The following is a 576,716-nucleotide window of genomic DNA, read 5'->3' as shown; positions in this document are numbered from 1 at the left end:
GCAGGCCTCAGCCAGCAGATGGTCATCCCCCGAGGGGTCCCAGACTGTGAGAGGGCACAGGCTGGGCTGAGGGACCTTCCCCCTCCCCCACCCCGATTGCACAAATTTTTGTGCACTGGGCCTCTAGTATATTATAATGAGCATATCATTGTGTTTGTTTCCACAATATTCCAGCAATAAAAATTATAATTTGTATAAATATTTACTAAAAAAAGACCATTTTTTTCAATTTACATGTATTTAACTATGTTGAAGGTAAACATTTGGTTTTATATGAATTTTTAAATTTACCAACTTTATTTAGGATTTATTTTGTTGTAAGAGGTAAGGAGAAGATCTGTTTGGGAATTTTTCCTCCTTGCTAGCTAATTTGCCCAACAGTTTTTGTTTCTCAGCATCATTTGTTTATTGATTTTTAATACCTCACTTATATTATGTTGTTTTTTACTTATTAATACTAGACTATATGAGTCTAGAAGTATGGTTACTCTGAGAAAAATCAGAATTCTTTCACCTGCAGCTTGAGGGCCTTTTCCCTTGCCGGATCACGGTGATGAGTATGACTCATGGGTTCTGGAAGCACAAACAGAGACTTAAAAAAAGATTCTGTCCAAAGTTCCAGACAGAAAGATTGAGGTGCATGCTAGCAGAGCAAGTTTTTCTACATCTAGATACTAGATAGGATTTGGATTGAGAATGGAGGGAGAAGCCATGACAATGGAAAAAGAAGGAATGTCATATAATTCCAGAAGGGGGACAGCATGGGGCAGGGTCCTTTAGTAGAGAATTTTTCTTTTAGAGAGGAGCTTCTTAAACTTTAATGTACATATACATCACATGATACACTGTTAAAAAACATATTTTAATTGAGTAGGCTTGGGATGAAGCCTGAGAATATGCATGTCTTCCAAGACACCAAGAGATGAAATCGCTAGTGGTCTATGGACCCCACTTTGAGTTAGCAAAGGCTATAAAATACTAGGAAGCTACTTGGAACTTGACCAAGTGACCGACAATTCTTGTAACTATCCAGGGAGAATTAAAATCTTGCAGTGGTCACCTATTGGCCATCAATTCAAAGTGACATTTGCCTCACAGCTTTTGCTTCTCCTCAGCTCCATCATACTATTACCTGTGAAGAACCCAAAAGCAGATTGCCTGACAGTTTTAATCATGCCCTCTATTAGGACAGAAAGTGGAGATTTGGACAATTTGGTGGGAATGGTGAAATGAAAGGTAAGACTTGCTTAATGTCCAGTATAGGACTAGATGTTGTCAGTTTGAAATTTCCCTCTGAAGTGGGGTCACAGGAAACATATAATCCCTTTAACACTCTAGTATGGATGATGGGTTGGAACAGGAGGTAAGACAGGAAATAAAGACACAGGAGCTGTAAGAGTCTGGAGTATCAATGATAGTGTTCTAAATAGAGATTGAGATAGGCAATTGAGATAGGAAAAAGAGAGACAAGATGGACAGATGTTGTCAGTAGAAGTGATAGAGTTTAAACCTGGATTTCATGAGTGGCATACAGGAGAGGAAGAAATCTTAAATAATATCCATTCTTAGAATTTGGGAAACTGGATCTTAATATTGCTTATGAGCTAGAAAGGCGCAAAAGGTGCTGTTTGCTACTTATTATTCAAGAAATATGATGAGTGAATTTTGGGTGGAGACTTGAAGAAAGGGTGAAACTTAGAGAAGCAGAGTTGGTGATGACATTTTCAGCAGAATGAATGGCAAGTGCAAAGGTGCAGGGATATGAAATGTCATGAGTAGCTCACTATATCACTGGTGATGGGAGTGTATGGGACAGGGAGCAGAGAATGAAGTGAGCCTTGCAAAGTAGGAATAGGTAAAAATCTCAGAAGTTTTTGAATGTTAAAATAAGACTTTCAAATTGTTTTAAAAATTAAGGGAAGCCATTCAGGAATTTAAGCATAGGAGTAACACAGTCTAATATAGAATTTAGGAAAAGTGGAAGGAAACCATCATTTCATCAATGCATTTTATGTAACAGCGTTTTATTAATTGTCTTGTTTTAGCATGGAGGATAAATGGCATTGGGCTTCTTAAAAGCTGATGAGGAATTGCTGTAACTCCATTATTAGGACACAGGGAAACTTTCCTTTAAGTGCACTCTGTGTTAGTATTCATTTTTAAGCTGAGCTAGTTAACTGTGATTACTAGTATATTACTTTTTATATATTTATTTATTTATTAAGAAAATAATTTTTATTTAGACAAAGGGAAATAAATTAGAGTTGATAGTTGTAGTCAAGTCATAAATGATGATATAACTTCTTATGTTTTCAATTTTTGTATTGTTGAGATTTTGAACTCCAACTTCTCTTCTATTTTCCTCACCAATAAAAAGAGATATATAATGTATGTTCAGTGTTCCCACAGTGAAAAACTTTGAAATGTTTGAAAAATTTGCAATTTCTATAGGTGTTTTGATTTTTTTAACTGAAAATATTCTCTATTATAAATCAAAATAAAGATTTTATTTAATTTCTTTTGTTGATATCAGCTTTGCATACTTCAGATAGTTATTGTGGCCACCCAGCACACCTCCACTGAGTTAATTTTTTGGGTGGCAAGTCTTTTATGTACCTGTCACTAATATATTCCAGCATTTCTGGAAAATCTGCAATGCTCCTATCAATACATTTATTCACATTAGGTATTCCAACTTCCCTTGGAGACATCTCTCTTAGAAGCCTTTACCTATAAATATAGATTTCTCTCTAGGCTGAAATACAGAAGCTGTGTTGAGATTTCCCTCTGCCTTAATTTTGAAAAATCCCTTTTCTCCAGTGTTGAATTTCCTTATTCCTAGATACCACTTCTTCCTCTTTTGGTTCACTCCCACATTTTAGTGAAGTACACAATAAGTTCTTGATAAGTGGTGAATGAGAGTTACAACTTTTATAGAGGGTGTCTCATAAAATGTATACACACTTTAAAAGCTGATAGCTCAATTTTGAAAATGAAATGTATTTTAATAAACACTGCCTTTATAATTATTCAAAGTGTGTGTATACATTTTTAGGGACACCCTATATACTGAATGTATAAACTGATTTTCTATTCTATTCTCTTATGACTAATGTTTCAGGTGAATATAGGATTTTATATTGCAAATATGTTTTTCCCAAGAAGGTTGGAGATACTGGTCAATGGACTGATCAATCTTCTAAGCTGTTGATATGTTCTATGCCATTCTGATACCAGCTATTTCATGTGACATTATTTTTCTTTTTATTTGAATGTTCTATGTAGTCTCAGAATTTATACAATGATATTATATGTTGAGAATATAGTTTCAGTTATGTAGCTGGACTTCAGATGGGTCTCTTTAATCTGAAAATATTTTCTTCATTCTGGGAAATGTTCTCATACTATTTTTTTTCTAAATTTCTTTCCTTATTTTTTATTTTATTGATAGCAATTGTAATATGTAGTTCTTGGAGCTTCTGGTTTGTACCTTTAATTTTCTTTTCTTTTTCATTTATTTTTTTGTCCCTTTTCTCATTTTCTCTGTAAGTTTTCTTTAGCTATACTTTTCAAACTTTTTATTAATTAAAAAATGCTTCAAATATAATTTTAGTTTTAAAGATATCTTTAATATCTTATATATTAACTAGAGGCCCGGTGCATGAATTTGTGCACAGGTGGGGTCCCTCGGCCTGGCTGACAATCAGGCCAATTGGGCAGTCTCACCCAGTCCCTATCGGGGCTGATGGGGGCCAGCCGTCCAGGGAAGGAACTGTGGGAAGGCTCCAGGGCATGGCTGGCCCATCTTGCCCAGTCCCAATCAGCTAGACCCCAGCAGCAAGCTAACCTATTGGTCGGAGCGTCCGCCCCCAGTGGTCAGTGTGTGTCATAGCAACTGTCGAGCAGTCAACTGATCAGTCAGACACTTAGCATATTATGCTTTTATTATATAGAATTGCCTATTCTTATTTCTTGAGGTCAAGGCTTTCTGTTATCTCTCTTAGGATATTAACCATAGGTATTTCCTTTGAAGTTTTTTTTTTTTTTTGATACCTGTTTTGAAAATATTTCCTTTGATTTTAAAAATTTTCTTAGTCATATCTGTTTCCTCTAAATTTATTATAAGGTGTTTTGTTTTGTTTTTCAAATACCTGGAAATATTTGGTGTTGTAGGCAGAATTCTAAGATGGCCCCCAATTCTTGCCCCTAGTGTATATGCCTTGTATAAATTTCTCCCTCGATTGTGTTCAAACCTGTCAATGTGATGGGATAGTCATTTTGATTAGTATAATAATATGCCAAAAGTGATAGGATAGTCAATCATGAAATTAACTTAAGTTATAAAAGACTCCATCTTGGCAGAATAGAGAGAGAGTCTTATGTTGGCCCTGAAGAGGCAAACTTCCCTGTATGGAAAGGACCATAGGAGAGGCTAGTCCATGTAGCTGAGACTGGCTTTTTTTTTTCTTTCTTTTTTTTTTTTTAAATGTATTCTTATTGATTTCAGAGAGGAAAAGTGAGAGAGCAAGAGGTAGAAACATCAATGATGAGAGAGAACCATTGACCGGCTGCCTCCTGCATGTCCCCTGCCTGGTTCATAGGTCAATGCTCAACCACTGAGCACACCGGCTAAGTGCTGAGACAAACTTTAAAACCAAAAGTCAGTTCTACAAACATAAGAAATAAAATCTGGCCACCCCCTTAATGATCTTAGTAATGAATACTTCCTTACTCAAGCTACAGATGAAGACACAGCCTGGCTGACACCATGATGCTTGTCTTTTGAGATACTGAGTAGAGAACCCAGTTGAGCCATTTCTAGCCTTCTGACCTAGAGAACTCAGAACTAATAAATGGATGTTGTTTTAAGCTGCTAAATTTGTGATAATATTTCCCATAACAATAGAACACTAATAGGTCTGGTGTCCATGTTTTGTCTTTTTCTATTTAAGAGAGAAAAATCACAAAGCAGATTAGAAGTTCTGAGTATATGAGTAGGCTAACCTTACTGTCACTTAGTTCATGTCTCTGGTCAAACTTTACATCCAAAGATTGTCCTTTCTTTACCACCTTTAAAAATAGCGCCCCTAATGCTATCTATCTCCTTACACTTCATAAATTTGCTGAAAGCAATAATCAACACATACAAGAAGCTTAATTAACTCCAAGTAAGATAAATACAAAGATAATCAACTCATATTCATCAAAGTCAAAATATTGAGAATCAGAGAACCTGGAAATTGGAAAGAGAAAAATGACTCATTACATACAAGCTAACCCCAATAAAATTAATTGCTAACTTCTCTTCTTAAAAAATTGAGGTCAGAGGCAGTGGCATAGCACATTCAGCATATTCAAAGTGATGAAGTAAAAAAACAAATAAAACAAAGCTTTCATTCAAGAATTTTATATGTAGCAAAACTATCTTTCAAAAATGAAAGTGAAATAAAAACATTCTCAAGTAGGCAAAAACTGAGGTAATTTCTTGCTAGCAATTCTACTTAAAAAAAAAAACCACACAACTAAAGCAGTATGTCAGGCTGAAAGCAAGTGACATTCAGACAGTAATTCAAATCCACACACATTTGTAAAATGTGTCAGTAAAGGCAGCTATGTAGGTAATTATACATGACAGTGTAATGCATGTTAACTTTCCTTCTTTAAAGCTCATTTTAAAAGCATTGCATAAAACAATATGTATATAATTATATTGTTGAGGATATAACATATAGAAATGTAATGTATTTGACAAAAACAGAACAAAGGTGGCGGGTGTGAATACAGTTTTATTTGAGCATGGAAATGGCACTAGATGTTAGCTTGAATCCAAAAATGAAGAGAATCCTAAATGATAAATAAAAATATTACTATAACAAACTCTATAAATATATATTTGCTCTCTTTTCTTTAAAATAAAGAATATAAAATGTAATGATTATACCAATGTATCATAGTGCTTGTAACATATATCAATGTAATATATATATATATATATATATATATATATATATATATATGTGTGTGTATTACACATATTTATCTCAACAACAGTATAAAAACGGGGGAGGATGCAGCTATATAATAGTAAAGATTTTATATTTTACAGGAATCAAGTTAATATAAACCTGAAGTTGATTTTGAAGATTAAGATTATCCATATATTCCCAGAGCAATTACTAAGAAAATAAATGTAAAATATAATTAAAATTATTAAAGGAATGAAAATGTTACTATAAAAACATCCATTTAATACAAAGAGGGCAGTAAAGGAACAAAAATGATATAAAGCACACAGAAAAAATATAAAATGGCAAGTATAAATCTAACTATAGTAATAACAAAATTAAATAGGAATGGGTTAAATAATCAAATCAAAAGTTAGATATTATCAGATTAAATGAAAAAAGACAAACTATATGCTTTCTACACACTTTAGATTTAATGATACAAATAGGCTGGAAACAAAAGGATGGAAATAATGTGTCATGCAAGTAGTAACCATAAAAGAGACAAACTGATTACTACAACCAGAGAAAAAGACTTGGAACAAATAAATTGATAGATGAAAGTCCACAGAGTGACTAAAACTACTATTTTGCTGAAGAAACAAATTGTAGTAACTGAAGGGCTTTTTCTGGTGCTGGTCAGTTGTCCAAAAGAGAGGAATACTCCAGGCCCTGCCTGGGACAGGGTGGGTCCAGGTTTGGTGTGGTCTAAGCTTCCCAGGAAACATTCTGAGAGCTTGCAGGTAGGTGCACCAGGGAGGAACTTCATCATTTCAGAAGTGAATTCTCTCTCTCCCTTTTTGCCAGGATTGGATCTTTCTTCCACCCTAAATTGTGATCACATTCTCAAGACAAGATTTTCTTCAGGTTTAATTTCTCTAAAACTAGAGTCCTCTGCTAGGCTGAGACTGAGTAATTTCCTAAATGGGAAATGTAGGTAAAGGGACTTGGGGGCAGGGGTGGCGGGGGGAGGGGGGAGAGGCAAGGATTTTAAAGTTATCAAACTTTTAAAGAATTTAATCAATTATCTTTTTCAAAACCCAAACCCATACTTCAGCTTTAATATTTTCTGGGCTTTCCAAGAGGAATTTCCTTTTGCCTCGCAGCCATATTAGTTCCCCTCCATCTGCTTTTTATTCCCCAAATATTTACTTCTCATTATCTCCCTCCTCTTTGCTCTTTGTCTACATGAGTTTATGCTTTTTATTTTCTTTATTGTAATTTTAGTGGGATTTTTGGAGGGAGCAAAGATAAATGTAATTATTTAATCTACCATGTTTGATCTTATACTACAGCCCCTTAAAAATAGGTCATCAAAATAAAAAGAAACTAAAGCAGCATGTTCAGTTAAACAGATCTTGGTTCAAATATTGAATCAGTTTCACACTGATAGTGTTATAATAAATAGCTTACATGTTTTCTTTGAACTATTATTTTCTCAATGGGAAAATAAACATAATAATATTTATCTCATAGGTTTTACATGACAAAAGATATATGCAGAGTTTTCATGGCTTTTTTAACCATCACCATTACCACCACCACCACCATCACCACCACCATCATCATCATCATTGTATCCTGGCTACAAATAAAAACAGTGTGGCCTAAAGTGTCTTTGATTAGTTTTAAAATTGTTTAGCTACTTAAAAATTTAACATTGTTATTCAATTTGAAGAACAGTATTCAGATAACCAAGTATCAATATATTTCAAGCTATTGTTCTGCCTTCTTGGTTAGAAAGAATTTGCTTTGGAGAGAACATAGGTCACAATACTATTAAATCCAAACTAGACATGAGAAGCTAAATTTAGTTTTGAATGTTGGGGTGGGCTGAGGTGATTGTTAATACAATGGCCACATAGTTTTAATGGCATAAGAATAATAAAAATCCTTAGAAATATGAGATTTGTGAGATGTCATGACTTATACATGATTGTTAAGGAAGAATTCAAGATATGTAGGGTTTTACCTATTTTTCAGCTACTTGTTTGCATTTAAAAGTTTTGCATTTTCTTCCTTTTTGCCTTTTTATTTTTATGAGAGCTTTATGACCCTAATTCTTTCTTGATTACACTACTTGCTTATTAATGGGTGTATTGTCTTTAGTAATGAATAATTTATTTATAAAATAACAAGCATGCTCTCATCATTCCAAATTAACCACATGAGTATTAAATGGAGAGTTAAATAGCTCCTTGACATTCTGTGAACCAGTAACACTAAAATAGAATCTGATTGGCAGAAATTGTAAGAACTAAGAATAGTAAAACATTGTACTTAAATTTTCAGGAATCAGAAGAAATAAATGCAGCTGACTGTCATATATAATAAAAACTTATTCAATATTTAATGTGTATGTCAATGTATTCTAAAATGTGATTAATATCAAAAGCAAAACACTTTTTATTTGTATAACATTCTGTTCTGAACAAGAGCCTTCCAGTCTCCATGTGCCTCATAAATGTTGTCTCTCTGTGAAGAGAATTTTATTCCAAGAAAATAATTTTTGAATGGAATTTTATCCCATTAATTAAATATTTCTCAGAGTGGCTGCTTTGCACACATTTCATACTGTAGGATTTCAAATTGTGTTTTAATACTGATGAAGAAGTTGTCCATGTACTTTGTAAATATTCTCAAGGATGCTAGCCTGTAAAATAGTAAACTTGTTGAAGCACAAATATTTATCACTGATCCAATAAGATTTTATGTACCCTGTAAATGTGATATGATATATTTTATGCTTTGGTGCAATAGACATTCAGTTTTTCCCCCATGAAGTTAATTTTACAATCAGTAGCTGTCTCTGAACAATATTTTGTTACAGCTTCATGGGTCCTGGATGCTCACAGGGAGCCATTATTTCCCCAGATAATGATGAGGAGCCAGACAACCTGAACCCACATTGTTTATATTTTGAAATCATTCTTAATGTCTAAGCTTAAATTATCTTTTATTTCCTTATATCTATCATATTTACATACTTCTCTCCTCCACTCACATTGAAGTAAGTATACCACGAGCTCTTCTGACAGCTTATGTAGCTTCATTGACAGCAAAGTCAAGATCAGAAGAGGGTGCATTAAGTAACAAAATGAAGGACAAAATGAAGAACTGTTTCAGTTCTTGGTTTTTGTATGGTTAGGAGGGAAAGAATTTTTGATCCTCCCAATTGCTTGAAAATCCAATATTGCATAATTCAAGTATACACAACCAAATATTTGATAAATGTATATGCATATACCAGTGCACATAATAATTTACATATTTATTGTAAGGTAATAAACCTGTTATAATAAATAGAATTGTTTTATGAAGGACAGGGTTGTTCAGTAAGAGCAGCTGGATAAGAAATGAAGATTTTAAAATTCTGATGCCAGTTTTGCCACTGACCTGTTGTGTGAACTTACACAGATATCTCATTCAAATAAATTTCTGCTCTAAATTAGTGCTTGCTACATCAACTCAAGTAATGGTTTTGTGAGGGAGGATAAGTAAAAAAAAAAATAAGAAGAAGTGAGTGGCCAGTGACTGCTTTGAAATATTGAAAGGGTATCTAACTGTTTGCATTTACACATATCTGAGTTATCAAGGTATTTTAAGTCAAGTCTTGGTTATAAACTTTGATGGCAGCTGTTCCTGAATGCTGTTGGTTTTAGCAGAAAGACCATTAGTTCTAGAAGTCAATGCACTGAGTTCTAGCCCAAGCAATGCCACTAATTCTGCAAGGTCAAATGATACTTCTCAGGAAACATATTTCCTCATTTGAAAAGATGGGGCAGTTCTCCTCCTTACATATATGGCTATTGTGAGCGTCACAATACTTTCAAAGCTAGGAAAGTTATGTGGGGAATATGAAGTGTTATATAAATATAAGATTTATTTCTAAAGGTATTGCCTTTTTAAAGTATTTCAGAATCAAATATATCATAGGGCAGGGTATTTGGAAAACTGTAATGACTTCCACCTCAAGAATGTTTATACTTAAAAGTCTTTGAGTTAAAATCATTTTCCGTCTGCTAGGAGTTCTAACAATGATTATTAATGCTCAGAACATGATTTTGCATACTTCTAGGTTGACTACTCAATCACTATCTTTCTTAAAAAGCAATCTGTACATATATTTTTTCTCTCTCAGCTCTCATACAATACTCATTCTTTACCAGCCATGATATAGCTTCCCAAATTCAAATAAAGCCGTTCTACAGTCTTTAAAAATGTTTATTTACTAAAACTGAACACTTCTTTTCACTTTCATTATTCTGTCTATAGTACTTGAAACTTTATCTTTCTTGTTACCTATGTCATGAAAATCATGTTAACTTGCTTCTTAAAAAATGAACTAAGCTAGTATGCCAATGAGTTCTTTTTCCATTTCTTCCTTTCCTTTGCATATATATCCCTTGCCCTTGAAGCATAATTAATACTCAAAGTCTGTCTTTATATTAAAAGAGGTTAAATGCCAGTTATTTCTCTATCCCTAATCTCTAGCACTTCATTATTACTTCCTACTATTTCCTTACATACCATCCAAATGATGAGTTTACTACCTTATTATTAACATGACTTCCTAGTGCAGTGGTTCTCAACCTTCCTAATGCCGCGACCCTTTAATACAGTTCCTCATGTTGTGGTGACCCCCGATTTCATTGTTACAAATTGAACATAATTAAAGCATAGTGATTAATCACAAAAACAATATGTAATTATATATGTGTTTTCCGATGGTCTTAGACGACCCTTGTGAAAGGGTCGTTCGACCCCCAAAGGGGTCGCGACCTACAGGTTGAGAACCGCTGTCTAGTGTTTCTCACTTCTATTATCTGGGTCATTCTCTGCCTTTGGCCTTAGCCATTTCCCTATCATTGCGTGCCAAAATACTGAAAATGCAAATGTTGCCAAAGTTCTATGATTTCTAAAACCTTTTTACCAGTTAAATTCAGAAAACTGGAAGTTAATGACTAAATAATAGTGTACTAAATCTTAAACATAGTAGGTTGTGAATTTTTAAAATTACAAAAATAAGAGCACTCTCGGTTAAAAGTTTATATTTTTAAATGTTGCTCAGTTTTCATGAAGTGCATTCGGTCTTGGTGGGAGAGTTGGTATTTATTTCTATTTTTTGGGGGGAGGCAGGAAGTAATTATATGGAGAGTCAAAATTTAATCCAAATCTGTAGCACATTATGTTAACTATTTTTCTCTTCTGTTTTTTAATGAAGGAGACATATTTGTGTTTTATCATTTAAAATGCTATATAAAGGCATAACAAATATATAAGAATTTACTAGGGATTTTGGAGGATATAAAAAGTTAGGCTCAGTTTTTATGTCAAGGAGCTTATGGTCTTGATATAAACTTATGAGAGAGAAGATATGTAAAAAGTATTTATAGTACTAGATAGAGTAAAATAAATGCCTTAAGAGAGGGAGAGATAAAGTGCTCTGTGGATTTTATGATGTATAATAAAATATATGTGGCTTGATGTTTATACTCAGATGCAAACTGCAGTTATCCTTTTTCTTAGATATCTGTGATTTTTCATAACAAGAAAACAGAACCCTGTACTGACGAGGCTCATGACCTCTAGGGACAGACTGGCTAGGTCAGACCTATCAGTTACTCACTAGTTGTGTACTGTTGGCCAACTTAACCTCTCTGTGCCCAAATCCTTATCTATAAATTGGGGACAATAAATATAGTACAAACTTCACATGATTATGATAAGATTTAAATTAGATATATTGGTAGAATTATACACTTGAAACCTACATAATTTTGTTAACCAATGACACCCCAATAAATTCAATGAAAAAATAAAGTAGATGCATTTATAAAATACCCTGAACAATGTCATGTAGTGGGAAGTACATGAAAGTTCAATTTCTTCCTAACATTACTTCTGTTTTTTCTTGGCTTCGATTAAAAATCACCTAATTTGAGCCTAATTTTTCTTCTAAAACTTTAGAGTACTCCCTAAGTGTCTGATAATTGGCAATGCCCCCCCCCCCCAAATTATCATAAAGTCAGTCAGATATTAGGCAGATTTCACCTAAAATATGGATGAAGGACACCCTATCCATATAAAATTATCTGTTCAATATGACATAATTCTTTTGGTTTTTGAAAGGTGTAATTCAAACAAAAGGATTTTAATGTTAAAAAGCATAAAGAAGATAATTTATCATCCTCCCCTCATTTTTGTCAAGAAGTCCATGAATGGCTTTCATAGAAATATCTAGGAATTGGTTGAGATTTCTGTCAATATGCCTGTATGCTCACTCTTGCTCCAGGCTCTTTCAAAATGTGTGAATATAATTTCTTTCTTTCTTTCTTTCTTTCTTTCTTTCTTTCTTTCTTTCTTTCTTTCTTTCTTTCTTTCTTTCTTTCTAAATTTGGAATCTATGTATTTATCCATTTGTAACATTAATTCCTATTTAATATTATTTCAACTGCAGCATGTATTTGCTTTTAGTAGATTTGTAAGAGCCTAGTTGAAATGTGCAAGTCTTGATTCCATATAGTTATATTTAAAAGCTGAATTTCATTTTGCTGTTTTAATAAATAATTCTTCAGTTCATATAATAAGATATGGCAGTTTTCATCATTTCCTATTTCTACAGTTTGAGATTAATGTTGTAACATTCTTTATATTAAGATGTTAACATAAAAGAGGAAGATTTTGATAACAAAGTATATGTAGTTCATTTTTCAGTTACTGAACATTTGTATTTGAGAATTTGCTATTGTATCTGACACTGTTTTCATTATTAGCATTTTAAAATTTAAATGGATTTGAGATTAAAAGTTTCAGCCACAAAGTTTAACTCCATAGTTTTCTTTCATTATTTCTTCAAATACGTTTTCAATATCTTGCTCTCTCTCTTCTTCTGGCACCCCCATAATTCGGATGTTGGTACACTCGAAGTTGTCCCAGAGGCTCCTTACGCTATCTTCATATTTCTGGATTTTTTTTTTTCTTTTTTCTTTTCCGGTTGGGTGTTTTTTGCTTCTTCGTATTTCAAGTCTTTGACTTGATTCTTGGGATCCTCTCGTCTTCTGTTGGAACTCTGTATTTTATTCTTTATTTCAGTCATTGTATGCTTAATTTCTGATTGGTCCTTTTTCATATCCTTGAGGGTCTCACTAAATTTCTTGGAGGTTTGTAGAAGATTCTTGAGTAACCTTATAACCATGATTTTGAATTCTACATCCAGTATTTTGCTTTCACCCATTTCTTTCATTTGTGACTTGTTTCTTTGTCTCTGTATTTTGGCTGCTTCCCTGTGTTTGTTTCTATGTACTGGGTAGCTGCTAAGTCTCCTTGAGTTGGTAGAGTGGCCTTGTGTGGTTGGTGTCCTAGAGGGCCCAGTGGCTCAGCCTCCCCAGTCACCTGAGGTGGATGCTCTTGGTGCACCCCTTTGTGGGCTGTGTGCACAGTCTTGTTGTAGTTAACCCTTGGTTGCTGTTGGTATCACTGGGAGGAATTGAGCTCCAGGCCAATTGGTTGTGATGACCAGCTGTGTCTACACTGGAAGACCTGTTGTGCAGGAGACACCCTTATGGGGCAGGACTTGCTTCAGTGGGGCTTTGTTGCTCACTGATTCTGCCCCTTGAGTGTGTCTCTTATGGATGTGAAGAGTTGTAATCCATTATCGTTTCTAAGGAGGTGCAAAGTCAGCCACTGTCTGGGGCACCCAGCAGGAGCTACAGAGAACATCTGTAGATTCCTCTTCTTTGTATGGGATTTGGAAGTACCCAGATGAGGCCCAGCTGTGAAGCAAGGCAGGCTGCTGCTGCCAGGTAGTGGGCCTTCTTTTGGAATCTCTGGGACTCTCTGACCCAGCTGCAGTTTGTTTTAGATGAAAGGACAGGCCATTCATATGAAAAAGCCAATGCACACAGCTTGGGTGGGGTTGTAAATTGGGTGGGGTGGGGTCTCTGGAAATCACTAGGACAGAGCCAACAGCAATGGCTTCCCTGAACCGGAGAAGTCCCTGGTTCTTTGCTTCCCATGCCCCCGTGCAGGAACAATGATCACTGCGAGCACCTCTAAGAGTAAGCCGCCCTCGCATCCCTGTCCCGATTCCAGACAGTCCAGTTTCTCCCTGTATGTGTCTGGGTCCCCCAGAGTCTCGCCCAGATCTCTTGGAGTTCAGAGTAAGCAGGAGCTGGTATCTCCCTCCCGGTTTAAAGAACAGCACATCCAGGTGCCAGCACTTTCTATGCCTCCACAACTCTTACTAGTCTCAATGCGCTTTCTTCATCTCTCTTGTGGAACTTCCACTCAGCCAGCTTTCCTGTGATTCTGGGTGGTAGTTGTTCTGCCATTTAGTTATAATTTTGATGTTGTTGTGAGAGGCAGCAAGTATAGGTGGTTACCTATGGTGCCATCTTGGTTTCCTCTCCAAAATTATTCTTGATGTTTATGATTCCATTGCTTTGCATTGTCAGCAGTGCCTGGACCAGAAAGGTCATCAGTTTGAAAACAGGCATTGACAAAAATAGGTATTCATTTCTGTAGATTCTTTGAAATTTTGAATATGAACTGTATGTTAATAAGCACTGATTTTATAATCATTCAAAGTGCATATACATTTTTTGGGACAACCTCTATAATGATCCTACGAGAAGCCATGGATTGGTTATAAATAAATAATCATTTAAATATGTTTTACCTGATGGGTAACACAAAGCTTGTTTTGAAAAATTGGTGGAGATATGCTAATGACATCAAGTAGCAAATAAAAATAATAATTTTCTTTGCTACTTTATTTTATTTTATTTATTAAGGTATTACATATGTGTCCTTATTCCCCCATTGTCCCCCATCCCCCGCTCATGCCCTCACCCCTCTAGTGTCTGTGTCCATTGGTTATGCTGATATACATGCATACAAATTCTTTTGTTGATCTCTCCCCCTTGCCTCCACACTCCCCAGCCTTCCCTCTGAGGTTTGATGGTTTGATCAATGCTTCTCTGACTCTGGATCTGTTTTTGTATATCAGTTTATGTTAATTATATTCCACAAATGAGTTAGATCACATGATATTTATCTTTCTCCAACTGACTTATTTCACTTAGCATAATGCTCTCCAGTTCCAGCCATGCTGTTGCAAATGGTAGGAGTTCCTTCCTTTATATAGCAGCATAGTATTCCATTGTGTACATGTACCACAGTTTTTTAATCCACTCATCTGCTGATGGGCACTTAGGCTGTTTCCAGCACTTAGCTATTGTAAATTGTGCTGCTAAGAACATAGGGGTGCACATATCCTTTCTGTTTGGTGTTTCTAGTTTTTGGGGATATATTCCTAGAAGTGGGATCACTGGTTCAAATGGCAGTTCCATGTTTAGTTTTTTGAGGAAACTCCATACTGTCTTCCATAGTGGCTGCACCAGTCTGCATTCCCACCAGCAGTGCACGAGTGTTCCTTTTTCTCCGCATCCTCATCAGCACTTGTAATTTGTTGATTTGTTGATGATAGCCATTCTGACAGGTGTGAGATGGTACCTCACTGTTGCTTTGATTTGCATCTCTCAGATGATTAGTGACTTTGAGCATATTTTCATATGTTTCTTGGCCTTCTGTATGTCCTCTTTCGAAAGTATCTATTTAGGTCTGTTGCCCATTTTTTTTTTTGATTGGGTTGTTTATCTTCCTTTTGTTAAGTTGTATGAGTTCCCTGTAAATGTTGAAGATTAAACCCTTATCAGAGATAACATTGGCAAATATGTTCTCCCATGCTGTGGGCTTTCTTGTTGTTTTGTTGATGGTTTCTTTTGCTGTGCAAAAGCTTTTTATATCTCATTTGTTTATTTTCTCTTTAGTTTCCATTGCCCTAGGAGCTGTATCTGTGAAGATATTGCTTCTGCATATGTCTGAGATTTTGTTGCCTGTGGATTCCTAAAACCATTTTTCCTAAGAACAGGAACAAGACAGAGATGCCTACTTTCACCACTCCTGTTTGACATAGTACTAGAAGTGCTAGCCAGGAATTAGATAAGAAGAAGAAATGAAAGGTATCCAAGTTGGAAAAGAAGATGTAAAACTGTCATTATTTACGGATGACATGATACTGTACATAGAAAACCCTAAAGCAGTGGTTCTCAACCTTCCTAATGCCGCGACCCTTTAATACAGTTTCTCATATTGTGGTAACCCCCAAACATAAAATTATTTTCTTTGCTACTTCATAACTATAATTTTGTTACTGTTATGAACTGTAATGTAAATATCTGATATGCAGGATGTATTTTCATTGTTATGAATTGAACATAATTAAAGCATAGTGATTAATCACAAACACAATATGTAATTATATATGTGTTTTCCGATGGTCTTAGGCGACCCCTGTGAAAGAGTCATTCAACCCCCAAAGGGGTCGCGACCCACAGGTTGGTGACCCACAGGTTGAGAACCGCTGCCCTATAGACTCCATCAAAAAATTATTAGACTTAATAAATGAATTCAGCAATGTAGCAGGATACAAAATTAATGGCCAGAAATCTTTGGCATTTTTGTACACCAAAGGTGAACTTGCTGAAAGAGAGTTTTAAAAAACAATCTCATTTATCATTGCACCAAAAAAAAATTAAGTTACCCAGGAATAAACTTAACTAAGGAGGTAAAAGACCTGTAATCAGAAAACTAAAGGACACTGAAAAAAGAGATAGAGGAAGACATAAGCAGATGGAAGAACATATTGTGTTCATGGATTGGTAGATTAACATGATTAAAATGTCCATACTACTCAAAGCAATCTATATATTCAATGCAAAACCCATTAAAATACCAACAGCATAGTTCACAGACCTAGAACGAACTCTCCAAAAATTTATCTGGAATACAAAAAGACCCCGAATAGCTGCAGCAATCCTGAGGAAAAAGAACAAAGTAGGAGGGATTTCAATACCAGATATCAAGCTGTATTTCAAAGCCACTGTTCTCAAAACTGCCTGGTACTGTCACAAGAACAGACATATAGATCAATGGAATAAAATAGAGAACCCAGAAATCAACCCAAACCACCATGCTCAATTAATATTTGACAAAGGAGGCATGAACATACAATGGCGTCAAGACAGCCTTTTCAATAAATGGTGTTGGGAAAATTGGTCAGATATATGCAAAAAAATGAAATTAGACCACCAATTTACACAATACACAAAAATAAACTCAGAATGGATAAAGGACTTAAGCATAAGATGGGAAACCATAAAAATCTTAGAGGAATCCACAGGCAGCAAAATTTCAGACATATGCCAAAGCAGTATCTTCAGTGATACAGCTCCTAGGGCAATGGAAACTAAAGAGAAAATAAACAGATGGGACTACATCAAAATAAAAAGCTTCTGCACAGAAAAGAAACCATCAACAAAACAACAAGAAAGCCCACTGCATGGGAGAACATATTTGCCAATGTTATCACCAATAAGGGTTTAATCTCCAAAATTTATAGGGAACTCATGCAACTTAACAAAAAGAAGATAAACAACCCAATCAAAAATTGGGCAATGGACCTAAATAGATACTTTTCAAAAGAGGACATACAGAAGGCCAAGAGACATATGAAAACATGCTCTTTGCTACTTTTCACTGTCACTGATTTTAATTTGAAGTTGAAACAGGAGGATTGTAGAATGCCTTTAAAAAAATCCATGTTTAATTGTCTTAATATTGACCGTCTTTCCTAGAATTTGAATCCTTTATCATTTGGTAAGCATTTCATGGATTTGCCATTTTTTAAAGATCAATAACATTGCTTTTTAAAACATGTTTATAAAAGTCTCTTAAACACTTCTCTCAGATGGATGTTCAAATATATTTAAAGTTATATATGAAATGACACTGAATTTTTTTGCTAGAAGGAAGTAGCAGAAAAAGATTTTATGCTTTATCCTTAGTTATAAATCTGAAATGATTTGAAAAATTTAGAAGTTAATTCAATAAAATAAAATTTTCAAACAAAATATGATTATTTAATAAACAAAATAATTATTACTATCTACTTTGCCTTTGTTGTATATTAATAGGATGGACTCCATGTTTTGAAAGGAAAGTACACTGAAGATAGTTACCTATACAATTATAGAAGGAAAAAAAGTGTTTTTCTTCAATTTACCAGAGATTGTAAAAGCTTATTCTCAAGGGGGTCAGGTTTATATTTGTAAAGCATTGGATGTGAAAACATCATAAAATATGTTCATTGTTTCATGTGGGTGTTCTTAATAATGCTTCAAGATTTGTGAAAACTCTTCAGGCAAAGCCACATAATGTTGCCAAAAATAGGGAAATATGCTGCTAACTAGAAATCCTGTATTGTTTCATCTCAGCCTAATTAATTTATAATGAAATAATAAGATCTCAGTAAAGTTCTGCTGTATTTTAAATTTTTTAAATCCTCACCTGAGGATATTTTTTCCATTGATTTCTAGAGAGTAGAAGGGAGGGAGGGAGAAGGAGAGAGAGAGAGAGTAACAAGAGGAGAGAGGAGAGAGGAGAGAGGAGAGAAAGGAGACACATGGATTGGTTGCCTCCCACATGTGCCCCTACCTGGGCTGGGGATCCTGCAGCTGGGAATTGCACCCACACCTTTGCTCTGAGGGCCCATGCTCTAACCACTAAGAATACTGGCGAGGGCAATTCTGGTGTCTTTGTTTACCACAGATGGTATGATAGTAATTTACTTATTTCCATGGGATTATAACAATATAGCTGTACACAGCAATTATATCAGAGGTATTAATGGAAGTTAACACTGCCTTAGAGCTAATGAGTTAGTATTGATACTTTGAAATGGATAGATCCATAGGGACTAATATCAGATATTAGTTTACTACATTTTTAATGTTTTTATTCAATGAACATTTTGAACATTTCTACAATTCCTATTTTAACAACTTGAATAACACAAGCCCCTAGATTTAAGGAGGTGAGAGTCTATGTGGAGTGTGGTCTCTAACTAAGAATAACCTTCCGAGTGGGCATAGGAGTGGAGAAATACATCCCGTATGAAGTGGTCAGGGAGGGATGTGAAAACATTTGTGCTAAAAGTAACAAGACTATGAGAAGGTAGTTGGCATTTGGGGTATGCTAGATATGTGCAAAGGCATAGCGATGAACAGTGTCTTCTGGTGGCAAAACTGTGAAGTAACTGAAAGAAGCTAGTCTTTGGTACATTGTAAGGAGTGAGCATATTGTGAGTGGAGTTTATAAATGAGGGTGTCAGTGAAAGAATAGATGAGTCTGAAAAGATAGTTCAAAGAGATTGCGAAAACATATTTGAATGGTGAGTTATTTGGACTTTATTTAGTATGAAACAAAAATCCATAAGAGATTCAATAGGGAAGTGATATCACAACTACATTTCAGAAAGCTGTGTGGTGTCAGAGTGGAGGTGTGGGAAATGAAGAGAGGAAGAAGTTAGTTTCAATAGTGGGCCATTGAAATAATGTGAGAGATTACACAGCTTTCATTTGAGCATGCTATAAAAAGAACAAGAGAAATTAACACATGGAAGTGACATGTAACAGAAAAAATTTTAATATTTCAATTTGTTGGATAAATATCCTACTTAGAATTTGCCATTCAATTACATTTGTCTCGTACATATACATTTGCCTAAAAATGATTTGTTCTTAGCAGAGTGACTAACCTTCTGTAATAAAATAGCCTCTCTAAATGGGCTCAGATAAAGTAGACTTATAATAACTAGATTGAATGGCATAAGATATGGTCCCATTAATTCTGCCTTAAGGTAGCTGTTAAACTGCTCAAGTTTTCTAGAGATTTCTCTAGAGCTGAGATTACTTAGAACATTACTCCAAAGTCTAGCTACACATTCTTACAGCTGGATGATGTTTTACAAATATTGAAATTAAATATATATATATATATATATATATATATATATATATATATATATATTATTGCCAAAATATTTGTAGGTGAATATTTTTCCTGCTGTAATTCATTTGGCAAAATTAGAAAAACCTTATAAAAGAATGACTTTGCCTCTCACAATAAGAAATTATAGGTGCAAAATATGGATTCTCTTCCAACTCTGTATTGACATCAGAGCGACCTTCAGTTCACCTTGCACAGAAGCTTCCAGGCACATTGAGAATGGATTATGGCACACTGAGCTTCCTCTCAATATGTTGTTACAATCAGCAGATCTCAGGAGGGATTCCCTGTGGAGGATGCTGTAATCTCTCACTAGATGCTTTTTTCCTTCTCCTTTCTTCTTTTCTTTGCTTTGAAGAGCTGGACAAGAAATGTACCCAGGCTGAAAGCTAGGTAAACCTGGAAGGCAAGTGCTGACATCCATGAGATCAGAGTCACTCTTGCAAGAGCTAACCAGCAGGATAAACAGTTTGCTACAGCTTTAATAAATGAGACTGATAGAAATGGTATCAGATCAGTTCATCTAAACACTTTTCATTTTCATACACAGCTAGTAGTCACTGATCTCTCTTTATCACACAATTAATTTTTTCCAATTCCCTTTGCTCTTTCTCTCACTAAACTCCTCAATCTGTTTAAACCAAAGGTAGCATTCTAAAATGTGATGTGATTATAAACATTTTTGTTGATGAAAGATATTCACACAACAGGAGGAAATTAAGTTGTTACTGACATTTCTCCACAGAAAGTGGAATTCTCTGCAGCTGAAAAACCAAATGGGATTTTCCATTTAGCAAACTCTGTAAGACTGTGAGAACTTCCTGGCAGTATCAGATACTGCAACTTTAGAATTGCAGAATTACATGAGTAAACGGCAGGGTTGAATCTGCTGTGGTGCAGAATTCTAGCTCTCTAGGGCGTGTCTAGTGTCCTACAAAAAAAAAAAATCACATGAGTGGATTAAAAATAAATTAGGGAAACCCATTACTTCATTGTATTTTTACAATAAGAGCCTTGCAGTGTAGAGAAAAGGTTGTTTCTTAACATTATATTTTAAGCCAAGTTTCTATTTAAAAAGCTGGATGAACACTACCTGTATGAGAAACATCTGTAAAAGCAACATGTTTAGTTTGTAAGCATTTAAATGTCACACAAAGCCAGGGTTTAGTTATAATCCAAGTTGTATCAGCAGGGAACTGCCCCACATGATGCTGTTTCTGTCCACAATGGTAATCTTGGATGTTTTAATGGCTTCCAGGTATATGGAAATATTATCATTGCTTTAAATTAGAGAAGGAAGCCTTTTCCAAGGTGGCCATTTATATATTACTAGAGGCCAGGTGCACGAAACTTGTGCACAGCAGGGGGGAGGGTGGTTCCCTCAGCCCAGCCTGCACCCTCTCCAATCGGGGACCTCTTGGGGGATGCCCTACTGCCGGTTTAGGCCTGATCTCACAGGATGTCCGGCAGTTGGACATCCCTCTTGCAATCTGGGCCTGCTAGCTCCTAACCGCTCACCTGCCTGCCTGCCTGATCGCCCCTCACCACTCTGCCTGGTCACACCTAACCTCTCTGCCAATTGCCTGATCACCCCTAACTGCTCCCCTGCTGGCCTGGTCGCCCCAATGTCCCTCCCCTGCCAGCCTGGTTGTCCCTAATCCCCTTGCCGACTTGATCTCGCCCTCAACTACCCTCCCCTGCTGGTCTGATTGCCCCTAACTGCCTCTGCTTCAGCCCCCACAACCATGGCTTTGTCTGGAAAAGTAGGACATCTGGAAGATGGCCGGTCAACCCAGACTAATTAGCATATTACCCTTTTATTAGTATAGATAGATTATATAAGATAGGATTGCTTAAATGGGGCAGGGGGAGCCTTTTTCAGCAGGAGGAGATGCTCTTGGCAGACAAAAATACATAATCCCTATATCTGGACTGATAGCCAGTCATATGCACTATACGGTTATTAAAAAATTGAACCACTTTCTTACACCTTACACTAAAGAGCTGTTGCCCTTAAAACCCCTCTTCAGCCCCCACCTTAGGTTTTGCCTTCGCAGTTCACCCAAATTAGGTTCTGATTGGTCGGTTTCTATGACAGTCAGCATCAAAAGTTCTGCCTCCTAGGCAGCCATTGGGAAATCCAGAACAGCCCTGCTGACATCTGTCCCTCCAGGCCTATCTCCAGGCCTGATCCACAGCTGCTGCAGAGGCTGTGGATCAGGTCCTGCCTCTCTCTTTCTCTCGGGCCTCGCCAGCAGCCAAGGCGGCTACTGATTAGGCCCTGTCTCTCTCTTTCTCCAGCCTTCGCCAGCAGCCACAGTGGCTGCTGATCAAGACCTGCCTCTCTCTCCAGGCCTCTCTCTGGACCTGATCCGCAGCCACTGTGGCAGTGGCAAGGTCGTTAGGCCTCTGACTCAGCCCCGGGCTGAAGGCTAATGACCTCCCACACCCGCCTGCCTGCTGCCAGCCTTGTGGGCCACGGGGGAGGGACCGAGAGGTACTCCATGCACTTCCTGGTGACTGGTCGTCCGTCTGGTCATTTAGGTCATGACAGACCTAGGCTATTATTAGTATAGATGATGATATAATGTGAATCAGTTATAAATCATCCTATGGAAAATTTCTTTAAATGTTACTATTGATGCAGTCATTAATGCCATGGGAAGACTAGATAGATGTCTCATTGCAGTATTTAGTGTAGATATTAAGTAAAATAACATTTGTTTTCCTCCAGTGACACAGTAAGATTCAGGTAAAATTTATTTCTGCAAATTTGTAAACTGGTTCATGTCTATCAAATATGAGAAAAAAATTAAAAATCATTTATGTTCTCAACTTTGGTGTTCCATATATCTGGGGTGATATTTTAATTTTATTATTATGATATAGTCTTTTGGCTTCTGTTTATAAGAATGTCTATCTAGCTAAACTGAACCTTTTGTTGGTTTCAGAGGGTGGGTAAGTGGGATTAGGAGTTTTATAGCAGGCGTGCAAAGATTAAGACAGAATTAATGTTTAATTTCAGAAAACCAAAAAAGAATTTTCCAAAAAAAATATGGGTTTGAAAGAAGACTTTGGAGTAGGTATGTTGTAAATTTTTTTCTTTTTTTTTTTTTTTTTTACATTTTATTAATTTTTACAGAGAGAAAGGGAGAGGGATAGAGAGTTAGAAACATCGATGAGAGAGAAATAAAGATCAGCTGCCTCCTGCACACCTCCTACTGGGTATGTGCCTGCAACCAAGGTACATGCCCTTGACCAGAGTCGAACCTGGGACCCTTGAGTCCGCAGGCCAATGCTCTATCCATTGAACCAAACCGGTTAGGGCATACATTTTCTTAACGTACTGATAATGCTCAAACATCAAGGGCACAAACTCTTAAAAATTTTCTCTAAATGTAGAGGGCATGACTTCCACCTTCATGGATCGTCTTTATGTCTTGGTACCCATGGTAAGAAGATGTGATGTAATATCAGTAGATAGATAGCCCAGAGCCTACCCTTTTTGATCCCGAGGAATTGTGAGAAATAAAGGGAGAGAAAGGCAAATAAGTGAAGTAGTGAAAAACCTGGTCCCCAATCTCCTTTTTCAGACTTTGTCTTGGACATAAGGACACCTTGTTATATAAGTTGAAACAATTGCCAAGACTAAGGGTACTTGCCTAAATTCATTTCTGAAACTCTGAAAGAAGATAGCTGCTCAGATGGCCATTAAAAACTAACCTTTGGAACTCAGCATGCTTAGGCTGAAGAAGAGATATGGTTTAGCTTTCCTGAGTTGCTTGTATTATCTATGAATGTGAGTAGAATGCAATATTCTTGCATGATCCTGCTCCCAGTGGGGAGTTTTAAGGCAATATGACCCCACTGCACTTGTTAGAGGTTAGAGATGGGCGGCCTAATTAAGATTCTGGATGGCAGATGTAGAAGACATTCAAAGAGATTCACAGAACTAGCATGGGCTGAGGTGAGACCTTAGGAATCAGACCTTGCCACTAGGTCTTGGAAGCCTTGCAGAGCCCGGGCTATGAATTACAGCAGGGGACTCCAGCAGTGAGAGCAGCAGCCAGACACATAAGAAACCTCCTCAGAACCCAGAGTAGTCAAAGGACCCAGAGCATTCCAGCACTCCCTCACTCTGTTGTCCTAAAAGCAATGAGAGCCTCCTGATATACTCACATCCCACTTTGAGGAAGGAAGAGTAAAGGGGCAGAATGTAAAGATGGAATACAGCCCTGACCGGTTTGGCTCAGCGGGTAGGGTGTTGGCCTGCAGACTAAAGGGTCCCAGGTTCAATTCTAGTCAAGGGCATGTACCTTGGTTTCGGGCTCCATCCCCAGTAGGGGGCATGCAGGAGGCAGCTGATCGATGTTACTCATGGATGCTTCTCTCTATCCCTCTCCCTTCCTCTCGGTAAAATCAATAAAAAATATATTTTAAAAAAAGATGGAATATGGACCTAGAAATTCTTAGTAGTAAAAAAAATCAAAACACTCTTTAAAACAGTTCTCTGGGGGATCTGGACTTTAAAGTATACAACCAGGAAACTGACATACTGTTATTTGGCAGGAGTAAGTTTTTTTTTTTTTTTTTCTATGTGGGACGCACTTTGGTAGAAGATTAGACCATGTTTAGAGAATACAGGAGCTAACTTTTTCTATGTACCTCTAGGCACCACGTTTATGGGATGTTCTGTACTCATTTGGGTCTTATAACCACAGCAAAATATAACTCACAGGTTAAAACATTCTCATAATTGGAAATCTCTGCATTAAAATAAGGATAGTTTATTAGTGTATTAGAGTTCAATTGCTTTAGAACAAATCACAAGTTTAGCGGCTTAAAACAATCTAAATTTATTAGCTCATAGTTCTGTAGGTCAGAAGCCGGGGCAAGCTCAACTGGGTTCTTTGCTTCATCTCCCAAGGATGAAATTAAATCATCAGCTAGCCTGGGCTCTTATCTAGTTGTTATAGGGAAAAATCTACCTCAAGCTCATTCAAATGACGGTAGAATCAGTTCCTTGTGGATTGTAGGTCTGAAGTACCTGTTTTCTCACTGGCTGTCATCCAAAGACTTCTCTATTCCTGGAAGCTACCTGCATTCTTTCACGTGGCCTCCTTCATCTTCACAGCGGCAAGGGCAAATCATGTCTTTCCCATCCTTTGAATCTCTTTGATTTCTTCTTCTGCTACCAGTTAAAGGAGACTCTGCTTTTAAAGGATTCATGTGATTCGATTTGGTCCACTCACAGGAATAATCTCCCTTTGAATTAACTAAAAGTCAATTGATTAGTAACCTTAATTAAATCTACAAAATCGCTTTTGTCATGTAACCAAACATAATCACAGGCATTATATCTCATCAGGTTCCCATTCCCACTCCTGGCAATTAGGGGGGGAAATCAAGGGTGTATGGGGTGGGAAGAGGAGGATCATTTAAGGATAACTTCAACCACTATTAATTTTCTTATGTATTTTTTCATAAAACAGCAGATGGTAATAAGAAAGGTCCTATTGCCTAGGAAAATAAATAATACTGTTGATGACAGCCATGACTCAATTACTAATTTTTAATAGTTGGTAGTATTAAAGACCTGTGGGCATTATGTATTGTCTATCATGAAAAGCATTATGAACTCATACACGGGCAAAACGCACAGACTATAATGGAAGACAGATATCTAGATAGATGATTACAGTATACTAGATAAAAATGATCATAAATTGGCATATGACAAATACTATGGAAAGACAGTGTCATCTGAAGTCATTGGAGAATTTGTTAAGAAAATCATCTGGAAAATATAAAAGGGAATAGAAGGATAATCACATATAATATCACATGTTAGCTAGATATAACCTTTAATTAAATTTTGACATGCTCTTCTTTATGTCTAATTTTATATATATATATATATATATATATATATATATATATATCCTATATACAGTATTTTACAAAGTTAAGGTTGTACTTTATATACACTTTAGAATGCCTCTTTTGTATGTAATACATTAACATTTTTTGATAAATATTACTTTTAATTATTTAGTAATGTTTTATCATATGGAAGGACCAAATTTTAATTAACCATTCCATGTATTGTTGGATTTTTAGTTATTTCTGATATTTTATAATTATAAAAAGCCTTAAGTCTACTGTTTTTCCACATCGTGGTCATATGGTGAAAGGAAAATCTAACTTTGCTAAAATATGTTTAAAATAATTATAGACTAATGGTAAAAGATCAGTATAATTACATCTTATCTAATAAAGGAGCAATATGAAATTGACCATCACTCCAACACACAAGATGGCCACCCCCATTTAGACACACAATGGCTGCCACAAGATGGCCATCAGGGGAGGGCAGTTGTGGGTGACCAGGGCCTGCAGGGGAGGGCAGTTAGGGGTGATCAGGCTAGTAAGGGAGGGAAGTTAGGGGCAATCAGGCTAGCAGGAGAGCAGTTAGGTGTCAATCAGGCTGGCAGGGGAGTGGTTAGGAGCAATCAGGCAGGCAGGCAGGCAGGTGAGTGGTTGGGAGCCAGCAGTCCTGGATTGTGAGAGGAATGTCCCGGATTGGAGAGGGTGCAGGCTGGGCTGAGGGACAACCCTGCTCCCCCCCCACCCCCCGCATGAATTTCGTGCACTGGGCCTAGAGTTTTTATATAATTTAATATGCAATTTAATATAATCAAATAATTTCTTTAAACAATTATATCTGAGGATAGTAAAATAACTTTCTTCTAAATTGTTTGTTTTTCCCACTTTTATAGATTGTATTAGTCAGGATTCTCCAGAAAAACAGAAGCAATAGGATGTGTACACAATCATCATATATATCTTTGTGTGTGTGTGTGTGTGAGAGAGAGAGAGAGAGAGAGAGAGAGAGAGAGAGAGAGAGAGAGAGAGTGTGTGTGTGTGTGTGTGTGTGTGTGTGTGTGAGAGAGAGAGAGAGAGAGAGAGAGAGAGAGAGAGAGAGAGAGAGAGAGAGAGATTGAGGTTTTATGGAATTGGTTCAAGTGGTTGTGGTATAGGCCAGCAAGTTCAAACGGTGCAGGGTAAGTCTGCAGGCTGGAAACCCAAGTTGAGCTGAGTTCAAGTCTGAAGGTATTCTGTTGGACGAATTATTCCCTCTCTTGGATGGGGGAAGAGGGTTGCTGGGGGTGGGATGGGGTGAAAGTCAGTCTTTTTTTTAAGACCTTCAACTGATTGGATGAGACTTACCCCATATTATGGAAGGGAGTTTTACTCAAGGCCACTGATTTAAATGTTAATCCTACCCAAAAAAACACCTTCACTGAAACATTTAAATGAAAAATGTGGGTACTGTGGCCTAGCCAAGTTGACACATGAAACTAGCCATCACAAAGACTGAGCGGAGCCACTGGCAATAAATTTGGCTGTTTGAGGTTTGTTTGTGGGTTTCCTGTGTTCCAGAATCGAATAGACTTTAGACTTGCTTTCTAAGAGACATAATAAGGTGAGATGAGAAAAAGTTCAAGAACGCCCAGCTGGCAAGGCTCAGTGGTTGACCTAAGAACCAGGAGGTCACGGTTTGATTCCTGGTCAGGGCACATGCCCAGGTTATGGGCTCCATCCACAGTGTGGGGCATGCAGGGGCAGCTGATCAATGATTTTCTCTCATCATTGATGTTTCTATCTCTCTCTTCCTCTTCCTTCCTCTCTGAAATCAATAAAAAATATATTAAAAAAAAAGAAAAGAAAAAGGCCAAGAATTAGAAGGCATTAGTTATTGTAGTACAGATCTAATAATAACAAATAGGACCCTCAAGTGTCCTTAATGGCCCAAAACATTTTCTACTCTTAACTGTTCTAGTAGGAAGATTAAGTATTATTTAGTGCTTTGATAAAAATTCTCTTCAGTGAGGATGATTTGTAGTAAAGGTCATTTTAATAAATTAAAAATTAAATTAGGCAAAAATGAAAAGAAACACAGTATTTTAATTTTAGAGGCATACAATTACCCAGAGGAATAACTAAAAAAAAATTGACTAGCCTAAAATACTTTTCTGAGTGCAAACCACTGGAGAACTATTTTAATAGATAACTAGAAAAATATTTTAATTAACATATTTCTACATATAAATTGTTAGAGGAACTCTTGAAAATAGGTCTTTGATTTGCTTTTTAAAATAAATCCCTAGTTATTTTGTCTATGCCATACATTTATAGAATCTGAAAAGAATTGGGTAGATAAACTAAGATAAACCTCAGTTTAAATTCCTTCTAAATTATTGAAAATTCAAAGGGATGTAGAGTTAATAAAATTTATCATGCTTATGTTAATCTTTGGGATGTATCTTTTTCCCCAAGTAGAATTCTGTTCCTTGTTTTTCATAGAATAATTTTATACTAGATATAGTAGAAAGAATTTTGTTGGTACTCAAAAGAAGGATTAAGAATAAATTAGAAAAAAAGCAGCATCTGATGTGATTTTTGGAAATTTGTTTAGAATTTTATTCTTATGTATAAAAATATACTATAACTTGGGAATGAAAGTGCTTGTTATTTTGACCAAGCCATTTTAAATTGACCTGATTTTCTGTCTAGCAGTATTAATTGAAATAGGTCTTTGATAAATTTCTCCCAAGTGAAATGAATTGCTTCTGAGGGATAATAAACCCATGGAGAAATAAATTTCAGGAAATAGACTTCAAAATCAGTGATGGAATTATTGGTTTCCTGACTTAACCAAGAACTTCCACTTTGCCTGGAGCTTTTTAGCTCTTTATCCTAGACTGCATGGCCTTTATCTGAATAAGGTAATGAGAGGTTAGCATATTAAATGTAAATCCTAGCAGCCATGTAAAAAAATGTGTTCCTCAAATCTAAATAACACTTAAGGGAAGTTCTTTGATTATTTAAGAATAAGGGTTAAAATCTACCATTCTCTTAATTTAGCATCATGGCTACTCTGGCTTAAGATTTTGAAAACTGCAAATGAATGATACATCATACATTAATCCTAAAGATTATTGCTTCTTTTTAATTGCTTTTGTGTTTACACTTCAGAACAATGTTAATATTTTTCCAAGTGGAACCAAGAGGAAATTAGCATTTATGTTTTATTCTTTTTTTCCAAATTGTAAATGTTTTTCTGACCTTTAAATACTAATGAAGTCAAATAAAATGAGCATAAACTATTTGCCTTGGTTTGTGTTTTGTTGCTTCATTATGAAACTTCTTAACAGTGTAATTATTCCCAGTGTTATTGTAGGAGAGAAAATATCAAGTGGGCCGCGGAGGGGACATTGGGGGTTCCGAGCAAATTCTGAAAGCCAGAGGCAGCACCATTTAGTAACATAGGGGATTTGACTGAATTACTCATGATGCCGCAGAGCTACTATTTTTATATCGGCGTTGGGGAAAGGGGGTCCTGTTTTGCAAACCATTTTTATAATGGAGAAGAGTTACTCTTTCTGAGGCTGGTGGTTTCTCTCAAGAAATTGTGATTTGGCGAAATATACTCTTTGAGATTATTTTACTGTAAATGATGAAATGATCTTTTTAAGGTCTAGGGAGATTACATGAGTTCTTGAGCTGCAAAGTTTTTTTTTTTTTAAATATTTTATTGATTTCTTACAGAGTGGAAGGGAGAGAGATAGAGAGTTAGAAACATCGATGAGAGAGAAACATCGATCAGCTGCCTCTTGCACATCTCCTACCGGGGATGTGCCCACAACCGAGGTACATGCCCTTGACCGGAATCGAACCTGGGACCCTTCAGTCCACAGGCCGACACTCTATCCGCTGAGCCAAACCGGTTTCGGCTGCAAAGTTTTATATAAATGTATATTTGCAAGTAAAATTGTAAAAACTATCTCCACCTAGTAAATCCTGGATTTTAAGTAATACAGAGATATTTACTTAGATTATTTTGCTATCACTTTAAAAAGTACTCCTTTACAAAGTCTGGAACTACATCAATTATTTTAAGAAGAATATTTTACATATGTAATATGTATCTGATAGAGTATGGAATGATAGAAAGGTACCATCCCGACACCAGCTACAACTTCATTTTATTACCCATATATTTTCATTGCTTTCAGAGAGGAAGGGAGAGGAGAGAAACATCAATGATGAGAGAGAATAATTGATTGGCTGCCTCCTGCATGCTCCCCACAGAGGATCAAGCCTGTGACCGGGATGTACCTTGGCCAGGAATCGAACCATGACCTCCTGGTTCATAGGTCAATGCTCAACCACTGAGCCATGCCAACTGGGCCCAGCTATCACTTCTTGATTTATTTAGCTAAAAATATAAGAATGAACAGAAGTGAGATGACTACACACAGCAGACAAGGATGAAACATGTTGGCCTGGCTTTCCCCTTGCCCTTTAGCACCTGCTGGGCACATATAGATGCTTTCTGTGTGAAAGGGGTTCTGCCAGATTGAGAAGGAAGTCAAAAGTAGCTTTGTCTCCTCCCTTTTATTTTCAGATTGAAACTAGCATTTATGTAGAACGTATACCCTTGTTTACCCCTATTTAATAATAACAGCAGCAACAGAAACAATAATAAAGGTTGAATGAATATGGGTACAAATATAAATACTTACCTTACCAATGATAATGTTATCTTACATTTGTTATATTCCAGGCACTGTTCTTCAGGCTTTCCATATATTACCTTATTTAATTATGAACACAATCTTGGTAGATAAATACTGTTATCAGTCTCATTTTATGCCTGGGAAAAGAAGGCACTGAGAGCTTAAGCAATTTGTGCACTGTAATTTGGTTTAAGTGGCTGGTTGGAATGTTGTACTTTTAAAATTCATGAGTTAAACTCTATATTCCCCAATATCAACATAGATTTCATAGCCAAGAGAGAGACATTTCATTATAAGTTCTCCTTCCAGGGACAGCATCCCTTGCATCCCTCCCCACTTTCTTTTCCACCAGAGCCCATTCTCTCTCCTTAATCTCCTTCTTATGTTTTACCCTAGTATGTGCTTTTTTTCATATAATATGTGGTCTGTACAAAACTTGCTAAAACTTATTTTTAAACCCCAAATTACGCTTTAATTGTTCATATGTTGAATGTGACTGTAGTATGTTTATTTTCACTGTTATCTAATATGGCACATGTGAATATACTGTAATTATTAATTTATTCTCTTGTTTACAGACATTTACTTTGTATTCATATTTCACACATTTTTTGTAATTCATATTGTACATGAGTTTCTTGAAATGTGTCTTGAAATCAAATTGCTGGGTAGTAGGGTATGTGAACGCTCAATTTTTCCAGAAAATGCCACATTGCATTTCATGAGTAATGTATAAATGTTTCCATTGATCCACATCCTTTCCAAATATAGACTTCTAAAATTTTGCCAAGCAAGTAGATACAAAATGAAATCTATGTGTCTTGTTCTTATGATATGTAAGCATTCTTTATTCTGGATACTAAAATCTTTGTCAAGTATGTGTTGCACAAGAATCTTCTTCCACTTTGTAGGTTATTTTTTCATTCTTTGGTGTATTGTTGACAAACTGAATTTTATATATGTAGTAAACTTTATAGCTTTTTTTTGGGGGGGGGGTGGGAGTCATATCCTAAAATTGATTCTCTCATCCTAATCAGAAAGATATTATTCTTGGTCTTGGGTGTCTCCTATTAGACATATTTCATTTCTTTTCTAACTTTTCCTTTTGGAATATAACCATGTAAGTCTGTACATTGGTACTGACTTTACCACATCCTACAAGTCTGCTCCTCCCTCAACTCTTCCAAGAAGACCAAATAATATTTTAAGAATTTTAAAATAGTTATAACCAATTAAGTGAGTTAACTTTAGTTTCAGCTATGTGCTAGGTACTGTGATAAAGAAGTTAAATAATTCGTAATCTTAACTCCAAGCTCATAATCTTAGTAAGAAATACATAAAGCAGACAGTTTAAAATCTGGTAACATGGAATAAAATGTCCTTTCTAAAGCAAGCAATGGAAATTAGAAACAAACAAATATTCAATTATTGAGGAGCTATTTTGAAGTGCTACAAATATGGTCATTAAAATAAAAACCAAAATTGGTGCTTTTTGAACTTTGGTGAATTTTGATGCCCAGAAAAATGGAGAATTTTTCACAATTATTTCATAAATTTTGGTGTATGATGTCATCTATGTCATTAATTCTATGTATTTTAGTTTCCACTATGATTTCTTCTTTGACTCAAGAATTATTTTGTCATGTATTTCTTATTTTGTAAAAGTATGAGGATTTTTAAAAATTATATTTTATTGTTATTAATATCTAATTGTATTAGGGTTCTCCACATAAAGGGAACAAAAAAAAGATGTATGTATAGTTCACGTGACTTTGGAGGCTGACAAGTTTCAAGATCTGCAGGGTGAATCAGCAAGCAAGGGACTCAGGAGAGCCTGTGTTTCAGTGGAGTTGGATGGCAGGAAAAGTTTCATCCTAGTTTGGAGGCCTTTGGGAAGGAGGAGTCCTCCTTTACTAAGGGGAGGGTCAGCCCTTTTGTTCTATTGGATGAATCCCACCCACCTTAAGGAAGGCAGTCTGCTTTCCTGAGTCTTCCCATTCAAGTGTTAATCTTTTCCAGAGTAATCTTTCAGACACACCTAGAATAATGTTTGACCAAATGTCTGGGTACCTATGGCCCAATCAAATTGACACCTAAAATTAATCATCACACCAACCTTATTTCAAAACGATTATACAACATGATCTTTTTGATGTCTTTAAAATTTGTTGAGAATATATTTATGGCTAATTTATGGTCATATTTCACTTGGGCTTGAAAATAATACGTATTCTCTAACTGTTGGGCACAAAGTTCAAATGTGCTTGTGTGTATGCCTGTGTGTGCTTGTGTGTGTATGTATATAAACATGAGTTTAAAACAGGGTAGTCATTTTAGCAAATAAACATCTTTGAGTCATATCTAAAATTCATTATGGCTAGGAACTTCAGAATTCAAACCAACAAAATTATATGGCCAGAGGCAGAGGAGGGGAGGATGGGGGACATCTGTAATAGTGTCAAAAACCCAGGGTCCATAACATCCAAAATGACTGAAGACTCAACCTAGCAGAAGTCAGTCCTGCAGTCAGTTCTGGGTCACCGTGGCAACCCAGCACTGACTGCTGCCTCTACTGGTATGGCAACCCAGCACTGACTGCTGAGGGGGCTGCAGATCAGGCCCAAAGAGAAGCCTGGAGAGGGAAGCAGGGTCTGATCCGTAGCCTCCGTGGCAGCTATTGATCAGCCCTTGCCTTTCTCTTTCTCTCCGGGCATCGCCAGCAGCCACACCTCTCTTTCTCTCCGGGCCTCAGTGGGGGCTGCTGATCAGCCCTGCCTCTCTGATCAGGCCCAGAGATAGGCCTATGACTGGCATAGAAACCGACTAATCAGAACCAAATCTGGGTGAACTGCTAAGGCAGAACCTAAGGTGGGAGCTGAGGAGGGGTTTTAAGGGCAACAGCTGTTTGTTGTAAGGTGTAAGAAAGCAGTTCAATTTTTTATTGACCGGTTTGGCAGTATAGTGCATATGGCCGGCTATCAGTCCAGATATAGGGATTATGTATTTTTGTCTGCCAAGAGCATCTCCTCCTGCTGAAAAAGGCTTTTCCCCCTATTTAAGCAATCCTATCCTACATAATCTATCAATACTAATAAAAGGGTAATATGCTAATTAGACCAGGTCGACTGGCTATCTTCCAGACATCCAACTTCCGGACAAAACCATGTTGGTTGGGGCTGAGGCAGAGGCAGTTAGGGGTGATCAGGCTGGCAGGTGAGGGTAGTTGGGGGTGAGATCAGGCCAGCAGAGAGGGCAGTTGGGAGCGAGATCAGGTCGGCAGGGGAGAGCAGTGTGGGTGAGATCAGGCTGGAAGGGGAGGGCAGTTAGGTGCCATCAGGCAGGCAGAGGCAGTTAGGGCCAATCATGCAGGCAGGCAGGTGAGCGGTTAGGAGCGAGCGGTCCCAAATTATGAGAGGGATGTCTGATTGCCGCCAGTCGGACATCCCCCAAGGGATCCCCAATTGGAGAGGGTGCAGGCTGGGCTAAGAGAATCCCCCCACCCTGTGCACGAATTTCATGCACCGGGCCACTAGTCAATGGTAAGAATCATTGATCTGCTATCTCCTATACACCCTCTGTTGGTCATGGAGCTTGCAACCTGGGCATGTGCCCTGACTGAAAATTGAACCATGACATCCTGGTTCATAAGTCGACCCTCAACCACTGAGTAACACTGGCCAGGCTGTACTATACTTTTATTAATCAAAATCAATATTGAAAAGCATTTGAATATCTATCCCCTATTTATTCAACATTTTATATATGCTATCATTTGCATGATCATTTTTCTTTTTCTCAGTCAAGTGCTTTTTCTGGTTTCTTAAGTTATACACTTTGGAAATATAAAAGAAAGAAAGAGACATACTTATTCTCTGCTACCTGCAATTATAGCTATTCTCTGAAGGAAAGAATACAGAATGGCCAGGGTGACAGAATGGAGAGTTCGAGTAATCAAAGAGAAAGAGGAAAGAAAGGGAAAAAATAAATCCTAAAATTATTTTTAAAAATTACTTAATTAGAAAAAACTTTCCAGAGAACTAAAGTTAGTTGCCCATTTCTATGCTCAGTATATTCCTTCTGATTGCAAATATGCCTTCACAAACTTACATCCTTTTCATATTTGCTCTGGAAGTCAAAATGAGCCAGACCAACCTGTGTTCTTTTGGTTCATTTAGGGCCGAGAGTATAACATAAATTACTAGGAAGGTGTCTGTGAGCAGCCTGATATAAAGACCCTGTTGTTACCAATAACATGAATCATACTCATTTTAAAGCTTAAACATAAGCAAGCAAGTCAAGCTCATGATGCTCTGGCCAACATTGAGACAAATGCTTCTGCTGTTGTCTTGCTGTGTCTCACTTGGCACCTTCAGTTTCAAAATGAAAATTGTCACTGAAATGTTTTAAAACTAGACCACAGTGAACAATTCTGTGATTTAATAGTGTTCATTTATTTATTTTTTCATGAGAACATTACTGACTTGTGTTTCTCAGACAACTTGATTACATCTGATCATATCTTTCCTTTTTGGAGTCTTTGGTAGATACATAAGTTTTGTTACTTGTTTAAAAAAAAGAGAGAGAGAACAAAACTCTATATACATACAGTATATATTTCAAATAGCTACTGGGAAAGTATTTGGTTTTCAGCAATATCTTTCACATTCTATCTGCCTAATTTTAGTCATATAAAATGTTGTAATTGGCCCAATTTACATCTCAGAATACAAATAAGAATAATTTTGCATGCTTCACTCACATCTCCTCAAATTCCTTTTTCTCACGTTTGTATGTGTGGAAAGCACCCTTTTGTTTGCTTTTGCTTTCAATAGCTTGAGGTGTTTGAGGAGGACTGCCTTTGCATGTTGAGGCCTCTTTGCCTATCTGAATGATTCTCCTTAACTAATGACTGATGGGGGCTGCAGTAGTCAGCCCCAAGCCCCTTGTCTTGGCTCAGGACAACTCTAAAGTAGAGCTTATACTCCCGGATATCTCTGTGGGGGCAGGCTGAAGCTTCTAATCTGGGACATGGACTAAAATAGCTTGCCTACCCTTCCTCCTCCTGCTTCCCCTACTTACTTAATGGTTTCCCCAAGAAAACTCCTTATAAATTATTTGCACATAGATTCTCAAGTCAGTCTGTTTCTGCGTACTTGGCAGAAAGACAGTTAACCTTAAAATCACAAGTAAAATATGTCTCTTGCTTCATCTTTAATTTGATGGAAAATATATCTGAGTTTACACTTTGCACTCTGTACTAGTCAGTTTTGAGGTTTCATATTTGCTATTCAAGTAGTAACACAATTTCATGCATTGTATTTCATTCATAATGTATTAAGTAATATTCCTAATATGCACATGATTCAAAAGCCATAGCATTTTAAAGTCCCATTTCATCTATCCTATATAATAAAGAGCTAATATGCATTGGTTGTCATGCCCTCGCACCCTTGCACCGGGGCTGGGGGACCTGAGGCTGGGGTGGGGGACCTGAGTCCATGCCCCCCACCCAGATGCCAGGCCAGGGATCTTTGGCTGAGCAGAGGGACCTGAAGCCATGCCCCCCCCCCCCAAGTGGGGCTTGACGAGGAACCTGAGGCTGCACACCTCCCCTGCCTGGCAGGGCATGATGGGGGACCTGAGGTTGCACCCCCCACCCTGTGGGGCTTGACGTTGGTGGGGGTGGTCAGGTCTGGGTCTCATGCGATTTTGAGGTGCACACAGGTGGGCAGGGACTTGACTCTGGGTCCCGCGGCATGCCCCAGACTCTGACAGGAGGGAGATTTTCATATACATTTTACTAACTTTCTTTCTTCTCTGACACTTCTATTATAGAGAAAGGGCAAATAGCAATTTATTTCCTCTAATTATTATATTTATTTAATATTTATTGAATAATTTCCTCTAATTAATTCCCTTTTAATGTTCATGAATTTCATGCACAAGGCCACTAGTAGAGTTATAATATGCAGGACCTGAGTATAAAACATTATCAAGGATGTACCAGTGTATACTGCAGAGTGTGAAGTTGCTTGTTCTCACTGAATTCTGTGTAAGAATGTGAAATTCTTTCAGACCTTTTGTCATTTTCAGAATTCTTGTATTCTGGAAATACAATGATAGTCCTATTAGCATTAATATAGCTAGATGGGTCTCTGAAAAAAGCTACAAAAAATAAATATTGTTTTTTCCTTTAGAGAATTTTTTACATCGTATATGGCTACGGAGATGGTTCTTTAGAAAATAAGCAATTAGTCATTTGATATTGACTGAGCTCAAATATTTGTAGCCAAGTCAGACTTAGTGGTGTTTTCCTAGGAAGACCAGATACTGCTAGGATAAGCCAAACAAGAGAAAGAGGTGTTTTTTTTTTTTTTTTTTTTTTTTTTTTTTTTTTTTTTTTTTAGCAGATGATCAAATGCTAAAAAGATAAAATAGAGATTATACACCTAAAAATCATTCCCCTGCTATCACAGAGGACAGGGGTTTGAGCAGGAGAGACAATGGGAAACAAAGAACGAGGGACAAGTGAATGAAATGAAGGGTGTTGAAAGTGCTTGGCCAGATAGAGGAGATATTTATTTTAATCTACTACAGTGGTCATAATACTGTAGTATGTACAACAAACTTGTTATGTAATTGGAAAGCACTCTTTTATAGGTTAACCCAATTTTTATTGTAAAACCTAAATTTCATTTCCCTTCTAAACATCTGCACAAAATTTATGAAGTTTTTTCTACTGAGGCCACAAAGAAAGTCCCAATAAATTATAAAAATTCAAGATTGTATAAGTCATGCTTTGTATCATACAGTTATATTATGAGTTAATTTTGAAAAAAAAGACAAAAAAATCTATTGGTTTAAAAGGAATTACAAATTCTAATTTTAATTGCAAGATAAGCTTTTCTTTATTTTAAAGCATTCAGAATTTGATATGTGCATAATTTATTTTAAAAGATAATGTGCTGTATAGACACAGAAAACCATGGTGATAACCAGAGGTAAAGGGGACATGTGGGAATTATAAGAGGGAATAGGGGGGAACTTGGGGCGGTGAACATACAATAGAGTATACAGGTGATGTATTATAAAACTGCATACCTGAAATCGACATAATTTTGTTAACCAATGTCATCCCAATAAATTCAATAAAACGATGAATACCTTAACAAACCCCCTCCCCCCAAAAGAGAAAGATAATGTGACCCCACATTAAAATGTTGATGAATATATATGAATTTTTTGTTTTAGGTAAAATTATATTACACACACACATATATATATATATATATATATATATATATGGAGAGAGAGAGAGAGAGGTAATATGCAAATTAGCAAGGACGTCCTAACAGTCATGACCAGCTCAGGAAGAGGCTGCATGCACAGATGCGTGGGAGGGGACTGCTTGCCGCCCCCAGTCCCCACACCTGCTGGGGCTGGGGGCGGACCTGGAGCAGAGACACAACACACAGGGGAGCCCGCCACCAGCCCCAGCAGCCGTGGCATGGCTGGGGCTGTGGGAGGGCCCAGAGCAGAGACACAACACACAGGGTGGCCCGCCCCTGCTGGGAGACAGCGCGCCAGCAGTCCCGCCTCTGCGCATGAGCTGCAGAGGAAACACCTTTTCTTACCACTCATTGGCTAAGCTCCTTGTATGCCACTCACAGTGTTCTTGGTAACTTGGGTAATAAGAATCCAAGAAGGTGATCTAGGGTTTTCCACCTCACTCCTGGAGGAAAAAATGAAAGTCTGCTGCTGGAGGGATAAGAAATGTCATATCCTGCCCTTGCTGGTTTGGCTCAGTGGATAGAGCCTGGGCCTGCGGACCACAGGGTCCGGATTCAATTCTGATCAAAGGCATGTACCTAGTTTTCAGGCTCCTCCCTGGCCAGGGCCCAGGTTAGGGCTCATGTAGGAGGCAACCAATGGAAGTGTCCTTCTCACATTGATGTTTCTCTCCATAGTTCCCTCTTCCATGTTTACTAAAAATCAATGGAAAAATATCCTCAGAGGAGGTAAGGAAAGAAAGAAAGAAAGAAAGAAAGAAAGAAAGAAAGAAAGAAAGAAAGAAAGAAAGAAAGAAAGAAATGTCATATCCTCTGAAAGAGACATCTTGAAAATGCCTAAAGAAAGTTGTCATTTTTTTTGTGGTGAAGGGACTGGAGTCCATGTTGATGAAAACACCTTAGTGGCTGTGGCAGCCAGCAATGGCAGCAGCAGTGGGGTGATGGGGGTGGTGCCTTCCCCTGATCAGCTGGTTGCCTCCTGCAGAGGGAGGCCAGACTATGGCTTAGGCCTAAGAGAGGGGGCAGGCTGGGCTGAGGGACCCCCCTCCCAGTGCACAAATTTTGTGCACCGGACCTGTAGTTTATTATATATGTACTAGAGGCCTGGTGCATGAAATTTGTGCACTCAGGGGGTCCCTCAGCCCAGCCTGCACCCGCTTGCAGTCTGGGAGCCCTCGGGGATGTCTGACTGCCATCTTAGGCCCGCTCCCCATGGGGAGAGGCTCCGGCCACCGCCACTGCGCTCACCAGCTGTGAACCCAGCTTCTGGCTGAGTGGTGCTCCCCCTGTGGGAGCGCACTGACCAGCAGGGGGCAGCTCTTGTGTTGAGCATCTGTCTCCTGGTGCTCAGTGCGTGTCATAGTGACCGGTTCTTCCACTGTTGGGTTGAAACTGGCTCTCTGACATCCCCTGAGGAATCCTGGATTGCAAGAGGGCACAGCCCAGGCTGAGGGATCCCACCAGTGCACAATCAGGGCCAGCCAGGGAGGGATCACTGGAGGGTTTCAAGGAGTGTCCAGCCTGTCTCGCTCAGTCCTGATTGGCGGACCCCAGCAGTAAGCTAACCTACCAGTGGGAGCATCTTCCCCCTGGTGGTCAGTGCATGTCATAGCGAGCGGTTGAGCAGACTTAGCATATCATTAGCATATTATGCTTTGATTGGTTGAATGCCCGACCGCACGACTGGACACTTAACATCTTAGACTTTTATTATATAGGATATGATCTTATTTGTAAGTTGAGTAAATACTGTAGTAGGCAGAATTCTAAGATTATTCCCAATAACCATCATCCTAATATAATGTCTTCCTCATGAATGTGTGTGAAATCTGCAAATACAATGAGATATCACTTTCATGATTATATCATTTGTGCAGCCAAAATTAGATTATCTAGATTAGGCCTTACCTAATCAAGTAATTTTTTTTCATTATTATTATTATTATTATTATTATTATTATTGTTATTTTGAGCAGAGAGTTTTCTTTGACATCTGGCAGAAAAGGAAGTCAGAGAGATAAATTCCTCCTTGGCCTTGAGAACACAAACCACCAGGTTTCCAACTGCATAAGAGGGCCATGTGTCAAGGTACAGTGTATGGCCTCAGTTCTTTAGGTGTCAGGAGGTGGATTTTGCCTAAAACCCAATGAGCTTGGAAGCAGGTTCTTTCTGAGTCTAGTTTCCAGATGAGAATGCAGCTTGGCTGACAATTTGATTTCAGCTTTTGAGACCCTGAGCAAAGGACCCTACTAATTCACAGTCCTGACTTATCAAAACAAGGAGATAAAAAGTTAGTGTTTGAAGTTGTCACGTATATAGTAATTTATTACATAGAGATAGAAAACTAATACAATTGCAAAAATGGTATCTTTTTTACATTTTTTGCCAAGTCCTTAACAAATTCTACTTTTTTCTTCTTTTGAATCCATCACATAACATGGTAAACCTTAAGGCAGGACAAAAAGGAGTCTTGCTTAGGATACACACAAAATGTAATATGGATTATTCATCAAAATGATATTTCAGAAGTCTATTTCTTGACTTAAAAATATGTTCCAATATGTTGTTAATTTTTTGAAAAAATGTTCTAACCTGGCCAGTGTGGCTCATGGTTGAGAGTCAACCATGAGCCAAGAGGTCCCCACTTTGATTCCCAGTTGTGGTACATGCCTGGGGATGTGGCTCAATTCCCAGTAGGGGGCTGTGGGAGGCAGCTGATCAATTACATTTCTCTATCACTCTCCCTTCTTCTCTTTCTAAAAATAAATATAAACATATATTTTTTAAAAAAGGTTCTAAATATATTTAGTAGTTGATTTATTATTTTTTTAATTTTTTTTCAGTGTAAAATTTTTGTATTTAGCATTTGCCAGCTGGACTCAGTTTAGATGATCCCAATTTTGTTGGCAACATCCAAAGCATCATAGTCAAGAGCCGTCGAACATATGCCTTCTTCTCCTCATCAGGTCAGATCAGGGTGTTGACCTTACCCACATCAGTGTCATAGAGCCAGTTTGATCTGGTGCTGTTGGATTTGCCATCCACAATAAACACAAGTGTGTTGTCTTCCATCTTTGTCATGGCGGACTCTGTGGTCAAGGGAACTTTGATGATGGCATAGTGGCCAAGCTTGTTTCTCCTGGGGGCGCTCTTCTGAGGATATTCAGCCTGCCTTCGGAGCCTCAGTGTCTTCCACCATGAGAAGGGGAGTGACATGTGGATATTCTCTTTTTTTGTGTGGCTGCGGGTGCCTTTCAGCACCGCTTTCTTTGCTTTCAAAACTTTTGCTTTGGCTTCAGTTTTGGGAGGGGCAGGGGCTTCCTTCTTTGCTTTTGGAGCCATCTTCATAAAAAGCTGATTTATTATTACTTTTTACATTTTTTTAATAAAAATATTTTTATTGATTTCAGAGAGGAAGGGAGAGGGAGAGAGAGAAAATATCAATGATGAGAGAGAATCATCGATTGGCTGCTTCCTGCATGCCCCACAGTGGGAATCGTGTCTGCAACCCTGGCATGTGCTCTGACGGGGAATCTAATGGTGACATCCTGGTTCACAGTTCTACACTCAACCACTGAGCCATGTTGGCCGGGCGAAGCTGATTTATTTTTATTCTACACATGTATTTACATTATTGTGGGCATGCATTCCCACACTATATACACATATGAGACTTTGATACTTTGCAAGGTAAATACCAAGATGTTAGTAACAATTACACAACTACTATTTACTGTAAGAAATTTAAAAATATAAATCACCTACATTTCATTAATCATCAAAAATACCAAATATTATCCAGAATTTTATGAAATTTAATGTGAGGTCCTGGACCTTTACTATTCTTTCCCTTTCCAAAATGTTTCACTGTTACTATTTTTAATGAACTACTAAATGTTTGTAATATTTGTGTATAAGTCAGAGTTCTCCAGAGACACAGAGCCCAGAGAATGTGTATAGGTGTATATAAGACGAGCTTGATTATAAGAATCAGAGCACACAGTTATGGAGGCCAGGAGTCCCACATTCTGCCCTCTGAAAGCTGAAGAACCAGAAAAGCTAGTGGTGTGATTTTGTCCGAGTCCAAGGCACAAGGAGAACCAGGGGCAGCTGCTGTAGGCTCCATATCCAAGAGCCCCACGTTCTAGGGCAGGGAAATATGGGCATTCCAGTGCAAGAACACAGAAAGAAAATTAAATTTGCTCTCTCTTTGTCTTTCTGTTGTATTTGGTCCTCAACAGATTGGATGATGTCCACCCATGTTTGTGAGAGCCCATCTCTTCATTCAGTCTATTAGAATCAGATGCTAACCTCTTCCAGAAATACCCTTATAGACACATCCAGAAATACTGTTTTCCCAGCTATCTGGACATCCCTGAGCCCAGTCAAATTGACACATAAAATGAACCATCACAATCTGTCCTAATATATCAGGATAATATAAGTAGAGGTCACCCTTCAACCACATATTGAACAGGAAGGCCAAAACATGAGTCCCCTGGTAGATCTGTCATATACAAATCAATAGCAAAAACGTATTAATGCTTCTCTAGTGCCCTTATAAGTATTGAGAACCAGAGCGAGGAAATGTGTCCTTGTCTAGTTGACATTAGAATACTGTTTATGCACAGTGCACATTTCTTTGTACTGTATTTACATAGCTTAATGGGGTTTTGAAAGGTCAGAGTCAGAGCTGTAGACATTTGGAACTGTGAATTACATACAGAGGCATTGTGGAATTCTTAATTATATTATTAAAGGGTTTACACAAGGTTAGTTTCTACCAAAAAAATAGATTGCTCTTGGTATACATTAATTTAAAACTTGGATTGTCACTTATTTTTTAGGCTTCTTTATCTGATGAGGAATTGCTATGTGCCAGATTCCCATCAGATAAAAATCTGGTCCTCCCGCACCATCCTGTATTTTCTGAAAGTGCATTTTACATCTTTCTTTCTCTAATTGGTGAATACCAAGAATTAGCATTGGAACAAGATGAATATGTTTTTTGAAAGTATTGTGGAAAGACTTTGGAAATGGAATGCTCACTGATCAAGATACTGATTAAATTTGTTTTGTTTTGTTACTTTTTTGTTTCTCATATGTATTTTAAAATAATCTCAGAAAGGGGCCACAGAAGTAATCAAAGTTCCAAGTGATTTAAAGAAAAATGACTATGCCAATGGGAGCTCTGCGGAGAGTTTGTAACAACAAAGCCAGCAACATTTCTTCAGTCACGGTGACTATTCTCCTTAATGTTGGTTTCTATAAGAGCACATGTGAGAATAGGGTTTCCTACTTTTAGATGAAACCACATTTATTCCCTGCTAGGAGAAGTTTGTTCTTCATCTAGAAATCTAATGAATTGGAAGAGAATAGGTAAATAAGTCAGAAAATGAGTCCTGACCAAGTAAGCTATTCCTTTGCAACTTTAATGGAAAGTGAATGTTTGAGAGGCAAATTAGTGCTCAAAACTGTCTTAAGCTTTAACAAGTTTTGCCTGACTGCTTTTGTGAGAATAAAACATAAGATATGTGGGCAACCTTAGGCTGACCATTAGACTGAAAATATTTAGTTCAAGAATAAAATACTTATGAGCAGAAATTGTTAGATGATAATGATAATAAGGTAAACCATACAGTGCTAAAAAGATAGCTAATATTGCAAGATGAAAGGACCAAGTTCAAAGGCTTTGACAGGTTAAATTGAATGGGGTAAAATTGACCATATCTACTATATATAGTATTGTTTATAGGTCCAATAATATAACCATAAAGTAAAGATTTAGTGACCTGATTGACACAAGTTTGTATGAGTCCTGAGGTTTTCCATTATTCTTGGACCCTGTTGCTGAAACAATGTTACTGATTTGGTAACCTAAGCTCATGGCAGCCTAAACGACATTAGTACTAGTATAAGTCCTTACATTAAATGGGAAAATCAATTCTCAAGGATCTGTACCACAGAGACACAGCATCTGACCTTTTGTTTGTAATTCTGAAAAGTTGCAGTTTATTTAGGAAAATACAGAGTGTTAGTGAAGTGTGCGACATGATTCCATATTTGTATTTATTGTGAAGTGAATGCCACAATAAGTCTAGTTAACATCTCTGGCTATGCATAGTTAGTTTTTTTCCTTATGATAAACTCTGATTCTTGATATATGAAAAGTGATTGAATAAAATGCACTTGGTTGAGAAGGAACCACTTAAAGATTATACTAGGAGTACCGGTTAATAATGCTGATTTTGTAATCAAAGAAAACACAATAATTTCAAGAGAAACATCAAAAGTGCTCTATTCAAAGTAATGTCCATCACTAGCTACACATTTCCCCCATCTTTCAGGTAATTTGTGGATACCGTCCCAATAGAACTTTTCTTGTTTTGAGGCAAACCATTCAGAGACCCAATTTTCCACTTCTTCGTATGTTTTGAAGTGCTGCTCAGAAAGCGCGTGTGCCATCGATCAGAACAAGTGGTAATCTGAAGGAGCAAGGTCTGGTGAATACAGCGGGTGGGTTAATACTTCCCAGGCAAGATCTTTTAGCGTGTCTTTGACTGGTTTTGAAGTGTGTGATGGTGCGTTATCATGAGGCAAAATTACTTTGCTGTTTCTTCTGGCCCATTCTGGTTGTTTCATGTTCAAAGCGTGGTTCAAATTGATTATTTGTTGTTGGTAGCGATCAGTATTAAGGTTTCACCTGGTTTTAGAAGCTCATAATACACCACACCTTCCTGATCCCACCAAACACAGAGCATTGTGTTCTTTCTGAAGCGATTTGGCCTTGCAGTTGATGTTGGTGGTTGACCTGGATCAACCCATGATTTTGTGCATTTGGGATTTTCAGAATAAATCCACTTTTTATCGCCAGTCACAATTCGATGTAAAAAGATTTTCTTTCATGCCATTGAAGCAACATTTTACTGATGACTTTTCGGTTTTCCATTTGTCTTTCCCATTGCTTGTAAAGGATCAGAAATTGTTTGCTGAGCAACGTTTCATTTTTCTGCAAGTTGTTTTTGAGTTTGACACACATCTTCATCCAATAATGCTTGTAATTGTTGGTCTTCAAACTTTTTTGGTTGACCTGGACGTTCTTTTGTCTTTCACATCGAAATCATCACTTTTAAAGCGTTTAAACCAGCGTTCACAAGTATCTTGAGATGGAGCATGTTCACCATAAGCTTCCCGAAGTATACGATAACTTTAAGCAGCACTTTTCTTCAAAATAAAGTAATGAATTAAAACTTCCCACAAATGCTCTTTTTTTGGCATGAAATTCGACATTTTTAAGTGTAAAAATATCTATGATGTTAACACCTCCAGAAAATTTGACAGATGAAGTTTTGAAGCTTGCTGTCAATACAATAAAATAGCATACAAATCAAATCGCATATATATCAACATATGTGTAACTCCATCTTTTGAAAAAAATCCGCATTATTAACCGGTACACCTAGTATGTGAGTTGTATTATTACAGCAAAATAGTTAGCTTTAAGAGCCGTGGGACCAGGCTTTGTGTTTGATCCAGTGCCATTGGATGATAAGTTGCTTAACTATCCGCAAATTACTTCAATATCTTTCCCCCGTTTCCCCATATCTGCAAAACAGCATTAATAACTGGGCCTGCTTTGTAGGATTGTTGTTAGCATTAAAAGATATATGCAAAGCACAGTGAACCTTTATTGAGTGTTACTCAATAAATTTTAGTTACTATTATTGTTGTTAACACAATTGCCACTAAATATTTGGAAAGAGGTTCATGTGCAAATGAATCAAGAACTCTAACTAGTTTCAGAGGCAGAACTATCAATGGTACATTCAGCTTTAACATGATTAAGATGAACTCAATATAAGACCTTAATATCAAAGTATCAGGGTCTTCCTAAGGAAACAATGGACTCCTATTCCCAGAGGATTTTTAAGAGCAAAAATTAGGGATCATGTATAAGGGAATCCTAGATCGAATGGGAGATTCAAGCAGATAATATATGAAGCCTCACTGCACATTTTCTGTTTGGGAAAATTAATATTTATAATATAGGTTATATTTTATTTATCACTTATAAATCAATAAATCTGGGGAAAATAAATACAATAAAATATAGATTTTAATGATTTATATAAACTAATGCATACTGTGTCTAAAATATACTTCTTTGTTGTTAAAAAGCTATTAAGTTGATATTTTATGTAGTATTTTAAGAAATATGGCTGTGAAGTAATTCAGATCTTTGGCCAAGAGCAAAGCATAGATGACATTGAGAAAGCAATATTTCAGATTGTTGCAGTGAGGCCGGATGAAAAGTTTAGGTGACAAGGAGAGGAAATTCTAATTACTTATTCTTGGGTGCTTTGAGAAATCACATATCAGAGAATCATCATATATATAGACTAATAAAGGTCTAGTTTTCAGGTTCTTTGAAAAAATAATCATATATATATTCACTTATTTCTCACAGGTTGACATTCCTGTGTGGGTATGTCAGAGAATTCCATTTAATAGTAAAACCATTTTTTTCTTCACTTATTTAAAATTATTAATTTCCCCAGTGGGGTTATCAAGTAGAAATATATTCATTTGCATACATATTGTAAATGAAATATATTATAGCTCTAATTAGAGGGAAGAATTCCATTTTTAATAATGAGGTCATAGGTCTGTAACCATAGTAAAAGAATAAAGCAATGAGCATTTGCTATATATAAACACCAATTCGTATGTATAGGTAGTACTGCCTGTACACACACACACACACACACACACACACACACACACACACAAATTGCCTATGTATAGCCAGAGAGGACTTCTGAATTATATTAATAGACTGCATATATAGTTTCTCTAGAAGGTTTCTGTAAAAAGTTTGTTACTCCTAATAAGTTTTAAATTCAAATGGGTTCATTGATAGGGAATTTTAAGATTCTTTCTAATCTCAAATTTTGTTTTCCTACCATCTCTAGGGCATAGGAGGCAGCCATGAGGTACCATTACAATGAAATAAAACAAATAGAAGATTATTATACCACAAAACTATTTTTTTTCATAGATGAAAAGCAGAAAAAATAGTAGGTGAAGTTGCATTTTTAATTTATCTGTCAACTTAGATGAGCTTCTTTTTTTAAAAAGCAATTAAGATGAAACCAGTGGCTTGGCACCACACACATTACAACCAATAAAAAGAAAATGAGCTAACTCCCTCAAAAGGGCATTACCCGTTGTCTGATTGAGCTCTGTATAATGCTGTGCTCTGTGGAAATTTTAATAGCGTCACACAGTGAAGCAAACGAAGGGACAATAAAACCCTGTACCTTGTCTGCGCTTGAACCGTAACCTAGCATTGATCTTTTTGTGCTGCTATGCTAACTGCAGGTGCAATTATGAGACTGAACCTAATTTACCATGTGGACCTACCAAAGTAGAATGCCAGCCCAAATCAAGTTCACAGTCTGCATGTATTCTAAACTAATGCATTTCACATTTTCATTTGAACAAGTATCTACCCTCACACTTTTGAGGTCTACATTGTCTTATGTAGCAAAATTTCAGGAGCTAATATGAGAATTACTGACATATTGAAGTATATTTGCATTGCTTATGCCCTCACAGATTGTGCCTTTCCTTTGAGATGTGTTGCATGTGGGCAGATGTTTAATTTGTGATGATTTCCAGGTGTGTGTGTTTTTTTTTTTAAAGTACTCTTCATTTTGTAAAAAAAAAAAAAACACAAAAAAACTATACCAGTAGAAATGAAGATATGGTTTGGATTAAAAAGTCCTATTCAACTAATTCTTATTTTGTGGTAGAAGGAAGAATAGATATTGAAAATATAGGGAAAACTTGCCTGAAAGTAAGTTTTTATAATGGAAGACCTCTTACATTTGATAGCAGTTAGCCTTGTTTAAAACATAAATAATAGTTCTATTTTCCTTATAAGTTTTTAGTTTGAAAAATATATTTAAAGGCTAGGATTAATTCAGTGAGGTCAATTACTATAAAACAAAGTTTGAAAATTTTATTCAGAAAGGAGTTTGAACAATAATATTCCTTAGTAATAATTGAATTATCAGTATCAAAAATTCAGAAAATGGCATGTAAATAAAATAATTAGAAAAAGCAAACAAATACTCAATTTAGTCAACACAGTCTATTTATATAAAGAGTGACTACAAAATATTGTAAACAACTTTTACATCTATAAGATTCCCAGTGAATTACTGAGAATTGTAACTTTTCTTCATCACTGAACATTCACTTATGCACTCATTTAGTCAGTCAACAAGTCTTTATGTGATAGTTAACATACGTACTCTACCATAGTAGTTTGCAAAAGAATTGGCCTGAAATTTTTCTGTTATTATGTCACACCTATTGCAATATGACATTGTAGCTTTTCCTATCATTTGTTGGAGTCTCTATTCTCCATTCCTGGAATTTGACTTGCCAATGTAACTTGCCTTGAATAAAAGAATGTGACATAAGCAATATTGTTCTCAGCACAGGATTCGGAAGACCTTACACACAAGAGTCTCTCTGGGAAACCTGTCCAGTTACCACAGGGACAAGGCTGATCAAAATCCTGCTGGATATTGAGAATGACATGGCCCAGCCTACCTTGTCTCTAACCCTCCACCCCCACCATGCACACACAGCATCCAACCCTCTTGAGCACAGCTGCCTCATTGCCTGCAGACATGTGAATGAGCCCAACTGCAATCTAAACACCTGTCTAGCTGTGTTCAGCCCTAGCTGACCCACAGACATGGAAGCTACAGGTTGTCCTCTTAAGCCACCAAATTCCTGGAATGGTTATTTTGCACCAAAAGCTAACTGATAGTTCAATCTACCCAGGGAGCAGACGATGTAGATAATTTTACTTTTGTAGCTGGGTTTTACACACCCTCCTTGATATGTTTTTACTTTATGCAGCTAAGATTATAATTTTAAAATTTAGCAAATAGATATTTGAACTCTCCCCCATTCCCTCCTTTGGATTAAGTTTAATATAGACAAAGCATTGCTTCCTTCCAGAATTTCTCACCTCAAGAAGGTGTTTTCCTATTATAACAGGGACAAAACGCACTATTTACATGTGCTAGTCAACAATTCTGGGATAAGCTTAGCTATTGATTTATATTTCTAGTTTAAGAGATCAGGGAATATTTATCTGTTTATTAACCTTCTACTTGTATTCATTAATTAAAATGTAGAATTAAAAATTCCATGCCAACTTTTTTAAAAAAACAGTACTAACATATGTCAAATTATTACTGTGGCTTATTTTTACTTTATTCAATGACAAATTGAAAATTGTCTACTGTAGTTCTTTTAAAATTTAATCCCATTTCCAAATTCTGTATATTGAGGAAAATCTTCATGTTTCTGAGAAAATGAAATTTGAGATAATAGGCAAAATAGTGAAAGGTCAATTGAAATATGTTAAATAATTTCATATAAATTCTTTCAATCAGCTAGTAGTTTTAATGGAAATGTTTAAATTCATCAATATTATTACAACACTAGTGTACAGCAGAAGATATAAAATTTACAGCTGAGAAGAATTTGAACTTCATAAATATTTGAAGGGTAAGTTTCATAAAAAAAAACTTATTGTAGCCCAACAGTGTGGCTCAGTTGGTGAGCATCATTCCATGCACCAAGAGGTTGTTGGTTTGATTCCTGATTCCAAGTGGGGGCAGATACCCTGGTTGCTGGCTCATCCTCAGTAGGGGGCATACAGGAGGGAGCCAATCAATGATTATCTCTCATCCATATTCCTATCTCTCTCTCCCTCTCTCAATAAAATCAATAAAAACATATAAAATATTTTTAGATATTTAAAAAATCTTGTAGACAATCAAATTAAAATTATAAGAGAATAGTTGATTTTATTTTATTCTAACTGGTATTTCTCATAACTTATGTATTTATACATTGGTCTTTATATTATTGTTTTAACTATTCAGTTAGTAATGTTAATTTCCTTGTGAGGTGCACTGCGGTTAATATAATTAATATTTTTTATTAAAGTATAGTTGGCAAACAATATTATATTAGTTTCAAGTGTACAACATAGTGATATTCCTTATGATGTGATCACAACATAAGTCTAGTAAACATTTGTCACCATACAAAGTAATTATGATATTGACAATATTCCCTGTGCTGTACATTACATCCCAATAGCTTATTTATTGTACGACTGAAAGTTTGAACCTCTTATTTCCCTTCACCTTTTTCACTTATCTTTCCTACCTTCTGGAAGCCATCAATTTTTTGTTATTGTTTTTTAATCCTCACCCAAGGATATGTTTATTTATTTGAGAGACAGAGAGAGAGAAAGAGAAATAAACATCAATTGGTTACCTCCTGTATACACCCCAACAGGGGACAGAACCCACAACCTAGGTATATGTCCTGACCAGGAATCCAACCCCAATCTTTTAGGTATATGGGATGATGCTCCTAGCAACAGAGTCACACTGTTTGTTTGGCAACCATCTGTTTGGTTTTTGTATTTAAGAGATTGTTTCAGTTTTATTTTGTTTGTTTATTTTTTTAGATTCCACATATAAGTGAAATCACACTATATTTTGTCACTCTCTGCCTCACTCATGTCACTTAGCATAATACTCTCTAAGTCTATTCATGCTGTTACAAATGACAAAATGCCATTATTTTTATTGCAGAGTAATATTCATTGTGTGTGTGTCTCTCTGTGTGTATGTATCTCATCTTTTTTATTCATTCATCTATTGATGGATACCTACCTTGCTTCCATATCTTTGCTATTTTGAATAATGCTGCAGTGATCATAAGGGTGCTTATATGTTTTCAAGTTAGTGTTTTCATTTTCATTAGATAAGTACCTAGGAGTGGAATTGCTGGGTTGTATACCATCTTTGTTGTTGTTGCTGTCATTAATGTAAATATACTATTGGTTATTGGTTGCATTATCCTTGAATAATGATAGACAATATGGATATTTTCAACTAATGGTATTTTCTGTTGAAATTTTATTAAGATTATACCTTCTTAAAAATGTCATTAAAATGATCATGGTGGAAAGAAGTTGGTGGTATCCTGTATAATAAAAACCTAATATGCTATGTGTCCAGTTGTCTGGTCGGCTGTTCAATCAATCAAAGTGTAATATGCTAATGATATGCTAAGGCCTCTCAAATGCTCACTATGATGTGCACTGACCACCAGGGGGCAGATGCTCTGACTGGTAGGTTAGCTTGTGGCTGGGGCCGGCCAATTGTAACTGACCAAGGCAGGCCAGACATGCCCTGGAGTCCTCCTGCAGTCTCTCCCCAGCTGTCCAACCTCCCGTGTCCCTCTCTGGCCCCTATTGTACACCGGTGAGATCCCTCAGCCTGGCCTGTGCCCTCTTGCAATCTGGGACCCCTTGGGGGAGGTCGGAGAGCCAGTTTCGACCCGATCCCTCAGGCCAGCCAGTGGGGTACTGGTGCATGAATTCATGCATCAGGCCTCTAGTTTTGTCTATAAATGTAGAGGTACACATGCATTTATGTAATGAAGAAAGAGAACAAATCTAAGTGGAAGGCATGGTCCTTCTCCTTATAGAAATATAGATAATATTTATTTCATTTGTTGATAGATGAACTAACTAATTATAATTAGATATAAAATATCTAAAATAGTCTCTGAGTTTAGCTTTTTACACAATGTCTTTGTTATCAGAGTCAGTTGGGATAATGTATAATGTAAGACATGTTCCATGTATTTAAATAAAAGTTGCATCATTAAAAAAAAAACAAGAGAGATCTTTTTAATTAGCTGAGTTTACTTAGACTCTTTACCTTCTGATTTAGATTCAATTTTAATTTATGTTGTGAGTCATATATTTATATTTTAAAATTATAAGAAAGATATATGAACACATTATAATTTTAAGCTATTTAGAAGATTTTCAAAATTTGTAGTGCCTTTGCATTTTGAAAGGTTTCTTTTCATGCCATTTGGAGAAATATTAAGTTTCTAAAAGATATTTGTCATAAAAAATAGAAACTAAAGTTGTGAGAAAGTAAATAGCCCTTTCTAGCAGTTTTAAAATTAAATGATAGTGCCAATCTTTTTTAAAAAAATATTTATTTTGAAAAATATATTATTTTGGAGGTCAACTCCGAAGTGTTTACTTAATACAACAGTATTTGGAAATTTATATTTTATGACTCTTGATACAAGGTTCTAAGCATTATTCTTTTTTAAATGTTTTTATATATATAAACATTTATATTTATATATAAATATATATATATAAATATATTTATATTTATATATATATATATTTATATTGATTTCAGAGAAAAAGGGAGAGGGAAAGAGAGAGAGAGAAACATCAGTGATGAGAGAGAATCCTTGATCACCTGTCTCCTGATCACCCTCCACTGGGAATTGAGCCCGCAACCAAGGCCCCACACTTATGCCCTGACTGGCAAATGAAATATTACCTCTGGGTTCATAGATCAATGCTCAACCATTGACCGATGCCAACTGTGCAGCACTCTTCTTATTTAAGATTTTATAACCCAGAGTTTTAAGCTGCCTTTTTTTTTTTATGTTTGAAGAAAAACATAGTTTTTCAAAAAGTTGCTCAAATGCAACTTTTTTTTTTGCTCTTGGAATAATGTGATATCTTAGCCAGACATTAAACATAATTCAAAACAAAATTTATAAGTCTGGGACTAATTTATAATGTCATTTATTTTATAAATAGTTTTATAAACTATTAGATATGAATATTCTTAGTAGTGTAATATATTGATTTAGATTCTCAAAAAAAATTGTAGGTCAAAGTTGGACAATATACCTTTAATTCCAGACAATCTTTAGTCAATTCTCTAAAACATAAAGACATATTCTTTGTCTCTTTTTTGTCAGTTATCTTTCCTAAATTTTTATTTTATTTTATTTTTTTAAAATATATTTTATTGAATTTTTTTTACAGAGAGGAAGGGGAGAGGGAGAGAGAGAGTTAGAAACATTGATGAGAGAGAAACACCGATTAGCTGCCTCCTGCACACCCCCTACTGGGGATGTGCCCGAAACCAAGGTACATGCCCTTGACTGGAATCGAACCTGGGACCCTTGACTCCACAGGCCAACGCTCTATCCACTGAGCCAAACCGGTTAGGGCTTTCCTAAATTTTTAAAAGAAGAACATTTTATTAGATTTTTTTTGAAAAATTAAAGTTGGATATATGTGAGTAATACCCTTTGCGGGCAAAAGGACATGAGTTCAAAGAACTAATATCTGTAGTGCAGCAACTATTCGCCAGGGACAGTGATAGGTAGTTTTATGAGACATTTATGACGTGGTTCAATGGATGAAGAATAAGAGGTAAAAAACAGTATATCTGGATTGAGCTCAATGAATAATCTCCATTTTAAAATCCTTTTTCTGATATTTATTTCCTCTATTTTTGTTTTGATATCTTCAAATCATTTATGTTGAAACAAAGCTCTATTCATGATTAATAACCTTGAAAAATTGCTAGTCATTCAAACTGGCCTAAATTTCAGATTTTATTACATTGCAACTTTTTCTTGATCTGTATAAACAAAATGAAAATAACTGATGATGGCTTTGGTGTACACTTTTGTAATGATAAGATAAATAATTATATGTAATAATAATGTTGTCAATAATGATGATGGTTTCAGGCAGAAAGTTTGGTCTTTGAATAACAAAAGATTGTAATTCTAAGTAAAACAATGGAAGGGAATCTCTTTGACAGACTGCTGTTTTTCTGCTTCCTAATATCTATTCCAAAGCCTATTTTGTAATGCCACCTGTACTCATTTGTAAATATTCAGGCTAAAATCACATTCTGTTGTCAAAAACAGGGTAATGGCTTGCACCTGGACTAAAAAAAAAAAAAAAAAAAAAAAAAATCACTAAGACCTTGCTGGGGAGGAATTCAGCCTATGAGGGGGAGGCTTGTTTACTGTCTCCTCACCAGGCCTGTGGTTACTATGTCCCTTGGAGCAGGAGAAATTCCCCCTTCATGATGATCCACCCAACACTTAAATGGTAAAAAAAGTCTCATTGAGAAACCAAGATGGCGGCATAGGTAAACACTGGAAATTGCTGCCTCACACAACCACTTCAAAAATACAACTAAAAGACAAAACGGACATCATCCAGAACCACAGGAAGGCTGGCTGAGTGGAGATTCTACAACTAGAAGGAAAGAGAAAAGCACACTGAGACTCAGAGGAGGTGCGAAAGTAAAGTGCAGAGGTACAGAGGTGAGCGGAAAGGGCTGGCAACTGAGGACACGGCTGTCTTGTTCAATAGGGAGGGAGTCTCAAGCTCCCAGCTGCTCTGAACTCCAATTTCGGGCGAGTCTCTGGGGACCCAGACTCATACGGGGAGAAACTGGACTGTCTGGCATCGGTGGGAACTCGAGGGTGGCTTTCTCTCAGAGGTGCTTGTAGCGATTACCTGGACACTGAGACACAGGGCCTCTTAGGGTAGTACTGAGGATCAGTCATAGCTGTTTGCTCCGCCCTGTTGATTCCCTGAAACCCCGCCCCACCCAAGCTGTGTGCAGAGGCTTTTGCATATGAAAGGCCTGGCCCTTTGCAATCTGAAAATTACCTAACAAACTGCAACTGGGTCAGAGAGACCCAGAACTTCCAAAAGAAGGCCCAAGGCTCCACAGCAGCTTGCATTGCTTCACAGCTGGGCCTCATCTGGGCACCTCCAAACCCCCCCAAAAGAAGAGAAATCTACAGATCTCTCCATAGCTCCTGCTGGGTAGCCTCAGACAGAGGCTAAATTAGCACCTCCTTAGAGATCCAAGAGCCAGTGTATCCAGTGGTCAGAGTGGGACCATCCAGATTACAACTCCTCAGATCCATAAGGGACACACTCAGGGGGCAGACTAAGTGACCACCAAAGCCCCACTGAAGCAAGTCTTGTCCCAGAAGGGTGTCTCCAGCACAGAAGTTCTCCCACTGCAGACACAGCTGATTCTCACAGCCAATTGGCCTGGAGGTCAATTCCTACCAGTGATACCTACAACAATCAAGGCTTAACTACAACAAGACTGTGCAGAAAGCCCACAAAAGGGTGCACCAAGAGTGTCCACCTCAGGTAATTGGGGAGGCTGAGCCACTGGGCCCTATAGGATACCTAGCACAGAAAGCCACTCTATCAACACAGGGAAGCATAAAAAATGTGGAGACAAAGAAACAGGTCACAAATGACTGAAATGGAGGAAAGCAAACTACTGGATATAGAGTTCAAAACCACACTTATAAGGTTTTTCAAGAATTTTCTAGAAACCACAGATAAATTTAGTGAAACCCTTAAGAAATCTAGTGAAACCCTTGAGGATATAAAAAGGACCAACTAAAAATTAAGCATACACTGACTGAAATAAAGAATATTATAGAGAGTTCCAACAGCAGACTCGAGGATCGCAGGAATCAAGTCAAAGATTTGAAATACGAAGAAGCAAAAAACACCCAACCAGAAAAACAAAAAGAAAAAAGAATCCAAAAATATGAAGATAGTGTAAGGAGCCTCTGGGACAACTTCAAGCATACCAACATCTGAATTATGGAGGTGCCAGAAGAAGAGAGAGAGCAAGATATTAAAAACCTATTTGAAGAAATAATGACAGAAAACTTCCCCTACCTGGTGAAAGAAATAGACTTATAAGTCCAGGAAGCACAGAGAACCCCAAACAAAAGGAATCCAAAGAGGACCACACCAAGACACAACATAATTTAAATGCCAAGAGCAAAAGACAAAGAGAGAATCTTAAAAGTAGCAAAAGAAAAACAGTCAGTTACATACAAGGGAGTACCCATACGACTGTCAGCTGATTTTTCAGCAGAAACTATGCAGACGAGAAGGGAGTTGCAAGAAATATTCAAAGTGATGAATAGCAAGAACCTACAACCAAGATTACTTTATCCAACAAAGCTATCACTCAGAATTGAAGGTCAGATAAAGAGCTTCACCGATAAGAAAAAGCTAAAGGAGTTCATCACTACCAAACCAGTATTATATGAAATGCTGAAAGGTATCCTTTAAGAAGAGGAAGAAGAAGAAAAAGGGAAAGATACAAATATGAACAACAAATACACATCTATCAACAAGTGAATCTAAAAATCAACTGAATAAATAATCTGATGAACAGAATAAACTGCTGAATATAATAGAATCACGGGCATAGAAAGGGAGTGGACTGACATTCTCGGGGGAAGGGGAGGAAGGGATGTGGGGGGTGCGGGAAGAGACTGAACAAAAATTGTACACCTATGGATGAGGACAGTGGTGGGCGGGGGTGGGGGGGTAAGGGCAGAGGGTGGGGTGGGAACCGGGTGGATTGGAGATATGGGGGGAAAAAAGAGGAACAACTATAATAATCTGAACAATAAAGATTTAATTTTTAAAAAAGTCTTATTATTTCCTTTCAGTCTACCTACTGGAATTTATCATATTCAATGCCTTGGCAACACCGCCATTATCCCCTCTCCCCTGCCCCCAACAATAAAGGAAAAACATGCTTCAATGCAGTTTAACTCAAGATCTAAGGTCTTTATAAGTATGATGGTAAATATGAAACCGAAAATCAGAAATGTTTCTTTCAATGACTGAATTACTGTGTGTTACTTTTTGTTGTTTTCCTTTTGCATGTTTCAGAGTGGAAATGCAATTATCCAGGTGATTGTTCTGTGGGAGGAATGTTTTAGGCAGGAATGGGTGTTTGACCAAAATTTCCCAAGGGACGCAAACGCAGAGGGAGCAAATCAGTGTCCATGATATTTTCACTTTCGGAGCTGTTGTGGAATGTTCTTTTATTGTTGCAACTTGTGGAGCCCAATAAGCTGACTAATAATTGTAGTCATCTCCGAATAGCTCAAGTGGGAGCAGTTGTTTTTCACGGATTCCCAAATAAAATTCTGTAGTTATGAGCTGCTCCATTCTGGGTGTGCATGTGGAGTTACCAGTACTGGGTTTTAGCAGAGAATTGATTATTCTTATAAGAAACAATGAAAGTATAGATGAGAGCATTCCCAAAGAGGGTTAAAAACCAAACTTCCCGGTCACCCTTTCTCTTTTCCTTTGTTATAAAGCTGATTTTGATACCAGCGATTAGAACAAAAGGAATAAAACGAACCAACTTGATTGCATTAACTGGCATCCAAGCTGGAGGAAACACAGGAGGAACGGGGAATGTTACTTTATGAAAACACAAAATCAACATACCAGAAAAATATTCCAAGAATTTAGAGATTAAGATGTGCTGGAAATTGCAGGCATGCTTTTAAAGTACTGCTCTTTATAATGTTGGCTTTGTGTTTTATTTGAAAAAGAAATTTTAATACCAGTTTTCCGCCATAACATTTGTGCCTGCAGTAAATTATGACAAACCATGGAGGAGCACTGATTAATCCATGCTTAAGGGTCCAATTCTGCTTTCTATGTTCTAGGACCACATGGAGTCTACAGATGGTACGGAATGAAGCAGGCTTCAATTACTGGTGAGAGCTATCAACAGGGAGATTATAGTCTTCTAACCTTATATTGCCTATTCTGAACTGAATTATTTACAAGTTATGATACTTAATAAAACAGCACCTACTGGGATGAGACCAATTTATCATATTCTCTTCTTCCTTAGCATTCAGATTTTTTTATTCAGTATTTTCCAATATATTCTGGTGAATGCAATAACCAAATTATTGACACTGAAATCTTTGAACAAATTATATTTTAGAGAATATATGGCACTGGCATATCACCTTTTTGTTAGTAAATCATAACTTGATATTGATCCTCAGCATAGCACCATAGTAGATGACCAATTAAATGTTTAAATAAGTTATTAGACAGATTGCAAACTTATGTTCAAGGCATTATACCAAATATGGGTATATAGTGAAAGCATAATATTATAAACCTCAAATGATAATCAAATGAAGTTTTTGTAAAATATCCATATCCTTAAATTTTTTGTGGTGTCTTCATTTAAGGCATAATTATCTTTCTGGATGGGCTTTCAGGAACAATGGTATTCAGAATGTAAATATTAAAATTTTTTATGAATAAGTAGATTAATTTATGGCCAAGTTATTAACTATTATATCTATAAAATGAGATTAATAGCTATGGGATATATAATATGTGTTGCATTTAAATACAGTATATTATTATTTGTGCATTATTAGTTAAGAATAATGATAAAAATACCTTGAGTAGTATTATTTAAGCTTGATGCATATATTTGCCACTCCTTATTATATCAGCCAATTTACATATTAATATTTCCTGTCTGTAAATAAAAGGCACTTTAATTTGCAAAGCTACTTAAGATGTTAAAATATGAAATAAGCAATAGCATTTACTAGTATAGAGCAATATATTACAACATAAAATTCCTCATAAGCTATTTGTGTACACAGATAGTGTTCCTATAGTCTGTCATTTCTGGGGCATCACTATTAGTTTATTTTGCCCAAGAGATACTTTTGATAATAAGAATATGGGTTGCGCCCTAACCGGTTTGGCTCAGTGGATAGAGCGTTGGTCTGTGGACTCAAGGGTCCCAGGTTCGATTCTAGTCAAGGGCACGTACCTTGGTTGCGGGCACATCCCCAGTAGGGGGCATGCAGGAGGCAGCTAGTCAATGTTTCTCTCTGATGGATATTTCTAACTCTATTCCTCTCCCTCCCTCTCTGTAAAAAAAATCAATAAAATATATTAAAAAAAAGAAAAAGAATATGGGTTGCTTTTCATTTAATAATGCCCAGTAATACTTTGTCCATTTGAATCAACCATCTGGCCTACTTAAGTCTTTAAGGGCAAAACTCAGTTTCCAAACCATATATATCCTAACAGATCATTAATATTGATACCTGGTATAATATTTGGGGAAAATTTTAATAATCCCCACTGGATGTCCTAATGATTTCTAACAATATGCTGCCACAGATAAAATAAACACAACAGGTCTCAGTCATTATTTCAGAATTGGATACATAGAGGGTTCCTGAGTTTTCCTTAGATTAATAAGATATATGGATAATTTTAGATATCTTGCCGTGTGACTTATTGGTTATCTTGCTTTGGTCATTTTATGTAATCTTAATAAGGATCAGTTTACTCTTCTAGAAAGAAATAGTTATGAGCATAAATGTGATGTCTGTGGCACTTCGGAAGCATTTCCTGTACTGTGTCTGCTGCTATTACACACTAATTAGAAAACACACTGGAAAACAATGGCACATAATCAAAGTAACAGACAAATCAAAAGGCTGTGCTCTTTCGTTTTGGTATGAATTACGTGTTTGTCTAGCTGTTATCTAGAACAATAAAAGCGTAATATGCTAATTAGACTGGACATCCTTCCGGACGACCTTCCGGACGAAGCCGGGCTGCAGCCTCAGTATCCAGTCAGCCGCTGCAGCTGCAAAGGCCTACTCTTGCATGAATTTCATGCATCGGGCCTCGAGTATACCTACATTTGTCTATTGATATTTTGCTTTGAGAAATATCACCATTACTTTTCTTTCTTTGAATAGATACCAACAGATGAGAGAAGGTAGTATCCTGTGTGCCAAAGTTATTACTGGGCATTATTAAATGATTCCAAGGACACATCATATCATGGGTCATTAAGAGCAAATTATATGTTCCTGTCAATCCATATTACCAAATGACACAAAGATGGTGTGAAACTGGCCCACTGCAGTCTTGTACCATCTGCGCCTGTGGTATGGCTTCGCCCACCTGCAGTGAACAATAAAAAACCCAACACAGAAACTTTGGTTCTCAGATCTGCATACATGGGTGCTAAATAAATTATAAAAATTATGAAGTAAAGAAGTAAAATGTTGAATCAGGAATTCCATCTGTCCTATGGCCAGAGTAAATTCCATACACTTTTCCTCTCATTATGTCACTTGTTACATTTAAGAGATGGTTTTCTGAGCGGCATCAAACCCTGTACATATCTGCCTTGATTGTAGGCAAAGAAATGTGACCTCAATGTATATAAATTTGCTTAATTAAAATATATGATTGGTTTAAAATAAAGATTTACTTCTCACGTATTTGACTCTATTTTGAAAAGGTCTGCAGAAAATTCTAGGTTTGACACTACAATATATTCTCTTCCCACAAATGGGAATGTTTATTGACTCCTTTTTTTTCTCCAACCTTGGCACAAGGTGTAAAAAATAATTGTTTCTACATTCTATTGCCATCTGTTGTGTGGCATTAAGATCAACTGCCCTTTTTTTCTGGTGCTTTTAAAGGTTTTATATTGGCACTCAGGTCATACCATCTGATTTTGCGGCTCTGTGCCCGTAGGTGGACATCTGGAATAGTTGGCTTACGTAAGTTGGTGTTTGTTGCTAATTCTGGTAGGGATATTTTTCTCAATGATTATTCCTGTAGATTATCTATTGGAGTGAATTGGTTTTATTCCAGTAAAATACCTTCCATTGCACTTGCTTTTAAAGCCATCCAATCTCTTGTGTAAGATTTTGGTTTCTTTCCAGTTCTTGCAGCTGTAGGTTAGTAACATGATTACATTTGAGCTGAATATCTTCAGTTTTATATCCATGATTTTGGGGGTGTTTTTGTAGACTCCTCACAAATCATTAAAGAAATAGTTTCTCCTTTAGTCTGAACAGTGTTTATGCTATGGCTCTATAATATCAAGTGATTTAAGTTCCAGATTGATGTTAATTTTGGGTCTGAAGAGTGGTTGGCATAATCAAGAGATTTATAAGGTAGTTGGATTTTGTGACTCTTTTGCTAAATTTAACATTGTTGGATTTTCTCTGTAGGTTGCTTCAAATGCAATATTTGATTATACAAGGCTTATCTTGTACTTCTGTGAATGCTCTCCTCATTCATGTCAACATAAAACAAGAATATCCTCCATTTGAACATTTGAAAATAAGTGAACTTAGAGATTACTTGTAGAAACACAAGGCAACAGAATGAGAACAGGCCTTTGCTACCACAGATCCAACAGGGGGGAAGTGTAGTTTCAAGAAAGCCCAGGAAAAGGAAGGTTTCAAGAAAAAAAATTTGAGAAAATTAATTTTTTAATCATTAACTATGTTTATTTGTTTCAAAATAGAGTAATGTCATTCTAGAACATTCTAAATAATCAGGAAACTATTATTCCCTCAGTATCCATAAATGAGATTTCTTTCTTTTAAAATATATTAGCTACATTGGACCACATCTGAAATAAAAGTATAACTATTTGGCTCAGAGCAGTGCCTGAATACAAGCTGATTTATCAATTTCTCTGCTGTGAATTTCCCAAAACAAATTGATCCCACATAAAAGGAAGAAAGGTTTTTCTATTGACATGGTATGTTAACATTCTTGCTCAGCTATCATGATTTGCACTCATTATCTTATATGGAGCTTACATTGTGCTAAATTCTTGAATGTGACTGGTAGTATACCATTCATTCTGTTTCAGTATTTTGTTTTCTGCTTATATTATTCTTCTTCTGCAAGTTAAATAAATGATTTCTATTGTTTAAAAAGCCATTTTTACCCCTTCAGTAGATACTTCAAAAATAGCGATTCAACCCTATATATACCACTAGGAAATCCCAGAAAGAAATCATCAACCACTTTTATCATTTTAAAGAAATTGTATGTAGATAGCTTTAAATTAGAGTTCTTATAATGATTTCAAGTCTTTTTAGGTGTTTTTATTTACCCCAAATAAAAACTCGACATTTATGGTTTTCATTGCTATTTTTTCAGGCTTGAGTAGAGGAATAATGTCAAAAAGCCTTCTTTTCCATTTTATTTCACTTCTAATTTATAAAATAAACTTATGAATTGAATGAATCTTTCTAGCATTCATTATTAAAAGTGAAAAATTTACAAATGTAGAATTCTTCAAGAAAAAGGTATGTATGTTTTGCCTAATCAGAACACTGCTTTATCCCAGATACTTCTTGAAAATATGAAAAAATAAAAATCTTAGAATCTACTGGTTATTGTGATCATCACACTAGCAACCACTGGTGATAGAAAGAGACAGAAACTAATTAAATTTTTATCACAATAGTAATTTCAGAAATGGTTAATTGATTGCTATTGCCACACTCCAGGAGATGTTTGATTATTTCAAGAGGTGGAATAAAATTTCCACAAGTTTTTCAGGAAAAGTTAACTTAAATTTAATTAAAATATACAGTATCAAATGACTATTTTTGAAATCAGACCTCTGTAAGTCTCAAAATGTTTAATAGATAAATGTAAATTCAGAATTAAAATAAAACCAACGATGATAATCTGTATAATCCTAGGTAGCAAATTATAAGGAAAAACATTGTTCACATAGTTACTTTCACCTGTTGAATAAGTGAATAGAAGGCATTTGAGGTGAAACTTTAATTATCAGGAGGATTCTGTTATATGGAATAGAATTTTTAGACAAAGTTGGGTAGTAAGCATTTGTGAATCCAGAGGGATGATGAGAAAAATGAAGCACAAAAATAATTTGGTAGTTAGAAGGGTTAAGTAAAAAAATATAGGGTATCCCAAAAACATGTGTACACACTTTAACAGCTAATTGCTCAACTGATGTTTCTTCTTTTCAGCCAGACTAAGCTTTGATGAAAGGAAATTCATCTTAAAATGCTAGTAGACATGGAAATACAAACACTGCCTTTATAATTATTCAATGGTCCCCCAAATATATACACATTTTGTATCAACACTTTAACAGCTGATAACTCACCTAATTTTCACTCCTTTTCAGGTTTAACAGATTTGAAATAATGAGTCAAGCCAGACTAAGCTTTGAACAAAGACAATTTATCCACTAGACTTGTATATGGTGATACATTAAAGATAAAGTTTATGGTAAAAAACTGGCAACAGTTGACAAATTGAGGGCACACAAATACTGAGCAAAACCATTCTTTATTTTATTTTTTAAATATATTTTATTTCAGAGAGGAAAGGAGAGGGAGAGACAGAAACATCAATGATGAGAGAGAATCATCAATCAGTTGCCTCCTGCACTCCTCCTACTGAGAATCCAGTCCACAGCCTGGGCATGTGCCCTGACTGTAATCATACTGTGACCTCCTGGTTCATGAGTCAAAGCTTAACCACTGAGCTACACTGGTTGGGCTAAATGAAATGATTCTTGATGTTTGCAGTTCCATTGCTACATGTTAATAACAGTGACTGGACCAGACTGGTCATCAGTTTGAAAACAGGCCTTGACAAAAAATTATTCATTTCTGTTGATTCTTTTAAATTTTGAAAATGAACTGTAGGTTAATGAACACTGACTTTATTATTATTAAAAGTGTGGCCCTAACAGGTTGGGCTCAGTGGCTAGAGCATTGGCCTGTGGACTGAAGGGTCCCAGATTCGATTCCGCTCAAGGGCATGTACCTTGGTTGTGGGCACATCCCCAGTAGGGGGTGTGCAGGAGGCAGCTGATCGATATTTCTCTCTCTATCCCTCTCCCTCTATCCTCCCTCCTCTCTGTAAAAAAATCAATAAAATAATTTTTAAAAAAGAATCAAAATGTTCCTGTACCATCTATTCCCTTTCTCTAAAAACAAAACAAAACAAACAAACAAACAAAACAAAAAAAAATGTGTGTATACATTTTTGGGGGGACACCTATATATAAAAGTTATTTCTAGCTCTTAATATGGATATAGGTGACAAGGGGCAGTTTTCCCAGTGTATACAAATTATTGAATACATTAGTACAGGGGGAAAGTGGTGGATTAAAACACCCAGAATTGAAACACTAAGTAGATGAGGCAGTTGCAAGAGGAGTGTAGTGTCTCATGGACCATAATAATTTGCTCTAACTCAAAATTTATTCTACATATCAGATGTTTAAGAATCTTATTATTTTGACAAAGACTAGTAAGCATTTACTTGACTTATTTTGTAGAGATACCAGGAGAGGGAGATCAATATAGCTTATCTTTTAGGTTCGCTTTTTCATCAAACTGTGACCCACGTTGGTGATATTACTTCTCAGAAATGCCGCCCTCACTATTCTGGCACCACAGACTCTTCCAGGCTTTGCTGCTCCTAGTAATTTATAAGCTAAATTAATGGGCCCTACAAAACTATCAGGCCAATTTATGTGTGGTTTTACGCTAGTACCTCAGTATGGTTTGTTAAGTAGCTTCTAAAATATAGGTTTTATTACTATTTAGGTACGGCAAGGCTGAAAGATCAGGAGAGGGCTGCCACTGAAAAGACTGTCATGCACACAGTTCCAAGCGGCGGGCAGTCCATGCCACGGAAGGCCGCACAGCGAAGCATCGGGGTCTGCAGGAGGTAGAAGGAACGAGAAAAGTGTGGGAAAGAGACTTGATTGTGGCCCCTCAGGAAGCAGTGGGTAGGGTAAGCCGGTTTAAGATTGGCTAATTTGAACAATTCCTTGGGCTCTGCAGCAAAGATGTCATTCTTAGTTGTCTGTTACCTGGCCCTAGAGTGATTAGATCAGAGAGATGGTGGCTCTCTCTCTGTTTGGGAGTGTAGACATTGGATTGCTTAATTTGCATTTGAAAAGCACAGTCAAGGGTGAGTTATTAAAATCTCTAGGAATTGGCTAGCAACCCCTCCAAGGACAGACAGCAGGACCCCAGATGGCAGAGCATAAAAATGCAGAAAAATAAGTACTTATGGTCAATAGAGGACCAAGAGCTAACCAGAAATAAATATATGTTATAATTATAAAAAGTATATGTAATTTTATATATAATTTATAATAACTTATAAGTTATAATTTATAAATAATAATTATGTTATGACTTGTATATGTATACTTTTTCCCCCCCAGAAGTGTTGATGTAATGAAACCTCGCACTTAGTCATGTAGATTTAGGGCTGTGGGGCAGGCAAAAACTGGTAGAACAAAGGCAAAAAGCCTGATGGCATTTGAGTTGGCTGTTGATGATAGCTTAAAGGAAAGTAAGTTTCGATGTTATTGGAAGCTAGAGGCTAAGGTAAACTTGTATAGTGGTAGAAAGTTTCACAACAGTTGCCTGCAGTGATGTGGAAACAAAATATAACTAATGAACTGATGACCTAACTAAGGAAATTTCTGGCAGAGCGATGAAGGTTCTTGACTCCTCCTCCTCCTCTTTTCTTTCCTTACTGCCTATTGTTAAATTCAAGAGGAGAAATATGAGCTAAGAAACACAAATGAACAAGTATTTGGTGGTTTGAAAATAAACTTGTTCCTTTCCCCCAGCCTCTCCAGATGGAAACAGTATTAAGTTTAAGAAATTTAAGAAAGAGTCTGCCAATATCTGTACTAATAATAGCCTAGATGGCTGTCACAAGATGGTGGCACACACAGCGGAGGGGCCTGGTGACCACTCTGCACTGTGAGGCCTGGGAGTCCCACGGCTCTGTGCGGCGTGGAGAAGGCTGGTCCGGCGTCTCCGCTGCCTCCTGTGGAGGAGGCAGGTCCTGGAGGAGGCAGGTCCCGGAGGAGGAGGTGAGCCGCAGTAGGGGAGGGCAGTGGTGGGCTATCAGGCTGGCAGGGGAGCAGTTAGGGGGTGATCAGGCTGGCAGGCAGAAGCGGTTAGGGGCAATCAGACAGGCAGGCAGGCAAGTGGTTAGGAGCCAGCCGTCCCAGATTGTGAGAGGGATCCCAGATTGGAGAGGGTGCAGGCGGGGCTGAGGGACACCCCCCCCCCCAACCCTCCGTGCACAAATTTCAGGCACCGGGCCTCTAATATTGTCATAAAAAACATGATCTATAGATGAAGACAAGGATGTAACTATATAACCCTTTGTTAAGAGTTCAGAAGTATTTAAAGTAGTACTAATTGGACAAAAACTCCTTTTAGTATCTCAGAGATTCTTTCTGTTGAAAAATGAGGCTTCTAAGACTCTAAGGACATTGCCCTAAAATACCCTTATAGAAAAATCACAATACAGAAAGTCTTATTTCAAGGAGATCAATGAGTATGAATTTTATCTAATGGAGTAAACTACAATAAGATTTATAAGAAATCCATAGACTCTTTAAGAGAAGAATATTGGTGAAAACACTGCCAGCTTAGACTAAAAGACATAGGTAGTGTCCAATAAAAAAGAAGCCTTTGGATTCTCAAACTTCTGAGGTAGGAAATAAGCTGAAACAAACAAACAAATTCATCTGCAAACACCAACAATTTTTCTTTTTTGTGGCAAATGGAGAATAACTTAGAGGATGATACCAAAACCCCAGAAAACAAAGACAACATCTCTGGAGAATCAATTATGGTAATGTGCACCCACCTGAAATTTAAAATTTCTGTGGACCTGTGATTCCTTTTTTTTTTAGATTTTTCTCCCTTTTTCACAGAAAAAATCTACAGCAACCATGGTGTGTTGGGGTTGAGGGAGGGGCATATAACTTTTCTGTTTAGTTAACAGCTCTTCATATCATTAGGAACTATTATGTAGAAGTTATACTACACAAATGCACTTCACCTATAACTGGACCTGATTTACATGATGAGATCCTACACCTCCATCCTAAAGCGAATGCCATAATGGGATAAGACTTTGGGAGACCCTTGGGAAAGAGTGATTGTATTTTGCATATGAGAGGGGTATGAATTGTTATGAACAGAGGTAGACTGTGGTAGATTATAGTGTCAGAATGGTCTCAGCAACATTTCCAATCCTACATGGTCTTCCAGAAGCTTGTCTATCATTGTTTAAGCTACTAAATATGGAATCATTTTTGTAGTTTAATGAACTGGAGCTGAATGATTCTTTCAACATAAATAAACATTCTCAACTCTATCCTTAAAATAATGTTTGCAAATGTGTAGATTAAAAAAATATTTTGGTCGCTGGTTATAGGGTTTTAGCTAATATTTGTGAACTTTCATATTGTGCAATTGCTGGATCCAGGATTCAAATCTAAGCAATCTTTTTTCAGAGGCTAAGCTCTTAGTAACTAAGCTGTGATGTTTGTCGTTTGTTGAATACCTCTTGTATATCTGGCACTCTACTATTCTGCAAACAAAGAAAAAGAAACTTATTATCAGTATCATCATCTTTAACAATTGGGGAAACAACTACACAGAAGAGTACGTTAATTTGCTCAAAGCCACACAGCATGTGAGTGGAAAAACTAGGTCTTGAACCGAGAGAGTCAAGCTTTAGAACCATTGGTTTTAAATAATGTATATACAGCTACTAATGATTTAGCTTTCTTGTCTTTTTCCCCCCAGCAGATCGCAAATTCATTATTTTCTCTTCAAAAAACAAAATGAATAGAAAAATACAACTAGAGGAGTACAACTCGATGTCACCATATTATTTTCCCTCATTTATCCTGCCCTCATGTTCAGAGATAGTTTACAAAAATGGCCTTTTTACAGGAGGCCCATTTTTTTTTTTTTAACATTTTTGCATAGTTTAATAACCATTTAGACCAGCGGTTCTCAACCTGTGGATCGCGACCCCTTTGGCGGTCGAAGGACCCTTTCACAGGGGTTGCCTAAGACCATCCTACATATCAGATATTTACATTATGATTCATAACAGTAGCAACATGACAGTTATGAAGTAGCAACGAAAATAATTTTATGGTTCGGTCACAACATGAGGAACTGTATTTAAAGGGCCAGAAGGTTGAGAACCACTGATTTAGACTGTGATAAATGTAGACAGGCAGATATTCTGGCAATTATGTGAAAATAGAAAGGACAGGAATTATAACATTTAAATACATTTTTTTCTGAATTGCTATTCAGATTACCTCTTTTTCTGTGCTTTTTCTCATGTTTTTCATACAATTAGTTTGTTGTTTTTTTTAAACACATGTCTTAGCTGCTCCACTAGTCTGTAAAATTCTTTCATTAACCATAGTATCCAGAACGTAAAGTTTCAATATAGATTTGATAAAGGACTGGATTAATTCGTGGTCAAGTTATCAATGACCATATCTATAAAGTGGGGTTAATATCTCTAGAAATGAAATCTATACTAATAATAGACTAGGGCCGTCACGACCAGATGGAAGACCCAGCACCATGAGGGGACCTTGCCTGGATCAGGGGCGTGGCCGGCCTTCAAACCACTGGGGCCTCTAGCCCAGGCCCGCCCAGCGCCCCAGCGGGGATCCCCGCCACAATCCGGGGCGCAGCTGGCCTGAAAACTGCTGGCGGCCCCTCGCCAGGCGGGGCGGAGCTGGGGGCCGGGCATGTGCGTTGCAATCTTTTAAAAATAATGAAAAGGGCAGCTTCTGGAAGTGTGGTCACCGAGGCGCAGCTCCGCGCAGGCCCACCGGGCCCAGGGCCCCCCGCCAGGCGCGGGAAAGCAAAGTCCAGGCAAAGTCTAGGCGGGAGCGGCCCGAGCGCATGGGGCCGGGTGGCCTTGGAGGCCGCGCAGATGGACGGACCGCGCTGGACGGCGCCGGGCTGCGTGGAGGGCCGCAGAGGTACGAAGCTGTTAGGGCAGTGGCCCGCGGGGTCAGCGAGGCTGGGGTGCCAGGTCCTCAGGCGCCCCCGGGGCAGCATGGCCATCCGGAGTGGGAGGAAAAGCCCCTCTTTCCGGGAGAACGCGGACGGTTTAATCGTGCGTAGAGAAACGGCTGCGGTACCGACATGGCTCTGTGAGCTCCCCGAGCTGCCTGTCGGTGCTGACCGCAGGTTCGCTGTGGGGCATGGGCCTGGACGTGGGCCAGGACGTGGCCTTGGCAGCCGGACTCACCCCCGGCATCGCCTCAACGTCACAACTTCACCACGACACCCGCAAGTGCCCATCGCTGCTGGTCTGTGGGCCCCGGGGAGGCGGCACCGTGCCTGCTCCGGGCAGCGCTCTCTGTGTTTCGGTTGCAAGGACACCGTATGTGATGGGCGCTGTTGATTCCTTAAGGTTGGAACCGGGCAGCCTGAACTTGCTTATGACGCGATCTTTTCTCCGCATTTTACCGCACAGTCTTCTCGGGCTCAGGGACCCGCGGCCACTGGAGCACCAGCTTGGCCCTCCCACACAGCCAGACGCCACCAGCAAGCACAGAAATGCCAAAGCCCAACGGAACCAGTCGCGAAACAGACCCCAGTTCACATACTGGAGCGGAAACAAGAAAACAGTGGCACCTGTTGGACCTCAACTGGGAACTGTGCCTGCGGGTCTGTCTGCAGGGTTCCTGCACCCTGGCCGTGGCCCAGTGGCCGAGGAAGCTCTGCAAGCCCTGATTCTGGAGTTACAGATCTTAGCAAGTAGGCAGGTGCACAAAGGTGGAGTCGAAAATAGCAAGGTTAGACTGTGTGTGAGTGTGTGCATTTATACACACAGATGCCCATTCCCCCGTCTTTTTCTGAGCTGTTGGAGAGCATGATCTACACATGACAGGATGCCCGGACACTCCCTGTGTATCTCCCAGAAGCAGACACTCCTACATAACAGTTCTCCGCCCAAGCATGTGAGGAAATCTCCATTCAAATGGTATTAAGGTTCAATCCACAGACCCCATTTGAATTCTGACAACTGTGTCAACAATGTTCCCCACTCCCACCCCCAGGATCCCATCCACCTAGAATGGGTCCTCTGTCATTCCTGTCCCTGACAGTTTTTCAGTTTTAATTAAAAATCATAGACTTTTGCCCTAAAAAAAATTAAATAAATAAAAATAAAGAAAGACCCACTGGTGCTCCGAGTTAGGAGCCAGCAGTCCTGGATTGTGAGAGGGATGTCTGGCTGCCAGATATCCCCTGAGGGATCCCCGATTGGAGAGGGTGCAGGCCGGGCTGAGGGACACTGGCCCCGTGCATGAATTTCATGCACTAGGCCACTAGTGTGTGTGTGTGTGTGTGTGTGTGTGTGTGTGTGTGTGTATATATATATACACTGAATGGCCAGATTATTATGACCACCTGATGTTTGTAGGCAAATAACCCATAATTTGGTGCTGAAGTTGCTAGAGGGCCAGACCATCCATTATAAATAGGGAAGCAGGTTGTTTACCATGACAGTAGAAGTGATTTTTTTCTGAAGATATGGGTAAACAACACAATTTAACAACCTTTGAACATGGGGTGTATATATATATATATATATATATATATATATATATACACACACACTAGTGGCCAGATTATTATGACCACCCCATCAGTACTTTTGCCTTCAATACTGCGGCAATTCTTCTTGGCATTGACTCCATGAGATGGTGAAAAGTTATGCATGGAATCTGACACCATGCCTGATGAATAGCACTATCCAGTTTTGTGAGATTGATGGTTGTGGAACCAGCTTCCTGATGGCCCTTTTAACTTTGTCCCACGAATACTCAATTGGATTGAGATCTGGTGATTGTGGGGGCCACCTAAGCAAGGTAAAGTCTCCCTCATGTTCTTGAAACCACTCCTGCACAATACGAGCACCATGGCATGGTGCATTGTCTTGTTGGAAGAAGCCATTTCCATTGGGATACGCCATCAACATGATAGGATGAATTTGATCAGCAATGATACTTAGGTATGTTGTGCTATTCAGATGTTGTTCCACACGAATTAAAGGGCCCAAATCATGCCAGGAAAACATGCCCCAAACCATAACACTGCCCCCACCAGCTAGAAGGGTTATACTCATGCATGTGGGGTGCATGCTTTCATGCTGTTTCCACCAAATTCTCACTCTGCCATCTGCATGATGCAACTGGAAACGTGACTCATTGGACCACATGACTTTTTTTCAGTGCTCAACTGTCTAATCCTTGTGTTCCTGTGCGAATTGGAGACATTTTATCTTGGTAACTGCAGACAACAAAGGTGTTCGAACAGTATATATAAAATACTTTTAGTCCTGGCATTGTTCTAATTGCTTTATAAGTTTTAACACATCTACACTAATAAAAGACAAAGATGTTAATTGACTGTAACTTCGCTACGCCCATTAGCCAATCAGAAGAGTATGCAAATTAACCCAACAAAGATGGCTGTTAAATTTGCATACTGCAGGTGGGCCGGCACAGTTGGATCTGCCCGTGCTGCCCCGCTGCCAGCCGCTGCCCGCCCCACCACCCGCCAGGCCTGCTGTCCATGTGCTCGGCCCGGCAGCTGGCGGGGTGGGGCATGGCGGATCGCGATGTGCCCGCCCCGAGCCCCGCCGCCCGCTGGTCCTGCCATGTGCGGCAGGCAGCAGGGTGGGGCAGCGTGGCAGAGGGCCTGTCATCTGCGACCCAGTGTGGTATCCGGGCCTGCCATCTGCCACCTGGGGAGTGGGCCTAAGCCAGCAGGTGGTTATCTCCTGAGGGGTCTCAGACCGTGAGAGGGCACAGATTGGGCTGAGGGACACCACCCCCCCCCCACCCCTGACTGCCAGTGCACAAATTTTTGTGCACCGGGCCTCTAGTTTAACATATAAAATAACGCTACAAAGTAAGAACTATTATTATTTTTATTTTAAAATTGAAGAAACATAAAGCATGTGTTAGTAATATGCTGAAATTCACACTAGATAAGTAGAAGACTCAGTATTTAAACCCAGGTGGTCTAATTTCAGATTCAACACTCTTATCTATTGCTATATGATACATATAAAATGACTCTTAGTATTGAATCAGCAGGCATTAGGTAAATATATTAAATTAAATTATATTTTTGACCCTTAAAAACATCAATTTTTATATTTTAATTAATAACAGTTAAAGGTATAATTTGACCAAAAAAAAAAAAAAAGTGAATAACGTTATTTTCTCTAAATGAGAAGTCACAATGAAAATGAAGAGAAAGTAAACACGTTTTAAGTTTGTATTTTCTCTAATGTCCCAGTGACACCTGTGTCTTCAAAAGTGATGGATAGAGCAATTCTTTAGTGTCTCAAGTTTCTAAGCAATTTGACAATCCCAGTAGGGGCAATAAGAGGAGGCAGCACAGACCATAATGTAAATACAGCCACAGTGATTTAGCCTCCTGGAGAGTTAGACTGCCGAGATGCTTTAGAATTAGAGACAGATCCCTGGTCAACCAACCTGGGGGTGGATTGATCAGCTGAAAATAACTATCTTAACCATAGCTGTGTTCCTGATAAGGTACCCTTAATTCACCAGGAGATAACACACCTGTTAAAAATCATTCTACTTTAGATTCTGTAGGTTGACAACACAGTTTTTTCTTTGCTTAGATTTTGACATGAGAGATAGTTATTTTTTTTTTCCAGATGTTAAGCACCCTCCTCAGTCCCCAGCCCACAGATAAATAATTTATCTTGGAAATATATTCTAGTGGAGAGAAAAGTTGGGTGTCTGCAATTCCGGAATCACCTTCCAGCTTTCTCAGTTTTTAACAGCATGACCTTGAACAAAACTCCCGTTTTTCTGTGTCGGTACCCTCAATTAAGTTAATTTACTTGATTTTTCAACTACCTTGAAACTGATTACGTATTTAGGTGATAGAGATATGTCCTTGCCTGTAATATTGACCCTCAAGGAGAATTAATGAGGGGTGGGGAAATCTAGACAGAATATATAGGTCTCTGTGCTTCAGAAAAATTTCAAAAAACATATGAAATAACAAGGATTTTTTGGGAAAAGATAGATTATAAATGTTACAGTATTATAAAACATAAGATGTGATGTAATAAATAATAACAATATATTATTGAACATCTACTCTGGGTAAGTCTCTAGGTCTCATTTTGAAGTGACATTCGCCACACACTCTCTTATGTTGTAGCATTCAGCATTTCCCTGTGAACACAGCACTATTAGCCAAAGTTCTCGGGGGTAATACTGCTATGGAACGGCATAAATAAGATTTAGAATTACTAATGTAGCATAAATAATTAATGCTTAGTTTGATGAGAATAAAGTGAGAAAATAGATTTTGCATAAGAGATTATAAGTAAACATGGTCAATGAGGGTGATGAGAAAGATGAATTCGGCAAAATGTATAGAAGTATGTCCTTATATACTACATAGAATAAATGCCTATGTACCATATTGATGTATTCATAGATTAAATATATTATATATTATTTTAGGTGTCTATTTATAACCAAGATATTAAGACATTTCATTATATAAGCTCAAATATACCCATATTCATTTCTTTTTCTTAATAAAAAAAAGACTGACAGAAACAACAAACACAACAACAACAAAAGCACTAAGAATCTCAAAGACAAGCAAGGAAATTCAGCAATTCACCTTGTAAGTAGCATGACAAAAATATATCTGCCAAAGGCATAGAAAGGAGTAAAGAACATTGACTCAGAAAATGAGCCGTGTTTAAGAAGTATAAAACAAAAAAGCAATATACAGTATGCTGTCATAATGTTTTAAAGCATTATGGATTTTATATTGGTGTTCATGGCAACTTCTAATTTGCAAGAGAAACTTATTTTGATATTGTCTTGTACTTAGGATGCATGTGAAAATAACTTTATACCTCAAGTTTATCAGAATCAGGATCAAGAATAGATGCTATGTATGGCCAGCATGGCTCAGTGGTTGAACATCCATCTATGAACCAGGAGATCACGGTTCAATTCCCTGTCAGGGCACATGCCTGGGTTACAGGCTTGATCCCTGGTAGGGCTATGTGGGAGGCAGCTAATCAGTGATTCTCTCTCATTGTTGATATTTCTGTCTCTCTCTCCCTCTCCCTTTCTCTCTGAAATCAATATAAAATATTTTTAAAGATGAATAGATGTTATATCTTAGTGTCCTCAATTGTCATGTTTTACTCAGATCTAAACTATATTGATGTTTTTAGAGTGATGTGTAATAAGAATTAAAGAATTATGAACTTACTCATCAAAAAGCAAGACATAGACATGTTGGTGTGAAATAGTCATTGCCAGAGTCTTGATTGGAATATCTCAGTTGACTTTCTGAGAATGTAGACTACAATGAAAGTAAATTAGTGCTGACATCTAATACTTTCCTAAGTGAATCATAGCTCTCTATTTGTCTTTTTATAAGAGTAAAAATTATTTATTCATCAATTTTTGAGGTGTATACTTAACAATAGCCAGCACTACCTACCATTTGCTAGTTTCATTTTTAGTGGAAGATGGATAATTTTTAAAAAAATATTATGCTGAATATCTTTTGTTGCACTTTTCAAAATGGGAACTAGCTCTTTATAAAGCCTTACCCAACATCATGTAAACCTAAAAACTTCCTTTGAATTCTCTGAAAACATAATTTAATTTGGCTTCATATTTATAGATTTATCAATAATAAGAATCAACAAATTAATTATAATATGTGTGATCCAATTTAAAAGTTACTATCAAGCTTTTATAGCATAATTCTAAAAATTAGAGTATTTTAGCCCACATGTATTAATATTTATTTATTTACACTACAGATGTTTTGGTAATGGCTTTCTAAACATAGAAATATAAAGGAAGAAAAAATTGTATCTTTTAAAAAGTGCATGCTATAAGCCCTAGTCATATTAATGTCTCCTAAATGGCTTCTTACACATTATATATGTTTTATGTATAAAATAGCTCATGTTAAAACTTGGCATTAGAATGAAATACATTTTAAACAGTAACACACTGTAAAGTTAAATATAGTTCTTACCACATGTGACCTTATGCTCAAACCTGTCTGCAAAGTTTCTGTGCCTCAGTGTTCTCAGCTAGAAGTGAAAGGCACAGCTTTTTAAAGTGTGTATCAATACTGGCAATACATATATTTGGTGGTTTAGTAATAATGCATATTTAAAAATATGCCCTAATTATTACTATATGTTCAGAAACCAATCTATTGACCTGTCAATTTATAAATATAAAAATCAGGATCTATACTGATAAAAGGGTAATATGCTAATTAGACAGGGTTGACCAGACATCTTCCAGTAGTCTGGTCCTCCTTCCAGACAAAGCCACGGTAGGGGGACCCAAGGCAGAGGCGTTTAGGGGAGATCAGGCCGGCAGGGGAGGGCAGTTAGTGATGATCAGGCTTGCAGGCAGGGTTTAGGGGCAATCAGGTGGGCAGGGGAGGGCAATTAGGGGCGATCAAGCTGGCAGGCAGAGGGATTAAGGGTGATCAGGCAGGCAGGCAGAGGCAGTTAGGGGCAATCAGGCCAGCAGGGGAGGGCAATTAGGGGCGATTGGGCTTGCAGGCAGAGGGGTTAAGGGCAATTAGGTTGGCAGGGGAAGGTGGTTAGGGGCAATTGGGTTGGCAGGGGAGGGTGGTTAGTGGCGATCAAGCTTGCAGGCAGAGGGGTTAGGGGCAATCAGGCAGGCAGGCAGTGAACAGTTAGGAGCCAGTGGGGGATTGGGCCTAAACTGGCAGTCGGACATTCCCCATAGGGTCCCAGATTGGAGAGGGTGCAGGCTGGCCTGAGGGGACCCCCCTCCATGCATGAATTTCATGCACTGGGCCTCTAGTTCTATATAATAAAAGGTTAATATGCAAATAGACCAAACACGGGACAACTGAACAACTGAACTACTGGTCGCTACGATGTGCGCTGACCACCAGGGGGCACGTACGGAACATGGTGGGCTTCGGCCTCAGTGGGATGGTGAACCAGGTGAGCGAGGGCACCAGACCAAGGCAGGGCACTGGTCACTGTCATTGAGGCGAGCCTCTGTTGGTTACTGAAAATTATTTGCTCCTGCAAGCCATGGTCATGCCCGGCGCTCGCACCTGCTGCTGGTGTTGGCTCCGCTTGCACCCACTGCTGGTGCCAGCCCTGCTCACACCAGCTGCTGGCTCCCGGCACTGGTCTGATAACTCGGTGCTGTCAGTGGGTATGAGCGGCGGCTGCTGGCCCTGATCACCCCTGAGGGCTTCTCCACATCCTCTTGCTCCTGAGGGGTGATTGGGTCAGCAGCCACCACTTGCACCACTGATAGCGCTGGCCCCACTCACACCTGCTGCTAGCACCGGCCTCAATTGCTCCACACAATCAGCAGGGCTGGCGCCACCAGAGTGTGGGAGCGGTGGTGGCAGGAGTGGGGCTGCCAGCAGACAAGGGACTAGGATCTGCAGTGGGAGGGGCTGGGCGGAAGCACAGAGGATGGGTTGAGATCTGCCCCTGTGCCCACTGCAGCCTCGCGGCCCACAGTTCCTTTCAAAGTGCACAAATTCGTTCACTGGGCCCCTAATAATTCATAAATAAACTAGAGGCCCAATGCATGCAAATTCATGCAAGAGTAGGCCTTCCTTCCCCTGGCTGCCAGCACCAGCTTCTCTCCAGCATCCAGGACCCAGGCTTTCCTTCTCTGGCCGCCGGCAGGCACCCAGAACCCGGACTGGCTTCCCCTGGGCTGCCCGCAGGCACTGGGGACCCAGCAGGCTTCCCTCCAGCCCCAACTTTGTCAGGTAGGACGTCTGGAATGACGTCCAGAAGATGTCCAGTCTAATTAGCATATTACCCTTTTATTATTATACATATACCAAATAACCAATTGTATCTCATAAAGAGCTTAGTGAACCTTAATTCTGCTCATTAGATTCTATTATCTGGTTCTCTTTAATGGAGGCAAGACAAGGTGCTCAAAAGCAGATAGGATCTAGGCAATGAATACATTACAGTGAATTGTCAGAGTTCTGGTTTTGGTCCTTGATACTTCACACCTGGACTGGGAACTCTTAGTTCTGACTCCTTTCTGACTCATGTGGACCAGACATGTCAAATATACATAAATAAAATATACTTAAAATATCTTTTAATTGGGAAAAGATGAAAGATTGTCTATAAAAATGTTATGGAATAACACTAAGTTTCTATCAAAAGAGTTCACTCTTTGATGTTTCCAGAATTGTCAAAACCGAAATACAGGCAGGAAAAGTACTTGATTGTATAGACTTAGTGGGGGTGTGATATGCCAGTTTTTCTGTCAGTATCTCTCTATTTCTTTCTATGGTTGTTTTCTGCTCTATGTTCACATTCTTCCAATGTGATCCCATCCAGTGCCACAAATTCAAACATAATCTTCATGCTGAATATGCTCAGATTTATAGCTTCAGGCCAAATCTCATAAATTGACCCTCAAATTTATATTTTTAGGCGATATCTCTCTATTTTCCACTTCATACATTTTTATTTTCTTCATAAGACTTATAAAATTCAGTTAAATTTTGTATGCTTGTTTTTGTTTTCTTCACTGTAATATAAACATTGAGATTATGTGGTTCATAGTAAGCAATTCATAATTATAGACACTTCAAAAGTTAACATGTCCACTGTTGCATTTCTCTCATACACACATTCTGTCCCCCCAATCTTTTGCTCACTGAGTATTCTCTGTTTGAGTACCTGAAACCCCAAAATTATATTAATTAGAAGTTTAGGTCCTTATTGTTTCCTCTCTTCTAATATCCCTGTCCATTAACACGTCCCATTAATTTCATCTTCAAGATATTTCCTGTAGAGACCTGCTATTTCCTTACTCTAGAAAATTATCACCCCCCTATATTATGAAACAGGTTTCTGACTTGCTTCATTTACCTTTATACTTACTAAAATTCACCCGTACAATATCAAGAGTGATTTTATTCAACATAAGTCTAATCATGTTTTCTATGCTTAAAATTCTTGAATAGTTTTGTGCTATACTAAGAATAAGTTATTCCTAAATAAGAATGATGGATGTTCTACAAAATCCTGCTTGATTTGTGAACTTTCATTCTCTTCCACCAAATCATCCCTTGCTATTATTCACTCTCTTGCTGATCATGTCCAATCATGCTAGACTTCTCTCTATTCCTCAATGAGCTACTTTTGATTTTGCCTTAGTGTATTGGCATACACTGTTCCTTCTTCTTAAAATATTCTTTCTCCTCTCTCTTCAAGTGGTGACTTCTATCTCATTCTTAGGCTCCCATTTTAATATTAATATATCAGAGAGATCTTTACTGATCTTCCTGTTGTTAAGCACACACATACACCTTGCTTGTTTACTTCATAAAACTTACAAAATTAATTTTTTTTCTTACTTTTCTTAAAAAAAATTTAATTTGTCTTTCTTTCTTTCTGCAATGTAAACTCTTTGAGACAAGAGATCATGTTGATGGAATTCCCTTGGCTCATAGAAATCAATAACTATTATGAAAAGAGTACATTCCTGGATTCTTTCTGTCTTGTGATGTATGCTATCCCAAAAACACACCAAAGAAGCTCCCAATAGATTGACCAAAGAGCAGAGCTATAAGTACAAAGGAGTTTTGGACTGTCCACTTAAATGCCACATATATTCTAATAAGAGCATAAGTCAAAATCCCTGCAGTTACAAGAAGAATCAAACAAGATCTACTGAGCAAAAAATTGAAATTTGTTGTTTACTCTAATGAGATAAGCTAGGGATTTGATTTGGGCATGCCTGAATCCAGGGGCTCAAACAAATGATAAAGTTTTCATTTTCCTCTACACCTATTGGACATGCTTGGATTTCCATGATGGAACAGAAATTCTCTGATTTCCCTAGATTTATATAAGTAGCAATGATACATTGAATTGATAAACTAGATTTCCCAGAAACTCATAGATACTAGTATTTAATTCTAAAAATCATAGGAATGATTAAGAGCATTAAAAAAGTAGAAGAAAAATACATTTCTTATGATTTTTTTCTATTGTGGTCAGTTTTGTTTTAAAGATATCTTCCTTGTGATGACTTTTAATTGCAGGCTCTTCTCATTTTAAGATGAGAATAAAAGTTATAAAGAATAATAAAACCTATTTTCATCATTTTGATCCTTCCAGTGAGAATGTGTTAAACCAGATCTTGCCTGGCTTTTACATCTACCCCCTAACAAAGGAATATATTTGGAGACTTCTGTATGGTTTTTTTAATATATATATATATATATATATATATATATATATATATATATATATATTTAAAATAAACTTTTTTTAAAAAAATTTGTTTCTAAGTAGGTATTATTTACAGTGTGTGGAACACAATGAATTCAATTTATAAAGCAACCTCCAAGAACACAGATCTTGTTAGCTGCCATGTTAGTAAATCAACTCACCTAAATAATCCTGAGACTCTGACAATGATGTAGTCTCTGGGCTTGGAAATTTAGCCATTGCCTCATTGTGAACTTAATCTTCTGACATTTTAATGGATTGAGGTCCTATTTCTGATGGTTCAGTTTATACATGGATGTAAACTATTTTGAGCACATCAGAGCTGAGAGCTAAGAGCTGATGTTCAAGTTTGGAGTCAAACTGTCTGTCCTTTGGACTAAGTAGGGCGGGGTGAAGTGGACATCTGAAGAGTTTTCATTATACTTGCAATTACAACACTAACTAGTATCGTATATACATGTACAACAAAACAAAACAAAACAAAGTAACACTAAAACAGTGGATACCCAGGAGAGGATATATTTTCCCGAACTTCCCCTATCTTTTCAAGTCAACTAACCTTGTTATTTATTTATGGTATACGTATGTGTGTGTCAGTGTATTAAAACAGAATGAATGTTGTTACTTCAAGGCATAAAAGCAGCTTCCAAGAACATGGGGCCTGATGTTTGAAGTACTTTGATTCTACTTTCCTCCCAGTGTCTGGAATTGTTTGGCAATAAATTGTATTCTATGCTGCTTCAATTACTGTTCTTTTCAGATCTGACTGCGCTTAATTACTCAGGACATGATCTACTAATACTACATCTGGAAACAATGTCACTCTCCGTGTTTGCATTTGGAAGTTAAACTTATGTTAAATGAATACTTTTAACCACAAATCTCTGGGAAGAAAAAAATAGCATCACCAGGCACTTTCTATGGATTTAGCTTAAAAGAAATTGTGTATGCTATTTATGTATTCAATATGTACTTTTTGAACTGCCTAGATGTGTCTCTACCTTTATCTTATCCTTATCTATGTATCTAGCCATGGTTTCCCAGATAACTGCTCCTCTGGTATTAAAAAGCTAATCTGGTCTTTTCTACTCATCAACTTTATATGCTGAGCATAGTATGCAAAATGTGGAACTCAGCCTTTGAAATGTCCAAGGCAATACAGGGTGTTCCCACTCAACAACAATTTTAATTTTTGAAATAGCACAGAAATGTTTCTTAAAATTTGTCTGATGAATTAAAATATATGCTTCTGTTCAACCCATAATTATTTGGCCTCTTTATAGAATGTTTGGTAACATGACTCATACCACAAGAAGCCCATCAGTTAGACAGATTCTGCAATATTTCAGACCCTGGATTTGCTTCACACTGTAAAGATGCTTGGTTAAACACTTTTGTTTTGCTTACTTGGGGGTACATCAGTCCAAAGATAGTAGAGATATAAAATTAGTAAGGGTATTCTAGATACTAGCGAAAGAGGATAAAATTTGATGCACAAATAAGATAATTTCTATTGTCTCCCCCACAGCTAATAGCATTATTTCTGATATGCTTTAATTTTCAATGGCATTGTAAGAGACATAATTGTGTATTCCACATTATCATATTAAATGCTAGTGGCCCAGTGCACGGATTCCTGAACATTGAAAGGAAATTGATTAGAAGAAATATTTTTTTATCGCTGTTCGCCCTTTCTCTATAATAGAAGTGTCAGAGATGAAAGAAAATTGGTAAAATGTATATGAAAATAATATGTAAGTTGATTAATAAATAAGCAATAACAAAAACATGATATAAAACCAACAAAAACATATAAAACATGATATAAAAACAACATTGATAAAAACAATGACTGATAAATTGATTAAACTTATTCTAATATCTCTCTGTACACCACATTAAGAGTAAAAACACTTTCAGAGTGCTTGACTAATTTCCCTTGTGCTGAAGTATTTACAACTTTAACTTTAATGTCACATGCTTTTTGAACTCAAGAGAAAGCAGCATATAACTGACCATGTCTGAAAACGGATTCAGGTAGGAATATTCCTACTCTGTCTAGATTGGCACCAGTGAGAGCTTTATATGTATCACGCATGCGTGAGTCAACGTTTATTTTTTTAAATTGCCAGTGCGCGTCATATGTACTGGATGGGTAGATGGACAGATGGTGCTCACTTAGCCTTTTATATATACAGATTTTTGCTTTAACAAACAAAATCTACTTTTTTTTTTTTTTTCAGAAACCCCTGTTTTTATTTATTTGTTTCCCTAAGTTTTGAGTAATTTTTAAAAAATTTGATTAGTACACATTTATGGGAATGTGATGTCTCAAATCTTATGAGAACTACTGCAAAGCTTAGAAATCAGCAGGTACAATGTGATGATGAAGATTTTTATATGCTTATATTCTGCCTACTTTTAGGAATTATTAAAACAATAATCACTTGGTTTCTGTGGGTCAGTCATGATCTTTCATCATTTCTGTGGGTCGTTATTAGGCAGTGTCTTGGCTCCATGGTTCTGGCTCAGTGCCTTTCCGCAGAGACAAGCTACTATCGGCTGAGGCTGCAGTCCTCTGAAGACCTAAGGGGGAGTGGAGACTTTCAAAGCGGCTCACTCGTGGCCAGCAAGTTCGAGTTGGCTGTGGGTGGGGGGCCTCAGTTCCTCTCCATATGGGCCTCTCCGCAGGCTCTCTGAGTGTCCTGAGAGCCAGGGGCCTGGATTCCTCAGAGCGGGGGTGGCAACTCTTTTCATAAACGATAAAATATTCTGCTCCTAATTGCTTGGTATTCTTCTAAATATTCCCTCTTGTGTAATTTGCCAAAGCCAGCTTTACATCACATCTTATTAAACTGACAGAGGCTAGAAATAGGTGATTTACAAGCTCGAGTGAAACTTGTTGATTAAAAAGAAAAGTAAAATCAGAAATCTGAACAACACCATCCACTGCAAGAAAGACAACTTTCTCAACAATTTATATTCTGGAGAGTAAGCTCATTGATAAACAAAGATGACTAAAGAATCCGCACTATGTATCATTCGGGCACAGTAACCAATGCTATATTTGGCGGAAATCAGATGCTCATTGTTCATTACAGAAGATGATCAGTTTATACCTTCAGAATCTACCAGCTGCATGGCAAGACATGGCAGGGTAAATTGTTTATATTGTTAATTATATCAACAGAGTATTGCATTATATCAGTCTATCCATTCGGGGATATTTGCTTTGATGGTAATGTATGCATTATACAGTTGAATCAATTTAGAATCAACACTGTGCCTCAGTGTAGATGGTATAAATCGTGTTACCTTAATAGAGCACTTACTGGTGGGAAATAATTTAAGACTGAATGGTCAACAGCGGCCCTCTCTTTGAGTGCAACACTTCCAAGCGTTAGTGAAATTATTCATGGCTGAGAGATGAAAGGACTGATGTCCTGCTATCTGTGGTTCTGTTATAATTATGCTGTAATCGAAGGCATTTTCTGTATAGCATGTACCATTTATCATTTAAAAAAGAGCCCATCCTTCAGATAATGGTTTACAGATACTTGAAGTGACTCTCTGGAGAATAGGTTAGAGTTATTTTTCCGTTTCCGGCTAACTTGGTATATGTCTGCAGTATTCTCATGCTGTCATTAAGAGAATGCTATGGATGTTCCCCATTTAAAGTATCAGAATGCCATGTAATACATTCTTCTTGGTCTTATAGGATATAACAATGAGGTAATAAATTATTTTTAATATGAAAAAGTGGTGAGGATTTGAAAACTTCTAACCTTTTATCTCTTTCTTGGTTCTGCAGAAAAAGAGTGATGAAGACAACCTTACATGTCTGCGTTCAATGGCCTGGATCAAATTAGGCTTGTGCATAGCACTGGTTTCAATGTAGACAATTAATTCCTCTAAAACGAGGGGGAAAATGTGATGCTATCAGATACAGAAAATTATGAGGTGTGGAGACGTGGACTAGAGAGCGTGCATATAAACAACATATTCTGACTTTTAACTTGCAATTTAGCTTTAACTACATAATTGCTTTCTGGTCCTCTACATAGATTTGACTGAAATGAAGCACAATAAATAAAAGCAACTATATTTTTATATAGTTCGCCATACTGACATACAGTATTGACTACCTTTATTTTTATTTGTAATGAATTTAAAGTGGAACATTAAGGAATGAAGAGTATTCAGATACTTTATAGAGATTTTTCCTAAACAATTTAGAGTAATAGAAATAATATCTAGCACACAGTTAACAAAGATATTTTGCTAAGCATGTCTGCATGACATCTCTGCAAGGTTTATATTGATAATATTTTTTCCAGATTGTTAAAATTAGAGCTGTACTAAGTAGGAAGTTAAATTATATCATGAGGAAACTTCAAAAAATAATGTATCGATAACTTGTTTCATCAATTTTTTCTTCACTTCCATTTCTTTCAAATAGAAGGAAACTTCATTTTCTTTGACTAACAAACCATCTCATACTGTACCTAAATATATTACTATGTTTAATGGCAAGAAAAACTTGTTAGCCCATATAAAAAATATACTTGAAGTGCATATTTTCTTTTCCTCTTCTAATCGGTGCATGCAAATATTTATTCTATCACTAGTATTCCTCTCAGATTTCTAGTGTTAGGTGGCTTATGATTTTTTTAAACATATTTTTGAGATACTCTCAATTTTCTTTATTTTTTTTCTCAGTGTCTCATTTCCTTTGGAAGAAATGAGTCTACTTTCAACATGTTTTCTGATGGAGTGAAGCGGGTTAACACATCCCATCCTCTCTCCCTTTTCCATTACCCAGTTGCCTTTTGGTTTCTCAGGAGACAACAGTGGCTCTCATAAGTTTATCGTCACTTTATTTATCTGAAAAGCCTTTTATCCTCTATCTCATTGCCCTTTGTATTCCCCATTTCATTTTCTGCCTTTACTTACTGGATTGCTTTCGTGTGTTCTTTAAATCAAACAGGCTGTTTCTGCAAGGTTAATATCCTATGTACCATTTTTTTTTCTTGGTCTTTGATCATTTTCTCCATTTCCCTGGTCTTTCATATGGCTCATTTACAACTTCACATAAAAGTTTATTTCTTTGAGTTCCCTGAAATCAACCCATGAATACTTTATGTTTGCTCCTCGGTTCTATCCCACTTACAACTCTTGTTTTCAGTGTATTTCCTTTAGCAGAGCACATGTTTATCCCACTGGGCCTTTTTCCTCCTGGAGTTTGTTTGGGTACTCTTTCAGGACCTTGTGCACAATTTTTGTTTGGGACCAACAGAATCAGATTCCATTCAGAATGAAAGCTCTTCAGCTGTTTTTATTTTATCTCAAACTTATTTCTTCTGTGGCAGCAACAAACATTTCAAAATGACTTTTACCTCTTCCTTTGCACGGAGTAAACAGATCTCAGGCAGGAATGAGATCTCTCCCTTTATCTGCTCTCTCCTGCTTCCTGCCATGCCAGGGGTACTAGAGCAGGGCTCCAAACTGCGTTTTCACCCAGGGGCATACAGCACATGCAAATAATGCTGATGCTTTTGTATGAAGCTATTGCTAAAACTGTAAGGTGCATTATGGTAAACTGGGAAAAATATTTCTCTAGGGAATGTTGCAGACTGACACATGCTAATAATCTTCTTAGGCTAAATGAACTGCGAGGTTGTGTTCAGTTCTCTTTCATTAACAACAGAGGAGGAATCGACTGAATTATGGCTGCAATAACTTGCAATTAGACTTCCAGAAAGCCATCTGATTCTAAGCATAAGGGCGTGAGGTTATGGGCTGCATCATCACGCAAAGATATTGGAGAATTAGCAACACTGGTGATTTTGGAAAGCAGAGAAGGCAAATGCCTTTGGAAATTATGGAATGTCTCTATTTCTTTGGGGGAATTTTATTGTCCCTTCCAGTGCTATAAATTTTTTTTTTATTTATTTGGATAAAAGTTTTCTTGATGGTGAGCCAGAAATCCTGCGTGTAAATTTTGCTCCGGGGACTGTGTTCCAGCTGCAGGATGCTGAGTTTATGCTTCTGTCAAATCACTTCAATTTCTGGAGAGTAACTTATGGACTTAGCGGATCTAACCAGTGGAGTCACTAGCTTTTCCTTACTTCATTTAGCCAACATGTCTAGCTAACTATTTTTCAACCCCAGTAAAAATAGTATTTTTTAAAACTCCATATTGATACTTATCTCCATACACATTTGCCATACGGCAAGGGGTTAGTTTTATGTTTTCTTCTTTGGTATTTCCTGGGCCAAAAGTTCAAATCTCTTTCTTTTCTTTTCCCTTCAGCTTATTTACTAACTTAAAAAAATCATAGGCAGTCTTAAATATTGAAAAGACCTTTATTTCAGTTACATTTGTGAATTTCTAACATTGCTTTCTGATCGAGCCACAAATAAATGTAGCTTTTTATTTGGACATTTAGTTTAATAGAAACATAGGAGCATTTTTGTTTCTAAGTGTTATTAATGAAAAAAAAGCAAGTTTAAAGTATTGTTTTTAATTTAATTATTTCCAGAAAAAAGAATAACTCTAAAATGTCAAACTTGCATAGAAAATTTCTGGAAAAACACACTAGGAAGAACACACACTAATGGCTACCATTAGATATGTGAGTAGAGGTCATGTGAAGGGGATAGGGAAGGATGAGAATGTTTACTTAAAGTTGTATACACCTTTGTACTATATCTCCCCATGAGCAAGGATTGGTTTTATAATTTTATGAACTTATTTTTTGTCACCATAAAACAGGACTGACTTTAGTCACCACTGTTTCAGCAACTAATTTGCAGTAGGAGCTTATAGGGCTCCTTTCCCACCAACATCAATTAGAGAAAAAGAAAAAAAAAATAGTTGAAGCATTTGTTTCTCTTACCCTTATTTCAGGAATGAATTAAAAACAGAATCAAGTCACCAACCTAGTCCTTCATTCCTTCTAAATAAAGCATATTAATGAAACTAACCTGTTCCTGTAAGCCGTTTTCCTTCTTCTCAGTTTCTTTCAAAAGAGTTAACATAAAATGCCAAACATGGTGAATGAACAAACCCCCTAGTTGTGTTTGTTTATTAAAATTCAGGCTGACAGCTCTTCACTTGAGGTGCTTGCCTCGTTGGAAAGCAGTTCTGCGCAGCTTCCTCCAGATCTGCATGAAGCTGTTGAACTTAAGGATGGGGAATGTCTCCTCTCCTCATCTGTCAGCGCACTAGGTGGGCCGGATGGAAGAATTTGGGCTCTGAGTATCTGTCCGGTAAAAGAGAGTGATGATGGGTCTCAGAAGTGGCCAAATAACTTCAATCTTGTTTGAATTTTAGCTGCAAGGAATTCTTTATTACAGCAGCACAGAGAAGGCAATGGCAATCTTGTGATATAACTTATTGCTCCTCCTTAGAACTGACCTCCACCTGGACTCCTGGCCCTCATTAGAGCTTTGTAACTAAATCCAGTTACATGTTCCTTCACTACAGAGGCCCTTCCTCTTCGTCTGGCCCGCGTTCCCAAGTATACCACTCTACTCAGTTCCGTTCTTCCAACAGGAATGTGAAATTGACTCTGCTTTAGTCATCACTGTAAATGTCAGGGAGAGTCTTGGCGTTATGCCTTATACAAAGCTTGCCTCATTTCCCCATGGTGCCAGATGAAATTGGAAGATTTGAACAAAAGTTGGACACTTCACATCAGTTTCAAGATCTAATCCTTGATTAATCAAACTGCCGTAAGAAAATAAAAGAAAATAAACTAACCTCAGAAGAAAGTTAAATTGTTGAGAAAAAATTCAGGTTCATAAGCAGCGTTTATATATGAATAATCACTTTCCTTTTCCTCAAAATCATAAATGAATAATCTTGAGTTTTGAAGGCACAGTGATGTCATTATATTAAGCCAATATGATTATCTTCAGCTTGAGTTCTAGATTTAATACAAAACAAAACCAGTTTTCCCCTGTCTTGCTTGCAGATCCGCTTCTTTCCAAGAACACAAATTTGTAAGAAAATATTTTCTGTATAAAAAAACATTTAACTATAACTACATTAGCTTAAAAGAGAGAATCAGGATTCTGATAATTTGTCTATAAAATATATAAATGTTTAGATAAAAATAGAGAAAATTGGGTCTTGAACATGACTCTAAAATGTGGATAAATATGGTGGACACTTTCCACTTGAAGACTGCGACTGAGTAGGACGTTCTCTTTTCAGTCAGACTTGGCCCATGATGTGCGGTCATTAACTGATTCCCTATAGCTGCACAAAGGAAAAATACCTGCATCAGAGGAAAGTAGGAGATTGGAGTTTTAAAATACAATGAATATGACATGCATATTCTACTGTTTGCCTAACTAATCAACAACAACAAAATAAAAACAGCAATGACAACAACAATAGTGATGAATATATGAACCAAGGGAAAAGATTTCATTTGTGATTTGGAAAATTTAGCAGTAGCTTAACCAATGAAACTATTCCAAAGTAGAGAGTAATTTGGCCCAGTGTGGAGGATTTAAGAACTTTGGAAAAGTGTTGCAGTGAAATATATTTTATATTCTCCCACTCTATTTCAATCCTTACTGTAACTGAACTTTTTGGTTGTTATAATCACCTCCTCACTGACCTTGTTTCAATCTTGCCAGCAAATCTTTCATTCTCCAAAGGAAACTTTTAAAAAAGTCAATCAAATCATCTCACCTCACTTTATTAAAGGCTTCTTATAATATTTAGACTATTCTAATACTTTTACTATGGGCTGTACCTACTTATCCTTCCAGTCCTAATGTTGTATTTCTCTTCCCGTGCCTCAGACACTGCAGTTGATTGACTGGGGTATTAATTGTCATACAGCACTATATTAGTTTCAGGTATACTACATAATGATTAGATATTTGTATTTATTGTAAAACTAAAGGCCCGGTGCATGGATTTGTGCACTGGTGGGGGGGGGGCATGGCCTGTGGGGATTGGCCCTCTGTGGGAACGCCTCTCATCCCAGTCAGCTGAGTGCCTATGGACCTGGCCTCTGTGTGGCTGTTCCCGCTGTGGGAGCACACTGACTACCAGGGGGCAGCTCCTACATTGAGCGTCTGCCCCCTGTGGTCAGTGCGCATCATAGTGACTGGTCGACTGGTTGTTCTGGTCGTTCTGTCGTTTGGTAGCTGTGCTTTTATATATATACTAGAGGCCCAGTGCACAAAATTCATGCACTGGTATGGTCCCTAGTGGCTTCCGGTTGCCACCTGGGGCCTCCCTTCCCTGGATGCCAGCTGCAGCCTTCCTTTGTTCTGCACCGACCCCGTGGTGGTCAGCACATGTCATAGTGAGCGATTGAACTTCTGGTCAGTCGAACTCCCGAGGGGATACTTTACATGTTAGGCTTTTATATATATAGACTAGAGACCTGTTGCACAAAGAGATTTGTGCAATAGGCCTTCCCTTCCTCTGGCTGCTGGCACTGGTTTTCCTCCGGCACCCAGGACCCAGGCCGCCACTCCATGTGGAGCCTTCAGTCTTCGCGGCTCCAGACGAAGCCTTCAGTCTTCGCTCCACCACTTGGCCCCTACATATGCAAATTAACCACTATCTTTGTTGGGTTAATTTGAATACTCTCCTGATTGGCTGGTGAGCATAGTGGAGGGATGGTTAATTTACATGTTTGTCTATTATTAGATAAGATATATATATATATATATATATATATATATATATATATATATATATATATTCACCACAATAAGTCCATATAACATGCCTCAGTATACATAGTTAAACATTTTTTCCCTTGTGATGAGAACTTTTAGATCTATTTTCTTAGCACTTTTCAAATATGCAACACAGAATTATTAATTATAGTCATGCTGTATAATATATCACTATTTATCTTATAACTAGAAGTTTGTATCCTTTGACACCTTTCAATTATTTCTCTCCCATCCTGGCAATTATCAATCTGGTTTGCTGTCTGTATTTGTGAGTCTATGAGCTAGTTGTTTTTTGCTTATTTTCATATAAGTGAGATCATATGGTTTTTGTTCTTCTCTCTCTGCTGACTTATTTCACTTAGCATTATGCCTTCAAGTTTTATTTCTGTTGTTGCAAATGACAAGATTTTCTTCTTTTTTATGGCTGAATAACATTCACATATATATCCTATCTAATAATAGACAAACATGGTAATTGACCGTACCTTCACTATGCCTCCCATTGGCTAATCAGTGTGATATGCAAATTAACTGCCAACCAAGATGGTGGCCTGCAGCCACGCAGCTGAAGCAAACAGGAGGCTTGCTTGCTCCAGTGATGGAGGAAGCCAAGGTTCCCCACCTGCCGCGGCCCGGCTCTGAGCTCTGAAAGCAACAAAGTTTCAATTATAGAAGCTAAACAAACCCCACATACCTGCTTTCAGCAGGCCGTGGCCTCAGAGCTGGAGCGAGTAGGAGCCGGCTCTCAGCTCCAGTGATGGCAACAAAGTTTCAGTTATATAAGGTAAATAAATCCCAGAGTAAAAAGAAAAGGAAAAAAGGAGAGGCTGGGAGCTAATAAAGGGGTAATATGCTAATTAGACCAGACATTTTCCAGATGTCCTTCCGGACAAAGCCACAGTGGTGGGGGCCAAGGCAGAGGTGGTTAGGGGTGATCAGGCTGGCAGGGGAAGGCAATTAGGGGCAACCAGGCTGCCAGGAGTGGACAGTTAGGGGCGATCAGGCTGGCAGGGGAGCAGTTAGGGGCCAATCAGGCTGGTAGGCAGAGGTGGTTAGGGGTTATCAGGCAGGCAGGCAGGCAGGCAGGCAGGTGAGCGGTTAGGAGCCAGCGGTCCTGGATTGTGAGAGGGATGTTCGACTGCCAGTTTAGGCTTGATCCCTGTCTGCCAGTCGGACATCCCCTGAGGGGTCCTGGACTGAAGAGGGTGCAGGCTGGGCTGAGAGACCCTTCCCCTCCCATGCATGAATTTAATGCATTGGGCCTCTAGTGTATATATAAAACTAGAGTCCTGGTGTATGAGTTTATGCACTGGTGAGGTCCCTTGGCCTGGCCTGCCAGATCGGGCCAAAACCAGCTCTCCAACATCTCCCAAGGGGTCCCGGATTGCAAGAGGGCATAGGCCAGGCTGAGGGACCCCACTGGTGCACAATTGAGGCCGGAGAGACACACACGGGAGGTTGGTCAGCTGGGGAAGGACCTCAGGAGGACTCCAGGGCATGCCCGGCCCATCTTGCTCAGTCCTGTTTGGCCGGACCTCAGCAGCAAGCTAACCTACTGGTCAGAGTGTCTGCCCCATGGTGGTCAATGCACGTCATAATGAATGGTTGAGCGGCCTTAGCATATCATTAGAATATTATGCTTTGATTGGTTAAATGGCCTACTGGACGACCAGACATTTAGCAGATTAGGTTTTTATTATATAGGAGGATTTTTACTTATTTATTCATCCTCTGATGATGGATGTTGCATATATCTTCTCAAGTGAGTGTTTTCATCTTTTTGGGATTTAATACCCAGAAGTAGAATTCTAGAACATTTGATAGTCCTATTTTTAATTTTTTAAGGAACCTTATACTGTCTGTTGTAGTGGCTACACCAATTTCCATTCCCACCAAGAGTGCACAAGGGTTCCCTTTTCTTCATATCCTTGCCACTAATTTCTTATCCTTTTTACAATTGATATTCTAATAGGAGTGAATTTGATTTGCATTTTCCTGATGATTAGTATTGTTGAGCACCTTTTCATGTACCTGTTGTCCATCTGTATATCTTCTTTTTCGAAAACGTATGTTCAGAGCTTCTGCCCATATTTTTATTTGCTACTGAGTTAAATGATTATATATATATATATATATATATATATATATATATATATATATATATATAGTATTGACCTCTTATCTAATAAATAATTTGTAAATATTTCTCCCATTCAGTAGGCTGCATTTTCATTTTGTTGATGGTTTTCTTTTTCCTGTGCAGAAGTTTTTATTCATTTATTTTATTTATTTTTAAAAATACATTTTTATTGATTTTTTACAGAGAGGAAGAGAGAGAGATAGTTGGAAACATCAATGAGAGAGGAACATTCATCAGCTGCCTCCTGCATGCCCCCTACTGGGGATCAAACCTGCAACCAAGGTACATGCCCTTGACTGGAATTGAACCTGGAACCTTTCAGTCCATGGCCCAATGCTCTATTCACGGAGCCAAACCAGTCAGGGCTCTTGTGCAGAAGTTTTTAGTTTGATGTAGTCCCATTTGTTGATTTTCACTTTTGTGGAATTTGCTTCGGTGTTAAATAAAAAAAATCATCACCAAGGAGGATGTGTTCTATCTGAACTTGTGTGTGTGTGAGTGTGTGTGTGTGTGTGTGTGTGTGTGTGTGTGTGTGTGTGTGTGACAACTCTATGCGATTCATTGATCATTGTCAGTCTTCTACAACTAGAATGTAAGAATGCAAGCTCTGTGAGGGCAGGGCATATTCTCTGCCATGTGTGCCATGCTTGTAACAGTACCTGACACATAGCAGACGATCAGTAATTGTTGAATAAATGAAACTTCATAATGACTCAGTATTCTTTTCAAAAGCTGCTTTCTACCGTAAACATGCTCCATTTACTTAGTAGCCGCTAAAACGTGGACTCTAAGGGGAAAATTGATTTGTGGTTGTGCTCTTCAGCTGTTTATGATTTTAAATGCATAAAACAAATACCGACAAATACAAAGACCTTATTTAAGAAAATGAAAAATAGTATATACATATCAAAACATCAAGTTGTACAATTGAGATATACATTTTTTGTCAATTATACCTCTATAAAAGTGGGGATGTGAGATTAATCTTTATATTAGGGTATAGTAAAAAAAAATCAACAAAAATTCCCAGGGTAATTTACATGCACTAAAGAAGCAAAATGTGCAATAGAGTGAAAGAAAATGTTAAGGTAGAATAAAAGACAAGGGAGCTGGCATGGTCTGAGATGAAGAAATGCTTAAGTGCATGTCTGCTTGAAAATGAATAATTAGGAAGACCTAGAATGTAAGCTAAAGGGTTAGGTACATTTGGATTAAAAATTCATTCCAGCATTTAGAATGGAAAGATAGGATACTCTCATGAATTAATATGTAAATGCAAATTATGGTATCAAAACAACTATATATTTTGAAACTTCATTATCAATGTGAAATGTTCTATATGGAAGTGATCACTAATTGTGATTTTGGACATCTGTTTAAGTTTATACCTAATATTAGCTTTTGCACTAAGTCTAGTATGATTAGTTGAACTGATGAGTATTTTTCTCTGGCATGCAATAATAATACATGATCCTTTATTCTTGAATGAGTAATTCATTATTATTGCATAAATAAGTAATGAGTAGGAGAGTGTTGTGAGACGACACTGGTAGAAGACAAGGCTGAGAGTAAGTTGGAATTCATAAGGTCAGACAGAAGCCATGCGAGAATGTAACAGTAGGCTCTTCTTGAATTATGCTCATTGAGAAAACAGGGGACTCCTATATCATTCTCATTGTCTGCACACAGTGTTAGAACAAAGTGGGATAAAGTTAATGTCTTCAAGGGAGAGAAATCTATCATTTTCCCAACTGCAGAACTGCATCCATAACTCTTATAGGACATCTTACAACTGGAAACATATGGCCAACAAGTGATGGCATATTGCTGAAAGTAATCTGACTGAGCAGGCAACTTTCACCTTTCTGCTGAAAGTAACCATAGCTCCAGAAGTTGATGTAATTTTGTGATTTAGGGACCAATCTCAATCATACTTGGACATCCAACTGCTTTTCCTAAAGCACTATGTTAATGGTGTAATACTTTTTGTTCAGTTTTTTTTTTTTTCAAATTGGACTCAGTTGGAATACAGCTTAATGCTACTTTTTATATTTTCTGCAATTAATATAGTCATATAGGTTTATGAAGGCAAAAATAATTTTTGAGATTTTATTACTGTGAAATCTCAGATCACTTTGAGAGGAAGTGGAAGGTTGTTGATGATGCATTTAGTCCATAATACATTCTTTGACCAGCTGATGTGGTTAAGTGGTTGAGCATGGACCTATGAACCAGGAGGTCATGGTTTGATTCCCAGTCAGGGTACATGCTGGGATTGTGGGCTTGATCCCCAGTGGGGGTGTGCAGGAGGCAGGCAATTAATAATTCTCTCTCATCATTGATGTTTCTATCTCTCCCTTTTTTTTCCTCTCTGAAATCAATAAAAATATTTTTAAAAAAGATATAGACATCACCCAAAGATATTTTTTCCATTTATTTTTAGAGTGGAAGGGCTGATGGAGAGAGAGAGAGAGAGAGAAAAAGAGAGAGAGAGAGAGAGAGAGAGGTGAGAGAGACACATTGATTGGTTGCCATCCACATGTGCCCCAACCAGGGCCTCAGGGATAAAACCTGCAACCCAGGTACGTGCCTTTGACATAGAATCGAACCCATGATCCTATGATGAGCAAGGTCACTCTTTGACCCCTGAGAAACACTGCCCAGGGCTAAAGATATAGAATTTTAATCTATATCTGGGAAGGTTAATAGTCATTTGTGAGTAGAAAAATAAAATAATTGACTATTTTTTAAATACATTTTTTCCTATAGTAAAAAAATCTGGTAGAAAATGTTTTATTTAACTTAATGAAAAAATATTTCATTTCTAAAGAGTTCTGTAAAATTTACTCAAAGTCATTGATATCTTTAAGATTTTTTAAAAGTTATTTTAAAGAAACCAAGCAAGTAAACTGCCCAAAATGTAGGACCTGGACAACTCATTTCCATCTGCAGACTTACTGCCTTTTATTTTTGTTGTTTTTATTTTTTACTAAAATGTCTGTACAGATACCCACTTAATTGCTATCTGTGAACATATCAAGAAATACTTAAGGGTACATTTTTATCTCTTTATCATAATTTTATGAGATCAGTGGTTGTTTTGCTCTAGACTTTCATTAACAGCTTGTACAATATGAAAAATATCTTTATATCTTTTTTAAAATTTCATGAGTTCTAGCTTTTAAGGCCAAGTGCCTAGATGGAACATCCAAGACGAAAGATGGAGATAATGTTCAGTGGACTGGAAGCCTGAGAGTGTTGCCAAGTCAAATTCGAGTTGCCCATCCAGACCGTTAAAAGGTGGCATTAAAGAAAAAGGAGATGGAATGTGCTGGATTGGGAAAGCTCAGATCCAACTAGGAAGGACAGTTGTTGGACATTTCAAACTAAAACAAGCTGAAAAATAGTAATAGGTTCTAAAAATTTCAACATTAGGTAGAACAAGAACCTGAATTTGGAGTAAGGAAAGGTCTGGTGTGGTAGCAGGCTGCAGAAGCCTGGGATAAATTTGAGGGAACATTTTGAACAAAGTAACAAAGCATGCAAGTTTTCACAATTTGCTTTTGTTTCAATATACAATTGATAGCTGGTAAACTAGTAGTAAAAAAAAATGTATAGCCCTGGCTGGGTGGCTCAGTAGGTGGGAGCATAGTCCCATACACCAAAAGGTTCTGGTTTGGGTACATCTCTAGGTTGCAGGTTTGGTCCCCCATCAGGTGCCTAGTGGTGGCAACTAATCGATTTTCTCTCTCACACCAATGTTTTTCTCTCCCTCTCTCCTCTCTCTCCCTATCCTTCTCCTCTCTAAAAAATAAATAAAACATATCCTCTGCGAGGATTTGAAAAATGTACAAATGTCTTAAAATATCTGCTCTCAAAGTATGAATCTCTCTGGAATATGTGAATTTTCACTTCTAGTTTTAAATAGACAGGAAAGAATACCCAGCAGGAGCTGGCGCCATGGAGGGACACAGCCCAGAAGGACCTCTCCTCAACCAGACAGGGCGGTTCTTTGGATCCTCCCTTCCTTCCACCCTCCAGCTACACACCCTCCCTTGAGTCGGCTGCATTTCCTAGAACGGGAGGAAAATGAGCTGCACGTACAGGAAGGCCTAGGATGGCTCTGAGAGCAAGCAGGCACATCAGTGGCAGGTGTTGTTACTCCTTGCATTAGTTTCTTATCGTTGCTCTAACAAATAAACTTGTGACTTAAAATCACATATGTTTACTGTCTTACAGTTCTGGCTGTCAGAGTCAGAAATGGGTCTTATAGGGCTAAAATGAAAGTGACTGCAGAGCTGAGTTTTCCTGGAGGCTTTAGAGGAGAATATATTCCTTGCCTTTCCCTGCTCCTAGAAGCCATCTGCATTCCTTGTCGCATGGCTGCACCACTCTGGCCTCTGATTTCATCTTCGTGTGTCTTTTTTACAACTGACTGTCTTGACTCCCTCTTATTAGGACTCATGTGATTACGTTGGGCCCACGTGGACAATCTAGGATACTCTCCCCATTTCAAGAACCTTAACCTCATCACATCTGTCATGTCCCTCTGCCATGTAAGGTAATAGATTCACAGGTTCAAGAAATTAGAACTTCGTGACACTTTGAGGCAGGGGAGTTGGAGGGATAGTGGTGGTGCAAATTCTGCCTACCATATCCCTTTTCAAAATTTTGTAAGTTTTCTTTTATTTGCCTATTATTGAGTTACTGGTGGCCCAGTGCACAAAATTTGTGCACATTAAAAGGGGATTAATTAGAAGAAATCTTTTAATATTGCTATTTGCCCTTTCTCTATAATAGAAATGTCAGAGATGAAAGAAAATTAGCAAAATGTATATGAAAATCTTCCTCCTGTCAGAGTCTGGAGTGCACCGCGGGACCCAGAGTCAAGTCCCCGCTCATCCACGGCACCTCAAAATCACGTGAGACTCAGACCCAGCCGGCCCCACCCCCATTGGGTGAGATCCAGACCTGGCAGGCCCCATCCTTGTCAAGCCCTGCCAGGCTGGGAGTGCAGCCTCAGGTCCCCCATCAAGCCCTGCAAGGTGGGGGAGCAGAGCCTCAGGTCCCTTGTCAAGCCCCGCCAGGCAGGGGGTGCTGCCTCAAGTCCCTTGCCCCAGCGCAGCACCACACAGCCTCAGGTCCCTGCTGATTGCTAGTTAAGGCTTGTTACGGGAACTCAGCCTCTGCTGTGGGTGCAGCCATCTTGTGTTATGGAAACCCTGCCTCCGCTGTGGGCACCACCACCTTTGTGATGGCGTGACAGTCAATTTGCATATTCCATCTTTATTAGATAGGATGTCATGTAATAAGAAAATAATATATGACCAGATTATTATTTTTTCTGATTTCTTGGTATTTGGAAATTTTTGATTCCCAAATATAGGGCACCATTACTTGTTTAGCATATTTTAAATGCAGGAACTAAAGGATAACTAAGCCATTGATATTATTGATTGAACTTTCTTACATCAACCTGTGACAAATTTTAAGTAGAGGATATATACAAAGACTTATGTTACAATAATGTGTTGATAGTAATCAAGACATTACTATTAATATATAACATACTAATTATTAAAAACAATTACAGAACACCTTAATAAATTAATTTACATGGTAATCATTAAGAACAGGACTAAAAATTGTCTATAGAATCTCATCTACTATAGAACTTGGCTTATGCTAAAATATATTATCATTTCATATGTCTTTATTAAGTGACAAATAAATATTGTCATCAGGCCAATTTCTCTCAAGAGTTGTAAGCCCCAAACTCCTTTGATTTAAAATCTATATGAGAGTCTTGAAGTTTATGCTACTTATTTTTTACTTCCTTTTCTAGAACTTTTTTTTGTCCAAACTCTAGTCTTATTTTAAGATATCCAAGGTTAAGACTCACCTTTATGCTTTCAGTGAGCACAGACGAATGCACTTAAATCCAGAAAGCCAAAGGCAATATTAGGAGTTCTCACATTTCTTTCCATGAGTATTTTAAGAGAAGATTTACCCCATTCTCAAGCACAGATTGAAACGTGTCAGGATGCAGGGAATGGTCTGTGGGGCAGGCAGAGGTCCAAGTGTGTCCAGCGGAGGTCTTTTCACTCGGGGGGTACCAGAAAGCAGGAAGGATAAGGAAAGCACGGCCAATACTGCATGTGAGAAACTAAAGCTACCACATCTGTAACTCAGTTTTCCAACAAAAGGCAGGAAGAAGAGGAATGCAGCTCTCAGTCACCCACTTGAAACAGCAGTTAAGCTCAAAAAAGGACTGACAGAAAGGTAATTTTACTTAAAAGTGCATTTGTCTGCAAGCAGCCATGATGTCCTTCTAAAGCTGAAGGGATAAACAAACTGTGGGACAGCCACATGATAGAAAATTATTCAGTGATAAAAATAACTGAATTATCACGTTGTGAAAAGACACAGACGCTCAAATGCATATGATCATTTGAAAAGGCTACATGCTATAGGATTCCAACTATCTGACATCCTAAAAAAAAAGGCAAAGCTATAGGGGCAGTTAAAAGATCAGAGATTGCCAGAGATTTGGAAAAGGAAGGGAGAAAGAGGAAATGGATGGGTGGGTTTTTAGAGCAGTGAAACTTTCTGTCTGATACTGTAATGGTGGATAAATGACATCATGCCTTTGTCATAACCCATGGAGGGTACAACACAGTGAACCCTAATCTAAACTGTGGACTTAGCTAATAATAATGGATCAATGCTGGTTAATCAATGGTAACAAAACTACCACAATAATACACATTGTTAATAGTAGGGGAAACTGTGAGGGAGGAGAGAAAAGGGTTATAAGGGAATTTCCTGGAAAAGAAAAAGTGCATTGATGTAGCTTCTTGCTAGTTGGAAATAACGTTGTAATCACAGAGCTAACCACTGGACTGACACAGAGATTCTGGACTCTGATAAAGGAGTTAGTCTCTAGGGTGAGTTTCAGTGGAATATAATCTTGCTGCAAAGAATCATAATAGAGCCTGATTTCTTGTCTTTATGGAATATTACTCTTCTTCAGTTTTTTGTTACTGTACTTTGGGTTCTCTCTTCAAAGATTATCTGAAGGGAAATCGTTTTAATGTCCCACAATGACCTCTTAAAGCACAGAGCATATTCCATGAAACTGAGGCACATCCCCTTGATTCTGTACACTCTACCCTTGAGGTTATTTTATTAAAATATTTGAAAGACCCTGAATTTGCAGCTGTAGCCCAACTCTGACCATATTTACCCCCTTGTTGTGCCACTTTCTTATGGTAACTATCCTCAGATTATTAAAATTATTTTATCTTGAGGATATTACTGGTTTTCATTAATTCATTTGTGAGACTTCTGTAAGGAGATGAAGTTTCCATGGTTGACCAAGAATATCAACTCCACTGTTACATAATATTGCTAAATGAGCTGAGAGTAGGAGAAGGTTGTCATAAATGTGACAAAATATTTATTTGTGTGAACCTGTGCCACCAGGTTAAATATCCCTTTAAAAGTTTTAGCCCTGACTGGTGTTGCTAAATGGTTAGTGTCAGCCCACCAAAGGGTAGTGGTTCGATTCCAGGTCAAGGGCACCTAATTGGGTTTCAGGTTCAATCCCCAGCCATTCTGGGTGTGTGTGGGAGGCAACCAATCAATATGTCTCAATTCATTTGATGTTTCTCTCTCTCTCACTCTCTCCCCCACTTCCTCCTTTCCACTCTTAAAAAATCAATGAAAAAAATATCCTTAGGTGAATATTGAGGATTAACAACAACAACAAAAAAGTTAAAAGTTTTATATAAAAGTTAAATTTGTACTGAGGGAATATATACAACATAAGAAAATCAGACCCTGACTTTTTTTTTCCAGTGGATTTAGATCTGTAAATATGACAGAAATTGTTCTTAGGAATTATTTTTTGTTGTTATATTTATAAAAAATCAATTGCATATTTATACAGGGTGGGGCAAAGGTAGGTTTACAGTTGTTCATAGAAAAATAATATAATTGATAAATAATAATATAGAAATAAACTGTGTTTTCCATATTCATAACTGTAAACCTACTTTATTCCCATCCTGTATGAAATAAAGATTCATAGCATATTTTCTTTAATCTGTATATAAGTATTTATGACTAGCTTTTAAAATTATGAAATTATAAATACTACACAAAATTAACAGTACAGAAAAGCATATGGTAAAAATAAATATTTCTCTCATAAATACCCTATTGCCTATTCATATTTCCCAGAATATTTTCTATGTAATGACTTCTAGTTTGTCTTTTCAAAATTACCTATGCATATATAGGCATATATATATATATATATATATATATATATATATATATGAGCATGTAATGTATATTTTAAAACATGTGATGAATCACACACACACACTGTATAAACATATTTTGACATCATCCCATGTAATGCTCCATCAATCATGTGCATATGGGTATTGATGTATGATGTGTGTGTCTAATGAGTGTGGTTTTGTGCTTCAGGAATATGCATCTGAGAGAAATATTCATACTTTCCTTTAATTATTGAAATGCACCTCTAATGACAATCACCTGATATAGCAAATAGCTTTGTCTAGAATCCTGTAGCTCATATCTTGAGGATAGAGTATAAGTTACAGTAGATCATTAAGGTTCAACAATAGATTTCCTGAACCCATGTTAGTCTTGCAAACTTGGCTTCATAAATTTACTGCAGTCTTGGAGTGCTCTGACACGACACTTCCAATACTTCAAAAGTTTACATCTGGCTGTTGGCCAAATAATACAATCTTGGTTTGACTGTCAGTGGAAAATATTCAATTAGACGAATGCACAGTGGAATGAGCTCTTCCTACAGGATTTAAACTCAACAAAACATGGCCATGTAATTTCAGTAGGGCTGAATTTCTCATAAAGCAATGCCACTCTGAATGTTAAATGAAATTAAATATTCTTTATTTTTCTGGCAATAGCCTTATGGGTAGATTATAAACCTCCCCCATTCCAGAGATGTCTTATTTTTATGCCAGAAATCCAGAATTAGAAGGCAGCAAATTGTGATCTTTAAAATCCTCTGGAGAGTTCTCGGTAAGTGGAGCTATTTGTATTTTTTGGCTACATCATAGGCAGCTCAATATTGCCTGGTAATGCACTCCGTTTTTCCAAATATGAAACCGTTTGCGTATCTGTATGGTTTGCAGTGGGAAAGCAGATTTAAGGACTAGTTTATGAGTAGATCTTGAAAAGAGCTATTAATGCTAGTCAAAGTTTATTTGCCATACAGGCAAATGTATTAACCATTTACTCTAAAGCCAGTGGCTTTTAATGACCAACAGGACATTTTTGTAAATGCCTGGTGTTACTCTATGCAATAAATTAAACACACACACACACACACACACACACACACACACACACACACACACACATCCCTGAAGTGATTAATAATGAGAACTCAATTTTTCATAGTACAAATAAAAGTCGTTTGTTAAAAAGGAAAATTCCTAACCTATGGAAGTCATGGTAAATTAAGGGCATGCATTTAGTGGCCAGTATATAGTTTAATTTAAGGTTGAGTTTCAAACATAGAACTTCAGATGGTAGGATAACAACAGGGAAGGGGCACATACGTGAACTGTGAGAAGCTGGTTGTTGGATGGGAGCGTATTTTTCTCTCCCTGTTTCGCATGTGGGATTCTTTTCTTGTATCTTTTGGCTTTTCCAAGCCGCAATTACATTGCTTGATGTCATTTTATTGTTGAAACTGCCTGCAGAAATGCTATGTGCTAATTCTGGATATCAGAAAAAAATGCAAGGAATTGAATTCTTATTCTATTAATAGGTACAAAAACAATATATTAATTTATACAGTTTTAAACTAGCGTGAGATAAATAGGTGGGAGCTATATCAGCTTAAACTTTTGATGTGAAGAGCCCATCCTCTGAATTCTGACTTGCAGAGGTTACTTTACATGTTGTAAGACACCCCAGCATTTAAATAATAAGCTTAGCTACCAGTGAAAAATTGGATGTCAACAAATTATTCTCTAACCATCGCGCATCTCTCCTTTCTTCTTCACCAAGGACTATCCAATATTCAGTTTTCCTGACCTTTTGCACATTGACTTGTTCCACATATATTCCTCCATCTTTCTGAGATTATAAAGTTGCTTAAATATTGACCAGTTAATTTTACATAATCCACGTTGGAATGGCAGTGAATATGAACAGACTGAAGGCGCTCATCTCCAGAGGCCCATTCTCTTCTCTGTTGGAATATATAATCACATAATTAAAAGATGTTAAACAATAAAAATGTAAAAAGTGGAAGTCTTCACATTGTTCTATTCCCGAGTGTTAGCAGCTATTAACAATTTAACGTCTACCCTTCAATAATTTTTTCTATATGAAAAATGGAAATGAAATCATACTATATATGTTCTCTGTATCTCTTTTCAATTAATATATCTTGAATCATTTTAATACATATAAATCTTCTAAGTTCTTTTTAACTAGTATGTAGCATTTTGGTGTATAAAGGCATTATGATTTAATGAACCAAATTTCTATTAATAGGTATTGAGTCTATTTTTTACTTTGTCAACTAACAACAGTAGTGAAACCAACAAAACTGCTACAGATGACCGTATATCTCTTCACATATTTCTCTGAATACTAACTTAGTTAAATCACCTGTAATTTGAATTACAGAATCAAGGAAATATATAATGCTAATTTTGTTACTTGTGATCGATTTTCCCTCCAGAAAGCATCTCCCTGTTTCCACTTCTATGTGCAAAATATTTCTCAGTGGTCTTTGGCAGAAGACCTTTTGAGAACTCTTGGATATTTGAGACCAATTAGTAAAAGCAGTTTATACAGGTGAACACAAAAGACTGTGCCCTTTCAACCTCTTGAGTCTATTTGGTACATACGCAGGGAGGGTTACCATGAAAGCAGTGTCCTCCAGACAAGAAACTTCAAGGGAGCAGTGTTCTGAGAGGTGAACTGACCTTTGGTTTTACACGTTGCTAACTGTTCAGAAGTCCATGGGGTTTGTCAGTATGGCAGGTGTTTACTAGGTTCTTTGACTATTGCATGGATTTTACGGATTCAAGTGTAACATATGTGCAGTGAAGGATAGCATCATTTGGGGGAATTTGTTCCCAGAGTATATTATGTTTACACCAAGAACTGAAATCCAGAGTATGTTTCAATGGTATGACTGGACTCTGTTACTTAGGAATATATTAATACTGAATATTATAATTTCATTTAAAAAGAAAAGGAGAGAAACTTTTATGATGAGAAAGTGATATCCTTTCCTTCAGGAAAACTAACTAAAATCTTGTTACGGAGGGTTCTTCTATTCTATTTTTTTATAGATAATGAAGGCTGGAAGTTTGTTTTATTAGCAGTTTTAAACTTTATGTGCCATTTTGTACAATGTTTCCTCTATGGCATACGTAATTTTACAAATATTAAAAAATGTGCTCAACATCAGAGATTCTTTGTTAGTTAAAGTTAAGGATGAGATTTTAGTGTTGTACTGTTATTCCTGGGAACTCACAAGTGCCTGAACCACGAATCCTACCAAATACTTCTCCCTCAACCCCATGAAGTTCCTACAGGAACTGTTTAATGAATTTATTTACTTATTTGGAATTGACTCTTCAATAGCTGTGTAATTTCCTAATCCTCTAATGCAAGTCACTAGGGAAAAGCCTGAGTTAGAACTTTGGCATAGGCCTGGAGGTCTAAGTGGGATCTCCTACTTTGCCATATTCCTACTGCTATTGAAATCCAAAAGTGCACAACAGGCCAGAGAGAGACTGAGTCAGGGACTTAGGCACATTTCCCCCCACAGCCACCACAGTGAGCACAAAGTCTGAGAGGAAAGGTAGAGCAGGGACCTTGGTCTTTAAGGCACAGTGGTAAAATGAAAGCCACTAGATGTCCAGGTTCTCATCAATCATACTGAGGAAAGTAATGCTTAAATAGTGTATGTTATGCAATCTAAACCACGCATGTATGCAATCTTCTAAGCACCTCACATATAGCCCCTCATTACTCCTCATAACAACTCTGCTGGGTAAGAGCCCAGAAGATAACTGAGGTCCAATAACGACATCAGCCCCCAAATCATAGTATGAATTGGGGTCTGAATCTAGATAGTCTGGTTTCAGAGCCAGTGCTCTTGGTCATTTTGCTCTACTTTTTCTTCAGTGGAGATTATGAGGGTAGAACAGATGAAAAAGAATTTGGTATTGCTGGACACAAGGTGTGTCTAATTGGACATGAGAAAGTAATTTCAATGGTATTTAAAATTGTTTGATTTCTCATCACACACTTGGTACCTTCATTTAATTCTCATAATAATTATTTGGTGCAGACACTTATTGATCCTGCTTTGAAGATGAAAAATCTAAGCAGAGGGAGAGTAAAGTAACCTGTTTGCGGCTGAAAAGTTGGAAAGTTGTAAAACCTGGAATCATAACTATGTTTCAGTTTGCTATGTCAGTCTTTTCTGCTAGGCTATGAGAGGATGAATGTATTCTTTCCCACTATTCCCTGACATTCTGAACTTGCTTAGCTCATTAAGATTAGTCAAAAAGGTTATCCAGAATTCGGTACTTTTTTTGTGGTGGAGAAGAGCCAATAGTTATCTATCTGTCTGTCTGTCTATCTATCTACTTATTTATATTTGAGGCTGGTAGTCTTTAAAGGGAGGCCTAGTTCCACCTGGGGCTTCTGATTGATAAAAGCGCGCGCACACACGCACGCGCGCGCGCGCACACACACACACACAGTTGGGAATACTAAAATGGGTATTTCCATTGTTCTCAGGTGTCTTTGAAATATATCTTAATGTGATATTAATTAAAACAAGTTCAAAGACATAGTGTAGATTAGTCAGAAATTTTAACTCTTGTTTGATTAAATATTTAAACTTCTTGAAAAAAAGCAAGAGCTTTCTGTCCAGCTTGCTCCACCCAGATTTGAGAGCTCAGAAGTGAATCCAATTACGACATGTAAAAGGAGGCCATTAACAACATGAATCACACCTCATTATTACATTTCCAGAGAGAAATTATAACACAGAATGAAATTTCCTTCCTGATTGGAGAAATATAATTTCAAAGATCTTAAACCCTGAATTTATCCATACTGATAACCCCTTTTGGCGATAGAGAAGTCTTAATTATATGCTAACATTAGTAACTTAGTGAAAGAAAGTGAACTTTCTTTCTCTCCTAAGGGGAAATATTCTAATTCCAAACTTTCCCTGTTTTTCACTGTTCCCAAATCTCCATGGGTAAACAAGAAATCAAAACAGTTCTGCAACTGCTTCCCACTCCAGCACTGGATTTATTGTGAGATCTGATATCAGAGCTTTTATCTTCACTTGTGAGTAGTGTATTTCACCTTTGTAGCATTCAACGCCTTGAGTGACATTAATTGCCCAGATTCCACACATGACTGGCTCTTGCCTACTTCTGCTACCTTCTAAGAAGGTTTTTATTTTTTTCTGGTATCGTCACTGAGTTAACTAGAGGGACATTCTCAACAGATTAAGGTGCTGTTATTGACATTTCTAAATTTATAATATCTTCAGCAACTCAACTGAAAAAAATTAGATTATTGCTGCTCCACATTCCCTTCAGGGTTTTAATTTTCCAAGCCATAATATATTTTATTAGTTATTTTTGAGGCATTAAAAAACACACAACACTTTCTACTTCCTTTACTTCTAAAGCAAAACTTCTATTTCTCAAAACTTCCATTTTTTAGTGATTTATCCTAATCCTCCCAAAAGTTTAAGTTTAAAAATATCCAATCTACCTTTGAATTTGCAAATATTTCTTTTCTGTTTTTGACAAGAAAAATACCATATTGCTGGTAGATTTTAAATTATTTTCCTTTTGCTTTGTTTAAATATTTATTCCCTGTACACACTCTCCTATATTCTGCTTTGTCCTTTCTTCAAAAGCCAAGGAGTAGCAGGTCACTCCAAAGCATCTGTTGTGTTTAACAAACAAAAACACCTGCCCATTATCCTCTTCCTGATTGCGGCGTTTTTGTACAGGAAATGGACTTTTATAATAGGCTTGGACAAATTGTTTCATCTGGCTTCTTTTTAGTGGATTTGGTCTTTCCTATATCTTCTTCCCACCTTTCCTTAACCTTCACACAGGGCAGAACTGTTTCTCTATGTACAATCACTCAATCCCTTTGAAACTATGAAGTAAGTGATTTCAGTAGAATTCTCCTCTTATCTTCCTAGCTTTTGTTTATCAAGTATATTATCATCTAACTAAGTTGACTCAGTATGAAAAATAAGTTCCCCAATTGCTCCAATTATTAATGGTTTCCTATGCTTTCAGAGAGAGTCTCAAATGTTTCTTCACCTTGTTTCCCTCTCAGGAAGTCAATTCAACCTCCTGTATGAAATGGTTTCCCTGTTCTATGCCAGACCAACTGCTATCTAAGTTGCTTATCTAGAACTGGATTGATCTAAATGGTGCATTTAATTAAACTATTTAGATTGTATTTAGGAGTGCCTATTGGAAGTCTTAATGTCCACTGTCTTATATCTTGACCTAAGATGCTAGGAGGGTTTGATCTCCTTTGATTGCTTTCTTCCTTAGAGTCGAGATCAATTTAGCCATATTACCCTCTATATCAGTGGTTCTTAACCTTTTTTTGGCCACACCCCACCTAAGCATCTCTAAAATCCTGATGTCCTCCCCCACCCCCCCGTGACATATAATTCTTATTATTCAAAAAGTGAACTCCTATTCACACAGAGGAAGCCTAAAAGGCCATTAAGGCCTAAACAAGTTTTCAAAGGACATGGCATCCTTGAGAGAGAAAAATAAAGGAATAAAGGACAGTTGAAGTACTGAGGAAGAAATCACTGAGAAATTGTTAAAAAAATAATATAAAGTGATATGAAAAAAATAGCAAATACAGTTTCAAAATATAATAGAGAACTGAAATGCATAAATATGACACAATATATATTTATATACTGTATATGAGGCATGTAGAACCATAAGAAATGCAAAAACATCACTGTTAATAACTCATTCTCAAATTGCCCCCTTAAAAATCAAATTGCCCCCCTATGGGGCATGTGCCCTAAGTTGGGAACTGCTCTATATCCTCAAACATTTTACTGAGTACTATTCTGCCTCCTTGACATAATTGAAACCCTGAGGACAATTTCCCATATAGTATGTTTAAATAGGTATTGTTGTTGTTGTTTTTTACCATATTTCATGAACCTCAAGGTGGAGAAGAGAGGCTGGCAATTCTCTATTGCTGCTTCAGGCCATTCTTCCTCTAATTCCCTAGATTAGTTTGTTGCCATAACAAAGTATCACAGTCGGAGTGACTTAAACAGAACTGTATCTTCTCATAATTCTGGAGGCAAGAAGTTCCAGATCAGGGTGTTGGCAGAGTTGTTTCTTCTGAGGCCTCTATTCTTCATGTATAGATGTCTGTCTTCTCGGTAGATCTTCACATCATCTTCCCTCTGTGGGCGTCTGTGACCTAATAGCTTCTTCTCATAGGGGCTTCGGTCAATTGGATTAGGCCCATCCTAATGACCTATTTTAACCTTAATCTCCAAAGAGAGCCATATTCTGAAATACTGAGGGTTGGAATTTTAACATATAAATTTTGGCATGGGAGGCATTTTAGCCCACAGCATCTTCCTACTCATTCTCACACATTTGAAATCTAAGCTTCTGCCATGTTTTTCTCTTGGTTCTTGATATTTGACCTGATTATTCTCCTTTATTTGGCAAAAAAGTAAGCACCTTTTACAAATCTTACCTTCATTTTGAATAATTTCAGAGTCATATCAATGTCCCACCTTCCAATACTGTTTTATACAGTTTTTTTAAAAAAATCCTTTAGCTTCTTTTTTCCAGTCACCCATAACTGTTCTATCCAAAATCTCTGAGTTAAATCTCACTCTTCTCTCTTCCACTTTGCTTATTCTACAATTCCCATTTCCATGCTTCCTCAGCATCATTAGAAAACATTTATAACTTTATTTCCCCCAATGTTTTAGGTTTCTTTCTCCTTTATTTTTCTGCTTATCAACATTAAATTTCATGCATAATAATTTCAGTTGTACTTTTATAAATATACTAAATTCTCTCTCTCTCTTTCTCTCTTTTACTATAGTTGTATGGTAACTCCTTAACCATGGATGAACCCAGTTATATCTTGTTTGTATCCCAGCACTGAAAGAGCAAATCCAGTGAGTACAAGTTTCACTATAAATGCATGACACTTACCTCTGCATTGCTTGTCAGCCTTTCTATATTTCTCTGGCCAATTCATTCATTCATTCATTCATTCATTCATTCAACTATATAAAACTTTTAAAAATTCTTCACAGACTTCAACTCTCTTTCTTTCCTTCTCCATCTCTCACCTTATCTTCCACATCACTAAGAAAATAGAAGCACTCATCTCTTTCAGGTCAAACATACCAATCTATGTGGAAAACACTGTATCCAACTGTGTATGAGATCTCTCTTCTTGTGGATTTCAATGGAGTCTCAAAATTATGGTCTTTCCCCACCTTTCTCCAAATGAAACTCCCTCCTTCCAATGTTACCTATTTCAGTGAAAGGTAGTTCTAGCCATATACTATTATAAGCCAGAAAATATTGATAGTCCCCTTCTCCTCTCCTCTTTTTTATTCTACTCATAAGCTTTATTGCTTTTATCTTCTAAATATCTTTACTGATTTTGCTCCATATTCTTCACTTCACTATCCTGTTCCTAATTACCAATAAATATGGCTTCTATAAGCACTCTCCTATTAATCTCCTTAACAACCTCCATTTCTTCACAATCCAATCAGAATAACCTTTTGAAAACACAGATATATTAATGGTACTACCTTTCCTCCTCTGTTTAAAATTCTTTGAAGTTGCCAGTTTTTCTTGCGTTAATGGTGATATATATCTACATATATGCCTAATATGCAAATTGTCCCTCAGGAATTCAACAGAGGGAATGATTGCTCCCTATAATATGTGCTGACCACTGTGGAGAGGCACAGAACAAAGGAAGGCCCTGGCTGGAGCCAGCAGCTGGGGAAGGGAGGCCCTAATCATCGGCCAGGCCTAGAGACCCTACCCATGCATGAATTTCGTGCACTAGGCCTCTAGTAGTGAATATAAGACTCAGCATGGCCTCTCCAGCAACTCTTTCTTACATCATATATCCTTTGCATTTCAGTTCTAATTTTCTACTTTCCTTTAGTTCATTGTACATGCTGGGTCCCTCTTATCACATTTACATCCAATTTCCCTTCTTTTCATCTGTCAGTTTCTACTGGTTATGTCTTATGTATCCCAATAAGTATGAAACACTAAGGATACTCTCAATAAATACTTGAAAATTGATAACTAAATAAATGCATGAATGAAGAATTGAATTTGGGGAGTGGAATAATATATATGTCAAATTAGTAGGATAATTTCAGGTATAGAAATGATGAGTTCATGTTAATGAAGGAATCTTACAATAGCGAATTTGAATTGCAATGCAGATTTCTCAATGTCAACTGTAATATTCTTTACACCAACATCAAATTAATCAGTATATCATCTCTTTTCTATCTCTTTTGATTTACTTTGCATCAATTTACTTCTAGCTTTAGAATAATGGTTTTAATTCAAGACACTATTCTTTTTCATCTTATTTTCTAAAAGAATCCTCCTCTTGTCTTCCTGTTTCTAGTCTTATTTTTCTAGTATATTTTTCCATTTTTTCAAATTTTCAGAGTGATCTTATTAAAATACAAAACATATCAAAAAAGGGTTTTGTTGTGAGTGCCACACGTAGGGCAGCTTGATTGCTCTACATGCTGAATCGACATCAAGAGATTTCAAAAGCATAATTTTTTGGTATCTGGGCAGCTGGTGATCATTGGTCCTGGTGCCCCCCAAAAATAAATAAAATAAACAAAACATATCAAGCTACTTCACAGCTTATGTACCCTCAGTGTCTTCATATTGTCTTTAGGATAAAATCTAAAAGCCCAAGGGATGGCCCTCCTCTCCATCTTTCCTGGGATCTCTTCCTTGATTAATTATCTTATATTGAAATTGCCTGTTTTCTCATCTGTTTTCCTCTCTGGCTTGTTGACTCTTTATGCTTATTCACCACAGCCAGCACAGAAACATGACACATCATAGATGCTCCATAAACCTTTACAAAATAAATTGACCATGAATTAATACATTTAAGATGTTTCAAAGTAGTAAAAAGCATTATTATGGAACATTGAGGTTATCTAGTTTTTCTTCAATATTGTAATAAATAGTGCTCTGCTCATTGGTAGCCTTTATTAGTGCCATTAATTAACACCGATAAACCAGTGAATTAACATTGATCTTAAATTTATGTCATTGGTTGCCCCAAACCTACTCTTTGTCAAATGACGAGCAATAAGGCATATTCTCTGTGCCCTTAAATCAAGCTAAAGTTAATTTTCCTTGAGTTTAAAAGTCTGATGGTCTAATAACATGTTTTCACATGTTAGTGGAATGCCTTAGGAGTTACTCAGTAATTGTGTATTGAATAAAATTTAAAAATGAATAAATGATCTAAGTGGGCTCTGTCTTAGATTTATATATAAATTTTAAAATTTGAAAAGATGAGTCAAATTCAAAAGTTTTTGCTTATTTTAGATGTTTATATGATTCTTTTTATTTTCTATGTTTATCATTTGCTATCCACAAGGTAGAATATGCCATCAACATTTTCTAATTCACAATTTTCCTTTATCTTTTTGGAGATATTTGAACTTGAAGAAGAAGAGATGGTCCTTAGTTGTTAAATCATTTAAAAATATTGACAAGAATTGTATAATTCTGTTAAAGCGTGAAAGTAGAATTAGTGGTCACATATGTGAGGAAGGGGCTGCTAGATTTAAAAAATAATAGGTTTTTATTCCTGTTTAATAAAGTTTTTTTTTCTTGGAAAAAAACACATAATAATATATAAATTAAAGTCAATGTCCTGCTAGCAATTCCAACTCAAAATAAAATGAAAGAAATTTATATCCCAGAATCTATGCTGAGAAATTATTTCAGAAAACAAAAATTTGAAGTGTATGAGTACTTTGTCTTCTCAGACATAACACTTACCTTGGTCTTCACAAGTCTGCTCCAGTGGCCAGACTGCCCTTTCAAAATCTAATGTTGGGAGTTAAAATCCTAATCTCCAACTCTCTATTTTGGATTGCCATTACCATTTTATTTGAAATCTTGACATTTTGATATTTGTTATACAAATGTTCAATACGTTAAAGTTATTTTTTATACAGTTAAATATTATTATGGTATAAATCTACCAAGAAATTTCAAAATTAATACAACTTTGAGAAGGTTAAATTTATATTTATGGGTGAATTGAAAATTAATCATGTGACGGAGTATGCAAATAAAATATATTATTTTGCATTTTGAAGTATCACAATGTAAAAGAACAAGTCCCAAGAAGAAAACAACCACCTATTATCCATTTATTTTAAATTTTCATTAAAGTGCTATAAGAGAAAATAGCAATAATTTATTATTTTTATAGGTAAAGATATTAAAACTACAGAAATAAGCTCAGGCTGAGTCTAGTTAAGAAGGACTATTTTAATAGGTGGCCATGAGAGTAATGGGTGGTTGGCAATGTGAAAAGGATACCAATAGATTGAACAAAAGACTGATAAGCAGATAACAATATATGAAAAGAATAATATTCAACAATAAAAAATAACATATGAGAAACATTTACTACAATCAAATATCACTTGAAAAAAATACAAAATCACTAATGGAATATGAAACAGTAAAATTACTGCTTTATTTTCAGCTACATAATTATTTTTTGGTACAGCGAAAATGACTTATTCAGTGGTTCTTGAGTAAAGAAATACAAACAGATTTCTCAAACCAGAATGATGAGGGATGAGGGGGTGAGGTAGGGAATGCCGGAGGATATAAGAGGGGGGATTTGCGCCATATGCTCTAATTTGGATTTGGACAGCTTTTTGGATGTCTTTGGTAATAAACAGGATTTCTGCTTTTTGTCTTCATGATGTGGGGTTTACATTTTTTGGGGGAAAAAACTCTACTAGTTTAAGGAAACAAATGAAAGACCTTCTGGTTTGAATATTTATTTTAATGAGAAGAAAACCCATTTGGATGAGAAAGGTGAAGAAAAAGCAAGTTTACGTTCCCCTGATGTGCTCTATGATCACGTCTGTCTTACCCAGCTCTAATTTTCTTTGATTTTAACTCATCTGTATGACCAGACATCTGTGAGTATTTATGCCTTTTTTGGTTATGTGCTGTCCCATTCTGGCTATCCATCAAATCCAGAACAGACTTCCCAGCAATGTTTTGTACAAAATGTAGAGTAGAATGATAACTGATTAGCATTACGTGATAAATGGACATTCTTCAGCTGAAACTATAAAGTGCAAAACAGCTGAGACAACATATGAGCAGGAAATATAGTGCACAGTCTGTCTCTTGGTTCCTGTTCGCACAGCTAATTTTTTTTACTGCTACAATTCAAAACTCTATACAGCTCAGCCACTGTATATTCTAGCCAACAGATTAAAAAAATGGGATAATGCCCTTTGGTCTGCACAGATTTGGGGGAAGAAATGTTGGTGACATATTACTAGCATGATATGTTTCTTGTTGGCAAATAGAAAAAAAGGTAAGAGTCAAGGTTCTGATTTCAAATCTTCTGCTAGAATAACTGAAGGACATAGCTCCCCTTAAGTAAATGCTAGGACCAAGTCTTATGGTATTTTATTCTCTCAACTCAGATTAATTTCTTGATGAATCACTGAAATAGAAAGGTAAGATTTACAAACCAAAAGCCTACAGAGTAAACGAGAAAGTGAGACTGGGTGGGGGCTGAGGTGTGAACTCCTGCTCTATTTAAGGGTCTCAGCTACTCACCAGCGCCTACTTGTTTCTCTGTACTAATGAGTGGACTAGTGTTTCCAAATCTTCCATTTTTCCCCCCAAGAAGTTACAATTCATAATTTTGAAATTCGGTTTCCTAATTTGAAAGTTTATACATTTTTTCTTTTAAACACAGTGGGCACTAAGTGTCAACTCTTGAAGAGGTTTAATTTATAGGCGGCTGGCTTTGAACCTCCATCTTAAATATTTTAAAGAATCTCACAGTTAGATGGTACTAACAAGAGCTGACAATTTAATATGCAGTTACACATATACCAAGCCACTATCAAAGTTTAAGCATACGTTTTACATTACATTGTATTTATTACCACCTGTCTTGGTTGATTTATTAAGTCAGCAGTGTATAATAAACTATTAAATCAAATAGTAGCCGATTACAATACTTTTTCATCAGTTAGTACTTTATCAATTTAGCTGGGAGGATCCCAATAAATTTTCTTATCCAATTCACTCACTGCATATATGAAAACAATTAGAGTCAACTATCAGCAAACTACAATAAGCAATGCCTTGGGCCTGACTGCTTCTCCCACATTTTCTTTCAGTGGCCTTTTTTTATGACATCTAGCTTCTTAATTGTAGTAATGGGAACAAGGGCTACATCATGACTGACTTAGCACCAATTGTTCCATTAGGTTTTTCTGTTTATGATAATAAAACAAGGATTAAATTAGGGTTTGCTGTAGCACCAACTATGAAGAGGAGTTTTCTTGTTTTTCCTTTTCAAATACAAAGTTTATTTACGAAGTAACAGAGGTAGAAGAAGGGAAAGGCACAGACGAGAGAGAGAGAGAGATAGAGAGAGAGAGAGAACAAGTCCTTCATCATAAGAGCTTTTATCTGGTTTCCAAAGGCAGGGATTTTAGGGGAGGTCTTGGGTCTTGGAGGAAGATCTCAATGGGATATTCATCAGCTTTCCAGGTGTGTGTCCTTTTAGGGTCGTGGTCTCTACTGGTAGGTGAGTAGCAGTGTGGGGATCATTAGTTATTGTAGCAGGTCCTGATGTCAGCCATGGTGTCACCCCTTCTGGTTTTGCTGCTTTCCTGAACCTGGAGCTCAAACACAACTGAGGCCTAGATGTTTTCTCTAGGGATTCATGCTTAAGAAAGTGATCCTGCAAGGGCCCATATGGAAGTCCTATAAAGCTATTCTCTGGCCGCCTTCTTCCCTGCCACATGACTAGCAACATGCCAGGGAAGGAAAGGTCAGGGGAGTGTCAGAACCTCAGAACCCGCTATATGAAAGGTCTGGGGTCTAAGTCCCATGACCATCAAGATGCTAGGGGAGGGGAGATCACCCAGGGGACCAGGTTCCACCCTACAATACTTGTGTTTAGTTTGCCTGTTGCTAGGTACCCAGGCTTTCTGCGCTCGGGACCTCCTGTACTTGACCTAGCCTTAAGCAAATAGCCTAAGGCAGTATCAGGGAGAATATTTATACCCTCATTAAAAAACTCACCATTAAAAAAAAAAAAGAAATTAAAAAAAAAAGAAGCAAAAAACCCTCACTACTTTTAAGAACTTTAGGTAAGTTCATTATAATCATGCTGTAAGAGTAAAAGGATCATTTCTTTGGTATGATAAATACATTTTTTTAAAAATATATATTTTATTGATTTTTTACAGAGAGGAAGAGAGATAGAGAGTTAGAAACATCAATGAGAGAGAAACATCGATCAGCTGCCTCCTGCACATCTCCCACTGGGGATGTGCCCGCAACCCAGGTACATGCCCTTGACCGGAATCGAACCTGGGACCTCTCAGTCCGCAGGCTGACGCTCTATCCACTGAGCCAAACCGGTTTCGGCGATAAATACATTTTTTAAAAAAGTAATAAACTGAATTCTTGCCAATTTAGTTTAAGTTATTTTTTATTAAAAGTTATACAACTGAATATTTTTCAATAACATTTTTTTATTCCATTGATTTGAGAGAGAGAAAGAAACATCGACTTGCTGTTCTACCCATTCATACTAACCTTTTTAGCTCGTCAAAATTGGAAATATTTCAGGTTAAAAAATTGCTCTGTATAATTGGTATTTATTTTGCTTAAGAGATTAAACAAGTCATATTTTTTATCATAGTGGTCCATTCATTAATGTCTAAAACCTAATAACTATGTCAAAGCTTAAACATTTCTAATTCTTATAATTCTTCATTGGCCTCTGGGTGTTCATTTACCTCACATGGATAAGAGCAAATTAAAATTTAGATAATTACATCTATTTCACCAGGAAATAAGAGTTTTTAAAAAATTCTTTCCTGTGAAACATAATGCTAACATATTTTTGTGCATGAAAGCTGTGGACAGCTAAATTCTAGTTAAAGTATATGCTTCCTTAAGTCATGACCTCACTAATTTCAGTTAGAATTATACTAGATATTGTGCATATTTCTGGTTTGTTTTGTTTGGAGAACAATTTGTAATAACATTAAAATCTTTGCAATATTTTCTATTGAAATTTTGAGGATATCTGTAATTCCGAAACTTGATCTTTTTAAAAACTTGTATTTAAAAATTTGTCAGTTTTTTAAAAATATTTTTCCCATGTTCTTTCTTTTTGTAATCTAATAATATCTTTATTAAGCCTATTTTCAGTTCTAAAAATATTTAAGAAAATTTATTATTATGAACACGTTGAATAAAATCTATTTTTTTGTGCAGGAAAAGAGATTGTAACCATGCTGACATTTTGTCCTTTGAGATCCCAATTGCCTTATGCTGCCCCAGGACTTCGCAGGCACCACATTTTAGATATCTCACTTTAAGTATGATTTATATTCTGGCCCTAACCTTTACCTCTACCACATATTTTGTGCCCCATTTCCAAAGATTACATAATAAATCAATTTTTAATATGCTAATGACTGTAAAATATTAGGTCAAGTAAGCTTAATAGTGGGCATTCACAAACAGTGCCCTAATTTAACATAGAAATCCAGTTTCATAGCCATGCTAACCTTGAAGGCCCGCCAGGGCTGTTGGCTGCCAGACATTATAATCCATCCTCTGCTTCTTTTATAATAAACCCGGTCACCAATATTAACTATTACTTTATTCTGCCTTATGCTCTGTATCCCAACCTGTCTCCAAAATCTTTGGCTGCTAATATCATGAACACTGTTAATGTCATGGATCTTATTTCATCCCTTACACCTGGGTTTTAGTCTATAATATTTCTCTTGTCTACATCATTGGCTTCTCTCTTTGACTATAATTTTGACTAGTTTACTTGAACCCAAGTAAGTTTGTATTAAGCAAGAAAGATGAGAAAATAAATGCAAGATCACAATAACCAGCAACATTTTTAGAAAAATAATACAGAAAATTAAATCAGTCTCCCAGTGTTCTTTGGTACTTAGAATGTAAACGTATATGAGCAAATTGAACTCAGCTCCCTGTAATATCAAATATTTATATTGATTTTATGATGGTACAATAAATTAGTTGATTATTTCATGAAATGGTTTCAGTGCCTTCTCCAGAGAAATGTAAGTAAAAACATTCCTAGAGGAATGTATGAAATGTTAGTCATCTCTTTTCTAATATTATCCTTCTTGTTCGGCTTTAAGAACAATGACATTTGGTGAGATTTCATTTCAGTGCTCAAAATGTCTTCATTACTCTTTCCAGAAACACAGTATTTCAGAATTTTGGTTTTATTACATAGAACATTGCTAATGTTTTGTATATAGTGTTGTGAAGGTTTATTTTTTTCTCTAATCCCAAGTAATTGATTCACCTAAGCTGTATAGCACAGGGTTTAATGGTATAATAAGCAGGTGTGAACATTGAAGATGCAGATAAAGCTAAGCTTAGATATCCCCTGCATTCCTTCCTCCCACATATTACCTGGGGCAGGTGAGGTGAGGTGAGAGGAGTTGCCTAAACATTGCTGTTGTGTTACCTCATTTTTCCTCATTATTTTCTATTATTTCATAATGATCTTTATTGTTAAATACATTACATGTTATTTCCACTTGGTTTGTCCTCATATTAAAAGTCAGGGAATAAACAACAAAGACACTTTTCATTGATGAACATGTATAGCTCTTCAGTAACATGCAGGGATTAGTATAGTCTATAAATGGATAAAAAAGCAACCCAGTACGTATTTATGTATGTGTGTGAGTGTGAGGTTATGCCAAAATCTTTCAGTACACTGAAACCTTCCAGATCACTCACACTTAATGAACAAGAATTGCTCAAAGACTTCCTTATATATAAGAAAGAATAAGAAGTCAAATATATTTTTGTGGTTCTGGAAGGCCATATGCTGCTTCTTCCCTGACTCCAACTAGCCACAATTCTTTTTTATCCACTGATCAATGCTTGCAATTCTGCTGTTAGAATTTAATTTCTAATTTACAGCTTTTTGGCCTATGAACAATAAATTATTATTGGAAGATTAATGCCTTAAGTGGTTAGTCATTCATGTAAATGAAAAAAAAAATGAGGACTTTATAAAGTAGGGAGCTTATGCAACGATTATGGGAGTCTTAGCAGTCTTTGAAAAACAAGATGCTAAATATTTCTGTATATGTTTGTATGAACATCAAGGAAAGAATTAAAGGATACACACGAGGCTATTAACAATGGTCACATGGAGTTGGGATTTGACTGGCATGATGGTGGAAAAGGAGAGAAATGTGACTTTTAAAATTTATAAAATGTATATATTTTTGCATTGTTTTACTTGTTGTAATAAAAATGTATGTGTTGTAATGAAATGTAATAAATAATGAAAATGAAAGATAGAGTGTGAGAAAAGAGGGCCACTAAATGGGAAAGGATCCTTTATGGGAGAAGTCGATTCTTATAGCTTTCATAATTTTACTCAGAACTACTCTGTGAATGCCACAGGGTGACTATCAGATAAATTTAACATGGCCCATTATTGAAGACTTAGTGAACATAGTATGTAGGTTGGAAGGTTTGGCTATGATGATTCTCAAAACAGATGGTATTAAAAATTATTCTGGAATGCTGCTAGTTTAATTAACCTACTATTATGGTTACTATTATCATTTGGCAGTAGGTAAGCAACCCTGTAGGAGGGCCTACTGTCACTTATGAATAAACAACAACAACAAAAATAAGAGAGCTTTGACCTGTAAACACTATTACCATTAAGCTACAAAAATTTTGTCATGATAATATAATATACTTATGAAGCGTAGCAACATTTGTGCATAAACACCAATGACATATATATTAATACCACTCTTTCTGGAAAGGAAAGTCCTGTGCCGTACAAATAGTGAAACCCTTGGCTCAAAAGTCTCACTTCTGGAAGATAATTTTAAGGAAAATTCTAGAACTGAAAGAAAATCTGGGTGTACTGACATTCTAATTTTAGCATTAGCTTAATATGGAAATGTTAACTTGATTAGTAGTAGCAAATTTATTTGTTAATTTCAGGACACTATAATTGCATGAAAATAAAAAAAAATATATGTGTCTACCATAATTACACATATCTGGAAAAAGATAAGGATCAAAGTGGATGCTAAAATAAAAATAATTGTGTTGTGATAGTGGGATGATGAGTAAATAAATATTTTTGAACACTTATAACTATTTTCCCTTAAGATAAAAAATAACTTTGATTTAGGAAGGCGATATCTCAAAGTAATTATGCAGTAAGACATTCTATACATTTGAATATGAGGAAATGAGCTACTTGTACTTTAAAAAAAAATTATTTATGTGCTGCCAAAAAGTTAACAATTGGCATAGCTTTTGAAATTCTGATTACATGGGTGTGGGGTAGTGCTCATTGTGGTAATAATTTTTTAATAGTTTATTTTTTATTATTTATTAATTTTAAAGTGTACAATTCACTTGCATGATTTAAGTGTACAAATGTAGAATATTGACAAAATTATACAACCATCACAATTTAATTCCATAATATTTTTATCACCCTGAAGTAAAACAACAACACCCTTATATATAAGCAGTCATTCTCCATTCACCCCTCTTCCTGCTCCTCACCACTGCTAATCTACGTTTCTGTCTCTATGGATTTCCTGTTCTAGACATTTCATATCAATGAGGTTCCTTGTAGATGACATCCTCCCTGTGTCTTCACAACGTCTTTCTCTATGTGCATCTCTTTCTCTGTATATAGCTTTTTTTTAAACAAACAAACAAACATAAGGACACCAGATTTATTAGATTAGGACCCCGTCCAATATAACCTCATTGTAATTTAACTGATTATATCTGCAACATCCCCATTTCCAAATAGCGTCATATTCTGAGGTGCTGGGGGTCAGGACTTCAACATGAAAATTTTAGGCAGACACAGTTCAAGCCATAACACTAACTTAACAATATTTGGTTTTCTGATCTATGTACACAGAATATTTTTTCTACTTATTTAGGTTTTTATTATCTTTCAATGGTGTTTTGTAGTTTTGGGTGATTACGTTCTACATTTATTTTGTTCAATTTATTCTTATTTTTTAACTCTTTTGATGTTACTGCAAATTGAATTATTTTGTTAATTTTATTTTCAGATTGTTAATTGCTAGTGTAAGAAAATACAATTGTTCTAGCATCTTGCAACACTGTCATACTTGTTTATTAGTTCTAACAATTTTTGTACAGATTCTTTAGGATTTTCTAAATACAAGATCATGCCATCTCTGAATAGAGATAATTTAGTTCTTTGTTTCCAATGTAGATGTCTTTTATTGATTTTTTTTCTCAATTGCCCTGGCTAGAACCTCTAATACGAACTGTATATAAAAGGCTAAGTGACTGACTGTGCGTCCGTCCGACCCATCTGACTGACTGACCGGCTGGTACATATAACATGCACTGGCAATTTAAAAATAAACATTGTCTCGCGCATGCACGATACATATAAAGCTCTTGGAGTGGATATTATTGAAATCTCCTGTGAAATGATTTGTAACGGATCTATTATTGAAGCTACCTTTGGAAATAGCATATTTATAGATAATATTAAAAATATATCTAAACATGTGATTCTTTGTCCTAAAAGTAAGCTCGTTGATAAATTAAATGAAGAAATTTTGGATATACTCAATGGAGATTTTTGCACCTGTTTGGGTTATGATTCCATCAATTCAATGGATGATACCAAAAAGGAAAATTTTCCCATCGAATTTCTTGATAGTATTACTCCTTCGGGAATGCCGTGTCATAAATTAAAATTGAAAGTAGGTGAAATCATCATGCTACTGAGAAATCTCAATAGTAAATGGGGTCTTTGTAATGGAACTAGATTTATTATCAAAAGATTGTGACCTAACATAATTGAAGCTGAAGTATTAACAGGATCTACAGAAGGAGAGGTTGTTCTGATTCCAAGAATTGATTTATCCCCGTCTGACACTGGCCTCCCATTTAAATTAATTCGAAGACAGTTTCCCGTGATGCCAGCATTTGAAATGACTATTAATAAATCACAAAGACAAACTCTAGACAGAGTAGTAATATTCCTACTTGAACCCGTTTTCAGACATGGTCAGTTATATGTTGCTTTCTCTCGATTTCGAAGAGCGTGTGATGTTAAAGTTGTAAATACTTCATCACAAGGGAAATTAGTTGTAAATACTTCATCACAAGCAAAAACACTCTGAAAGTGTTTTTACTCTTAATGTGGTATACAGGGAGACATTAGAATAAGTTTAATCAATTTACCAGTCATTGTTTTTATCAATGTTGTTTTTATATCATGTTTTTGTTGTTTTTATATCATGTTTTATTGTTTTTATATCATGTCTGTTGTTGTTATATTATGTTTTATTGTTTACTTATTAATCAATTTATATATTATTTTCATATACATTTTACTAATTTTATTTCATCTCTGAAACTATTATAGAGAAAGGGTGAATAGTAATATTAAAATATTTCTTCTAATTAGTTCCTTTCAATGTGCATGAATCCGAGCACAGGGCAAACTAGTCTAATCTAATAAAAGAGAAACATGGTAATTGGCGTACGCCCGCTACCCTTCCCATTGGCGAATCAGGGAGATATGCAAATTAACTGTCAGCCAAGATGGAGGCCGGCAGCCAGGCAGCTTGAAACTAACATGAGGCTTGCTTGCTTCAGTGACGGAGGAAACCAACGTTCCCCGCCTGCAGCTGCAGGCCTCTGAGCCTGCAGTTTGAAACATTTTAACAAATATAGAAGCTAAAAAAAACCCAGAAACCAGCTTTCAGCGAGCTGGGATCTCAGAGCTGGAGTCAGAGCTGGAGTTATACATTATTTCAATTACCTACTTTCAGCAGCAGAGGCCTAAGAGCTGGAGCCTCAGAGCTAAAGCTGGCCCAGAATTAAAAAAAAAAAAAAAAAAAAAAGGAGCACTTGGGAGCTTCCGTCACCCGCCAGCCTGAAAACAGCCCTCAGCCCCTCACCCAGACTGGCCAGACACCCCAGTGGGGACCCCAACCCTGAAGGGTGTGTGACCAGCTGCAAACAGCCCTCAGCCCCTCACCCAGGCTGGCCAGGCACCCCCACATGACTCCCACCCTGATCTGGGACACCCTTTAGGGCAAACTAGCCAGCCCCACCCATGCACCAGGCCTCTATCCTATATAGTAGAAGGGTAATATGCCTCCCAGCACTGGGATCAGCGGAGCCGAGAGGCCTCCCAGCACCGGGATCAGCGTGACAGGGGTCAGCGCCCAAACCCCCTGATCACCCTGGGGCTCTGTGTGTGAGAGGGGGTGGGGCCACAACCTCCCTATCCGCCCTGCTCTGTTCGTGACAGGGGAAGGCACCCCAACCTCCTGATCAGCCCTGCTCTGTGCCTGATACGGGGGAGCTCCCCAACCTCTGATCGCCCTGCGGCTCTGTGTGTGACAGGGTGTGGTGCCCCAACACACCCCCCCCACGGGCCCTGCTCTGTGTGTGACAGGGTAGAGCCATAACCTCCCCATCGGCCCTGCCCTGAGTGTGAGAGTAGTGGCATCCCACCCCCCTGATCAGCCCTGCTCTGTGGGTGATAGAGGGCGGCGCCCCAACCCCCTGATCCGCCCTGCTCTGTGTGTGACAGGGGGTGGTGCCCCAACTCCCCTATCATCCCTACTCTCTGAGTGACAGGGGGGAGCTCCTCAACCCCCTGATGGGCCCTGCTCTGTGCATGACAGGGGGCAGTGCCCTAACCCCTGGATTGGCCCTGCTCTGTGCGTGATAGGGGGTGGTGCTGCAACCTCCCCATCAACCCTGCCTTGAGTGTGACGGGGGCTGTGCCCCAACCCCCCAACCGGCCCTACCCTGAGCGTGACTGAGGGTGGCATCGCAACCTCCTGATCCGCCCTGCTCTGTGCATGACAGGGGGCAGCGCCCCAACTCCCCAATCGGCCCTGCTGTGAGCCTGACCAGGGGCTGCACCTAGGGATTGGGCCTGCCCTCTGCCACCCGGGAGCAGGCCTAAGCCAGCAGGGCATTATCTCCCGATGGGTCCCCAACTGCGAGAGGGCACAGGCCATGCTGAGGGGTCCCCCCTTCCCCCCGAGTGCACAAATTTTTCTGCACCGGGCCTCTAGTGTTTAATAAAAGTTGTGAGAATAGAAACACTTCTCTTTCCCAATTGTAGTTAGAAAATTTGCAATATGAACTATGATGCTAGCTGTGAATTTTTCCATAATACGCTTTTATCAATCAATCTTAGTTGGTTCAGTGCTTTTATTGGGAAAAAATGTTGAATTTTTTTCAAATGATTTTTTTCTGTATCCATTGATATATATTAGTTTAGTCACATAGTGTTTTATAATGATTCGTTTTGTATGTTTAGCAAACCTTGCATTCCTGACATAAATCCTACTTGGTTATGATGTATAATCTTTTTATGTTACTGAAATAAGGTTTCCTAGTATTTTTATTGAATATTTTGCAGCTATATTCACAAGGCATATTTTAGGAGACCCTTAATTGACCCTTATAGAAGTAACTCCTCAACACCGACATTTTTTAAAGAATGCTTCAATTATTTTTTTAGTCTTAGTTTATATCTCTATCTCTATCTCTATCTCTATCTCTATCTCTATCTCTATCTCTATCATCTCGATCTCTACCTCTATCTATCTCTATCATCTCTATCTCTAGCTCTATCATCTCTATCTATCATCTATCTCTCTCTCTCTATCTATCTATCTATCTATCTATCTATCTATCTATCTATCTATCTACCTATCTATCATCTAATCTGTCTCTGTCTCAATCTCTATTATCTCTATCTCAATCTCTCTATCTCTATCTCTATCTCTATCTCTATCTCTATCTCTATCTCTATCTCTATCTATCTATATACTAGTATAGATATATATCTGTCACAAATTTGAACTATGCATTTTTCTTTATTAAGCAAGATCTACATTTCTTATTGAACCAGACAGACTTCTAGCGTTTAGTATGATTTAGACCTGTTGGGATTTAGTTTTCTTTTTCATTTCTGAGCAGGTCAAATATCTGTATTGTGCTTCTCCTATATCTCCCTTCTGTTATTTTATGTTTACTTTGGGCTTTCTTTCTCATTTTTGCCAGAGGCTCAGAACATGTTCGAATATATTTTTACAGTTCAGGGCCATCTTATTTTATTTTTCCTGGAATAAGCTAACAATATTATTTTACTCATTACAAATTACTGCACTTGCTCCTGCATGCCCTACCCATAATTTCTAACATATTGATATGTTCAGGTTTGCTTTTCCTTGGAAAAGAAACTTTATAAGAATTCTTGAATGTTCTGCATTATTTACACTACTCACAGCAATGTTCCAAATCAATCCGATGTGTCCACTGACAGAATAAAACCCTCTCTAATTATACTTTAACAGTAATTTTGGATCATAAAAATCATTTATTTTATGAAATTCACTTTCCATAAAGATACTTTTAATTGTTCTGAATCATGTTAAAAATACCAGAAGTCCCTTTGCTTCAATAAGAAATGTCCTTGCCTGTAAAGGACATACCTATCCCCAGGATGTTAATCTACATTTCTGTTTATTTTATACTCTGATTACTTGCTTAGATCCTAGCTCCCAATCCCCAAATGGGACAGGACTGTTTGAATAAGAACTGCAAAAGCAAAAGATAACCTGAAAAAGAAGGAGAAGAGAAGAAGATAAATATGCTGGGCTTTTCAGAGGTGTAAGAGGGGGAGGGGGAAGTGAGGAGGTGGGGGCTGAGATTTGTTTGCTCTGAGTATCATGCAGACCCTGAATATATATCCTGGTGTAGCTGTGAGAAATGGCTCTGCCTGTCTTAATAAAGCTCTACTCTGGGGCTAAAAGTTTCCCAGTGTTCTGTAAAAACATTGTCCATGGATAAATAGATAAATAAATACCATGAACTAATATCTCAGTGGAAATATGGTATATACTAGTACCTTTAAAGTGAAATAATAGGCAAGTCTTCCTGATTTTACCCGTTCCATAAAGGGATTAAAACAAGGAATCTTGTCTGTGGAAAATAGAAGGGGGGCGGGCGGGGGAAAGCCAATGATAGCAATAATGAATCTCTAGAACAATAAAAGCTTTTTCTTTCTTTCTTTTTTTTTTAAATTTAGGGATTTCCCAGCCTGGTTGTTCTCTTCCTTTTAAAATGTCTGCAAGTTACTGGTAGAAGAAGTCCTGATGGAACAAGAGGGAGAAAGACTGGGAAATTCCTGTTCCGTACATATTTGCCTACTTGTTATTTTAGTTTTCTTGCCTCATTTCATTTTCCCAGTTATTATTTTTATTTTATGGACTTTCCCCCCAACCATATTCTACTTCTAAAAATGCTCTTGTTAAGTCAACAATGACATCATCATTCAATCTAGTTCACACTTTCCAGTCTATTTATCTTATTTAATCTCTTTGCCACATTTAACAGTTTATCCCTTTCTTCTTGAGATCCCTTCCTTCCTTTTTTCCAAGCCTATATTACTTCTTATTCTCTTTACTCCTCATTTTCAACTGTTTGTAAGACTCTTTCGGACTTTTCCTTGTTCTGTGTTCCTTAATAATAAAGTACTGGAGAGTTTCATCCTCCATCCTTTTCTCCTCGGAGTTCACCTGGCTGTCTAAAACTGAGGACTCCTGAATTATAGTGCCTAAACTAAACATTTTTCCAATCGTCTTTATTTATTTATTTTTATTTTTTTGTTAATCGTCACCAGAGGATATTTTCAGAGAGAGTGGAAGGGAAGGAGAGAGAGAGAGAGAGAGAGAGAGAGAGAGAGAGAGAGAGAGAGAGAGATGTGAGAGAGCCATATCAATTTGTTACCTCCCACATGCACCCCAACCAGAGGGCAGGGAGTGAATCTGAAACCCAGGTATGTGCCCTTGACTGGGACTCAAACCCTCAACCCACAGTGCATGGGCTGAAGCGCTAACCATTGAGTGACACTGGCCAGGACTCCAATAATCTTTTTGACTGCTCTGTCTCAATGATAAATGATCTTATATCTAAAATTATACATTTCTACATTCCAAATCTGCCCCTCTTCTTGTATTTTTTTTTAAAATTCTGTTTAATGGCCTTAATCTCTAACAAGACTACCATCTTAGAAGCATCGCTAGCCTACTTCCTAATACCTCCACATACAGTCAGTAACCAGGCCATGTTGAATCTATCTTCTTAATACCTCTTAAATCCGTTCTCGTTCCTCCTTCACTGTTATGGTTAAAATAAATCCCCTAGTAATTTTTTTTATTTTTACTTATTTACTTTTTTAAAAAATGTATTTTTATTGATTTCAGAGAGAAAGGGAGAGGGAGAAAGAGATGGAAACATCAATGATGAAAGACCCTTCAGTCCACAGGCTAATGCTCTATCCACTGAGCAAAACCAGCTAGGGCCCATAATTTTTTAAATGGAATATAGGGAGTGAGAGTGAGGAGGAGTAAAGCAGAGAAGGAAAGAAAACCAATTGGAGGACACAATACCTAGCTGGCTGCCACTAACGGTGACTGCTCGACCTTGAGAAACCATCCCCTGAGATGTCTTACAGTCCACATTGAAAGAGTGGGAAGGGGTGAGGTTAAGGAAATATTGGAAGGATTTTCTTACAATCCACATTGAAAGAGTGGGAAGGGGTGAGGTTAAGGAAATATTGGAAGGATTTATCAACTTGGTTCCATCTTCTATTAGTCTTAGATTGGTCCAGGGGCTTTTGTAGCATTACACTTTGGAGTTACACAAAGATGGGTGTCTACTGGGACCAAAAAGGTCAACAGGAAAGCCTCAGGACTAGAGGCACATGGCATATGACCAGGCAAGGCCCTGTGAGAAAGTGTTGTTAGATTATAAACCTCTGAGATCAGACAGGGCCATGCAGAGCTAGCTGAACCAAAGGGGGTCTGAAAATTTCATCTGAGGTGTTCAACACACTTCCTAACTATTATCTCTTTTTTCCCTCATCTAGCCTATTTTCTGAAATGCCACCAGCCTGATCATTTAAACTGCAAATCCTACCAATCCAGTCTTAAAGTTCTTCAGTGATTCCCAAAGCTCATATGATAAATTTAAAAATTCTTAATATCTAATACAAGGGATTCATGACCCAATTCTTGTTACTTTTGCAGCATTTGCAATGCTTATGTACATTTATCCCAGGAGACAACCATAGGGAATAACCAATATTTTATGCCACAAATTTTGTTAATTTGTGGTTTATTCTGCTTAGGATGCTCTTATTCATCATTTACAGTGGCTCAAATGTCACTTATTATGTGATAACTTTTCTGCTATCTCCTGACATAACTTAGTAGTTCTTTTCCTAAACTTCCCTAAATTCTGGTTCATAGTCGAATACACCACACAACAAAAATGATTTAAGAATTAGTTTACATCTCTGGGGTATAGATTGTTTTCTATTAATCTTGGTATTATCTAGGATTAGAAAAAACAAACAAACACAAAAAAACCTACAACATATCAAAGTGTACTTAAAGAGGTAGGTTATACGAATAAATAAATCAAATGTTTGCCTCAACCAAAAATAATTTTTATTTTAAATTTCAATCTGCAATAATCACCCTTTTCCTTATAGTTTATACATTTATGTGTCTTTTTTATGATATCAGTTACTTGTTTTGCTTCTAGTTGATCCATTTATGTTCCAACTAGAGGCCTGGTGCGTGGATTTGTGCAGAGTGGTGGGGTCCCTTGGCCTGTGCCCTCTTGCAATCTGGGACCCCTTGGGGGATGTCAGACTGCCAGTTTGGCCTGATCCCTGCAGGCCAGGCTGAGGGACCCTACTGGTGCACAAATCCATGCACCAGGCCAGTTTCGGCCTGATCCCCACAGGCTAGGCCAAGGGACCCCATCGGTGCACAAATCCGTCCACCAGACCTCTCCTATGCATATAAGATCTTTGGTTAATCTCTTCCCACCTTCCCCCTCCTTCCTTCCCTCTGAGATTCATCAGTCTGTTCCATGTTTTCTTGCCTGTGCATTGACCATCTGCCTCCTGGTGCATCATAGCTACCAGTCGAATGGTTGGACTGTTGCTTAGGCATATATATATTGATTCTTCAGCCATATTTTTAACTTCTTAAGAGTAAGATGAAGTAAGACTTCTTTGTGTTTTTTCATAACATTGTGCACAGAAAATAAGCTCAGTAGTCACTATAGAATTCACTCAACAAGTTAATGAATAAAATGAATATTTCATTTCTATTGGAACTTTTACTTAAGTTGTTCTCTGTTTTTTAAATTTCAAGAGCTTGAGCTGAGTTAAGGAGCGATTGTTTTTCAGTTCTTTCTTTTCCCAGTCATTCTGTTTTATTCCATTTGTGAGTTGATGAAAATAGCTTTGAAATATCATGAGCAGATTCTTCCAAACTCTATGAGGTTTTTGTGTGTCGAGCACTGTTTTACACTACTACATTAAGAGAACTGTGACAGTGTTTTCATAAACCTGGATGAATCCAGAATATTAAAGGATCTATGTAATAATTGATGAGAATTAGTAACTATTACAGATTTGTGGGACTGAACTACTGCTCATGGATTTATTGTATACTAGAGGCCAGGTGCATGAAATTTGTGCACTGGGGGGGTTGGTTTCCCTCAGCCTGGCCTGAGCCCTCTCGCAGTCTGGGACCCTCCCTCCTTACTACCCATCTGCTCGCTGCTCCTTACCACTCGACTCACTGCTCCTTACCACTTGGCTCGCTGCTCCTTAGAACTGCTGTGGAGGTGGGAGAGGATCCTGCCACTGCCGTTGCACTTGCCAGCCATGAGCCTGGTTTCTGGCTGAGTGGCGCTACCCCTGTGGGAGCGCAGTAACCACCAGGGGGGAGCTCCTGCATTTAGCATCTGCCCCAGGGTGGTCAGTGAGCATCATAGCGACAGGTCATTCTTTTTCCACCTTAACGTGCGCTTAGGCTTTTATTATATAGACTAGAGGCCGGGTGCACAAAATTTGTATACTCAGGGCGGGGGAGGGAGGGAGGTCCCTCAGCCTGGCCTGTGCCCTCTCACAGTCTGGGACCCCTCAGGGGATGACCATCTGCTGGCTGAGACCTGCTCCCCAGGGGATTGGGCCTAAGTTGGCAATCAGACATCCCTCTGGCAGCCCGGCAGCCATCGGGGGATGTCCACTTGCGAGCGGGGAGCATACCTAAGCTGCAGTCAGACATCCTTAGCACTGCTGAGGAGGCAGGAGAGGCTCCCACCACCACTGCTGTACTGGCAGCCATCAGCCTGACTTGTGGCTGAGCAGAGCTCCTCCCATGTGAGAGCACCCTGACCACCAGGGGGCAGCTCCTGCATTGAGCGTCTGCCCCTGGTGGTCAGTGTGTGTCATAGTGACCAGTCATTCCCAGTCCTTCTGCTGTTAGGGTCAGTTTGCATATTACCCCTTTACTATATCGGATAGAGGCCTGGTGCACAGGTGGGGCCGGCTGGTTTGCCCTGAATGGTGTCCTGGATCAGGGTGGGGGTCCCGCTTGGGTGCCTGGCCAGCCTGGGTGAGGGGCTGATGGCTGTTTTCAGGCTTCCCGCACCCCCTTCAGGGTGGGAGCACCTGGCCAGCCTGGATGAGGGGCTGAGGGCTGTTTTTAGGTGGGCCAAGCCTGCAACTGAAGCTCCCAGTCTCTCCTTTTTTTCTTTTCTTTTTTTTTTTATTCTGGGATTTATTTACCTTCTGTAATTGAAACTTAGTTGTGGCTCCAGCTCTGAGGCCAGCTGGCTGAAAGCAGGTATCTGGGGTTTGTTTAGCTTCTATAATTGCAACATTGTTGCTTAGAGTGCAGCTCAGAGCCCAGCCGCAGCAGGCGGGGAACCTTGGCTTCCTCCATCACTGGAGCAAGCAAGCCTCCTGCTCGCTTCAGCTGCGTGGCTGCCGGCCACCATCTTGGTTGGCAGTTAATTTTCATATCACCCTGATTAGCCAATGGGAAGTGTAGTGGAGGTATGGTTAATTACCATGTTTGTCTATTATTAGATAGGATAGTATCTGCACATACATGAAAGATAATCTCTCAATATTTTTGGTATAATGAAGAGACTGTCACATTCTCCTTCTGAATCACTTTATACAGAATTTTCATTTATTTGCTTCAATATATAGAAGAATATAAAAAAGTGTCTCTAGAAAAACTCGTATATCTGATATGTGATAGAGAAGCAGAGCTGATTTAAGGAATTAATTAGGTCTGTTTACAAAGTGAGGCCACTTTGAAGTTTTTTTGAAATCCACAGAAGTAAAAACCATACTGTGAGGGGCTAGGGTAGTGATGGCGAACCTATGACATGCTTGTCAGAGGTGACACACGAACTCATGTTTTTGGTTGATTTTTCTTTGTTAAATGGCATTTAAATATATAAAATAAATATCAAAAATACAAGTCTTTGTTTTACTATGGTTGCAATTATCAAAAAATTTCTATATGTGACATGGCACCAGAGTTAAGTTAGGGTTTTTCAAAATGCTGACATGCCAAGCTCAAAAGGTTTGCCATCACTGGGCTAGGGAATGGAGCTACCAAGGAGTGGGAGCCAGGCCACCAGAGGGGAAGGGTGGGGGGTGATGTATAGACCCAGGCTGAGCTGGCTCAAGGGGCCCAGCTTCAGGGGCCATCACCAGGGCCACTGGACTGCTCCTGGGCACTGAGGCCAGCACTAGGTAGGCTCATGCCGGGCTCCACAAGCACAGCAGAGGACTTGATGTCACTAAAGACCTCATTCAGGTGAGTCTCCAACAATCTCTGCAGGTCGATGATAGATTGCTTGAACATGCGGCCTTCATTATTTATACAGATCGTTTGCAAGTTAGAGAAAATATACCTAAAGTTCATAAGCCCTGAGATTAATTAATGAAGTTATTGTTAGTTGTGTTTTTGAAATCATGTGTTAGAAAAAAGAGAGAATAATGTATAAAGAAGATAGTTTTGCTCTGTTTTTCTTGTTTCTTTGCTATCTCAAAATATATCATATAAATAAGAAACTTTCTCTTCTACTTTATCTCTTTCCTTCTTTCTTTCTTATTGTCCCCTTGTCTTCTCTTACAATAAGATTGATTTAGGCAGGTTGGAGAGAAGGGGAAATGAAATGCTAGCAGAAAAAGAACTCGTCTTTTAAATCCTGAATATATTCCAATGTGCCATGTTTATTTATGTACTTATTATTAGCTAGTTATTAATTCATTAAATATTTATTGCTCCTTATATGCAGGAGGTATGTATTTTATTTCAGAAACCTTACAGCTTACAATTACAGCCACAAGTATTATTTTATTTTATTTTTATTGCTTAAAGTATTACAAAGAGTATTACATATGTCTTCTTCCCCACCCCCTTGACAATCCCCTAGCTTCCCCTACCCCCAGTGTCTATGTCCATTGGTTATACTTATATGCATGCATACAAGTTTCTCAGTTGATCTCTTACCCCCTCCTCCCGCCCCCCAACGCCCCCCCCCCAGCCTTCCAGATGTAGTTTAACAGTCTGTTAGAGGCTGCTCTGCCTCTGTATCTATTTTTGTTCATCAGTTTATAATGGTCCTTATTATCCATAAATGAGTGAGATCATGTGGTATTTTTCCTTCATTGACTGGCTTATGCTTTCACTTAGCATAATGCTCTCCAGTTCCATCCATGCTGTTGCGATTGGTAAGAATTCCTTCCTTTTTACAGCAGCATAGTATTCCATCGTGTAGATGTACCATAGTTTTCTAATCCATTCATCTGCTGATGGGCACTCAGCGATCCTGAGAAAGAACAAAGTAGGTGGGATCTCAATACCAGATATCAAGCTGTATTACAAAGCCACTGTTCTCAAAACTGCCTGGTACTGGCACAAGAACAGGCATATAGATCAATGGAATAGAATAGAGAATCCAGAAATAACCCGAACCAATATGCTCGATTAATATTTGATAAAGGAGGCAAGAACATACAATGAGTCAAGACAGTCTCTTTAATAAATGGTGTTGGGAAAATTGGACAGTACATGCAAAAAAATGAAACTAGACCACCAACTTACACCATACACAAAAATAGACTCAAAATGGATAAAGGACTTAAATGTAAGACAGGAAACCATAAAAATACTAGAAGAATCCAAAGGCAACAAAATATCAGACATATGCCGAAGCAATTTCTTCACCAATACAGCTCCTAGGGCATTGGAAACTAAAGAGAGAATAAACAAATGAGACTACATCAAAATAAAAAGCTTCTGCACAGCAAAAGAAATCATCAACAAAACAACAAAAAAGCCCACTGCATGGGAAAACATATTCGCCAATGCTATCACTGATAAGGGTTTAACCTCCAACATTTATTTTTTTTATTTTTATTTTTATTTTTTTTTAAAATATATTTTATTGATTTTTTACAGAGAGGAAGGGAGAGAGATAGAGAGTTAGAAACATCGATGAGAGAGAAACATCGATCAGCTGCCTCCTGCACATCTCCTACTGAAGATGTGCCCGCAACCCAGGTACATGCCCTTGACCGGAATCAAACCTGGGACCTTTCAGTCCGCAGGCCGACGCTCTATCCACTGAGCCAAACCGGTTTCGGCAAACCTCCAACATTTATAGTGAAGTCATACAACTTAACAAAAGAAAGATAAACAATCCAATCAAAAAAATGGGCAAAGGACCCAAATAGACACTTTTCAAAAGAGGACATTCAGAAAGCCAAGAGACATATGAAAACATGCTTAAAGTCACTAATCATCCGAGAGATGCAAATCAAAACAACAATGAGGTACCATCTCACATCTGTCAGAATGTCTATCATCAACAAATCAACAAAGGACAAGTGCTGGAGAGGATGCAGAGAAAGAGGAACACTCATACACTGCTGGTGGGAATGCAGACTGGTGCAGCCACTGTGGAAGACAGTATGGAGTTTCCTCAAAAAGTTAAAAATGGAACTCCCATTTGACCCAGTGACCCCACTTCTAGGAATATATCCCAAGAAACCAGAAACACCAATCAGAAAGGATATATGCTTCCCTATGTTCATAGCAGCACAATTTACCACAGCGAAGATCTGGAAACAGCCTAAGTGCACAAGTATTTTTAAGACATACAATCCCTGACTAAATAGTCACTGACCTTAGATTCTCAAATTTAAAAATGCAACAGCCAACACTACAACAGCTGTCTGATGTAAATGAATCAAAATTATACCTATTTTTTGTCAGATTGGCAAATAATATATATTTTTGGTGTGCCACAGAAATTTAGTAATTAGTTTATGTGTATTATTTTCAAAGGTTTCCGATAGAAAAAATGTTACAGTGAATGTCTTTGTAAAGACATTTTTAGAATCTTTGATTATCCTTTTTTGCTAAGGACTCCAAAGTAATGCTTTTACCTCTACTTTCCCCACTGCCAGACTATTTTATTGTGATCATATTGGGGTATGCTCCAAAATATAAACTTCTTAATTTTTCTTCTAAAGCTTTTTTTTTTCACTTTAGTATTCCATCTCAGTAAACAGCAACACCATCTAATTATTTAAACCATAATTGGTAATTATAACTATATTTTACTCATTCATTATGTAATCCAACGGTTCTCAACCTGTGGTTCGCGACCCCTTTGACGGTCGAATGACCCTTTCACAGGGGTCACATAAGACCATCCTGCATATCAGAGATTTACATTATGATTCATAATAGTAGCAACATGACAGTTATGAAGTAGCAACGAAAATAATTTTATGTTTGGGTCACAACATGAGTTACTGTATTTAAAGGGCCAGAAGGTTGAGAACCACTGAAATCCATTAGCTCAAATATATTTTCTATATGTATCTGCTTTTGTCACTTCTGCAACAACTACCTTAGTTTGACCCACCCTTATCTTTCACTTGGATTCTGAATTATTCTTGCTAGTTCCCCTATTTCGACAGTTGCCATCACAGCATTCAGAGTGACATTTTAAAACTAAAATTAGATTATGCCACTTTCCTCTTAAAACTCTCCAAATTATTTCTCATTGGATTTAGAATAAAGTTCAAACTCCTTATGGTGGCCTTTGAGGCTCTACTAGAGCTAGTTCCTGAATAACTCTTTCTTTCCTGCTTCTTTTGCCCTCTGTTGAATTTGGCTACATTAAACTTCTTCCTGTTCTTCCACTGTAACAAATTTGCTTGGATTGACTCTACAAATATCAGCTCCTCAGAGACTATCCCTGACTATCCTATCTAATGTAACTTCGTTCTGTACCCAATGTTTGAAATGGTTTTCACTAAAGTGCTATATTATCTGAATAGTACTGCATTTTTCTACCTCTGCCCTCTAGAATACAAACTCTATATTGCTAGTTACATTATCTTTGTTTTTCCTGCTATGTTCCCAGTTCTTTTAACTCCATCAGCATATGGTAGTCTTTCACTAAAATTTGGTAAATAAACCATGAACAGCCTTAGAATGAATCCCTAAGGGCCAAATCTTTGGTTCAAGTAGTATAACAGTTTAAGTTGTTTTTTTTTGTGTGTGTAAAATAACAGATAAATTTCTTTCATAAGTATTGTCTTAACTTTTAATTCAATAAATGAAAGTATATATATTTTTAAATGCTCATCAAATAAAAGAGATTACATTAAAAAGAAATACTGAACTTGCTGGGTAAAAAAATATCTTGCACATTTTGAATTCTTTATAATTGAGGTTGAATTATCTATTATTTATTTTTGAGGTTGCATTATTGTTGACAATTTATATTTCTTCATTTGATCTAGTTTTAGCAATGTTTCTTAACTTTGGTTAAACATGAAAATAACTTTGTAAGTTAAAAAAAAAACACAATAATACCTAGGTCACACTTCTATTTGTTGAGAGTGGGCCCTCACATTAAAAAAAAAAAGTACTTCAGGGGTTAATAATCTTTAGCCAGGGTTGAAAACCACTGAAATTCATTAATAAGTATGTTGTGCCTTTAGATATGCAGCTGCAGAATTGAGCCTCCCTCTGTGAAATTGGGAGAATAAATACTGGTGAAATAACCTAGCAGGATATCTTCACAATTTCTTTACATTCTCTTCATGTGTGACAGTTAATAAGCTCTTGCCCCTCAGTTTCAAACCCACCCTTTCATACATTGTGATGCTAAGACTGAGATACCACAAAACATGGTTTCTCTTTGCAGCTGGATCCTGCCAGGTTCTTCCAATGGGGGTCGGGGGTGCCACAGGGAGACTAGAGGGTTGGAGGCAGAAGACATTTTTTATTTCTGTTAGCATCTCTGTGCAACTTCCTCACTAGTGGAAGCAGTTTGCCACAGTTGAAGCAGCACATTCCACGTTAGTGTTTGCAGCAATCAGAGAACCAGCTTCATTAGCGATCTCTCTCCCAATTCTGAATCCCATCTCCTTAGGGACCTTCCCCTGAGGTCCAGAGGCTCCAGTCATATCCAAGCAGTGCCCCCTTCTCAGAGTCCCAGGGCCACGGGGCCTCTTCTCCAAGATTCTACTTCAATTATTTCAGCCTTGTCCGTAAGTTCTCCCAGTGCTGGGGTAGCATCTGCTTCTGCAGTTGCGAGGTCATGGTACTTCAGTGTCTGTTTTTTCCTTCCAGTTCTTTAATACCTGCGTAACGATTATTCATATGAGATGTTATAACTCGTGTGGTCTCCATCTAACTGGATTCTGACTAACAAAGTAGGACCGAATCATTGGCACTGGCTAGTTAAAATGTCTAAAGCACTGACACGGCTATATCTTAGTTGCTAATGGAGCCTTTAAAACTATGGGAGGAAAAAGTTAAGTGGCCTTCTAATGCTGATCCTAAAGGCACACATTTCAACTTTTTAGTAAAAACAAACATCTCATTCTAGCCACACATTCATATATTCTGGAATTGTTTAGCGAGGTTCTTCATTGCAGACCAGATAGAGTAATGAGTGGCATATGATATAGTAAGACTGCAGTGGAGAGGAAAACATGATGAAGAGATTATAGCATTAGAAAAGGAATCAGTCGTATGGGCTATTCCCAAACTCATACAAGTATGTTTGATTTCTATTTGACTGTTTCTTCTTCTCTTTAAACGGTAAAATAGTAATTTTTGCCCTACTTACATGATGTGCTTTTTGACAGAAATAGGAAACCATCTATTTTGAGAAATAGAAATTGCTGCACTAATAAAAGGTATTTAGGTGTATGTGAATTTTTTAAAGAATTAAAATTGTATGTAAAAACAGGTGTAGGCACAGTGTTAAACTTTTGTTGACTGTGTTCATCTCTTCTCACCTCAAAAAAAGAACTACAAATGCATGTCTCCCAATTGAATGTGTGTGTGTGTGTGTGTGTGCGCGCGCGCACACACACACACACACACACACACAGAGGCTAATATGCTAAGTGTCTGACCATCCAAATGGTTGCTATCATGTGCACTGACCACCAGGGAGCAGACCCTAAACACAGGAGCTGCCATGACACGCACTGGCCATTTACAGAGAAACGGCACTGTGGTCCTGGCGCCCACAAAGTAACACTTGGTTCCCCCAAGTGGGACACAGGTCCCGCCACCAGCCCAGAGCAACAGCCCACCAAATCACAGCCAACACTGCTGAGACCCCATGGCCAAAATGCGGCCCACAGCCCAGTCCAGCCTGGAAACGGTGGCTGTGGGCTCCTGATAATGACATCATGTAGCAATGCCTGGCTTCCTCTCCCTAGCAGTAGGCCTTTTAACAATAAATTTATTACGGACCTGGTGCCCACAAAGCAAAACTCGGCTTCCCTCAAGTGGGACACATAACAACGTCCAGTTTCCTCTCCCTAGCGACTAGCCTCCTTGGAGTTTCTTCAGCCCAGGAATACGACTTGCTATATAGCCAGGTGGAAACATTTTACACTGTAACCAAATGTCTGTGAAGCATTTTCCCATGCCTCATCTCATTTGATCCTCACAGAAGTCCTGGAGTAGGTAGATAGGAGACTCAGTGGAATCCTATTTTCTTTTCATTAGCTGGAAAACGGAGATTTAGAAAGCTTAGAAACTTGACCCAACTGAAAAGAAGTAAGAAATAGTGGACCTTGTAAATGACTTCAGGTTTTCTCACTGTGCAGAATATAGTCAAACACTGCTGCAGTTAAATATTTCACCCTTTGTTCTCCCTGCATGATGTACAATAATAATCTGCTTCGTGTTGATATTTACTGCTGTGTTGCTGACAATTACCTGAAAGAGAAGTTGGGATGCTTCACTGGGCTGGAAAAAGTTTAGCTACATCAGAGAGCAGGTCTAATTAAGCAACTCTATTTTATATCTATAAAAGGCTAAGTTGACTCGGACATGTGCGATACATATAAAGCTCTCACTAGCACCAACTGCATGTGTGTGTTTCGATGTGTTATTGTTGATCATGAATTTGGTTGACACTTCTATTATAGAGAAAGGGCAAAGAGTGATATTAAAATGTTTCTTCTAATTAATTTCCTTTCAATGTGCATGAATTCTTGCATTGGGCTATATATATATAGCATGAATTTCTATATGATATGGTTGTCTCTGAAAGTCAGAGACTTTGCCTCGCTTTCTCATTAAAATTTTTTTGAATAATACACTGTATATCATAAGGAAAAAGGTTTTTTGTCATGGTCATGATTACTGATACCAAAAATTTAGTGGGGGCTCAGAAATTTGTATAGAAATTTTCAGTAATATACTGAAATTATATGTAAATATTTAGATTCAAAAATAATGCCATTTAAGTACTTCATAAAGTAATTGGCACACAGTAGACATTTAAAAATATTAAAATGTTACTTTTTATTACTATTAACATTTTGTGTGTTTTTTGAAGAAATACTAATATGACACTGTGGCAGTTTTAATTATTTCCTCAAGTCTGGGCAGGTGGGACAATACAGTGATACCTAAGGACCTAAACCTCAAATGCCAATTATCCAATCAAGACACTATCATCTTGGTTTTCTGACTTTGAGGCAAGCCACATTTTTTTTTCTCTTAGAAAATAAATCAAAGAGTATGGGCTGTCAAATAGTTCTGTGACATCCTGAGAGTTTGGGAGACTAGCCATTTAGAAGCTGCTTTTGTACATTATTTTACTTCTTTCCTACTTCTGAGAATTGGCCCTTGGTATCTGCAGTGGGTACCAGCTCTGGCTGCAACAAATAGAACCAAAGGAGGCTCATGTGGAAGCATACAAAGTCTTTCCAATTGGGGCACAAAATCTGTATCTTTGCTAGATTTTGTGCCAGGAAAAACAAAACAAAACAAAACAAACAAACCTCAGTGCAATTTTATCTATAACACACCAATACAGGAAAAAGTCTTCATGAGCTTAGCAGAAAATACGATTTATTAAACATGTGATAATCCTGGGCTTTCCCCATAAGTCAAAGGGGAAATTAACCTTTCCCCTTTGACTTATGGGCTTTCCCCATAAGTCAAAGGTGAGAATTAACCTTTCCCAAAACAAGAGGCATTTACCACAGAACAAGACACCTGACATTCTCTGCTCCTTGGCATCAGGTGAATCTGGAAACCCTGCTGTTGCCATTCTCTTGTTTGAGTTACCTTCTGCCTCCATTCTGAAGAGGCACTGATAGCAGCAAACCTCAGTTATTGCAGTTGTCTTGGCAGGAACACTCAGATATTGTGTTCTCTGGCTGCTCACTCTGACTATTGGCAGACAGAGGATGAACAGGCTGCAGAATCAACCCCATTAGTGTCAACCTAATCCCCGGTAATGGGATCCACACTGGCCAAGATCAGGCACCATTACCCATCCCCACCCTTGTGTAATATGTCTTAGCATAGCACAATATTGAGCAGTTAACAGGAGGGATGATAGCATTGCATTTACTGCCCCCTTTTGAGGAAAACCAGAACAATACCATTGGGAGTTTGATGTTGCCCATGCAAAGGCTGGGAAAAATCTGTATTTTTTTGCAGTGAAAGGAGAATATTCAGATATGTGTATATATCTATATACACAATATAGAGATATTATAATTTAATATATAATATATATGTATTCCCAGATGTACTTCTTAAAGAACAATGTTGTTGGAGCTACTACTATTCTAGTACCAATAGTCAAGAGAAAATATCACAAGATTCTTGAGCAGAATTGTGTATGGGTGTATGTTAGAGGGTGAGAGAGGCAGAGACAGAGAGAAAAAATGGAGATGATGAACATGAACACTTGTATCACACTTTTATAAAGGGAGGAGGAGAGAGAGAGGAGAAAATTTAATTTTTTCTGGGGATGGAGGCTTTGAGACAGCTAAGAGATTATACATAGCATTTCTGATTATTAAAAGTCCTTAGAATTTTTTATTATGAGAGAAATAAAGTTTTCAGATTAAGTTCTATTTCAAGAAAAGAGGATGATCTTGATGAACTTTTGCAGCCCCTTACCACAGAGTTAAAATTGTCTTTCACAGCCCACTACACGTTGTTACCCACTTTCCCCTGTCTTTCTGGTTCAGATCATTTTGAGCATCAGAATACACCAGGACATATAGAAATCTGTGCTTTTGACAACAATACACAGCAGCCAAAGTCTAAATATCAGCAGCAAAACAATAAATCACCTTGAATGTTGTTCAGCAATGACAATGGCCTTGTGTCCCAAAATGTTAGGGACAGAGGACAATGGAAAGAGAAGCATCGGAAGATGAACAGCTTGCCTCTGAAAGCTTCAGCAATGACAGTCATAAACCCTTGGAATTTCCACATCCTGGTTATGGAGCTCTGATCCTTACTGATAAACGCCAGTGAGCCTGGCCCCTTCTGGTTCAGCTGCTTCTCTCTGCCACACCTGTGTATGTATCCGTGGGCCTAAAAATAGCATTAGCTAAAACTACATGGGAATCACAAGCACATCCTGTTGTGTGCACAGTTTGTGTTTCAATCTAACTTCTTGTTAGGACACCCTCCTAACATACTTTCCCAGATGCTATAGGCAGCTGCAGCATTGCATTCTGATTTCTTTCCATGTGAGTTTTCTTTTTTTCCTTTAAGAATTTACAATTTGGAGAGCCAAGTCCTAGTTGCCTAAATTTTTAGGCTTGTGTGCTCTTCCTCTGGATGCTCACCGTAATAAAGGTTTATAATTGGGAGATAATGGGAATAGTGGACAGACCAAACTTTCTTAATTAAAAGTAATTGCCATCTTGCTGGGCTGGTGTGGAGGCCATGGTTTCATTCCCAGTCAGGCCACATGCCCAGGTTATGGGCTCAGTCCCTAGTAGGGGCCATGCAGGAGGTAGCTGATCAAAGATTCTTTCTCATCATGATGTTTCTATCTCTCCCTCTCCCTTCCTCTCTGAAATCAGTATTTATATAAAACTGAGGTCCTCAGTTGGAGGCTTTTGACCTGAGAAGGCAGAGCCACAGAATATACCTGATATAGTATCCATTTACCTCCCACCCCCTAGTCATAGTTATTTAAACTGGGAAGAATAGAAGAAGAATTCTTGATTCTAGAGAAGAATATATTCAGGACCAAGAAGGGTCCAAAGATTCCTTTTATTAGCATTTGTCCCAGGAGTTTAGGATCATTTACATCAACTATGGCTCCACCTAATTCAAGTCTTTGGTTCAGGTGGAAGACAGTGGCTGTAAAGGAAGATTTAATTTGTAACAAATTTGCCCGTTTTAGCAGGAATATATGGGTATCAAAGGTCTGAGCACTAGTATATAAATATGACTTTACTCGAGACTTTTATTTATAAATTCAACAGCCATTTCTTTTTATGAAAATGCCACATTGTCTCTCTGGAATTCAATTTTGTGAAAAGAACTTTGAAAGAATCACAGGCTCATGAGCAGATATTTTCCTTTACATTCCGCACGCGCATACGCACGTGAACACACACACACACACACACAGCCCCACCCCCAACCAAACAAAACACGAAAACACCAACCCAAACATGAATTGTGGTGAGATGAGTTAATGGGAGCATATGTACCTCAACAAGGAAATGTTAAAGTTGCAAACTCAACACTTGGTCTTCTCAGGACTCCTCATCTTGCCCCTTCTTTTCTCTCTGCTACCCTCTGTGTTTGCATCTAGAACTGCAGATCAACAAAGATGTCCCTTGGGTCATCTCCTAAATGATATTCAGAAGACAAAGTTGGTTTTAGACACAGAAGAAGCCCAGAAATATTGTCATACTGCGAGAAAGCAACTAAACTACATATAACTCTACATTTCTCTTAGGCATCTCGGTACTTTCTATGACATCATAAATGCAGAATGAGAAACATTGTAATATGAATAATCTGATCTGAAAGGACATTATAAAGTACTCCAGAGCCATCTTCTGCCTTTCTTGTGTAGATTTGCAATTAAAGGAAATTTGGGGCACAGACATTTCTTCTTAGTTTACATGTTATTCAATTATAATGATAGTTTTTTCCTTCTTGTCACATTTATTGTTCAATTACAATATAGTTCATTATTTTTTGTGCGTAAAATAACATTTTAGAGATTGTCCCTGTTGTTGACTAAATTAGATGTTAATTTGTAAACTGCTCAGTAGTATTATAATGTATACATGTACCACCTACATTGTCCATTTACTTGTTGGACATTTCTGTAGTTTCTAGTTTGTGATTATTATGGATAAAGCAGCTACAAACATTCTTGTACAACTCTTTTTATGTACAGATGTCTTCATTTATCTTGAGTGAATGAATACTTAAAAGTGAAATTATTAGGACATAGAGTAGGAGATTAGTTTTCCAAAGTAGTGATACTGCATATTTAAACAGAAATTTGAGTATTCACTTTTGATGAAACCAAATTTATCTTTTTTTTTTTAAATGGTCATAGCTTTAAATAGCCTCTCAAGGAAATTTTTGTCTACTCCAATGTATAAATACATTCTTGTGGATTTCACCAAAAATTTATATTTTTAGATTTTATGCGTCAGTCTGTGATCTATTTCAAATTAACTTTTTAATCTTATTAAAATTAAAGGTAGCTTTTTAATCTTATTTTATATGATTATCCTGTAGTTCCAGTATCATTTGTTGAATTCCCTTTCCCCACTGATTTGTGTTTCATCTCTGATGGAAATCAAGTTTCTGGAGATTCTATTTCTGAACTATTTGGGTTTATTTAATAATTTTCCTCTCCTTACATCAATACTTCTCTGTTGTGATTGCAATTCCAATTAAAAAATTCTTAAAATCAGGAAGTGAAAGTCTCCAAATATATATCTATATACACACTAGAGGCCTGATGCACAAAATTTGTGCAAGGAGCTCGACCCTTGCAGCCCGGGCTTCATCCGAAAGGTCATCCAGTCTAATTTGCATATTATGCTTTTATTATTATAGATATATAAAGTTTTTCCATTTACAACAAGAATAAGTTCTAGGAATATAATGTACAGTATAATAATTATAGTTAGCAATACTGTATTGTATATTTAAAAGTCACTAAAAGTAGATTTTAAAAGTTCTCAGCACACACAAATTGTAACCATGTTGGATGTATTAACTGATGTTATTATCATTCTTTACAATATATAGATACATCAAATCACTATACTATATAACTTAAACTTACACAATGTTATATGTCAATTATATCTCAATAAAGTTGGGAATAATTTTGAAGTCTTTTTGTTTATGCTATAGCTTTGCATTTATACATAAACTTTAAATTTGCTCCCCAAATTTTTATCGGGCTTCTGATTAGGACTATATTGAATTGTATAGATTAATTTGAGAAAAGCGACACCTCAACAATATTGAGCCTCACAATCCATGAGCATGGTATATATTTTCCCTTATTTAGGTCTCCTTTAATTTCTCTTAACAGTGCTTTGTAGTTTTTAGTGTAGAGGTTGTACTTGACATTCATTAAATTCATTCCTAAGTGTTTTTATGTGCACTTATAAATTTCCTTTTTTCAAGTTTCATGGTCTTGTGCTGCCTGTTCTTTAATATATGAAAACAGTTACCTCATCTATTTGGTCTAGTGTTTTATTTGTTTATTCCAGGAGGGTAAGTCTGACACTAGTTACTTTCTCATGATCAGAGAGGAAAGTTCTGCGCAATCATTTTGTAAGAGAAAACATTTTATGTCTCCCTCTGTTCAAAACCCTGCTCTGGATCCCCATTTCCATTACAGTAAACGGCCTTACAAGTCCTCTTAGGTCCTACACATTCACATACTATCCTTCCCTAACCAACTCATTACCTATACTCCCCGCTGTTGCCAATATTGCAATTACATTAGCCTCATTGTTGTTCCTCAAACTTCCCAGGCAAAATCCAGTGGTTCCTTGATTAAATGTCCTTTCTGCCTATAACAGTTCTACAAAGATATCTGGTTGGTTTATTTCTCTTCTTCAAGTCTTGACCCATCCTCCCATCCTCTGCCTGGAAATACCAATTCTTCTTACCTTACTCTATTTCTTTTCTTTATACCAATAGTATTTGTAACATTTAATATATCTTCATATCCTATTAATAAAAGCCTATGTGGTCATCAGACCCTCATGCCGTGATGCCCTCACACCACAACGAGCAATCACCAGGAGGCTTTGTGTGCAGTGGGCACGTGCGGGTGGGTGGGGCTGCATGTGCACATGGGTGGGCGGGGGCTTGTTGCTGCATGTGCGGCATGGAGGCGGGGCCTGCAGCTCTGCGTGGTGAGGCCTGGGGGTCCTGCCGCTCCATGCTGTGCAGCGCTGCGGGACCCCCAGCTCCAGCCTACCTCTTTGGGGCAATCCATCAAGGAGCCCAGGTGGTTGGGTGGGGCCTACCTCTTTGGGGCGATCGATCATGGGGCTCCCGCACTGTGAGAGGGCACAGGCCAGGCTGGGGGAACCCCCCCAAGTGCACAAATTTTGTGCACCAGGCCTCTAGTTTTTATATAATGATATACAATTCTTTTTTATTCTTTAAAAAAATATCTTTATTGATTTCGGAGAGGATGGGGAGGGAGAGAGAGATAGAAACATCAATGAGGACAGTCATTGATCAGCTGCCTCCTGCATGCCCCACACTGGAGCCTGGGGATGAGTCCGGCAACCCAGGCATGTGCCCTGACTGGGAATTGAACAGTGAACCTCCTGGTTCATAGGTTGATGCTCAACAACTGAGCCATACCAGCTGGGCTAATGCTTATTCTTTATTGTCTTTCTTAATACAGTATATCTCTCAATGTCCTAGCTACACTTAGTAGACCCTTTATTCCTGCTCATATTCAAGTGCCAGTATCTGCATCTCTGGGCTTTATGGCTTCCTTTGGATATGTAGAAAGCTGTTCTACATGTGGCAAATTGAGTGTGTAAAGAAATTAACATCACCAAAGCAGCTCTCAAACAACTTATGTTAGTCTATAAATATGGCAGCTCTCTCAGTTCTCTTGTGGATAATTCTCAAGGTTGTCTTTTGTATTGTCTCCCAGAATTTCTGTACAAGACTAAGTGAGAGTTTCCCATCATGATAATTGACATAACAACTCATCTTTGATTGGAAGCCTTCTTATCTCTAATTTAATTGCCTGCTATCATACTTTCCATCTACTTCTAAATAAATCATCTACTTCTAAATAAATTATTTTCACTCAAGTACTTTATTCAGGATCTGCTACTGAGGGAACCCAAACTGAGACATCAGCTAGAGTGTAGTTTCATGAAGGCACACTCTTTTATTTATTATTATTTTATTTGATGTATGTACAACAGTGTTAGGTGCAGAGTAGGTGTGCAAATATTTGTGGAATGAATTAATGAACTTAATAAATGCTTTTCAGAAACATTCTCTAGAATTCTGAGTACCAATTTTAGAGGTGTAAAAAGAAACTTCATCGCCATGTGCATTTTAAAATTTCTTTAATAGTGAGCCTTTTTTATATTTTTAAAGATTTCTTGTGGTTATTTATATTTATTTAATGAGTTGGCTTGTTCTTTGTAATTTTTATTTTAGGGTTATTAAATATTTTTAATATTTACTTTTTCTGAAGTGTTTTTCCTATTCATAATTATCTTTTAATATATTTTATATCTGGAAATAAATGTAGTTAGATCAATTGACCTTTTTTGTGTTTTTCTCCTATACCTGTACTCAAAATATCAACTTGTTTTCTTTTAGTGTTTCATATCTTTTTGAATTGACATTTACTTTTATTTTTTACCAAGAATCCATTTTTATTTGAGATGAGTGTTTTCCCTTTGATATAGATAACCAATTACCACGGCACCATTTTTAATATATTGAATTATATTTTGAAGAATGAATAGGGATTAACTATAGAGACAAGGATGAGAAGGAATTTTCAGCAAATGGAATCAAACAGTGAAAGACAGAGTTCAATGAAGAAAATGGTGAGATTTGAGACCTATAAATAAGTTAGCATAGTTGGAAAAATTAGTTTGGACCCCATATTTCATTCTGGACCCCATTTTTATTACTCTACCATGTCTTTTAAAGGAACAGATGGTGTCTGTGGCTCACCAACTAGTGAATTTGATGCTGACCAAGTAGTACACATGTTCCCCTACATATCCTAACTCCCCTTGCAATTATGTTAAAACCATGTGGTTAGTTCTGTTCAAAGAACTGTGAGTGGAAATGATGTCAGTTCTGTCTGGGCTGAAGCAGTAAAATGTATGTGCCTACTCCATTCCTATTTTTTTGCTTCTGTGGAAACTTAAGAGGCCCTGTGTTTCAAATACTAGCTAAAAGAGGGCAGAGCCTTCATCAACCTGGGATTATATAAGCAGAGTCCCCAGACATCTGTGTGGGACAGTTAATTCACACGAAAAATAAAACCTCCATTGTGTTGGATTTCTAAGATACGATGGATAATTTGCTGCAGCACAGCTTACCCTGTTTTGAATAAAGCTATATCTAAAACCACAAAATTAAAACAGAGCTCCTTATACTTCACTCCAAATCTATTTCCCCATCACATTTTCTAGTTTCTATTAATGGCACACTAGTTTCTTAGCTACATAGGAATGGTCTTAGCATTAAATAAATCAATACATTTGGGGCACTTAAATTTTAGCAACTTGTTTGTAAGTGTTTGATACTATTGTTTTTATTGTTAGTTGTTTGGTTGCAGAATCTTGGACTTGCTTTGGCTCACGCCTTATTCTTGTTTAATTAGTTACCAATATTTTTATTCTATCTCCTAAATTTAGCATTAAATCAAGCTTGCTTCCATTTCCCCTCCTAGTACCTTAGTTCACGCTTAGTTTAGTCTATTATAATAGTCTTAAACTGGTGTTTTCCTTATAAGATTAGTTTTCTTATTATACAGGCAATCATATTCCTCTCAATGTCAAGTATTTCAAATCTTATTAAAGGTCCAACTCAAGTGTCTTCTCTTCTCCAAAGTCTTCTATGATTTTGCTAGTTAGAAGAAATTTTGCTGACTTCTTAAGGCATATTGAATATTCCAGTATTATATACTATGTTTCACATTATATCTATGTGATGGTATATATTTAATCTAGGAACTCATCTATGATTTTTCTCACCACTTAAAATAGCATTCTAAATATCGTTAGTGAAAACTATATGTTTCTGGAATATAGATATGGGTAAAAGTCAAGAAATGATAAACTAAAAACATTGCATGCTGAGTTCTATAAGATATATGTTTCTTTTGCAGAACTTAGTTGTTATTTACTTATTTATTTTGGGCCTGTTTTTAATCCAACTCATTGAATTGACTCCAGTGCATTTTATTAGTTATTAAATAAACATTTAAGTTATCTGCTTTAACTTTCCTACAAGGTGACATTCATGCCATTACTGTCTTAACAGAAAATCAATGACAGACTTAATTTTTTTTTTGTAGAAAGACCTAGATTAAGGAAATACATGTACAAAGGCAACAGAGAATAGCATAAATTAGTAAAAATGATTAGGGATATTAAAGATAAATACTGCTACGCTTTGAGAAGAAGAAGGCAGCAGGAAAGTTCCTCTAAAGCAGCTGCAATTAAAAATGCTAATAAGAATCCATGAAAGAACAAGAACTGTAAATGAGTCTTTTAAGAGGTAGAGAAATATGATAAATTGTGGTACTCTGGATAATCACAATTAGCAAAGTGGAGAATAATTAAAGAAACCAAATGAGATCACATGTAATGATAAATGAGGGTAGATTTGTTAAAGAACTGTGTCATTAGCAGGTTCATTTTGCTGGTGAGGAGAAGAATAGGGAGTGGAAGAGAATTTCTCAGTAAAAACAAGAGATGGATGTCCATGCCCTGTTACACTTAAGGAAATGGTGGTCTAATGGTGAGCCATCCACAGGGATGAGAATGCAAGTAGGCAAATGTCCTGGAACCCTCAGGGATGCAGCTTCTGCCTGATGACGGCCATTTAAGCAAGTACCTGGAAGATGCAGGTCACTAAAGACTAACCTTTCTCTGCCAGTATTTTCCTTTGCAAAGTGTGGCTAGGGAAGGGGTCTGGCTGTTCTTATTGACACTCAGAGATCATCACATACGGTCTCTAATAGCTAAGACTATCCGTGGTAACTTTTTAGAATTTTCCTAAGGAAATAGTGTCCTATAATACCAATAATACTTAAGTAAATGCCTGCCATAAACGATTAGCATCAATTCTAGATATCTCAGAAACAATAGAACTAACTATTGGCCTAGGAAATATAGCCTTATTGCAAATCCCAGGATTTATGTTATATCCACACAAATGACCTCTCAAATAACGGAACTGTCAGGCCTGTGCCTGAAGCTCTACAAAACTGAGCTTAGAGCCATCTGTGTAGAAATGGGAGGACCGGCTTGTCTTATTCCGTTCTGCTTGTTCAAATTGAATCAGAGCCACAGACTTACCTGGCTAAGAAGTCACAATATGTGCCTACTTTAACAGGCCAGCAGTTACTGACCTCCAGACTGTTTTTCCCTCATGCCTATTGTCTTTAGTGGCCGCTTCCCTGTTAGAGTTGCTTTCGTGTGGGGTAGACATACTGGTCTGAAAATATACGCATGTTCTAAAGACACAGATTTCATAAGTCCTAAGGTGTGCACAGGTACTAAAAATGATTAAGTTCTGTTAATTATCAAATTACATATATCTCCTCTCAGCCGAATCCAAGCTGCCATTTCATTAATTTTCTGGAAAGACTATCTAAGCTCTGCTCAACTATCTGATGCTGGTTCATGCCTATTGGGAATAGGCACATCTACAGATATTTACACTTCCTTCCTTCCACATGTGTGAAAAGTCTCCTATGAGGGAAACACTGTTTTAAGCATTAGGAGTAAAAAATGGAGGAGGACAGACAGGGTTCTGCCTAAAGTTTATATTTGGTGGGGCAGGCAGACAATAAGCAAATAGATGAATACAAAATAATGACTATGATATGTTGAGTATAGAACAGGAGGATGTGCTAAAATAAGTGGACAGATAAGTCCTCCTGGAGGAAATAATATTTAAACTGATTACAGAATTCTGAGGAGTCAATCATTTAAATATCCCAGGGTAAGGCCCTAAGATTTGAATTATATTGATATAGTTGAAGAACAGAAAGAATGTCAGTAAGTTAGTGCACTGAGCAAAGGGTAGAGCAATAGTAGATATGGGCAGAAGTTGGCAGGGGATAGATATTGTGGTCTACTATATGTTCATGTACTCTATTCTAAGTGTAAAGGGAAGGTCTTGTTTGGTTTTAAACAAAGGAATAATACAATCTGCTTTATATTTTGAAAAAGTCTTTCTGGCTGCTCTTTTAAGAATGGATTGGAGGGGAAAAGAGTGGAAGCAGAGAGATTAGATGGTTCTTATAATTATCTAGATGAAAGATGATGGCTTGGTGAGAAGTGCAAAGATGATGAGAGGTTAAGTCCATCAGTGGGCTGGAGTAGGGTAAAGACAGTTCTCTTAGAAACCCGGACAGACATATCAAATAGACAGCCAGGTATATTAGGCTGCAGTTTCAAGTGTAAGACCTTAAGCCTGAATGTGTTTGTTTGGAGGTCAAAGATATACCATTTATTTAAAACCATGAGGTAAATGAGATTGTCAACAAAGATATGAAGAAAAGGATGGGTTCTGGGTCATATCCAGGAACAGGGTGAGGTCTTATAGGCGTGAAGCTAGCACAGGAGACTGAGAAGGAGTAGGCAGTAAAAGAGGAGGGCTAGGAAAATGAGGTATCCTGGACTTGTGGAAGAAAACTAAATCACAGCAGAGAAAGGATAGCCAAATACTGCTGAGTGTCCACATAATATAAACACAGAGAAGTGATACTAGGACCAATGAGGAGGGAAATGAGGTAGTGATTATAGGAGAGGGTTTATTTTATTCAAGGTTGTTTGTATGCCTCTAGTACTGCTGTCATAAGAGAAATTGTTCTGCAGAAAAGAGAGAATCATTACAGAGTTTAAATTTTATAGAGTTCATCTAATCCCAGGGATTTGTTTTCTTTTGGCTGAAGTGATCATTTTGAGCCTGTGCACTGCAAATACAGAACAAAACTCAAAATTGCCCAGCCCAGTATTAATCCTATAACAACTAACTTGGAAAAGCCAATTCACTACATTTCTACAATTGTAGGCACTGTGAATATGGTTAGCATAGATTAATTTATCATCCTCCAGAGTGCTAATTTTGCGGGATAAAATTAATTATCAAAGTTGTGCTAATTTTATATTATTTACATAGGAAAAGTAATATAGTCAGGAGAGAATGTTTAAGTTTTAATATAACTTAGAGAACATCTAGTTCTTGTCTCAGATTTTAATAGGTGGAAACTTGGCTGTGAATTGCTCAAAGCCACACAGCAGCTATAGCTGGTAGGGAGGTTCTGGAAACATGATCATATAGCTGATCTTTTTTACCTATTACCTAATATATGTGTAAAATGAGTGGAGTATGGTGCTTCACATCTGTGAGTCTTCTAAATCTCCAAATGTTTGTTTTTCAAAACATGCTTGTGATTTGCTGTACAGAATAAGAATAAGATTATATATAATTTGCTACACGTAGAGTTTAGTATTTCATCCTCCTCAAGTGTTTTTATAACGTATTTTCAGAAATGTGTCATCAGAAATGCAAAGGATTGTAACAAAGTGATAGTCTTACCAGAGAATCAAATTTCCCCATCACTCGTGAGCGTGAGGTTCATGGGGTACCGCTGAAATAAGAACTTTGAGAAGCCCCCATGGGAGACTGAGATGTAGGAAAAGGCTTTATTTGCATGGAGTTACATTCCTCATGTTGTAAGTTTCCAAGCCCCTGAAACCAGTCATGAAAGAGGGGAAGCTGGGGTTCCAGCAGAGCCAAAAGCAAGGCCAGTGTCCACAACTTCCATTCTATGTTGCAGCTGGGTGTAGTTCAGCATCCAAGCTAATTAACGTCATTAGTCCATTCCTATAATTTTACATGAATGGAATTATAAAGATGATTTTTTAAAAAAACATGTAATTATTTTGAGATCATCTATGTTGCATGTATAGGTACTTCATTAATTTCTTTGCGGCGGACTAATATCCTATTTTACAGATTTACCACTGTGTTTCTATTCATCTGCCTATTGACTGAGTTTTATGTTATTTCCAGTTTTTGCTGTTACCAATAAAGACATTGTGAATGTTTATGTACAAGTCTTTGCATACTCACATGCTTTCCCTTTTTCCCCTTTTGTTAAATGCCTAAAATTGAAAATACGAGTTAAAAGGTAGCTATATATAATGCTTTAACATGCTTCCAAAGTGTTCTCCAGCAGTAGTAACATTTTACATTCTCAGCAATGTAGGAGTGTTCCAGTGGTCCATATACTCACTAACATTAGTAGGTTCAATATTTTTAATTTTATATTTCTATAGATGTGTAGTGGCATCTCGTGGTTTTAATTTGCATTTCCCTAATGTGTAATGGTGTTGGGCATCTTCTCATGAGCTTATTTGTCACCCCCTTTGTCATCTTAATTGAAAAATCTGTTCAAATATTTTGCCCATTTCTTTAAAAAAATTTTTTTTTTAAATTTTTATTTTATTGATTTCTTACAGAAAGGAAGGGAGAGGGATGGAGAATTAGAAACAGCAATGAGAGAGAAACATTGATCAGCTGCCGTCTGCACACCCCCCACTGGGCATGTGCCCGCAACCAAGGCACATGCCCCCAGCCGGAATTGAACCTGGGACCCCCCAGTCCTCAGGCCAACGCTCTATACACTGAACCAAACCAGTCAGGGCCCATTTCTTAAGTTGTTTTGTCTACAATCTTATTATTCAATTTTGAGAATTATTTGTGCATTCTGGATAAACATCTTATATTAAATACATGGTTAGCAAATAAATTCTCCTAGTGGTATCTTGTCTTTTTAGTCTCTTAACAGAATCTATCAAAGGACAGAAGTTTTTAATTTTATAAAGTCTAATTTATCATTTTTAATGAATTGTGCTCCTGATGTTGTACACAGCTGAGATAAATGCCTAACACAGTTCACAAAGATTACTGTGTTTTTTCTAAGTATATAATTTTTAGATATTCATTAAAAATTATGAATATTAAAACATACAAAAGAAGGGAATGTGGTGTGATGAACTGTCATATATGCATCACCCTCATCAATAGTTATCAACTTATGGTCGGTTTTGTTTTTATCTGTTTTCCTTCCTACATCAACATACTCCCAAAGTTATTCACATTTTTAAAGCATTTTATTGATGTATACAAATCATGAATATATAGCTCAATAAATTTTCACAAGTTAAAACATTTCACTGTATGTTTCGCTGTATGTATGTATATTCAGGATCTCAATCAAGAAGTTAAATATTATCAGCCTCCCAGAAGCCCCCTCATGTTCTCAAAGGAATATGTATCCTTACTCTTAATACCATGTGTGAATTTTGCCTTTGGTTAAACTTGCATAACGGAATCATACAAAATGTCCTCCCTTATGTCTCAGTTTTTTGTTCACCATATGTTTATGTATTTATTCATGGTGTTTTATATAGTAACTTATTTGCTCATATGATTTCTGCTTTGTTTGATATTCTATTGTATGAATATATTGCAATTTATCAGTTCTGGTGTTGATGGGAATTTGGATTGCTTTCAGTTTTTTACTCTTACATACAGTGCTGCTGTGAGCATTTTTGACATGTTGTTGTTGATCACATCCATACATTATTGTTGGGTAAATAGCTAAAAGTGGACTTGCTGGCTGGTTGAATATATTATGATCAGTTTTAGTATACAGTGACAGTTTTTATAAGTAGTTGTACCAATAATATACGAAGAATAATATATACATACTTCCCATATGATATTCTGGAAAATATTTTTAATCCCTTTAATTGCCTTGTACTCCTGTACCTGTAGCTATTGAAAAAAAAAAAAGTTTGATTCTATCATTCATTAACCATTTGTGCCTTGTTTTACAAGAGTAAATTCTGTGAACTTGCTCAGTTCTTTGGTCCATAATTTCTGGAACTGCAAAGCTGAAGTCTGGATCCTTAAATGAGGAAACTGACCAAAGTCCTTCTACTTCCTCAAGTTTCAACAGAGTATTATCTAGTCTCCCTAGATATTATTTTTGGCTTATTTTATCATGACTGCAACTGTTTTAAAAAAAACAATAACAAAACAAAATAAACACTGTTCTAAAGCCTGGTATGTAGATGTACTATTAATGTGATTCTCTTCTATTACAGTAATCATTTTACAATTTTTTTTAGCCTTTTCATTATTGCTAATATCTAGCCTTTTACAAAAATTGTCTCTGTAATCACAGTTTTAGTATAATCTAGATTAAAAAGTAGAAATCCATGGCCATGTAAGTCTTCAAACTTCAATGACAAATCAATATCATATCTCTATGAAACAAGTATATCTTAACAATGTTTTCACAAAGGACCTGACCTACCCCTTCTGTGTGTAAGTTTGGGACCAATCCAAACAGCAGTATAGATCTGAGTAAAATGTTCCCATGTCAAGAAATGCTGGTGAGCCCTAGCTGGTTTGGCTCAGTGGATAGAGCATCGGCCTGCAGACTGAAGGGTCCTTGGTTCAATTCCATTCAAGGGCATATGCCCAGGTTGTGGCTTGATTTCCAGTGCGGGGTGTGCAGGAGGCAGCCGACCAATGATTCTCTCTCATCATTGATGTTTCTATCTCTCTCTCCCTCTTCCTTCCTCTATGAAATCAATAAAAATATATTTTTAAAAAAGAAATGCTATTGAAGTCTTTGACATAGCTCATAACAAAAAAATAAAATAATCATTTTGCAAATTTGAATACCTCATTTTTGCTTTTGCAAATAAACCAGTTACTGATTCATAGTTTTCAGTATAGTAAACAATATTATTTGGATTGTAAATATCAACTTATCTTATGCTTAATTAGTTATTTTAAAAATTGCATTTTTGTGTGTTCATACTTGTATAAATTTGAAATTTATCCCTGTGAACTGACTGAAGGCCAACTTAGTGAACAGAGAATAAGCAAGTGTAGTATTCTGTATGACTTTGCTAATCATTACCACTTGTGAATAAATATTTTCACATTGGGTAATGAAAGGCTAAATTGATTACAGGTTATAAACTAATTAGGTGGCCCTTAAGTGATTGAGGAACACAGATTAAAGCTGAAACAAATATGAAGGCTTATTTGCATATGGATAATGTAACCAAAGGGGCTATTATTACCAGTTAAGTAAAGCCTCTTATCCTTTTTCTCAAGTCATTCACTAATGTATGTGTAATCAAACCTATTGCAAAGCAAAGGGAAAATGATAGAAGTTGATCCTTTGATATTTATTGATCTCCAAAGTACTAATTATTGTTGGAGGTGCTGTTGGAGAAGAAAATAAAATAAAAGTCCTCTTAGAGAGTCTGTACTCAGTTAATTATGTGTAGTATGTATTTGTTACAAGATGACATTTAAGAAAATATACAGAACAATGTAGTGTTGAGTCTAACATTTACTTTATTGAGTTTTTAATGAGATAGATCAACTAATGTGTTCTATTTAGAAATTAACCTATTTTTTTAAACCTTCTGATTTGGTCTGTGACAGAATGACTATTTCCATTTCTGTATGTTATAATGGCTATTTGATAAACTAGTTAGTTAGTACCTGTAGAATTATTACCCCGTCTATATAGCAAAATCAACTGTGTGTAACTAGAAAGAATGACAAAATACAGATTTCTCAACTCTGTAGTTGGATATTTAGGTGTAGAAGGTTTCAGATAGTGGCTTAGGCCTGTGTATTCTAAGGAAAGCTCCATGGAGATTCTGATTTGAAGGACTAGTTTGCCATTCAAGTAATTCTCTTTTTTTGTGTGTCTATGTCTACCATATCTCTGTGGCAATAAATTCTAGCACCTGCACACCAGAATTATTGTCCTCGACAATTGCATTTCCCAGCCTCCTTTGCATTGGGTGCAGTCATGTGGCTAAATTCTAGCTAATATGGTGTGAGCATAAGTGATTTGTGATTTTAAAAAAAGATACTTTCTTAAGGTTCTTCATGTTCTTCCTTTTTTGTCAGTTGAGTGCTTTTTCCATGACCAGTTTTATAGTCATGAGTTAAAGACTCCAGACAATATGAGTCCCTAAATCAATGTGTGGAGCAGAGCCTGCCTAGTGGCAGAAAAATTCTTTTTGAGAAAGAAACAAACTTATATTGTATTTGAGCTGTTGTTTAAATTTGGGACTATTTGTTTTGATTAATCCAAACCATCAACTAATTAAAGATGTAATAATATAATACCAAATGACCTACTAGTTACTAAATTACACTGAAGTCATTCTTTATGTCTTTTAAGAAGACCAAAGTCTTGGAGAAAAATAGGTAGAAAACTAAATAATAATGATGATATAAAGTGAAAATCATTCTAATAGGGTGAAAAATACAGATAAGCAAGTAACTTTTCTGAGTGAGAGTGGGTGGGTGGTCCAGAGAGTCAGGGAACTATATAGAAAGGAGCTATCTTTGGAATGGGGCCTACAGAATTAATAGGACTTTGCCAGGCAGGCAAAGCACTTTAGACAGTGGTTAGGCATGGAGAACTTACAAGGGCATGTGAACAGGACTGATAGCAAAAGGGCGAATGGCTAGGAAAAGATCGGATTATGACCTATATTATCATGCCATGAAGTTGGGAATTTATTTTATAGTAATCAGTAGAACTGGTTTTGAAAACAGAATTAGTTTGTATTTGAGAAATAGCACACTCATGGAAGAAGAGACACTGGATACAGAGAACATGATTATGCAGTTTAAAAAAATGTTCTAGAAGTAAGTGATGGAATTATGGCATTGACAATAGGATGGAGGAAGACAACATCCACAAGACATGTTTGGAAGTGGAAGAGGAAGTATTTAGTAAGCAACTGAATATCTGGACAGTGAGGAATTTGGTAGAATTAGTTCAAGGTCTCAGCTTGGGCATCTGGGCAGATATTGATGGTCTTCACTGAGAAAGGGAAACTAACAATATAAACAATAAAAGTGAAAATGGCTCTCTTTTATGAGTCGTTTAACATGTACTGTTCTAGGCAATTTATATGGATTAAGCTATTGAAGCATCATGCTGACTTTATGAAGTTAGTACTATTCCTTCTGCACTTTGCAGATATAGTAACTGAGGCCTAGCAAGTTTAAAAATTGCTCAAGGTGCTGGTAACAAACTAGTGCTGGTAGAGCAGCGTGATGGGGTGTTGCTCCAGGACCAAGCTTTTAATCAATCACCACACTCTAATGCCTCCCCAAAGAAAAATGGAAAACTAATTTTTGGATATGTTGAATTGGAGATGTCTGTGAGTCATTCAGCTGAGAATTTATAGATAGTTTAAATATAGCTATGTGTTTTGTGAAAGAGCCTCAAGCATATCTGTGGTAGTTGAATATGCAAAAGTAGATGAGATTTCACAGTGATAAAATTTATAGTGAAGAAGGAAGAGTGATTGAGGATGGTACATTAGTGAATACAAATATTTATGAACATGGCAAGGAAAAGAAAGCAGTTTAAGTGATAAGTATGTGCATACTAGGAATTAAGTAATTAAAAAAGAGATCAGAAAGGGCAGAATTTGGTGTCATGGACAACTAAGAAAGCAGAGTTCCTAAAGGAATGTAGCAGAGACTTCATGTTATGTGAGAGTGGAAAGAAATCAGTGGTGACCTTTGCCAGATTAACTTCTACAATAATAAATGTGTAATATGCTAATTAGACCAGATGTTCTCTGGACGTCCTTCCGGACAAAGTCACAGTGGGTGGGGGCTGAGGCAGAGGCAGCTGCTGCCGTGGCGGGGGCGAGCCCCTGGCAAGAATATTGTGCATCGGGCCTCTAGTTATTATATAAGCATTTAAATGGAAAGAGTTTAAAATTCTTTTGGGGAGAGGTGAGAAAATGGAGGCAATTAAAATCTTCCAAGACTTTTGAGGAGATGGAGGTTTGCAGGGAATTAATTCTCATGATGAATTCTCAATCTCCCAATGCCCCAAATATCTCCAGAATTTTAACTCCAGGCTATAGCATTAATTGGTTATAAAATATATTTATCATGTAACTTTTAGTAATACTTCTCCCTGTTATTTTACATAAGTTTCTCCCTCCACAGTTTTACTTGTATTTTTTATGTTACATGAGAGAACAACTAGCTGTTGTCCCTAATCATTTACCTTGTCTGGGAGCACTGCTGATTTCTACCAATTTATATCAACTTCCAGAGCTAATAAAATGCTAACTGGAAAGAGTTTAAACCTAGTGGTCCATTATAGAGTTTTAATTTAAAAAACAGACACTAAGGGATTAAAACAACTTGGAACAATGGAAAACCAGGTAAATAGAAATTTAGGCTTAATAGATTAAAACAAATTTCTAGAAGAAAAGAGGTTTATTCCTTTGTATAAAGTGTCTCTGAAATACTTAGTACATTGGCAACTAAGCTAATAAAGACTTCACTCCCTAACACTGTTAAATTTTACCTCTCTGGTTTAATATGTAATTAGACTAGACAAGTACAATTATATGAACAAGAAAATTCTAGGAGTTTTGTACAAAGGAAAATCTATGTAAAAGATGTCCTTGGAAGTTGACCTTCGCTTTTGGTTTATATTTTGGTGTGTGAGAGTAATTAAGACAAAAAATGGTACCCACAAAATTGGAAATTTTCTTCATTGTCAATTTATTATTTTATATAGTTATTGATGATAATCAATTAGACCACATAAATAAAATTGGAAAGTCTTTTTGCCTTTAAGAAAATCATACAGTAATGATAAAGACAAACAGGTTGTGGGATTTTTTTTTTAATAAAAGGATTTAACATACTCTATGACACATGCTATAATGTAAGAAAGGTTAGTGAAAAACTAGTCCTGAAATAAAAAGGTCAGCTCCCAGTATATTCTCTTATATCCTCAAAGGAAAAATTGAAAAGTAACATAATAACTTCCATAGTTTAGTTACATTAGAATCTAAAAGAATGTGGGGGGATGTTTGGGGGTGACATTGAGACAGACACACAAAAGGGATGCCAACAAATTTTATTTTCAAGTAAGATGGTCTAGGGGTCGTTAGTATGACATCTTTGTGCTTCCACTAGCTCTTAAGCTATCTGAACATCTTAACCTCCAGGAACAGTAAGGAGAAAATAAATAGCAATTCCTGGGAAATGAGGAAACAATTAAGAGACCTTGGCAAGAATTTAGGTGAGACATAATGGAAGCCGGGCTAGTGGCGAAAGTTTAGGTGAAGAAAAGGAAGACTAGAAAAAGAAAACCTATATATATATATATATATATATATATATATCAATAGCACTAGGTTATACATAAAATTAACTTGTTTAGGAAAAGGGAGAGATCAAGAAACTCCCAAATTGCTGTCTGGGGTAATAAGATTGCATGCAAAGGGAGACATGAGTATGGAGGCGATACATTGAGTAGGAGGTACCTGAAGGAAACCTGAATGCTGACTGTCTTTGCTTGTTTGGGCTGCTATAACAAAAATACCATGGAGTGGGTAGCTTAAACAGCAATTTATTGTATTCATTCAGGTATGTGTGATAATGCTGCTGCTAAGTTTAATATTAATAAATAAAAATATATATTAAATAAGGTGTCTTTAAACTGAAAGACAAATAAAACAAGTTTATGTATTGATTAATAACAATGTGATCCACCATTCTGCAAGCTGGGAAGTCCAAAACCCAGGCACTGGCAGAATCAATGCCTGTTAGGAGCTCACTTCCAAGTTCATAGACAGCTGTCTTCTGGCTGTAACCTCACATGATGAAAGAGTAGAGGTTTTAAAAAGAGACGTAGTCAGTCCTCATTTGTGAATTCTGTATTTGTAGATTTTCCTAGTGACTAAAATGTATTTGTTACCCTGAAGTTAATACTCATGGTTCTTTCAAGGTCATTCAGGGATATGTACATGTGCTCATCAACAACAAAAATTGAGCTGCCCAATGGTAATATTACCAACTGAGGTCAAACAAGGCAATACTGCCTTTTTGTTTCAGTTCTCATAATGTAAAAAGCTGTTCTTTACATGGTCTTTGAGTGCCATGTTTTGCATATTTTTGTGCCTTTTTTGTGTGATTTCATTGTTTGAAATAATTCCTAGGTGTAGTGTTGACATGCTGCCTATAATTTCTAAGTGGAAGAAGGCTATTGCATGTCTTAAGAGAAAATACATGTGTTGGCTATGTATTCATTCAGGTATGTGTGATAATGCTGCTGCTAAGTTTAATACTAATAAATAAAAATATATATTAAATAAGGTGTCTTTAAACTGAAAGACAAATAAAACAAGTTTATGTATTGATTAATAACAATGTGATCTGAGGCTCACAGGAACCTAACTCTGAATTTTTCTTAGAGGTAAATGATTCAGTATTCATGGTTTCTGTTTTTCCTGCAACTTTGTAAAACAAAAATAATGCAAATAACAAGAATTGTTTGTATTTGAGTACATAAAGGATTATGCATTTCTGAAATGATGTCCAGAGAGTGAAACAATGCTGATGAGTCTTCCAAACAATGTTAGACAAAAGAAGTCAGGCACAAATGAATGTACTAGTATACAGTATGAATCAATTTACATAATGTTCAAAACCTAAAGCTATACTGTAGTGGTAGAAGTTAAGATAGTGGTTGCCATTATAGGGGACATGTGACCAGAGAGGGAACAAGAAGAGCTTCTTGAATGTGGTAATGTTCTGTTATGATAATGTTTGTTCCATAAATATGTTCTGTTTCTGAATATTCATTGGGATGGATGTATGGCTAAGTTTGATTCCAGCAATCTGACTCAAGAGGTCATCCTCATAGCAACAACACAGCATTTTGGAATGGCATAACGTAGAAAAAATGTTTTAGCACGTCCTTTGCTCTTGTAGGTGTAAAAATTGTTGTTATCATTATCACTACTCTACTTGCTTTATAAATATGTAAGCTTGACCCAGCATTAACCTCTTCTACATGTATAAGTTTATTTTTACAGTTTATATTTAAAACCAGAATAATTTTGATAGTGAAAGTGTTTAACTACATGAGAACAACAGGAGTAAACTAACACAGTCTTGGTCAAACTAGGACAGATGGTTGTCATACATAAAATATTGTGCGTTTGCCATTGGTGGCCTGAGGTAATCTTTTAGTGGATATAGTAGAAATACTACTGCTTAATGAATTTCTTAAGCTGAAAGGAAATTGAAAGGCCATCAATTTCAATTCATTGTTTTATAAGTAATTTCTTTTTAAGTCTCAGAGACATGAAGTTACTTGCTCAAGGATAGAACTGGTTAGTATCTGTGCTAGACTAGACACTCAGTCATTTTTTATTTTTTAGTAGTCAAAGCTGATTTAAGGCAAATGTGTATTTCTTTATCTGGAACTAAATGGAATGGGTATAACCACACTTACCCCATCACATACTGGCAAGGTTTATTTTTTCTTTTCTTTTCTTTTTTAAACGGGTGATCTATGGTATCAGAACTGACCCTGACTCACAGATGATCCATGGGCAGTTTTATGGGCTGTGGAATCAGCATATTTTAGATATAGATTGTTAGCTTTGACCTGGTCATTAATATAATGATCTTTGATCTTTGGTCATTTACTTTTTATTGATCAAGTAATCTGAATTTTATTTATTTATTTATTTATTTATTTTCCTTTTTTTAAAATTTCTTTATTGATTAAGGTATTACATATGTGTCCTTATCCTCCCCATTGCCCCCCATTCCCCTTACTCATGCCCTCACCCCCCTGTTGCCTGTGTCCATTGGTTAGGCTTATATGCATGCATACAAGTCTTTTGGTTGATCTCTCCCCCTTATCCCCACCCTCCCCTACCTTCCCTCTGAGGTTTGACGATCTGATCAATGCTTCTCTGTCTTTGGACCTGTTTTTGTTCATCAGTCATTTACTCTTTATAACCTGTGATTTCCTCACATTGAGAGAGAGAATGTGGAAAAAAAAACAAAAAACGAAACACAACAAATCTAAAGTCATTTTTTGGTTTAAATTTAATGAGAACACAGTCCGAGTTTGGAAAGGATAGTTCGTAAACAGAGAAGATACCAGAGACTGATTTCAATTTACCAAAGGCTAGGCCTGAGTCTGTTGCATGTAAATCACATAGTTCTTGAACTGGATTAGTGAGTAGGTAGATAGAGATATTGATTAGGACACTAGTGATTTTCCAGTAAATTATGCATGACCAAATTTAAGTAGACCAACAGAATACTTTTGGACTGTTTCCCACAAGACAAACTAACATTGACAGCTAATTTTCTGGAATCATGTGGGACTACTTAGGGCATTACAAATGGGCATAATGGAGATTTTAAACTTTAGTTCCTAAAATTAAGGGCAGCTAGGAGACTAGAAAATGAGTTCTAATATTATGAGAATTTTTTAAAGTTATTAAGGTCCTGAGACATCCATTTACCTCTCTATATTATACACAGGGGTGGGAGAAAGTATCTTTACAGTTGTTCATATGGAAAATATATAAGAATAAACTTGTGTACTCACAACTGTAAACCTACTTTTGCCAACCCTGTATAATATGAAAGTAGTTGCTAAATGTTTCTGCTGTTTAATATTTGGCAATAATAGTAAAAGAAATACAGGTGAGTTTTGGGATACTAAGTTTTATAGTCAACTAGATAAGTTTAAATAGTTGATTACCTGATGTAGATGCTTGTGGTGAGAATATAGCGAGATGTGTTTAGAGAGCACACTCACTCAGGCAGGGGTGGGCAAACTTTTTGACTCAAGGGCCACAATGGGTTCTTAAACTGGACCGGAGGGCCGGAACAAAAGCATGGATGGAGTGTTTGTGTGAACTAATATAAATTCAAAGTAAACATCATTACATAAAAGGGTACGGTCTTTTTTTTTTAGTTTTATTCATTTCAAACGGGCCGGATCCAGCCTGCGGGCCGTAGTTTGCCCACGGCTGCTAGTGTGTCAGCTGCATTGGCTTTCTTTCCGTTCTTTGATTGTTTACACTCTCTTCAGTCACAGAGATTCTGGAAAGTATTGTAGATTATTTCATTCAACCGCACTTATCTTTATGGTAGCATATACCTTCCTTTAGATCAGAGGCTAAAAAGCCAAGAACTGCATTTCTTAGATTTCAGTGCATCAGGATTCCAATGAGACATTTTCCAATAAATAGACACACATAAATAAGAGTAGGAAGGCAAAAAATCAACACTGGGAACAAAGACTAGTTCTTCCCTTTCATGAACATAGTCTGTGAGGTTTATTCCTACAATATCTGATATATGAACGTATGAATCTTTGCTTTTCATAATTGTCAAACAGCAGTGATGTTTCTGGTGGTAGAATTGGGAATATATTATGGTTGGGTCATTTTGGTTGTTGAGCATCAAGTTTAGTTCCCTGGACTTAAATTACTAATAAGCTTTAAAGCAACTAGAGTGGGCTCTGTTATCTATAACTAGGAATCCTGAGGTAATATAGCAATTTTAAACATTGAAAGAAAGGAGCCTCACTATAGTTTCTTAATATAAGATCTTTATTTATATATATCCATTCAAAATAATCATTGAACATAAGACATTGGGTTAGATGCTGCACATAAACTAGTGTATCAAAACAGACTTCAACCCTAGATATGGAAGCTAAAATATATTGGAGGAGATATAATTAAGAAGTTAGTAAACAAATAAATAGTTGTTCAAATAATTAGCTATGAGTAAATTCAGTGATATGAAATGACAATAAAATAAGTCTATTTAGATTAGAAACAGTTCTCTGAAAGATAAAAAGAAGCTAGCTAGTAAGAGTATGGGAAGTTTCTGTAGGTCTGAAGGTGAAAAATGTGTTTGGTGCACTAAGAAATTCTGGTGAATTTTATAATCACATGTAAAATAACAGGTATTTAAATAAAAGTGGTTAAGTAAGTAAAACTTATACTTTGGCAGAAATTCATGGCTATTCAGTCAATAAAATGTAATTCTGATGACAGAGCAAAACCAACAATAATGACTTATTTCTGATAACTGGCTATCCATGTAATTATTCTATCCAAATATAAAGAACATCATTTTTTAAAAGAGATGTGCTGAAGAGTCATCAGTTCATTCCTGCAGTTTTAATGAAAGGGACTTATGATTAACACATTGGGGAACAAACTGGTTCTTTAAGCCTTTTGATAGCTATTGTTTGTACCGATTAAATGGTGTGAAATGTTTTCAGTGTTCACAGTTTAGATGTGGTGTCTTCAAGAATCAGGCACATTTTCTTATCTTAGTATGTCCATTTGCATTTTAACAAACTTTCTTTCTAACCTTTCTATGTACCTTCGTCCAGCTACGTCTTGTGAATGGGCACACTGCCATCATGACAGATGGACCTGGGCAAGCAAGATCAAGAGCCAGAATGTATGTCGTGTTTGACTAAGAAGGGCACATTGATATCAGTGTGTGGAAATAACATTTGTTGTACAATCTTGCTCCCTATGGCTGAGGGGATATGACCTACCATTCTACCTGAGCAATGAATTAGCTTTATACATATAAAACATTTAAGTCTAATCACTAAAGAGTTGTTTTACCAGAAAATTAAGGCTAGAATTCAGGGCTTGTTGGAGGAAAGGAAAATGTAAATTTTTATTCCCAGGATCTTTTTAGAAGAAAATATTGGATATAGATATTTCTTCCAAATAATATTAGTATCAACTACAAATATCATATAGATCATTTACTCTGTTCATGCTACTTGTCAGGTAGTACATCATATAAACTATCTTTCAGTGAAAGGATTTATGGTTTTCCTCTTCACACAGGCACAAGTACATTATCTGAGCAATTTTATATTTTATATCTCTTTCATCTTTATATAACCTATTAATGTATCCTGAGCTCTTCTCTTCCATTTCTTCAATTTTGCCTTTTCTCTCCAACTGCTGTAATGTAATTTACACTTCACTTCACCAGAAATGAATGTTTTGAGAAACATCTTTTAAATCATTGTCCACCTCTCCTCCATCATCTTAATCCTTATTCTCTTGTAATATCTGCCAATGATATTATAATTACTCTGGTTAAAAACAAGGTCATCTTTGACATTAATGTATCTTATTCCCATATCTAATTATTCTTCAAAATTTGCCAGTGATAGCACAACTTTACCATTTTAATCAATTCTCTACTTTCCATACAGATATCTGTTACTTTATTCCTTAAGCTCATCATATCTCACCATTCCAAAAAATCACTGTCAAGTATTTAGCAAAGGGGCTTCAAAGTCAGTCCCATCAGGTCATAAATCCTGGCACAGCCATGTAACGTCTGTTGGATCCTGAAGAATTTACTAAATAATACTTATCTCTAAGGAATGTGAGAAGAAATAAAATGGCATTGCATATATGAATATAAATATATACTTATTACCTCACTGAATTATTTCTATAAAGGACAGCATCATTATCACCATTATGGATATACCTTCTCACTGCCTACCACATTATTCAGATGCCACAGCTAGCCACTTAATGACCAAACACTATTCTCACCCCACTTCTAATTAATCGAAGATATTCTCCTATTTTTACAAAATAAAACCTAAGTATCTTAGCATATACTATAAGAAATAGTGGATTTTTTGATGTCTAAAAAAATTTAAATCTAAGTATGGCCACATAGTCAACAAATATTTATTGGTGACCTATTGCAGACCTGGCACTTAAGGATGAGGATAGAATAATAATAATAATTAAAAAAATAGATACTCTCTATTATGGCTATTTAATCTTGATTTTCTTAATCTAGTTTCTTCACTTAAAATATAGGGATGAAAATACCTAGATTTTGAGTTTGTTTGAAAGGTTTAGTGTGAAAGCTGATGTGATTATTATTATTTAGTGATAAGTAAGAGTGACAGAATAAAGTCAGGAATAAAAGTTAAGGTTCATAATGTTAAAGTGTATTCCAAATGGAAGGAAGCTGTAAAAGTGGTCTTAATCTTTAAATTTCCCATACTACTATCAGTTCATGTTCATTGGTTTATTTGTTGTTTATTTTTAAAAGAAATCATCCCTGATATATGTGTATTTATTTTCCACTTATATAATGTAGAGTTTTTATTCAATATTTTACATATTGTTTTTATATATTTTTATGAAAATAAAAATATATACTATTATAAGGTTTTAAAAAAAAGTAAGTCATTGAATCATTCTTTCCCAACTTTTTGGGAAGACAATAGTCTAGAACAGTGATGGTGAACCTTTTGAACTCGGCGTGTCAGCATTTTGAAAAACCCTAGCTTAACTCTGGTGCCATGTCACATATAGAAATTTTTTGATATTTGCAACCATAGTAAAACAAAGATTTATATTTTTGATATTTATTTTATATATTTAAATGCCATTTAACAAAGAAAAATCAACCAAAATAATGAGTTTGCGTGTCACCTCTGACACGCGTGTCACAGGTTCGCCATCACTGGTCTAGAACATACTGACCTTTTGAAACAGGAAGGGATTGCTTCCAAGGGATAGCTGGATTATGAGGATAAAGAAGGAGGGAATTAAATGGGGAAAGGTGGTCATCAGGAAAGAGACAGTAGAAGGAAAGAGAAGTTTGTGTCACAAATATGGCATGGTATGAAAATAGCCATTAATTTAGATTTTCTTCTAAATTTCTACATATAATTTTATTATTTTATTTCACATTCTCTCACTATGAAAATATTATCCTGAAATTTCTAGAAAGATATGGGAATAAAAAACAGGTTAATTAATTCTTTAGAAGTTGAGGGGTCAATTAATTAGAAGACCTAGAGTAGAGCTTTATATCTCTACAACTCTGAGCTACTCTACAAGTGGTGGTAATCACCAGAGAAGATGGGTTGTATTATGAAGTTTTAACATAGCTGCAATGTACATGTATTCATGTGATTTGTTCATTAACATGTTTCCCTTACCAGATTGTCAATAGATAAAGGACTGGTACATTTTGATCACTATCATATTTCTTTCTTCTACTACAGCTCCTGAAACTAAGTAGTAAATTCATAGAATTAAAATCCAAATTCCTTATAATGGCCTAACAGGCTAATATGATCTCACCTAGCAAAAATTTTGACATGTCTCCTACTATTTCCTTCTCTCTTTGAAACTGTAATCATACTTTTCTTCTTTCTATTCCTATAAAATACCAAGCACACACCTGCCTCATTGTTTCTGCATTTCTGTTCTCTCTCCTTGGAACTCTCAACCAATAGATATCTGAATGGCTTAACCCATTACTTGATTCCAGTCTGAGCATATGCTACCTGTTTAGAGAGGCCTTCTCTGACCATCCTATTACTACCTGTCACTCTATCTGTTTAGCTGATGTGTATTTCTTCATAGAATATAGAATTACTTTATTCAGGATATTTTTATTGGACACCTCTGTATCAGATAATTATCTGGACATGAGGGTATAGCATATAGAAACACAAGGAAATCCCTGTCCGTGTGGAGCTGAAATTCCATCACAGAAATAGACAATACAAAGATTTAAAATAAAGTATATACTATTTTTGTTAGTGGCAAATTTCATGTGGAATAAAAATAAAAAGGGGGGTAGGAAATGTTGGGTGGCCAGGGAAGCCCTCTTTTCAAAACCAATATTTGAGTTAAGACTTAAAGGATGTGATGGAAGAAGCCATTCAGCGATCTGACAGAGGAGTTTTTGAGGAAGAGGTAATAGCAAATGAAAAGGTCCTCAGCTGGGAGTCTAACAAGCTGGACCCAGGATCATAGAGCACGCTACTATAGCTAGAGCAGTGACTGAGAGAAGGGTATTAAGAGGCCAAGTAGGAAGAGAAAACTGGGTTTTGGTTATGTAGGCCTTTGGAGATTATTGTAAGCCTGAATTATATTACCCAGAGATGGTAGAATTTAAAATGGAGAGTTAATATGATTGACTTTATTAGGCTTTAATAGGTTTTAACTGTATTTCTCAAGTGACTTTGTTAAGAACAGAATGAAGTGGGGCATGGCAGTAGTATAACCATCAGTTAGGAAGCTCTTGCACTAATCCAGCTGGAGGTGATGGTGGTGGCAGTGGAAATAGTAAGAAGTAGTAATATCCTGAGTGTATTTTGACGATAGAACCGATAGGTTTGATGTTGGATAGGAAGTGGAGTTTGAGGAAATGTGAGAAGGATAACTCTAATCAATCAAAAGAAAGAAATTGCCACTTACTGAGGTGAGTTGGACTGTGATAAGAATAAATTGTAGAGGGTGGGGTGGATGCAAATAAGTGCTCCAAGTAATGGTGATATAAGGACAAATGAAAACAAAAGAAGTATCCAACATCATTCAATTGATGATCTACCAAGGAAAATGGATAACAGATAAAAATGGGTAGTCTATTAAATGGAGATCAGGGGCTTTCTATTGTACATAGGATGATATATCATTTGTAGTACACAATAGCTCTTGTAGCGGATAAACATTGAAATCTCAGTGGCTTATCTATATTGAAGTTTCTTGTTTATATATATGGTGGCATTTCTGGTGAGAGTAGGGTACAATGCTCTTTTTTAAAATCCTCACCTAAAGATATACTTATTGATTTTAGAGAGAGAAGAAGGGAGAGAGAAATATATATGTATATATATATAATATATGGAGAGAGAGAGAGCTAGAGAGACATTAAAATGAAAGAGAAATATCAATCTGTTGTCTGCTGTATGCACCCCGACCAGGGATCAAACCTGAAACCTAGGTATGTGCCCTGACCTGGAATTGAACCCACAACCTTTCAGTGTACTGGATGATGCTGCACCTGGCCAGGGCGGGTACAATGATCCTTGAAGTCATTCAGAGACCCAGGCTAATGGGGGCTCTACTATCTTCAAAGTGTGGCTGCCAATGTTACCTTGAACATAACAGGAGATTTTATGGAGTAGGCATAGAGATGGTAAACTTCACTTTAACCCCTCCCTCATTCCATTGAGTATTATGTAATCACAATGGTTCCTTTAGATGCCAGAGCACTTGGGAAATGCAGTCTATGTCTGGGCTGTCCCTTGGCTGCAACAACTACACTACAGAACAGGAAAACAGCCTTTGGTAGAGTGCTAGCTCTCTTGGTTCCAAGGGAGCAAGTTTATTTTGGATGGAGAGGTCACATTTGAGCAAAGACTTGAAGGAAATGATAGAGGAAACCATGTAGCTCTCTAAATGAAGAAACCTTATACAGAGAGAAGAGCAAATGTAAAGATACCATAAAGGAAGGTGGGGGTGTTCTTTGGGAGGAATAACAAAAAGGTCAGTGTAGTGGGCATGCAGTGGCCAAAGGAAGAGTTGGAGGAATGACAGAGGTGACCAGGGCAGATTAGAGCCTTTTGAGCTAAGGTCAGAATCTTCGTTTTTAGTTTGAATGAGATAAAAAGCGATTGGAAGATTTTTAAGCATAAAAGCAAAGTAATATAGTTTTGAAGATAATCTGGCTGCAACTAATTTATTATAGAGGTACATGAGCAGGAATAGGAAGAAGAGTTATAAGGTTGTTTCAGTAGCCCAGGAAGGAGGAAAGAGTTATTAAGAACAGCAGGTGGGTTTGTTGGAAGTGGTGAGAAGTAGTTAGATTCTAGAACATATTGTATATTTTTAAATTTATTTTTAAATTTTTAGCATTTCCCCCATACTTTATATTCTAACATTTTAAACCTATAGAATATTGAAATTATGGTAAACAACCATATATCTTTCACCTAAATTTACCAATTGTTATTTTGCTATACTTGCTTTATATCCCTAACTATTCATAAATATGTATGTATGCATATACATACATTCAACTTTTTTCCCAACTCAGAAAAATCCTGACATATTATTCCTAAATACTTAAGTGTACAGCTCCTAAGAATAGCCTACATAAAAATAATATGGAAATATTTTTAAGGTAGAACTGAAAGGATTTCCTGATGGATTGTTTGTGGGATATAAGAGGAAGAGTCAAAGATGTTACCAAACTTTTTGGCAGGTGCAAGTGGAAGTATGGAGATACCATTTACATAGATGAGAAAAACTTCAAGACAACCTAGTTTTAGAGTCACAGAGGTTAAATTTCCCACTATTCTTGTCTAGTAATTAGTTGGGGTAAGACATAACCTAAAAGTTTGGGTATAAAAAGTTTTTTGAAGCCAAGGAAATATTATATAGGGCAGAATAAAGTAGCAAAACCTGTATGTATGCCATAATCTTTTTAGTGAAATAACTTCACAGGAATCCCAGTGGAGAATGGATTCATTTTATTGAGTATGCTTTGGCTGCCTACAGCAGTATAATCTTGTACTGCTGTAAAGATAAGAAAATGTCTACGTTCCTATGTGAAGTAGTACATCCACCCAAGCTTCTTCTAATTTTTCGTTCTATCATCCTAATTGTAGATATCACACTGATACTGATTCCCATCATATTCTTTAAAATGGTTGCTAGAAATATTGAAAATAATGTTTATTTGTTCATGTCGAATGGAAGAACAGGAGAGAAGGCTATACCTCAAGCATAAATCATAATTCCCTCTCTTAGGCATGCTTGTTCCAGTTGAGTTGTCATTTCATTAATTACAGGCACCAGGATCCATACAGTTTGTAATCATTTAGATATAGCTTCTTTTATTATGCATAATTATCTGTGAGATTTATTTATTTATGTTGTTTTATGTATTAACCCTTTTTATTGTTGAGCAATTAATCTGTTGTATGATTGTACCACATGGACATTGGATTGTTTACATTGGTTAAAATTTTTGATCTACTATAATCATTTTAAACAAATCTTTGGGCATGCTATATATTCATTTCTTTTGGGAAAGTCCCTAAAAATAGAATTGCTGTGTCATAGGGAAAGTGTATGTTTAACTTTATAAAACCACCAAACCTTTCTTCAAAGTGGTTGTACATAACCAGTCCTAAACATAACAGAGGCAGAAATACAGCCTATAACTTTATAATTATGGTTATTTATTTGTAAAATAAAATTTAAATTATCATGAACACATTTTCTAAATTACCATGTGTAGAGAGGTGATCACCATAGGTCTTATATACTGAGAAGATACACTAATTCCTTCCAGCGTTCATGAATACAAAACTGCTAGTATATGATATTTGAAGCCCAGAAAAGAGAGTGTGCATGTATTTTTCTGTACTCAGACTCTCTTAGAGTTTCAGGAACTGAAGCCTTCTGTAACACTCACTAGAGCAAGGGAAGAGCCAGGACACAGGACAGGAGATAACTTGTCATTTTCAAATAACATGAAATATGAAGAAAAACTGGAGCCACTGAGTGGCATGTGCTTTCCTGAGTTAGGAAGGGCCTGGCCCCTGGTGACATTACACCCAATAGTCAGTTTTACCTCCATGCTATGGGCAGTCCTGCAATCCCTTGTAGGTCAGTCTTTGACTCACCTACATTTTCCTTCATTAGAAACTGACTGGTAACTTCATGTCAATTTATATGTCACCATCTGTTAGGGACAGCATGTTTGTATACTCCCCAAATATATATGGTGAAATCCTGACCCCCCCCCCACCCCCATGTGATGATGATTTGAGACAGAGCTTTTAGGAGGTGATTAGATCATGAGGATGGAGCCCCCATGAATGGGTTTAGTGCTCTTATAACAAACCCCAGAGAGCTCACTTGCTCTTTCTGCCAAGTTGCGGACACAGCAGCAGACAGCAATCTATGAACCAGGAAGTTGTCCTTCACCAGACACAGTCTGTCGGTACTGTTATCTTGTTCATCTCAGTCTCCAGAACTGTGAGAAATAAATGTTGTTTAAGCCACCACGTCTATGGTATTTTTGTTATAGCAGCACAGGCAGGCTAAGACACACACCATCAATCTGGGGTGTGGGTGATGTCTAACCCATGCAATTCTAATACAAATATAGAGTATATAGAGTTCAGGAAGTCTATTTGTTATGACCTATTAGTTCTAGTTATTATCTTGGTCTAACACATATATAAAGCTAGGCTTTTATCAATATCTCCTAGTTTTTTGTTTGTTTTTGTTAATCCTTAATCGAGGATATTTTTCCATTGATTTTTAGAGAGAGTAGAAAGGAGGGGGAGAAACACAAAGAGAAAAGCGTCAATGTGAGAGAGACACATTGCTTGGATGCCTCCCACATGCACCCCAACCAAGGTCAGAGTTTGAGCCTGCAACTGAGGTATATGTCCCTGACTGGAATTGAACCCAGAACCCTTCAGTCCTCAGGCAAACACTCTATCCACTGAGCCAAACTAGCTAGGGCTATATCTCCTAGTTTTCATGACCCTCTGAATACAACATGGGGCAAAAGTAGGTTTACAGTTGTGAGTACGTGAAACAAAGAATTTATTCTTGTACTAGAGGCCCGGTGCATGAAATTCATGCATGGGAGGGAGGGGGGTATTCCCTCAACCCAGCCTGCACCCACTCCAATTGGGAACCCCTCTGGGGATGTCCAACTCACAGGGATAGGGCCTAAACTGGTGGTCGGACAACCCTCTCACAATCTGGGACCACTGGCTCCTAACCACTCACCTGCCTGCCAGCCTGATTGCCCCTAACTGCCCTCCCCTGCTGGCCTGATCTCGCTCCCAACTGCCCTCCCCTTCCAGCCTGGTTGCCCCCAACTGACCTCCCCTGCTGGCCTGATCTCGCCCCCAACTTCCCTCCCCTGCCAGCCTGGTTGCCCCCAACTGCCCTCCCTGCTGGCCTGATCTTGCCCCCAACAGCCCTTCCCTGCTGGCCTGATTGCCCCTAACTGCCTCTGCCTGCCTGATCATCCCTAGCTGCCCTCCCCTGCCAGCCTGATCTCGCCCCTAACTGCTCTCCCTTGCTGGCATGATCATTCCTAACTGTCTCTGCCTGCCTGATTGCTCCTAACTGCCCTCCCCTGCAGGCCTTATCTTGCCCCCAAGTGCCCTCCCCTGCAGGCCTGATCTCTCCCCCAACTGCCCTCTTCTGCTGGCCAATTTGGTTCTGATCAGTCAGTTTCTATGCCAGTCAGCATCAAAAACTCCACCTCCTAGGCAGCTATTGGCTCCTTACATTCACCCAGATTTGGTTCTGATTGGTCAGTTTCTATGTCAGTCAGCGTCTCTGGGCTTACCAATGTGGCCTGATCAGAAAGGCAGGGCTGATCAACAGCCCTGGTGGTGGCCTGGAGAGAAATGGAGGTTCAGCTGTTGGCCAGGCTGGGAGAGAAAGAGAGGCAAGTTCTGATCAATGGCTGCCACAGAGGCTATGGATCAGACCCTGCCTCTCTCTTTGCAGGCCTCTCTCCTGGCCTGATCCGCAGCCCCCTAGGCTGTCAGTGCCAGGTCAGGGTGCCCGCAGTGGCCCCAGTCAGTGGAGCCTTTGATTATTACGACCCTGGCTCTTTATTATATAGACTAGAGGCCTGGTGCATGAAAATTCATGCACTGGAGGGGGGGGTCCCTCAGCCCGGCCTGCCCCTTCTCACAGTCCAGGAGCCCTCAGGGGCGGGTGGCGACCTGGTGATCAGGGGAAGGCAACAGCCCATCACACCTCTGCTGCTGCCACTGCCGGCAGCACAAGCCTCAGCTGGCCCTGGTTACCTACACCTCAGGACAGCCCTGGGCGGCTGGGCAGCCACCATCCAAGGCTTCCCTGTTCCTCGGGCTGGCCCTGGGCAGCTGGGCATCACCATCTTTGAGGGCATGGCAGTCATTTAGCATATTCCCTCCTTATTGGCTGTGGGCGCTGCCATCTTTATGATGGCATGAGGGTCAATTAGCATACTCCCTCTTTATTAGATAGGATTATTATTTATTAATGATTGTACTATTTTCCATATGAACAACTGTAAGGCTACTTTGCCCCACTCTGTATAACACTGTGTACTTCTTCCTTCCTCTTATCTCCTAGATAAAAACTATTGTGTATGACTATTTTTTGTAATATACCTAAAAGTTCCTACCATAAGTTCTAATATGTATTTTTCCTAGTTTTATTGAGAAATAATTGATATGTCACAGTGTCAGTGTAAGGTGTACAGCATGATGATTTGATTTACATATACTGTGAAATGATACCATAATAGTTCAGTTAATATCCATCTTTTCATATAGATATGATAAAAATGTATTCTTGTTGTTCCATTTATGCATGTGCTCATGGGCATCTTGATCACTAAATGAAAGCTGACACACAGCTAGGCTTTAAAAATGTCAACTCTATTTAATGTTTGTTTCCTTTTGTCCATGTACATGATATTACTATTTGTTATTGGCAGACAAAACTAAACAATTACAGGCCTAATGCATTATTTTTTTTCCCACACTCTGTTTTGAATAAAGCCACTGGATTGAGGTCATTGTTTGTGTTAGAGAAAAGATGATAATGTGATAATCACATTTCTCATTTGGGATCTTGGTTTCTGTTTTGGTGCAATGACTACTGTGGGAACCATCTGTGCTGCTAAATGCAAGTGTAAATTTCAGCTCTTTCTATAGTTATTTTTTAGGGGAGGGGAGAGATGACAGGGTGGGCATCTTCCTTTGTGGCACCTTTGTTAAAACCATCAAAATTCTCTAAAGAATATTCTCTCTCTTCGTCTCCCTCTTTGCCTCATTTTCCCTCCCTCTGTCTTTTCTTGGAGATCTGTTCCATAGATAGATCAGTCTAACGTTCTGAGGTTGATCCTATATCACATCCCTTTCTGGGTGCCCACAATCATCTTCTAGGATGACACTGCAACTGCCTTTGCCATTTTAAGTTCACTCTCATCAACACTCTGAAGTTCTGCAGCTGTTATCAAGCTAGACCCAGACAGCTAATCCTTCCCTCGTTTTTCCTAAATCACCACTCACAAGAGGTTATTGCATATTATGGACATTTACCAAAGGATAGCAAAGGGTAATTAGAGCCCAAAGGAGAAAAAATTTCAAATTTAAATATAAACCACTGTCCTAAAAATTTATCATTTCTTCCATGCCAAAGGGAATTTCTTGCTGACTATATTGTTTCCTATAGACCTCAGTTTATCACCGTTTCCTTGGGCCTCTTCCTTTACCTGATATCCCTTGCTACTTGCACTGGGCTACCAAACTCTGAACCTCCACATTGCTGTTGCTGTTACTTCCTCAGGCAGAGAAATTTCATTTCCTATGTCCTGTCTCTCAGTTATGCTCAGATAGACCTGAGACTCTCAACTTAATGTTGTGGACTCAGCAAGTTTCTACGAAGTGTTTACTATACTAAAAGCAGTGAAAACCGTTTTCTTTCCTGAAAAGCAATACTTGATCCTGCTACATCTCTAGTTATATACTTATCTCCTTTTTCACTATTTGTTGAGATTCCTTAACCATTTCCTCATTTCCAATTATAATTTGAATCAGAATTCTGAACTCAGTGATTTAAATCATTACTGAATAATCTCAATATAAAAAGTGGTGAACATGAACCACATTGCATTCAGATTAGCTTTTTCTTCACATGGCCTAAAGTAGTAACCTGTTATTTATAATAATAAAAGTGTAATATGATAATTAGACTGGACAGCTGAATGACCTTCTGGCTGTCATTCCGGATGTCCTTCCTGATAAAGCCATGGCAGCGGCGGAGGCAGAGGCAGTTAGGGGCGATCAGGCAGGCAGGAAAGCAGTTAGGGGTGATCAGGCAGGCAGGTGAGTGGTTATGGGCGATCAGGCAGGCAGGCAGAGGGGTTAGGGACAATCAGGAGGCAGGCGAGTGGTTAGGGGCGATCAGGCAGGCAGGCGAGCAGGGAGGGGCGATCAGGCAGGAAGGCAAGCAGTTAGGGGCATCAGGCAGGCAGATAGAGGGGTTAGGGGTGATTAGGCAGGCAGGCAGAGTAGTTAGGGAAGATCAGGCAGGCAGTTGAGCAGTTAGGGGCATCAGGCAGGCAGGCAGAGGGGTTAGGAGTGATCAGGCTGGCAGTCAGGCGAGCGGTTAGGAGATAGCAGTCCCGGATTGTGAGAGGCGTCCCAGATTGTAAGAGGGTGTAGGCCAGGATGAGGGACCCCCCCCCCCCCGCCCCCGTGCATGAATTTCATGCTCTGGGCCTCTAGTATTTAAATATTAAATTTGGCATGCAAGTAGAGATTGCCAAAGGGTATAAAACAACTAACAAATTAGTAAATCACAGTGAATTAAATATTAATATTGCACTGTTTTTTTTAGCTTTGTGAAGGGCATGGTTTATGGAAGATTTGAGGAATGTGAACCAAGGACACCTCTTTTATACATATGCCATATTTTTGCCTTTTCATTCCTCAAGTCCAAAGCTGAAAAATTGACTGAAAATTATACCAGGTTCCACCACTTTAACATGACCCAAATAACCAGGAGGATTCTTTCCCAGTCTGATGAGACCTTGAAAAAAGAAGGCTATTCAAGACCCACTTCTATAAGGCATTGGGGAAGGATCTAGAAAGTGCTTAAATAATGTTAGCTATCATTATTAATGAGAGGCCATAGAGTATAGTAGTTAAGAAACCAGGCTTTGGAGCGAGACTGCCTGGATTTGAATCCTGATACACCACCATTGGTTATGACCTTAGGCAGTTAGCTTTTTTTAAAAAATATATTTTATTGATTTTCTACAGAGAGGAAGGGAGAGGGATAGAGAGTTAGAAACATCAATGAGAGAGAAACATTGATCAGCTGCCTCCTGCACACCCCCTACTGGGGATGTGCCTGCAACCAAGGTACATGCCCTTGACTGGAATCGAACCTGGGACCCTTCGGTCTGCAGGCCGACACTCCATCCACTGAGCAAAACCAGTTAGGGCGGGCAATTAGCTTTAACTTTCTGGGACCCAATTTCCTCATTTGAAAACAAAACACCTATAAGAATAACAACTATATTATTGTTATTGGGATTGTCAGAGGATTGATTATTTAGTACAAGTAAAATGCTTAGAATGAAGCTGGCACATTGTAAGTGCTTAATCAGAGATCCCTCTCGTTGTTGTTGCTTTTGCCAGAGGAGTCCTAGACTCATTCCTTGATACTTCTTGGCTTCAATCTTTCAGAGGTTGGTGAAAAATATGTAATTGTGGTTAGGGCTGCATCTAAACAGTAGTGTTGGGAAAGAGCTGGTGTTAAAAGGCATTGTTGCTACCCCACGTTAGGTATGGGTCTGTCAGAAAACCTCAGATAGGGGTCCCTCAAGGGAATCTAACGTGTGTGTGATGATACTAGTGGAGGTTTGGCAGTGTATAATCAAGGTCCAAATCAAAAGAAAGAAAGGGTTCTGAACTTACACTACTATAAAATCTGAAAGAAAGAAAAAGAAAGAAAGAAAGAAAGAAAGAAAGAAAGAAAGAAAGAAAGAAAGAAAGAAAGAAAGAAAGATAGATAGATAGATTCAGGCTTGAATGAAATCAAATATCTTTCATCTATGGATCATAGGGTACTCACAACTTTAAACAACTCATTATAAGAAAAAAAAATCTTGCCATGCAAACTTTTCTTCTACTTTTTGTTTAGTCTCATATTTAGAAATTTGCTTGTCTCAATGTGTATAATGAATCACATTTGTTCATCATGCTTGTGTTTTGGCAAATAGAAGTCATGAGGATGTTGTTAGAGTTTTCTGAATGGGTTGTGGGATGCCCTTTTATTTTACTTCTGCCAGCGTGTGCCTGGCACTTGTTAGTAGTGTTTCTACCTGGGATAGGCCAGGTTTAACTGGGTAAGGGTTAGAACACCTCCCTGGGAACCTTAGTTTGGTTTTATTCAATTCCATGAGTCCCCTCATTTTGCAGTTTCTGGAATTTGGGTCTGGAATTTGTTGGCTCTGTTTGGCAGTATGCAGGTTCTCATTTGTAATGGAGGGCTGAGAAAATATTCATACATCTGCTGGGATGTAGGAATTGAGCCAGGACAACTGCTTGAAAGCATTTGACTTGTGACAACACAAACTGGTCATCTTTGTTTTCCCATATGCATCTCTGCAAACAAAGGCAGAGAGGGAAGTAGTGAGTGGTAGGTATGAGGCCTCTTATTTACCAGGCAGGGACTATGAAATTTACTGGCATCTCCAAAAATGTAGCTGTGTGTCTCTGTGGATGTATGCATGGAAGTGGGCATAAAGCTGAGCAAATGGGCAACAATAAGCAAAAAAATCCCAGCATGTTTAAGAGCTTGGCTGGAGTAAAGGAACTCACCTTTGTATGAAGCAAAACAACACAACACAAAACAAAACAAAACAAAACAAAAAACACAAAACAAAAATGGCTTCAGAAGAGGAAGAAAGCCAATGTGTCATTCAAATTCACAAAACCAAAACTGAATGTATGTAAATTTTCTCTTTACATTACCTTGCAATCAAGGAACATGTTTTTATTTAAATCAGGCTTTAATGCTTAAGGTTACAGGTTTGCATTCTTAAATAAAAATTTTAGGATAATTTTTTGATAGTGTCAGGCAAGGGTACTATGTGAGTTACATGTTAATTCATTTCTCTGATGGTAAGAAATGGATTTACTGCAGCCTAAAAACAAATAATGTAAATGTTGGAATTTTAAGGTTTTAATGTTAGGAATAGAAATGGCTTTAGAACCTATTTCTTCAGCTGTATTTAAGAAATTGGGAATTGGGATTCAGTTAATTCCATTATTCATTCATTCAAAAAAAAAAAACAACCCCAAAAAACCAAACATCTATTCAGTGTCTCCTGAGTGTTAGGCATTTCACTAGTTCTAAAGTTACTGCTGCATAAGGTTTGTTTCTTTGCCTGGAAAATATTGCAAATGAAAGAAAAACCAACACTATTAGTAAACAAGCAATCATGATAAAGCAGTAGTCTCTGACAAGCATCAGATACTTATGTACCTGCTGTCAGCTGATTGGGGTTCAACTCCAGCTTCCAATGCTTACAGATGTTTTGATCTTTGGTTAGCTATTCACCTCTGAGCCTCAATTTCCTATCTCTCAAATGAAGATAAAAATACCACTACCTCATACAGTTGCTGTGACTATAAAATAAATACATACCTGTAATATGTGTAACAGTACCCAGAACATGGTAAGTCCTTAATATATATTTTTTATTATTATTAGCTTTGATACCAATCCCAGAAGTTGGAAAGATATTATATACATCCCAAATCTCACTGTAACCAAACATCATAATCTCATCCATCCATTCATCTCATTGGTTTATTTAAGAAATGTGATAATGACCTCTGTATCCATTCCAAATATTCATTCATTCCCTGTATTTGAAAGTATCTCCGCATCTATGTATAGCCTGGAGATTATATATATATATATATATATATATATATATATATATATATACTTATATCTAATGTAAATGGCCTCAACTCTTATATCTGCTTGACTGTTTTTGAGTTAGGATTAGTTTGGCCACATGTGATAACCCCACAAATGACAGTGCATAAGCAAGATAGAGTTTATTTTCCAATTAAGTAACAGAAGTCTGGAGGTAGGACATTCAAGACTTGTCATGATCAGGTACCCAGGCCCTTGCTAACTTTCTTTTTTATCCTTAAGTGTAGGTCTCCTCTGTCAGTGCTGAGATGTCTGCTCAGGCACCTGCTATCATGTCTGCATCTCCATAATCAGGAAGGATAAAGAGATGAAAATGAAGGGTCAAAGGCTCCCTCCAGACATCTGGTGAGGAACTTTCTCCCTTAGCTTCCTCAGAACAATTCTTCTTACATTTTTTTGGCCATATCTGTGGCACATGGCCATAACTAGCCCCAGGAGAGTCTAGAGACTGGACAGTATATATATATATATATATAAATTTACACACACATGCTGTTGACCCCCTAGGTAAGGATGACAGTCTAGTATTAAGAAGGCAGCACACAAAGTATATTGGAGGAACATGCATTCATCAATCAGGGGTTGGATAGAACTGAAGCAGAGGGAAAGACCATGAATTCCAAATTGACTGCCACCTGCTGATTAGGTGACTTTGGGTAAGATGCTTCATGTCTTTATGCTTTAATTCATTAACAGAAGCATAGATATTGTTTCAGGAACCAATGAGTGAGTGCATGGCAGCACTTAGGACAGTGCTGTGCACATGGGAAGTGCTCATTTCAATGTAGGGGAAGGCACTGGAGAAGTCTGAGTAGGAGAATGCTGTCCTCTTACCAAAGTATTCAAATGATCACTCTAGCTGCCATGAGGAAATGCATAGAAAGAAAGAAAGTCTATATGGAGGGAAAAGAGAAGACTGCTGCTATAGAAGCAGAGATAAGGGAACAGGATGGTACCAGTGGGACTGTGAAAAGTAGTTATATTTATTGTGAACAAATATAATTTACTTAGGTGGGCAGGAAAGTGATAATTAAAATGACTTGTTTAAAGTCACTATGCTCTTATAACTATCACTTCCCTCACTCACATTAGATACTAACACAATGTCTTATACATAATAAGGGCTATCCAAATGCTATAGTCTAGTGGTCGGCAAACTCCTTAGTCAACAGAGCCAAATATCAACAATACGACGATTGAAATTTCTTTTGAGAGCCATTTTTTTTTAAACTTAAACTATATAGGTAGGTACATTGTGATTAACTTAATTAGGGTACTCCTAAGGCTTAGGAAGAGCCACACTCAAGGGGCAAAGAGCCGCATGTAGCTCGTGAGCCATAGTTTGCCGACCACGGCGGTCAATTCAATTGTTAAGTTAGCTCCACCTAATTATTTGGGGAATTTTACGTTTATTCTCAGACACATTCATATATACAGTGACCATAAAATTATAATCATATAAATATAGTGAAAGGTGTTCTGATTGATATATAAAGAAATTATATAATTTACATATATTGAATTTTAAATAATTACATGTAACTCCTATTAGGAACATAAAACCACTGTCTTGGTTTTTGCTTCTATACCATGCTTTAAATACAAAGACATTAACTACCCTATGTAATAAAAGCCTAATATGCTAAGTGTCCGACCATTTGACCAGTCGCTATGATGCACACTGACCACTAGGGGGCAGACACTCCAAACAGTAGGTTAGCTTGCTGCTGGGGTCCAGCCAATTGGGACTGAGCGAAACAGGCCGGGCATGCCCCGGAGCCCTCCCGCAGTCCCTCCCTCAGCCTGGCCTGCAACTTCTCGCAATCCAGGACCCTTCGGGAGATGTCAGAGAGCCGGTTTCCTGCAGGCCAAGGCAAGGGACCCCCCACCAGTGCACGAATCTGTGCACTGGGCCTCTAGTAGATAATATTATTGTTAATTTGCAGTCAGTATGGTGGCGTGAAAAGAACAGGACTTTATAAGCAAGTGGACTATGGTTCAAAAACCAGCTCAAATATTTAAGTTTTCTGAGTTTCCTTATTAGTTGAGTCTTTATTTCAGAAGTATTTCTAATTTAGGTCCTGTGTGGCATTTTTAAGGCCTTGTCTGTGATTTTTATTGTTATTATTATGCTTTCCACTTAAGTTATAATTAAGCTGCATATCATATGACTGGCTCACTATTCTTTTCCTTTAATATTTTAGGGATATTATCCTTCTTTTATCCATTGACATCTGACTTTGATCCTTGTACTTTTTAAAATTTTCTTAACTTTTATTATAAAATATTTACTATAAAAACACCAAACAATAACAACAACAAAAACATTGGGGTGCGGGCCTGGATTCACTGGACAGTCGGCATAATATGGTTAAAAACATGAACTCTGGAGCCAAACAGTCTCAGAGCCACTCCTTACTAGTTGTGTGTGTCCTTAGGTAGGTTTCTCAACATCTCTGCCTCAGTTTCTCCATTTATGAAATGGGTAATGATAGTACCTACCTCATAGAACTAAAGAGGTTGAATAAGATCCTTTTACTTTTGTAGGTGATCTCTCTCCCTGTAGGCTTATAGAATTTCTTTTATCTTTGTTTTCACATTTTACCTTAACTATTCGCTCTGTCAATGTACAGATCACTTGAAGTTGGGATTTTTCACCTTTTATCTGTCTGTTTGTTATGCTTTTTATTTTCTGGGACTTCTATTATCTGATATTACATGTCTCTTTCTCTGTATATACTCTATATCTCTTTATCCATTTCTGCTACCTTTGGGAGAGTTCATACATCTGACCTTCTAATTCACTAAAAGTTGTCCTTCAGCTGACTCCACCTTACTACTTATCCAGTATAGTGTCTCATTTGTTTCATATCATTCTCTTCTTTTTGATTCATTATTATTTCTTTCTGATATAGTATTGCTCATCTTTTCTTATCTCCTAAGTATAAATTACATATCATTATTATTTTAAATTGTGTTCATGTCAGTAACTCTATTTTGAATATGCTTTCCAGTAAGTTATTTTATATTTAAGGTGATTGTATACCTCGGATGTCCATGTACTTTGACCTGTGCCTTTATGCCCTTCTAGGGAGGACTATCAGCTACACTGTTGGGATTGTATATTGGATAAAGCAAAAGCCAGTCATCAGTCTGTGTTGGTCTCATGGAATTTATAGGGAAGTAAACACTGAGTGTTAGGATGGATGACTCCATAGCCACAACATGCCAATAATTGTCTTAGGTATCATTATAAATCCTTAGAGAGAGCAACTTCATGGAAGCCATTGTCTCTAGATCATTATCCAAGCTTTCTGGGTATTTGAAAGGGAGTGAATTCTCACGGTTTTGTGGTCAATGCTCTCCTGTGCTAACAACTTCTCATGTCGGTTGGGAGCAGGGCTTGTGCTTACCTGGTAATTCTCCCAAGGACTTCTGTGCTTACATCTGGGCTGCTATTGCTGATTGACCCGGTGAAATGGCCCAGTGAGATTTTCAGAGGTCTGTGCTGGGAGAGGAAAGAACAGATTGTAAACCTCTGTCTCCGACCTCCTCCTGCTGTCTCTTTCTGTCCTCACCCCTCGTGGCACACTGCCCCTCATTCTTCTTGCCTCTAGCACACCTCATTGAAGAAAGTGATCTGTCTCCCCAATGGTTTGTCATTTCCATTGTTGCTGAGTTACTTTTGTATTGTTCATTTTAATTCCTGGTTCAAATCTATGTTCTTTTCTGGCTTCTGTGGCTTCTCTGCATTTATTTAATAAAATGAAACAAATAGTTTATACAAGTTTGTTATTACATTGTGTGATCTTTGACTCAACATATAGGGATCCACAGGCTATCAAAAACCTACAGGGAATACATTCTAACTTGAAAATATCAATTTCAAATGTGATCTTTCATTTTCACATATTTAAGCTTTGATTTTATTTTTAAAGTTTTACTTACCCCCCTCCCAAATCACTTTATCTCACATTTTTTCCTAATCATTGGACAATAACTGTGCAATATTTGCTTATAAAATGGCCCATATTTATGTACCATGAAAAATTAACTTCCTAATATATAAGCTCTATTTCTGTTGTCACATGTGAGATGATAAATTAGTAGGCCTATAAAGTGATGCATTATAGTTATATTTTATTTGTCTTTATTGTCATGGCCTTGTAAAAACAAATACTTCAACAAAGAAAGTAGACAAAATAGGCTTGGCTATAGAAATATTGCAAATAAACGGAGAAAATGCCAGTTCTCTGGTCTTACAAATATTGTAGAAACAACTGCTGTGAAAAGAGATTGTTGTTTTTTTCTACCTAGCCATTTATATTTTTCCTCTTGGATTTGTTGAAATGGGTTTTTGTTTGTTTATAACATGGTACATATTTCAGTGACCCAAGCACAATATGGAACACTGGGTACTTAAATATTCATTTAATATTTTTCTTTGTTTCAGAAGTCCAAAACCAGTTAAAATTATATTCATTAATGTTCTTTCTAGATAAAGCTAATGAACATGATTCATTGGAATTTAAAGAAGCACATTAAATAATAATGGGATTTTCTTAATGATTAAGGAACATTATAGGCTCTATTAGAAACAGGGAGGTTGAAGGAGAAAAAAACAAATTTGTGCCAGTTTTCTAGGCTAGCTCCTTACTCCACTATATAATTTGGAAGTTAACCTGGCACATTCTGCAGTTGTTTAAAATACATTTATTGAATGTTTTACATTATGTGTTTTCCCTGTTTGCTTGGGTAGGTGACCTTTGGTTCAGCTTCTGTGTATGTACACAATTTAATTGAAGCTTTTAGAGAGTTCTAAGGAAATGGAATTAGTTTTCAAGATGTTGTCTCTCAGAAAAATTCAGCCAGGACGCGTGAAGGTTCTGGGGTTAAGTAGCTACCTACTTAATGGTAGAACTGTATCATTTATTTCATCTACTCTGCTTTCTTTTCTCTCTTGCCACATATTAGATTTTTCTCTTGTTGGTAAGTATGCATTACTAGATAACAAGAAATGAGGACTAACAGAACTGATGAGACAGGATGCAATCAATCTGACCTTGAATCAGTTGCAGATTGAATGTGTGTTAAGGTGATGAGACTCATTTTATATATTATGAATAATACAATGATGTGATATGACATGATCAAATGGACTGGTTTCAAAAAGTCACACAGCAAAATTATTTAGGAATTCTTTCCAAAGGAAAGGCTATTTTTAAAAATCATTTCTTTAGTGGAAAAAAAATCATTTTTATAACATGGATTGTATATTTTTGGAAAATTATTCACAATCAAGTCTAATAAATAATCTACACTAATAAAAGAGAAACATGCAAATTGGTGTCACTCTGCTACACCCACCAGCCAATAAGGATGAGTATGCAAATTAACCCACCAAAGATGGCAGTTAATTTGCATATGCAGGCATAGAGCGAAGACTGAAGGCTCTGCCCACTGAAGACCCCACTCGAGCAAAGACTGAAGACAACTGAAAACTGAAGAAGCTTGGCTTCTCTGCTGCGGTCAGAGTGGAGAAGCCTTGAGGCTTGCCTTCTCTGCTGCAGCCGGAGTGAAGGCCTGGGTCCCGGGTGTCCGAGGAAAACTGGTGCCGGCAGCCAGGAGAAGGAAGGCCTATTTCACAAATCTCTTCATGCAATGGGCCTCTAGTATAATAAAAAGTTATATTATTGTTATTATCTTCATATGATTAATAAAATGTAATTTAGAGAAAATAATTTTTGTTGGCTCTAAACATTGATATGGCAATTTATTTTTTTCATTGATCTTAAGAGAGAGAAAGATAGATAGATAGAGAGAAATGTTGATTTATTGTTCCACTTATCTATGCATCCATTGGTTGATTCTTGTATGAGCTCTGACTGGGGATCAAGCCCACAATCTTGGAGTGTAGGTATGACCCCCTAACCAACTGAGCTACCAGGCCAGGGCTAAGATGTCAATCTTTAAAAGAGGAATTCCAGATATGACAGAATAAAAATGGGGTATAGACTTTAAAGAGGGTGACTGTAGCACCTGTGTATATATTTAAGGCCCACTGTGTTTGTATGTAAATCATTCTCATCTTTATAGAGTCTTGTTTTATGTCCATGTGCTATGAATGCAAGAAACTCCTTATCCATTTCATATATTGAGAGAAGGGATAAAAAAGAGAACGAAATTAGAGAATGGTGTTCAACAGTGTTTATGTGCAATAAAACTCAGCTGGGCTGAAAACTTTGAAGTGAAGAAATACTCTTCCAGGAAAGAATAATATATGACCCAGCAATTATACCCAGTGCACTGAATTTGCTGGTTATTGCATGACAGAAAAATAAAGTTCTCTATTTTGAGTCACTATGTCTATCAGCTCTGTTTTTATTAGAGTAACATGGGGTAACTGAGTAGAGGTAGATGCTAAGAGATAGGGAAAAAGAAAAATGAAGTTTAATCTGTTCAAAGTTTACCCAGGTACAGAATAACTGAATGTGGATATAAATCCCTAAGTATGGGCTGGTCCTAGAATTGAATATTTTGGTGATATATAATATGAGTAAGCTACCATTCCCACCCTTAAAATGCTTGTGTTAATATACAGTAATAATGTACCACTTATTTTTTCACCCTCAGATAAAACCAAGTAGCTATAGAAGACATTATAGGACAGTTGTTCCCTCCGTCCCACCTTCTCTCTCTCTCTCTCTCTCTCTCTCTCTCTCTCTCTCTCTCTCTCTCTTTGCCCAGCATAAAAACTCCCTTCTTATGTTTGGAGTATTTTCTACTCTATGGGCCTTGCCTGGGAAGGGCCTATCTGCAATGGTAGAGCCTAAGCAAGATCTTTTAAGCTTCATGGCAGCTGAAGCATATATATGTGACTTGTTATCAGCAATCAGGGCTCAGAAATGGGGGCAGGGGAAATGGAGCATTCAACCTGGTCGTGTGGTGGAGGGGAAAGCCACATGCTCCCAGCTGCAGATGTGCTGTGGTGCCAGGGCAGCCTCCCAGCGTCTGGGGTAGGAAGTGTAGAAACCAATGCAGAAAGACAGAGTGGTTGTTATCTCCAGACTGGCAAGATTTTCATTTGTTCAGTTTCATATTTATGGGCTCTCACTGTGGCCCCAGCACTGTTCAAGAGACATTTTGTGTTAATTAAACTCATCCATTCTTCATAAAAATTATCTCAAGTGGGCACTATTTTATCCATATTCCACAGATGGAGTAATAGGAAACAGAAAAACAAGCAATTTGCCTGAAATCAGGCAGATATTAAATGGCAACATTGAGATTCAAATCCAGGTCGCACGGCTTTGGTATCTAAGGGCTTATTCAATTTTCCATCCAGCACCCCTTTGCTCCTACCCATTTTGCAAGCCTGGTTCCAGAAACCTTCCAGTAATCTTATGACTTACCCAGTATTCTTTTAGTACACTATTTTAATACTTAAAATATCCAGCGTCAGTTTCATTTGCTTACAGCTAAGGACCTTTCTTAATACCATAGTTACTCCATAAACAAATTAGCTTAATGATCCTAAGCAGATCAATTAATATTTTGAGGCTCATACGTATAAATTTACATATTTGTAACTTTTTCTTATTACCCTATCCTTCAAGAATTATAAGATTCAAATGGAATTGTGTTGGGAGAATTACCTTGTAAACCAATAAGATAAAATCCATTTTATTTCACATCGGCAAACATTATGCTTAACCTCTTGGGATATAGATGACATGACGGTAGCTATCACCCGCATACTGCCTCAGCACATCTGTCCTGGTCCAGACAAAAGCACAAACTACAGTACATATCCAAACAGAGAAGAACTTATTATAAGAAGTTGGTGATAAAAATATTAAAAGGATTTGAGAAGCAAATGAGGTAAATGTGGTTTTACTTAGATTTCGATAATTACCGGAAGCCCCTACTGTGCCTATTGCAGGAGGTATAAAAGTGAGGAGAAACGATCCGGAGATCAGTGATTATAGGAATTATAGAAAGTCCATTTTCTCCCTGCAGCTGACGGCCAGTGTGGGGTTGACTACAAAAAGGTAATGTAACACATTACATTAAGCTCTAGAATAATTTGAATGCATATGCATTATAATAACATCTTGCTTAGCAAGTTATTTTTTTAACAAGTTTATTAAATTGTTGGTTGCAAGTACATTTTTAGGTGGAATTGCGCTTAAGGATGACTGCCATACTCTCCTCATCTCAATGACAGAGCTGATAAGATTATTTAAAACATCTGTTGGCCTGGTTGGCATGACTCAGTGGTTGAGCCTTGACCTCTGAACCAGGAGGTCACGGTTCAATTCCCGATTAGGGCACATGCCAGGGTTGTAGGCTCAATCCCCAGTGTGGAGCATGCAGAAGGCAGCCGATCAATGATTCTCTCTCATCATTGATATTTCTCTCTCTCTCGCTCGCTCTCTCTCTCTCTCTCTCTCTCTCTTCCTCTCTGAAATCAATAAAAATATTCTTTAAAAAAATAAATAAAACATCTGTTGATATTTCAGTAATTCCATATACTCGGTCTGTCTTTTTGTCAAGCTTTATAATCTGGGCTAAGAGTGCAATTGTTCTTCATATTTAGTACAACAAACTACATGAGAAATGCCTTAGGAAAAAAAAAACAACTGTTATGATCTGCAGATAATAGGTCCATATAACTTGGTTTGTAAGTTTCTAAAACATAAAAGTGATTTTATGGTATCTAAAGCATAGAGAAGAGGCCTCAGCAACAGAAACAGATGTAGGAACTTACATGAGGTAGAAAGAACGCTCTTCTAGGGAATATAGCAATAGACAGCGGTCCAGGCCTGCTCTGATTAGGGGAGGCTGTCAGGAGCTAGGTTGAACTGGAGAGAGCTAAGCGGCCAGGCGTCAGAGTCCTTGGTTAAGGCAAATGTAAGCAGCAGTCACACATTTACTCTCTTACTGTGACAGGCTAAGCAAGAGGCTGAAGAGGGAGGGGCTGGCTTCCCCACAAATAGGTCTCAGCAGAGGCACCTGGGGATACCTCAGTGGAAGATGCCCTATAAAAGGCCTCTGCACGGAGCGCCTGGGCTAGGGATGCAGCCGGCAGAAGAGCAAGGCCTTACGGGGGGCCAAGACCTTGACCGTAGCTCCGGAGACTTCGGGTGAGCGGGCTGTGCCCAAGTCTCTGTGGAGAGCAGCTTCCCGCCCTGCAGGACGGCAGGCCTGAACGTCCTGCACAGGATGTTGCCGTAGAGCCATCCTGCTCGGAGGTAAGAGGGGCACAGTGTTCCTGCCTGAGGGGGGAGGGTGCCATGGCAGAGGACATCTCTCCACAGCACTGGTGCACGTGGCCCACGAGGCTCAGACTTTGAGGGGCCAGTCTCATGAGAACAAATCATATTTTTAGTCATTATAGTATGTTTTCCCTTTTCACTTATTTAGAAGATGGATGGGGAGGAGGGAAAAATAACAGTTTGGGAGTTTTTCTTTTTTCCCCCAAAAGAATTAAACCCCAGAATGAAAAGAGAATTCAACTGGTGTGATGAGAGGAAAAGGATATTTGTTTTGTCCAGGAAGAAATTACTCTGGGCAGTGTTAAATAGAAGGAAGAACACATGGAAATGTGTAGGGACTGAAATAGAGAGAGAGCAAAAAGCCCGAGAGAGGGATGGTGGCAGGGGACATCTCAGTAGAGTCTGGGGCTGCTGCGGTCATGGTTTCCCTGCCACACGTGTAACACAGGAGGTAAGAGCACTTTGAACAGAGGCTCAGATGACAAGGGGCCTCATTTCCCAGCCTCCGTAACCAAGAACTTGCCACTACAGATGGCTGCCGGCTTCTAGCACAACCAGGTTGCGGGTGAGAACTGAGGTTAAGTGACTAGCCATCTGAGCAGAGTAGAGTTGGAGGAGGTAATTAAGCTGGGTTGGAGAAAATTAAGTTCTAATGAGAACTGAGATTCACATGTGCAGCTGTGGTGCTGGCAGGGACTAATACAATACTAAGTGTTTAGTTTTAATGAGCGTATATTGTGTGCCTAATATTTTAAGTGTTTAAATATATTAGATCTGATGCTCATGAAAATCCTTTGATATAGATAGGATTAATATCCACTTTTTACAGTTGAAGATTTAATTTGGGGGCATGTAAAGTAATAGTCTCATACTTTGGAAAGTTGGTAAAAGTGACTGACTTTGGACTTCTACATAAGAATCTACCTCCAGAGAGTTTGCTGTTTACATTCACAGTGGTTAAAGAAATGAGGTGGAAAATGGCACTGGTCTCCAGCAATAAAAAAGAGACATCATTTATAGATTTTAGATAAGAATTAGAGACAAACTTTTGGCAAATGTTCCTTGGTGCTGCATCTCAGATCTCTCTGCAGAAGTTTGTTCATGATCTAGAGATGAAGGTTGTGTGTGACCTAGAGATGAAGGTTATGCTGGGCCTTGCAGGTGGAATTCAGATAACCTGATTGAGGAGAGAGATTTTTGTGGAGGAACGGACTTAAGGACCATATCTATCTTATCATCGCTTATCAGTGTATCCCTACTGCAAACTCAGTGCCTAGAATGAAAAAGAATAATAAAAAGGCAGAGAATAATATGATGTCAATTAAACAAATAAACTGTTCTTGAGCAATCTACTTTCCTAGAAAGGCCTCAGTTTCCTTATCTATAAAATGGAAAATAAAAATGAGTAATTCAAAGTGGGTTTGTTGGGATAAGATGAGATGATATAAAAGAAAGTGTTTTGCAAAATTTAAAGACTATAAAAATATGAGGCATGGCTCTTATAACCCTTTCAGAGGAAACATTCCATAGAACTAGAAAACTGAGCTTTGTATCAAATGTAATTCAGCACTTGGCCAAATCTCTTGGCAAATATCTAATATCTGAAAGAAACAGGTCAACTATGTCTTTCTCTTTAGAAAGCAGTTTTTCTACACAAAACCCTTGTATTAATTCAGAGCACAATAAATTAAAATACCTGGATAGTATTTTTGCAGCTTATACAACAGCCTTTTTTGTGTTATGTAGTTTCATGCCCCAGGCTTATTAAAGACGTGGTCTTTCGGAAAAATGATTCTGTATCTTTTACAAAAATCATATCTGAAAACACCATGAATTACAATAACCTTATATTGGGAAGCACCATGTGGGTGTGGCACAGACTTTGGGGCAAAGAATGTGTCTTCTCTCTTACTGCACTTGGACGTTCCCATTTGCCCAACAATGAAATCCATATTTACTGTCTTTTTACCATATTTTTATTATTGCCTTGACTGCCAGGAAAACCAGGAGCTAAATGCAGAACTTACTTGCAATAAGTATTTTATTCCACGTTCCTGATTTAGGTTATCACTGTCTTGACCCTGCACAAAGTTTAATGTATCTCAGGCACTTGCTGTTAAACAAACAAACATAAATCATTAATTATTGTTCCCACATGTGCTTACTTTCCATATAACTTTCATACTCTTTAAGTTAGTCATTCAACACAGACATTCAATTCAAAGCCTAGCAGATAGCAAAATTCAGAGCAAAAGACTTATACCTCCCCCTCCCAGTCTGATTCTCACAGGTCTCAGGTCTTCTTGATGTCTTATTTTCCTTTTCATGTTATTAAGTTTAGGAGAGGGATTGTGATGACCTATTTGTCATATGATATTGGGAGAAGATAATTTTATAAATTACAATGCTCTAAAGCACCAGAGGGTTTTGATTATAAAAGCAATATACATAACATATTATATGACAGTCCCAGTTAATTCCCACAGACACAGAAAATAGGGTGTATTTGTAAGGTTTGTAAATTATTTTGAGAAAGTTAAAAGTATGGTGGGGACAAATCATGCAAAGCTTGCCTTGAGTATAGTCATGTTGTCGTGGAAACGGGTGCTAGAAAGCACAAAATTCAAATGATTGGAAAAGTAGCCATAAAAAGTAGCATATAAGGATACATTTTGCTAGGTGAGGATGGTGGGTCCAAGTTGAAAGACCCTTTAGAATGACAAGCTATATTTGGTTGAAGGTCTCTCATCCTGATTGACCACTAAAGAAGCAAACAGTAGGAGAGATCAGTCTTCAAGTGTGGGAGCAACTCTGCTTCCTGCTGATTCCTCCTGCGGGCACACTCCCAGTTCAGAGGCCAGTGGAGCTCTCAAGTGTAAAGAAATTGTGATGTTAGAGGAGACCATGACAGCAGGCTTCCGAGACATTTATTTAAACCATTAGCCTGGGGACAGTTGAAATCATCTTTATCATATTGTCTGGCCAAAGGCACACTAGTCCATAGCCTACCACAAATAGAAGAATGGAAAAACAAACAGTAAACTGAGAAAACCCTTTTGGATAGAAGTGTAAAAATACTATGATCTGGATATTTATTTTCTCTACCCAGAACTGAAACAAAGCATGCGTAAGTAATGTAATCCATTGGAACAGGTGAATAATATTATCCAAGAGGAAAAGATAAAGAAATTTCTTGCAACTTAAAGACTATTATAGTTCATTTTACATCTAAAATACTTAGCATTGGACACTTTGAATTGCAAAAAATAAACTATATGAGGATGTCATTTTGATTCTTTCAGAGATTCATTATAGGAATTTGGACAACTTGATTTTTTAAAAGGCCCTTTTAGTGCTTGTGACTGTAAGAAATTATAATAAAAAATAGAAGTACATGTTTTATATATGGTTTATAATAATTGATATTATTTGTTGACTAGATATAAGACTTAGAGGTCATGAAACACTTATCTGGCACACAAAAATAATCACATGAACAATGATTTGGCTGTTTTCTTTAAATTAGCTAAAATATAATACAGCATTTTCTAATATTTATCTGACTACCAACAGCTAAAATAGTTTTAATTTGTAAGTCTGTGTGAATGTAACTTTTCATATTATTAAATTCTATTATAACAAACTTTCTGAGATACCAGTTCCTTTTTTAATATAATGGATATCATTTCAAATTAAAATTATCCTGAGTTCCTAGAAATATAAATGTATTATCAGATTTAGTAGTGGATCAATGAAAATGATAGCAATTAAAATGTGCACATATCAACTCTCTTTTCTAGTTTCTGAACTTCCCTTTGTGTCCATCATTTGGCTTTCTTGGGTGGGTTGGGATTTTGGATAGTATTTATTTTGGTGTTTGAGACAAAAACATAAAGCATAGGGAAGAATAAATGAAGTTAAAAGAATTGCTTCTTGGTGGCAAGAAATAAGATATAAGCTGTTAATTTGAAGATGTATATTGCACCACTGTCTTTCCTACCTGCCCATTATACAAAGAGCAAACCTAAAACAACCACCACTTTAGTTCACAATTCTCTGGGTCAGCTTCTAGGTGATTCCCCTGGTCTGAGTTGTCATGGTTCATATCTATGGAGTAATAGAGTCTAGGAGGCTCTTAACTTTTATATTGGCAGTTGGCAAGGCTGGGGAAGGTAAACTGGTACAGCTTGTTTCTTCTTCGTGTAGTTTATTCTGTTCTGGGCTTCTTCAAATTGTGATAGAGCAGGAGGAAGCAAACCACTATGTAAACATATTTTCAAGCTTCTTCTAAACCCATTTGTTAATGTGCTATTTGTTAAAGTGAGTCACATGGCTGAATGCAGATGTAACCCATGAAAGAGAGAGAGCTCACCTCTTGAAGGGAAAGTCACATAGTGGAGATGCATGCATAGGGCGAGGAAGGGATTTGTGGCCATTTTTTTTTTTCTTTCAATCTGTCAGTATGTGGTTGACACAATGGAAAGCTCTTCTTCCATAGAATTACTTATAAAATTATTTGTACATAATTTTATAAAAACAACACTATTTTTATTCTATGAATAATCAGCTATTTTACAGGGCATTTATTTGTAATTGTAGGTATTCCAATGGAATTTTCCCTCTGTTTTAATTTACATTGTGCAAGAGAAAGCATAAGAATAAATTATGATGATATAAAAAAATGTTAGATAAAAATTTTAGCCTTTGGTGAATTGAAGACTAGATTGCTCAATAGTAAATGTTAATTACATTAAAAAGAAACACCTATAAAATGGTATCCATATGAAGAAAGCAGGAAGAAGTTAAATGAACTTAACTGTGTTTCTGTCCAAATTTAAGCCTCATCACATAAAACTAATACATGAGAGCTGATAGAAACAAGCTTAAGATTATTGTCAGAAAATATAATGGCAGAAATGAAATATACCTAAGCAAACAGTGAATATACCATATAGAAGATAGATTGTTTTAGTATGTACTAGGGAAAAAAACAAGAAAACCTAAATAGCATGGTATAAAGAAATAAATAGATGTGTTGTCTATTTTAGATGAGGGAGGACAAAGCAATTGGACTTTCTACCGCTTTAATGCAAATGTGTGTGCCCAAGATGAATGTGTCATTTTGAATCATAATTTGCCTAGTAGCTCTGTTCCTGCTGCTTTTTTACATTACAGCTGCCAGGTGGTTATTATTCTTTACTGTTTCAGACATGAAGGACCAATCCTAGACAAATAATGGGTTATGCCCCAGAGAACTTGCAGTTAAGAGATATGAGCAGGTAAAATGTAGAACAAACAAGGCAATAATGCTGACTTACCCCTGCAATTTAAATACTTAATGAGGAAGGAAAACTTTGGAAATTTGTAAAAGAAAAGAGACAGAACTCGTGGGAAAAAAATATACTAGGGGTTATTAACCCTTCCCCAGTACATAAGTCTTAGAGTCTGTGCGGAATGCCCAGGTGTCATGCCATCTTGGCCAAAAGAGCTGCATGTCCAGGAATGTCAACATCAGCACATGACAACAATAATAATAAAAAGGGTGAAGAAAAAAATATGAAAATTTTATGGGGTATTATGAATAATTACAGTAGAGAATGAATCTGCCAATACTGTTAGAAACATGAGAAAAATAACACTACATTTCATTTTTAGTAGATAACTCACAATCTCTTATATTTTATGTATAGTACATCTCTCATTTTATAGCAAAATTTTGAGAGTATTTATACATTTTGGGGGCGGGGGGCTATATATTCTTCATAAAGCTGGGTATTCGTAATCCAAATACATATTAGAAGGACTACCTTAATGTAGAGTCTAAAATTCATCCTAAAACATATCCCAATGATATTAAAGGATATTAAAGAATATTAAAGGATACAAAAGGGTAAAACTAATTAAGTTTATATTCTAGGAGATTCACTGTGATAACAATAGATGGAAGTTCATGGAATTAGAAGGATGTGCTTCTAATCTAGTTAATAAGGGATGAGTGCTTGGAGAATGGCAGGAGAAATAGCAGAAGTAAAATGATTTCAAGGGATTTAGAAAGGGAGAATCTATAGGTCTTAGTAATTAATGAAGGAGAAATCTAGAGCTATCAAAAGTTAGAACTGGATAAAAGAAGATGAAGAGATTAGCCAAAGAACACACGTATATGCATAGCCCATTATACTATAGAGCAGTGGTTCTCAACCTGTGGGTTGAGACCCCTTTGGCGGTCAAAAGACCCTTTCACAGGCGTCGCCTAAGACCATCCTGCATATCAAATATTTACATTATGATTCATAACAGTAGCAAAATTACAGTTATGAAGTAGCAATGAAAATAATTTATGGTTGGGTCACAACATGAGGAACTGTATTTAAAGGGCCAGAAGGTTGAGAACCCCTGCTAAGTGTGTTGAAGGCCAGGGGATGAGGGGGTGGGTCTGGGTCGAGGTGGGCCAAAGGAAGGGGGGAATAGGGGACATCTGTAATATCAGCAATAATAATAATAATAACAATAAATAAAAGTTAGCTGGCCGGCATGGCTCAGTGGTTGAGTGCCAACCTATGAACCAGGAGGTCATGGTTTGATTCCTGGTCAGGGCATATGCCCAGGTTGTAGACTGGATCCCCAGTAGGGGGCATGCAGGAGGCAGCCAATCAATGATTTTCTCTCCTTATTGGTGTTTCTATTTCTCTCTCCCTCTCCCTTCCTCTCTGAAATCAATAAAAAATATTTTTTTAAAGTTAGTGGGGAAAAAAAATAGTGACCTCAATTGTGGTGGTGCCACTTACTAAAATAAAGAGCATGGGAACAGGATATGTTTTGAAATTTTGTGTCGAGATGTCCAGGAGACATCCAGGGGAAAAATGTTCAAGAGGTATTGGATATGTAGATTTAGAGATCAACAGAGAATTCTAAACTAAGTACACAGGTGCTGGAAAGGGCATACACTTAATCAGTCCAGTGATACTTGTCAAACATGTACAGGGCACCCCAGGAATTGAGCTAGGTGCTGATGAGATCATGGTCAACTAGACACTTCTCCTCAAAATGCTTATGGTATGCTGGGCAATAAAAACAATAGGTTACAGTTAAACATATTGTACTTAAAAAAAGTGCCTGAATCAACTGACTGAGGTGAAAATGAACAACCTCAGTTTTCTATATTACAAATCTGGTAAATAAGGGTCCCATAGAATTATTTAAAAACTATTATTTTCTTTTAATGTTTTATTTTCAGTGCAAAATTAATACATATTCATAATACAAAATACAGATAAGCAGGATAGAATAAGTCACACAATTTACTGTGTCTTATACATGTTAGGTATTGTGGTATGTGCTGAAGTGAATTCCCTGTCCTCTATGCTCAAAGATAAGGGTGCTTGTTCCTATTAGTCTAGAGCAGGGGTGGGGAACATCTGGCCCGTGGGCCATATAAGGCCTGGGAAATCATTTGGTCTGGCCCTGCCAAAGCAACTGTGGGCAGGACTCAAAATTCAATAAATCTAGGAATTTTTTTCATAGCAACATACATTTATATTAAGTGAATTATATTAGGCAAATGATGTTATAAATATCCAAATGGCCTTTGGCAGAAAAGGTTCCCCATTCCCTGGTCTAGAGGCTTGTAGGTATAGTATCCTCTTTTTCATTTTCACCTTGTTGACTCCTATTTGTCCTAGTTACCACCTTATGTGTTTCTTACTATGGGATGCCTGCTTTGATCCATGATAGTTCCCAGGAAGATCAGGTTTGTGCTTATATGGCATCTTATACTTCCCCAGCTCTTGCTGTACTTCCTAACATGTTGTAATTGCATTCAATGGTACCTGGAAACTTAGCTAAAAATAATTTTGTTAAAAGCATATTGGTCTTGCCTGGAAGTGTGGCTAAGTGGTTGAGTGTTGATCTATGAACCAGGAGGTCACAGTCTGATTCCTGGTCAGGGGACATGCCCAGGTTGTGGGCTCAATCCCCAGTAAGGGGCATGCAGGAGGCAACCAATCAATGATTCGCTCTCATCATTGATATATCTCTCTCCCTCCCCCCATCTCTCTTCCTCTCTGAAATCAATAAAAAAGTATATTAGTCTTAACCACTATGCTGCACATCTAAAACTAATATAAAGTAATATTGAATGTCAACTGTAATTGATTTAAAAATAACATATTGGTTAACTTGACAGCATGTCTAAAATGACAATTTGATTGAAAAATAATTATTTCTGCTCACAGGACGTGTTTTTTTAACATTGATGATTTTGGCAAAAATAAAGGTAATTTGCCACTTTTCATGAATTATCTTACATTTTTCTAATTCTTTACTATTTATATTTTTTCTTTATTTTAAGTAGTTTTTTCCTTCATTTTCAGCCAATGTTTCTGCTTTACATTTTTTTGCAATTGTAAATGTTGACATAATTTACTTATTATTTCAAGCAAGTTAAATGATCAATCATAGTGACTGAGATGAACTTAAAAGTTTAGCAGGGTTTATTAAGCAATTTGAGATAGATATTTTGGCAGCTGACCTGAAGATCAACCCTTAGTGCTTGACCTCCACTGTAAGTAGCTTTACTTCAGTGATGATTGCTCTCTAATTCTAACTCACTCTAACATAAAAAATAGAAAGGCAGACTCAATAAATGATATTTATTATTAAACTGGATTATATGCACAATCAACATCAGGGAACATTTAGCACTTTAATCATTTAAAATAGAGCCATGAGTTGATGTTCTGTCTTATACATTCATTCATTTGGCCTGGGGATACAGAATCCCATGGCCAGAGAACCAAAAGAGCATGAAGCCAGTGTTCAAAGTCTCATCATCCCCAGTTGAAGGTCACAGTCCCCGGTTCAAAGAATGAGTTATCACTAGGAAAATGGGTTTGACTTTTTTGCTTGATTATAGAGTGGCTCACTCTAGAGCAGCGGTTCTCAACCTGTGGGTCGCGACCCCTTTGGGGTTGAAAGACCTTTTCACAGGGGTCGCCTAAGACCATCGGAAAACACATATATAATTACATATTGTTTTTTGTGATTAATCACTATGCTTTAATTATGTTCAATTTATAACAATGGAAATACATCCTGCATATCAGATATTTACATTATGATTCATAACAGTAGCAAAATTACAGTTATGAAGTAGCAACGAAAATAATTTTATGGTTGGGGGTCACCACAACATGAGGAACTGTATTAAAGGGTCGTGGCATTAGGAAGGTTGAGAACCACTGCGTCTAGAGTGGTTCTAGCCCTTTAAATACAGTTCCTCTTGTTGTGACCCAACCATAAAATTATTTTCGTTGCTACTTCATAACTGTAATGTTGCTACTGTTATGAATCGTAATGTAAATATCTGATATGCAGGATGGTCTTAGGCGACCCCTGTGAAAGGGTTGTTCGGCCGCCAAAGGGATCGCGACCCACAGGTTGAGAACCGCTGGTCTAGAGGCTAGCTGAGGTTCCCAGGAGATTTTATGTAATTATGTTTTATCTCCATATTGCTCTTGAACTTATTCCAACCACTGTTCTAGAAAAATGTAATAGGCAACATGGCCCGTAAGTCCCTAATTATGTCTGCATGGGCAGAAAACATGCCTGGATCATGTATCAAGTGAGAGTGATTGCACTTTCTGCCTTCCTGTAATTAGCTCCACGCTAAACTTCATCAACTCCAGAGTCCTAGTTTATGGCTTAGAGATATGGTGAACCAATGCCTGAGTCCCTCTAATAGCCAGGATGCATTTCTTTTAGTTATAAATATATTCTAGATCACCTGGACTATCTCTTCCTATTTCAAAGGACTTTGGATACAATTAGAGCTTTTTCTTCAGTTAAAACATCAATCAGAAACAAGACACCTAAGTTCTACATTGCATGTTCAGAGGAAGACAAAACCAAGATCTGGCTCAGCAGTTTAGGGCCTCATCTAGTCAGAGTGTCTTGAAGGCAGAACTTGTGATTTACTTTGCATCATGGGGAATAGAGCCGTGCCTGGCACTTCTGAAATTTAATTATCAATTTTCTCCTCGGTGCTTCTCTAATAACACATTCATACTGCTGAGTATTTATTAAATCGATAAACATTGAGACTCTAGAACATGACAAGCACTGCTCTTGGTGGTGAGGATACAGCAGTTACCAAAACAAAAAAAGTTTCTGACCTCATGGAGCCTACAGTATTGTTTATTCAGAAATAAGTTACAGACCATGTTTTGATGCTTTGTTATAACATACTAGGAGACCAGCATGCAAAATCGCACAGCACCACCCTGCCTTGACACCTGAACCTCTCAACGCAGAGCTCCGGCACACCTGGCTCAGCCCCTGACCCCTCTGGCCTCCTCAAACCTTGCCCTCAGTTGGCTCCAGTGCCTCAGGCTGGTCCCGCCTTCTCCAGGCGCCTCCTAGCTTCCACCCAGGCGACCCCTTTGGCGGTCAAACGACCCTTTCACAGGGGTCGCCTAAGACCATCCTGCATATCAGATGTTTACATTGTGATTCATAACAGTAGCAACATTACAGTTATGAAGTAGCAACGAAAATAATTTTATGGTTGGGTCACAACATGAGGAACTGTATTTAAAGGGCCAGAAGGTTGAGAACCACTGCTCCAGAGCAATGCAGCAACTCTGCCCTGTCAGGGCACTGGAGGAGAGCGTGGAAGCCTCCCTCCTGCTGTGCTGTGCTCCTTCCCCTGGCAGGTGGGCCCTGCGGAGCTCTGAGCGCAGTGGTGGGTGGCAAAGGACTGATGGGGGCGGGGGCGCGACGGGTTCTCACCTCTGTCCTCCCCGGCATGGGATGGTCCTGCCTCCTCCCCGCTTCTGCCCCATCTCCTTAGCAATGCCCCGCAGTGTGTGCAGGCAGTCTGCTCATAAGAGCTAATAAAGAGCTAATATGCTAATGGTCCGGTTGTTATGTGTCACAGCGTCCCAACCATTAGCATGTTAGCTCTTTATTCCTATAGATGATATTTATTCAATGGTGATTACTTAAAAGACATCACAAACTGTCTCATTTCCCGTTATGGCTGGCACATGAACATGTGGTCCAAAGTTATTTGACCTTAGGCTATCAATTCTTGAGAGTTTTAGTTTAGCTTATGCATAGGCGTAGTAAACTGGCAAGACTTAATCCATACTTGTCATTTTCTTTGTTGATGTCAACACGTGTGTGACAACAATGGGTTAGGGAGCATTTGTCATTGATGCAGAGATTCTGATATTGATGGTAAAGTGCTGAAGGTGATTTTCAGGTCCTCTGATGACATGCATGTTTCACAGTTGCTGATGATTCAATGGTAGGCCATTGGCAAAGATTCTCACTTCTATCATTGTGTCCCTGTTCAGCACAGTGATGGGGCATGGAAAGTTGGAAAGTCCTTAAGCTTTCTTCATTTTATAGGTTTTACTGTGTAGGCCTTTGTAACATTTTTCTCCAGTAATTTTTCATAATTTGATCATTTTTTATTAGTAGTAGTGATAGTGAGGATAATAGAATAAGCCACATTCTGTTGCCAGAGCTATTTGTCTTGTGACTTTGTTTTCCCCTGCAATCCAAACACTCCACATATTCAAAATCTAGCTTATAGCTCTGTGAAAAGTAAAGTAAAATCTACATTTGCTCAGGGGGTGAGGTGCATTTTTATTTCCTAGTTCCTGATAACAGGTGATGACCCATTGCCTCCTTCATCCCCAGTGATTGAACTAAACTAGAAATAAGATGCCAGATTTTTAAACTCACCCTGGAGCCCCTGAGGCCCCAGCCATTCTGGAAAAAAGGAAGGGAGGGAGGGAGCGAGGGAGGGAGGGAAGGAGGGAGGAAAGGGAAGGGAAGGGAAGGGAAGGGAAGGGAAGGGAAGGGAAGGGAAGGGAAGGGAAGGGAAGGGAAGGGAAGGGAAGGAAAGGAAAGGGAAGGAAGAAAGGGAGAGGATGGGGATAGGAGGAAGATAGCTCAGATTACAAAGGATGTCTGGGTCCCACTATGCGGTATGAAAGGTAGCTGGAGTATATAGAGGGATATATATAACAGGGGAGATGCAGGTGACAGACTATTCTAAGACTTTGAAGCTGGTAATTTATTGATCTGGACAGGCACAAGGGCAATGCATCTGCTGACAGGGACAGAGGGTTTGCCAAGTAGAAAAGCAGCAAATGTATGCTGGTTGATAAGTATTTTTGCTCCACTATAATTACCAGGGTTGATCAGGAAAGACACAAGGTGATTAATCAATTTTAAACATTAAAATGACATCAGAATTATGTTTTAAAAGTGTTAGTCTTGCTTTCTAGTGGAGACCTATTGTGTGCTCATAAATCTACTGAAGTACTCATTCATTTCTAGAATACAAATACTTGCTCTATGGCCAGTTTCAAGCTACCAATGGTTTGACAATTTATTTTTAAAGTCCCTGTATATTTAACCATTGGTTTCATGAACCAGTAGGTGTTGTCACCAATACACCACTTGCCTAGAGGGAGGTATAGTTGTCGTGTTTTGTTTTAATACCATATTTAGAGGTAGGACACCTGCTAGGAGACTACTGTAGTTATTTAAACATGAGAATATAGATAAACTAGTGTAATTTTAGGGAGAGTGGGGAAGAAAGGATCAAAAACAAAGAAAACATAGTTTTTGATCTTTTTTTACTATGATGTCATGATAGTAGAAAGATTCCAGGATGACTGCAGGGTCAAGTTCGGGTATCTGAATAGAAGGTGGTCCTATTCACTGAGAGAGGAAAGAAATTGAGAAAAATGGCTTACTAGGATTAATAATCAAATTCAGTTTTGGATATACTGAGCTTCAGGTATTTATAGACTTCTAAGGAGATTTGTTCCAGTTCAGAGTTGATGATTGTTAAGCAGGGTTTCCAAAAAGGTGAATGATGACACAGAAACAGTTGGTAAATATTCTCTCATTGGAAGAGGCGGAAAGAAAGAAAGGCAATGCAGGTCCTAATCGCTTTGTTTTTGGCCTGGAAAAGTGTTGAAAAAGTTCTTGGCTAATGTCCTTGATTTACCTAGTAAATAGGCAAAGGCTGAAGCATAAGTAATATAGAAACTTTGAGAATTGAGGTGAAAATTTAACAATGTCTAGTAAGTACAATAAATAAGATTTTACTAAGTACAATAAATACAATTTTCTAGGGAGTGTTAAAGACCCAAATGAAATTACATTTGAAGTGGTTTTGACTCATTGCTTTAAGTAACTGCATGTCTTTTTCAATAATCAGAGATATGATACATATTATTTTAATATTCTCTAAAAATTTTCACTCAATTCTAATATAGTCTCACACTAAGAACAAACCACTGTATATTCCAAGAACAGACACTTTTATGGTGATTGCCTTCCATGAGTTTTGTATATTATTCACTCATGTAATTCTTATGGTAATCCTAGGAAACAAGAACTGTTATTTTTCTCGTTTTGCCTGTGAAACCTAGTGCTAGGGAATTAGTAACTTGTTCAAGGTCATAGGACACAACTGAGATTACAACCAGTTCCACCGGCTCCAGAGCTTGTGCTCTTCATTGTCTCTCAATGTAGAATAGCTAGAGCATCTATGCATGAACATCCATTATTTTGTTTTATTTTATTTTACTTTTTCACTATGTAAATCAAATTAGGAGGATATAAAATGAAAAATGAAAAAAAATTAAGACAATAAGTGGGCACATTTATTTAGTTTTATTGACACTAGAGAAAATACTTAATATTTTAACACAAATGGCATAACCTTTAAAAATGGGAGAAACTTATTCTATAATACTCTGTGTGGAAGCAGTATTACTCTCATCAAAAGTTGAGAAAATCTATAAATTTCCCTTTGATCCCAGCATAGGAGCCATTCCCAGGCAATCGTGTACAACCATGGTATTTAAGAGAAATTCTGCAGGATCAATAGTATCATAAGTTGTTAGAGCTATATAAGAACACCTAATGAAGTCTCAGTATTTTAAGGACTGGGTATTCTGTAATTATGTAGATTGAGTTGTCTCTGAAATTAGCATGTCATTTCTATTTTAAGGATATGATCAGTACAAGTTAAGCAAAATGGCAAGAGAAAAGTGTAAGTTTCACTAACACCTAAGAACAAAGGATTTTATAAAATCTTTATTTTGTGGTCTTTATCTGTACTAGTATACTAACTTTAAAATTAATTAGTTAGACAACTACTAGTAAGTTTTAGTGATTTTATTAATTTCAACCAATAAATAAAAAACACTAACATTCATACTTTTTAAAAGAAACAGAATGACCACGCTGACATGTATAGCTAAAATCCTAGTAGCCAGAGACAGCTGATAAAATTAGGTTCCATTCTCACAGAATTTCTTTTAAGTCTGGCTGATAAATCTTCAAAACATTACAGTAGCACCACACCTTAGGTCTTATTTCAATTGATATTAATATTGTTATAACTTAAAATTATATCTACCTTAGATAGATTTTGTATGATTATCTATGCAATAGAACTATTGGGATCTCTTTCTATTTTGCTGTGATGCCACTAAGTTTTCTGAGAGAATATAAGCTTTAGTCTCACCACTTTTTAAAAGCATCAATCCAAAAAAACAAACAAACAAAAAAACCCAGCATGCTTTTAAAAATGGCCTGTGGCATTCCATACTCATTTATATTGTATTAGCTACTAATTTAGTAATGTGTTGCTTTTCTGTTGATCTAATAGCATGAACAATGAGCTTGAAAAACCTTATGGTGCATATTTAAGGATGAGAATTAGGTACATTTCTGAAGAGTTTCCCTACTTCTATTTTCTTAATGCTTTAATCCATACCACACATCAAGTTAGTTCAATAAACATTTTTAAGGGTGTACTATACCGTGTACTAGATGATATGCTAAATGCCGATTTTACAAAGCTTGATGAGACATTGTAAGAGTATCCCATGAGTTAATTGTGTTGTAATAAAGATAGATACAGAGTGTGGGGCCATCTATAGAAGAAGTTTATTCATTAAACCCCTAGTTATGAGCACCTATTAGGAGCCAGATTAGACAGGTAATGCAGTCCTAAATAATAAAATATTTAACCTTGAGAAAAGTAGGTGAGTTTTCGTGAAGATGACATCTAAGCTAGGTGATACTGTGATGAAAGAAGCAGAGTACACAAAGGTATGGAGATATGAAATAGCAAAAGTTGGGAATATTCAAGTGGTTTGATATTGCTGAATTATGAAGTTCCCAAGAATAAAAGGATTGAGTCACATCATGAAGGGGTATAAAATCTTCCTTAATTAATAGCTATAATAATTAGCTTCAGGTGTTCTCAGTTCCATATCAAATCAACTGTGAATATTTATACATAGAAATACAGATTTTTAAAAAAATTCTGATACTAGTCTACCTTTTCATCCTTGGTAACTCATTCTTTCACTCCAGGCAAATTTAGTCTTTGTTGTTCTCCTAAAATATTTGGCATTTCCTCACCTTGCTTCATTGTTCATGCTGTTCCCTGGGCCTCAGAAGCTACATGTGTTTGTCATGATTTCATTCTTCTTTGAAGCTACAGTTCAAAGGCACACTTGCATCAAACATTCAGAGACTTCATGACTGAGCACTATCTCTGGTCTTCCTGAAAACCAGAGTTCCTGTAATTCAAGACATTTTTTCCTTAGAGACTTTTCACAACCTTGAGCTTTTAATTTGTGTGTATTTTTTGTTTCTCTATAAGTTTAAAAGTTCCTTAAATCAAACAATGTGTCTTAGGGATATTTTTATTTCTTGCCACTTGTTTTAATTAGAAGAGCATAGGATAGAGTAAAAAACATCCCCCAAAGTAATGGCTCTATTCAATAGAAATGCATTTCAGCCCTAACTGGTTTGGCTCAGTGGATAGAGCACCGGCCTGCGGACTGAAGGGTCCCAGGTTCGATTCCAGTCAAGGGCATGTACCTTGGTTGCAGGCACATCCTCAGTAGGAGGTGTGCATGAGGCAGCTGATCGATGTTTCTCTCTCATCGCTGTTTCTAACTCTCTATCCCTCTCCCTTCCTCTCTGTAAAAAAATCAATAAAATATATTTTTTTAAAAAAGAAATGCATTTCATATTCATGAAAAAGTCCTAGGCAACTAGACATGGACAGGTTATCTATGCAGCTGTTCTCTACACATTCAGTAACCCAGGTGGTCAGTGCTTCACCCATTTTCACCCAGTACCACCCAAGGCTGATATTGGCATTAACATGTAGCCAGCAAGAAGAGAGGACAGGCATGGGATGTAAGGCAGTTTTTACAGGCCAGGCACACTTCACATTGCACACTGAACAGAAAAGGGATCATACATTGTAGTCCAGACGTCTTGGGTGCTCATCTACCAATCTCTATCATGTTGGGTTGTTATAACACCTTACATATAATACTAGCCAATATTTATGGAGCATTTATTATATTAGAAAGTTTTTTCCTACATTATTAACATGTATTAACTTATTTACAAAGCCTTATAAATATAGATACTCTCATATTTCCTATAGTGGAAAAGATGGAAGTTTTAAAAAACTTATCAAGGTCACATAGTCATATATGGTAAGCCAAGGTTTTGATTCTAGACTTCATATTCCATAAGAGTGTAAATCACTATGCAGACTGCCTTCAGGAGACTAAACTCTCAATAGATGCTCATTGAATGAATGCAGTGAAGGTATTTCAAGTTACTAAACAGCTCTAGGTCTCAGGGTTGAAACATTCACATTCACATTTCAGTTTCCATATATACAGAATGGGGAAGTGGTTTATGTGAGCTATCCTCAAGGTAAGTTTTAGGAGTCTACCCACAAAAATGTTTACAAAGCAATTTTAAAAAGATATCAGGCAATGGTTTAAAGTATCATAACAAGTCTCATCATCAGCATATTATATTAGGAGGCAATAGGCAATTTTCATATTTCATTATTTAGTATAATTCTTAATGGATGAAAGTCTATAATAAATATAAAGGCAGTTTGCCTACTTTTCATTTAAAAACATTGCCTGGAGGTGACTGGTGTGCCAGACATCCTGGAGACTCTGTATTGATAGCAGAGCCTCTCAGTAAATCAATGGATTTGTGCCTTGAAACCAGTTCAAAAAGCGTTTTTACCAATCCATTGAAGAATACTGCAGGTAAAATTGTAATGGAAAAGCCTGCAGTGAGTGGGGTCATCCATTTTTGTAGGTTTTTTTTTCTTTTTAATACAAAAGTAACCAATATGTCTTAACAGGTCATCACTTCTTTAGTTTGCTTTAGATTTTTCCTTTATGTTGTGTGTTCCCCTCTATGAAGAAAAGCATTTATTGATTTCACTTTGAGCAGCCCACTGCAAATGTGGAGTCTCTTGGCCCAATCAACCAAATCCAAAGCATTTGCAAAGCATTAACCCTGAATGCTTTTATGGGATGTTTCTTGTCTTCCCTTTATGAATTGAGGGAGGTGTACTTAGTGCTTCATAGGCATAATTTAAATATTAGGATTGAGTTTATGTTTGGATATTTTTATTAACACAGATGTATAGTTGACTGCCATCTTTTGAGTTCCAAATGACTATATCATATTCTTTTGATAACAATATTTCAGTTTTTATGTAGAACGCTACCTATTCCTCTATCTTTGAATTAATTAGGAGAGTTATCTTTTGGGGTTGGCCTCTGCCCATTTTTAGACAGAAGATCACATTATTTGGGTCCAAGATGGGTGAAGAAAATGTATGAGATTTTGACTGGGGCTAATAATATAGGTGGACCAACTCTTCCCATTGAATTTAAGCTGGGAGAATGGGAACCTGGAGTTACTATGGTTATCTTTCATTAATCCATTAACTTATTTATTCACTCAACAAATATTTATGCAACACCTACCAGGTGCTTAACACAGACACTTGGGATGCATAAATGAACAAAATAGACAATATTTCTGGACAATGATGTACGAGTCACCCTGAAAATGAAAGTAACGTAGATGAAGTAGAGCTGAGAAATTTAGAGGCCTGGAGTTTTGTTGGCATTGTAATATCCCAGGATCAAGAGAAGTTCACACTGTTATGAAAAATTATATTTCACAAGCCAATACATTTCCTTCTGTACATAGTAGGTTAAATTTGTCACTTGTATTCAAAGGCATCCAATAAGTCCTCAGCATTAAACTAATTTATACTATAAAAATTAGCTGAGTATATAATGTGACTTGGACCATTTTTCTTGTTATTGTAAAATTCTCAATTTTCTTTTTGCTGCCTCTGCCTTGCATTTTAGTCTGTTTAAACCTTTTTGAAAAATATAGGGATTGCATTATAATCTTCATTTCATGGTAGAGAAAATTGAAAATTCGGTACCAGAAAATATAAATGTCATTTTGTGTGGGACTTGGAATATAAATCAGGAAAGAGAACTAACATGGGTAGATGCAGTCTCTTTTGATTAGCAATATATCTAATTTACATTGATCAAAAGTATAACTTATAATTTACCATCCACATGATATTTTTGTCTTAATTGCAGTATGCATACTGTCATATTTTAAATGTTTTAATAATTCTTGTGCAAAATAGTAATGTTATTTGAGCAAGGTATGAGGCCTTGAAGTACTTTTAAAACAAAAAATACAATTGTGTAATGATGTTTTACAAATTCTGCTTATAATACCACCCCCCACTTAGCATTTACTAGGTGCACCAGTTAATAATGGCAGATTTTGTAATCAAAGAAAACACAATAATTTCAAGAGAAACATCAAAAGTGCTTTATTCAAAGTAATGTCCATCGCTAGCTACACATTTCCCTCATCTTTCAGGTAATTTGTGGATATTGTCCCAATAGAACTTTTCTTGTTTTGAGGCAAACCATTCAGAGACCCAATTTTCCACTTCTATTTTTTTAAAAAAATATATTTTATTGATTTTTTACAGAGAGGAAGGGAGAGGGATAGAGAGTTAGAAACATCGATGAGAGAGAAACATCGATCAGCTGCCTCCTGCATACCCCCCACTGGGGATGTGCCTGCAACCAAGGTACATGCCCTTGACTGGAATCGAACCTGGGACCCTTCAGTCCACAGGCCGGCGCTCTATTCCCTGAGCCAAACCAGTCAGGGCCAATTTTCCACTTCTTTGTATGTTTTGAAGTGCTGCTCAGAAAGTGCGTGTGCTGTTGATGGGAACAAATGGTAATCTGAAGGAGCAAGGTCTGGTGAATACAGTGGGTGGGTTAATACTTCCCAGGCAAGATCTTTTAACGTGTCTTTGACTGGTTTTGAAGTGTGTGATGGTGTGTTATCATGAAGCAAAATTATTTTGCCGTGTCTTCTGGCCCATTCTGGTTGTTTTACGATCAAAGCGTGGTTCAAATTGATTATTTGTTGTTGGTAGCAATCAGTATTAATGGTTTCACCTGGTTTTAGAAGCTCATACTACACCACACCTTCCTGATCCCACCAAATGCAGAGCATTGTCTTTCTGAAGCGATTTGTCCTTGCAGTCGATGTTGATGGTTGACCTGGATCAAACCATGATTTTGTGCGTTTGGGATTCTCAAAATAAATCCACTTTTCATCGCCAGTCATGATTTGATGAAAAAAAGGCTTTCTTTCATGCCGTTGAAGCAACATTTTACTGATGACTTTTCGGTTTTCCATTTGTCTTTGGTTGTAAATGATTGGAAATTGTTTGCTGAGCAACATTTAATCTTTCTGCATGTTGTTTTTGAGTTTGACATGCATCTTCATCCAATAAAGCTTGTAATTGTTGATCTTCAAACTTTTTCGGTTGACCTAGACATCCTTTGTCTTTCACATTGCAATCATCACTTTTAAAGCATTTAAACCAGCGTTCACAAGTGTCTTGAGATGGAGCATATTTACCATAAGCTTCCCAAAGTATATGATAACTTTTTCTTCAAAATAAAGTAATGAATTAAAACTTCCCACAAATGCTTTTATTTGGCACAAAATTTGACATTTTTAAGCGTAAAATTATCTATGATGTTAATACCTTCAGCAAATTTGACATATAAAGCTGTCAATACAACAAAATAGCATACATATCAAGTCGCATATATATCAACATATGTGTAACTCCATCTATTGAAAAAAATCCACATTATTAACTGGTACACCTAGTAAGCTATTTGTTTTTATGTGTGATATTTTTTTCCCAACATGGAAAAAATGAACATCTAACTTACAGATTAAATTATTGTTTTTTTTTTATTGGATTATGCATTTTATACTATATGCTATTACAGTAAATACAGAAAAGTATAAAGTAAGTAAAAATCACCCATAATGCTGCAATCAATTGATATTCTGGCACACTTCCAGGATATATTTAAATATCTAGCTAGCTAGATATTTATTAAATGAAAATAATTTTGGATGACTAATTTCCTGCTCAAAGTATTAGATGCTTATTTTCATCATCTACTGCTATGTTTTGAAAATTTTCTTTAAGTATAAGAAAATAAGACTTTAATGACCCCTATAATTCTCTCTTATAGAAGTAACATAGTTTATTCAAAGTTCCCTTATTGTGCACATTTAGATTGTTTTTAATTTCATCATTTTAAACAATACTATAATATTCTTTCTTATGCCATACTATTTATCTGCATCTCTATTTAATAATGAAAACTTCTGAAAGCTTATTTTTAAACAGTGAGGGATAACATTTTTTCTTAGATTTAGGTCTGAGTTTATTACTGAACATAAGAAAATTGTCGACAGAACCTAGACACAGAACCTACACAGAACCTAGAGACAGAAGAACTTTGCTGGAGAGAACATGGCAAAAGATCCTGGACAGAAACTGGAGACAGAACCTAGAGACAGAACCTAGCGAGAGAATATGGAAAAAGATCCTGGACAGAACCTGGCTACAGAAATTGGCTGGAGAATCTAGACAGAACATGGCAGGAGAACCTGGACAGAACCTGGCAACAGAACCTGGCGACTGCACCTGGCTGGAGAACCTACAGAACCTGGCAATAGAACCAGGCAAGAGAACCCAACCATGCTGATCAACTGAACGCTGCCTCCGAGTCTTTCCCTCTTTGCCGACTCCGTCCACACCTTGGGGAACCCCTGGACCTGCTGGGGTTGGACCCCAGCAAAGAAGGAAGGAAAAAAGGAATTAAAAAGGAAGGAAAGAAAAAAGAAAAGAATGGAGGATAAAGAGAAGTGGCAGAGTGATAGAGTGATGGTTAATTTGCATCTTTCTCTTTTTTAGCGTAGATAGCAATGTGAAAACATTTATAAAATAAAAACAGACACAGACTTTCAGGAAAATATCAAGACACATTTATTTATGTTAGGGTAACAGATTTTTTTCAGATGACTTATCTTTCAATATTTCCCAGAGTTTTACCTTTCAAATACGCCTTTTCAGCCAATCAAACACTCACTATACTTGTTAACCTATGTTTGGAAAAACTCACCCCTAAGCTTTCAGTGGATTAAATATTCATTTCTCTCCTAAAAAAAAAAAAGAAAAGAAAATTGTCTTCTGAGGTTCTTTTCTCATTTTTCCAGTAACATGCTTTCTTTTTCACGTTGTATTTCCTATATAATTAAATGAATCCTTTGTCTCTCATGTTCACTACCAATATTTCTCTCAGTTGTTTTTAATCTGCTATAAGATGTTGGCATAAAAAGGTTTAGGTTTGCATGCTGACAAACTTTTAATTATTTTTCTTTGTGATTTGTTGCAGTGTTTTTTTGTTTAAGAAAGGCCATACCCATTCTTAAATCATTTTAATATTTAAGATATTTAATGTTTAAGTAGACTTTCAATAAATATTTTAAGATATAATACCTACTTCTAAATTTAGTCAGTCAATATGGAACTAGTTTTGAATTATGGTGTGAGGGGTGTGTGTGTGTGTGTGTGTGTGTGTGTGTGTGTGTTTTAATTTAAATATTTGTTTTCATCCTAAATCATTTGTTGCTTAATTTATATTTTCCTCACTGATTTTGATAATTTGTTTAATATATGATTAGTGCAGGAAACCAAACTCAGAGATGAAATATGGCTCCAACAGTAAATGCGCCTGGGAAATGTTGGACTCTCAATTCTCTGTAGCCTCAGGTTTAGCTGACTACCCAGAAAGCCAAAATGGCCCCCAAAGATAAATGTCCTGCCCCAGGAAGGGAGGTTAATGGACATATAGAGTGTGGATAACTGGCTGATATTATGTGTTAACTTGGAAATGCATCATTCTTGCTGGTAGTCTCTGTGACTACCCTCCATGTGGTTTTACTATGAACCTATAAAAAAAGAGACCCTGTCCTGGGAGGGGTGTGGATTTCTTCCCGGCTGGCAACCACTGGGAACAAGCAGCTGCTTTGCCCAGGGATGTCAGTTTCTCCCATTAAAACTTTTATGAATTTGAATAAGGAAACATGTCTCTTCTTCAAAATGGATCCTAAATTTAGACTTTTGGGGCTTTCCCCCAACAATTAGATATAATAAAACATTTCTCTGCCATTCATTCTGGCTTTTTCAGATCTATTTATAGATTTTTCTCCACTACTATACACTTATTAACATCTAGATATATGTCTTAATAGCTAGTACAATGTCTGTATCATCTTTTATAAAAAATTGTTCATCCTTCATTATTTATGTATACAAGTAAAGTTTATAATCATGTTTTGAAAGTTTCATAAAATTCCCCCTAGTACTCTGATGGGGATTTCTTTAATCCTATATGTTAATTAAGAAAAAAATTATGCCTTTCCTAAAACATGTATATCTCCATGTATTTATATCTTCTGTAATATCTTTACATACACATTTGTATATATGAATGCATGTATGTAGGTTTTTTTATGTCAATATCCAACATATTTTTCTTTCCTATCAGTCAGTAGAGAGTGCAGGAAAAATATGGCCTCTTAGATATTTTAATTATTAAAATTTTATATAGAAAATTAATTGCTTAGAGCATGATTCATGGAGTTGGAGGAGTGAGAATCAGGGGGCCACCTGATTTCAAGAACAATCCAGAGACCAGGAAACAGTCGCTACCTTGTCCACAACTATCTCAGACCTCTATGAAGCTTTCATTGGCCAGTAGATGCAGAGTACAGCCACTAACACTCTCCCAGTACTCATGTTGCTATGATATTGCTTATAATCAGACAGAACACCTGGAAGAGGCCTTCAGCTTAATTTCTCTCTTCTAAATCTGGCAGGAATGCACTTAATTAATTATGACCTTTTCCATGATATCATTGAAACATTATTACTGATGCATAGTACATCTGGGCTTGAATATTTCTTATCCTGACTCTTTTAATTCAAGTTTACTTAATGCAACACTAGGTACCAAAACAATATATATATATATATATATAATTTATAATTCCAAAAAGAGAGTATTTGCATATGAACCTTGGCAGATTTAGATTAATTTGTGCTTCAGATTATACATTTATAATTTAGATTAATAAACCATGGCAAATTATACAATAAAAAATGTCAAGAGTTAAGTCAAAATTGGATTTTTGGTTGGTACTTCTTATGAGGGAGAATAAACTCATTCAAAATTTTCTTTTTCTCATGACCTAAAAACCAGTTATTCATATTATCAAAAGTATACTATATAAGGGGACTATTTTTATATTTTAGCTGTGTTTCTATCTGGTTTATTTTTACTTTGAATGTTGAAAGACATCAATACTGAATTTAATAACATTTTCTCTACACATTGATTTGATATCCCAGAAACTAAATGATCTTTTGTTGTCAATACAAGAAATACTGTAATTGTGATCAAGTTACATAAATTCTGTTTTTTAAAAAAATGGGAATTGGCTTGTAGATGATTTACTCAAGTAATTGTTAAAATGTTTTACAATTAATATTTTGTTAATTTAAAAATAAGGAATAGAGCTTTAACATACCTTATTTTTAAGAATGATTTTATTTTTCAAGCTAACATGTAATATAAAAGTTAGAGCACCGCTCCTATCATTGTCATGGTTCTACATTTTAAAAATAATCATTTTAAAGGGTGCTACAAAAGAAGCATTGTACCCTGATATTTGTTATGGGCCATTTTTTATAGTGGTTGATGTTGTGATGAAGGAGGAAATTTAGAACCTGCTATTACCAATAATCTCCCCAGTTCTCTGTAATACCCCTGCTTTTAGTTCACACTGTAGTCAACAAAAAATGCAATGATGGCACCAGCTATCAACTTAAAAAAAAATTCCCTTTATGAAAATGCCTCTCTCTATGCTTAGTGTGTCATTTTATTTTGTAATATTTATGTGAGTAATGCCAGTTATATTTGGATACTATTTAGAGTTCTCTATAATTTCAGTTTAATTCAATGCAACATCCTTATAATACAGTAATATTTGATGAGGTCAGATGATTTAGTATGTCTAATGTTACTATCAGATGGAAAAGTTTGCCAGTGGAAGGCTTCATTTCTAATTTATAATGGTGTCCTTCAAAAGGTGTCTTTATTATATATGATGTCTGAATATCTTTATATATAGCAGTGTGTGGGAATCCACAATTATAATCCTTTACTCCCAGGCATTGCCTTTATGTATTCCCAAGCCTATTCTCTTATTCCTAACCAACCAGCAGTCCTCTGTTCTGTTTACTTTAGTCTGAGTCAAACACCCTAGCAACTTCGTGACAATACCACAAAAACAGAGTATATATAGTTCAAAGTAAACTAAACTGAAAGTTTATAAATCAACTTGCTACCCAGTACATTCCTTATAACTGTTTTGTTTTTCCTTTATTCCCTTTCGTGTGTACCTTCTCTGATTTTGAAGAAGACTGTACACATGTCGATTTGAGACTGTGAATGTTAGAACTTTCTGTAGATATAGTAGTTAAAGTTCACTCAGTGGCATTATGTTTGCAGTAGATAGAAAACTGACCTGGGAATCAGGAAATTGGATTTCTAGCTTCCTCTGATGGTTGAACTGAAAGAAGCAGTGTTTTCTTTTCTACCTCTTGTGCTGCAAAGGCAGTTAGAGCTGGAGGGAGAATACTGTTGAGATTAATACTGTGATTGATTATGACAATTATGTACACGTTGAAGACAAAGAGGTTTTCTAAAGAGGAAAAGAAATGTAGAGTCAGGCTTCATGATGGGAAATAAAATTGAGCTCTAGAGGTTTTCTATGTGAATAAAAAACAATTTAGTAATGCACTTACCACAAACCAGTTCCATATTTTGGATAATCAATTGACTTTTAACAAGAGCCAACTATATAAAGGACTAAGTTTTGAAAATAGATTCCTACATTTAAATCCTAGCTTGATATCTACCTCTACTCTATGTAATTTAATAAATGTAATTTAATATAATTAAGGTTTTTATATTAATTCACTATTTACTGAAAATGCAATAACAGAAGTACTGGTCTAGGAGCGTGGCATACACTGTTGAAGAAAACAAGAGAAGAAAGAATTTTGCTGATCTTGTAGAATTTCTATTGTAGGGATTTTTAAGTACCATATTATTAAGATTTCTGAGATTAAAAATCCGGAGACTGTTGAAAATCCAATCGAGAAGTAGACAAATATCTTGACTATTCGGCTCACAATAAGTGTTTTATAAATGGCTAATACATATCTGAAAACATGTTCATTTATTAGTCATCATTGATATACACATTAAATGTGATACTACTCCATACCCATCAATGAAAGTAGTGAAAATGTACATGAATATCTTTGGATATTTTAGAAGAAAGATGTTGCATCAAAGGGTTTGATACTACAGGGACCTGGGCTAATCTGGCTATGCCATGAGGTGTGCGGTCCTTGACAAGTGTGTGATATGAATCTTTGTTTTCTGTAAACTGATCAAGTCATGTGACGTAGAATGACTAGATCATGAGGGGCACAAAACAGACAATCTGTAGATCAATGAGGGCTGAACTGCACTGTCCACTTCTGCATTTATTGAGACTGGTTTATTGTGGGGTCAACAGTGGACCTACTAAACTAATATTTGGGAAATAGGTGCTCAATAAGTGGTTTAATATATGTATGATTTATATCATACTTGAGAATTTATAAATCTTGTTTAATTCTCACTGACTATTCCCTGAAGAACATATTAATACTTCCAGATATAATAATCCAATTGTTCAAAGTTAGCATGCAGAGTCAGTACTCCAACTAAAAGATCTCTTACCAAATATAGTGCTTTTCTGACTCTGGGGTAGCAAAATAGACGGTTGTTGTAAATATATGAAAAGAAACATAGTCTTGGGGGTTTTTAGGGCTACGAATGATCTTCATGAATATTTATTCAAGTCTCTGTCAAACATCTTTGTCAAACATATCTTGAATACATCCAGTACCAGGGGCTCTCCTTTCCCAGTGGGTACTCACTTTATAAAGCCATAGCTACAGCTGTTAAGTGTACCTTATATTGATTTTAAACCAGCTTCCCAAATAACTAATACCCTCTGGAGCAACAAAGAGTAAGGCATGTTCACTTCTACATGATAATCCTTCACCAATTCAAGTACATTAAATCTTCAAATGGCAGAATTTCTAGACTGTCCACTGTAATGTTTGGCTACCTTTGGTTTTTGTATTTCATGCAGCAGCAGCTTGTCCCCAAGAGCTACGGGGATGAGGCCCTGTCCCACCCAGGCCCAGGGAGCCATGGGGTGGGAGGCAGATGAGGCGGGCTCCCCTTTACCTGTAGCTCCCTAGGTGAGGCTGGCCAAGGGCAGGGGTTTCTGCCACCTCCACCCTCAGTGCAGCTCCCTGTGCAGGCTCAGACCTGCCTCCCATGGTGCAGCTGAGATAGGTCTTTCCAGAGAGAGAAGAGGAATCTGTCTTGTAGGCTGTTGACTCCCTGTGTGTGACACCCATTGTCAGGTGATTGTGTATTTAGCTGAATTACTCATTTTTCTCTGCTGGAAGAGACTTCAGGAAGGGAAAACACAAAAGCAATAACACATCTGTGCAGCCGTGAACTCACACCCCATGCTCTCCTTACATTCAGAACTTGCTGGTGACAGACATCGCCTGTAAATAAGCCCATTCCCCTCTGTATCATGCGTGTGCATGGGGGGTTCTTTCAGAAACCCTTTTCTTACCTGGTCTTGTTTTCTGGGTTGTTCTAACTGAACACGCCCCTCTGTCAGAAGGGATCAGAGACACCCTTTTCGGCTTTTCCCAGCAACCCCTGCCGTGTGGGCACAGAGCTTGAGCACTTTCACCAGGCTCATGGAGTCCAGAGGAAGCTTGTTCCTGCTTAACATCAGGAGTCACAAAGGACTTTTTTTCTCCCAACAAAGGAGAAAACCACAGCTGTACCTTTGTGTAGGCCGGGAGCCTCTGCATGGCAGTCCCTGTTTCTCCTTTGCTGCTGCTAATGACAACAGGATGACTTCTCTACTATTTAAAAACTTTTTGATGTAATTCATGTAGGTGCTCTTATTTATAAACTAGAGGCCCAGTGCACGAATTTGTGCACGGTTGGGGGCTGGGCTGACCGGCCCCAATCGGGGTGAATTGGGGCTGGGCCTATCAGGAGGAAGAGATAGCTGGAGGTTGGCAGGCCGGCTTGCCCCAATTGGGGCTGATCAGAGCTGGCCGGCTGGGGGGAGGGGCCGTGGGCAATTGGCCAGTGGGCCCTGCCCCCAATTGGGGTGGGGGGAGCTTAAATCTTCAAATGGCAGAATTTCTAGACTGTCCACTGTAATGTTTGGCTACCTTTGGTTTTTGTATTTCATGCAGCAGGGAGCCATGGGGTGGGAGGCAGATGAGGCGGGCTCCCCTTTACCTGTAGCTCCCTAGGTGAGGCTGGCCAAGGGCAGGGGTTTCTGCCACCTCCACCCTCAGTGCAGCTCCCTGTGCAGGCTGTTGCTGACACCCGCCATGTTTCGTGCACACTCTCTGGTGGCCAGCACACGTCATAAAGATCGGTTGTTTGGTTGTTCAGTCATTTGATCTATTTGCATATTAGGGTTTTATATATATACTAGAGGCCTGGTGCACAAAAATTTGTGCACTTTGGGGGGGGAGGGTCCCTCAGCCTGGCCTGTGGCCTCTCACAGTCTGGGACCCCTAGGGGGCTGACCACCTGCTGGCTTAGGCCCGCTCCCTGGGGGATCAGGCCTAAGCTGGCAGTAAGACATCCCTCTGGAAGACCAGGGGCCCTCACGGGATGTCCACTTGCCAGCGGGGAGCAGGCCTAAGCTGCAGTTGGACATCCTTAGTGCTGCTGAGGAGGTGGGAGAGGCTCCCACCACCACCGCTGTACTGGCAGCCATCAGCCTGGCTGGTGGCTGAGCAGAGCTCCCCCTGTGGGAGCGCACTGACCACCAGGAGGCAGCTCCTGCATTGAGCATCTGACCCCTGGTGGTCAGTGTGTGTCATAGTGACCAGTCATTCCCAGTCGTTCTGCTGTTAGGGTCAATTTGCTTATTACCCTTTTATTATATAGGAGTGCCTGGCCAGACTGGGTGAGGGGCTGATGGCTGTTTTCAGGCTGGCCACAACCCCCAGCCACCTAAGCTCCCAGTGGAGGTGGGCTGGAAGCAAGTATCTGGGATTTATTAGTCTTCTATAATTGAAACTTTGTTGCTATGAGCGGAGGCCTCAGCCGGCTCAGGGCTGATGGGAAGCTTGGCTTCCTCCATCGCCCAGGCAACCAAACTTCTTGCTTGCTCCAGCTCCATGGCTACCAGCCACCATCTTGGTAGGATTAATTTGCATATAGTTGCTCTGATTGGCTGGTGGGTGAGCCTTAGGGCATAGCAAAGGTACGGTCAATTAGCATCTTTGTCTTTTATTAGTGTAGACTAGAAATCGTGTACTGGTGGGGTCCCTCTGGGTGCCCTGCAGAGATTAGGCTGAAACCTGCAGTCCAATGCCACCTGCTGCTCCTACCTGCCGCTCTCGCTCATCCCCGACCCACTGTGCCGGCCACAGGTCATGCCCAATCAGTCTGCATCTGTCACCCTCCCAAGGGGAGTGGCTTGCGGGATGAGGCTGAAACCAGCTCTCCAACATCCCCCAAGGGGTCCCGGATTGCGGAAGGGTGCAGGCCAGGCTGAGGGACCGCACCAGTGCACGATCAGGCTGGGGAGGGACCATAGAAGGGCTCCAGGGTGTGTCTGGCCCATCTCACTCAGTCCTGGTAGGCCGGAACCCAGCAGCAAGCTAACCTACTGGTCGGAGCATCTGCCTCCTGGTGGTCAGTGCACGTCATAGCAAGTAGTTGAGCAGCCTTAGCATATTATTAGCATATTACACGTTGATTGCTTGTTCAGTTGTTCTGCCGTTCAGTCTATTTGCATATTACCCTTTTAATATATATATAAATATATATATACATATATATCCTAGCTAATAAAAGAGAAACATGATAATTAGCGTACAACCGCTACCCTTCCCATTGGCTAATCAGCAAGATATGCAAATTAACTGCCAGCCAAGATGGCGGCCGGCAGCCAGGCAGCTTGAAACTAACATGAGGTTTGCTTGCTTCAGTGATGGAGGACTCCAATGTTCCCCACCTGCCATGCTGGCCTCTGAGCTGCAACTCTAAGCAACTATGTAACAAATACAGAAGCTAAACAAAACCCCAGAACCTGCTTTAGTCCATGGGGCTTCAGCCAGCAGGATCGCAACATTGTAAGCAAAGGCCAGAAACCTACTTTCAGCAGCATTGGCCTAAGAGCTGGAGCCAAGCCTCAAAGCTAAAGCTGGCCCAGAATAAAAAAAAGAAAAAGAAAAAAAGGAGCGATTGGGAGCTTCAGTCACCCCCAGCCTGAAAACAGCCCTCAGCCCCTCACCCAGACTGGCCAGGAACCCCAGTGGGGACCCCCACCATGAAGGATGTGTGACCAGCTGCAAACAGCCATCATCCCCTCACCCAGGCTGGCCAGGCACCCCAGTGGGGACTCCTACCCTGATCCAGAACACCCTTCAGGGCAAACCAGCCGGCACCCACCCGTGCACCAGGCCTCTACCCTATATAGTAAAAGGGTAATATGCCTCCCAGCACCGGGATCAGCGGAGCCGCAAGGCCTCCCGGCACCGGGATCAGCATGACGGGGGCAGTGCCCAAACCCCCTGATCGCCCTGCCGCTCTGTGTGTGACAGGGGGCGGGGCCACAACCTCCCTATCCACCCTACTCTGTTTGTGACAGGAAAAGGCGCCCCAACCCCCTGATCAGCCCTGCTCTGTGCCTGATAGGGGGAGCTCCCCAACCCCCTGATCGCCCTGAAGCTCTGTGTGTGACAGGGTGCGGCGCCCCAACCCTCCCCACCCCACGGGCCCTGCTCTGTGTGTGACGGGGTAGAGCCATAACCTCCCCATCGGCCCTGCCCTGAGTGTGAGAGTGGCGGCGCCCCAACCCCCTGATCGGCCCTGCTCTGTGGGTGATAGAGAGCGGCGCCCCAACTCCCTGATGGGCCCTGCTCTGTGCATGACAGAGGGCAGCGCCCCAATCCCCTGATTGGCCCTGCTCTGTGCGTGACAGGGTACAGAGCCCCAACCCCCCTGATGGGCCCTGCTCTGTGAGTGACAGGGGGTGGTGCCCCAACTCCCTTATCGGTCCTACTCTGTGCGTGACAGCGGGGAGCTCCCCAACCCCCTGATGGGCCCTGCTCTGTGCGTGTCAGGGGGTGGAGCCACAACCTCCCCATCGACCCTGCCTTGAGTATGGCAGGGGGCGGTGCCCCAACCCCCCAATCAGCCCTACCCTGAGCGTGACTGAGGGTGGCATCACAACCTCCCTATCACCCTGCTCTGTGCATGACAGGGGCGGCGTCCCAACTCCCCAATCGGCCCTGCTCTGAGCCTGACCAGGGGCTGCACCTAGGGATTGGGCCTTCCCTCTGCCACCCGGGAGCAGGCCTAAGCCAGCAGGTTGTTATCTCCCGAGGGGTTCCAAACTGCGAGAGGGCACAGGCCGGGCTGAGGGAACCCCCTTCCCCCCGAGTGCACAAATTTTTGTGCACTGGGCCTCTAGTATATATATACACACACACACACACACACACACACACATATTAGAGGCCCAGTGCACGAAATCATGTGTTAGTAGCTCCACACTCGCTCGCCGCCACTCGTCACTCACCACCATGCTCACTGACACTTATTGCTTAGGCAGCCGCCCCACCCACTGTGCTCGTAGCTCACCCCCCAGACTGCTGCTTGTCACTCACCACCCTGCCCACTGCTGCTCATCACTCGGACCACTCCCCTGCCCACTACCGCTTGTCACTCAGGCCTCCACCCTGCCTGCTGCCGCTCATTGTTTGCCGCCCTGCCCACTGCTGCAAACCACCCCACCTGCTGCTGCTCGCGGGCCAGGCGGGAGGGACTGAGAGGTGGTCAATGCACCTCATGGCGAGTTGTCAAGCAGTCATTCCAGTCATTATGCTTATGGTCCCTAGCCTTTTATTATATAGGACAGATATTATATCATTATCTACACTAATAAAAGACAAAGATGCTAATTGACCGTACCTTCGCTATGCCCAAGCCACGCCCACCAGCCAATCAGAGTGACTATATGCAAATTAACCAAACCAAGATGGCAGCTGGAAGCCACAGAGCTGGAGCAAGCAGGAGGCTTGGTTGCCCTGGCAATTGAGGAAGCCAAGCTTCCCACCTGCTATGGCCGGCTTTGGCCTCCGCAAAAGGCAACAAAGTTTCAATTATAGAAGACAAATAAATCCCAGATACCTGCTTCCAGCCCACCTCCACTGGGAGCTTGGGTGGTTGGGGGCTGTGGCCAGCCTTCAAACAGCCACCAGACCCTCACCCAGACTGGCCCCACCCTCTGGGGGGCTTGGCCAGTCTGTAACAGCCATCAGCCCGTCACCCAGACTGGCCAGGGACCCCAATAGGACCCTCCACCCTGAAGGGGGTGTGGCCAGCCTGAAAACGGTCCTCAGCCCCTCACCCAGGCTGGTCAGGCACCCCAGCAGGAACCCCTACCCTGAAGGGGCTGTGGCCAGCCTGCAAACAGCCATAAGCCCCTCACCCAGGCTGGCCACGCACCCCAGCGGGAACCCCTAGCCTGAAGGGGCTGTGGCCAGCCTGAAAATAGCCATCAGCCCCTCATCTAGGATGGCCACACCCTTATGGGGTGAGGGTCCCCACTGGGGGCCTTGGCCAGCCTGCAAATAGCCATCAGCCCCTCACCCAGGCTGGCCAGGCACCTCAGCGGGGACCCTCACCCTGTAGTGCCTGTGGCCAGCCTGCAAACAGCCCTCAGCCCCTCACCCAGGCTGGCCAGGCACCCCAGTGGGACCCCCACCCTGATCCAGAACACCCTTCAGGGCAAACCAGCCGGCCCCCACCCATGCACCAGGTCTCTATCCTATATAATAAAAGGGTAATAAGCAAATTGACCCTAACAGCAGAACGACTAGGAATGACTGATCACTATGACACACACTGACCACTGGTGGGCAGATGCTCAATGCAGGAGCTGCCCCCTGGTGGTCAGTGTGCTCCCACAGGGGGAGCTCTGCTTAGCCACAAGCCAGGTTGATGGCTGCCAGTACAGTGGTGGTGGTGGGAGTCTCTCCCGCCTTTAGCAGTGCTAAGGATGTCCGACTGCAGCTAGGCCTGCTCCCCGCTGGCAAGTGGACATCCCCTGAGGGTTCCCAGGCTGCCAGAGGGATGTCTGACTGTCAGCTTAGTCCCAATCCCCCGGGAAGTAGGCCTAAGCCAGCAGGTGGTCAGCCCCCTAGGGGTCCCAGACTGTGAAAGGGCACAGGCCAGGTGCGGGGACCCTCCTGAGTGCACAAATTTTTGTGCACTGGGCCTCTAGTCTATATAAAAGCCTGAGGGACCATCTGACTGTTCTGCCATCTGACAGGTAGCTATGATGCACAATGACCACCAGAGGGCAGACACTCAATGCAGGAGCTGCAGAGCTGAGGTGACTTGGCAGCTGCGATTCTCAGGTGACGCCCCAGGGACCAGAGAGGAGGAAGCCTGATTCAAAAGTGTGTCACTGGAAAACTACCCTCTTCCAATGCGGGACCCCTCATTTTCGGCTTGATCCCTGCAGGCCAGGCTGAAGGACCCCACCAGTGCCTGAATCCGTGCAGCAGGCCTCTAGCTAAATATAAAAATAAAATTTTAAACATAAATATACCACATTTTTTAATCCAGTCATCCACTGATGGATACTTAGGTTGTTTCTATATCTTGGCTATTGTAAATGCTACAAAGAACATGGGGTGCATATACCTTTTTAAGTTAGTGTCTTTGTATGTTTTTTTGTTTTTATTTTTTGCTTGCGGTTTTTTGTATAAATACCCAGTAGTGAGACTTCTGCATCACATGGTAGTCCTTTATTTATTTCTTTGATGAACCTCCACACTGTTTTCCATAGTGGCTATCCCATTTTACATTTCTATCCACAGGGTTTCCTTATCTCCACATTCTTGCCAACGCATTTATCTTTTTTTGGTAATAGCCATTCTAATAGGTGTGAGTTTAGTGTTACATTGTAGTTACCTAATAGAAGTTTAGGCTTTTCTTTTCCTAATAATTAGCAACATTGGCACCTTGTTGTGTACCTGTTGACCCCTTGCATGTCTTCCTTGGAAATATGTCTATTGAAATAAAAAAAAAGAGATAATTTTCACGTTCATACTTTTTGTGGAAGTCTTCATGGTCACATTCTTTCATTAAACAAGTATTTATTGATTATGCATTCAATGTCAGTGCTTTTCTAGTGAGGGACATACAGTAGTTCTACCTCCAAAGAACTATGTTCTAGTTCATGAAAGCATCAGCCAAGACATGAAGTGGTGAACTGTCTTCTACTTTCTTGGAAGTGGAAATTTTTTTTATGAAAAATTTTAGTGCTCCAAGCCTCAATTATTGGCTATTATAGTTAATGAAATAATGCTCTGATATTTAACTAAGGCTATTAAGAATCATGCCTTCAGTGAGCAGAGTCCAATGAGTTAATAGCTTTCTATTGTTCCTAGCAAAATTAACTTTTAATGTAATTTCATTATTCTTTGAGAAGAGCTGTAATTAAAACTCCGATTTACAAACCCTCCAAATAATGTTGATTCTGGAGTAGGTGGAAATTCTTCCTGAAGTTCATTTTCTAAAGTAAAATGGAAAATTACTTTAATGATTACTGAATTAAGTAAGAAAGAGGGTACATATTTAATGTTTTTAATGAGAATAGGGACAGGCACTCCACCTCCAAAAATCATTATTTGAATTTGTACCCAAGCAAAACTATTATTTTGTTAATGTAGTATACATTTATAATTCTGGCTATAGTTCTGGTTAGGGTGTAACCTCCCATAAACGACAAATGTGAGTGAAGTACATAATGGTGGTAATGTTGAGACTAAATACTATTTCAATACTATATCAATCCAGACTAACCTATCAGGGGTGAGAAGAAACTTATCCAAAATATAGGCACATGGAAATACTTTCTGCTTTGAAGAAATAGTTAAATCACAAGTGGAGTAATTATTTGATTTCCAAATTAAATAGATTACAGGGGTTAATGAAGATTAGCTCACTCTATTACTAACATCAATCATATTTTTAAAAATAACATGTTTTGTTGGAATGAAGCAACCCCCTATCATCATGAATATGCTAAGTCACACAACAAATATTACACTGTGGGTGAGTTAATTTCAATTGCTGCTTAAGAACTATTTTTTTCCCCCTCTAAATACTATATTTGTTTGTTGTTCAAAATCAGTTCTCCAACAATAGATACATTCTATTTTTTATTTCAATTGTACATCAAATAGCATATCCATAATATTCTCAGAGTATATTTACAATTAATTTAGTCTCTAAATTTACTTTGGCATCTCTTTCCAAATTCATTGTACTCAAGTTGTTATCACTGTTAATGACTGTGCATTACTCTCCTACGGCTGCCATAACAAACTGTCATAGGCTGCATGGCTTAAACAACAGAAGTTTCCTTTTTCATTGTTTTGGAGGCTTGGAGACCCAGATCAAGGGATTAGCAGATCCATTTTTTGGTGAGATCTCTCTTCCTGGCTTGTGGTTGGCCACGTTATTGCTGTGTCCTCAGAGAACCTTTACTCTGGAGAAAGGTAGAGAAGAGAGGGAGAGAGGGCCTCACACAATCACCTTTAACCTTAATTACCTCCATAGAGACTCCATCTCCGAATACAGTCACGCTGCGTGGTAATGGACTTCTATATATGAATTTGTTGGGGGGAGGGAAGAAATACAATTAGTCCACAATAGATTGTTTAATATTAATTTTAAATATATTTTTAATTTAAAAATAGTTTTAGGTTTATGGAAAATTTGTGAAGATCATATAGAGTATTCCCATAAGCTTCCCCTACTCAGTTTCCCCTATTATTATTAGCCTACATCAGTATGGTACATTTATTACAATGAATGAATTAACGTTCATACATTATTATTAACTTATGTCCATACTTTACTCAGATGTCTTCAGTTTTTACCTACTATTTATGCTTCTCTCCCTCTCCCTCTCTCCCACTCCCTCTCTCCCACTCCCTCTCTCCCTCTCCCTCTCCTCTCCCTCTCCCTCTCCCTCTCCTCTCCTCTCCCTCTCCCTCTCCCTCTCCCTCTCCCTCTCCCTCTCCCTCTCCCTCTCCTCTCCCTCTCCCTCTCTCTCTCTCTCTCCCTCTCCCTCCCCCTTTCCCTCTCTCCCTTTCTCCTTCTGTTCCTCCATTCCTTCCTTTTTGGGCTCAGTGTTCATCAGGATAACACATTACCTTTAGTAGTGATTTCTCATGAGGCTCCTCTTGGCGATGAGTTCTCAGACTTGCTTTGCTTTTGGTGACCATTACACCTTTGAGATATACTAATTAGCTATTTTGTAGAAACAATTGGAAATTGTCTGATGTTTATCTCATGATTGTATTGGGGTTTTGCATTTTTGGGAGGAAGAACACAGGTAAAGTGCTGTCTTCATCTCATCAGATCAAAACTACATATTATCAATATGATATCATTGTTGGTGTTAATAATACTGAGCTGAAGGAGTGCTTGTCGGGTTTCTTCCCTGTGAAGTTCCTCTTCTTGCGCACCTTTTCTTACTGTTTTCTCTATAAAGAACTAACTATTTGCTGCCCACCAGCAAGGAGTCAGGAGTTATACTCTAACTCCTTGGGGGAAGAGTTATCTACATAAATTACTTAGAATTCTGTTGCACTGAAAATTCCTCTACATTTATTTATTCATTTATATGTATCTCCATAATCAATGTCAAAACCTGTAGAGAATTTTTATAAGAGTGTTTTTGAACCAAACTGACAACATATGCCTGGGAGCAAGTCTCAAATGCTACAAATTTTACAAAAAGAAAAAACAAATTTTCAGTTTCTTTTATGCATTTGAAAATGAGTGAATATAAGAAAGATTACATGGAGGTGGGAGAAAGCAAATCAAGGATTGGAATACAGGATAGTTAACAAGATTATGTGCTCTCTTGAGTGTGGTCACCTTATTTCAAAACCCTTAACCTAGATGCATAGAAACACTGGATAGAGCTTGCTTAAGGCAAAGATAAATCTTTTACTAAAAAGTTATATGCCTAGGGAGTGCCTACCCATCATGACCTGCCCATTTAGGAATTTATGATCAGGTAACCTGTGGAATTACTTTCCATAGAATCTCATAAGTGTCTACTCAAGAACAATTATTTTGGTTTTGAGTCATGTTCTAATATTACTTTATTTTGTAGCATAAATTGTCATAGCTTTGGCCACTGTAATCTCTTTTTTTAAAATTAATAAATATTTATTGTTCAGATTATTACAGTTGTTGCTCTTTTTTCCCCCCATAGCTCCCTTCCACCTGGTTCCCACCCCACCCCATGCCCTTACCGCCCCCCACTGTCCTCATCCATAGGTGTATGATTTTTGTCCAGTCTCTTCCCTCACCCCCCAGACCCCCTTCTCCCCAAGAATTGTCAGTCCACTCCCTTTCTATGCCCCTGATTCTTTTCTATTCATCAGTTTATTCTGTTCATCAGATTTTTTATTCACTTGATTTTTAGATTCACTTGTTGATAGATATTTATTTGTTGTCACTTTGTTGTTCATAATTTTTATCTTTACCTTTTTCTTCTTCTTCCCTTCTTAAAGAATACCCTTCAGCATTTCATATAATATTGGTTTGGTGGTGATGAACATTTTTAACTTTTTCTTATCTGTGAAGCTCTTTATCTGACCTTCAATTCTAAATGGTAGCTTTGCTGGGTAGAGTAATCTTGGTTGTAGGTTCTTGCTATTCATCACTTTGAATATTTCTTTTTACTCCCTTCTGGCCTTCATGGTTTTTGTTGAGAAATCAGCTGACAGTTGTATGGGTACTCCCTTGTAGATAACTGATTGTTTTTCTCTTGCTGCTTTTAAGATTCTCTCTTTGTCTTTTTCCCTTGGCATTTTAATTATGATGAGTCTTGGTGTGGTCCTCTTTGGATTCCTCTTCTTTGTTTGGTTTTTTTGCACTTCCTGGACTTGTAAGTCTATTTCTTTCACCAGGTAGGGGAAGTTTTCTGTCATTATTTCTTCAAATAGGTTTTCAATATCTTGCTCTCTCTCTTTTTCTGGCACCCCCATAATTTGGATGTTGGTACCCTTGAAATTGTTCCAGTCTCCTTATACTATCTTCATATTTTTGGTTTCTTTTTTCTTTTTGCTTTTCTGGTTGGGTGTTTTTTGCTTCTTCATATTTCAAATCTTTGACTTGATTCGTGCAATCCTCTAGTCTGCTGTTGTATCTCTGTATATTCTTTATTTCAGTCAGTGTATGCTTAATTTCTAATTGGTCTTTTTTCATATCCTTGAGGGTCTCACTAAATTTCTCGGAGGTTTCTAGAATATTCTTGAGTAACCTTATAACCATGGTTTTGAACTCTATATGCAGTAGTTTGCTTTCCTCCATTTCTTTTATTTGTGACATGTTTCTTTGTCTCTGCATTTTGGCTGCTTCCTTGTGTTGATAGAGTGGCTTTGTGTCCTATAGGGCCCAGTGGCTCAGCCTCCCTAATTACCTGAGGTGGACACTCTTTGTGCACCCCTTTGTGGGCTATGTGCACAATCTTGTTGTAGTTAAGTCTTGGTTGCTGTTGGTATCACTGGGAGGAATTGACCACCAGGCCAATTTGCTGTGAGGACCAGCTGTGTCTACAATGGGAGTACTGCTGTGCTGGAGACACCCTTATGGAGCAGGACTTGCTCTGGTGGGGCTTTGGTGCTCACTGAGTCTGCCCCTTGAGTGTGTCGCTTATGGATGTGAAGAGTTGTACTCTGGTATGTTCTCATTCTGACCACTGGGTACACTGGCTCTTGGATCTCCAATGAGGTGCAAAGTCAGCCATTGCCTGATGCCACCCAACAGGAGCTACAGAGAGATCTGTAGATTCCTCCTCTTTGTTTGGGGTTTGGAAGTGCCCAGATGAGGCCCAGCTGTGAATCAACTCAGGCTGCTATCTAGGCCTTCTTTTGGGAGCTTTGGTGCTCTTTGACCCAGCTGCAGTTAGTTAGGTTTTAGATTGCAAAAGAACAGGCCATTCATATGCAAAAGCCTCTGCTCACAGCTTGGGTGGGGTTGTAAATTGGGTGGGGTGGGGTATCAGGAAGTCATTAGGGTGGAGCAAACCACAATGGCTGCCAATCGGCTCTGCCTCAGAGAGGTCCCAGGATTTCTGTATCCTGTGGCCCCCCGTGCAGGAACAATGGTCTCTGCAAGGACCTCTGTGAGAAAGCCACCCTCGTGTTCCAGCCCAATGCCAGACAGTTTAGTTTCTCCCTGTATGAGTCTGGGTCCCCAGAGTCTCACCCAGAACTGGAGTTCAGAGCAATTGGGAGCTTGTATCTCCCTCCTGATTGAAAAAGACAACAGCTACCCAATTGCCAGCCCGTTTCCGCACGCACCTCCATACCTCTGCACTTCCGCACCTCTGCACCTCCTACCAGTTTCAGTGTGCTTTTCTCTTTCCTTCTAGTTGTAGAATTTCCACTCATCCAGCCTTCCCGTGGTTCTGGATGATATCCGTTTTGTCTTTTAGTTGTAGTTTTGATGTGGTTGTGCTAAGCAGCAAATACAAGTGTGTACCTATGCTGCCATCTTGGTTCCCCCATATCTGGGATTTCTTTCACTTGGCTCCTTTGTCTCTTTGACATACTCCAATTATTATTATTATTATTATTATTATTATTATTATTTAATTGTTTGAGAAATTTTTTATTCCTTGTCTCTACAAGATGTTTAGGATCCTCATTATATTTCCTGCCCCAACCCTAGAGTCATGAAATCAGCCATTTTTCCATGGAGCCCTGGTTTCTTTTGTTGGAAAAGGATAGTGGATACTAAGATCTGGGTGTTAGCTTTGCTCATTACTCCTGGGGTGTGGTTGCTTCTAGGCGCTCTTCAGCTGACAGAGCAAGGAAATATATTTGTGTATATACTAATACATATCTATAGTGTCTATAGCTGTATTAAAGAAGTTCATCTTGCTGTCTCCAATCTCATTACTACATGGATCTCTCTAGTCTCCTCCCCTTGCTACCCATACCATATACTCAATGATTACATATGAGTATACATGTTTAGAGGTATCACAGTATTAACTCATAACCACTGTAGAAAGCAGCTTTATCAAAAGCAACACAGTACTTTTGCATGGTTCATTTTGCCTTGTTTTACATATTCTACTGATTTTCAATATTAATTAGGTTAGCAACTTTTCTTCCTACCACTTGCTATAAGGGGTTTTCATATGTTTATAATACAATTAAGTTGTTTTCTCACGTTCTGCATTCTATCCTGAGGACTTCCAATCTCCTAAATTACTTTTTAAAAGTTTATATAACATTTAGTTTCACTTTTTGTGCCATAACATTTTATGGGTTCTGACAAATGCAGTGTCACGTTTCCATCATTATAGTACCATACAGTATACTAATTGCATTCTCCTAAAAAAAGAAGAAAATCTGTTTTTCTGCTTATTCAAACAATACTAACCACTGAGCTCTTTACCATCTCTTTAGTTTTGTCATTTTTAGAATTCATGTAATTGGAATCACCCAATATTTAGGCTTTCAGACAGGCTTTTTTTTTAAACTTAGTAATATGTATTTATAATTTATCCTCATCTTTTAGTGGTTTGATAGCTTATTTATACTTATTGCTGAACAATACTCTATTGCATGGTTGCATAATCTCCATTTCTGGTATTGGAAATTGTGTTCCCCTTTGCCTCCTTCGCTTTTTAGCTAACCAAGAGGTTTATCTATTAATTTTTTAAAAGAGTTTTTAATTTTATTTTCCTCTATTATTTATGTTTTCAATTTCATTGGTACCTGCTGACATTTGAAATTTTCTTTTCAACTTGCTTTCAGCTAAATTTCTCTGTATTCTCTACTCTTCTAAGGTAGCATCTCAGGTTACTGATTTTAAATTTGTTTCCTAACGTGTATTTAATGCTGTATATTTTCCTTCAAAAACTGCTTTCTCTGCATTCCACAAATGTTCATTGTCATTTAGTTCAAAATACTTTTGAACTTCCCTTGAGACTGCTTCTTTGATCCATGTTTTCTTTGATCTCCAAATGTTTGGGCATTTTCTGGGTATCTTTTTGTTACTGATTTCTAGATTAATTCCATTACGATCTGAGAATATACCTTGTATAATTTCTAGTCTATTTCTTTTCTTTTTTTAAATATTTTTATTGATTTTTTACAGAGAGGAAGGGAGAGAGATAGAGAGTCAGAAACATCGATGAGAGAGAAACATCGACCAGCTGCCTCCTGCACACCTCCCACTGGGGATGTGCCCGCAACCAAGGCACATGCGCTTGACCAGAATCAATCCCGGGACCCTTCAGTCTGCAGGCCGACGCTCTATCCACTGAGCCAAACCGGTCTTGGCTCTAGTCTATTTCTATTATTTTTTTAATTTATGGTCCAGAGTATGGTTTATCTTGGTGAATGTATCATTTTATTAAAAGCCATATACATTGTATTAGGTAATTAAAACTGAGGTAAATAGGCCTTTACTGTGTGGTTTATCTGATTAGGAGTTGGGCAGTGTTTAATGTTTACTGTAGATGTAGATGCCAGAAGCTTAATATTTCTTGTTTTTTCTCTTCTATTGTATTCCTAAAGTATTTCTCTTCAGAGAGTGGCTACATCTTGCAGCTCAATCAGTGGTAATTGTCTGTTATAATATAACCCTGTTGGTGTGGTGGTATGGTATTAAGGAGGGAAAATGGTCTATAATCTTCTGTTAAGTCATTTAATGGGCCTGTGTCTCTAGCTGTGACCCACACAAATGTTTCTCCAGGGTAGAGTAAGTTCCCGCTTGTTTCAGGTAAGATAGGAAAGCTAACTGGGGAGTGGAGGGGAGTTCTCACTCAGCTGGGATAAGGCTCTGGTAAAATTCTTCTTCTGGAAAAGGCTCTGGGCATATTCCCTAATTACTTTTTTCCTCTGTGACCTCCCTGCCCCCCAGAGCCACAAGGGATTCTTTTTTGGTTCTTCACCATAAGTTCTTAGTACAGAACCTGATGATAAAACCTATTGATGTGTGGGGAGCTCCCTAAATCTGCAGCTTCCAGGAGTTTCTCATGTTCATGCTAGTCTATGCTCAGCCTCCAGCAATTCACCAAATTACCAATTAAAAGTGTTCTATCAGTGTGCGGCTCCAGCAGCTCTGTTCTAGTTAGGCAGATCTCACCTGTGGCTGTATTTTTTTGTTCAACTTTTGGGTTAGCAATTTGCCCTGAGACCTCAGTTATCTGATGGGCTTAAAAAAATCACTGATTTTTAGTTTATTCAGATTTTTCTTATTATAAGAATGAAAGTGACAATTTCCAATCTACTTACATGTCCGAGCTGAAACCTATAGTCTCCTATTTTTCTTTAAAAGACTTATATGGCCAGATGTTTATCCAGACTCTCAATATAATATCTGTAGTTCTTTAGACAATTCAACAAAATGCTAATAATTTTATTTATGTACTCAGAGAGCAAATAGCCATCTTTGATCGCTGCAGTCAATTCAATTGTATGTGGTCACTATTGATGGCAACTTCTGAGTTCATGTTAGAAGCTAAATTTTTTCATGAATCTTTTGAGAGTTTATGTGGTTCAACAGCTATCAGAAACATTCAAGTTAACATTTCAAAATATCCATGTGACAGCTATGGTAGGCAGAATCCTATATTAGCCTCCATAATTCCCACCAAGCTGATATATATACCTTATATAATATCTCCTCCTTTTGAGAGTTACTTGTAATATGATATCACTTCTGTAATTATGTTATATTATATGGCAGAGGGATTTTGAAGATGTAATTAAGGTTCCTAATCAGTACTTTTGAGTTACTCAAAAGAAAGATTATCCTGGTGCAGACTGATTTAATCATGTCAGCCTTTAAAAGGGGTAAAAAAGTTTGAATCAGGAGAGATTTTTTTTTGGCTGACTTTGAAGAAGCAAAATCCATATTTTGATCTGCCTATTGAGAAGGCTGCATGGCAATAAACTGAAGGTGGTCTCTCAGACTGAGTGTGGTCTCTGGTCAACATCCAGGAGGAAAAGGGAAATTTTATTGCAAGAAACTGAAATTGGCCAATAACCAGTAAGACTGGAAGAGAATGCTGAGCCTTAAAGGAAAATGCAATGAGAACTGACACCTTGATATCAGCCCAGTGAGACTTTGAGCAGAGGTCCCAGCAAGCCAATACATGACTTTTAGCCATGGAAAATTAATATATGGTTTTTTATACTTCTGTTTGTAGTAATTTGTTACATAGCAAGAGGAAACAAATACAAAAGAAGATATAAGCACAATGTAAAAATATTTTCATACTAGAGGCCCAGTGCACAAAATTTGTGCACTGGGGGGGGGTTGTCCCTCAGCCCATCCTACACCCTCTCCAACCTGGCACCCCTCAGGGGATGTCTGACTGCTGGTTTAGGCCCAATTCCAAAGAGATCAGGCCTAAATAGGCAGTTGGATATCCCTCTCACAATCCGGGACTGCTGGCCCCCAATCGCTCACCTGCCTGCCTGCCTGATCGTCCCCTAACCACTCCCCTGCCAGCCTGGTCATCCCCAACTGACCTCCCCTGCAGGTCCAGTTGTCCCCAACTGCCCTCCCTTGCTGGCCATCTTGTGACCACATGGGGTGGCCATCTTGTGCAAGGGCATGATGGTCAATTTGCATATTACCTCTTTATTATATAGGATTGTGTTAACTCTAGTGGAATTTAGAATGAATAGAAATAAGTCCCATTTTTATTCCTCTAATTATAAAACTTACATAACAACAAAAATATATTGACTTAATTTATCCAAAGATAATATGCTTAAGTGTTGCCTTAGTGTGTGCAGGCAGCTATAACAAAATACCACAGACTGGGTGGCTTACAAATAACAGAAATTTATTTCTTACAGCTCTAGAAGCTGAAGTCTAAGCTGAGGGTGCCAGCATGGTATGATTCTGATGAAGGCCCTCTTCTGGAACACTGACTACCACTTCTTATATCTTCAGATGGCTGTAGGGGTGAGGGGGCTCTATGTGGTCTCTTTTATAAGGTTGGTCACTAATCCCATTCATGAGGACTCGACCCTCATTACATAATCACACCCACAGGTCCCACCTCCTTGCAATTGGACTTTTAAACTATGAATTTTGGAAAAACAAAGCGTTTAGTCTCTAGAAGGCCTGCTAACACCTTCAACTGAGTGCCCTTTTCATGGGCTCACTTCAGGCAAACAACGTGTAAGCATCCAACAGGACCATGAAACTCGAGCATATTAAATGATCAGTTTTGACACCAAATAGTCCTAAGTAGGCAGTGACTACTTTCAAGAGCTGTGTGCTTCAGAGTGTCTATTGACCTAATTCTGATTTTAAGAAGAGTAAATATGAGTGAGCTGTGTGTACCCAATTATCATATAAAATGCCAATTCATATGTTAAGGGAAGATGGAATTGACAAAGAATAGAAATTCTAAAGCCATAAGAAAAATGGCAAAGGATACTAAACAAATAGTAGTGAGAATAAAACCTAAACACTGTAAAATTAATCAAGTAAAAATGTATATAATTTTAATTGGTTAAGATGGAAAGAATTATAGAAGGATTGTGTTAAACTGTGTTCTGTGTTTTCAGTCCTTTTCCTTTTTTCTTTATTTTATTTATGTTTTGGTCACTTTATTTGGTCTGTCCTCCAATACCTTTTATCTGGATGTACTTGTTTTAGCTTTCATATTGGAAAGAAACCTGTATCTTATATGTTCAACTTTCAACAAGGAGCCAGAATTTGCTTATATCCAATTCAGCTTCTCAGAATTTGAATCTTGACTTCAATATGTGGTATATCTGAGAATGAGATTAATTATCTTCATAAGAAATAATAAAAAACATTTTACTATTTTTGACTAACCAAAACATTTTGTTAGAATATCAAACTATATATCCAAAATATACATATATTGTAGGTTCTAGCTTATTAAAATAACTAAAAGATACTTTACTTGATATTGATTTTCCTAGTTCATTATCGTAGGAAACATTTCTAAATTGGTCAGAATTACTAAAAATGATTTTTATTATATTTATTTACTTACCATTTATATATTACATAACATTTATTTAACAAAATGTTAACTTATGGAAAAACTTTTGATTAATATCCATTTGATTTGATTTTAACTTTTTAATGTTTAAAGATGGGAAATTAGGAACAGAGCCAAATATCTACCTTATATTTAAATTGCCCTGATATAGTCCCACTAAAATTAATATTTTGGCACAATTAGCTTTAATCATTTAAAAATTTTTAATTTAATTTATTTTTTCTCCTGCATTTTCCCCCAAGTTATTTTCCCCTTAGTTCTTTTCTCTTGTAGTTTTAGACTTCTCAAACTCTCCAAAAGTCATCCCTTGGAATTATGGTCTCCCTCAGCCACAACCCCTTTCGTTTCCCCATTCAGAGGCAAATTCCTTGACTATAATCTCCACATTTGTTATAAATTGCTTCTCCACCAACTCCTCTGTAAAGAGTAGTCTAAATATTTCTTATCACCTTCTTGCTTAAAATAAAGACTATACTCATTTGACTGTTTTCTCCTCCTCCACCTACAATGAATGACTCCTTTTCTGCTTCTTTCTAATTCTCCATATCTGGGATTCCCCAGTGTCATGGCCTCTTTAGATTTTGGGGGAATTCTTTGGGTTTCACTTGCTTTAACCTATTTTTCTCTCTCACTTATCTCTTACATGATTATCCTGTGAGTAACCAAGGATTCAAAATATCTGGGATGAAAAAAAAACTTTTTCTTTCATGCTCTTTTTATGTTTTACTGTGTCATCCATTCTCTTTGAACCATTCTTTTTGATCCCTTCTCTTATCTAGTGAATTCAGTTTAAGATTGGCAGTTACAGTATTTTCTACAATGACTGGTTGGATTTCTTTGTGTGACTTCTGTTGCTGGTTATGACTGCTATGTTCCTATATAACTCTATCATACATAAGATTTTTGTGAACATGATAACAGCAGTGAACTTAATGCTAAATATGAATTAATAGAAAGTACTCATGAAGCTCAACCAACAACAGTCATACCATTTAAAAAACATTTTAATTTGGTTTTATATATAGTCTCTAAATTGCATTGTTATGTCAGTAGGGGACATGTATTATCATGTCTTTTACTAAATAGCATGAAGATATACAAGGATTCTTTAAACCTCAAGCATCAGTGAAATGAATCTAATCATCAAGGAATTATCTTCCTGAAATATTTTAACTGCTGATAAAAATTGTCTGGATGATCAACTTGGAATAGTTGCACATTTATGATTGCTACATGTGCTCCAAAGAATAAAAGAACCAACAGAAATGTAGATTGAAAAGTCTGAAGAACAATAATGTGATAAAATAGTATTAGCCACACTGTAATAGTACTACTATTTTACAATAAGAAGAGTAATAACAACTATCACCTTCTTAAATATTTACGATGTACATTATTGAGTACTTACAATTTTTCAGGTATGGTTCAGATTACTTTCTAAGCATTGACTCATTTATTTCTCACAATGATATGATTCAGTAATTATTTTCCTACTTGAGTAGATGAAGAAACTGAAACAGATAAATCGGGTAACATATACAAGGAGGCTCTTGTTACCACCTGACCTGAGATGACTCACAGTGGTCTCTCCTTTCTCCAGAGCAGTAGAGAGCCTGGCAGGGCCTGACATCCCCATTCCTTGTTTTGTGCAAGGGTTTCTACATGTATTGCACTTGCTGAAGATGTCCGACAAAGATCGATGCGAACAATGGAAGTGGTTTACTGAACAGGCAAAGCAAATCTGGTTACATGCCCATTCTGAACCCGTCTTTTTGCCTTGGCCTAGGAACCAGGTCCACGTAGGTCTGGCCGAGGGACCCGATAATCCGTATAACTCTTGAATGTGTTGACTGAGTAGCAAATAGCATCATACAAATAAAACTAATGACAGCTAGCATTATGATAAATAAAGACCATAATAAAAATAAGATCTCAAGAAAAAAAGTAGTAATTGATGTGTATAGTGTTTATAGCTTTCCAAAAGTTTCCAAATTGATGATTTTTCTTAACTATTAGAAGCAGTATTATTTAGTATATAACTGCCCCAACTTTAAAGAGGAGTAGCTAAAAGTTTCAGGGGCAGGTTACACAGCCAGAATTTGTTAGAGCTAGGTCTTTCTGGGTGAGATTGACATTTGAATCAGTAAACTGACTAAAGCAGGTTGCCCTTCCGATTGGGGGTAGACCTCATCCAGTTAATTGAAGACCTGACTATAGTAAAAAGCCTAACTAAGAGGGTACTCCCGCTGCCTAACTGTTTGAGCTAGAATGCTGGTCTTTTTCCTGCCTTCGGGCTCAACCTGAAAAATTGCATTTTCTGGGATCTTAAGCTTGCTGGCTTTTAAACTAGAACTTAAAACATTGGCTCATCTACTTCTCAGGACTTTAAATTCATTAGAACTGTACTTTCAGCTCTCCTAGGTCTCCAGCTTGCCAACTGCAGATCTTGGGTCTTCTCAGACTTCATATTCTTGTGAACCAATTCTTTATATAAAAGAAATCTGTCCATCCACCTGGGATGGATGGATGGATGGATGGATGGATGGATGGATGGATAGATAAGTGGGTTTATATCCTATTGTTTCTCTTTCTCTGTTGTACCCTGGCTAATACAGCATGTTACACATAAACATGTAAACATATTAATATCTCTAAGATTATCTAGAGCAGTGGTCGGCAAACTACGGCTCGTGAGCCACATGCGGCTCTTTGGCCCCTTGAGTGTGGCTCTTCCTAAGCCTTAGAAGTACCCTAATTAAGTTAATAACAATGTACCTACCTATATAGTTTAAGTTTAAAAAATTTGGCTCTCAAAAGAAATTTCAATTGTTGTACTGTTGATATTTGGCTCTGTTGACTAATGAGTTTGCCGACCACTGGTCTAGAGTATAAAATAATAAATCTTTTTAAGATTGAGAGAGAGAGAGAGCGAGAGAGAGAGAGAGAGGGAGAGAGAGGGAGAGAGAGAGAGAGAAAGGGAGAAAGAGAAATAAGGGAAACATTGGTTTGCTGTTCCACTTATTTATGCATTCATTGGTTGATTCTTGTACGTGTCCTGTCTGGGGATCTAACCCACAACTTTGGCATATTGAGGTGATGCTCCAACCAATTGAGCTACCAGGCCAGGGCAGAACTGTTTATTTTTAATGTAAAGGAAATTTCAAGATGAGTAGAAATGCCATGATTTAGGTCTTGGTTCTACTACTAATTTTGTGACTTTACTAAAGTCTCTAACTAAATTTTCAATTCCTCAATTATAAAATGGGAAGATGGAGAAAATACTTCTAAAGTTATTCATATGCTAATTTATTTAGAAAGCATCATTATAGCCATAAAATTATACTACACTTACATGAGTACTTGACTAATGTTTTTTGAACCACAGAATTCCTTATTGTTCAATATCTGTTATTATTTCAAGAAATTACTGTTCCAAGAGACACATTTTATAAAATATATTTAGAAAAATGAAAAGGAAAAAAAATGGTAGTTTAAAATGTTTGTTGGTATGATGAAACTTTGACCTGCCAACTGTTTCACACATAATTTGGCCTTGTGTGTGTGAGAGAGAGACACGTTTGGGGACAAAAAAATGACAGGATGTGTTTATTCTAGACACAGAAGTTTCTAAGCAAAACAGACAAAACAGAGCTTTCAACAACAGAATTCTTTTGGGCTACATTTTTTTTTTTTTGAGAAAAGATGATACTGGATATCTTGGGGGAGGCTTTGTATATATAGTAATAAGATAATATAAAAATAATAGTCATGATGATACCATCCAGTTCTCAATCACTGTTTAGCTTCAGCATCCTTTTATATCTGTTACCTCATTTGAAAAATGATTTATGGACAAAGAAACAGCACATTTGATCCAGCCAGAATTTCAGACTGCTAGAAGGCTTTGGACAGAGGAACTACAAAGGAAGCAGGAAGAGATTTGTTCACTTTGCTCAAAGGTCATGGTCACCTTATCGTTCCACGGTGAAAAAAATAGGCTGGCCCATAGCAACTAACACTGACAAAACAGATTACACTAGAAAATGAAAAGTAAACCTCTAGCTTCTACCTGAATATTTTTTTTCTCATTACTCTTAATTGAAGATTATATTTTTGAGCTGTGCCCCCCACTGAAATCTTAAAAAATGAATTGTTGGACATTATGGTATCTTAGTGAAAGTGTTTCTTTTTTAAGGGAACATATCTATTCCTTTTAACGCCCTTCCCCAATAAAACACATTTTATCAGCAACCAACTATTTCACTTGTGTATCAAAATACAATGACTCTAATACCCATTCTGATACCACTTCTCCAGTTAGCATGTAATTAACATGCTGTCCTTTTGATCATTCTTTTGTTTTCTGTGACCTATTAGCACAATGCTGAGGTAGCAAGAAAACTTCTCTAACCATTTGGATAAGATTCATAAGATGTTACTATTATTTTCTAACTGAAAATATGAAATATGTTACTTAAACTATATGATCTGAAAAGTAAAATACGTACAGAAATATGGACATTTTGTATACTGTTATATAGTGAGTAGTAAAAGCCTGCCTGGTACAAACTATGCTTCCTTTTGATCTATGTCTTTACATTGTCTTGTCCCTTGATGACAGACAGACATAATCTAGAATTATTTTCCAACTTCTTTTTTTTCCCCTCAAAGGCCCAGGTAAAAGTTAGTTAAATTATGAATCCCTATGAATTCAAAGTCTCTATTGAGATAATAAATTAATTTGAATGTAATTTTAAGAGGGAAAATAAGAGCTTTATTTGTTAAAAAACAAAAACAAACAAACAAAGATTGTCTTTAGAATTCTCCAATCTGAAGCTTGATATCCAGTCTTCTCCTTGGCAGACATATTTCCTTGATTCACCTGCCACTCCTTATCTCTCCGTAGATTCAAGGTCCAGTTCAAATCCTACTTCCTTTGCCAAACTTTTCCTGAATGGTCCACCTGGGGGTAAGGTTTTCCTTTTTATCTTCCACAACAATATTTTACACCCTGCCTGTGTGCTTTTTTGTTGTTGTTTGTTTTGCTAGGAGCAGGGGCCATTGATCAGAAGGGTCGAGGTTCAAGTGCTAGCTCTACATGTACTCACTCTATACTACATCAAGATCAATGTTTGGTGTTCTCAAACCTCTCTCATTTGGTCATCCATGGGATAGAAAGTGTTTATCTGCCTTTTAAGGTTGTTATAAAACAATCAGTATAATACTTGGTACATAGTCTGCATGGGCTGCTTTTTAAAAGATGATAGTTTGTGTGTGTTTTTAAATCATCATTCTCAACATTATTTCTCTAATTACATTTTAAGTCCAAGAGGATAAGCACAAGCTCTTACAGTGTATACCCATGGACCAGCACTACATCTTGCTCAAAGTAATACATAAAAAAACACTTGTTGATTAATAGCTGTCTGACACTGGTGAAGAATAAAGAGACAAAAAGGAAAGGTAAAGGGTAAGATGGCTTTATAGGGACAGTGGTAATGTTAACATTAATATTCTGGAGTCACTAATTAGCTTCTATATTAAATCAGCAACTGCTAAGGTTTTTGACAAAGACTCTTTCAGTGTATGCTCAAGGAAGCTGTGATTCTGCTGCTATTAATAAAATATTCTTTAAAGTTCTAGAGAGCCAATGAAGAAATTATCTGTAATGTTATGAACGTGTAAAATGGGGGGTGGGGGGTGGGGGGCTATCTAAATTAGCACTTAGATAAGCAACTACAATTTTTCAGGCACTATGGTCAATGCCAGGAATGGAATGACTATAGGTCATTACCCTAAAGCCACTCAAGATCAAGAGGGAAGGTGACTAAGGAATAAATTATGAGAGGCTGACGTGCCCTATATAAGTGTTTACACAAGACATCAAGGAGGCAGAGAAGAAGGGCATGCGAGAAATCAGGAAGAAAAGACTGGGAAGCATTTAGGAAACTATTATATTTAAGCAAAATCTTGAAGAATGGGAGAAATGGCTGAGAGGCTGCCATGATTGTCTGGAAGTATGACCAGTGTCTTGAAAAAGAAGCTAACAGGTAAAATTATAAAAGGCATGAACCAGAAAAATAATACAGCAAAACTCTGCTACAGTTTGTTCTGAGTTAATCCAAGTTTGGAAATAATGGAATTAGTGATTAGGTGACATTCTGTGCCTAATTTATATTCCCAAATGGGACTAAGGGCTTTTCCTTCTGGAGGGAAGACTAGGCCAAACAGGGAAATAGTAGAAAACTCCATCTTGAGAAGGTGGGTCCTCATATCTTCATTAATCTCCTGGCTCAATCCTCCTAGATTAGGTCAACAAAATGGGTCCATTGGTAGGCAGATTCCTGGAATCACTGCTCTTGTTCCAGAAGTTCCACCCTGTTCAGGGGCCAGTTATCCCCATTTATTAAGCTAGAATGGACAGCTGCCACCAGATGGCACCAAATTGTAGGCAGGAGGTGGTTGTATTTGGATCTCACAGGCTCAGATTCCTTCACCTCCCAGCTGCACAGGCTGGCCCCAGTCATTTCATTAACCTCATAACAGCATGACCCAGCATTTTATGCGATTTCATATTTCAACCCTACATCTCACATATGCTAGGGCCTTTATTGCATTCTCAAATAAGAGAAGACAATTACAGCCTAGAGAAGGAAGATGTGGAACATAATTTAAATTGGCTGACTCACCAATGCATTAAGTGCTTATTTGGTGGACAGGGAAGAATGAGTTCACAGAAGGAAGTTTCTGGAATAGGCATTCTCAAAGGAGTGAGAAGCTAAAAGAGGGTAAGAAAGGCAATTTGAGAGAAATCCATCCCCCATAAGCAATGCACGAAGACTGGAAAGTGATAGCAACATTGATAGGAAAAACAGGAGCTACTGATGTTCTTTTGTTGGTTTGGTAATGTTGCTCAGTTTCAGATATAGTGTGGTTAGTTTTGAAATGTTTAAAACTCAATTCTTTTTCAGAGTAGCATTTGAATTATGCCGGCCCTGTGATAATAGTTAGAAACTTGAAATGTTGGCATCCCCAGTCCTCCGGTCTTAGTCCAGAATAGCATAATGTGCCTAATTTTAATTTCTTCCTGAATCTCCTACATGCCTTCCGTCTTTCCAGCACAGCTCTGCATGTGAACTGTTTAGTAACATAGCTTGTCGTTGTTTCATGATTAGGCATTTTCCTGTCTTCTGTCCATTGGCTAATGTTATTGCCTCTTGCTGTGGAATTGCTTATGCCTGTGAAACTTGCCTCCAAGGAAAACTTTGCCCCTGGTCTCCACAATTGTTACTGCTATAGAATTATCCCCAGAAGATGCCTGTATTGAAGGAACTCTTAATCTATCCAAAGCTGTTCTGCGAGGCGCCCAATAGCTTTCATGCAAGTCTCCGGGCACTGTCTGTTGTCCAGTTTGGATAAGGTGGACCTTGAGTGGCAGCATTCGGAGGTCGCTGTGCAGTAGTAGAGTCTGTCTCAGGAGCAGTGCCTCTGAACTCTGAATTGGGAAAACTAGGGGAGTTCTTTTTAGAAATCTCACCCCCTCCTAAAGTTTTAAATTCAGTAGATAGGAGCTAAAATAAGGAGCCTTAGTTATGTTTTTACAGTACCCCAGATGCATGAGTATGTGCAGATGGGGTTGAGAAACGCTTCCCTATTCCTTTAGGAAGGATCAAATGATCCTTATTAACATCTTAACCTGCTTCTTTGATGTATCCCTTTCCTTTCTTAACACATGCAGGGATATTATTTGATGGAAATGGGTGCCTACTTTTTTTTTTTTTTTTTTTTTTTTTTTTTTTTTTTTTTTTACAATTTCTGCATTTTCTGTACTACATATTGTTTTTGTTTTAACGTACCTTTTAAAAGATTTTTCCAGGGTCTCCGTTAGTGAGAAACATAGCCTGCCAAATATATCCAGTGTTCAAAAAACATTGCACCTCTACCTCACTCTGGGTTGGAAAATCCCACCCACAGGCTATTTTGCCATCAAACTAACACTCCATTTACTATAGTTCTTCCTGACTTCCTTTTGGTATGGTTAATTTCAGAGCTATTACATTTGGTTTTTATGTGGTGAACTGCAAAAAGAGGTATTTAACCTCATCCTCATCATGGAGCTGTGTGCCCTTACATGGCACTGTGTCTACCCATAGTACAGAACACTTACTTTAATTTGCACAATTTTGCTTTATGGGATACTTGTGGTGCTGCTTAGTTTTCTCTACCTTTTATTGGCATCCTAATTCAATACATTTTTCAGATGTGCTTGTCCAGGAAACAAGTAATTCTGGACTCCAACTACTAATAGTCTCTTAGGAGTCAAATCAGTCATTCTTTTAGTATTTTACAGTGATCTTTCTGGCTTTCTCTAAGATCTGTTCAAGTTTTCTATAACCACTTTCTATAACCAATCCTTAGGGACAGATTTTTAATTATTCCAATCTTAGGCACACCAATTGCCTATATAATGGAGGAATTCTCAATATTACCCTGGACCCTGAATCTTGCCTAGGAGGTCATTCTAGTCTTTTGGATCTTGACATTTTGGGGCCAACATAATACTGCCTGATGGGTGACAACTGGAACAACATTATCTTCCATTGAAAAAATTTCTCTTTTCCCAGAATAATCAAAATTTCTTTTGTTTTATTTTACTCTTCCTTATCTGAAAGAATTGAACCATGTTTTTCTAATCTTCCCCTTTTCTATTTGATTCTCTGAGCAAATACTTTTCTTCAAGCCAGCAATGCCAAGCACCGGTTTTATAAGAATCTCCAGAGCCTTTGGGTTTTCTATCATTTCATTGAGTTGTTTATCTGCTTAAAAACAAGTATATAGAATATTTTCATAGGTCTCCTTTATTGCTTATTAGGAAAAAAAAATCCGTACTTGTTTGTGAATGAAGCTCCATTTTACTACTGGAAAACGTACATCATGGTCAGAGCTTATACAATTAATCAAATTTAACAAGCAACATCAAATCAAGGACAAAATGTAGGACTTTGCCTGGCAAGCATATCCCAAATATGGAGAAACTAGATATAGGGGGTTTATCTCATTCTGCTGAGCCACTGTGGGGTCAGGTTCTGATCCTGCTGGACTACGCCAACTGTGGGGCGCACAGGCCCTTCATTCTGCTCCACTGCCTCTGCCAGGGACTGGACCTCCTGGGACACTGGGTATCAGAAGACAAAGAAGCTGTGAGAAGTTGTGGGTATGTAGGAGAGTCTTTATTGTAGAAGCCAGTGGCCATGTAGCCATTGCTAACCAGGGGCCACTACTAGTATACAAAACAGTTCTTCAAAGTAAAGTCCCATATAGTAGCCCTACACCAGCTAGGTAGCAATACATCTTTCCCACATAGCAGCAACAGCCTCTTTAACCACAGTAGCAGCCAGCTCGTTAGTGACACATCTTCCCCATAATGCAGCAGCCCCTAACATAAGAGCTAGGCTCACCAAGCAGCTGCACTGGCTGGTCAGTAACAACTTTATACTACTTAGACAAAAGAGGCTTCTCGCCAAATAGTGGCCTCAGTGTTTTGGGTTATAGAAGGGCACACTGCGCAGTGTACATACAGACTACTCTGGCCTTGCTCTTGCACCTGTGTATAGTCCTTGGGCATCCTGTTTAAGATTTCCACGCTCAGAGTGGCCTTGGACATACATTGTACTCTGAACAAGGCCTTTGCATTCCAATTGACTTTGAGCATCCAGTGTACTCTGAATAGGATCCCTACAGCCACTGAGATAGGTCAAGTCTTCGCTGGGGGAAAATGAGTAAATAGGTCAGGGGAGACCAGGTGAATTTCTCTAATGAAAGATTCTTTCATGGGGAAAGAAACTTTAATAGAGATACCGATGTGTTCTTCCCTAATGCTTAGTACTAGGTCCAATGTGGTTTCCTCTTAATGAATGGGATATGGAGTGCAGGGGGAAGGCAGTGTACCATAATATTAAATGTCTCAGTGCTATCCTGAAAATGCTCTAGAAAGATTGCTTTGCTAGAGATTAATGACACGAAGAATCATGGCATATGACTGTTAGTTAATTGCATTTTCCTTCAGTCCTACAGTTGTGAATAATGATAAGGAAGACGGATAGCAGAATACAAGTGTATATAGAATATGTTAGCATTTACAAATATTTTAGAACACACATTCTTTTATATTTTATTTAAAATTACAAAACAATTGATTCACTATAGGAAATGTTTAGCAGTAAGAAAAAAAAGCCATATCAAATAGTTAGAAAAAAACACAGTGCAAGGTTGCTATATATAAGGTTCACTTAAAAAAACTGATTGTATTTTCCTATTGTAACAATAACCAACAAAACATTTTAATAATGAGATACCACGAATACTATAAAAATAATATTGGAATTAACTAAAAATATCTAACTTTAATAATAGAAAAATATTAAAAATAAACTAAAAGACCTAACGATTTAAATAAATGAGGAGACCAAAATAAACCTCTGCCCTAAATATTGCCTCCTGGTCAGTTTATTTTACTTATGATACACTAATTATTTAAGGTTACACACTAAGGGTTAATGGATATTTTTGACCAGGTGTTTGGTTTTTGTTTTTATCATATAGAGTGTATACTTAGTAATTTTTCTTTTCTTAATTGTAATTTGCATATGTCACAGGGACATTTGAAATATGGTAGGCATTGTATAATTTGCATTTCATGATTTTCTTTAAAAATAATTTTATGTCCTTTCCTACATGTAAAATGCTTTGTTAACCTATGCCATTGGCATTTCTGTGCATAAAATATGGTTTCCCCATCCTTCTTTTCAGAGTTGTTTTATAATTCTTTGGTAAATCTGAGTGTTGTAATTCACAATCTGTACTAATGTAATTGACGTTTGTAACTTACTAATAGGGATTTTAAAGGTACCAAAATAGCTTGAAAATAAATAAATACATGGGGAGAAGTAACATTATAATAAATTAATCTAAGCTAATTATAAAAATTAATTTGTAAATATGTAATTCCAAAATTCTGGTTGTATTTGAGAAGATGAAAGAACTAATTTTAAATTTTTATGAATGAATAAAAGTCTAAAACAGAGTGAGTTAACTTCTAAAAAGTGCTGGCAGGGTAGGGATATAGGAAAGCATGTGCAACTGATGGAAGAATAGGGTTCACATAAAGTAACATGACTAGATATTAAAAACATATTGCTGAAGGAAACATGTTAAAAATGATTTATTTCTATAGCACATAACTTTGCATAGAAATTAATATAAACACACATGAAACAACCATACTTAAAATAAAAGAATATGCTTTAGAATATTTATGACTTGCCAGAATAAAATGGTATAAATAAATAAACCAGAGGACGATTCTTTATATATATATATATATATATGTATATATATATATATTTTTTTTGATTTTTTACAGAGAGGAAGGGAGAGGAATAGAGAGTTAGAAACATTGATGAGAGAGAAACATGGATCAGCTGCCTCCTGCACATCCCCTACTGGGGATGTGCCCGCAACCGAGGTACATGCCCCTGACCGGAATCGAACTCGGGACCCTTGAGTCCGCAGGCTGACGCTCTATCCACTGAGCCAAACCGGTCAGGGCCAGAGGACAATTCTTGAACTCACAATAGAGGTTAATGAACAAAGGTACATGATTAATGCAATTTCCTTTTAAAAGTTCCAAATAAATAAGTGAAACATGTTGTAACCATGTATTTTCATTTTATCTTAGTTATTTAAATTATAAAAGTAATAAGTGCTTTTAATTAAAAAATGAATAGAACTATTGAGAATCAGAACACAAACTATAATCAACTATTTCTTGCAAAAGGAACCACTATGAACATGTTGATATATTTTCTATTCAGGCTTTCTCTTAGGTATTATTCTGGTTTCCTCATAATATTATTAATTAAATATTATCCAATATTAAAAATATCTAGAAACATATTTCAGTGGTTGTATAATCTCAATGACTAGGCCAAACCAACCCCTACAAAGGTCAAATGGAAATTGCTTGCCAACTTTTCTAAGAAGCTGTACTCATAACTTGGAGTTGTGAACTCCATATAATTGATTATATATCTGTGCAGAAGAGAATGGAATTGTATAATGTAAGGTACATTTACATAGAGAGAAGCCTTGTTAGGTAGAGTAAAAATGAAATTTTCCTGTTTTCAGGATGGTTAGTACGTAAGAATCACTGGAGCCCCACAGTTTGTGTGTCCCCACCCCAAACCCCTACCAGAAATGTCCACTTCTTTTGGGCAGAAAGAAAAAAATATATAGGAACTCAAGCACAGATTGTCTATTGAGATATTAATTTTAATCCTAAATGCATTTTTAAGTTGGTGAGTGGGGTATGCCAGATACCTGAAATAGTGGGAAAATGGCTCTCTACTGACCGAAATGTGATTACTTGGAGGTTCAGTTTGTGTGGGTGGAAAATGACAGAGAAAGTTGACTTTTTTGTAAGATGAATTGTGAATCATCTACTTAGTGGCAACCCCTGAGAAGACAGACCCAAAAACGCACAGAGCAAGTCCTGAGAAAAGAAATATTAGAAAGTAGCAAACAGCTTTCATAAAATATTGGTGCTCTTCGAGTTAATTTTCTGACTGAGGAAAGGAAAGGAAGCAGTAAAAAACTCATGAATACCTGGAGAAGATGCAGTAATGTTTAGCATGAAACAAAGAAGGTGTTGTCAAGACTGGCAAATATCAAGGAGAAATCAGAAAAGGAGAACTTAATGTCCTCTGAATTTTAAGATGAATTTTAGAAATGCATATTATCTGATGCTAAACTTTGTACACTCGAGGGAAATACATATAATGGGAATTGGGACCCAGATTCCACATCTAAAACTCCCTGATTTCTGAGACTTGGGGAAAAAATGTCTCATACCATGATAGTATCTTAGTTTTTTCCATCTTTAAAATGAAGTTTAATTTATTGATTTCTCAGACTCTTTTAAATTATACGATATTAAAATTCTGAGTGTGACAAAATGTAAGAGAAAAAATTGTATGTAGTACTGTAAATGAAATAATTTTGATTCATCAGGCACATTAAATTGAGAAACATACAGAATATGATTTTAATAATTATCCATTTTCATATATAAATACTGATTTATACATATTTCATGAAATTATCTTTTATCTTTATTTCTTCTACTTTAATAAAATAATATCTTAAAACTTAGACCAAACAAAAGGGAGAAAAAAAAAAGATTTTGAGTCATGCCAGCTGCACACTTTGCCCATTGGGGGGTAGCCAAGGTAGGGACTCGGGATCTATCCCTGGGTTGAAGGCAGGAGACACAATGGAGGGCCCTGAGTCTTTCCAATGGCCAGATGAGTACATAAGGCACATCTTCCCCTGTACCTTTGTATTCAAGCCTAGAGAGGATACAGGGGAAGAGGTAGATGCCTGAGATACTTGAATGACTGAGCAATTTTCTAATAACATTGATCATTATCTAAATGGAGTCTTTAAATCATGTATTTGGATTTAAATTATTTAAACTATTAAATACTCTTCAAATTATTGAATTGGATTTAAACCAAAAGTATTCAAAGTGAAAGTTTTTTTCTCCAATTCATGAATGGAAACTTGGTAACAGTCATTGGTTATAGGTAAACTAAATTAGTCCTGTTTCTCTCAGTATATGTGAATATTATGAGTTAAATTTTGACATCCACATATGCCATTTTATAAATCAGAAATATCAGGGTATATTCTGTTCCTATTATGTTTAGGTATATTGCTACCTTCTAGAATAGAGCTTTTATAGACAGAAAACATAATAGTCTAAGCGGTGAAGTTCAAGGCAAGGGACCTCAGTGTAATCAATCAAAGATTCATTAATTGAAATTCACAAACAGGCAATTTGAACCACATTGCAGTGCACTCTAATAGCTTATATAGTTGCTTCATTTTTTGCTGAGAAAATTTCTTCTTAAATTTTTTTCTTAATTTATTCTTGATGGAATGCCCTCAATTTCCTAGAAGAGCCCTATAATTAGAAAATAGGGGTCCAAGGAGGTGAAGATGGAAGAGAAAACAAGATGTAAGTAGGCCTTGTTGACCCTTTATTTATTTATTAAATAACTGTTGTCACCTACCATATGTCGTACACTGCTCTGTGTAATGGGATAAAAGATGAAGTAGACAGCTCGGTGGATGTGGTTCAGTAGTTGAGCATCAACCTATGACTCAGGAGCTCAGTGTTAGATTCCTGGTCAGGGCACATGCCTGGGCTGTGGGCTTGATCCCCCATGCAGGAGGCAGCTGATAAATGATTCTCTATCAGCATCGATGCTCTTAAAAAATATTTTTTTATTGACTTCACAGAGGAAGGGAGAGGGAGAGATAGAAAAGAAACATCCATCATGAGAGAGAACCATTAATTGGTTGCCTCCTGCACACCCCCTACTGGGGATTGAACCTGTAGCTTGGGCATGTGCCTTGACTGGGAATCGAACCATGATCTTCTGGTTCACAGGTTGATGCTCAACCATTGAGCCACACCATCTGGGCTCATCATTGATGTTTCTATCTCTTTCTCTTTCTCCTTTATTCTCTGAAATCAATAAAAATAATTTTTAAAAAAGTAGAACAAGACACACATTAAGCTTACATTGCAGTGAGGGGAGATAGAGACAATTTATAATAATAAAAGTATAATATGCTAATTATACTTAATGACCGGACAGCCAAATGACCTTCTGCACAACCTTCCAGATGAAGCCGGGGCTGTGAGGGCCGAGCCCCTTGCACGAATTTTGTGCTTCGGGCCTCTAGTGAAACAATAAATAGGATAACTTCAGATTGCTATAGTGCTATCAAGAAAATAAAATTTATATGTCCGCGAGTCTGGGGAGCTCAGGATATTTCTTTGGAACAGATGATGAGGGAAAGACTCTGTGAAAAGAAACCATTTTAATTCAAATTAGAATCATACAATAGAGTCATATGATAAGGGGGTCAGATAATTCAGGCAAGAGAATAAAGCCATAGGCATCAGAATTGTTTAATGCGAGAGAATGTATATTAGTTTGGGTATCATGAGAGTTTGGGGTGGGGGATTGATATAAGATGAGGTTACAGAAATAGTAGGGGCTAAATCTCACACAACCATGCAGTGTAGAGTCTTCACTGAGTGAAGTTATGTATTGGGTAATATTGAAGCCCTGATTCCCTGGGATCCCTATGCTCACTTTTGTGCATGTGTCCATTTCAGTGGGCTCTCCTTTGAAGAGTTAACACCTATGACTTTTTAAGAAAAATGCTTGTATGTGGCTAGAGCCTGCCTTGTTCACACTGTAGAGATATTTGAAAATTTGTGTCTATTATCTCTACAACCAAAAATTAGATAGTTTATGGGTGCAGCTTCTAGTTGAGAAAACACTGAAGGAGAATTGTCTTTCTGGAGTTCTTCTTTGGAATCAGGTAGAAAGGACCCTTTTTGCAACTTCATGGTCATAATCTTGCCCTGATCTCTCCCTTACTCTGGTCTGCTCTCTCAGTTCTCCAGGAACTGTTCCTTACCAGTTTCTCTGGGAACATCCTATATAATAAAAGGGTAATATGCAAATAGACCAAAAGGCGGAACAGCTGGTCACTATGACATGCACTGAACACCAGGGGGCAGATGCTCAACACCAGAAGCCCTGAGGCAGTCTCACAGCTGGTGAGAGCAGTGGTGGTGGTGGGAGCTTCTCCCACTTCCGTGGCAGCACTAAGGATGTCTGACTGACAGCTTAGGCCCACAGGGAGCAGGACTAAGCTGTCAGTCGGACATCCCCTGAGGGCTCCCAGACTGCGAGAGGGTGCAGGCCAGGCTGAGGGACCTCCCCCGCCAAGTGAATAAATTTCATGCACTAGGCCTCTAGTTTTTATATAAAACCATTTGTATACCAACCTCATTTCAGTCTATATCTGGGAAACTCAAAACTCTGGTAGTTGGAAGATTTTGGAGGAAAATAAAAAGGACAAAAAATGACTAATATTTTTGAAATACCACTGTAGTGGCTGTGTAAAGAATGATAGTGGAGGCCAGGGACTATGAGACAAAGGCAAACAGGTTATTTCAATAACCTGAACTAGATAGCAAACTTCATGTTACCTAAAGTTCTCTAAGAGCACTCTGCATTGGAGGGGCAGTCATAAATGATGAACTGAAGTATAAAAGCTAATAAATTATATTTCTTTGTGTCAGTCTAGAAATCAGGAAACAAATTGCACTTCACTACTGTTCAATTTGCTGGTTGACATAGGTACACAGACTTCTATTTTGAAATAAGTTGATGTACTGGGGGATATACTCAAGATTTTGTACTGAGGATATGGACCATCAAACATGTTTGGAAAACATTTGTTTTAGACATCAACCAGTTTTAGGTTCTCTACTAACATGCGATCTAGTCTTGGTAATTTCATTGAATGCTTTTCTTGCATGTGTCTCTGTCTCTAGTAAAACGTCTTTGCTTTTAATCCTTCATTTTGAGGAAGGAGATTTAATTATTTGGGTGTTCCTATAGGTTGGCTATTTTGAAGAATGAGACTATTCAGATTTTTGTACAGAAATGCACAACTAGTTGTCATAGCAAGTCTGATAATTCTTATTTTCTGAGGATAAGAAAATTAAAAGTGCTCCAGATGCTTTAAGTGTAATTTTCCATCTACCATAAATTTACTTCAGAACGTTTTTCTCAAATAAGATCAGGGCATTAGTGCTCATTAAGGACTATATACATGCACAGCTTGGGAATTCATCAGAAAACCAATCAGTTGTTTGAACTTAAAGTCTGTAAAAAAAAATGTGAGCTGACCTTTTTCCTCTATTCAGCAATACATGGCCACCTTCTCCATCAGACAGTATTATTTCAAAATGTAGATTTTATTATTCAGGAATGGTCAGGTGAACAAATCAGAGACTATTGCCATTAAAGAGATAGTTTATTAATCACAGTTCCCAGGAGGAGGGACATAGCCATCATGCCACGTAATGCAGGGCCATATGGGGGAGCACCGGGGTCAGATGGGAGGCAGGAGTGGCAAGGAGATGTGGCGAGAGCCTTTACTGTGGCTTTCTCAGGAAAGGCAAGGCCGGGTGATCAGGTTTATGATTGGAAAAGTTGAGTCATTTCAGCCAGTCCGGGGGTAGTGGCTGTCTCCAGTTGTCTGCTACTTGACTTGAGAGCCGGACAAAGGAGGAGATGGTTTAGAGCAGTGGTTCTCAACCTTCCTAATGCCATGACCCTTTAATATAGTTCCTCATGTTCTGGTGACCCCCAACCATAAAATTATTTTTGTTGCTACTTCATAACTGTAATTTTGCTACTGTTATGAATCATAATGTAAATATCTGATATGCAGGATGTATTTTCATTGTTACAAATTGAACATAATTAAAGCATAGTGATTAATCACAAAAACAATATGTAATTATATATGTGTTTTCTGATGGTCTTAGGTGACCCCTGTGAAAGGGTCGTTCGATCCCCAAAGGGGTCGCGACCCACAGGTTGAGAACCGCTGGTTTAGAGTACAAGCTTTGGATTTATTGATTTGCATGCAAAAAGCAAGTTCCATCACTATCTCTAGAGACTGGCTAGCTCTGGGAATGTTAGTCTCTCCTGTGTCAACAAGGGCATAGATATCAAAGCATCAGAAAACACAAAAAAAGAAAAATCATGATTACTACAATCAAAAAGAAAGAAAATATGTTTCTATGATAGAATGAAAAAAGGGAAGAAAGAAGAGAGAAAAGGGAGAGAGAAATAAAAAGGAGTGGATAAGTAGGGAAAGAAAAAGCGGTAATAAGAGAAGAAACAGAGGGGAAAAGCAAGGAGGAAGAATAAAGAAAACTTGTTTCCCTTGGATTAATTCTTTCTTTTTTTAAATATGTTTTTATTGATTTTAGAGAGCAACCACTGAGCACACTACCCGGCCCCCTGGACTAATTCTTAAGTTAGGATGCTTTTAATATGATATCCTAGTAACAACTTGAAAGTTATTTTAATTACTTTTATTCTTACCTAGATTGACTAATTTAACAGGAACAAATATATAACTAAGTAGATTTAAGACAACTGAATACTTTTTATAAAAGTGACTCTGTTGAAAATAAATTGAATGTATTTCAACTTAAGTATTTGCATAATTCCTTTTTGTAAATAGTGTATGCCTAAGTGATTTTTCCCTTAAATGAATAATGGAGAGTTTTAGAAGTCAAGAATTGAGAACTTGACAGGTATATAGAGAGAAGCTGAAACTCGTGTTTTGGGTAAAATATGAGAAATTAGTTTTTAAAAAACATTTTGCTGCTTTCACTTTGTCTCCCCCCTCCCCCGTATTGAACCAGGCTGTGTACATTGTTTAAGCATCATTTAAATACTGTAAATAATCTAAGTCTCATAGGCATCACAATATGCTTTTGAAGTCGCCTTGGGCTTTGACTCTTACTGGAACTTCTGCCACTACATGAAAAACTTCTAATGTATTCACTTTCCCTCATTTATTCATAATCTGAAATCACTAAACATTTCCCATAGACATTTCCAAACTAATCCCATCAGATGCTCTCCTTCTGGGCAGCCCACACCCAGCTTCCCCATGCCAGCAACCCCCAATCAGAGCATACCTTAAGCCTTCTATTTTTTCCACCATAAAGCTTTCCCACTCCCCTCCCTGCCAAAGGCAAGTGGTGGTGGCTCACTCTTTTGGACAGCAAGCTCTGAATAGTCTGCTTGTTCTCATTTGAATATTCTTCATTTATTTGCACACGTTCTTTGCTTCTTTTCCTGACAGATCTCTTTTCTTCTAACTAGTCTTCACAATTCTTGCTTATGGCGGGGTGAGTGATGTTGTATTTGTTTAGTATGAGGTATTTTTTGAAAAATGAGATATTATTCTAGGCAGGAGGGATCGCAGGTAAAATATGACTTGAAGTAGGTGATTTTGTTTTCAAGACTCCCAGACCTTTTATAACTATTTGCACACACCTAATTTCTGAGGTATACCTTCTTTTGCTCAGCAAAACCTTTTCTTATCATCTTCTAGTACCAAAATAAGTTCCCAGAACTTTTGGGGGGTAGCAGGAATATGGAGTTATATATCAAAGGTCCTTACTTCAAAATAAACTTTTGCCATGCACAAATCTATTGACTTCAAGCAATTCACGTAACTGCTCTGAGTTTCATTGTTTTAATCTGTTAATGAGACTAATATTGCTGTCTTGGTATAGATCAAAATTTTTCAATAATGCTGCTTTATAAACAGTTAAGTGACTTACCAATACTTTCTCTGCCTTGTTCTTTTTATTTTATTTACTTTAAATATTTTAATTTTGGTAAAATACACATAACATAAAGTTTACCAACTTACCCAATATGTGATATTAAGTACATTCACATTGTTGTGCAACCAATCTCTAAACCTCTCTTCATCTTGCAAATCTAAAATTACATCCATTAAATACCAACTCATATCCTTTCTCAGGATATTTGTAAATTAATTGATGATAAAGGCATTATGGACAAAGGATCCTATGTTGTCTGTAGATTCCGGATTCGTTCTGCAGGAAGAATTTCATGGACATGAAATAACTTTACCCTGATGCCTAACATGGTCCAATTCTGGCTTTATCTACCATTTATTCAGTGTGATTATTCTTGGTTCATATCTATCCTGATCCTGATCCACATCAACCAAGCTGATATTTCTAAGGCTAAAATGAGATCGTATGTCCCTCAGCTTGAAATCCTCTTTGGTGGCTTCCTGGTGTTCTGAGGATAAGACCAAACTCTTTAACATGCCCCATTCTACCTTGCAAGCTATGGTTGGAGCTTATTTCTGCAGTTCATCTTGTCATAATTTCTGTCGTATGCTGGTTCAGTCTCAGGAAGTGGTGGTTCCTGGAGAGGGGATCAAGCTCTCTTCCAAGGTCATTTTCTGTGCATATGCACATACCTGCTGTGAAACTTGCCACCCCGCTCACTGCGGGTCCTTTCCAGCATGCCTGAGAGAAGACTCGGAGCATTTCATGAAGTCATCTTGGAACAACAAAACTCAATTTCAAATTACATTACCAGTTGGGTCCAGGAAAGCTAATTAAACTTTCACGGAATGAGTGTTAATCGAGTGCAGAGAGACAATACAACGTATTATAATGCTTACAACTACCAAATGGCAACAAAAATGAAAATAACACCTACAATGTGAAGTAACTTTGCATTTGAGCATAGGCCGAGCACTCAGACTCTATGAGAACTGCAGTCATCTGCACGAGGCAGTACTGTTCTAAACGCTAGTGATGCAGGGAGTTAGCTGAGGAAACTTTTCTGAGGACGCGATAACAATGACCAATTGTTTTAACTTTTTCCTGCATTTAGAACTACTTCACCGTTTTATGTTAGTGAGTATCCCTGAAGCCATTATTATTATTTTTTAATTCTTTATTGTTTAAAGTATTACATATGTCTCCCTTTTCCCCCATTGACCTCTCCCCAGTCGTTCCCACCCTCCTCTTGCTCCCAGAACATGGTGGACAATGCCATTCATTTTATAATTCCTTTTTCTAAGTAGATGACAGCCAACCAAACCAAAGCAACAAAACTAAAGTATTTTCAATAAGTGTAACCCACACAGGTGGAAATTGAGGTTTACTATTATACCAACCTGTGACATGAACGGCTTAAGTTTCTTTGCACAGTAAAAAAGAATGTTACAACATATCAATAAATGAGAAAGGTGATATTTTAATACTCTGGAAAACTATCTGTGCTGAGGCTTAGTAACAATCTTAAAACAGAAAAAAAAAAGATTGCAATGTGTAAAAATCTGGTCATTGTGGTCAACTATTTATATTCTTTACTGTGGTTTTCTTAAAGACGAGGTATCCACTTCAAATAAGTTATGTGCTGCTTGTCAGTACAATTTAAAGTCATAGAGATACAGAAACAGACACAAAAGAGTCAAGAATATTTTCTCCAGGCAACTAGCTGTAACTTCTTGATTAATATTAGCGGACTTGGTTGCCAGTTACTATGGTGATTAAACCACATCCAAAAATTTGACAGATTCCTGGAAAGTAAAAACAGATTATTTCTAATTAAACACAAAAGATAAAACTGGTAGGCTTTTGAGGACTTTAAAGCTATAATTTACATATTAACTCACAGTAATTAATTATTGATCTTTGAAATATTTAAAAGAACTAGAGATGATTTTTCTTTAGTAAGTGATTTTTTTTTCAATCCAAAGGGGAAAAAAAGATTAAATTGGGCAGGAAATGGCACTATTCACAATAGTTATGATTCATTTTTGTCAGTTCTACAATATTTTTTGTATCAAATATATACTTTTAAAGAAGTAGCTCATTTGTTGTGTTTTCCCATAGTCTTTAAGAGGTTAGTAAATTCAAAGCTTTTGACCTAAACACCCACCATTAAGATTTTGGTTTGAAGATCAAGTCCATGCTACTCAATATGGCAGACAAATCTCTCTCAGAAGCCCCCACCCATCTTTTCAGACATTGCCATGTTTCTCTTTACAACCCAGAAGCAACAAAGTGCTCATAATTTTTAACCCATATCTTATGCTTCTTGAATCTAAAATTCTGTTTATAATCTCCCCTATGTTTGGGTTTTTCCCATTTTTACTGCCATCTCATCACATCACTGAAAATAAATTGCATTGAAAATAGTATCAGCAAAGTAAATGAGAAAACTTGTAAGATACAATGAAAGTTTTATAACTCCTCACCAGTAGCAAGAACATGGAGTAAAATCAAAAGAAAATGAAACAAGCAATTTATGCTTTGTGTGATGAATAAAAAACTAAAATTCTCTGAAATCTCTTTCTTAATTTGCAAAATGGGCATGATGTCAGTGAACTTGATGGGCTATTTTAAGATTAAATGAGAAAAGTATGTAAATTCAGTCCACTGATTGATATATTATAAAACTTGAAGTTATCCTGATTTGTCACATTTTTTTTTTTCAACCCTACATCTTATCCATCAACAAAGCAAGTTGATTCTGGTGTCAAAATATATCTTTGGAATGATCATTTCTCAACACTTTCACAAATTTTACTCTAGACAAATGAACAACAAATGCAAGGGCCTCCTAACTATATACTTTGCATTCACTCTTGCTTTCTGTACCACTCCCAGTGACCCTTAAAAAATTGGTTTACAACCCTAGCCAGCTTGGCTCAGTGGATAGAGCTTCAGCCTGTGGACTGTGGGGTCCCAGGTTTGGTTCCGGCCAAGGGCACATGCCTGGGTTTCAGGCTTGATCCCCAGTGGTGGGTGTGCAGGAGGCAGCCGATCAATGATTCTCTCTCATCATTGATGTTTCTATCTCTCTCCTTCTTCCTTCCTCTCTGAAATCAATAAAGAAATATATATTTTTTAAAAAATTGGTTTACAATATTTCACCTTTTAAAGACCTAAAATTATTTCTCCTTTTAAAATAAAACTTGGTCAACATTATACTTTGTATGACTATTTATTAGAACCCTGGCTTACTAGTTAATCAATCTCCCCACGCCCCCCGCCACAAATCCCCCTGAATCAAAACAAAAATAATCCAAACACACAACCTAAACAGAAACAACACCTACCTCAGGGCTTTTTCATTGTTACCTCTCAATTTAATATTCTATGTAGATACTAGAGGCCCAGTGCACAAAAATTTGTGCACTTGGGTGGGTCCCTCAGCCTGGCCTATGCCCTCTTGCAGTCTGGGACCCCTCGGAGGATGTCCTCCTGCTGGCTTAGGCCCGCTCCCTGGGGGAAGGGGCCCAAGCTGGCAGTGAGACATCCCTCTGGCAGCCTGGCAGCCCTCAGGGGATGTCCACTTACCAGCAGGGAGCAGACCTAAGCTGCAGTCGGACATCCTTAGTGCTGCTGAGGAGGCGGGAGAGGCTCCTGCCACCGCAGCTGTGCTGGCAGCCATCAGCGTGGCTTGTGGCTGAGCAGAGCTCCCCCTGTGGGAGTGCAATGACCACCAGGGGACAACTCCTGCATTGAGCATCTGCCCCCTGGTGGTCAGTGTGTGTCATAGTGACCAGTCATTCCCAGTTTTTCTGCTGTTGGGGTCAATTTGCATATTACCCTTTTATTATATAGGATAGAGGCCTGGTGCATGGGTGGGGGCTGGCTGGTTTGCCCTGAAGGGTGTTCCGGATCAGGGTGGGGGTCCCACTGGGGTGCCTGGCCAGCCTGGGTGAGGGGCTGATGGCTGTTTGCAGCTGGCCACACCCACTTTAAGGTCGGGGGTCCCCACTGGGGTGCCTGGCTAGCCTGGGTGAGGGGCTGAGGGCCGTTTTTAGGCTGACCAAGCTCCCGGGAGATGGAAGCTCCCAGCCTCTCCTTTTTTTCTTTTCTTTTTTTTTCCATTCTGGGATTTATTTACCTTCTATAATTGAAACTTTGTAGTTAAATTGACTGGAGCTCAGATCTGGCCAGGGGGGGCAGGAAGCTTGGCTTCCTCCATCACCAGCGGCAACCCAAGCTTCCTGCTCACTCCAGCTCCATGGCTGCCGGCTGCCATCTTGGTTGGGTTAATTTGCATACAGTCGCTCTGATTGGCTGGTGGGCATGGCTTAAGGCATAGCAAAAGTACAGTCAATTTGCATGTTTGTCTTTTATTAGTGTAGATTCCAATGCTTATTTCTTCATTTCATGGAGATCTTTAAATATTACCTGAAGTATTCTTTGATTATCCAAATCAAATGGTATACCCTCTTCTTTTTAATTTTACTTTCATTATTTAATTTTCTACATGACACTTAATGCCATGTGTCATTATGTTATCTATCAATCTATTTATTGTTTTTCCCCACTAGCAGAATCTAGGTCCTAGGAAGGCATTTCAGTTTGTTTCTGTTTTCTAGTCACCAACATCTGGCATATAACAAGTGCTCAATAAATGTTTATTGAATTAAAGGAAAAACAGATAAATTAATGAATAGCATAAAACTAATAGGTAGCTATTACTATGATAAAACAAGCAAACGTGCATATATGTTACCATACATACGCCTTCAAATAATGTTAACAAACAAGGGTCCACTGCCTGATGTACATAGGAGTCAAAACTAAGACATTGGCTTTTGAGAAAAAGGTGTCATTTTAATCCTTGGGTCAACCCATGAGGAGACAGGGGAGACCATTCAAATCGGTCTTTCTGATCTGGGGTCTGGACAAGTTGTAAGGGTTAGGGAGAATAGGATGGCATGAGTTAATGCTGGTGGGGCAAGTTTGGAGAGTTTTGAAACTTGGCCAATTATGGTATAGGGTCTAGGGGCAAGAAAGAGCAAAAAGGAATACCATCAATCTGGTAGGGTGTGGTTGGTCAGTTCTATATTTGTTCATATTTGGTCTAGGCACTGGACCTTCCTTATTGAAGGACCTCCCCCTTATAAAGGGTCTGGTGGCCACATTCCCCTTACTTGTGTTCTGTAGACTAAAGATTCTCGATTCCAGGGTCATCTGGAAGACAGGGGTGGCACATGTGCAGTACTATCTATGAAATAACTCAAAGGTTGCATTAATCACCAATCTGCTTTGAGGGAGCAGATCCAATTTGAATCTGATCAATGTCATTTGTGTGCTGTTTCAACAAAACTTTGAGGTGGGTATTTATTATATTCCAGGTTTCATAGATTAAAAAAAAATGACACCAAGAAAGTTTAAATTACTTGTTCAATATCTTGTATCAAGTGGTGTTTCTAAACCTAGCTTTTTTGTTTTCTTTGTTTGTTTTTGACTCTGAAAGGTTCTATTTTCTTACCCAGAGAAATGAAGATAGAGCATGAACTAATCAGTGATTCCTGATCAGGCCTCACATTGGAATTACTGGGAAATGTAAAACAAAAATTACTGAGACAATTGAATCAGAGCATTTGAGAATAGGGCCTGAGCATTTATATGATTTTGATTCTGATACCATATATTCATTAAATCTATTTATAATGTCAATTCTATTTGGTAGAGTTTATCTTCTTATTTCTTGTTTTTTAATATCACTGGAAAAATAGGGAAGTATTAAGTAAATTCATAAAAATAAATTCTGAGAAAAAATTAGTCTATATTTCATATTGACAAAGGTAAAAAAAAATAAAAATGATAAAAACAAAGACTTCCAGAGTTGGCAATGCAAAATAAGATTTCAATGTGATACCTGGTTAGTGTGACTCAGTGGTTGAGTATCAGCTTATGAACCAGGAGGCCACAGTTCCATTCCCAGTCAGGTTATATACCCAGGTTGCGGGCTCAATTCCCAATAAGGCACATGCTGGAGGCAGCTAATCAATGATTCTGTCTCATCATTGATGTTTCTATCTCTCCTTCCCTCTCCCTTTCACTCTAAAATCAATAAATATACATTTTTTAAAAAAGATTTCAATGTGATATTTTGCTCCCACTCCCAAAGAACTGGTGAAAGGCCAATTTTAAACAATGTATCAAAAGCCTTAAATGTGTATACCCCATCACCCACAATTTCATTTCTAGAAATTAATTTTATAGAAATGCTCACACAAAGGAGCAAAATATACACTTAATAATATTTATTTTTTGGAATTTTTATAATAGGCAAAATTAATATGAACAAACAGAATAAAAGGACACTGTCTGGGATAGAGAAGAAATAGGACAAAATCTCATCTACTCATTATCTCTGACATGCACATGAACAAAACACCCCTGGAAACAAACAAAATATTTCAAAAGTAAATTCAAATATTACAGTTATGATTGGCCACCCTCCCAGGGCAAGTGGCAGAGCAGAGCCTCTGTCCTATGCTGAGGTGCCACGTTTTTGATTTTTTAAAATAAAAATATATTCAGCATATTATGTAAATTAAGGCATAGAGCATGTTGACTTGATACATTTACATATTTTAAAGGATTGACATTGTAGTGATAATAAACACCTATATTGTGTCACACAATTATTTGTTTTAAGTGGTTTGAATAATTAAGATTTAGTGTCTTAGCAAGTTTGATGATTATAATACAACTAGGAGCCCAGCGTGTGATTTGAAATCATGTGGTGCTGCCCACCCTCAAGTTACTGGTCCGGCCCTGCCTCCCTCTCCGGCCCTTGAAGCAGCCGCAACCACTGCTGATCAGGCCCTCCCCCAGCCCAGGCACACGGAGGCCCCTGCCACCCTGCCCCCAACACTGCAGGTGCAACCTCCTCCTATCCGGTCAACCCGTTACGGTGTCCCGGTTAATTAGCATATTTCTCTATTTTATATAGATAGATAGATAGATAGATAGATAGATAGATAGATAGATATAGATAGATATTGTTGCCTATATTCACTATACTGGGCATTAGATCTGTAGGACTTGTTTACCACTTGTCACAAGTGAGTTCTTGGGGTTGATCCATACCTAGATTATGGGTTTGGTCCCTAGTTGGGGTGCATATTGGAGGCAACCAATTGATGGATCTTTCTCTCTCTCTCTCTCTCTCTCTCTCTCTCTCTCTCTCTCTCTCTCTCTCCCCCTCCCTCTCTAAATCAATAATGAAAAATGTGACAAAAAATCGTTTTTGTATTTCAGAAGATGTGCTATATCTGAAGTCTGTGTTGCTCCCCTTCCCACCAACTTTCCTGGCACTCATTTCTGTGACCCACTCAGTAGCATGTGGCAGGAGAGGGCAGGAGAGCAGAGGGAGGTTGAGTTTAGCACCTGGATCTTAGGGGTGTCCCAGGCCTGCTAGGAAGAACCTTGAATGGGGTACTCCCAGAGGCTTGAGGGTAGGCTTCCTGCTGAAGCTGTGAAGCAGACAGTAGAGACTGCTTTCCTTTAATGCCCTTTAATACACTTAACTGCTTCCTTCCCTTCCTCCTTCCTGCCTTCAGTCATGGGGGTCACTCTTCAGAAATCAGAGAGCTTCAGAGAGAAATGGGTTTCTGCAGCCACCATCAGAACAACCAGGGTAGCCAGGCGGTCACTTACACTTTCAGTTCCCACCTCCTCCATAGAAAGGTCTCTGTTTTCCATGTCCTCTGAGGAAGGCAGCCCTTGGAAGTGTCCCTGGGGGAGGGGTCACCAGGGACTCCTCTCTCTCATTTTCATCTAAACTGTTCTCTATCCCACTCTAATTGTGTGTTGAGATTTCCCCCAGGCTGGCTGGAATTCTCAATTTCTGTCCTACCTGCCTAGGTTAACACTCTGTTTGTTTTGTTTGTTTCTCCAATCACAGAGAGTGAGAGGGGACAAGTTCACCGACTCTCTTTCATCTGCAGCCTTTACCAAGGTCTTGTTTGTTTATGTTTTGGTGAACAGGTGGGTGAGATTCCTCTCTCGTTCCTACATATAAAGAACTGAGGCACCCTTGTCCAGTTATGGATGTCCAAATTTTTTTTTTAAATAAGGAGGAGAAAAGAGGAACCACTTGGCCCCCCACAATGTTGAGATCACTCTTCCTGAGGTACCATCTCCAACAGTCTCTCTTTTGTTATATTGGCACCACACTTTTTGGCCTATGAATAGTATTCATGAAGCAAGACTGAAAGCAATATAATGAAAAATCCTGAATTTCAAGCCAGGAAGTTTGTTTAGTTCCATTTGCTAATACTTAATGGTTGGGCTGTGGGAGGATTCTAAGTACAAAGCAAAAAAAAAAAAAAAAAGACGTATTTTGATGTCTAGTTAAGAAATGAGGTCTAAACATCTTTCTGAGGTCTGACTTTGAGGGCAATGTTTTGTTTTGTTTTTTGTTTGTGGGTAGGCTAGTAAATGGATGTTTAAAGTGAGAGTGAGTTGTGTTAAAAAGGAGAAACACATAAAACAAGTGAACAAAGAAAGTTGAAAGGAACAAAGTCAATAAGAAGACAGTCATTCTTGCCCCAAACAGCAGGGTCAGCATTAGTATCTGACAAAGTATTTGAGAAGGAAGGAAATACACAGTGCAAAGAGGGTTATTGTACAGTAATAAATGGAGCAGTCGATACTGAAAATATAGTGTGTTCAGGGTACTCAATGATATATCAAACATGTAAAGTAAAAACACTTAAAAATACAGAAAATAAGTGACAGATATACAATAGTGGTAAGAGCTTGACAACCACCATCCCTGCAATATAAAACAAGTAAACAAAGAAACAAAAAAAAAGATCCTAGTTTTAAAAAGTAATAGGTTTAAGCCACATGACATATTCTAGATATGAGTTTTATAGCTAGTGGGAAAACCAGCCACCGAAATACAATAAGAAAGTACTTACTATAGCCTCAATATGGCAGGTTCTAATTAACTTGAAAATATTTGCTCATTTTTGTACCTGAATCTAATCAGTATTTATACAAAGAGTGATTGGTACCAGTTATTAAGGCTGAGAAAATTGAAATGACAGATGTTAACGTTTTGGAACATCATGTGGGTTAATGTACTTTTGCAATACTTAAGGGAATTGGAAAGAGTGAAGAGTATGAGGAATTGAGGTCATTTCTCATATAAATCTGGAAGTTTGCAGGACTCACATAGTACAGAGGTTCTTTTGAGTTTGCTATTGCAAGCCAAGAAATAGCCCTACCAATTATTAGAAATAAGGGAGACTGTAAGGAGGTAATATAATGATTTATGTGCTTTCCTTATAATTTGGTAGAAACATGACCCAAATGCAGAAACACTTATTCACAGGCATTGGACAAATTAGATTTGTTCATATTTGATACTGAGGAGTTCGATGGATAAACTTCAAAAGACTTCTCAGAAAATATCTGATATTTGAAATTTATCCCTGAGTTATGTGACAAGAAAAAAATTGTAATTTTAATAGAGTAATACTATTTTTTCAATTCAATAAATTCTGTCCAGTAAATTAGATCCTTACTTATAACTGGGCAGCAAATAGTTTAATCAATACAAACATTAGGTACTTCATTCCTATTATTCCTTTGTTCCTATTACCATATGGAGCACCTACTGAATGGCAAACATTGTACTGTATTTTAACATACACTTATAAATATCACAACAACTCCGGGTTTCAGGAATATACTGTGGGTGACAAAATTTATGTGCAGAGATGTTAATTAAATTGCTCAATATCACAATGCTAACAAATAAAAAAATTATATATCTTAAATATAAATGCAATACTTTTGTATTATATCATGCTGTATCATTTTAAGTATATAGTCTTTCAATCAACATGTTCATTGAGTGCCTAATATCTGTTATGCTCTATTCTTGACACTAAAAGAAATACAATGAAGTCCCTTTTCTTATGATTCTCATAGCCTAGTAGAGAGTATATTTACACGAACACATAGTTTGGGAAGCATGCAAATTTGGCTTTGGCCTTAGTATTCCTTTTGGGGAATTCTTTATAAATTGAGAAAATAAGTTATAAACAAAATTCCACTACAAAATTTTATGAGGTTGAAAGACTCCAAAGCATCTATGCTAAATAACCTTCAATTGTGATAACAATTTTGAAAGAGAAAAATTATGTACTAGGCACCATATTCTGTTTTCATTTATCAAACTTCAAAGCATAGTTTTCACAAGTGATTTAGAAATAGACTTTCTGATGATTTTATACCTATAGAAGCAATAATTTGAATACCGTCTTATTGAAATGACTGCAATGGAATGACATTTTCTGTGGATGAATATCAAACAATTTTTACTTTAACCCCAGCTGTACATCCTAAATAATAAAATTCTATCTATAAGACATGTTGCTGAAACACTATTCTTGATTTATATTCTGCTATGCATACCAACAAAAAAGCTAGAATATTACTAAAATAATAAATCTATATTTTCTTATTTATATAATCATATTTAGACATAAAGATACAATTGTATAAATAAAGTTTTGCTATGATTAGTTGATAAAGAATTTAATTATTCTTCGGTTTTACTTGTGGAGAAATTTCTAGGTCTCACATAACTAATAAGTGAGTAGATCTGATTGATGAACTATTTATAGAATGGAAAATGAGTAAAGAAAATTTTATATAATTGCAACTGACAATGAAACAAATATGGCAAGGCTAGTAGTGACATGTAAATAAGCAGATAATTAATATTTTTTACACCCTACAGCTACATGTGAGAAAAATAATTATAACAAAGAAGATGTAACAGAATACTGCCCTTAAGTGAGAAGATAGTGAGCTAATGTTATCACTCTACTTAATTAAAAAAAATATATACAAGACGTAAAAGAGATGGTGGAACTGCTCTGTCCAATATCAGATGTTCAAACAAGATGGAAGAGAAGCTATTACATTTTTCAAGGAGATTGAATTAAAGAAAGATTTACCACTGTACTCTGCCAATAACAATACAAAGTTTCAAGACAGCTTGCTTGTAGAGAACATAGTTTATTTCTTAGAACCGGCTAAAGAAATAACCCAAATGATGTGACTTGATAGCAGAAATATTTTCTTACATTGTATCTGTTATAAGGAGTCTCCCAACACTGAAATTAGTGTTCTGGAATGAAAGCTGAGATGTGGGGTGGGGGGAATTCGGAAATTTGTTATATTAAAACCAATTAAATTTCTCCATTGATATATTTCTAGAGCCAACATTAAGAAATTTTTTTTTAAAATTTGAATATGTGATTGTAATAATGAGCACAAGGATAATACACATTCTGTACACATAACATTGAACTAGAAGAAATAGTTTGCAGTATTTTTTGCTACTGTCTAAAATATGAGCTATGGCTAAATGCTATCCTCTTTTCACTATGTTGAGAAAGAGACTAAAACTGGTGGACTGTATTGTTAGCAGGCCAACCTATCTCTGTCGGAGCTAATAGGTCAGTTATAAATTGTGATAACTCCCCAAGAAATACACCAAGAGAATAGCTTTATTTTCCTCAGAGAATACGTTTACTATTTATTACAAAGATTTTTGTTAGTCACTGAAGATTTTTGTTACACCTGCAATAGGAAAGATTTACCACTGATATGTTAAAGGGACACAGGTGTTTTTAAGATACAGGAAACATATCTAAAATGATTGCCTGGAAAAGACACTGAGAAATGAAAGATGATGAAGCCTGCTGGGAAGCTTGAAGACAAATATCAATATATTGTAATGTTAAGAGAAATTTTATCTCAGGCAGGTAACTGAAAAATACACACACACACAAACAAAAAACAACAATAAAAACTAAGCAAGAATATTCCTGATAAAATAATATTAAAGTCTTCTGAAAATGTGCAGAATCTTCTTTAAGCAGTGCAATCAACACCAATTTGAGGGGTTGGCTTGATAATATTACAGAAATTAAAGAACTAATAAATCTTTACCTAGATGATAGCAATTTTCAAACTTAGTGGCAACTTTACTGTCAACATTACCATCAATGCAGCCTACATTGACAGAATTACCTGAAAACATTTTCACCCACACCAAATACACTTGGGAATGAGTGGAGAAATTGCTTTTCCAAACTGAAATTTTAAACTGTTAACATTTTAATTATTGACACTATAATCATAATTACCTTTTTGGGAAATGTTTCATATTTTTATTCAAGTCCCATAAGTTCATTCTATAATGAATTAGTTGGACCCCCAAAATATTGATTTTTAAAAAATTCTTTATTGTTCAAAGTATTGCATATAGTATTACATATGTCTCCTTTAATCCCCATTGACCTCTCCCCTGCCACTCCCACCACCCAGCACATGCCCTCTCCCTCCCCCCCCCCCACAGTGTCTGTGTCCATTGGTTATGCTTATATGCATGCATACAAGTCCTTTGGTTGATCTCTTACTCCCCCCCTCCCTGCCCCCCCACTTTCCCTCTGAAGTTTGACAGTCTGTACCCTGCTTCTCTGTCTCTGGATATATTTTTTGTTCATCTTATTCAGTATAGTCCACAAATGAGTGAGATCTTGTTATATTTATCTTGCTCCAACTGACTTATTTCTCTTAGCATAATGCTCTCCATGTCCATTCCATTCACAACAGCATGAATGGACATGGAGAGCAAAATATTGATTTTAACATTCAACCAAAATGTTCATTGAGGGTACATCTATAATTATAATGTGGTGTGATAATTTTAGTAATAGAGACATTTAACATGAGGTTATCAGGTAGTAGATTAGAAGGTATTGGATTCTGGACTAGGGCATCAAGAAAAGCTCTATATAAATGTTTTTGTTTTTTAAAAAAATATATTTTATTGGATTTTTACAGAAAGGAAGGGAGAGGGATAGAGAGTTAGAAACAAAGATGAGAGAAACATTGATCAGCTGCCTCCTGCACACTCCCCACTGGGGATGTGCCCACAACCAAGGTACATGCCCTAGACTGGAATCGAACCTGGGACCCTTCAGTCTGCAGGCCGATGCTCCATCCACTGAGCCAAACTGGTTAGGGCTACATAAGTGTTTTGAGTAACATTTTTCCAAATGACAAAGTCACTTTTATGATAGTATTTAAGGAAACAAAGAATAGATAATGATAACCAATTTGACAGAGAGTTAAAAGAAGTAATATAATTGTATACACAACTGGAATAAAATTACATTATTTTTAAACAGGTATCAGTGCCTTTTACATTGTCCATATAAACAAATATATATATATATATATATATATATATATATATATATATATATATATATAAAATAAAATTTACATACTCAGTGTGAAATATGTAATATAGTTTATCTGAATATTTTTTTAAAATATATTTTATTGATTTCTTACAGAGAAGAAGGGAGAGAGATAGAGAGTTAGAAACATCCATCAGCTGCCTCCTGCACACCTCCCACTGGGAATGTGCCCGCAACCCAGGTACATGCCCTTGACCGGAATCGAACCTGGGACCCTTCAGTCCGCAGGCCGACGCTCTATCCACTGAGCCAAACCAGTATCGGCATGAATATTTACATGAATGTTTGGTCTTACCATCAAAGGAAGCAGGACAGTTCTGTTTCTGCCAAAGATTATATATTTATTTGCACATTCCAGAAAATAGTTTTGTTTTTCTTCCTCTCATTTTCTCATTTATTTCTTCCGGGCTCAAAAATAAGTTTGTTTTTCCTCTGACCCGTGGATTTGACAGGAATTGTCTACAAATTAAAATTAGATAAGTGGTACAATTATATTTTCTCTTCATTAAATTAAAAAAGTTTCATTTGCTTTCTTCTATAGGAAGCAGGGCAGATTAAAATAAGGGGGTAGGGGGGTGGAGAGAAGGAGATGAATGTAGTTTTTACCAGTTGATTTCTAGTTCTAATCCCACAGCCCTCTTTTATGTGCAAATGGGCCAGCGTGGACTGGAGCAGCAGTCCCCCTTACCTCACCCAGGGAAGCCAATGGGCTTCTGCTCTTTGCCACCCCTTCAGGCACTTGCTGTAGAACAATGCAGGGATCAATTATGTGATTTGCTACTGAAGGGACTTTACCATGCTCAGCAGGAGAAACAAATTGCAAAGAACTAACCCTGTTCTTCCGGTGTGAGGATTTACATTAACATTTTGTACATAATCTGATTTGTTTTCCTCTTGACCTCAGCTGTTGAATACATTATAATTACCTTCCAAACCCTTCCAGACTTTATCCTAAGTGGAGTGAGCACTAGAGTAAGGTCTATCTCTAACTTCTCTTTACTAATTTGCATATGACTTCTCTTTAGCAAGGAAAGAAAGCCATAATTAGGGCTTCTGGGAATAAGTGTTCTATCTAGTATTTGGTCAAACTCCCACTGTTTTCTTGATTTGCTTCACTTCTGTGGTCATAAGAATATAATCATTTAACAGCCCCTTCTTCCCCACCTTTATATGTTGGATATTTTTCTCTGAGATCTCATGATGCCAACACATTTCTAGAATGCACTGACTCCACACATTATATTTTTACTAACCAAACACTAATAGCTTGCCCTCCTCCAAAACAATACATTTCTATGTTGTCCCTACTACCTTTTCTGCACTAAGCTATAAAACAATTTGCAGAATTTCCCTGCATATCAGTAAGATCAGTAAACACTTGAAACAAGACAAGCTTCATTAGAACACATTCTCTTTATCCATTATGCATGTTGTTAAGAATGAACATAATTGTTCTGTGGTAAGACAGAGAGATAATAAATAGCGGTAATAAGTAACTTACTCTAAGACTTCCCAATGGTTCATATTATTTTCTTTCCTCATTCCTAAAGCTCCCCCTCCACACAGATAATCTGCCATATTTTACAAGCTTCTTTTCAAGTATGTTAAGATGGCTCAACATGAAGCAAAGTGATGTTACCGATATTTTGCTCACAAAGGTCTTCATTGTTTAGTGCGGATTTAAAAAAACGAAATGATGGTGCATTAGTTCAAATGCAAAAGTTTTATCATTTAACAAGTGTGATGCTTAATTTAAAAAATGTAACCTATTTCCAAAGGCCTCTACAGCATGCAAGCTTTTCTCTAAATCACTGTGCCATTATTTCCCAGACAGCCTGGCCTGAGGTGATTAGTTTTGCATCATTTTGTGAAATCCACTGAGAGCAGGTCAGTGGATAATGAAGGTGAATCAGAAAATCTTCAGCACATTCATTTTTAAACAATTCTTCACAATGAGTAGTTGTTTCTGGCGTGGTCCCCACTGATGGAGAGCAGCCCTGGCGGTGGGGGGTCGGGGAGGCAGGATGCTTGAACCGGGCTCCCCAGTGCTGCATGATGTGAGTCAGGTTTCGGCACATCGGTTTAATATTTCAGCCTTTTCTCTAGTTAGGCATGGAATATAATTCCGGTGAATACAGTCAGGTAACTTGTTAGCCACTTATACTTTGTGTTACTTAATGGTAAATCTATTTTAAATAAATAAATATAAGTAAATAATATAGGTAATAAATAATAATTAACTTTATGATTCCAGAAAGTCATCAGAAGCATGAAATAGTTTTATTTAATACACCTCTATTTTGCAGAATTGTGGGATGGCAGGGAAATTTTTTTTTTTTTAAGTAGCATTTCTCATCTTGGTTTTTAGCTTTCATCCTAACTCAGAGGTGTGGCAGGAGGAGGCATTTCATGATCTAGGTTAAAGGTTAGCAGGGGAGACCTACTAGCCCACTACTTGAGTAACGGGCTCATAACTTGATGTTTATGCCCGTTACCAGTTACAGGAGATCACTTGGTGGGTCAGCATGCTTCTGTTTGCTTTTAGGTGATGGTGTCATTTCTATGCCTAGGAAGCTGTTAACCTCAATAGGTAATTCTAAGAACATGATCATGGACAAAGAGTGGCAACAGCATCTGTGGTCCCAGATTCTTATTGGAGGAAGATTAGTGTCAGGCAACTGGACAATACTGAAGACAGTATGAAAAGGCTAGTGTACAGAAGAATCAACTGAGGTGATGGTTACAGTGTACTTTCCCTCCTACCCCTTCTAGGAATTACGATTTAGCAGATAGAGTGTGGACCCGAGGGAGCTGCATTTAAAAAATATACTTGAATTTTAGAACAGTTTTAGTTTTACAGAACATTTGTGAAAAGAGTACAGAGAGTTCCTGTGTATCCCACATCCAGGATGCTGTGTTTTGACCAAATAAACATTGATGACTCTGAAGCATATGTTTTGAAACTCTCACATTGAGAAGCCGGAGGTTATACCAAGGAGGAAACAGAGTGGGGAGTGTTTGGGTTCAGGCACAACCTGCTTTTCATGGGTACACCACAATCCGACTATTGGAACAAAAGTCCCTGGGGATAGCAGGCTGCAGTGGTGGGAATTATAAAGAAGCTGATAGTCATTGCCTGTGAATTACCAGGACTAGAAATGTGACTAAATTTCAGGCTATAAGATTGTGAGATGAAGGCTATGGATATATTTCCATGTTTAAACAAATGCAGTCCTGGCCTGAACCTGCAGGTGGGAGAGTTCTATAAATCCAATTGAAAAAGCTTTCTTCCTTTCAGTATACTAGATGAGTTTTAGATATGTCTTAGTAGAAGATATCATTATAGACTTCTCTGATATAATGATATTATTTGTTTATAGGGTCCCCTAGTCAATTAACTTTTACTGTTAGACAGTGGCATGTATGTCTTCAAAGTGTAAATTATGTCCCAATTTATCTGCTTTCAAAGTAGTATTTGTTCATCATTCTGTATACTTTGTTTTGGATTACATGCAAAATACCCCTTAAAAAATAAGAGTTGGGGGTCAAAAAAAAATCCAAAAGAAACTCTATGCTCCTTTTCCATATAATATAATCTATAACTATGCCTGTGACAATTTTTAAAGGCATATTGAATGGGTGCTTCTGAACATGGGACTAATCAAATAATTCCATAGTTCAATTCATGGACTAATCTAATGCTTTAATGCATATCTCATAGAAACAGATGCAAACTCATCAAAATTTAAGAATTAAGACATTTTTGACAATGCTGTGACAGCTGAATTGATGTAGAAAGTGTCAGTGTTAATGATAAACATTAATAAATACTGCATATAATTGAATTAACAATGATGTAAAACAATCCTTGGCTCCTATGCAAAACCCACTTAACCAGGCAAAGAAGTTATTTTTTATGCTTAGTATGAACATTTAATTTCAAAGTAGAGCACCTCTTCCAAGTTTCTCAAAGAGATTCCACTTACGTTGCTCAAGTTTACATTCGTAAGTGCTAATTTTTCTTTTGTGTAACTTCTTCAGAAATCACAGCTTTGGTGCTAAAAGTTCATATTAATGCTTTATTATTTTTGAATCATAGACTGCAGCAAACGCTACATTTTAGTAAGGGGCTATCCTATCTAATAAGAGACAAACATGGTAATTGACCGTACCTTTGCTATGCCTCCCATCGGCTAATCAGAGTGATATGCAAATTAACTGCCAACAAAGATGGCGGATAATTTAAATACTGTAGGCAGGGAGGGACAGCGGGAGCTGCCATCCAGGCTCCCATGTGCGGGCTGGGTGGTGTGGGGCTAAGGCGGGGTGCGGCAATCGTGGGGGCCCTGCCCCGTGTGTGGCTCCAGCTGGCACAGGGCTCAGGAGGGGCAATCAGCAAAGCGGGACTGGGGATTGGCGAATAGGCGCAAGGCAGACCTCCTGGTCCTTTCCCTCAGCCGGTAGCCTCCTATCAATCTTCAGTTTCTACTGAAAGGAATGTGGAGCCTCCCAGGACTCGGACTCGCAAGCTCTGGAGTGGAGACTTCAACAAGGACTTCATCAGCACCTGCTCAGGGGAATAACCGCCACCTCCCTACTCCACAGCTGCTTCTGTGTCTGCAAGAAACTGTGCATGCTCCTCCCTGTGACATGGGCAGGGCCAGAGCCTGAGTTGAGCAGTTCCAGGATAGCAATAGCAGCTGGACCAGTGCAGGGATGGAGGGAGGGAGGGCGGGGAAGGAGCAAGGGGGAAGCCCTGGTTCCCTTCTCCTCCTCCCACAGGCATAACCCTTGATACTGTTATGGTAAAAGGAGCTGTGTTTTTCTAACTCTGTCTGGGTAAAGGAAACAAATGTCTGTTGACTTCTGATCTTACTCTCAGAGCTGTCAGTTAATCCCTCTGGATGCATCATATCCAACCTCCAAAGGATCTGAGGGGCAGGATCAACCTTTGTTCCATAGTTGAGGAAACTGACCAATAAACACATGTGTCTCATGCCTCAGTGTCAACTCCCGCAGAAATCTCCGGGTAATGACTCAGATTCGATATCTAAGGGTATATTTTCTTCTGTTTTCATGTTTCAGGAATCAAATAATACAATAAAGAATAAAATGAGTTCTGAGGACTCAGCATTGTATTCCCAGGGCCTTTGGTCCCACACAAACCGCAGAGCTCAGTTATCCTGAGATGCAAGGAAAGGAAAGAGAAACGTGAAAGGTTTCCAAGCTCAGTTAGAGAGACATCTGATAACCACATATTAAGGACAGGACATTAACTTAGGGGTGGAAAGGACACAAATGAAATAGAAGATGGAGCCATTTGGAGTGAGCAGGCCAGCAGGGGGGCAGTTGGGGGCAAGCAGGCCAGCAGGGGGGGGGGGCAGTTAGGGGCGAGAAGACCAGCAGGGGGGCTAGTTGGGGTGAGCACACTGGTACAGGGGGAAGTTGGGGGTGATCAGGCTGGTGGGGGGGGCATTTGGGGGCGAGTAGGCAGGCAGGCAGAGTGGTTAGGGGCAATCAGGCAGGCAGGCAGGTGAGTGGTTAGGAGCCAGCAGCCCCAGATTGTGAGAGGGATGTCCGACTGCCAGTTTAGGCCCGATCCCTATAAACCTGGAGTAGGACATCCTTCCAGGGGTCCCAGATTGGAGAGGGTGCAGGCTGGGCTGAGAGACACTCCCCCCCAACCCCGCGAGTGCACAAATTTTTGTGCACCAGGCCACTAGTATTGTATATTAGTTTTTGAGTTGTTTCAAAGCAAAGGTACTTTGAATTGTTCCAGTATTTCTTGTGATGAATAAAATGAGGATAATGTTAAAAATAAGGCATACCTACCATTCCCTTTAACCCATTAGTGAATTATGTAGCATCAAAAGCAGATGATGTAGGTGAAACATTATTTAATTCATTATTTAATTGCCCAAGTAAACTTGCAATATTTTTTTTGAAAATTTGAAAGAAGCATATGGTAATGGTTTATCCCCTCTGTTTGAGGATTAGATAAGTCTAAAAAGGCCAAATTCTGACTAGAAGCCAGTACTGTATAGGTCTTCTGATTATCATTGTTTATAGATTTTGCTACATGTTGGATTCCAGCCTCTGCTAAAGCACACATACCCTTAAAATGAGCCAAGTCATTGCTTTTGACACAGATGGAATATTTCTGATCTTACTGTTTTCCCTCCAGCATTCTGCAAGTATACTTCTTGACTTAAAGTAGCTATTATTAAAAATATATTTGGAAAAATCATATGGTATCATTAGATACTAGGGAAAATAATTTTATGGACATATAAATTTAGGCAAATATGCATACAAGTTTAGTTTCATCCAAAATATATTAAAATATTAAATCATATGAAATAAGTTTATTTCCTCCATTAGAATCTAAATAATATTTTTAAGATAGGAAGTGATTTTGTGTATAACTTTTTTTTGCATTCTCATCACAGTCCTAAAAGATATTTTATTTTGAAAAATTTAAACCATACAATAAGTGAGAAAGAATAGAAGAATGAATATAACCAAGACTTAGAATGCACCTGTGCCTGAGCTTTAGTAAGAAAAGATTAATTGTTCAGTTGTAGACTGAACAGGTATACACTGAATACCTATTAAGTCATGATAGTGATTTTCTTAGGAGTTTTAAATTATATTTTTGAATTTATTTTTTCCAAATCCCATAAAGTAGATTATCATGATACTCTGTTTTATGATACTCTGTTTCTAATGGGGAACATGAAAGTAAATAAAAAGAAATGAGCCACTAACAAACTGTGCTGGTGAGGATGTGGATAAAGGAGAACGCTTGCACACTATTGATGGGATTATCACTTAGTGAAGCTACTATGGATCCTTCAGAATCATAATCTGAGACCTGACCTAATTTCAGGTCTAATTGTCTTTTAACAGCCCCAGAAAGAGTCAGATTTTCCTGTGAGATTAAGGGATGGAGTAACGGGGGTGGGCAGTGATATTAGGGATTAACATAAATGCTGGGAGACCACGGAAGAGGGAATAAGACTGTCCTTCCATTCTAGACCTCCTATCCTGAGAGAGATAGTGAGTTGGGAGGGGATGATTATCTTTGGGATACAAGGTTCTAAGCTATCTCCTCTGACAGTGACTTGGGGAGAATGGTGACTGTGATGAATGGCTGTTATTGGAGACTTTGCTATTTGTCTGATTGGGAAGACAGAGCAAGGTGATTTTCATAGACATAGATGCATCTTAAAGGTGTCTAAACCATAAACTATCTTGCATATTAATGATATACCTATCTGGTTTTTGTTAACAGTGGCAGATGTCAATGAGCCAGATTTTATTGCTTTAATTAATTTAGGTTTATACATTAATTTTAATGGTGAAATGACTTTCTGTTAAGTTGGGAGATTCCATATAACATTGTAATAGTTTTAATGTGCCAGAGACCAAGTGAATTGTGAAAAAATACTGTTCATGCTCCACCTCTTCATTGGGACCACTTATTCCCCTTTTCTTTTTCATGAAGTTAAAAGCTCAAATACTTGACTTTTTGAATGCCTACATGTCTTCTAATTTTAGAAACATCTAAATTTTATTGTGTCATAAAACTATCAAATAGTATATCTTCTTGAAATTAGAGAAGTTTATTTTTTTATTGCTCTTTGTTGATCTGGATCAACAACTTCATAGGAATTTACTGTGGGAAATGCCCTTAAAGTATTCTCTTTCTGACAATCCTGACAAGTTTTTATTAAGCCAGCTAAACATCTCCAGTGATGAGAAACATTATATACAGCAGTTAGTATAGATTGATGGTAAAGAGCAAAGATTCTGAAGTCAGATGTTTGGGGGAGGGGGAGTTGAATACCAGTTCAGCCACCTATTGTAACTCATGTAATTATTGTGATTTAAAGAGTTAATACACCAAAATTATTCAGAATGGTGTGCCATGCAATAAATACCATATAAGCATTATTATTACATTATAAGGCCACTCATTTCATTTCTGAATTGGTTTCCTTTAAAAAAATTATTTGTTTTCCTTTTATTATTTATTATTATTATTTCTAATCCTTACCCAGAGTGGAATTGTTTAGTTGTATGTCAGCTCTATTTTTAATTTTTTGAGGAATTTACACACTGTTTTCCATAGTAGCTGCACTAATTTATAATTCTACTGACAGTGTGCGAGGATTCCCTTTCATCCTCATCATCACCAGCACTTACTTGTTGATTTATTGATGATAGCCATTTTGTGAGGTGATATCTCCTTATGGTTTTAATTTGCATTTCTCTGATGATTAGTGGTGCTGAACATCTTGTCATGTCTGTTGGCCATTTATATGTTGTCTTGGGAGACCTGTCTATTCAGGTGCTCTGCTTTTTTTTTTTTTTTTTAAATGAATTGTATTTTGATATTCAGTATGAGTTCTTTATATATTTTGAATGTTAATTCCTTAATAGATATATCATTTGTGAATATCTTCTCCCTTCAGTAGATTGTCTTTTCATTTTGTTGATGGGTTCCTTTGCTGTGGAAAATTTTTTAGCTTGATGTAGTCCTGTGTTCAATTGCTTTCTTCAATATCTTGTAGTTTTCAGAGTACAGATCTTCTTTGCCTAAATTTATTCTTAGATATATTTTTGATGCAATTGAAAATGGGATTGTTTTCTTAACAGTGATGCAAACAATGACTGGTAAAGTGATTAAACTTATTCAATATCTCCCTGTACACCACATTAAGAGTGAAAACACTTTCAGAGTGCTTGACTAATTTCCCTTGTGATGAAGTATTTAGAACTTTAACTGTAATGTCACATGTTCTTCAAACTCTAGAGAAAGCAACATATAACTGACCATGTGCGAAAATGGGTTCAGGTAGGAATATTCCTACTCTGTCTAGAGTTTGTCCTTATGATTTATTAATAATCATTGCAAATGCTGGCATCACAGGAAACTGCCGTTGAATTAATTTAAATGGGAGGCCAGTGTCAGAGGGGGACAAATCAATTCTTGGAATCAGAACAACCTCTCCCTCTGCAGATCCTGTTAATACTTCAGCTTGGAACATGTTAGGTCATAATCTTTTGATAATAAATCTAGTACCATTACAAAGACCCCATTTACTATTAATATTTCTCAATAGCATGATGATTGCATCACTTTCAATTTTAATTTATGACACAGAATTCCCAAAGGTGTAATACTATTAAGAAATTCGATGGAAAAATTTTCCTTTTCAGCATCATCTGTGGAATCAATGTAATCATCACTCAAATATGTGTGAAAATCTCCATTGAGTATATCCAAAATTTCTTCATTTAATTTTTGAATGTGCTCATTTTTTTTGGACAAAGAATTGCATGTTTAGATATATTTTTAATATTATTTATAGATATACTATTTCCAAAGGTAGCTTCAATAATAGATCCATTACAAATCATTTCACAGGGGATTTCAATAATATCCATTCCTAAATGAAAACTGCTATCAAGTTTGCCATCTCCAAGTTTTACTAACTATTCACTATAAGCAGAATCTTCTGATCTCATATTTGTTTTAAGAGACAATTTATTGAAACATCCCCAAACATTACAGTACTTTAATCTCATTTGTACTATGGCCGATCCCATAGCATGTGGTACAATACTGAGACATTGTCAAAAATTCCCTCCAAGAAGGAGAACTTTTGCACCAAATACAACATTCAAATTCATAATTTCTCTTAGTAATCTGTCTATGGAATTGATAGCATGACTGGATGCCATGGTGCATTCATCAATAATGAGAAGTTGGGCCTTTTTAATAGTTTTACCTACTTTACTGTTTATATTGAGTCTAGAAATTGAAGTTTCATTTAATGGAATTGGTCATTTATATTGGGAATGAAAGGTTCTTCCACCGAGAAGTAAATTTGCAGCAATTCCTGCAGACGCTGTAGGTAAAACAGTACCACCACAACCTCTAATATAATGTATTAAAACTTTATTGTGGGGAGCCACTACAGTGTTTTGGACAGGTTCAAGCCTTGGACTGATGAGAGGGCACAGTCCTTTCATTGCCACGTGCAAGTCCCAGCTTGGAGCGCCGGGCCCTCCCAGCACAATTATAGCCAACAGCTATAGTTGTAAGCTTGAACCTATGGTCCAAACACATTGCCCCGCGTGCCTGAGTGATGTAGGCTTGATAGAGTTCAGGTGAATGTAGTTGGATTGAAACCCAGGAGAATGTTGTAAACATCTTGGTCCCACCCTTACTTTGCCTCGTGGCATCTGCTATAAAATAAAGACAGGGCTGTGGGCATGGTCACTGTCTCTCAGAGAAGCAGCGTCCCACCGAGACCCAGCTTTCATTCTCTTGTCTGTCTTTTCTAAGCCTTTCAGCTGCCCCCACTCAGGTTCACCCTTGGCCGTACTGGCAAGGCACACTTTATAAAGACATGCCTCCACACTCCAAGGGCGGGTTCCTGCCTCAAATCCCGCCCTTACGGGAAACAGCTCCGGGACATAGCTCAGGGGGAGGGCGCATGACTGACTTCCTTCAGGTTGGTTGAGCTTCAGGACGTGATGTTACACCCAGGGTTTTTATATGAGTAGATCATTCAGACAAGAAACACATCTTAAACCCAAGCTGAGAAAAAATATTCCCTACAGAGGATATCATGAACTCCATGCTCCATTGACAATTATTCATCTGGGCCATCCATCTGCTCATGATTGCTTACACAATGGCTGAGTGGTGGCATTTAGGGGGTCAATATTAATTAGAGTAAAATTTTTAAAATGAATATCAAGTCTAAGTTTATGACTGATATATTAGAGACTATCAAAAGAAAATGTTGAAAAAAATTTCAGCTAAGTTTTGAATGAAGACGTGACACCTGCTGCTGTATTATATTATCATTTTGAAGAGCAGAAATCATATATATTTATATGGTGTATGTGAAGACCTTTTTTGCCAGTGTATTAGAAAAACTCATTAGTAGAGATTTATAGCACTTCAATTAAGGTAAAATATTTTATATAAATAAATGTTTAAAACAGCATACAATGATTTAGAATTTAAATTAAAATACAAAATATTTAGATAATAAAAAAGTTTAATATCAATTAGATATCCTATTTCAAAATTATACATAAAGCATTAGAAAGCAAAAATCATTAGTTAATTTTAAAATATAATTAATATTTTAAAATAATCTATTAAAATAAGTAATTAAATGTTTTTTTAAACTAAAAATTGGGAAGAGCACAAAATATTAAAATTTGAAAATGATTGATTTTATATACAGAAGAATAGTATTCTAAGAAACACTGAGCACTACTTGAAGGGATTGTTACAATTATCATGTTGGTTTAACTTTAAACCAAATTAGACAGGGAAATAAGTTTCCTCACCTGAACAATAGGTATGTGCTTTGACGGAAGGCCAGGTTGATGATAGACTACATAAAGAAATTCTGCAGAGCTGAAGTGAAGTTATATTTTGTGACCCTGCTTCAAGGTCACAATTTCAATATATAATATCTTCTTGATAGAATCTCATAAACCGCAATAGTGTTTATACACTGCAGATAGTAAAACATACAATTTATTAATTATGGTAACAAGATAAAGAGCATTGGAATATTTAACAAATACATTGTAAGACTCACAGTAATGTATCCCTTAAAAATTCTCTCAGCCAAATATTAACTTACCAACGTAAGTATAGTAATTTATTTTAAATGCCTATTAAGTATTTGTGAATGCCTGTTCAGTCATGAGCATTAAAAAGATGTAATAAATCATCTTCAGTATTTGGGAACTTCTTATTTAAGGAGCTAAAATTTAAGTGCTTAAAAATTAGATATTAACTCTTAGGAATATCAGTAGATAAAATAAATAAATATACAAATAATTGTACAAACTCAGGAGGGGAATATCACCATCTATTGACCTCAGAAATTCACAGATGATTTATAAGTATATATAGTAAAAAAATAAATTTATGAGGTAAATATGAAAAGAAAGCAAATATGGAAAGTGACCAACATGTAGCATTTAGAACAGCAGTTCTCAACCTGTGGGTTGTGAACAATGAAAATACATCTTGCATATCAGATATTTACATTACGATTCATAACAGTAGCAAAATTACAGTTATGAAGTAGCAACAAAAATAATTTTATGGATGGGGGTCACCACAACATGAGGAACTGTATTAAAGGGTCACATCATTAGGAAGGTTGAGAACCACTGATTTAGAAAGACCTGGGAATGGACTCAAAGTGAAGATCTATGTTTGGACTGAATAGCAAGTACAAAAAATAGCAATATTTTCAATATACATATTCAATATTAACAGCTCTATTATTGAATTATTTTCTTTACTTGTTTGTAACTCATCATAAAACTAGTAAATAGAAGAGCCATACTAGAACCAATGTATTTTAATTCCTTCCCTCAAGCACTTCCAAAACGGAAAGACTAAAATGATGTCAGTGACAGTGGGCATTGAATGTCAGGTTGAAGAGTTTAAACGTAACGAAGTAGTAACATAAACAGACCTGCATAATAGTAACTTGTACTGAAATTTATATTTAGAAGCATGATGAGAAAAAGAAAGATAAGTAACATAACATCAATAGATTTGTTAAAGCTTTTGGGATCCTCAGACCTGGCTCTGAGTTGTGCTTTACTTTTTACAAGCTTTATTACATTGATGTCACTTTTCTAATCTATAAAGTAATCATGATAATATTTATACCATATGGTTATGAGAATCCAAACACATCAGTAGAAAATAAATATGCAAGTTCTATGTGCATCTAAGGACTCTTATTAGAATAGTTTTCTCAAATTCAAAATCGTGTTACTTTGTAAAGCCTTAAATATGTGATGAAACGTGACAGTCCAAAAAGAAGGGAGCGGAGGCTGAGGGTGGCCTTTGTGTGTACTCAGGATTAGTAGTCTCCCCACTCCTAGAGTGGGGATCAGTGATGGTGTCACTTCAGCACACTTGGGAAATCTACCTGCTAAGTTAAGAAATAGGAAGATTTTGAGATGATAATATACTAAAAATAATGCTTGTGATTTAAGATTGGATAGAAATAATTGGCATAATGTACAAAACCACCCACCTTACTATCAAGGCCTGACCCTAGAATTGTAACACATGTATTTATTATAGCTCAAATCAAATTTATCTCAATTATCCCTAATAGAGGAAATTTAAAACTGTAGTAGTTAACCTCTAGTGAGAAGGCAGTAGTAAGACCCCAAAATAAAGAGATTTGGGTTAAGGATATTACTGAAGTCAAAAATGCCAGGACTCACATTACCTTTCTGAGACATAGCTGACTATCTGAACACTGAGACAGGGAGTAGAATAAATTAGGGGTTGAGATTGAGGCTACACTGTCAGAAATCAATGACAGTTATTTTCAGCAACACGTACAGGGGTATCGGCATTTGGCAGATGCATTGAAGCAGTCACATCTTTGGATCACTGCTTTGAGTATAATTTGAAGGTGAAGTGGAACTTCAGCAAGCTGAACATTGCTAACTTGAGGCATTGAACAAATATGGAAACGTGACTCTTTTTCATTTGGTATTCCTGTGTCCATCAATTGGAGGAGGAGTGTTTATTAAGAATTTTTAAAAGGCCATAATCTTTATGACCAGAAAGGAGGCCCTTTCCCTCCCTCCCTCCCTCCCTCCCTCCCTCCCTCCCTCCCTCCCTCCCTCCCTCCCTCCCTCCCTCCCTCTCTTCCTTCTCCTCCTCCTTCTCCTTCTCCTCTCCTCCTTCTCCTCCTCCTTCTCCTCCTCCTCCTTCTTCTTCTTCTTCTTCTTCTTCTTCTTCTTCTTCTTCTTCTTCTTCTCCTTCTTCTCCTTCTCTCTCTCTCTCTCTCTCTCTCTCTCTCTCTTTCTTTTTTTGTGTAACTATTTAAAAGAACTTTTTAGATAAGTGGGATATGAGTAAGGCTGAGGCATTTGGAATGTGGTAGGGCATATACACAGCACAAGTTTCCACACTGTTGGGGAACATTGTTGAGTCTCTTCTATAAGGGTTGACCTCCGAAAATATTTTTGGAGCCCCTAGAAACAAAATAAAATGACATAAAATTAAAGTTCTCAAATGGTTGGATACTAGTAGATTAACAACGTTAGGGCCATGTGCCTTAAAAATATTATTTGTAAATTTGATAAATAGTTCATGAAGAATAACATTCTCAACAGGACTCAATAATGTCATCTCATAAAAGATTTATCTAAAGGCTAGACAAGTACTGAATTTCTTATATTTGAGAATTAGCTTAGATTATGATTATAAGATATTCAAACTGCTTTTGTTATTTTCCAAGTATTTGTCAGGAAGCTATCATATTCAATATAGTGCTACAAGAAATAATATCAAATTCCATATCTTCATATGTTTAGGGTTATATCTCTATATGAAATTTTCAATTTTATGATTTGTCTAAACTTACTTTACATTCAAGATAACCAAAAATAGTATTAGTCTAAAGGACAAAGGGTAAAGGCTATGTATATGCAGTTAGATTAAAAAAATAGTTGTGAAAAAATGATGAAATATTAACTATGTTTAAATCCATCACACATTTGTAATCATGAAAATGAGCTCAGTATTAATTTAATTCAGAACCAGTGTAAACACTTCATCACCATTTTACCATTTGCCATATTAATACTACAAAAATATATTTTAATTAAATGTACTTCAATAAGCAAATGCCATTTTATTTTCTTGTTCTTTGTTTATTAACTTTGAATTCTAAGACATTGCTGAGATTCACTTAATATTTTTAGGATGGATTTAGATTTTTAAATGTAAATAATTATATCCTCTATAAATAAAGTCAGGGTTACTTTTTACTTCCTACCATTTACTTACTTCCCTTCTTTTCTTCTTTTTATTTTTTAACCTCAAGGTCTAATAGAAGTGATGAAAGTAAACATCCTAGTCTGGTTTCTCACATTCCTTGAATAAATCAAATTTTGTTATAATGGATTCTCTTAAAAAATTCCGAATTTAATTTGCTAAAGTTTATAATTTTAGATGTAAGTTCATTAAAAAAGTTGGCCTGTAATTATATATTTTTTGTAATATCATTTTGCCTTGAAATTACTCTCCTGATGGCCTTATAAAATGAGCTGAAAATGTTTCTTTTGCTTTCCTGTTTTCTGAAAGATTTTGGTTCTTTCTTCGTGAGAAGTAAGGATTTTCTGGTGGAACAATTTGGGCAAAATTGAGTTATTTTGGGAGTAGACTGAATTACTCAGTGTCTTTAATAGGTAAAAAGTTATTCAGATCTTCAAAATTCCTTCCTTTTAGTTTTTCTTAGAATTTTTTTTCATTTCATTAAAATTTCAAATTTATTTGGAGAAATTCCTTCATTAATTTTACTTCCTATAGGATCCCTGGCACTGTCCACTTATAAGACTGTACTGTAAAAATAAACTATTAATTCACCGAATACATAGAACACCTCCTATTGCATAAATATTATGCTAGTTACAATACAATTATTTAATTGACTTGTGATTGACATACAAAAGAACAATGAAATGCTTTTATTATTAGAAAAAAGTGAGTTTTTGCTGACCATAATAAAACAATGAACTCTACTTTTCACTTCTTTCTGATTGTGGAAATAATCTTTATAAAAACTCATATTGATTTAAAAACTCTCTAGGTATGCGTGGCAGTTATAAAAGTTAAACAATTGATTATATTTAGTTTCTAAAGCAAAAATATCCTTCTCTGCAGGAAGATTTTAATTTAATTAAGAGTAGAATATTACAAGCCAATGAGTTTAATTTTGTGATGGGCTTATACTCAATTATGGTTGATCATAACCCTCAGCAAATGAGGGTACAGGTCTATACAAGGAATTACAGTTTCTCAGTAACTTAAGATATTCAGATGACATTATCTTACTTGCAGAAAGTAGCAATGGTATGAAATTTCTTCTGATAAAAATGAAAGAAGAATGTACCAAAGCAGGACTGCATTTAAACATCAAGAAGACAAAATTCATGACTACAGAAGAACTATTCAATTTTAACATCCTATCTAATAAAAGAGTAATATGCAAATTAACCGTTACTTCACAACAAAGATGGCGGCACCCATGGCGGTGCCTACAGCAGCCGGGGCAGGATGCTGGTGGCATCACCCCGGCAATGTGAGCCCAGTAGGCAAGTGCGGCCACAGGAAGCACCCAGCAGGGCCTGCTTGGCCGTCACCACAGCGACCCAGGTGCAGGCAAGCACGGCCCACAGGCAGCACCCAGCAGGGAGTGCTTGGCAGTCACTGTGGCAACCTGCAAGCAGGCAAGTGTGGGCCGTAGGCAGCACCCAGCAGGGCCTGCTTGGCCATCCCTGTGGTGTGGAGCAGGCAGGCCCCAAAGAGAGCAGGGAACCACCGGGAGCAGGCCCAAGCCATCAGCAGGACATCCCCTGAGGGCTCCCAAATTGGAGAGGGTGCAGGTTGGGCTGAGGGCCCCCAGTCCTCTGCATGAACTTCGTGTACTGGGCCTCTAGTAGAAAATAAAGACATTGAAATTATTACATATTTTGCTTACCTTGGCTAAGTTATCAATTCAAATGGAGATTTCAGCCAAAAAATCAAGAGAAGGCTCAGACTCTGTAGCATGACAATGGAAGGATTTGGAGAGATAACCAAGAGTGAAGAAATAACATTGGCTACCAGGCAAAGGTCATCTACACCCTTGTGTTCCCAATTATTATGTACAGATGTGAAAGCTGGACAGTGAAGAAGGCTGATAGAAAAACATTCACTTAAAATATTGTGTTGCAGGAGAGCTCTATGGGTACCCTGCACTGCTAGAAAGATAAACAAGAAGGTCTTGAAGCAAATTAAGCAAATCATGAGAAGACAGGGTTCTTCTGAAAACACAATAATGCTGGGAAAAATAGAAAGCAGCAGGAAAAGAGAAAGACCAACTATAAGATGGATTGAATCTATAAAAGAAACCATAGGCCTGAGTCTATAGGAGGTTATCAGGGCTGTGGAGGACAGGAGTTTGTGGACATCACTCATTCATAGGGTCACCAGGAATCAGAGCCAACTCAATGAGGGTGTAGGTATATACAAGGAATTACAGTTTCTCATAGTTTCTCATGGTATGTGTACACCTTAGAAAAAAGTGATTGAACCTTGTAGATATAGGATTGTTAAATACAGAATGAGCTAAAAAATTTAACATTAACCTGCTGCTACAAATTTTACTGCAAATTGAAGAGAACATCTAGGTTTGGCAATATCTAGTTTTCTGTTTCAAGCAGGTGTCATTTAGGTACTTTCTGTGTTCACAGTGACAGCTGTCAGTATTCAGCAAACAAACAAAATAAACTTAACATATGTTCTTGGTATGCCATGACTGTTCTAGTATGTTTTATATCTTTTCTAATGGGAAGAACAAGAAGCTAGTAAATTAATTTCTCCCTGAGGCATTTATTTTTTACTATTATTTTTAGTTTGAGTAACTAAAGGGCCCACAAGTGAGCATATGCTATTTATTTTTAACAAACACACATTGAACATCCATTATGTTATAGGTAAATAGTTTTGGAAAATTATTTGATAAATTTTTATTAACTTTTACCAATTTAGAGTTTAATCTGCTTTAAAAGACAACAAGAAAATATATTTATATGTCCTTCTAATGTTTGACTGCTCTTATGAAAAAATTCCTTCTCTGTCTTAAATTTTACATGATATAATTTAACATCCCTTCCTTTGGTATGAAATGTATTTGAACTTAATAAGAAAATGAATGATTGTATCAATCAACATATTTATTTTTACATGCATTTCTACAATTTTATCTTACAATTGAGGGAGTTTTCTTTAGAGTCATGTAGGGCATCTGTCAAAAACAGAAATAGAAATAGATATCAGGAAGTATTATTTCTCCAACTTTGTTCTTCTTTCTCAACATGACTGTGGCTATTTGGTGGCTTTAGTGGTTCCATATAAATTGTTGAAATATTTGTTCTAGTTCTGTGAAATATGCCATTCACATCTTGATAGGATGACATTGAATCTATAGATTGCTTTTGGTAGTATGGACATTTTAATTATGTTAAGTTTTCCTATTCATGAGTACAGTACATGCTCCCACTAATTTGTATCTTCTTTGGTTTCTTTTTTTAGTGTCCTATAACTTTCTGAGTACAGGTCTTTTACATCTTTGGTTAAATTTATTCCTAGGTATGTTATTTCTTTTGAAGCAATAGCGAATGGAATTGTTTTCTTAGATTCTCTTTTTTATAGTTCATTACTAGTGTATAACAATGCAACTGATTTCTAAATATTTTGTATCCTGTTCTTCCCTTTACTGAATTCATTTATCAGTCCAAGCAGTGTTTGGTGGAATCTTTAGGATTTTCTATGTATAATATCATGTCATCTGCAAATGATGACAGTTTTACTTATTCCTTTCCAATTTGGATGCCTTTTATTTCTCCTTCTCGTCTCATTGGTGTGGCTAGGACTTCCAGTGCTATGTTGAATAAGAGTGGTGAAAGCAGACATGTCTGTCTTATTCCTGATTTAAAGGGGAACAGTTTTTGCCCATTGAATATGCCCATTGGCTGTGAGCTTGTCGTATACAGTCTTTATTATGTTAAAGTATGGTCTCTCTATTCCCACTTTGCTAAGATTTTTTATCATAAATGGATGCTAGATTTTTGCAAATGCTTTTTCTGATCTATTGATATGATCATATGATTTTTATTCATTTTGCTTATGTGGTGCATCACATTTATTGATTTGTGAATATTGCACCAACTTTGCACCTCTGGAATAAATTTTGCTGGGTCCAGTTTGTTAATATTTTCTTGAGGATTTTACTCAGCTGTAAAAAGAAGGAAATATTACCTTTTGTGACAGCATGGATGGGCCTGGACAGTATTATGCTAGCGGCGGCAAAAACACCCGACGGGCCAGATAAATGTTTTCGGCGGGCCACATGTGGCCCACGGGCCGTAGTTTGAGGACCCCTGTGCTAAGTGAAATAAGCCAGTCAGAGAAAGACAAATACCATGTGATTCATATATGTGGAATTTGAACAAATTAAACTAACAAATTAAAGGCTCATGGATACAGAGAACAGACTGATAGTTGTTAATTGGAGGGCTGGACAAAAAAGGTGAAAGAATTAAGCAAAGAGAAAAAATAAAACCGCATGGACACAGACAACATTATGGTGAGTACAAGAGAGAAAGGGGTTGGGGAGGGCAGAAGAAAGTAAAGGGGAGATAAATGGTGATGGAAGGAGACTTGACCTGGAGTGGTAAACACACAATAAAACATACAGATGATGTATTATAGAATTGTACACCTGAAACCTACATAATTATATTAGCCAATATCACCCCAATATATTCAATTAAAAACATTTTTTTCAAATTGTTACTCTGAGTCAGGAACCTAACATACCACTGGTATCTGTCATCTCAATGGAGCTAAGAAAGATTTGGTCAGCCTTTATATATGACATCTTGGATTACAGAAGTTTTAGCTTTTCCTTCTTCATCAAGCTACTATGTAATACCAATATGTACAAGCTTAACTTTTTGGAATTATGCAATTACAGAACAAGAAAGCATAAGCGAGTAGGTACTAGAATGAAAGACAACAACAAAGAAATGTGGAAAAATATCACTCACTAAATATTGTTTTTCTCTTATTTTGTCATAGTGTTTGCTATGTTTCCAATGTTTATTCTCTAATTAGGGCTAAAAGACTCATGTTTAATACAAATGTCTAAATTCGATCCCATTTTAAATAGTGTTGATGAGAATTTAAAGTCATGGATTGAAGTCTCATTTTCCTAATTATTGGTATTTATATTTAATAATACCAGCTTCCATTTTATTTTGTACTAACTACGGGCCTGGGATTTTATATGCATTTCTTACCCTCCACCCTCCCACACACACAGAGTATTTTATCCCTAATTTATGATGAAACTCATCTTCAGCAAATTATGATATGTCTCTAATCAATGAATTAGATAGCTATGAAAGCATGTCTTTTTTACTCCAAAACACTGAAATTTGGACTAATTTTTAAAATATAGCACCATATTTTTGAGTAGGAAATAAGTCAATCCAGATCAATTAAAGTGAATATAGTAAAGTTATTAAAGAAGGTAAGTTAGAATTTGGACTGAAACACATGCACTATTGAAACCTGAAATTTGGTAGAAAATTCTAAGGATTTAGCTTAACCATATAGATATTTTCGTTCCTTCTGTAAATAATATAGCAGTACTCCTTTTGCATTCAATGCTGAATATGAACAATAAAAAGCTTGCTTCTATTTTATAAAAAATATGTCCAAGAAATGCTGATATAAACAAAAGTACAGTGGATCTATCTTTTAGTCCAATCTAGCAAAATTTTAATAGAAAAAATAAAGATGATTTATAAACCTATTGGATGGCAACATATCTAAGAAAGATTTATGTTTTATACTTACTCATAGATGAATCCTTTTATTACTTAAGATTTTTTCTTTTTACTTTTATTATTACTTTGTTTTTAGTTTTCTGGTTTAGTTACAGAATAGAAAGATACCTTATTTGCCTTTTTATGAGTCACTATGTGAGATAAATGCAGATATTTTACTTAAATATAGTATTGAATTATATTTCCAATCTGATAAATTATTAATTTATAATTTGTAATCATAAAGAATGGTAAAATAATGAATGAATAAGCTTGAATAAAAATAAAAATATTACTTATAGACAATATAATTAACATTTTAAAATTTTATGTACCTATAGTTATTAATGGCAACAAATGAATAGTGGTGTTAATGAAATACAAGTTATGAATAATTTAAAAAGCATTTAATTAGTCTCCAAACACTAAATTATTGGCTCCAAAATTTTAAAAACTGAACATTAGGTTATTTATACAATTTAATATAAGCCATTGTAAAAAATATTATACCATTCTTCTTTCTGTTTAAGAGAGGAATATATGTATATAAAGTATAATAGTAGTGATACTATTAGCATTAAAGATAAACTTATTTATTGAAGACACAATTTCAGATATCTAATTTAATTCTTCAAAAAATGTCTCATGGTAGTTACTATTTCTCTCCCCATTTGCAAAGGGTGACACTAAAGCACAGAAAAGTTAAGAAATATTTGCAGCAATACACTGCTAGAAATTAATTGAACTGGGTCCAAGCCTACATAGTCATGTGGCCTAAGGTACCACCTATGAAAATGTCCTTTCCATTCAATTGTCCACACACCCCTCTTGAAGGGCAGAGCACAGTAATTTTCAGGAAGGAAGTCAGGGTATTATAAATTGCTCTCAAGATTACTCAGCTAAACAACTGTCATTCAGGCATTACTACTGCATTATTAGGGTACCTAAAGAGAAGAATTAGCTGGCAGCCTATCCCTTTTATTCAAATATTTGAAGACATGTTATTCAGAAAAAAGAAATTATTATTTCAGATAGTAGAACTAAGAACAGACGTGTGGTATACCTTATCCACTTTCAATATCTAAGCCTCCACTGCAGCCTTCTTTCTGATAGTCTAGTACAGTGGTCGGCAAACTGAGGCTCGCGAGCCACATGCGGCTCTTTGGCCCCTTGAGTGTGGCTCTTCCACAAAATACCACATGCGGGCACGCACATACAGTGTGATTGAAACGTCGTGGCCCATGCGCAGAAGTCGGTTTTCGGCCTGGGTGAGTCTATTTTGAAGAAGTGGCGTTAGAAGAAGTGGGGGGTGTCGGTCGGTCGGGCGACGGGAGACGGGGCACAGGCGGGCCGTGGGATACACAGCACGGGGAGGTGCCAAATATCAACAATACTTAAATTATATAGGTAGGTTAATAACAATATACCTACCTATATAGCTTAAGTTTAAAGAATTTGGCTCTCAAAAGAAATTTCAATTGTACTGTTGATATTGGGCTCTGTTGACTAATGAGTTGGCCGACCACTGGTCTAGTATGACAAACTTTTGCCATGTTGGGCCTTAATTCTAGCTGTTCCATAGTCTGAGGATGCTCTCTTTTAAGACGATCTTCTACTTATCATTCAAATCTCAGCTCAAATGTCACTACCTCTACAAAGCCTTCCCGAAACACCTTTCTTAGAAGTCTGCTAGTCATTCCCTACCACTTCACCCTGCTTTTCTGTTTGTTCATTAAAGTGCACATCTGATGTTTTGTTGGTTATTGTTTTCTCTCCTTCATTGTGAGATTAGGAGCCTTTGTCTCATGTCTCATTTGTCTCCCAAATACAGACCAAAGCCAAGCACATTTTGATAAATAGTTGCTTAATGAATGGATGTCATAATTAATAAACACACGGTTCTTACTCTTATTTAGTTGTTACAAAGGCATGAAAAAGATGAGAAACTTCTGAAGATACTTCATGTTTACTGCTCTTAAATTGTTTATAATACTTTATATTATCAGAAACTTGGATACCAAATGTACATACACTATTATACAAATAGGTTTTTAAATGTGTGATTGTGTAAGCCTAAATTGCAAATGTTACAATAAGCTTTGTATCAGAAATGACTATTTAAACATAGTAGAACATTACTTTTTAAAACATTTTTTAAAATGTGTTTTCTATTAATTTTAGAGAGAGGAAGGGAGAGGGAGAGAGAGAAACATCCATGTCATGGGATTTGAACCAGCAACCTCTTGGTGCATGGAGTGATGCTCAACCAACTGAGAGCCACACTGGCCAGGGCAGTAGAACATGACTTTTAAGTAACCCAGATGATACTGTTGCTTGTGGTCCACACTTTGAGGATTAAGGGCTTAGACCAGTTGGTAGGCCTCCTAAGGACCAGAGAGTTGACTTGGTCAGTTGCCACCCAAAACCTTTCTCCTTTATTTCCCTGTTTAATAACAGACTCTCCGTCTTTACCTTTTGCTCATTTAGAGTAAACAGAAGTCATCACGATACAGTCCTCAGATCACAGTAAATGAAGCAGAATTGAGCAGATGAATGAAAGTTTGCAATTTGATCTATTTTAAAGATAATTAACTTTCAATTAGAGAATATTGAGGGAATTAAGACTTTTATAATTTGTAACAAAGAAAAGTTAAGTAATTATTAAAATCTAGAAAATGAAAAAGATATATTATAAAAAGATACTATAGTAAGAGTTGATTAAAGTATAATTCCATTTTTTAAACAGTGGCTTATCAAAAAGCTGCTATAAAAGGAAATGGGAATAGATATTCTGAAAATGAAACAATATAAAGAGTTACTTAGAGTTTAAGAACCTACATTGAAATAGAAAGCCAAATATAGAATGAGTTTATTGTTCATAAATGGCTTTTAAGGTTATAATGAAAAGCATTTATAAGGATATCATACTCCAGGGAAATATTCTAAAAGAAATACTCCAGAAAATAAGAACATTAATGATGATGTTAAAATGGAACAGTACTGTCATGTTATTTGTCAATTTTCTCATTAAATTGTAGACAAGTGAGAAACAAAGACCTTGAAAAATTGTCAGTTGACAAAAAAAGCAGACAAAAGAATAGTAATTAGAAAAATTTACCATATGCAAATCAGTGGGACCTGTTGACCTTATTTTCTGTCATTTATCAAAGGATTGTTTATGTACTTAGCATTTTCAAGGCATTAGGCTGTATTGGCATATATAGGAAGAGTCATTCAGTAATGAAAATTGCCTGAAATTCTATATAAACAGCCACAGTGAATCTAATTAGAAAGAAGAGTCTAATGGGGTACTGGAGATTTGATGCTATATTGTCATGCCTAAAATCTTTTACAGCTGCCAAAAAAGCAAACTAGTCAAATGATTTTTTTTTTTAAATGAGAGCAAATTGTCAGGCAATGAAAAAACTGGTGGAATAAACAATATTATAAAAATGCTTTAAGCTATCTGTTCAATTTCTCAAATTTTGACATGTTATAAATAATAGCTAATCTAAATCTCACAAAGATTTCTGAATCTTAAGTTTGACTTTAACTAAAGATTGAATGTGCCCTTATATTTTGTGTTTATTTCCATTATCCCCACTGGAAGGTAAATGAGTTGAAAGAGGTGAGATGAGTGAAAAGTAATACAAGTGAAATGTGAGCAAAGAGGGTGTTTGTATATTAGCCATGTGAGAAGCAGTTACTACTTTTATTGTTGAGTTTTTTTTGTTTGTTTGTGTTGTTTTGTTTTATTGGATTTTCACCAGTTTTATCTATCCCAGAGAGAAGTGCGTCTTGTAAGAATCTAGAGCAGTGGTTCTCAACCTTCCTAATGCCTCGACCCTTTAATGCAGTTCCTCATGTTGTGGTGACCCCCAATTTCATTGTTACAAATTGAACATAATTAAAGCACAGTGATTAATCACAAAAACATTATGTAATTATATATGTGTTTTCCGATGGTCTTAGGCGACCCCTGTGAAAGGGTCGTTCGACCCCCAAAGGGGTCGCGACCCACAGGTTGAGAACTGCTGATCTAGAGGATAGTAGCAAAAATATGCAATATACCATCTTCCAGAAAAGACTGGAATGCACATCTACCAATTTTATAACACACAAGCTCTGAACGAAAATAGATGGATCATGAAATCATCAAGCTGGTTAAAAGCAAATAAACTTGCAAATGGAAGCAACATTTATTTAGTTTGTGTTGAATCCCTAACCCCCAATATAATGTTATTTGGAAGTGGGCCTTGGGAAAGTAATTAGGTTCAGGTGAAATCATAAGAGTTGAGCCCCAGGATGTGATTGGTGCCCTTATAAAAAGAGAACAAAGAGCAAGCTGAGGTCAGTCATGCTCTTGCTCTTTCTCTGCTCTCTCCCACCACCTCCTCACTGCCCCTCTGCCTCTGGCTCATACCAGTATAAGGATGCATCAAGAAAGCTTCTGCCTGCAAACCTCAAATAGGTCCCATACCAGATACCAGAGTTGTGGGCACCTTGATCTTGGACTTCTCAGGCTACTAATTTGTGAGAAATAAGTGTTTATTGTTTAAGCCACCAGCCAACAGTAATTTGTTATAGCGGCCCAAGCTGGCTAAGATGGCCTATATAAAATGATAACACATCACTACACCACTACAGGTGTGTGTGTGTGTGTGTGATTGCTTTTTTAGCATAATGTTATGAAATACAAGACTTTATTTAAGCTCTCATGGAAAGTAAATGAGAAAGGAAAGAAGAATTATTTTAGCAGTGGGTGTCTGTCCATATTCTAGCCAAATTCATTGACTTAAACCATTTGAAACTAAACATCAAGGGTGTGCCATAGCTAGTTTGGTTAAGTTCTAATCAATATCATTTAAATTTTTAAATAAGAAATTTCATAAATTATTTTCTTGCCTCCTTGTCCCCTTTATAACATCTTTCAACTATCTTTAAATGAAGATTACAAGTCTAAGGTTAAATTTGTATTGGTTAGTTTCAGGGTTTGTGATGGTTAATTTATATGTTAACTTAGTCAGACAATGGGGCCCACTGGTTGAGTCAAACACTAGTCTAGATGTTTCTGTGAAGTTATTTTACAAATGTGATTATAATTTATAATCAGTTAACGTTAAGTTGAAGTATGGTAGCAATCATCTCAGGTAGAAACTATAGTTTTGCTGTTTAGCTTCTGTACTTATTTGCTTGTTAAAATAATAGGAAAGTTATTTTGATTTTCTGAATTTTATAAATTATCCCATTCGATTGAATACCCTATTGATTGTAATGTGAATATCCCATTGGTTGTGGTCATACTGGTTATCGAAGCACATTCTTCTGTACCTGGGAAGGACAGCACAATTATCCCAAGGTCAGAGGGCTCCAGATAACTTGTCCCTGTTGACTCAGTGGTCCCAAGACCCGAGGGCTCTAGATAATGTGTTTCTGTCAACTCAGTGATCCGGAGACCCAAAACTATAATTTAGATAACATGCTTAAGTCTGTAAACTGCTTTTTGCAAGCCAGGTTCCTCATTCCAAACCCTAGGATGTAATCAATACCTTTGTGATCTTTGCCTATATAAATCTGATGTTGGGGTTGGGGAGGGACTATGAGATTTGGGAGAGCGAAATGCCCCCTCATAGTCCCGGATTTGCAATAAATGTGACTCTTTAATTTGACTTCTTGAGGCGTCCTTGTGTGATTCGCAGGGTACATTACAACAAAATAAAGCAAATTATACTTGATAATGTAAGTGATTCTTATTAAATTAGTTAAAGGCCCGAAGAAGGAATTCTTTAAGACTTCAACATAGAAAGCTTGCCTGAGTTTCTATCCTGCTAGTTTTCAGACTCAAGACTTCAGCACCAACTCTGACTGAAATTTCTAGCCTGCCCAACTGACCTACAGATTCTGAATTTACCAGGATCCACAATCATGTAAGCCAGTTCCTTAAAATAAATCAGTCTATCTCTGTATCTATCTATATTTATATCCTATTGCTTCTGTTTCTTTTAAAAATTTAAATATAGTGGATATACAATATTATATTAGTTATACAATATAATGACTCAATACTTTTACAATATGATCATCCCACTAATTTTAGTAATCATCTGTCACTGTGCAAATATCACAATATTTTTTACTATATTCCCTTTTCCACGTGTTTCTCCAACCCTCCTGCCCTCTGGCACCCATAACTTTGGTCTCAGTTTCTATGAGTCTGTTTTTGTTTTGTTTAATAATTTGTTTTGTTTTTTGGATTCCCCATATAAGTGAAACCATCTAGTATTTGTCTTTCTCATCTGACTTATTTCACTTAGGATAATACTTCCAGGTCCATTCATGTTGTAGCAAATGGTAAGACTTCATTTTTTTTTATTGCTGCATAATATTACATTGCATCAACTCAAGGACCTAGGGTAACCATAAAGGATGGTCTGAAATTAAATTTTAACTAAAATCACCTCCTAGGCTGATATCTTCCCTGATAAACAATCTTTACCTTAACTGAGATTGTTGTCTTTTTGCATCTATGATAACATATCATTGAAATGTCAGAGTAACTTGTAACTTCCCTTTTTTCCAGACCCCTCAGGGCACAACCAAATGCCCTGGGGGCCAGGACAGATACCACAAATTCCTTCAAGGTTATTGTTATCTGTCAACTATCCTGTACCCACCTGAGTAAAGAAGTAGGAGTCTATCATTTGAAGTTTTATCCAATCCCAGAGGTTTCCCCCACTTTTCTAATTTATCTATCACCAATAGATTTCATGTAACCCACCTACATCTCCTCTGATTGTAATGTATAAAAATAGAAGAAAAATAAAAGACACACACACACCATTCTCTGGGACATTATCCCATTCTGTTGAGATTCTGCTTCCCAGCAGTTGTCCACAGTTTGGCTCAAATAAACTCATAAAAATTCTTAAAAAAAATAAAAATGAATTATATATATATATATATATATATATATATATATATGATCATTGCATTTATCTATTATCTATCTACAATCTTCTTTAGCCATTCATCTATCAATGGATGCCCAGGTTGCTTACATATCTTAGCTATTGTAATATGCTGCAATGAAAATTACAGGAGTGCATATATCTTTTTGAATTAGCATTTTCATTTGTTCAGGTAAATATTCAAAAGTAGAATTGCTGGGTCATATGGTTCAATATCTGCAAATTAATTAATATGACACAGAACATAAAATGGAGGCTAGAAATCATATGATCATATAAATAGACTAGGGGCTCGGTGCATGAATTCATGCACGGCTGGGGTCCCTCTGAGTGGCCTGCAGGGATCAGGCCGAAATCCACAGTCCAATGCCACCTGCAGCTCCTACCTGCTGCTCCTGCTCATCCCAGCCCTGCTTGCCTGCTGTGGGCTCGCGCCCAATCAGTCCCTATCTGGAGAGGCCAGCCATGAGCCTTGCATCTAGCGCCCTCCCAAGGGGAGTGGCCTGCTGGATCGGGCTGAAACTGGCTCTCTGAGATCCCCTGAGGGGTCCTGGATTGCAAGAGGGCACAGGCCAGGCTGAGGGACCCCACCAGTACAACCATTGGGCTGGGGAGGGGCCACGGGAGGGCTCCAGGGCATGTCTGGCCCATCCCGCTCAGTCCCGATGGGCCAGACCCCAGCAGTAAGCTAACCTACCAGTCGGAGCATCTACCCCCTGGTGGTCAGTGCACATCATAACGACTGGTCAACCAGTTGTCTGCCCCCCTGGTGGTCAGTGAACATCATAGCAAGCGATTGAGCAGCCTTAGCCTAACATTAGCATATTACGCTTTGATTGGTTGTTCTGTTGTTTAGTCTATTTGCATATTACCCTTTTATTATATAGGATGTAGAAATAATTCGATACAATATCCATTTTTGATATGAAATCTCAGCAAAGTGGGGTTAGGGAAATATACCTCAACATAATAAAAGCCATCTATAATAGACCTACAGCTAGCAAAATACTCAATGATGAAAACCTGAAAGCTTTTTTTTTATGATCAAGAACAAGACTAAGATGTCCACTTTCATCAATTTTATTCAACATAATTTTTTAAGTCCTAACCACAGTAAATACACAAGAAATAAAAGGCATCCAAATTGGAAAGGAAAAGTAAAAATGTCATTTCAGCAGATATGATACTATATACATATAGATAACCCTAAATAACTCAGAAATATACTATTTTAACTAATAAATTCAGCAAAGTGGTAGGATACAAATTAACATTCAGAAATTGGTTGCATTTTTATAAATCAATAAAAACTATCAGAGAAATTAGGAAAACAATCTCATTTACAATTATATAAAAAAATAAAATACCTAGGAATCTATTTGACCAAGGAGGTAAAAGATATGCACTTAGAAACTAGAAGGTATTGAATAAAGAAACTGAACATGATACAAGTAAATGGAAAGATATACCATGCTAATGGATAAGAAAAAAATAACATTATTTTGTCCATACTACCCAAAGCAATTTACAGATTTAGTGCAATTCCTATCACTATGCCAATGACACTTTTCACAAAACTAGTACAAATAATCCTAAAATTTATATGGAACCACAAAAGACCCCACATAGCCAAAGCAATCTTGAGAAAGAGGAACAAAGTTAGTGGTATGATGCTACTTGATATCAAAATAGCCTAGAGAACTCAGAAATAAACCCACACCTATTTGTTCAATTAAGACAAGTTAAGAATATACAATTGGAATTAAGACAGTCCTTCAATAAATGGTGTTGATAAAACTGGATAGATGTGTGCAAAAGATTGAAATTGGATCATTTTCTCCTATGATATACAAGAATAAACTCAAAATGGATTAAAGACTTAAATTTAAGACCCAAAACCATAAAACTCCTAGAAGGAAACATAGGCAGTGAACTCTTTGAAACTGATCTTAATAATATTTTTTAGATATGTCTTCTTGGGCAAGGTAAACAAAAGAAAAATAAACAAATGTGATTACATCAAACTAAAGAGTTTTTGCATAATGAAGGAAACTATTAACAAAATTAAAAGATAGCTTATTGAATGGGAGAAGATATTTGCCAATGAGACATCTGATGAGGTGTTAAAAGTCAATATATATAAGAAACTCAAACAAATTAACACCAAATAAAGAATCTGATTTAAAAATGGGTAGATAATCTGAATAGACATTTCTCCAAAGAGGACATATAGGTGGCAATAGACATATGAAAATATGCTCAGTGTCACTAATCATGAAAAAAATGCAAATTAAAACCAGTGATATATCACCTCACACCTTTCAGAATGGTAATCATCAATAAATTAACAAGTGTAGTTGAGGGTGTGGAGAAAAGGGAACCCTCATGCATTGTTGAAAACCTGAAAACTTTCTTTTTATGGTCAAGAACAAGACTAAGATGTCTAATTTTATTGCAAACTGGCACAGCCTCTCTGCAAAACATTATGGCAGTTCCTCAAACAATTAAAAATAGAACTACTATGACCTATCAATCCCACTTCGGGGTCAAAACACTAACTGGGAAAGACATATGCACCTCTGTGCTTATTGCAACATTATTTACAGTAGCCAAGATATGGAAGTAACCTTACTGTCCATCGATAGACGAATGGATAAAGAAGAGGTAATATACACACAATGTAATATTACTCAGCCATAGAAAGAATGAAATCTTGTCATTTGTAGCAATATGAATAGATCTAGAGGGTATTATTCTCAGTGAAATAAGTGAGACAATAGATGACAAAGACCATATGATCTCACTTCTATGTGGAATATAAACAAAACAGGAACAAACTCATAGCTACATAAAACAAATGGGAGGGAGTTTGTGGGACTGGGTGAAAAATGTGAATGGATTAAGAAGTACAAATTGTCAGTTATAAAAAGTTAGGGGGATTTAAAATACAGCATAAGGAATAAGTCAATAATATTGTAGTAACTAGTCTTATTGGGGTAATCACTTCATAAGTTATATACACGTCTAATCACTATGTTGTGCACTTGAAACTGATGTAATATTGTATGTCAACTGTAATTGAAAAAATAAAATATTTAAAAATGCAAAAATAAAATTACACAAAAACACTACACAAAGAAAAAGAGGTAAGAAAGTTGAATATTTCCATATTCCTTTTCTTATGTGAGTTTCTCCTTGTGGGTAATGATCTTTCATTTCATCAGAAAGCTGTAAAGATTATTACATATAATGGCAGTAAGGAAAATATTAGGGTCATATGTTATACACACTTAATCCGTCCTTTATTTTGGGAAATGGTTCATAGAACATTTTTCATGAATTCTGAGCTATTTCCTATAAAACAGCCATTGTTTTTAACCTTGACTATCCTGAATAGACATTGTTTTGTCAAACTAGGCTTCTATCACTGTTGAGATCAAGACCACCATCTAACTATTCATAAACTTTAATAGACTATGTTTTATTTTCCCAAAGTTGAAATGTTAATTACAAGGACAGAGTTTTGTATTGCCAACACTGTCTGATAAACATGCCTTCTTTGTGTTTTGTTCCCAGTTCCCATTCTAGTCTTCACCATAGTCAATTTTCATTATGTTTTTCACTTGTTAAAAGATCAAGATATGAGACTACTTTATTCACCTTTGATGAATAAGCCTTTTCACAACATGCATCAGATATTTTCAAACTGAAGTCATTTACTAAACTATTGAAAAATAAAATGTGAATTTTCTTCTTTGTCTACGGAGACTATATATTCTGGGTAATTCAGGGAAGATCATGCCTATTCTGTATCCCTAGGAGACCTGCAGTGTGCTATTAAATTTTCTGAGGATGGAAAGGCCTAATGTTTTCTATTATTAACTTCCAAAATGTTTACTATTTACAATAGCAGGAAAATTCCTACAGCTATTATAATCTCTTTTCCTCCCTCACTTTCAGGTCTACCATAGTGCCGTGCCTGATAATATTTTTCAAACACATCCTTAGGGATTAGTATTTATGAATCTCAGAAAATATGTGCAAATTTTATATGCATATGTATAGTTGCATATTTTTGGAGAGCTTTATTAGATTTAAAAAATCTGTATGATATCCCTGCTACCATGAGTTAAGAATATTTTTTAATAAAACACAATAAGGTTGCATTTTTAGCATATTAAAACAATATAAAGCATCTGACTAGTTAATATGGCTGGGATAGAACAATGCCTTTGTCAGTTATTTATTGTAAATACCATGGTAGGTATATGAGGTTGCAGGTAAAAGTCATACAATAATCACTTTCTCTTAAACTCACATCTCTTTAGATAGAGAAAACAGATTTTGGACATCCACATAATATTTTAAATGCTTTTTATCTAGGCAAAAAGATTATGTTCTAATTATATTTGACTCATACATTATATAAATTCATTTTCATGATGAAATTCTTATGTAGTAGATATTTAATACATGGCTACTGACATTTAATAAATCATTGCAGAGGGATTTCAGTTTAAGATAGTGAAATAGGAGGATCCCATACTTACCTCTTCCAATGGACACACTAAATGTTAAGCTACATGTAGTTTTTTGTCCTCAGACAAAAAACTTGAAAACTAGCTAAATGATTCCTACACACCTGGTGAATGAGAGAAACCCACATGGAAGAGGGTGGGAGAAGTTGAGACAAGATTTTGCCATATACTCTCTTCCACATTGACGCAAATCTGAAAGGAACTCACAAACCTGAATTTCTCCCTGAGTTGCAAAGTTTTTGAATCCTACATCTGGCACCCCATGTTTTAGTACCTGCATCTGAGAGAGGAGCCACCAAAATATCTAGTTTTGAAATCCAATGGGGCTTGCATCCATGAAGTGTATATGTTTTAGGTAACTGAGATGCTCTTCTTGAAGGATTCTAGCATATGGACTCACTCACCTCAGGGACCAGAGCAGAGTCCATTGGTTGAGAGGTGCCCAAACTTTATCCTATATAATAAAAGCCTAATATGCTAAGTCTCCAACTGTTCATTTAAACACTCACTATGATGTGCACTGACCACTAGGGGGCAGATGCTCTGACCAGTAGGTTAGCTTGCTGCTGGGGTTTGGCCTGGAGCCCTCCCACATTCCATCCCCGGCCCTGATGATGCACTGGTGGGGTCCCTCAGCCTGGCCTGTGCCCTCTTGCAATCTGGGATCCCTTGGAGGATGTCAGAGAGCCACTTTCGGCCCAATGCCTGCAGGCCAGGCCGAGGGACCCCACTGGTGTACGAATCCATACACTGGGCCTCTAGTATGAAAATAAAAGGCCGTTGGGTGCTATCATTGTGCCGTCTCTCTACCTTGCTCCAGCTTGCTGGTATCTCCTGAAATGAGCTTGTATTCTCTTCTTTCAACTTAATTTTTGCAGCTGCCACCCAGGGAACACCTCTAGCAATTCTATTTATGGGTATTTTTTTCTGAAGGAAATGATAACACTAATTTTCAAAGTTATATGCACCTCTAGGGCCACTGCAGCATTATTTCAACATGTCCATGATATAGAAACAAGTAAATGTCCATTGATAGATGAATGAATAAGCAAATGTGCTATATAAATAGAATATTATACATTTACTAGAGGCCTGGTGCACGAAATTTGTGCACTGGGGGTGTGTATCCCTCAGCCCAGTCTGCACCCTCTCCAAACTGGGACCCCTTGGGGGATGTCTGACTGACAGTTTAGGTCTGATCCCGATCCCTGCAGGATTGTGCCTAAACTGGCAGTTGGACATCCCTCTCACAATCCGGGTCTGCTGGCTTCTAACCACTCACCTGCCTGCCTGCCTGATCAACCCCTAACCACTCCCCTCCAGCCTGATTGACACCTAACTGCTCCCCTGTCAGCCCGATCACTCCCAACTGCCCTCCCCTGCGGGCTTGGTTGCCCCCAACTGCCCTCCCCTGGCAACCATCTTGTGACAATGTGGGGGTGGCCATATTGTGATGACATGGGGTAGCCATCTTGTGATGATGCGAGGGCATGAGGGTCAATTTGTATGTTACCTCTTTATTATATAGGATATAAAGGAAGGAAATCTTCCTATTTATGATAACATGGATGGAAATTAAAAACATCATGCTAAGTGAAGTAAGACAGAGAAAGATCAAACATACAATATGACCTCACTTACATATGGAATTTAAACCAAAACAAAGCTACTCAAACTCATAGCTACAGATTATAGACTAATGGTTGCCAGGGGCAGGGTTGGCAAATAGTTGAAAGGGGCCACAATGTACAGAAATCTAGTTGTAAAATAAATTATTCATGGGGATGTAATGTACAACATGGTGACTTCAGCTAACAATCCTGTATTATGTGTTTGAAATTACTTGAGAGTAAATATTAAATGTTCTCATCACAACAAAAATAGTTGGTAACCCTGTGGGATGATAGATGTTGATGTTAACTAGTGTGATATGGTGATCATTTCACAATATATACAAACCATAATATTGGACACCTAAAACTGATATATCAATATATTTCAAGAAAAGGTATTGTTAATGCAAATTTCTCTACATATGAAACACATAGCTTTTCTACTTAACAGAGCTCTGTTTAAAGCAGAATTGGAATTATTTAGTTAAACATATTTTTTTAAAAAATTGTGATTCAGTCTAGAACATGTACTATTTATCTCAGTGCACAGAAGTACTAGAATACTATTTCTAGATTAAGATATTTTATCTCTTAATGTGGAAAAATATTGCTGATTGGCAGGATCTACATAAATAGATAGGGATATATTTTCAAAGTTTGAGGCAATATTTTTTACTTAGGAAATGTTGTATTTGAGGATTTATAATCTAGATCAGAATACTCTAAAGTACCATCCCTTTTCAAAAAAGAATGTTGCCATGTGGATGTGGACTTGAATATTTTGATGTGTACGTACTACTTCTAAACATGTGAATGGTTTCTGAGTTTAGAGTCGTTTGCTGTATAATAGTGTCTTTTGATTATGTAATGCATTTCTGATAGAGCACTTATATTTCAGCAATAGTCTAAACATTCCCTTTACTTTGAAATGGATAGTTTTTTATAATGATGTGCTAGTGAGGAAAAGTGTAAATGTTCCAGGAAAGGTACTGTATATAACATTTGGTTTTAATGTATGCATTTTACAGTCTTCCAATAGTTTAAACATTATAATTGTTAGTGTACATATTTTTATAACAAAGCAAAAATTATTCCCTTATACTGAAAACAAGAACAGTGTCTTTACACAGATTTTTCCACAGAATTTAAGTATGGTAGATATATAGATGGAGGAATAAGCCATTAAAAAACTAATAAATACTCTCAGAAAATTTACCCAGAATAATTTTCCTTCTAAACATTCCCATTGTAGACAAGCCCTTAGACAATAGCATCATTAAAATCTTGTACTCAGGGCAAATTAAGTGTCCTTTATATTTAACTAGAGGTCCAGTGCATGAAATTTGTGCACTGGGGAGCAGGGCAGTCCCGTCAACCCAGCCTTCACCCTCTTCAATCCAGGACATCCCTCTCACAATCCGGGAGCGCTGGCTCCTAACTGCTCACCTGCCTGATCGCCCCCACTAGCCACCTTGCCAGCCTGATCACCCCTAACCGCCTCTGCCTGCTGGCCTGGTCCCCCCCAATGGCTCCCCGCCAACCTGGTCACCCACAACTGCCCCCCCCACACTGGCATGGTTGCCCCTAACTGCCCCCCTCTGCTGGCCTGGTCGCCCCTCACTGCCCCACCTGCCGGCCTGGTTTCTGCCAACTGTGCCCCCTGCAAGCCTGGTCACCCCTCACTGTCCCCCCTGCCAGCCAGGTCACCCCACACAGCCTGCTGGTCAGTCATTTGGTCACCCCTCACTGCCCCCCCTGCTGGCCTGGTTGCCCCACTCATCCTGCTACTCAGTCATTTGGTCGTCCCTCACTAACTCCCCTGCCGGCCTTGTCACCCCACTCAGCCTGTTCAGTCATCTGTTCGGTCATCAGTTCGGTTGTGATGGCTCCTGGCTCTTAGATAGATAGATAGATAGATAGATAGATAGATAGATAGATAGATAGATAGATAGACAGACATATAGATATAGATATAGATATAGATATAGATATAGATATAGATATAGATATAGATATAGAAATTGAGTGGTTTATCACTTACAGGTCTTTGAAAGCCAAATGAAAAGGCTATCAGTTCCCTCTTATAGTAAAGAAGGTTATACTAGGGGTGCTTTCTACCTGGAATTCCATCTGAAACAAAGTGAAACAATCATTTCAATTTTTGTAATATCACCCTGAGTGTTAATTTCCTGTGTAAAATTCCAGTGAGTGAAAATACTCCTGTATATCTATTTAAAATATAAAATTTCAAATTGAGACTTTGTGATGTGGATGTTTTCCCTCTGGGTATAATAAAATTGTTAGGGGAGGGGATATGGGTTAGAAGAAAAGCAGTGATGTTAAGGAAGTAGCATATGGGGATGCTCCAGAATTTTTAGGAGATGTTTGGAAATAAGAGACTTGTTTTAAAGCTGCTTGCATTTTTTTTTTAACATACAGATTATTATTTTGTGGTGTGAGAGAGATTAATAGTGACTTTGGAGAGTAGCTGAAGCTAACATCTATTAGAATATTATGGTGCAACTTTGGGAGAAAAAAGGAATCTAGGTCTTGGAATTGCAAGCCATATATTCAAATTTTAAAAGCTAGTTCTCAGCATAACAATAGAACACATACCTACATTTAATTATATCACTGTGAAATTTCACAACACCAATAATTAAGAAGAGAGTTGAAAAGCTTCCAGAGAGAAACCAAGTGAAACAAAACTAAATTAAATGAAGCTAAACAAATTTTCTGGAAGAGAACAAAAAACAGACTGGTATATGTCTTCCCACTAGGGACACTGGATGTTTGAAGACAAAGGAAATATAAATTTTTAACTGAATACATTGATCTTACCTTGGTTAAAACAATTGTTTTAAAGGTACTGGATAAGCTTTGGGAATAAAATATTATGCTGGTAAAATACAGATACTTACAGTCTGTAACCTCAGGAGCAAGCAAAAACAGACTGCTATTAATATATTAGACAAGTGCAAAAAGGAACATTTAAATTGCAAAACATTTTATTGTTCATTTAATCTATAGGCAATTATAGGGAAATAAGTTAATGAACTATCTTAATCTTGCTTGGGCCTATAAAAAGAGCTTAGGGTTTTCTATTAGTGGAAAAATAACAGTCTCTCATGTTTAGTTTTTATCCTATATTTTCAATATTAAAAAAACACACAAAAATACACAGCCAAATGGTTGTTTAAGCAGATTTAAGTCTAAATATGACATGAGACTAGCTTCCTGGCACTATAGCAGTATTTTAAAATATCATAAGAGAAAAGAAACATTCATCTACAATTCTCACTAGAATAATCTATCATTTAATAGCCAGCATTATTTTAAAGATATTCTTAAAACATGTACGCTTTCTTAGGGATATATTTGGAGATCTATTCCAGGACAACTAGGAAACAAGTCAGGTGCATTTTGTATAACTCAGGCACAGACCAGTCAGCTTGGATGCCAGCAGGTGTGCTGTAGCACTGGTTCAATAGTTAGCTCTGGATCTGATCCAGAGGGCAGTATGAGGAGGCAAGGAAGTTATAGGATGTTGAGGTCAGCCTGCCTATATTGGGAGCACTATAAACTGAAACAGTGGGAGTGGGAACTTTCACAGGGAGCTCCCTGGGGAGTGGGTTGATACGAAAGGTGAAGGGGGACTTAATGTAATTTACAGCACGGATGGCAGGATTCCCTTAAGGTCATTAGCTGTCACCTATGTTACATTCATCAATAGCTCTGTATCTCAATTTCTTCACTGAAAAGTTAGGATAATAAGATTATGGTAAAAAAATTAAAACAATCATTGTATACAAAGCAGTAAGAAGAATGTTTGTGTGACAAAGGGGATAAGATATGAAGGAATGATGGAGATATGATAATGGGAATAGGATTTAGAAAAACCACGTTCCATTAGTATTTGGAAATACTAATTTTCCAAAATATGGCATCATTGATGGAGAATAATGAATGTCTACTTGACCTTGATCCCAGGTGCAATGTCCTCTTAGAGGGCCAGGCTTATATTTTTTCCAGTGGACAAAGAAATACAATTCTAACACAACGTGACTCGATATTAAGGAAGATTAATAAAATCAGACAAATGACTCAAAGGCAAAAACATAGTGAAATCGTACTGAATGACATTTAAACTCTAAGATTAGACTTCTGCAAACTAAAGTTTTTTAAGAAAAATTAACAACAGTAGTGATACTCTGGACTATCCCTAATAATCTTTCTGCAGCTTTGACTGAGAACAGAGCTAAAGAGAGGGGAGATAAGAAAAAGAGAAAGTCCTTACACATCTGCTTCAGAACCCAGACAAATTTATATAGGGATTTTAAGGAGTGTCTATTCTAAAAATTGTGTTGTCTGCTGAAGAAAGATTGGGTTGATTTCTGCTGGAGAAGTGTATTTTCTTGGGTCAAAGGCAGGAGGGGATTAAAGTTACCCACAGAAGTTTGTTGACTGTGATGAGTTGACCACAGATTGGCTGACTTATCAAAATGTTAGGCAGCTGTTAAATAATTTGCTTTCAGAAAAATGTTCACTGTAATGATCTGTCATTAATCAATTAAACATGAAATCAGTTATGGTATTGCTTGTCATGGTTAAATAACTGCCATCAATTAAAAAGTTTTAAACCTCTTTCGGTATTCACTTATAATTGTTGGTATAGAGGACCTCTTTACTAAAACTATGAGCGATCATTAATTTTATCACCTTGCCCTTGTTGTAGATCAAGAGATGCCTATGCTCTAGCCAAGTGGAATTAGTTTAATATCACATGTTTTCTATATAAATGGCCCATTTTCTCCTCATCCACTTATTCCTGTTGATCTGCATAGATTTCCTCACCAAGCCCTCTCATTCCCTGGATACTTCAGATTTATCACTGCAGTTTATTTCTTAAGCATAGTGTGGATTGTATTACTTAAACTTGTTGATCTCAAGTGCTATTCCCTTTTTATTCTAAATACTAGAGGCCCGATGCACAAAATTTGTGCAAGAGTAGGCCTTCCTTCCCCCCGCTGCTGGCACCGGCTTCCCTCTGGCACCCGGGACCCGGGCTTCCCTCACAGCCATGGCTTCATCTGGAAGGTCGTCGGGAAGGATGTCAGTCTAATTAGCATATTATGATTTTATTATCCTATATAATAAAAGGCTAATATGCAAATTGACTGAACAGCAGAAGAATTGGTCACTATGACAGTGCACTGACCACTAGGGGGCAGACGCTCAACACAGGAGCTGCCCCCTGGTGGTCAGTGCACTCTCACAGGGGGAGTGCTGCTCAGCCAGAAGCCAGGCGGTGGCAGGAGTCCCACCTCCACGGTAGCACTAAGAATGTCTGACTGATGGCTTAGGCCCCTTAGGGGAGCTGGCCTAAGCTGTCAGTTGGACATCTCCTGAGAGTTCCCAGACTGCAAGAGGGTGCATGCAGGCTGGGCTGAGGGGACCCCCCTCCACAGTGCATGAATCTTTTGCTCCAGGCCTCTAGTTATAGATAATATAGAATACAAAATACTTTGTCTGCAATGTATATGTTTCTGTGTTTTGCTCATACATGTTTCTCCATTCCTTCAACCTTTAATATCTACTCATAATACAGATGCATCATTTATGTTTCACTATTTTAAATGAAGTTTAGTTAGTTAATAACTATATCTTATTTCTTTTTGGGATAGGTGGAAAATGTATGCTATAATATTTTTCTCTCAATTTGACTGATTTATTTTGGATATATTAAGTATTTCAATCATTGCACAGCAGAATAATAAAATACTGTAGCAGAGATTGATAATTACCTAGTAAAGATTGATTCTTCTTTAAAAAGAGAACCCTGATTTGAGTGCAGGTGTCTGCTAAAATCAATGTGTCTCCCTTAGCTGCTTTTTCCAACGAGAGAGGTAATTCACTGGATGGAGTTTTAGGAAAACGTCTTTGAAAGTGGGTTGTCTACTGTCTCATGATCATTTGCTATTCCCTCTTCTTTCCTTTTTATCTTTCCTGGAATGGGGATGTGATGCTGGATCTGGAGAACCAGCTTCTGACATACAGACTTTTAAGATGCTTGAATAAGAACAGTACCTTGAACAGAATATAATACCACTAAGCCAGCCCTGTACTGCCTTCCTCTAAATTTATCCTTAATAATAGGGGATTAACCCTATAAATTAGCTCAAATCAAGTGTGTGTATGTGTGTGTGTCTTAAATGCAGTTTGCACTCCTAAATTTTTAAATAGCTCTGATTACATGCTATGGCTATGCTACATAATATCAACCTATACATTATACTCACAAAATAATAAGAAATTGTATTATTTTACAATGATGGAATGCAGTAGTATTATACTAGAAAAAGACACCAGGAAATCTATAATTACAGGATAGATATACCTATAAATATATCATATATATATATGACATTTATATCCTGTATATATACTAGAGGCCCAGTGCACAAGATTTGTGCACTCAGGGGGTCCCTAGCCCAGCCTGTGCCCTCTTACCTTTTATTATATAGGATCTATCTATCTATATATCTATCTATATATAAACACACACTGAGTGGCCAGATTATTATGACCACCTGACGTTTGTAGGCAAATTAGCCGTACACTGCATCATATGGGATATGGAAGCCGAAGGCCTGTTCGAACACCTTTTCTGCCAGAATTACCAAGATAAAACATCTCCAATTCACACAGGAACACAAGGATTGGATAGTCGAGCATTGGAAAAAAGTCATGTGGTCCGGTGAATCATGTTTCCAGTTGCATCATGCAAAATGGCAGAGAATATGGCAGAAACAGCATGAAAGCATGCATCCACATGCATGAGTACAACCCTTCAAGCCGGAGGAGGCAGTGTTATGGTTTGGGGCATGTTTTCCTGGCATGATTTGGGCCCTTAAATTTGTGTGGAACAACATCTGAATAGCACAACATACCTAAGTATCATTGCTGATCAAGTTCATCCTATCATGTTGATGGCGTATCCCAATGGAGATGGCTTCTTCCAACAAGACAATGCACCATGCCAGGGTGCTTGTATTGTGCATGAGTGGTTTCAAGAGCATGAGGGAGACTTTACCTTGCTTAGGTGGCCCCCACAATCACCAGATCTCAATCTAATTGAGCATTTGTGGGACAAAGTTAAAAGAGTCATCCGGTAGCTGGTTCCACAACCATCAAATCTCAGAGAACCAGACAGTGCTATTCATCAGGCATGGTGTCAGATTCCTCATATCACCTTTCAACATCTCATGGAGTCAATGCCAAAAAAGAATCGCTGCAGTATTGAAGGCAAAAGGTGGCCCAATGGGCCACTGATGGGGTGGTCATAATAATCTGGTTACTCATAATAATATATACCTCACATTCAAAGGCTATTAAATCTCATTGTTTACCCATATCTTCAGAAAAAAATCACTTCTACTGTCGTGGTAAACAACCTTCTTCCCTATTTATAATTGTCTGGCCCTCTAGCAACTTCAGCGTGAAATTATAGCTAATTTGCCTACAAATGTCAGGTGGTCATAATAATCTGGTCATAATAATCATATACTCAGTGTATATTCTATAATGAAGGCATATATATATAGAACTTTATTTATCAAGTGTTTAAATATCTTATTTTGGGTGTCAAGTGGCCAGGTTGGTGTCTCTGATCTGTATAGTCAAACAAAAAATAAAATGAATTCATACTGGTGGTTAGTATTATATGGGCTAAAAATACAGCTAAACTTCTCTCCTTTTAAAACTGTTCTAGGCATCATGCAGACATAGTGGATATATTGTTCTATGGAAGATAATAATGATATACTTTTTAATGATTTTTAATGGAGAGGACATTGGGATCTGTAGTCATGAAAAATTCAGTCACCTTTGAAACTGCACTATAACAAGAGATACAGTTTTGCATTTATCATCCTTCTACCAAGAGAAAAATTTACTCTTAAGTGCTTCTGCTTAACCAACCTTAGCATAATTTAATTTTGATTATTAATTTATTATTAAAATGCTAAATATAACAAAAGAGGGACAGATTTTATTGAATATTAAGGGACCTTTTGATTAATTCTGAGCTATAAGCTTGCTGCCTCATCTTTTTCTTGGCATAAAAACCCTCTCCTTTACCTTATGTAACATTGGTTACATGAGAAAGTCAAGCCAAATCTTTGTTGTTGTTGTTGTTGTTTTTTTTTTTTTTTTTTATCTCTGCACTGAGCTTTCAGGCCTCCTCATGCTTCTTTAAGAATTCTCCACATTCAGTTTATTTAAACACTTAAATGATTATTAAATATATAAACAAACTGTTAAGAAAATATATAGTGTCCCCCAAAATGTATACATACTTTAACAGCTGATAGCTCAATTTTTAAAATAAAATGTATTTTAATAAACACTGAATTTATAATTATTCAAAGTGTGTGTAATACATTTTTGGGGACACCCTATACTTACGGGCATTTGAATTGTCCCTGGGTCTAAAATCCCATCACAGGTATGTTAATTTAGAGGGCATTTATATATATAAAAGACTAATATGCTAAGTGTCCCTCCAGCCATTTGCTATGATGCACACTGACCACCTGGAGGCAGATACTCAACGCAGGAGCTGCTGTGACACACACTGGCCATTTACAGAGAAATGGCACTGTGGACCTGGCACCCACAAAGCAACACTCAGCTTCCTCCAAGTGGGACACAGGCCCCACCACCACCCTGGAGCAACAGCCCACCAAATCGCAGCCGATGCTGCTGAGACCCCATGGCGCAAAATGTGGCCCCCAGCCCAGCCCAGTCGGGTAACGGTGGCTGTGGGTGCCACATAATGACATCACAAAGCAACGCCCGGATTATTCTCCCTAGCAACTAGCCTCCTTGGAGTTTCTTCAGCCCAGGAACATATGACTTGCTTTATAGCCAGGTGGAAACATTTTACACTGTAACCAAATGTCTGTAAAGCGTTTTCCCATGCCTCATCTCATTTGATCCTCACAGAAGTCCTGGAGTAGGTAGATAGGAGACTCGGTGGAATCCTATTTTCTTTTCATTAGCCGGAAAATGGAGATTTAGAAAGCTTAGAAACTTCACTTGACTGAAAAGAAGTAAGAAATGGTGGACCTTGAAAATGACTTCATGTTTTCTCACTGTGCAGAATATAGTCAAACACTGCTACAGTTAAATATTTTACCCTTTGTTCTCCCTGCATGAGCTACAATAATAATCTGCTTCGTGTTGATATTTATTGCTGTGTTGCTGACAATTACCTGAAAGAGAAGTTGGGATGCTTCACAGGGCTGATAAAAGTTTAGTTACACCAGAAAGCAGGTTTAATTAAGCAAGTTTATTTTATATATATAAAAGGCTAAGTTGACTTGAACACGTGCGATACATATAAAGCTCTCACTGGTGCCAATTGCATGTGTGGGTTTCAATCTGTCATTGTTGATCGTGAATTTGGTTGACACTTCTATTATAAAGGGCGAAGAGCGATATTAAAATATTTCTTCTAATTAATTTCCTTTAAAAGTTCATGAATCTGTGCACCAGGACACTAGTCATATAAATAAATGAGCATCCACAATGACATTGGCACACTTCTTGCTAAGTGTGGGTCATCCTACCACAGGTGTGACTTCAGTATAGCACTGTGGCATTCAGAACAGTGTCTATGGCAGGAGAGCAGAGTCCTAGCTTTGAGTCTGTGTGTATAGTAACTTTTGGAGCTTGAGAAAATTCAGACACTTTCTGGATGTAGTTTCCATACTGTAAAAAAAAGATGTTGACATATATGATGTTTAAAGTTTCAACCATATCTGGAAAGCAATGAAGTTTATGGGAGGATAGTAGAAAGTTATTGTTCTATTATTAATACACTAGAGGCCCAGTGCACAAATTTATGCACGTGTGTGTGTGTGTGTGTGTGTGTGTGTGTGTGTGTGTGTCCCTCAGCCCAGCCTGCACCCTCTCGCAATCTGGGACCACTGGCTTCTAACCACATGCCTGCCTGATGGCCCCTAACTACTCTCCCTGCCTGCCTGATTGCCCCTAACCACCTCTGCCTCGGCCCCTGCCATGGCGGCTTCATCCAGAATGATGTCCAGAAGGTCGTTCAGCTGTCTGGTTTAATTAGCATATTACACTTTTATTATTATAGATTTTCCTTGCAGGCCATGTTTGAGCTCCATCAGTTATCTTCCTTTCCTGTGTTGTAGCACAGCCACTAGGGAGAGCATAAAGAATGTTGGCTTTAGTATCAGAAGATTAACAAAGAACTGGACTGAGGAATAGTTTTATTGCTTACTGCCCATGTGACCTTTAATGAAGCAATTAACCTGCAGACACTCGTTTTATCATCTGCTAAATGGAGATTACTATTTCTACAAATCTAAGCAATGAATGAGATAATTTTTCAAGGCAGCTAATAAAGTGGCTGGCACATTGTATGAAGTCAATAAATATTTAGCTAATTACAAGTTTACAGATAAACTCTAACATGGAATACATTGGTTTATTATGATTCATTGTTATGTAGCTTAAATGACTTTATCAAAGTCCATGAGAGCAGGAATTGTGTTTTTCATAGTATGACACCAGTACCTTAAGTTATGCTTGTCCTTAAAAAAGTTTCCTTACTGTAATTAAATAATATCAACAAAGTAACTGCACTCTGAAGACTAAGTGGGGCAGCTTGTATATTTTATTAGGGCAGAGTCTTAGAAAGTATGTATGCTTTAAGACTGTACAGAGCCCTGGCCCAGTGGCTCAGTGGTTTAGAACATTGTCCCATACAACTAAAAGGTTGTGGTTTCAATCCCTGTTTGAGGCATGTATGGGAGGCAGCTTATTGCTGTTTCGCTCACATGAATATCAATTTCTTCTCTCTCTCTCTCTCTCTCTCTCTCTCTCTCTCTCTCTCTCTCTCTCTCTCTCTCTCTTTCTACCTCTATCTCTCTCTCTCTCTGTCTCAAATCAAAAAAAAGATATCCTTGGGTGAGGATCAAAAAACAAAAAAGACTGTACAAAAATGTTTCTAAAGGATGTCTATGCTGGGACATTTGAAGAAGACATGTGTCTTCTATGCAGACAATTGAGACACACATTTCAAAGGAAAGGAAATACATCAAGGTTAGTAAAACAAACTTGAAAACAAAATTTTCCTGTTTTATTTCTGGTTAGCCAAATAGGGTTGGGATTTTCATTAGAGGATGGAGAAGTTGTTGTTACTGCTTCTTTTGGTTTAAATTCCATACAATTTATGACTATAAACTAGAATCAAGGCAAAGTTTTTTTCCTAATAATTTCCATTGAAATTTGGATGAAATTAAATATATTTTAAAATGTATTAATTTTTATACTGTTGAAATTAACTCACTTTTTGATCTTCTGCCATGATGTATTTATACTAAAACATCTATACATTTCTTAGACTTATGTTAATTTTATGGTCATAGTTCTTTTGTTTTCAACTCAACTACTCAGCTGGGAGATTTTGTATTGTAGTACATATTAATTGTTATGATTATCTGACACACAAACCAAATGTAGACATCTGTGAAAAGTGTTTTCTTGCTCCTTGGTCTCCTAAACATCAATAGAGTAACAACCAGTATTTTCCAAACTAACCTCTATGCTTTGGTTATCATGACAAGTTGTGCTAAACCAGCTTTTCCTGCTGTCCTAGAATCTGATTAAGTCACCTGAGCCACTTACCAAGGATTCATAATAAACTAACATACCCCACATTAGGGTTTATCTGTATGTATTTTTTTTTGGAAAATCTTCACATGAGGATATTTTTCCATTGGTTTTTAGGGAGAGTGGAAGAGAGAGATGGAAAGACAGAGGGAAACATTGATGTGAGAGAAACACATCAATTGGTTGCCTCGTGCATGAGCCCTAACCAGGGCTGGGGCCAGGAAGGAGCATGCAACCAAGGTACATACCCTTGACCCAGAATCAAACCTGTAGGCCAGTGTTTTATCTGCTGAGCCAAACCAGCTAGAGCTATCTGAATATTTTAAATCTGGTTTAGCACAGATGGATGTCAGACCAACATTTTTTCCCCTTTCAGTTATAGTTACTATTTCCATTTTTATATCTGAAACACTCAGTTATTTATTCTGATCTACTTTGAAAACTTTTGAAGATTCATGATCTTATAAATATCCAAAATAAAATCTTAAAATTTCTTGTATATTGTAGCTTAAGTTAGATTAAATGTTGACACTGAGGAACTTCATGCTTTATTTTTATACAGATATAGGATTTTTGCATCTCCATATTTTTATACAGATATAGAATTTTAAAAATTGTATATTTTTATTAAAGTATTATGTATCAGGACAATGGCCATTAAACTCTTTATGTCCAATCAGTCAATCAATAAACTCTATATTGTCAATTAAACTTGTGAGAGACTGGTTATACAAATAGACAATGGCCAGATCATACAGAAAAATAGGACTCTGACTCATAATATACAATAACCAGCCCAGGAAACCAACTCATCATTCACAGTAACCAGTCCAGGAAGCCATCCTATTATCTATAAGTCGAACTTATAGGGAGTCAGACCATTATCTCTAGGAAACACCCATATAGCCAAACAATAACCCTTTTAACAATTGGCCGCAATGACCAGGACTTGATTAATAACTGACAGCTTCCCTTATATTTGTCCTGCTGCCAATTTAGTACCAACCAGAGAAAGCCAAATATGGACCCCTACCCAATCACACAGGACGCCCTATTTCTAATAAGCCTGTCTACAGCTTCCTCAAACCAGGAGCCTCCAGTCAGGGCACACCAGATGCCTTCCCTTCTTTCTATCTGGAAGCTTTTTTCCTATTCCTCTGCCTGCCTTTGAATTTTTGTCAACATGCAAGTGATAGTAGGTGATTTCCTTGCTAGAGCAAGCTCTGAATAAATAGCCTTTGCCTGTACTCATTTGATTGTGTTTTTTTATTTTTATTTTATTTCTATACTTGTCTAGCCTACATAAAATGAAATCAGTTTAATACCTTTGGTGCAAACATTTTTATGTTAGGCTTTGTGCCAGGCACACAGTTATGACCATGAACTAGATAAATGAAGTTCGAGCCTTTATTTAATGTGCACTTGGCAAAGAAAATAAGCAGTTAAAGAGAAAATATTAATATCATGGGTTACTTTGACAATAAAGCTAGACATAAGTTGTTCTGGAAATACAGAGTGATCTGCAAAGAGGAAAGATTGTGTAGCTAATAAAGAACAAGACACATGCAATATGTTTTCAATATAAACATTTAGTGAACTGCTTAATACAATCACCTTTATGTTTTTATTTTCAGTTAATTCCTTTATTTAAAAAAAGGATTATATTTTTTATTATTATAACTTTAAAGTATTTTCAATATAAATTTATCAAATACGCTTTCAGATTTGCTATTATGCTAATAAATATTTAGCTCAGCATATTTTTTTCCTTTTGGACTAATACTCCCTTGAAGAGTATTTAATAGATGTTTCTTTTTAGATTCTCGTATGTTTTTGACACTATATATGGACCAAAAGGAAGAATTCAATAGTTTGGACTTGGTAATTAGTATTCTCCAACTATCTCCACATTTAAATAAGACCATTTAATTTGAGTTTATAAAATATTTTCTGCATATTATCATAATTTCGAACATAATATCATACATAAAAATTCTCCTTTTGGCACTAAAGTGGAGTTTTTGTTTTCTAATATATTGCTAGATTCCCGAATTCTTTCTGAATTCTAACACCATTCAAGTGTTAAAAAGTTGCTCCTCAAGATATGTACTTTAAAAAATTTTGAACTATATCTAAAATTTGTACTAATCTATAATTGTCAAATTAATAATTTTTTATCAAGTTGATTTATAATGAACTGCTGAAAAGTGTAACATTTGCTCTTCATCAATATCTATCTTTTTTCCATTCTCTTTGTCCTGGAGTAGACTCATGAGTTGTAAACTAAAGTGGATAATGTGACATTTTTAGTAATTAGTAATGCTTCTTTCTTATTTAACTTATCTCTGATAATGAAATATTTTTTCCACACTTGGTTACTGGTTACTAAATTTTGAGATGTGCAAGTGTTTTGGAAACAAAAAGGAATCTATGTAACTATAGTTGAAAGAGTTAAGTTGGGTTTAAAAAGACATAGCGTGACTGTGAATTTTAAGTAAGATTTTGTAAGAACAAAATCAAGGGAAGGAAGTTCCTTTTCCAGAAATATAATTCTTAGATATCAACTGACTGTATAGTTTCAAGTTACACAAAAATATTAGAACACAGACATATTTAATTAACTAGTGGAGCCTATAAAAATAAGGGGAATCACTCAGAAGATAGAACTAACAGGCATTAATCCAAGTCGGTAAATAATATGGTATGTTTCCTTAGAACCAAGTAGCACAATAGCTTCCAAATACTAGGTCCTTTGGATATGGTTATGGGCAAACTATCCTCACTTCCAGGATGAGAAGCTAGATTAAAAGTTCTCCCTTGTACTTATAAAGTCAAGGTTCTGAAAGTGGTATAGCCTGAGGGAAAAAATAAAAGCGAGTCAGAAGAAAATATCTGGTAGAGGCAGATACTGTGTTGTACCCAGATTTGGATGGGGGTGAAAGATGAAATTTAAAAAGGCAAAAGCAATGATAGTAACAACAAAACTCTTATGTTATTTTTTGTCACTAATTTATCTTCACCTGGGTTTGGGATCTAAATGCTCACTATTTGTATATCCTTCCCCCACTCCCACTGAAAACAATAACAAAAAACAATATGAAAGGATCATTTTAAACTACAGTGAACCTTTTTCAGGCAAACACTCAGGATCATGGGACAACAAATGCTGGAGAAGAGAAAATCAATCCATGTCTTCTGGATTCCATGGGAATCCCAAATGAAATTAAGATTAACTATTTAACTAAAATTCAAAAAAATCACACAACATAAAAATGACAAGATAACTTTAGCAAGAGCCAGAAAAATCAGCAGATTTTTAGGAAGAAAAAAAAAAGATAAACAAAAGGATCAGAGTCCAATACTTTATATAAAATTGTTATATATTACAGTTTTAAAAACACATCTCTTTTATGTTTAAAGAAATAAAAGTTGGATTTTAAGCAATGAAAAAGCAGCAATAACATTGAAAAAGTAATCTGATATATTTGTAAAAGAGCCAGTAGAACTTCTAGGCATTGAATAATGTGGTGTATAGGAATGAGATCCTTGAAAGGAGGAAACAGAAAATGTGAGTTTTGCGTTCACTTCATCTTTCTACCTAACAGCAAACTAAAACATACAGCGTGGGGAGGTAGGGCATGGTAGACACAGTGGGGAGTGATGGATGAAAAGCTAGCGGGAAAGGAACAGACATAAGAGGTGCTAATGTTCTTGAGACTTGAGGGACAAGCCATCAGAGGAGGAAGCTGCCAAAAATAGGCTTCAGAAATCTTCATAGGGATTTCATCAAGGTAATGGCTCAATATTAACCTATGCATGTATACAGTGCAATCCTGCAAAGCCTGAAAGAGAGCAGGTGCTGTGGAACTGGTTGTTGACAAGACATTTTGGAGAATACTTCACTATGCCAGAGAGATGCTGGAAGTTCTTGCTCAGCAATAGTTTAGAGACATTGGTGAACAAGTTAATAATTTAGTTGAGACACCAGATAGATTTTATTTTGGAGTAAGGACCATGCCCCTGTAATAAAGGAACCATTCTAGAATAAAAGGCAAAACTCAAAGATTCTTCCACTAATGAAATCTAAGCTAACACTTAAAAGATCCAGGTAATCTTCCAGAAATGGAACTGCCTGCCAGATGTAACAATATGCCCCACCCACCCACGTCTGTTTGGTGCGCAGGAGAATGCCCAACCAACTGAGCCACATGACTATGGCAAGTTCAACATCTTTAAAAGAAGACAACATAATCCAGAATTACTATAATATATCATTTAAAATAATCAGCATAAAATAAAAATAAATTATTAGATATGGGAAACAACAGAAAAATATAATGCATAAAAAGGAAAAAAATATAGAAACAGATCAACAAATGAAATTAGCAGTCAAATACATTAAAATATATTAATAAAGATTTCATGTAAAGATGGAAAAAATCGGTAAAGAAATTCAAAGGTATAATGGATTCCCCAAAAGAATAGCAAATATAATTATAGAATCACAAAATTCAGTATCTGAAATAAAGAATTCATTGGAAGCATTTAACAGCACACTAGACAAAGAAAAAGAAAGGATCAGTGAAATCAAATAAACATGGCAAGTAGAAAATAAAGTTCAAAATATTTCTAAATTGATCCATTGGAAGTAATATATATACTATGAGAAAAGTAATAGTCAAAGAAATAACAGCAAATATTTTTACAAAGTTGTTGAGAAACACAAATATTCATACGTAAAAATTTTCTGGTTAAAGTGCAAAATTTTGAAATAGAAACAAAGAACAAAGAAAAGCTATTGGATGAGAGCTGACTTCTTGAGGTCATCAATGCAATTCAGATTTTGGAGTAGTCAAAAATACTGTAGGAAATCTTCATCAAATTGTTTATCAAGTTCAGCTTTTTTTCAAAAATAAGTATGCAATAAACAGTAATTAAAAACCAAGAGAACCTTGGTATGGAAAAATCTTAAAGAATTTACTCGGATAAGAAACTGATTCCAGAAAGATCTAAGAAGAAAGTAGAAATCGTGAATATAATGCTAAGTGTGTGGGTAGAATGGTTAATTTCTAAATGAGTATTTCATGTATAAAAAATAACTTGAATAATATCTAAGTTTTGTGGTTAAATACATTGTATTCTAGAAATTATAGAATGTAAGAGAGTGAGGAAAGTATGATCGGCATTTTAGTAGCTTATGATCCTTATATATAGAGAGCAGAGAACAAAAGTATTGATTAAGAGAAGACATTGTAAAGCTAACATTGCAGGTTAACATTTCTATGGTAACTACTTAAAGAATAGAAAGAAAATGTATATTTTCCAAACCAGTAAAAATAAAAACTGGAGATCAAACTACTAAAAAAAAAAAAAGAAAAGAAATCAATTTGAAAATATGCAGTAATTGAGAAAACATCCAGAGATATAGCATATCAGGTAGAAATCATAAAATGAAATGATATGAATAATGACAAATAGTAGTCACTATAAATATAAGTAGATTTAAGTCTCAATTTAAACTGCGTATATTAACAGACTAGAGAATGCACATACACAAACACACTCACACATACACACACTCCAATTATAAGTTATTATCAAGAGACATACTGAAATCCAAAAGTAGAGAAATACTTAAAAGCATGGATAAATGTACTAGAAAAAAATGCTAACTATTAATTTACTTCAATATGTTTTGTTTTATACTTCTATTATCATCCAGATTCCAAGGCAAGAAGCAATAATAGAAATGCATATGTATTTATATCATGGTAAAGGTTTTAATTCGTCAGAAGGGTTTAGCTATTACACATTTTATAAAAGTAATAAGGAAACAAAAATAAAGTAAATGTCATAAAATTGCAACAGAAAGTGATAAACCTGTCATCATATTCGAACACTTTTATCCATGCCCCAGTAATCAAGCAGCAACATATTTATTTATTAGATATAGAAGATGTGAAAAAATAATATATGTGATCTAATTGACACACAGAACCTTCAATTTATTAGAGAATGCACATTGTTAAGCATGTGGAAATCAGTTATGAAACTGACCATAAATTATGCTTTAAAATGTGAGCCAACAAATCCAGAAGAACAGGTTTTGTAAAGACCAAGGTAGCTTATTTTTCAACCAAAATGTAATTGTTATAAATTAAAAAACCCAAAAACATAAAAAATAAGCCTTTATAAATCTACAGATCATATACTTTCCTAAATAAAATCTGAGTCTAGAAGGAATCAAAATGTAAATTAAACAACCATAATAAATATCTACCTATGAAACTTGTTAGATGCTGGTAAAGCAGTAGTTAGAGAAAAATTCATAGTCTCAGCCACATATATTCAATAAAAAAACTAAACAAATAACACACTAAGCATATGCCTTAAGCGTTTAGAAAATAATACCAATATATCACATAGAGAAAGTAGGAAGAAAGCTTAAGAAAAACTATGTTAATGAAATAGGAAATCAATATAGAATATGATAATAAATACTCAGAAAAGGTTCTTTGAAAAGTAATTGATAAAACTATGTTCAATCAAGAAAAAGGATTCAGCACAAATAAAATATTAGACTATAAAGGGATATTAATTTGACAACAGTGGGCATTAAAATATAAAAAAAGACTTAGACAACTTATATGTGTCCCTTGAAAAATATAAATTATCAAAGCTGACTCAAGAAAAATAATTTCAAATAATTCTTGTAATCAACATAAAATTAAATCAGTAATTTAAAAATTTTCCACCATGAAAATACAAACCTGAGATAGTATAGACCAGTGATGGCAAACCTATGACACACGTGTCAGATGTGACACGCGAACTCATTTTTTTGGTTGATTTTTTCTTTGTTAAATGGCATTTAAATATATAAAATAAATATCAAAAATATAAATCTTTGTTTTACTACAGTTGCAAATATCAAAAAATTTCTATATGTGACACGGCACCAGAGTTAAGTTAGGGCTTTTCAAAATGCTGACACACAGAGCTCAAAAGGTACGCCATCACTGGTATAGAATGTGTATTGAAATTTATCAATCAAGAAATAGTTACAATCTTTTACAAACTTATCAAGACAGTACAGAAAGAGGACATTAAAATTCTTTAATGCAAATGTAAATTTAATTCCAAACCCAGATGCATAAATTGACCCAAATCTTAATGATTGGAACAATATACATTTATCATGTATTTCTCCAGGTCAGGAATTTCAGATCTGCTTACCTGGACGGTTCTGGCTTAGAATTTCTCTCTAGGCTGCAATCAAGGTGCCAACAGCCACCTCAGGACTCATCTGATAGATTATCTATTCATTCACATGGTGATTGGCAGGCCTCAACAGTGGCTGGTTATTGAAGGGAGACATTGTTCCTTGCTGCATGACTATCTCCATAGGGCTGCTCATGATGCAGCTGCTTGCTTCTCCCAGAGAGAGTTACCTGAGAGAGAAGGATGCATGAGAGTCACTAAGAAAGAACTCACAATATTTTTAGAACCTAATATTCTCATCATTAAAAGTGTCTAGACTCTAGACCACATTCAAATGGAAGAGTTACACAAGTGTGTGAACACCAGGAGGCAGAAATTCACAGGAGACCATTTCAAAATCTGCCTACCATGCCAGATAAGGAAGCACAGACAATTACAGGCAAGTTCATAAACATAAATGCAAAAATCCTTAATGAAATAATAGCAATTAGATTACATCAGTGTTTTAAAATAGTACTATACCCTGCCCTAACCGGTGTGGCTCAGTGGGTAGAGCGTCGGTCTGCAGACTGAAGGGTTCTGGGTTCGATTCCGGTCAAGGGCACGTACCTTGGTTGCGGGCACATCCCCAGTAGGAGGTGTGCAGGAGGCAGCTGATCGATGTTTCTCTTCATCGATGTTTCTAACTCTCTATCCCTTTCCCTTCCTCTCTGTAAAAAATCAATAAAATATATTTTAAAAAAATAAAATAAAATAGTACTATACCCTAACCAAATTGGGCTTTTCCAGAAATACAAAGCTGGTATAAAGTGAGAAAAAAAAAATGTTTACTACATTATGATGTCAACTACATTAACATTATAAAGGTAGAGGGAAAACCAATTAGCTGAATACGTGAAGAAAATCACATAATAATTGGTAACATCTAATCATGAGAAAACTAGCAAATTAGGAAGAGTAGAGAACTTTTTTAACTCTATAAACAATGCCAATCTGAAATCTATACCAAACATATTTGATGGAAAAGTATCAGAATCATTGCCTGTAAACTCAAGAAATAGACAAAAATAGCCATTATTTTTATTTATTCAATATTTTCCTAACCAACTCAGTAAGACAAAAAAATAACAACTAAAAAATATAAGAAATGAAAAATAATACAAAAATAATATTGCCATACTTTGATTGTCTATATATATAAAACTACTGTCAAATTTTGTAGTTTAAAATTTAGTCATTTTTAAATTAGATCAATATAAAAATTGTATTGTCTATACTAGAAATAACTAGTTAATATAATGAAAAATAAGATATTCACCTTAGACCAGTAAATACAGGGTGGGGAAAAAGTAGGTTTATAGTTGTGAGTTCACAAATCACAGTTTATTCTTGTATTATTTTTTATTAATTATTGCATTCTTTCCATACAAATGTAAACCTATTTTTGTTCTACTCTGTACCATAACCATATAGAAATTAATTTTTTAAAGAATACAGGAACTCTATAGCAAACACTGTCACTCTGATAAGGATTATAGAAAATTATCCATATGTATACATATATGGATGAATGTATGGATGACAGCTACTACATACAAAAATTAGAGCAACTAGAAAATATGACGCTAAGGAAAATTACATCTTTTACTGTGGAAACACTTCACTTTCTATCTTCATTTATTTGTTATTTCATAACATTAATAGTAAGAAGTCTTGTTTAGTAACATACATTTTTCATGTAAATAAAAATTTAAAGATTTAATCAGTTGAAGAGATAAATTGAAGGCATTTCAATGAAAACAGAAAAATATTTTAAAGAAATATACTTAAAATATAATAATGAAACACATTTAAAAAAATTGTTAGTTATAATTTTTTCTTTTTTTTTAATCTTCAACCGAGACTATTTTTCCATTGATTTTTAGAGAGAGTAAAAGAGAGAGGGACAGAGAGAAACATCTATATGAAAGAGGCACATTGATGGGTTGCCTCCTGCAGGAGCCCGACCAGGGCCCAGGCCAGGGAGGAGCCTGCAACAGAGGTGCATGCCCTTGGAATCAAACCTGGGACCCTTCAGTCTGCAGGCAGACACTCTATCCACTGAGCCAAACAGGGTAGGACTAGTTATAAATTTCTGAATGATCAAATCTTATGCTACAAAACATAACTTGTGGTCATGATGGCACTAAGTTGCGAATAAGTTAAAATATGGAGTTAATTTCACGCTTAATATTCTATTGCCATCAAAATTCCTCTTTAGTATGACAACTAGAAGAAATAAAAAAGAAAATCTGAAATTACATTTCCATACTCCATTCAACTGAAGAAGTTAATCACCCGTTCTGAATTAGGGTTCATATTTTGCATCCTCCACTTTTCTATTTGTCTTTGCTATATAACCTATAATACATTGCCACAGACAAAAAAGCAGTATTTTGTGCACTGAAATGGAAGAGATTTACTCTATTTGTTTGGAAGTGTGTGAACAAAATGATTTAGTTCTAAGGATTTGTGCAGAGATGTGTAACAGATTGACCTCAGTTTGAAGGTGACAATTCAAGTCACAAAAAAAGTGTATTTTTAGATTTATAATTGCATAGAATATTTTTAAAATATATTATATTGATTTTTTACAGAGAGAAAGGGAGGGGGATAGAGAGTTAGAAACATTGACGAGAGAGAAACATCAATTAGCTGCTTCCTGCACACTCCCTACTGGGTATGTGCCCACAACCAAGGTACATGCCCTTGACTGGAATTGGACCTGCGACCCTTGAGTCCGCAGGCCGACACTCTATCCACTGAGCCAAACCGGTTAGGGCAAGAATATTAGTTAATGAAATTAAGGTACATTTTCTGAATTGATACCCTTTAAATTTTTATTTCACCTTTTCTCCTTTTTCTTTGTATGGATTTTTCTTTAATGTTTAAACCGTAAGACAGCAGGATTGTTTAGGCACAGATCTTAATGTGTGCCACTGAAGCGGGAACAAGGATCTTCTCATAGCCTCAACCATCTCTATAGTGGATTTTCTTGCAGAAGATTAGTGCCAATTATGTTCTCTTCACATTGATAATAAATTAAGATTTTATATTACTTCTTTTTGATTTATTCACCATACTATGATAATCATTATGATTGTAACTGGCAAATTGTATGTCCGTTTACTAGTTTAATTAATTAATTAATTAAAGTAAAGAAGCAAATTAGCATGCACATGACAAAATCACCATAATAGCATACCTTTTAAAAAGGGGAGTGAAATGTACATAGTTGAAGTTACTTGGAAGACAATTTTATTTTATTTTATTGAGATTCATATTGATGATTTGTCAATTCTTGGTGGAAATTTCCATTAAAATGGTCACTAAAGTAGACACTTCTGCAGTTTGACATTGAATTGACCATTACTGTGACATAGGTGATTTTTTTTCTATGAAAGGTTTCCTGCATTTTTGATTCATTGAAAATATATACCATAAGAAGATTGTTTTGAGCTAACGTTCCAGAAACTTCTAGCCTCCTTGCATGCAGAATGTGTTTGCATTGTAAAAATTATTTATTCAAGGTAGATTAACCAAGCACTATACTAGTGTGTTATATACAAAAAAAAGCCATCAAAATCTGTTAGTTATTTTACTAAAACTAAATTTTAAGAACAATAACATCAGATTCTTAAACTTTTGATGTGCAGACAAAGGTACCTGGCATGTAGTAGGCAAACAATTAATAAAAATAATGAATAAATATATTAAAAGATTAATGGAATCCTAGATAACTATAAATGGTACTTTCTGTTTTTATTTATTTGCCGTTGCATTAGCAGACCTGATTTATAATGTATGTAGTGTGACAGTCTTAGATTTGCTTTGGGGTAAAAAGTGCTAAAAAGGAAGTGAAATCTCAGGTGACCAGTCACACATTATAATGGAATAGCATGAAATGTTACACAGAAATGAGACAATGAGATTGGCAACCTGGGAGGCACATCATATGCCAATTCTTTTCTCTTCAGAAACTCTCTCTTTAGTGATTGTGCAGTCCAATTGGTACTGGAGTTTGATTTGTGACTGGTGAAGACAGGTCATGTCTGGGTGCCAACACAATCATCTGGAAAGAAATGGGCTCATATAGACCTGCAACAAAACCTCATGCTTACAAAGACCCTTGGCACAGGCAACCTTTGCAATAAAATGGCTTAGGAGAGGAAGAGTGAATTCAATGCTTTGTATTCCTTTGTTTGTTTTGACCACGCTTGTGTCTAAAAGATGATACCCTTAGAGGCATAAATGGCCTCCTAGCTCAGATAGAATTTAGGTTTTTGCTGCTGTTATCAATTCTCCTGAGAACTTATTCATTTAAAAAAACAGTGTTGTTTTTCACCTGGCCTTTTAAAACCTTATGTTTGGGTCTTTCCACAAAAGAGAAGACCTGAACATGATTTATGACTTACCTACAGCCTGAATTTTCTTTTTTGGAAAGGGATTAATGAGCATTATCAAGTGTTGTCTAAATCCTTTTGCTGGGGAAGTTAAAGATTTTAGAGTTAGGCTATTCCAAATGGAATTTTCATGGTTTTCACAACACAGTTTTATTAATTCCTGTACATAATTGAATAGTCTCCCATCCAAATTTATGTCTACCTGGAATTTGTGAATTTGACCTTATTTGGAAGTAGGGTCTTGACAAATGAAATCACGTTAGGATTAGCATAGGCCCTAAATCCAATATGATTGGTTTCTTTATAAGAGAGAGAGAGAGAGAGAGAGAGAGAGAGAGAGAGAGAGAGAGACATTTTGACACAGGGAAGAAGGCCACGTGAAGATGGGGACAACGATTGGAACTTCAGTGGTAGCTGATAATCAAGAGGTGGTGGGCGGGGCAAAGGAGAATTGGCTGCTACAGGCTTCAGAGGAAGGCAGGTATTGTTGACAGCTTGGTTTTGAACTTTTAGTTTTAGAATTGTGAGACAGATTTTTCTTAAGCCTCTAAGTTTGTCACAGGAAATAAAATCAGGTTCTGTTTGTTACAAGAGCACCCACCAGGGAAGTTGGGTGCTCTTGTAACAAATACCTACAATGTGAAAAGTAGCTATAGTAAAACCATGGAGATAATTTTTATTTTCACCAACAAATAAAATAAATAAGTTATTTTAAAGGTAATCGGGTAGAGCCTTGAAGTGTGTGGAAGAACATGATAGTGAAACCTAAACTGTCTTTAAGGAACTGTTGGTAGAAATATGGACATTAAAGGTTATTCTGGTGAGAACTCAAAGAAATAAACAGAGCTGTACAAAAGCTCCTACCTTCTTAGAAAATACATATATTGTACTAAACAGAATGTTTCTAGAAACATGGACATTGATAACTTTTCTGATGAGGTCCTGGATGGAGAACAGGAACATGCCAGTGGAAACTGGAGGAAAGGCTATCCTCCAGTTATAAAATAGTATGAAACTTGGCCGGATTGCTTACTGCTGTTGAATGGAATGTAGAACATATAAGCAATTAACTTGGGTATTTAGCTTGAGGAAATTTCAAAGCCAGGTATAGAAGGTACAGCCTGACTTCTGCTTCCTGCTTATAGTATTTTGTGGGAGGAAAGAGGTAAACTGAAGAATGACTTGTTAAGTACAAAGGAACCAGCACTTGATGGTTTGGAAAATTCTCAGCCCATGCAGACAGCATGCCCTGAGAAAGGGCCAAGGGCATCCTATCTAATAAAAGAGAAACATGGTAATTAGCCATAAGTCCGCTACCCTTCCCATTGGCTAATCAGGGTGATATGCAAATTAACTGCCAGCCAAGATGGCGGCCAACAGCCAGGCAGCTTGAAGCTAACATGAGGCTTGCTTGCTTCAGTAACAGAGGACTCCAACGTTCCCCGCCTGCCTTGCCGGCCTCTGAGCTTGCAGTCTGAAACATTGTTACAAATATAGAAGCTAAACAAAACCCCAGAAACCTGCTTTCATCCAGCCAGGATCTCAGAGCTGGAGTTGATACAGTGTTTCGATTATAGAACCCAAATAAACCAGATATCTGCTTTCAGCAACAGAGGCCTCAGAGCTGGAGCCAGAGCTAAAGCTGGCCCAGAATGAAAAATAAAAGAAAAAAAGGAGCAGTTGGGAGCTTCAGTCAACCGCCAGCCTGAAAACAGCCCTCAGCCCCTCACCCAGACTGGCCAGGCACCCCAGTGGGGACCCCCACCCTGAAGGGTGTGTGACCAGCTGCAAACAGCCATCATCCCCTCATCCAGGCTGGCAAGGCACCCCAGTGGGGACCCCCACCCTGATCCAGGATACCCTTCAGGACAAACCAGCTGGCCCCCATCCGTGCACCAGGCCTCTGTCCTATATAGTAAAAGGGTAATATGCCTCCCAGCACCGGGATCAGCAGAGCCGCGAGGCCTCCCAGCACCGGGATCAGTGTGACAGGGGGCAGCGCCCAAACCCCCTGATTGCCCTGCGGCTCTGTGTGTGACGGGGGCGGGGCCACAACCTCCCTATTTGCCCTGATCTATTCGTGACAGGGGAAGGCGCCCCAACCCCCTGATCGACCCTGCTCTGTGTGTGACAGGATTCGGCGCCCCCAACCCACCCCCCCCCCCACGGGCCTTGCTCTGTGTGTGACAGGGTAGAGCCATAACCTCCCCATCAGCCCTGCCCTGAGTTTGAGAGTGGTGGCGCCCCAACCCCCTGATCAGCCCTGCTCTGTGGGTGATAGAGGGCGGCGCCCCAACCCCCCCGCCCCCAGGGGCCCTGCTGTGTGTGTGATGGGGTAGAGCCATAACCTCCCCATCGGCCCTGCCCTGAGTGTGACAGTGGCAGCGCCCCAACCCCCTGATCGGCCCTCCCCTGAACGTGACTGAGGGTGGCATTGCAACCTCCCAATCCGCCCTGCTCTGTGCATGACAGGGGGCGGTGCCCCAACTCCCCAATCAGCCCTGCTCTGAGCCTGACCAGAGGCTGCACCTAGGGATTGGGCCTGCCCTCTGCCACCTGGGAGCAGGCCTAAGCCAGCAGGTCATTATCTCCCGAGGGGTCCCAGTCTGCGAGAGGGCACAGGCCGGGCTGAGGGACCCCCCTCCCCCCCGAGTGCACAAATTTTTTGCACCGGGCCTCTAGTGGTCCAATAACCATTTATTAAGGTAAAAGTTAGGCATGTGACCCTAGCTTGTTTGGCTCAGAGGTTAGAGTGTTATCCTATGAATTGTAGGGCCCCAGGTTTGATTCCAGTCAAGGGCATGTACCTCGGTTGCAGATTCGATCCCCAGCCCCAGTCGGGGAGCATGCAGGAGGCAACCAATCAATGTGTCTCTCTCACATAGATGTTTTTCTCTCTCTTTGTCTCTCCCTCTCCTTTCCACTTTCTCTAAAAATCAATGTAAAAAAATATCCTTGGGTGAGGATTACAAAAAAAAGTGTTAGGCATGTGCTTAGGCAAGAGACTTACTAAATCTAACAACCTTCTCAGCAGAAGCCAGGAGTAGAGATAGGCTTTTCCAGAAAGAGTCTGTGGAGAACCTTGGTGTCTAACAGCATGGATGCCCTCAACATTAATGGAAGACAAAGAAGGGATTTGAGAAGTTTATATCAGCAGAAACACTGCCAGCTTGGACTAAAAAGGACAGAGATAGGATGAATGTAGGTTGTTTTAAGCCATCAATTTTGTTTTATTTATTGATGAAGTCCTGAGAACCTAATATAATGTCTCAGAGAAGGAAAACTCCACTGAGCAGTTTCATGCCTCAGCAAGAATATGGAGGGTGGAAGCCTGAGATTAGCTATATGTGACTCTTCTGACTTTTGAAAATAACTCTAATTACTCTTAGACATTGAGTTCAAGTAGAAAGGATATCTGTCTATTCCAATATCCATTGCTATTGTCACAGCCATATCTGTATATCTATATCTATAATTGCATATATATTTTTGTCTTTCTATAAAAGAATAAATGCATAACAGCATAGGAAAATCAGGAAAAATGAAATCAAGAGAACAAGATATACTAAGGAGTGTATAAAGAAACAAAAAAGGTTAAATAGCATTCTGTATTACATCACAGGTTAATAGAGTGGCCGACAACTTATATGCATGCCTACGAGTGCTCTATAGACAAATTAAATGAATGAGACACATCAACTGTTTATATATTGAACACGTAGATTTTTTTTTTATTTATACAAAGAAATATGTTCTCTCAAAATTTTCTTGAAATTACCATTTCAAAATGCTTTCTGGTTCCATCAAAATCCATTTTTCACTTTTGATTGAGACATTGGTATGGCCACGTAGTCTTTATGGCAACTACTTTACTGCTGTATTCTGAAAACAGCCTTAGATAGTAAAAATGGAATGAGCAAGGCTATATTCTATTTACAGAAAAAAAGGACAGGATAGATTTGGCCCATGAATCCTGGCGTACTGGTTTCTGCTCCAGATGACAATAAAATTAATAATACTTTTATTCTCTACTAGAGAGATATATAGACATCTATGCAATATAGTGCCTGCCGTATAAATTCAAAGTCTGGACTGCATGTATATGAAATATTGCAGTAGCCACCTTGTTAGGTAAGCTTACAACATTCTCAATGCAGATCCTTTTTACACACTGCTGTCTTCATGTACAGTTCTGAATGTGTTAGCTTCCTGCAAAAACATCTTCATAAGACTTCCCAGTAATAATAGAAGAAAGTTCATACCACAGCCTCCCTGCCTCCAGGCTTCCTTAAAATTACTCCCACTATGCCCCTTAACACATCTTGTTAAATTGAAACACCACCTTCATGCAGCCTCCTTCTCTTCGGTCATTCTTTCCCTCCCAATTTGATATGTCTGTATTCACAGCTAGTTGAAATGTCACTTTTCCTCTTTTTCTAATAAAAATATTCTCCACCCCCCAAGTAGATGTCTTTCGTATTAGAACTTCCACAGAATTTATTTTATTCATACTTTACTTATGGCATCTCATTATTACATTCTGCTTGTATTTTTCGTGTCTCTTTTATTATAATAAGATTTTTGAAGATAGAGCTGGTATCTGACTCATATTCATTTGTTCCCAAAGTATCTCACTAGTTGCCAAATAAATACTTTTCTTTGAATTAATGTACAAGAGAAAACTGTAACATAGCTTTATTTGGGAGGTGAGACTCTGTTTTATTTATAGATTTATTCTAAGTCATCCTATTTTGCATAGAACTTAAATCATATTGCCTGAGGCTCTTTTCCTGCTGTAGCTATATTATGCATAACGCAATACACACATGCACATATATGTATTCTTTCATATTCTTTAAAGAAAGAAATATTTGATTAAATATGGGGCTCCTTGAATAAGAAAGGCTCTGTCCAGAATAAAATGAGGGAATGTAAAAGAACAGGAGTGCAAGTCAACAACCACCTTGGTTTTCATCTTGACTTCATTTATTTATTGGCTGACCATGAGAAAGTTCCTTAAATTCTTAATTTTATATTTTAATCTGTAAAACAAAGATAAAAAAAATACCTCCTCATAAAGTTCCTTTTAGGACTAAGTGCTTAGCACAGCTGAGGCCTATCATTGGTACTACAATTAATTTAGGGTTTTATAATAATTAGTCAATAGTATATAACATTATGTATATACATATACATATATACTATTATATTCAGTTCTAAACTTGTGCACTCATCGTTAATATTACTGTAAAAACTCAAGCTAGATTTTCATTTATATTAATTTCTGTGCTCTGTGGCAACAGCTGTTAACATTCTCCAGTGGTGCAACCACAGCAAGTACTGCATATGGTTCCTATGGGTGTCAATGACAATGACTCTAAGTACATTAATATGTATAGAAGCTATAGTTAACTGAACAACTTAAGGATAACACATGTTGTAACACGTCAGCATTACTATTTATGTTGAGTAAAGCAATTTACAGAAGAATCCAAAAAAAATATTTAAGGATTGAAAAATAATCAGAATCTATTTTCAACAGAAATACACCATACATTTTCATAGTTATTTTTTCTTTTCCTTTTAAAATAAAATATGTGATGCTTCTTTGTCTTATCTTTGTATAAATTGAAGAAAAAAATAGTTGAATTCATATTTAACAGATGAGTTATCTTACTTTACTTCATAAAAATAAATCATTAGTAAATAAAACATCATAGGCCACAGCATAAAAATGCAACACATGCTTAAAGTTTGGAAAATGAGTTCATTTTCCTGTTGTACTTAGGCATTCAGTAATTCTTTTCTTCAATGCATAGCGCACATGTTCCGTTCCAAATGTAAGTCCCTTGAGGATCAGGATTTGATAGTTGATTTAGTTTCTGGTCTAGGAAGCCACAGCCTCTGTGGGAACTTGGCTTTTGGAAGCTATCATAGCATCTAAGTCCACTGGTTGTGCCTACAACCCACTAAACTATACTCTCAAATCCTGGCACACACTTATTAATGTAACATTTGCATATTTTGGTACTAGTTTAATATGCAGCAGTTTAATTATAAATCAGATATTTACTATATCAAAGTTAAAGGAGATTCTTTAAAAATGGTGTAAAATTACTGAATATCTCATGTTATTCTTACTAAGTAGCAGAATTTAAATATAATGTTTGGAAAAGTATTGCTCTTGAGACAGACAGCCAATAGATGCTGCTGTTATAATGCTGCAGGGTCTTCAATGGGGGAATATCTACTTGAATTCCCAGGGCAAGACAGGACACAGCATGATGGAACGCTGTAGGTCAGGCACCCTGGAGCTCGGCAGTAGGCCAAAATTGAAGTAGTAGCCTCTATATGCCAAGGCTTAACTGAACAACCTTAAATGATTGCAGGAGTGCATTGTGGACCAGGATCGAATATAAATGCAGTAGCCTGTAGTCTTATGAGTCAAGGTACCTCATGTCAAAAATAAATGTATTGTTAACAGATATTTTCTTTTAAGCCAGTAGAGTCATAATCCTTTTTTCCCCCCTCCATCATTAGTGGCTAGCTGCTTAAATGATTCTCAATTATTTTTATCAGCCTGAAGGTAGGAATGTCCTGGAGATTAGGCATTTGGTCTTGCAAAATTCTTATCTCTGTTGCCACTTTCAGCTGGATTTTATACTATAGTGCTCCTGCTAAAACTCAAGAAATTGCAATTCAAAACAATTGCCAAATAAGTTGTGCATTTGTGTATATAAACATGTGAAGTACAGAAAGAACCCCTGAGGTATCATTTGGTAAACATATTTGCAATTAAATAATATGAAGGAATCTTTGGTATTTTATAAATATGTTTCAAATTGTTTGATATTAAAATGCTATATAAAATTCTGATAAAATGCTGATAATTACCTCTGGATATGAATCAGTGATTTGGAAACATGCATTTGTGCTATATTTTTACTTACTATAAAAACATTTTAGCATATATTCAAACTGGTGGGGGTGGGGAGAGACAAAAAGACAGGCGGGGAGAGGGAGAGGGAGAGGGAGAGGGAGAGGGAGAGGGAGAGGGAGAAAGGTGTCATGTGAGAAAGAAGAAAACTGTGCAGGGGAAGAAAAATACAAATAGTTTAATAATTTAGACCTGAAGAATTATGACTCTTGCAATAGTTACAATGAGTGAAAATAAGAGAAGTGCTAAGAGGTCAATTATTATAGGTTACAGGAGTCACACCTATCAAAGGTTTGAGTTTCTTAATTAAAGACATAAAACTATTTGGAACTCTAGATTAGAAGAATTTTGGAGTTTGTCAGACTTTGGATAAATCTGCCTTTATAGCTTTGTTTGCTTGGCCAAGTTTATTAAACAATTTGAGATTTTGTTTGTTCAGCTATAAAACTAGAATAATTTTATCTACTCAAAGAATTATTATAAAAATTAAATGAGAAAGTAAATATCGGCTGCTCTGGTGTAATTAAGATAGTACTTGGCACACAGTAAATACTGTTTAATGTTGGTGCTCTTTCTCATTTTTTTTTTTTCTCTCAACATCTGACAATTGGAACTGTATACATAATTGAAGATTCACTTTCACAAGCCCAGTGTTGGGATTATTTGTGTGTTGATTTGTATAATAATCCTACTACTAATATAGGCATCTGGTGAATTATTTGAAAGCTTCTTCTTACAGATTAATATTTCTAGTCATTATCTGAAACCTCAGTCTTTTTCACATGAGCAGCAGCAGTAAGCCAGTGTTCTCATCCTGGAATGTTACTACTTAAACATATGACTTATCATCCCATTTTGCTGGATTAATCTCACCTGGACAATATATACAAGTTTTATGGATTTCTAAATTTTATCTTTATCTCATTTTGCTATTATACTTAAAAGTTGGCCATGTATATCACTGTGCAAAATACTTTTACTTACTTATTTTTTAATCTTCACCCAAGGAGTAAGGATACTATTTTTTCCCCATTGAGTTTTAGAGAGAGTGGAAGGGAAGGGGGGAGAGAGAGAAAAACACCGTGAGAGAGACACATCAATTGGTTGCCTCCCACAGATACTGTAACCAGGGGCATGGATGGACCCTGCAACCCTGGTATGCACCCTTGACCAGGAATTGAACCTGTGATCCTCAGGTGTGCAGGCCTATGCTCTAACCACTGAACATGCCAGCCAGGGCTGAAAAATACTTTTTAAAACGTGTTGTAAATCTTTGAAGTAAATGGAGCTTGAACGTTAGTGCTCTGTACTTTTCTCCCAGTTAACCTTAGTCTATTGTCTGCATATTTTTTATTTGGAGTTTCAAACTTCACCCTCATGTAGCTCATGGATTTCATCTTGCACTTATGAAAAACCCGAGACTTAATGTTAATGTCTTGCTGAAATTCTGAAACACTCCGTGTAGGGTGTCTGCCTGATCTCTCTTCTAATGTCTGAATCAAAGGAATTGATGTCAGTCTAGCATGTCTGATACCCAGCCATCGAACTTTCCTTTACAAATACTTGCTGGTACTTCTTTGAATAATTCATTTGAAGATTTGGTCTGATTTTCAGTTTCATTAGTCTGTATTTTTTCCATCACTTTTGCCCTTTCAAAAATTAAAATACCATTTCTCCATATCTTTTCTTTCACAACTTTCTGACTAGCCATAATTATGCAAAAATTACTACCAATGCCTTAACAGTTTTACTACAATTTTTCTCAGGGGCCTGATAGTGACTGTCTCAGTCGCTGAAGCTAGAATGAACATATACTTTTTTTGTTTGTTTGTTTGTTTGTTTTTTACTAGGCCTCCACCATCTTTAACTTCTGTTCAGATTATACATTTATCTTCCTTTTCCAGGCTGCAGATTCTGCTCCTTGACAGAGGGCAGGAAAGCAAAAATCAGGTTTCCTTACTTCCTGTCTGCTAAATTCTTTACTCCAAGCTGTGAGTAAATCCTTTCTTTGTTCCTATTACTCTAGTGTAACTAGCAATATCTCATCCTCCCTCCATGTTTTCTACCATATCATTTTTATGAAAGTCAAGGCATTCTGGTAGGCATACTTGACCCTGAGTACACATCATACTTCTTTTCACAAAGGAATCAATTGTTAAGCATAACTAGATGTGTTTAAGATGTAATTTTAGTTGTAATCTATCTCTACTCTAATGCTTGCTCCATGATAGCTCCTGGAGATGTTGGTTATACCCTGTGTCAAAAAAAAATAATATTTGGACTTCTTTAAATATGGTTTGAAAGGGTAACTTTGAAGGACTTTCATCTTTGGCATTTATAATTTTCTCAGTCAAACTGTATGACAGTATGTCCAAAAATATTCTAAGAATTAAAAAAAAATAACCCCTGTATTAAGTAGTGTTTCCTGGGAAACAGATTCTGAGATGGAAATTTGTATGCTTTTAGTTTATTAGAAAGTGCGCTCCGGATCAATGCCTATTATGGAGTGAGGGAAGAAAGACTGGGATCAGGGAAGGCTGTTATGTTCTGCAGGAAGGTCTGGATCTGAGATGTCCTTATTTTAGGGAAGGTGGATGGGATTTTATACCCTTGCATTGACCAGACACAAATGAGGACTGCCCCTAAGAAGAGGAGATAGCCTCAAATCAGGTAGTTCCCTTTTGTTGAGGGCAGTTTTTGGAAAATGAATTCCCTCAATCCTAAGGGCTATCTGGAACACCCCATAACATCTACTGCAATTCACCTCTTCCACCACTAAAATTCATTTGCTTCATATAACAAACTGCCCCCATCTTTGAAATTCTAATTAGTTCCTTTTTCTGGGGAAACATATAGGAGGAAGCTTAAAGGGACAATCTATAAGCCACCCACAACAGTTGGTCTTAGTACTGCAACTGATACACTATCTCTTTCCTTGACTGCTTAATCTAGCATCCCTTTCATCTTTGTTTACAAACTCTAATGATCTAGGTGCCTTACTTGGTGGGGTAACCTAAACTCTCATCCCTGAAAATTCTGCACCCTTCCTCATCATGCCTTTTCCATACTGTATCTGCTATATTCGTCAATATATGAAAATATGTGTTCTCGGGGATCACCTGCATGGCAAATGTATTCTTTCTTGGACCTAAGGTATACAGCAACCTATCTTCTCCTCACGCTTTAGGTCACAGAGAATCAACTTCAACTCAGACCTTGTATCAGACAGTCTTTGAAATGTCAGGGTATTCTCTGCTCCTTGTTTTAAATAAATAAATGGCCATAGGTCCCACTGGGGAAGGAATGTAGAATCATTATCTTATACGTTTGCTGTAGTCTTGAAGATTTCTAATTCTTAGGGAATCTGGTCTCTCAGTAGCATCATTGTTGCCCATCTATCTTGCCCCTAGAGTTGTTGTGTTCTATGAATTTTCGCCATTACTCTGTGTGTCTCAGACTACCCTGGCTGCCACCTATCTTGGACACTCACCCATCAAGTATGCCCAATAATCATACATTGCTTTGGTCTCTGTTATTATAGGATTCCATTCTGTAACATTTCTACACTCATCTCTAGCCTACCAGTACAAAGGACAGCCCCAATAAAACTATTGTGTTCTCCCTAGTGCATTCCTTGTTGCTGTAGTAAATGGACCGTCTTCTAGACTCTCCTATGGAGATTAGTCAGCCAGTGAGCTTTCCGGATTTATATTGTGTATCTATTCCAGCATGCTAACTACTGAGCCAATGATCTATTTTCACTCTCTACCATGGCAGTCCTAAAATTTCTACTTCACATACTGTGGATCCTAAGTTCCTGCTGGCTTCCAAGAGCCATCCTAGTTGTGTATTAATACTGTGTCCTGGGGCCTTGTCAAGGTGTTAAATCCTGTATCATGGGAGAGTGTTCTATATTGATAAATTCTGTTTTAAAAAATTGATTTCAGCGAGGAAGGGAGAGGGAGCTAAAGATAGAAATATCAATGATCAGAGAGAAGCATTGATCGGCTGCCTCCTGCAGGCCCCCTGCTAGGGATAGAGCCTACAACCTGGGCATGTGCCCTGACAGGTTGACGCTCAACCACTTTACCATGCTGGCCAGGCCATATTGATAAATTCTCATTTATCTAACTTTATATACCACAGTCCTTCATCCAGCACCCTTGGGTTCCATTACCAAGAATATTCTCTCTACTTCTACAGCTCTTTTAGGTTGTAATCCCTTGCCTCCCTTAACAGACTTGACATTTTCCTGACAAAATTATAGTATCCGTTAATTCTAGTTATTGGTCTAGTAGGTAGGATAGAAGATGTTGAACCTGAAGGGTGGTATATTGTCTGGTAAGGCAGGGGGCCTCTACATTATCTTCAGGGTAGCAGGGATACTAGTTTAACTGAGATAAACAGGTCACTTCTGTAAGCCCAGAGGGTTCAGAAGGACCTGGGATTTCAAAAATTTTAAGTAGGGTAATCCTAATGCTCCTATCTACAATGTCAGGGTCACACTCCTTCCCAATCAGTACCCTGATTTAATTTATTAGATCCACTAAACTTATAATAAAGTCCTGGGAAATATTTTAAATTTTCTTTATTCTGTGGTTGTAGTTAGTCTCTCTAAGCTCCCAAGGGGACCATGCCACCTTAACTTCATTACCCTCCTCCAAAATATAGACAGCCCTCCGAAATAATCATCCATTTTCATGGTTCTTGTAAGTACTGTTTCTCCAAACCTCACAAACACCTGAGATTCTATCTGCCAGTGCATTTCTTTACATTGGTAAACCATCCCAGTTTATCACCAGTGAAAGCTGGGGGAATAAGTGGTTTAGGCTCTAAGGAGCCATCTGGGAAGTGTACTAGAGCATTCACTGCTTAACCTTGTAAAGTTTAGGACATAGCAGAATAAAACTTATTTCCATTGGGTTGGGGGGCACTGATGTAATAGGGTAATATAGTGGCATGCTGTACTATTAATTATATTTTCAGGAAACATAGTAATGATACACTTAATGAAATATGTAGAATTCTCAAAAAATATACCTACAACATTTTAACATGTTAATAAAAAGTTTTCTCTTTTCTATTCATCTGGTTTCTAAAGAGTATTGAAGTAATATCAATTATCACACTTTCAGATTCAGGTAAAGACTACCCCCAAAATAACTTAAATAATGTGGACATGTATTACTTCACAGATCAGTGAAGTGTAAGATAAGCATTTTGCTCAGAAACAGGGACATCTAAATTTTCACTCTGTCCTTGGTGACTCTCCAAGCTTGCATCCTGACAAAAGTTTCACAAACAGGAAGTAGATGGGGATAAAAACACATTCCCTTCTCCCCAATTATGTCAGAGATTTAAAAAATCCTAAATTTTTTATGCCCATTATCTGGAAATTTTTCACCTGATTACTCCTTGAATTTCAAAAAGGGATGAAATTACTATACTTGGCAGAGGCCAATTGATTAATTGCTTGAGACAGGGCATATTGTTTCCCACACCAATTTAATCATTAACTACCAGTATTTAACAGAGGTGGGGAACATTCATCCCACAGGCCAAATAAGGCCCACAAAATCATTTGGTCTGGCCCTGCCAAGGCATTAGGGGTGAGTTAATTAAATGTTTGACCAAATAAAGCAAGGCTAATTTTTAAGTTGATAATTTTGTATAGCCCAGAATTATGTTATAAATATCCAAATGGCCCTTGGCAGAAAAAAAGGTCCCCCACCCTGCTCTACAAGGAAGGAAAGGGCAAAACGGTTATTGGATAGGCAATCGATTTCTTTTGCCGCAATACTGTAGGCAAATCGGACTCATGTAAATCAGGATGTGGAATAGAAGGTGTTCACAGTTAAGAGATGATGGAATAATAGGTGTGATTGTATTAAATAAAATTTTCTCAGTTCCCACAGGAACAATTCTTTTAAATGTTGTGAAAAACACTGTTTTGAGAGAGTCGGAGCAAACCTAATGTCTTGGTGATTATTATACAGTGTATTGTTTGATATTTTGTATTAACAATACTGTCTTTTTTAACATATGGTATATCAGTATGCCAATTGAAAATCATGACAACTAAAATTTCACTTCAATGTTGTTTTCTCCTTAAGTATTCAAAATATTCTGTTATTTCAGGAAGAGGATGAAATATATGGTTTATTAGGGAGAGCATACTAGTCTAGCTTTTCTCTGTCCTACAACACACACTCTCACACACACACACACACACACACACACACACACACCCTCTCTCTCTCTCTCACAGGCATAACCTTCAGCTAGAGTATATGTTTTAAAGGAAGTAATTAATTTTAAATATGTTTATGAGTGAATGAATTCAATACCTGCTTCTGTAACTTCTCTTATTCTTTTCTTCTAGCTCTCCGCTACAGCTTAGTTTGGCTTTCTGTCAATAACAGTACATGGGCCTGGGGCACTTTTGGCTTTTGTCCTCTAATAACTTTCCACACTTTTAACATTGCTCCCGTTCTTATTTCTTTGGCTCCACTTCTTTGCGTTGGTAACTAAAGCAACATTCACTGGTGTGTGACTGCAGGATTCTCACCTTTGGCTGTTTCCCGGTTTAGCTTGCCAGCTGAGTGGCCCAAAGGTTCAAGTTCAATCTTTACTGAAAGATTTTAAAGTTTTTTTTCCTCCTACATTTAATCCTTTTAATACTCTATATTTTTAGAGACTGAACAAGCCAATAAACAAAAATGTGTTTCTAAAAAGAAAAACCTCTATATTTGTTTAAATTTTAATATATATGTTTCTCAATAAAAATTAATTGATGTTTTATACTTTTTGGATTTGTTTCCCTTCCAAGATTACTGTTTAAGAAGCCTTTTTACAATGTTATACTTAAAAAAACAAACACCTGGTTAAATTATTATATTTTCATCTCACAGTATTACAATTTAAATGTGCATATGGGTATATCACATATAATATGAATACTTATTAATATGAATTTTTATAACAAAATGTCTTGTTTTAAATAATTCCCTTTATTCATCAGCCACACGTGGGGTAAATAATGGGAATACAAAGAATAAATGTAACATTATGTGCAAATTAATGTGGAAGTTCCTATAGTGGAGAATCATGTAGTAATCTGCACTCCACTCAAGTAGCCTTCCATCAATTAAAGTTTATAAGATAATCAATTTTTCCATAAATACAGGATATAGTTGCAATAGCTTTAGCAGTGTATGCTTGTAAAGCATTATGATTATTTCATTAGAACAAACTGATTCTAGGATGGGTTTCCTAAAAATCAATGGGAATCATTGAAGAATTATAGGCAAGAGTAACAGAATCAGTTAAGTTATTCCTGTGTCATGATAGAGAATGAATCAGGGAAGAAAGGGTATTTTAAGGGGAAGAGTCAGGTAATAATATTAGTCCAGCAGGGCCCAGGTATTCTACAGCTTTCAAACCTGGCAGGTCCCTGTACCTTTGTTAAATTATACAATTTCAAAGGAAAACTAACAGTTGAGGGAGTTCAGCCATCGTGCACCTATGAGGCACCAGTAATAGAGCTGATTAGAAGTCCAGGCTTTAAAGTCAGATAAACTGGGTTTGTACTCAGCCATTTCACTTATTTGATCTGTCACCTTAGACAGGATATCACTCTCTAAGCCTCTGCTAACACATCTGTAAAATATAGAGACCTGGGATAGGTGCTCCATTCGCCATACTCATAAAGTGATGGTGAATTAAATTAGATTGAGCAGGAGTCCTTATAAGGACACTAATGGCCCAGTGCACAGATTCATGCACATTGAAAGGAAATCAGGAGCCCCGCCAGTGAGCCCGGCAAGTTTCCACATCCCCGTGAGCCACCCGGGAAGTCGCGTAAAGAGTCTGTCCTCCTCCCTGCAGCTTCCTGAAAATATATTTCCAAGTGTCCCTTCTGTGGCCAAGGTCACCACGCCTTGCCAGCCGGGAGGTCCCAGTGGACACCTTGGGCCATGCTGGATGCTTTCCACCACTCGGAGCCGGATAAGAGATGCTCCGAGGTGAACAATACAAAGTTGGGGATCTTGGGGGGCAGGGTGCTCTGTTGCCCAAGCCCCCACCCTTCAGATCCATCTCTCTTTGACTTTTACTCTGATTCTCAGTTGCCACTTGTGGCCACTATTATATTGCTGCCTTCCTTTGTAGCTCCGGGGCAATTGGTAAGGGATGAGATTTGATCTTGATGCCCGAGGCAGAGTTCCAGGAGCCCGGCAGCGATATCAGGCTCCTCCTGATTACTCCGAGTGTCTGGAGATTGTAACTGCAGGCTTATGTGGTAAGAGGGAGGTAGCAGTGTGCTAAGCAGTAGGTGGTTGGGGAGTAGCCCGAGCTGGAGCCGGGTGCCATGCTGCTCCTGTTCACCCCAGCCCCACTGCACCTTCTGCTGCTGCAGCTACTCGGTAGCTCTGCTGTGGTGGTGGGAGAGGCTCCCGCTGCCACATTGGCGCTCGCCAGCTGTGAGCCCAGCTTCTGGCTGAGTGGCACTCCTGCTGTGCAAACGCACTGACCACCAGGGGGCAGCTCCTGCGTTGAGTGTCTGCCCCCTGGTGGGCAGTGTACATTATAGTGACTGGTCGACTGGTCATTCTGATCGTTCTGGTCATTCCAGTAGTTTGGTCTTAGCGGTTGTTTAGGCTTTTTATATATAGATTGGAGAGAAACTTTATTATTATTGTTTTAAAGATAAGTTTATTTCTTGCTTTTTCCATGAACTCTAACTGAAACAAATATAACTAAATCTTTTCATATCTTAAATCATGCTTTCCTCATGTTTCTGCTACTTCTACTTTATCTCCAAAAATGTATATCTTTTCTTATGTTATAAATTCTGCATATGAAAATTAATATATTCTGATAAATTAGAATTAATTCTGGAAATTTGACTTGTAATCTTGAAAGGATAGATATATAGGTGAATAATTATGACACACTTTAGAATTACTTTGAAACTCTATTCAATATTTATGATTACATTAGCCATTTTAACATTTTTTATAATTAATGTTATTACTGTTTTCTTCATTTTCAAATATGTTGCATTCTTAATTCTTGGCAAAATTTAACATCTATTTATGATAAAATTGCTCAACAAAGTGGAAACATACCTCAACATAATAATGGCTATATATGACAAAATCATAGCTGACATAATACTCAGTGGTTAAAGGTTAAAACTTTTTTTCTAAGATCAGAAACAAGACTAGAGTACCGACTGTTACCATTCCTATTCAACATAGTACAGGAAGTACTAACCAAAGCAATTAGACAAGAAAAATAAAGTCATCATAAGTGAAAAGGAAAATTGTCTCTGTTTGCAGATAACACAATTATATATATATATATATAGTTATATATATACATAATCATAAAGATTCTACTCAAAAACTGCTAGATTCAATAAAACATTCAGTAAAGTTGCAGGATACAAAATTAACATGCAAAAATCAGTAGCATTTCTATACACTAACAACAAATTATCTGAAAAACAAATTAAAAAATGACCCCATTTATAATAGCATAAAAATAATAAAATACTTAGAAATAAAATTTTCCCAAGGAGGCAAAAGGTCTCTACACTGAAAACTACAAAACATTGATGAAATTAAAGAGACACAAATAAATGGAAAGGTGTCCTGTTTTCTTGAATAGAAGAATTAATATTGTGAAAATGTGCATACTACCCCATGCCATCTGTAGATTAAATGTAATATCAATCAAGATTTCAACAGCATCTTTTTTTACAGAAGGAGAAAAACAATCCTAAAACTTATATGGAACCACAAAAGATACCAAATAGTAAAAGCAACCCCGAGAAAGAACAAAGTGGGAGGCATGATACTTTCTGATTTCAAGCTATATTACAAAGTTACAGTAATCAAAGCAGTATGTTGCTGGCAAAAGACAGGCACATAGCCCAATGGAACAGAATCAATAACCCAGAAATAAACCCAGGCATATATGATCAACTAATATTTAACAAGGAAGCCAAGAATACTCAATGTAGAAAAGACTCTCTTCAATAAATGGTGTTGGAAAATTTGGATATTCACATTTAAAAGAATGAAAGTAGATCCCCATCTTTACACCGCTCAACCAAATTAACTCTAAATGTATTAAACACTTAAATGTAAGTACTGAAACCATAAAACTCCTAGAACAAATCATAGAAAAAAATTCTCGACATGGGTTTTGGCATGATTTTTTGGATATGACATCTAAAGCATGAGCAACAAAAGTAATGTAAACAATGGGACTATATTAAACTACAAAGCTCTGCACAAAGAAATGACCAACAAAATTAAAACACAAGAATAGGAGAAAATAATTGCAAATCATATATCTGATAAGGGGTTAACATCCAAAACATATTTTTAAAAATCATACAATTCAATAGCAAAAAAATCCAATTAAAAAATTGGCAAAGGACCTGAATACAGATTTTTCCAAAGTCATACAAATGGCCAACAGGTACAGGAAAATGTGACCAACATCACTAATCATTAGGAAAATGTACAAAAGGTACAAACTTCCAGATGTTAGATAAATAAGTACTGGTGATATAATGTACAAATGATGATTATAGTTTATACTGTTGATATATTTGAAAGTTACTAAGAAAGTAGATTCTAAAAGTTTGCATCACAAGGAAAAAATATTTTTTGTACCTGTATCAGATGATGGATGTTAACTAAACTTGTGGCAATTATTTCACAATATATTTAAGTCAAGTTATTATAACATATACCATAAACATATACATGCTATATGTCAATCGATCTCAATAAAACCGAAAGAAAAAAAATGTAAAAGGAATACAAGAAAACTTCAGGCATGATAATTCTTTTTGTGTCATTTACATGCATGACTATGTTTGTGCTTGTATACTGACTCAGTATATAAAATATATTAGTATTTGTTATTAACAAGTTTGAAGTCACTAGTATAAGTTACATATTAAAATGTTTATGTTTATCTTCTGTCAGAAATAATTTAAAGTATTTTTATCATTTAATATCAGAATAATACATATGAAAGACATGCTACATGTTCAACTTGTCTTTACCCATCTCTTTGAAAAGTTTAAAATATGTTCACTAAAACTGTATATAAAGTCTAAATACTAGTACAACTTGAATAATTAATAGTCTATGATAAGATTTCATACCAGTTATTAAAATTTTAGATGAAATCATTAATATTATTATACAAATAGAAATTTATTTTGTTGGTGACAAAAATAGAAATTTAACCAAAACCTTATTTTTAGTCTCAGTTGTATTTAAAATAAATCTTATGTACATTTTAAGATGACTCTCATCAACTACCTTAAGTACCTTTAAAATACAAGATAATATTAAAGCTCTGTGGAAAATTTGCATGTTCCACTAAACATACTAAAAATTATAAATCCTTATTTCTTTGTTTTTTCTGGAACTTGAAATAATATTAACTCTACTCTAATTTTAACTTTTGAGATGAATTATCAAATTATAAATGAGTATTATTCACAGATGTTTGTGAATACATATTTCTACATATTATCAAATTGAATTTGTGAAGTTACTCTTATAATTTATTTAAATAGAATTTATGAGATTTTTAGTTGAAAAAATTGTGAGAATTTGGCTTACAGCAAATGATTTAAAGGAAAAACTATATGGAGTTTACAATATAATTTTTTCATGTTATTTTATTCAATGACTCATAGCATGCAACGATTTCATCATCCCTTGGCAACCAAAGGATTATCTGGGTCAAAATGACCATTTAACAAGAAGTCAGTGTGGAATTAGACATGCATTTTAGTAAAGAATTTCATTTTCTTAAGGCACAATGAATAATGCCATGCATTACAAGTTAATTCGCTTTGTTAATTTAATGATCAAATATGTAATTATATTTACAGGTCAGTAGATCTGAGTTGAGTTAGTAGTGGCACAGCTTGAAATAGTGTGTAACAGAAAAGAAAACTGAACCAGAAATCAGAACCAGCCATGTTCCCTTGAACTGTTCTGGCCATGTGCCCTCGTGCCCTATTCACGCTTATTCACCAAGCATTCTGGAGGTTGCCTATGCTACAGATGGAATGCAAAACAATAAAATTATTATTGCTGGTGCACATCTTGAAAGAATAGAATTCCTTATTAGTCCTTTGCATCCAGCTGTGCTATCTGAAATAAATTGAACACAGTTTCTAATTGGGCTGGCTGAACCCATGAACATATGACCCTCTGGTGTCTGCAGCCAAGGCCACGTGTAACTTCATAATAGCTGCTTATTCACAGTGTTTCTTTATAAAATTGTATAAAAGGCTTTTAATAATGATATTCAAGAACAAAGTCCCAGTTTTAAATAAAACGTTTCCTCTTCATTTCGAGCATAGCTTTGAACAGGTTATTTGAACTGACACTTCCTTGGTATTTTGAAGACAACTTAGTGGATTTCTTTCTGCATTAGAGATGGGAGAATGGTGGCAACTACATTTGGGAAGCCATGAAAACAATACTAGTAATTGAATATTTGGCACCAAATTTTAAAAACATAATTGCATAAATACTGAATAAAACAGACAATAAATATTAGAAGTTAATACAGAAATATGAGAAAACAAATTCAAATAATAAAAAATGACTGAAGAAATTTTCTCTAGGAAAAACAAATTTCTAAACAGTATTTCTACTTATGGAGTTTACTGGAAAGGTGAACCTTGTGTAAGAATCTTATATTAAAAGGTAAAATTCAAGTTCAATGTTTCTATTAATTTTTGTGCCATTAAAAGATAAAGGCATGGAACAGACAAATTTTGTTTACAAAGGACTTTAAGGTTTTACACAAACATAGATCAAACCCAGAGCCTGCTTTGTGTCAGAGGGCATTGGCAAACTGGAGTGTTATGCATATTAAGAATTATAAACTAGTGCAACATAAACTAGTTTATCAGTGTTGTTTGTGTAGTATGCTTCTCTAAAATATAAAGGCTTAAACCAGCAACCATGTGTTTAGTTCATATTCTGCAAACTGGCCATTAGTGCTAGGTTCAGATGGACACTTTCTGAATTAGGCCAGGTTTGGCTGATCTGGTCTGAACTTGCTCATGTATCATTGTTAGCTGATATGTTGTATAGTGCTGGTTGGTTTATGATGGCTTCAGCCAGAAGTGTGGGATGACTGCAACTTCTCTCTTGCAGGCTAACCATGTTTATTTATGTAGAAATTTGTAGCTACTATAGCAGCTATAATGCAGCCTATACATAGACATAATGCAGCCTATACACAGCCATAATGCAGTCTATACACAACCCCTTAGTCTCTGCTTGCTTCACATTTGCTATTTTCCAAGGCATGTCATATGGGCTTGTACAGAGTAACTTTGGAGGGAATTAACAAAGGGCATATTTATAGGAGGTGGGAGAGGCTGTTATTGCAATCAGTTCACTTCAGCAGGCTGCTATTCAGGAGTGATGATAAGAGATTTGAAATGACCTAGGCAAGTTAAGACCTAGAGAGACACAGGCAAACATCTGTTTACCATAATTGGTATAGTGCATTTATTTTGGGAATGATATGTCTAATATTTTATTTAGGTTTCAGCTTGCTACTTTGTACTGCTATAATCCCACTTTGAGTCACAAAATTTCAGCAAAAATGTTTTTCCCCCTTTGTTTAATACAATGACATTTTGTTAGTGGATATTCTGATAAAATAAATGACTGTGGTATTTTCCTTCCTGGGGTTAATTGGAGTTTTAAAAACAGGGGTTCTATATAGATTGAAAGACAAGATGCAAGGGGAAATCTGAAAATCTATTAAAAGCAGGAAGTTCAGGCAAGAGATGTTTAGAAAAATCAAATGCTCATAGACTTTTGGAGATTTTAGAAATGCTTTGAATTTCCTTTTGAAAGTGGGATGAATATACAATAATAAGAGATAATATTTATTTGCCAGCTAGTAAGTCCTTTGTGTATATTAGCTTGTTTAATCCTCACAATATTCCCTTATGGTATATTCTGTAGTTATTTACTTTTTATAAAAATAAAAACTGCTGAGCAGAATATTTTCTTGATCTCCTCATGGTCACAGGACTGCATGATAATGTATCCATGAGACAAACACAAAGAGACTTCCTTTTGATCCTTAACTCTTAACTATTCAACTTTATAAGTTGTGGTGGGAAATTAAAATAATTGATTATTTTATGAATTAAAAAACAACACAGATTTCTTTAATATTGTTGAGACTTTGGGAGACAATCTTATTTTTATTCTGCATTTTGGAATCTATTTAAAGCAAACATATCTTCAATTCTTTGTCCACTGTTTATTCCCCTCTTGTCTACATATTATATATTCCTTATTGCTCAAATTTTGTGCTTTCCTCGCATTTCCTAAATCTTTATAATACCATAGTATTTTTTCTTTTATAACAAACTTTGTGTATCACCACAATGGATGGAGTTCTTAAGTCATTTTATTTTAACATTAAATAAGGCATAGCTTTAGTAGCTTCTTTGACTTGGTCCTACATTTGTAGAAGCTGCAGTCTATCTGCTTCCTGTCATATTGGTGAAACATGGACTTTTTATCAAAAATGTCACGATAGGTTGCCCTCATTTACCCACTTATTTGCATTACATAAGGGGACATTTAAACCTTTCCACTTCAGCATTACATGAAGTGTTACTACAAAAAAAAACCCGAAACAATGAAAAGCTGAAAAACTTAGTGTTGAGCTACTGATCCTGTATCACTCTATAGCACAGCAGATACTTTCCAGTAATAACAGAAGGCACAGTTTTGGTTTTTTTACTTGTGAAATTGAAGTAATGACAACTGGATTAGCCACTCAGGGCTGCTGTAACAAAATCCGACAGACCGGGTGGCCTAAACAACAGAACTGTATTTCTCACAGGTCTGGATACTGAAAGAGCACAGTGTTGGCAGGTTTGGCCTCACCTGAGACCTCTCTCCTTGGCTTATGAATGGCTGCCGTCTTACTTCTTCCCACATGGCCTTTTCCCTGTGCACCCATACTCTTAGTGTCTCTTCCTTTTCTTATGACACCAGTCCTGTTGGATTGGAACTCCACCTTTATGACCTCATTTTAATCTTAATTATCCCCTCATGGTCCTACACCTAAATGCAGTCACATTTGGGGTTAAAATTTCAACCTATAATCTTGGGGAACAAAATTTTATGTACAACAGAACATTCTGAGGGCTATAAATTATGCATATAGCACAATTAAAACCTATAAATGCTCAAGAAAGTTTAGCTACATTATGTAATTATTCTCCTACTAAAATCTTCATTACTCTCATTATCATTTAGAGGTGACATTGAGAAACTTTAATGATAACGCAAATGACATTCATCCCATATACAGAATGAATAATAGAAACAAACAGACCATGCATTGCTGAAGGGCTACTTGTTTACCCCATAGGAGACAATGCTTGGAGAAAAGCGACAGGAAAGCTATCTTGAAAATATTTTAAAGTATATTTTGTAACACAGGGAATAGAGTTATTTGCTTTTGTTCCCAAAGATAGAATTTGGATCATCTGGTGGAAGGATTAAATAGGAACATTTCAGTGTAATATAAATCAGCACAGCTTGTCAATCATAGAGTAGGTTTCTTTCAAAAGCGGTGAGGTTTTCATCCTGGGCATGTTTCAAGAAAATAGTAAACCCCACAATCTGAGTGGTAGGTGTTATAATTAGGTAAATTCCAACACTCAACTGTGAAACTGTGATGTTGTTGATTTAAATATTGTATTTGTCTGGAAGCGGGCCAGGCATGATCATAGAAAGATGATTTTCAGCATGATGAAGGCAACATTTTGAATTGAAAGACATAAAGAGGGAACAAATCATTTTTATGTGAAAATTGGTATAGCTACTCAGATAAAAGAATGTTCTTGAATGGAAGAGAGACTCCAAATGGTAATTGTAATGAGCTTCAGGTGTAAGTAGCACTAGGGTGCAGGAGACATGCAAAAGGAAAGGCTGTAAATAGTGAGGTTATGTGAAGTGAGATCATTAAGAACAGGCAGTCCAGAATGAGACTAAAGATGGTCTTGAACTCAATCTAAATTGAGTCAAGCTCAGCAATTGTCTGTAATTTGTTTGAGAGACTCTCTATCACATACTCTTTGAAACTGGATTTAGTTTTAAGATTAACTATACATAATGGATTTTTGATAGGACCTAGAGGATAATTGGCTGGGAGAATAATTCTGTGATATCAGTGATCAACTAGGCTCAGGAAATTATTCCTTTTTTTGGGGGAATAATTTGAAACAAAGGCAAAGTCTATACATATTAAGTACCTCAGTATAAGATGAAATTTTTCAGAATGTTAGATATTTTATTTTTATAAGGGAATATAACTTTAGTGACTCCACATTTCATTCAAACATTAGTTTCCCTGAAACTAACATCTTATGTTTAACACTCTTTTCCTTTTTTTAAATGGCTATCTTCATAGGTCATCAATTTATACTTAAAAATTTAAATTTTATAAAATTTATTTTAATTTTAATTAAACTAAAGAAAAGGCTCCCCTTCTTTTTTGTGTGTATTATCATTTCAGCCATGTTTTATCTCTTGATTGAGTTTCACATTTGTATTAGTCAAAAGAGGGGAGTCTATTGTGGTAACAAAGGAACTACAATCCCAGAGAGTAGAGACTGCATTAGTTTGTTGCTCATGTGTCCAGTGCAGTCTTAAGGGCTCTCCTTGCAAGCTATCCTCATAATGTAACACAAGAATCAAGGACCTTCTATTCTAAGATGCTACCTTCTTAAGTACTTGTTCTCTGGAGTCACCACAGAAATGGAGGAGATGCTGTATATAGGAAGCTTTAGACCCAGATTCTAAGTACTGTATGTCCTCCAAATGTGTCATTTGCCAGAACTCCATAAGACAGCCTCAATCCAATCATAAGCATCAAAGCTGAAAAACCTAGTTTTCCTTTGTGATCAGAAAGATAAATGTGAAATAGGAGCTGGCAAAATACATAGCATGGTCTGTGCCTTGATATGTATGGCTCTATTCTGGGAAGGAAGGAGGCGAGAGTCAGAACTTGTTTGGCAAGTGTAAACTGAAGGAGCAGAGGCTGATAAGGGATGAAGCCAGAGAGCAAAGTTAGGGAAATGCGTATTAATGAGAGTCTACCAACAACCTCAGTCTAGTAAGCCAGAGAGGAAGAATTCATAAATTATTAAAACTGAGGGGCCAAACAAGTTATTAGAAAGTGATGTATGGAGCAAATAATTGGAGAGACAAGGTTAGCATGTGCAGCGGCCTGCTGTGGAGCAGAGTAGATGTGGTGGACTGTGTTAACTTTAGAAGATATATTGGATGCTCCTCGTGAAGTGAGTTTATACACTCACATGCTCTTGAATTCTGGGGTGAAAATATAACTTGCATTGGCCAATAAAATATGTATGCAAGTTACAGGTGTAAGATACAGACTCTGTCAGCCTGATATTTTAAGTTACTGGAATGAATAGAGCCTCCTTACCTCCTGGCAAACATGCAGTGTGGGCTAGAAATAAACTTTGCAATTTTGAGATATTTAAGTTGTTGGTAATTGCAGAGTGGCTTATCTTCTCCTGACTGATTCAGAAATTCACACCAGGAATAGGACCCTGACCTATCAAAAGACTGCATAGTTGGGTAGTGCACAGGAAGGATTGGGGCTAGAAAAGGGTAACATATTATGCAAAAGTATATGGATAATTTGGCAGGGAGATGCTGTATTTAATATTTGTGCCTTTCAAGAAAGGGAGAAAAACAAGAGCATAATATTGTAGCTCTCTCACAAAACTCTGATAAGCTCAAAGTACCCCGCTTCAATTCCTCAGTGAAAATATACTTATACATACAGTAACTGTGCCACTATGGACAAGAAATCCTGCAATAAGGCACACGTAGATTATGTACATAGATGACTCTATATGTACCTGTTCATTGCTATTATTCCAAGCACATGGCAAGTACCTGGAACATAATAATGTTAACATAAATACTATAAATGTTTCTAGCTTGTAATATTTTGTCTTTCTTGAGAAAAAAAGAAAGAGAACGAGAGAAAGAAAAAAGAATGACACCATATATTATTATTTGTTTGCTACTTTTTCTTCTTTCTTTTTTCTTTTGTTAGCAATAAAATTAAAAGGAAAAGAGTCTTTGCTTATGAAGCTCTTGATTCTTGCTTAATCTAAAAACACTTGTCCCCTTGAAAATACTGCCCATCACATGAGCTCTGGCTTCTTCAAAATGGTATCCTAGCAATAGAGGAAGTCCTTGACCTTTCTCTTCATTCATTTTTTTTCTGGAAATTCTCCTATAAATAACTTCTCCTATATTGACAGTTTCTCAAGTTTGCTCATCCCCCCGAAATTGACCACTGCTCTTTATACATTATGGAAAGTCTATAATATATTGGTTTTTCTATACAGGTTTACCTTTCTTCCTTTTTTTTCCTTTTGTCTTAAAAAATATCTTTAATGAATTTTCTGGTTTATGTTGTGGTGTTTTATGGTTTTTGTTTTTTTTTTTGTGCCCCACTTAAGAATCTCTTCCTTCCATCACTTAACAAATGTAATGCCATTGTTTGTTAAAACTCTTGCTCTTACTAACTTATATTCAAAAATCTTATTTTATACTAGAGGCCCAGAGCACGACATTCGTGCACTTGGGGGGACCCCTCAGCCCTTCCTGTGCCCTTTAGCAATCCGGGAGCCCTTGGGGGATGTCTGACTGATTGCTTAGGGGAGTGGGCCTAAGACGTCAGTCAGAAACACTTAGCACAACCACAGAGGCAGGAGAGGCTCCCTCCACCACCACCGCTGTGCTCGCCAGCCATGAGTCTGGCTTCTGGCTGACTGGCACTCCCCCTGTGGGAGTGCACTGACCACCAGGGGGCAGCTTCTGCATTGAGCACCTGGACCCTGGTGGTCAGTGTGCCAGTATGTGTCATAATGAGCAGTCCGGTTGTTCAACCAGTCGATCAACCGTTCAGTCAACTTGGACATAGGACAGAGACTGTAGTCTATTGTTTATGGCCTTTTTAAAAATTTTCTTTATTTATTAAGGTATTACATATGTGTCCTTATCCCCCCATTATCCCTCCCCACTCATGCCCTCACCCCCCTGTTGTCTGTGTCCATTGGTTAGGCTGATATGAATGTATACAAGTCCTTTGGTTGATCTCTCCCCTTACCCCCACCCTCCCCTACCTTCCCTCTGAGGTTTGATATTCTGGTCGATGATTCTCTGTCTCTGCATCTGTTTTTGTTCATCAGTTTATGTTGTTCATTATATTCCGTTGAACTGACAATTAAGTGTCTATCTTGCTCCAACAATTTTTTTAAAAAAACAACCCTTTCCAAATAGAAAGTTTCTCTTGCTCCAAATATTCCAATTTTCCTGTTTTTATTTATTTCTATAGTTAAAAAAGTAGATTTTCTAAATTGCCAATATGTTTTCCTAAGCATTTCTTTCAGTTCTGCAGAGCCATTTGCCTCTTTTGTTAGTATACTGTATACGTTTAGAATTTTTATCCAGGTACACTTATTTAACGCTTTATTCTTATAGAATGACTCTATTATCTGATACAATGGTTTTTTTTTTCAGCTTTATTGCAGTGTAATTGACATATAACAAAGTGTAAGTTCAAGGTGCACAACACTTGAAAATTAGCACAATAGGTTTGGTTAACACTTCTATCACTTTATATAATTTATCTATTTTTTTCTGGTAAAAATATTTAAGATCTACTCTCTTCAAAACTTTCAAGTATATAATATGGTATTGTTAAGTATTATTAAGTCACCATAAGGCCTAGAACCATAAATTCCTGGAAAGAAAAAAAGCTGTGTGACATTGGTTTGGGCAACAAGTTATGTGACTTTTTTTTGACCAAAAGCATAGGGAACAAAAGCAGAAATAAGTGGAACTATACCAAACTAAACAGTTTTTGCTCAATAAAAGAAACAACAAAATGAAAAGGTAACTTATGGGATGGAGCAAATATTTACAAAAATCTACCTAAGAAAGGGCTATTATTCAAACTATAACTCAATAGCAAGCAAACAAACAAAGAAAAAAATCTCCAAACAATCTAATGTAAAAATTGGCAGAGGACCTGAATAGATAATTTTCCAAAGATAACCAATGGCCAACAGGTGTATGCACAGATGCTCAACATCACTAATCATGTGGGAAATGCGAATCAAAACCAGAATGAGATATCACCTCTCATGGCTATCAAAATGGCTAGCATCAAGAAGACAAGAGATAACAAGTCTTTGTGAGGATATGGAATAAAGAGACACCTTGTGTACTGTTGGTCAAATATAAATTGGTGAGACCCACTATTGAAAACAGTATGGAGTTTCCTCAATTAAAAATTAAAAATAGAACTACCATATAATCCAGCAATCACTTCCAGGTACAGTGGGGCCTTGACTTACGAGTGTCCCGACTAAGGAGTTTTTTGAGATATCAGCTGTCTCTCGGCCAAATTTTTGCATTGAGTTGATAGAATAATTTGAGTTAACGAGCTCCTTAATGAGCTCAGTCTCGGAACAAATTAAACTTGTAAGTCAGGGCCCCACTGTATATACCCAAAGAAAGTGAAATCAGAATCGTAAAGATATATCTGCACTCTGATGTCCATTGCAGTGACACTCACAATGGCCGAGATATAAAAACAAAACAAATCCATTCCTAAGTGTCCACCTACAGGTGAAGGAATAAAGAAGGAAATTCTGTCATTTGTAACAACATAAATGGACCTTAAGAGCATAATAATAAGTGAAATAAGTCAAAGAAAGACAAATATTATATAATATCATTTAAATGTGGAATCTAAAAATGTTGAATTTATAGAAACAGAGAGTAGAACTGTTGTTGCCAGTGGTTATGGGTTTGTGAAAATGGAGAGATGTTGGTCAAAGGGTACAAACTTCCAATTATAACATGAAAGTTTCTGGTGTTCTGATATACAGCACAGTGACTACAATAGGCTTTCATGTACTTTTTCTATTCATTGAGCTTCCTTTTCAAGCCTGAAACTCACTTAACTGTAGAAATGGCACCATATCCTTAAAAAAATTTTCTTTCCCACCTGTTCTTAATGATATACAAATTTAGAACCCTGATATTTTCCATCCTGACTCCTGATACTTCATAAAAATTAAATTTTCACATATTCCAAACATCTACATGCACACAGTTAAACTCTCTGGGCTAAAGCAATAATCGCTCCTTTATTATTTTATTTGCTTATTCATTTATTCTGTAATCATTGTTTTGGAAGTTTAATAGATACCAGGAGCTGTGGCAGGTCCTCGGGACACAAAGACAGGGAAATATAGTGTCAGCTCTCAAGGAGCTCAGTGTCGTGGGAGGACCCTGTCCTATAATTCAATAGGTATTTATTGAGCACCGAATTATGAGGTGCCAGCTACTGTTCCAGGTGCTTGGGTACAATGGTTTACAAGAGAGGAAAATATTCCTGTCCTTGTGGGACTTATATTTCAGTAGTGAAAGGGGTAGAGAAGTGAGAAACAAGTTGATAACATATTACATGGTAAAAAGTGCTTTAGAAAAATTAAAGTGGGTCAAATGGGATTAGAATGTGGGGCAAAAGAGACTAAGTATACAGTATTAAATAGGGCAGTCAGGGAGTCCACATTGAGAAGGTAAGACTTGTACAAAGTCCTAAAGGAAGTGAGGGCATTAGCCAAGTAGACATCTGAAGGAAGAGACCTCTAAGCAGAGCCAAATTTTAGAATAAAGTCATGGACCAGGCCAAACCCGCTGTTGCTGTGGGTTTCAGTGCAAGAGGCCAGTGTGAACAGATTAGTGTAAGCAAAGGAAAGAGAAGCAGGAGATAAAGTCAGTGCAAAAAGGGACAGATAACGTAGGTTATTTTAAGGACTTTGGCTTTTTATTATCAGTGAGGTCTTTGGAGCAAAAGAGGAATACACCATGATTTAATCTCCAAAAGCATCAATCTGGGTGTGCATGCAAAATACAATGAAACTTGCAAAGGAGTATGCATATAGCATTCTGTCTTGATTGTTATAATGATACTAGAGGCCCAATGCGTGAAAATTCATGCAAGAGTAGGCCTTCCTTCCCCTGGAAGTTGGCACTGACTTCCCTCTGGCACCTGGGACCCACTGGCTTCCCTCTGGCCCTGGCTTCCTCAGGAAGGACGTCCTGAAGACGTCTGGTCTAATTAACATATTACCCTTTTATTGTTAGAGACAAGGCAGAGAGGTAACTCAAGGCCAGGGACACGATGTCTATCCCTGGTCTTTACAGAGGATAAACAAGCCCATGTGCTTCTCCTCTTATCACTTGACACCTTAATAATGTCTTTCAAAAAAATGTTTGTTTTTTTTTCCTGTGCAGTGTGTGATGGCGGGACCTTGTCTATCTCGCTCTCCACAGTGACCTGAGTGCCTTGCATGTTCTCTGTCACGTATAAATTAGCTTTTGATGATGGAGTAGAACAGGAGTTATTCAGAATTTGAGCAGTGGCCTCACAGACAGTGGAAAAGGCGTGTAGCTGAGCTCTGCAGGGCACTCAAGTTCCCCTGGCTATGCAGTGGTAACACTGGCCTAAAGGTCTTTATGTGGCTCATTCTTTTTTTTTTTTTTCAATTATAAGTATAATCTAGTCTTCTCTTTCTAGTCAATTAAAATTTAGACTTAAATGTCTTTCTTTCCATAGGTTGCTTATGAATTAGGGCTGTGTGTCCTGTGTGTTTCCTCATTCTTCTTAGGCTATTACTTCCTGAGAGAACTTAACTGCTCCCTCCTCAAACACCCCTGTATGCCGATGCCTCAAATCTGCCTCTAACTCCCACTCTATCCTCAGATCCAGGCCCATAGATACAACCAAATCTAAAAATTGTCGCTTAACTTTTCCAGATTTTTAAAACTTGAACTTCCCCCCTGATCCCTTTGGTTCTACCTAATTTCATTAATGGCACTAAGAACCACCTTATTTCTTAAGCAAATAACCTGGTTATTAGCTGGATTTTTCCCTCCTATTTGCTCTGCCCTTTCAATCACCAAATCCTGTGTATTTTAGCCCTAGATGGCTGGCGAATTTGTCACTTCTTCCTGCCTCCATTGCCAACTTCCTTTAAATGTACCATCAACTCAGGCCAAGATTATTTTAATAGCATAGCATTTTTGCCTACAATTTCAACTTCCTCCACATTTCCTCCTCCAGTTGATCTTTTTAAAATACTAGAGGCCCGGTGCACAAAATTCGTGCACAAGGGCAGGGAGGTGGAGAGAGGGCGGGCGGGGAGGTCCCTCAGCCCGACCTGCACCCTCTCCAATTCGGGAGCCCTCAGGGGATGTGCTACTGACTGCTTGGGCCCACTCAATTTGGTTCTCTGCTCTCTGTGGGGCCTGCCTGCTCCACACCATGGGGTTGGGCAAGCAGGCCCTGTTTGGTGCTGCCTGAGGGTTGCTGCTGCCACCTCCCAGCAGGCCCTGCTGGGTGCTGCCTGCAGCCCCGCTTGCCTGCTCCCAGGTTGCCGCCTCTACCTCCCAGCAGGCTCTGCTGGGTGCTGCCTGCTGGCTCCACTTGCCTGCATGCAGGTCACTGTCACCACCGCCCAGCAGGCCCTGCTGGGTGCTGCCTGTGGCCCCCCTTGCCTGTTGGGCTCACGTTGCTGGGGTGATGCAGCCAGCGTCCTGACCAGCCACTATGGGTGCTGCCATCTTTGTCATGGACTGATGATTAATTTGCATATTACTCTTTTATTAGATAGGATAAGTTTGATTTTGGCATTCCCTGAAGAAATACATTCTTTGGCTTCCTGGATGAGAATTTCTTAATTGATTACACAATATATATTTTCTTCTTTTTCAATTGCATTGGGGAAATACAATTGTATTCAGAATAGCTCCTTAAAGGGTATAGAGCAGCCGTGGGCAAATTACGGCCCACGGGCCGGATCCGGCCCATTTGAAATGAATAAAACTAAAAAAAAAAAAAAAAAAAGAGACCGTATCCTTTTATGTAATGATGTTTACTTTGAATTTATATTAGTTCATACAAACACTCCATCCATGCTTTTGTTCCAGCCCTCCCTGGTCCAGTTTAAGAACCCATTGTGGCCCTCGAGTCAAAAAGTTTGCCCACCCCTGGTATAGACTCAGAAAGGAGGTTTGATGCATTTAGCCATTCCTCTTTTTTGTGCCTGGGATATGGCTATAATGTTGGAACTTCAGCAGGCATTTTAAACTATGAGACTATGAGAATAGAAACTACACACTAAGGAAGGCACAGGGGCTAAAAAAAGAAGGCAGCTGAATCCCTGATGTCACACCAAGCTAGATTCAATTATCTAAACACAGCTGGGAACCCTAAGGCTTACCAGACATCTGAGAGGCCATGTTGAAGGCATTCAATCTGCATATCCCAACTGCTATAGGTCCCAGGTGGGAGGAAGGTCTAGTAACTGTAACAGCATTTTCTTTCCAGAGGGTCCACATGTGCACCCAGCACTATACATCTTAGGTAGATGGCAAGCATTAGGTTGTCTGTCCCTATGACCATGCTAACTTTCACCCTGGGAACAATTATAAAAAACTTTCCAGTGTTAAAGTAAACACTACCAGGAGATTACACAGCCTTATAGAAGACAGATTCCCAGGGGCATAACTCATTAATTATGTGCACCTAGAAGGTATTTATTCCTACCATGGGAGTCATTCAGCTAGAAAAGGAGATATGAAATATGCCTGGATGTTAGTAGGCCAAGTCCTGAATGGAGTCTTGACTGTCTGGCTATCCACTTATTTGTGTTTCTCAACTGTCCCTCTTGCTTTGTAGACTCTGCTACTCCAATGTCTTTTGTTGAGCCCTGTTATCCTGCCATTTTTTAGGTCTCTGAACTCTGTTCTCCTCTCATCACATCTTTTTTCTCTTCCTTCTTTTCTGTCTCTTCCTGTAGCTTTACCACCTATATCCAGTTTGTATTTCTTTCTATATTTTTATATTAAACATCTTTTCTCAAAACTGCCAGATACTTTGCATAAAAATCTCATTTAATTCTCACAATAATCCTATAAAGTAATTATTTATCCATATTTTACAGATGGTAAAACTGGGACCTGATGAGTTTCTATAACAAAGTGATAACCCTAATTTTGAATCCATGGGTTAAATACTAGTCCTTTTTCCACTTCCCTACTTGCATGTGTGTGTGTGTGTGGGGGGGGGGGAGAGTAAATTAAGATTATTCTTGCTTAAGATCCAAAATGAGCATGACATCTCTTATAGAAGAGTTTGTGTTTCTGTTCTTGGATACAAGAGGCTCTATGAGAGAGACCCAGAATGGACTTCCTTTATACATTTTATGTTTTTTAGAATGCCCATTTCTTCCTTATAAACCTATAACTCCTACTTATACTTTCATCCTTTTTTTTCTCTTTCCTAATCTCGTAACTGTTACCTAAGTAGAGTAACCTTCGTGTATTTCTCATCTTATAATATTTTATATGGTATTTATATGTTTCTCCTACTAGATTTTGAGTTCACTAAGAATGTGGATCTATTCATAATGTAATCCTGATTTAAAGCCTAGACACTTACATTTTATTAAATAAATCATGCAACCATGTTTTCAGCTTGTTGTTTTGGGAAATGTGTTAGCCATATTTTTGTTTATGTGATATTAAGCAAAGCTGTTATTTTTCTATATATATGTTCACTGATAATAATGTTTATGCTAAACATTATGTTAAAATTCTCTACATTTTCTAAGGCATTATAAGTCTAAATGTACCTATAATGATTTTCCCTTTCTTTCCCCATATTTTTTTTATATATATATTTTATTGATTTTTTTACAGAGAGGAAGGGAGACGGATAGAGAGCCAGAAACATCGATGAGAGAGAAACATCGATCAGTTGCCTCCTGCACACCCCCCACTGGGGATGTGCCCTCAACCAAGATACATGCCCTTGACCGGAATCGAACCCAAGACCCTTCAGTCCACAGGCCGACGATCCATCCACTGAGCCAAACCAGTCAGGGCTCCCCATATGTTTTGTTATGAACTAAAAACAGCAGACATTGAGCCAAATTAGGATCTATCTCGCAAAAATGGACTGGGTTCAGAGAGCTCCACTCCCCCATTTGCTCCAAGCTAATGCAGAGATTTCAATTAATGTTACCTAAGATCATGAGGCCATTCTAAGTGTAATAGGATTTGGAAAGTAGAGTATTTTTTCTGGGCTTAAAGCCAATTATTACTAGAGAGAAACAAACAAAACAAAACAAAAAGGATCTATAATAAATTCATTAATTCTCTTGTTAACTTTCTTAGTTGCTTTTACTTGAGTGTGAATAATTTCTTTTAAAATATTCCCATGATCCCAACACTACAAAGGTCATGGGCACATTTCCCTCCACGCGCACCCCCCACCCCATTCCTCTCAAGAAATTCAGTGATATTATTTCCAGGTGGTTCTTTCTGCTCTGGAGTCTTTTTTTTTTTTTTTTTTTTTTTTTTTTTTATGATAGTACTAGAGCAAACATAATCATGGGCTCTTGACACTCAAGGCTTGAATTTTATCCATTGCATCTTCAATGTTATTTATCCAGAGTATTTTTAACTTAGTCTTCCCAAACACACTACTTTAACAAATATTCTTTCAGATGTGACAGGTATTAAGATCACACTGGGGAATTCTCTGGATCTTTCTATTATACTCCCCAAGCTAACAGATTTTGAAAGCTTCTACCCACACATGTTTCTGATATGGTAACTTCTATACTAATAATAAAATACAAGAATTTGTATTTCAAAACACTACACTGGAACTAGAAAAATAAAATGGTCATTTAAATATATTTATTAGAATATTAAACATAAAATATATATAAATAGAATTTAGAAGACATTAAGGAAACAACTCAACCTTTTTTTGGAAAAAAATAAATTTTCTCAAGTTTTTGTAAGATAATATTGACTCTAAGAGTTGTTAACCATTTATGTATTTTTGTCTTTAAGGATTTGAATCTATTAATGCTATCCTTGAAATTACTGAATATTTAATATAAATTATATTTTTAAATAGCAGTTTATTCTGAAAGTATTAAGGCTAAAAACATACAGTGTTGATTTACAAATATGAATTAAGTGCCTACTAAAATTTCAAAAAAATTAAAAAAAATGCAATAGCTATCATAAATTGCTTTCTAAGAACAGATGTAAAAGTCAGTTACTATATTTTTCCTTGTGTTTTATAGAGAAACCCATAGTATCACAACAACCTTCTGCATGTTACTCTGGATACTGATGTGGCCCTAAATGTAATTTCCACAAGGGCCAGGATTTTTGTCTGTTGTATTCACTGTTGTAATCTAACAAGTCTAGAAATAGTACTTGACACATGGTAGGTACTCAAACAATATTTGTTGAAAGAATAAATAACCACTTCTTGACTATCAGGTCAATAGACATAAAGGTTTGAAATATCGACTCCTTAATTCAACATGATCTCTATTGCTCTCTATTAACTATAACCTCCCCCCCACCCCACACCCCCGCCCCAGGAGATAGAAAGTACCTCATTTTAATTCAAGGGAACGGACAAATGAAGAGACAGTTGACAGGGATTTCTTTTCTGGAGACAAAACAATGAGATTGAGACATATTTACAAGATAAAATCGGTTAATTATGTTGTATTTTGGGATTAAGATTGTTGTTTTCCTGTATCCCTTTTTCTTTTCCCTACACAAGAAGCAAAACGACAGAGTAGAAAATATCATAGCAAGTATTCAAGTGCTCTTCTGGAACGGCTCTGAGGGCAGAGGTTGAAAATCCAATCTGAAAAGCAAACCTTTAGCCCATTGCTCTCCTACTACTCTTCTTGGCTCAGTGTTTTCTCCACTCCATAAACCATTCCCTACCACCCTCACCCCCACCACAATGGATCTAGACTGCATTTAATTCTGCACTCTTTGGACTACCTTTTAATTTTTTTACACTATGTTTTTATTGATTTTTAGAGCGAGAGGAAGTGAGAAAGAGAAAGAGAGAGACATTGATTTGAAAGTAAAACATCAATTGGCTGCATCCTACAAGCTCCTTACCGAGGATTGAGCCCATGACTCTGGCATATGTCCTGACTGGGAATCCAACCAATGACCTCTTGGTGCGTGGGATGATGCTCAACCGACTGAGCCACACTGGCAGGACCAGGGATAACTTTTAGTTTTTAATCTGTAAAATCGGTTTTAAGATTTAATCCTATCATATGCCAGAAATCCCCCAACTGATAAGTCTAAAAATTTTGGAGGAATTTTTTAAACAGCTCTTAATTTAGATGAGAAGACTTAGAATGTCAGTAATTGGGGTGCAAAAAAAGTTCTGAAACTTAATTGATGTTTAGATCCTTTATAGGTGACTTCCACTGACACTATTGAAGAAGTATAAACGGGCTACCTAGATACCAAGTAATGGGTTCCATTTTCTTTTAACAATGAAACAGAATCCTACAAAATCTGCTGTTTTCCCCTGCAGTTTGAAATCTGACCCAGTGTCACACAATCATTGTTTCTTTACTTTGACAAGTAAAACATGCTGAGGAATCCTGTTTTGTAGCTATCTGACAAAACAATTATTAGAGTAATAATTTCATAGGGGGCAGTGCATGCGCAAGCTTCTTTAAACTCTGTAGTGCTCTATACATGTTAGTTGTTTTCATTTCCTATAATTGAATTCATCATGATTTATTTTCAGGGCTGGGTGAAAAGTCTTTATTTAACTCATGCTTCCTTCTGCATTGGCTCAAAAAGGATAGCTCATGGACATTAACTGGGACAGCTTTCCGGAAAGCTTTCTCTTGTTTGCAATGCCTTTGTGGAAGATTTCTTAAGGTTACATAGGTAGTTTCAGAATGTGGTATTCTAGTTGGTAAATGAATTATTTGTGAAGGAAGGTCACTGTGCAATGTATTATTAAAAACACTAAAGATGATGCAGTTTGCTGACATTTTTCTGGAAATAGTGATTCCTGAATATTTTAATATTAATTGAACCTGGAGTTTGTAATGGAAAGAGTTCAGAAGCTGGAAGAAAAGAATTGGAGTTTAATGAGAAAGTGCTAGAAGGCATGCTCATTAGTGCTCATTGGAACTTTAACCCACAAGAGTACAAGCGCCTGTTCCCTGTGTCAATACTAATTCACATAGCTATGCCTTCACTTACAAAAGGACATAAACACAGAATCCTCTTCCTAGTCATTCCAGTTTCACTTGTTTTCTCTGAGTCTGTGTTCTCAAAAGCAGTCACTTAGTATTTCAGTATATGCATTCGCATTTCTAGAGGTAAAAATCAGTGTATGGTTTATGAGCAGATGAGATTTTTCCATCCAATCCCTCAGTCCCCACTTACCCATTTCTTTTACTGCAAATATCTTCTCCTTAAGCAGTTGCTAATGAGAGATGATCCCCCATCAGGAAATAATGCAGGCAGAGTGGAGGAAACCCTGCTCTATGTGATCCTCTCCAGTGAACATCTGTTTAAACACCTTGGCTCAGGGAATCTGTGCTGCTTAATCTGCAGCAGAACGAACATCAGTTTATGTGATGAGCAGAAGCCCTAAGCTAAATTTCTATAGAGAAAGTGATGTTTACCTACATAGCAGTAATATCTACATAGCAGTCACACTCCAGGTATATGTATTAATATAGTTATATCATCTCATTGTGTCTCCTTTGTCCTAACTTTGAGAATCCACACACATACATGCCCTTGATTTTTTTCCAGAATAGTTCCATAAAAATATTCCTTCTCCCCCTGAAATTATCCTGAAATGTTAACTTTGCATAGTGGTAGAAATCAGAGTAAACAGGGGAGCAAACCAAGGCTTTTGTCCAGTATGGGAGAGTTTCCCCTCAAATATAAACTGTCAAGGGTGTGTTGTATTGAATGCTAATTTCACCTTACAGGTCTGTGAAGGAGACATCACTTTCCCATGTGCTTTGAAAAGCAAGCTATGACTTTGCGTTAACTTCTATCTATGTTTGCATGTATAGACTATGTTCTGCAGCTATTGCCATGGTGCACTGAGGCTGCTGGGACAGAAGATCACAGGCTGGGTGACTTAGAAACAATAAAAAAAAATTCTCACAGTTCTGGAGACCAAGAAGTTAAAGATTTAGATGCTGGCAGATTTGGTGTCTTTTACTATGTCCTCAAATGGCAAAAGGGGCAAGAGAGCCCTCTGAGGTCTCCTTTACAAGGGCACCAATCCCATTCATGATGGTATTATCATGCAAAAACCTTTATTTTCTTTAATCTTGCCTTTTCTGTTTATTTATTTTTTCCTTTGACTCAAACTGGCCTCTCCAAGTAGTCTGACTCACCCACCTCCCTCTCCCTTGCTTCACAATTAAGTCCTCAGGACATTGCGGTTCTGGTCAGCATCCAATAATCTTAGGAACAAGGTCTCCAGTCTATTGACTACAGTGACAGAGTTTTCAATCAAACTAAGGATAACATTTTAGCCTCAGGTGTATTTTAGCTCTTGACCCTGGAAAGCAGAACCATCCTACTGAACAAATCCTTGCAGAATCAGACAGAAAAACTCCATGGCTAACATCAGGACCAGATGCAATGATCAATTAACCCTACCCAGCACCTGCCAGTCAGTAGAGGTCACAATCCTAACTGCATTAGTCGCCGTGATTCATGATTTTTTCTCTCTATGTAATCCATCCCCTGGAAGCCATTGGGGAGCCAGGTCTTTGAGCATCAGCTTGCCTGTGACTGAGCATGGTGCCATCTCCTCAATTCATAAATCCTTCCTTTCTTGGTTGCAAACTCCTGTGTGTGTCTTATTGGGCTTTGAAGTGCACAGGCAAATGGACTCATTCAGTCTGGTAACAATGACCCCACCTTCTAACATTATTACATTGGGGATTAGGTTTCAACATATGAATTTGAGGGAGACACAAGCATTCATTCTAATAGAAGCTATTAAAAAGATAAGTTTCTAGGTGAAATGTAGGCAATCACTACTTACTCAATGATGTCATCAAGAAACCAGTCCCCTCTCCTCCTGTTCTGCCATCTTTACCGTGGCAGCTGGACCTCCAGACATCATGCAGAAGGGCCAGGCATAAAAGAAGCAGCTAGAGCAGCTATGTTTCATTAGCCAGGATTTGGATACATGGCCATCAGTGAAGTAGTAAAATTGAACTTTAGCTTTTACAACCTCTAATGGTACATGTAGGCAAACTTATACCTCCTGCATGTCAAAATGCCTTGTTCTCTTTGATATTTTATAGACACTATTACTCTAGAAAGCAAACATTTGTCATTTAGTAGAAGCTTCAGTGAATGTTGAAAAATATAATACTGAAAAATAACACATATATTATAATTTCACTTACATTCATAGTTTCTGAAAATAAAATATGTTTGAGGGACTAAAAGAAAAGAAATGATCCTGTAAATGTCAAGAGTGTTTATTACAGAGCATCTGTGTACAATCTGGGGTCCCCTATCCTAATGACTTACAGAGCAGAAGGGCCATTCTGTGTCCTTCCCCAGTAAAGTTCCAACTGAAGTCTAGAAACACTGAAGTACATGCAAGTCAACCAGAGTTTTATATTCATAAGAACTGAAGAACAAGACTCATTAATGTACTTACAAGATCTAAAAAGAAGCCAATGATGTGTCTCTTATTACCCCACTAGGAAATCCATTTGCTTTCTTTATTCAAGAGCTCAATTGGCAAAAACCTTTTCTGTCTATGCCTGAATGCTAGTTTCTCAGTAGTGATAAAAAATAACACTTGGAAACATTTTCCTAAAATATTAAACCTGCCAGTTGTTATTGTCCGAAGCTTTAGACATTTCTTTGCTTCTGTGTTACTTTCTAGTACAGTATATTTTAATAGTGGACTATGTCTGAGAAGACCAATAAAAACTAAAACCAAAGATTTTTGGAGTGAGATTAAACTTCAAGATAATTTTTTAAAGCTTTCCTGTTTGTTTTTAGGCAGTCAAGATTATACTATACTTGGTTTAAGGAAGTTATACTAAATCCAGCATGACTTAAATAAGCGGTTTATGTGAGAGAAGTTCAAAATAGTGATGAGAGGAAGTGGCAGTACTCACTCCAGGCGGTCAGATCAGCAAAGAGCTAGCTATTGGATGTCCAGGCAGGGCTTATAGAGGCATAGATTTTGCAAATCCTCTTTAAAGAAGGATGTTTTTAGTGAGGCCTGGCAACAAATAAACTGGCACTGTATGTTGCATAAATTATAAAATATTGGATGTATAGAAGGAAAAAAGGAAGGAAGGAAGAAAGGAAGGAAGGAAGGAAGGAGGAAGGAAGGAAGGAGGGAGGGAGGGAGGGAGGGAGGGAGGGAGGGAGGGAGGGAGGAAGGAAGGAAGGAAGGAAGGAAGGAAGGAAGGAAGGAAGGAAGGAAGGAAGGAAGATTATAGGTAAACTCCAACCAGCAGTAGAGTTTAAGAGCAAATCCTCATTCCAATTGCCAAGAACAAGCCATTGCTGAGAGTTCATGTAACTGGAGTGCAACAATAAGATGGACCTAGTTCATCCAACTATTCATTTGTTTTTAGCCAAGGGCATTTTAAAAGTCCTATTCAGAAGTGTGATAAAGAAGCATGTTCCGTCTTCTAATTCAGGGTACCAGTTCGAATAAGTAAATTTCTGTCTTGTTCCTGGGTTCCTACCTAGAAACAGAAAACCAAGAAGCTAGTCCAATTTCCAATGCAAAAAGAATGTGCAAGAACCATTTTATCTGAAAGAGGAACCAATGATATTAGATGATGATATAAAGGCAAGTAACTATTGGAAAGCCAAAACTGATTCTGTTGATGAGGCCAAATTTCATGGAGAACTGGGCCAGAAGGTGGGAGTTGGCTATGGCAACAAGCAGAAATACTCAGATATACATTCAGTCCAAATCGAGATTATCAGTACAGTTGATTCGACTCACAGTCAACTGAATAATTTGTAAATAATTTTTTGGTCAAATTGTTCAATGCACAGTTTTAAAATTCAAGAAGTTTCATAGATTTGTAACAGGAACAAAAAATAGCCCTTTGCCTTGCCACTTCTGATTCTTGCTTCATAGAACCTGCTGTTTTAAATATTTCTCGTAGTAGTCACCTTTATGTTTCTAAAAGGAATGCTTATTTTTTATTCTGTGAGTTTGCAATTTTAGTTTTAGATATTATCTATTGACTTACTATGAGAGAAGATGAGGATGTAGGTTACCATACCTCACCAGCACTTTCCACCAAATGCATTTGCCTTGTCCCCGCCCTCCCAGTACAATTAGTACATTAAATTTATTATCCCATGCAGATATTATCTCTATGTAATTATTGTTCTCAATTGAGCCCTTTAGTATATAAAAATTTCATTGTCTTTCTTATGCAACTTTTTATTTTTGCTGAAGTTAAGGATTGCCTAATTTTTCATTTGTTTAGTTTTCTGAACCCCTATCATGAATTGACTTTCCTACTCAGAAGGGTAAAGCTTCTTCCCTAAATAGTATGTATTTTTTTAAGCTTTAATTTTCATTTTAGTTTCACTGTTGGGCATCTCACTTTATTGGAGCCTTCTGTCAAATAAGCCCGGGGTTTCCTCTGAGCCCTTCACCATCACCTCCAGATTTCCCTTCACCTCCCTCCTGGGTAAATTCTCTAGTGTTCTTAAATCCATGTCTCCTTCTTCCTTCATTACCTCATCTATTTTGGTGCAACGTATCTTTCAATAAGCTCTTGAGAAAAACTGGATAATAGGTATATACTTTTATACCTTGCATTGCTACAAATACCTTTCTACCATCCTTAATTGATAGGATGGCTGGATATAGAAGTCTAATTTAAAAATTAATTTCCCTTAGAATTGTTAAGGCATTGCTAAATTGCCTTCTGATTCCCAGGGTTGCTTTTCTGAAGTATAATACAGTTCAGATGCTTGCTATTTTGTGAGACCTGTTTCTCAGGAAGCCTTTGCGATTCTTTATTTGAACTTGGTGTTTTGAAATTTCATTGTGACGTGCCTTGGCGAGGATTTTTCTTCATCCCTTGATATATATTCGTTAGCTACAGCTGTCATAACAAAACACCAACAGACTGTGTGGCTGAAACAATAGAGATTTATTTGCTCACAATTCTGGAGGCCAGAACTCCAACACCAAGGTGTTAACAGGTTTGTTTTCTTCTGAGGCCTCTCTCCACCTTCTCAACGTGGTCTCACGTGGTCATTTCTCTATGCAAGTGTGCACCTGGCGTCTCTTTGTGTGTCCAAATTTCCTCTCCTTATAAGGACACCAGTTAGAGTGAATTAGGGCCAACACTAATGACCTCATTTTAACTTAATCACATTTAAAAAAACATTTTCTGATGTATAGTGGGTTAGAGCTACCACATATGCATTTTGGTGGGGGGAGGTACACAATTTAGTCCATGACACTTGGAGATGATAAGCCCTTTGATTCTGAAACATCTACTTGAATATTTTTAGATAGTTTATGCTCCATCCATTTTTTCTGTTTGTTTGTTTTTTTATTTTGTTTGTTTGTTTTGGGTTTATTACTATATGGATATTGACTTTTTAAAATGATCTTCTGTCTAAAATTTTATGTCCAATTTCCCTTTCTTTGTATTCTTATTTTTTTAAGTACAGTTCTTCTGCTTTATTTTTTCATATATGTTTGAATCTCATGTTTATAGTTTTACTTTTTAAAGAGCTGGTTGTTATTTTTTTCTGTACATTCTATTTTTGTAAACTTGTCTTCTTATTTCATTAGTTTATTTCACTTATTCCTGAAATCCAGTAAATATTAGGTTTTTAAAAATTTCCCCTGTTCTTTTCATTGGGTTAAGAATTGGGAGGGGTATCTTGGCTAAAGAGGCCTTCACTAATTAAGAAAACAATACCATTTACATCACAAATAAAAACACACCTAGGAATATATTTAACCAAGGAGGTAAAACATCTGTACTTGGAAAATTATAAGACACTAAAGAAAGAAATTGAAAAAGATACAAATAAATGGAAGCATATGCCATGCTCATGGATAGGACTAACTAACATCATTAAAATGTCCATACTACTCAAAGAAATCTACAGACTCAATGCAATTCCTATGAAAATACCAATGGTGTATTTCACAGAACTAGAGCATGTAATCCTAAAATGTATATGGTTCCACAAAAGACCCCAAATGTCCAAAGGAATCTTAAGAAAGAACAAAGTTGGAGGTTATCACTCTACCTGATTTTCAACTGTATTATAAGGCTATTGTAATCAAAACTGCATTGTACTGGCATAAAAGCAGATACATAGATCAATAAAAGAGATTAGACAGCCCTGAAATAATCCCATGCCTATATCAAAGGAGGTAAGAAAATGCATTTGGGTAAATACAGTCTTTTTAATAAATGTTATTGGGATAACTGGACAGATACATGGGGGGAAAAAAGTTCACTTTCTTACACCATATACAAAAATATAGTTAAAATGTATTAAAGACTTAAATGTAAGACACAAAACCCTAAAAGTCCTAGAAGAATATATGTAAAATCTTTGACATCAATTTTAGTAATATTTTTAATATATCTCCTTGGGCAAGGGAAACAAGAAGAAATAAATAAACAAATAGGGTACATCAAACTAAAAAGGGTTTGCACAGCAAAGAAAATCATTGACAAAACAAAACAAAAAATTCCTACTGAAAGAAAGAAGATATTCACCAATGATACATCCTAATGGGGGTTAATATCCACAATTTATAAAGAACTCATATAATTTAACAATACACTCCCACCTCCAATCCCTACAATCCATCCCTAGCTGGTTTGGCTCAGTGGATAGAGATTACCCTGTGAACAGAAGGGTCCCGGGTTTGATTCCAGTCAATGGCATGTACCTCAGTTGTAGGGGGCATATGCCAGAGGCAACCATTAATAGATGTGTCTCTCTCTGTCTCTCCCCCTCCCTTCCACTCTCTCTAAGTCCCACCACCACCAGCAGCCAAGTCATGTTCCTGGAGCAAAAAGGTGACAGATTCTACTAGTCTGTTTGTAATTCTGTTCTGTCAACAATTTGGGTCAAGAGGATACAACAAGGACTACTTTTCAGAAGGCTCCCCAAGATGGGACAAAGATAGTACAGAACTTTCCTAAAGGGTACTGGGTTGTGGGTGGGGTTTCTAAATAAGCAAGTATAAGAGATGCTGTCTTGGCAGTAACTACAGCACACAAAGTATGCTCAGAGGAAATGGATAATTGCACTTCCTTCTTAAATTGGGAAATGTTTAGCATAACTCCTTAGGGGAATGTTTGTCTTCACCATAAGATCCTCATCCTATACTCTCTGAAACCTATATAAATTATTTTTCCAGAAGCACAGGATCTCATTTTTCTCCTCATTTTCTCAACTGAATTAAATCGCCATAATTACACTGAAACTAGTATAGTATTTCAACCAGAAGCAGAGTGAGATTAAAACTCTTGGACACTAAAACCTTAACTACATATTTATCTCTGACAGTAAACCCTTGGCAGACCCAAACTTCTGCACCTGTTTAACTCAGAGGTTTCATATGCACAAAATCATCCGATGTTTTCCTAGTTCGAGATTCAATTGACGTGTAGATACATATGAGGCAGAGTCATAGATTCAAAGGTTTCCAGTTAGGAATAAACCTTAGGAAACTTGTAGTCAGTGATTTTAATTTTATAGAAAAAAATAAGTTTTAGCAACTACTTCAGAAAAATCCCTATCAATGTTTACATAAATAAATTATTACATAATTTACAGGGTATGGTAAATATAGGATTACAGCTTTTCATATGGAAAATAATACAATAATCTTAAATAATAAAAGGCTAATATGCAAATCGACTGAATGGCAGAATGACCAGTTGCTATGACGCACACTGACCACCAGAGAGCAGACGCTTAACACAGGAGCCAGGCTCATGGCTGGTGAGCACAGCAGCGGAGGCAGCAGCACTAAGGATGTTTGGGAGTGGGCCTAAGCCATCAGTCAGACATCCCCTGAGGGCTCCAAGACTGCAAGAGGGCGCAGGCCAGGGCGAAGAACCCACCCTCCCGAGTGCACAAATCTTGTGCACCGGGCCTCTAATTAATCCTATATAATAAAAGCCCAGTGACAAAAACAGCAGAACGACCAGAGACCAGAACAACTGTGGCCCCTTGCCCCAGCTGGCCCTGCCCCCCACCAGGGACCCCCACCCCGATCCAGGGCCCCCATCAGGGCAGGCCAGCTAGCCCCTACCCATGCACTGGTCCTCTATTCCTATATAATAAAGGGTAACATAAAAATTGACCCTAACGATGGAATAACCGGAATGACCACTTGACCAGTCACTATGAGGAGTACTGACCACCTCTTGGTCCCTTTTCCTGGCCGACAGGCTCCGATCATCCAATGGTGAACGGGGAACTGGGAGTGGGTGGTGGGTGGCACCAGGCCAAGGACCCCGCCCCTCCAGTCACCCCACACACAGAGGGAAACCCGCAGTGGGGGCAGAGACAGTGAGCGGGCAGGAATGGCTGACCTCTAGGTCCCATCCCCCAGCCATCAGTCTCCGATCACCCAATGGTGAACAGGGAACAGGGGGTGGGGACGGCTGTGGGCAGCCAGGGAAAATGACCCTGATCACACACCAGGCCTAGGGACCATACCTGCGCATTAATTTCATACCCGTGCATGAATTTCATGTGCTGAGCCTCTAGTAATAATATAAAAGAAACTCTGTTTTATATACTCACAACTGTAAATATACTTTTGCCCATTCCTGTGTTGTAGCCTATGCACATTTGTTTAAATATGTAAAATATTTAACAGCAAATATTTGCTATTTCTCAGTCAATCTTTGATAATGATATAATGGAAATATTAAGTTGATAGTATCTTATGAAATTATTCTTGAAATTCAATAGTTAATTTTCTATTGCATTTATTTGTAAAAATACACAGAAACTAACATAAGAAAGCAGGAGGGATTGTTCTTGATTCTATTTTAGTGCTTTAAATGCTGTACTATGTAATTGTATATATTTTAGAACATGATCAAATTATATAATTACGACCTGATATATTTAGTTAATCTATAGGGTCTTTTAGACTATTGCATATAGCATTTAAAATCTCTCTATATAAAAGCCTAAGCGACCGAACAACTGAACAATTGACCGGTTGCATGATAAGCACTGACCACCAGGGGTAGATGCTCAATGCAGGAACTGCCCCCTGGTGGTCAGTGCAAAGGTTGGTTCCCCATGGCCAGCCAACCTCCCATGGCTGGCTAGCCAACCTCCCGTGGTCCCTCCCCCTGGCCGGCCAGCCTGGCTGCCTCCCCCTCCCCAATTGGTCCTGATCACCAGCCAGGCCAAGGGGCCTCACCCATGCACACATTTGTGCACCAGGCCTCTAGTTATAAAATAAGATTAAAAATTTAGCATATCAAATTCTGAGGCCAAAATTAATTTTAAAAATTGCTGAATTCAAATGTTAATGCATGATATCTTTAAAGTGTAAAACAGTAACTATGCCCTCTGTTATATTTAGCATATTAATTTAAAAATTAGTAGTGTATGACATTATCCCGAGTTAAATAGAATATAACTTCAGGAATTTCTTGGCTAGGAAGCAAATTGAGTCTTGCAGATCCTAATTTGATGACTGTCTCCCTAGTCTAGATTATACCTATTATTTCTATTAGAGCTTTTGAATTCCTGTTGACATTTAGTTCACTGTCTTATAAAGTTTAGAAATACTTTTTGTGGACAACACTTTGTTAATTCCCAAAGCTTAAATCTGCTCAGTTTGATCAATGAACAAAATATGGCATTCTCTTGGTCAAAACTGTAATTTTTTGAAATTTGTTCTTCCAAATATACACCTCATCAAAATGTTTGTACTGCTTTTGTAACTTATTTTTTTTAAACCACTCCCCTATCCTTACTTGAAACATTTCTTTATACCTAAGGAATATTCCCACAATACCAGAGCATCTGCAGATGCTGGTGGGTAAAATACCAGAACATTTGTAAATGCTGGTGGGAAAAGGCTAGTGGATAAAATCTCAAGAAAATTACTACAATTATGGTATACTCAGGAGATAAGTTTTATTCTAAAAAAATAAAATGTTCAATTCCTTATTTTCCTAAAATCCTTTAAACTTGAGTTAGAATATTGTGTAGAATGTTAGAATAAACTATACTTTCTTCTAATTGTTGTCATTTTTGTTTGCACTGAAAATTGCTTTGATTTACACATTTCAAAATTTTGCTTGACTAGTAAAAGATTTATCTGAATCGCCGAAACCGGTTTGGCTCAGTGGATAGAGCATCGGACTGCAGACTGAAGGGTCCCAGGTTCGATTCCGGTCAAGGGCATGTACCTGGGTTGCGGGCACATCCCCAGTAGGAGATGTGCAGGAGGCAGCTGATCGATGTTTCTCTCTCATCGATGTTTCTAACTCTCTATCTCTCTCCCTTCCTCTCTGTAAAAAATCAATAAAATATATATTAAAAAAAAAAAGATTTATCTGAATTATTCTTATTTAAAGAACAGAGTAAAAATCAGTGAACAAATAATTAAAATGTGTATTTTTGCATTCATACATTTTTACCTTTTTTCTTAATGAAAACAAACATTGCAAAATTAAGAAACAGAATAGTATCCAAGTGCTCAGGGAACTGTATGAAGAATTCCTTATGCATGCAGAAATAAAATGTTCCTCAGCGATATCAAGAGAGAACAGGAGGGAGGGAGAAAGGAGGACCTATTGGTTGAATATACTAAAGAGCACTTAAGTTAAAAAAATGTTGAGATAAAAATGTAAATCTGTTGCAGAGAGAATGTGTTCGCTATAATGATTTTGTTTAAAATTTTCTCTCCTAACTAGTGAATGAGAATCAAAACAATAATAATCCTATATAATAAAAGGCTAATATGCAAATTGTCCCCTTGCCTGGGAGTTCAACTGGGAGTTTGACCAGGGAGCAGAGCTGACCCACCAACCACCTGTGGCCCCTCTCCCAGCTGACCCCGCCCCCAATTGTCTCCCTCCCCCCCCCCCCCCCCCCCCATGATCGAGGGCAGGGCTGGCTGGCCAATTTCCCATGTTCCCTCCCTCCAGGCCAGCCTGCCCCTATTGGCCCTAATTGGGGCAGGCTGGCCAGAACCCACCCATGCACGAATTCGTGTACCAGGCCTCTAGTTAAGTATAAAGACACTTTATAAGGGTTAAAAATAAAGGTTTAGCAATGCAGTCTAGTAAATGCAGGAAGAGACAGAGGATCCTGAGATTTAGAAGGCCAAGGTCTACGCTTTTATTAATATAAGTAGCTTGTTTGCAATTCTTTTCTTTTTGTAAGACTGCCAGAGGATATGTCTACTGAATCTTGATTATGGAGATTTTATTTATATGGTAACTATTAAAAATCAATGACATGGAGCAACCTACTTTTTAATATACTTTTGCCTTTGGTTGAATTTTGCTCTACATGGAGATGGATGGTGATTGACTTACTAGTTTAACTTTGCTTAGGAATGCTGCTTCCATTTGTAAAACTTAAGTCAGTCTCCACTTACTTTTCCTGTCCTCACATTCTCAGGATTTTACAGTAACAATATATCTTGGTATAGTCATGGTGGGTTTTTTTTTAGAACTGGGAAAAAAAAATATTCTTAGTCAAATACCCCATCAGTCAAATCTTTCCTAACTTAGCTCCATATTTCCGTACTTTAAGAGCCATCAATGGACATATATCACCTCAAATATCCTTTCTACTGTGGCTGGGTCAGAATAATGTGGGCAAGCATATGTTTGAAACTGGTATTTACATTTTTTTTTCTTAAGTAGAAATATTCAGGCCTCCATGTATCTTGAATTGTCTTATGTCCCATGAGTATTTTTGTAACCATAGCAATGCTTTTAAGATTATTACTTTAAACTAACATTAAAAAATAACACTTTATATACTTATCTATATCCTCGGTTTTCATCTGCTCTTTCCCTAGGCTGCCCTTTCTCTGCGATAACCAAAATGGTTATGAGCTAGAGGAATAAAAAATATTGAGATGTGGACAGTTAATTAGCTTTAGCACCCTACTGAACCTCCTTATGTGAGAGCCATAATGTAAATATAAGCCTGCTTCCAACCACTCTCTCATTTGAGAGCAATCATAACGAGTACCATCTGCCAAAGGGAAGCAAGAAGGTTGCTTGGAGCAATTGGCTAGTAGAATGAGCTGCAACTTGCATCATTGTGTTCTAGTTTTTGTTTCAAGAAAGTATGTTTGATTTGACAATGAGCACTTATGTTTTCTTTTAAATATTATTTACATGGGAGTTAAACATCAAATAAACAACAGGCATTGATGTTAAGAAATTCAGAGCTGATTTCCTTTGCATTCTTCTTTCATGTAGCAGAGGTTTGTACTCTTGTTCCTATTTGCCTTCAAATTGTTTGCATATGTTGTAATTAAATTTTTGAAGTTTACTGATTACCTATGTGTGCAGAACACAGTATCATCTTTAATCAATATGTGCTGTACAGATAAATAATATGTATATAAATGCTGTCAGGCACCCTTGGTGTATACTAAAATTACTGAACACATTTTTCTATTATTAAGGATCTTTTTTTGTCTAGTTTTACAGGCAGGATATATAAATAATAATGAGGAGAGCTAATATTTTTTACATAAATTATAATTCAAGTAGGGTAACTCATTTAGATACATTGTTTTTTGTTTTTTGGTTTTTTTTTTGTAATGACACAATAATACTTAATTGCAAATCAAGACATAATATAATGCAATGATCATGTATGGTTCCAAAACAGGTTCTGCTATTCTTGAGAGAATGAAAAGTATAATGTTGACCAGAGTAGTGATAAAGACATCAAAGAAGGGGCTACATAAGATTATTACTGATAGACAGGTAGGAATAAATTATTAAGATATAAAAATAGGGAAGCCTGATGAAGATTCATTAAGCAAAAAAGATTATAAATTTTCTTTAAGATGGCCTGTTTCAGATGGTACCAGTTAATAAAGGTAGAAAAAAAATGTTCAGTTGAAGAGGTAGAACTAAAACTCAAGTGCCAATTTGGATAATGAGTAATCAGTCACCATGAATCTGTGCTAATTATGATCTGACAGAAGAGTTATGTTGGCTTAAAGTTAAGGCCATGTTTAGAGTGGGGATATAGGGTGTGGTCCTCTGGGTACCGTATTGTTGTACCAACCAGAGCAGTTCTGGACAGTCTCTTTTATTTGTTTATAATTTGGGGTAATATTCCCATGGAAAAAAGTATTTTATATTTGGAAAAATTATTTGGAGTAATATTGAGAGTTGGAGAATTCTAACAAAGTCTGGAAAAGGCTGAAGCAGAAAGAAGCATTAACAAAGCAGAAGGAGAAATAGAAGACAATATAACTGGTGTGAATTACACATAATTAAGAAAAGGAGAATTTTGAAAAGGAGAGTGGTGACTGTTGAAGGATGATGACCTTACCAGTCTAAAGAGTTTAAGAGAGGTGGGCTGGACTTAGTGATTAGTTGCCCACTATTAATCTCTGAGATTACCTTTTCTGAAAAGAGTATGAATAGAAGTCCAATTGAGGTAAGCTAAGAATAAAATAAAGGAGGAAATGAAGGATGATAGATTTGAAAACTTTTGTCAGTAAAAAAGAAGAAATAAAAGGGTAGTCAGAAAGATCAGTGGGATCAATTAAATCAGTCACTAACAAATAGTGGTTATTGCTCAAACATTGAATATAAGGCTTCTGTCAGATTAACACTGCCTAGTAGAACATTAAGCAGCTAGAGGCCTGGTGCATGAATTCGTGCATGTGTGGGGCCAATTAGGCCTGGCCGGCCAGGGGGAGGGGATGTGGGAGGTTGGCTGGCTGACCCCACCCCCAATCAGGATTGGGGGGCCATAAGGGTTGGGACTGACCAGGGGGAGGCGCCTGGAGCAGTTGGCAGCCAGCTCTGCCCCCTGGTTGAACTCTGGTGAAACTCCTGGTAGAGGGCATGGCCTGAGGTCCCCTGTCAAGCCCCGCCAGGTGGGGGGTGCAGCCTCAGGTCCCCTGCCTCGGTCCAGCGCTACACAGCCTCAGGTCCCTGCTGATTGCTCATTAAGGCTCGTTATGGGAACTCAGCCTTCGCTGTGGGCACAGCCATCTTGTGTTACGGAATCCCTGCCTCCACTGTGGGCACAGACATCTTGACTGTTATGGCGTGATGGCCAATTTGCATATCCCCTCTTTATTAGATAGAATGATTGGAATGTTCTATATGTGCACTGACCAATAGAGTAGCCACTAGCTCTGTGTGCTTACTGAGCACTTGAAATGTGGCTAGTGCAACTAAAAGTAAATTTTTTAATTTAATTTTAAAATTTTAATTAACTTAACTTTACATTATATAGCCACATGTAGCAGATATAGCTATTGCTTACATAAATAGTAGAATGGAGTATTATCTTTTGAAATTGAAGTATGATCAATATACAATATAATTCATAAATTTTAAGTAATTTGATGAATTTTGAGAATTGATCACTGCCATAAAACTACCACCCAAAGGAAGATATAAAATTTTCTGACAATCCAAAATGTTTCTTCATGTCCCTTTTAAGTCAGCTCCCCTCACACTTCTTATAGTGGCCACTTTCTGATTTTTCATATAAATGGGCTCTTCAGTATTTTCTATATTCCTTCTGGCTTCTTTCATGTAGCAAAGTATTTGATATTTATGTATGTGTCAATGTAATTATATGAATAGACTATAATGTCTTTACTCATTTTCCTACTGATAGACACTTTGTGTTGTTTCTAGTTTGGGGTTATAATATCTACTGTTTATAACCTAAAGGAGGAATGCCAGCCATGACCATGTCTGCTGCCAAGTTGTAGGATACTCCTAATGACCTGGCTTATGGAATTGACATATCTGTTTAAGGGAGGATTTAGTCTCAGAGGCAACTTAATGTAGGATATAGTGTTAGTAATCAGAAAACAGTTTGGTCTTGGGAAAAAAACTGGAAAAATGGCCATTTTTATCTCTTTTATTGTTTTATCCTTTTCCTCTTTCTCTCTCTGCCCTGTTTGTGCCCTCATTTAATTCTCAGTTTTCTCTGTGGCATCTTCCTAATGGGTATTCTAACTGAGACTCACTCTTCAGCTTATCCAAGATCATCTTAGGAAACAACAACCACACCTGTACCACTGTGGAGATTTCCAACCCGGGCTAGGGGTTAACTATATCAGCATTTCCTTTTGCCTCACTACTGTTTTCTCCATTCCTGTCTCCCCCAGAGACATCACAGAGAGTTCCTTACAGAGAGGAAGAGTCTGTGTCACTGCATTCCTGAGGCTGTTGTCAGAAGGAACATCAAGGAGAAGTAAAGGTAAAGTAGGCTAAAGGGGCGAAATACCGGAGAGTAATTGCCGCATTTCAAATACACTGAACTCAATCTCTGCCATTCCTTAGGTCTGCCACACATGATATGTGGCTTTTATTCTACTGGGAATTGCCTTAAACTGAAGAAACAGAAAATAGTATAGAAGATTTGTTTTGGTTCTTAGGAAGAATTGGCCTCCTGGTGGCAATGGCCAGGCTTTTCTTCTCAAAGTACTGGATAGAGGTTTCCTGAAGGGGAAATAGCCCCTCCCACCAGACCTGAGAAGAAGGGCAGCATGTTAAAGAACCTGAGCAGACAACACAGAGTTCCTGAAAGCGAAAGATGTAGGAAAAGGTAACGTGGATAGCCAGAGAAGTGGGATTAGAAAGAAAGAATGAGAGATAAAGTGAGAGCGGGTGAGTTTGAAGAAAATCAGGTAAGAAGAAATAAAAAAGCATGGCAGAAAAGAGGAGGGAGGGAGAGAGAAGAAGAGAGAGGGAAAGTGGGGAGGGCGGAGGGGGGAGAGAGAGAGAGAGAGAGAGAGAGAGAGAGAGAGAGAGAGAGAGAGAGCTGAAAGCAGAAGACAAACCAGAGTTGCTGACTCTAGAAAGCCAGATCTGTTTATGTTTATGGCAGTAACATTGGGAAAAGGTGATAGTTGCAGTGGAAATCTGTTTGACCCTCCTGTGTGCCCTATCACATTAACTAAACAAAGAATCCATCAAGATCAAAGGTGTGAAGTAAATACATTGAGGTGTAGAGCTGGCATCTCAGCCTAGCAAACAACTGAAATTCTCTGGTAAGGTAACGCTTGTCTATAAGTATTGGTAACTATTTATGTTTTTAATTTCACTGAAAAATCTGCTTATAATTCTGCCCATATTGCGCTGATTGAGTTATTTTTATGCAGTATTTTGATTTAGAGGTATGATTATGAGAATCTTAACCAGGACTGTGGGAATCCATGAACACTATTCTGAGATTTTGGTCATTACATTTCCATGTCTTACTGAGGCAAATGGCAAATCATTACGTTAATTTCTACGTAGACTGTTATGGAAGATAATTATGGAAGATAATTAGATTGATTATATCCTGGGAAGAAAGTCACCTAGTTTTACATTTATAATAACATAATTTGTATACCCTATCCAGGAAAACAAAAAGTTTATAGCAGTGTGGGACAGCATTACTGGGGAGTGTTTTCAGCTTCCCTGTGTGTGAAAAAGAGTAGTGCCTGGCCAGAGTGGCTCACTTGGTTGGGTGTCATCCTGTTCACCTAATGGTTATTGGTTTGATTCCTGGTCAGGGCTTATGCACTGCTTTGGGGTTTGATCCCCAGTCAGGAAGCGTAACTGATCAATCAATGTTTCTCTCTTACATTAATGTCTTTCTCTCTCTCTCTCTCTCTCTCTCTCTCTCTCTCTCTCTGCATGTCCTCAGATGAGGATTTAAAAGAGAACAAAAGTTATGTACTGCCTTAAATATTTGACACATATCATAGGTAGAACTAGTTATGTGCTTTGGTGATAAAATAATTTACTAATATTAGCATTCACATTAAATATATGCAACTACTTTTTGGTGTTTGGTATTGCTGATAAAATGGGATCTCAATATTTTAATGTCTACCATTTTCTGCTCTGAGATATTCTAGGATAAATTGCAATACATACCCCCCTCCCTATTTTGATATCTTTTAATTGATTTTGAGTGACTTCTGTATATGTCTTTTTTTAATGATATTTTCAAACCTAAATAGAGATTGATACACATTTTAATGACTTTTCAATCCACCTGTTTAAATTTTCACTTAAAAATTGTATCTACAAAGATTCGCTAGAACCCTATGTACAGGGCCACATTTCTCTTTGTCAAATGTTGATTTGGTTTTATTCCTCCTTGCTCTCTTTTATTTGTGAGTCTGGCCAGCTGGTTTCTTGCTCTACTGTTGAAAGAGCTTTTCCAGACTTCTTATCCAATCATGGACATCTTCTAACCAAAACCAGAAATATGCCAATGAATCATAGTGTGCATTTGATATACAAATTTCACAACTTTTTATTGTGTAAGGGCCTCTGGTTAACCTGTTTGAAGTTTTTTACTCAGAGTCATCACAATGAGTCAGGTCATCCAACCTACTTTAACATAAGATTCATGTCATAGGAAAAAAAGATAAAAAGCACTGGTGGATATAAGAAATCATTTTTAATTAATTTTAAAATAGTTTTCTATACATTTAAAAATAGAGGCATGGCATATTAATATAACATGTTCTGTTTAAAACACAGAAGAGGAATGTTTTAAATTTCTTTTTTTCCAGGTAAAAAATAGTAGTATTTGAGGAGTATTAAAATCCATCCTTAATAGTTCTCAATTTCTTGTTTTATTACAAAATTTACATTATTTTTTTAGAAGAAATGTTGCATAATAGCCACTGTTTCAGGTTTGAGGGCCTGCTCTGAATCTCCATACTGTTTTGTCCAGAGCCCATGTGATTTGAACTTAATATTTTACTCTTGTTTCTTTTGGGGATTCTATTACACTTAGAAAATGCTTAATATGTAAGTATTCTGCACAAATAAGTAACATAATCAGCTTATATGGCTAAAACACAAAATGCTACATTATTTTTAAGATTGTTATATTGAGCTTCTATCTTCCTAAACTTGGGAAAACTGTTACAATATGTGCATAGCTGTATATCTGGAAAATCCTTTTCCTCAGATTTTCTGGATTTACTTTATTAAAAAAAAATGTGTCCAAGGTCACAAGATGGTAAGAGACATAATCAACATTTGGATCTATTTCTTTCTGTTACCCAGGCCACCATGTTTTAATTCCTCAATAAGGGTGGGGCCAACATGGAGCAGCATGTTCAGGGACACCTTCCTGAAATGGGTGAAATGTATGTTAGGCTTTTAAGCACTAATAAGATTTGAATAGGTGAGGAGATGAGGGAGAGATTTCTGAGATTTGGAGCAGTAGTGAGCACAGTGTTCCTAAAGGAATGGGAATCTTTATAAGGAATTTAAAGTGCAGTGGGAACACCACTTTGGTTAGAATTGTGGTGACACACTGGAAACAAAGGCAGGTACAGAGAGAAAAGCAAGCACGTTGTTCAGGGCTTATAATAGATTCCTAGGTATAAAAGCAAGATGACTAACCATTAAGATATTTATAAATAAAAATAATTTTTTAAAATTAAAAAAAAATCCCTAACCGGTTTGGCTCAGTGGATAGAGCGCTGGCCTGCGGACTGAAAGGTCCCAGATTTGATTCCGGTCAAGGGCATGTATCTTAGTTGCGGGCACATCCCCAGTAGGAGGTGTGCAGGGGGCAGCTGATGGATGTTTCTCTCTCATTGATGTTTCTAACTCTCTATCCCTCTCTCTTCCTCTCTGTAAAAAAATCAATAAAATATGTTAAAAAAATAAAAAAAATAATTAGAGCAGTTCTGGAGTTACAGAAAAGTTGAGAGAAAGATACAGATACGCCTTATAGACCTTGTGACCCCAACCTGCATAGCCTCCTCCATTATCAATGTCTCCCATCAGACTGGTTATAACTGAAGAACCTGTAATGGTTCATCATAATCACCCCAAAGTCTATAGCTTCCCTTATGGTTCATGCTTAGTGTTTTACATTCTATGAGTTTGTGCAAGTGTATAATGACATATATCCATTATTATAATACTAGAGGCCCGGTGCATGAAAATCCATGCACTGGAGGGGGGGTGTCCCTCAGCCCGGCCTGCCCCCTCTCACAGTCCTGGAGCCTTCAGGCGCGGGAGGCAACCTGGCGATCAGGGGAAGGCAATGCCCCATCACACCTCTGCTGCTGCCATGCCAGCAGTGCAAGCCTCAGCCGGCCTTGGTTACCTGAGCCTTGGGCAGCCCTGGGTGGCTGGGTAGCCAACATCCAAGGCTTGCCTGCACCTCAGGCCACCCCAGGTTGGCTGGGGGGCTGAGAGGACTGAGCACCGCCATCTTGTGGCTGTGGGCGCCAACATCTTTGAGGGTGTGGCAGTCAATTAGCATATTCCCTCCTTATTGGCTGTGGGCGCCACCATCTTTGTGACAGCATGAGGGTTAATTAGCCTATTCCCTCTTTATTAGGTAGGATCATACAGAGTATTTTCACTCCTTAAAAATCCTATGTGCTCTTCTTATTCATCCCTTCCCTCTACCTCACCACTGAAATTTTTTGAGAATGAAAATATCTTGACAAAAATTTGTAATTTAAGAGGATTTAATCTGTTGTTGATATTCTCTAGAGATGTGAGGGAACACGTAACAGGAACATTATTATTATTATTTTTAAGTTGTCATTTGGAATAATTCATTCATGCAGTGAATATAAAAGGAGCATCCTGAGTAAACATTGTAAGCCAAATTCAGTCTCTGAAGCGAGGACAGCATATACAAAAAAAAAAAGTTTTCAGTATCAGCATTAGGAAAAAATGTGATCCAATTTATTCTATATTTTCTTAAGTAACAAGTAAGCATGAGACATTATAGCAAGTATTAGGTTATCCTGTCGCAACAAGTAGGAGATTTGAAAGAGAAAGGAGATTTTACATAGAGATGAGTTTGATGTTATGCTGTAAAAAATTATTTTGTCTAAAATATGAGATAGAGTTCAATATTTGGAAATTTAAAAATGGTCTTATTTAGGGTCAGAATATAGAATTTGAAGAAGGGATGCCATACTTTTTGCCTTGCAGACTATATTCTTCTGGAGGGAAGGAGGAGCCAGTGAGTAGGATAAAGACCAATAAATAAAACAAAAATAACAATGTTGCATTTTTATAGAGTGAAAGTAGTTTATAAATTATGGAAATTTTAATACTAAAGAATCATTTTGAAAGAACTTTGAAAAATAAAAGACTTGTATATTATTATTTCCTTATTTTGTCTTTTCATTTAAAGAGATTTTGTTGTGATTTTGTTTGCTTCTCAAACACATTTTCTCTCAATAAACTGTAACCTTCAAAAGAAAGCTCAGATTTCCAATTCATATTTCTTTCAAGAGTATTCTACAGTGTTAAAAAAAGAGAGAATACTTTGCTTTAAAAAATGATTGAAAGCAAAGGAACAGATATTTAAAAAAAATCTAAAGTAGTTTGTTATGAACATACATTTTTCTTTATATAAGAGATTGCAAAATAGTGTACAATGTCTAATCTCTCAGAAATAGCACAATAAAAACGATGATACCGTGAATGAACTGTGCAGCTCTCATTAATTACAATAATCTATGTTAGCCAGCAGAACCAACCTACTTAAAACATTGAAAGCACTACCAACTAAAAAATTGTCTTGTTTGAGTTGCTATAATTTTCACGTGCAACAGCTTACATTATGCTAAGAATATATCCAAAGTTTATAAAGAATTAGATGATCACTAATTTGGACCCTATCTTTCCTAAAGGAATTTAAAGATGATAGTTCTAAAACATGAATTGGTTTTCATAGCATGACAGATGTAAAATTGAATTGTGCAATTTGAAGATCATCAAAATATTTCTAAGGCCAAATTGTCTTGGAAATTAGTATGCATATTTCATATTGCTTTACATACTTTTATATTAGTTGACTACAGTTCCTTTAAAAATCATAAAGAATGCTGACATAGGCTTGGAAGTATACATCATGGAATAGTCCCACTCTGTTGATGGTTGCTGCCTAGGGAAATTTGCTACTTCTAGGTTACATTTATTCTTTTTTAAAGAATAGTTTATTGATTTTTAGAGAAAGGGAGAGGGAGAAAGAGAGAAACATCAATGTGAGAGTGAAACATCAGTAGGCTGCTTCTTTCATGCCCCTCACCAGGGATCAAGTCCACAACCAGAGTATGTGACTTTGACAGGGAATTGAATCAGCAACCTCTAGGTATACTGGACCAACCAACTGAGCCAGCTACACTGAGTAGGGCAGGTTACATATATTCTTTAAATTTCATGTTTTATTCAGTAACAGTTTTCATCCTCTCTTTCCAGAATTGTTTAAAACCAAAGATATACCTCTCTACTATTCAGATATACCACAGTAATGGCAAAGTTGCAGGCATGGGTCACACCGAATTGGTATGTTATTGGCTTAAAGTGAAGACATTTTGGTATAACAACTTGGTATAATACATAAAACACAGTCAGGATTTAGTGGAACTCTGTCTTTATTGAGTAGAACTCATTATTGTATGAATAAAATATGCAATCAAAATCAAGAGCAGAAGACTAGCATCTATTTTAGATCAGGAAGAAAATTACAAATTATAGCCCAGACATATGGGCTGTATTAGGTAAAAGTATAGCTCAAGGTAAGGATGAACTTAAGGAAGTCACTTTGTTAAAAGATGCTGCAAGGTCACTTTGGATAACCGATTCCTATAAATCCATGGGTGATAAAAATTGAGAAACTGAAGTGACCACAGAGATATGAAATAGAAATAGAAATGGGTAGATGGAAGGCTGTGGTGCATTGATGATTTTCTCTAGGAAAATGAATAGACTAAATAAATACTGCCCCCACTCCCTCACTGCTGAATATGCTGAGAGAGCAGACCAATAACAGAACAGAATTATGGAAAGATGTCATAACCCATATGGAAAATGTTATGGTCATTTCTTTTTTTAAAAAATACTTTTAATTGATTTCTGAGAGGAAGGGAGAGGTAGAGAGAAATGGAAACATCAATGATGAGAGAGAATCACTGATTGGCTGCCTTCTACATGCCCCCTACTAGGGATTGAGATGGAAACCTGGGCACATGCCCTGACTGGGAATTGAACTGTGACCACTTGGTTCATAGGTTGATGCTTAACCACTGAGCCATGCTGGCTGGTCTGTTATGGTCATTTCAGCCAGTACACAGAGACATCTATGTGTAGCAACTAAGTAATACACTTATAAAAATCAGAAATAAAAGTGACTATTGAGGTAACAAAGCTTAAAATCATCTGAACAATAGTACTGTCTATTTTTAGAAACCAAATTGAGACCATTATTCTCAGTATTTTCAGTGGTTTTATTAATCTGATAATAAGTATGTAGAACATCAGAAAATTGAGTAATACAACTTTTTGTTTTTTCATTTACATTCTCACTAGCTAGTAAGTTCTGCAATGACTTAATTAAACTTTATTTACCTTCATATCCCAGGGTATAGAATAGTATGTGTTATAATATAGTGCTAATTAAATTTTTGGCAGTGAATTAATTACCCTCTTGGGATTAAAGAACAAAGAAGCACATGGAATCTTCAGACTATACTAGAGGCCTGGTGCACGAACTCATGCACCAGTGGGGTCCCTCAGCCTGCCTATGGGATTGGGCTGAAACTGGCTCTCCAACATCCCCCCAAGGAGTCTCGGATTATGAGAGGGCACATGCCAGGCTGAGGGACCCCACCGGTGCACGGTCGGGGCTGCGGAGGGACATGGGAAGTTGGGCACCTGGGGAGGGATGGCAGGAGGGCTCCAGAGTCTGCCTGGCCCCTCTCACTCAGTCTTGATCAGCCGGACCCCAGCAGCAAGCTAATCTAACAGTTGGAGCATCTGTCCCCTGATTGTCAGTGCACATCATAGCAACTGGTCAACCGGAAGACTGCCCCCTGGTGTTCAGTGCATGTCATAGCGAGCAGTTGAGCAGCCTTAGCATATCATTAGCATATTATACTTTGATTGGTTGAACAGCCAACTGGACAACTGGACACTTAGCATATTAGGCTTTTATTATACAGATAGAAACTGAGTCTAATATAGGAAAATATGATACAGGCATTTACAGAGGACAAAAGAAGAAATTCGGTGATTCTTAAACTTTTAAGGTCATGAACCTTTTGAGAGAATTTTAAAAGACGGACATATATGCACATACACACACAACAAGTAGCCCTTCTGCAGCTTGGACTCATGGCTCCATATCTGTCTTATGTTCCTAGGCAGCACCCTACTCATTCTGACCCCCCAGTCTTTGCACAGGCTGATGTGCTTGCCACACTCTGACTACCTCCCTCCCCCTTTACCTGGCTGATTGCTGGACACTCTTTCATTCTCAGCATAAAAGAAAAGTGTCACCCTATGGGGGGGGAGGTAATATGGTTACTACTAATATCTCTGATGTGTGTGTGTAATCCTACATACATACTTGTACACACACACACTGTATGGACACAACCATAGAAACAGATGAGCAAGAGCTACATGTTAAGAATATCCTGCAGGAAAATTGGATTACAGTATTTCAGGGGCTGGCTAGGCAAGTCCAAAATCCTTGGGGCAGGCTATCAGGAAAGGGGGGCTGGAACCTGCTGCCATGGCTGAAACTACTGTCCATGGGTGGACTTTCTTTTTCACCAGGGAAGCCTCAGCTATCAGGCTCAACCAGATTATCTTAGAAAATCTCTTTTACTTAAACTGATTATAGATTTTAATCACATCTATGGGAAAACCTTCAGAGCAACACCTAGATTAGTGATTACACTTGGAGGAGGGGTAGAGGTGGAGGTGGAGGAAGGTAAAAGGGATAAATGGTGAATGGGGAAATGTTAATAAACTAAAAAGTCATCAGAATAGTATAATAGTATGAGATTTTAGGTATTGACATAATTTTATGGTGATATCATGCCACATCTCTTTTCTTCAATATGCTCGCATCTGATATCTAGGCTTGAGTTTTTGGACCCTGGGTTCCTAAAATATGGTAAACAATTTAAATGAACGTTGCCAGAATTAAATTGAATATTTATGAAAATCAATGAAGTAGCCAATCATCTGTTTTATATAACTGAATTATCCAAGCATATTTACTTACATATTTTGTGGTTTTAATTATTAATGTAAACATAACCTATTTTTCCAGTATCCTGGATGAAATATTTTACTATAATGCTAGTTTTCTTTCAAACATTTAATATATATATATGTGAATATACATACACACATATTAGATAGATATGTACCAATCCATTAGATTATGCTATTAATATACATATTATTCCTGTCTTATGCTCTCAGCTAATAAAAACTCGTAAATAAACTGTTGTATATATTAGTCAAATATTTTCTTGTACCATGCTATCGCTACTCATCCAATAAGCACTAGATTGAGGTATCTTAAGTTCAGAAAGATGTGGAGTCTCTGCTGTTTACTGGGGATTCATGTTAATATTTTCTGATTTGTTTAACACAATTGCACCATGTCTGGAAAAAAATGTGTACAAGTGACAACATAATAGCATTGTTTGGTGCATCCATACAAAAGGAAAGTTCCAGAACATTCCAGGAATACATAGCGTACACAGTGCTGAAGTTCAATCAGAAATTAGGGATTTAAAGAAGTCTCCATACATTTTAGGAATTTAGTAAGTATTACTTTTCCTGGGAACATTACTCAACAATTATAGAAAATGTAGCTGGGAGCAACTATAATCTAAGGCTTGTCATCACCTCAGTGGATTCAAAGAAATTAGGAGTGATCACCAATATGTAATGTGAGGATTTAGAGCTGATTTGTAGGGTGCCTTTTTGTTTCTGTTCTCTGACTCCAAGCAAATTCTGATATCCAAGGACTGAGGTAATGTTAATGTGAGCACTGTTTTATATGGTTTTGGCACTAAATATGGGGTAGATAGGGGTGAATATAACAGAACAGTTTATATCCTCATACAACATAAAAACCAAATTAGAAGTTCAAGGAATAGTCATCTGAGAAAAGAGCACAATGATACTTGTAAACGGCACAGTAAGGACAATGGTGAAGGACTAGCATTGGAACATATCATTACAGGCCAAAGATGTGGAAGAGAAACTCTTTGTGAAAGAGGTGGGGTTAGATCTGGTCACAAAGGAAGAGTAGGGTTTGCCTGACAAAGGGAAGGTGTAGAGGTATTGGGCAGGCTGCAGTGCTTTGAGTAGACCTTCAGTCTGCAAGGAGAGCAGCCTGCTTCCTGCGGATGATTTGGGTACAGAATAGGCAGTGATGAAGTTGGGAAAATAGGCTGTGACCAAAGTGTGAAGGCACATAAATACCAGGGAACAAACTCTGGAATTTATTCTTATAGATATTAATTCCTGAGAGAGCCATCAGCACAGTGAGTGGTGACAAGAATAATTCAACATGAGAATTTGAGAGAACACTTTGACTTAATAAATGTATCAGATGTACCACTTACCATAATGGACAGAGAAAAAAATGATTTATTTTAGTGCTAGTAGTGACCCATGAGGCTAGTGTTCTAGTAAAAATGATTTTGTTTAATGAATTAACTTGTAAACCTACTGGGCAAGATATCAAATGCTATGTCAGGTACCAGGCTTAGCACACTGCCACTTTTCAAAAAGTGAAATGTAATAATGGGACTTGTCACGAATCCGAAGTAATAAATGTCATTAAACCGAAGAGACAAGGAGATCACTTTGCTTTCATTTACCCAAGGACCTAGAGTCCCAGTTCCTCAGAAAACCCTAAAAGCCTATTAATAAATTTACATTTAAAATGATGAATACATTATATAATGCCTGATTCAGGCATTCCATCATAAAGGATGGGAAGTTTTAAATAGGTGATTGGTCTCTCAAAGATGTATGGGAAAACACCCCTCTCCTAATCACTGAATTAAATGGAATTTGCTAGCATTGATTTAATCAGTACCCTGTAATCAAATCAGGCATGAAATCAAGTTTTAATTATATATCATTCTCCCTATTAGAACAAATTGCTAAATCACTGGAAACGCCCCTAAGTATGGGGGAGGATGGCAAAGGATAGGGGAAGCAAACCGTTTATTTAGTAAAACAGAGAAATACAATTAGATTTCTCCCAATTTACTGAATAATTTTCTCCCAAAAGTTAGTCAGCCTTCTTTTACAAGCTTTCTTGAAAGAACTTAGATTTTTTCCTATCACACACCTTAAGACTGCCCTAAAGGGCTACAGCGAGAAGAGAGATAACACTACTTGTTTTTTTGTGAAATCTCCTCCAAAAACTACTTTAAAATGTAACAACTATATATTTTTAATAAGTGACAAGAACTTTCTAGTTTTCTGTAGCTATTCTTATTTAATCATCCAATGGAAGTCATTTTATTAAAAGAAAGTGAACTTAATTATAAAACTTTTGCTTTTCTGGTAAAGTCATGGTTTAGGTCGAACATAAACCATGTCAAATCTTTTACTTAAATATTCACATTATATTTGAACGTCAATCCTATGAAGAAGGTACATTCCATTTTAAAGATAAGAAAAATGAGATTGACATCCTCATCTGACAGCCACTAAGTAGCAAAAGTGAAATCAAGATGTGCTTGAATCCAGAAGCCTATATTTCTTATTAGCATTATAAAAGCCATTTTTCTATAACAGAATTTAGTATTTTGCCTGTTCGGGATGCCGGCAAGACAGGTAATGGAGATGGGGAAAGTATGCCCTCAGTCTATCAGAGCTCTAATAAATTAAATATTTCCAAACCTGGAAGTCAAACAAAGACTCTGATAGACATATCAAGTCATTCAATTAAAAAAAAGTTTGTTGATGACCTATTGTGTGTCATCATCAATTCAAAACATACATATTAAATTATTCCGTATAATCAATATGTTTTATTAAAGGGATGCATGGGAGTAAAACTAGAAAAATATTGCCTAATTTTATTTTGGCTTTTATTCAACTGGGAGTAGAAAAGATGCATAATTGGCAGATGATTGTTCGACTTTTTATTGACTTATTGCAGAATTTTGTTTTGAAGAATAATTATATGCAGAGCACTGACTTGGGTATTTTGTGATTCAGAAAGAAAACTTATACATAATCCGGAGCTCTCCAAAATTGTATCATTTTTAGAGAGCATTCATTCCAAATAGAGATTTGTGTTAAAATTTTTTTTAAAAAGTCATTTGTTTAAAGAGGATATGGTTGAAGAATGTGACTAGAATAATTTAATGAGAAAATCACAGAATGATCAATAGAGAGGCACATCAGACAAACTACAGCCAAGTGAATCAGAATAAAGCATTGGGACTGAAAAGTGACAATTAAAAAAAAGAGAGGACCTTCGCTGAAAGTCGTAAGAGCAATGCTGGGCTTATACTTTCTTCTGGTTATCAGAAAAAGATACTCCTAGAATTAGTAAGAAAAAAATGGTAACCCTAGAATTCTAAGTTTAATTAAGTCATGATATATGAGAAAAACAAAAAAAAAGCCTTCTCAGACATGAACAGAAAGAACCATTTATAGGAGACCATTTTGAAAATATGAGCTTACTGTATTTTTAGAAACTATACATTTAAAACCATGTAATAAAAGTTTATCTTCATCAATTCAATAATATTTACTGCATTGCAACCATGTGCTAAACCCTGTATTAGGAGCAGGGTATACAAAGATGATTAAGATTTTTTTTTCTGCAAAGAGGTCAGAAAAAATAATGTAGTAGCATATAACAACAGTATAATGTAATAAGTACTAAAATAAGGGCATGATTCAAATTTAAATGGGCCCTGGCCAATGTGGCTAAGTTGACTGGTTGTCCTCCTATGCACAGAAAGGTTGGGGGTTCGATCTCTGGATAGGACATGTACGGGAGGCAATTGATAGATGTTCTTTCTCAACGTTTCCCTCACTTCTCTCTGCCCCTTCCTCTCATAGGTAGAAAAATAGATAGTGTTGGTAGGAAAAAACTTTTTAAAAAAATGGGATACATTTGTGGGAATAAGAATAGGACTGATCTCAGCAAATTATAAAACAGATGACATCTTTAAAAATGAGTAGGATTTGCTAGATGACAAATTGGACAGTGTAGATAAGGGAAGAAGATTCAATGGGGGACTACCAGTTGAAGAAGGTAACATAAAGACAAAAATGTATGAAATTCTTTGTAAGTTTGGGGATCCATGATTTGGTTAAAGAATTGGGTACATGATTAAGAGAGAGAAGTGTGGGAATTTAAACTACAGCCTGGTTCTGAAGATCTTATATGCTATACTAATTAATTGTATTTATTCTAAAATCCTAAATAATAAAGAGGTAATATGCAAATTGATCACTACACCCTCACCAGACGGCTGCCTTCGACCAGGCCATCCCGGGGGTTAGTGAGGGATGACCAAATGACTGAACAAGCAGGCTGCATGGAGCGACCAGGCCGGCAGGGGGGTTAGTGAGGGATGACCAAAAGACTGAACAGCAGGATGTGTGGGGCAACCAGGCCAGCGGGGGAGCCATGAGGGGTGAACACGCTGGCAGGGACAGCATTTGGGAGCAATTAGGCTGGCAGGGGGTCAGTGAGGGGTGACTAGGCCGGTGGGGGGGTAGTTGGGGGTGACCAGGTCAGCAGGGGGGAGCAGTTAGGGGTGACCAGCCAGTGGGGGGGTCAGTTAGGGTGACCAGGCTGGCAAAGGGGGGCAGCTGGGGGTGACCAGGCTGATGGGGGGTCAGTTAGAAGCAACAAGGCTGGCAGGCAGGGGGCAGTTGGGGGTGACCTGGCCAGCAGTGGGGGCAGTTATGGGTGATCAGGCCAGTGGGGGGGGGGGGCAGTTAGGGGCAACCAGGCAGGCAGGCAGTGGTCCAGGATTGTGAGAGGGATCCTGGATTGGAGAGGGTGTAGGCTAGGCTGAGGGGACCTCCTGCTCCATGCATGAATTTCATGCACCGGGCCTCTAGTAAGTAATATAAAGCAAAATTTGAAGATCATATAGAAGTTAATTATATACCATTGATGCTATATTTTATCAAATGCTCTCTTCATTCCATTCCTTGAAAACTTTAGGTCTCCTACCACTTCCATGAAAGCCTATGAACAATTTTATTTTATTTTTTTAGCCATAGGCTTTCAGTTAATTTCTAAATGTGTTGCTGTTCTTATTCAGATATTGTACCTATACTATGTTTCTTGCAGGTTTTCAAAGACTACTCACAATATATTTTATATTTTGACTTAAGGAGTTAATTTAAAATATTCTCTCAGTTAAGTTCACTATGAAACCCTGTGTTAGAGAGTATTGGACCAGGAACTTGATATCAATATTGACAAAGCAAATGGTCTTTTTCAAAATGAGCTCTTCCAAATATACATTAAAAATATATGAGTACTATAAATAGAAACATTGGATAAAAATTTTCTTTTTTAAATTTTGTGTAGAAAAGTCTGTTTTCTCAAAAAAAAAAATCCACTTTGAAAAATGCTTAGGCCCCTGTGAATCAGTGACTTTAAAAGTTACAAGTTTATTGCCCATTTTGAAGTCTTTATTAACATCTAGCGATGATCCTTTATTTCTTCCCCTCTCTAGGTACACTTTCTGTTGATAACGGGGATAACTCTGCCAGCCATGCACAGACCCAATTCCACTACTCAGTCAAATTCTTTCTTCCTGCCACATGAAACGAGGCTCGCTGAACTGCGATGTTTCTCTGTGCGCAGATACTCTTTTGAAGCACATATCATTACATCAAATTCAATGTCATTTTCAAGTAGATTTGCTAAACAGCCCGCTCTGGTAGAGATGATGAGTTTCCTATCAAAAAGAATAAAGAGCAGCCAGTGCCCATTTTTGGACGCTGTGATCACCCCCCTTTCTGTATAGAACTTGCCAGACCCCACGGGATCCCTGGCTTCACGGCTCTGCACTGGCAAGCCTACTTACTCCCACTGTGGCGAGCAGATGTCTCCAGCGTTCATGTGCGGCTTACGGCTTTGTGGACATCAATTGCAGCAAATATCTGCTTTTCTGTACTTCACTGTACCTTTTGTTCATGTTTTTTTTTTCCCCCTCAAAGCCTTTAAGTCAGAGGTTCTCAAGGACTAACACAGAAAAGGGCAAGTGGGAGCAAGATGTGTGCATGGCGCAGGTTCTCAGCCCCTGGCTAGACATCAGCATATGGCTGACAATATACACTTGGAATAAAATAGCCCTCTAAACTGGCTACTTAATCTGAACACGTATTAGCTTTACTTTGCCTAGCAGACACCTATTGAGATCTTTCACTCTCTCAGCATAGGCTATGCACTGAATAATGAGTACATGCAGAAATCCTTAGGGTTTTGAATTCACCATCTTGTTGGGTCTATATAAAGTAGCTAAAAACTCCACTTGGACAGACCAGATTTCTGTTACTATTGGTTACACAGTATTTTTCATTAATTTAAATAACAAGCTCTTCGGGCAGGCTCACATTTATATCCATCCTATTTTTAATCTTTGATCCCTAGAAAACAAGCCCTGAGGTGAGGATATAAGTGCTGGTCCTTCATTTAAGAAGTACAATCCCAAGGTAACAAAAATGAGGGAAATGGCAGGGAAAACAGGAAAGGATGGAAAGCAATGTAAGTGATAACAGTTATGCCCATTTTGCAACATAGAACATAAATCAGCAATGGGAGTGACAAAAAAAAAAAAAGACTATATTAATTTGCCCGAATCTCTCTAAACTTCTTTCCCCTGGGGAATAACTCTACTTCACTTCTAATATGTGTGTTCTGCTTCTTTCTTTCTTTCTCAAGAAGCCAGACTACATGCCCTATTATGGTGTCTCATTCAATTGAATTGGTAGGGAGAGCCAAGAAGTGAGGTCCTGACGCATTTTGATTTGGTTGTATAGAGACAGCAAAGCCAAAAGGCCCAGCCCTACCGGGCAAGCACCTAATACACCCCAGGCAGCAAAAACACATGGGCTCAAGCTATGTTCAGTGGCAGGTAAGTGAGAGGATATGGCTGAGTGTCTAGGAAACAATAATCTTGAATAAACAAGATGAGACACTTGAGATATGCCCAATATTCAACAAACACTGTAAGACATATGTGTTGCATTGCTTCTCTTAGGTATTTTTTATGTGACCCATGAGAAAGGAGATACATGATTATTGACGATAATGATAAAACAAAAACTATAAGCACTTTTAGTATTGAAAAATAATACAAATACTTAATATTCACTGGGTATCGATTAATAAATACTTCATATGGTAACAAATCAAGGCCATGAATAAAATTGTCAATATCATTTATTGAAGGCCTAGTGTCTTCTAGAAATTGGTCTAATTTATGTGGATAGAAAATTGGTTAAGGCTAAAATTTCACACTCGAGATTTCCAGTTTAGCTGGAGATACATACAAGTATGTAAAAAGAGTATTATCTTAGTCAATGTTAGGTAGAGGTAACTTCAGGGTATTAATAGAATACAGAAGAGAAAAAAAGTCAAGTAAGGCTTGGAGGTAACATAAGATTATTTAATGAGAAGACAATTAACCTAGTCGGAAAGGATAAGAAAGGAATAAAACAGGTGGAAAAAACAGACAACCCCATTAAGAAAATGACAACAGATTGTTTAACAACAATTGGAAAGGATAGTGTTCTGAGATGAGCAAGATGTTTTTTACTTGGGGGCATGGTAAGAGTTGAATTTGGGGTCTCGTATGCTCACTTTAAGAATTTTAGCTTAGTCCCGAAAACAATAAACAGCCATTGAAAACTATGCAGATCACTAACAATCCACGTTCTGAATTTTGGAATATCACTCTAGTTGTACAGTGAAATTGATTAGAGGTACCCACTGGGCAGAGACTAGTCAGGACCTTATTGTATGGGAATAAATGAAAACCAACCAAATGAGAACAAACAGGCTGTTTTTTTTTGTTTTGTTTTGTTTTTTCAGAGCTTGTTATTATAGCAAGGGAGTCAGCCATTATCATATGCTTTTTAGCACAGACTCCAAAGCAGACAGAGGAGTGGGGAAGTTTTGTAGTGGAGAAAGGGGAAGGCTTCAGGTGAGCCCTGATTGGAGGCTGTTAGCCTGGGAAGGCTGAGATGGTCTTCAGCGGTTCTCAACCTGTGGGTCGCAACCCCTTTGGTGGTCGAACGACCCTTCCACAGGGGTCGCCTAAGACCATCCTGCATATCAGATATTTACATTACGATTCATAACAGTAGCAACATTACAGTTATGAAGTAGCAACGAAAATAATTTTATGGTTGGGTCACAACATGAGGAACTGTATTTAAAGGGCCAGAAGGTTGAGAACCACTGGAACTGGAGTGGAGCATCCTGAACAATTTCTTAGGATACTTACTTGGCTTTTTGTGGTTAGTCCTAAGTTAGAAGCAGGGACAGAAATGAGGGAATCTGTCAATATCATTCAAGTCCTGGCCATTTGGGGCTAATTGTTTTAGAAGTTATTGTTTAGCTTCCTGGATTATTACTAGAGATAGTGCTTGATTTACAAGCCTGACTTACAGCAGCCTGGTTTCCTGGGCTGTTTATTGGAGGTAAGTGGGCTGTTCCCCAGGCAGGTTCCTATAGGCTGTGGGACAGACTTCTGTTTTTATACATGGTCTGGCCATCATCCATTTGTGCACTCAGTCTGTCAGTTGTATAGTACAGTTAACACATTCTGACTGAAGTAAAGCAGGGACAGTGGGAATGGGATGAGAAAGATATTAAAGAAGAAGTAATGATGGGAATTTTGTAATAACCTGTATGCAGGGGCAAGGATACACAAACATATTTCTACTTGAGGCTAAATCACACCTGGTGTAGCAGTAATCAGAGCAAGAGGAGCACAGGCAACAAAACAAAACAAAGCAAATAAACAGCAGGACAACATCAAACTAAGAAACTTCTGCACAGAAAAGAAACTTGACAAAATGAAAAAGAAAACTATGTTATGAGAAAATTTATTACCAAACTATATATCTGATAAGGGGTTAATGCATAAAATATATAAAGAAGTCATATAACTCAATAGCCAAAAAAATGACACAAATAATCAAATTTTAAGGACCCGAATAGGCATTTTTCCAAAAGAAGATACATTAATGACCAGCAGGGGAGGGCAGTTGGGGGTGAAAAGGCCAGCAGGGGAGGATAGTTAGGGGTGACCAGGCTGGCAGGGAAGGGTTGTTAGGGGAAATCAGACCGGCAGGGGAGCAGTTAGGGGCAATCGGGCAGGCAGGGGAGCAATTAGGCATCTATCAGGTGGCATGGGGGTGGTTAGGTGTCAATCAGGCTGGCAGGCAGGAGCAGTTAGGGACAATCAGGCAGGCAGGCAGGCGAGCGGTTGGGAGCCAGCAGTCCTGGATTGTGAGAGTGATGTCCGACTGCCTGTTTAGGCCCGATCCCACTAGGATATCCCTTGAGGGGTCCCAGATTGGAGAGGGTGCAGGCTGGGCTGAGGGACACACACACCCGCCCCCCTGTTCATGAATTTCGTGCACCAAGCATCTAGTCTATATTATAAAAAGCCAGTGATTGTAATGCCGTAATGACCAAGTGACCAAACATCTGGTCACCAGGAGGTGCATTGATGGGTCTTGCAGCCGGCAGGTCTGGGTCTCCCGTGATTTTGCGTGCTGGGTCTCTAGTTATTTATAATAGCCAAGGGATATAAATAACCTCAGGCTCTATTGGTGAATGAATGGATGAAGAAGTAGTGATTGATACACACACACACACAGTAGTATTATTTGAGCATAAAAAGGAAAAAGTTCCTGCCATTTGCAACAACATGAATGGACATCATACTAAGTTAAATAAGTCAGAGAAAGACAAATACCAACTGTTGTCACTTACATGTGGAATCTAAAAGGAAAAAAAGGACCTCAATGAAAACAGACCACAGCATGGTTATCAGAGTTGAACAGGGATGTACTGGAATTGGATGAATGTGGTCAAAAGACTACAAACTTCCAATATTAACATAAATAATTACTATGGATTCCATGTACAATATGACTACAGTTAGTAATTTTGTATGATATATTTGAAAATTGTTAAGATAGTAAATCCTAACTTCTTATCACAAGGAAATTTTTTTTTTCTTTTTATTTATATGGGATGATGGTTGCTAACTAAACATGGTAATCATTTCATAATATTTGTAAGATATTATGCTGTATACCTTTCTTCTACAGTTTTATATGTCAATTATGTTGCAATGAAGCTGGAAAATAAATAAAAATAAATATGGTTTTGTTGCTTTTATAATTTTTTCCTGATAAAATATATCCACATTGAAAATATCACTGTAGTACTAATCAACTATACAAACCTGTACTAACCTATACAAATTGTATTGTTCTCTTTTATTAATTTTCTCTTAAAATTCTAAAATTAATGTATCTATTAAATGATACAGATGTCTGCGTATTTTTCTAAATATTCTTGAGATTTTGAGGGAATAATATCAATAAAATATTATTTTTCTGACTTTTAATAAAATTATTTAAAATATTAAAAGCAATTTATATAAATTATTGTATGGGATTTTAAAACACATTGAATGATATTCTTCTTTTAAAGACATTTGCTCCTATAAACAGAACTTTTGTTGATCAATGAAATTTGCTGTTTGACTAAAAGAAAAGGTGTAGATGGATTAAAAAATTATGAACTCTTGAGATCAGGAATATAGGGAGGCAACCCACTGAGAAGTTAGCAACAAAGAGAAGTTTGAGAGAGTTAGAAATTATTGAGCTGTACTTTAGGTGTTCTTTTTAAAGGAATAAAAAATATTGTGGAAATATTTTATAGATAATAGAAAGCAATTGAAAGTCTACAAGCTGATACATTCCTCTAGGAAACATAATATGTAGTAACAATGTGAAAGACATAATATATTGTGCAATTCAACAAAGCCAATAGGAGACTGTATTGAGTACATTCACCTATGCTTAAATCACAAAATCAATGAAGATTTGCCTCTGTATGGGAAGGCCTTCAGAAGATAAATTTCAAGGTACCAACAATAAATAATATTTTATCTGCAGTATACTGAAAATAAAACAGCTTTGAAGGTGGTACTGAAAACATCTTTGACCATTAAACATATTTGGAAGTATATTTAGGTATCATCGTCATTAACAAACATTGATTAAATATCTAGTGTATATATAACACTATGGTTGATCTCTAGATGTATCACTTTATTTTGGGGGATTTTCATTTGGTATTTTGCCCTATGCTAACATAAACTCCAAAGATACAATAGAGTAATAATCATTTAAGCTATTTTTTCCCTATTGTTTCATACAATAAACATTATGCAACATATTTAAACAAATATGTTGCTGTGTAATTTATTCTTTTCTTGCATAAAATGAGTTCATACTGATGTTAAATACTGTGTCAGTCTGGGCTATTAGGTAGTCTTTGAAATGCAATATGCACTTAACAGATAAAAAAAAGAAGGAAGGAAATTGTTTGCATGCACTCCGAAAATTCCAGATGCTATTTCACAAGCACAATCAAATCATTAAGCCAACATGGAATGAATTAAAACAGATGAAGACGACTGTGATAAGAGTCTTAAAATATACATTTAATATTGGCAGCCTAAAATGCTGTTGCAATGATCTAATTGGGCAATGACTTAATTTCTACACATTCCATTATTTGAAACATAGATAAATTCTGAAAATATGTTATGGCAAAATATTGAGGGATAGATGAGAAATAGAACTAGTTTTCCACTGCTGAGATAAAAGACCATCAGAAAATAAAGGATAGTTTGCCACCCTGAGCCCATTCTTCCTCTTACTAAAGCATGTACATGTGCATGTGTACTCTAAGACATAGAGCAAACTAATAAAACAATGAAAAAGAAAGCAAAATATTAAACAGGCGTGATTAGGCCTAAAAATAATCCCTATTAACACACAAATACAAGTCAAAATTTAAGGTTTAAAAAAATAACATCCTATATAATAAAAGGGTAATATGCAAATAGAACGAACGGCAGAATAACCAAAAAACCAATCAAAGCATAATATGTTAGTGATATGCTACGGCTGCTCAATTGCTCACTATGACATGCACTGACCACCAGGGGGCAGACAGTCAACTGGTCGACCAGTTGCTATGATGTGCACTGACCACCAGGAGGCAGATGCTCTGACCGGTAGGTTAGCTTGCTGCTGGGGTCCACCTGATCCGGACTGAGCGAGATGGGCCGGACACACCCTGGAGCCCTCCTGTGGTCCCTCCTCAGCTCAATCATGCACCAGTGGGTGCACTGGCCTGTACCCTTTCGCAATCTGGGACCTCTCAGGGGATGTTGGAGAGCTGGTGTCAGCCTGATCCAGCAGGCCACTCCCCTTGGGAGGGCTCCAGACACAGGGCTCATGGCTGGCGCGTGCTGCTGCTGCAAAGTGAGCCTCTCCCAATGGGGACTGATTGGACTCAAGCCTGCGGCAGGCACAGTGGAGCCAGGATGAGTGGGAGAGGCAGGTAGGAGCTGCAGGCAGCATTGGACTGTGGGCTTCAGCCCTATCCCTCCAGGCCACCCAGAGGAACTCCAACCATGTACGAATTGTGCACTGGGCCTCTAATTAAAGATGTTTCCCTATCAGCTATGTTACTGTGCTGAAAATCTTTTCATTTTTTATTGATTGATTTTTTTAAAGAGAGAGGGAGAGAGAGAAATATTGATTTGTTGTTTCACTTATTTATGCAGTCATTGGTTGATTCTTGTATTTTCCCTGACTGGGGATGGAACTGGCAACGTTGGCATATTCACAAGACATTTTAACCAACTGAGCTACACGGTCAGGGCTGTGCTGAAAATTTTATGGCATCTATCAAATACCATTACAATTTTACAAACAGATACAGCATCTAACCACTGTGGTCCAAAGAATACTGAATGTAATTGCCTAGACTTTGTCACAACCTTTTTAAAAGTGTGTTTTTTTTTCTTAACTCTAGATCAGTACATTTTTTCATCAATTATATACTTACTCTAATAATGGCATCTATAAATGTGCTGACAATCTATTGTCATCCCAAAATATGGTTTAACATGTTACACATGAGTGTTTTTCCAACATGATTTACTATTCAAAAGAAAGAGTGAAAGTATTCATTGATAGATCAAGGAGGCATATCTTTATATATGATGACTCTTTCCAAGGAAAATATTAGGACCCCCACCTAACTACTAAGGGACTTACTCTAAACAATTTGTACCTATTTAGGCCTATCCCTCTGAAGTAAGATGCTGAGGTATTTTCAATAAGATTAGGTTCTGCATTGCTACACATTTTATTGTAAGACTCTATTATCACAAACATTCAGTGTGCCTGTCTTACAGTATCACAGGAAAAAGTTGCAAAGTTTTTCCCCTTCAATGGCTAGAAAAACATATATATATACATAAAATGCTATCAAATTTTAGAAATCTGCTTATTCCCAAATGTGAATTGATTGCTTACAAGAACAAGCTACTTACTCTCCAACGATCAACCAGAAAAGATAATAATTGATGTTTTGGTGTTTCCTGATTTGTGAATGGCATTGTGTTAGGTATTATGAAACATATTAAGAATAATTGAAATTTATACATAATTGGGAAATACAGGGCAAATACATATTAAAATATAGGACATAAAACTTAACAAATGCCTGAAATTATGTACTTAAGCTCTGAAAGAAACATTGAGTTCATTGAGATGACTATCTGTCCCAAAGTCTAATAATTGTTAAAATGAGCAAAACAGCCAGGGACTTTAAATTAGGTATTTTAAATTTGGAGGAAAGGGTGGTTGGGGTAGGAGTGGGAAGTGATTCGAGTCTAAAGCCAAGACTTACACAAAGTTCAGGAACAAATATAGAAAGTGTATCAATGGGAAAACATCCACATCAGCTGGACTGGAATGGAACTTCTACACAGACAGTAATGAAAGGTAAGTGTAATTAGATTAGGGAGGGTAATGGGAAACAGATGGCATACATTTTAAAAGAGATACTAAAAAGTTTGGATTCGAAAATAATGGCAACAACATGCCAGTTTTTATAAAGAAATAAATACATTTTATGTCTACATAGTGTACAAATCTGATATCCAGTTAGACCATTTTGAAGGTGACACCTATTGATCTTGGGTGGCCAAGGCTACAAAGTGCTCTCTAAATGCCAAAGAACTACTCTTCCCTTCCTGGAATGGAAATTTGGGAAGTCCAGGGATGTTGATGCTTTTCAGTAACTTTTGATAAGATCACAAAAGGTAGGCTTGGCAATTTTCCTTGGAGAAGTGATAAATGAACCATGGATGTTCTTTCATGTGTTTTATTAATACAATTAAGGCTCATTGATTTCAAATAATGTAATAGTTAATATTTGTGTCAAATTTAAGGAGCTTTAAGGACTCTAGATTATTGTTTGGCTCAACATCATAATGAAGTGAAGAAATTGGGATTAACATTTGCATAGAGAAATGTATTACAATCACCTGAATCTATTAGAAGTTAAGGCTACTTTAGAAATCTGAGTTCAAATTTTTAACTCTCAGGCAAGATTCTTTATTAAATGTTGGAGTTTCTCAATGGTAAGCTATGTATGGCCTTTTTTTATTTTCATTTTACATCGTCCCTTGGGATGATCTCATCCATGCCCATTATGCCAATAAGCAGTTATATGCATAGTAATCATATTTCATCTTAAGCTGAAGCCTCTCTCATAAGTTTTGGTCTCATGAATACAACTGTATACTTGGCATTTATGCATGGATCTTTCAAAGCCACCTGAAGCTCAACAAGTCTCAAAACAAATTTAAGATCTTCACCATACCCATTACTTTTTCTCACCCATTGTTTTGAGTCACACTAAATGACAACAATATTTACAACAAAATAAGAAAACTAAGAGCTTGGATTAATCCTCATATTTATAACTTTGGTTTTAAAGTATTTCATAATAAATTTCAGATCTTTTGTTTATGATAATTTCCCTTACATTTTTATATAAATTCTTTAACATTTTATTTTCTCAGTTTTTGTTAGTTTAAAAATGTTTTGTTGAGATTGAAATCAATCAGCATCATGGCAAAGTGAGAAGACCCCTTTTGTTATACTCCTCTTAAATTTACAATTAGTCAAACATTTTTAATCCAATGAAGGTTTCTCTTCTCAACATATAAACAAGCTTGCGAAATCCACACATCAGTACATCTGAAGGTGAGCCTACTGTAACATGTGGGGAGGTGGAACAGGGGGAAGTATAGGGATGGTGTTTGTGGACACAGTTCCCTGGCTGATGGGACTCTGATTAGCCAGGGTGCAGCTCCATTCTGCACCTGCTGCAGGTAAAAGGGGCAGAAGCAGTATAGCACTTGAGAATCCAGTTTTCCCCTTCCCTGATGTGGCTAAATTGGTAGCAGCATATAAGACATCTAAGGCCTGCCTTAGCTGGTTTGCTCAGTGGATAGAGCGTTGGCCTGCTGACAGAGGGTCCCAAGTTCCATTCGGGTCAAAGGCACATGCCTGGGCTGCGGGCTCGGTCCAACATACAGGAGGCAGCCAATCAATGATTCCCTCTCATCACTGACGTTCCTATCTCTCTCTTCCTCTTCCTTCCTCTCTGAAACCAATAACAATATATTTATAAAGAGAAGACAACTAAGGCCTCTCTCAGCAGTAGAACAGTGGTGCCAGCAGCCATAAGGAACAAGGGGGCAGCACCACAGGCTTGTGAAGCCACCAGCCACATCCCCTCACTCCCTTGGTGCTGTCCTGAGACAAAGGCAACTCTGACACAGCAGTGATAACCACCCCCCCCAGTCAACAAGGTGTTGATTCCCATTATCTGCAGCAATGTCTACCTACTGTGACCCTGGAGACTCAAGTAACACAGTTAAGAGAAAACAAAAACTTCTGCTATATCACCATCTATTGGACAATAAAAGATCTGTAATTATCGGTCTGTTGAATTGTTAAGAGTTCACTATTTCAAATGTGCTAAAAAAAGAACAATCCTTCAAGCACCACGACCAACCAAGGAAATAAGGTAACACAGAGAAAAATGACAAGGCTCCAGAAATCAAGCTGCAAGTCATGGAAGATTATGATTTAAACGATATAAATTCAAGATAGCAGTCATGAAGAAACTCAAGGAGATACCAAACAACTCAGAAAGGTAGTTCAATGAGCTCAGTAATAAAATTAATGAGTAAAAGAAGTACTTCACTGATGAGATTGAAAACATAAAAAAAAAATAGAAATTCTGGAGCTGATGAACTCAAATGAGATTAAGAATGCATTACAAAGCACTGGAAATAGTGTATAATAGATGGAAGAAAGAATTAACAAGCTTGAAGATAGAAATCTAGAAATAATTCAGGTGGAAGAAGGGAGATAATTAAGATTTTTAATAAATTAATAAGCTTTATGAGAACTGATTCTATTAGAAAGGCCAGCATAAGGGTAATGGGTGTTTCAGAAGGAGAAGAGGGGGTGAAGGCAACAAAGAATCTATTAAAAAAAGAATTGATAAGAACTTCCCAAACCTAAGAAAGGAACTGGACATTTGAGTACAAGAAGTTAACAGAAAGCCTAATTATCTCAACATAAAAATACCTTCTCCAAGACACATTATATTAAAACTGTCAAAAGTTAACATTAAAGAATTCTAAGGCAACATAGTGGAAAAATGAAAACCCCATCAGAACATTTACAGATTTCTCAGTAGACACCTTACAATCCAGAAGAGTGGAATGATATATTTAAAATATTAAAGAAAGAAACTACCAGCCAAGGATAACAGACCCAATAAAATTATTCTTTAGATATGAAGGAGAAATAAATGCTTTCACAAACAATCAAAAGCTGTGGAAATTTACTTCTATAAAACCGGTAAGAAATGTTGAGAGGAGCTTTCTACCCGAAACAAAGAGACAAAAGTACAAAAGTTCATGTAAGGTGACAAACATATGGACAAAAGTGGGAAACTGCAATTCTATTTCAAGTAAGGAATTAAATACTTTGTATAATACAAAGGTTAAATGGGCCAAAAAACATTAAAAAAGAACGATAGTTACTGTAATTTGGTAATGAATGCACAACAAAAGGGGTGGGAGGAGAGTGAATTAGAGTAAAAAGTGTCAAATATGTGTTAACAGAAGGGAATGACTTTTGGTGGTCATCATGCAATAGTATATATAGATATTTAATTATAATGTTATATTCCTGAAATTTAGGTTATTAACCAATGCCACCTCAATAAGTTTAATAAAAATAAAATGTTTTCTCTGTTTAAAAGGTTCTTTGTCCTAATTTTTGAAATTTTGACTTCATTTTATATCTGAGGTTGACTGATTTTCTCTTAAGGTGTTGAGAATGCTATTCCACTGTGTTCTGGCTTCCATTGTTATTGGGAAGTTCAGGAGTCCCTTCAATGTCAATTACACTTCTTTTCTTTTTCTTCCTGGGTGTTTTTAAGACTTCCTTTTCTGTATTACATGTTCTATATTTCAGTTTGTTGTGTCCAGGTGTCTATTTCTTTTTATGATTTTGAGGGGATTCAGCAGCCTTCTCAAATCAGTGGAATGTTGTATTTAATCATTTATGAAATAGTCTCCATTTTTTTGTTTAATGAAAAAAATATGAATATTATATCTCTTATTTCCTTCTCATTTCCTTCAGGAGTCATAATTGAATATATAGTAACTATTCTATCTTTCCTATGTCTTTACTCAATGTTTATATATTTTAACCACTATGTTTATCTGTGCTTTATTTTTTATAATTTATTTACATCAATTTTTCAGGGAAAATTTCCCTTCACATTCTCTTATATACTGTTAAACACATTGATTAAATTTTTATACAAATATTATTATTTTCTAGGATTTTAATGCAATTATATTCTATTTATATAAGCATGCCAAGCTCAATCCCTTGATTTTACTCATAATTTCAATTTCTTCACATTTTTTTTAATGTTTTCATTGATTTTTAGGACGGGAGATGGGTAGAAACATCAATAAGAGACAAACACCAACACTTGGATGCCACCTAAATGCCCCCTACAGGGAATCGAACCCATAACCTGGGCATGTGCCCTGACCCAAACTCAAACCAGTGACCTCGTGGTTCCTGGGTGGATGCTCAATGGTCAGGCTTCTTTGTATTATTTTAGACAATCTTTTTACCATTATGTTTGGTAATTTCTATATCTGAAATCTTTGTGCATCTCAACCTTGTCTTTTTTCTTCTGTCACTCATGATAGCTTGTTTTCTTTGTTGTTATTATTTCTTTGTTTTTGCCACTGATTTTATTATGATTTGTGCTTTATCATTAGGAATTCCTGAAAGCTTCGACTGAAGGGAGAGCCTTCAAAAAAATTGTATTTGCTTTGTTTTAAAATGCATATGGACGTACTATCAACATTTTATCATTTTAAACTAAATTCTCACCTCATATTTAGGATTCCTTAAGGGAACTTTCCTCTCCTTTTCAGTAAATTAATCTCGGGTATTTGGTTTCTCTCCCCTACCTAAACAGTAAACATAACAATTAAAATATATCCTGGAATATGAGCATTTTATTAAATGCATTTATCTCAAACTGTCAAAATCATGAGAAGTTAGCCAGGCTTCAAGTGGTTTATATCTGTAATGACTCATTGAGTGCACTGGGTGATTAAGAGGATTCTTATACCCCTCTAATTAAAAAAAAAATATAATCCTTATGTCTTACCTTCTGGTATTTATAGTTAATTTTAGTTAAAAAAATTTGGAATGAGAGCAATAATCTCACCATATGCAAACAAAAACAGAAATGTACACACACAAACACAAAAAGTAAAAGGCACAGGAAGATGATAGGCAAAATCTATTTCAAACCATTCACAGGTAGTGTATTTAATTTTGGTATGAAATTAATTTGGTACAACAAGAACCAAAATTCTGTTGTAGTCATTAGTGCTCAAACTTCTACTTCAGTGTCCAATATCAAATACCTTTTCAAGTGCTTTCCAGGTCTGCTCACCTAGTGCATGCACTGTGTCATATTTAAGAACTATTACTGTAGACAAAGCAGATATCTCTAAGTTTGATTTAAATAGTATGATATACTAAGTGCTATGAAAATGCTCATTTTAGAAAATGTTTTCTAAATGCTATCTTGAATTTAACCAAACTAATACTGTGATTAATAACTAAGATATTTCTTTATCTCTTCCCACAAGTAAAACATAAAATTTTATATTTGAAAATGTTCAATATAGAACCAGTATAAAAAGGAACTAGCAGATGAACAGAACTAAGAAATGGATATTTTTAACTTTTATGGTGCTATAAATTACTTTATTAAGTTAGATTGAAAATGCATTGAAGTTGTTTTTCTATTTATGTTAATGAAGAAACATTGTGCACAATTGAGTAATAGAGCTATTTATTTATAATATTTAGAGTATTTTTCTATTTAATGAAATAATTCTACTTGATTCAGAATGCAAGTACAACTGAGAAACACTCAATAAAAGGAAACGAAAGTGATCTAAAATACCATTATACAAAAGAAAGCATCTCTTTGGAATGGAGCCTCCTAAACTGTTGCTTATATATGGACTAGAGGCCCGATCCACAAAATTCATGCAAGGGGCTCGGCTCTCAAATCCGCGATGGCTTGCCTTAGCCTCAAAGCTGCGGTGGCTGCCTCAGCCCTCCTAGATCCAGCTTCGTCTGGAAGGTTGTCCGGAAGGACATCCAGAAGGTCATTTGGCTGTCTGGTCTAATGGTCTAATTAGCATATTATGCTTTTATTATTATAGATATGTAGATATATAAAAATATATAAATATACATATATAATAAATGTGCAGAAACATATATCTCACACCTATTGCTCAAAGCACATATCATTTGCACTTTGTTTTTAAATACACACATGCACATACATATATACTAGATGTATAATTCATATAGCTCTTCTTTTTACATTTTGATAAACAGTGTTGCATACATAAATATAATTATCCTTTAATTCTTTTTTTAAATATATTTTTATTGATTTTAGAGAGGAAGGGAGAGGGATAGAGAGATATAAACATCAATGATGAGAGAGAATCATTTATCAGCTCACTCCTGAAAGCCCCCTACTGGGGATTGAGCCCACAACCTGGGTATGTGCCCTTGGCCGGAATCAAACCTGGGACCCTTCAGTCCGCAGGCCAATGCTCTATTCACTAAGACAAACTGGCTAGGGCTAATTCTTTGTTTAAATATAATTTTCCTTTAATTCTTTATGTTTTAACTAATTTTAACTGATTCTAGTATCTTCCTACCTAGTCTAAATGACTTCTATATGTTATAGAAAAAACATTTACAATCAGTATTTAATGATATCTCTGAGGTAGATATTACTAGTAGCAGAACTTTATGGATTTATGATAGAAGCAGAGTTTATTGAAATCAGCACATTTTCCTTTTTTTAAAAAAATATATTTTTATTGATTTCAGAGAGGAAGGGAGAGGGAAAGAGAGATAGAAACATTAATGAAAGAGAATCATTGATTGGCTGCCTCCTGCATGCCCCCTACTGCGGACTGAGCCCGCAACCCAGGCAATGTACCCTTGACCTGAACTGAACGTGGGACCCTTCAGCCTGCAGGCTGACACTCTATTTTCTGAACCAAACCACTAGGGCAGCACAAACATTTTTTACTACAATCTCTGTTAAGTTTATTAGTATCTCATTTCCCTAGTTTCCCCCTCTTTAAAAACAGATATTAATCAGCCCCTGTACTCACTGGGGAGAATTAAATTAAAAATGCATATGTGAACTGCTTAGCATTATCCTAGAATATAGTATGTACTCAGTAAATGTCCCTTGTTACAAGCTTTCTTTTTTTAGATGAGGAAATGGAAGCACAGAGAGAGAAAATTACATATCCAAATATACTCCATAGGGGTAAGAGCAGAGAGTTAGACCTTGAATTCCAGTCTTTCACACTCCTTAGCATTTTCAAATATTGCCCTTTTAATGTTGAGTACTCTCTACTGACAAGAGGTAAGAATGAGAAATGACATCTAATTGTGGCTCTCAGCTGTCTGGCAGAATGATAGAAGAGTTGGATATTTTCCCCATACCTTATTAAGTCCAACATAAAGGAAGTGGCTAGAGTCTTTGTTGTTTAAATGGCTTATAAAATATATGAATGAATTAACAGAAATATAATTTAAAACAAAATATAAAATTATTCTGTTTTAATGCTGGTTCTAAACTCATTGTCCTAAAAACAAATTAGATAGTAATTACAAATTACTATCTGTAATTCTATTTTTTCCCAAAACAATTCTGCACAACCTTATTCATAGTAACATACATTTTGCACAAATTCCAGATATGGAGTAGTTTGGTATCATAAATGGGTGCTGGATTTTATAAAAGGTGTTTCCTGCATCTATTGATACTATTAATAGTAACATGTGGCTTTTATTCTTCATTTTGTTTATGTGTTGTATCACATTTATTGATTTGCAGATATGGACATTGTACCAACCTTGCATCCCTGAATAAATCCTACTTGATCATGGTTTATGATCTTTTTCATGTATTGCTGGGCCTGGATTGCTAATATTTTGTTGAGGATTTTAGCATCATGTTCATCAGGGTCATTGGCCAATAATTTTCTTTTTTTATAGTGTCTTTATGTGGTTTTGGAATTAGGATAATTATGGCCTCATAAAATGGTCTTGGGAGTCTTTCCTCCTCTTGAATCTTTTGGAATAGTTTGAGAAGGATAAGTGTTAGTTCTTCTTTGAATGCTTGGTAAAATTTACCTGCAAAGTCTGGGTACCCTTTATTTAATATTAATATCTATATTTCCTATGGCTTATAGTCATTCTATTTTATATCCCAACTAGAGGTGTGGTACACAAAATTCGTGCACTGGGGGGGGGGGTGTCCCTCAGCCCAACCTGCACCCTCTCCAATGTGGGACCCCTCGGGGGATGTCTGACTGCTGCTTTAGGCCTGATCCCACAGAGAAGGGCAGTTGCAGAGGACCAGGCCCACAGGGATTGGGCCTAAACTGGCAGTCGGAATCCCTCTCACAATCCGGGACTGCTGGCTCCCAACCGCTTGACTGCCTGCCTGCCTGCCTGATTGCCCCTAACTGCTTCTGCCTGCAAGCCGGATCACCCCCTACCCACTCCCCTGCCAGCCTGATCAATGCCTAACTGCTCCCCTGTTGGCTCAATCACCCCCAACTGTCCTCCCCTGCCAGCTTGGTAACCCCTAACTGCCCTCCCCTGACTGCCCAATCACCCCCCAACTGCCCTCTCCTGCTGGCCTGCTTGCCGCCAATTGCCCTACCCTACTGGCCATCTTGTGGTGGCCATCTTGTGTGATGACATGAGTGCAGCCATCTTGTGACCACATGGGGGTGGCCATCTTATGCAAGGTTGTGATGGTCAATTTGCATATTACCTCATTATATAGGATAGTCTCAATTATTCTTTAATCATCAAATATGTATAAACTTTTGGTTCACAAGCCATAAGTTTGTACCTGACCTCATTTTTGAGCCATAGTCCTGAATTTCCAACTACTCTACTGACTAAAGCAGAATGTCATCTCAGCTATTCCACTGCCTGCTCCACTCCAAAGCACATTCAGAAGAAAAGGCTTTTTCTATGTGCCTTTCTTTCATTTTTTGCATCCTGTTGCTAAGAAATCTGATTTGTAACTTCAGAATTTTTTATTCGTACATTCATTCATTTATCAAAACTTTATTTACCATGCATTATATGGCAGGCACTAGACACAGAGAGAAAAATATATATAGTCTTTAAGATAAGGTAGTTTTTTCTTGGGTTAGTTAATTCATTATAAAAAGTATGAAATGCAATATGAAGCAAAGTGATATGTAAGCATAAAGGGGCAGCAGCAGTTCTTCTAATGGAGTAAAGTGATCTAGGAAGTATTCAAAGAAAAAAAGGGTCACTGTATCTGTGATTTGAAAGCAAATGAGTTCATTTTAGACTTTAATGCAGGCTAGAAAAGGGGTTCTACACAAAGGATCAGCTGGTGCACTGGCACTGATTGTGTGGTAGAACATGGCACACTCTTAGTTATTCAAATGTTTTATTACGACTCTAGTCAATTGAAAAGCATCAGGAAATGGCAAAAGGTGAAGTTGGACTGTTAGGTAGGACCTAGATAGTGCTTGAATATTGTCATGAAATCTAAATCGTTAATAACTATTTTAATGGCTTAAACATGGCACTTGTTTAAATATTAATAACCACTCAGTGTTGTGGGAAAATATTGTCACAAATACAAATTTGAATACAACATAATATGCTAGGAACAAACTGGGTCTCAGTGAAATTAACTGATTATCTCACTCTCCCAGATCTGGGGTTCCATTGTAGGTTTCTCTGACCGCAAATTCTGTGCTTTTATTAAGCCTGCAATGTGGGCCAAGATGCTTGCTAAGAAGCACACGGTGCCTTAATCACGCATTCCATGCCTGCCTGTCTGGTCTCATCTTCAACCACTTTATACTTGATAATGTTTACTCCAATAAGACTGGACTTTTGGTTCATCCACATACCAAGGTACTTTATGCTTCTGGATCTTTGCTCATATTTCACCTTATTCATATCTGTAAGAGTTGCAGCCATTTGGCCAAATTAGTATGGACTCCCATCTAAAGCTTGATTTGGATATCAAGACGGATGACATCATATACAAAGGGTAGGAAGGTTTCCTGGGGCAAGCAGGGCAGTTCGCTTAAGCGGGTCTAAAAATGGCTTGAGAGAGCAGGGAAAGGAGATGGGCTTGGGGTTTTTATGGTGGTGAAGAAATGGGGTTTCTGCTCACTGCTAGTGGCTGGCATAATTTGAAACTTCCACTAGTGCCAAAGGAAAGAACACTTGTGCTTTCTTATAAGCTTGTCCAACTGTAAAGCAGAGGGGAGTATAGGGTCTGAGGGTTAAAGCTGTCAACAGTCAAACATCAAAAACTGAGGCAGATTTTTTATTACATTTCATTGATAATGTTGCTGACATAAACCCAAATGATAATTACACAAACAGGCACAACTTCTATAATCAGTTTGACCCACTAACTCTGTTTTTATTTTTTTCATAACTCTTACCACTAATTGACCAACATTTTTAAATTGCTAATCCTCTACCTTTCAGGCTAGAACAAGGGTGGGCAAACTTTTTGACTCGAGGGCCACGATGGGTTCTTAAACTGGACCGGAGGGCCGGAACAAAAGCATGGATGGAGTGTTTGTGTGAACTAATATAAATTCAAAGTAAACATCATTACATAAAAGGGTACGGTCTTTTTTTTTTTAGTTTTATTCATTTCAAATGGGCCAGATCTGGCCCGTGGGCTGTAGTTTGCCCACGGCTGGGCTAGAATGTAAGTTCCATGATATCAGAATCTTTGTCTATTTTTTCCACTGTTGTATCTCAAGCAGGTGAAATAGTAAGTGACTTATAATAGGTGCACAGTAAAGACCCTTTCAGTAAGTTAGTCAAAAGTTGAGGAAAAGGTACATTTCAATAGAAGATATCCTATCTAATATTAGACAAACACGGTAATTAACCGTAACTTCGCTACCCTTCCCATTGCCTAATCAGGGCAATATGCAGGTTAACCGCCAACTAAGATGGCGGTTAACCGCCAACAAAGATGGTGGCTAATTTGCATACTGCAGGCAGATCCCGCTGCACTGCCCAAGGTGAGATCCTGGCCTGCCGTGTCTTGGGTGGGGTGGGCGGCAGCAGATCTGAGCAGCCACTCACCCCAGCAAGGGATCCAGGCTTGCGGTTTCTTGGGCAGGGTGGACTGGGCAGGCAGGGGGGGCAGGGAAAGCAGCAGCGTGATCCGTGAGAGGGCACAGGTTGGGCTGAGGGACCCCCCTTCCCTGCCAGTGCACAAATTTTTGTGCATGGGCCTTCTAGTTTAGAAATAAATCTTAAAAGAGGCAGGGTAGGAATGAATTTCAAAGGAATAATTTGCTTTCAATAGACTGATAAGAAAAAGGTGTTTAAAGCAGGGAAATGAGACAACATAAAAAGAAGTAGTTTTGCTTAATCCTGTACTTTGGCAATTTTTCCACTTATTTTACCTATAAATTTTCCATATCAACTTGTCATTTAGTATTTGCTTAGGATTGTCTCAGGTGTCTTTTGAAGCAAAAAACAAGTTCCAGTAAGAATGGCTTTGATAGTGATTGAGTAAATTCTCTTTGTTGATGTTTTGTTTGTGGCAGTAGGTATGGTGCATTGGTGGTATTCTGGGGACCATTAATACCAGTTTAAAATAACTGAAATGACATATGAACTAAATGTCCCCAAAAAACTATACCTGAGGCACCAGAACAATATGATAAATGTGTTTATTAAAACATGAGCACAAAGACCAAAACTCATGGATCACATTGAATAGGCATTGTTATTAATGAAGTTATAATACACATATAAGCAGAGTAGGCGTTGCATTAACAATAAGCAAGGCAATAGTGGTCTCACAGCATCTTACAGTTATAATAGCTTCCTGTCCAACCCCACTGCTCTATTGTGCACATCATTGCAAGATTAATCTTCTTGAAGCAAAGCTGAGATCTGCTTACTCCTTTAATCGTATATTCAACAAGTATATATTGATCACCTATAATATGCAAAGCAATGCACTGAATACTGGGAAACACACAGATATAATTCTTGTTCTCATGAATTCCAAAACTTCAATGTTTTTCTGTTACCTAGGACAACATTTTACAATGTATTTATGTTAATATGGATTTGGAAAGGAAATATACAAAGGTCAAATAATGTGGAAGATTTTAGAATGCACATTATACCTTTAGCTCTTTAAAGAATAATGTAGTATTTATAACATTATAACTTTTTTGTTCAAAAATTTGTGAGTATGTGTATGTTTATGTCATGCAGCTTTGGCAGGGATGGGAGAAGCAACATTCTGCAGAAATGCTTATTTATCTCACAGCTTCATAAATATCACTCTATAAATGATTTTGCACAGTAAAATTTTAATAAACACTGTTGAAGGATAAATAATTTATTGATTACTATAAGATAGTAAAAAATTAGATTTTAGATTGTTTAAAGATGTCATTGTAGAGTATTTGTTAGACAATGGCAAAATGCCTTACAGGAAATAATAAAGAAGATTCTATTTCTAATTTTAGGATTTATATCATTGACAAGTTTACCCTTAATCTCCAGGGCTTGAAGCCTACTATGTGAAAAACAAACAAAAAAAATCATTGACATTTTGAAAATTCTAAGTGTATTCTTCGGTGCATCAAAAAAAGCGCAATCTAATTTAATAGATTATATCACTCATATACAGATAGTGCTCAATACTAATGAACGGATATCAATATATTAAAAAGTAACTGCATCTAAAATACCATTTCACACAGTATATTTTCTTATTTTTTATTGATTTCAAAAAGAAAGGGAGAAGGAGAGATAGAAACATCAATAATGAGAGAGAATCATTGATTGGCTACCTCCTGCATGCTCTCTATTGCAGATCTAGATCATAACCCATGTATGTGCCTTGATCAGGAATGATGAATGAACCGTGACCTCCTGGTTTATAGGTTGATGCTCAACCACTGAGCCACACCAGCTGGGCAAGATTTCATTTTTGAAATAAAATTTCAAAAAGATGAATAGAGAATGTTAACACAGTGAAATTATTTAGAATTTTGCTTTCAAAGTATGATCATTGAAGAAAAGCAATTTGCTGTATGTAGAAATTATGTTTCATTAACAACTGGAGTAGTGAGGACTGAAATCAAATTCTTAAATATATCAACAACATTTTCATTATTTCCCCCAGAGACAGAGTATTTTGTTTAGCTGCTATTAGTATTCAACTTAAAAGAAAATTTCAATGAAATTTTTTTTGAGGTAAACTGATATATCCTGTAGCTATCTACTGCAAAGACAAAGTGAGTTCATATAAAGATTGACATTACTTGGAAAAAGGGTTATTTTCACATATTCAATTTACATTCATAAACCCAAAATCACCACAAAGACTCATTTACATGTAGATTTGAAATTAAAATAATAAGAATGATCAAAATGATGATGACAAGGGGATATAATGTACACATAATTTCATGATACCATATGTGACCATCTGATTCATTAAGTTTAATTAACAAATATCTCTTGAGCAACTACTTATGCAAGTAAGTGCTGAGGTCCTGGGGATTTGAATCCATTAATTTGATTCAATATATTTGTTCAACTTCTGTAACTGTAATAGAGATCATAAAGAATAAACATAATTTAATACAGATTTTCTGTACCTGCAACTAAAAAGATCATATTTTTGAGAAGCTATTAATATATATTAAGAAAAAGAGTTGAAAAGTGAAATAAACTTCAGAAATTGGTTTCATTGCTACAGAATTTTTCAGAACTTTTTAAATTTTATTTTATTGTTTAAAGAATTACAAATAGTAGTACATATGTCTCCTTTTTATCCCCATTGACCTTCCCTTGGCCTCCCCCACCCCCTGGAACATGCCCTTCCCCCTCCCCCTCCTCCCCCCAGTGTCTTGCGTGCATTAGTTAGGCTTATATGTATGCATACAAGTCCTTTGTTTGATGTCTTACCTCCCCTCCCAACCTTCCCCGGCCTTCCTGCTGTAGTTTGGCAGTCTGTTAGATGCTTCTTTGCCTCTGTATCTATTTTTGTTCATCAGTTTATGATGTTCTTTATATTACACAAATGAGTGAGATCATGTGATACTTTTCTTTCACTTATTGGCTTATTTCACTTAGCATAATGCTCTCCAGTTCCATCCATGCTGTTGCAAATGGTAAGACCTTCTTTTTTACAGCAGCATAGTATTCCATTGTGTAGATGTACCAATTTTCTAATCCACTCATCTGCTGATGGGAGATAACATTGGCAAATATGTTCTCCCATGCAGTGGGCTTTCTTGTTTTGTTGATGGTTTCTTTTGCTGTGAAGAAGCTTTATATTTTGATGTAGTTCCATTTGTTTCTTTTCTCCTTAGTTTCCATTGCCCTAGGAGCTGTATTGGTAAAGATATTGCTATGACAAATGTCTGCTATTTTGGTGACTATGGCTTCTTCTAAGATCTTTTCATATGCATACTTGCATTTCTTATTTCCAAGACAGGAAAGTGGACAGTATTTTCAAATCCAATTTGCCCATAGAACCCTTTCTCTCCGTGCACCAAATAACACCTCTGGGTCAAATGGCAGTTCCATTTGTAATTTTTTGAGGGAACTCTATATTGTTTTCCATAATGGTTGCAACAGTCTGCATTCCCACCAGCAGTGCACTAGGGTTCCCTTTTCTCCACATCCTTGCCAGCATTTGTCATTTGTTAATTTGTTGATGATAGACATTCTGATAGGTGTGAGGTGGTACCTCATTGTCATTTTGATTTGCATCTCTCTGATGATTAGTGACTTTTAGTTTTTCATATGTCTCTTGGCCATTGATATGTCCTCTTTGGAGAAGTGTCTATTTAGGTCCTTTGCCCATATTTTAATTGGATTGTTTGTCTTCCTATTGTTAAGTTGTATGAGTTCCTTATATATTTTGGATATTAACCCTTTATCAGATGCATCATTGCCAAATATGTTTTCCCATACAGTGGTCTCTCTTTTTGTTTTGTTGATGGTTTCTTTTGCTGTGTAGAAGCTTTTTGTTTGTTTGTTTGTTACATAGTCCCTTTTGTTTATTTTCTCCTTAGTTTCCTTTGCCTATGGATGTATCTGTAAACATATTGCTATGAGAGATGTCTGAGATTTTGCAGCCTATGGTTTCTTCTAGGATTTTTATGGCTTCATGACTTATATTTAAGTATTTTATCCATTTTGAGTTTAATCTTGTGTATGGTATAAATTGGTTGTCTAGTTTCATTTTTTTTGCATGTATCTGTCTAATTTTCCCAACACCATTTATTGCAGAGACTCTCTTGACTCCATTGTATGCTCTTGCCTCCTTTGTCAAATATTAATTGAGTGTAATGACTTGGGTCGATTTTGGGGTTCTCTGTTCTGTTCCATTGATTTATATGACTGTTCTTGTGCCAAGGGATCAATCCAACAAGAGTATATAACCCTGGTAAACATATATTCACCTAATAGAGGTACACCTAAGCATATTAAATCAAACAAACAAGCAAACAAACAAAAAACTTCTATAGGACTTTAACAGTGAGATTTACAACAATATAATCATAGTAGGGGAATTTAACACCCTGCTGAATTCACTGGATAGATCTTCCAGACAAAAAATTTATCAATGAAACAGCGACTCTAAAGGACACACTGGATCAGATGTATTTAATTGACATTTATAGAACATTTCACCCCAAAGCAGCAGAATACATTCTTCTAAGTGCACATGAATCATTCACAAAGATAGACCACATGTTAGGACATAAAACAAGTCTCTAAAAGTTCAAGAAGATTGAAATCATATCAATCATTTTCCCAGATCACAGTAGAATGAAATTGGAAATCAACTATAGTAAAAATACCCCAAAATATTAAAACACATGGAGGCTAAATAGTATGTTATTAAACAATGAATGGGTTACCAATGAGATCAAGAAAGAAATTAAAAAAAAAACTTCCTGGAAACAAATAAATATGAACACCCAACAACCCCAAATCTGTGGGACACAACCAATTAGTCTTAAGAGCAAAGTTCATAGCACTATAGGCATACCTCAAGAAAAACAGGAAAAATAGGCAATAAATTATTTAACCCTACAACTTAAAGAACTAGAAAGAGAACAACAAAAAGCCCAGCATAAGTAGAAGTAAGGAAATAATAAAGATTAGAGCAGAAATAAATAGCATAGAGACTAAAAAAAAACCAAGATTTGGTTCTTTGAAAGCATAAACAAAATTGATGGAGCATTAGCATGACTCATCAAGAAACAAAGAGAAAGGACCCAAATAAATAAAATCAGAATCGAAAGTTAAGAAGTAACCACTGAAACCACAGAAATACAAATGATTGTAAGAAAATACTAAATACTATGAACAACTATATGCCAACAATCTGGACAATGTGGATGAAATGGACAAATTCCTAGAAAAATATAATCTCCAAAAACTGAATCATGAGGAATTAGAAAACCTGAATAGACACCAATAACAACTGATGAAATAGAAGGAGTTATCAAAAAACACCCAGCAAACAAAAGTCCAGATCCAGATGGATTCACAGGGGAGTTTTACCAAATATTCTAAGAGGAACTAATATATATATATATATACTCCTCAAAATATTTCAGAAAATCCAAAAGGAAGAAACACTTCCAAACTCTTTTTATGAGGCCAGCATTATCCTAATTTCAACACCAGATAAAGACATTACAAAAAAAGAGAATTACAGGCCAATATCCTTGATGAACATAGATGCTAAAATCATCAACAAAATTCTAGCAAATTGCATCCAGCAATACATTAAAAAGATAATACACTCTGACCAAGTAGGAGTTATTCCAGGGATGCAAGGCTGGTACAATATTCTCAAATCAATAAATGTGATATATTACATAAACAAATTGAAAGATAAAAATCACATGATCATATCAATAGGCATAGAAAAAGCATTGACAAAATCCCAATACCCATTTTTGATAAAAACTCTGAGCAAAGTGGGAATAGAGGGAGCATATCTCAATATGATAAAGGCCATAAATGGCAAACCTATAGCCAACATCATGTTCAATGCACAAAAACTAAAAGCATGTCCCATAAGAACAGGAACAAGACAGGGATATCTGCTTTCACCACTCTTACTCAACATAGTACTGGAAGTGCTAGCCATAGCGATCAGACAAGAAGAAATAAAAGGCATCCGAATTGGAAAGGACGAAATGAAACTCTCATTATTTGCAGATGACATGACATTGTACATAGAAAATCCTAAAGACTCCACAAAAAAACTACAGATTTAACAAATGAATTTGGCAATGTAGCAGGATATAAAATCAACAGCCAAAAATCTATGGCTTTTTTAATACATCAATAATGAATTCTCAGAAAGAGAAACTAAATAAACAATTCCACTTACCATTGCAACATAAAAATTAAGGTACTTAGGAATAAACTTAACCCAGGAGGCAAAAGACCTGTACTTGGAAAACTACAGGACATTGAAAAAGAAGATAGAAGAAGATATAAACAAGTAGAATAATACACTGTGTTCATGGATTGGTTGAAACAACATCATTAAAATATCCATACTACCCAAGGCAATCTAGATTCAATGCAATCCCCATTAAAATACCAATAGCATATTTTACAGAGCTAGAACAAATACTCCAAAAATGTATATGGAATCAAAAAGGATACAGATAGCTGCAACAATTTTGAGAAAGTAAAACAAAGTTGGAGGAATCACAAGTGCCAGATTTCAAGTTATAATACAAAGCTACCGTAATCAAAACAGGCTGGCACTGGCACAAAAACAGGCATATAATTAGATTCTTGATGAAGGAATGCTAAGGTGATCCGTTGTTAAGGTTGGGTGACTCCCTCTAAATTGACTTAGTTAAATTGTGCTGGGAAGGCCGGGCAATATGGGGAGCTTTGGTTGAGGCCTAGGTGAAAAGAGGGCTCAGAGAGGCCTGACTAGAGAATAATCAAAGGGAGTCTTTGTCACAAGTATATTATAGGTTTATTAAATTCTTATTATGAAAGGAATCTATTACTAGGATATTCATTCTTTCCTCACGAAATAGTAAGTGAATAGCAACCATGTTCCAATACACTTTTAGACAATGAAAAATCCAAAGGTGGGAAAAAAATAGGAAGCAATCTTGTTCTAGAAGGGGAGATACTCACTAAACAATGAGGCAAAACATACATTATCTTATATAATTATAAGTTTAGGACTAAAATATATCAGGGTAAGTTTATAAGGTGTGGCAGTGAAAAGAGTTTAGAAAGGGTACTCTGAGAAGGATTTTCTGACAACATAATATTTGAGCCCAAACTTGATGACTGAGAGGGATTCAGCCACAAAGAATGACAGAAACAACAACCTGGACAGAGGTAGTTGTGAAAGAGCCCCAAGGCAGGAACAAATCTAGGATTGCCCCATTAATTAATTTTCTGTTTTCACTCTTACTTATCACCAGGCTATTCTTCATGAACATCTGGGCCAATTTCTTCAAAATATAGATCAGACTTTGTAATTTCCCTGCTCAAGACGTCTCAGTGCACAAGCTAAAGTTCAGTCTGAACCATGACCCACAATCCATTCCTTTCTCCGTGCTCTGATCCTTCATGCCAACCTCTGAAGTCACCTAGTTTCATCTCATTCTCATTCTTGATCATTTAGTTGCAGCCATAATGGTCTGCTTGCTTCTATCTGAACACACCAATGTGCGCCTCAGAAACTTTGCACTTATTGCTTCCTTCTTCCTCAGATACTTTCAGGTCTTGGTCTCTCTTTCTCTCTCATCAAATTAGGTCTCTTTTTAACTGTAACCAGAGCAAGAAAGTCTTTGCCAACCATCCTCAATTTAAATAGTATTCTTACCATCTCACTCTCAACTGCCTACCTAGTTTATTATTGTATTTTATATATTTATTTATTTCCTTTCACGCACTTTGCTGCCTCCTAGAAAATAAACTCCAGAAAAATAAAGATTTTCTGGATTCATTAAAAATGGTATCCACAATACCCAGAAATGCTCTTAAAATAGAGCAGGTAGTTGATGCTTATTTCTTAACTGAATTATCTCTATGAGCTATGTATTATTATTAGAATCTCCATTTGACTGACGAGAAAATTGTGATCACAGGGTTTGTTTGAATAACTTACCTAATGCTGTACAGCTAGTAAGATACAAATCTGATTATCTTTCCAAAAATGATGTTTTAAAAGTTAGTAGAACACATTTGGAAGTTACTGATAATAATGTAACATATATTAAAAATAATAAAAATTTAAACAATTGCCATGTCTTTAAATTACAGAAACTATAAGATTAAATAAACCTATTTTGTGCAAAGAATAAATAAATACCTATTAGTCAAATATAATTGTAGCAAATATTAGAAAACTTGATAGGCAATACTTCCAGGAGTGTATCATGTTTTATAAGTAATGGTTGCTTTGCAATATTATCCTTCAGGAAAATTTTCCATATTTCAAAGCACATTTTCGGTTGGTAGAGGTAAAGAACAGATACAACAATTTAGAAATATTGCAAATGTTGCAATAGCCAAGTGCCAAAAAGTATTGGGTAAAAAAGCCTAATCCATTTGCAATGGTTTTAAAAGATTAGCTATTATATATTAACTACAGACCCGGTGCACAAATTCATGCACTGGTGGGGTCCAGCCAGCCTACCCCACTGGGGACCATAGGGGGCAAGCTGGGTGGGGCAGGAGGCCAATTGGGGGTGGGGCTGGCTGGGGAATGGGCTGTGGGCAGTTTGCCAGCCATCCCCACCCTTGATCAGGATAGGGGTCCTGCTGGGGGCCAGGGCTGGCCAGGGAGAGGGGCGTGGGCATTTAGTCATTCTGCCATTTGGTCTATTTGCATATTATCCTTTTCCTATCTAATAATAGATAAACATGTAATTAACTGTTCCTCTGACACTCTTCCCATTTGCTAATCAGGGTGATATGCAAATTAACTGCCAACCAAGATGGCCGTTAACCGCCAACAAAGATAGCGGCTAATTTGCATACTACAGTCAGGGCAGGACAACGCCATCCCGCCTGCCCTCCTGCCATCTGGGCCTGCTATCTGCGACCAGGGCAGCAGGCAGCCTATATGGGACCTGACCCAGGGCTGGCCAGCGGGACCACAGCGATCTGCCACTGGACACGTCCACAAACGGCCCTCTCGCAGGGATCCCGGGTTGGCAGGTGGTAGTGAACCGATCAGACACTGGCTGCGCCCACAAATGGCCTTCCCATGGGTATCCATGGCTGGCAGGTGCTAATGCACTGATTGCCACTGGCCACGCCCATGAACGGCCTCCCAGTGGGGATCCCAGGTTGGCAGGTGCTAATGCACCGATCTGCCACTGGCCACGCCCACAAACGGCCTTCCTGTGGGAATCCCGGTTTGGTGGGTGCTAATGCACCGCAGCCACACCCACAAATAGCCCTCCCACGGGGATCCTGGGTTGCCAGGTGCTAATGCACCGATCTGCCAACACGCACACCGGGGCCACCTTTGCCTTGCACATACTATGCAGCTGGGAGAGGGGAGTGGGGCTGCTGGGAGCAGGGCAGGAACTGCCCAGGGTTTGCGTCAGGCAGCCCAGAGTGGAGTGCGAACTATCCTGACAGGTAGCTGCTTGCTCATTCACTTGCTCATTCATTCACTCATTCACTCGCTCATTCATTCACTCTTTCACTCACTCCACAAACCCTCTCAGGTCCCTGGCACCAGGCCAGGCACTGAAGGTGAAGCAGGATAAGACAGATCTATGTCCTCAAGATGTTAGTAATTCAGTAGGGCAAAGCAGGCACATGAACGAGGCAGTTGTATGCACAGATGCACTGTACTGGGTTCGGTGAGGGCTATAACTAATGCTGACTTTGTTCTCTTGATAAAATGGGGCCTCGGGAGCCAGGCCACCCCAAGCCTGTAGGCCTGTGCCTAGGCCAGGAGTGGCCGGGGTCCAGGAACATGACAGAGGGTGCAGGTCGGGCTGAGGGGTCTGGCCCCACCCCTCACCCTCACCCCGGAGTGCACAAATTTTTGTGCACTGGGCTACTAGTATTATATAAGATTGCTTCTCAGTCTCATTCTTATGCTAAAACAAAAATAAAAAGTTGCTTTCATAGACTGTCTAGTCCAGGGTCCTCAACCTATGGCCTGCGGGCCACATGCAAATACAAATATTGTATTTGTTCCCGTTTTGTTTTTTTTACTTGAAAATAAGATATGTTCAGTGTGCATAGGAATTTGTTCATAGTTTTTTTTTTAAACTATAGTCCGGCCCTCCAACGGTCTGAGGGACAGTGAACTGGCCCCGTGTTTAAAAAGTTTGAGGACCCCTGGTAGTCCATATTTAGAAATATAAAATTTTGTGGTCCTACTCAAAGCATAACTGTCCAAAAAATGGTATAGATATCATTCCTCATTCTCTGTTCTACAAATTTCCATATTTTTATCTTATAAAAGCTTTCGTGTGTTTTACATTTTCATGAATTTCAGCAGTTGAATACAGCTTACTAATGCATTTAGAAATAAACCATCTTATCTGAAAGTAAGACAAATGTAGATGCATCTTGAAATAATTACTTTTAAAGCTTTTAGATGAATATATGAAATTAGAGATAAAAGAGCAGGTAGAATGATTACTTGATAAATTGCAGTATTGTGTTTTGAAAGGGAGGCAAATACTAAGCAACAAAGACAATTGTGAGACTGCATAATTAAATCCTCTAATGAAAGTAAAAAATACCTCCTCTTACCAACAGTTTGAGGGTATCTTTAGCATTGAAAGTAGAGTTGCAATTAGAGTGATGTACAGCACAAGTACCAAATTATGCTTATTAGTGGATAAATATTCACATGTAGTAGTATTTTTGTATTATTAAAAATGAAAATTACATGAACTGAATTTGATAGGACATAATTGGATGTTTTTACTATGATGATGTATTTTCTTTTTAAATGGCTTTAACTGAAAAATATGTAGAAGTGACTTATATTTAGCAATCCCATTAGCCCACCACAATTCAGGATCATAAGGAATTTATAGGAGCTTAAAATACACGTGATATAACTTATAGAAATCATTGCAGTGAAACGTGTCAAAATAAAATGTAAAATAAAGGAATTAAATTCAGGAATATGTATCTCAGTGAAACAACTAATTGACCTAATTATGCAAATCATAAATCTGATCATTCACTTGTTAGGATTTTTATTATGGCAAATCATGAATTAAGGTACTGCGTTCTATCTGATTAAATATTGAAGCAAAAATACCTTTTTGGACAAAGATAAAAATAACTTCACTTCTTAAAGTGCATTAAATCTTTATGTCAACTGACCTATCATTTAGCGTGCTAAGAGAAGGAACTTATCAGACTTAACTTTGAAATATTTATATGTGGATCTTCCACAGCAAACAGGTAATCCCAGGCTGACTCTGGCACTCAACAAACTTCTGTCCTACTTTCTCCAGATGTGTATACTTAAAGAAGTAAATTAACATAATCAATACTTAAAGATAAAGATCATCCTATATAACAAAAGGCTAATATGCAAATCGACCAAAAAGAGGAACGACTGGTTGCTATGACACGTACTGACCACCAGGGGGAAGACACTCAACACAGAAGCTTGCCCGCTGGTGGTCAGTGCGTTCCCACAGCGGGAGGACCACTCAGCCAGAAGCCCTGAGCTGAGCTCATGGCTGGCAAGCGCAGCGGCAGTGGTGGGAACCTCTCCCACCTCTGCTGCAGCACTAAGGATGTCCAACTGATGTCTTAGGCCCACTAGGGAGCAGGCCTAAGCCATCAGTTGGACATATCCTGAGGGCTCCCGGACTGCGAGAGGGCACAAGCCAGGCTGAGGGACCCCCCAAGTGCATGAATTTCATGCACCGGGCCTCTAGTTAGAGGCATAAAAACATAGTGCAAATAAGCTCATATGGAAAGACAAACATACAATAGTACTTGGGTATGTGCACACACACCCATACAGTGATGAAGTGAGGTAAAAATATTCCCTTTGTTCTGTATTTGACTCCCTTTCAAAACGCAATGCTGCAGTTTATCAAGTAATCATTCCACCTGCTCTTTTATCTCCAATTTCACATATTCATCCAAAAGCTTTAAAAGTAATTATTTTAAGATTCATCTTTAATAATATCAATTTTTTAACTAAAGCCTTTCAAAGGTAGGGTCTAGCATTATGTAGGGAACTAGTAAGCAACATTGGCATATTATGATTACATAATAAAGTTTTTAAAAATGTAGAGGAATCAAGTTAGAGTTCACTTTCTGGGAAGAAACAAGCAACATCTCCTATGGCTCAGAAACATCTGAAACAATCGGAGAACAATGCATGCTCCTCAGAGTTGGCTGAAAAAGCTGTGAATTTTAAGAAGATAGTGAAAACAGGAATAATAAATATGAATAGAGTTTGGATAAGTTGGAGGAGATTTTGGTAGAATTCTTACATTCACTCTATATCAAATTATAGCAAATGAAGTAGAAAGATGAGTGAGATCATTATATAGTAGCAGTTTGAGAATATTTCTTTTAACTGCAATTTTGCTTTGTTTTCTGTATTAGTTTCCTAAAGCTTCCATAATAAAGACCAAAAACTGGATGGCTAAAAATAACAGAAATGTTTTGCCTCAGAGTTCTGGAGGCCAAAAGTCCCAAATCAAGATTTTGGCAGGGACATACTCCTTCTGAAGCCCATAAGGTAGAATCCTACATTGCCTCTTCCTAGTTTCTGGTGATGGCCATCAATCCTCCATGTTCCTTGGTTTGCGGCAGCGTCATTCCAGTCTCTGCCTCTCTCTTCACACTGTGTCCTCCTTGTGTCTTTATATTATCCTTCTACTATCCTTGTCTGTGTCTGTGTCCCAATGTCCTCTCTTTGTAAGGATAGCATCTATTGTGTTAATTACGTCTATACCGGGACTGTTTCCATATAAGGTCACATTCTGAAGTACTCAGGGTTAGGTTTCAACATATTGGAAAGTGGGGAGGGGAAAAGACATAATTTAACCCACAACACTTTTAATTCTAACATATTGCATAAGAAACTTAAGCACTGGGCGAGTTCTGAAATGTGGGGAGCAGTAATAATAGAGATGAAGAACGGGGCATTAATACAGACTGACGCTCCCCATCACAGAGTGCCTTGCATCCTCTGGCACATCACTGCATCACAACGTTCCCTCACTTGTAAATAATAGTTCTTTCCATGAAAGTTGTGAGGGTTAACAGAACGCCAACCTTGAGAACCCAATTTCTGACATACCCTGCTAATTGGTAATACAAGAGTAATCTCTGTTCAGTTTACACAGCAAAGTCATCTGGCCTATATATGGATGAAATCTAAGCCCTAGACCTTATAAACTTATAACTGACTTTCTAATCTAGGGAGCAAATTAACCTCACATATTCTTCATGAAAAGCAACAACAACAAAAAATACAAATAAACAAAACAAAACAAAACGAAAAAAAACCTTTCAGAGACACATAATCAAGATTCTTTATCTCAAAATCTGGTTCTGGTATTTAAATAATTGTCCAGGAATCTCCAAATTAAATCTATTTCACATAAATTGAATCATGTTTAATTTATTTGAAGATATGTTACATAAGCTTGTACCTTTTTTTAAAGTTCATAGTAGAATAATTGATCAAAGTTCTGTGATATTTAAAGTCAAAGATTATTAGTAATTAATTAATTATTAAGTATTTGTTATAAGATGTTACTGTATCATATAAGTATTTTAAATTATTCTATTAAAAATTAAATTCCAATATTGCTATATTAATATTTAAATTGTCTATTGGGTGCCTATACCATTAGATAGAAATAGAGGTATAGAATTATGTTTAAAAAATTAAGAATTCTTTATCAAAGATTTTCAATTATAATATCTACTTTTATCATTCTAAAATACTTATTATAAGCTACTTTCAAACTGACTTAATTTAGAGTCAGGAATATAATGCAGCCCTGAATCTAAATTGACAGTGTAAATGTGCTCAGCCTAGTACTTGGAAAGCCATTGGAATTATTTGTTTCTTTTTTTCCTTTGTTTTAAAGAAAAAACTTTTAATGTTTAGAATAGCTTTACATTTACAGAAAATTTGCAAGGACAGAGATCCCAGATAGCTCACACCTAGTTTCCTATAATGTTAATTAGTGTGGTTATTTGTTTCAACTAATGAGCTGATATCCATTTATTATTATTAAAATCCACGCTTTATTCATATTGTCTTTGTTTTTACCTAATCTCTTGTTGTTCTAGGATTCTATCCAGAATACTACATTTTATTTAAATGGCATGTCCTCTTTATCATCATATTTCCTGTGACCTTTTTTAGACTTCTCTTATTTTGATGACCTTGACAAGTTTTGAGGAGGACTTACCAGGTATTTTATAGCATGTCCCTTATTTTGGATTTACCTAATGTTTTTCTCAATATTAGACTGGGTTTACTGATTTTGAGGAGAGAGGTACCACAGAGAGAGGATGCCATTCTCATCACAGCATGTACATACTGTCAACATGACTTATCACTGTTTATGTTAACTTTGATCATCTGACCTGACCGAGGCAGTGTTTTCCAGGTTTCTTCACTGTAAAACTATTGTTTCATTGAGAGGATACTAAATGACCCCGATAATTCTCACAATGTCTCCAGTACCAATGGTTCCTTAAGTGAGAAGAAAGGAATGACAGTCAGAAGTGTAACAAAATGCGCACCATAAAAGCAGTCCAGTAAGACATCCCTTCCATTAACATGCAATTCAGAACATTGTCCCTAAGGCCACCTGCCCACCTACCCCAGAAAACCATAGTGCTGAGCAAACCAAGTCTCATCTTGCTGGTGTCTTTCCCTCACTGCCTCCAATTCAAATCCAGGATGTTTGCAGCTAATTGGCCCCTCTTACGCCACTCTTTATGTAAAAAGAAAAGGATCTAGAAATGCAAATAGCTTGTTTTTCTAAGTTCCTTAGTAATGATGAAATCTGCTTCAAACAGAATTACCCAAAGTTAGCTGCATATAAAAGAGATTGGTTTTCTGGAGTTGGGAGTAAACAGCACTCCACGTAGCTCTGAGATGACCTGCCTATTTAAACCCAGCAGCTAACACCCTGCTCAATCTGTAATAGGTATTTAATAATGTTCGCACATTTGTTGAACAATGAAAGGAAAGAAAGAAGGAAAGTGGCAGGGAGGGAGGGAGGGAAGGAAGTCAACTCTCTAAAACAATATTATTTTAGCCTGTAGGAATGGCTCAGTGGCTGAGCATCTACCAAGAACCAGGAAGTCAAGATTGATTCCAGGCTGGTCAGGGCAAATGCCCCGGTTGCAGACTTGATCCCCAGTAGGGAGCATGTAGGGAGGCAGGAGATCAATGATTCTCTTCTCTCTCCCTCTCTCTTCCCCTATCTCAAATAAATAAAAAGCATCTCTCTCTCTCTCTCTCTCTCTCTCTCTCTCTCTCTCTCTCTCTCTCTATCTCTATATATATATATATATATATATATATATATATATATATATATATGCCTAAGCAACGATCTGACCATTCGACCGGTAGCTATGACATGCACTGACCATCAGAGGGCAGATGCTCAATGCACAGGTATGGAAACATGGAACAGACTGATGAATCTCAGAGGGAAAAGGAAACAGGGGAGGATGAGAAGAGATTAACAAAATATCTTATATGCATAATAGAGGTCTGGTGCACAGATTCCTGCACTGGTGGGGTCCCTAGGCCTGGTTTGTAGGGATCGGGGTGAAACCAGCAGTCTGACATCCCCTGAGGGGTCCTGAATTGCGAGAACTATATATAGTTTTTTAAGTTCCAATACATTGGTAAATGTTTACTTTGGGGAACCTAGAGCTGTTTACCTTACACTATCAGCAAATAATTTGACTGAGAAACATAAAATCATGTCACTGTTTTTGTTATTTTTCTCTCAAGAAATCAAGCTCCATAAACATTATGATGTTTACTTTAATTCACATTTATTTAATCTATTTCAGTTTTCTGGAAGAAGTACTTCAGATGTTTTCCACACTTCCCTTCTTTTCTGTTCATTTGCCTGAGTAACACAGTCACCATCTTAGCTTAAATATTGCCTTTTCCCTTTTCCCAGAACACAGCCAAAAGCTGGGATCTGACATGGTCATTTCATTTGAAGCTTTGCTAACATGCTAATGTAATCCAAATTTTTCTGAGGTTATGAATAGCAAGTTTAGGTTAAGTTTCAAGTTTTCAATGAAGAAATAAACTGTTTGAAAAATGAAAATAACCCCATGAGCCTAGATGCTTTATTCTTATTGTTTCAATATCCAAATCATTTATTACTAAATAAATCTAGGTATCTCTTGTAGGAAAGGCAGCAATTTTCCTTTATATAATGTAAATTCTATTTTTACATTGCAGTGAAATTAAATGCATTGTGGTTAGCATGAATTGTGGCAAGAAGTGTCATGCTTTTAATTTACAGCCAGATAATAAACATATTGCACTTACAAGTGTATTTACTAATATATATATATATACATATATATATATGTATATATATATATATATATATATATATATTAATTAATAGGAAAAGTAAATCTAATAGAATTTCATCATGCAGCCTATTGCAGAGTAAACACACGTAGGGAAATAGTGCAATTTTGGAAATTATTTCATTGGGAATTTATTTTCTCTGTTCTTATTAGGAATTTCCTTTTAACCAAAGTTTCTATCACTGCTAATTAAAATGGCTTCAGAAATTATTTCTGCCCTGCTTTATTAGTTTTTCCATTTCAAACCAAAATTATTTGCTACAAAGCATTGCAATTGTGTCTTTTAGTCCAAAGGCAAATCAAAGTCTTATATTTTTTTATTTGGACAGAAATGATGGGCTGAAGTATTTTACTGAAACTGGATAGTTCTAAAATAACCAGTGTGTGGAGTTTATCTCTTATGACTCACCTAAAATATCTTTGCACCCTTTATAGTTATTATTTATCACCAAAACACATATTTTCTTGCTGTCAAAATAAATTTTATGTCTATATAAGGAAATCATATTTTAGATAGATAAATTGAATCTGCATTAAAATTAATCTATAATAATAAAAGTATAATATGCAAATCAACTGAACAACTGAACAGCAGAACGACCATCTAGACATATTTCCGGACAACCATGCTATGACACCCACTGATACCAGGCCAGCCAAGGCGGGTGAGATGCGATTGGTTGGGGGCCCAGCCATCACCCCATGATTGCCCCGTAGAGGATGGCCCAGGCCGTGGGGCAAGCATTCAATCAATTGGGGGGATTCCACAATCACCCCAAAAAAGGAGGCCCAGGCCACTGACAGGCGGGCTGCGGTAGGTGGGCAGGGCCTCCCTCTGCTGGGGCGATCCATCGTGGAGCCCCAGCTGGGTGGGCAGGGCATACCTCTTTGGGGCAATCAATCGTGGGGCTCCTGGACTGTGAGAGGGCACAGGCTGGGCTGAGGGACGCCCCCTCACCCCAGTGCATGAACTTCATGCACTGGGCCTCTAGTGTTATATAAAGAGTATAATACATTTACACAATTTTAAGTAATTATTTATCAGTGGGAGGTGTAAAGTAGCTTATATAATAGAGTACTAAAGTAATGAAATGAAATGGTTTTGATTCTTGATGCTTGTAATCTATATATATAAAAGCCTAAGCAACCAGCTGACCTGCTGACTGGCCGACCAGCCAGTAGCTATGATGCACACCGACCAGCATGGGGAAGATGCTCAATGCAGGAGCTGCTGAGCTATGATGACTTGGCAGCTGCAGTTCTCGGGTGATGCACACAGAACCAGAGAGGAGGGAGCCTGATTCCAGGGTGTGTCACCCAAGAAACACCCTCTTGCAATTCAGGACCCCTCAAGGGATGTGGAGAGCTGGTTTCAGCCTGATCCCCACAGGTCAGGCCAAGGAACCCCACTGGTGCACAAATCCATGCACTGGGGCTCTAGTCTATATATATAAAAGCCTAAGCAATTGGCCAACCGGCCGACCGTTCAACCAGCTGACTGGTAGCTATGAAGCACACTGACCACCAGAGGGCAGACCCTTAATGCAGGAGCTGCCGAGCAGCAGTGACTTGGCTGCTGAAGTTCTCAGTTGACACACCCGGAACCAGAGAGGAGGGAGCCCAATTCCAGGGTGCGTCACCTGAGGACCGCCCTCTCGCAATCCGGGACCCCTCAGGTCAGAGAGCCAGTTTTGGCCTAATCCCAGGAGGCCAGGCCGAGGGATCACACCAGAGCACAAATCTGTTCACTGGGCCTCTAGCCCATTGGCAACCCACTTTGGGTCTGGCTCCCCACTGGGCCTCTAGCCCATTTCAGAGGTCGTGGGTCTGGCCTTTACAGGAACTTTTCAACTCGATTAGCTAAATGATGAGACATGCCGGACCTACTGGCTGTAGCCAACTTCTGGTGCCCGCTCCAGCCTATCTGCTTAATATCAATTTCCAGTGGGGGCAGTGAATTTTCCTGCTACCACTCTTGGCTGAGAAACCAGCCACAGCTTCCCTCCTTCCAGGTGGACAGTAGCACCAGTGGGTAATCACCAGGAAGGGAAGGAGGCAAAGGAGCAGCTCAGGTGGGAAGAAGGAGGCTCCTGCCACCACAGGATTCCACCTGGGCAGAAGGTCCTGGGCAGGAGCCTGACAATGAGCAGGGTCCTGCCCTAGGCCGACTAGATTCCAGGCTAAGTAAATTCTGTTTGTTAAATAATTGCATTTTTCAGCTAAATGCCCACAAGTCATCAGTTACCGCCAAACTTAGGGTAAAGTGAGGTGAAAGATGTGAGACAGATACAGGGAGAAAGTGACATAATATTGGGAGAAGAGAGGAGGAAGCCAGCCCGATTCTAGGGTGCGTCATCCGAGAATCACCATCTTGCAATCTGGGACCCTTTGGGGGATGTCAGAGAGTTGGTTTCAATCCAATTCCCACAGACTAGGCTAAGGGACTCCCCTGGTGCATGAATCCGTGCACATGGCCTCTAGTATTACATAAACAAGAAAAAAATAATTCCTCAATATATATCAGAATCAACACAGTCTCTGAAATTACTTTTATTTAAGTTCCTTTAAGGCTAAAAATAGATGAATCTTTAGCAAATATTTATCGAGGACATAAATTACTGCTGACCCTAAGAAAGAGAAAACCAAACTTACATAAGGCACAGATTTTTCCATTGATGATATCATAATTCTTTTGAGGTGTAATTCGTCTTTGCAAAAGAAATGTCAACTAACAAATATTTTCAAAAATTAAGGCTTTCTTTTTATGCATATTTTTTTTATTTATTTCAGATAGGAAGGGAGAAGGAGAGGTAGAAATATCGATGATGAGAGAGAACCATTGATCAGCTGCTTCCTGCACACCCCCTACTGTGGGTCAAGTCCACAACCCAGGCCTGTCCCCTGACCGATAATCTAACCATGATCTCCAGGTTGATGCTCAACACTGAGCCAGGCTGACTGGGAAACATTAAGGTTTTCTTTAAACTAAATGTTTCTAAGAGGAGAAAATAAATGTTATCACAAAGGTAGGCATTGTAAGAAAGTAGCATGTAGCATTATGGTAATGTAGCATGCTTTTCACTTACTCTGTGCACTTGTGCAGACCTCTTTCTATAGCTCATTCATTCAAACACAAGCATTTTTGTTTGTTTGTTAATCTTCACCCAAGGATTTTTTTCCCATTGATTTTTAGAGAGAGTGGAAGGGATGGGGAGAGACAGAGAGAGATACATGGATTTGAGAGAAACACATCAACTGGTTGCCTTCCGCACAGGCCAGGGATCGAGCCTGCAACGGAGGTATGTGCCCTTGACCAGAATCAAACCCAAGACCCTTCAGTCTACAGGAGAGGGTTAACTTGAAACACAGGCAGACCGGGCAGGGGTCCAGTGGAAAACAAAGGCAGCTGGAACACAGGCAGGGGCAGATGTGGCAGTTTGAGCAGCCTAACCACAGGATCCACCAAGCAGAAATAATAAAATGTTTCTGGACTCAAAGCGGGAGGCGTGGGAAACCAAGGGATGGCCTGGAGCAACAAGATGTACAAACACATAGAAACAGAAAAAGTTCAGTATAGGAACAGAGAACACATAGAAACAGGGAAAGTTTAAGTCCATTGCTGGGCAAAAACAATTGAGGGAATCAGCCAGGTGATGACACAGGTAGACATAGAGCAGGCTTGTGGCAAATATGTACCCCTGGAATACAAGGCTTTAATGGGCAGCCCACTGTTGGGTCCCCCTCTCCTTGTGGGGAGTCTGAATCTGCTTGTAATAAATTTTCCACACTTTGCTTAAATCTTCTGTTCTGTGTAGCTCATCCTTCTGAGTTGTGAGACACGACCCGGGGAAAAACACCTCAGCCCACCATTCAGGTCATCATACAGGCCAATGCTCTAATAACTGAGATAATCGGGTTAGAGCTCAGCTACAAGTATTTACTGAGTGCTTCTATTACCAGCATCTGGCACAATAATGGCACAGAGCTGGGTCTAATAGATACACAGAGCCTGCCACCATGGAACTTACATTCCAGTGGAACATCTACACGTGAATACAAAGTACAAATGAGATGATTTCTGCTAAATAAAAAAGGCATAGCCTAGCCAGTGTGGCCCAGTGGTTGAGCATCGACCTATGAACCAGGAAGTCAAGGTTTCATTTCCAGTCAGGGCATATGCCCAGGTTTCAGGCTGGATCCCAGTGTATGGCGTGCAGGAGGCAGCTGGTAAATGATTCTCTCTCATCATTGATTTCTCTCTCTCTCTCCCTCCCTCCCTCTCTGAAATTAAAGAAAAAGGCATAAAGCATTTAAAGCTCTAACATTCATGTAATAAAATGAGAAGTGGGGGGAGGAGGAAGAGCCAATATTCCCATTTTTAAAAACTGTTTTCTTTGGTTTGCAGGATTCTCTGAAAGAATTTCTCAGTCTTCCCGAGTCCTTTGCACCTGAAAGTAGGAATTTTCTTCCTCTGACTCTAGAGAATTTAGTACAGAAATATTTCCTTTGACGAAACACTCCTTGTTTAGGAAAGATTCTTTTGAAGAGCTTTCTTAATCATTCAGACCTAAACTTTTCACTTACTCATGTAACCCCAGACTTCATGAAGTTAAATAATATAAAATCTGTAGACTCAACTGTTTATTCTTTCATTTAATAATTTAAAGTGCTGAGCATGGGAAAAGAAGCAGACTATATATCTCGAGAGGATGCTTTATTTTGTTTGATTTTAAATTAGGGGAATGGCCATTTCTTTTGTTGGGCTGAAAACATTTTGTAGTTTCCAAGAATTAGAAGGAAAGAATAAAAAAAAAAAAAGGAAAAGTCCTGAGCCAAGATGGAATACTATACAATCTAGTAATTTGGTTTATTTTCAGAATATAAGGGCATTCATTGATCATTTAATTAGTGCCACAATAGTCCATGCTGTCTCCTATTATGTTTTGCTGCTTGATTCAGAACGTTTGGTTTGATGGTTGACAATATTGGATAATCCATGATATGAATGCTGTGTTACTATCCTATAGGGGATCTAACTTGGCCTTGGGGTTCAGTGAAGTCTTCTGAGAATGTTGAAGATGTGACTGCATAGCATAAATAGGCTTTTGTCAGTGAAAGTGTGTTTGGATTATAGATAAGGCGTGAGGAGTTAGAGGGAAGGGAAGGAATATCCTGATGCAGTTGGAATATTTTTTGCCCTGATTTATTCAGATAGTATTGATGAAGTTTAAAATATATAACATAATGGTATGACACACATATATATTATGAAATGATTACCACAATAGGGTTAGTTAGCACTTCCATACCCTCACAAATTACCATTATATGTGTGTAGGGGGTGCTGGAGGAAGTGATGCATTTAAAATCTATCCTTAATAAATCTTAAGATCTTAATAAATTTTAAGAATATAATACACTGTTGTTAACTACAGTCACCATGCTGTATATTAGATCCCCAGAACTTGTACTTCTTATAATTGCAAGTTTGTACTCTTTCACGAACATCTCCCCATTTCTCTCATCCCCTTGCACTGGTAATCACCATTCTGCTCTTTATTTCTATGAGTTTTAGATTCTACATTTAAGTGAGAGCATACAGTATTTGTCTTTTTCTGTATGACTCATTTCACTCAGAATAATGCTCTCAAGGTCCATTCATATTGTCACAAAGGCAAGATTTCCTCCATTTTATGGCTGAATAACATCCCATTGTATGTATATATGTTTGTATCACATATTCTTTATTCAAATATTTTTTTATTTTTTTCAAGACTTAATTGAATTTATAGGAATGACATTGTTTAATAAAATTATATAGGTTTAAAGTGTATAATTCTATTATATATATATATATATATATATATATATATATATCTACACTAATAAAAGAGAAATATGTAAATTAACCATCCCTTCATGATGCCCACCAGCCAATCAGGAGTGAGTATGCAAATTAACCCAACAAAGATGGCGAGCCTGTGGGCAGCACGCACCCACTGAGCAGCTGGGGGTGGGGTGGGATGCAGGCGTTCTGCCCCACCCCAGCTGCTCCGGGCCTCTGGGCAGTGTGGGAAGGTGGAAAGGTGGTTCTGGCCAGAGCGAAGGCAGTGCCGGCAGCCAGGGGAAGGATTGCCTATTCTTGCACGAATCTTCATGCAGCAGGCCTCTAGTATATATATATTTATTAGAGGCCTGATGCATGAAATTCGTGCAAGAAGCTCTGCCCTCTTAGGCCTGGCTGCCTCGGCCTATCGCAGCCCTTGCTGCCTCGTGGCCCCACCCACTGGTCCTTTTGGAAGGTCATTCTGCCATCTGATCTAATTAGCATATTAGCTCTTTATTATATAGGATATTTTATATAACTTTATTTTTACTGTTGACACTATTACAGATGTCCCAAAATGTTGATGAGGTCAAAGACATAATCAGAAATAAGATAACTTAATACTTGGTATGTGATGTTAAGAATATTAAATTGTTCTTGAAGCAATGGGAAGTCATTTTAAGTTTTAAGCAACTGAAAGGAAAAAAAAGTGTTGAAAAATAGAATATTAAAAAATTAGACTTTTCTATGTTGTAATGCAAGCTTGACTTTTAGTGTCTTAATTCTCATAATTTACCAGCGGACTATGTAGAAGAGATGGTTACTAAAAGTTTCTTTCTAATTATTTATGAAATAACTTAAGGGAGATAGCACTCATGCATTATGCTATCACTCAAAGAAACCTGAGTCCTTCTGGAGGAATGTGATTAGTTGTTCCTCTTCTTGTTTTTTTTCTATGCAAGTGGGCATAGCACAATATCATGGGGCCAAGGCAATTTTCAATCAACACACCATCTTCTTGTTTCAAAAGAAAAATTCCTAGAATCTCATAGGGAAGGCGGGGGTGGGTGGGTGGGTGGGAAGAGATCAACCAAAAAACTTGCATGCATATATGCATAACCCATGGTCACCGACAATAGGGTGGTGTAGGCCTGGGACAGGGGTGGGGCAGGCTAGAAGGGGTCAACAATAAAGATTTTTAAAAAAAGAAAAACTCTATCTTGCAACCAATCTTCCCACAAGTGCAATTGCTAAGAAAAATTAGGTACAGAATAGAAAGTACAAATTAATTATCATAACCTCTATGAAATTTTAAGTAAGCAAAATCACAAATTCTTTTTCCTTAGACAAAATATTTCATTAAAATAAATATTCAAAAACCTTGATTTTTTTTACAAGGAATTTATACTTAGTATACTAATGAACACTTTTTTAAAAAAGTTTTTTTATTTCTCTAATATCTCAGAAGAAAAAGAGAATCTATGAAATTTAAACAATCAAAAAAGCACATACATCATGGCACATTAATGCAGATACCTATACTCATAAATTATATATTAACTAAAAGTTTACATTTGAACTATATTTCCCTTTGGTAGTTAGTCAAAACCAATGTTTACTTTTACATTAATATAAGGAATTATTTTTTTCAAGTAAGTCAACTATTTTACCGACATTAATTTGCATTCATCTTTATTTCTACTATTCGTACTTTGTGGGAAAATTAAGTCCTTTTTCTCTATATTTACCAGCTTAATTTTTATGTACTTTTTCAGAATACATTGCTTCATCTAGAGTCCTACAAATTCAAAAGGAGCAACTTTTGAATTCAAAACTTCTGTGTGCTTAGAAGTTTTGAGAAAATCAAAACAAATCACAAAGAAAATTTCTAATTCTTATGTAAATTATTCCATGACAATAGTTTGTTTCATCTTTAACCTATGTTTATGTTATTATATCTATATTAATAGGTGGATTTTATATACATCTAATAAAAACATAAATTTTCTCCTTTTTCTTGTTAACAAAAAACATTATTTTAAGATTTTTCTGGAGAAAAAATGATTCTTCAATATCTGTCTTCTCTCTATACCCACTAATGGTGTGTCTTATTTGATTGGTTTTTCCAGGTATAATCTATAGATACATTCTAACTAGAGGCCTGGTGCACGAATTTGTGCACAGGTAGGGTCCCTTGGTCTGGCTGGCAATCAGGGCTCATTGGGGCTGATTGGGGCTATCTCAACCCAGTCCCAGTCGGGATTGGCTGCCTGTGGAGAGGAACGGCAGAAGGTTGGCTGGCCACAGGAGGTTGGCTATGGGAGTGCACTGACCACCAGGGGCAGCTCCTGCATTGAGTGTCTGCCCCCTGGTAGTCAGTGCGCATCATACCAACTGGTTGACTTGTTGTTCGGTTGTTTGGTTGCTTAGGCTTTTATATGTATAGATAGATAGATAGATAACACAATATCAGCTTCATTAAAAGTTTTTTATTTTAATACTAGAGACCCAGTGCATGGATTTGTGCACTAGTGGGGTCCCTTGGCCTGGTCTGTGGGGATCAGGCCAAAATTAGCTCTCCAACATCCCCCAAGGGGTCCAGGATTGTGAGTAGGCACAGGGAAGGCTGAGGGACCCCCCAGTGCATGATTGGGACAGGGGAGAAACTGCGGGAAGGCTTCAGGGCATGTTCGGACTGCCTCGCCCAGTCACAATTGGCCGGACCCCAGCAGCAATCTAACTTACGGGGTCGAAGCATCTGCCCCCTGGTGGTCAGTGCACATCATAGCAACTGGTTGAATGGTCGAATGGTCGGACACTTAGCATATTAGGCTTTTATATATAGATAGATACCTATTTTCCTAAAAGACATTGAATAATGGCACCAATAGTTGTAATTAGTACTGTCTATGTACTTATTGCTCTCTACCTTCTTGATATAGGTAGGATTGAACTTCTGACTTATTTGGGAGTGGTAGGGACATGCCATTAGCCAGAGGAAGGGACTTGTAGGGCTTCCAACAACATCATTTCATTGCAGAGCTAACCCCTACAAAACATATTTCCCATAGTCTTGATAACTAACAGTATCCTAGAGTGTCTATTCTATCAGCCTGAATTCTGCAGTGAGGAGATTAAAAAAAAAAAAAAAAAAAAAAAAAGAGGCTATAATTCAGTCAATCTTTGTCAAGAAATAAACCTTTGTGAATTTAGGCCAGTGTAATTATGTTACTAGAGCATAATTAATGTATTTTCTAATCAAATAAAATACACAATACTTTTTTTAAATTAAATGTGATTTCAGCTTTAGGTTAAAAAAAAAAAAAGAATATATTTTGAATGCCCTCCATTCAAAATTTAGTGGCCAGAATGACAATAAAACTTGTGTTGCCATCTCTTTATATACTATATTATGCACTAGACAGTTTTTCTCTTCCATGCCAACTTTTTGCAGATGCAAGTCTAAAGATAAAAATGAGAATTTTAACAGGGAGAGAAATAATGAGTCCCCATGGGTAAGTTAACTTTGAGATCTTCAGGGGATAAACATTTGCACATCATGACCTTAAACATGTCTCAAAGAGATAAAACAACTCACTATTGCAAAGCAGTTCTGTTTACCAAGTCAGATCTGTCGGGCAAGGCACCTGGATCTCATAAAAAATGACATCAAAGGTAATGAATGCATCTAACAGAATCCAAGTAACACTGTTGATTGTACTTGGCATAATGATACTTACTTCTCATAAGCAACTTATCCAAGATAATAATTAAAATAATATGTTCATTTGGGCTGAAATTTAAAAACATATAAGGCTATAGACACAATACTCTAGAGCATGTTTCATTGATTTATTATGCTTTATGCAAAATCTAATAAACATTATTAAAATATTAAGATAGTTATTGTACATTATTTGAAGAAGTTTGTATAGATCTAGCATATACTATTACTAATACACTATTAAATGATGCTGGTTTCCAGGGCAATTATTTAATTATTCACATTCTGATTCCAAATTTCACTTGGCTTAAATTTTTAGTTAAAACATATTTTCTCTTTGGTAGATAGTGTGCAGAAATTTCCATTTGGTTTTTAAGGGTTAAAAGGACACATTATGGCTTTTTCAAATATAAGTATTTTTTAATTTTATTTAACCATAAAACTATTGACAGATGTAAAGAGGGGATAATATAAAAAGCACAGAGTAAGACTAAACATCCACAGATTTTCTAAACTACATCAACCAGAAGAATTCCAACCATCTGCTCTTCTTATCACCACCATTACCGGTGCCTTTAGATCATCTGAACTAATTTGGTTAAATCCTTTATATCTATGTAAGATGCTAACACCTGACCATAAGAAATTCAGAGTCCCAGGTCACCTTCATCTCTCTCACCGTAATATCTGTAAGTCTTTGCACATCCTCTTTCCCCTCTCTGTCTCTCACTCCTCTCTAACTCATGAAAATCTTCTCTAAAGCCTTAATTTCCAGGATCATAATCAGCCAACTTTTCTCTATTCTCAAACACTTTCTGAAAATCCTCATCACCTCCTTGCTCTATGCTGAGCACACTGCTTCTGCTCCAGCTCTCTAAATCAGTGACTGTCCTTTCCTACATTTCCTTCACATCACTGTGTTTGAGTAAGAGTGATATCTTTCTTATTCTATTGACTCTGGCCAGCAATTTTCTTTCCTGCTTCCTTTAAAAATAATACTTGAATCACATACTATGCATATTATTATCTTCAAAAATTTAATTTGTACTCTGCTTAAGCCACTTATTTCCACGGTGATAATTTTAGATTTTGTCATTACAAGTTACTGCCAACTCTCAATCATCTTGATGGCCCCTTTTTCCTGATTATCTAGGTCAAATTGTATGGTCAGTTCTCATGATTACTTCCTCTCAAAAACCCTCAACTCAGTCTCTCCCTCACTTTTCCTTATATGCATGGAAAATACATACCCCTGTTTAAATGCAATGATCTGCCTGCTTTGAATCTTCACTTATGTAGATAAACCTAGTAGAAGAAAAAAACAGCAATCACACTATTTGATCTCCCTTTAAAGACCATGACCACAAATCCCACAAGGCTATTTAAAAACCACACTAAAAATCTCTAGCCTACCCACTTCCCCACTGTTTCCAAGAATTATTTTATATTTTCTCTAGTCTCCTCAAAAACTTTGTCTTTCCCTTCCTTATTCTGAGTTAATGACTTTTCTTCTTCACAGAGAAAACTGAAGTAATTCTAAAAATTTTAACACATGCCCATTATTACTTGTAGACACCCATCCACATCTGTGCCCTTATATTCAGTCTTTCTGCCTATTAACATAGAGCTGTCAGTGCTCATTTCTCAAGCCAATTCATCAAATCTTCACTAGATACCAGTCTCTGTCATCTACTCTCTTTTTCAATTCCCAAGGACCATCATCATCAGAATATGGACATGCTGCTATTGCCCCGTTCAAAAAAAAAAAAAAAAAAAAAAAAAAGAAGAAGCAATTCAACTACAACCACAACAAAAACTTTTTTCCGGATACAATTTTTTCTTCCAGTGCCAATCTATCTGCCATCTGCTCAAAAATACTCATCAATTTGTATCTTTACTTTTTTCTCTTAAACCTATTTCCATTAGGTTTCTTCTCCTTATCATTCAGCCAAATTGATCTTGTCAGGTTCATCAATGACCTCCAAATTGCTAAATCCAATACCCAGTTTTCAGTTTTAGTTTTGCTTGGCCTATTAAATAGCATTTGACACAGTGAATAATACATTTTCCTTTATATCCTTTATTTTTACTTGATTTCCAGATCACCACGTGCTCTTAGTTTCTTTCCTTTCTTATTGGCTGGTCCTTCACAGAGTCCGTTGTTGATTCATGCTCTTCTTCCAATCTCCTAATTATGGAGTTGCCCGGGACTCAGATCTTGTTTCTTTCTCTTCACTGTTGAAACCCAATCTCCTGGTTATTTTATTTTTCTATAAACCAGTGACTTTTAACTTTGGTTCTTCAGCACTCTCCTTTATTGTGGACTCCAGAGACATATGGGACAATCTATGTAACATAGGTATAACATCATATAGTGTTACATGTATACACATTTACCAGTGATAGGGATATACACCTAATGAATAAACCAAACTTAACATATGCAAACGCAACTCCTGATCTTTCCAGATAAGTCTATTGCATCTTCATTCTTGTTCATTTCAATGTGTAGCAACTCTAGTTTTCCATTTCTCAAGTCACAACCCTGGAGTCATTCCAGCTTCTTTCTCTCATATCTCAAGGTCTTTCAAGGAAATCTGTTGCTCTAACTGCAAAATGCACCTCAAATGAGATTATTCTTACTTCCACATATATCTACTCTGAAGCAATCTACTCTCATCTCCCTCCTGAATTATCATAACTACATGGCTTTCTTGCTTTATCCTCATTCCATTTAAAGCTATACTCAACACTGTAGCCATTTTAATCCTTCATATTACTCCCTTACTAAAACCCCTAAAAAGCCTTCCACTTTTTCTTAGAATAAAATCCAAACTCTCTAAAATAGCTTTTAATACTCCCAAACAATCTATCTCAACCTCTCTGATATCTACTACAACCCTGTCCACAGCTCACAAGGCACTGACACATGGCCTTTTGATGGTCCATGTGCTGGCTTTTTCTGTGGAGAGCAGCTACGTCATTTGGATAGGTTCAAGCCTCGGCCTGATGAGAGGGCATAGTCCTCTGTGGCAAAGCCACATACAAGTCCCAGCTTGGAGACAAAGCCCTCCCAGCACAATTATAGCCAAAGACTATGGTTGTATGTAAGCTTGACCTTATAGTCCAACCTTGTAGTCCTAGGTAGCTGAGGGATGTGGGCTGCGGGAGGTGCAGCAAGTGCTGCCAAAACAAAGTTTGATAGAGTTCAGAGAATTGCAACAATAGGAAAGAAATATATTTGAAACTCGAAAGAACATTGTAAACATCTTGACCACTCCCTTGTTTTGCTTTGTGTGATCTGACTATAAAGTAAAGATTTGGCTTACAGGCTGTGTCACTGTGTCCTCATCCAGGTGCAGTGATTGTTCCACTTCTATGGGAACGTATGCACAGGTGACCCAGTCCACCTCATTTGGATATACCAATACAGACGTCAAAGGGTACTTATTATTAATTAGGCCGAGCTTAAACCAAAACTAAGAAGAGAAGAGACACAGGAGACAAACAAAATGCAAGAATCACACAGGTTTATTTACCAGAGAGCTGACGGGTTTCAGTCTTTGGCAGGCCACCCAGAGACACTCACTGACAGAGACGCATGGAGGTTGTCAGGTACACAGCTGCAGGTGCTCGGTCTCTTGACAAGAAGAGAGGCCTCTAACAGTCTGGGCTCAGAAGCAGAGCAGGAACGGCAGTTTCCAGGGGCAAGGAGAACGTCTTGTCTGTGGAGGGCAGACAGGCATCTAACTGCTGGTGTGAGAGTCCTTCTTTTATACCCGATGGATGGGCTTCTTCAGTGTCTCATATCAGTGTGCTTCGGTGGTGTCTTCTGGGCTTATCAGGATACACACGCAGGGCGTTACAAGGTACTTATCTGGGGTGCACGTGCAGGGAGTTACAAGGTATTTATCAAGGTCACACACACACACAAATTAAGTTCCTCTTCTAAGTAAAGTTAAAATTCCCTCTAATACAAAATGGAATTTGCTTATGCTAACCTATACTAATAAAAATGGAGTTTGCTTATGCTAACTTATACTAACTAAACTTATTACTATAACAGTGATCCACCTGGCTCCAACTATATTCTCTTGTCTATTTTCTTTAATCCTTCACCACCCCTCCTCAGGTTCACCACTGGTGGTGCTGGACGCGGTTCACTTTCCTCTTCAGATATTAAGAGAGCTTCAAGATTAGCTCATTCCCATCTCAAATGCTCAGATGCCACCTTCTTGATGATATCTACTCTGACCACTTTATTTTAAATTTCAAACTTCCCTCACTCCAATACTCCCAAATCTCCATACATTGCTTTTATTATTTATTGCATTTACCACCTTCTAATATACTGTACAAACTGACTGCTACCCTTTAAAAGGTCTTTTCACAAGATTAACCCTTGACTGGCATTTAGGACTTGGGTTTCCAGAAGTTTCCTACAATCATATTAACTGGTAAGAATGGCTCATTGTGCCTAAACTGTTTGTCTAAGCAATATGGTTTAATACTGTGCAGAATTCTGTAAGTTATGTAGCCTGTAATGCTTTAACCATTTAGACCCCTTACTAATAACTGTAGAGAAGGTCTTAATCTGTGCTGACTTACTTTCTCATTTAAGCAACACATCATTTACAATTGATTTCACCAAAGGCATATGTATTAGAAGAAAACTAAATTACTATAACAAAAATACTCCAAATATAATAGTTTAAATTAATTTGCTTGGATAACAAAAAAATTCCTTTGGCATATAACATTCCAGAAATACTTTATCTAGAGCTGGTAGGGCACCTCTTCCACTTTCCATGTGTGATTTTCATAGTTATTCTGTCACCCATCATTTCCCAGCCACTGACAAGGCAGGAATAAGTCATAGACAAGTACCTTAGTTTTTTGTGTGTTTTTAAAAAATACATTTTTATTGATTTCAGAGAGGAAGGAAGAGGGAGAGATAGAAACAACAATGATGAGAGAGAATCATTGATTGGCTGTCTCCTGCATGCCCCCCACCGGGGATCGAGCCTGCAACCCAGGCATGTGCCCTTGACCGAAATCAAACCTGGGACCCTTCAGTCTGCAGACTGATGCTCTACCCACCAAGCCAGACCGGCTAGGGCAGTACCTTAGTTTTTAAGAAAATAACTCACTTTGCACATTTCACTTATGTTCACAATACTTTCTTTCGAACTTAGTCACTTGGTTACAGACTGCAGCAAGGGAGTCTGAGAACGTGCTCTTTAGCTGGTTAGCTACACTCAACAAAAACTTGGGGATTTTTCTTACTAAACAGAGAGAAGAATCTTGCTTTGTTTCCCCTAATAAATGCTCAAATGCTCTGAGTTAATGTAACTGTCTTCTCGTGTATTGGCAAAAGTGGATGTGTAATGTTCTAATTTCCATGGTCTTTATCTTAAATGCTCTGTGTTCTCTCTGCTGTGATTATTTTATTGCTATATGTTGTGCCTATAACAGAATCATTTTAGGGTTGATGGTCCTTTCCTTCCTGGAGTTTGATTTAGAAACAAATTCCCCATTTATCCTCGCACCTTAAAAAAAATGCAACACTATTAAAATCCCCTGACCAACAACCAAGCAATTCACAAGAACATATTAGTTCTGTCTATTATAGTATACACTAGCCTAGCACACATGCATACACCAAAACTATTAAGTGTGACTTAAAACCACTTAAAGTTTTCTGATAGATTTACATATAATTTATATTATTTATCTATTTCTCTACTTTCCTTTTTATATTCTTTTAACCTGTAAAGGTTTGGTTTCTGTTCTTTATGCTCTTAATCATAAAACCTAGAGTAAATTCTGAAAACAGACTCTAGAATAGAAATTTTCTGGCATAAAGTTTGACTGGTGGACACATTATAGGATAGACAACTAAAGTATCAATGAAATAAGTAGGCACTACAGTAAAATGAGAGATAAGAGATGTGCGTGAGTGCTCACATGTTGCCTGTAAGTTTATCTGTAGATAAGAAAGTACACAAATTTAAGTGTCTGGCAATAAAAAGTAAATAAAAAGGAAGATTAAAGCAGCAGTTCAAAGAAACAGAGGTATATGGATATTAAACATATGGTGAGTAATTTTATGATACCCCATGGGTACCATTAAAACACCCACAAGTAATCTGATTACTTGTCCCATCTGGAATTCACAAAGCTTCAGGTTAGTTGCTGTGTACCTAACCACATGCCCTCAAAATAATTGTTGTTGTCTTAATTTTTTTCCTTATTAGAATTCTTTATCACTGCCAAAAATGACATGGAGACAGTACCCAAAGTGCATAATTTAATATGGCAAAAGAGTCTCATCTGTTACTTTTGTTCTATCTCATTGCCTTTTATTTAGAAGTTTTCCAGAGTGAAAAACATTTTAATTTGATCTTGTCTTATCTAGTGCTTTTGGTTTAGAAGTTTGCCAATTTGAAACACATCTTAGTCTACATCCCAATTAATATCCATGTGTGTATGTGTTTGTGAATATTGTATTTACCATTTACTAAGAGTCAAAGGCATTCCTGTCTTATAATTCAATAAATAAAGCCTCATATTATTAACCTAGCTTGCTTTTGTGTACTTACAACTTTCCTAAAATGTGTCTGTGTGTAGACTTCTTAGCAGCGACAATTTGAGAAGCATTTGCAAAAATGTTTAAATAAAATTTTAGTGTTTTCAAATAAGTTAATATCTTAAAATTTATCTTTAAAGGCAGTTTATTAAATGGGACATAAAAAAAACTTAGGAATTCACACAACAAACGTAGTATTTCAACTTTATATATTGTGATGCAGACTAAATAAATAATCCTGTGGTAATATCTCTCTCTCTCTCATTTTTCTTTCTTTAAGTCTTGTTTTTTTTTGTTTGTTTGTTTGTTTTTGTTTGTTTGTTTTTTTAAGGTATTGAAATAATCAATTAAATCAAGAAAGTCCTGGCTCCTTATATCTTTCCTGGTGTCTTCAAACTCAACATTCAGTCTTTTCTAGGTTAGGGAAGGCTATCCAGCCCAAGGATAACAGCCTTTAACAAGAATAATTTTCCAAATCAACTTGCTGGAAATGTCTTGAAGATGCTCATAGCAAATCTAGCTATTAGCTATGGAGAATACATATGAATATTTATATAATCTTATTCTAAACTCTATTTGTCCATTTGTAATGCACTTAGCTCTATTCCCATGTTTAATATCAGTGAATTTGACTATCATTAATAGTAATTTCAAAATTTTCTCAGTTTAAATAAATTTAATCTATCTTTATCTTCCTATTTTCTTTCATATTAATTACAATTAATTTTCCCCCAAGGGAGTTGTCATGACTTTCTTTTCAAAAGTTTTGTTTAGGCCTGGCCAGATGGTATGGCTTGAGCATTGACCTATGAACCAGGAGGTCACAGGTTCAATTGCCTTCAGGGCACATCCCCAGTAGGAGGTGTGCAGGAGTCAGCCAATCAATGATTTTTTTTCTCATCATTGACATTTCTCTCTCTCTCCCTTTCCCTTCTTGTCTGAAACAAATAAAAATATATTTTTTTTAAAAAAACTTTTGTTTAGAATTTCCATATTCAAATCAGCCACATAATTACCAATTAAAAAAATAAAAACTTATATGGAAATGGAGAAAAGAATAGATACCTAACACCAATAAAATTCAAGTGAGATAGTCAACATAAGGAGAGAATATGCACAATATATGTGAAGCATATGAAGTTGGATTAAATTAAAACATTCTAATCAGAAGGGAGGGGGGATTTGGGGGCTAGGTAAAAAGGTGAAGGAATTAAGTAAAAAACCACAAAACTCATAGACACAGACAACATTATGAACAGAAGAAAAGGAGAGGTGGGGAAGTTAGGAGAAAATAAAGGTGGAATAAATGGAAGGAGACTTAACTTGGAATGGTGAACACAATACATTATACTGAGGATATATTATAGGATTATACACATGAAATTTATATAATTTTATTAAACAACTAGAGGCCCAGTGCACAAAATTTGGGCGGGGGGGGGGATGTCCCTCAGCCTGGCATACACCCTCTCCAATCTGGAACCCCTTGGGGGATGTCCAACTGCCAGTTTAGGCCCAATCCCGCAGGGCATCCCTCTCACAATCTGGGACTGCTGGCTCCTAACCGCTTGCCTGCCTGCCTGCCTGATTGTCCCTAACCACTTCTGCCTGCCAACCTGATCACCCTGTAACTGCTCCCCTGCTGGCCTGATTGATACCTAACTGCTCCCATGCTGGCCCATTCGCCCCCAACTGCCCTCCCCTGCTGACCTGATGGCTCCCAACTTCCCTCCCCTGCCAGCCTGGTCACCACCAACTGCCCTCCCCCGCTGGCCTGGTCACCCCTAACTTCCCTCCCTGCTGGTCATCTTATGGTGACCATCTTGTGGCAGCCACATGTGAGGATGTCACGGTGGCCATCTTTTGATGATGTCGCATGGTGCCACCTAGGCTTTTATTATATAGGATGTCACCTTAAGAAATCCAATATTTTTTTAACTTTTTTTAAATGAGAGGGATTATATTGAAATATGGGAGCCCCGGTTCCTGAATTACCACCTGAAGGAGCATTACTTCCTAATGATCACTGCTTGTCTGCTGTTATATTAGTGAGATATAAAGTTTGACTGTGTTTAAGCCACCATGAAAAAGAAATTAAATTTAAAAATAAAACATCCTAATTTTTACAAAACCTAATTTCTACCAACTAGTATTTGAGGAGTAATTTTTATTTCTGTGTGGATGAATTTTTGGGTTGGGTAGGGTGGCAAATAAAATTTCATTTTCTTCATGAAGCACAGTCAACTTTTGAAATCCATGCAGAGATATAAGCTACATTAGAACTAAGCAGGAAATGGGAAGGTTTAATATATGTGAGGCAGACCTATCAGAGTATAAAGGTAAATTATTGGTAGGCAATATTAGACAGAGCTGTGGACATAAAGTTGAGATGAGATGAGAGAAAGACATTTCACCATTAGCATAGTGGATAATGAATAATCAAAAACTCACTGGATTAATCTTTCCTACTTCTAGAATGAGATATCAAAATATAACAAAAATGTAGCCTGGGGAAATATATGCAGAACTAGGTAAGTAGAAATGCATTTAATTTTCTTTCTGAAATCCAATTTCACAATTATTCTCTTAGGTTTTAAATTTCAATGTAACTTTTAAACCTACCCACCCATTTTTGGATATCTATTACTTTATTTTTAAATGGTATGTTCAAGCCTGAACAGTGTGGCTCAACAGTTGAACATCAACCTATAAACCAGGATGTCACAGTTCAATTCCAGGTCAGGGTGCATGCCCCAGTTGCAGGTTCGATCCTCCAGTGTGGGGTGTGCAGGAGGCAGCCAATCAGTGATTCTCTCTCATCATTCATATTTTTATCTCTCTCTCTCTCCCTTTCTCTCTGAAATCAATAAAAAATATTTTTTAAAAAATGGTATGTTCTAGATTTATAAAAATTGAGTCATGAAATATTGCTTAGGTATATGACAGTTGCATTTTTCTTTACATTGATACGAAAACAGTGACATCATAAATTTTATTGAGATGTGCAATTTTAAAATAATTTGTTTCAATATATAGTAAAACATTATTTGCATATATGTTTATATACATATACATCATATATATCACTTTATATACACCAATATAGCTTTAAGTATATATAAATAACTGTTTAAGTACATATACATATTCCATATTCATAGGATTTCAGGTAGGCATTCATAATTATTTTTATTAAAATACGAATCAAGAAAATGTTCAGCATTTTAAGCTAACATATAATTAAATTGTAATTGTTTTTTAAGTGTTGGGGCTACAATGGAATGTGGAATTTTTCTGGAACATAGATATGAAGCCTAGAGATAAAGCAGCCATCCTGAAAAAAAAAATCACAAACCAAGACTGGAAGGGCAGGATGAGAGGAGGAGCTGGGAAACATGTATCACACCACTGGACTGCCATTTCCACCATAGCCTGACTCACTTAGAACTTCTTGTTATTGAGATCAATAAACCCATTTGCTTAAACCACCATATTACAATTTTCTTTTATTTCCAATGAAAAGTAATTCTAACCTATAACTAGCTTACAAACTTCAGAAATTTTCTTGATGATTTGTATTTTAATTAAAAAATTCATTCCTTGAATGACTCTCTGAAAGCCTATGTAGCAAATATATTTTAAAGAATAATAACAATGAAATAGCACTTTAATTTTTTTAAATGTCTCTATTGCAAGCATTTTATGATAATAGCTGCATTGTTTAAATATTTACAAATAGAAATGTTTATTATTTTTCTGTGAATATGACTATGATGTTCACATTTGAACTTAAGTTTTACTTGCATAACCTGAAACATGTTTTCCTTTATAATAAAGCAATATAATATTGAAATCAGAAATCAAATGGACAAATATTAGTTGATTGCTTAATATGTTACTAAGTAGGCTTTAAAATAGGAAAAATGAAAATATAATATATTTTTGTCATGCAATAATATCAAACAGAATGTTGTAGAGCAAAGAAAGCAAAATAATATGCAAAGACATCCCCAAAAGGACTTAAGATAAGTCCAAGCCCTATAACAAGATCCTCTTACCAGTACCCTAGACTTTCCTTATTCCTCATGGTCTTCGGTCTCTTGGGGTAAAATGAATATCAACCCTTAGGCAACAGAAGTTCCTTGTGGCCTTTGGCTGGTGGATATTGACAGAACCAATAACAGTTTCATATTGGTTAATTTTTTTAATATTTGTAGTCTTCAGCCTTAGAGATGACATTAATTCAAGTGCATAAACTGAGATGCAAATTTCACTGTAAATCATAGTACAATTTAACTGTATTACAGCTAACTCTATAATATTATCAACACTGCCCTACAATTATTGCTAAGCATGTCCTCATAGACTACCAAGCAAAAGGAGGTATAAAGTGAATATTATGTGCAAATGAAAGACCAGTAGGCTGAATCAGATAACTGAGTTTGGAGAGGGTTGTGAGATACATCTGCAATAATAAGTGAAGCTGGTTTAATATCCTGAGCAACTGATTTTATTCACAATTTTGAGAAAAAATTGTGAAAAATATAATTTGTTTATGAACGGTAACAAAAATGGTGCTTGTGAATAGGACAAAAAGACAGTAAATATCTATAGCAGTGATGGCGAACCTATGACATGCGTGTCAGAGGTGACACGCGAACTCATTTTTTTTGGTTGATTTTTCTTTGTTAAATGGCATTTAAATATATAAAATAAATATCAAAAATATAAATCTTTGTTTTACTATGGTAGCAAATATCAAAAAATTTCTATATGTGACATGGCACCAGAGTTAAGTTAGGGTTTTTCAAAATGCTGACATGCCGAGCTCAAAAGGTTCGCCATCACTGATCTATAGGCTAGCAGGAAAGTGAAAAAGATACAAAATATATTAGTAGATATTTTCAATAAGCATTGCATCCTTTCTCAACATATTATTATTACTTTTTTATTTTTTTAAACTTCTTTATTGATTAAGTTATTACATATGTGTCCTTATCCCCATATTATCCCCTCTCCCCACACTCATGCCCTCACCCCCCTGTTGTCTGTGTCCATTGGTTAGGCCTATATGCTTGCATGTAAGTCCTTTGGTTGGTCTCTCCCCTTTACCCCTCCCTTCCCCTACCTTCCCTCTGAGGTTTGACAGTCTGATCAATGCTTCTCTTCCTCTGGATCTGTTTTTGTTTATCAGTTTATGTTGTTCATTTTAATTTGTTTCATATAGCACACTAATTACATATTTTCTGTAGACTTTCAGTTCTCTAAAGACAGTTTTTTTTAATTGTACTTGTTTATAATACCTACTTTAATTATTTCAGAAAGCAGGTATTCAACTCTATAGAAGATTAAGCTTTTTTTGCTTTCTTTTGTTTTCTTTAGTCTTTGATGAATGAGAACTTTTGTTATTTAAATTCAATTTCAATTATATTGGGTTAAATTTTTAATCATACTAAATTCTTTCATGTTTGATAAGCTATTCAGAGAGAAATCTTTATAAAAACCATGAGTTAGAATATAAGGTGGCTCAACCCGATTGTTCATTTCTAAAGTTTTGTACAGAGAATGAGCCTATATACTCTTGCAGAATCAAAATAATGCACTAAGAGAATTAGAAGGGAAGCTCCCAAATGCTATCAAGCTTAGTTCTCATTGACTTCCTGTCCAACATAGGATACATTTTGAAGATGACTGTTTTTATTCAATGGAAAAAATGAGTGTGTTTAAGACAGATGTGATTAACCATGTTTTAAGTGGGCCTAACCATTCAAGGGGATGCCTTTCCCTGAGATAAGTCCACACAGAGCAATTATCTTCCCTAAGCTACCACTAATATTTCTAATGAGAAATGTAGAGCAAGAGCTGAACCTTCAAGAGATTCAATATTGATGATGTACTAATTGAATAAAAAAAAAATAATAGGAAAAAAGTTTGTTTGGAAATTTTTTGTTACTAGTCATCGTATGCTTCAAAGGAGATAGAATATACAAGGGGTTTTAATAAAACATGTAGCATAAAAATGAAAGATGTACCATATCATAAAGTGACAGGTATTTTATTTTATTTATTTATTTATTTATTTATTTATTTATTTATTTTAAAATATATTTTTATTGATATTTTACAGAGAGGAAGGGAGAGGGATAGAAAGTTAGAAACATCGATGAGAGAGAAACACTGATCAGCTGCCTCCTGCACATCTCCTACTGGGGATGTGCCCACAACCAAGGTACATGCCGTTGACTGGAATCGAACCTGGGACCTTTCAGTCCGCAGGCCGACGCTCTATCCACTGATCCAAACCAGTCAGGGCAAGTGACAGGTATTTTAAAGTATGTTCATTGAAGTTAAGTAAAACATCTGATAATAATGGAAAATAATAATTACAGCGGGGCCTTGACTTACGAGTTTAATTTGTTCCATGACCGAGCTCGTAACTCAAATTACTTGTATGACAAATCAATTTTCACATTACAATGAATTGAATGCTGGGCTGATGTTGTGGCATTCACTGTGACGTTCGCTGCGCCAACTAGTGGTGGGGTATCTGAAGCTGGCTTGTAACCCAAATTTTAGCTCGCAACTCAAAGCAAAAAATCAGCCGAGAGACGGTTCGTATCTTGAAAAACTCGTTAGTCAGGACACTTGTAAGTCAAGACCCCACTGTATTTTATATGAAATATACTTTCATAGTGATATGTAAAATAGATACTTAAGTCTTTTGGTGGTGTGGCTTGCTCAATTTGGAGGATTTTTCTATTGTATTGGATGACTAGACCAAGAAATCTAATTTTATGATTTTGTGAATCAATGCTATCGAAATACAAGCATGAAAAGTAGAATATAAAAAAATAGACAAAAAGAGTAGATTATAAAACTTTATCAACTACAGCTTGATTCACAGGAGAATTTCAATAAGCACTCTATTCACTTAAAATATTATTCAATTTTTCTCTGACTGGTTTGGCTCAGTGGATAGAGCGTCGGCCTGTGGACTCAAGGATCCTGGGTTCGATTCCAGTCAAGGGCACATCCCCAGTGGGGGGGGGCGGGGTATGCAGGAGGCAGCTGATCAATGTTTCTTACTTATCAATGTTTCTAACTCACTATCCCTCTCCCTTCCTCTCTATAAAAAATCAATAAAATATATTTTAAAAAAATATTATTCAATTTATAATATGGGGCTCCTAGAGAGCTCTTTGGAATACATATATTTCATAGAATGATTTCCTACACACTGAAGATCTTTTTTTGAACACAGACAAAAAATTGCCCAAGATGAAGTTGGTGGCTATAATATAAAAGAACATTTCAAAGGGCTGAAAGTGATTGATATTGGGCATATGTATTTTGTAACTTAATACCTGTTTGGGGTTAAATACAGGTCATTCAATTGTTTGCACACTATGTTTGGATTGCAAATATAGTTAGTAGAGGAAGAAACAACACTTAGAATCAATGAGAAGCTAAGTTAAAGGTTATGGAGGTTTGTGTTACAAGCAGGGACTTGGTACAATGGCCATATTCTTTTTGCATGTGTGAGAAAAAATATTAGGGTAAGGACCTGCTACATTTAAATTTTCTCTGTGGGATCAAGGGAGTATGAATTTAATTAATTTTTAAATACTTTGCAATCTCATTCATTTTATATATTTATGGTGTTTGCCTCTTCTTAAAAGGTTTACTTTGTAAAATATTTTATTCTAAGCTTGTATCTTCATCAATCTTCTTACCATTCAAATATTTCAAATGCTATTTTTATTTCTTTAAAAGATAGCCTTATGTTTCCTGGAACATATCAAACTTATTCATCTATCTCTATTACCTGATAAGATTTATAAACATAACACAAATAAACATATAGGATGTCCCAAGAATGTATACACATGCTTTGAATAATTATAAAGGCAGTGTTTATTAAAATACATTTTATTTTCCAAAATTGGGCTATCAGCTATTAAAGCGTGTATACATTTTTGGGACACCCTATATATTAACTTCCCAAAACCTGCTTTTCCTTCTCACTTTATTGCCAATAACATCCTCCCTCACCCTAGCGACTCTAATTGGTTATCAAATGCTATAAATTCTATCCAAAGAATGCCCTTAAAGCCAATCTGTATAAAACCACCTGTTCCTAATAATAGACCCACATTAGAATTGCCTCCCAAATATGCCTGTACTCTTTTCTCTATGACAGTTGTGTCAACACATAGCAGTCATATTTAGCCTGAAGATAAAAATTATAATTATGATTAGTATTAGTCAAATGATAATATAAATGAATATAATGTTTCTTTTAGAGATTAGTGCTCCAAAGTAAAATGCTGACTTTAAATTTTGAGTTCTACTTCCCTGCTTAAATCCTTTGAGACAGAATCTCTCGGCAAAGAAGCTGGAAATCTGCGTTTTCTACCAGTTTTTCAGGTGATTCTTATCAATGATGACCTTTGAGAACTCAATTCAAAACGCTGCCCATGAGAATCACCAGGAGGACCAGTGAGGAGGCAGATTGCCACACCCAGGTGTAGAACATTCTGCCTCTGGAAGTCTCGCGGTGACTGAATAACAAAACCCAGTTTGCTCTGGTGCAGTGTCTGAAGACGACGTTTAGGAATTCTTAGCCTCCAGGATTTACTCCATATATTTCAGGTAAATGTTTGATTTTTCTTAATTGGGATACCAAACATGACAATGCCTTGCTCAAAACTTAATAATATTGACTATCCAGGGCCTTTGAATGTAATATTAGAGCTCTTCTCCAGGATTCACTGATCTTTACAAAATTCCCTGATTCAAAGCAGCTCAATCTTATCTACTACCACTGATCTTAAATCTGTTCCCTCTGTTCTGGTTAAATTTGATTATTTGATTCCCCGCCCCCCCATTTTTTCTTATTAAAAATGTGTATAGTGGGTTAAGTTGACATAACAGTAAATTAAACTGGACCAGCAAAAAATATACAAATGCAAAAATAAATATGTCCCCACTTATGAGGGAACACAAAAATCTTTAAGATTATTCTGAGTTGGCTGAGTGTCAGATAAACATGCATAAGAAAAGTAAGCCTGAGTCTTACAGCTTCACAAATATGGTGATTTGTTTAGAGTTAATATATTTCTAAATGTTTGATTTCCTGTTGGCATTTTCTTTAGAAGTATGTATCAACTTTCCTTGATGTTGAGAATCATCTGGGCAAATGTTAAAATATGGCTTTGCAGATTCCCTGTTGCCTATGATTTATGAGGCCTGCAATTCCTTCTAAATATTTTTATTTTTTATGTTACCCTGGTGATTCCTATCCTTAGGAACTTTAGGAAATATTGTTTAAAGGAGGTTTTGAAATCAGTCATAATGAAGTGGCACATATAGTTAAAATAATAAAAATAAAACTTTTGACAAAATTGAACCCGTTTCCCCTAAAATGGGCTCAAGGCCACATAAAACTAACCATTCAAAGTCAATAAAACTAGTTCTAAGTCAAATGAGTCTAATACTTTTGCAGAAAATTAACTTAAATATACTTTTCCTATCCCAAAGTATTTGAAGACTGACAGAAATATTAAGCTCTAGTTTATATGATTTTATTTTATATTTTAACTAGAGACCCGATGCATGAAAATTCCTGCAAGAGTAGGTTACCTTCCCCTGGCTGCTGGCACCAGCATCCCTTTGGCACCCGGGACCCAGGCTGGCTTCCCTCCGGCCCGGCTTGTTTAGGAAGGATGTCCAGAATTACTTTAGGAAGACATCTGGTCTAATTAGCATATTACCCTTTTATTATTGTAGATACTCAGTTTCAAAAGTTCCAATTATGAAAGTTAAAGATGAAAGTAAATGTAAAAATGAGCAAAATATTTTTGCTACAAAAACATTTCTTCTAAATTACCTCTCTGAAATATATAAGCATTAAAAGAGCACTGTATATATGGCTACCATTAAATATATTAAACTATTATATAAAATAGTTTCATTGTTCCCAAATTCCCTGTTTTACTCTCAACCCTCCTCACCACCTACCTCAGCCCCTGAAAACTACTATTATTTTTCATTGAATAGTTTTGTATTTTCCAGAATGTCATATAATTAGAATTATGCTGTATGTAGCTTTTACTGACTAGCAGCTTTCACACATAAATATGCATTTAAAATTTAACCATGCCTTTTTGTGGATTGATAGTTCATGTCTTTTTATCACCGAATAATATCTCATTATATGGCTCTGCTACAGTGTCTTTATCTATACACCTATCGAAGGACTTCTTGGTTGCTTCCAGTTTGGGCAATTATGATGAAGCTGCTATAAGCATTCACATGCAGGTTGTTCTGTAAACATAAATTTTCAAATTAGTTGGATAAAACCTGGGAGTGTGATTGCTGGATCAAATGGTAAGAGTATGTTTAGATTCATAAGAAACTGCCAAAATGTCTTCCAAATGACTGTACCAATTTGCATTCCCATCAGCAACAAATGAAATTTCCTATTGCTTTACCTCTTCACCAGTAATTAGTATTGTCAGGTTTGGTTTTTTTTTTTTTTTTTTTTTTTTTTTTTTTTTTTTGGTGTGTATTTGTGTGTGTTTAATTCTAGCTATTCTAACAGGTATGCATAGGGATCAAATTATATTTTATGCATGGATCACTCCTTGGCATATTTAAAACTCATCACTAAACTCAAGATCACATAAAATTTCCCCTATGCTTTCTTTTAGAAGTTTTAGAGTGTTGTATTTTACACTTATATATATGAAATATTGTAAGTAAATTTTTATGAATGATGTTAGTTCAGAGTCTTAATTTTTTACATATGAATACATATGAATGCCCAGTTGTTTAGCACGATTTATTCAAAGATCATCCTGTCTCTATTGACTTTCATTGGCTCCCCTGTCAGAGGTCAATTGACTATATTTGAGAGGGTTTATTTCTATTCCATTAGATTGTGTTTCTATACTTTCACCAGTGCCATGCTGTCTTGCTTAGGGAGGTTTTTAAATCTTGCAGTCATGTATTCTGAATCCCCCAACTTTGTTCTTCAGTATTGTGTTGGCTATTATAGGACTTTTTTCTTTCCATATATCTTTAGAAAGTTTGTTGATCTACAAATTACTTACTGGAATTTTGAATTACTGGAATTTATAGATTCAACATTGCAATGAATCTATAAATCAATATGGTAAGAATTGATATCTTAACAATGTTGAGTTTTATGATCATTCACATGGAGTATCACTTTATATACAGGGTGGGGCAAAAGTAGGTTTATAGTTAGTTCATATAGAAAATAATACAATAATCCTATCTAATAATAGACAAATATGGTAATTGACCGTAGCTTCGCTACACCTCCCATTGGCTAATTTGCATACATCAGGCAGGGTGGGACAGCATGAGCCACCATCCGGGCCCCATGTGCAGCCCCGCCCCCAGCCGGGACCCCCGTGTGCCGCCTAAGCCTCCCTGCCAGCCAGGACCCCATGGCGATCTGAGAGCAGGAAACTGCTGCCCATAAGCAGCACCCAGCAGGGCCTGCCCCCGGGTTGCTATGATGATCCAGCGATCGGTGAGCAGGAAAGTGCGGCCTGTAGGCAGCACCCAGCAAGGCCTGCTCCTAGGTCACCATGGGGATCCAAGTGCAAGAAAGTGCAGCCTGCAGGCAGCACCCAGGTGGCCCTGCTCCTGGGTCGCCGTGGCGATCTCAGAGCAGGAAAGTGTGGCCGCAGGCAGCACCTAGGAGGGCCTGCCCCCCGGGTCTCCACAGTGATCTGGCGATCTCAGAGCAGGAAAGTGTGGCCGCAGGCAGCACCTAGGAGGGCCTGCCCCCGGGTCTCCACAGTGATCTGGCGATCCATGAGCAGGAAAGTGTGGCCTGCAGGCAGCACCTCACCGTGGCCACAGCTCAAGGGAGAGTACAACACGCAGTGGAGGCCAGGAGCCTGAGAGATCAACACAGATGGGCGCCTGCTCCAAGCCTCCATGGTGTGGCTGAGGACAGGCCCCCAGCAGACACACACACACACACAGACACACCCACCGCCTGCTCTGAGCCTCCAATCTGGCTGGGGGCAGGCCCACAGCAGGGACACACACACACACACATACACACACACACACACACACACACACATACATACACACGGGAAGCCTGCTCTGAGCCTCTGCTGCCAGGTTGTTGCCATCAGTGGGACATCCACTGAGGGCTCCTGGACTGTGAGAGGGCCAGGCTGGCCTGGGAACCCCACCCTCCAGTGCACGGATTTCGTGCACCGGGCCTCTAGTAAATAAATTATAATGCAATAATAAACTCTGTGTTTCACAGACTCACAACTATAAACCTATTTTTACCCCACCTTATATTTAAATATACTTTGGTTAATTTAACCAAATTTTTGAAATTTTCGAGATATAGATTCTATAAATATTTTGCTACATTTATACCTGAGTATTTCATTTTTTTGTGCTATAAATGGTATTTTTTTCTATTCTAATTTGTATTGTTCATTGCTGGTATATAGGAAATTGATTGACTTATATCTCCTTTGTTCTTGCTATGCTTGTTTATTTATTCCAAGAGTTCATTATCAAGTATTGAAAATTTTTTTCACAGACAGTCATATCACAGGTGATAGTTATAATTCTTCTGTAAATTTTTTACTTGTCATATTGTACCAGCTAGAACTTTCAGTATTGTGTAGAATAGTAGTGAGAGCATATCCTTGTCTTATTCATAATCTTAGAGGGATTTTATAGCTCACTATTAAATGTAATATTAACAGTAGGTTTTTTTGTAGATGTTTTTAATAAAACTGATGTAATTCCCCTGTATATGCATTTTTCTGAGGGTTTTATCCTGAATTTGAATTTGTTTAGGGTTTTGTCAAACATTTTGTTTGTTTTTTCTGTATCGATTGATATGATCAAATGATTTTTCTTTTTTAGTCTATTAACACATTGTATGCGGGAAACGTATTTATACGTTTTACGTTGACTGGTAGTAGAGCGTGGGACACGTATTAATACGTTTTTTATAGACTAGCGGTAGAATGCGGGTAACGTATAAATACATTTATTTTTATACTTTTTTATTGCTCTAAAGGGATGCTAACATGCAGATATACGAATTCCAAAGGACAAAATTTGGGTCTCTAACAAATACAATGGTGAATTATGTATGTACTTCCAGGTATAACGGTAATCTATTCAACTGCAAAAATGGCCCGCGCCACCTGTTAGCGTGCGATAAAAACTACCCCGCAAACAATGTGTTAAAATGGTAGATTACACTAATTGGATTTTGAATGTTGAGCCAGACTTGCATACCCAGAATACATCATACTTGTTCATGGTATATAATTCTTTATATACACATTGTTGGATTTGATTTGCTAATATTTATATTGAGAATTTTTGCATGTATATTCATGCAAAATATCCTTCAAAACTTCTTTTTTTTGCAAGTAAGGTGATGCTGGCCTCAAAGAATTGGTTAGAAAGTGTACCCTCCACTTCTAGTTTTTTGAGAGATTGGGGAGAATTGGAATAATTTCTTTCTTATGTATTCAGGAAAATTTACCAGTGATACTGTCTAGGTCTAGAACTTTCTCTCTTGGGAGATTATCAATCACTGACTCAATTTCTTTAATATGTTACTATTCGTAGTATATTTCTAGTATATTTCATGTGTAAGTTTTAGTAGTTTCTCAAGAAATGACCTCATTTAATCTAAGTTATTAAATTTGTGACCATAGAATTTTCTCATCATATTCATTTATTATCTTTACTAGAGGCCCAGTGCATGAAATTTTTACATGAGTAGGGCCCCTAGGCCTGGCCAATGATCAGGGAAGATCTGTGGAGTGACCGGCAGGGTGATGAGGGGGGCACCGGCACCCACCTTGACTGGCCTGGGGCTTGTGGGCTGAGGGCAACTCCTGCATTGAGGGTCTTCCCCCTGATGTTCAGTGCATGTCATAGTGACTGGTCATTCCACCAGTTGTTCTGCCATTTGGTCGATTTGCATATTAGGTTTTTATTATATAGGATAATGGCCATGGGTTCAGTCGTAGTAGTAATATTTACAATATTATTTTTAATATTGTAAATTTATGTTTTTCTTTTTTCCTTTTTGGCATGAATAGAAGTTTATCAATTTTATTGCACTTTTCAAACACCCTGCTTTTGAGTTCATTGGTTTATCTCTATTGGTTGGCTACTTTAAATTTCAATAATTTCTTCAATTGTATTTCCTTTTCTTGGGCTAGCTTTAGGCTTAAATTACCCTTTTTTCTCTAGATCCTTGAGATGTAAGCACAAGTTATTGATTTTTATATTTCTTTAATTGTAATATATGAATGTAATGCTGTAACTTTTCTTATAGGTGTTGCTTTTGCTATAGCCAATAAATTAAGCTATATTTTCATTTTCATTTAGTTAAATTTTTTAAAAATTTATCTTGAGACTTCTATTTTGATCTTTGCTGTAAAGAAGTGTGTTTGATCTCCAAGTAGTTGTAGATATTTCAGCTATTTCAAAATAATTTTTAGTTTAATTCATTGCGGTTTCAGAATATAATTTGTATTGTTTGTATCCTTTAAAATTTTTAAGGTATAATTTATGGAACCAAATGTGGTACATATGGTGGTTGTTATATGTTGGCTTAAGAAGAATATGTGTATTCTGCTGTTGTTAGAAGAAGTGTTCTATAAATGTCAATTAGATCGATTTGATTTATAATCTTGTTCAGTCAACTATATCCTTACTGACTTTCTGCCCGCTTGATATAGCAATTACTGTTAGAGGTGTGTCTAAGTCCCAAGTACAGTAATAGATTTCTTTCTTTCTCTTTCAGTACTGTCAGTTTTTATTTCACCTATTTTGATGCTCTGCTCCTAGGTGCACACAGATTTAGAATTATGTCTTGTTGGAGAAGAATCCTTTTATCATTATGTAATACCCATTTTTATCTCTAATAATTTTAATTTTTTGGAAATTATCTTTGTTTGAAATTAGTATAGCTAATAATAAAACTATCTTTTTATTATTGTACATGTGTTTTTATCAAAACTTTTACTAGAACATACTTGAATCTAAGTTTTTATACTTGTAATTAGTTTTTAGAGGTGGTGTAGTTAGGTCTTTTTAAAAGTTTTCATCCATTCTTAAAGTAACTGTCTTTTAATTAGTGACTTTAGACAATTCATTTTAAAAATGATTATTGATATTGTAAGATTGATGTCTACCATGTTTGTATCTGGTTACTATTTATTTTTTGTTTTTTAGTTTTTCTTCCACTTTGTTTTTATCTTTTTCTGGCTTAATTGAGCATTTTATATTATTTCATTTCATATCCTTTCTTTGCGTACCAATAGTAATATGTATTATTTTTTAGCACTTGCTATAGATTTTCAATATACATTTTAACTAATATAAGTCTACCTTCATTTAACACATTACTACTTAATGTGTACTGAAATGACTTGATAATAGAAGTCTTAATGATTGTCTCCCACCCTTTGGGACATTGCTGTCATTCATTTCACTTGTCTATATACAGTAATCAGCTAATACATTGTTACTATTATTACATTAAAAAGTTATGTTTCAGAAAAATTAAATATAAGAAAAATAAATTTAAAAAATTACAGGCTATGTCTAGGGAGTATAGAAAAGAGGTGTAGCATAAAGATAAAAATTTGAAGGAAACAAAGAAAAAGTTTTTAGAATTTTTAATAAAAGATCATATATTTTTTTAAATGACTATATTCAAGAGCTTTTTTTGTTATTTGAAGGAAAAAAGTTGTTTTAATCAAAAGACAATATATTTGCTTTTATGAACTGACACTAAATTTCCTTTAAATTTTTAGATAGATTATTTTATAATAGTTGGCAAATAATTTTTTGAGAAATTACCTGGGTAATATATGATGATGTGATCAAAAGAATTTAAAATGTTACTTCAATTTGTATATACATATATGTATGTTAATGTAACACCTTAATATGTATGTGTACATATAGTTATACATTTTAAAGGCTGGGACTTTTTCTTAGAGTCCCAAATTACTATCATGTGACAGCTTTCATAAATCATTTGTTTTATTACTTTAGTTACTAGGTTTTAAGATTTTTCCATTAGTATTTTATTTCAAAATTCTATTGTATAAACTTAAAATGCAACATGAATAAATAATGTTGCAGGAAATTATCTATCGTTACTGCTGTGTCTGTGAACGTTCATGTCATATTAGTTTTTGAAAAGCATGTAACTAAGTGGTGTTACCACTGTACCATTGGAAGTAAGACAAGATGCTTCAGTGTTTGGGATATACTAGTACATGCAGACACAAATAGAAAGCATGGAGTTAACTTCCTGGTGGTAACTTGCTGCCAGATACTTGAAAAAAGTCATCTTGCAGATTTAAGACCTCAAAGCCAACACACTAAAGAGTTATTCTACTCAGCACATTGGAAAGAATAATTATTACCCAGCCTTTGCTATTAAAACATCATCAAATTATGTTTATAGAATGTTATTCACTGAGAACTTCATAGCTGTTTCCCAACAATAAGCCTGACCATATTAGTGGACAGGGAATACTAATATCGACTTCTTCAAATGAATAAAAAGCTGATGTAATAAATTGTGACTCCAGAGTGAACAAAATAATCCTTATTGGCCATATGATGTTAATGTAACCAAAAAAGATTTCCTCTCTACTCAGAAGTAGATATTGAACATATCATAAAGAAAATATGAGATAAGAATTTCTTTGTAGAATAAACCAGCACTAAAACATAGAATAATATGAAAACACTATATTTCTCCATTTACTTATGCTTTGTGAGCATTTGTAAAAATATTTTAATAAATGAGTCTCTTTAGAAAATATTATCATTGGTAAAATAGTTACTAAGAAATAGTATTTTCTCTCTGTGTCGCTGTGAGTACTAGTGACATATTTAATTATCACAGCAAACCTTCAAGAAATGTATAAATAGCCCCTCTCATTACTTATTTATTTTTTTCTCAGAAAAAAAATTATTTTGAAATTCTTTGAAAAATCACCAATAGGGAACACAGATAGTACATTAAAGACTTTATTTACAGAAAAATAGAGGTATGATAGGTTTGTTTTGCTACTAAAAATATTTTAACAGATTTTTATTCTATTTTTAACAAATGATTTTAATATTTACTAACTTCACTAGTAAGAGCATAAGTATATGAAGTTATTGTTTAGGAAAATATAATTATTTACTTAAACAAATAATAATTTTGGTTTATCAGAGCATCCCTTAAAAAAGCAGGTTCATAGTATTTACACAGAGTAATTATAATAGTGTTAGAGATTCCAAGAGATTGTTGCAAAACATCTACATTTCCCTCACTGGCTAGCACATGAAGTAATGCAAGTTGGTAGTTATCATATTTTATTAGCAACAACTTTACTCTGAAATTTCATACATCTACTAAGACTATTTCTGGCTAATAGATTGAAAGATCTACATTTATTACTACTTTTTGTTTGTACTGAAAGAGAACTAACATGGAGAATTGATTTCTATTTTAATGTATAAGTTCAAACGGCCCTAACTCTTTCTATAATTTAAAGATGAGAAAAAAGAGTCTTAAGGTATATAAATTACTTGCTTAAAATCATAATTCTACAAAAAGCTAGGTTTGCTTTATCTTTTTGGTTTTGTTAATTTATTGTTGTTTTGTTTGGTTGCTTTAATTGGACATTATATTGGAATATTTCATCATTTGACTTACATTTGGCAGTGAATCTATCTCATCCATTGTAACTAAAAGACAGAGAAATGTTCTAAGTTTAAGGTGTGCAAAATATTTATTTGATACATTTGGTTAGCAATGTGATTGCCATTGTAGTGCTAGCTAATACTCTGTCATGATTTCACATTTTCCATTTCTTCTAGTGGTGAAAATAATTAAGAACTGATCACTCCCTTCCCAAAAGCACCCAGCCCCAGCAGAGGGAGCCACAAGCTGTAGATTGCTGATAGCTCCAAGCAGGATACTCAGGGCCAGTCACAAAAAGCGTCTGATATTGTCCTACACTAGAGATTGGGAGGCATAGAAGATCTACCTAATACATAGACACACATGCAAACAGGCAGCCAAAATGGGCAGACAAAAAATTAAAAAATAATAAAAATCCCCAAACAAAAGAACAAGAGAATTCTCCAGAATAACAGCTAAATGAAATGGAGATAGGAAATTTATCAGACATAGAGTTCAGAATAATAAAGGCAAAGATGCTCAACAGCATGAGAAAAGATTACAGACAGTCCTCAGGTTATGTCAGACTTGATGTACATCATTTTGTGGTTACATCGCCATCTCCCATTTATTCATAAATTCATAAAAAAAAATAAGTTCCAGCATTTCGATGTATGTACATATTTGCTTTATGTTTTTTTATTAATTATTTACCACAAGTACAGGTCAGGAATTGTTATCTTTCTTTACATTGTTTTTTACTGTTTCACTTCATTACTGCTGTGTATGTGCTCCATGTGAGTGACGTAGGTGCTTATGTAGGTGAGTTCTGACTTACTGCAAAAATTATGCTACATTGTGCTGTAGGAAGAGATCTCCAACGTAACCTGAGAACCTACTATTGTAACGATGAAGAATGACATAGCACTAATAAAGATCACAGTAGAAGGAATACACAGAAGATGGGGGGAAGCCAAGGATCAGTACAATGAATTAGAAGACAAGGTAGAAAAAAATGAATCAATCAGAGAAATAAAAAGACAAAACAAATAATAAATAGAAGGATAGCTTAAAGGAGCTGTGGGACATTAACTGTAACAAAAGTCACAGCATAGGAATACCAGAAGGGGAAGAAAGTGAGCAAAGAATAGAAACTGTTTGAAGGAATTATTATTTTGTTACAAAGAAATACTTGTAACAAAATAATGCATTAAGTTTGAAATATGTATTATTGGCCATTATAAAAAATAATTTTTTATGAATTAAGAAATTGTTAGCCAACTACTGTTTGGTGTTTATATAATTTCTATAATATCTCAAAGTAATAAGTAAAACATGGTATAACATAAGGGCAAATAACTTCAGAGATTTGGAACTTGATTAACATAAAATTTTTAATTATATGTATATTATTAAATATTTTACACATCAATGAAAAGGTAATAGCTAACATATATCATTTTTATAATTAATAATGTAAGCCATCCAAATGCAGTTCAGTTAAATATCCACTCAACCTCCAAACTTTTCCCTTGATATTATGTTGTTTAAATGCTGCTAATATTTGTGTTTAGTCTACAATTACTGTGCAAATAAAGTTATGGAGAGAAAAACAAGTAAAAATATAAATAGAATAGTATTGGTGGATCATATACTTTCATGATTCAAATAAAAATAGAAAATTGGTACTGATCTCTAATCTTCAATATCTACAAGAAAGATTTAATCTCAATTTAGTTATCTATATAATAGTAATAATATAAAATTGCTTTTGTTAATCAGTTATGAAAAACTATAATATGCCTTATGGGGAAAAATAATTTCAAGAATAAATGTGTACCCTTCCTTTAAGATAAAAATTAAAATTAAAAACAAAAAAAATGTAAAAGAAAAACAAAAATTTTCCTGTTAAAACACAAAAGCCTAATTTTTAGAACACTCACTTTTGTCTTAAAGTATTAAGTCTTGAATATCAATTATAATTCTTAATAAAATATGGGTGATGGATCTTACTTTGTTGCCTCTGGATATTATTGTTATTAGCAAATGAAAAAGAGGAAAATAACATTGAAATGTGTAAAAAAATTATAGAGCCCATTTCCAAAACTATTCCAAATGAAATCTAAAAATATAGTAACCTAAATCATTATATATGTATTTTATTTTTCTTTTAAAATTGATATTTGAGATCTGTACCTATGGGTTGAATTTTCCACTAAATATTATAGTTGTGGAATAATATCTTTTGTCCACACACAATAATTGCAGTTTAGATTGATACTTAATATGTTTTCAAAATGTAGTTAGTGTATTTGCAAAAGTTTTTTGAAAAATATTTATATAGTAATAAATTAATATATGTGATAATTAAAAAACTGCTGAGATTTATTGTTAGAATTATAAAACACAACAGAAGGAAGTTTTATTTGGGGGTCCAGTTAGATTAATTGAATAGTCTTAGTGAAATTGTAGAAGGTACAAGAAAACTAAACCAGATAATTTACGTTGTCAGCACTGACCTTTGGCTATATTATGATATTGTCAGAGAAGAACAAGTTGAAACAACTAAGGAGTGCCTCCTGGTGGTCAGTGCACGTCACAGCGACTGGTGGTTCTGCCAGTAGTTCTACCATTCAGTTGATTTGCATCTGAGGGTTTTATATGGATAGATGTTATACATATGGTGGGGCAAAAGTAGGTTCACAGTTGTCCATATGGAAAATACTACAATAATAAAGAAATAATGATACAAGTATGTTTTACATACTCACTATACACACACACACATGCTGTTTTTTAAACATGGTTTTCTTTAGATCTTTGAACATATTTAAAATAGATTAGGTAAATTCTTATCTAATAAGTTCAACATCTAGCCTTCTCAGGAATTTTTCTTTCGATCACTTTCCTTCCCTGTGTATGAATTGTACATTCTTTTAGGTGGGGTAAAGTTTTTTATTGCCTAAATATACAACTTGAAATGGCTTTGTGGCAAATTGTACTATAAGCATATTTTCTTTATGTGGCTAAATAAAATTTAGAAACAAGTAACAATCTTGTTTTATTTCTTTGTGTGCCTCATAATTTTTTATTGAGGACATGACATTTTGAATATTATAATATGGCCACTTTGGAAAAAAAATATTCTTCCTCAGGATTTGTTGTTGCTGTTTTATTGTTCTTTTTTTGTTTAATGCCTTTTAGAGCTAATTTTATAAAGTCTGAATTCTTTGTCATGTGTAGCCATTGAAGTCACTGTTCCGTTAGCTTAGTGATCAGCTAATGATTGGATACAGATATTCTTTTATGACTGGAACCAAAATATTTTCCAGTCTTTGCAGAGGGTTCTCTGAATATGTTGGATGTACATTTTCAACACTCAGGCAGGCAGCTTACAACTCTGGCTTTGTCTTTAATTCCTGTTTGTAAAGGTCCTCAAGATCAGCCAGAATTGAGAGGATAGCACCTTCCTACATCTTTCCTGAGGATACACACAACCCTGGGCACACATGCATCTTCCGGGAATATTGTAGAGAGGTTTTGAAAGCCCGTATTCCCCCAAAATATCTCATTTTCCAGAATTTTATCGTAACCTTTTTTGTTAGCCTATTGTTTGCACAAATTTCTATCTGTTTCCTCAGTAACTAAAACATCTACTTACAAATGTTTCTGACAAATGCCTCCCAGATAATGGCGTTAGTGCAGGGTAAGTTTGAAACAGGGAATACAAGCATTTCAAGTGGATTTCCCTGGGAGTCACCAGACAGAACTTGTGAATAAGGCCAATTCTGCTCTTTCCAATACTAGTACCAGAAGTGTTCTCTTTTATTTTGAACTATACTGCTGAGCTGGAAAGTGGGGAAAGGGACTATCATATGTTAAAATGCCAACAAATCTGACCGTTCTTAAAAGATATTTAGCCATTTTTCTTGAATAAGCACTTACCAAATTGGTACAGGCTTTTGGTTAGTTTCCAGAGTTCTGAAAAATTGACTCTGATAGTTTTTGCCAAATTTTTGCTTTTTATGGAGAGGTGTATGTTTGCATTGCATCCTCACTTTGATGTTTTTTCCTATTTGCTCATTCTCAAATATGGCTCAAAGTTTGCCAAAAGAAATGTGTAAAATGTTCTTTGTCCTCATATTTTTGGTTACTTGATGAAAGCTTTTCTCAAATCAGTAACATGTCATGTTCATCTTTCCTAACTCAGTTTCTAATGTCTAATATTTTTCACCTGATTTAGAAGTGCTGACTCCATGTGTGATAGTAACATCCTCTTAATTTTATAGTAGAGTGCTGCAGTCTTTCCGCAGCAAGGATTAAGGAATCTGGAGAAGGGCTACGCATAAATGAATAGAGACTAGGCAAGAAGTATAAATTTGGAAGGCATTTGGGGTAACCAGGTGGAGACTTCACCCTCTAGTGAGGTGGCTCCCCAAATCTCCAGACCCATGACTTTTTATTAACATATTTTGCCCTTTAGCAAAGCAGACATTCATATCTAAGGTAAGGTTTGGTAAACAATAAAGAATTATCAGGTTAGGGGAATTTCCCTCAGCTGTTTGGCAGCAGGTAATAATATACAGATCTTCAGCCTAGCTGAAGATGTCCATCAGCCTTCTGATGAACTTCTCACATTTATTATGCTAGCTACTGTTCCTAGCCTCCAGCAGTAGAGTTTTTTTTTTAATATTCTGAAATAATATCTGCATTTCTATGAGAATCCATCCTATTTTTTTCACATTCACTTAAACTCTATTAAACTTAATCTGTAGTTAATATACATTTTCCAAGTACAATCTATACTAATAAGAGGGTAATATGCTAATTAGACTGGGAGACCTTCCGGACGTCTTTCTAGACAAAGCCATGGTGGTGGGGCCAAGGCAGAAGCAGTTAGAGGCAATCAGGCCGGGGGGAAAGGGAGTTGGGGGTGATCAGGCTGGCAGTGGGAGGCAGTTGGGGCGATCAGGCCAGCAAGAGGGGCAGTTGGGGGTGAGCAGTCCAGTAGGCAGAGTGGTTAGGGAGGTGAGTGGTTAGGAGCCAGCATCCCTGGATTGTGGAGGGATGTCCGACTGCTGGTTTAGGATTGGGCTTAAAATGGCAGTCAGACATCCCCCAAGGCGTACCAGATTGGAGAGGGTGCAGGCCGGGCTGAGGGACCTCCCACCCCAGTGCACAAATTTTGTGCACAGGGCCACTAGTATTAATATATATATTTTCCAAGTGCAATATATTATTATCTATAGTCTCTGACCCAGTCACCACTTAATATCTCTCTATTTCACAAAAGTTAAAGTCTCTGAATAAATTTTAAAAGGCAGTGTGTGTACTACTGGCAAAGGAAAAATTTTGTTGTCACCAGAAAAGGTAATACACATGACAGAGTATTCAAGAAATATCCAAGTAAATGTTTGATTTTTATCTGTCTCTCCTGTTTGTTTGCTTTTCCCGCTCTTTTTTGTAATATGTATTTCATTAAGAAAAGCATACATGAGCCCTCAGTTCTTACTCTACTTAGTTTCATAATTATTGTGCATTTTGCATAAGTTGCATAAAGATTGTGTAAATAGGTTGGTCTCCAAGATGTACTTGTTTTCTATGAATGATTAGATATCTTAGGAAGTAAAGAGGGTGCTAGCCATATGAAATTTCCTAACACATTTTAAAAATGGGAAGTAGCCTGGAAAATCTATTGTCATTATGTAGACTGAAAAGGAAAGGGGGAAAAGCAACAGGAAAACAATGTGATAGGAAATTCTAGTAGTTGTAAAAAAAATATTGTAAAGATAATATATTTTAAAGACCAGTATCTTGGAAAGGAGACATATGTGAGACAAATTTAGGGTACTGACATGATTATTTGTTGAATAATTATAAGAAGAAAGATGGAGAGCCGATGATATTGTCACAATTTATAAAGTGAGTAAATGGATAAATGAAAATTTTATTAATGAAGAAATAAAAATTAGTAACATGTTTGAATGGTAGAGGAGGAAATTGATTTTTCTTTTGCAACATATGATTTTCTTTTGGAACATCAGCTGGCAGAGAGTCCAGATCTGGAGGTTGACATGTGTAATTGAAGTGATGGTGGAGGAATATAGTTCACTGAACGAGGGAATGAAGAGTTGCAGGTCACACTATGAACTTGCTTAACATTTATTTAATTACCAAATTACCCCAAGTCAACTGCTGATTTCTTTCCCTTTCTTTAAATAATAACTCTATTCTTTCAGTTAATGTGGCCACAAACATGATCTTATTCATGATAGTTTTCTTTCTCCACAGCTGATCTGTTAGAAATCCTGTTGATTCTACTTATAAAAGACTAGCGGCCCAGTTCACGAATTTGTGCACGGGTGGGGTCCCTTGGCCTGGCCTGCAATCAGGAAAAATCGGAGCTGTCTCACCCAGTCCCGATCAGGGCCAATTGGGGGGAGGGACTGTGGGAGGTTGGCCGGACAGGAGAGGTAAGCTGTGGGAGTGCACTGACCACCAGGGGCAGCTCCTGCATTGAGCATCTTTCCCCTGGTGGTCAGTGCAATCATAGCAAATGGTCAACCGGTCATTTGGTCACTTAGGCTTTTATATATATAGATATCTCAAAATTGGACCTGCACCACTTCTGTTGTTACTATTGTGGTCCCATCATTCTTCCTCTGGGCACTATTATTCTCACTTAGATTATTATGATAGTCTCTTAACTAATTTCCCTAAAACTGTATTTATCCCCTTTCAAACTAAAGTGTTCTCAATAGAGCATCTAGGTCATAAGATATAGTTCTCTGTGCTTGACCCTCCAACAACTTACATCTTGTTGTGTATAACAAAACATCAAAATTCCCTATGGAGCAATATCAGGCATCAGGTTATGATAGCAATCTTATTTTCCTCTGTCTGCCTTCACTCTTATTGGCCCTCCCACATTGTCCTTGCTGCTTCTTTTAATGCATAACCATATCCTGGTTCCTTATTTTTGTTTTGTTTTGTTTTTCATCTGAAAAAGTCTTCCCCTAGATTTTTACATTGTTCAGTTTCTTACCTTTTTCAGATTTTAGGCTAAATTTCATATACTTCCTAACATATTTAAATTTATAGTTTATCACACACCCTCATAATCCCTAACTTTATTTATTTTATTCAATAGCATTTCTCAGCATTGTGATTCTATTAGTTTCTAGGGTTGCTGTAGCTAATTACCACACACTTTGCAGCCAGAAACAACAGAAAACGATTCTTTCACAGGTCTGGAGGTCAGATGTACAAAATCGAGGTGTTGGCAGAATTTCTCCCCCAGGAGGCTCAGAGAGAGCATCTGCTCCATGCCTCTCTACCAGGTTCTGGTAGCTGCTGACAACCCTTGACGTTTTTTGAGTTGGTCCTATATAACTCCAAGTTCCTACTCTGTGTTCACACGGCCTTCTCCATTCTGTCTCTGTGTCTTTCCTCTTATAAAGACAGTCATTGGATTTAGTTCCCCTATCACAGGCCCCCCCCCAAACCCACTAAGAACTCAAGATTCTTTAATTAATTAAATCTTCAAAGGCTATTTTACCAAATAATGTCACATTCACAGTTATTGGGGAAAAATATTTTTTAAGGTCATACCAATCAACTTACTAATTGACTTAGTATGAATTTATTTATTTATTTGTTAATTCTCAGCCCTCCACCCCACTAGAATGCCAAATCCACAACAAGGGTTAAATATGTTTTGTTTATATTTGTTCCTTGACCAATGTCTGGCACATAATAGGAACTAAATAAGTGAAACAAAAAAGAAAAAAGAAAATGTGGGCAAGACATAAGAGTTATCAATATAATTGAAGTCCATAGTAGACAAACCAAGGAATGAGAATTTGAAAAAGAGGTCAGACTTGTTTAAAGAAGTGCAGAGAAAAAATGGTGCCCCTGAAGTGAAGAGTATTTGTATAATTAGGGAATGGTTGCTAATGTCAAGTGACAAGTTCAAAGAGACATGAAAACGCATATTGTGTTTGTGCCTGTGAAGATTTTCATATCACTAGGAATGTGTCCAAATTTGAGAAACGTTTTGCCTATGTATTCTGACATTTTTGTGGCTATGTTGCCACCTCTTTATTAATGACAAGATAATACAGATCAAGATAGAAATAATCTCTGTAATTGGATTAGATAGGACTCATTGACCTAATAATATTTTTGAGGAATTCCTTACCTCCTAGGCCTCTTGAATTGCCAGCCTACCTATAATTCTTAGTGTTTGATGGTTTGGGGAACCAACCAGTTTGTCTATTATCTTTATATTCTACCTTTTAAATTGGATAAATAATTTTCACCTGATTAGTGATATTCTGCTAATTTCGACCAACATATTCTGTTGTGATAATTGATAGCATTTCTTTCATTACCAATAACTAAGCAACAGAATTTAAAATATTTCAAAAAATTTCAGCCTATTTTTAATAAAAGCATAAAAGTTATATATATTATGTAAATAGTAGCATTTAGGTATAAAAAGTAAATAGATATAGTTTTTTTTTTTATGAGAATTTGTGTTGAGCAATAGAGCAACATGACCATGGAGTGTCATTTCCCTTCCTAGTAAAGAGAAAAATCTATAAAATAATGTAAGTACTTCAACCTAGAAAGCAATAGAAATGAGTTTATGATGTGTAAAAGTTTCAAGTTTGTTAACTTAAAACAGTTCTTGATTATTACAGTTAAATTTTAAATATGCTCACAATATATATAATTTACATAATCCACATTTTTACCTGGTAAAATTTAACAAATGCAAATTGTCCAATAGTCAAAAAATAGTTTCATTCCATAATATGTAGATATTATATATTTAGGGCAATAAATTTTGCTTACTTAAAATTTTACTGAAATTGTTTTCTAATTTAATATTAATTTAGTGGTAATTTCTAATAATTTATCATTACAATGATTTGGTCCTAAAAGAAAGCACTCTAACAGTATAGGACTTTTTTTCTTTTTCTTCTCAATTAGGGGTCCATATTTCTCCAGGAAGTTTTCCAATCTTCCCATGAAAATGTAGGTAGAAATGGTTTTGTGCCAACCTGTTGGGGTAGAGAACATTAATCAGATACTGAAGGTTCAAACCACCATCAAAGAAAGAACCAATTAAACTAATTTAATAGTTGAAAAATTGCTTTAGATACTTATTGGCTTAAGTTAAGGTAATTTTACTCTAGGATTTGGGATTTGATTAGAAGAGACATAGTTTTTATTTAGAAAAGAAGGAAGGTCATGATAGAAAAGAGAAACTAAAAAACTAAGAGCAGTAAAATGTTAAACTTCCACAACCAAAGTGAAGAGAGAAAAGTGTATTATTGGTAAAGTGAACTTGAACAAAATGTTCTTCAAGCAGACCATTAGAGAAGAGACAGAAAGTTAGGAAACTGACTGAACACAAAAGCCTCAACTAAGTTAATGCAAAATTTAGTGACTTTGTAATGCTTTGTAAACCTATCAAAAATGATTTAAAATAGAAAAAAAGTCCTCACATATATGATCAAAATACAATATATTGTTGTTGTTGTTTTTCTCTTTATAACATTTATTGCTCTGGGATAAAACCAATAGCAGCAGTGCTATCACAAAAATACACTTTTGATATTTCTATCTTATATATCTAGATATATTTATGAATATCAATGGTGCAAATATTATAATTCTTTCTATTTATTTATTTATATTCAACTTGTTTCAGAAATAATTGGAAATGAGTGAATATAATTTATGCCTTATGATTTTCCACATAAAACTTTTCCTTTAAGCTAAGAACCAGACAAATTAAATTCTTCTTCCATTATCTCCAACCCAGAGAGCTGGATTTTAATTGAGACAATTAAAAAAAAAAAGACGTGCCCTAACAGGTTTGGCTCAGTGGATAGAGCGTTGGCCTGCAGACTGAAGGGTCCCAGGTTAGATTCCGGCCAAGGGCATGTATCTTGATTGCGGGCACATCCCCAGTGGGAGGTGTGCAGGAGGCAGCTGATCGATGTTCCTCTCTCATCGATGTTTCTAACTCTCTGTCCCTCTCCCTTCCTCTCTCTGAAAAATCAACAAAATATATTTTTTAAAAAAGTCCACCTTTAAAAAAGAAAAAAAGAAAAGATGCTATTACATTGAATAAAAATAAAGCCATGCTGACATGCAAAAACTGGGAGGTTAAGTAACCTTAATAGGTAATTAAGTAACTAATTTCTTCTAATTTGCCTAAATTGTATTTGTTCTCAATTTATTCCTCAACCAATGTGCATGTTATTATAGTTCATTAATCTCTGGTAAATCGGCACATCATTATTGAAAATGCAAATGTTAAACCTATGAACACCAAGGTTGTATACTGTATTTGGTTTAAAATGTAATCCTAATATCTAATTTACTGGATGGATTTGAGGTTATAGATCATGCACCCTTAAAACTGTCAAATCATAAGTATGAGGAGAAGCTAAAATGATGTGTTCACTAATAATTCAATGAGTTTGAAAGTTATAAAACTGGCAGGTTAGGGAAACTAATTCATTCAAAGAACATTACTTCAGCATCTACTTTAGATATTATAGTCACTAAGGATACAATTGAACAAGGTCTAAGGGAAGATTTAGTAATGTGAGCAAGGAATTAAAAAAAAAGAGAGAAATAGCATGCCAACAAGTATAGTCTTATTGAGCCCATTGAAGAAATATATAGCCTGGATTTACCCTTGAATAAAATATAAGTAGATAATTTCATAACTTTATTAAACTACATAATTTGTTTCAAAATTATATAATCTGAATTTAGATAATATAATACTGTATATAAAATTAAGAATAGTGGTTAAATAAATAAGTAAATAAGCAAGCAAGCAAGCAAACAGGGAGAGCTTTTGACCAAGAAAGAACTCCCAGAATAAATTATATATAAATAAGACTTGAAGAGTACAGCCATGAAAATAAGTAGGAGCAAAATTTCTGCCCCAGACAAAGAAGAAGACACTATAGGGCAGTGATGGCGAACCTTTTGAGCTCAGCGTGTCAGCATTTTGAAAAACCCTAACTTAACTCTGGTGCCGTGTCACATATAGAAATTTTTTGATATTTGCAACCAGAGTAAAACAAAGATGTATATTTTTGATATTTATTTCATATATTTAAATGCCATTTAACAAAGAAAAATCAACCAAAAAAATGAGTTCATGTGCCACCTCTGACACGTGTGTCATAGGTTCGCCATCACTGCTATAGGGGGAAGTCTGAATGCTAGAAAAGCCTGTACATTAAAGAAATAAAAATATTTAATGTATGACTCTATGCTATCTTGTCAGAGCTATGTGAGAGAAGAAGCTGGAGACATGTTCTGAAGCCCCATATAAGGAGGCTAGACTATCTGAGAGCAAAAATGGGACAAGCAGAGAAGTGACTTAATCAGGTTTAGGATTTAGTAAAGTTATTCTGGCTATGTTGACAGATTTATATGGTAGTTGATAAATTTAAAATATTTGTTTTATTCCAAAAATTAAGTAGCTCAGAGATTAAATATATCCCAGAATATTTTCATATATAGTGTAGAAGGAGCAATGAATTGATAATCCAAAGATGTAAATTAAATCCTAATTCTGCCATTTAATCATTGTATGAATTTGACCAAACTATTTAATATTACTTACAATGTGAACCTATAAATTAAAAATGTAAACATTTTAATAACATATACCCATTCATAAAGTGATTTTAAATAAAAAATAAGACCTTAAAGGTTCTTTGAAAATCAACAACTAACAAAATATTGAATATTTTTTAGAAATATGGTCATTAATAAAATTTCTAGAATGCCTATTAAGAAAGAGGAGTAGTACATTAAGACTCAAAACTGTAACTCTAAAATGAAGAAAATTTTTTTTACATTTATAATATGAGTGGAAGCTTTTTGAAATAAGTTAAAGCCATATAAATGAAAAGTATTTAGGTCTAATATATATGTTAGAACTCATCCTATCTAATAAAGAGGTAATATGCAAATTGACCATCGCTCCAATATACAAGATGGCTGGCAGGGGAGGGCAGTTGGGGGCAACCAGGCCTGCAGGGGAGGACAGTTTGGGGGCAACCAGGCCTTCAGGGGAGGGCAGTTGGGGGGGACCAGGCCTGCAGGGGAGGGCAGTTAGGAGCAACCAGGATGGCAGGGGAGGAAAGTTGGGGGCAATCAGTCCTGCAGGGGAGGGCAGTTGGGGGGGACCAGGCTGGCAGGGGAGGGCAGTTAGAGATTAGTAGGCTGGTAGGGAAGGGCAGTTAGGGGCAATCAGGCTGGCAGGCGAGTGCTTGGGAGCCAGCAGTCCTGGATTGTGAGAGGGATGTCTGACTGCCTGGTGGGATCAGGCCTAAATGGGCAGTTGGACATCCCTCGAGAGGTCCCAGATTAGAGAGGGTGCAGGCTGGGTTGAGGGACACACACACCCCCCCCCACCCCCATGCACAAATTTTATGCACCGGGACTCTAGTCTGTTACATAAACTATGACTATAAGTTTTCATTTCTTGATAATTTTGGTTAACTTACTGAAACTAGAGATCTCACAATTATACTAAAGAGCTATTAGTGCAAATATTTTGTTATAATGGCATTCATGTAACAAATTTAGAATTATTATGAGATTAGTACCATAGGCACATAGTTCAGACCAGGAGGTACTTTGACTAATTTTTCTTATTTTAAAAATTAATTTAGTTTCACTCTATCAAAAGTTCTTTGGAGGTCCTCTTAAATAATTTTAGAATAAGCAGATGACAAATAAAAGCATTATTGTCATTATTATATTGAATAACCAAATGGCAGATAGGTTATTATTTATAAACATAGTTCTACAACTTTGAGAATTACAATATTTTTAAGGTAGTGTCTCCACCTTCAGGTGTTCATGATTTAGTAAGTGATCCTATTACAGAAACAAATACCTCTAACAAGAAGGGAAATGTGTTAAAAGGGAGAGAGTAATTCATTCATTCTGCAGGCATCCTTGGAAGCCTTACTCTTGCCATTTAGTAAGACTCCTGTATTCATCATGGTGCTTGCTTTTGGGATTGGTAGTGTAGTTATTATATGAAACAATGAGTATGCCTTGGCTGGTGTCGGTCAGTTGGTTGGGCGTCGTCCTGTGTACCAAAAAGTTGCTGGTTTGATTCCTGGTCAGGGCATATGCCTGGGTTTGCAAGCTGGATCCCAGGTAAGAGGCGTGCAGGAGGCAACCAATTGATGTTCCACTTTCACATTGATGTTTCTCTCTCTCTCTCTCTCTCTCTCTCTCTCTCTCTCTCTCTCTCTCTCTCTCTCTCTCTCTCTCTCCCTCTGTCTCTCTCACTCTCCCTCTCCTTTTCTGTCTCTAAAAAAATCAATATAAGTGTTTTAAAGGATATGTGCACCCCTATGTTCATAGCAGCACAATTTATAATAGCTAAGATTTGGAAACAGCCTAAGTGCCCATCAGCAGATGAGTATATTAAAAAATTGTGGTACATCTGCACAATGGAATACTAAACTGCCATAAAAAAGAAAGAACTCTTAGCATTCACAACAGCATGGATGGACATGGAGAGCATTATGCTAAGCGAAATAAGCCAGTTGAAGAAATAAATATCACATGATCTCACTCATTTGTGGAATATAATGAACAACATAAACTGATGAACAAAAATAGATCCAGAAACAGAGAAGCTTCGAACAGACTGCCATACATCAGAGGGAAGGCAAGGGTGGGTAATGGGGGAGGAGGGGCATTAAGAGACTAATGAAAGGACTTGTATGCATGCATATAATCATAACCAGTGGACACAGGCACTAGGGTGGTGAGTGCATGTGCTCAGGGGTGGGAGTGCTGGGGAGAGGTCAATGGGGGGACAAGGAAACATATGTAATATTTTAAGCAATAAAGAGTAAAAAAAAATACAATAAAACAGTAAGTATATACACATTTATAAAATATATAAAATAATTAGTTACTTTGCAATTTTCAGAAATAGCCAAGAGATATGTGATTAAGCTTTCTCTTAGGGTTTAAGAAGGTTTTTATTTTGTTTAACAAAGTTTATAATAGAAGTGAGGATCTAATTCAAGTTAGGCATGGAAATGGTGAATGCACTGTAAACATCCCTAGACATAGCTAAAGATTAACAAAAAGGGAAAGGTAGGTGTTTGGTTGTTTGTGGGTTAAAAGGTTGTAAAGATAAGCGAGGATGAGATAATAGAAGCCATTTGTAGACTAAGTTACTGTGTTTCTGTTGCATTCTAAATAAAAATAAATCAGTAAATGTAATTGTCAATTTTTCATAGGATAAAATTCAAGAACAATTTAAGCTACCAATTAATTATACTGGTAAAAGGGAATAAGAGTCCGAACACAAGCACCATAAGCCTGAAAAGGGTAGAGGAATTTTTGAGAGTTTGCAAGGATAGAATTCAACAGAATTTGAACCTTACGTGGGAATTGGAGTGATGCAGGAAGAAAGAGTCAAAGAATATAGAGTTGAATAAAATCCCATTAAATAATACTGTAAATTGAGGAATAGGATTGCAATTGAGATAGAGAATGGATTGGAAAGTAAACTGAGTCTTATTGGGATAATTGAGTTTGTAAGACATCCATAACATCTATGGGAAAATGTTGACCATGCTTTTGGAAATGCAGATCTTAAGAGCAGAAATGAAGTGAGGTCTAGAAGCATAGATTTTTGCATTAGCTATCTAAAGGTGATATTTAAAATACTGAAATGAAAAGAGTTTGCAAATGAAGGGAAGCCTACATTCAAATTTGGGAAGCAAAAAAGAAATGCGATCAAAGTTGAAAAGGCACATCTGATAAATAGGAAAATGAAGAGAATCCAAAGTCACAGAAATAAAATGAAAAGAAAACTTCAGAAAGGTTAAAGTACCTTAGTGTGGAAAGTATATTTAAAATAAAAATTTTAAAGTGACTGTGAAATTTCAACAAATGAACTTTAAAAGAAGAATTTTAGATGGTAGCCACAACTCAAAACTAACAAAGGTACTGAATAGAGTGTAAATATATTTTGGAATGTGCAGAGCAAAACTGGTAGAGGAAGAAGTCACCTTGTGTGATAAAAACCACAGTAAAATCCACAATTTCAGTGATATTTTATAGAAAGTTTTGAAGGGAGGAAAAGAGGGACTGAGAGGCTGAAAAGATGATCCAAAAATAAGGAACCAGATGAGATAAGGTTCCATCCTATATTGTCGATCCATTGTGAATATATCTATAAAATTACACTCTTCCCCTAGCAAAAATGATAACTAATTTTCCAAAAGATTACTATTATCTTTTGTAAGAATTCAATACATGTTAGGTATTATTTTTATAGGCATTTTTCTGGAAGTATTACACATAAGCATTTTTCTGAGAGTGTTACGTGCATTATCTTATTTAATCATCACAAAACTCCATAGGGGAGATATTAATGCCATCCCAGTTTCACGGTTGAAGAAACAGGCTTGGAGAGCTTAGTATGGTCCAACAGTTAATAATGGAAGCATTCAGGAATCAGGATTTGAACTATTAGTGACTAATTCTCTGCTGACTTCCTGGTCTATTCTTGGAAGTCTCCTAAGCTTTTGAAAAAAGATCATATCACAAAACTTGGAAATAAGAACCATTAATGTTTCTCTAGTCCAATTATTATAGTATAGGGGAAAAAAACAAAGACTATAGTGGGTTTAACTTATTCAGGCCACAAATGCCTAACCTACTTCTCCCCATTTACTTTTCTTTGTTACTTGAACTTTCCATAAAAGTATCTAAACTTTGAACCTTACTTGAAGAGTTAACACTTTAATAGAAGATGAGGATACTTCATATGACTAATAATATATAGCTTATAATTTCTCCTGATTTTTCATTACTCATTTTACTGCTAATTATCTGCATCTATTTTTAATAGGGTTTCTAGAGTTTGTGTATGTGCTTCACCACAGCAGTGGCATTGAGAGCCTTCGATTTTAAATTTCTAGAAAACAGAGGCTACATAGAGTACTGAATGTTGATCTATTATCTCATTTAGCTCCAAGTTTAAAGAAAGAGTACCCAACATAGAAAACCCTAAAGACTCCATCAAAAAACTACTAGAACTAATAAATGAATTCAGCAATGTAGCAGGGTACAAAGTGAACACCCAGAGATCTATGGCTTTTTTATACACCAATAATGAACTCCACAGTAAGAGAAACAAACAAACAAGTCCCATTTACTACTGAACAATAACAACAAAAGATTAAGATACCTAGGAATAAATTTAACCAAAGAGGTAAAGGACCTGTACTTAGAAAAATATAAGACGGTGAAAAAAAAGAGAGAGGAAGACATGAACAAATGGAAGAATATACCATATTCATTGATTGGTAGAATCAACATCATTAAAATGTCCATACTACCCATAAAAATCTGTAGATTCAATGCAATCCCCATTAAAATACCAATGGCATACTCCAAAGACCTAGAACAAACTCTCCAAAAATTTATCTGGAATAAAAATAGACCCCGAATAGCTGTAGCAATCCTAAGGAAGAAGAACAAAGTTGGAGGGATCACAATACCAGATATCTAGCTATGCTATAAAGCCACTGTTCTCAAAACTGCCTAGTACTGGTGCAAGAACAGACAGATAGACCAATGGAATAGCACAGAGAACCTAGAAATAGACCCAAGCCATTATGCTCAATTAATATTTGACAAAGGAGGCAAGAGCATACAATGGAGCCAAGACAGTCTCTTCCATAAATGGTGTTGGGAAAATTGAACAGATAGATGCAAAACAATGAAACTAGACCACCAACTTACACCATACACAAAAATAAACTGAAAATGGATAACGAACTTAAAGACTGGAAGCCATAAAAATCCTAGAAGAAGCAATAGGCAGCAAAGTAGACATTTGTAATAGCAATATCTTTACCAATACAGCTCCTAGGGCAATGGAAACTAAGGATAAAATAAACAAATGTGATTATATTAAAATAAAAAGCTTCTGCACAATGAAGAAACCACCAATAAAACAATAAGAAAGCGCACTGCATGGGAGAACATATTTGCCAATGATATTTCCCATAAGGGTTTAATCTCCAAAATTTACAGGGAACTCATACAACTTAACAAATGGAAGATGAACAATACAATCAAAAAATGGGCAAAGGATCTCAATAGACACCTTTCGAAAGAGGACCTACAGAAGGCCAAGAGACATGAAAATATGCTGAAAGTCACTAATCATCCAAGAGATGCAAATCAAAACAATGAGGTACCATCTCACACCTGTCAGAATGGCTATCATCAACAAATCAACAAACGACAAGTGCTGGAGAGGATGTGGAGGAAAAGGAACACTCGTGCACTGCTGGTCGGAATGCAGACTGGTGCAGCCACTGTGGAAAACAGTATGGCGTTTCCTCAAAAAAACTAAAAATGGAACTTCCATTTGACCCAGTAATCCCACTTCTAGGAATATATCCCAAGAAAACAGAAACACCAATCAGAAAGGATATATGCACCCCTATGTTCATAGGAGCACAATTTACAATAGCTAAGATTTGGAAACAGCCTAAGTGCTCATTAGCAGATGAGTGGATTAGAAAACTGTGGTACATCTACACAATGGAATACTACGCTGCTGTAAGAAGGAACTTTTACCATTTGCAACAGCATGGATGGAATTGGAGAGCATTATGCTAAGTGAAATAAGCCAGTCAGAGAAAGATAAATATCACATGATCTCACTCATTTGTGGAATATAATGAACAATATAAACTGAGGAACCAAAATAGAATCAGAGTCATAGAAGCATCGAACAGACTGTCCAACCTATGAGGGAAGGCAAGGGTGAGGGGGTAAGAGATCAACCAAAGGACTTGTATGCATATGAGCAAAACCAATGGACACAGACGGGGGGTGGGGGAGAGGGAGAGACTGAGGTGAGGGCAGGTGCTGGGGGGTGGCGGAGACCAGGGAGAGGTCAATAAGGGAAAAAAGGAGACTTATGTAATACTTTAAACAATAAAGAATTTAAATTAAAAGAAAGTATACAAACACTCTTTGAATATTTAAAACAAATGATGCAGATTTAACACTGTGTTTTGTTCTTGCTATTAACTGGGTGACTTTGGCAACTTACCTAACCTTTCAATTGCCTTATCTTTATAAGAATCATAGTGATAATTTTAATAATAATATTATGATACTAATATTTAGTAAACATACTTTTTAGATTTTACTGTAAGAAAAAAAGAGTGCATACTAAAAAGTTTTGTGGAATGAAAAACATTTTAATTTAAAATGTCAAAAGGGAAGGATCAAAGAAATTGGGGGATACAAGCCATTTAAATATGGTGTTTTCTGTTCAAAGGATGTGAGCTACGAGTTAATAATTTTGTATTAAAGACAAAGATGATCAAAGGATTTCAGAGATTAGTATGTCAGATTCCATCTTTTATAACTCAAGGAACTTTGAGAAATAAGGCTACAGCCAAGGCCTCACAAAATTAGAACTAAAACACTGGCATACAATTACTAATAACTTTTTCCCCCAATGTACCCTATTGTCTCATGGAGAAAACAAGCAATATATTTAGCCCCAGTGTGTGGAAGGCAAACGGATAAATGATCAGTGGTTGCATCTCATTCAGTCATTGATTTAAATGGCTGACATGTTCAAAATCTACTCTAGGCATTACACTAACAATGTCAGATAAAAAAACACATCATGCCCTGGTCAAGTAGTTCAGTTGGTTAGAGAATCATCCCAGTAGGCCAACGTTGTAGGTTTGATCGTCAGTAGGGCACATACAAGAATCAACCAATGAATACATAGATACGTGGAATAAAGAATCAATGTTTCTCTCTCTCTCTCAGAAAAAAAAAATAATGAATTTTAACAAGACACATCACCCAGTCCTCATTGAAAACTGCTGAGAATTGTGGATTCCCTAAAAAATGTAACATAGATTTACCAAGCATTCACATTAGTTTAAGTTCCAACAACCTGAAACACTATAATTCATTCTGTGAAGAACCAATATCTACCTTCCTAGTGCCCTCAAGCAGCTTGAGAAACATCAGTTGGCATTTTGCCAAAGTTGACAGCCTCCTCTCTGACACAAAACAAAGAAAAATGTGTTTCCCAGATGTATTAACAGCAACATCTGGTCCTATCAATGCAGGAAAAAATATAATCCTCTGAAAATCAAATGCATAACATATTCTCAGGCCGGTGCATATCTTGCATTTCAATAGGACACAAGTTTCTGATCTCCTAAGATTTGGCTTTAGTCTGATTTAAAGGTTGCCAGCTGCAACAAGAGTGCTCGGAAGAGTCAACCTGGGACCACAGTTCAGTCATTCTAGTATGAAGGGTTGCTGATGCTGAACATCAGTATTCTACAAGGCAATTCAAAATGAGAGAAATGTCATTATGCTTAAAGAAGTTCAATTATAGATTCTGCGCTATCTGCTATTCATCACCTTTAATCATTGTCATTGTCTGATAAGAGAACCAAAGAAGGAAAGCTCAGTGTGGTGCTGATGGGTCTCTATCTCCAAAAACATTCAGTTTGCCAACTCCTTTCAGAGGGAAAAATACAGATCAAATGGATCCTGTGTGCCTTTTAATGACTGGAGCTTGCTGAGAAATATATACTACATGATGCTTAAAATAAAACTGCCTTTTTAACTTAAAAAAATATTTATTTTTGCTGAAGAAATTCCAAAACAATAAAGTGAACACCTATGATTTTTTTTTAATTTTCTATACATTTTATTAAACAACTATTTTTTGCTATCTTTGGGAGAATAGAAAAGTGGAAAATACTACAATTTTATCAAAAATGCTAACCTCAAGTTGTCTAATTCATAGAGCTGGTATGGTTCAATCTTTTTTGTATGTGTGATAAAATTTACCATTTTAACCATTTTAAGTTTACATTTCGGTGACATTATACATTCACAGTGTTTCTAAGCATCAACACTATCTATTTCCAGAACCTTTTCATCATCCTAAACAGAATTTAACCTATTATACTCCAATATATTAAAATTACAACAAAGAACACTGGTACAAAGATTAATTTTCACCCAGTTGGGAAACTTCTAATCTTTTTTTTTATTTTAATAAATCTTTATTGTTCAGATTATTGCAGTTGTTCCTCTTTTTTCTCCCCATAGCTCCCCTCCACCTGGTTCCCACACCACCTCATGCCCTTACCCCTCCCCACCATTGTCTTCGTCCATAGGTGTTTGATTTTTGTCTAGTCTCTTCCCGCACCCCCCCCACACCCCTTTCCCCTCAAGAATTGTCAGTCCAGTCCCTTTGTATGCTCTTGATTCTATTATATTCACCAGTTTATTCTGTTCATTATATTTTTTATTCACTTGATTTTTAGATTCACTTGTTGATAGATATGTACTTGTTGTCACAATTTGTTCATAATTTTTATCTTTACCTTTTTCTTCTTCTTCCTCTTTTTAAAGAATACCTTTCAGCATTTCATATGATACTGGTTTTGTGGTGATGAACCTTTAGCTTGTTCTTATCTATGAAGCTCTTTATATGACCTTCAATTCTAAATGATAGCTTTGCTGGGTAGAGTAATCTTGGTTGTAGGTTCTTGCTATTCATCACTTTGAATATTTCTTGCCACTCCCTTCTGACCTGCATAGCTTCTATTGAGTAATCAGCTGACAGTCGTATGGGTATTCCCTTGTAGGTATCTAACTGTTTTTCTCTTGCTGCTTTTAAGATTCTCTCTTTGTCCTTTGCCCTTGGCATTTTAATTATGATGTGTCTTGATGTGGTCCTCTTTGGATTCCTTTTGTTTGGGGTTCTCTGTGCTTCCTGGACTTATAAGTCTATTTCTTTCACCAGGTAGGGGAAGTTTTCTGTCATTATTTCTTCAAATAGGTTTTCAATATTTTGCTCTCTCTCTTCTTCTGGCACCCCCATAATTCATATGTCGGTGCGCTTGAAGTTGTCTCAGGGGCTCCTTACACTATCTTCATATTTTTGGATTCTTTTTGCTTTTTTGGTTGGGTGTTTTCTGCTTCTTCGTATTTCAAATCTTTGACTTGATTCTTGGGATCCTCTAATCTGCTGTTGGATCTCTGTATTAATTATTCTTTATTTCAGTCAGTGTATGCTTAATTTCTAATTGGTCCTTTTTCATATCCTTGAGGATCTCACTAAATTTCTCGGAGGTTACTAGAAGATTCTTGAGTAACCTTATAACCATGGTTTTGAACTCTATATCCAGTAGTTTGCTTTCCTCCATTTCTTTCATTTGTGACATTTTTCTTTGTCTCTGCATTTTGGCTGCTTCCCTGTGTTGATAGAGTAGCTTTCTGTGCTAGGTGTCCTGTAGGGCCCAGTGGCTCAGCCTCCCAAGTCACCTGAGGTGGATGCTCTTGGTGCACCACTTTGTGGGCTGTGTGCACAGTCTTGTTGTAGTTAAGCCTTGATTGCTGTTGGTATCACTGGGAGGAGTTGACCTCCAGAAAAATTGGCTGTGAGGACCAGTTGTGTCTACAATGAGAGAACTGCTGTTCTGGAAACACCCTTATGGGGCAGGGCTTGCTTTAGTGGGGCTTTGAGGCTCACTGAGTCTGCTCCCTGAGTGTGTCTCTTATGGATCTGAACAGTTGTAATCTGGTGTGGTCTCAGTTTAACCACTGGGTACACTGGCTCTTGGATCTCCAAGGAGGTGAAAAGTCAGCCAGTGCCTGAGGCCACTCAGCAGGAGCTACAGAGAGATCTGCAGATTACTCCTCTTTGTTTGGGGTTTGGAAGTGCCCAGATGAGGCGCAGCTGTGAAGCAATGCATGGTGCTGATGAGCCTTAGGCCTTCTTTTGGAAGCTCTGAGGTTCTTTGACCCAGCTGCAGTTTGTTAGGTTGGGTTGCAAAAGGCCAGGTCATTCATATGCAAAAGCCTCTGTGCACAGCTTGGGTGGGGTTGCAAATTGGGTGGAGTGTGGTCTCTGGGAATCACGGGCAGTGCAAACAGCAATGGTTGACAGTCAGCCCTGCCCCGATAGGCCCCTGGGTCTCTGTGTCCCATGACCCCGTGCAGGAACAATGAACACTGCAAGCACCTCTGAGAGAAAGTCGCCCTCATGTTCCAGCCTGATGCCAGACAGTCCAGTTTCTCCCTGTATGAGTCTGGATCCCCAGAGTCTCACCCAGAACAGGATTTCAGAGCAATCAGGAGTTTGTATCTCCCTGCTGATTGAAAGAGACCACAGTGTACCCAATTGCCAGCCCATTTTTCATGCCTCCATATCTCCGCACTTCCACACCTCTGCACCTCCTACCAGTCTAGATGCGCTGTTCTCTTTCCCTTTAGTTGTGGGACTTCCTCTCAGCCATCCTTCCCATGATTCTGGATGATATCCGTTTTGTCTTTTAGTTGTAGTTTTGATGTGGTTGTGGGAGGCAGCAAGTACAGGTGTTTACCTATGCCGCCATCTTGGTTCTCCTGGGAAACTTCGAACACCTGTGAATTTTAGGTTAAAGTTCAACATAAGTGATAATGCAAGCTTGATATATAAAATGAAAAAGTCATCTGAGAAATCTCTGAGAAGTGCCATGCCCCAGTAGTGACTCATTTTGAAGAGCTGCTGAAGGGACCAAGGTTGATAAGGTTTTAAACCAGATAGTTTTCATGAAAAAAATTTCCCCCAAATAATTTACATCAGCTTTATTAGATTTTAATTATTTCTTCTTTTAAAATGGATTGTCCTGAGTAGAGGAGGATTTAATATCTTAGCATATATTACTTTAATTTTTTGTACAGGTTATCTTCTTCTTTTTAAAAAATATATTTTATTGATTTTTTTACAGAAAGGAAGGGAGAGGGATAGAGAGTTAGAAACATGGATGAGAGAGAAACATCGATCAGCTGCCTCTTCCTGCACACCCCCTAATGTGGATGTGCCCGCAACCAAGGTACATGCCCTTGGCCGGAATTGAACCTGGGACCTTTCAGTCCGCAGGCCGACACTCTATCCACTGAGCCAAACCAGTTAGGGCAGGTTATCTTCTTTATATCTACCTGGGATCATGGTTAAATTCTTATGTGAATTTAACTAGGGAAGAAAAGAAAGAAAAGTTAGCATAATTTTAATATGGAATATCTGAAAGTATAGCAGATTATTCATGAAGCAACCATGAGGGCATATGTTTTAAAAAAAATCACTGAACCAAAAATTTGTTAAATCATTTTACTTTTTATTTTAATCAAGCCATATGACATTAAGACCATAAAAGTTGACCAATCCTTCATTGTTAAACCATGTTTAAATCAGCTTAGTTTTGTAAGCTAAATACCAACAAAAATAATATGGAAATCCCAGAACAAAATTTGCTATCTTTGTAAATAAAACACTTGTTTTATGACTACCAATCTTAGGAGAGTTAAGAGAATACTCATTTAAATCACATAGAGGCTATTGTGTTATCACATTAAGTGTTCCTAGAGTGTGATAATAAATATTCTATGTAACTATTTTACCTGTGCTGACATATGGTGAAGAATCATATTTTTTTTCTTCAACAGAATCTGGAAATCTTCATCAATGACTAATTGCTAAAAAATGCATAACTTGAAGATAAACATTTCTGATTTCTATGGAAATATATCTATTTTCTAATAGTATATCCACCAGGACATTATATGTACACACTAGATGCTCACACAATAATAATAGGTGATAGATTTTTTCAATAGCTTTTTCAGATTCTCCAAAACCTGATCTATAAACCATTCTGCAAAATAGAGTTCCACTTGATCACAACAGAACATTGAATTATAGTTAAGATCATCATTCTGGAATAGAAATTACAAGTAAGATAAAAATCATTAAATAACTTTGCTCGAAGGAGCAGTGACCAGCATAAGAATTATGAATGATTTGAATCTACTTCACTTACCATTGTGGAATCTAGGAAAAAAGAAAGATCTAGTAGTATAGTTAAACAATATAATAGTTGGTAATTATTGATTGCATATTACATTTCAGGCATTATTCTTGATATAGATGAAGGGATTGGAAAAGAAGATGTACAATAACTTGATCACTGTTATATAGCTAGAAAGTGACATAACTGGGATTCAAATAACTGTCTAAAAGCTAATTTTCTACCAAAATTCATTTGTTCTTATTAGGTATCATGTTTGAATATAATTCATATAAAAATATTTTTGAGACATTTCACAGAGCATTGTTTTGTGCATCAAGGTCATGTTCACACCAGAAATATTTCATTTTTTTCACTCAAAGTATGTCCCAAGGCTGAGTATTCAATATTACGGCAAAGCCAAAAAATATGGAACTTGTTCACATGAACCTTTTGTTTCATTGGCTTTGTTTTTTAGCAAAACAGAGTTCAATTATGTAGTTAAATAGATATACAATTATAAATGGTATAAGTGATAAGTTATATAAAGGAAAAGAGGAATTTCATTTATAGGAAGTAGCAGAAGAAGCTTGAATCAGATCAAGGACTCAGGAAAGTCACTCTGTGGAAGTGCCATTTAACCAAATACCCAATGAGAGAGCAGGCAAGAACAGAGAGAAGAGTGGTGGGGGCATCCATATGAGGAACAGTAGTTGTGAAACCCTGTGTTTGAAAGAAGTAGACTATGAAACAAAAACAAAAAGTGACATTAGATCATCTCAATGGAGGAGAGTTTATTGGATGATGAGATGGAAAGGATTGGGGTGGGGGACAGTGCAATTATGATTATAAAGTGAGCTATTTAAATAGAGCAGCCATTCATAAGAGAGGTGTTAGAAGAGAGGGCGGGAAGTACAGAGTGCATAACTATGCATGTGATTTTTAAAATACTTAAACCATTTTGACAAAGCAAGACCATCCAGTTATTTTTAGTTAGCAATCACACTGTTTCAAAATGGGTAGTTAAACTTTCAAAGGCTGTTATCAAACTTAGTAATACCTAAGTCTAGTATATACTATCTAAGTCATGCATGTGCCCCAACTAAGCATTTTTAGTGAAAATGGGTTATAAATATGTCAAAGCACATTTGTTTGAAATATTTTATGGAGAATATAATCATAATGTTTAAAGTTTTGCTTAATAAGTTGATTTACTCTTTTTTTTAAAGCATATGCATTATGTGGTCATATATACACAGAATTATTCAACTATGACTTAAAATATCGCAAAGAATCCATTTAAGACCAATACTGATAAAACAAATGAAGTTTTGATAATAATTATTATTTAGCCCACCATCTAACTACATGCAGATTTAGAAATATAAAAAGGGAAATAGAAATATAAAATGTATAATATTTAAAGTGACTATACTTTTTCAAAATATATTGGCCAAAAGAAAATTCAGTCTATTATTTGGTGTATCTAAAACAAAACAAGGAGAAGAACCAAGATGGCGGCATAGGTTAACGCCGGAGTATGCTGCTTTGAACAACTACTTCAAAAGTGAAACCAAAAAACGGAAGGGACATCACCCAGAACCACAGGAACGCCGGCTGAGTGGAAGTCCTACAACTAGGAGGAAAGAGAAACGCATACGGACACTCAGAGGAGGCGCAGTGCTGAAGTCAAATTCTGAGGTGCGGAGCGGGCTGGCAGCGGAGGGCGCGGTTGGCGTTTTCAATCGGGAGGGAGTCGCAGACTCTGAGCTCCAGATCCGGGCGAGTCTTTAGGAACCCAGACTCAAACGGGAGAAGCGGGACTGTCTGGCTTCGGTCAGAGCGAGTGCAGCTTTCTCTCTGAGCTTTGCAGCGGGTGCTGGGTCTCAGAGAGGCAGAGCCCCTGGGGACAGGACTGAGAGCCGCCATAACTGCTCTCTCCGGCCCACCCTGTTGATCCTGTTCAACCCGCCCCGCCCAAGCCCTGCACACAGGCATTTGCCGGATAGCCTCAGGCAAAGGCTAGATTAGCACCTCCCTAGAGGACAGAAGTTCTCTCACTGCTGACACAGCTGATTCTCATAGCCACTTGGCCTGGAGGTCAAACCCTCCCTGGAATTAGCTACAACAATCAAGATTTAACTATAAGACTGCGAACAAAGACCACTAGGGGGTGCACCAAGGAAGCATAACAAAATGCGGAGACAAAGAAACAGGACAAAATTGTCAATGGAAGATATAGAGTTCAGAACCACACTTTTAAGGTCTCTCAAGAACTGTTTAGAAGCCGCCGATAAACTTAATGAGATCTACAAGAAAACTAATGAGACCCTCGATGCTATGTTGGGGAACCAACTAGAAATTAAGCATACACGGACTGAAATAACGAATATTATACAGACTCCCGACAGCAGACCAGAGGAGCGCAAGAATCAAGTCAATGATTTGAAATGCGAGGAAGCAAAAAACACCCAACCGGAGGGGCGGAATGAAAAAAGAATCCAAAAATGCGAGGATAGTGTAAGGAGCCTCTGGGACAGCTTCAAGCGTACCAACATCAGAATTATAGGGGTGCCAGAAGATGAGAGAGAGCAAGATATTGGAAACCTACTTGAAAAAATAATGACAGAAAACTTCCCCCACCTGGTGAAAGAAATGGACTTACAGGTCCAAGAAGCGCGGAGAACCCCAAACAAAAGGAATCCAAAGAGGACCACACCAAGACACATCATAATTAAAATGCCAAGAGCAAAAGATAAAGAGAGAATCCTAAAAACAGCAAGAGAAAGAAACTCAGTTACCTACAAGGGAATACCCATACGACTGTCAGCTGATTTCTCAACAGAAACTTTGCAGGCCAGAAGGGAGTGGCAAGAAATATTCAAAGTGATGAACACCAACAACCTACAACCAAGATTACTTTATCCAGCAAAGCTATCATTCAGAATTGAAGGTCAGATAAAGAGCTTCACAGATAAGGAAAAGCTAAAGGAGTTCATCACCACCAAACCAGGATTATATGAAATGCTGAAAGGTATCCTTTAAGAAGAGGAAGAGGAAGAAAAAGGTAAAGATACAAATTATGAACAACAAATATGCATCTATCAACAAGTGAATCTAAGAATCAAGTGAATATATAATCTGATGAACAGAATGAACTGTTGATTATAATAGAATCAGGGACATAGAAAGGGAATGGACTGACTATTCCTGGGGGGGAAAGGGGTGTGGGAGATGCGGGAAGAGACTGGACAAAAATCGTGCACCTATGGATGAGGACAGTGGGTGGGGAGTGAGGGCGGAGGGTGGGGCGGGAACTGGGAGGAGGGGAGTTATGGGGGGGAAAAAAAGAGGAACAAATGTAATAATCTGAACAATAAAGATTTAATTAAAAAAATAAAAAATAATAAAAAAATAAAAAAAATAAAACAAAACAAAACAAAACAAAACAAAAAACTTCACTCAGTAATAAAGATTATAATGTGAGACATTACTTTAATAGTAATGTCACCAAAAAAAGCTATGCAGAAAACAGTGTAAGTTTCTGTCAGAGGAAATAAAATGTAATAAAATCAAAGAACATTTTAATCACTGGAAGAGGATTTAAGAGCCAAAGCCTTTATTTTGTGTCTGTATGAATTCAGAAAGCTATTCCTTGAGGGAACTATCATCTATCTGAAAAGGTCTATTTTAGTATAGATAGATTACATAGGAATGCCATGTAAAGTACATACAAGTTTCATTGTGAAGACCAATATATCTCACCTATAAATTACCCCAAGCATTCTGATATGTGATAATCATTCTAGGGAGAATATTTTGAAATAATATTTTTTGTTTAAGTGTTAGGAAAATCTAATTAAATGGGTATATATTTTGTATTTATTATAATCTTTTATAACATAAGCATATATTTTTCATATTTGTATTTATAATAAGAATCACAATTTGTCATATCATGACTCCCTTAGTTTTACGACCTTTAGCAATCTCACTTATAACACATTCATAGCCTGTGTTTCCTTGAGTCCTCATGAATCTTGATTTTTACAGCACAAGCACAAATGCAATAGAACATTGTTCTCATTTAAATGATATGAAATTGATATTGTGTTGCATTCAAATATTGTAAGAGGGAACATATCTGGTGATGGCATGCGTGTCAGAGGCAATGGAGACTGAAGCCCTTAAGAGAAAATGTTCTATACTTTACCTTCTCATGAACTTCAGAATCATTTCCAAAGAGAATTCTGATACTGTCAGGGTACTTCTAACACTGGATTTTATTACAAACCATACTGCAACCTTCCTAATGTAAGTTCACATAACCCACTGCGAGTACAGATGTTTTTCAATAATCTGTTCTTGCTAGAGATCAAGAGTTTATTTTATTTGAGAATGTCATTAAATTCCTTCTTCTGGAATTCAGAAAAGCCCATTTGCTTCTAACTTATTCCCCAATGACATTAACATATCTATCATTTCACAAGGTAATCAAACTGTGGAAATGTGAACATCTTTCCAGAGATTAACAAGGTGTATAGTTAATTCGGGGAGGGGGGTAGAGGTGCCTGTCAAAGATTGTCTTTTGAAGTTGCTCGGAATGCTGCAAAAGAGTCGATTCTATAGTATTGCTGTTGCTCTCCTCCATCAGAAAGTGAGAATTAGGAATGCTGTTCATTTGAAGGAAAAGAGTTGATATTTCTGAGATTAAGGCCAAAAATATGTTCTGAAGTGTCTGTGTGTATTTTTTCTTTAATCCCATTCCCAATTCTATTATGTCTAGTTGCTAATATAGCAACCATATTATTTTACTGATGTTTAACTGTGGTTGGGTTTGTTTTCACCTCTTAGGAGCAGTGCAGATCATCCAAAACTGTCTCCACTGTGATAGAAATGTAAGAATCATTGGAATCCAACTAATATCTATCATTAGAATGCAAATATGACCAAAATATCAATTATATTGTTATGTGAAAAAAACAGCATGTGATTGTATATTTCACAGTGCTCTGTGAAATACCAGACACCTTATTTTATCAATACTATTCCTAATGAAGGCAAGAGAGTTGTAAGAATTTAAATTATAAATGGACAACTGTTTCAATCCTAGTTATACTTTTTATCAATGTCACCGTGGTCAAGTTATTGAACATATTTCATTTCAAACCCATCATCAATAAAATGATAGGTGATAATCAATTAAAATGAACTTTATAAATTAAGTAGGTTTATCAGGTTTATCTAATGCAGCCCAGATAAGTTATCACTTGGCTACCTGGTGGTAACTGACCTGAGTATGACTGTACTAGAACAGAATATTGTCTAGCATGGTATGGATCGTTAGTCAGGCTTCCCCATGGTTGGGAAGAAATATCTTTCAAACTGTGTATCAAAATCACCTAAGAAAATGTTTTCAAACTTCACGCGCTGATTTCAGGTTAGATAATTTTTTTTTTTTTGGGGGGGGATATGTTTTATTACCTCTGAATTTCTATTAAGTATTAGAAGTAGGATGATAATGCAGTAGAAATACTATCTAGCCAGGTGAAACTGATCCTTGGCCCACCCTAATTCAGATTCATTTGAGACCATCTATTCACAGCCATCTGTATCCCTTTATTGGAATGTTATGTTCAAACATAATTGACAGATGCAGCTTATGGATTTATTGCCCTGTGATTTTGATAATATAAAGGACTGTGGGTAATGAGGACATGAATTTTTCTGGGTAAAGATACACCTTCCACAGTTAAATAATAAATTGGTATCTGATTTATAAATAGTTTATTGGTTTAATAGCATGATTCAGCTTCCTAACACCAAATCCAGTCTGGCTATACCCGCAAACCAAGTTTCTAATCTGGAAACATTAAGGACTAGACCTGCTAATGATGATTCCACGGTGTTATTACTCATTACCTTGCTTTGCCAGGTTTAACTCTCGGCCTCTCTCTCTGATCTTTCTGTTGTTTTTTCCCCCTGCATTTAATAAAATTAAGATATAGAGTAAGAGGAAGGTTCCAAATCATTTTCATGATATTGTGATTTTCAAGTAAAAGCAAGACAACTGAGTTTTATATTTTACCCAATGTAAGCATATAAGTAATATATTTTCTGAGGAGTGTATAACCCTATTTGCATATAGGGATATGGATTAGATGGAGTTTTAGATCTCAGGCCTATTGACGGACAGCTTTCGAAGATTTTATTTAGTTATTTCAAGTTTATTCTAGTTTTAACATTCTTATTGATAGTTTTAGCCCAGATATGAGAAGTCTAGGTTTATATTTTTAATTTAATATTCAAAATGATTTCTACTTTTCAAGTGCTAAGGCCAGTTAACACCTGCTAAAAGAGATGGTCAAATTTATTCAACACTCCATTTGAGTTAACCAGAGAACAGAATTACTTCTCTACATTTCACATATAATTAGTTCACAGTTATTTTATGTTCAATATTTACACTAATTTAGTTATAGCAATATATAAAAAAAATTATAGCCATGATATTGCATTAAAAATCTTGGCAAAGTGGGAATAGAGGAAACATACCTTAATGTAATAAAGCCCATATATGACAAACACACAATCAACATCATATTCAATGGTCAAAAAATATAACCAATAACCTTAAAATCAGATATGTCCACTTTCTCCACTCTTATTCAGCATAGTACTCTAAGTCTTACCCACAGCAATCAGACAAGAAGAAATGAAAGGCATCCAAATTAAAAAGGAAGAAGTAGAACTATAATTATTTGCAGATGACATGGTACTGTGTATAGAGAGCCCTAAAGATTCCAAAATACAAAAAACAAGATGAAACAAAAAACCCTACTAGAAACTGATACTAGTAAACAAATTCAGTAAAGTAGCAGGATACAAAATAAATATCCAGAAATCAGTTGCATTTTTATACACTAATAATGAACTATTAGAAAGGGAAACCAAGAAAATAATCCCATTCACTGTTACTTCAAAAAGAATAAAATACCTAGGAATAAATTGAATCAAGGATATAAAAGACCTGTACTCAGAAAATTATAAGACACTGAAGAGATAAATTGAAGGAGTGGAAGCATATACATGTTCATGGATAAGAAGAATTAACATAATTAAAATGTCCATACTACCCAAAGCAATCTATAGATTCAATGTAATTCCTATCAAGATACCAGTGGCACATTTCACAGAACTAAAACAAATATTTCAAAAATTCACATGGAATCACATCACAAAAGACCCCAAATAGCCCCAGAAATCTTGAGAAAGAATAAAGTTAGAGGAATCATGCTACCTGATATCAAAATAAAATACAAGGCCATAGTAATCAAAACAGTATGGTACTGGCATAAAAAAGATATCTAAGATATATAAATCAATAGAACAGAAATAAATGCACACCTTTATGGTTAATTAATATTTGACAAAGGAGGCAAAAACAGACAATGAAGGTAAAAACAGTCTAGTCAATAAATTGTGTGGGAAAATTCACAAGAATAATAAAAAAATGAATTAGACTTAAATGTTAGACTCAAAGCCATAAACATTCATAAGAAAACATAGACATTTCTTGTAGCAATATTTTTCTGATATATCTTCTCAGGCAAGAGAAACAAAAGAAAAAAAAATGAACATATGGAACTACATCAAACTAAAAAGTTTTGAACAGCAAAGGAAACCATCAACAAAATGAACATACTTGCCAATGATACATCTGGTAAGAGAATAATATCCAAAGTTTATAAAGAACTTATAAAACTCAACACCAAAAAAAACCCCCAAAAAACAATACAATTAAGAAAAACAGGCAAAGGAAATGAATAGACACTTCTCCAAAGAGTGCTTAAAGATTTCCAATAGACATATGAAAAGATATTCAAAGTCACTAATCATCAGATACATGCAAATTAAAACCACAATGAGATATCACCTCACACATGTCAGAATGGCTATCATCAATAAATCAATAAATAAGTGTTGGCAAGGATGTGAAGAAAAGGGGATCCTCATGCACTGTTGATGGGAATGCAGATTGATGCAGCCACTGTGTAAAGCAGTATGGAATCACCTCAAAAAATTAAAAATGGAACTGCCTTAGGACCCAGCAATTCCACTTCTGGAAATTTATCTGAAAAACCCAAAACACTAATTTGAAAGAATTATACACCCCTATGTTCATTGCAGTGTTATTTACAATAGCCAAGATCTGGAAATAGCCCAAGTGCCCATCAGTAAATGAATGGATAAAATAGCTGTGGTACATTTACACAATGGAATACTAATCTTCAAAAAAAGAAGGAAATCTTACCTTTTTGACAGCATGGATGGACCTGGAGAGCATTATGCTAAGTGAAATAAGCTGTTAGAGAAAGACACATACCATGATTTCATTTATGTGTGGAATCTAATGAACAAAATTAACTAACAAGCTAAGTAGAGATAGATTCATGGATAGAGAGCAGACTGACAGCTCTCAGGGTGTGAGGTTGCAGGGCTGAGTTGAAAAAATAGAAAAATAGAAAAAACCTCATGGACATAGACAACAATGTAGTGATTGCAGTGGGGGGGGGGGGGGTTGGGAGAGGTGGAGAAGGGGAATAAATACTGATGGAAGCAGACTTGATTTGGGATGGTGAAGACAATACAGTGTACAGATGATCTGTTGTGAAATTGTGCGCCTGAAACAGATAATTTTTAAAAAAATATATATTTTTATTTATTTCAGAGAGAGGAAAGGAGAGGAAGAGAGAGATTGAAACATCAAGAATGAGAGAGAATCATTGATTGGCTGCCTCCTGCATGGAGATTGAGCCCGAGCCCACAACCCAGGCATGTGCCCTGGACTGGAATCGAACCCAGGACTCTTCAGTCTGCAGGCTGACACTCCATCCATTGAGCCAAACCAGCTAGGGCCATAGCTAATTTTTAGAGAATATAACCATCTACAATCCATTAACTCCATTCTCACCAGACACCAGATCTGCTGGCACACTGACCTTAGACTTCGAATCTTCCAGAACTATGAAAAATAAATGTTTGTGGTTTAAGCCACCCAGTCTATGGTATTATTTTGTTTAATATCCTGAGCTAAGACAATTACCTAATATAAATTCAGTCAACACCTGTTCTTATCAGGTCAGGTGATTAGGCACAGATTCTACAATATGCATTTGAGATCATTTTTTTAAAGTTAGTACTAAATAAAAAATGATTAATTTATTTTAATCTACAAAAATATTCCAGTAAATAACTGGGAATTGATTCAAGCATTCATTGTTCTGATGAATTGACTTGTTTGAGTAAAAATTGACAATCTCATTTTAATAATCTTATATTATTTAAAATATGATCTTCTTAATGCTTAAGGTACTCAATGTCCTATGTAGAAATTGCTGAGACTGTCCAGGTTCAGATCGTTTGCTAATATCTGGAACCTGGAGTATCCATCAGTCATATAGAGTTCACAGGACAGAGCTAAGGTGAAGAATAGTTTTGAAAGGAAGAGTATCTTTATTAAGAGCAGTAATATTGTATTGAAAAAAATTTAAAAAAAAACACCACCCACCATGATAATATACTAGCTGTATTTTACCATTTCTATGGATGCCTAGAACCTTTCTTCCCATAAACTCCATTTAAAAAATCTTCCCTTTTGCCCTGACCAGGTGGTTCAGTTGGTTAGAGCATCATCCTGCACACCAAAAGTCTGCTGGTCCAGTCCCTGATCAGGGCTCCAATGGAAGGCAACTGATTGACCTTCCTCCCTCCCTCCCTCCCTTCCTTCCTTCCTTCCTTCCTTCCTTCCTTCCTTCCTTCCTTCCTTCCTTCCTTCCTTCCTTCCTTCCTTCCTCCTCCTCCTCCTCCTCCTCCTCCTCCTCCTCCTCCTCCTCCTTCTTCTTCTTCTTCTTCTTCTTCTCCTTCTCCTTCTCCTTCTCCTTCTCCTTCTCCTTCTCCTTCTCCTTCTCCTTCTCCTTCTCCTTCTCCTTCTCCTTCTCCTTCTCCTTCTCCTTCTCCTTCTCCTTCTCCTTCTCCTTCTCCTTCTCCTTCTCCTTCTCCTTCTCCTTCTCCTTCCTCGCATTCCCGGCCCCTCACACACACTCCTCACCCCCAACCACCTCCTCCATCGCTCCTCCTCTCCATCCCCCCCGCCCCCTTCCCCCTCCCCTCCCCCCCTCCCCCTCACCCCTCCCCCTCCCCCTCCCCCTCTCCCTCTCCCCGCCCTCCCCTCTCCCTCTCCCCTCCCCCTCCCTCCCCTCCCCCTCCCCTCTCTCCCTCTCCCTCTCCCTCTCCCTCTCCTCTCCCTCTCCCTCCTCTCCCTCTCCCTCTCCCTCTCCCTCTCCCTCTCCCTCTTCTCCACTCTCTAAAATCAATAAAATCATATTACCGGGTTAGGATAAAAAAAAATGTTCTCTCTTAACTTCATGCAATTATTCTATATCCAAATGAAAAGTCACTCATCCCATCTCCAGAGGAAGACAGCACTTACTAGTACACAGCCAAGTTCCACATCCAGGATGATTAGCATTCCTTTCATTTAGGTCCAGATGGAGCTCATCACCATGCAGTAATCTGTGGAGAAATGAGACATTTTATAAACTCTCACAATCCAAACACAATGGTGAGAGGCATAGCTGTCAAAGTTGCCATTTGGAGGATGGAACAGGAAGAATCACAGTGGTCTTTCTGGGCAAGGACAGCAAGCCTTCCTGTTCTGGAAGAGGAGTGAATTCTGTGACAGCGATGTCAGTTTGGCTGATCAAACTGTTGTCAGTAGGTGTCCATTAATCTACTGTCCAAAGTCACAATAACTATTTGGATGATTTTCCTTCAAAAGCTGCATCACTGTATTCTATTCTTCCAACATATTTGGTGGCCAATGGACTTTCACTGATGATCAGTCAAGCCTGTGACAGATGTAGATTTGGCCTTGTCTTGCAATATAAAATCACAATTAATGTTAGGTTGAATCCAATGACCGGTAGCTTGAATAATTAGAATTCTCTTTCCATCAGAATGCATAATCCATGATTACAGGGATTTTTGTTTGTTTTGTTCACTGTTGTACCACCAAAACCAGTAATATTGCATTACATACTTCAATAAATATTGTCCCCCACCATGTTCTATCATTTGTGCCAGTGAAATAGTTCTTGAACTTGCTCCTTTCTCTGTCTCCCTTTATCATCCTACCCCAATTCACCATCACCTAGTGTCTAAAATACTGTTCCTCTTTTCTTCTCTGTACCTCTGCCCTCCATTCCATTTTCCCAGTCTCTCCCTTGTTCCTTAGATTGCAGCAATTCTGAACTTCTAGTTTCCTAAATATTCCACAATATTATAAATTTACTCTGTTCATTTGCTATTCATTCTATCTAAAATATTTCTTTTGATATACTCCCATCTTTCTTTTCTTTCTTTTATCTGGCACATTTCCGGTTGTTCTATATATCAGAAAGATTTTGACAAGCCTTAAGTTAAATTCCCTTGGTAATAAACCCTTACACTCAATTTAATAACATGCATTCCTTTTATAATTACTTGCTGACTGTCTGTACAGCGGACATCTGTTGTGTTAGCCTGCACAGCACCACTTCTGGTGTAGAATCCTCTTTCCTTTTGGAAGTTACCCAGCCTACTGACAGATCACGTGGGAAGTCCTGCACCCTCTTATGGGGCAGACACATGCCTCAGACATGGCCTTCAACTCTGCTTTTCCTTCCACTTCCTAGCTTAATGGTAGACATAGGCTTCTGCCTTAGAACAAAAATAGGTCTAACTTGACCCCTTCTCTCTATGCTGCTTTGAAAGATGGTTCTATAAAAGAAAGACATTTATTATCATTATTTGACCTGAGAGTTTTTTTTTTTGGGGGGGGGATTTGAGAAATCAAACATTTCCTGTCCCACCAAAAGAAATAGTGTGTTGCTAATATAAATTCATGTCTTTAAAATTTTAAGGCAGAAGCACTGTTTAATTTTTAATTGACCCCTTTTTGTGGTTTCTACTTGATAAGGTTTTGGAGGACAATTAGGATTTCATCTCCTCCAGTATCCTCTTGTACTTAAAGTCTTGACTTAAAGTCTTGGTGTATATATTAGTGTTGAACAAATAATAATTAGTAAATATTTTTAAAATTAAAAAAAAATACATGAAGAGCACAACATGTTTTCCTTTTACTAGTTTTTTATAGTCAGAGCAAGAAATCTAATTTTAGAGGTTATTTTTTTTTTCATTTATACCTCATGAGGATATTTGAATTAAGATCCTAATATACATATCCACTGTAGGGAAAGATTAGGATATTTTAAGATATGAGAAGTATCCATTTAACTGATTTAATCACCATCTTTATTTTCCAGGTTGGGACATATTAATGATAGATTTTGTAAAATAAATTTGAGGAGCTAGGTGGTTTTAAAGTCATCATTAATTTCATGGTTTCTAATTTTTCACATTAAGTCTGTTATATCCCTTTCCATATTCTGTCATAAAAGTCAATTCACTTAATCAGTTTTAGTACCATTTAAAAATATGGTTTATTGCAGATATCTGTATTAATTTTTTTTGAATATTGGGTTACATAGCATTCTTTTTTCTGGAATAATTTTTAAAATGTTTTTTTAATTTTTCAAGTACAGTTGAAATACAATATTATATTAGTGTCAGGTATACAGCATAGTGATTAGACATTTATATAAGTGATCACCTTGATAAGTCTAGTACCCACCTGTCACCAGGCATAGTTATTATTATATTATTAACAATATTCCCTATGCTGTACCTTTTACATCCCTGTGACTGTTTTTATAACAGGCAATTTGTACAGCTTAATAATCACTTCCCTTTTTTCATCCTCACAACCCCCTCCCATCTGGCAACCATCAAAATGTTCTCTATATCTATAAATTTGTTTCTGTTCTGTTTATTTTGCTTATTGGATTCTACATGTAAGTGAAGTCATATGGTATTTATCTTTCTCTGTATGACTTATTTCACTTAGTATAATTCCCTCTAAGTTCATAATATGTGTAGAATGTACAGTATGGACAGGTCAAAATGAAGATGGAATGCCTGGAAATCCCTTTCTAAAGTTCCCTTTCAAATACCCAGCAAAATATTCATGTACCAAAAAAATAGTAAATTCTATAGCAGCTCTAAAAGAAGCAAATAACAATGAAATATGTATCAGAATCAAATATGCTATTAAACCAATTATATCACTGATTGGAACAGATTAAAATAAAAGTCATTGATATTTTCCATATGTTTCATTTCTTTAAAAAGAATTCTAGTAGATAAGCTTATTCACTAATAAAGTTGAGATTCTGTCTGAAACTAATACTTAATAATGCTCAAGGAACAAGGAAGCCACATCATCAACAGATTTTCTTAGCTTTTTCTTCTTGATACACCAGAAGTATAATTTGGAGATACCCTAATCCATACAAATACTGAAGTAAATTCCTCATCAGCAGATTTAAAGAAACATACAAGCATCCAAAATTATTCTATCTTTGTATGTAATGGTTAATGGGAAATTATTCCAGTATAGTCAGTTGGTTTAATAAATCATACAATATCTCAAATATGACAGATATCATCTCTTTATCTTCTTCATCAGAGCCAGTTTTTAAAGATCTTGTAAAATTCTGGTTCCTGCATTTCCAAACTCACTTGTCAGCAGAATTTTGATTTAGCTTATACTATTGAGAGACACTATGGTGAGATTTGGAAGGTAGAAAAGAAGTACAAGTATTATGTTTCTAGAATAATAGCATATAGTCAAGGGAGGAGCTCAGATGTGGGGTTTATAGCAGTTTATAGTCATGATCTTATGACTCTGTATTAGAGTTCACACAGCTGCAAATATTTTTTTCACAAACCTGCCTACTGAGATTCTAGTGCTTCCTGATTTCATCCAAGCCAACAGTGATTCTCAGTGTTATTTACCCATCTAGTGTTGCCAGTGGCTCTGTGAACACATAATTCCCTGTATTAAATACCTTTTAGTTAAATGTCTAAGGTGAATTTCTGCTTTCCTAGACAAACCTGACGTATATGTGTACAAATTTAAACATCTGCGTACATGCGTATAGAACAGAGAAATCTCTTCTCTTCTCTTCTCTTCTCTTCTCTTCTCTTCTCTTCTCTTCTCTTCTCTTCTCTTCTCTTCTCTTCTCTTCTCTTCTCTTCTCTTCCCTTCCCTTCCCTTCCCTTCCCTTCCCTTCCCTTCCCTTCCCTTCCCTTCCCTTCCCTTCCCTTCCCTTCCCTTCTCTTTCTCCCTCTCTCTCTCTCTCTCTCTCTCTCTCTCTCTCTCTCTCTCTCTCTCTCTCTCGATATATATACACACACACTAGAGGCCCAGTGCATGAAATTCAAAATTCAAGCATGGTGCAGGGGGGAGCTGTCCCTCAGCCTGGCCTGCACCCTCTTCAATCCAGGACCCCTTGGAGGATGTCCAACTGCCTCTCAAAATCCGGGATGCCTGGCTCCTAACCGCTTGCCTGCTTGCCTGCCTGCCTGATCACCCCTAACTGCTCCCCTGCTGGCCTGATAGCCCCTAACCACCTCTACCTCACCCCTCACCCAGGACCCAGAATTCCCTCCTCCGGCCAGTTTCAGGCAACCGGGACCCGGCTTCCCTCCCTCTGGCTGGCCGCAGGCACCCAGGACCAGGGCCAGCTTTGCCAGGGCCAGCCGCAGATGCAGGGGACCATGGGTGGGCGGCTTTGCCTGGACTGCAGCCGCAGGTGCCCGGGACCGTGAGGCGGGTGATTTGTCACTCTCCTGGACTGCAGATGTAGGCACAGCCATTGGCACCCGGAACTGCGGGATGGGTGGCTTGTCTCTTTCCTGGGCCACAGGTGCAGATGCAGCCACTGGCACCAGAGACCGTGGAGCATGCAGCTTATCCCTCTCCTGAGCTGCTGGTGCAGCCACTGGCGCCCGGGACCACAGGGTGGGCAGCTTGTCCCTCTCCTGTGCTACAGCCTGGCTGTTCCTCATTCTTCTCTCGCAAGTCATTTGTGACTGGTTGGTCCCCATTCCTCTCACCCCAGTGTTGAGTTTCTATGCCATTCGGCGTGATGGCATGAGGGTGTGATGACCATTTGCATATTAGCTCTTTATTATATGAGATAATTTTTTATTATATATTTAACCTCTAGAGTGCCGGGGATCGCGATCGCACTCCACCTGTCTTTCCCCAAAAATGCTGGGAGCGCTATCGCACTCTTCCTGCAGTGTCACTATTAGGTGCTAGTAGTTCACTCTTTATTGACAGATGGCACCCAAGTGCAGATTACTTATGATGCTGAATGTTCGTAGTTCTAAAATTGACTACTGGCATTTATCTGCCTAATTTTCATAATTTTTTCCCTAAAGTGCTGTAAAATTAGCAAAAATGCCTTGGCAATTTTAGCACAGTTCCTAGGATATTGGTTGGCACTCAAAGGATTAATATCCTATATAATAAAGAAGTAATATGCAAATTGACTGTCACAAAATCACAAGATGGCAGCACCCACAGCAGGGGCAGGGCCGGCCACTCTGCGCGCCTAACACCAGAGACCCCTCAGCCCCACCAGCAGCCTCGGGTCCTCCTGCACCAGCCACTGACTGACAGCTCTCCCAGGCTCCTCCAATGAGCTGCCCATCCCTCTCTTCCTCCCTCCCCTGAAGCTGAAGCCTGACGGTGGTGTCCAACAAATTGGAAGTTATAACTCATGTCATTGAGAGTATCCTCCATTCCTCAGCCGGGGCCGGCCGCTCTGTGTGCCTGCCGCCAGAGTTCCCTCAGCCCCACCTGGGGCCTTGGGTCCTCCTGCACCCCCCTCCCCCACTGACTGAGGCTCAGGCAAGCCACAGGTGGTGGCAGCTGCTGCCCAGGGCCAGCCAAGGCACAGGTAAGCCTCGAATGGCAGCTGCCCAGCTTCCCAGGGTCAGCCTGAGGTGCAAGCAAGCCTCAGATGGCAGCTTCCAAGCCGCTCAGGGCCTGCCTGAGGCTCAGGTAACCAGGGCCAGCCAAGTATTGCACTGCCAGCAGTGGCAGCAGCAGAGGTGTGATGGGGGCATTGCCTTCCCCTGATTGCCAGGTCACCTCCCGCCCCTGAGGTCTCCCAGACTGTGAGAGGGAGCAGGCCAGGCTGAGAGATCCCCCTCTAGTGCATGAATTTTCATGCAACAGGCCTCTAGTTTGTAATAATAAAAGCATAATATGCTAATTAGACCAGGCAGCCAAACGACCTTCCGGGCGTCATTCCGGACGCCCATCTGACGAAGCCGCAGCAGTGGGGGCTGAGGCTGAGGTGGTTAGGGGCAATCAGGCAGGCAGGTGAGCAGTTAGGGGAGATCAGGCAGGCAGGCAGAGTGGTTAGGTGTGATCAGGGCAGGCAGAGTGGTTAGGGGTGAACAAGTGGGTAGGCAAATGGTTGCGGTGATAAGGCAGGCAGGTAAGTAGTTAGGGGCGATCAAGCTGGCAGGTGAGTGGTTAGGAGCCAGTGGTCCAGGATTGCGAGAGAAATGTCTGACTTCCAGGATTGGGCCTAAACCGGCAGTCAGACGTCCCCCAAGGGGTCCCAGATTGTGAGAGGGTGCAGGCCGGGCTGAGGGACCCCCCCATTCACAAATTTTGTGCACAAGGCCTCTAGTGTATATATAAACAAATTATATGTTTAAAATAATATAAGAGATGATGTTATTTAATAATATGGATGCATTATGGGTAACTTATAAATTATATAAACAATGTCTTGATCTGAATTGTTTACTATGATGCATTGTGCTGAAAAATAAGCAAATTAAAGTAAGTAAAATACATTACCCACTTGTTAGTTTGGCTCACTCAAAAATAAGGACCTGCTATGTGCTTAAGATAAAAACTGCCCTAATGTTGTAACAAACATAATTTGTAAACATGTGACATTTTTCAACATTCCCTTGTATACTATAGATATAAATGCATTGATAAGAGTGAAGTTACCTTGAACAACTAAAATGTAAGGTGTGCCTGTAACACTCAAGGCCATGCATAGCATAAAAATCCTCTCCAGTGGTTGGCAAACTGCGGCTCATGAACCACATGCAGCTCTTTGGCCCCGGGACTGTGGCTCTTCTACAAAATATCACGTGCGGGTGAGCATGTACAGTGCGATTGAAACTTCGTGGCCCATGCTCAGAAGTTGGTATTTTGTGGAAGAGCCACACTGAATGGGCCAAAGAGCCGCATGTAGCTCACGAGCCGCAGTTTGCCGACCACTGCTCTATGCCATTGAATATCATCTCTGTATCTTCTTAGAATATGTTGAGAATTTTTACAGACTGGACTTAAGACATCAGGGAATAAGCAACTCCTTGGGAAGATCAGGCTGAGGGTGTCAGCGACCAGAGCCATTAGGCACCAGCTGGGATGGAACAGCTCTCCAGTCAGTTCCTATAAGCAGTATGTGCCATGCATTCCGCCCCCTTCTTTCTCCTCTTGGTGAACTAACATAGCTGTTTAATTGCTAAATTAACTTAATTGCTTAACTAATTTTATGGCTGAAAAGTTTCTTGAATAAGAATAAATATGTTTATAAATAGTTTATAGCTTTTTTGATTACCTCTGCCAACATCCTGAACTGTTCTTTTGCCATGACCCTAACCAAAGATTTGATTTTTAAGGTGGCCACTTATACCTATTGGGATTTAGCTCAAACACAATATATGAAAAGAAAACACACACACACACACACACAAAAAAAAAAAAAACAGAGAAAAAAAAACTGATGAAAGACAACAAAGTATAAAATTGTCAATACAGCATGATCCTATCACAAACCATCTTGACCAAAAAGAAATAATTCCCAAATAATATTGTCTCTATGGTAGGACCTGGATTTACATTTGTATTCTTTCTTAGAAAAAAAAAAAGTGAGTTTTTATTTCTATTTCAATTTAAAATATTATGCGTATGTATATGCAATGCCTATTTTATGTCTAATTATATAACATTCACAAGTAGGTAGATTTAATAACTATTAATTTGTTGCAGTTCTGAGACTCTATGATAATAGGTTGGGCTATAATGGAAAATGTGCAGTAGTCAGTCTTGGAATGAGTAGGCAGGGAACTTGAAGTTACAGTGTCCTGCCTGATACTACAGTGTTAGGTATGTGTTAAGAAAATTCATATAGTGTAAGAAAAAGTTAAATAAAGTATTAAACATGGACAAACATGACATATAGAAACTAATAAAAACATATTAAAGTTGATGTGAATAGCCTAATATAACATTAAATGCATATACCAAAATAGAGCTAAAGAGAAGATAAAGTGATGCTTGCATCATGGAGTAATTTCAAATGCCAGTTACATTTTTTGATTATTCTATTATTATAATAAATTGTTAAATAAATATGAATACTGCTTTTTAAGGGGACATTTACTTTTCAAATCTTTAAAATTGGTTTGATTTCATAGTCAATGAGGTACTTTAAATTTATAGATTATTATTTTAAAAGATAAATGAATTATAAAGCATTCAAATTTATAATTTAGAAAGTTATTCTTAATATTTTTATATCATATCTGATACATGTTTGCTTATGAATAACCTTTAAGTATCTAATAATCCTTGAAACCAAGCTCCCTATAGTCTGGAATCTGCTTTTCTGGCAGATTCAAAGAGTTTGCTAGGGCTGCCATAACAAAACCCCACGTATTGGGTGGCTAAAACAATGGAAATTTATTGTAGCATAGTTTTAGAATCTAGAAATCCAAAATCAAGGTGTCAGCAGGTCTGGTTTCTGCTGTGGCCCCTCTCCTTGTTTTGTGAAGGCCACCTTCTCTTCTGTCCTCAGATGGTCTTTTCTCTTTTTATGTCCTAATCTCCGCTTCTTATAAGAAAGCAGTCAGATTGGATTAGAGCACACCCTAATGGCCTCATTTTAACTTAAGTACCTCTTTAAAGGACCTATCATTAACTATAGTCACATCCTGAATATTGGGGATTAGAACCTCGGCCTGTAAATTTGCATGGGGGGAATAAAACTCTGTGTATATTATAACAGATAGGGAGCCTTGCATGGTCAGATTTGTCTACCTTCATACATTTCTACTTCCTGAATTTTTATTGGAGCTTTCATAAAAATGTGAGAAAAATAAACAAAAAAAACCCTCTGTGTATAAATTTGAATATGTACTGATATAAAGAGTTCATTATATATGTTTTTTACAAGTGTGGTCCTTATTTTGCCATCAATGTCTTATTAGTAAAAATTAACAACGAAGTGTTCACATTTGCCAAACCCATGGTTCTTCTGCTGGTCCCTAATCATTCACACACACAAAAAAAATAATTATTATTTTAAGAAATCTAAGGTATTAGTTTATAGAGCTCTGTATTTTGGGATTCTGTGCTTCTCAGACTCCTATGTTTGTTTGGGTTTTGTTAAGTCATTATAATATAAATGATTTTTATTTTAATTAGCAATTTATGCTGCTAAAGTACATGTTGCTCCTTTTAAAGCTGTTTTTGCAGCTACATTATAATGAAAACAATAAAATAGTTCAGCACTGTATTTTCCTTTTTTTCCCTGTCAAAGGATAGGGTTAACATTGATCTACATTTTCAGAAAGAGTCCTAAGCTTTTGGTGAGAAATACTAGCTTTTAAGTGGGCTAATTAGCAACCTATCCTCACCAGTTATAAAAGATAATAAGAAAACTCTCTGTTTCCCTTAATATTTCTTTACTCATAGTATTTCAATTGCTACAATGTCAAAAGTAAGGTCTACTTTTTGGCAAAATATTGCTCCCTCTTTTCTCTTATATATTAAGATATTTATGTTACTGTGTGCCATAATAAATTTTTAATATTTTGGTTACCTCTTCAGTAATCATGATACCCAGGGTTTTTGTGATAATAAAATGAAGACTGGAACCAAGCTACTTTAGACATTTAGAAGAATCTAATGGCCTCAGCAACATAGTAGTAACAAATTACATGATATTGAATCTAGAGTGCTTTTGGACAGAAGTGCACATACTGTGTGCTGAGAGGTTTAGTTGAGTAATTCTTTCCAATATTTCTGGTTTGCATAAGAAGGGGTTCCTGTTGCCCTTCTCTGCTCCTCTCAGGGCTCCAATTTGAGGTGAAGTGAGTTAATTCATTCATCAATGCCAGCCATTGGTTCGCATTTCTCAAATAGATGGAGAAATTTTCAGCATTATCTGAAAGAAATCTTTATGTCCTCTCCCACTTATCCTGAATCAGTATGAGTTGGTGACTTGGGTACATAGATGTGTCTTCCCGGAAAACACAATATTTCCTCTGATAAGCTGTTCAAGTTCTAGACCTGTGGAGCCCTCACACTGTAGTATTGCCCACAACAGTGCTGTCAGGAAAGAAGTCAACGTCTCTTTCTCTTTCAATTGATCTTTGTCTTTTTTACTTAGTTCAGAAGTTAAGAGGGAGGCTACGTATTGAATCTCTCAACCTTAGACGTTTCTTCCCTTTGGAAATATTTTTATCAATGTTTTCCCATCAACAACACAACAGCTCAAGCCATATTTATGAAGAGTGCCAGGTATGGTGAGCATTGGGAGGGATTATCTAAAGAACCAGGGAAAGCAGAGGCATTTAATCATATATACATTGTATGAATCCAATTCAGAAATAGTATTCCTAAATGATTCCAACCAGTCAATTTAATACCTTGTTTGTTCTTTTTAAATTTTGTTTTATTGCTTAAAGTATTACAAAAAGTATTACGTATGTCTTCTCTCCCCACCCCCCCCCTTGACATTCCCCCAGCCTCCCCTAACCCCAGTGCCTTGTTTGTTCTTTATTCCTGCTGATCCACAGACTGCTGAAATTACTGGACAGGTTAGCAGAATTGGCTGTTCTCAAAATCTTGACAAAATAAGCATGGTTTAAGGCTGACATGCTCTACATTAAATTATTTAAAAAAATAAGAACCCCAATGCATAAATCTTACATTATTTATAAAAGACAAAAAGTAAAAGTCACCATTCTGTTAGAAAAGTCTAAGAAATTATTACCAAATCTACCAACTCTGCTTTCCTTAAGGAAATTCATGACATTGGTGAAGCTGGAACTGTTTGATGTGGAGACTCAATTGGCCAAGGCAGGATAGATGTTAATCTGTTTAACTGGATGAATATAATCACTTTAAAGTGAGCACACCCTTTTTAACCCTACCTTAATGGCATCAATTTCCTACACTTAATCATAAATTTTATTCTATCTTGAAACTTCTGCACTGAATATGGGTCTGGTACATAGGAAGTGCTCAATAAGATTGAAAGATGATGGAAAAGAAAGGTAAGGAAAGGAAGAGAGAGAAAAGGAGGAAAGTAGGGGCTAATAGGTTTTTAACACAACCCTTTCCTTTCCATCTGGGTTACATAGCACAAATATTAATTGAAAAGGCTTCAAAGTCTTGTTTATGTTTACATATCCCCCCCTTAAATTAAACCTTTTCCACATGTGTCAATAATCATTATGGATTCTACATTTGATATCTGGTACTTATTACAGCTAAAGACCATGTGAAACATATTTTAGCATAAATTTGCTATATATGTTTCCTTCTTCATAACTTAACATGCCATAACATCTTGAAATGGGTATATCTTTTTAAACATTTAAGAAAACTGAGTGACTTTTCATTTTGGCTGTCAATATAATACATATTTCAGCAACACATTAGTGGATTCTTTCTGTGTGAATTATCCCTAGAGATTAAAAATAAAAATACGGTGGCGTAGGAAAGCTGCCAAAGCACATTATATGACTGGTTCTGGCTCCCACTCTATCTTTTTTCTATCCAAATGAAACATCTTTCTGCCAAAAAAATACAGGTGTGGAAGCAGATCTTTCATTCTGTGAACTCTTGGGTTTACATCTGAAAGATGTATCTTATTTTAGAATATGTATTGATGGCTTATAAAAAACATATAAGTAGGATGCTCTTATGAAAATGAATAAGAAGGGAAGCAGATGTCACCCTTTTTGCATTATAGGAAATGTCAGCAGGATATATCTGGAATATAGCTACTCAGTTCTGCTCAAATATTGTGATGCAATATTGGGTGCTGTGATCCAGATACACATGTTGAGTGTTGAAAATAGATCTTAAATACAATCTGCACAACCTGCACCGTATTATACTAGTTCATAGTGATGTTTGGGAAAATCAATGCTTATAAGTGACTTATCTTTTATGTTTTGTAAAGTGTAATTAAAGTATTATTATGGTATTTTTTTAATATATTCCCTAAAATATTTTATTCCAGTGAAAACAAAGAATGATTAAATAGATTATGGCAGAGCAAAAGAGAAAATATTTATGTCAGAATTTCAAGATCATTTTTGCACAGTTGGAAATATGTTCTTATTGTTGGAAAAATGTAGCAATTAAATTCTCCAATAGCAAATATTCAGATTTATTAAATGTTATTGTTTCAGTAGTCCTTTCCTAATAAATAGCTTTATAAATAATATGTCTGTCCATACACTAAATTCAGCATTACAGTTTGAGTGGCTAGCATGAGCTAACTATTGTAGGGAGCAACATGTGGGTTTCCAAATGGTCCATGAGTTAAAATTGTCTATTTTCTTAATTTAAAAATATTTTGCTGGTTGAAAAATTGATTTTTATCTCTCCATGGTTTAATAAAGTAAGGTTATATAACATTTGTTCCAAAATTATATTATCATTTTTAAGACCTTTTAAAATTGATTTTTAGAGAGAGAGGAAAGGAGAGCAAGAGAGAAAAAGAGAGAGAGAGAGAGAAACATCAATATTGGAGGGAAAAACCAATTGGCTGCCTTTACCAAGGGGAACAAGCTTGCAACCTGGGCATGTGCCTTGCTGGGCCAAAATTATAATTTTTAATCTCCACGTATCCTCACTTGAGTGCATAGAGTTTATTTCATTTTTGTGAACTTCACATTTTTAATATTTTGAAAATTAGGTCATGTACAAAGAAATAAAAGATTGGTGCATGTAAATATTACAATAGAGAAACTACATGAACAGATAAGGGGGAGAAATTGCTCTTGACTGAGATGATCAGAAAGTAAACTTAGTGGAAGTGATGTCTGAATTGAGTTTAAAGAAAAATTTTATTTTGACCATAAAAAATGTTGGGAAAATAATTCTTCCAATACAGAAAATAGGTTGAGTAAAGATGAAAAAGTTACAGTTATATGTTAAAGTAAATTCTTAGAATTTTTTTAAGGGGTAGAGTGGGACATTATATTGAAAATACATGCTCAAAGATAGTGGAAAAAAGTGTGTCAGATGGCAAGATAAATAGATTGTCCCAGCAAAAAGTAGGGAGGGAAAAATATTTAACTGTCTTTTCTTTTAACTGTCAGTAGTCTGCTACACTAAAGATGTAATTGTAAAAATTGTCAAAAGTATTTGTAAAGATAGCAGTGTTTATACACATATTTCTATCAATAGTCCATCTAAAAGCCAACTAAACATGTTTATTAGAGTATATATTTAACAGTAGCCAGTTGTCTAACTAACCTGTTAATGTTTTTTATTGGAGTAGAACACATACACAAAGTTCATTACAAGGAAAAACACAATAAGTCTTTTTTTTTTTTGTAAATATAAATATCTTAAATTCTATAGGTATTTAAGAAATGTAACATCTTAAGATAAATCATGTGATATAGAACAGAATTGAGAGAAAACTAGAGTTCTTGTTAAAGTTCTGCAATTATTTAGCTAAGTTTTCTTAATCATTCTTAATTATTTGTAAAATATTTATTCAGGCTCAATGACTTCGGCTTTTGTTGATAGTATATATTTAAGTAATTAAAGAGACCTTTACTAAAAAATGACTTTTTTTTTTTTTTGCTTTTCCTACAGTGAAAATTAGCATCAAAGTAGGTCCACCAAAAATTTACTACTAAAGCTTAAGAATGACATATACTAGTATGTAATTAATATTTTCATTTTAACTAAAATAAAAGCAGGCTAGTGATTTTTTCATCATTTCTGACTCCTCTATTTCAAAGACATAGGCTTATACAATTCACTTTATTCCCTTTAAATAAAATAATGTCAAAACTAATAAGCACTTTTCCTGAAATATAAAAACCCAGGGTCCATAACGTCCAAAATGACCACAGGCTCAACCGAATGCCAGGCTGCACATGCAGCAGGGACTGGTGAGTGGGCTGAACTGCTGACCTCTTGGGGAGAGAGAGAGGTGAGGCTGATCAGTGGATACCATGGCTGCTGGTGAGGCCGGAGAGAGAGAGAAGCAGGGTCTGATCTGCAGCCTCTGAGAGATCAGCAGTTCAGCCCTCTCGCCACCAGCCCAGGGTGGCTGTTGATCAGCCCCACCTCTCTGATTAGGCCTAGCGATAGGCCCAGAGACACTGACTGGCATAGAAACCGACCAATCAGAACCTAATCTGGGTGAACTGTGAAGGCAGAACCTAAGGTGGGGACAGAGGAGGGGTTTTAAGGGCAACAGCTGTTTGGTATAAGGTGTAAGAAAGTGGTTCAATTTTTTAATGATGGGTTTGACAGTATAGTGTATATGCTGGTTATCAGTCCAGATATAGTGGTTATGTATTTTTGTCTGCCAAAAGCATCTCCTCCTGCTGAAAAGGCTTTCCCCCTCATTTAAGCAATCCTATTCTATATAATCTATCTATACTAATAAAAGGGCAATATGCTAATTAGACTGAGTAGACCGGCCATCTACTGGATGTCCGACTTCCTTCCGGACAAAGCCATGGTGGTAGGGGCCAAGGCAGATGCAATTAGGGGCAATCAGGCTGGTAGGGGAGGGCAGTTAGGGGCTAGATTAGGTTGGCAGGGGAGGGCAGTTGGGGGTGAGATCAGGCTGGCAGGGGCAGGCAGTTGGGGGCAATCAGGCAGGCAGAAGCAGTTAGGGGCGATCAGGCAGGAAGGCAGAGAGGTTAAGGGCAATCAGGCAGGCAGGCAGAGGGGTGAGGGGCAATCAGGCAGGCAGGCAGAGGCAGTTAGGGGTGATCAGACAGGCAGGCAGGTGAGCGGTTAGGAGCCAGCAGTCCCAGATTGTAAGAGGGATGTCCCACAGGGATGGAGCCTAAACAGGCAGTTGGAAGTTGAACATCCCCAAGGGGTCCTCGATTGTAGAGGGTGCAGGCTGGGCTGAGAGAACCCCCCCACCCCCATGCACAAATTTCATGCACTGGGACACTAGTAGTTTATAAATGAATATGACCTACTATAAGTTTATGTGGATAAAATTTTATTGAAATATTGTTTTGAAATATATTTATTAGGGTAATTTATTTTTATGCCATAATTTTATTGCTGAATATGAGCTATATTTTCCTTCCCTACACCAAGAAGCTTTTCTGATTGGATTTGGGGCTTTCTAATCTATAGAAATGTTATCCTGGCTTGGTAGTATGGTGCTGAAATTGAGAATTTATAAGGGGCTAGAGGACAACCCCATAAACAGGTTTCTGTTTTGGGAGTTAGATGAGTCGGAGTCCCAAGTAGAATGAAATGACAAACAAGTTAGGATAATTCAAGAAGGATTTATTACCAGAGGCTAATTATAGTTGTGTGGGAAAGGGTACAGGAAGACTTCAAGGGACAGTGAAAACACAAGGACTGAGTAAAGGCTTCCAAACTCTCAATTCTATTTAGTTTTTACTTTCAGCATCTGGGTTTCTCTTACCCTCCTTCTTTCACTCTAAATGCAAGAACACTCTACCTTACACAGAGTCTGCATTGATTCTGCCATTAATAAATGATTATTTGAATTGGACTGGATTAATAAAACACATAAATCAAGAAGGCTTGATTAAAATCTAACTTACTTGAGGCTTTATTTAACATATGCAAGGTTTTTTATATTGTTCCAAGATAGCATAGTGTTATTACTTTATGCTAGTAAAACTCAAAGCAAAATGTTGCCTTAGAGAATGTCTAACACGTATTTGCACTTTTAGTAGGTGACATAACCACTGCAATATATAACCAGTCATCAATACTGTCAGATATATAAATCATAGGTATATAACTTTTTGGGGTGCAGTAAAATCTCAGATTAAATACTCCAGGATTACCATTCCAATCAGGGAGATTGTTACTTCCAAGTGCAACTCATCAAGTTTAGGCTCTAGAATTTGGCTATTTGTCTAATATCAAAAGGGAAAATTTATCCATAATTAAAATTTTATATTATCTACTTTGGTAAAATATTTATTTTTGTTTTCCAATAAAATGCCTTCCAAATTTACCTTGACACTCATGTAGCATGTACTATTCATTCTGCTGTCCAATTAGTAGAGTATCTCTTTGCCCTAGACTGTCAGTGTTTAAAGTCATCCAATGTCTTTCCAACTACTTAATCCACTTTTGTGATTCATCAGCTTCCACTGACATCATTTTGCCTCTTTCCTTATTGAAAGATATATCACTACTTGAAATGCTGTTGATACAATTCTGAGTGTTTATTTGTATCAACTAAATTTTAGTAATTTCAGTTCCTTGATATTGGGTAAATCTGTGCCTAAATTATTGCATATTTGTATTCATTTATTAAATGAATTGCAATTATTTTATTCTTAAATATATATGTGTGTGTGTGTGTGTGTGTGTGTGTGTGTGTGTGACCTGATTATTTGATATATATTCATGCTAAATAAAAGTTTTATGCAATGGAAAATTTGATATGAAATTTGGTAAATTCTTACAGTTTGAGGACATTCAGCATAATGCTATTTATCTCTTATTTATAACTATAAGGCTAGTTATCTTTTATAAATGCCTGCACGAGTTGTCTGGACTAGTTCCTCCTTTCTAGTCATTGTAAGGGAACTGAAAAGTGATGTAGGTCATTTCTGGTGAAAGAATTTTCCAGTATTAAAGACAAACATCTACACTTTATCAACAAAGCAGGCACAGGGTCCCTGATGGCTTTGCTACTTTATTTCAACTATGTGTAAGGAATACTTTTTGGCAACGGAGTCCATGGTCAGACAGAAAGCAAAATGGAGTGTGCAGAAAGCAAAACATAAAAATGAAAGAACATAGCTTTTTTCCCCTGCTCTCAATTTCCCCATTCCAATTAACATTCCCTTTTTATGAGACATCTTATTTTTATCTCTCCTTCTTTTCAGGTTCCTGTTGCCAAGTATCCTTGCGTTTTCTAGTTCCTCTCAATTTTTAAATTCTCTTCTTAGGTAATGATCTCATATCAGTTATTTATTTATTTTTGCCTGTATGAAAGACTTTCTCCCAATTAAAGGAATTACAGGCATGGGAAAGATCTGTGGTGAGGCAGTGAGATCTTCCTACAGCTTTGAAAATTACAATGTGTGGACAGGTGCTGGCTGCACTAATGAGGAAAAAGTGGCCTTGCTCTGGAAGTGTGAAAAGCTCAGAGGACAAGATCAGCATACGTACAGCAATTATCTCTGTTTCCCCAGATGTATGGATAGAGTGGTGGAGGTTTTTGAAACAGGCAATTTCAATGCTGGATATTGAGGAATTTCTTCTAACCACAGTGAGTGCAATGAAAATGCAACACTCTAAGGAGTGTTGACACATTTATTACCTATATTAGAAATGATTGATCATTTGGGATGTTGAATAAGGGTACTTGGGAAGGAGGGCGAGTGTGAAATATTAAATCACTTGTAACCTACAGCAGGTAAAGACAATAAGCAGTATTTATTTCACTACAGCAGGTGGTTAACAGAGGGCGCTCAGACAAGAACTGGGAGCCAAAGAAATCAAAATGTGTGAAATGAGTACTAATTGACAGGAGGATCAGAGGGCTCCGGAAACAAGAAAAGGGAGCCAAAGACAATCAAGGTGAGGGAATGATTCAAAGGAGAATGAAAAATGAGGCCACATATACCACAAGATCCAGAAAACAATCTGCTATATCAGCTCATTCTATAATTGCAAGAGTGTTAGACTCCTCCTCACCATCTCCAGTGTTATAATTGCTTTAAAAGCAAAATACTTTAAAAAACTACACTTCACATAAATATCTTCCCACGAGTAGCATCTTGCAGAACTGGTAAGATTAATAATGTGGCAAGGTCTCAGAGTCATTTATACTTGTTTCATGGATGGGTAGAAGCCATGGCAACTTTTGGATTCCTCTTGAAGGAGGCTACCTAGGTTATATTTTACCTCCATTAAAATATTCCTTGGTGGGTTACTAAGGGGAGACAGTATGGCCATCTAGACACCTGAATAAGAAAACTGGGTACATTTTATTTTCTAATTAATAATGAGCAAAGTATGATATACTTAGACCAACACTTTACACACTTTTAACCTTCAGTAGATATTTAATAAATTTGTTTGAATTGTATTTTAATTGTTTTGGAGACAAATTTATCACACACACACACACACACAAATTCCCAAGAGGGGAATTGTTATGAATCTTGACCTTTTACACTGAATGTAACACATGGCTTTAGGTTTAGATCAGTGATGGCGAACTTTTGAGCTTGACATGTCAGCATTTTGAAAAACCCTAACTTAACTCTGGTGCCGTGTCATATACAGAATTTTTTTTTGATATTTGCAACCGTAGTAAAACAAAGATTTATATTTTTGATATTTATTTTATATATTTAAATGCCATTTAGCAAAGAAAAATCAACCAAAAAAATGAGTTCGCGTGTCACCTTTGACACGCATATCATAGGTTCGCCATCACTGGTTTAGATGTTAGATGAAAACACTCAGCTGTTACCTCTAAGTCTTTTCTGCAGTTATTACCTTCCACATAATAGATGGAAAACTAAAGCCAAGAAACTAAAAAATCTTTAAGTGGCTTATAGTAATTGGAGTTAGAAGCTGATTGGAGTTAGAATCCTTCCAAGCTGATTTCATTTTCCATTTTTATCACACTACCTCAGTTAGTACAAAAGCAGAAAAAATAAATTTGATTATTATTCATTACCATAGTTTTTGAAGTGGTTTGAAAATTGATGAAACAATAGCCGTTTCTTTTAAGCAGATAATCATATATATTCTAATTGTTTTAATTTGAGGCATATTCTTTAACATGAATTAATAGCATTAATTATTTAATGGGCATAGTCAAGGTTAGTAACATAGCTAACATTTTTAATCTATTTGAAAATGTTTGATGACAGGTACAGATTTAGTTTGTGGCATTTTAACTCGTGGAATCTTAGACACACAGTTATTAAGTATATTGAATTACTGTTTTTTAGGGGTGGGAGTGGGGAGAGTAATCTGGGAGAGAGGAGTAGTGAGAGGTAAGTGTTTCACAAGAAATGCCATTATACTATTTAAAGGTTCCCTCTCTTCCAGAATACATTCCAATAAAGAAATGACCACATCTGCCAAAGGGATTAGGAACCCTTTTCCACAGCCACAGTTCATAGTAAAGGGTTGTTACTCCATCCTATATAATAAAAGCATAATATGCAAATTGACTGAACAGCAGAATGACTGGTCTCTATGATGCGCACTGACCACCAGGGGCAGACGCTCAATGCAGGAACCGCCCTCTGGTAGTCAGTGAACTCCCACAGGTGGGGCACTGCTCAGCCAGAAGCCGGGCTCATGCTGGTGAGCCCAGCAGCAGTAGCAGGAGCCTCTCCCGCCTCTGCTGCAGACAGCCGGTAAGGAGCCAAGGGTCCCGGACTGCAAGAGCCCCGAACTATGAAAGGGATGTCTGACTGCCAGTTGCGGCCCGATCCCCGGGAGGATTGGGTGTAAGCCAGCAGGTGGACATCCCCCAAGGGGTCCCAGACTGTGAGAGGGCACAGGCTGGGCTGAGGGACCCTTCCTCCAGTGCATGAATCTTGTGCACCAGGACTCTAGTAGACACATGAAACAAAGTGCTGCAGTGACAAGTGGATTTATTGTAGTCATTGTTTGTTTGACATGAATGATTAATAAATTACCTGGGCCAGGGTTAATCTCTCTTAAATAATTTGGGTTAAATAAACCTGAATCTCTAATGTAGTGTTAAATATAGACCATTTATTTGGAAAATTCTATTAGTGTTGTTATATTTAGGGGGGAAAAGTACACAGATGCTTAATTAAATATAAATTTCAGGTAAAAAATAAAATTTTAGTATAAATTTATCCCAAATATTGCATGGGGCATATTAAACTTTAAACATGTTTATCTAAGCTTCAAATTTAACTAGACATCTTGCATTTTATCTGGCAATAATAACCCTATTTGATTATTAGATTAAGAATATATATTTGTAATAATAAAATCAACTAATTAGAATTCCTTATTGAGAGCTATCTTTGAAAAGACCTATTTCTGTTTCATTTTATTATATGTGTTAATCCATCACCTGGGCTATGATATACTTCCATATTTACTTCTATTTTAGACTGTGGAGGTTCTTTTTAGTTAGTATGAATATTTGCCTGTCCTACCCATTGATTTTGTAATGCTTAATATGCTATTACTTTTTATCTTATTTTATAAGGGAATCATTCTTTTTTGGAATAAGAAAGGATACTAGGAATCATCAGGTTCAATATGATTACTTCCCAAGTAAGAATATTCAGTTGCAGAGAAGTATTTACAATTGTTTACAGGTCTATTTAGTGAAAGAGGCATTTTTACTCCAGTTCAATGTACTACCCAACTCATTCCAAATGGTGAGAGTTAACTGAATAAGCAAAAACAATTGAGATGAAATTTAAAAAAAAAAAAAAAAAAAAAAAAAAGCTTTATTCCTGTAAGATACTTATTAGCAAATTTAAGGAGAAAAAAAGAAGACAGAAATTTATTTGGCCTACACTATGTTCCAGACAATGTGGTTCCTCATTCAATCTTCTCAAAAATCCTGCCAACTAATTATTATCACTATTTTATGTTTCTCAGTAGGTTGAGAAAGTGTCATTCAGGAGGTTTGAGAAATGATCCTCAAAATACATCATTCAAGTACAGGTCTGTTACTAGCCCAAAGCCATCCTTTTCTCTCCTCAGAATTTGGCATTCTAACACACCATCAGCTAAGAAAGTATAGGTCGTCTGGAGGAATACACTGAACTGAAATTACAGGTATTTGTCAGAATAGTTTTAGATGAAGAAAGTATATAGAATTTGGCAGGGAAACAACAGGAGGTTGTCGCATCCAGTAGAACTCACATGCTTTGAACAAAAGAGCAAAGCTTTGCTGAGTGTCTAAACACTGCCACTGCCACTATTACATTTGAAAGCAGCTTCCCATAGCAGTCTAATTTTCTTTTCATGAATCTGAAGGATTGTTCTACATATTACTTATTTTAAGTCACCATTTGACTGTAAAAAGTCACCACTATTCATTTCTATATCTCTCCTTTGAAGTGCTTCGGCAATGTAAAGAGAAAATAGGACATGCTTGGCATCTTTTAGGGATTTTTGTTTTATTGTGAAAGTGCTTTTTGATAGGCAACCTTAGACCCCTTCCACAGCCCAGTCTTGACCCTCTACACTTACTCTCACTCCCAGGCATGCATGGCAATTGCAGTGCGTAGCAAACTTGGCTGCTTCTCACACCAAGCTCCTTGAGGAAAGAAACTTTGTCACAATCATCATTGTGTTTTTAGTGTCTTGAACAATCCAGTGGCTAGTAAATGCTGATATTAGTCAGTTGAATGAATATTAAGAATGTACAAGTTGCCCTTGCCAGTTTTTGTTCAGTGGTTAGAGGGTTGGCCCTCTGACTGAAGGGTCACAGGTTCAATTCTAGTCAAGGGCGCATACCTCGGTTGCAGGCTCAATCCCCAGAGCCTGTCAAGGAGTATGCTGGAGGCAGCCGATCAATATGTGTCTCTCACATCAATGTTTTTCTCTGTCTCTTCCACTCTCTCTAAAAACCAATGGAAAAGAAATATGCTCAGGTGAGGATTAACAACAACAAAAGAATGTGCAAGTTAACTACGTTTTTATACAAGGCAAGTCTATTTTTAAACTCCTCTTATGTGTTTCAACAAATAGAAGAAAGTACTGTTCAGACTTTGCTTTCAATTCCAGGCTGGGCCTTGGTGTTTTTTTGGTGTTTTTTTTTGTTTGTTTGTTTTTTGTTTTGTTTTTCCCAATAATTTTTTTTTGCTAAAGTGGCTTCATCCTTGATATGTATTCTCTCATTTTCCTCTTATAGTGTTATATATACTTGAGTAGAAAAAAGCTATTAATGAGATATCATAGGGATTAGAGCTTCAAATAAAAGCCATTTTACATCTCCTGGGAATCTCTAGACTAGCTATTTTAATACCCAGCAAAATCATCTTCATTTTATTACATGTTCACATGAATCACCAATCTGATATTTGCTAAATGCTTTTACTACTCAGAAATAATCTTAGAATGAGAGATCTTTAATAATAAAATGACACAAAGTATATTGCACATATAAAATTAAGTGAAAAATTTGGATAGGAATTTTAATTACTCACTTTATACATTCCTATACAAAAACATGTGATGAATTTGAAGTTAGCATCTCTTTCACAGGCAAGATGCACACAACTAAGATTCAACCCTAATGCTGAAGTCTTAAGAGCATTCATCTTTGCTTATGTTTTAGTTTTTCACATATTTGATATTTAAAGAAAGAATAGTGAAGGTAATAAGATAAACTATATATGGCATTTTTAAGACTTGCAATAGCACATCACACACTAATGCCTCTCAAAACACAATGTGGCTATTTACAATCAGAGCCTAATGTTGAACGTCATAGGCCATAACATGTAAATACAATTCTTAGTGGATAAATGTGCAATCTCTTCAGTACTAAATTTCCACTTTGAAAAATTAGTGGCTGTTCAGAAAAATGGTTCTGTTCCAGGAGGGGGAGTTTTCAATTAATAGAGGGGAGATCCAATCCTGTGATAATTGAATGTCAGCACATTTCTGATTGAAGGGTCTCTTCCATAGGCATCTGACAAGGTCAAGAGGTTTCATTCTGTGCTGTTTACTCACAATTGATTTCTTCCCTTACTTTGCATTTTCAAGCAATTAATATTTTTCCTGTACTAAATGTATTCTACTTCTTGTTCCCCCGCCCCTCGAGTTCTTTATTTCATGAGTGAGGAAATGATGAAAGAAAAAAAAAAAAAAAACAGAACAAAAACAGAACTGCAAGATAAATGTGTTGAAGTGGAAAAAAAGTGTGTCCTGTTTAAGGAAAACACTTTTCTTTTGTATATCTAAATTAGGCAAGCAATGCTGTTTTAGAATTACACAATTTTTTCAGCTCTCCTCATTAATTCACATATATGTCCTCATTTTTTAATTACCTAAAGGCTTTTTGAGTTATAACTTTGAAGCAACCTTGAATCGTCTTGTCTTTGTGCATTATTATTTTTAAAATCCTTTAAAGATCACATACTCATGGAATTCAACAAGCGTGAACACCTGGAGGGGAAGGTCTAGGATGGAACGCCTGTGAGCAAAATTTCAAAGACGTGTAATTGCTTCAGTAATTAATAGGGTATTGGTGATTTTCACTGTGTCAGTCCTGTGGATAGACAGATCTAGAGAGAGAGAGAGTGAGAGGAAAAGTGAGGGGGAGAAAAGGAAGGAGGGAGGGCGGGAGGGAGGGAGAGAGAGAGAGAGAGAGAGAGAGAGAGAGAGCTGTTTAACTATATCCACACATCAAAGCATATGGAAATTTTGACTAGAAAGGAAGTTATGTGTAATAGGACATCCATATTTCAATCTGAGAAAGTTATTTTATTCAGTGTGATTATAAATTTGAGGATATCAAATCTTTTACAAATGACAAAAAGCAAGTAGGTTATTTTTCCCAATATCTTTCTCTGTGAAGAGAGAATGTTAGAAATAAAGCAAACTCATGGCAATCTCTATTCATTCTGATGTTTTCCAATGCAAAGCCCCGTGCTAGACTGCTGACAGAACAGATTATGAAAAGGTTTTTCATAAAGGTTTTTTGTTGTGGAATTGATTTTCATGATTAAAAGAAACTAAAAATGTATATTTCTTTCCCTGAATTGTTTTCTTCCAAATATCCAATGCCATTATTTAATATGCTCAATATTTACATCAACCTTGAATCATCTTGTCTATGCATTATTTTTAAATGCTTTATTAAAGTTTGATTAAATATGAAAAATATTTTATTAAAATGATTACATTTTATTCAGGGTGGTGACTCATCTGGATAGCCAGTTATTCTCATTTTGGAACAAAGTGCATTTTTAAACAACTAATAGCAAATTATATCTGAAACTTTAACCTAACAAAGCTGGATCATTTTCCTCTTCTCTAGCACTTCTGGGTGGCTGGTCTTGGCCACAGATAAATTAGACTTGTACATTAAAGAAAAAAATTTTGAGTACTTGTTTTTGTATCTCCTTATATTTATCTTGTAACTTAGGTGCCAGTGTATTACTCAGTGAGCCTTGGCTTAATCCTCTGTGGCTTTCATGGAACTTCTGAAGGGTTATTTATCACCTGACATGGCAGACTATTGAGAGACATGGTTATAATTCTTTAGGTTTTTATAGGTAATGGAATAGAAAATGTCTACTTCTCAGTGGAATCTATAGAGGAATCTTCTGGTCTCACATTCCCAAACTCACCCAGACCAAACACTGCACGATTCTGAGAATGACTATTCTTTTCACTGACTTAAGTGCTCACTGTTGCTTATGAAATCACTCCTGTAATGTCAGTAGGATTGCCATGCTGGAGTTAACCCTTCTAAGGCTGAGTCAGGTGAAAAAGCAGCCCAGAGATTCTGAATGCTTTTCTAGTACATGCAACATTAACTGCTTCCAAAATATATTTTGCTGAAAATTGCCTCCCACTTCTTTTTTTTTCAAAATCTACTCAGTAAAAGGGAGAACGTAAAGCATTTCTAAAGAAGAGAGTGGGTGTTTCAGAAAAGAGTAAGAAACTGCACCGGAGGTGGAAAATACTTAGGCAAGCAAATGATTGGATCAATGCCTGGTTCTGTAATGACCCTGATGGAGGTAAATATTAATGAGATGTTATGCTTCATTGACAAAGTTTACCTAATTCTTTTATGCATCAACATTGCTTTTTATGATGCTGTTGCCTAACTTTGTTGCAATGTGCTGTCTAACCATAAGACATTATTACCTCCACAACGACCGGGAAAGCAGCAGGAGGATGCCTTGGAAAACCTTAATTATTACACCACCTTTGCTATATGTTCTGTGAAAATATATGATATCTACCTCCCCTATGGCTCTCAGCATCTTAATTCAAAGCAGCAACTGAAAACATCACAACTGTTTAAAAGCAAATCTGCTATGTTAGTTTCCATAATGAACTTAACAATCACAGAGGTTTATCCCTCTTAACTTAGCATCAAGAGAACCCCTTAGTGAACCACTGATAAGTTGCACAATGCCATGGTAGAAGTTTTGTAAATGAAACATTCTCTGGTTTATTTATTTTAAGCTACAGCTATGAGCTTGATTTTGTATTCTGTCCGTTTCTATCGTATAAAACTGCATTAATGTGGCTGAAATACTTTGAAGTAAGCAGAGATAAAACAAATCAGCAGGTATTTAAACTGAGGGCTATGAGGTGGAAAAATCACCACTTTCCCTTCAGGTAGAGGCCTGCAGATATATCTTCGTTAATGAGGTTTCACGCTGTCTTACTGGATCCTTAATCATTTAAAATGCAAATCCCAAAGAAAAAAGTAAGACCTATCATGTATATGAGAAAGTGGCTGGTACTTTAATAAAGGATCATGCCATCTGCATCCCTCATCATTCTATTGACTGCGAAATTCCGCCTATGAAATTACATGAATTTGTAAACTACGAACAACACAACTCAGAAGTCAGCAAATGGAATGTCACTTTTCCTGGATTCCCTGACTCCTTCCCTCAATTTAGAGCGTTTACTCATATGGTCAGACACATAGGAAGGTGAAAATGAACTTTCATGAACAGCTGAACATTCAGCTACTTGTGATCCCTGTATTATTTTTATCACAGTGATTTCTGAATGAACTAGAAGGACATTTATAAAGAATTATTTCAAAGTGACCTACTTTAGATATCTTGAATACTCAGAGAGTCTAGCCGTGCCTGCGAGATTTTTCAGGTAATGCTGTGTGAAATCATGAATGCAGAAATAGAACTTTATGTTTTCAGAGGGGGATTTTTTTTTTTTTTTTTCTCAAGGAAAACCCAGGGTTGACTTACACTCTACTTTCAATACCACCTGCCTCTAACAAACTTGAGGAGTTTATCTTTTCCCTTTCTGCCTTTTTTTTTTTTTTTTAATTCAACTCCCAGCTCAATCCGTGCTACAGCCTCCTCTCTTGTCACCTTGCACTTCACAGCTTTTCTTTGGGTCTGCATTGAATCTCCACTTACTTCCCTGCTGCCCTTATCTTGAATTTGGGAACTGTCAGCCTTTCTGTCCTCATTCTGACCCTAGTGAGGGCTGAGAAGGCTGTCTTTACTTTCATTGGTAAATTCATTAATTCCTCTTAATATCACTAACACATTCAACAACTAAACAAAGCAATATGTACATGAAATAAACGAAACAATAAAACCATTCCTAGTGTTGAGAAAGACAGAAACATTGAGTCTTCAAAGGAAGATAGATCCCTCCGGACACATTAGCCTCTTAATCTGACCACTAGATCCAATTCTTTTGTCCTCCTCAGATACTGGTTTCCTTATGTTTTTTGTTTGTTTGTTAATTTGTGTGTTTGTTTGTGTTTTGGTCTTAGAATTCTAATGGCTAATTTGTGTTTGACTTATTATATGTGCTCAATATATATTTGTAAAATAATTGAATGATTGAATTTGATTTAAAACTTTAATTATGTTTTCTCCCAAAATAAAACATTGAGCCCTGACTGGTTTGGCTCAGTGGATAGAGCATCGGCCTGCGGACTGAAAGGTCCCAGGTTCGATTCTGGTCAAGGGCATGTACCTTGGTTGCGGGCACATCCCCAGTAGGAGGCGTGCAGGGGGCAGCTGATCAATGTTTCTCTCTCATCGATGTTTCTAACTCTCTATCCCTATCCCTTCCTCTTTGTAAAAAATAAATAAAATATATTTTTTAAAAAATTGAGGTTTTTTTTCTCATTTTTTTTCTCTCCTATCATTAGTTAGTGTGTAAGGAACTTCCTAAAATAAGAATCACTTGTTAATAACTAATTATTTTGGGCCAAGTGTATGGCGGTTTTCTAACTCTTTACAAAACAAATATTTGAAAAGCTGTTTGGGATCAGGTGGGAAACATATTTTTGCACTGCTCAACAGAATCAAAGAGAAAGTGGTAAACATGGAGGCTGGGTAACATATCTAAGACTGAGTCATGAAAGGATTTGTATTCCAGGATAACTCTGGAGTTTATTTTGATGACAACTGACATTTATTTTGAAAATTGAAATAAGGAAATGTCTATCACATTTGCAATATTAAACAATCACAACACAGTGTCGGAGAGAGAATTTGCAGGCTTTAAGCTGAGGTTAATAAACTATTTGGGTCATACTGGTAAGAATAATGACTATCTATTTGTGTGGCCATAGACATTGGTGAGGGAAAGAATAGCCTAAGGAAGCCCTTGAAGAGAGAAGAGTCTAATTAAAATTCTCCAAATGTAAGTAAAAAGATTATGTCTTACTTTTCAAATAAAAAAGGCTCCAAAATTTCCACATTACAGTGCTGTCCTGCATGAAATGTCCAGCTTCGAAGTCTCAATCTAATACCGAAATAAGTATTCAATCAAGGCAACCTACAGTGTTTTCTTTTTCCTGGTATTTAAATCACATTATATTTGAGTTCAGCATTCCACTGTGCAAACTGACTTTCAACATTCTAGGTGAATGACAGTGGAATAAATCTGACTCTTAAAGTCATATCTTTATATTATTTTAATTTTTCATATTATACAACATAATTTGAAAACCTATAATTATTCATGTAGGTTATTATGAATAATTTTATATTATTGCAGGTCTACTGTTTCAAGTAATTTGTGTTAATACAGTGGGGCCTTGACTTACGAGTGCCCTAACGAGTTTTTTGAGATACCAGGTGTCTCTCGGCCGATTTTTTGCATTGAGTTGATAGAGTAATTTGAGTTAATGAGCTCCTTAATGAGCTCGGTCTCGGAAGGAATTAAACTCCTAAATCAAGGCCCCACTGTACATGTGTGTGAGTGTGTGTGTGTTGGGGCTCTATTTTAATTCTTATCAGTGTTCTTGAATCAAAATAGAAAGGTCTTCTTTTTATTTATTTTTTAAGCTTTCACAAGAAGTGTCTTATATCTTTAAAATTAATATAAAAATCTATTATAAATATAAAATAATAACCTACTTTAAATATTTCTTTAAAAAAACAGATAAATTGAATTAGCACAGATATACAATTGTGTAGTTTATAAAATGCTATTTTGAAAGCTGATTGTGCATTGATTTTGTCATAAAATCCCCAAAACAATTTTCTTCATAAATTTGAAAACTTTGAACTCTGATTCGTCATGAAAGCTCAGAAATCTACAAAGTAAGTTATGTGAAGTAATAAGAAAGAGCCTATGTATGAATTATTTCTTACTTAGAAAATTGCAAAACTGCTTTGAGCTATTCTCTGTAGGATGTCAGAAGAAGGAAAGGGTATAAAGAAGACTGACTCTGAATTTGTTTTCATGGTTTTAATAAACAGAAAATAGTTTCTTTCTCTGAAATGATTCAGGAATATATGTATTCAATGGATAATAACTTAATGTCTACTCAGGATGCTAGCACTATGGAGTCACAAACATACACACTCTCTCACCTTCATTAGTTTGTAACATAATAGGGGATACAAACAATGCCATGAGACCCTGAATTATTCTTTTAAATTTCAGATGAAAAATCAATCACTCCTAGTGAGGTAACCCCGGTTATCTCTGGAGGAGGTAACATTTGAGCTATCTGTGAAGGATAAACACAAGTCAATAATGAGAGATGGAGAAAAAAGACATTGTAGATAAAATGAGCATAAGAAAATGTGTGTTCATAGAAGAACGTGAAGAAAAATAAAAAATGACGTGGTGGCAACATAACAAGTTATGTTTACAAATGTTTTAAAATGACTGTGACAAGGACAGGTGGGGAAGTTGTGACAACAGTGACAGTTTCTAAGAAAAGCGGACTGAAGGAGAGATACAGAACGTAAAATACTAAAAACAATAAAATTTAAACATGGGAGTGAAGGAATTAGATTTATGTTTTAGGGTGAATTTGTGAACAGGAGAGAAATTAGACAAGTTGAAAAACAAGTCAGAAATTTACTTTATTATGGAGAAGGGAGGTATTGAGGACCTAAACAGTGTTAGGGATGAAGTGAATTTTAGTTAAAAAAAATACCTTTAGAAGGAATTACTTTGGTTCATAAAGTCTAATGACTGAAAAAATGTTACTTTATATTTTCTTCTTTAAAGAAAGGAATAAAACATGAGAATGGCAAATCTATTGGGGACCTATACCTTATTGTGCACTGGGTATTGTCAATTCATGTAAGGTTTTTGCTAGTTAATTTTCTATGAAAACAGGCATCTATGAAATGCATTCCCTATTAAAATGTCATGTATCCTGAGGGGAAAAGTTAGGCAAGTGTGGGAAAGATGCAACATTCATTCAATATTTTCAAATAATATATTTTAGGAGGATATCTGTTCCCTGCAACCCAGGTTTTAATATGAAGTTTGAGATATGTTAATTATCAAAGCCACCAAATTTGAAAATCAATTTCATATTTCCCTAAAGGATTGCAGGTATTATATTTAAATGAACAAAAACTGAGATATTTTCTGAGCCCATAATGTTATCATGGAATGGCCAGATTAAAGTTCCTAGAACAGAAATTATATGATGACATGTCTCATCTCACTTTCTGTAGGCCACAAATGTTAGTGTTCTTACAAAGAACTGTGCGTGTTTTTAGTGCCATATATAGGCAATTCCTGGGTTGTTTACTTTAAATTGCTAGATGTAAAATTAAGTATCTATCTATCATCTATCTATCTATCATCTATCTATCTATCTATCTATCTATCTATCTATCTATCTATCATCTATCATCTGTCTGACCTACTTTATCTATCTTTGATTTGAGGGTTTAAGATTCTTAAAACTACTTTTTCTGAGCCCCCCTGCATCTAGGATTCTAGATAAGAATCAGTGCACCCATTAAATGTGCTCTCACCAGATTTGGAAGGCAAAGCCAAGAAAAGCCCTATTCCTTCAACCCTGAATACCCCTGTTCATTCGAAAAGTTGTGGTTCTCTTACAATAGGACTCAGTGCTCCTTCTTCAGCTTTCTGGAATAAGCAGTGACCTCTTTATCGTACCGCTTACTCCATGGGTTACAGCCTCCAGTGTCACTTTAGTTTTCTGCTATCCAGGGCTACCTAGATTCTTCTCAGGATTATTCTAGAGCCCCAGCCTAGAACGGGCTCCTTTGCCCTTTTAACAATTTTGTAAGCACCTAATTCTAATGCTAAATGCTTTTTTCCTAAGAGTGGTTTCTGTTTTCTGCCTCGAACACTAAATGATACAGAGTATACTGTATTGGAATTATGTCAGTATGATTATCTCCAACTTCATATCTTGATATTTTCTGAATTTATATGAGAAAAATTTCTTCCAGTAGGCACAATGCACCTCGGGTTAAGTATCTATAGAGGTGGGGAAATGTGCTTTCTAGACGTACCTTGTCTGAAACAAGGTAGGAAGTTAAAATGAAACAATTAAATTTCTTAGACATGCATTTTGTGTAGATGGCCATCCTTGTGTGTTCCTTGATTTTGGACTCAGATTTTCATTTACTTATTTTTTATTATGTCCCTGTATTCCTCCTTTAAGCATTCTCCTTCATTTCCTCCTCCATTTCCTTTGTTTATTGCTCTGTTTTCTCATGTTTCTATTATTTTTTTCAGTCACTCTTTCCCTTCCAGTCACACTTCTCCCTCACTGTACACCAATCAGTAATTTTATTAAGCACTGAGATAACAGGTTCTTCTGGTTCAAGGCCTGAGAGAGCTGTCAAAATGAGACTTTCTAAATGGATCTTCAAATTGTACTGGTTCACAGAGTGCAGAATCGCTGCATTCTCTGTAGGTCCTTTTTCTCTAAAAGAATAATACTGAAATTGTGTTTGTTTTTTCTACTGTGTGCAAAGAAGAACTTCAAATGTGCATTAAAGATAATTTTAATGCTTTAAAGAACATAGGGAGATGTAATATAGAAGCAGCTCTCTGGACTTCACTAAATTTTACAAGCTCATGAAATATTTAAGATGGATGTTGAAATGGTCTTGCTTGCTGAGGACATTCACTGATTAGTCAGGAACCTTTTGGCTGTTTTCTCCTATTGCTACAGACGACTTGTGATACATAATTAGGTCAGTGGGGAAACCTAACAACATATACTTGTCAGATGAAAGGGAGTGTCATAAACTTTTATAATATGCTTTCTGGATATATACTCAGTCCACCGAGTTAGAAAATTTACCATGTATACTCAAGGATTATGAAGCAAGTCTTCCACATAAATGTTGGCAGGACAATGTACAAAAGTCATAGTCTTATCTTCTGTTTTCATGAAATAGTTTTATTTCTGTTACTAGCGAGGCGACAGAAGGAAGCTAGGTAGACAGGGACAGGGACTGTGGAGGAGGAAAGGAAGTAAAAGGAGGCTGAGTTACTACGGCATCTTAACTGGGGGGTGGGGGAGTAACGGGGGAGGAAAGGAGAAAGGACACTAAGGAGAGAGGCATGCACTTTAAAATGTATGGGTATTGCTAAGACAGGCAGGTTGCTGATAACCAATCACAAGGCAGTAAACCAATCCAAAGGATATTGCCAAGGCAGAATTCTTTGAAAAGACCTATTAGAAGCTAGCAAGACTACCCACCCGCTAAATGTAAATGGTGCACACTTCCTAGCAACCTCTCTCTTCTGCCTGGCACGCAGTGGGTTCCTGATGTTCATTCCTGTGACAGGAGAGCACATCCCTACATCCACGTGGCTTATGGCCATGTGGGCCTCCACACATGGACTAGTAGACGTTAATTACCTTGGATACTGAACTATTCCCCACTGTAACATGGAAAGGAAGCTCTGGACATTGGCCTGCTCCTGGAACCCCAGCTGCACCTTTTCTAGGACTGGCTTCTCCCAATAAACTTTGGTTCCATTTATCGTTTTTGTTTGTGACTTCATGTTTTGATTTTCGTGAGACAAGAACTCGGACTCAAACAACACCCACATTTTTTTGGTATCACTAGAACTGTGTATCATATTAAATTGTGATTTTAAAAATACAGGAGAATGAGTATATAATGTATGATGTACATCTTAATGATGAACATCCTTAAGAAACATTGTGCAAAATTGGTTTTTCCTACTGATGTGAAAACGCTGGTATTTGAGATATGTTCATGATAATTTTAATTCTCAATATCTGTGTAATCCACATGTTAATAATTATTCTGTTAATTATAAATTAATTATTCCTCATAAGAGAAAATTATTCTATTCATTAAATAAATATTTTTGATAAAAATATTATAATAAACTATGTCATATATCTTTGGATGGACCAACATCTGGCAAACACCTGATGGTAATAATCTCACAGCTCTGGACATAACATTCAAGTTTAAGCCTTCAGCATAAATTCTTTGGAGCAAGAACAGAGAAAAAGAAAAAAAATAATGAGAATATTAGATCTAACAATGTTTTCCTTTCTCTTTATTCCATTCTCTTGTTACCCATAATGAAACACTGGTGTACACCACAATCCTTAAGGCTGCATAGTTTGCGCTCCCCAGAGCTGGTTCAGCTATTTGCCTGTGGCAAGATTCCGCACCTCCAACTAGAAATTATCATGCTAATGATGGCACTTAGTACTAATTAAACAAGTCCTTAGCCCAGTGGTTCTCAACCTTGGCTGCACATTAGAATCACCTGGGAATCTTTTTAAAATCCTGATATCTGGGCCTCATCCTCTGGAAAATCTGTTTCTTTGTTACTAAAGTTGTGGCCCCACCCCATAACAAAGAAACAGAATTTCTGGAGGATGAGGCCCAGAAATTAGGATTTTAAAAAGATTCTCAGGTGATTCTAATGTGCAGCCAAGGTTGAGAACCACTGCCTTAGCCTTTCTCCCCTTTTCCAACTGTCTTTGTGATGTGTCCTGATGAACAGAATTCCTTAAAATTAGGAGCTCTTTTTGATTTTGGCAAGCATTAAAGTATCTATTTACAGTATAGAATTTAATAAATTTTACATATGTATATATGGAGAAACTATCAACAAAATGAATAGAAAAAGTGCATTCTGGATTAAAAATGGTGGCAGAGTAAGTGGATGCTGCATGGATATGCTCCCAGAAACAAACTGGTATTACAACTAAAATACAGAAAAACTTTATGAATAATCAATGGAAAACTCACAGGAGAAAACCCTGACACCTAAGGACCAAATGTGGAGACCCCATAGAGACTGGTAGGAGGGGTGGAGGTGAGAAAGGACTGGCCGGGTGCTCACAGACAGCAACTGAAATCCTGGGGAGATATCTCAGTTGTGGGGGGTTGCCACCGAAAACTCTGGAATCCAATCCCCAAGCTGGGCCCCACAGTAGAAAGCACCAAAACTGAGGAGGGTATCCACATAACATCTGGCTATGAAAAGTGGTGGGACACTGTCTAACAGAGAGTAACAGATGGAAATTCAGGCACCCTCTTAAGGGCCAATGCACAAAATTCTCTGTGGAGCCACCCACCTTGTGCTCTGGCAGAGGGAAGGTGAAGTGGACTACAACTGTGAGGGCAGAAGCCAAGACTGGGGATTCAGGGGATAGAGCTCAGAAGGCAGACACCCCAAGTTTCCTGGGCAGAGTCATTCCCTCATGCAGCAAGGGACTTCTTTCCCACATAGACATCTACCTTGCCTTGGGGGAAGACAGTTGACACATCCTATTGGAAAACACCTTGCCCTGAGGCCACTTAGGAGATTAAAAATAACAATTAGCCTCCAGGAAGTAGCAACTGCCCTACTCTGTTGAAAAAAAATCTCTCATCACACCTGAGGACGATTGCCTGGGGGGCAATTTGAGTTGGAATCCTATCAGTCTGTAAGCAGAGGCTATTTCTGGAGGCTTTGAGTCTTTGCCTGATCTAATCAGTCAGAAACTCTGTCCTGCACTAGAGATTGAGAGTTGTAGAGGATCTATGTAATACATAGTCACAAACCCAAAGAGAAAGCCAACATGAGGAGACAAAGAAACAACCCCCAAATGAAAGAACTAGAGAATTCTCTAAAAGAAGAGAGAAATGAAGCAGAGATAAGAAATTTATCTGAAACAGAGTTCTGAGTAATGATGGTAAAGATGCTCAACAGCATGAAAAAAGATATAGTAACTCTGAAAAAAGAACAGTCTGAGATAAAGAATGACATAACACAAATAAAGAATACATTGGAAGGAATACACAACAGATTAGGAGAAGCTGAGGATCAAATTAGTGAATTAGAAGACAGAATTGAAAATATCACTCAATCAGAAAACCAAAAAGAAGAAAAACAATTAAAACAAAAACAAAAACAGGAGGACAAAAACAAAAAAAGGGAGCTGCGGGACAACATGAAACATAACAATATTAGAATAGCAAGTGTGCCAGAAGAGGCAGAAAGGGAGAAAGTGATAAAGAACTTGTTTGAAGAAATAATGGCAGAAAACTTTCCTAACCTGGTAAAGGAAAATGTCACACAAGTTCAGGAGGCACAGAGAACCCCATACAAAAAGAACCTAAACAGGCCCATGCCAAGACACATCATAATAAAAATGCCAAAAATTAAAGAGAGAATCTTAAAGGCAGCAAGAGAAGAAAAACCTTTTACCAATAAGCCTGACACCTAATATCTCATCTGAAATTCTACAGGCAAGAAGGGAATGGCATGGAGTTCTCAAGGTAATGAAAAGTAAGGATCTGAGACCAAGATTATTATATCCAGCAGGCTATCATTCAAAATAGATGGTCAAATAAAGAGCTTCCCAGACAAAAAAAAAAAAAAAAAGGCTAAGGGAGTTAATCACCACCAAGCCAGCATTACAAGAAATGCCACAGGGATTACTGTAATGAGAAGAAGAAATAGAGAGAGAAACCTAGACATACAGAAATATAATAGCAATAAATAAGCATCTATCAGCAATAACCCTAAATATAAATGGACTAAATGCTCCAATCAAAAGGCATAGGGTAGCAGAATGGATACAAAAACATGACCCAACTATATACTGTTTACAAGAGAACCACCTCAAAAGAAAAGAAACACACAGGATGAAATTGAAAGGATGGAAAACAAATTTCCATGCAAATGAAAAAGAAAAAAAAAAAAAGCTAGAGTAGCAATACTCATATCTGACAAAATAGACTTTAAAATGAAGGCCATCACAAGAGACCACAAAGGTCACTACATAATACTAAAGGGATCAACCCAACAAGAAGATATAATCCTGGTAAACATATATGCACCCAACATAGGAGCACCTAAATATATAAAAGAAACTTCTAGAGGACTTTAATGAAGAGATCAACAGTAATACAGGCATAGTAGGGGACTTTAACACACCTCTGACTGCAGTGGATAGATCTTCCAGACAATAACTTAACAAGGAAACAGAGACTCTAAAGGACACATTGGATCAGATGGATTTAATTGACATTTATAGAACATTTCACCCCAACGCAGCAGAATATACATTCTTCTCAACTGCACAGGGATCATTCACAAAACAAGGCTCTACAAGTTACAGAAGATTGAAATCATATCAAGCATCTTCTCAGATCACAGTGAAATGAAATTAGAAATCAACTATAGTAAAACCATCCAGAAACATTCAAACACATAGAGGCTAAATAACATATTATTAAACAATGAATGGGTTACCAACAAGATAATGAAAGAAATAAAAAAATTCCTGGAAACAACTGAAAATGAACACACAAAACCCCCAAATCTCTGGGACACTGCAAAAGCAGTCCTGAGAGGAAAGTTCATAGCACTACAGGCATATCTCAAAAAACAAGAAAAATCAGCAATAAACTATTTAACCCCGCAACTTAAATAACTAGAAAGAGAACAACAAGAAAAGCCCAGAGTACTTAGAAGGAAAGAAATAATAAAGATTAAAGCAAAAATAAATAACATAGAGACAAAAAAAACAACAAAAAATCAATGAGACCAAGAGCTGGTTCTTTGAATGGATAAACAAAATTGATAAACCATTAGCCAGACTATCAAGAAACAAAGAGAAAGGACCCAAATAAAATCAGATACAAAAGTGGAGGAGTAACCACTAACACCACAGAAATACAAAGGATTGTAAGAAAATACTATGAACAACTGTATTTAAACAAGCTGGACAATGTGGGTGAAATAGACAAATTTCTAGAAAAATACAACATCCCAAACCTGAATCAGGAAGAAACAAAAAACCTAAATAGGCCAATAGCAACTGATGAAATGGAAGCTGAAATTGAAAAATTCCCAACAAACAAAAGCCCAGATCCAGATGGCTTCACAGGGGAATTTTACCAAACATTCAAAGATGAATTAACACCTATACTCCTCAAACTATTTCAGAAAATCTAAGAGGAAGAAACACTTCAAACTGTTTTTATGAAGCAAGAATTATCCTAATTCCAAAACCAGATAAAGACACTACAAAAAAAAAAAGAGAATTACAGGCCAATGTTCCTGATGAATGTAGATGCTAAAATTCTCAACAAAATATTAGCAAATCACATCCAGCAATATATTAAAAAGATCATACACCAAGATCAAGTGGGATTCATTCCAGGAATGCAAGGCTGGTACAATAGTCACAAATCAATAAACGTGATACATCACATAAACAAATTGAAAGACAAAAATCACATGATTATATCAATAGATGCAGAAAAAAGCATTTGACAAAATCCAACACCCATTTTTGATAAAAACTCTCAGCATAGTGGGAGTAGAGGGATTATATCTCAACATGATAAAGGCCATATATGATAAACCTACGGCCAACATCATACTCAATGGGAAAAATCAAAAAGCATTTTCCCTAAGAACAGGAACAAGACATGGATGCCCACTTTCAGCACTCCTGCTGTATATCGTACTGGAAGTGCTATCCATAGAGATCAGACAAGATAAAGAAATAAAAGGCATCTCTGGAAAAGAAGTAAAACTGTCATTATTCGCAGATGAAATGATATTATATATAGAAAACCACAAAGACACCATCAAAAAATGACTAGACTTAATAAATGAATTTGGCAATGTAGCAGGATACAAAATTAATACCCAGAAATCGAAGGCTTTTTTATACACAAATAATGAACTCACAGAAAGAGAAACTAAAAAAAACCATCCCATTTACCATTGCACCAAAAAAATTAAGATACCTAGAAATAAACTTAACTAAGGATGTAAAAGATCTATACTTAGAAAACTACAGAACATTGAAAAAAGAGGTACAGGAAGACATAAACAAATGGAAGAATGAACCATGTTCATAGATTGGTAGAATAAACATCATTAAAATATCCATACTACCCAAAGCAATCTACAGATTTAATGCAACTCCTATTAAGATATCAATGGAATATTTCACCGACCTAAAACAAACTCTCCAAAAATTCATCTGGAATAAAAAAGACCCCGAATAGCTGTAGCAGTCCTGAGGAAGAAGAACAAAGTTGGAGGGATCACAATACCAGATATCTAGCTACATTATAAAGCCACTGTTCTCAAAACTGCCTGATACTGGCACAAGAACAGACATATAGACCAATGGAACAGAACAGAGAGCCCAGAAGTCGACCCAAGCCATTATACTCAATTAATATTTGACAGAGGAGGCAAGAGCATACAATGGAGTCATGACAGTCTCTTCAATAAATGGTGTTGGGAAAATTGGACAGATACATGAAAAAAAATGAAACTAGACCACCAACTTACAGCATATACAAAAATAAACTCAACATGGATAAAAGACTAAACATAAAATGGGAAACTATTAAAATCTTAGAAGAATCTATAGGCAGCAAAATATCAGACATATGTCATAGCAATATCTTTACTGATACAGCTCCTAGGGCAATGGAAACTAAACAGAAAATAAACAAATGGGACTACATCAAAATAAAAAGCTTCTGCACAACAAAAGAAACCATCAACAAAACAACAAGAAAGCCCCCTGCATGGGAGAACATATTTGCCAGTGTTATCTCCGATAAGAGTTTAATCGCCAACATTTATGTGGGAACTCATACAACTTAACAAACAGCAGATAAACAATATAATCAAAAAATGGGCAAAGGACATAAATAGACACTTTTCAAAAGAAGAGCTACAGAAGGCCAAGAGACATATGAAAACATGCTCAAAGTCACAATCATCTGAGAGATGCAAATCAAAATGACAATGAGGTGCCATCTCACACCTGTAAGAATAGCTGTCATCAACAAATCAACAAATGACAAGTTCTGGTCAGGATGCAAAGAAAAAGGAATACTCTTGCACTGCTGGTGGGAATGCAGATTCGTGCAACCACTGTGGAAAACAGTATGGCGTTTCCTCAAAAAATTAAAAATGGAGCTCCCATTTGACCCAGTAATCCACTTCTAGAAATATATCCTAAGAAATCAGAAACACCAATCAAAAAGGATATATGCACCCCTATGTTCATAGCAGCATAATTTACAATAGCTAAGCTTTGAAATAGCCTAAGTGCCCATTAGTAGATGAGTGGATTAAAAAAACAGTGGTACATCTACACAATGAAATACTACGCTTCTGTAAAAAAGAAGGAACTCTTGCCATTTGCAACATCATGGATGGTCCTGGAGAAATAAGCCAGTCAGAGAAAGATAAATATCACATGGTCTCACTCATTTGTGGAATATAATGAACAACATAAACTAATGAACCAAAATAGAGCCAGAGGAAGTTAGAATATAATAGAACCAATCCTGTTATTTGCAGATTTTAATATTTCCTACATTTTGTGATATTATACTATACTAGTGGCTCAGTGCATGAAATTCATGCACATTAAAAGGGAATTAATTAGAGGAAATATTTTAATATTGCTATTTGCCCTTTCTCTACAATAGAAGTGTCAGAGATAAAAGAAAATTAGTAAAATGAATATGAAAATCTCCCTTCTGTCAGAGTCTGGGGCATGCTGTGGGATCCAGAGTCAAGTACCTGCCCATCTGTATGCACCTCAAAATTGTGCAAGACCCAAACCCAGTTAGCTCCACCGCGTCAAGTCCCACAGGGCAGGGGCACAGCCTCAGGTCCCCCATCAAGCCCCACCAGGTGGGGGGCACAGCCTCCAGTCCCCTGTCAAACCCCGCTCAGTGGGGGGTGCAGCCTCAGTTCCCCTGGCTCATCTCCAGGTCCCCCGGCCCCTGCACTAGGGTGTGCGGCCTCAGGTCCCCAGCCCAACCTCAGGTCCCTCGGCCCTGGTGCTGGGGTGGGGGACGTGGCCTCAGGTTCCCCATCAATATTGCCGGGCGAGGGGTGCAGCCTCAGGTCCCCTGGCCTTGCCTCAGGTCCCCTGGCACCAGTGCAAGGGCACAAGGGCACAAGGGCACTAAGCGTGAGGATGTGAGGGCGTGATGATCATTTGCATATTAGCTGTTTATTATATAGGATTAGTACAGTTTGGGTAATATTATATTTAAAATCTTTTTTCATGAAATATTAATTTTTATTGCATGTAAATTATTATATTTAAAATCATTTTTATTGAAATATTAAGTTTTATTTCATGTAACATATTTAAAATTGTTTTTCTTTAAAAAAAAAAACAAGCCGAACCGGTTTGGCTCAGTGGATAGAGCGTCGGCCTGCGGACTAAAGGGTCCCAGGTTCGATTCCGGTCAAGGGCATGTACCTTGGTTGCGGGCACATCCCTACTGGGGGGCGTGCAGGAGGCAGCTGATCAATGTTTCTATCTCATCGATGTTTCTAACTCTCTATCCCTCTCTCTTCTTCTCTGTAAAAAATCAATAAAATATATTTAAAAAAATAAATAAAAAACAAAACAAAATGAATATAATTAACATATCCATCTCCCTAAATTTTCTTCATGTCCTTAACAATTCCTCTCTGCCCATCTTATCTTCAAGTAACTTTTGACCAAATTTCTCTCACTAGAGGTCAGGTTTCATTTTGTAGAAAATTTATATAAAGAGACTCACAAAGTATATGTGCTTTTTTGTTTGTTTGGTCGGTTGGTTACTTCACTCATCATAATTATTTATCGAACTAGAGGCCCAGTGAACAAAATCTGTGCACTCAGGGGGTTCCCTCAGCCTGGCCTGTGCCCTCTCGCAGTCTGGGACCCCCCAGGGGAGCGGGCCTAAGCTGGCAGTCAGACATCCCTCTGGAAGACCGGGAGCCCATGGGGGATGTCTACTTGCCAGCGGGGAGCAGGCCTAAGCTGCAGTTGGACCTCCTTAGTGCTGCTGAGGAGGCAGGAGAGGCTTCCACCACCACCACTATGCTGGCAGCCATCAGCCTGGCTTGTGGCTGAGCAGAGCTCCCCCTGTGGGAGCGCACATATCACCAGTGGGCATCTCCTGCATTGAGCGTCTGCCCCCTGGTGGTCAGTGTGTGTCATAGTGACCAGTCATTCCCAGTTGTTCTGCTGTTAGAGTCAATTTGCATATTACCCTTTTATTACATAGGATAATCCAAGAATCACCCAATTTGTAGGATGTATCAAGAATTCATTTCTTTATATTTCTGATTAGTATTTTGTTGTATAGATATACCCCAGTTTGTTTCACCTGGTGTTGGATATTCTTGTTGTTTCCAGTTTGTGCTAATACAAAGAGATTTGCCAGCACTTGGCCTAATAAGTGTTATAACTTTTAGTCATCCTAATATGTGGGTAGTGATGTTGATGTCAAATTTTCTGTTTGGTTTCGAGTTCATTGCCTCTCGAAATCAAAGTATGAGTCCACTGACAAAGATGGTAAGTGGAAGCAAAGTTTATTGAGAGATAGTCAGATTCCCTGCAACAGGCAAGGAGGGGACTCCAAGTGGGTTGCTGTTGAAGCTTCTTTTTCTCAGGTTCCAAAGTCCCATGCCCCTTAAGCCAGTCCTAGAAAAGGTGCAGCTGAGGTTCCAAGAGAGCCAAAAGCCGGCCAGACCAGAGCTTCCGCTCCATGTTGCAGCTGGGTGTCATTCAGCATCCAAGCTAGTTAAAGTCCATTAATCAGTGTGTGTTGTCCCAGATGGCCATAAGCCACGTGGGAGAAGGGGAACATATCCCCTGCCACAGGAGAGCAGGAACCCAGTGCCTCAGAGAAAGGAGAGAGTGTGCTTCTTTGTCTAGGGCAATGATGGCGAACCTATGACATGCGTGTCAGAGGTGACACGTGAACTCATTTTTTTGGTTGATTTTTCTTTGTTAAATGGCATTTAAATATATACAATAAATATCAAAAATATAAATCTTTGTTTTACTATGGTTGCAAATATCAAAAAATTTCTATATGTGACACGGCACCAGAGTTAAGTTAGGGTTTTTCAAAATGCTGACACACCGAGCTCAAAAGGTTCTCCATCACTGGTCTACAGGGAGATATATACTATGCCGGCTTTTAATTGGTTCTTTCAAAGACTTCTGCCTTAGTAACATTCTTGAGGTTGGTTATATGCCCCACTGCCTTGTGATTGGTTATCTGCATTTTTTTCACTTCCTCAACATGCAACTGTTTTCTGTTCTAACCAAGAGTTACATTTATGAAGGACCAATTTAACCAGAGAGAGAGGGGTGGGGGGATATGTTCAAGTTCTCTATTTCTTCCTGATTGAAGTTTGTATGTTTCAAGAATGTTGCCCATTTCGGTTAGATTGTCATTTTCATTATCATAATGGGACATTACCTTGTTATCAAATAATTTTAATATACAGAAACTTTGTAGTGATGTCAATGCTTCAAATCTTGATACTGCAATTTGTGTCTTCTTCTTTTTGCTGATCAATCTGACTAGAAATTTAACAATTAATTTCTCTTCTTAATGAATCAGTTTTGGGTTTTGTTGATCCCCCAACGCCCCCCCACACACACACACCATTTGTATTATATTGATATCCCCTCTGATCTCTATGGTTTCCCATTATTTTACTGCCTTGGGTTTAATTTTCAAATATTTTTATAGTTTCTTAAGGGTGAACCTAAGGCCGTTATTATGAATGCCTTTATTATCTTCTAATACAGTTCCAGTTTATTTCAGGACCACAAATTTTCTATATACCGCTTCACTTTTAAAACCATTTTATAAATTTGGATATGTTGTGTTTTCACTTTCATTCAGTTCAAAATATTCTCCAATTTCTCTTTTGATTTCTTCTTGGGTAACAGGTTACTTAGAAGTGTTTATCTGGTTTCTAAATATTTGGAAATTTAAAGAATATATCTCCTTTAATTCCATTGTTGCCAGATATGTCCTATAGGGCTTAAAGCTTCTAATGTTTACAGAGACATAGAGTATTTTGTGACGCAGAATATGGTTCATCTTAATAAATGCCCCTTATGTATTTGAAAAGCATGTGTATTCTATTGTTATAGAATAGAGTATTTTATAAATATCAAACATGTTAACTTTGATTGTGTTGAACAAAACTGTTATAACTTTGTTTTCTCTCTTGTTCCATCAGTTATTGAGAGAGGGGTATTGAAATATCTGTTTATATATTTTGATTTCTCTATTTCTCCTTGCAGTATATTGCATTTGGCTTTATGAATTTTGAAGTCCTACTATTAGGTGCATAAACACTTAGGATTTATTGTACTCTGGATAAATTGACACAGTTATTGTTATGAAAGAGTTTTTTTTAACCTTGGTAATATTCTGTGCTCTGAAATAAACTTTGTCTTATATTAATATAACTGTTCCTGCTTTATTTTGACTAGTGCTGTATTTTTCAAACCTTTTACATTTAATCTATTTGTGTATTTATATTTAGTGTGTTTCTGTTAATTTACTTCATTTAGTTATTATTTGGAAAAAAGCACTTAATGAGATCAATCATCTTAATTTTTAAGAGCACAGCACAGTATTGTTACCTATAGGCACAATATTGTACATTAGATGTTTATGCCTTACTCATGTTGGATAACTGACTACTTTACACTTGTTAAACAGCAACTCTACATATCTCTCTTCCTCAGCTTTGGAAAACACCATTCTAGTCTCAGTTCTTATGACTTTGACTATTTTATATACTTCATATAAGGGGAAGCATGCAGTATGGGTCCTTCTGTGACTAGCTTATTTCACTTGGCATAATGTCCTCCAGGTTCATCCATACTGTCACATATGACAGGTTTTCCTTCTTTTTCAAGGTTGAATAATATTTCATTGTATGAATATACCACTTTTTTATTCTTTCATCTATCAGTGGACATTTGGGGTTTTTCCTTATCTTGAATATTGTGACTAATGCTGCAATAATCGTGAGCATGCTGTTATCTTTGCAAATTCTGACTTTAATTCTTTTGCATATATATCCAGAAATGGGATTGCTGCATTATATGTTAATTCCACTTTAAATCTGTTGAGGAACTTCCATGCCATTTTCCATAGCAGCCATACCATTTTACAATCCTGCCAACACTGTACAAGGGTTCCAATTTCTCCACATCCTCAACACTTATTATTTTTTGTTCTTTGAATCATAGGCATCAAAACAAGTGTGGGTGTTATCTCTTTGTGGTTTTGATTTGCATTTTTCTGATAAATAGTGATGTTTGTAATCTTTTCATATACCTGTTTGCTATTTATATGTCTTCTCTGAAGAAATGTCTGTTCAAGATCTTTATTCATTTTTTAATTGGGCCATTTATTTATTCTTTCTATTGAGTTGTTTGAGCTCCTTATGTATTTTGAAAATTAACCTGTTATATATGACACCAAAAGCACAAGCAACAAAAGCAAAAATGAACAAGTGAAACTATATCAAATAAAAATCTCAGCCTAACAAAGTAAACAATCAATAGAATAGAAATATAACCTATATAATGAAAGAAAGTATTTGCAATAGTACATCTGATAAAGGGTTAATATCTAAAGTGTGTTTCATTTAGGTAACATATAGTTGGGTCTTGGTTTGTTGTCCAATATGAAAATGCCTGCCTTATAATTGGTGTGTTCAGATAATTTACATTTACTTTTTATTATTAATACTAGTTGCCCATTGCATGAGGATTCACGCAATAGGCCTTCCTTCCGCTGGCTGCCGGCACTGGTTTTTCTCCGGCACCCGGGACCCAGGCCTTTGGTCTGGCCGCAGCAGTGAGGCTTGGCTTCTCCGCTCTGGCTGCTCCCAGCCCCTCTTTTTTTTTCCAGCTCCTTGAGCAGAGCCCAGGCCCCCAGCCCCTCCTTGAGCGGAGTCCAGGGCTGGCAGGAAGCTTGGCTTTCTCCATCGCCAGGAGCAACCCAAGCCTCCTGTTTGCTCCAGCTCCGTGGCTGCTGTCATATTCAGTCGTCTTCAGTCTTCACTCTGCACCTGCATATGCAAATTAGCCGCCATCTTTGTTGGGTTAATTTGCATGGTTGCTCTGATTGGCTGGTGGGTGTAGCAGAGTGTCAGAGTGATGGAGTGATGGTTAATTTGCATGTTTCTCTTTTATTATTGTAGATAATAAATTTTAATTGTAACCATCTATATCAGTAATTACGAACCTTTTTAGCTCGGCATGTCAGCATTTGGAAAACCCTAATTTAACTCTGGTGCTGTGTCACATATAGAAATTTTTTGATATTTGCAACCATAGTAAAACAAAGATTTATATTTTTGACATTTATTGTATATATTTAAATGCCATTTAACAAAGAAAAATCAACCAAAAAAATGAGTTCACGTGTCACCTCTGACACACGTGTCATAGGTTAGCCATCACTGATCTATATCTTACTTGCCTTCTACTTATCTAAACTCCTTTATGCTTCTTTTTTTCCTCCTTTTCTGTATTTTGAATTAATTTAATTTTTGAATTCCATTTTATCTATTTTTTATTTATTAGTTATAATTATGTGTTTTGTTATTTTAGAGGTTCCTTCAGTGGATATAGATATATATATATATAGAGAGAGAGAGAGATAATTTATATAAATAAAAATATGTAAAAATTTTAACATTATAGTTCACCTTCAAGTAACATTATTCACTTTACATATTGGACAAATACTTTTTAATACTATTCTAATTTACCTCCCTTGTGACAATGTTGTCACATATTGTACATAAATATTTGCCCAAACTCCCAATACATTGTTATTAATACCTGTTTAAAATAAAGCTTTTCTTTAAAGATAGAGATCAGAGAGTACTAGAAACATGGCATTTTTTTCACCTCCTCAACATGCAACTGTTTTCTGTTCTAACCCATTTTGAAGTATGAGTTACATTTATGATGGACCAACTTAACTTCAATAGGATGGTTAAAATTGATCATTCTGCCCTTAAATTAACAGGCTCTTTTTCAAATATACCATTATCACTACTAATTACTGTTGATATTATTGCAATGGCAACACCATTCATCTCATTAGGCAGTAATCTAGATGTCATCACTGGCATCTCCTTCCCATCATCCTTTTTCATTTATTAACAAGTTCAGTCCATTTACGTCATACATTTTCCTGAAATCTTTTAAATCCTCTCAATATCCACAACTAAAACCTGCCACCATCTGTAGTTTGGAATATTGCAATTATTTGGTAATTTGCTTCTCCTCATCCAGGCTTGCCCTCCTACCAGCTGTTCCTCATGCTCTGATCAGGGACATAACTTTTTAACACAAATAATCAATCATTTTAGCATCTTATTTTAAGCTGTTATTGACTTCTTATGCTCTTTGGAAAATATTAAAATATACAACATGATTTGTAAGATCCTTATTTTTTTAAATTAATTTAACGTTAACGTTAAAGACTCAATTCCTTAACGATGTATTTCTCCTTATCACCAATCACAACTCTAATTTTACATTAATTTGTATGATTATTTGATTAATATTTATCTCCTTTACAGGCTGATAAACCAAGCATTTGGTTATCTTCAAATTCTTAAAACTTAGCATAGTGCTTCACACATTTTAGTAATAATTTAAGATGTGTTGACTGAATCATACAACTTACTGCATTCATGCAATTATAAGTATATATGTGATATGAATATAAAAATAAAACTATTTTGAATATTTCACAAAAAAATGTGGTAAATATTTTACATAAACTATCTAATTTTATACTTAAATTTGTCACGTGAACTATTATTTAAACTGTCTATAAAAGAGAAAATTGTGAAGAGAGATTAACAAACTTGTTCAGTCTAACAGCCAGTAGGAAGCAGAGGAATTTAAATGAAGATTTGTCTGACTAAAAGATATTCAGTCTCCATCACTATACGATATCATCTATTTGTAGTGTACAAAATCTGAATAAAACTGACAACCAGCTTTTGCAAATGAAACAATGAACCCTTTGCCAGAGACTTCTAGTTCATCTCTGGGCATAGGTCTTATGTATATACATTATGCTGTCAGCCTGTAGGTAACAATCCACTTCATTGAGAGATGTTTAGAAATCATTTAATGTGACATTTCTGACAGCTTTCCCAATGTACAACAAATCACAGTGTAATGAGAGAATAATGAGAATTGAATACCTGATTAATAATTCAAGGCCTGTGTTTAGCTATAAATATAGGCAGAACTCCAGACTTTTAAATATAAGAAGTCACAAGCAACTTAACATCATTCAGTGTGGGATAAGGGAATGGGAAACTATGACCTGTGGTTCTAGATGTACCACTTATTAAATGAATGACCTTTATATTGACAAAGGTCAAATCATCTCTCCTCATTTATTCACAAAGTTGGCTGTACCAAGGGGTGAATAAAATAATCTTTAGGAAAATGTTCTATCCGTGCAGTTGTCTTCTAATTTTTATTGTTAAAACCCTTAATTCACACACAAAGAGCCATTGCCCCCAGTTTACAGGTAGTTGAGCTGGATTTGGTTCTAAAGTCAGGTACATACCATGGCCAAACAGTCATTCTATTTGACAATTTGAGTTCCAATGATAAATTAAGAACAATATAATTTCTAGACTACTCCATCCCCTAAGTAACTATAGTAACCAGAGTACATTATTTTTAAATGGTCTGTGAATTTATTCTTTTTTTAAAAATATATTTTATTGATTTTTTTACAGAGAGGAAGGGAGAGGGATAGAGAGTTAGAAACATCGATGAGAGAGAAACATCGATCAGCTGCCTCCTGCACACCTCCTACTGGGGATGTGCCCGCAACCAAGGTACATGCCCTTGACCAGAATCGAACCTGGGACCTTTCAGTCTGCAGGCCGACACTCTATCCACTGAGCCAAACCGGTTAGGGCTGTGAATTTATTCTTATAATGTCTTAGGACAGGTGTGTGGGGACACTATGAGGTCGCATAATCATTATCGAGTTCTTATACATTTACCCTTAAGAGGCACTTCTTCCCATTTTATATTTGAATGATGAGATATATTGAAATGCTATTAGCAGCTAACATATTAAATGCTGCTTTTTGTTCAACATTCTGCAAATACTAGGTGTATCAGTTAATAATGTGGATTTTTTTTCAATAGATGGAGTTACACATATGTTTATATATATATGCGATTATCTATGCTATTTTGTTGTATTGACAGCAAGCTTCAAAACTTCATATGTCAAATTTGCTCAAGGTTTTAACATCATAGATATTTTTACCCTTAAAAATGTCTAATTCCATGACAAAAAAAGAGCATTTGTGGTAAGTTTTAATTCATTTATTTTGAAAAAAATGTTATCATATACTTTGGGAAGCTTATGATAAACATGCTCCATCTCAAGTTACTTGTGAACACCGGTTTAAATGCTTTAAAAGTGATGATTTCAATGTGAAAGACAAAGAACGTCCAGGTCAACCGAAAAAGTTTGAAGACCAAGCATTATTGGATGAAGATGTGTGTCCAACTCAAAAACAACTTGCAGAAAGATTAAACATTGCTCAGAAAACAATTTCTGATCATTTACAAGCAATGGGAAAGATTTTAAAGAAAGGAAAATGGGTGCCACATCAACTGAATGAAAGACAAATGGAAAACCGAAAAGTCATCAGTAAAATGTTGCTTCAATGGCATGAAAGAAAGCATCGAATTGTGATTGGCAAGGTAAAGTGGATTTATTATGAGAATCCCAAACACACAAAATCATAGGTTGACCCAGGTCAACCGTCAACATCAACTGCAAGACCAAATTGCTTCAGAAATAAGACAATGCTTTGTGTTTGGTGGGATCTGGAAGGTGTAGTGTATTATGAGCTTCTAAACCAGGAGAAACAATACTGATTGCTACCGACAACAAATAATCAATTTGAACAACATTTTGATCATGAAACGACCAGAATGTGCCAGAAGACACAGCAAAGTAGTTTTGCTTCATGATGATGCACCACCATCACACACTTCAAAACCAGTTAAAGACACATTAAAAGATCTTGCCTGGGAAGTATTAACCCACCTGCTGTATTCACCAGACCTTGCTCCTTCAGATTATCATGTATTCCAATTGATGGAACATGAATTTTCTGAGCAGCACTTCAAAACATACGAAGAAGTGGAAAATTGGGTTTCTGAATGGTTTGCCTCAAAACAAGAAAAGTTTTATTGGGGCAGTATCCACAAATTACCTGAAAGATGGGGCCATGTGTAGCTAGTGATGGATATTACTTTGAATAAAGCACTTTTGATGTTTTTCTTGAAATTATCATGTTTTCTTTGATTACAAAATCTGCCATTATTAACTGGTACACCTAGGAGAGTGGCATGCATTATCCCAACAAGCTTAGGTTTTCGAATGTGATCCTTATTCTATGGATGTGTGTGATAGTTAATTTTGGTGTCAACTTGACTAGGCCAAGGGTTGCCTAGATATTAGTAAAATACTATTTCTGGATTTGTCTGGGAGGATAGAAGAGGAAAAACTATTTCTGGTTTCCAGAAGAGATTAGCACATGAGTTGGTAAACTTTATAAAGAAAATCACCATCACCAAATAGGTGGGCATCATCTAATCCACTGAGGCCCTCAATAGAACAAAAGGCAGAGGAAGGGTGAGCAGTTTCTCTGGCTTCAGCTGGAACAGCACCTTCCCCTGCCCTCAAGCATTGGTGCTTCTTTGGGCTCAGGTTTGGGTTTACACTCTTGGATCTCATAGTTCTAAGGCGTTCAGGTTTGGACTGGAACTAATCTAATCATTGGCTTGGGCCTCTAGCTTGCATACAGCAGATTGTGGGACTTCTCTACCTCCACAATTGTGTGAAACAATCTCTCAAAGTAAATATCTTTATCTTTTTTAAAAAAATATATTTTATTGATTTTTTTACAGAGAGGAAGGGAGAGGGATAGAGAGTTAGAAACATCGATGAGAGAGAAACATCGATCAGCTGCCTCCTGCACACCCCCTACTGGGGATGTGCCCGCAACCAAGGTACATGCCCTTGACTGGAATCGAACCTGGGACCCTTCAGTCCACAGGCCAACGCTCTATCCACTAAGCCAAACCAGTCAGGGCAAATATCTTTATCTTATTGGTTCTGTTTCTCTGAAGAGTACTAATAAAATTGGAGAAATAGACAATTTGGGAAACATAATATAACCCATTACTGAAACTCTAGATCCAAGGGCAATAGACAATATCCACCTTAATCAGAAACACTGATGCCTTAGCTGGGCATGAATAAAATCACCTACCAACAGTTTATTTTTTTAAAAAGTCTTCATAGTTCAAATATTATATAATAACCACGTATATATGTAACAGATTTTATTATAGTGTACATATATTACTTTGCACAGTAAGTAATTCTAGCTGACAAGAAACATGCTTTTTGTTTTTTCCCATTTAAAAACTTTATGTTTGTCTTTTCAGCAATGGAAGATTACATATGCTTACTTTTTCTTGATTTAGACCTGGAACTAATTTTAAGGAATTGACAAGTGGATCTCATGGCTTAAAATATGCCACATCTAGAATTAGATATAAATATATTGAAGGGAATTTAGTGCCCAAGAAACTTGTAATACTTAGACTATTACAAAATAAGTAGAGATATTAGGAGCTGCGGTAACTTCTCTTAGTAAAAAAAAAAGAACTGATGGAATATTAGGATATCATGGGTACTAGTTTTACTTTAAATATTTTATTTGGGATTTGAGATATATACTCCTTGATGAAACATCAAAGTGTGTTTTCTTAAATTAAATATAGGTAAACACTCAGAGGAAGCCTTGGATATCACATATAAAGCAATAAAGAAAACTATCCTTCAAGTGTAGAATTTACTGCTAAAGAGAACTGTCATAATATGTCAAGCAGAAGAAAGCCACAGTTCTGAATTAGAAATTCATTTGTCTATATGTGTGACCACTCCAATAATTCACAAGATTCTTTATTGTTATACTATGTAACACTGATGCATGTCTAACTTATTAGAAAAGCCTAGAAATTAGCATAGAATTAAGAAGTTCAAAGATTTAATGATGGAGTGGCTTCACTAATATGCCTAACTGAGTACCAGGTACTTTTCTAAGCACCATCTGAATTAATACATGCAAAGTTCTGGTAGCAAAGTGTCTACATATTTTTGCTAAAAATGGGACTAATTTTTATGCTAGGTTTAGGAAGCTGAGTGAAGGCTGCAAGTTAATATTAAAGAGAGAAAAACACCAATGTTCAAATTAGAGTTCAATAAACAAATATGACACAGAAACTTAGTGTTTATTCTCTCTGGCCTCCATTTCAGTGGATGCTCTTCTCCCAGACCCAATGACTTCTCAAATACTGAAGAGTAAGTCTTCTGTAGGACAACTTGTCTGGATGGTGTGTCAACCTATTGATGGAAGCCCAACTAGTTATGGGAACTTACACGTTTAAGTCCCAGTTGGAGGAAATCCCAGAACTAAGGTGAATGCAATTATTCACATGACCAATTACAGATATTATTTGAAGAAACTGAACAGAAGACAAGACTGACATAGCTGGATACAGAGAGCCTTGTGAATTATCCTGTAGGGCTCATGGATTAAAAGCACTTAGAAATGATATTTCCACTAAGGAATTATCATTAAACATGCCTAAGATAGGAATTGGCACTGGCAGGTTAACAACTGAATTATTTATAATTTTAAAGTGCGATTTTTCTCCCATAAAAATCTTTAAGTAACTTTTTTCTTGTTATTATAAAGATTGTCATCCCTGAAGAAGAACATAAGAGCAATCGTTCTTAACTAAAGACAATTTCTCCCCAAAGGGACACTTGGCAATGTCTGAAGACATAATTTAGTTTTCACAACTAGGGAGTGGGTGCTACTGGTAGAGGGCAAGACTGGAGTGTAAGAATAGGGTACAGAGCACATGAGAGATTGTGATTTTCTTTCATATCTGAGGCCAATAATGAGGACATCATGATTGCCTGAAGGTTCAGCATGCAGAAGCCAGTCAATTCCATCAGAAAATGATTATGCCTACCACTTGGCTGGGTGCTATTGTGGGAGGACCTACTAAATTCTGCTGACTCCCGGTGACGTGAAGGTAAACTGCTCTTGTGGATTGATTGTCTCCACTCTCACTGCTGGGAGGGCTTTTGATATGTACCAGAAAGACTTGGGGTATGATATTCTCTGATGTATATCAGCAATGAAATAAATCTCTACCAGCTGTTTCTCTACCTGCTTTCTAGAGAATAGTCCACCACATCTACTTGTCATTAATTAACCACTGAGAAAGGATTCCTAAAAGAAGGCACTGGGGCTTATGGAAGCTAAAATTATGATTAAGAAGATAGAATACGTACAGCTCAATTAAGGGCACATGTTAATGTGAACAATGAAGAAGGATTTTGTTCAAGATGGACAAAATTCTCTCCTTGAAATACATTAAATGAAAAACACAAGATTTTATTGTGAGAAAATGAACAACAGTAAATTAATGAGAAAGCTAGTAAATACGCAAAAGATTTTCTGAACAAACCCCATGGAAATGCTATTCATAGGGGGAAAGTAGAAGATAAGGAAAACATGTGAAGGAAGCCTCCTATGTAAGTCATAGAAATCATATCACAAAAATATCACAGAGATGATAATTAAGAGAATTTCCCCTAAGCTGAAGAAAAATTTTAGTTTAAAAGAAATTCTATAACCTGTAGAAAAATCAATTTTGAAGACTTATTCATAGCCATAACAGTAATATCCCTATTTATCCATGATGAACAGACATCTTCCCAACCTTCAGAACCAAATAAAACTTTGCTTACAGATATTTTGTCTGTTATCCTAGTAGCTAATGACATTGGAAGAATGTCTACAGACTACTGAGGGAAAATGACAGCAATTCCAGAATTCTATGTCAAGTCATTGTACTCCTTCACTGTCAAAATCAAAATGCTACATATTTAGACAAGTAAGAATTCAGAAAATATTTACTCTTATATATTACTAGAGGCCTGGTGCACAAAAATTTGTGCACTAAGGTGGAGGGGGAGGTCCCTCAGCTGGCCTGTGCCCTCTCGCAGTCTGGGACCTCCTCAGGGGATGACCGCCTGCTGGCTTAGGCCTGCTCCCTGAGGGATTGGGCCTAAGATTGCAATCAGACATCCCTATGGCAGCACGGCAGCCCTCGGGGGATGTCCACTTGCCAGCGGGGAGCAGTCCTAAACTGCAGTCGGACATCCTTAGCGCTGCTGAGGAGGCAGGAGAGGCTCCCACCACCTCCGCTGTACTGGCAGCCATCAGCCTAGCTTGTGGCTGAGCAGAGTTCCTCCCATGTGAGACCACCCTGACCACCAGAGGGCAGCTTCTGCATTGAGCATCTGCCCCCTGGTGGTCAGTGTGTGTCATAGTGATCAGCCATTCCCAGTCCTTCTGCTGTTAGGGTCAGTTTGCATATTACCGGTTTACTATATAGGATAGAGGCCTGGTGCATGGGTGGGGGCTGGCTGGTTTGCCCTGAAGGGTGTCCCGGATCAGGGTCGGGGTCCCGCTTGAGTACCTGGCCAGCCTGGATGATGGGCTGATGGCTGTTTGCAGCTGGTCGCACCCCCTTCAGGGTGGGAGTCCTTACTGGGGTGCCTGGCCAGTCTGGGTGAGGGGCTGAGGGCTGTTTTCAGGCTGTTGGGTGACTGAAGCTCCCATCCTCTCCTTTTTTCTTTTTTCTTTTTATTCTGGGATTTATTTACCTTCTATAGCTGTCACTGGAGCTGAGAGCCGGCTCCAGCTCTGAGGCTGTTGCCACCTAAAAGCAGGTATCTGGGTTTGTTTAGATTCTATAATTGAAACTCTGTTGCCATCACTAGAGCTCTAAGCTCTGAGCCTGCTGGCGGCTGAAAGCAGGTACCTGGGGTTTGTTTAGGTTCTATAATTGCAACATTGTTGCATCCAGAGCTCAGAGCTGGGCTGCAGCAGGTGGGGAACCTTGGCTTCCTCCATCACTAGAGCAAGCAAGCCTCATGTTCGCTTCAGCTGCCTGGCTGCTGGCCGCCATTTTGGCTGGCAGTTAATTTGCATATCTTGCTGATTAGCCAATGGGAAGGGTAGCGAAGTTATAGTTAATTACCATGTTTCTCTTTTATTAGATAGGATAATCAAAAATCAACAGAATCAGTACAGATATCTCAACATATGCAACATAGTAAGCAAATAGTAGTTAGCTAAGAGTCTTCCACTATTCATGCTTAATTTTTTTTTAATTTTGTTTTATTGCTTAAAGTATTACAAAGAGTATTACATATGTCTCCTTCCCTTCCCCCTTGATCTTCCCCGGACTCCCCTCCCCCACCCCCACCCCCCAGTGTCTTTTGTTCATTGGTTATGCTTATATGCATGCATACAAGTCCTTCAGTTGATCTCTTACCGCCCCCCCCCCCCCAACACTCCCCGGCCTTCCCGCTGTAGTTTGACAGTCTGTTCGATGCTGCTCTGCCTCTGTATCTATTTTTGTTCATCAGTTTATAATGGTCTTTATTATCCATAAATGAGTGAGATCTTTCATTGACTGGCTTATTTCACTTAGCATAATGCTCTCCAGTTCCAGCCATGCTTAAATTTTGATAGATGGTAATATTGTAACTATGGGTACAATAAGTAATTAACTAATTATTATTAAAGCAAAAGATAAAATGTGTGAGAAAAAATATATAACAATCCAGAAGTAAGGCATTTATTTACTTAACTTTATTTTTATTGTTGACACTATTACAGATGTCTGCATCCTCCCCTCCCTTATCTTTGTCTACCTCCATGCAGCCCCAGCCCCTCTTTCCCTCTGGCCATCCCCACACTGTTGTGCTTATGTGTCATTCATATATATTCTTTGGATGATCCCTTCACCTGCTTTCATTCACCTCCCCCTCCCCTCTGATAGCTGTCAGTCTGCAGCATGTGTCCATGACTCTGTTATTTGGGGGATTAAATCAGAGATAAAATCAGGGACATAAAATCATTCTAAATGAAGGTCTCATGTTGGAGAGGGATGAGACAGCAAAGTAAAAGTTTTTTAAATGTTTCATTCTGATGGGAAAGCTGTTGGTGAATAAATAATCTGGTGAGAGTATAATTTAAAAGACTAAAGAAAATGGCTTTATTTGTTATTGATAAGAAAGGGAAGGATCAGGAAAAATTGCAAAGTAGAACAGATCTAAGAACTGGGAAAGGTAAAAGATGAGTTAGTAGCCTGGCCAGTGTCTTTCAATGGTTGAGCGACAGCTTGTGAACCAGGAGTTCATGGTTCAATTCCTCAAAAGAGCACATGCCTGGGTTGCTGGTTGGCTCCCTATGAAGGTTGGGAGGTGTGCAGGAGACAGCTGATCAGTGATTCTCTCATCATTGATGTTTCTTATCACTCTCTCCCTCTCCCTTCCTCTCTGAAATCAATAAAAACATATTACAAAAAGATGAATGAGTAGTTATGTAGCCAAGTAGTAAGTATGAGGGAGAGGAATTAAGTCAAATGTCAATTATTATATTAAATGTATATTGACTAAATCTCTTATAAAAATATATACATTGTCAGATTGAGTGTCTTGGGTAGGGTCTATCTGAATTTGGTGGTGCCTGTGCTATTGCTTTTAAAGTACCACAGTGATGCAGGGCCTCATAGTAATGTGGATTGGCCTTACTTTTATGTAAAACTATAGTCACCAGACTACTCTATAAATTATTGAGGCCTAAAGACTTAATACAAACTAGCTACTGAAACTTGATTGTAACACATCAGCTTGAATTTAGTCTTTAATGCCCTTTTTGAAATGTAAGGGAGAGCATATTTCCCTTGGGGATTTATGAGATTAACTAAATTATCAGCATGTGTTTCATCCACCTGAGGGAAGAGAATATTTAACAGCACTCCAATTTTAGCTATAAAAATTACTCTTCTTCTGGCTCAGAATAGTGCGTGATGATAGATGCTCATGTTTGGCACATACATTGTGAGTTATTGTTCTCTGCAGGAGAAAAATAAACTATTTGAGCCTTGAGACTAGAATTATAAAATCAGCCCATAATAATATTAGTGCAATGAAAAAAAACACAAGAGCTAGATGACATGTATAAGAAACAAACAAAATTAATTAATTAAACACATGAAAACTAAGACTGGAACAAATATATTCTAACCAAATAAAAATGAAGAAATCATACATAGTAATATAAATATTAGACAAATTATAACTAAGGCTAACAGTGTTATATGGGAGAAAGAGGGACACATGCTAATAAAACTTTAAATCCATAAGGACACTAATTGCTTATGAACCAATGACAAGAAGTCAAATTAATAAATAAAAAATATTTTGCAATGCAAGACAACTTTATAAAAAGCACAACTTCATAAAAGTTTGTGGATGATTTAATGTATCCTTTTCAGAATGTGACAAGCCAAATATACATAAATCAGCAATAACAGAGGATTTGAACAATGTGTCATTAGAAATATTAAATGTGTATGTGTTTATAAACATTATATATATATGTAATTTTGTTGTCTATAGGAAAGAAAAACTTATTTTCTCTTACCCTTACATCACTTACAAAAATCTACCATTTATTTTGTTAATATACTCATTTAGTTCCAAGAGGTTATTTTATATGGTCTAATTCAATAAAACAGAAAGAGTAGAAACATAACCAAAGAACTTTGTACTTAAAAATTAAGAAAAATTATATAAACAAAATATTAAAAAATTTTATAAACAGAATACTAAAAAATATCAAAAGTGGGAAGTAATTGTTATTTACCATAGCCTAGACATGGAAGCAGCCCAAGTGCATATCAATAGACAAGTACATAAAAAATATATTATATATATATTACTTGGTTATAAAAATAAAAAAATCTTAGGATTTGCAACAACATGAATGGACCTAGAGAGTATTATGCTAAATAAAATAAGTAAGAGAGAGACAAATACCATATTACTTCACTTATATGTGGAATCTAGAGAACAAAATAAACAAAACAAATCAGAAACAGACTCATAGATGTAGTGAACAAATTGATAATTGCCAGATGGCAGGGATGGTGAAACTTGGTAGGTTCAAACAAATACTAATAAACTCAATCATCTTGCAAAGACATTGGTTTAGTTAGACATTTGACAAAATTCTAAAAAAATAATAAGTGAGAATCAGGTAACTTAATATCTTTAGAAATAAATTATTTCTAATATGGGATACTATATAGGGATATTTTATTTTCTGCCTGAGGATACTGTAATCTGTATAAAATGCCTGACAGGTTTCCAGCTATTTGGGGGGCTCTGAGGAGGGTCAGTCTAAGACTATTTCTCAAATTATGGTGTACCCAGCAGCATCAACATCACCCAGAAACATGTTAAAAATGCAAACTCTGGCACCCACTCCACACTAACAAGCCCTCCTGGAAACTTTGATAAAGGTTAATTCTGGGAGCCGGTCCATGCTTGCTGTTTCAAGGGACCTGGCATATATGGCATACTGTTCTTAACATGTTTGCTCACCTTCTTGGCACTATGTGTTTTAACCAAGGTCTCTGAAAAAGGTTGTTTCCCCAGGTAGGGATTTTCCCCTGAAGTTAGGGAGGGAATAAAACCTCTTAACTAAGTGCCAGGCGGGTAATTAATCACTTTAACTACGAACAATCATGCTTAAGCTACATAATCTTTACTCCCTGGAATGGAGATAAGAAACGCCCTAACCTTTGGAATAGAGATTGATAGGATTGGAATCAACTGGTATAAATACAGATGTAACGAGACAGAACTTAGAAGACAGAACCTACACAGAACCTAGAGACAGAAGATCTTCACTGGAGAGAACATGGCAAAAGATCCTGGACTGAACCTGACTACAGAAATTGGCAAGAGAACCTGACTAGAACCTGGTGACTGAACCTGGCTGGAGAACCTGGACAGAACCTGGCTGGAGATCCTAACCAGAACTTCGCTGGAGATCCTAGACAGAACTTGGCTGGAGATCCTGGTTAGAGATCCTGGCAAGGCTGCTGATCAACTGAACACTGTCTCCGTGTCATTCCTTCTTCGCCGACTCCGTCCACACCTTTGGGGACCCCTGGATCTGCTGGGGTTGGACCCCAGCAGGTTAAAGTTTGAGAAATACTATGATCAGAGGAAAAGCACTATCCTAAGGATGACTGTGAAAAAATACTGAAAGAAAGTGGGTCTCAATGATGTTGGTGAGCTGCTGATGTAACAAGACCTGAGCCTATCTTATCTCCAGATACATTTTTAACTTTCAAAAAATGTTTTTAACATTTTCAATTACAGTTTATAGTCAATATTATATTAAGTTTCCAGTGCACAGCACATGGTTAGACATTTATATAACTTACAAAGTGTTCCCTCTGATAAGTCTAACCCTCCTGTCATCATACATAGTTATATTACTAGAGGCTTGGTGCACAAAATTCATGCACGGGGAGGAGTCCCTCAGCCTGGCCTGCACCCTCTCCAATCTGGGATTCCTCTCACAATCCAGAACCCCTGGCTCCTAACCACTCACCTGACTGCCTGCCTGATGCCCCTAACTGCTCCCCTGTCGGCCTGATGGCCTTATCTGCTCTCCCATCCTGGTCTGATCCCCCTAACTGCCTATCTGCTCTCCTTTCCTCTCTGCACCCTTTAGAACCCTGCGCAGGCATGCTAAGAGCTCTCTGCCACAGTCCTGCCCCCATCCTTATTGGTTGTTACATGACAGCATCCTGGCCAATTTTCATATTCCTCTATTATTAGTATAGATTGACTATATTCCCTATGCTGTACTTTATATCCCCATGACTATTGTAACTGCCAATTTGTACTTCTTAGATTTAATCCATCATATGATAATAAAATTCTAAAATTCATGGTTTCATAAGACCAAATATACCTTCATAGAAAGTTCTGTTTTTGTCAATCTCTTACTCATCCCTTTGAGGGAGGCCACTACTGAGAAAGATTCAGGCAAGATAATTGTGAGTAATAACAGAACCTTGGGGTTACAGAGATCTATGCATAGTTGCTGCTAAGTTTTCATACCTTCTTTACGTTTCTACTTATCTTTTTCTTTTGTATTTTCCATTTAAAAATGTATGATATCCATAAATTTTTTAAAATATTTTTATTGATTTCAGAGATAAAGGGAGAGGGAGAGAGAGATAGAAACATAAATGATAAGAGAGAATCATTGAGCGGCTGCCTTCTGCATGTGGCTACTGGGGATTGAGCCCGCAACCCAGTCATGAGCTCTTGACCTGAATTGAACCTGGGACCCTTCAGTCTGCAGGCTGTCGCTCTATCCACTGAACCAAACTGGTTAGAGCCATATCCATAAAATTTATCACAGCTGGTTCTAAAGTTATTAATAAGCAATGAAGAAATTTTAGTTAATATGCCATATCTGTTTAGAAAGCTTATGTGATTACACAGACTTCTCTTTATTTATTTATTTGTTCCCTAAAATATCTTAACTTAAATTCATAAGTAGAAAAAGATAAACATACCTAGCAATAAAAAAGTTAAAATTATAATATAATACTACTAGAGGCCTGGTATACACAAAAATTTGTGCACTTGGGGGGTCCCTCAGATCGGCCTGTTCCCTCTCGCAACCTGGGACCCCTTGGGGGATATCCATCTGCTGGCTTAGGCCTGCTCCCCAGGGGGATCGGGCCTAAGCTGGCAGTCAGATATCCCTCTGGCAGGCCGGCAGCCCTCGGGGGATGTCCACTTACCAGTGGGGAGCAGGCCTAAGCTGCAGTTGAACATCCTTAGCACTGCTGAGGAGGCGGGAGAGGCTCCCGCCATCACTACTGTGATGGCAGCCTTCAGCCTTGCTTGTGGCTGAGCAGAGCTCCCCCTGTGAGAGCACACTGACCACCAGGAAGCAGCTCCTGCGTTGAGCATCTGCCCCCTGGTGGTCAGTGTGTGTCATAGTGACCAGTCATTCCCAGTCGTTCTGCTGTTAGGGTTAATTTGTATATTACCCTTTTATTATATGCTTAGTGCATGGGTAGGAGCTGGCTGGTTTGCCCTGAAGGGTGTCCAGAATCAAGGTGGGGGTCCCCACTTGGGTGCCTGGCCAGCCTGGGTGAGGGGCTGAGGGCTGTTTTCAGGCTGGCCACACCCCCTTCAGGCTGGGGAGTCCTGATGGGATGCCTGGCCAGCCTGGGTGAGGGGCTAATGGCTGTTTGTAGGCTGCCATGCCCCCCAGCGGGGACTCTCACCCCATGAGGGTGTGGCCAGCCTGGGAGAGGGGCTGATGGCTGTTTTCAGGCTGGCCACAGCCCCTTCAGGGTGGGGGTCCCTGCTGGGGTGCCTGGCCAGCCTGGGTGAGGGGCTGATGGCTATTTTCAGGCTGGCCATGGCCCACAGCCACTCAAGCTCCCAGTGGAGGCTGGCTGGAAGCAGGTATCTGGGATTTATTTATCTTCTATAATTGAAACTTTGTTGCCTTTAGCGGAGGCCACAGTGGGCCAGGGCAGGCGGGAAGCTTGGCCTCCTCCATTGCCTGGCAACCAAGCCTCCTGCTTGCTCCAGCTCTGTGGCTTCCAGCCGCCATCTTGGTTGGGTTAATTTGCATATAGTTGCTCTGATTGGCTGGTGGGAGTGGCTTGGGACGTAGCAAAGGTACAGTCAATTTGCATGTTTCTCTTTTATTAAATTAGATATGATATATAATGGCAATACATTAGAAAACCTAGAGAGAAGGGATTACTTTCTAGAAAATATAAACTAATGAATTTACATAAGAAGAGTTAAAAACATGAATAGGCAAATACCAATGAAGATCAGAAAGAAAATTAAAGCTTCACCTTGAAAAGACAGAATGGAACATCAATGTTTTAACAGCTGATTCTATTTGCCAGTTAAAGAAAAGGTAATTTCCTTATGAATATTTTAGATTAAAGTAATAGTTGGAATTCAGCATGATCTTTATAGTATAACAAGAAAGATAATTCAAATGTATAGTTACATATAACTACAAATAGAATATGCAAAGCAATATATTGGCATATTGAATCCAGCAACTCATAAAAACAGCATAATACAATCAGTCTGTTTTTATTCCACAAAATTCCCTACAAAGAAACAAATTAACGAAGGACAAAACAAAAACAAATTAACAATGGATTCTAAAAAGCAAATTGATAGAACACAGCCATTTATAGTAACATTCTAAATGAAATAAGAATAAAAATAAAGTAATTAAACAGAGTAAAGTTAATTTTCAAAGCACAGTAGAAATCATTAAGCAACATAATGAAATATTAAAATGTTTTCCATTAAATTTAGGAATAAAAAAAGACTGCTTTGCCTCACCTACTATTATTTTCACACATTTTGGAAATAGGTACCAAGGGTTTGATTCCTGGTCAGGGCACATACCCAGGTTGCTGGTTCTATACTTGGCTGGGTGCTGGAGGCAACTGATCTCCCTCTTTCTCTCTCTCTTTCTCTCTCTCTCAAATAAATAAGAAATATATACTTCAGTGAGGATTATAAAAAGATGAAAATTAAAATTAAAATAGCATACCAGATTGGCAAAAGGAATGCCTCCAAAAGCAAATAAGAAAGTGGGTACTCTCATCTGTTGCTAAGCATTTCTTAACTGCAATGGTAGTATTGGAGAAATATGATATCTATCAAAATTTCATTTAATTACATGAAAATTTGAGATGTTACCTACAGAAATAAAATCACTTTTGTGAAAATCAGTTTTGTGACTGTATTCTTCTAAAGATGAAATATATTTATTCATTTATCAATTGGAATTCCTCCCATAATGTTGGTACACAAGTTGTTTCTTGACTGAATTAGTGATAATTTTAATGTGAATATATTTTAATAATTAATTTACATATCCTTCAGACTATATATTAAAACTAGAGGCCCGGTGCACAAAAATTTGTGCACTCGAGGGGGGGGGCCCTCAGCCCGTCCTATGCCCTCTTGCAGTTTGGGACCCCTAGGAGGATGTCCACCTGCTGGCTTAGGCCCGCCCAAGCTGGCAGTCAGACATCCCTCTGGCAGCCCGGCAGCCCTCAGGGGATGTCCACTTGCCAGCAGGGAGCAGGCCTAAGCTGCAGTCTGACATCATTAGCACTGCTGAGGAGGCGGGTGAGGCTCCCACCACCACCGCTGTACTGGCAGCCGTCAGCCTGGCTTGTGGCTGAGTAGAGCTTCACCTGTGGGAGCGCACTGACCACCAGAGGGCAGCTCCTGCATTGAGAGTCTGCCCCCTGGTGGTCAGTGTGTGTCATAGTGACCAGTCATTCCCAGTCGTTCTACTGTTAGGGTTAGTTTGCATATTACCCTTTTATTATATAGGATAGAGGCCTGGTGCATGGGTGGGGGCTGGCTGGTTTGCCCTGAAGGGTGTCCCGGATCAGGGTGGGGGTCCCGCTTGGGTGCTTGACAGCCTGGGTGAGAGGCTGATGGCTGTTTGCAGCTGGTCACACCCCCTTCAGGGTGGGGGTCCCCACTGGGGTGCCTGGCTAGCCTGGGTGAGGGGCTGATGGCTGTTTGCATGCTGGTCAAGCCCCCCCAGTGGGACACTCACCCCATGGAGGTTTGGCCAGCCTGGGTGAGGGGCTGATGGCTGTTTTCAGGCTGGCCACACCCCCTTTAGGGTCAGGGGTCCCCACTCGGGTGCCTGGCCAGTCTGGGTGAGGGGCTGAGGGCCGTTTTCAGGCTGGCCAAGCCCCACCCCAGCGACGGTAGCTCCCAGCCTCTCTTTTTTTTCTTTTTCTTTTTTTATTCTGAGATTTATTTACCTTCTGTAATTGAAATTTTGTAGCCTTGAGAGGAGCTCAGAGCCAGCCAGGGCCGGTGGGAGGGAAGCTTGGCTTCCTCCATTGCCAGGGGCAACCCACTCCTGCTCGCTCCAGCGAGTGGAGCCACGGCTGGCTGAAAGCAGGTATCTGGGGTTATTTACCTTCTATACTTGAAACTTTGTTGCATTGAGTGGAGCTCAGAGCCGGCTGTGGCAGGCGGGAAGCTTGGCTTCCTCCATCATTGGGGCAACCAATCCTCCTGCTTGCTCCAGCTCCGTGGCTGCCATCGCCATCTTGGTTGGGTTAATTTCCATATAGTTGCTCTGATTGGCTGGTGGGCATGGTTTAAGGTGTAGCAAAGGTACTGTCAATTTGCATATTTGTCTTTTATTAGTGTAGATTAAATGTACACACACACACACAACTTATTTCTTTTCCAAGATTCATATTTTTATTTATTTATTTATTTATTTTTATTTAATTTATCTATATTTTGTTTTTATTGTTAATCCTCACCCAAAGATATCTTTCTCTGGATTTTTAGAGAGAGTAGTAAGGAGGTGGGGAAATGCGGGGGGTAGGGGAGAGAGAAAAAGAGAGAGAGACATTGATGTGAGAAAGACACATGGATTGGTTGCCCTCCCAAACACCTCAACTGGGGCTGGGATCAAACCCAGGTAAGTGCCCTTGACCAGTATTAGAATCTAAGACCCTTCAGTGTGGGGGTCAACACTCTAACCAAAGAGCTACACTGTCCAGGACTGAGATTCAGATTTTAGCTATATGTTTTATAGGAGATTAGTATAAATGTATTCTATAAATTAGTCTAATTGAATTCTATAATTAGTTAATCCATATTGCCATGCAACTAATTTGGCAAAGTCAAATATGTATATTCTATTCTCATTGATGCTGTTATACCAGTCTATTAAAAAAATTCTCACTGAGTATAAGTGACATATGTAATCATATCTGTATCTCATTTGATTAGATTAATAGGATTTCTTAAATTGTGAATATTGGAAAACTATTGAGATCATCTCAATGTGCTTAAACTTCTGTTAATGTATCCCTTTCATCTCAGAATTTTCCAAGTCAGTATGTTCCCATAAATCTCTTAAAAATAACACAAACAGGCAAACAAGCATAAACCAAATGGAAAATACATTAGTGTTTCTTTTGAATTTATTACTTTATAAAATAAGATACACAACTGTAGCACCAAGCATAATTTTGTTTTCTAAACATTGATTAAAATTCTTCTAAGGTTAATTAAAGAACACATGTATGAGGTCATATAAATGATTAACAAGGGAACTAAGAATTTAAATTATATTTTCCTATCCAAAAGTCCAGATTGTCTGAGTTCCTTAATTGTGCACGATCACAATAATTACCGGGTACATTTGTTAAAATGCATGCTCCTAAACCACTTTCCTGGAAACTTCAACTGATTCTGTAGGTCTGTACACTTGTTTGTTACTCTGATCAAGGATTTGGGGGAAGATGAACAATAGGGCTCTTGTCAATACATTGAGATATACCTTGAGATATTGCCAAACTTTAAATTTAACCCAATAGATATACAAATCAGTTGCATTTGTTCTGTATATAGTATTTTCTCCTCCACTCATTCTTTCTCTGTAAAGAACACACAAATCAGAGTTACCTGCTATTATTTTTTTAATCAGGAGCATTATGCACAGTAGGCTTTCCTTTTTCCTCCACTCAGAGTTAATATCCATATCCCCTAAGATTCTTAAAGCTTCAATCAAAGAAAAACTCACTTCTGCTGCTTAATAGGTTGGATGCACGTAACTAATAGGCCTATGAAAGCATTTTACTTAACATATATTAAATGTGTGTTGACCTATAGATATAAAAAAATTTTAAGTTTATTAAAGTAATCAAACAACTCAACAAAGAATTAAGAAAATATCCAATAAACATACATCAAACTATACATTTACCTCAATTTATTCATGAGGACTTGTCTGACTTTTATTAGCACAGTAAGACAATCCTGTGCTGTTACTAATATATATGAATTCAGCCAGAAGTGAATTCAAATTATGCAACAACTGGTAAGGTGGCTGAAATGAACAACCAGAACAGGCAATGACCAAAGGCAGCTGAAAAAACCACACTGGTGCATATCAAGTTTGGATGCATAGAAAATTTAATGAGCCAGGCCCTCTGCTGTTTGCTCAAAACAATTACAAAATACTGAAATTCAGTGAGAAACAAATATTAGCATAATAAACACCTGAGGTCAACCTTCTATCTCCCACTCATTATTTGTAAGAATTTTTTTATTAAAGATAATTAATATCTATAGGCTTCAATTATCTATAAACTAAGTAAAATGGTATTTGTTTTGAAGATTTACTATAAAAATTAAACAAAATTTCTCTCTTGAGCTTAAGGCTCATAAATGTAGCTCAAGCTAAAACTATCTACAAACATATTCATGTAGACAGTCTCAAACTCAATTGTCCCAAACTGTTGTATCTATTATAATACCTTTAATTGATAGATTATCCAGTATAGTTTTTAGTACTAATTATCACAAAGATAATTTAGAATTATCACAAATAATAACTTAGGCTACACAAAATTTTCCTGACCAATTCAGTAGGGTTGGTGAAAGTTTCGAGGAGAAGATATCCCAGGTTTAACCTGACAATAGATAATTATTTATTAGACAAGAGTGCCTACTGATTCTGGTGAGACTGGGGAAAAAGGAGATAAAAGCTTCCTCAATTACATTTTATGTTCTCTGTTTTTCACTCTTTGTTGTGTTTACAGATCTTATTACAGTGCTCAATAAGTGTTTTTTAATGTTGTTTATTGGTGTGCATGTGTGTATATGTATGTATAAGCAAGAGAGAGTGACAAACAAAATGACAGAGAGGAACATTTAACACTGTTTCTTGATGACTAGTCAATAAATACATACTAATTTTCCCCTCTTTTTCTCATCTATCATTTCACTTTTCATTCCTTACTTTATTCCTTTCCATATTGTGATATTCAATATCCTTTCTTCTCTCCTCAATAGCTTCCTCATCCAACTCTAGCTCTTTTTCTATCATTAAGTATATGCCTAAGAAGTGACATGTTAGCATATACATTATGATATCCTATTGAACCTCCTGGAGGACCTAAATACTAAATTCCTAAGAATCTATTTTATATAAAGCATAACATTTACAGATAAATAAATATTTAAAATTAATTTATTCATCTCCATCCTTGATTGAAATAGTAGCCAGATAATTTATAACACATTATTCAAAAAAACACTTGATAAGGCCCTCGATGTGTAGAGATTTGCCTTCAAATCAATATTCTTATGGCAACTCATACCTACTATTTATTGGATTAAAATTAGGTATTTCACAAGATAGCAAGTACTTGGTCTTCTGAACTGCATTTCATGAAACACATATGCTTATAACTGCATGGAATTAATATTCATATTTCTAACTGTTCTCTCCAAATAAAAAATGTACATATTTTTGAAATTCAAATGGATTTATTTGCCTCATCAAAATATAGGGCTTTCACTTGTTTCTTACTGGGGAGGAAATACTGTTTCTTAAATGTGAAGATAATAAACAGGTTGGGTCAGCAAGAAGAGAAGCTTTATTTTGATGAAGATGATTTGAAAGCTGGTTGAGCTCTCATAACTCCAACACAACTGTAGCTTTGAGTATCCATTTGGCTCAGGCTATAAAATGCTTATGATTCTGATGTATCCTCCACTGTACAAAAGGATATATTGTTCAAAAGTTTATAGATCTATATCCTCTGTATATTTATGAAAGTGTCAAGGGACACTTTGAGCATACACAATTTTTACAAAGATGTTTTGCTTCTTCCAGCTTACTTCCCCATTGGATTGGACAGATTATTGTGGCTCCCTTGTGATTAAAATTTAGGAAGATGTCTCCACAATCTGAGGCAGGCTGTGGACAGTCTTAGGAAGTCTCTTGTATGTCTTCCCCGTTTAGATATATGACAAGACTTATGTCAGTCACCTCAATTTACAATGAAATCCAGGATGCCATGTTTATTGTGTCAATTTAGCTAGGCTCTGTGTCACAGATTTCCTTCACGATATGGTGTCAAGTTAGGTTGTCCAGAGGACACATTTGTGTGGGAGGAAAAGCAGCCCCATTTTTATGCTCCAAATTTTGGTGTAGGGCCAGGTACTGCTGCTGTTTCCACACATCAGTCACCTGTTGTCTCAACTAGTTTAGGAGCAGCAGTCAGACCTGCAGCCTGGCCTGCTCCCACTAGATCTCCTCCTTCAACTTCTGTGAAGTGTAGGCTAGCACGTGTGTGGCTCCTCAGGGAACATGCCAGGCTAGCCTGCAGGTCTCCCTTATCATAAAGGTTGGAGGAGGCAGGAGACAGATATTGCTTCCAGTTAGTCCTTTCTGTCCCCCTATTCCACATTTATCTTTCATTGCCAACCCCTAGACATGAACTTAGGCCTAAAACCAGATACAGAGGCCATGGCAACCAGACTGCCAATCTTGCTTCCAAAAATGCACAAGATGTAGTTTGTAGGAATACAAATACATTTCTTTTTCTATATTATTAAGAGTGCTTTTCCTCCTTTTATCAAAATATCTTAATATTTAACAACAGAAAAATATATGGCAAAAGCTTTTATATCCAGCTTTATAGCTACTGGTCACATGAAGACATTGTGGGTTTTTTTTCTCATCCATATTAAAAAATTTCGTGATCCACTTTTACATATATAGCTAGATGTATAAGTAAAATGAAAGAAGAGGCAGATACAATATCTTTTCCTTCCCTTCACTTCCCTCCCCTCCTGTCCCCTCCCCTCCCCCCTCCCCCCTCCCTCCCCTCACATCCCCTTCCCTCCCCTTCCTTTCACTTTTCTAAAAGGTACTGATTCAGATCTATGTGAGGAGGATTATCATCTTTTGAAGAAGCAAACCAGATACACACCAGGACAACACCTTCTGGATCAATTTAGGAAGAAACATACTCAACAGGACACCAGCAGAATGTTGCTTTGTTTTTGTGGAAGCTAAAACTCATCAAACTGCACTACTCTCTATCATTAAGGAAACCATTGCTACTTTCTCATGGGAGCAAACTTATTCAGGGTCTCAGAGGGGTTGGCTGCAGGGAAAGTGGAAGAACAGTGGGTTGACATTTTATCAGCACTTTTCACTGTGCATTACCCAGCTGAATCAAGAAACTGCTCTTCTGTAGATTACTCTCCCCACTCATGGTCCACAGATGGTTAACCAAGTAATTCAAGGACTTATCACATAAACAGAGCAGTGTCTAACCCATGGATGCCACCGTATGAACAGAAAAGGTATCCATCAGTGTTGCACAACCCCTAAATGGTGGCTTTGCACTTAAATTTATTTAAGGTGCAATTATAATCTTCCTTGAAGATCCTTAGCATTTTATCTAACAAAGATGATCTGTGCATCATTTGGAAAGGTTTTCTAATGATAGCGTACCACACTGCTTTGGACCTTCCTTATAGTTATCTCACATTTTTATAGTTATTTATTCAAAATAGAAAACTAATATTTCATGTTGGTCTTTCCTAATATCTTAGCTTCTTATGATTTTTTTTTTCTCATTTGTAAAATGTGTCCAAAAGGTCAGTATTTACTGATAGACAAATATATCATCCTCAGATACCTATTGGATATTTAAAATAAAATCTGTTGGAGGAGAGCCTTTCTCTCACTCCTTTCTTTTCTTTCTCCCCCACTTCCCCTTTTCTCATTCCCACTCTCCTCCTTCCCCCTCTCTCTTTCTTCTATCTACCTGTCACTAATTTCTTTCCCCTTCATAAGAAAAAAAGAGTTTAGCTATATTTTTTTCATAAAAAAATTCATTTTAATTTTAAGCTCAGAGGCTCCTGTTTAAACTATTTCTATTGGTAGTTTCCTGATTTTATCTATAATCTTTATGCACTTTCTTCCTATTATGAAAGAAGATGATTTGAACCCTCAAAATAAGATATGAGTAGGTATAAATCTGGCAGAACATGCTAATTTATATTTTGTATAATAATTAATATGACTCTTTTCAGTAAACATATGTGTGCATTAGTTTTTTACTTGCACCATGGGGGTAAAATTGGAGGATGCACTTAAAAATATACCTAGAAAAATGGCACTACATACATAGTAAATGGAAAAGAAATAGTGTAATTTTACTACAGCCTAAAGATAACAATAGTTTATTTATAGCTTTTTACCATTTTTCTTGATTAACTATAAAAAGTTCTTATCAGTGAGGTGTGTTGATTGATTTGTGTGCAAAGTACTCAACAATTTAAAATTAGCCATTTTTTAATTTTTTCAGGTTCTTTCTACTTCAATTAACAGAAGGCAGGGATTTAATAAACAAATAATTTTCAAGTATATTTTACATTTTACTTTTATATTTTAAGCATTTATATTTTAAAAGAGAATAGACAATGTATGTTGAAGCATTCTCATTGAAACTTCAAGTTTATTGCAGCGCTTTATCAATATAGTGTATATTGATAATTTAATAAAACATGAGTCATTTAAATGAGAAAGAATAGATTTTTCAGGATTTCCAAACATACCTCTTAATATTTAACAACAGAAAAATATACGGCAAAATTTACAACTATATTTTGAAGGTAATTCTGACTTCCCTTTATAACTAACAATATGTAGAATATGCCAACCACCCTGATATTCAATCTTTTGTCCAATATATAAATCATTCTATTAATAACATAAAAATGAAATTTGTGCTTACATCTGGTTCTACTTCCTATTTAGATAGGCCAATATAATGATGTCATGCTGAAAAAGAAATATGCTTTTTTTTTTTTCTTTTCATCCTTTTTCACCCTATAAATAACTAACAATTTATTCTATAAGAAGAGATAGTAAACTAATTTCTCCCATAGTTTACCCATGAATATAATTTTCTCCTACTTCCAGTGTCAGTATTTCTCATTAATTATTGTTTGGAAATGCATTGACTTAGAAACCGATTATTTTACTAAAGAAAAAAATGTACCACAGAAAGTAATATCTCATTTGCTGAGATATCTTCTTCATGTCATGTTCATTTTCAAATAAGTTGTATTTCTTAAAACCACTGTGTTAATGTGTTTATGCAAATTTTTACTGTTTTAGAGTTTATGAATTTACTTCTCCCTTGTCTAAATTTCCCCCCAAAATTAAATGACCTTTTCCAAATTTTTATTTTCTAGAGACTTGGCTCACATTTATAGATTTTGCTTGCATTAATGTTGTTCACAAAATAAAATATCCCTGGAATTTGTCTTTCACTGACTATATTGGTTTATTCATAATCAAAATAAACTTCATTTGCTCTTACCACTTAGCTTCTGTTGGAAGCAGGTTTTCTTTTCATTATTTCATGCCTGGCTTGTTTCTATGAAAATCATGTTCTTGCTGAGGTTTCTGTTTATTCCTACCCAGCAAAAAAAATAAAATAAAAATTAGTGGATTTTCCAACATTTGCAGCCCTAACCTTTGTATATGTTTTCCTGCCTTCTAGGCCATGCAAACATACATTTGTTATTGGAAAATTCTATAATCACCAGTTTCTCATTGTAAGTAATTAGATATATAGGAGTTAAAAGGAATGATAAAAAGAAAAATATTCAGGAATCATGTGTCTGTTTCCCCTCCCCCGCAAGAGGTGGCAGCAAAGTTTCCTTCTTTTAATATCTTCACTGAGTTCAAAATAAGAAGTAGCTACAGATGACAGGATGATGTGGTGAGGTGCAAGAAGACATTTCCATCCCAAATCAGTATCTTCTTGCAGATGACATTAGCTACAGCCATTCTATTTTCCAGTTTTCATTTTCATGTTAGTGTCGTTTCTGAAGAAACGGCATTTATTTTTGTCTTGTATCCTGTTGTGTTTTTTCTCTCCTTATTTTAATGGGCCTTTGTGGATTACTTTGTTTCTTGGTCCTTAAATTCACACTCATCTCCAGCACCAGTGCTATGATGAAATTAATTCACTATCTCTTCTTATAGAATAAATTGTTAGTTATTTAAAGGGTGAATTTACTCATCTTCGGATGAGTAAACTATGTGACATTTCTTATCATGGGATTCTGGGAGGGAACAAAATTTCTTCTCTAGACTTCTTTCATTAAAAAATAAGCTTGAAGAGGTAGATTGTCTTCCCCAAAGATAGGCAGGGGTTTGTTTGCAGCACAGACACATTCAGAACATAGCCAGTCCTCTTTCCATTACAACATGCTGCTCAATTTCCTTAAGTATGAGCGCGTGCTCCACTCCTCCTGCCAGGCTTCTCTTTGGCCTTGGCAGTAGCGCTTTGCCTGATTAGCTTACAGTCAGCTGTCAGGGTTCAGTAGCCATCTCAAAATGTATCTGTCTCATCATTTTGTGCTTGTCAGCAGCTACCTTTCCCATTTCACTCGGTCATAATTTTTCAGGTCCTTTACAATATTCTATGGAGGATGGCACACAGAGATAGTGCCACACCATGAGAGAAGTCCTGACAGGAAAATTTTATGGTTCAACATGTGACCCAAAGAGACATTTGTCCCAAGTAGTCAAATAAACAGCCTGACTTGGATCTAAGGCACAGGGACTAAAAGTGAGCTTGCTTATATAGATAAGTAACTTGGATTTTTAAAAAAGAGTTATGACACTCGGGGTTGGAGATATTTCTGGAAAGGTATAATGCCTTTGTCAGGAAGCTATTCTCGTTTGCTCTGAACCCTACTAATCACCTCTGATGTGGACTTCCCATTGACTGCAAAGGATCTTTGGCCTGAGTAGGCAGGGTGGGTGCTGAGATAAAGGGAAAAAAAAGTTCTTAGTGGTTGAAAGACACAAAATCCCCCTTGATGATGAAGTTAGCCAAGTAAAAGGACAAAAAAACACAACAAGGAGAAATGCTTTAAAATACATGGAAATAAGTGTAGGAATAGAGGGACATGAAACGAATAAATGTCTCTTTGGTCAGTGGTTTTTATTTTGTGAGTTCTTGTCCTATTTTCAGTGTATCTCATTTCTAAAGCTTAGTAAGTGTCCTTTCTTTGAGGTTCACATAATACAGAAAGGGAAGGCAAAAAGGTTTGTCCGACATAATACTCATGCATATTAAGTGTCACCTACCCTGATTAGTTATATTAGCAAAATTGTTCTTCATAATTAAAAAACTCTGCGCTATGTAGTTAATTTTTAGCTCACTTTATTTATGAATGCATTAATTATAGTAATAGATATGAACTGCAGATACCTACTAGAGCATTAATAATTTTATACATTTTATTTTCAAATATATATATTTGTATGTGTACATACCTATGTGTGTATATATAAAGGGTGGGGCAAAAGTAGGGTTACAGTTGTGAGTACAGGGAACAGTTTATTCTTGTATTATTATTTATTAACTAGAGGCCCAGTGCATGAAATTTGTGCATAGGGGGGTGTCCCTCAGTCCAGCCTGCACCCTCTCCAATACAGGACCTCTTGGGGGATGTCCCGGGGATTGGGCCTAAACAGGCAGTTGGACATCCCTCTCATAATCCTGGACCATGGCTCCTAATCGCTCACCTGCCTGCCTACTTGGTCACCCCTAACTGCCTCCCCCCCTGGCCTGGTCACCCCTTACTGTTCCCCCTGCTGGCCTGGTTGTCCCCAACTGCCCCTCTCTGCCAGCTTGGTTGCCCCTAATTGCCCCCCCGCCAGCCTTGTCGCCCCCAACTAGTCCCCCCACAAGCCTAGTCACCCCTCACTGCGCCGCTGCCAGCCTAATGATCCCCAACTGTCCCCCCCCTGCCGGCCTGGTCGCCCCTAACTGCTCCCCCCACCAGCCTGGTTGCCTCTTACTGCCCCCCCGCTGGCCTGGTTGCCACAATGGTCCCCCCTGCTGGCCTGGTCTCCTCTCACGCCCCCCTCCACGCCCCCCCCCCCCCCCCCCCCGCCACTAGCCTGGTCGCCTCACACAGCCTGCTGTTCAGTTGTTTGGTCGCCCTCACGAACCACCCTGCCAGCCTGGTCATAGGCAGCCATCTTGTAAGGGCATGAGGGTTAATTTGCATATTACCTCTTTTTATATAGGATTATTGTATTATTTACCATACAAATAACTGTAAATCTCTTCCGATCCACTCTGTATATTACTCTAAAGGAAATTTCCTTTGCCAAATTTATTGATTTACATGTTTGGTGCAGAGGAGATAGAATTTTTGTAAATAGAATTATGGTACAGTTAAATTCTTTTTAATTTACATATACTTGTTATCTTTAGCATTTTGTGCAATATATATTTTAAATTTAGATTGTAAGGAATTAGGATCCTATGATATGTAGTGAATTACTTAATCATAATTTAATTTCCTTGCGCAAGAATTTTCATCATTTGTCCACATATCTCCCACATTAAATATTTCTTTCAAGTAATTATTGCGTTAGGGTCATTCTGGAAAAAAAGAAGTACCATGTTAATCACAATTTCCTCCCAATTACAATGATTATGGCATAATACATTTAATGGTCAGAGTACATAAAAATATATTTTAAAAATTGGTTGGTTCAATATAAAATATATATAATGAAGTATGCATTGCCATGCTTCAACATTACGCTGTTATTGCAAAAAAAAAAAAAAAAAACTTCAGCATTTGCTTTTAGTAATCTTAAAGTTGCTAAAACTTGCCTCTTTATTCAAACTATTCTCATATATACCGTAAAGTGATTTGATGTATAATTCAAAACAATTACCACAATAAGGTGAGTTAATAGCTGCTTCACGTCACCCAATTACCATGTACATGCATGCACGTGCCTGTGAGTATTGAGAACATTTGGATCTAATCCAGTGGTTCTCAACCTTGGCTGCACATTAGAATCACCTGGGAATCTTTTTAAACTCCTGATTTTTGGGCCTCATCCTCCGGAAATTCTGTTTCTTTGTTACTAAGGTTGTGGCCCCACCCCATAACAAAGAAACAGAATTTCTGGAGGATGAGGCCCAGAAATCAGGATTTTAAAAAGATTCCCAGGTGATTCTAATGTGCAGCCAAGGTTGAGAACCACTGGTCTAATCTCTCAGCAGCTTTCAGGCATACACTACAGTACTGCTAGGCACAGTCACCGCAGACGCCCAGGCTTTCTGCACATGCGCACTAGCTGTCCACCAAAGCTGGCTCTCCGCGCTGCAGGGAGCGCTCATCAGGCGCTGCCACCGGGCGGAGCGCTGCACGTGCCCTGGGGCCTGTGGGGGATGCCCAGCCCCGGCTCCCCAGCAGCAGGTGGACGGGGGTCCGCTGGAGCCTGTGACAAGGTCAGTAGGATTCTTTTCCCTTTGACGGACAACTGGGGACAAGAGCGAAACTGGTCCTTTTGGCAACATCCCACGCACGCTCTTACTTTTTAAAAAATGTTATTTTTATTGTTGAAAGTATTACATATGACCCCCCTCTCCCTCGCTGACCCTTCGACCCCGCCACCACCCCCCGCCCCTCTCCCAGGCCTTCACCACCCTACTGTCTGTGACCATGGGTTATGCATATTTGCACACAAGTTCTTTGGTTAATCTCTTCCCATCTACCCCTCCCTCCCACTGAGCTTGGACAGTGTTTTGTAGGGAAAACAAAGGCTAGCAAAGGCTCTCTGCACCTGGAGCTGGAGCTGTGCGCCTTGGGGGAGGGGCGGCATGGCTTACGTCCCATAGTTCCTCTTACCTTCTTCAAAGTGTCCAGTCTTGGATGATGATGATGGTGATTATTTTTAACACAACGGAGTGCTGGAACTTCTGCCCTGGACTTCTGGACTTCTGCAAAGGCTGTCCGTTCTGAGGGTTATAGTGTAATCCCGCCTCTCCAGGGGCCCACAGACCGTGGCCCAGAATGGCCAGGGTGGTTCAAGGGCGCTTCAGGGCCCACGGCCAGTGGGGATCTGTTTGCCTATTACCCAAAGCACAGGTGGGCCAGACTCCTCCCAGCCCCTTGCTGCGTGGTGATTCAGACAGAATGAACCCGGTGGGGCTGCAGCCAGCACCTCACTCTTTCTGGGTCTACAGATGGGACTGTGGTTGGCCAGTTGGCAGCCTGGGGGCAGGCTCCCCTCATTCCTGACTGCTCGGGTCTCACCAACTCCTACAAGGACCCCGCTGCTCCCAGAAAGCACATTTGTCCCTGGATGGAGGCCACACTATTTTTGTTGGTGCAGCATACAAACTAGGGACTCCTTTTTGGCCACCGTGGTGCCGTTACTCCGTTAGGAGTCCTTTAAATATGGTGACTTAAAGTTTAAGCGAAATGTAAGAATATACTAGTATTGCGAATTTAGGGGGGAATGACTGATAGGGTTTCTGAAGCTGAAAGAGCACTTCCTTGGTTAGCATAATTGTTTCCTTGTCTATGATCGGTTTCACATGATGTATAAATACTAAATGTTTACTGAGTAAAATCTTAGTGAAGTAATAATGAATTTTTGTTTTTATCCTAATACCAACTAGGATATATTCCTAAATTTTATGTATGATTAAGTGTGTATGAAATATTACACAAAAAAACACCACATAAAATGGTAGCAGTTGAAGTAGCTTTGATGTAAGGTAAAACAGAACCTGCATCTAGTTGTACTCGGGAATATTAAGCTAAAATTATCACTATCATTTTTATTATGCAAAAGAAGTAGAAGAATTGACATTATGATCTGGGTGAATTGACAGACTTATTAATAGGTAGTGATTAATCAGTGCTATGCTAGGGTTTTGCACTTGAATCCTGAACTCTTTAGACTACTCAGAAATCACATTCCCATCCTTTGAATTTACCTGTATAATAGTTAAAGAATCTTTTCTAAAGGGTTAAAGTAATAATTTGATCCTATTTAAAACAAACCAATAATTCAGTCCAATAATCAGACTTACATGATATAAAAACAGACTTGTATAATGAGGGGCCTGCTCTATTTTTTGTTGTTGCAGAAGTATTGGTGCCAATATTAACCACTTTACCTTCTAGTTTAATTGTCATGGCTCATTTTTTAGTGGAAATACATTATTTGAAAGAGCGTGTGATATGAAAAAATATTTAGAGACTGACATTAAGTTATAAAATATGGGCCACAAACTTTAAACTTCTTATTATCATATATTAAGTTTCAAAAATTTATGGTGTGTTGGAAGACAGTTATTATTTAAAAGTTTTTCTGTCCTCCTGGGCTACCTCTTACTCCTCTGGCTATAGAGGAAAGGCTTTTGCTGGGCTTTTATCATCTATGCCTGTTGGTGTTTCAGTGGACTGGTACCTATAGCTCCAAGTTCAAATATATGAAACAAAAAGAAAACTAAAGCAACCCACCAGCATGTCATTTTTTTTGTCTTGAGTTCCCGATCCAGTTTACCTATTTTTCTCTCCATATTTGAAAATCTATGTTTTATATATAATGTTGAGGGTATTAAGTTTATTTCATTAGGAGAATAGGGGAAATTAATTGCCTCTATTTTCCTGAAAGCAGAACCCATGAGAAATAAATTTTAAATATTTTGGTCTGTGATCTGATCTACAAATCACAAGGTCACAAAACAGTTAGGCAATTATCACACACAAGCTTCTGAGCTGGCATTTTATCCTGAATTTTGGCTTTGTTTTTTATTGCACTGACTAGACAGTTGCCAAATTATCAAGTCATGCTGTACTTTGTACGCACAGTCTTTAAAAATAACTTTAAATACATGAACACTGGCGGCCAGTGTTCATGGGCTGTTGTATTTTCCGCCCTCATTTTTCCTGTGAGGCATATGGAAGCATATTTGAAGTCAATTGCGGAGGTTGTTCTGCGTACGGGTAAATGCCATTCAAGAAATAGAGCTTGTGGGAATTGAAATGATCCAGGCTATACTGCTTAAAGCCTTAGGGGTAATATGTTTTCATGCTTTCATTTAAAATCTTTGAAATAAATGAAAATGTCTGAAGCATAATTTTTTTTAGATGGATTCTCTTCTTCTGGAATGTTCCTGAGTTTTTACAGTGCATCATCTCTTGGCTACAATTATCTCTGTAATAGTGCTGTCTATATTTTTAAAAGGCAGAAGAATATAGTTACTAAATGAGTAGTTGAACTGAGCCTCAAAATTTAGAACTCCATTCACAAGTACTTAACTTTTTTTACCCAATTGTACTTTAAATTAGGATGCACTTTGTGCCAATATTGTCCTTCATTATATTTCAAAAGAGTGACTTCAAAGGCTGCCCCATTTGAGGGTTATAGTCTAATTCCGCATCTCCAGGGGCCCACAGACCGTGGCTCAGAATGGCCAGGATGGTTCAAGGGCACTTCAGGGCCCACACCAGTGGAGATCTGCATACCTATTATCCAATGCACAGGAGGGCCAGACTCCTCCCAGGCCCCTTGCTGCATGATTAAGACAGAACTAACCAGGTGGGGCTGTATCCAGCACCTCACTCTTTCTGGGTCTGTGGATGGGACTGTGGTTGGCCAGTTCCCCATTGACCTATTCAGGCCTGCCCCTGCCCTCCACCCCAGACCTTCACCAGAAACTATTCTTAACTTGTAATTTTCATTTTTAAAATCATTACTAGCTTTCAGATATTCAGATATTATTTTTTGCTCCCCAGTTCTCATGAAGTATTTTGGAACTAGTTCATAAAAGTTTCATATTAAATAGAAGTATTTATTTTCCTTTAACCAGAGTTTAGTAGCAATGGATTTTGTTTCTTCATTATAAAAAAAAAATAGTTATTTTATATATTTAAAAGCCTAAGAGACCGTTACAACCAGTCGACTGCTTAACTAGTTGATCAGTCACTATGACACCCACTGACCACCAGGGGGTAGATGATCAATACAGGTAGACGCTCAATGCTCACAGCTGGGAGTGCAGCTGCAGAGGCGCCGCCTCTGTGGCAGCGCAACCAAGCTGCGGCCACGGCAGGCACAGCAGGGCCCGGATGAGTGGGAGCAGCGTAGCACCCATCCTGGCTAGGACTCCTCCCTAGCTGCCTGCCGCTTCAGGCATTGCTACATCCCCTGAGGGATCCCGGATTGTGAGAGGGCGCAGCCCAGGCTGAGGGACCCCACCGGTGCATGAATCCGTGCACGGGGCCTCTAGTAGCTATATAGTTATGAATATAGTTATATAGTTTATACTTGGATATATGTACATGTACACTACTAGTATATACCATTTTTTAACAGTGGAGTACAAATTAAATGCTTTGTTTTAGTAAATTATTTAGAAGTATTATACGGAGAATTTATTTTTCCAGGAATGGCTGGTACTGGGTTTGAGTTCAGGTCAAGTATTATTTATCTAGAACTTCAGGAAAATCACAAACCGTCACCCTATGAACATAGCTAAGTGTTTATCTATATAGTTTGTTTCTCTAAACTTGACTTTATGTTCATCTCCCATGTTCCTTGATTCATTTGAAATGTAGAAATACTTATATTTACCATTATCTGGGTCAGAAGTCTTAATGTGTAATTTTTTTTTAAGATGGCAAAAACACATTATCTTTTATTTGTCTGCAGACACTATTTACTTTCCCCTTTAAGAGTGTATGGTTAAATATAGATTATCAGAATTAAAAAGTATGTAAATTATTAATAAACATGAAGGACATGGTAATTTATCCAATGAGTTTCTTTCTCATCATTAAAGTCAAGTGTGGTCTGGACAGATCTTCTTTTTCAAAGCTTATTTTTTGTGTTTTTGTTTGTTTGTTTGAACAAGGTATAAATCTATGCCATGCCTTTCTTTGATATAGGTCTTATGACTTTACATCACTGTTTATGGGTTTTTGTTTTGTTTTCTCAAATTGATAGCATCTGGAGATTCTAATATTACAGGACATTCTGTTTTAATTATATTGTAATTAACAACTCTTCCTTTCAAATAAATTGGTTTTTCAGCATGGACTGTTTACCAAAAGCCATTGACTAGGAATTTCTTGGCAACATTCTGAAGTCAGGAGGACATTATGGGTTATCTCCTTTTTCTCCACTGTTTTTTCTATTTAATATTTTCTATTTAATTATCTAGTTTTTCTTTCATTTAATTATAGTGAAAGCTATATACTCGATTCTGATTGACAGCTGCTTACAAGATGTTATACAAATAACTTGATACTTTCTTTAGAGTAACAATTATAAATATTTTTCACAAATTGATATTGAAAATATAATGACGACAAGTAACACTGTGATATTACCGATGTCCAAATTATTTCTGGGACCCAAAACCATTAAGAAAGAAAATTTTATTTTATTTTAGAAAAGCAATCCTAGTGGTTACTGTCAAAAAATAGTATTGGACATCAGGAAACAGCTGTATTTACGTCTCAACTTCTGAACCAATTAAGAAATAAGGCAGGAGTCAAACTTAGAATGATAAAATAATTATAAAATGTGGCATAGATCTGCAGACAAATGTTTCCTAATATATACCCTGCTCACCTTTTGCTCTCTTGAGTTAAGTTGTTCTACCCAGTCAGGGACATCTCCAGAGAGGAAGCACAGAAGGGTTGATATACATACATATATGTAGTTTATTCTCCAGTGTTGGATTATGTATCTCAGTTCATCAATGGGAAGCAATGAGCCATCCAAAGGTATCCTTTTCATGCATTTTCTTCTTGGGGACTTCAGCCAATGGGAAGGGAACTGGAACTGGAGACAGGACCCTTCTATGGTGTAAGCAATAAAAAATTCTAACAAATAGCATTTTAACAATGCAATTAACATTTAAGAGGACATTGATTTTATTTAAGCCCTTAATACAACTTTGGGCATATTATTATCTCTTCCTAGATAGTGTAATTTGCATTTTAAGATGCTTTTTGACAATAGCTTCTTAACCATAGGTCATCTAGGGTGCTGTGGGTACTGCTGTATACTTGCACAGTACAAAGGCATCTGGCCAAGTGGAGAGGACAGAGGTAAAATATAGCCCTTTCTGTACTTGTCAACCCCCTCACTCTATTTTGAGGCTGATTCAGCCAGGGAGGCAGGGGGCGGGGGGCAGGGGGAGTCTGTCTTGTATTAAAATGCCTAAAAGTGCTGCTTGTTTTGCAATTTGCACAAAGACCCTCTATATAAGGTGGTGTAGAGCCTGCTTGACAAAAAGGAGGTTAAATAAAGATGGCCATCTAAGAAACTTTTAAATATATGGCTGTCATTTTGGAGCAGATGGGACTTTTAGAGGCCTGTAAATCATACCTTATAGGCCACTGTTGCTACTTAATAAAGTGGACTTGAATGTAAAGAATAGGATAGCATTTTAAGATTGAAAATATTGTGTGTGTCTTTTCTGTTTGTGACCTTGAATTGTAAACAATACTGAATGTGGTTGCTATGTGTTTTAATATTGAAACACTTCATGAATACCATGTTCTGATAGGTATAAAAGGGACAACTCATTACTAGAGGGAAACACATCTTCCCTCTGAGACATTTCCACCTTGCTCATGTGGCATAATTAAACTGCTTAGAAAGAAACTCAGAAACATAATCATAGCCATAATCAGCTATCACTGTTCTGTAACCATCGAGGCTAACCTTATGTATAACATTAAAATGTGACTTTCATTATAGTAGATTTCTATTTCTTTTTAATTGCTTCCATTTTTCTTGAAGTCATTAATATTCAAAAATTCAATCATTGCTCTTACTTCATTTCCTTTTCAAGATCCTTAGATGAAAGCCTTCATAAAGCTATAAAATATAAAGAATTATTTCCATATTGGCATAGTTTTTAAAGCAGAATTCTGCAGCCTTGCTTTACAAAGAATAAGCCTGGCCTCTTTTGATATCTAACAGCTGAAAAATTACTTTTGAGAAAATGTTCTTAGGTTCAAGGCCTTTTGTCTCCTCTGATAATTGCTCAAATGTCCATATTTTACTTCATGTTTTGTTCTCTTGAGATTTTTTGTGCATTTTAATCACATGCAAAATTATGAATACAGAAAATATGTTTTAAATTTAGAAATTTATTTCAGAAACGCTGGCCTTTCTTTAGAGGGCAGTGTTGAAAGTGTTATTTTGCATTTGTCTTTTATATATTTCACTCTGTGAACCTCTGCAATTGAAAGTACTTCCATTTAATCTTTACAATAATAGGGATTCATTCATTTTCAAGTACTAGTTAAAAGGTATTGTTGGAAATATTTTAAAAATTTAAACACATATGTTACAATGAATTATCTCATGTTTTTCAGACATTTTGAGTTACATCTAGAATACCATTTATGCAAGTCCAGGTTAGTATATTTTTCCAAAGTTATGTATTATAGTTGTAAAAGTTTGTCTCTGTCCCTTTTTCTCTGCCTGTATGTAAAAACAATTTTAAAAACTTTGAGTAAACATATTATTTCTTATTTCTACTTAATTTTTTGTCATAAATATCTCATGTAATTGTTAAATACTCTTCAAAATCATGTATGATCATTGTCTTTTTGTCAGCAGGTTGTATATTGTGTTTAATATAGCAACTCAATGCCACAAATCACTTTATTACCCATTAGGAAAATGACATTTTCTCCTCCCTGGGCCATTTTTTCTACTGAGAGTCCTATAATGGCTTTATACATTTTGTCCAAAGGCTATCCTGGTCACAGATATAGTAGTGATGGAACAAAAATTTATAAGGAATTCCTGTTTGAAAGGTGCTTTTAGTACCACAAAGCAAGTGATCCAGTGTCCAATTGGGTAACAGAATTCACAACTGTAGCTCCTCTCTATGGTTAATCTCCTTCACTTCTGCTCTAAAGACTGAATCTTATCCTATTGTCAGAGGTCTTTGAAGATGAAGGGAGAGAATTAACCATCCCTGATTCTGTTCTCTGATAAGAATATTATACTCTTATATGGAGCCTCAACATTACACTCCTTTATTTTAATTACCAGTCTCTTTTCTTAAAAATGCAAACCTGTCCCTGAGAAACTGGGTTTAATGGATTTTTATATGTAACAAGTTTCCTTCCCCTTCTAATCACGTGACTGGAAAAGAAGTGACAGAACACTGATACCAACTGTTTCCATTTCCATGACAATTTAAATTCCTGGAACTCACCATTCTTCCATATTGCAGATTTTTTAAAACAAAATGATTTTGGCACCTTGTATATCTCCGAACCAGATGCCCCTTGGGGCCTTATTTTACTGTGGCCTTCTCAATTAGTTTTCCAAATTTCTATATATGGAAACATCTAAGAACCCAGAGATCATATCAACTAGGTGGTCCTCACCCTCTGACCAAATTTAAGACTATACATATCCTTAATCAAAACATTTCCTGCTTTGAGTTGTGTCTTTTTTCAGAGCAAAATTGCATTTTCTAGCCTCCAATCAAACCCCTGAACATTACATATTAATAATTTATTCCCTAATTAAAATAAAAGATAAAGATCCATTTTTTTCAAGATATTGTCATACAAATTATTTGTAGGGCTTTTAATTTTTTGCATGAATAAAGTAATACTTCACTATTTCCAATTGGAAAAAAAAGTGACAAAGATGAAAAAGAAAAGGATGCTCTTTAAGAAAAGAACCTCACCCTAGCCAGTTCGGCTCAATGGATAGAAGAGCATTGGCCTGCAGACCAAATGGTCCAGGGTTCTGTTCTGATCAAGGTCATATATCTCGTTTTCAAGCTCCTCCCAGGCGTTGGCCCTGGTCAGGGCTCCTGCAGGAAGCAACCAATTGATGTATTTTTCTTACATGGATATTTCTCTCTGTCTTTCCCTCTGTCTTCCACTCCCGAAAAATCAGTGGAATCTATAGATTGCTTTGGGTAGTATGGACATTTTAATGATGTTGATTCTACCCATCCATGAACATGGTATGTTCTTCCATCTGTTTATGTCTTCCTCTATCTCTTTTTTCAGTGTCCTGTAGTTTTCTGAATACAGGTCTTTTACCTCCTTAGTTAAGTTTATTCTTAGGTATCTTAATTTTTTTTGGTACAGTGGTAAATGGGATTGTTTATTTAGTCTCTCTTTCTGTAAGTTCACTATTGGTATATAAAAATGCCATAGATTTCTTGGAGTTAATTTTGTATCCGTTACATTGCCAAATTCATTTATTAAGTCTAATTATTTTTGATGGAGTCTTTAGGGTTTAATATTTGACAGAGGAGGCAAGAGCATACAATGGAATCAAGATAGTCTCTTCAATAAATGGTGTTGGGAAATTTGGACAGATATATGCAAAAAAAAAAAATGAAACTAGACCACCAACTTACAGCATACACAAAAATAAACTCAAAATGGATAAAGGACTTAAATATAAGACAGGAAACCATAAAAATACTAGAGGAATCCACAGGCAGCAAAATCTCAGACATATGCCAAAGCAATATCTTCACTGATACAGCTCCTAGGGCAATGGAAACTAAAGAGAAAATAAACAAATGGGACTACATAAAAATAAAAAGCTTCCATACAGCAAAAGAAACCATCAACAAAACAACAAGAAAGCACACTGGATGGAAAAACATATTTTCCAATGTTATCACTGATAAGGGTTTAATCTCCAACATTTACAGGGAACTCACAACTTAAAAAAAGGAAGATAAACAACCCAATCAAAAAATGGGCAATGGACCTAAATAGATACTTTTTGAAAGAGGACATAAGGAAGGCCAAGAAACATATGAAAACATGCTCAAAGTCACTAATCATCCAAGAGATGCAAATCAAAATGAAAATGAGGTACCATCTCACACCTGTCATAAGGGCTATCATCAACAAATCAACAAATGACAAGTGCTGGCGAGGATCTGGAAAAAAAGGAACCCTTGTGCACTGCTAGTGGGAATACAGACTGGTACAGCCACTGTGGGGATCAGGATGGAATTTCATCAAAAAATTAAAAATGGAAATTCCATTTGACCCCAGTAATCCCAATTCTAGGAATATATCCCAATAAACTAGAAACACTAGTCAGAAAGGATATATGCACCTCTATGTTCATAACAGCACAATTTACCATACCTAAGATTTGGAAACAGCCTAAGTGCCCATCAGCAGATGAGTGGATTAAAAAACTGTGGTACATCTACACAATGGAATACTATGCTGCTGTAAAAAAGAAGGAATTCTTACCATTTGCAACAGCATGGATGGAACTGGAGAGCATTATGCTAAGCAAAATAAGCCAGTCAGAGAAAGATAAATATCACATGATCTCACTTACTTGTGGAATATAATGAACAACATAAACTGATGAACAAAAACAGATCCAGAGTCAGAGAAGCATGGAGAAGCATCCATGAGACCATCAAACCTCAGAGGGAAGGCAGGGGAGGGTGGGGGTAAGGGAGTGAGATCAACCAAAGGAATTGTATGCATGCATATAAGTGTAACCAATGGACAAAGACACCAGAGGGTGAGGGCATGAGTGAGGGAGGCAGGGGGGCAATGGGGGGATAAGGACACATATGTAATACCTTAATCAATAAAGAATAAAATAAAATAAAATAAAATAATAAAATAAAATAAAGAAAAATATCCTCTGGTGAGGATTAAAAAAAAAGCGAAGAAGAACAGAACCTTAATACATAGACTCCACAGCTTCAGCTAGCTCCTTACGGAGAAGTCACCAATTCTACCTCCTTCAACTTGATTTAGTGGCTGTTTGAAATACCAGATTAGGGTTCTTAAAATGTCAGTATTTCATCATTGAGAAGAAATATTGTCTCAGGTGTTATTTGATTTGGTGGAGTCCTCACCAACCCTCCAATGCTCCTTGCCTCCCTAAAGCCTTTGTTATGGTTGGTACTTTTTTTCAGTTAATTATGACTTGGAATAGAGGAAGTGCACTTAATTAATTCTGCTGCTTATTATTATTAGGGGGTTGGATTCCTTTGGCAGCAAAATTAATTCCAGCTGTTTCGTGGGAAGCTTGTGTTCTTACTTATATTCACTTACTCTGCTGCACAGATTGCTGCTCTTTCCAAAACCTAGAGTGCCTAGGAAGCCTGATAAATTCAAAAGGGGAACTTTGGCACTAATACTTTGAAAATTCTGGGACCCCTCCTATCTCCTTTCTTGTTATTTCTGGTTACTAATGAAAATTTAATCTCATCCCTTCACTTCTGTTTCAGCACATCTGCTTCTCTTATTCAACTGCCTCTTCCTCTCCTTTCTAAACGTTCCATTCTGAAACTTGCAAATACATTCTATGCTTTAAGCATAATATCTATGCTTCAAAAATTCAATTATCTCTTCAGCCTCTTTCGCTAAATTATTCTATACTGCATTGTCAGAACAGAATCTTGTTCTTGAGACCACTTTCTTATCAGCCTTCCTAGTATTTCTGCTTGTTCTCCTCTATCCCTGTTACAAATAGAGTTAGAAAGTCATGTCAGTATCCTCCTCCCTCTTTAACCTACTTTCAAATACCATTTACCCACCCTTATCGAGTGGAGAGCTTTGTAGTTTTAAGAGCCACATTCACTAGGAATATTACCCTCCTTGTATCTTCCTCACTTCCTAGAAGCTACCCTCACCGCCCCCCACCCCCAGTTGCTAAAGAATTTGCCTCTTCTCTCTCCTGAGAATTTCATGTGTCCTAGGTGGTATCAAGGTTTATAAAAACACCTGAGATATGACCCTTTCCTCAGAATGAATTAACTCCTAAGTCCTATATGCTGTGGATTGAATGGTTTCCTATTTTTAAAAAGTTATGTTTGACTCTTTGCCCCCTGCCCCCCCCCCCCCCCCCCCCAGGATTTTCGCGTGTGACCTTGTTTAGAGATAAGATTTTTATAGAAGTAATCCAGTTAAAATAAGGTTATTAGTCCGGGCCAACTTCAATATGACTGATGTCCTTACAAAAAGAAGAAATTTAAACACAGTGACAGATATACCCAGAGAGATGATAATGTGAAGAGACGCAGAGAGGAGAGGGCCATCTATAAGCCAATGAGAAAGAGGCCTGCAGCAGAGCTGCCCCTCATAGCTCTCAACAACAAAACAAACAAAAACTCAACCACGTTGATACCTTGATTTTGAACTTCTGGCTTGCAGACTGTGAAATAATAAATCTATGATATTTAAGCCACCCAGTTTGTAGAACATTGTTATGGCAATCCTAGAAAAATTATATACCACACCTGTTATTGCAACTCTGCCCCTAGCACTTAATTCCAAAACCAAAACTTGTAAATAGAGCTCAATGCTTAATAAACCCCACAAATATTAAAGTCAATAATCTCATACCCAACTATAATCGTTTTATGCTTGAAATTTTCTCCGTTGATATTAGCTTTGGCTCTATTAAGGTCACTAGTCTTTTGACATATTTCTCTCCTTTCATTCAGTTCTCCTCTGTCTCCGGTGATTCCCCATATAACTTAGGCAATAGAATCCATCATTTCAACTGCAGTTGTTTTGCTGTTGTCATTGTCATGGTATTGTATCAAATATAACATTTTATTTTCAGATTTTAGCTTTCCCTCTCTCCTTCTACATTTTAACTGCTCAGTGCTGTTGAAAAGAAAAATTCATGTAACCACATATATGCTTCCTGTAAAAATTTATGTTCTCAAATGGTACTAAATCTTTACCAGAAAGTACTAAATCTCTACCCTTCTTTTATTTCTACTTAACTCTCAACTTCAAACCTTCTCTTTTCTCCTCCTACCTCGTAGCCACTTTTTTCTTTCAGGAGATGACCTCATCTTTTTTTCTGTAGGTTGTCAAACACCATTATATTTAAACTCCTGACATTTCTTGCACTTTCAGTGACAAATCCAACTTCTGCTCCCAGGATAATTTCCATAGCTATAACTTAACTGTAACATCGCCCCTTTGATTTATACTCTCTGTCTTTGGGATTCCACTCATCCACATCTCCATCAGCTAGTCATTCTCTCTTATCTGTCATCACACTCTTCATTTCCATTGTCTCTTTACCCATTAATCAACAATTAATATGTAACACACCTATCTTTTAAGTCCTTTCACTTTTATCCATTCTGACTAAAGCTGTTTTATTGTAGACAGTTGAGCTCTTTTGCTTGAATTACTCTAACATCCTCCTAACTTGTCTCTATTGTTCCATTTTTCGAATTGCTCAAATCCAATACAGTCTTTACACTCAATATCTTGCAATCTCAATGACTATAAAATATAAATTAAATAATTTCCTTTTCATTACTTTTAACCCATGGATGTTCATTGAATTTAGTAGGATGTCCACAATTGACATTTGTAAAGTAGGCTTGTTGTACTTCTTGGTTTGCCTGAAAAAGTGTCAGTTTAAACTTATTATCCCCGAATAATTATAAATCATCCCCCTCCCCCATGACATTCAAAACTGATTTAATTTGGATGGTAAACTATCCTTACTATGGATGGATCTTTTTTAGCCAGTTCTTGATATATGGTCAGTTTATCTTTCCTCTAACATTATTTTTTCAGGAAACACAATTATTAACATACTAGAAGCCCAGTATACAGTATCCGTGCACGGGTGCAGTCCCTAGACCTGGCTGGCTATCGAGGTGTGAGCATCTGGCATAGAAGGGCAGGTCCCAGCTGACCTCTGGGCCCTGGGCAGCACCTGGAACCCTGGGCCCCCACCTGTCCCCCTCTGCCTGAGTCACAGCCCTGAGTCCCCACGTGGTGATGCGGGAGCACAGCCAGATACTGCCAGCACGGCACAGTGCGGGCCTCTGGGCCGCCCAGTAGCACAGCATGGAAACCAGGTGGGCAGCGCGCTCTCTCCAGCCAGCCTCATAGACCAGCTCCTGCTTGAACCCACAAACCCATGGGGAGCCCAACAGGCCCCTGAGGTCCTAGTGGCTGTGGCCTAGCTCACTCACCCAGAAGAGGCTGCACTGGTGCAGGGCAGGCTTCTCACAGGGCACCTGGCACCTGAGCACAGGGGCTTCCCCAGCATGTGAGCCCTGGCATACAGGCAGAGGGTAGCAGGGGGAGTGAGAGCAAACTCAGCAGACACCCCACATTCTCACTGCACTTCCATCCCGTCAACCCTGCCCCCAGGTAGCTGGTGAGAGTTTGCACCACCCCTGCCACCCCCTCCCAGGCACCATGGGAGGTTGGTCACCATCACCCAACCCCAGTTCCCTGTCCCAGCCCGGGCCTGCCAGTCACTGGTTGCCATCTGCAGGGTGATTTTGGGGGCCGGATTTCCCACCACTGCTGCTGGTTGCTGTCTGCAGGGTGATTGGCAGGATGATGAGGGTCCTGCTCACACCCATCTTGTCTTGGCACCACTTGCTCACCTGCTCTACCATCCTGCCAAGGTCCTGCTCCTGGAGCCAGCAGCACCTCCACTGCCACTTCCATGTTCTGCACTGTCCCTTGGTGGTCAGCATACATCATAGCAAGCAGTTGAACACCTGGTCAAACAATTTGCATATTAGGTTTTTATTATATAGGCTTTTATCAAATACAAATGTAATCAAACAAATGTTTTTCCTATATGTAAGTTAGAAATATTTTTAAAAATGTTCTCTAAGCAGTGCCAGTATATTTCTTTTGTTTATATAACAGTGTTATCAAGATATAATTTATATATCATGCAGTCCAACCATATTTATTATAAAATTAATTGGTTTTAGTATATTTACAGAGTTCTTCAGTCCTTTATTGTTATTCTGTTTCTTGATATGATTCTGTTTCTTGATATCATCAATGTAGTGCACTGTCATACTCAGAACTTGCATGAGTCCAAAACCCTTCTAA

General features: G+C 37.1%; 1 protein-coding gene and 1 non-coding gene across 2 annotated transcripts; one reads left to right on the top strand and one right to left on the bottom strand.

Annotated features, from left to right (window-relative positions):
• Positions 1–40,755: 40,755 nt before the first annotated feature.
• Positions 40,756–41,130, bottom strand: LOC118652570 (60S ribosomal protein L23a-like). The gene has a single exon (XM_036302522.1). The coding sequence runs from the start codon at positions 41,128–41,130 to the stop codon at positions 40,756–40,758; it is 375 nt and encodes a 124-aa protein (XP_036158415.1).
• A 67,179-nt stretch (positions 41,131–108,309) lies between these two features.
• Positions 108,310–108,442, top strand: LOC118662085. Its single transcript, XR_004969589.1, has one exon. It is a non-coding gene; the product is annotated as a U11 spliceosomal RNA (small nuclear RNA).
• The last annotated feature ends 468,274 nt before the right edge of the window (positions 108,443–576,716 follow it).

This window comes from Myotis myotis, unplaced genomic scaffold (assembly GCF_014108235.1).
Source record: "Myotis myotis isolate mMyoMyo1 unplaced genomic scaffold, mMyoMyo1.p scaffold_m19_p_1, whole genome shotgun sequence".
Classification (NCBI taxonomy): domain Eukaryota; kingdom Metazoa; phylum Chordata; class Mammalia; order Chiroptera; family Vespertilionidae; genus Myotis; species Myotis myotis.
Note: the sequence above shows the minus strand (reverse complement) of the source record. Positions and strands in the feature narration are given on the sequence as shown.

Excerpts from the sequence above, each read along its gene's own strand:
- LOC118652570 (XM_036302522.1), bottom strand. The coding sequence starts at position 41,130 with ATGGCTCCAAAAGCAAAGAAGGAAGCCCCTGCCCCTCCCAAAACTGAA.